Source organism: Podarcis liolepis (assembly GCF_965112155.1).
Source record: "Podarcis liolepis genome assembly, chromosome: 12".
Classification (NCBI taxonomy): Eukaryota; Metazoa; Chordata; class Lepidosauria; order Squamata; family Lacertidae; genus Podarcis; species Podarcis liolepis.
The window spans coordinates 56,262,248-56,838,963 of record NC_139563.1 but is presented as its reverse complement, the minus strand read 5'-3'; the positions used below and the strand labels follow the sequence as shown (position 1 = coordinate 56,838,963).

Genomic DNA, 576,716 nt, shown 5'->3' with positions numbered 1-576,716 from the left:
GAAACGTGATCCACTTGCACCTAAGTGGCGTGGACCTTACACCGTCTTGCTCTCTACTCCAACAGCGGTGAAGGTAGCTGAGGTGACCCCCTGGATTCATCACTCCCGTTTGAAGAAGTCCGAAGGCAGTTGGACGTGCAAAGGTGACCCCTCTAATCCTCTTAAACTGACTCTCTCCAAAAACCCCTGTATCTAGCCCTACCGGGAACGGGCTAGGTCACGGGCAACATTAGACGACCGGCCTGCTGCAGCCACAACCTGGAAGCTGGCTGACCTGCGCACGCCTGAAGCTTGAGGAGCATCTGAACCAGCGATTGTGAAAGGAAAGATTCTCTTATACAATTAATTGACTGCCCACCCCCTTGTGGAACAATTATCAGAGATATTACTCATTGGGGATCCTCGGAATATATGTTTTGGTCTTGGTGGTTCCCCATTTTTGTCACTGGGGGAATTATATTGGGACTAATATTTATTTGCTATCACTATAAGGTAATCTTTTGTGGAAGGAATGCATATGCTAGACATCAACATGATTCTATTATTAATCCTGATCCCTTGGGAAGGGGAAGGGTCCTTGAATCTGGCCAAATTGACTAAATATGGATTCCACCATGACCACAATATGTGGGTAGGTTTAGCTGAAATGGTAGCCAATGTTGCAAATAGGACCAATTGCCTTGTTTGCTCTCTCGGGCCAGATGATTCAGAGGGAGGTATGCCCTTATTACCGATACCATTAGATGCCATTGGTATGGTAAGCGAAATACCACACCAGACAGAAGTACAGAATTTTCCCGGATGGAACTCAACTAAACCATTACGAGTTATACCTGTACAAGGGGAATTCTGTGTACATAAATCATCAGATGCAGCTGATTCTACCATGATAGGCTCTTCTCATTGTCACTATACTTGGGATAATATTAAGAATACCTGGGCACACGATACTACCTATCGAACTCGGGATGCCTTGCCCTGTGCACCTCCTTTTATTCATGCATGGAAAGTGGTATGGAACATAACTGTGACAGAAAAAGGCAATCTAACATACTGCACTGTGAACTCTCTACCTCTTTTGCTATTTCGCCTTCTGTACTCCACGTACCAAAGACCTCAGACACGATGGTTGTGGTGGATATGTGGAGAATGGGCATACAAGAAACTCCCCTCCAAATGGAGTGGGACTTGTTTCCTGGGATGGGTATTACCACCAATGTGGATTATGCCCACTAATTTGCCCAAGCGAACACGAAGAAACGCTGATATTTCTCATATAGCAGGAGGAAGTACCCAAAGTTGGAGCGGTACTGATGATTGGCCACCAGAGCGCATTATAGCCTATTATGATCCTGCCTCCTGGAATCCTGGTGAGCTCATACAAGGGGCACGGGATCCTATTTATAATCTAAACAGAATAATTCGATTGCAAGCAGTAGTGGAACTTGTAACCAATGCAACGGCCCGGAGTTTGAGACTTATTGCACAACAATTGGATGAAAGTAGAGCCGCCATTTTGCAGCTGAAAATGGGAATGGATTATGTACTTGCCAAGCAGGGAGGCCTATGTGGAGTCTTGAACTTGACAGGGAATGCCTGTTGCTTTAACATTTCAGATAATGGTGAGGCAATCCGTGTGTTGGCCACAAAAATGGAGAATATAGCACATGTCCCAGTACAAACATGGGAAGGATGGGATATGGGATGGCTCACCAATTGGTTACCTAATGTCACAGGACTCAAAGGGATACTATTGTCTTGCTTGTTTTTCTTGACAGTAGTGGTAATGGTTTTATGTATGATGCCATGTATCATTTCATGTTTTAGAAGTACAATTAGCAAGATGGTTTCAAATGAAACTCTACCTCATATCATGGCCCTATACAGAGCTTTACCTCAGGAATATGATGAAGGTCAAGCTATCAAGGACACTTGGGACGAAGGTCCTTGAGCTTGAAAGGGGGGAATGAGGCATCAGGCATAAGCCTGCATTTTATTAATGTTTGATCAGGACTTGTATATTAAAGAGGGCTTAGATTTTCAAAAGTAGATTTTCAAAAGTATTCATGCCAGGCAAGAAGGCTAGCTGCTTAAGAAAACACTGGCACTGTTTTCCTAGACAAGGGGCCCCTTTTGATTGATAGCAGAAAGCAATTCTCAAAGTCGTAAAAGCTGAAATTACAGACTGAGTAATGACACTGACCCTACATGTTACAGAAGATAACAAAGGCAGAGATAAACATAATTAGGAATGGGCAAATAGTAAAATGATACCATGGGCCTCTCTTAAACCTTGAGCTGTATTTTCTAAGGCCAGAGGCAAATGGGAGAAAAAACATCTAGCTGACAGAGAAAGAGAGGCTTTTTGGGAAGTCTTTTTAAAGCATCTAGCTGGGAAGTCTTTTTAAAGCTGTTTCTTCCTTAAACAGATAATGGGAAAAGCAGCTTGCTGAAGGGGGGGGAGGCTTCTTCTGAAACTGTTTTAAACTGAGTCCTTTTCTTTCTTTCTCTCTCTACTTTAAAAAGGCCTTATTCCTTTTAAGAGGCTATCTGTGTTGTGTATTAAATATGTTGGCTTAAATGTAATTATGCAAAGGATTTAACAAATGCTAGAAGAGTTGTATTTATCCTGGAATTAAGTCAGCCACCAGTCCAGCCCCCTGCCAGACAAGAAGACGCCATCAAATGCTGTCCTGATATATTAGCTGTCAGACATTTGTTTAGAAACCTTCAAATGAAGGATATCTTTCAATGTTGATGTGAAACTCAAGATCCTTGACATATGTTTAAGATAAAAATTTAAGATTAACCATTTGTTTTAGAAGGCAATAGGGCAGGGAGGGCAAGAGGTGAGCTGGTAATTAAGATTCCTTGTTGAGACACATGTAAGATATATTACTACTTATTTGTCATTTATAGATGTAACAATATATAGCTGTTTGTCTTCCATATAAGGACAGAAGGATATGGGTGTATCTTTTTGTGATTGGTTCTAGCAATCAGCCAATAGGAAATCCAACTAGGCTGATTGGACAGAGGCAGCCACAGGAGGAGCAAAGGGGGCTGGATTAAGGGAATATAAGGGCTGGCCATAATGGCAGGGGCCAGGCCAGAGCTTGGTAACCATATACCACTGTGCCTCTCATTTATTTGTCTGACAAATAAATAATTATTTTAATTTCTCTATTGCTGCGTTGAATATTTCATTCCAGCTAAGCGTTAACCACAAGCAGGGTGCTACACTAGCACATTTGAGGCAAAGGCTTCTGAAGCATGAAAATGTCCTTCCTCCTCCCCGTTTTCACTATGCTCTTGGAACCATCTCTAATATTAGGGTGGAGCCTCCAAAATGGAATTTCTTCAGCAGTTTACTGAAAATGGAAACAATCCTTATGGATTTTCCCTAAGCCTCTTTTCCACATTACAATTGTGGGGTGGGTGAACCATGAGCATGTTTCACTTAATATGTCTTCCTGGATGTACTTGAACAGCATTTCAGCAGAGGTGTCTAAACTGGAGCAAGTTACATGCTAGTCTGTGCAAGACGGCTGGGTGCAAAATTGCTTGGGATTTTAGAGTGGATAAGTTATGGGGAAGGAGGAAGCCACTGCTTCCTTCTGAACTTCCCATTTCTTGAAGTCTAATTGTATATATTTGCAAATATATATTGACAGAACACTTTTCACCTTCTGAAAATATTCTCTCCTTAAAAGAAACCCAAAAAAACTCCTGAAATGATAAAGCTATCAGATCTATCGGCAAGGATTTTCTTTTTTTATATTTGAGTTATCAGAAAACTGAACTCTTGCTACCCCAGAAATTTAAACCTAGGGAGTTCAGTGTTCAGTGCATGACTACTCTGGGGGAACAAAGGATACCTTTCCAATTAAAGTTAATAGAGGGATAACTTCAGACATAGAAGGAGGGGGGGAAAGGCACTTATAAGTCATGGTGAGTTCAAAAGGAAAGAATTAAGCTAGACACACAAAGCATCATGGGAAGTGCTATTCAAGCAACCATGTCAAAAAGGCTGATTAAGAGCAGTTCCAAGTCTACCTGATCACCAGGGAGTCTCACTGATAAAATTATTTTCTTCTCTAGAGAGAATCTTCCTGAACTGAACAAATGTTTCACTTTTGAATAAGGATTCATAAAAAGGAAGTGGGGGTAGGAGAAGAAGAAGAAGAAGAAGAAAGGTCCATATTCACAGAAGGATCTGAAATTTTGTATTTTTTATCAAGCTTTTATCGACTTTCAAATTCTGAATGAAATTAAAGTCTGATGGCAGTTGACTGAGCTCAGGTCATTAGTTTTCATATTTCCAAAGACCTGCTTGCAGGTGCAAATTTTTGCAAGGTTTATGTTGCAGAAGTTCAAATCTTTAAAATCAAAGCCTTTGACTGGCAAAAACAGGCAGCCACAAACCTATTTTGCTCTGTATGCATCCATGAAGCACATGATGCAAAACACATCATGCTTCCTTGCCTTGGGCAGCAAAATATCTTGATCCAGCCCAGGCCTTTATAGAACATTGTTTGACAGAGTCCTGCAAGACCTGTGGCCATTCTGAAAGCCTTATAAAGACAGCTAAGCATCCTAGAGACAATATCATAATAAGAAAAGTGTTTCTTAGATACCAGACACCTTCCCGCTCACACAACACTTTGATCTCAGAACGCAAACTGGAGAATAAACAGTGCAAGCCCTCCTTCCGCACTAATGCTCAACAGAAGTTGATGAATGTCTGGAAAACCAGCATAATGGGCATGCCATTTTCATTTGTTAAAATTGTTTGACAAGGGCCTATTTTCGTTTTAAGAGGTTCCCTATTTTCTCCTTCAGAAAATATGAGCAACGGGAACTAGGCACTTCTTAACTCAGCTTCCAGACCAATCAAACTAGGGGGGGGGGGGAAATCTCCATCCTGTAATGTTCTCTGCTTTATATTTTTAAAGGACAAGTGTATAGACATTATAGGGCTGCTTTTGTGATTTTTGGCACCGTAGTCGTTTTCATTAAAAGCCTCAATTTCCATTTACCTTGCCAAAGAAAATCCTTTCTGGCATCAAGGTTATTATACAATACGTTGTATATTTTAGGGATTTAAGCATTGATATGGAAAACATAAGCACTATTCTAAAACTTTGGGGTCTATCTAGAGCAGAAATTGCCCTCGTTCTGAAATGTCTAGTTAAATGTTTCACAACAATGCTTCATTTGTAGTATTTTTTTTTAATGTTCCAATTTTGTTTGGAACACAGATACAAACTGAGGACCCATAGAAGATACTGGTTTTGATGTATTTCTGACCTGGGCTGGATCAAAGAAGTGTTTCATTTAAACGCGTTGTAAACTTTGTATGAGAAATCAGGTTGGCAAAATTGGAACTCCACAGCGCCATCTGGTGTGACAGTATTATAATGCATATACAACATATACTAAGCACTTTTTCTTTGCTAATGTAGCTGAGTCCCAGAAGGAAGCTTAGAACAGTATTCACACAACCAGATCCCCTCAGCAGTTCAGAGAGGCCCGGGCCACTTCCTGCTTTTGAGGTCCCTAGCTGTAATAAAGTAAAAATTGGTGATCTTAAAATTTGTGGTGGGTGGGTGTTCTCTGAGATGCACGAGTGAAGAGAAGACAGACACTAGATTTCTTCAGCATAATGTTAGATTTTTTATTTTGCAATCATAAGGTTGGTTTACTGTTTACTATATGCTGTTCCTATTCTGTGCTAGCTGCCTTACATGAAATCTCCACCTGCAGTCTCTCTCTGCCCTCCTACATAAACTGCCCAGAGGGTTTCCCCCCAGAACAAGCTTCTTGAAAAGGTATCACCACAGAGGGCTACAGAGATTCTAGCTGCCTGCTCTGCTTGGTCATAAATAACTCATCCACTTGAAACAGCAGACAGAGTGATGGATTTGCCCCAGAGAGACTAGGGTTCAAATGCTTAACTGAACATAAAGTTTGTTGGGTGGTCATTCTTGCTAAACTGAATCTGTTCTTTATGGTTGTAAGAATAAAATGGGGTAACCTGTGTATGCTAAGGAGGTGGTTGGCATCTGTTTGTCTTGAGAGTCAATGGAGTGGGCCTCTGGGGCTGAAATCAAACCACTGGAGAATTAGTGACGCGTGACGCCCCCAATGTTGGGTGCAACTTGGTGCCTCTGACAGCATGGGATACATTGGCTCTAAAGCAACTGGAGGGTTCCAGTCTCATATAACACTAGCATGTCTGAATCTAATTAGTGCCTGGGTTAAGGTGGCACGTCAGCTGCCTCTAGGTTGCCACTTCCCACATGGAGAGGAAATGGGTCCCCAAGCCTCTGTTGTCTCTCATCCTCCAGGTGGAATTTCAGTATGTGAGGAGCTGTGAGCATGGCTTTAGCTTGGTTTCAGACCAGAGTCTGAAAGTAGTGTTTTCCTTACCGATACTTTTACCATTTTGACTGCCTGTTCATCTTTTCTGACTACTGTATGGAAAAGCACATGAAGTGGACCTTTGAAGAGTTTTGTAAAATCATTTTATTTTACTTAACAAACATGTGGTCTATCTCTGTGCAAGGGAAATGGAAAAGCTTGGAAAGAGCTTTTAAAAGGGGGTGTTTTGAAACTCACTGGAAGGGCACATTTTAAAGGTTTTACAGCCTATCTTTCCATGCTTTGCTTTGCAGCATTTTTTAAGATGTTAAGTCTCCGCTGGGGTTTTCTCACCAAAGAGCGCTTGCCCCTAAACTTGTGTCTTGGCTTCCAGGATTCCAAGAGGAATTGCCCTGCTTCCAGTTAGCTTCCAAGCCTAGTTCAAGGTGCTCGTGTGACATGAAAAGTCCAATATAATGTCTAGTTAGTAGTTGGATTGCCTGCTCCCAATACACTAGCCCTATCTTTGAGATCAGCTGGATACACCTTCTTAACAGTGCAACATGTCTTGAAATGTCTTAAGCCTGGTGTGTGGTCTTGCAGCAATCGTTGCTGCTGATTAGAATTCGTAATGACAGTTGACTATTTTCACAGCCAACAGCTATAGGAATAGTGAGGGTGTGTTCTGCTCCATTATATGGCGGCCATATCTTAGACTTAACAATGAGATCTGTTCTCTCAAAGTGTCACAGTCAGCTTGAGCATAAAGCACAATGCCAGGAAAAGAGCAAGAGAAAATGAGCAAGGCACTCCAATAAAAGAAGCAGAAGAGGGAAGATTTGTTTCTTAAGAAATTCTTTTTTCTCCCTGTCTGCATTGTCATTGATTCTCTACCTGCTGTGTCTCTCTCTCTCACTTTCAATATGCTTTGCATCTTCTATCTTCTCTTTTGTTCACTCTGAAAGTTTTCTTCTTCAGGCAGGAGGAATGGACACTTTGCACTGGCCTGGATATCAAATACCTTGACACATTGTGAATAGCAAAGGAGACAGTTCAAATCTTTGTACAGGTTGCATCCCTTTCTCCTTCCCCATCCTTAAATCATTATTGGTGGTAGATATTGAGTCCTCTTTCCTCCACTCCTGTATTTTGTCATATGACAGACACGAAAACCAGAAAGCCATCGGAATCCTGTGGGTGAGAATTTTTTCACCCCATAGCATTAGAATTTTTAACCCAAACCCAAGAAATGTCCTGAAATTAAAAGCACCACTATTTTCTTTACTATACTATCAGATTTGTACTTGGAGAGATTCACCATTAAAGAAGTAGTATAGAAATTTAATATAGAAAATATCCCTGGTATCGTTTAGGGATGGAGAGTTCAGTCTATTTGCAGTCTGTGTCAGTTTCACAGGTGTCCATTCAATTTCACATATTTCTGGCTTAATTTGCAATTTTAAAACCCCCCTAAGTCTAAAATACTATTTGCAGAGGGTTGGACTAGATGATTCTCAGGGTCCCTCCCAGCTCTACAATTCTATGATTCTACATATTTTATCTCAATCCACACATTTCTAAATGTATTGCATCCTAACACATGTAATTTAAACACATTTGGGTCCCGTTTTTGTAATAATGCTATCTAACATTTACATAAAACTGTTGGGAGAGGTTGTCCGGGTTTTGGGGTTTGATGTCACCAGCATGCTGATGACACCCACCTTTATTTCTTCTTTCTACCTAAATCCAAGGAAGCTGTCTTGGGTCTGAACTGTTGCCTGTCATCTGTAATGGAGAGGATGAAGGCAAGGCTGCACCTGTGTGATCCACATCTTCAAACCAAGGGTTGCTGGCAGTAAAAACAAAAACCTAGTCAAGCTGCAAAGTAGGGTCTGCACATAATGCTAAGCTATGATTTCATAAGCCATAATTTAATAAACCATGGCTTTGTGTTACATGTGTTACGGCTAAAATCTGGGTGCAGGGCTACTCTGCCACCCAGCTCGTCGGACTAGGTCCGCGGGTCCATGCGGAAGAAAATGAGCTCAGCCGGACGCAGGAGCAAACTGCAGAAGATCCAAGTTTATTGCGCAACAGGTTCAAGGCGAGATTGAACAGCGAGAAAGGGGTGACATGAACTTTTGAAATTTCCCTCCATATCCCAGAATACAGTGCAAAATACATCCCAGTTACATCATGAATACATTAAGAGGTTGGGTTGCACAGATTAACATATGGAGGAGGGAGGGGGGAATATGCAAAGAGCTGGATGGAGGAGGGAGGGGGGAATATGCAGAGAGCTGGAGATATGCGCAGATAAGCACATCCTGAGAAGACAATGGTCCATGTTTGCATAGTCTGTCACCTGGCATCGCCCGGAGGAAGGGCTTGGCAGATGGAAATAAATGGATATATTGTAGCGAAGAAGAAGGTGAAGAAGACATGCCCCCCCCCCCTTCCGTATCACATGTGAACCAGGCCAAAGTATATTTAACTATGGAGGACTTCCGGGGTGGCGCCATCGGCAATGGCGGACTCCCTCTGAACCGGAGGGACCAGCTCCGCGTGAAACGGGTCTTTTCCGCTGCGGCGAAGCGGGGACCCTTTTAGAAATCACAGGTGGATGAAGCCTGTGACCGTGGGACTCGGTGGGCACCCTTAGCGCCCCCCCACCCGCAAAGGAACCCACTAACGGGCTCCGAAGCGAAGAGGGGGAAGTGGCGCGGTGCTGTGAGTCAACTGCTATTTTCGTGGAGCGAAGCCGCACAGCCGTTGCCGGAGAGCGCTGCCTTTTTCCTGGGACAATTTGGCATCTAAAATAATCACCCGTGAGTACTTAAACAGTGAACAATTGGACTTCAAATAAGAACTGGCGATTAGAAAGGAACTGGACTTAAAAATTTACCTTAATTTGGTACTGAAACGGGAAGGTCTAAACAGGAAGTCAGCCTTCCGTTTCCTTGTAGTCAGAAGAAAGCAAAGACAACGTAAACTAGAGCTTAGAAAATCACTTTCAAAGGATTGGTTTTCACCATTTAAAATCGTTGAACCCCCCTTCGGTAGCAGGAGAAGAAGGGGGATCTTTTTTGAACTGTTTAAACCTGCAGAAGTGAGTTTAAAGTAAAGTAACTTTCCACCGTCCTGATCCTGGAGCGGGGTATCAGAATTGACGTTTGAAGCTCATTGACCAGAGACAAATGTTTTTGACAGACAGTTAAAAGAAGAGTAACATTGTGATTCCACTGTTTCCTTTCGCATTTTAAAGGAACAAATATTGACAAAATATCTTTTTAAAAAAACTTTGTTGCTATTGTCTTTAAAAGAAAGAACAACCAGAAGTTTTCCCCCTAGAGGGGGACTGTGAAACTGTAACTAATTCTAGGGAGCTTGCAGCTGCCACAGATTACAACTGTGGGAAAGGACTTGTGACCTTGCAGGACAATGTTTTCAGAAGCACTGTTGGGTGCTTTCTGTAAAATAAATGCCCTATTGGATCAGTTAAGTCAGAAGACGGATTTGATGACTAATGCGGCCAGAACATTTGAACAGGTAGTGGGAAACTATATGGAACCCACCCAGGAACTTAAACAGGAGTGTGCCATGACAGAACAGTTGAGAGAAGAGGATGTTGCTGAATTTTGGGCGCCAGAAAGGGAGGAACTTTTGGCCCTGCAGGAAAATGAGCTTTTGGATTTGACAAATGATCTTGGAAAAAAACAGATTTGGAAAGATAAAGTTTGGATTGATTTGGAAATGGGGGGTTGGACTGACCCCCCTATGCAGGGATGCTTGGACTTTCCGAGTCTGGCAATGGGCCGTCAGATGTTTGGAGCTGTGGGGGCTCCCAATTTTGGAGGGAATTTGAAACATGTCTTAAAATACCACATGGAGTCTAGTCTGGACTATGGGAAAGGGGCTGATTTGTTGAAAAGGGTCAAAAACACTACCAAGCTGGAGTTCCCACGAGTGAAAGGAAAATATGAAGAAGAGCTGCGGAAGGGACATGGAAGAGACTTGAAGGCCTCGGATATAAGATCACCAGGTTAATGTGCCAGACTAATGGGATAAAAAGGACTGACAAACCCGGGACCAGGAGGAAGGGACGCTGGAAGAAGATTGGATTGGTCTTATTTCTTTTTTCTATTATTAGGAATGCTTTATAAAATTGATGAATGTTAGAAAAATGTTGAAATGAAATTACTTGGCTCTTGTAAAAATGTTTAAAGAATTAGGTAAAAAGGTAATGGTTATGAGAAGTTGATAAAAATAAGATTTAAGTCTTAAGTTTTAAGGTTTTTATAAGATAAGATGAAAATAGAGTAAGATAATGTAATGACAGAATACTATGAATTATGGAAAGGATTTGCTGTGACAACTATTAATCAAGATACAAGAAAAGGGAGGAGGAGGAGGTCATAGAAAGAAGGTAATGAAAGTGGAGAATTTGAAAATGGTGGTTTTATTTTTTATTTTTATTTTTCTGTTTTGTCTTTTTTCTTTGTAATTTTAAAAAAAATCTTTTTTCAATAAATATCATTTAAAAACAACAACACAAAGTATATTTAACTATGAATAGAGCTACACCATGAAGCCTGACTTTGTGACCGCAATCCAGAAAAAGTTTATTGTTTTTAAAGACAATTTAATAATAATAATCCAATTAATAATCAATTTAAAATAACAGAATTTAGGTTAGCTGTGGCTAAATTGTCCTATTGAAAACATTATGAGTTAAGCACATCTAACTTCCACTGGATTGGAGCCCATCATACCAAAAGCCTGTTTGGTTCCCTCTAGAGCAGAATTAGCAAGGCTATGGATGTTGCTGAAAATTGCTTCTGTTCCTCTTCTGGTGGTAGAAGCCTTACCATCAATAGAGGGACACCATAAAATACAGATCTATATAACTGATAACAGGATGCTCACATTCTTTTGACCATAAATCTTCTTTGGGATGCCAATCCTATACACACTTAGCGGGGCTAGGAGTAAGCTCTGTTGAACTCAACAGGACTTAATTCTGAATGGTCTGTATAGAACTGCCTTCTTAATGCACAAACTCCTCCATTTGAGAGCTAGTGTGGTATTGTGAATTGAAAGTATGACATCAACAAGGGAATTGGCTAGAAAGCTCACCAGCCTCACCTTCCTTATATGCTTGTTGTGAGGATAAAATAGGAAGTCCCCGGGTACAGTTTAGCATCTTCAGTTCTCTGGGCAGGGGAAAGGCAGCATACAATGAGGAAATCTATGTCAATAGGTATACCTCTGCCTTACACCTTGGCTCTGCAAACCATAAGGAGGCTAATTCAATTTTAAAACCAGACGCTATCTTTAGTTTAAAGCTGGCTGCATGAAAACCCCAGGGGCACTAATTAGCTATAATGGAAGTCACAACCCCTAAACAAATTTTGAGGATTTGACAGGGCACTTTTGTAGTCTAGTCGCATACATCATGCATTTAAGAGTCTGCTTTATTTCATTCCACTTTTAGACTAGTGTAAATTTATTGATTTCAGGGAAGTTATTCCCAATTTCCTTTAGTGTGTCTGAAAGATTGAGCAAGACACATATGGAGCCAGTTTCACAAGATTGCTTTGGTAACCAAGTCATTTTGGTCATAAACCTGACTAGGGACTGGCTAAATGGGCTTACTTGGTCTGTTTCTGGTTTGTTTCTGTAAGTCACCTAACATGTAGTGGCTGAAGCTGGATGCACTGATAATCAATCTCCACACAACGCAGAGAGCATATGGGCATGAAAAAGACCCGTAATGTTTTATTATCTGTGTTCTTTGGCCAAGGCTGGTCTTGGATCCCTCAAGGCAACTGTTGGCACATGGAAGGGACTTTCCATGATCAGCACTGCTCTGGCGCATATGCTGCTCCTGTTCAGAATCAGCAGGGAGCAACAGAAAGACATAGGGAAAGGTATGAGAGAGGCCAGGCCATGGACAGAGGCAGCAAAAAGCCCAGTGGGCTCAGCAGAAAAGAAGTAGAGGCATGGCTGCTTTCTCCCCGCTCTCAGTGAAGTGTGTGGCAGCACATAGGTTTTTGTTCTGCCTGATGCAGAAAATCCAAATGGTGGAGCCCATGAAAAATAATAAATGTAATACTAGATATTTGACAGGCTGCTACCCTTTTTAGTGGTATCACCTAAAATAAAATGTTGGGCCAGCTGTAAATTTGCCTGATGTCCCCCCCCCCCCCACTTTGGGGATATGCATTTCAATCAACACTTTCAATAAGGAACTTTTCTATTGATTTACAGTATTCAGTCATTCAGTACATTTGGCTAAACTCTCCACTTGGAAAAGCTCTGCCTGCTACTTTACAGACACCACTGTTTTGTTACCACTCTGTCGAAGAGGAAGCATTTCTGGGAATGACCGGTGATGGAGAGCCAATCAACCAGATAACTGGAGAATGGAATCGCTGGAAATATTTTATGAGGCAACATATAAAGGAGCTTTGGTTGCTCAAGAAGGGGGCACTCTAATAGGTTGTGGTGACTCAGTCAAGCAAGATAAAGTGAGAGCATACCCGCAGGGGCCCCCAGCCACCCCAGAGGCCACGTGCTCCCACTTTGCATGGGGGGAGTAGAAAGTGGTGTGACGAGTCTGTCATTCATTATTTTGATGCAGGGAGTACAAATCTCTGCATGAACTTGCTCAGCAAACAGTGTGTCTCTGGTCTAAAAGCTATGCATGAGAGACTTCTGACCTGTGGAGAAATTCTGCAGGGGTGCCTTCAGGTTTAAAAGATGCTTTACCCCATGTAGTTCCTCCTATGTGTTTCATGCTCTGTGGTGCTAGGAAATGCTGCGTAGGCATGCAAACATGTGAGCCAGTGCGCAGGGCAAGAATCTTTAAACCAGAAAGCCATGTGCCCATGTGCCCATGAGGATATGTGCTTTTCATGTATTCAGTTGGTTCTAAGTGTATGGAGTTTGGGATTCGTCATACTTATGCTCTTTGTGGGCCCTGGTTTTAGATGGATTGCAAATCATGCCAGGAGTTTAAAGACGAAGCAGAGCCAGAACTGTATGTTACTGCAGATGCATGACTGCTGCCAAAAATGGCAGCCTCATGTCTCATGGTTTCCTTTCCATGGAAGCATTTACTAATACAGAACATATGATGCATGCAGCACCATTGCACTGTGAACTTCCAAGTCTACTTCATTGGCTGCTGCTTGTATAGGAGGGGAAAGTTAAGAGTGTGATGCTGCTGCAACACCTGTTTTGAATTAACTAGACCACTGACAGGGAGGTGGTCATCTGCCTTTGTTCCAGTCACATCAGGTTTCTTCAGTTTATTTAATAGTAAATGTGCCTCCACTGGTTGTTATGCGAACCATGGGGTGGGGGGTGGGTTTTGGCCAGCAGTGATCTCCGTGAAAACTGTCCCTGCAGATGAGGTTATTTTCCCTATTATGAATTGCAGTGCTGGTGGAGGGCAAGGGGAGGTCACAGAGATTGTAGCTGAGGAAGGTTACCCCCCCCATGCAACTGTGGTCCCAGTAAAAATGGGCAGGGGAAATATTAATGTTTATTTTTTTAATTTTTAATTTAAAAATCCTGATGCAACTGGCAGTGGTACATTTAACACCATATGTAGTTAAGACTACAGTGTCATTATGGAAGATGACATTCCAGGTCATTTTATAGTTCCATTGTGTCTATCAAGAAATAATTGACATGTGCATATTTTTTCAAGAGTACAGAGCCAGAATAGATGTTTAATGAGGGACCTGATTACTCCATGGAGGCATGGACACATTGCAACTCCTGTAAGCAGCTGTTAAAGATGTAAAAGGAAGAATCTAGAGAATTCATATAAAGCTTAGAAGCCCACAGCTTCTAAATTGCCCGGAGGCACTTTCCCACGTAGCAAAGGATTGCCTGTGGCACCAGGCGTAACAGATGGAAATTTCCAACTTCAGTTAAGTCTTACTCTTTTTTTAAAAAAAGCAAGCCCCAAAATTGCAGCAAGAAGGGAGGACAACCATCTGTGACCTAGAGTGAAAGGGAGAAAGGGTCTTAGATCAGTTAGAGGGTTTGCTCACACATTGTGAGCCTGATAGCGATTATGAGGGCCAAGAGCTCCAGGGTCCTGCAAGAGGTTCACTAAACCTTTGCATGTTTACATACATGAGGCTCAAAGTAACTCAACAGGGTTTGTAATGCAAATGTAGAACCTCATGTGCATCAATAACTAGAGATGGCTGAGATTCTTCTAGCTTGTTTTGGACTGGGACCAGCAATCACAAGCAACAGTGGTGAACTAACTTTCTCCTTCTGTTTGTCCGTAAGTCCCCACATGAGAGTTTGAAATCTGTTGGGATTGACAGCCCTCCGCTCAGCCTGCAAACTGGGGGTGGCACCACAGCAGAGAGACAGAGTGTCCTCTCTCATCTTCTTTGTGGTTGCAGAGCAGGAGGGTAGTGGGATCAGTCATCTTCCATGTGACGTCTGTAGTATTTTGTAACTCCTCCAGTGACCTATCTTGGCATCTCCATCTGACCATGGCTGGAAGGGGGGCTGGAATCTCAGTGTCTCTAGCTTTATAGAGTAGTGCCGGAGATGATATAATTCTCAGTTCTGTGTGCCCCCCCCCCCGAAGTTAAGGATGTAGGGGGACGCTGGATTGTGATTTACAGTAATAGCAAATAAGAAGAAAACGGATCTTTAAATTATGAACACAGAAAACCCGTAGAAAACACAGATACACAAAATACCAATAAGTTGCATATCCTATCACAAATATTTACCTATACTGTACTTTCACAACATCCAAACTATATGTACGTCTCAAAACAAATTCTCATAAATACATTATAATTACATACAATTCACCTTATCATTTCTGCTATTTCTGGCAGGAAAATGAGGCTTTGTATGTATTAATAGGTAAATGGACCCCTGACCATTAGGTCCAGTCATGACCGACTCTGGGGCTGCGGCGCTCATCTCGCTTTACTGGCCAAGGGAACTGGCATACAGCTTCTGGGTCATGTGGCCAGCATGACTAAGCTGCTTCTGGCGAACCAGAGCAGCGCACGGAAGCACCGTTTACCTTCGTGCCAGAGCGGTACCTATTTATCTACTTGCACTTTGATGTGCTTTCGAACTGCTAGGTGGGCAGGAGCAGGGACAGAGCAACAGGAGCTCACCCCATCGCGGGGATTCGAACCGCCGACCTTCTGGTCAGCAAGCCCTAGGCATCATCACCCGCGTCTCTGTATGTATTAATACTCATGTTTAAAAGATAGCTCATATATGATTTTAATGGAGTCCACGATTTCTCAAATGTTTCAGTCCATTTCCTTCTATCTGTAATTTGCATATCTTCTGCTTATTTTGCCACCTTGACAAAAAGCCAAAATAATTCAAACCATTCAGGTGTATTCAGAAAGTTTCAACCAAAAATGTGGATTTAGTGAATTTATCCAATATTCCTATTCATTATACAGCAACTGTACAAGAAGACATGTTTTGTTACAGGGAAATCGCTTCCATGTAGAAAATTGGGTGGATGCCATCTGACATGGATGCTTTAGCTAGGATTCCTGCATTGAAAGGGGGTTGGTCTAGATGACCCTTGGGGTCCCTTCCGACTCTACAATTCTATGGTTCTTTGAACGTTGCATGTTAATAATGTGTCTGTTTCGCTGCATTTACACACAGCAGTGCCCCATAGCTGGATTTCCTAGCACCTATTGACCACTGCATGTGTGATTCATGTGTCCTTCATAAAAGTGACCCTTCAGCCATTACTTTTTATCTGCTTTCATCTGCTTTTATTCAATATAGACAAAATCTCCTCTGTATGCTAAAGGACACGCAGGACTCTTAATCAAATTGGCAACAAAAGCTGCACCATCTTGACATAGCTGTCACTACTACCTGCTTTTTATTAAGGGGTGGTAGGTTGCAAAATCCTGCGTTTTAAGAGCCGTTAAAAACTCAAATTCAGGAGTTCCTTTCTTCTCTTAGTTCTTTTTAGCAGCACTGAAGAAAACACGAACTTTCTCACCTTTTCATATTCTTGCCTTCCTTTCTGCCAAGTATTGTATTGCTTTTTTCACACAGAATTACCTTCTTTCCTTTAAATCTGAAGAGTTTGATTATAGCAGACCAATAAGGTTTCTAAGCCAATGAACCAGGGGGAGAGACCCGGCTGCCCTCAGCATTTCAGAAGTCTCGATTTCCACTATTCAAAATGACTTTCAACTTCTTTTCAAACTAAGTCTGTAAAAGTAAGCTTTAGAAATTCCTCTTCCCTGTAGCTCCTCTGCCAAGCCTTCTTTGAGTTGTCTATGTAGCTGTAGCTTTCCCCATCGCCAGCTAACCTTTAGCACAGTTGCATTTTAGTGTAAACTTTGTCATCTGTGAAACAGTGCGGCAATCCCTGATGCCATTGAGACATCAGTTTATGCAACTCCTGACATGATCCATACCTTGTATCCCCTAAACTTGCAATAGTTCTGGGCAGTGATTCACAAAGAGGATGTGCCTAGATAGCCATAGAAGTATGCAGCAGGAAAGTGACACAATTCCTTCCTTCCTTCCTTCCTTCCTTCCTTCCTTCCTTCCTTCCTTCCTTCCTTCCTTCTACCATAACTGCACCTGTTTCCCACAGCATTGGTATGTCTACTGAAGCACTGGCATGATTCAGTTAAATATCGGGAGACACATAATAATAATAATAATAATAATAATAATAATAATAATAATAATTCTTATTTATACCCCACCCTCCCCGGCCAGGGCCAGGGCACCTAACACAGAATATAAATTACAATAAAATGTAATAGAAAAAAGAAAAAAAACAGTTACAGTGGTACCTCGGGTTACATACGCTTCAGGTTAAATACGCTTCAGGTTACACACTCCGCTAACCCAGAAATAGTGCTTCAGGTTAAGCACTTTGCTTCAGGATAAGAACAGAAATCGGGCTCCGGCGGCGTGGCGGCAGCAGGAGGCCCCATTAGCTAAAGTGGTGCTTCAGGTTAAGAACAGTTTCAGGTTAAGAACGGACCTCCTGAATGAATTAAGTACGTAACCAGAGGTACCACTGTAATTAAAATACGGCTTAAAATACAGCTTAAAAGGCAGCCTCATTTTAGTAGTAGCCCATAAATCAAGGCCATAAAGCGAGGAAACATTAGATATTCACCCGAGCCAGCTATCCTTGCTGGTCCTACATGGGCCAGCAAAAAAGCCAAGGGAAAATTTATATCCCAAATCCCATATAAGGTTTCAGAGTGAGTCTAAGCTGAAAGCCAGGTGGAACAGCTCCCTCTTGCAGGCCCTGCGGAAAGATGTCAAATCCCGCAGGGCCCTGGTCTCTGGTGACAGAGCGGTCCACCAAGTCGGGGCCAGTGCTGAAAAGGCCCTGGCCCTGGTTGAGACCAATCTAACCTCCTTGAGGCTTGTGACCTCCAAAGTGCTGTTATTTATGGACCTTAAGGTCCTCCTCGGGGCATACCAGGAGAGGCGGTCCCGTAGGTACGGGGGTCCTAGGCTTCTCCCCACTAGTCCAAAGGAGGAAGAGGAAGATGGCCCCAAACAAACCATTGCTTTAGCCTTGGCAGAATTCCTTCCCCTGCCCAGCAGCATTTGGCTTCATGGAGCACAAGTTGTGCAGGTCTGAAATATGTCTCCGTAACCTTTACAGAAGACATTTACGGAAGTTGGCCAGATCCTGTATACACAGTCTGATTGGAGGGCGGAGGCCTAAGGCAGGCATTTGACTCCTCAGGCCACATTCTCATTCTGTGGTAACTGCGTATGCCAGCATTCTAAAACAGGCTTGTAAGCAGCCATTCATGCTTTCGTGGCAAGCCATTTAAGACCAGGAAGCGAATATTTTTGTAAATTAAATTAATGATTTCTCCTGCCCCCCCTTTCAGGTTAAGAATAAAGAGCAAAAATGACATGTGTAGCTAGACAGGTCAATAACAAGCAGCTAATTAGCTAAAAAGGTCTAATAATTTTTGTGGACTTACTTGCAAGGCTGTTTTAAACCGTAATTGATCCAAAATTAAGATCTCACTCTTGTCAAAATTTATCATTTTAAAAGCAATTATTCATATAAAAACAGCTGTTTTTCATAATCTGAAGGTTTACCTGAAATAATATTTCCAGCATGAGATTAGGTGTGTGGTTTCTCTGGAACTAACCCCTAGATCTCAAAAGATTAAAGTATGCAGGGCAGATTTGCTCCTTTAATGTTATTATTTTTACTTATTGCGCTCAGATTGCTTTCCTGGCACTTGATGTTCAGCAGCACCAGACTGAAGAGCCAGTGTGATTCAAGTCTTGGCACCAGCCCAGCATTCCAGTTTGTAAGCCATTCTTCAGCTGATTTTTTTCATCAATGGCTGCATTCATTCGTGGTGCCTGACTATAAAGGCCTGGGAGGCACAGGGGCAGGGAGGAGAAGAGGGAAGCTGCTTGTGAATCAAAGGTTTCTGAGGATGGAGTTCATTCAGAAATAAATCACATTTAGAAATACAAAATTAGCAGAAGGCTCTCAATTGTACAAAACGACATTTAAAAAATATTAATAATGTAGTGTAAGGAGATGATACAAATGGCTCAGTGCTCTGTTTCTGGTACAGTGGTACCTCGGTTTAAGAACAGCCCTGTTTAAGAACTATTCGGTTTACGAACTCTGCAAAACCGGAAGTAGTGTCCTGGTTTGCAAACTTTACCTCAGTCTAAGAACAGAAGCCGAACGGTGGAAGGGCACCAGCGGCGGGAGCCCTCCTTAGGGAAAGCGCACCTTGGTTTAAGAATGGTTTCGGTTTAAGAATGGACTCCCGGAACGGATTAAGTTCGTAAACCAAGGTACCACTGTACACTATAATTAACACATATGTATAACTTTGTAACTGAACATTTGAAAATAGGCAGCTGAATAAGTGAGATCTGTCCATTAAAAATCATTGTATCTGCTGATGCTAGATCATCAAGTTTTATTTAAGGTGTTTGATCTGTATTATGGCTCATTCATACATGCCATTCCCTCGCTGACACAAAACCCCACATATATTAAGTAAAGTCACCACCCGACCCCACCCCCACTCATCTGCCCTCCCCCTCCCCCTCTTTCCCCCTATTCTTCCTAATGTCTCAACAAATGAAACCGATTTGTAAAAAAAGAAAAGGGGAAAAAGTGTTACATGGAAAAAAAATACAAGAGAGACATTGCACATACCTTTGTAAATCAAGAAAATCTTTAATAAAAATACATTTTTAAAAATACATGCAATTCCCTATTTGATGACATGCCACTTCCATGTGGATCAACCCCTAAGTATTAACCAGAGTTTAGGTATTTTGTTTGAGGTGCTGGATCTCAAGAACTTTGTGAAAGGGCAGAATATTAGATCAATCATTCTCAAAAAATGCATCACACCCTTCTGTGGGGAAACGTACCAGCATCAGGGGATGAAAGAACTCCTGACTCTTTCTAAACACTCTTCAGAACACGTTTTTTGTTTAAGGTTAGATTGGATCAGCTAGTGAAGGGCTGACTGTTCTTTCCCAACATTGCAAAAAAGGTGACTGAGGGGTCATAATTCTGTAACGTGCACGGTTCTGAGCCACATCATAGTTTATTAATTGTACATAAGTATTGGAACCGAGGGGAAGAGGATTCAGAAGCAACTTCCTAGAGCCAGCTGATGGGATGAAGAAATCCTGCCCACAAGCATTTCCATCGCATGTTCCGTGATAGTGATAGCAAAGCCTCACAGTTAGTAGGCTGAATTTGAGGTCCATATCCTGGCTCCTGCTAACGCTCCCCCTTCCCCCCACAGCACCTCCTCTAAGTTTGGGGGGGTCAGGACGACCCCTAGAGTGGTGCACAGGAGGAGGAGAGGGGAGACTGTTCTGTCTGGAAAGCAGAAATGCTTGTGCAGACAGAATGATCAGAAGGTTGCGGCATTGACTTCCACCTGCTGAAATTAATGCTACTTTCACGTTTTCACTCAACATAGTATTTAAGAACCTGATTCAATTTTTGTTAGTTGCAGCCAGACTTGTGAGAATACAGCTGTGCAAGAGCAACTGAATTCTTTCCATAGATTTCTAGTACAGCCAACTCTGGGAAATTGCCACTGCAGCGCAGCTTATGCATCAAATCTTTGTCACCAAGGGGCAAGTCAAATAGGATGCCTGCTTTGCAGAAAGCAGTAGTATGTGCACTGGTTTCCAGTTAGATACCAGGCTAAATTCACCATGTTGGTATTGGTGTGAAATGTCTCATATATCTTGGGAACAGGTATTTCCAGCCCAATATGCAACCATTCAAGGAAATACGGTACTTGATGGTTCAAATGGCTGGGGAATTATCATGCGTTAATGATGCTTTATGATAGAATCACTGAATCACCAAATTGTAGAATTGAAAGGGACCACATGGGTCATCTAGTCCAACCTCCTGCAGAAGCCCCCCCCCTGCCCCCCAGCTGAGCCATGCAAAGAAGCCTCTAAGTCACTTGTGGAAGAGTGGCAGGGACATTGGGGCTCGCTGCAGTGTCCCGGCCTGCGATGTGCTGGGGTGAAAGCTGTGGCAGTCCCCCCCCCCCCGTGCCTCATGGGCTGGGGCCAATGTAGCTTGTTGTTTCAACATCATGGTGTATCACCAGATCACAATGTTTGGCTGGTGATATATCACGATGTTGAGAAGCCCGACATCACCCAGCCCTAATGTGCTAAGTTTCATTCATGCTAGTGGCTGTGGTGTGACACAAGGATAAACACAATTGGACAATGTCATTATTCCCCACCCCACCCTTTCTGCACATTCATGCTTCTGTTCCCCCATGATTCCCCTGTGAAAGCAGCGGGAAAGATATACTGCCTCCAATTTCATCACTTTGCTCCCACAATTTCTGGAACCAACTAACATGGAAATGAGAACTAAACATGCACTGTATTCAATTAGTTTTCTGGAAGTGCATTTTATGTCATGTGAAAAACTAAAATATAATGCCAAAATTAACAGCTAGGGAAATGTCAGGGGCATGGCATAAACTGCTGTGCAAATGCAACCTTAGTTCATCTGACATGCCATTGCCATTGTTGGGCCCCTTCTCTGGTCTGGAGTTTTCTTTGTTTATTGGCATTTCTGTGATAATTGTAAATGTATATTTACATGCATCTACAAACGTGCCTATCAGAGAGGTGTGCTGATCCACTCACCAAGAAGTAGCAACATAGGATTGCTGTAATGTAAGCTACAGTTGCATTAGAGCACATGGCAAAGGATGATATATTTGCCATATGTCTGCTCCGGTTCAGAAGCTCTTTAAACGTTTAAGTTTTGAATACTTGTGGTTGAAATTTATCTACTAAAGAGAACACCCTGTGCTAGCATTGGCTGCTATGACGTGTTTTGTCCCCCAGAGGGTGCCAACACCACAACATAAAGAAATGTTTGCCCAGCTGGCAAACTTGTTCTATCCTAAGTTTCCTGCCTTAACTTTTCACACTGAGGGAACCTAGACCTCTTTTGCTGTTACCCACTGGAGGGACTAGAAGGCCTTTCAGACGGGATGCCATCTGAAGAAGTCCCAGGATTAGGGACATTGAATGAGAGTGGAGAACAAGGCCATGAGCTAGAATCTTACGAAAGTGTGGATGAAAGCTTTCCAAGGGAGATAAATTTCAGGACAAAGTTAAATTGGACTCCAGGAAGCTAATTAGGGGGGCTAAGAGGCGGCAGTCTTTCCCCCACCCCTTTCTTGGCTATGTTTCAGAATACATGTGTTCCTCAGGTGCACACCTTTCTCTCGCAATGAGTTATTTTTAAAGAAACCACTGCAAAAGGTCTTCAAATGAGCTGTGGCATTGGCTTGTTTTGTACCTCAGTATTGAATGTGTGAATGAGTGGGCTCAGTGCCTTGTTGACTCTTTCTCTGGCTTTCCTCAAATCTCTACTAAACTCGCCGTGTCCTGCACTGTGCCGGCACGAGTTCCCACTCCGTTGCAAGTGATTTTGTTCTTACTTTACCATCTCCTGAGCAGCACATTTCTTCATTTCCTTATTTCCTTACTAGATTTCTGCCCTCACTTCTTATCGTAATGTCCCAGAGTGGGTTGTAACCATAAAACAGGCAATTATAAAGCAAATAACAACGATAGGGAAAGAACAGTGCAAAAAACAAAAACAAACATTTAAAAACAATTCCATATATAAAAACAGTTTAAAATAGTTCCAATACAGAAATACAGATTACACTGGGATAATGTTCAGCAAAGATTCTAAGCACTGCATATTAATTTCTTTAAACACTAAAGTCTTAGGTTGTGCGCACACACATGCACACACACACACACACACAAACACACACACACACACACACTTTGCATCTAGTGCGCTTCACCGGCTTGTTTGTGAAGCTGCATCACACGACATTAGCCACAATCTGTATCTATTGTTTCTTATGAAACCCTGAGTTTTGATGTGATTTCCCCTATTCCCGGCAAACCAGATTCCACCCAAACAGGGACTAAGAATGACCCAGCTGCATTTTAAGTCAGTAATGTGTACACAGCCTTATTAGCCACTTTTTAGCAAACCCAAATTGTGCACAGGCAAGCACTGTGTGTTTTTCATAGGCACTGTTAAGCTTGGCACTTTCTGAAACCGTGAACAAGGTGAGGCTGAGCAGGAAAAGCAGCAGCAGAGAATTGAAATGAGGTGTCTGTCGGTAAAGACAGATTGACTCATGTGCAGTCAGATTTAAAAGTGTGTGTGTGTGTGTGTGTGTGTGTGTGTGTGCGCGTGTGTGTGTGTTAAGAGCTGTGAAATATTTTTCCAAATAGTCATTGTTGGTTTAAGAGACATGGTAAAGGTTAGACTCTATTTTATTAAATACCATTCACTATTATTATTCCTAAGGTTTTCTAGATGCTGTACAAAAATTTAAAAAACAGCACATTTCTTGCTGAATCTGACAAATCATTCTCAAATGGGTGTGTATGTAGGGAATTTCCTGGCCCTAGATTATTGTTAGGGTGGTATGGCTTAGTGGTTAGTGCTAGACAAAACTAGCTCTGCTCTGCCAAGTACAAGTCATTATCTCTCAGCTTACCCTACCTCACATGTATATAAATATAAAATAGGGCAAACCAAACCTTGGAATATTTATTAATATTCTTTCCAAGAAACTCAGGGTGACAAACAGGATTTTCTTTCTCCTCATTTTGTCTTTACAACAACCCAGTGAGGTAGGTTAGTCTGAAAGAGACTGACTGGCCCAGGGTCCCCCTGTGAGCTTCCTGGCTGCAGACGGATTTGAACTCTGGCTTCACTAGTTGTTGGCTTCTGTCTGCTCCTCCAGGGATGGAGCCAAACTGCTGCGTTACCAGCGCCAAAGTGCCCTCCCCGGGGCGCATGCCTGGGCACTGTGTATGGAGGTCCTGGGCTCCCCAAATGACAAGACCCTCTCTCGGCCTCACTGATGTCGTCCAAAGGGAAGCAGGTCAATACGTTTGGCACCAGCTTGGCTGCAGAAGAAGAAGAAGAGCTTGGATTTGATATCCCGCTTTATCACTCCCCTTCAGGTGTCTCAAAGTAGCTAACAACCTCCTTTCCCTTCTTCCCCCACAACAAACACTTTGTGAGGTGAGTGGGGCTGAGAGACTTCAGAGAAGTGTGACTGGCCCAAGGTCACCCAGCAGCTGCATGTGGAGGAGCAGGGAATCGAACCCAGTTCACCAGATTACGAGTCCACTGCTCTTAACCACTACACCACACTGGCTGTTGCAAAGAGGCATGCAGCCGTTTTAGGGTCTCTGCTCCTACTCCCAGTCCAGTAATCTGACCACCGCCCCACACTAGCACCACACGCTGGGCTTGTCCACACCGGAATTTGCTGTGTGTTTGCATTCCCATTTAATTTGTATAGTTCACATGACATTATGCTTCAACAACACCAGCCTTGATTACTTTTCCCTGTAAATTTATCCGAAACAGGTATAACAGGTAAGTAAAGGGAAATTACATTACCTTTGACCAAGCTGTGTCTCAGACAAGTGCCCTTCTCCTTAATCACCTCATCTAGTGACACGAGGGCTGAGGAAACTAAGCTCCTGCCATAGGGAATTTTTAATTACATATGCTTCTTTATGCAGTTGTGGCATATGTTGTTGTTGTTAACTTTGCTGCCTGGGCCCTGACCACAATGAAGATTGATTGATTGATTGATTGATTGATTGATTGATTATGCTCCTACCATGATAAGCCAACTGCTTGCTATGGCATCCACTTTTTGCTTGTTTATTATTTTGCTTTGCATTATTGCTGTTGAGCATTGGCCAATAACTTCACTCCCTCTCAAAATGGGAAGACATGGATTCTAGGAGCAGATCGTTTACAACTCTGGCCTTCTTGGGTTCTGCAAGGGGAAAATAAAGTAGGGGGGGTTGTTGTGTGTTGCTTGTGGACAATCTCTCGGTGCATAACACAGCATCCTGTCTCCCTTTGTCCTGAAGAAGAGACAGACTGTTGAAGTTCTAAACAGTTTATTTGTTAATCTTTACTCTTACTTCTTGAATTTCAGTGCTTTGGAAATGTTAAGCAAGAACAAAAGCAATATAGGGGACACTTGTCATCCTCCGCCCCCATCTCCGTTATGGTTTATGGGGGTGAAGGTGGCAGGGGGGGGAGAAGAGCAAAGAAAAAGAGCAAATACGCATTAATCCCTTCCTGACAGCCCACGGTGTGTGCTACAAAACCTTTCTGTTACTGATAGGCTGCCTTGGCTTCCTCAAATGGACTGCTTTGATACATTGATTCTATTACGGCTTGGCTGGCAAAGAGAGTAGGCACATAAAGTATACAGATCCCAGAAGAGCCGATCTCCTGCTGCAGCAAGGCTGTCCTGGCCAGAAGACAGTGGTAGCAACCATATGCTAAATAAAAGCAGATACCAATCATAAACAATTATACACATGCTTTTTTATATTAAAAGATCCCCACAGGACATATTTATGTTGGCCTGCAGAAGTCACCTTGGCAGATGAATTATTCTGTTGGAGTAAGGGAGCTGGAAAAATGGACAGTTCTCTGTTTGATTTAACCTTGAGAAATTGAAATTTGCTGGGCTTGGGGGTGGAGAGAAAGGCATCTGGATTTCACACCTGGAAGACAACAGAGGTACCGCAAAGTGCGCTCTCTCTCTCTCTCTCTCTCTCTCTCTCTCTCTCTCTCTGTGTGTGTGTGTGTGTGTGAGTGTAGAGTCCATCTCCATAAGAAGGGGCCTGAAAACATCTAAGTAAAAGGCACACCAATGAAAATTACAGGCTCTGGCTGACCACTACCCAGTATATAAATCATGAGGCATTCTGTGACGATCAGATTTATGCAAACTCTCTTGCATTGGCTTCTTTGGGAGGTTTGTACAACCAAAGTGGAACAAGCCAGCTAAGAATTAAGTTTTCATATTCCAATTAGTAGAGCTGGTGGTATGAATATGTTACCAAGCATCCTCTTGATCTGATGATAACATTGGGGCTATATGCTCTACAGCTAACCAGAATTCCTTCCTGAGTTTTTTTTTGGGGGGGGCAGTATCCCTTATCCCTGAAGAAGGAGGAACAGGCGAGCAAGGCATCAGCTAGGAGGACCATGTAGAGGAGAACCACATTGCTAATACATACTACAACTCTAGTTGCGGACTTAATACGAAAAGTCCGCAACTAGAGTGCCTCTTCCACACATGTGTGCAGCGCAATCAAGTGCTTCTGCACATGCACGAACCTAGCAGATCACTTCTGCGCATGCATGCGTGGCATACCCGGAAGTAAACACGGGTTTGCCGCGTTTGTAAGCTGAAAGTCTGTAACAAGAGCGGAACACAACTAGAGGTACAGTGTTACCTCTGGTTACAAACTTAATTTGTTCTGGAGCTCTGTTCTTAAGCTGAAACTGTTCTTAACCTGAAGCACCACTTCAGCTAATGGGGCCTCCTGCTGCCACTGCACCGCTGCTGCACGATTTCTGTTCTCATCCTGAAGCAAAGTTCTTAACCTGAGGTAATATTTCTGGGTTAGCGGAGTCTGTAACCTGAAGCGTCTGTGACCTGAAGTGTATGTAACCTGAGGTACCACTGTATCTCCTCTTAGTCTCCTCTTTTCCAGGCTAAACATATCCAGATCCTTCAACCGTTCCTCATAAGGCTTGGTTTTCAGACCTTTGACCATCTTAGTTGCCCTCATCTGCATTCCAGCTTGTCAATATCCTTCCTAAATTGTGGCACCCAGAACTGGACACAGTATTCCAGGTGGGGTCTGACTAAGGCACAATAGAGCAGGACCATTACTTCCCTTGATCTGGACACTAAACTTCTATTGATGCAGCCAGAATAGCATTAGCTTTTTTTTGTGCTGCACCACACTGTTGACTCATGTTAAGCTTGTGGTCCACCAAAACCCTGAGGTCCTTTCCACATAGAATCACAGAATCATCAATATACAGTATATGCATGTGTGTGTGTGTGTGTGTGTGTGTTTATTGGCATTCATCTGTCTCAAGGTGTAGTACTGGCAAGCCAGGTGTCTCCCATCTTATATTTGTGTAGCTGGTTCTTTCTGCCTAAGTGCAGAACCTTATATATGTCCCTACTGATATTCATTGTGTTAGTTTGGGCCCAGTTCTCCAATCTGTTAAGCTCATTTTGAATTCTGATTCTGTTTTCTGTTGCATTAGCTACCCCTCTCAGTTTGGTGTCATCTGCAAATTTGATGAGCAACCCCTCATCCAAGTTATTTATAAAGATGTTTAACAACAACGGGCCCAGGACACAACTCTTCAGCAGCCCACGTGTCACGTTTCCAGGATGATGAGGAAAGATCATCCTCTTTGGGTTTGGTCAGACAACCAGCTATGAATCTGCCTTATCTAGCCCACATTTTGCAAGCTTTATAAATTCTGCTTTGGAGAGTATAGTCCATCCAGATGCTATATGCTGTCTTTTTGTTCAGTTGCTTGTAATATCTCAAACACACAATGCATACTGTGATATCATGCTGTGTCTCTCCTCCTCAGTGCCTCACGCCATTGGCTGGAGGGGGTGGGAAGATGACAGCTGGATGACATCAGGGCTTTTTATTAGGCCATGGTTTCTCAAATGACCTCACTAGGGCCTCTGATGCTGCTGTCAAGCCATTGCCTCTACCATCCAAATCAAAGGAGTATATTCACTTAATTGACTTGTATGTGACAGAAGAGAGGCTACAACTTAGCCCTAACTGCAGAATTGGCAGAAAATACATTTTCAGAACCCTATGCATTTGGCCAGTCCACCTGCAGCCACCATAAATGTCCTGCTGCTTTCACCTGTGACCATGGCTAACTACCAGTTTGAAAACCACAGTGCTAGGTTTTTGCAAAATGCTATCTCTCACCCCAATTCTGTGGTGGCGGCAGCAGACCGTGATAAATTCCATCACTCAGAAAAGGGGAAAGAGCTTTAGATTAACTTTGCACATGTTGTGCATCATTTCTGGAATTGTGGAACATGGCTATGAAAACGGCAGAATTAGTCATACAAGCTACATGGTGGCTTGTATGCATTTGGCACAAAAACTCGTATTTTAACCACATTAAATGCTTTGCAGGACAACCCCTCCTTAGAAAGAAGTCCTGTGGTGTTCAGTAGGACTTATTCCCAGGAAAGTGTGCATAGGAATGCAGCATTAAAAATGAAATAAAATACATGTTTGGGTCTAATAAGCTCAGGTATTTATAAATTGAAAGAAACACCTATGGTTATCTTCTCAGGTCCCTGATGATGGCACCCCTAATCTATGGCCCTAGGAAGACATTCTCAGCTGTAGCAGCACCTATCCTGTACTAACCAATCAAATTACCTCAGTCAAACTAAGTTATAGCCAATGAAATGAAAACCTAGACACAGAAAGCCAATAAAAACAAAACTCTTACCAATCAATGCTGTCATCTCCCAGATGTTTATTTTTCAGAGTGCAGAGGGTTGCCCCTCCTGTTGAGGCTATTACAAATTACCTCAGCTGCTGCCAACCTGTGGATTGACTGACAGCATGCATGAAAAATGCTGAACCCTTAGCAGCTTGGGTTACAATATACATGGGGAACCAGGAAATGTTTAAGCCAGCTAATTTTCTAGGCCCAGCTGAATGGATAGAAAATAATTCCTGTTGTTTCTATTACCTGAAAAAGTGCAAATTGTATTTATTCTAACTATTGATTTATTATTAATGTTCATTCGCAGTGTACAACGCCTCTTTTGGAGGTAACAACTGCTTTTTCAAAGAAATCCTGATTTGAGGAGGGGTTTTTTCCATAACAGACAAGAATGGAACATCTTTTTAATGTTCAACATGTATTTCTTCAGAACAAGTATTTGAATTAGTTATTTTATCTGTCCTCCAAACAGTTTGTCTGGTTGCTCAGTTTCCTCTGGTTTAAAAACAACAACCTGAGTGCTCCAATTTAAGAAAACAAATAAAAACCTTGCAAACGTTTAAATGGCATGATACATTTTGAACTTTTGTTTGAATAAATTGTCTGTTTTCACAGATGTTTGCATAAATAATATTTGGGGTGTCAGCTAATCAGATAATTAGTTGAAAGGGAGATGATTAAGCAACTAAAAGCTGTTTAATAAATTGCATGTTACCCAAACCACAATATATATGCCTTTTTTGAAGAAGGCAAAGAAATTTTAAGTCGAGGTCATTTTTAATCTAATCTTTTTATTTCCTATTATAGTAATGATTGACAGCAAGGCACCCTCAAAGGGACTCAGAGGGGTCCTGCCATGGTTGCATTTCATTCCACCCCTGGCTTTAGTTGAAGCAACTTCTGATTAAACCAATTAAGGCTTGCAGTCTTACTGACCATTTGGATGTTCACAATACTGAAAGAAAGGTATTATTCATAACCCACTCAAACCCCTGTTTTTAATTAAAAAAAATATGTTTGAAAAAATAAGGGCTTGCCATTTAGCACAACTGCTACTATTTTTTTTTTAGTAAAAACACACACAAACCTCACGAAAAACATTGATCATAGTGATGTTACAGCAGGGTCATAGGAACAGTGTTCAAAGTGGTCCCTAGCCACCTGTACTGTTAGCTCAACTTAACAGTGATCGGAACATATTTTTTACTTAGTGATATGTTGTTTAAGGGTCGAATTCCTTGGTTCCCAGGAGCAATGAAATCCATTACGTGCTACACAGCTACAAAGGGAACCTTTCCTCAGTGTGGAAAAGGAGAAGAAGATGTATGTGTATGGGGGAGGGGAGAAAGGAAGTTATGCATTTCAGCAATAAAACGAATTCCTGAAAGCATTTATTTTGAGGTAAAGGCCCATTGCTTTAAATGGTAACAATAGTTTAACATTTTTGTTCGTTATTATGAATTTGGATGGCGATCGCAGAGCACGTGCCAAATGAGAGTCTTTGAAGAACTATACATTTTTTCCTGTGTATATAACTACTATGGAAACAATTAAACTATCTTTAAAAATTATGTGTGGTGCAAAATATTCCTCAAAAACATGGCAGTTGATCTTAATATTGGTTTCAAAAATGCCATAGTACACCAGCCATATGCAAAGTAGGGGGATTTTACTATGCAACTCAGTTTTCAAATAAATTAAGTTAAGTCTCCAACCCTACACCCACGTACCTAAAAGTCTTACTTCTGAACACTCATATAAAGGATTATAATGTAAATTACTACAAAGGAGTGCCTTACATTCTCTCTGTTCTGAAGCCCATAATGCAATGGAACTGAAGACCCATAATATTAGCGCCATCACTTATCAGAATGAATTGTCTCTATGTAATACAATATGGTTAGGATTCTGTCTACTCAAAAGTAAGTCCTATTGAATTCTATGGGGCTTACTCCCAAGCAAGTGGGATTAGGAATTTTTAGCATCACAATTTTTGTCATCTCTCGGAACTTCCTAGGACATTAGCAGAGAGTTATGGACTCATTAGGACTGAACATTTTCCAAACTTTTGAATTGTGTGCTGTGTTGTACAATGATGCATCTTGTGTAAAAATACATTATGGTGAAAACTGTAATTAGCTGTAAACCCCACCCCTTCCGGATGCAAAAGAATAAATAAAAAAAGGATTTTGGTTGTGCTCAGACTTGCTTCCTCTCAGGCTCTACAATAAAAATGCTTGCAATAGAAATCAGATTGACTCCCCTCCCCTTCCCTTCCCACCTAACAGCTAATGGATTTTCTTTGCCATTAACAGTTGTTGCGTTTAACCAAGTTGTTACAGGAGACACCTGTGAAGGCAAGTCTGAGGGTTTCTAAGAAGCCAGGCAAATTGTGCTCTGTGAGATTACAATAACAATGCAGCAATCTGCGGCTTGCCCAGGGTCCAATTCCAGAGCTATGGGAAGCAACTCCAAAAAGCTCCCCACGTCTCTGAAGTGGCACCATGGGGACGCCAGGGAACTAGAATAGGCTGTGGCCGCTTTGGGCTACCAGGGAAACAAGCTGATGAAGACTTCGGAGGGGGTGGGGAGAGGCCCCAGCCGTCAAAGCTTTCCTAAGCGATGAGCCAAAGCTAGGCAATTGTCTCTTGTGGTAATTAGCTTAGATCAGAAGTGAATGCAAAGTTCTCTTCAGATTTCAGGGCTGCATTTGTCATACCTTTTGTGGCAAATTGAATTTAATCTGAAAGACAAGTTGACAATTTCAAATGTCCAATCAGGGTAGCAGAAAACAAACTGGTATGTGCTAAGATGTTTTGCATGTTTACTGAGGTGTAGCTACTGCTGCAGCTTAATCTTACGTTTTTGGGAAGTTCCAAAGTTCCGTAGGGTTTTCTCATTCCATAAGAAATATTTGTCACTTATGGCATAGCCTCTGATATAATTTATTATCTAAGAAACAATAGAAAGAAGCAGCAACATTTAGCAGTGATGGCCAAGAGATCCCGAGGCACTAAAATTCCTGTGTAGGATTATGATTATGGCTTCATTACCTGCCATTGTGCATTCCGTCAAAATCTCTTAACAAAAGTCATAATCAGCTACCTAGGATGTTATACCTTTTTCTTTCTGTTCTTCTGTTCCTAACTTCAATAAAAGCTGCCTCAGCCCAAGCATATCAAAAGGGCTGAGAGTCTTCTGTCCTTTCAGATCAAGGAACAGATTCAAATTCACTGCCTCGGGATATGTTGTCAAGCTAGTGTTCTTACCTTATTCCTATATTGCTGACTTTTCAGATTTCACAGGGATAGTGCTCTATAGGTTTTTTTTTTGCCTGTTAAAGCTCAGATTGCTAGCAGCAGGTGTCAGATCCTCTTCTGCAAATCTCTGCTTGCATTGTATGGATGATAACCCTTGGAAAGGCGAGAATTTAAAAAGAGTTTGTATCAGGCTTGCTTTTGAATGTTACATATTTCTCTATGCAACATTGTGAAAACTCTTATTTTCCTTTCTCTAAAACTCTGCTTCATGCTCTGGTTATCTCCAGCCTTGACCTATGCAACTTTCTCATCTCTGGACTTCCACTGCAGCCAAAAGACATGCCATATAATGTCACTCCTAAAACCCCACCATTGGCTCCCTATCCATTCCCATGGATCTGCAAAGTCTCCTGTCCTCAGCCACCTACAAGACTCTGTCTCCTCCTGCTTGGATTCATTCCTGGGGCATCTCTCGGGTCTCTTGCCTATTTTATTTGTCTAGAAATGTGTAATCTGATTTTTGACCCAGAGTTCTCAAAGTGATTTGCAAAAGACCTGAAACAATGCCACAATGACAAAACAAAAATAAGTGAGAACAAGCATCAATACAATTCCTCCTTCAGAACCCTCTTCCAAACCCATTGCTTTCACAAAGCCTTTGACTTAACCTCTCAGCTCTCATTCCCAACTGAAATGAAGTCTAAGGGCCAAAAGCCAAAGCAAAGCTATATTCACCTAAGAATGCATAATTGTATTCCCACAAAATCATCCTGATATTCTTGCACTCTCTACTTTCTTCTGTGCCCACCCCTCAAAAGTCTGCCTTGCCCCCCCTCCAGCCCTCCCTGGGAGCCTTTCCCAGACCATGACTTTGAGAACAGCAAAAGCAGCTGGGAAGAGAGAAGTCCAGGGGTATTTTGTTAAAATAATTTTATAAGTTGTGTGTCGTTGTTTCTCAATTTGATCGTTTTACATGGTTTTGTATGTTTTGTGGTATTTTATGCATTGCGATTTGCTGTTATTTTTATTGATTATAGATTAGTAATTCTTTATTGTAATGGATTACTGTAAACTGTTTAATTATTATTTGCTGATATTTAATTTTACTGTTTACTATTAGATTTCAATGGATTATTGAATATTGCTTTATTTGAAATAAGTTGTTTATATTAAAGTTATTGTGACTTTTTTATATTGGACCAAATTGTTGCATTTGACATTGCATTATATTTTTATATGTGTTGGAAGCCACCCAGAGTGGTCAGGGCAGCCCATACAGATGGATGGGATATGTATGTATGTATAAATTTTTAAAAAAATGTTTATTTGTTGTTGTTGTTGTGCATCTGAAGCCTTCATTATGTAACTCTTGCCTTGACAAAAAGGTAAAGGTAAAGGGACCCCTGACCATTAGGTCCAGTCGTGGCTGACTCTGGGGTTGCGGTGCTCATCTCGCTTTACTGGCCATTTACCTTCCTGCCAGAGCAGTACCTATTTATCTACTTGCACTTTGATGTGCTTTCGAACTGCTAGGTTGGCAGGAGCAGGGACCGAGCAACGGGAGCTTACTCTGTCGCGGGGATTTGAACCACTGACCTTCTGATCAGCAAGCCCTAGGCTCTGTGGTTTAACCCACAGCGCCATTCTAATTGCAATATATTTTGGTTGTCTTTATTATTGTGTTTTTAATTTGTTGTAACCGCACCCCCCCCCAATAAATAAATTAGTTAAAGAAATTTTCGTAGTGTGGGCTGATTTTATGGGATGACTTTCAGCTTTCTAGGCCTAAGGAGCTCTACAAAGTCTTTGTAGCTCTACAACCAGCTACATGTCCTGGCTCCTTTGTGTGTGGTGAGAGGTGGGGGCGATTGTGACTGGATGGGTGCAGGGTGTGGTGAATGATGGTGCCTGCTGTCTTGGAAATGCAAAACACACCCTGGACCCAGACATTTATGCAAACTACAGCTGGGTCACAGATACTCTGTTTTGCTTAAAATGGTGGGGGTTGTGTAGCTTCAGGCATTATTGAGGAAACTGATTATCTGCATTTTATGAATTCCAAATATTCTACGGGCCTCCCATTCCTTGACATGATATAACCACATGCTGTTGTGCTAAAGTTAGGTTGAAAAGGACACTGGAGATTTGGCAGGAGATTTCAGAATGTGAGTATTATTCATAAACCAAAACAAAAAAAGAGCTTTTTTTTGTCGCTCTTAATTTCTCCCTGGCTGGATGTAACTAAGCATTTGTTCATTCAGTGGCTTGAAGAGGAGATAGAAAGGGAACTTGTCTGAACAGCCCTGTGGTGCATAAAGATAAAAAGAATTGGAAAGGGGGATTAAAGAGGCACATCACAACATGGTGGAAAGCCAACTAAGAGCTTAAACAAGATACCACAGGAAATATGTGCAGCAGGAAATCCTAAGAAAACAGTTTATTTCAGTGCTTGGTGTCAGGCTTCAATGAAGGTAACAGTGGAAGGGGCACTAATAAGTTCCAGTACAATGAGACTGGGAGACTACTGAACTTGCTACTGCCTTGCTCCACAAGAAAGGGGGGAGGAGGAACCCTGATGATATGGAGAATGCACATAAAAGCAAAATGCTCTGCCAACGGAGGCACATACAAAATCACTTGATTTGTTGGATTTCAAAAGCTAAGGTAGATGGGGGGGGAGGGGGGAGGGGGGAGGCAGAGATATACGCAAGCAGTATATAATATGTCATGCCATTCGTATATTAACTGCTGTGTATATGCTAGCTAAGTTCCAGCTTTCCTCCTGAGATCACTAAAATATCTGGTAGACTTGACAAGAAATTTAAATAAATTCTTGGTCTGTGGGAATGCATGCAGCATATTCCTTTAACCATCTTCAAACAGTCTAAATTGGTAATGCTAAAAAGAGATTTTGTAGTGATCAGCTGAGGCACATTTACTATCGCAGAGGGATGGGACAGGCAGAAGGGCTTCCAATTGCCCCAGATGAGCTGTTCAGATCTGAAAGGGGGAGAGAGGTCCCTTTCATGTAAAATGTGGAGGGAGGAGCAGGGTCATGTACAATTGACCTCCAGGTGTTCATAATAAGGTCTGAAAATAGCACTGCACACAAAGCTTGCTGTACATGAGGAAGAGATTACCATCACATAGAGGCGGCAAACTGTACTTGTGGAGACTATTTTCAGATCTTAATTATGAGGTTGGGCATGCATGATCCCTCTGTCTGCCCCATTCCTCATGCATATCACATGTGCAACGGGCTCAAACTAGGATAGCCAGGATGGTGCCCTGGAGTTGTTGCTGGAGTTGAATTTCCAGTGCTGAACAACTGATCCATGCTGTCAGTGGGCCACACTTGCAAAGGGACAACCTGAAGCTCAGTTTAAGCCATAGCTGTCAACTGTCCCTTATTTGGCAGGAAACTCCCTTATCTCAGCGCCGTTTCCCACTGCTGTCCCTTACTGATGATGTCCCTTAAATTTCCCGGGTTTCAAAGGAAGCAGCTCCTCTCCCTCCCTCCCTGCCGGCCAGGGAGGAGGGAGGCTCCAACTGTGTTGCTTGGCTGCATTGCTCACCCAATAAGGAGTCTAAGAACGACTGGGGGGGTGGAGCTTGCATGCCTTGTGCCGATCAAATCGGCCGCGTTGTCTGGGGACTCGCCTTTGCTCAGCGCTTCCCAGAGGAGAGGTGACAGTGGTTTTCCTTGCTGCATCCCCTTTGCCGGGTTGCTGCGCCGTGGGAACCACAGCTTGAGGCTTTGTTTGGCTGCTGGCTGGGCTTTCTGCCTTTGGCTCAGATGGGCTCAGAAGTTGAACTTACCTGTGCTCGGAATCGGATGGATACATCATTGACGGCCCGCTCACCCTTGCCGGGGAAAAGGTCTGTCTGGAGCGGGGGCACATGGTGGGGGAAAAGGAAAGGAGCTGGTTGAGTACAATGGCGGGCGGTGATCTTGTGGAAACCCACTGTTTCTTCACGCTTACCTGAAAGCGAGGGAGCATCTCATGTAGCTATGACCTAAGGCACATTTTGATCATTCTTACCACTCTTGCTGTACTAATTATATTTTATTATTGAGGTAATAGTAACAGATTGAACAGGTCTCATGAAATGAACAGGCAGCAATATTATATGGGATTTCCACTAGTCGACATACAGAATGTTTTTAATATTGTCCTTAGCTCTCTTTCAGCATGAAATTATCCCAAAGTGGGTCAGTGTGGTGGAAGACTCCTTTTACATGCCAGGAAGCACCAGAGAGCAATTAAAGTGTTTTTTTTGGTGGAAAATCCAGCTCTTAACAGAACTTATGCATATATGTCAACAAAGCAAAGCCCTTTGGACACTGTCCAGAAAAATATTAGAAGAAGAAATGAGGAGAAACCATAGAAAATTCTCAGAACTATAGCAAAACAACACACATAATATCTCCAAAGAATTAAAAGACATGTATAAAATTGCATGATTGTTCTTGGAAAAGAGTTTTTTTTACTACATTTGGCATCTTATGGCTCAGTTCACACATTGAAAGGAAGTCTGTATCCAGCTGTTTGAAAGTCTGAGGGAGGGAGGAGGGCTCCTGTCCACCAGTTTCTAAAACAAGCTGGCTTACGGTTCCCTCAACCTGCACTTTTGAAAAGGTAAAAAAAGCCAGGAGAACAGCTTCTGCACACACCAGCCTTGATCTACTTAGCAAGAGCAGCTGGTTGCATAAAAAACATCAGGCACATTCCCTGTCTGCAGAAGAGGCTGTTTCTGAAGTAAGTTGGTACTTAGTGCTCCCTATTGCCGTTGTAGAGGAGGAGGGGAATATCTTGCTTTGGGGTAACAGCATGGCAGGGGTTTCCCTGCTCGTTTCTTCCCACATGGAGAGTGCAGGTGAAGAGGATGAGATATGAAACTCACTATTTCAAGTCCTACCAAAAGCATGCGAAAACAGGCATTGCAAGACATTTCCATTTTCTGTTTACTATAGAAACATGCAAGCCCATGAGATCAGAACCCGGAAATTTCTTAAACATGGCAATTCTAACAACCCAGGAAATGCCATTTTTAAAGTCATGCAGACCATTTAGAAACAAGGCAATACCTTTAGAATAGGTAACAACTAAAAGCTCCACCTTTTATCTTCTGCACTCATTAATCTTCTGTACTCATCTCCTTGTATAATTTCCCATCTCATTACAGTAAAAGTTCTTTGTTATGTTTCATTCATATATCTAGTAATAATTTATTTATTACTTGTACGTCCAAGGAGTTCAATGACATTGCAAGAGATCCCTCTTGGATCAGGTCAATGGCTCATCTAGTCCAGCCCTTGGTTTTTACAGTGGCGGACCAGATGCCCACAAGAAGAGCCTGAGGGCAACATTGCTCTCCCTACTTGTAATTTCCAGCAGTTGGTATTCAGAGGCCTACTTAGGGCTGCCATATCTCCAAAAGTGAAAATCTGGACAGAGTTGTTGAGGTTTTTTTTGGAGGGTGGGCCCTGACACCTTCCCAAAGCCTGCCTGATTTTGAGAAAACGGCGTAAGGGCTCTTGGCAGCCCTGGCACTGCTTTATCCTAAGCGAGACCTGCCTGGATCAGAACAAGGGAGTCTGGAAAGTGAGAAAGGAAGTGAATGCAAGAGGGAGCCCAGCAGAAGGAGAGAGAGGGAAAGGAAGGAAGAGGGTCAGACAGGAAGCAGGAGGCAAAGGACTGAAAAAGCCACCTACTTCTTCTGACAATGGAGGTAGAATATAGCCGTTGTTGGTAGTGGCCACTGGCGGCCTTATTGTCCATGAATTTCTCTAATCGTCTTTTAAAGCTATCCAACTTGGTGGCCATCTATACATCTTCGGGAGTGAATGTCTACGTTTAACTATGTGTTGTGTGTAGAAGAACTTCCTTTTGTCTGTCCTGAATCTCCCAACATTCAGCTCCAGGAAGAATTAAATGTCAGCTCACATTAAAAATGAGAATAATCCATTAATCCAAATGTAAAAATTTATATTAATAGACATAATCCTTATGTCCAAAAAGATAGCCAAGCAAGATTGACGATTGTTAGGTATATGTTCGAACGCAGAAAGGGCGATAAGCTATTCAGACCATTAATATCAGTCTCTATACAACCATCATGCCTCACATTATCCACCTGATCCATCTGTTAGTGTCCACATCATAAGAATGTAATCTAAAAGTGTGGGGACATCTGCAAATATCAATGATTTTTCCAAAACAATGCCAGCAACAAAGTGATTATGAGTGAATATGAGTTAATATACAGTGGTGCCTCAGGTTAAGTACTTAATTCGTTCTGAAGGTCTGTTCTTAACCTGAAACTGTTCTTAACCTGAAGCACCACTTTAGTTAATGGGGCCTCCAGCTGCTGCCGTGCCGCCGGAGCCCGATTTCTGTTCTCATCCTGAAGCAAAGCTCTTAACCCGAGGTATTATTTCTGGGTTAGCGGAGTCTGTAACCTGAAGTGTATGTAACCTGAAGCATAGGTAACCCAAGGTACCACTGTAATATGTTTAGGGTGAAGAAGACAGAGAGCAGATAAGATAGCCACTTTCAAATATTTCAAGGGCTGCTACATGGAGGATAGAGCAACTTTGCTTTCTCCTGCTCTGGTGGGCAGGACTCGAACCCCTGGTTACAAGAAAGGGGACTCTGACTAAGCATCAGAAAGACCTTTCTGAAAGTAAGAGCTGTTTGACAATGGAATGGTCTCCCTTTGGGGGGGGGGAGTTGTGGACTCTCCTTCATTGGAGGTTTTTAAGCAGAGGTTGGATGGCCGTCTGTAACGGATGCTTTAGTTGACATTCCTGCTTTGCAGGGGGCTGGACTAGATGACCCTTGTGGCTCCTCCAATACATTGGTACCTCACGTTAAGAACTTAAATCGTTTTGGAGGTCCGTTCTTAACCTGAAACTGTTCTTAACCCGAGGTACCACTTTAGCTAATGGGGCCTCCCGCTGCCACCACATGATTTCTGTTCTCTTCCTGAAGCAAAGTTCTTAACCTGAGGTACTATTTCTGAGTTAGCAGAGTCTGTAACCTGAAGCGTCTGTAACCCGAGGTACCACTGTACTACAATTCTATGAACAATTTCTGACCAAAAAGAAGACACCACAGGACAATGCCGCAAAGGCGTTAAATATCAACATTAAATTTCCAGCAAGTTTCTGAACAAGCTAATTCCTTCATATAAAGATGCTGTGGAGTCCACAGCAGTTGAATCAATAATGTTAAATCAACTTTCCATTTATTAGGCTGTATGTTGTAAACGACTTTGAGTTTTGCTGAAAAACAGGCAGTATATAAATAAATAAATCATGGTTCTTTGACTGTGTGTACATGGTTCTCTGCCCACCTCTGTGGAAGATTACTTCAAAAATATACAGATCATGAATGCTAAAAGAACAAGTTAAAATAATGTTACACACACACACACACACACACACACACACACACACACACGTGTTCAGAGCAAACAAGCACAAAATAACCCTTTCCTCGAGACTGTGTTGCCTTGGCATATGAAGCCACCCTGAATTTCCCCTTAGGTTAAAGAGGAACACAGTGGATAATAACCCGCAAAAGACCAAAATGAGGATGGATTCTCTGGTAGTCCTGGACCAGACTAATGACGACCATAGACCTATAAACCAAGCTTGTGCACTCTCACCGGGAGACGAGAGGGTGGAGCTGTTAACTCTGGAACAGTCAGACTCATTTTATGCCTTTGAAGGGGAAAGATGGAGTTGTGCTTTAAAAGGTCCCTTTGGAAAACATGTGCTGTAAAGCATGTATTCATATTTGGTCTGGAAGGATGGGCCTCTGTAGATGAACTTTAGAAAACGAGGCCTAATTCAGATCGATGCAATATCATCCTGGCTCCTTTTTTTTTCTTTCCCTTACACCTTTTATCCTTTGCTCCTTCAGATAGTTGGTAAAATTTACTTCCTGCCAGGCACCCGCCTCCTTCTGCGCTGTGTTTAGATGCCTGTGAAAAATATGCATCTTCATGCCAGCATTTTCAGACTGTTCTCCCCCTTCACCTTCCCCAGTGTGCACAGTACTCACAGCTTGGGAGTACAAGCAAGGGCAGCACAGTTCAGCCGGGGCCTCCCGCAATTCCTCTAAAGCGGGGGGGACGGGGGACGGGGCGGGGGACACTTTAACATGCAGCATAGGCAGAGGGGAGGGGAAACTTAACCCTACCCCAAAAGTGATTCCTCCCAGCCGTTTATCCTTCTGTGGAGTTTACTCCTGTTTAAGAAGTCTCACTGGGAGACAAACAGCTGAGGAAAAGCCATTGTGGTGTGAAAATGTGGGTGAAGGAAGGTTTCGCCTCACCTGGACACCTTCTTCTCATGCTGAAATTTAACTCCTCCCCCACTAGGGAGGAAAAGGGAGATTTGTGGATTCTGAAAATCTTTGTGAATTCTAACACAAGCTGATTGGACCCACATTTTCCTGACAAAAAGGCACATTGGGAGAAAGAGAAAATATCTTTAAATATGATTTTCTTTTATGTAGCAAAATTCACAGATTAATGCAGAAACAGATCAAGAAAGGCTTATAAGTGAACTCGTGCAAAAGTGACATGGGCCACTGCTAGAATGATTCATCAAACTTCATTCACTTCCAGATTTGTAAGGTTATGCAGCCGGTGACCAGGGGCTGAAGCACAAGACATCGGCCATCATACCTGGTTTAGCATTTTCTCCAAGGAGTTCAGTGCAGTGTTCTGGATGGTATCCACACCACACCCCGGCCCTTTTATCATCACACAAACCGCAGGAGAGAAGTCAAGTTGAGAGACAGCATCTGGCCCAAGGTCACCCCATGAGTTACTGAATGGCTGGGGATTTGAACCCAGGTCTCTGTTGATTTCCTTTTTAAAAATTCACTGTGCCTAGCTACTCATGGTGCTCCAGAAGTAACAACACTGTGAAGATAATTCTGAAGCGAGTGTTCCCTGTATAAGAGGACTTCTGCAAGGGCTTCTTTTCTCTGCAGTAACTTGGACACGTTTCAGAGGCCCAGCTCACAACGTTACGGCAGCATGGTTCTCATTGCCCTCATTAGGATTGTGTCAGTATTTCCATCATTAACCTTCCTTTTTAGAGGTTTATGTAACCAAACCATAAAAATTAGCTCCAAGGTCTTGTTGGCAGACACACTTAAGTCTGGGAGCAATATTTTGTTGTGGTGGTGGTTGGTAACTTCTATAATGGAAGCTTCTGCAGCCTGCCAGACTGTACATTTCCTATCTAAGCCTGTTTATTTCCCCTGGCGGTTTTGGTGAAGAGATGACTATGTGAGAGTGGGGAAAATGCATGTCTGGGTGTGCAGAGAAAGGACTTTGGCACTGGTCCAATCCTTGTTGAATGTGTCTTGATATTGAAGGTTTTTATGTGCCCTGAGCTAGGGAGAGGCACCTTTTAAGCACACCTCAGTAAATAAATGCCATGGATATATTTAGTAGGTGCCCCTAAACACATTCCAATTTTGTCTTCTCAGTTAGATGCTATCAGCACTTTTCTTTATTGTTTATGGAAAACAAGTAAGCAATTGGTGGATATTGGCATAGCTGACTTCCTGCAGATATCCAGGTGTGATCAGTAAAATTACTCATTCCCTAAAGGCTCCCCCAGAGGGGTATATTTTAGTTGCTCCTGTTTAGGGCTTACTGTAATACAGGCAAGGGTGATCAGTTTTTGTTTTTCGCAATGCAATGGTTTCTTGGTTGCACAAAATTTCCTCCCCTCAAGGAAGCTGACAGTGAACCACAATGCTTCTCAAAGCGCTCAGATTATTGCATGGAAATAGTATTTTCTATTTCCCCCCTCCCCCCCCTCCCAAACACACCTAAGCACTTCCATTGCCTTGGGCATGTTCCAGGTGCAGCTGACTAGGAGGAGCACTACGGATGAACATGCAAATTTCACCACCCTCTTCTCCACAAATGCACATGACTTTATGAGAGTTTTGCTCAATTTATTTATTTTTTAATTTGTAGATAGATGCCAAGTGTTCTCTTGCATTGATCATAAAATGCAAAACAGACCCCATAAGCCTAAAGTTCCAGCAGGCATTGTAAGGCACGGTTCGTTTTTATGATAAATTTGTATAGTTTTTATGATAAATTTGTATAGTTTTTATGATAAATTTGTATAGTTTTTATGATAAATTTGTATAGTTTTTATGATAAATTTGTATAGTTTGTACAACACGTAGAAATGTGAATAAATTTGTGAACTAAGTAAATAAAAATATATAATAAAGTCTGTGCAGCCGTGAGTAGACCTTGGCTGGATCAAAGAAGCGTTTCATTTTAAAGTGTTGTAAGTTTAAACAGGGAAAGCAGGTAGAGAAAAACGGGACTCCACATCGCCATCTGGCGGCACAATATTATATTGCGTATACAATGCATATAAAACACTTTTTCTTTACTTGTCTAGTAATGGATTCAGTGGCATGACCTGCTTTAGGATATTGAGCAGGGGTAAAACTGAATGCACCCAATGGCAGACCCTCCAAGTGTCCCTATTTTCCGGGGGCGTTCCTGATTTAGAGAAGCTGTCCCAGTTTCTGATTTGATCCTGGAATGTCCCACTTTTCCTTGTTGTTGTTGTTGTAGTTTAGTCGTTTAGTCGTGTCCGACTCTTTGTGACCCCCTGGACCAGAGCACGCCAGGCACTCCTGTCTTTCACTGCCTCCTGTAGTTTGGTCAAACTCATGCTGGTAGCTTCGAGAACACTGTCCCACCATCTTGTCCTCTGCCGTCCCCTTCTCCTTCTGCCCTCCATCTTTCCCAACACCAGGGTCTTTTCCAGGGAGTCTTCTCTTCTCATGAGGTGGCCAAAGTACTGGAGCCTCAGCTTCACAATCTGTCCTTCCAGTGAGCACTCAAGGCTGATTTCCTTCAGAATGGAGAGGTTTGATCTTCTTGCAGTCCATGGGACTCTCAAGAGTCTCCTCCAGCACCATAATTCAAAAGCATCAATTCTTCGGCGATCAGCCTTCTTTATGGTCCACTTTTCCTTAGGGTGCCCCTATTTTCACTGGAGGAATGTTGGAGGGTATGGAGTTATCTGACCCCCGAGCTGTCTGAACGCAATCTTGTATTGGGAAGGTTTTTAAAAAATGTGTAATGTTTTATTATTTTTTTATATACATATGTTGGAAGCTGCCCAGAGTGGCTGGGGCAACCCTGTAATATGCGGGGCATAAATAGAAAAATTATCATTATGGAATGGGACGTCCCTATTTCCATCGGATAAATGTTGGAGAGTTTGCAATGGTAGCAGCAAGCAATTTTGCTCCTGAATGTCTGATTCATCAGAAGATGTACTTTTGTACCCAAGGAAGGGGGATGGCCTTGGCGCCTGCCTGCAGCAAAGGCCAAAGATATGCCTATAGGTTTTGGGTACGTCTGCCTAAATATTATGAAGAGAGAGGGCATTTGGCAAGGGGCTGCAATTCATAATGGCTGGCTGCCAAGTACTGAGAGCCACACATAGCTTCACCCTGGACTAGAGATCAGGGCACTGGCGCAGCATTGCAGAAGGAGAAAGAAGAAAAGGAGGGGGGGGGTTGCTCAGATGACTGACATGTACTGGACAACAACAAAAGCAGAATCGTAAGCCTGACTATATGACATAACTGGGGCTGTGGTGGAGGACGAATCTGCCCCAGTTAAATCCCAACATTTCAGGAATGGGCTGTGGGCAGACACTCAGGGGCCACCCTAGGCTTTGATCACACAGAGCAGAGCATCAGTGGCGTAGCATGGGGGGTGCAGGGGGGGGGCCAGCCGCACCGGGTGCAACATCTGGGGGTTAGGGTTAGGGGGCGCAAATCCACGGGTTAGGGGGCGCAAATTACTTGCCTTGCCCCAGGTGCTGACAACCCATGCTACGCCACCGCAGAGCAGCACAACTTTCCATATCAAGTGTACTTGACATGGAGTACTCTGACATGGAAGCTGCAGGCCACGCGCTGCCTTGTTGTGCCAGGGGTGGGCCCTCCCAGTCACCTGATGCCCTCCCAGTCCTCGAGCTGCCTTCTCAAAACCAGCTAAGGGAGGCACTAGGTTTGGGAAGGAGGCACTCTTCTTTTTAATGGAGTTATTTCCATAAATCTGAATTTGGAAGCATTCCCTGTTTCCTTCAGGCCTTTAAATAGCAACGCTGGAAAGACAAAGAGCTATTAATGTGGGGTGGGGGTTGTTAATTGTAGTTCCTTGTTAAGAATGTCACAATCAGAAAAATAATTGGACAATAATCTGAAAATCAGCAAATCTCCCATTTAACTTTTAGGCAAACAGGATGACTTTCTCCCTCTAATAATTCTGTGAACGTGCCAGAACATCTTTGATGTTTAATACTTTGCAAATGTTCTTCAACAATATAGGCAGCTGACCTCTGTTGGGGTTCAAACCCAGACCTTTCAGGCTGAGGGGCACAAACATTTACCTCTCAGCTATCTAAAGAGGTGAAGGATGCTGCAGAGTTTGCCTGTGGAACTAGGAGAACCCCAGGACAAACAGAGATTGCTTGCTGCGACACCTCAACAGGAAATTCATATGCCAGTTTTGCTACCTGCCTGGGATTGCAGCAACAGGAGGGTGTCAGGCATCTGGCACACTGGCAGGTAACATTTGGCTCAGTGGCTGATGAGAGCTGGTGTAATGATCAGAGTGTTGGACAAGACCCCAAGAGACCAGGGTTCAAATCTCCATTCAGCCATGAAGATCACTGGGTGACCTTGGGTCAGTCACTGCCTCTCAGCTTAATTTAACTCACAGGGGGATTAAGTGAGGAGGGGGAGAACCATTTACAGCACTTTGCTTCATAGGAACATAAGAAAAGTCTGCTATTTGATCCCATGTGTTCTTTTGCCCTTCAGTTGTGATCCTGGTGGCAGTGAGCTCACCCCATGGGTGATCTGGCCAGACACTGACCTAGCCAGGTGTCTCTTCCAAAGGCAGCCTGTTTGTGGTCTCTGAGAAAAAGGGCAGAGTCCCAATTCTTCCAGCACTTACAGAGGAGCTCAGCTGTATATGCACTTTTGTACGCATTGCTAGACTGGAGAAGCACATTGCAAAATTTGGAAAAAGCCAAATTTTGAAGGACAGCTGTGTTTCGTATTACTGCATAGTGCTTGCAATGCATTTTGATTCAGAAAGTGTGAATTAGGTAGGTTCACCTTCAAATGTGATTTAAACACGAAGTTCTTCCACATCCCAAGCTGTGAGGCAATGGAGAGGAAAAGTGGGGAGGACAGGAGCTCAAAATGCTCCCATGAGGCCAGGCTGACATCCTCTCTGTAGCATAATCAATCCTGACTCTTTGGCGTTGTTGTTGCTGCAAGCTGACTCCTTGAAAAACTGCCGAGCTCTTCGGTTTTGCTCTTCAGAATATATGGTATGGGATTTCACAATTACAAGGCAGTCCAAGAGATGTTCTAGTGCTGGATGATATCAAAAGTGAATGAATATTTTACCATTCGTGTGCAGAAAGAAAATGGGGACTGCTCGCCTCTGGAACATGTGGTGGGCAGACACACCGGAATCCAGTTAATGCATCCCGGCCATTAGGTAGGACAAGGCGGGCTGCAGAAAGCTTTACAGTAGTGTTTCCTAGCTGTGAACTAAATGCAAAGCAGGAACAGACACCAGGGATCTTTCAGCAGATGTAATTTAAGGGGTTCGCTTTCAGAGTTTTTTGGGCAGCCTGACAAGCATTTAGTGAGCTTTGACCAGCTACTGAGTAGCAACAGGCAGCTGTCTCAGTGCAGCTTGACCAGGATGGAGGGGGTGGAAGGGAGAGGACTCTGGGAATTGGACGGGGCATTTTTTAGTCCAGCATGAAATTGGGTTTGGAGGGTGTATGACCGCCTATCATGACTTTCACTAGGCTGTGAGCTGACACCCTCCTCCATAAGGAGCTGGGTAGCAAAGCTGTCCTTTACGAAGTCAAACAGCTCATTGTTTCCAGAACTGGAGAGACCACTGGGAAGGACTACAGCTCCAGGAGGCTGAAAGAGAGAAGGGGCAAGTGGGGAGATTGGCAGAAAGAACGTCTTCTGTTGGGATTTCACAGAGCAGATCTAGAAAAGAAACTGTTGGATTACATTACAAAAACCAGGATCAGAGGTTTTCAGGTCTCAGAGAAGTCAAATAACCACACGACATTATCTTGAGACTGATTAATTTCCCTCCTTTCTCTCTGTAGAGAAAGCACCTGCGCAACGGAAACACTTAATGGGCATATGTTGCCTATTGGAAGTTTCACTAAAACCCAGTTCTTATTTTGACCCCCTCGAGAGATTTTTACTTTGATTGCTTTTTGTTTCACAATAGCTTTCATTCACTTCCTTGTTGCAACGTGAGGTGATGACATCATACTATTTAAACAAATTGGTAAGAATAAATAAAATTGCTTTCAGGTGGCAACAGGTGGTGACTTGGGGCAGAGTGTAGCGCTTGACTGCTGCGCTTGACTGCTGCCCGCGTGGCCCATGCTGTCTGCAGCTCGCTTGCGCAGTTCTGAGCCAGGGGCAACATCTTCCAAAGAATGTGATGTCCTGATGTTGCTCCACACCTGGCTCAGCATTCGGCCGCAAAAGAAATGGGTAAAATTAAGTTTCACCTCCTAAAACGACACGCCCTGCAGTGGCTCAGAGTGCTGGGTAATGGCATATTTCCCAGAAACCAGGGTTTAGGGTGCTTAGATCAAATCTTAAAGTGCTCCAGCTGGCAGAGTTGGAGCATAAGACTGCACTGTTACTTCCCCTGTTGCAATTTTCTTCCTGACAGCAAAAGTCAAAAGCCAAGCAAATGGTTCATGTTGGTTGTTCGCTAATTGCAGCTCCCCCTCATCTGCACTCCTCCTCCACCCTCTCCTTCATTCATTGATGGATTCCAGAAGATTTATAGCATACCTTTGCTTGGGGACTGAAGTTCAAATGACTAAGGAAATGCAAGTCTGCCAAGCAATGGAATCCGCAGCCTAACCCCAACAAAGCATTTTGTTTATAAATAGGAAGAGAATTTCCTAATAACCAGAGGCAGATGTGAAACATCTTGATTCACTTCAAATGCACTCTGTCTCACCCACAGAATGGGAAGTCCAGGAAAAGTGGACAAGAACAGCTTTCTTCCTATCCTTGAGGGTCACATTAACACACACACACACACACACAGAGTATGTGCATGTTTTTCCCCCTGCAGAGCTCATGAGCCGAGTGCAAAACAGTCTGGAGCAAACCTGAGAGAGTTAATGTTCCAAACTAGGGCAGTTATATATTGCATCATTTCCTGATTTGGGTAACGTTCTAACTTGTTTAATATTATAAAGAATTCAACATAATAAAGCCAAAGGAGAGCCTTGGGGGTTTGTAAGTACATTGATAATGTAACATTTCTTCCAAATTATCTTTTTCCCATTCAGTACAAAACCACAGCAAAATAAGTTGCTGGATACATTTTCAGGGATTCAGCCGGTCCATGGGCTGATCAGACTTAAATTCTTGCATTTGGGGTGTGTCTGTGTGTGTGCAATTTAGCACTGCAGGGTTGGCTTTGGGCATTTTTATAACCTGGGCAAAACATTAAAAATGCCCTCCCTCCCCTGGTGAGGCTTGCCTTATTGCAGGGTCTGGGTATTTCAGGGCTCCAGACAGAGCTTTCCAGTAGGGCTGAATTTAAATCTGGGGAACAACTGTGGATCCAGTTTCCATATTGTCGCATATACTTAGACAAAGTTACTAGATTCAGGTAGGTAGCTGTGTTGGTCTGACGCAGTCAAAATAATTTTTATTTTTTTTAAAAAATTTAAAAATTTAAAAATAGCCTAGTAGCACCTTAGAGATGAACTAAGTTTGTTCTAAGAACCAAGAACAAACTTAGTTGGTCTCTAAGCTGCTACTAGACTATTTTTTAATTTTTTAAAATTTATTAATTGTTTAGACAAAGTTACCACTTTGCAGTGAATTTTTTGGGGGAAAATTCTGAGTTTTCAATTTCAGGTAATGCATCTCACAAAAACCCAGTGTGAAAGGAAAAGTAAACAATCATTATATAACTAGCATCCCTAATAGGTGTTAACACCCCTGTTAGTTAATAGTTCTGAAAGGGTAATGAAAAAAGCCTACCGTTGTGATTAAAGATACTTAAAAACAAAAGACCTTTACATAGATAACGATTGAACCGAAACCACTGAGCAAATTTAGGCCATGTGCTGGGAGTGTGCCTTCCCTGTAGAAACTGTCCCAACATTCATAGGATGCTCTGCCAAAATGTTTGCCCATGCAGTGATTTAGAAACCTGATTGCATGGTTTGCAAAAGCACCTCCTTTCAAAGGCTGGGGGTAGGACGATCGCAGGATGTGCATGTGCAGAAATATCTTTTCCACCAGATTTGCCATGGTGGCGACACTGGAACACTTGATGAGCTCATGCCCCATAACAGCAAGATTGGGAACCCGTGTTCTGTGCTGAAGAGAAACAGCAAACCAAAACCTCCTCAGCATTAACATATGATGCAAAATAATTTTACACTGAAGAATAGCATCCAAAAGAGCTGATTTTCTATCTATATAAATTAAGAGAGATTTTTTTTAAAAAATGCTGCTTAATTCTATTGTGGTTTAATACTTCTCAACATCCTGCCCTTCAAAAATATATATAAATTTCAGGGCGTATTTGCAATCAATATTAAAGATATGAGAGATGAAACAGTATTAAAAACTAGCATAAATCCAATCTAATCAGGAACAGGCAGAGCACTCCTTTACTCTACGCATGCTGGGTGGAGGTTCCACCCTGGAAGGAGAGGGGGAATCACAGAAAATAAAAAAAATGGTATCATTTGAGTTATCATCTTCTCGTTGTGGGGTATCCTGTGGTGAGGTTCTGAGTTACACCACATCCTATCTTGTTGCAGCTGTAAATATGGGGCAGTTGCCATGGAGACAACTCTTTTTAAAATTTCTTTTTCTCCTGCCCAGTTGAAGTTGCCGTGGTTTGAAGGCGTATTGGCCACAGTGGGGACAGCCACATTCCCCCCTCCCCCAGAATGGTCCTGGAAATGATGCTACATTATGACATAAACAGCTCATATATAAACTATGTTGGAAAATTATTAAATTCCCACATCTCCAAGGATTAATAAAGCTTCAAGGGATGTTTTCCAAAGCCAATGAAATAGAACTGGGACCATGTTTCCAAATCAGTTTTGCACATGCAGAGAAATTAAGTATACACTAGGAATGTATTATTTACCTTGTTCAAATGTTTACAGCTAAGTAGTTTCTGTAAGAAACTATAGTGAAGTAGATTCCCGTTACAAGGATGCACTGGTTTTGCGACGCCTCTGGAGCAGCATCCTTCACCCTGTGCAGGTACAGAAGGGCTTTGCACAATGGTTGGGGATTCTGGCAAGGAAGGTGCACTGGCTGCCAGCACAGGTCCAGCTCCGTGCAGTGTGGTGCACAGTTGTTGAACAAGTCAATTGTTGGACTCCCAATTGCCAACTCCTTAGCTATAAGGGTGAAAAACCCTTTCAGCCTCCAGAATTGCCAGGCTGTTTCACAGTCTGCTAACAGTAGGTTTAGATATTGTGGAAAACATTGCTTATTGCATCCTACCTTTCCTCCAACAGTGAGCACATGAATATGCTTTAGCACAGCAATACTATAATGCAGGCCATGTTAAGAGAGCAACTTGCATACCCAGTGCCAACATCTCCCTAGGAACTTCACATGATAAATGCATGGCAGCAGACTTGTTGCTGTGGTCTTTCTGTTGCACACAAAGCCCTCCCCACCTGCAGGTTATATAAGAACTTGAATTATAAAATAATTTAAAATCTTTAAAATGGAGGGTTCAAAAGTTTTTTTAAATCAATTAACCTAGCAAATTTATTGCCTACCAGTAAGAGCACTGATTCATTAAATAAAACCTGACTGGTTTTCTATGCCATTTTGAGAAGAGTGCTGGAATCGAAGCCAAAGCATGAAGCCGTGCCACTCTAGTTCACTGTCTAGGGCAGCCTTCGCCAGCTTGGTGCCTCCAGGTGCTTTTGACGACAGCTCCCATCAAACTTCTGGAGGGCACCGGGGTGCTGAAGGCCACTCTTGTGTTTATACAATCTCTCCCTGCCTTGAAATGGTTTAGGCCTGACTGAGACTGATGAGGGAGGTTAGTCCAAGATATCTGGAGGGCAGCAGAGGCATTCCTGCCCCTGTCCAGGAGCACCACAAAGTCCTGTTCCCTCTGCCACGTATGGCACTGTCCTGCAAACTGACCTAAACAAAGCTAAAACGAATCCTCTGGCCCTTTCAAAATGACAAATTGAGTTCAATCGGCCCTTTCCTTTGAGATACCTATAAAATCTTAACTGAACAAAAAATTGAGAATTAGCCCTCTCTTTAGAAACTTTTATTTCATTTAATTTCCTTGGACAACTATATCTCAATCCAATACAAAACCTTTTTTTGACATTTTTTGGTGCTGTTCCAGCACATGTGATACAGTTAAGCCACCATGTCTTCTCACGAGCCAAAGAACGTTGCCTGTCAGTCGCAATAGAGAACTGGAAAGCGTGGCAGCGGAGGGACAGCGAACTCAATGCTCTGCTTAGAAGGAATGGCTGGCTGGAACCTTGAACAGAAGCACTCCTGTTAGAAGGTGATGGCACAGGTGGAATCCAGACACACATAAAAAACATTGTGAAGGAAGGTTGAAAAATATATTGAATTTGCCATAGCTCACCATCGCCACCCAGTGTCACATTTGTATAATGCGCTTTGCAACACACTTAAAACATTTTATTTGCAGCCATATAGCTGAGTCCACAGTGCAACTCTTCGGTGCAGGTCCCACTTGTAAATTTTGGACCTGAAGCACTTGCTACATATGCAGAACTTGCCTTCGCATTTCTGAATGGTTCGTCCCCTTGGTCTTCTGCGACTTCACAGTTTAGTAACTGTAATTTCTGAATGGACTATGAATTAAGAGGCACACACCTTTTAAAAAATGTTCAGGCCTCATTAGCTTTATTTTGTTTTAATTTCTGAAAGCCTCAGGAGTTTCCCTGAATACGCTGAAAGCTTCTTAGTGACCCTTCTTTTGACTCAGTTTCCGCCAGCACTCACCAACTGAGTTCACTGCTGGAGCTGAATGATGCAGTTTACTGAATTTTGCTGGGCCTATATGAATCTGGTGTAGTTTCAAATTACTGCATGGCCTTTGGAGTTAAACACCATCCATTTTATCTTAGAAAAATACTTGGCAGTCCTGCAAGTTTCCTGTCGCAATCCCAACTGGTAGGCCCGGACAAACAGCAGGCTGTGTGGAGGGAACTGTTTCCGATGCTATTCTGCCATAAAGGTAAGCTGCATGTGTGTAAATCCAACTGGTGCTTTAGCCATCTGATTGGGTACTAATATACCTTAGCAGCAGGCGTGAGATCTTCAGCCTCCATAGACTGTAAATGTATCACTTTTTTTCTTTTCCCCAGGCTACTGACAAGAGATTGTATAATTGCAGTAAGACTCAACAGGGCATGCCTTGTTGAACCATAATCACACTTCTCAGGTAACAAAATGCACTTGGCCTTGTGATCACTGTCTGATAATATACCTGAGGAGAACAATTATTATAACACAACAAGTACCCTGATGGGGCCTGATTGTTCACCAAAGTTAAGTGTTGTGTGTGTTCGCCTGCAGAGTCATGGAAATGCCACGCAGATAATTATCCGACCTCCCTTGTGTCTCTGAAGACAAATATTAATTCTCCAATTGCTGTTCTTTTTCATGCTTGCTGATAACTTTGGAGGGATTTATCTCCCCCTTCAGATTTGATTTGAGTTTAATAAACTCGGTATTGGCAGGTGGTGCCAACACTGGACATCTTAATAGTCTAATTATTTTCAAAACTGCTTCATTCTTGAGAGCAGATCAACTGGTAGAAGAAGAAAGGAATATTTTGCCCCTTCTCTCCTTTTTAACTTTCCGGACGGTGGCAACATGAGAGCCTTCTCTGAAGTGGCTCCCGTTTGTGGCTCCTGCTCTCCCTGGGGAAGTTCGCCTGGCGCCTTCATTGTACACCTTTAGGCGCCAGGCAAAAATGTTCCTTTTTAACCAGGCCTTTGGTTGACCTGATCAACATCCCATACCCTTTTAAAATGTGGCTCTTGGGGGGGCAGTATTATTGGGTTATGGCTTTTATTTTTATTTTATATACTGTGATCTTTTTACCCTATACGTCTGGGTATAGGGTGGTATATAAAATCAATCAATCAATCAATCAATCAATCAATAGCTGTGGCAGCTCCTACGTACTCCTACAGATAGTGGGGCAGTGAGCAGGACCTGGGGGGTCACAAGAGGCTGGGCGGGGTGGGGGGAGATTATAGGAAGCAATGGCAAATTGTAGTGTGTCCTCCCCCCATCCTTGCAAAGACACATTTCTCACTTACATATAATACATTACACCTAGTGAGAAGACAGATAAACGTAACCTTCTGCAACAGTTATTTTGTTTCTTTATTCCATAAAATTCATATACTGGTTGACTGGCTGACTGACAAAAAACAAACCCTCAAAGCAGTGCACAAATGACTAAAAGATTAAAATTATTAGTAAAAAAAAGTTAGAAACAACTATTTAAAACATTTTAAAAAGAATTGAAATCAACAATAAACTAAAAACAGATTAAAGCACATGTCAGCATTCCACATATCTGGGTAAAAGGTGTTGCGGCGCTCATCTCGCTTTACTGGCCGAGGGAGCCGGCGTCATGTGGCCTTCATGACTAAGCCGTTTCTGGTGAACCAGAGCAGCGCATGGAAATGCCGTTGACCTTCCCACTGGAGTGGTACCTATTTATCTACTTGCACTTTGACGTGCTTTCGAACTGCTAGGTTGGCAGGAGCTGGGACCAAGCAACAGGAGCTCACCCCATTGCGGGGATTTGAACCGCCGACCTTCTTAACCCAAGAGGCTCAGTGGTTTAGACCACAGCGCCACATGTCTAGGTAGGCCTGTCTAAACAAACATGTTTTAAGCAGACTCCAAAAATGGTACAGCAAAGGCACCTGCCTGATGTCAATAGCAAGGAGTTCTCAAGAGTGTGTGCTGCCACACTAAAAGATTGTTATTGTTCTTTTACAAATGCAGAACAAGTGTCATGTAGGACTGGCAACCGTGCCAGTTCCGCAGACGGAAGCCGTCAAATGGGTGTATGTGGGTCAAGGGGATCTCACAGTTGTTAAGGGCTTTTATATACTTATGTCCCACTGAAATCAATGAGACATGTTGGTCCTGCCTTAACTTCCTGTTAAGTCAACAAACCGTCTGGATCCAACGCAGTGCTCCTGGGAGCAGCAGGATGCTTGAGGCGCCTTCCTTAAGCAGGAGCGATTTATTTGCACTCCCAACCTCCCCCCACAGCATGAAAACTCCCTCCCGCCCTTGAGGTGTCTCAATGAAAGAGCTTTTTTTATTTGACAAAGTCCAGAATAATGGGGCGGGGGAGGCACTGCAAAGCCAGAAAGGATGCCCCTCTTTCCTCTCCCGTTCGCCAGCAACCCAGAAGATGAAAGAGGAGGAGGCAGCAGCAGTGACTTCTTGCAAGAGCTCAGCAGGAAGGGTGCAAATCTCTCTGCCTCCTGAAAAGGTCTCCCATGGATTTACTGGTGGTCAGTGGCGGCAGAGGCCGGTGTTGCTCCTGCACCATAATCTGCAGCCGGTCGTTGCAACCACTCACCATTTTAGCTACCCTTATCTTTGGACCTGGTTCTCATTCCTTTGACCATGAAATGGTGATGCAGGAATTGATTGCTGCCTGAAAAGAAAATGAGTATTTACAGAAACTGAAGTGCTGCAACACTGTAGTAAAATGCCTTGAACTCAGCTGCGCTAGAATGAGGCCGTCTGTTCATGGGCATTGGGAGGAATTTTTCCAGAAGCAGGCTGCGGGCAGAGTAAATACAGTAAGCAATGGAACAGGCTGGTCTCTCATAAAACAAATGAGGAGACTTGTCCCTGCACATTTTGTCTCACATCTCAGGTTCTACAAATGCTACAAACTTGCTATTTTTAAAAAGAAAAAAGAAAGCTAGGGGTTGTGATAATCTGGGGGTGGCAACTGCTCCCCCCCCCTCTGTGGATGCTCATGATTCTGCCATGAAGCATTATTCCCCAAAAATATACAGTGCCTCTGTCAAAGTGATTAACTATCTTCAATCCTGATCTGCTTGTATCTTTGTCCAAAGCTTTTGGAGGTGTTTTTTTTTTGCTAGCTATAGAGAGAGCATCCCACAATACTTTTGAGATCCCTAGGAGGATGGGTCTTTCTCAAGAAATCTTTTAAGATCAAATATCTACCCTACATATCAGCATCTTTTCCAAATCTGCATTTCCACTGCTCCGGCTTTGATGTTACAGTACTGTAGAATTTATAGGACATGGTATTTTTTTTTGCCAGGAAGAATGCATGAGCCAAACATCTACTATGATAATTACTGAAACTGATTTACATCTTGTGGAATGATTAAGTCATTCCTTCTTCCTTGGAAATGCCCTGCAATGATATCAAACTTTCAGCCTAAGGAGAAGAAGTTTAGAAAAGCTTTTATTATTAAAGAAATCAATCTGGATGGATATTGCCTGATAAGCTCCCTGGATTTTCTGATAAGGCTGACACTTGAAGGATTCTTGCTCCTGGTTCTGCAAAGGAAGTTTTGTCTCTTTTTCGACTAGCGCTTTACTTGTGTTTCTGAATCTTTGGCAAGTTTTAAATGGAAGAATAATGTTTTAAAAACAACAACTTAAGATTCATACATGAGCTAAAAAGTCAACCAGCTTACAGGAAATCACGCCAAACATCCTTTTCAGAAAAGATGGAGAAGAGACGGACATAATATTTGTGGTTTCCAGTATCTGCAAGGAGGACTGTAACATCACCACTTCGCATGCATGTACTTCCTTTGTTTTCCCAGTCAAGCCATTACATTGATTTCTTCCCCAACCAGAACTCCAAGATAATGTCAGCAAGCTTTGGTGGCAACTCTGGATATGTTCTTTTCAAGGAGATGCCACAACAGGATGACATTCCCCTGTAATTCTTCTATTCCATTAAATGTGCCCCACATTAGGTAAAATCAAGATACGACCACAGTCAATGCCGTGTTAGTTTGCAGTGGCAGACTTCCACACAGATGCCTGTCAACCTTCCATGTGGAGGTGTCTTTTTAATAAGAAAAGATTAACCATTGTTCTTCTTAGTGATATTTACCTGCACAAGTTGGTTACATGTACTCACCATTATAATGTCTTAATAGTCCTGGCAAGATGGTGTGCACACATTCAGAGACACACAAATGCTTTGGGTACCATCAGATCTGTCTATATTGCATAAATATTTGGGAAGAGTCCAACTAGTAAAGAGCTTCAGAAAATAAATGTCTTTGTAAAGATCAGCTAGGATTCAAACCAGAAATCTTCTGGTCTGCCTGGTGATGTTGCTGCATGTTGATGAACCACTACAGAAACAAGGGCAAATGGAGGACTATCCCCTACAGGTTACAGCATGGTATCACAGTGTCATTTCATGCTGTCATGCTTTGCTTTTGCTGTAGGACTTGCCTTTCCTTTGGTGGGTGTTTTCTGAAAGTTTGGAAAAAGGGTCAGATTGTTGTTTTCTAAGCACAAAGAAAAATCTGTTGACTCTTATACATTGTTTTGACTTTCCTTGAGCCCACTGTGATTTTTGCTAAGCACCTGAGGATAAAGTAACTGTCTGTCCCAGCTCCTGAGGATAAAGTCACATCTGTCCCAGATGTGAATGCTGGTCAGGTTCTGAATATCTTCAGAGATCAGTCTAGTTAATAATGTTACATTGGATTTTGGTTGCTGAAGCCTCAGGATGTGGATAAGGCGCTCCAAGAGGTTTGTCTTACCATTGGTTGCTTAACGCTTTCTTGTTGGGGATTAAATGGTTGGGAACAAGAGGTAATTAATATCTTTCTTTCTTTTTTTAAGGAAGTAGCCTTGGCCAGCTTGAAGGAGACAGAAACCAAGCCTTATGAAGAACAGTTGAAGGAGCTGAGTATGTTTCGTCTGGAAAAGAGAAGACTGAGAGGAGATATCATAGCCTTCATGGTAAAGGGTTGTAACATGGAAGAAGGAACAAGCTTGTTTTCTCCTGCTGTGGAGGGGCAGGACCTGTAACAATGACTTCAAGTTACAAGAAAGGAGATTCCAACCAAACATCAGGAAGAACGTTCGGACAGTAAGAGCTGTTTGACAAGTGGAATGGTCTCTCCTCCACTGGAAGTTTTAAAGGTTGGATGCTTTACTTAAGGTTGGATGCTTTACTTAAGGGGGTTGGACTAGATGACCCAGGGTACCTTCCAATTCTATGACTCCATGTGACCAATCCTTAAAAATGCTCTCCTTGGACACTGAGGGTTTTTATTTATTTATCTGTTTGCTTAGAAAGCTGTAAATAATCACAATACTAAGGTGTACATAATTTACTAACTTACACGTCTGAGTAGCTTGCTGAAATAAAATCTTCTTAGTAGTCATCTAATAGAATATGTTCTAACTTCTGACTAGACACAAACCTTTCCTTCCTATCAGAGCAACTCCCCTCCCCTCGTGCCAGGCTGGGGGGGGGGTCCGGGAATTTGGTGGACCTGTCCCTCTGCCTGGCTCTTCCCGCTAAGCCAACCTCCCGCTAGCCCCCATCAACAGAGTGGCGGTTGGCGTAACACTCCCCTCCATCCATCAGACATGCAGGAGGGTGGGAGTGCCGTTGGCAGGATAGTCCCCAGCAGCAGCAAGCAGAAGATCCTGAAGCTGGGTGTGGGCAGGCTTGAGCCAGGCTCGCTGCTGGTGCATCGGGCCCAGCCTAGGCCCAATTGCACTGGCTCACTTATCTTGCTGCCCCTCCCCCCACCTTCCACCCTGCTCACCATGGGCAGCACGGCTGTGGGGGTGAGGGTGGCCTCACCAGTGGGGGCAAAGAAGAGGTTTGGATTGTGACCTATGTTGTTCAAGTAGGTAGCAGCAATTCAACTCTGGACATTTTTGGATGACGTTGATTATCTAGAGCCATATCAATCTGTCTTGGTCACCCTGGCATCGTTTCTGCAAGGTGGTCAGGCCAGGGGATCCTGTTCATTAAGAAACCAGTAACTATCTGTCAGAAGTGGCGTCATTCAGAGCTTAGTACCTGGCCCCCTTTGTCTTTTTCATTTGATGGAAGTGGGGCTCGAGGAAATTATGAACAGCTGCTTAAGGTCAATATGAATGAGAACTACAAAAAAATTGTTCAATCCAGATAATCTGAAGGCACAGTTGGGGAGGGGTAGAGGTGGTTTTAGGGTGGCACAACTGGTGCAGCTTTACCTTATTTTACAGTTCTGGTCTGTGACCGGAAGCCATCTAGTACATTTTTTAAAAAAGAAAATTAAAATGTAAATGCCTTGTATAAATAATGTTTCACCACAGCAAAACATCAAAGTTCACTTTTGCTTTAGTTGAAATTTGGTGGGGATTTCACTGTAAGTGTGTGCTAAGTTAGCTTCGCTTAACATCGCTTGGAGCAGTGCCAGCCTGCATTGCTAAATGGAAAGCCGTTTCTTCTCTCCCAAAACATTCCTTGGCAAATTTTCCAGGTAGCCTGCAGGTCAGATTACTTGCACAACTTTCTCTTTAGCAGCCTTCGCGAGGTCTGCCGGCACAGCTCACAGGCAGAACTGGGTCCTGGGCATTTCTTATTTAGGATCTGGAATATAAAAATATTTGGGATATCAAAAGGGAAACTGCTTCAGAATCACCAACAAGACATGAAATTCTGTAGCCAAAGGCTGCTGCCCGATGCCTTTATTAAAGGTTGGTTTTACACTGACACACATCTGCTATATTCAGGAATTTGAAAAAGTGGAGAGGACTATACTGGCACAGTGCCAGAAATCACAATTAATGTACCATAATGGCCTTTTAAGGGGAAACCCTGTAGAACTGATTGAGATCACATAAAATATTATGCTAAGCCCCACAGTCAATGAGTGCTCTTCTGTCACTCCTGTTTTATTTCTATTTCCCTCCTGTATTTCATTCTAAACACTGTGTTTTGTCTCAAGCTTTTGCTAAAAGGCAGTAGATCAGAGATACTGCAGCAGCAGCAGCGGCCGGAGAATTCCATGCAACATGTAATCTGTCACATGACCTCGTCCACTGGCATGTTGTTCTGCACTGCTCTTAAGCTTTTAAGGAAAAGTGATCTAGTGAGAGAAGGGTGGGGAGCAGAGGGTGAGAGAGAGATGGTCTGACACATCTGGAAAGGCAGAGGTGCAAGAAATGGGCCAACCCACAAATTTGTTCAGTGTTTGGAGGTGCGGACTCAAAAGCTGTGCTGATTTATTATTGTGTATCTTTGTGTAGTCTTGGTTCAGTTTGACACTTTGGAGGAAATAGGTCTAGGATGCTGCCCTCAGCTGGGGGCGGGGCGGGGGGGGGAGAGAAGTATCTGTATTTTGAAAATAGTTTTGAACAATCCAGGAAGCAGGAGTACGGGAGAAGCACATCCTGGGATACACAAGTTTCTGTCCCAGTCCCTCCATGAAACATGTGAAACCATGGCTTACTGGCAAGAAACAAATGTTTGGGTTTCCAGAGTAAAAATTGGAAGCACTTCACTTCTCCTCTGCTCCTGCTGTGCTGTCAAAGACTAAGCCATTGCATTACATCTGAACCTACTATCTGAGTCCGGCTAAGTTGACTATCTCACTCAGAAAATGAAGAATTTGTAATAATCCTCCTGTTGTTCAGGATCTGTCCTCCCCAGGCCTGCCATTTTGTCCCAGAGCGAGGGGAAAGAAAGATTGGTGATGATCTACGTTATGCCTTTTAAAGTTTCTTCACATTTTTCTAGTTTCTGTATTACAAGAGATCATCCACCCAAAATATCAGGTGATTTAGCCCAAATGCAGCTTGATGGAGCTGACCTTTTCAGGAGCTAAAGGCATTGACTTCAGGTGGCAAGATTACGGGTTACTATTAGAGAGTGGCAGTGCCTTAATTTTATTTGTTTTTAATAAAACATCAAGGACCCCCTCTGGATTTCCCACCTCAAGATAACAATATTTGATTCCACTCAGGCAGGATTGAATTCATTTTAGCCAACTCATGCAGCCTAAAGTTGGCCCTGTGCGTGGCTGACTGCTCACTGAAGCCAGGGTCACTTTACCACAACAGCCACGTCAGAAATTACTACATTTTACATGACCCAAGTACTGAAAGCATCCGGAGGGAGAGTGAGGTGAGGGCGAAATAATGCTTTCTGTGCTGTGGTGTGAGATGGACGGAAACTTCTCTTGCATTTGAGCTCACCACAACAGTGGCAGCACATCAACACACGCCAAATACGCCGTACACTCCGTAGTCTGAGAGGTGATTTTGCGCACCCCCAGCGGGGGCTAATTTTGCTAACTCCTAGGTACGCCTTTGACTGTAGCTGGTTCTGCAAGAAAGCAGTTATCCATTTGTGCTGTTGCTCAGTAGATCAGTTTTTCAACATACCGTAAGACAAGGGATTATTCATATTTCCTTTGCTTGGCTGTGCTTTGCCTATAGTGGATCACGCTGCCTCACTGTGACCATCATATTGCCAGTGCTTTTTTTTCTGGGGCGACTCAGGGCTACGCACACCCCTAAAAATTTTGTGAATCTTTGTACTTTTGTCCATTTACTGTATTTATTTCCCCCGATTTGAACTATAAAATGGTGATTTTCTTGAGTCAAAATGAGAGTACCCCTAAACATTTTTTAAAGAAAAAAAGCACTGCATATTTCCATTGCAGGACCAGGACTTCTCTGGTTGATCCTGCTGGAGTTTTGAAGCTCAGAATGGCTTAATTCCCTAAAATGTGCTTACTGTTGGAAAGAGTAGAATACTATTTAACCTTAAAATTAGACCTTTCTCTCTCCCTCTCCATGTATGTGCAAGATGGGGGAGTACTTATTCAAAACCTTGTTTTCCATCACTAGTTAGGATATCACAGTTGAAATCGGACTCTCGCAGCAAACTCCCCGAAGACAGCAGCATAATAAAAAGGTCTTTAAGGTCTTTTCTGAATGGTGCAGAATGAATGCCCCCTCTCTTCCGGCTTTCTCCTCTTCCCAGTAAGAATTAGAAAACGATTCTCCCCGTACGGACATGTGATCCAAGCTAATGACAGCAAACGAGAATGCCAGCTGCCGTCCCGGTGTGGCTCTCGTCTCGTTCCTCTGCTCCTCAAGGTAACTTTGTGCTTCTTTGTTCCAGCCTTGCTTGTTGAAAAAAGATGCAAGAAGTCTGGAGGGGTTTAGGAAACACTTTGTGCTTTTTATAGCACTTCTCATTTAGATACTACAAAGCATTCTTTATATGTTTAGCTGTTATCACACACAGGGCAAAAGAAAATAATCTAAAACACTAGCCCTTTGGAAATAAAAATATCTTTAATTGATTAATACTTTTGGCAAGGGATTCTTAATATGGTGTGCATTGTCAAAGATACTTAATGTCATGCAGTTCAAAAAATGTGGAAGTGGATTTTTCTTTTTCTTTTCTTCTGACAAAATTAATTGTTTCATTGCAACTAGTTTTAGAAGAAGCATTCTTAATCTCTCTCACAGGATGGAATGCCTCTTCTAAAACACTAAAAATGTGTAAAATTTGTAAATTCAATAAATAAAATTTATTGTAAAACTACACACCAATGCCTTCTGGAACATGTACATGCCACAGTTCCAAACAAAGGCCTGGTTTGGATGTGCGCATCTTGGTGTAATAAATCAAGATACACATAAATCTTGTGTGCCTGTGCACAGTGGACTCTGTGCTTGCCATATTTGACCCAGGAAGTCTTAAATTACAGGCAACCATATTTCCTATGACTTCCAAACTGTGAAACTGTGGCACCAGGATAGGAGGAAGACAGACCCTTAGAAGCCAAGAAGTGAGGAAGGAGGGGGAGCTCAAAAGCGAAGCATGCAGATGCAAAGCTCAGGCATAAATCTAACCAAAGATAGATTTCCCCTCCCGTTTGAGACCTGTTTTATTAATATGCAGAATTAGGGTGCAATCCTACACATATGTGCAACAATTTCTGAATAAATATGCAAAGGATAACAGTTTTAATTACTGCTTATTGTGAAATAGTAATATAAATGGCCTATTCTTCTTTAAAATAAATCTGAGCAGTTTACAAACCAAAACAACATCACATTATGACAGTAAAAACACAGAACAGCATAAAGCAGGTAAGTAATCTTACCATCAAAATTGAGATAGCACCAGATCAAGAAAGGGGGAAACAACCCTAAAAGAGAATATGAAGCAACTAAAAGAGCCTTCAGTCCCTGTCAAAGGCTGCTCTGAAAAGCAAGATCTTAATTTGGCATCAAAATGGGTTCAGTGTTGGGGATTAGGCCTCCCTATGTTATTAATATAGTAATTAATCAGTTAAATTTAATGGGCTGCATTCCATGATAGTCATATTTGGTGCAGACCCACAGACATTAATGGACCTATTTAACAGGCCCATTAATTTAAAGGAGTCTACTTTGAGTAGAAAGGGATGCAGGTGGCGCTGTGGGTTAAACCACAGAGCCTAGGGCTTGCTGATCGGAAGGTCGGTGGTTTGAATCCCCGTGAAGGGGTGAGCTACCATTGTTCAGCCCCTGCTCCTGCCAACCTAGCAGTTCGAAAGCACGTCAAAGTGCAAGTAGATAAATAGGTACCACTCCAGTGGGAAGGTCAACGGCGTTTCCGTGCGCTGCTCTGGTTCGCCAGAAGCGGCTTAGTCATGTTGGCCACATGACCCGGAAGCTGTCTGCGGACAAACGCCGGCTCCCTCGGCCAATAAAGCGAGATGAGTGCTGCAACCCCAGAGTTGTCCGCGACTGGACCTAAAGGTCAGGGGTCCCTTTACCTTTACCTTTTACTTTGAGTAGAACTTAGTTTGCTGCAACTTAATATGATTAATCAACCAAAATTTCAATTCACAAAAAAACCATAAAATACAAGTCCTGTCCAACATCTAGCTGCTACATAACAGTTATATTTATTTGTTCTTTCAGGATTGCTATGCTCCAGGTTGTCTCTTTGGCCATATTACATAGGGTTGCCTCTTTTTCCAGGACACGTCCTCTTTTTTAAAAAATGAGAGTTGTGATAGCGATCTTTTTTGCTCTGCAAAATATGGCAACCCTAAACTGCTTGCCGAATTGCTTCAGTGAATCCTAAGCAGCATAAACACAGCAAATGCTATAATAATTAACAAAACCTAAAGTCGATGTCTGTGTGTGGAGAATAGTTTCAGTGAAAGGGAGCAGAAGTTGCTTCACTTTGCCCCTTCAGAACTGCCAGCCACAGTCTGCCAAGCAGACGCTTCTGGCAGCAGAATCTCAAGGGTGCCCCCCCATCTTTGCCACTTTGGGGGAGGGTAGCAGGGGGCAGACCTTCCTGTTTTCTCTCAGGGGAAATTGGGATGGGCTGCCCCTACTGTAGAGCATTTAAATGGATCTCACTTATTGGTGTTCTAACTCCTCAGTGCTTGCCAGTTGCAACCGAGTTTAATGCCTGGTTTCTGGCCCACCAGCTGGTGATTGTGCCACAGAGGCAGGTCTTGACATGGTTACCTTCTCCCTGCTAGTAAAGTGAACCCCCACATGTGGATGCAGTGGGTACCAAAAGAGGAAGGGACGGGGGCTCTTAAGGGGGTCTCCGCAGATTGGACAGACTTCCTGCCACAGGTTACGCATGGAAATCATTCTCCATGAAAACAGCCTGACCCTGCCAACCCTACTCAATGCGCGGCAGCCGTGAAAAGGGCAAATTCCATGCCAGCGTTCACAGCAAATGAAAGTAAAACGGCTGCTGTCATAATGCCGTTATACAAATCTATGGTGCGATCACATTTGGAGTATTGTGTACAGTTCTGGTTGCCTCACCTCAGAAAGGATACCATAGAGTTGGAAAAGGTTTAGGAAAGGGCCAACTCATTTGACACTTTTTCCAGGATGACAAGGAGCCATTAATGAGTCCTCTTTGGGTTCAGTCAGTCAACCAGCTACAAATCCACCTAACAGTTACCTCGTTCAACCCACATTTCACCATCTTCCTCGTGAGAATATTATGGGGGACTTCGTCAAAAGCCTTACTGAAATCAAGATACACTATGTCCACAGCATTTCCCTAATCCACCAAGTTTGTAATTCCATCAAAAAATGGAATCAGATTGGTCTGGCATGACTTATTTTTGAGAAACCCATGCTGGGTCTTAGTAAACACAACATCCTTTTCTAAATGCTCACAGATGGACTGTTGAATTATCTGTTCTAGGACCTTCCCTCATATCGATGTCAAGCTCACCGGTCGGTAGTTACCTTTCCCCCCTTTTTGAAGATGGGGACAACATTTGTCTACCTCCAGTGCGTAGGGAGTGGGAGGCAACAGAAAACAGTGCATCTACATTAATTATTTCTATATTGAATCAGAGTTTCTATGTTGAATCAGAGTGCTAGAAGCCATTTTCTTTTGTTGCAGGACCTGGTTATAGATTTTGTTTTGGAGAGTTCTACATTTCTGGAAAGAAGCCAGCCTTTGACTCAGCCCATTTAAACTGTTGTTAGCCCATCCAAAATGCAAATTTGTCTTGATTTGATACCTCAGTATGATTAAGCGTGCAGTTAGGATGACATATTGTTAACAACAAACATGTGATGGAAATGCAATGTCAACAGATTTCCCCCCTTTGCCCTGACGTTGGGTGGCTGTTCCTCAAGCTTATGCTGTAGCATATGTTAGCACAACTCTTGAATGAGCAAACCAGATATACTGTCTCAAACACCTTTCTTAGCCAAAAAGGCATCTCTTTAACCAGATGGCTTACCGTATGTAAGGGGCTAGTCATCAAGCCAGTAGCTAGCAGCCAATCTAAAATACAGCATAAACACATGATCCAACGCTTCCTGGATTGTACAATGCCAGACTGCATGTATTTGAATAAAGTATTTGAATACTCCCCCATCAGACAACAAATTTCTTGCACATAAACAACTAGCACATTAGGAAGAGGATTAGCACATAAGCCCTCTTCCTGACCTGGTAGTGTGGTTTGTTTTTTTTTTTGTATAGGCTTGTTTTGAGGATGGATAAGAATTTGAAGATGCAAGACACCCCCCCAACCCCCCCCAACAACTCTGCAATGGAAATGGTGCAGTCTATAGCTTGTGTGGCCTTCATTGGAGGGTGACTAGATTCTACCATCGTGGGGTTGGGGTTGGGGCGAGACTAAAGCCCTAGTGCCCTGCTTTCTATTGTCTATTTCTATTTCTGGTACAATCCCTGTAGTTTAAAGCAGTTTTAAAGTGAAGGCTTCCACTTCCTTTTTGAAAAGAACCATAGTGGGAAATATTTATTTCTCCTATACAAAAGGAAAGAAATGCATTAAATCTTTCTTCTCTTCTTTTCTGCAAACAGACCTTTGGTTTAAAATAAAATGCTTCTGTAGTAACAGTGTGAAAATTTGGAACAGTGTGACAATCCCAGGTAGTTGGTCCCCCCCCCTTTCTCTTTCATTTTTTTAGTCAGCTGCATCAATCAAGGAATGTTTTTGCCCTGATATTTTCTTGCTTGTGCCGCTATGCCAGCGTGTGACATGGCTGACAATAAAGGCAGCTTGTATTTGTTCCCCTTGCAGCTGAGGACAAAAGGGTCAGAGAAAGTGCTTTTCGTTCTTTCGCTTAGCCATTCTGTTTCGTTATGAGAGAGTTGCTTTAAGCCAGGCCTGCTCAGCCCAAAGCCCTGTTTAGACATAAGAGTCATATCTCACTGATCCAGCTACTCCCAGCTTGCATTAGGTTTGCCCTCCACTGGTGTCTTGAGGCTGGGAAATGAATCGCCGAGACTTATGCCTTTTTGACAGAGAGCTTAATGCAGCTCAGCGAACTGGAGTTGAGCTAAGTGTGCCACGGCAGCCTGGGTCTGATGTGTTTAAACTTTGGGCTGTGCAGCTCAGCATCTAATAGTGGGAGGTTCTCCTGCCAGCCCCCACCTTTGCCAGCCCATAGATGGCGAGAACAGATTGCTAATTTCCCCTGCTCCTGCCCCTCTTCATCTGCCTAAGAAGATTTTTCTAGGCTCAGAAGCAACAGCGGCTTTAGAAACGGAGCCTCCTCTTTGTTGCTTTAAACAAGGATGTGCTGGGCCTTTTTGCATTCCTTTGGGGTCACCACTTCTTTTTAACTTACGAGCCTGTGTTCAGACGCTGAACAAGGTCCTCCTAAAATATAGGAGAGGGATGCACTGTGATGAGAGTAGCATTTTTCATCCAAAAATGCTACAGTGCCAAGACAGGCATTGGCAGTAATACTAATTCTGCCTCTTTCCACTTCATCTCACTGGTTTCATATTGAAAGGTTATTCTGATATATCTCTTTTGCTTGTTTCCATTGTTTCAAACCCCACACAACTTTACAAACAAGTGACGTTTTGATGAGGGAATTGAATGACAGCCTGAAATTCGTCCTCATGTTTAGATGAAAAGTCTACTATATCCAAAATAATGTTCCCTGTGATCTTAAGGGTGACCTTTGACATGGCCTGCTTTAAAAAGTGGCTTCATAGGATGACTAACTCAAGAGTTAACAAGCCCAATTTATCCGGTCTTTTAACTGAAGATGTACCAGAGGACTTTGCCAGTGCCTGCATCTGATCCACATCTCTTGAATTTTCAGCCTAGTTCACATTCATCCTTCCTAGAGGGATCATGTTAAAGCCAGACTGCTGAGATTTCCCTTGCAAACTCTGTTTAAGAAGGAGATTCACACCCATGCTGAGGATGTTCACTTAAAGTTAACTCTAGTGGTCTGGAAAGCCAAGAAAAGCTAAGAAATTCAAGGCTAGAGCTAAACCTTTGCTCCACATTGTAGACGTGTGGCTGTTTTGGCTTATGCTTTATAGAAAGTGAGATTACAAACTGTTTGAATTGTCTTGATGTATTGCAGCTACAGGACTATAGGTTGTATTTCAGAGAAAACCATTCACTCGGCCACTGACATACACACCCGTGAATGTCGCTGAAAGGATTAAGTGGCAAAACATCTGGGCTGAAATATTTGAGCTGTTTACTCTGGAGTAATCTCAGTCTGACTTCTCTGAAATAAGTGGCTTGATCACTGAGACCAGGTGGAGCTATTTTTGCCTTTAGAATGGGAAGGAACGCCGGAGCAACAAGCTTGATCATCATTCTAGCATAGTCTTCTCCCCCCTTCCTGTTTTCTTTATCTTATGGCATAAAGAAAGAACAATGTGTGCCTTTTGTTCATATAATCTCAGCCACATTCATAATTTTATTTATGCAATTGTTGTTAATATTATATTTATTTTATTTTACTTTGCATTCTACTCTGATTTACTAGCACAAACCTGAAAACTGGGAGATGCAAATAGAGGCTTTCTGTGCCTACGAGTGACCTTCGCTTTGGCCTGGCTTGAGTGCCCACGTTCCATCACGATGTCCTCCTCCTTTGTTTGAGGCTATACATATGTATATAAATCTCCCAGCCAGAAAAACAGAAGTCTGCATAGTTATTCTTACATTTTGTTATAACTTTTGTTCTTCCATTTTAATCCTATGTTACTTCTGATTTCCTTAAATAAAATCACTTCTTTTTAAAAGTGCATCCTGTACCTTGTGGGTTCACACTTCATCCAGTCAGGCTGTGGTTAATGTTCCAGAAAACTCTGCTGCTTCGGACCTCTGGTGCGTTCTTTTGCCATCCAAAATAAACGTGAGGGGGCAACATGGGGGGGGGCAGCTTTTTAGGGGTAGCGCTCAGTTCACCTAGGGAGACCCTTTTGCTGCTCACCATTTGAGGTACAGGAGTTGCATATGCCCATAGCTGTCAACATTTCCCTTTTTTTAAAAGGGAAATTCCCTTATTCCGAATAGGATTCCTCGCAAGAAAAGCAAAAAGTTGACAGCTATGCATATGCCTGCTCCGTGCCTTATATTTCTCTGTACTATTTCTGTACCTGCCTGTACTATTTCTCTGTAGTGATGTATCTAACATTTCCCACTCCACAATATTGTTATTCAATAATCTGGGCCTTTCATGAGTCCTCTTATTTCCCCTCCTTCTCCAAATAACTTGCATCAGTTCCTTGCTGCCACTGTAAGCTGTTTGGGGCAGGAACCTGTCTAATTGCTTAAGCAACTATATAAAGTGCTAGGTACATTGATGATTGTATAAAAATAATAAGTAACCGTGAAGGGGTACATGTAATGGGAGTTCTAGTAGTAAACTGCAGGTGCAAAGGCCTGTCTTGAGACGCTGGATCCCCCCTCCTCTTTTTTCTTTTTTCAAAAAGGTGATTATTCTATATATACATCACCAGAGAAAATATAAAAACAGCTTGTTCGTGGTTGTCTATTTACAAATGGTTTCTGTCTTGATAGGCTGGTTTTTAAAAAGGTGCCAGCTGCATTCTTGGTTTTTTTTTAAGTGACAGCTGTCATAACCATTCCACTTCCTATTCATTTCCTTTCACAGTGACAGCATTCCAGATCCAGATGTGAGCTGCTGCTAAAATGGCAGCTGGGCTAGAGGGAGAACGAACGCTTTAAATAAATAAAGCCTCTCAGGTTTTCCGTTATAAATCCTGACACCGGGGTAGGCCTGCCAGTTTTTTTCTGGAGGCTGCCCAAGCCTGAGGCATGTGTGGAAAGTCCCATGTTGGTCCATCTTTAAAAGCTCAGTTGAATCTTGACCGCCTCTCTTGTCAGAATGATTCACACCCTCATTTATTCCAAGCCATGTCACTGGCATATGTTCTCTGTCCAAACAAACAAAAAAAAACTGCTCTTTGTCCCATGCCCTTAAGAATTATTGGCCACTGTATTCTTTGTTAGACTGACCCATACAGCCTCTGTATCTCTAAAGAGATGATTGATAGATACTACTTCCTAGTGCAAGTTTTAAACACCTGTTGGTGGGATCTCTGTAAAGTACAGTGGTACCTTGGTTCTCAAACTTAGTCCATTCCAAAACCAAAGCGCTCCAAAACCAAGGCACGCTTTCCCATAGAAAGTAATGCAAAACAGATTAATCCGTTCCAGACTTTTAAAAACAACCCCTAAAACAGCAATTTCACATGAATTTTACCATCTAATGAGACCATTGATCCATAAAATGAAAGCAATAATCAATGTACTGTACTATAAAATAAATAAGACAGTATTGTAGATGATTTTTTTAAAAAAAATTCTTACTTGCACTGATGATAGTCATCGTTTGGGTGGAGGGCTTTTATCCATTTCCACAGTCACACAATCAGTCAATCAGCAGCTGAACTGGGTTCCACACAGTCACAACAACAAATTAACTGAAAAAGCCTCAAAAACAAAAACGCAAAATAAATAGCAAAAACAAAAGCGTCAAACTTAATTTGTTCCGGAAGTCCATTTGACTTCTGAAATGTTCGAAAACCAAGGCGCAGCTTCTGATTGGTGCAGGCGCCTTGGAAACAATAGCTGACAGTCACATTGGATGTTTAGCTTCCAAAAAATGTTTGAAAACTGGAACACTTACTTCTGGGTTTTCAGCATTTGGGAACCAACGTTATTTGAGTACCAAGGTACCACTGTACAAACTGCCCAATCTCTGGGAAAGGGCTGGTGAAGACTTTGTAAACTGCTTCATTTATGCTTGCAAAATGCATAGGTGATTGTAATGCTAGCACCTGCGCAGCACTTGGGAAGATTCGAAGTGATTCAGATACACCTTCTGGTAGCAATCCTCACCAGCAACTCTGCAAGTTAGACCCGTCATTATTGCTTCTATACTGAATCTGAGAGAGCAGCTTGCTTGAGGCCAGCTCCTGAGCTCATGGCTGAGGTGAGCTTCAGATGAGCAACTTCTTGATTCAAGACTCGGGCCTGCCACCAGTTCCCACCCTCAAGCATAAAAATCTTGCAATCCTTACAATATGGGGGCAGCGGCCGGGGACCCATGGTTCACCCTTCCTGGCTTCCTGGCTTTTCTTTGTGATCTTCCCCAGATGTTAATTAAACCTAAGGCAACCTAAGGCCCATGGGCCAGACGCGGCCCAATTGCCTTCTCAATCCGGCCCACGGACAGTCCGGGAATCAGCATGTTTTTACATGAGTAGAATGTGTTCTTTCATTTAAAATGCATCTCTGGATTATCTGTGGGGCATAGGAATTTGATATTTTATTTTATTTTCCAAAATATAGTCTGGCCCACCACATGGTCTGAGAAATGGTGGACCGGCCCATGGCTGAAAAGGGTTGCTGACTCCTGATGTAAATGGTAGCATTATTAGAATAATAAAAAGTAAATGCATGTTGTGAAATAACAAGAGACTGCAATAAGTGATTTCATTCAAGCTGCCACAGAAACTGGGAGTAGCAGTCTCTTCTTGCCTCCTACCCAGTCTGGTGGCTGACAGAGCTTTCCCAGAGATCTCACGGTTCACGTTATGCCCATCTGTATCAGGGCAGTTCAACATGTGTCCCTCAGTGCCTTTATGGGTGGCCCCTAGCAACATTTGCCTCCCCCAGCCCTGGCACTGCCTTCCCAAAGCCAGTCATGAGGCGCTAGGCTTTGGGAACGAGGCATGAGAGCTCTGACAGGGTCCTGGAGACCTCCAGCCTCCTTTCCAAAGCCTAGTTAGCGCTTTTCCACCTTTGGGAAGGAGCTGGGAGGGCTGTAGGACCCTGACAGAGCCTTTTACCTCCTTCCCAAAATGCTGCGCCTCTCTTACCTGGCTTTGGAAAGGCAGCGTAAGGGCTGAGGTGTGTGTGTCAAATTTTGGCCTTGCCCCCCACCCGCCGCATGTGCAACGAGGCTGTGTACAGCCTGCGGGTTTTGTGTTGAAATATTCTTGCAGCCCACTAGGAATAAAAATTTGGATGCCCTGATGATCTGCATTTATCCTTAAATTGATTGGATTTCATGTCAAAGAATTCTTCTGCTGGTAACTACTGTCCAGGGCTTAGGTTAGGGCTGACATATGTCCAGAATTTACCACACATAACCAGGATGTGTCCGTTGAAAATGGCGTCTGGGCTGAATTTTTGGAAAGCGGCTAAAATGTCTATGAAAACCTGGGTGTTTGTCAGTCCACTTGAAACCTTCAAGTTTCTTGGAGATTTTGGAAAAAAAAATCTCAACAGCCTTGCCCAAATAAGCTCAACAACTGGATTTTCACTTTTTGAAATATGGCAACCCTAGCTTAGGTGGATTTTGACCTTCTGTGCCATTTTCAAGAAATATGGATCAAATTTAGGTTCCTGAGGTCTCTTGTCATTGCATTACCATAGTTTCAACAGTTACTTTGCATTTCTGGACAGGTGGGAGCATAGACTGCTAATGAAGTAAGGCAAATATCTACAGCAATAGGTTGAAATATCTCCTATTGAATTCCAGGTTTCCTTTGATTTATCAATGTCGCATTTCGCATTAAGGCACCCCACTGTCCGTTTCCTTCATTTCCTTTCTAATTATGACTCCTCCGCTTGGTAATTGGCTGTTACTCTTTCTTTTTTGAAATTCTTGTTTTTAGTTTATTCAGCAAAGAAGTAGAGTAAAGTAAAATGAAGTAATTATGGAAACAAAGGGCTAGGAAAGGCTCTTCTATCCCCCTGCCAAATTTCCAGTGGTAAGTGAGCAGAAGAAAGCAAACCTAAGTTGAAATGACTTGTCTTCATTAACACAGCGTTCGACCTTCCATGCAAGCCAGGCCTTCAGACCCTTCACATATTTTGGTGAAAGGCTACAAAGTGTAGCTTGCCTGCTTGGCTATTTCTTTATCCCACTTCTCGGACACAGTGTGCTCACACCAGTTGTGTGTGTGTGTGAGAGAGAGAGGGGGGGGGGAACTACCATCAGGTTTAGAAACTAAAAATGACAAGACACTGAAAATAAAGGGCAGAGAAGGGAGATCAGCCTTGCAGGTGCTGCTGAGCTATAAGTTGTTGGATCCATCTGTCTCAAGAGACAATGGAGTGTGCCTCCAGGGGTGAAGTCAATCCGCTGCATTAGCAGCAACTTGGGCAGTGGGTATGGAGGTCCTGGACTGCCCAGATGACAAGACTGGGCCTTGCTGATGTGGTCCAATGGAAAGCAAATATGTTTGATGCACCAGCTTGGTTGCCGGAGTTGCCGGAAGGAGGAGTACAAAACGCCATCCAACTGGCTCCACTCTGGATTTGTGTAGGTTTTATGCCTTAGCCTTTTCTTCTCCCAAAGATAACCCACAAGGCAGTGGAGGTTTAGGATCAGAGTTTTCCTTCTCCTAAACGGGCTAGGTTGATGAGCCACTTTTGCCCCTCACTTCCCCCTACGGCACATGCAGAAGCTGGCTTCTTGAGCACTGAACCCACTATTGGTTTGGTCTGCTCTGATATGCTGGGAGGGACCTTCCTAGGCCTGTCTCCAGGGAAGGGCCCTTGGGATGGGTTCCTGGTCCACTTCTGGCAGAGGAGCCTCTGGCTGAGTCAGAGATGGAGTTGAAGTCATCCCACAGCCCTTGAGAATGTCATCACCAGAAGGTCCAAGGCCAGGCAGCTAGTTGACAGTGAAACACACATCCAAGCATCCAGTGTCACCACACAAGGGTTCAAGAAATGGGCTGTTACAGCAGACTCAATTGCCTCCAGCTAATGCTGGGTGTGATATGGGAGGCTGCGCTATTCAGTCTTCAGTTACTGGAACAAGGTATATCCTTCATCTCCTTGTTCCTGAGCCCAAATCCTTTGCCTTGTCCTGTTTTCTAGTGGATCTCTTCAGTTGTTGACCCCTAGCTGGTTATCAGCACCGACCCTGGATTACATTTTCACTTCATTTTGATGTCTTGACCTTGGTTTGACCTCATTCTTGCTTTCTGGACTTTCTAGGAAACAATGCAATACCAGTAGGCTGCAGCAAGAGGTTTCCTATTAGGGGACCTTCCGCTGTCTAGCTCACAGATTAATACCTAACCTGGTTTGAGCAGGACACTGAGGTCTCCTTTCTGCCTTGCAGCCTTTGGTGTGAATGGTGCAGCAGGAGGGTTTTGGCAGTGCCAAGCATACTTCACTGAAGCCAAAAAGTTCAGTACCTTTATGAACTTACGATATAGACAGAGCATGATGACTCACTAGTCTTTGATGTTATTGGTCCTGGGCAGGAACTGGATGCCACTGGAGAAAAACAGGAGTCCTGCTTCTCCTGCTCTCTCCCACAGTAACATCTACTCCACAACTACTACAAAATGTGTGATGTGACATCACTGCACCGCAAATTTCCCCATCCCCAGTTGTATTTCACTGACTTTTTTTAGGAACAGGTGAGCTTGCACTGTGGGGATATCACATCAAATATTTTTGTATCTCAAGAGATTTCCAGAACAGGAGAGATTTCAGTGGCAGCCAGGCATCTCCAGTAACATCTAGTTCCAGCCTTATGTCTGGAGCTTAAAAAGCAAACCTTGGGTGGGACAGGGATATAGTGTGGGGGGTGGGGAGGCGGGAGCCCCAGGTGCACAATTTTTAGGGGGTGGGAGCCAGGCACCCCCATGCAGGGATTCCCATCCCACCCTGCTTGCCGCTGGGCGTTTCTGAGCCCCAGAGTCCAGCCTGGCCTCGCTGCTGCATTCCCAGCCCCCTCACTGAATGGCCACCTGACTAGCATTGGGGGAGGGATTTGCCCGCCAGCTGGGCTCCCCCCTGTCCAGGTGACCTTGGCTTTGGTGGCCAGGGTTGAGCTGGCGTGCAGGTTTTGTGAACCCTCTGTGCCTCGTGCGCATGTGCCCAGCAGTATTGGTGGCGAGGGCTGGCCTGGTGCGGTGGGTTCTGTTGGCCCTGCGCACCTTGGCAGGAGTGATATTTTTATTGTTGGCATCTGTCTGTCTCGAGAGAGAATGGAAGGGTAAAGTCAAGCCATTGGAGTTACAGCACCTGCTGTGGCTGTAGAGACCGATATGGGGGAGACATGCTTAGTTGCATCAGGGGCAGATGAAGGCGCCTGATTTAGCTTGTGCAGATGCACCATGGCGTGTCTTTTCTTTGTGTTCTTCCTAGCAGTCATCTCTCTTCTGGTTATTGCTGTGGATGCATGACCTGACTGTCTCCAGCCACTGCAGTTGTCTGTGGCCAAAACATGACAGGGTAATAGTTTTGAAAATTCTGAATCTACCTGCTCATTTTAACTTTAGCCCCTCCCACTATTACTGTTACTTTAACCCAGTTACACCAATTATGTCTATGGATGTGTTTCATAAAATGGAAAATCTTTAGCATGTTGATGAGATTGGAGAGTTGTCAGGCAAAAGTCTGCTTGCTCGATGAGTAATGTCAATTTGAGTGGAATTAGCAATGGCCAAACTAAGGAATCGTTCAGCCAGGAATGGCTACCATGTGCAGCATGAAAGATGGATAGTCTTATTTGTGGTATTTCTGCACACCTGCATTTTGTAGCATTGAAATTAATGAGCCTAAGTTAGTGACTAACTTCAATCCATTTATTTCATTGGGCCTAATCTGAATATAACTTAGTTAGATTCAACCCCACCTTTCCTAATTCTGAAGCAGAAGGTCATGAGAGCTAGTGTGGTGTAGGGGTTAGACTAGGACTTAGGGCACCATTCAGCCATGAAGCTCACTGGGTGACCTTGGAGTCAGTCACTGCCTCTCAGCCTCACCTACCTCACAGGGGTGTTGTGGGGATTAAATGAGGAGGGGAAGAATCATGTGCTCTACCTTGAGCTCCTTGGAGAAGAAGGTGGCCTGTGAAACAAACAAACAAACACACACACAGAAATAAATCTGGAACAGCAGGCATGTGCATGCCCCTCAACCACAGACACAATGACCATAGGCAGTATACTCCACACAAAGGCCTGGTTACCTACATAGATGCTTATGGTATCCCTCCTTCTTTTAGGAAATAAAACACACCAGTGGGACACAGTTTGGGTCAAGGGGAGGAGGCCATGTGACCTATTCCTCCAAAACAGAAAGAAGCTTGCTGGGCCAGATATGCATCTAGACTCACCTTGAGAGACGGGATGAAAAAGAAGGAAATGAATACATGAAATGAAGATTATATTCGAAATGTCAAAAATATGAAGGCAGGTGCCCAGATCAGAGTGATGGTGACCACTCTGAAAAGAGTTTTTAATATGTATGATTTTTTTCCTAGTATTTGCAGTATAGTTTCATATGTATCATAAAGGCATAATAATCCAGGAAAATGACCTTTTGCTCAGTTCCCCGAATAGCAAATCCACCAAAACTTTCCAGACTTGAAAACATAGAACACAGCCCTGTACACAGGGGTCAAGTATAGGCCAGACTAGAATTCATTCTGATAATAGTGCATATTTCCTCTTAAGCAGCCTCTTCCATAGGAAGTTCTTTTCCAAACTGGCCACCAGACAATTGTTCAATCATCTAGATGATGTGCTGGGGAAAGAAGAATGAAGATTTGAAGTCTGGGGAATGTGGGGAAGATGATGTTTGGTATTAATGTGAGTCATGAAGTCCAACTGCAAATTCCAACCAAGGAGTTACAGATTAGCTGCCCAGATGGCATCCTTGCACAAGGTTTCCACCACAGATAACCTCTAGTCATAAGTCTCATAGCCATAACAATCCAAAGTGGATGGCTTTATGGGAGACAGGAACTGGTCCTCTTGGCCAAATCTGGCCTCATGGGAGTTTACTATCTTCCTTTAGTCGCCTCACAGAATAAAAGTGTTTGTAGAGAGAGTGATAGCTGTGGCAATAGGAATTGCTGTTTTGGCTCCTTTGAGGTTGTCAGGCTGTCCTCTAGCAAAATTGGTTGCTAAACAAGGTGTCTATATTTGTAGCTTCAATTAATGCTACAAAAATATAATCATCACAGTTCCCTGTGTTGACACTATTCATCCATCTTAGCTCAGATTATGAAGATCACAGTGAGACACATTGGTCACTCCCTGAATAAACAGCTGAGAGGAGACAGGTTACCAACTGCAGGCAAAAGATGAATCAAAGTGTAGGGGATCCTGCCAGATCCATAGTTGAGTAAGCATCCCTGGGGACCACCAACCTCAACCTTGCCCCCTACTTTGCTGTGCCAGGAGAATAAAGGAGATGGAGGGGGCTTTTGAGGAGTGGCACCGAACAAGACAGGGTCCTTGGGAGTGCGTGAAAAAGCAAAAGTGTTGGACTAGATTACTCTTGGGATCCCTTCCAACTCTACAATTCTACAAAAAAAGGGGGGGGAGCAATTTTGGTCAGGAACTGAAAAAACATGTCAACAAGACCAGGCAAGGAAGACAAGGTAATCAGAAAGCACCAGTGAACTGGACCAGCAGCTAATGTCTTCATTATGCAGCAGCTCAGACACATGAGTGAAGGCCCCAACCAGATTCTCCTTTGTATGGTTGCATTTTGTAGGTGGCTGGGCCTTATAACTTAGACCAGGGGTAGGCAACCTAAGGCCCATGGACTGGATGCGGCCCAATCACCTTCTCAATCCAGCCCACGGACGGTCGGGAATCAGCGTGTTTTTACATGAGTAGAATGTGTCCTTTTATTTAAAATGCATCTCTGGGTTATTTGTGGGGCATAGGAATTCGTTCATTCCCCCCCCCCCCCCAAAAAAAATATATAGTCCGGCCCACCACATGGTCTGAAGGACGGTGGACCAGCCCATGGCTGGAAAAGGTTGTTGATCCCTGACTTAGACATACCCCACCATCTTTGAGTAGTTTCCCGTTGGCTCTTGTGATGCTGCTTAAACTAATTATTCTATACTGAAAACTACATAATTTAACACAATTTTAATATTATATTATCTTTGATCTGAAATATCAAAGATGTCAGTTTTGCACCCCTGTCCATGTTGTGCCCAAGGCAGGTTGCCCCTTATTGCCCTCTCCTAGTTAGACTATGGAATATTTTCAAGCGTTTTGTCATCGTCTCTTTGCCTTTCCATATGTGTTTGTTTTTATGCTATATGCTATATAAAAATAAATGAGTTTTTTTTCATTAATGACACTGAAAGGCAGATTAAAAATATATAATCTGTTCAACTTTCAGTCTTGTATTTTTGTGAATGAAGAGGTTGGAAGGAGATACAGAGGAAGGAGAGAGAGGTACATAAAATGAAATTAGATGAAAGGGTGGATTTCAATTTCATTAAGATACCTTGAAGATGAGCAATGTGAGTTGACAATTTCAAGAACATTTTGTGTTGTCAGAGTGCAGCTCGATAAACGCTTGCCAATGTCTGAATCTTTTCCTTCTCCATTGTCTAAAAGGTCTTGAATGTTTTTAATACTTTCTTCATTAATTTGAATAAACTGACAGAATCCACAAATCAAACTTTAACATTAGGCACAAAGTGTCCAGTTTGTTCTCTTACATTCATGTGAAAATGGTTTTACCTATTCATTTTAATTCTAGATAAGGATTTCATCCAACTTTCCTGGATTCAAACAGTTCTAGTTCAGTCTTATACAGTACATCACTGGCATTTAGCTACTGTTACTATGAAGGGTAATACAATCAGCATGCAGTACATGGTTGAAGGTCATGGGGTGTCTGAAATGGAATTTGGCAACCTAAATTCATCCCCTCTAAATGCAGGCATAGTGTCTTCTAAAAACAACAACCATAAGGCCACAAGAAAACTCATATAGAAGAGGAGAGTACTCACTCAGTGCTATGTGTGGTTTTATACAAAACACAAACAAATCACACTCTGATAGGCAAAAGAAGAGCACACTTGGAAATCCATAATTGGAGAGGTTCTAAGACTGGTTGAAATGATAATGTGGCCAACAAGATTCTAGGTCACCTTCAAAACTCATGAATGTATTCAAATAAAGGAATAAGACTTCCTGTAGGTAAAATGGGTGCAGTAAATACTAAATCCAGTTGATGTTTCAGTGGAGAAGGAGGGAAGGCAGCAGCAGAAGTATTATAGGGAAAAGATGACATGAAAAGTGACATACTCATTCCGTAGCTAAATATATGACACTATGTATACTTGGCCTACACAACCGAATGTTTTCTATAGCTTTTACTAGGCAATATTCTTGTCAGGGCCCCATCCTTTCAGCGAGTTCAGAAGAATCTAGATGCCATCAACCAGTGGCGTAGCGTGGGTTGTCAGCAAGTAATTTGTGCCCCCTAACCCCTAACCTGCCGCTGCTGCCAGCTTCTTCTTGCTGCTGCCTGGTCTGGTCTGGTGTGGTTCTCTCCCGCGCTCAGCGCTGCACTGGGTGACCGCTGCACTGTCCCTCCCCCAGATAGTCACTTGCTCTCTCTCTCCGCACAACACGCCTGGCACCCCCCTCCTCCACAGTGGGCAGTGACCCGGCGGCTCGGATCGGATTCGCACAGCCAGCACTGCAGTGAGAGAGAGTGAGTGAGCCAGGTAGGGGCAGAGAGCTGAGAGTGCGAGCGCGCCCCCCGATGTTGCGCCCGGTGCGGCTGGCCCCCCCTGCACCCCCACGCTACGCCACTGCCATCAACCGATGTCTACAATAGCATGGCTTTCTGATCAGGTTGCCGAAAAGCTCCCTTCATCCATCTCAGTCTCTGACTTGCAAGTGGAATTTAATACCACAGACTTCTGGAATATCTCTCTTTCCAGGTAGATATCCTATATGGGCAAAAGAAAATGGACATTCCACCCCAATACTCCCTGTTCCATCTGATTTGAGTTTAAATTAAAATTTCAGTGGCAGTACCATTTTTAAGATGCATTGCTCCCAGTTCTGTGTTTGTGAGTGTAGAACAGGGAGCCTGCTCTGGGCAGAAACAACTACTGGTTCTGGCACTGCACCTGGCAATGAGAAAAATATGTTGCCACTAAACATGAGGGTATAGTTTAGCAATAACCGACCTGCTCTCTATCAATTGGACTGCCTGGCTGTAAAAACCATTTATGATTTATGCTAGTGACCATCAGCACATTTGTGTGCCCAGGCATAGCCCCCCCCCCCAGGAGCTCATACCTCACAACCAGACAATGTATTAAAATTGGCCACAGCTTTATTAAAAATTTAAGATGTAGGAAACCTTGGCTCAGGCATTGGGCGTGTATCCCTCTCAGCCCCCGGCTGGGGGTCTGAGGCAAGACAGGGTCAGTCAGGAATATGGGGACACTGCAAAATGTGCGTTTACACAGCTGCCACCCCCCCATCCACGTTGGTGAGGGGAGTTCCATGACCCTATGCGCTTGTGGTCTGAGACTCAATAGCCCCTTTAATGGGACTCTGATATCGCTGCCACAGGAGGGGTGCATCACCACGCCACCCCTTCCTCACTTGATGTACTAAAGAATTCTGCCCAAGGCCTAAAACTGCCCCCCAAGACTGTGAAATCGAAATCTCACCGCCAATACTACCTATAGCTGAAACCACAAATCAGATGGCTACCAACCATTCCTCGAGGCCTTCTTTTACATCCCTCAACCAATGTTTATTCCCTAGAAGGGTAAGATGCCTGAAAATTTCCAGCTTTTTGGATTCAATATCTGGGTGTTTGATCACACAGCCACCAGGACACAGGGTAGTGTTGCGTATTGCCCTGTTGATTTTTATAACATCATAGTTGAGGCGTGAAGGGTTTGAGACATCCCTCAAATGCAGGTGCGGGAGGAGCTCCGATCCTAGGATGGTGGTATTAGGACACATTGCCTGAATACTTTCAAGGTCTGCGATTGCTGTCTTGATTAAGTTGATGCTCTTTTGGGTGAGCAGATCATGCCCAGGTGAAGCAGCAAGGCATCCGGGGGGCCGTAAGACGCGATGGCTCGGTGCAGCCTTGGCATGAGGGCATCCCAACGCATCCGTGTAGGCCCATCCAGTATAAGTGGACTTTTAGCACATTTGTTGAGTGGGCAATGAAAGTAAAATCTGGCTGCCCAATGTTACTCATTACTTGGATAACTATTTGATAATGGGCCCACCAGACTCTGATGCTTGCTCTCAGGACGAGCGGACCGGAGTGAAACCTGCGCCAGCATGGTCCGCTCCTCCTAGCTCCTCCCTCAGCCTGCCGCCGATTGGCCGATTCAAATGGGTGGTTTTTGGCAGGAACCCGAAGACCTCTGCGGTCACCCTGGGGGGTGGAGCAACAGCTACAGGAGATAGTGGCACCGCGCACCAGGCCACAAATGTCGCCCATGGTGAGCAGACATTACTGTCAACTAAATCAATGCATTAATTATATGTTGCATGAGAAAATGCTTTATTTGTTCACACTGAAGCTTCATTTTCATCTGATGACCCTATGTTCTGCTGCTGTTGATGGACAGACCATGATTTCTCTTTGTTTACTCTGCATACCCATAATTTTATAAATTGCCAAATGAGGTTACATAGCTTCCTTCCACCACAGCGAAATAAGCCCCAGGATTCAATCTAGTAGCTATTCTTTGCCCTTAAAACACAACTAAATATTTTAATACCTATTGGAGTACTGTAACAGCCTCTTCAAGTGCAGAGGTAGCACATACAATCGGGTGGAATTTCTCAAATAAATCCCAGTAAATTTTTGTTTTATTACATTTCAGAAAGGTTTCTTTTTAAATGCTTTGCATACCTGCCTAGAGCATTCTCAGTTAGCTGGCTGAATTTAGATAGAGAAACCCAAGACTGAACTAGATCTTGAAATCCACTGTTAGATTTGTCATTATGCCAAATACATTACAAAGGAAGGCTACAAAGCAATTTGGAAACTATGATGACCCTTTCATGATAAAGAACTTTTCTGAATTTCTGGGAACTCACAATATATAGCACTTCTCCACTGACCAGAAAAGAGGGGGAAACCACTTATTCCAAGCTGTAGAAAATGATGCAACATATTGGGAGCGTTGTCAGTGCAGTACTGCAAGGTGGAAGATTCTGTAAGACTGCGGCAAGAAAATGGAATAAGATGGAATAAGCCAGAGGTGATGGGTTGCGTATTTGGGGGTATAGGAGGAAATAGACTGGATTTATTGGGCAAATTGTGGTACTCATAATTTGATTCAGAAATTTGGGAGCATAACATGGAAAACTTGAAGATGAAAATCCAACTCTAGTGTGATAATTTTCCTCTCTTTGTCTTTAAGTTACAAACTGCTTTGCAAATGTTTAATAGAAAACATTAAAATTAGGCAAGGATATTCCTAAATCCCCTTCAGTTTGACCAAACTGCAGGAGACAGTGGAAGACAGGAGTGCCTGGCGTGCTCTGGTCCATGGGGTCACGAAGAGTCAGACACGACTAAACGACTAAACAACAACATTCCTAAGTAGGGGAGGAAGTAACACAAAAACTATCTCAGCAAATACTGGTCACTTTACACCATGGCTACAGTCAGGACCTGAATTCCAGAGGAAGATAAGCAGTACATTTTGTTTTCTGTGATTCATTACTTGCAGGAGAAACTTGTAGTGGAGGACAGGGTTTATGTACGGAATTTGTCCCCTTCAGATTCCTAAACGTAGTGTGAGAGTGGTACCGTTGCCTCATGGTGTATAGATTCATCCCAGTATTGCTTCTCATAAACAAAAGTCAAAAATCAGCAGAACCTCTTTCGGCAGAGATAAAGTGCTACAGAAATGTGTGTGTACACACAAAGGGCGGTGATGCTGCTGTTGTATTGTTTTCATCTCACTGCAAAATTACATTTGTTTGCAGTGTTTGTTAGGTTGCATTTGGACCATTACAGCACCACAAGTTACAGCTTCAGAATACCTGCCTACCCAAAGCAGTATGTACAAATGTATGCATATATTAACTTCCGAACTAACTGTATTCATCAGACAAAAAATAGCTGTGTCAAGGAAATATTAAAACAGATCACATAGCTGATCCTGCCATATCTCTATCGGCCCCACACCTGATATCACATATGTCATGGTCTGGGGGAAAGAGCCTCACAGGACAAATTTGCCCATGAGCTGATGGATCCCCACTCCTGGCCTAGAATGACTGTGTGAGCAGGAGGGTTCTGGGAAAGGAGATGTGGCCGCGACACGTCTCTCCCCCCCCCCCCCGGTCCTCTGCTGCTCCACTGTCCGGAGCTAAGCCATGGTTTGGCTTAGTGTTTCACCCAAACCTGGGCTCATGGCTTGTCTGCTTCAGACAAATCATGAGTTGTACATCCAAGAAAAAAGAAACTTGGTTGCAGCTCATAGTTTGTCTGGAGGAGATGGACCTTGAGTTCGGGCTTGGATGACACCCTAAGCCAAACTATGGCTTAGCTCATGGCAGCACAGGAGCAGCAGGAGAAAAGCAGACATAATCTCCTCTCTGGGAGTTTACACATTTGCACTGAACCAATTTTTAACTCTTTGAGTAAATAATTTAACCATGAGAGAGGGGGGGGGGAGAGTATACATGATGTAACATTTTCAGTCATTTATGTCCTCTTCAATTCATCAAGTTAGATACATGGCTGCTAATCAGACCAGTGCCCAATAGAAGCTTAGACTCCTACAAAATTTCAAAAACCTAATACTTCCAAATAACGTGAGTAAAGGTTTAACACCATATGATTTGTTTTTATGATTAGTAATTGTGCAGCTCCCTCATTTTGCACCTTGAGGGCTATAAAGTTAAATCAATATGGTAAATCACAATGTTAAGGACATTTCACTAAGCCAGAGATTTTCAACCTTTTTGAGTCTATGGCTCCCTTGACCAGCTACATTCTTTCTGCAGTACCTCTGTGGGACTCAGGAGCCCAGTTGGGTCATCCCTTGCCTGTAGACCTGGCAGCCTCTCACCCTTTTTCGAACCACCTCCTTTGTGGTATGTTCCCTCAGCCTCTTCTCCTCTCCCCTCTCCTTGGGAGTCCTCTGGGCAGCTGCTGCTGCTGCCCCTGGTCTCTGAGCTGCCCCACCCCCCGAGAAATGCCTTTCAGAGGCACCATTTGCCTGCGGAGCTTATAGCCAGGGCTGCTGCAATAACCACATGTGCAAGCCTTTGGGAGGCAGAGACGCGAGAGGGCATCACAGGAGGGAAGAGGGACAGAGGACAATGCTGCCCATGTTGCCCCTGACCATCATTCAAGGCACTCCAGGGTGCCACGGCACACTGGTTGAAAACCACTGCACTGAACATATGAGTGGCAAGTATCAGAAGTGTGTGCTGGAGAAGAAAGGGAAATCTTAAAAAATAAAAAGCAAATTTTCTCTGGATGAGTCGTTTTATGTGGCTGAGATCCAAAAAGCTTCTGCAATCCCAGTGTATTTTTCTTTTACTTTTTTTATTTCAACAGCTGATCTCCAGGCCACATTGCAGGCAGTTTCCAAAACTCCTCTTAGTCCCATACTTGGGCATATGAGAAGAAGGGCACTGCTGTTTAAAGAAAGAGGAAAGAAAGAGGAAAACCCCATGGACTCACAGGTACTGGGAACCTGGCCTCCATTTTTATGTGCACATTGAAGGTGTGCTAAAGGCAGGCCAGAAAATGCAAGCGCTTGCCATTCAGGAACACTCATTGGGGAGCCCCAATTAGCTGCCTGCAGTTCCTCATCAAGTGTGTGCTTGGTGGCACGCCTGGGCTTTCTGCTTTATAATGTGTGAAAGAGCCCTAAGCATTGAACTTCTTGGTTTATACCATGAAAGAAAGTTTGGAAAGTGAAGGGTGCAGAATTTACGACCCAAGAGGAGTGCAAGGTGCTGAGTGCCAGGAAGCATCAGTGTTGAAACAACTGTGTCAAAGTGAATGTAAAATAAAAGTGAACCAGTAAAATTAAAGTGGGTGGGAGGCAGTCGGGAAGGATGCTGAAGTCCAAGGACACAATGAAAGAATGTGCTGAACAAAAAATGAGAGGGAGGATGAGGCGCCAAAGAACCAGCCGTTGTGCAACAGATTTGAGGGAGCAGTAAACAGTGTACATCAAAGCTGTAGAAGATGGCGAAAAGTGTTGAGGGGAAATGGGGAAAGGAGTGTCTTTTGAGTTTTGAATATCTCACTGCAAATGTCAAAAATAAGGGAGAAAGGTTAGCTAGGAGGAAAAGTACTCCCCCCTCCCCAATAGTTACTTAGTTTTTTAAATTATATTTTATTTTTCAACACAAAAGCACAGAAAATCATCAGAGATGCTGTTACAATAATGTTAAGTACAATTCTACACATGCAAATTAAACTGACACATAATTTAGGAGAGGCATCTTTCTTTCTTAGGTAAGGAGGCATGCAAGACACGGTTTGAAACGTCAACTATAAAGTCTCAGCAGATTGCATAAAATTGTTCTACTAGTTCTATGCCTTTCATCACACTTACTTATTGGTAGTTTGAAGCTCAATATCACATTGCCTTGAAACTCCTGGAGAGATGCTTTGCATACAGGACAGTTTTAAAGGGTAATGGTAGTTGAGTAGTGTGTTTTTTTACACTGTTTGTTTGATCATTTGCTCAATGATCTGAGCAGTTCTGTCTCACAGTTCTGTCTTGCACTGTCATGTACTATTCTCATGTCTGAACTAAATGTTCCATTTTAGCAATCTACCCTCCAAAATTCATTCACATCTCTCCCCCTGTCCTTACATTCCATAAATTTGACACCTTGCACATTACACACTGAACATATACACTGACATTCAGAAACTCTCAGTACTGAATAGGATGTTCAGTGCATCCTCCCTTGTCTTCTCCAGCAGCAAAAACCTTAAAAGAGTTTCAGTGATTTAGTGTGGTGTGATGACCTTCCCTTTTGGAACCATGTTGGCTATTTTTGTTCAACCTCTGCTTTTCCTAATGTTTTCTCATTTGAGTCTCAAAATGATTTCAAAGGGGTTTATTCCCAACCCATGTTAGGCAGATCAGGATGGAGTTTCCCAGTATTCCTTAGACACTCTTTAACTCAGTGGCAGTATGTCTTAGCCATCCTTTTCTTTAGAGAATTCTCCTAATCTCAATGCATTTGTGAGAAGATGCACCAAATTCTCTTACATTTCCACTGCTGTCAAACTGCATTAGTCATTGCATGAGGATTTTTGTTTGTTTTACTAGAGTTGGTTTTCAATATGCAGTGCTTGCTAAGGTTTTGAGGCAGAACATTATACTTGACAGGAAGCCCTTGTTAGCAGTCCTTAAATGATCAGGATGGGACAGAACCGGACTAAAAATCTAACTATCACCTTTTATTTTATAGCATTAAGGAAGCTATATTTAGGATGATGTGTAGGATGACCAAGACAGCTTAAGCATTTCTATGAACAGTCATTTTTTATTTGTTGCAGTCATACTCTGGCAAATAACTTGCCACTCTATCCTGTCAGGGCACCAGCTCTACAGCACTTTGGTGGGAGAAGAACAAAGAAGCTCCAGGTGCAAGTAATTCCCTTCTTTTCATACTAGATCAGTCCTCCACCCAGGCAACAGTGACGTTTCTTTGCTCTCCTTTTACCCTGGGGGAATATGGTTTTTTTTGTTGTTATTTGTAATCCTACTGAGATTATTTTGGGAATGGTAGTTTAACTTCACAAAGCTACAGTTCCCAGTATCCTTAACAAACTATAGTTCTTTAGAGCTGGGTGCATGCAAGGTGTGTGTGTGTGTGCGCACCTTAAATGTACAATTGTACCTCGGGTTACAGACGCTTCAGGTTACAGACTCCACTAACCCAGAAATAGTACCTCGGGTTAAGAACTTTGCTTCAGGATGAGAACAGAAATTGCGTGGCAGCAGCAGGGGGCCCCATTAGCTAAAGTGGTGCTTCAGATTAAGAACAGTTTCAGGTTAAGAACAGACCTCCAAAACGATTTAAGTTCTTAACCCGAGGTACCACTGTACTTTAAATGCATTGTCTTCCTACCTGCAACTGCTTAATGTTCCCATTGATCGGCTAAGGATTAATCAAGTCTGGTTACCTGCTGCCATGCATTACTTGGTAGTTCAGTTCCTACATGGAATATCTAATCCTGTTTAAGCTTGTTTTTCTCCTCAGAAGAAGAAAATCCTCTTGCTAGCCTTCTTCTATGAGTTGCAACCTTGAGGGCCTGGCCTTTCACCCTATTCATACCATCTCTTTTCTTTCAGTCAGATTCAACCACCCATTAATCCTTCTACAGCTAGCTATTATATGCATTTAGTAAGTTGCTTGCTCTTCAGTTTGTGTTCAAGGTAATGCATGATTTACATCTAAGTGTGGCTTCGATGTGAGTTTAGTTGGCTGAGTAGATATGCAGCCTAACATGGATTGAAGCCAGAACATCAAATCTTTGAGAGCTGTTTGGCAGAAACAGCTTCTAGATGGGTGTCTGCCTGCACCATGGACTGTGGATCAGGTCCCTAACATTATTTCCAGTTCTTTTCTGGGTTCTCAGGACAAACTGAGCATAGTGCTCATCGTGCTTCTTCAGTTAGACTAGCAAAATATCTGTTCTAGTGATGGGTGAGGTAGATGGAGAGTGATGATCTGTATATTGCAAGGTCTCCTGTGCAGACAGAATGCATTTCTTGTGGGGTGATTAGGGAGGCAGGAGAGGACATATTATTTAATGATATATTTTCTAACTTGCGCTAGCAAGTTCCATATTCCAGCAGAGTTCCAAACATCCCCCTTTTTAAATTACGCAGCGATCAGCTTGTTGCTGACTCATCTGAGTCTTACTATTAAAGATTCCTTCCTGGTAAAATCTCTTCTAATCCCTCTTAAAAAGAATAAACAAAAGAATCTGATTAACGTAAATATAAAAGTAGTTCACTCACAGATTCATTCAGGTTCACAGACCTATCCCTGAAGGCAGGCTTAGGTTACATAACAACTAGAACTATTCCATAAAGAAGTCAGTCCCAAGTGACTGCGACTAAGCAGTCACTTCTCCAAACACACAGCAACATACACAATGGAGAAGACACACTGATCCGAACATGGAGGCCATGTGCTCCTCCATGCTAGTACAACAGACCACATCCTCTTCAAGTCTGTCCCAGCTCAGGAGGAAACAGGAAGTCTTCTCCTGAATGGGACAAAACATCCCCTAACATGTCCACTGTAGGAATGTTGTACTTCACAGCAGTTTTACATCCCACATTTCTTTGGGATGTTCACTTGCAGCATCCTAGTGCTACTGTGATGGCCTGGGAATCTGATTCAGAGGCTGAACTGGAGGAATCCCAGCCTGCACAGGAGTCCCCGCCTCCAGGGCTGGCTGAACTGGGGCAGGGCCTTGATTCTGAAGGGCCTGCACCTGTGCCGGATCCTCAGGAGCAGACACCAGCTGAATCCGCTCTGGCTCCGGAGGTGATTGAGGACCCATTGCCTGCAGGTGCTCCTCTCCCAGCCCTGTCAGGGGAAGGTGAAGCTGCTCCTGGGTCCAGTAACCCTCCAGCCTCTCCTGAGCTGCAGAGGCTCAGGGCAGAGAGGCGGAGGGAACTAAGTTCTCGCAGGAGGAGTGCTCGCCTTAAGGCCAGGAGAGGCGGCTCACCTGTGGGCCGGGACCGCCCCTGGCCTCAGAGGAGATAAAGGCCAGTCAGCCCAGTCCCAGGTTGCGGGAGCAATGACGTTGGAAACCTGTTTCTGCCAGCACCCAGACCTGTTTTTCCGGAGTTCCCGACCACGCCCGGCTTCTTGCTTTGAACCCCGCTTCCCCCTTGGTGGACAGTCTCCAGACCCTCAGCCCAGGACCGGACTTTGACCACTCCTCACGGTAACACTCCCCCCCCCGGGACCAGCACAGCTACATTCAGTGGCACATTCACAGTTAAACCCAAGCTATGGCTTACTGTAATATGCAAACCAAGCCATTGTTCCCAGGTGCAGTAGTTTATTCCCCCCCCCCCCACAGAAGTGGGTAGCAACTATTGATCTTTCCGAGGGAAATTAAAGAGCTGCGCTTGGGATCACCAAATAGTGGAGTCTAAACCCTCTCCCTGCCCCAATAACCCCAGCCATTGAGGGGAGAAATCTAGCCCTATAGTCCCATGCTAGGCACTGTCTCTCGCTTGTGCTCCAGGGGGACAGACCGCTGGGCATGCCTTCCAAATACCTAATGCCAGAGCAGCAAAGTGTTTCGTTCCATCTGGCGTTTGAGCTTCCAGCTCTCAATGTCAGAGGCTGCACGATCTTGGGATGGTCACATTTTACATAACTAACTGTTCCAACTTCGCCATCTGTCTTTTCTCAGATTTGGAGGGTAAAGATTACTGTTAGTGCTGATTTACTTTATTGTTGTTCTTTTAAACTAAACTAGAATATCAACCTGCCCCCCCCCTTTTCATGAAAATCCTGACATACACTTAACTTAATTCTTATCCTTCCCCAACATTTTGTTCAGGAGAAGGGCTGGAAGGGAACCAAGTACTTCAGTCTCAGAAGGTAAGTGAGTCTGATGCTTCCCAGAAGTTGGATGGGAGTCTGGGTGAAGCCCATAAAGATTTTTCTTCAAGAAAGGATGGACAAGGGGATTATAAAACAGAGAAGCATGTGCAGAAGAAATAACTTTCTCTTTCTCATAAAACATCTAATGTAATTGATTGGCAAGAGAATCATGTCAAACAAAATACTTTTCTCAATCAAGAAATGCATAGTGCACTTAAGGAACCCATTGCCACGAGGCAATTGAGTCATGAGGCTGCAACGGATTAGCACAGCCATCTCCAACCTTGAGCCTCCCCGGATGTCTTCAGCTGCAATTCCCACCTTCCACAGCCAGCACAGCAACGGCAAATGAATGTGAGAAATTAATGGAATACACTCTCTTGGATTAGACAAATGCATGGCAGGTACTCAATAGATGGCTGCTAGCCATGGTTGCTAAACTGGAACCTTCATTTTGAAAGGGAGTTTGCCTCTTATCACCGAATGCTCAGGCTTGGCCAGACAAATCCTAGAAGCACCTCAACAATGAGCAAACCTGTTTGACTAGAGGCAAATGTGGGGCAGCAAAAGTGAGTGTGTGCACCACAGGCAAATACACCTCTTCCTTGTACTGTCTTCCCTCTCTGCAAAAAGTTGCCCTCTCTCTCCAAACTTCAATCTCCACTCAAACTCCACCTGACAAACTATATCGTTTTCAGATCAGAGTGTCTAATTAGTAGCAGAGGATTCTAAAACATACACACAATAATAATAATCTAAGCGAAGGCTGCAATTGTGCCACAGGAACAGTTAAAGATCAGCCTACAAAACGTTTGAAAATTCTTGTCTCTGGGATTTCCACGGTGATACAATCTAATACATTTTGGAGAAGGGGGAACTGTGTTCTGTTTTGCTGAGATATCCACTTTATCTCCTGATTTTATAATATTCATGAATCTTAACCAGTTCCTCAAACAACCCTGAAAACCGAGTGTTCTTCACACTTTGCTCCTTTTCACGAAAGGGCTGAAGCTGCAGTCAGCGAGTGGCTCTGCCTGTTCCTAGGATTAAAACAGGGCTTGGCCCAGGTCAGAAAACATTCCCGCACATTGCCTTTTTCAAACAGAAGACTTTGTCTGCACTGCACATTTATATTGCTTTTCTTATCCATTTTCTGTCATGCTTCTTTCAGAGAATAGCAATCTGGTTACTGGTTAAAGACCCCTTGCTCCCCTCCTAATGCTGAAGATTGATGTTAGACCAATGTGAATCATTATTAGTGCACATTATTAAATATAGTATATTTATAAATAAAATGGAACTAGTAGAGTAGAGGTGCCTGAAGTGCCTCTTTTTGTGTGTGTCTCAGATGCACACATTTCAGGAAGCTGATGAATCAAGTAGTTTCACCAGTGTTCACCTCCCATGCAAGAAGCTGTGGTACCCTTCGCAAGTTATGAGGTACATTTCCTCCCTTTGACATGAGGATTAATCCACGTGTTAGGGGAGGAAAGGTTCACTTCTGTCTCTCTGTGCAAGCAAATAAATTTCTGCAAGCTGGACTAATGCTACAGTATCACAAAACCAGATGTTTCTCCAGACTCTCAGGCAAATATTCAAAACCAGAAAGCTGGTCCCATGGACTTCAATAGGCTGAAGATGGTTTACATTCAGATTAGCAGATTTGCATGGTTTGGGGATTACCCTACCTGTGCATCCTGCTCATGGCTGAACTAATTGTTTCTCTTCCTAACTTTTAAAAAGGATTTTCTGAATACCAGGTGCTGGGTATGTAACTATGGGGTGGGCGTTTTGTTCTTCACAGGCTGCTTTTGGGCTTCACGGAGGCATCTGAGGAGTGGCCACTAAGAGAAAGCGGATGATGGAGAAGACAAAACCTCAGTTTGATCCAGCAAGGCTGTTTTTGCATTCTTTTTTTCTCAGCATTGTGATTCAAAATGCTTAATAATCAAAGGACAATAATGCTGATACATATTTTTTTTGTCGATACAGAATATGCCCCACTATCGCCCAAGGTCTAAAACTGATCTTGCATTTCAGATTTTCATGTTTCTTTGCAATAACTGACACTCTTCTTTCTAACAGTATTCACATTCACTCCTATTATGAAATCAACTCTTAACTGCAGTCTCACTTTTATGACTTCATTTCATCTACACTGGATTAGTGTAATTTTGTCCCAACGGGATTGCTAGAATCTTCCATTACAGAGTTTCCAATTAGTGCAGAAAAAAGCTGCCAGACTTTGCGTCTTCACTCTATCCCTTGTGATAAAATAGGGAGACGGAAAGAGAGCAAAGCAGTATATTTAACGGCAACAGTCTAATCTGTCAACACAATCTCATTTTAGTAATATGGCTTTGAGTCATTAATTGCAGTGCTAAGGCAAAGTTACCCTTTTCCCTTTTTGTTTTAACAGGCCTCTGCTCCTGCTCTCTTCTTTTGCAGGAACCTACAGATCGCCACATTGTGATTCACATTTTTGAAATCTAGTGATTATATAATCCATTCAGTTGCTTAAAGGAATATGGGCTCTAGCATTCCGCACATGATTGATCTCAGATTGTCCTGATTGGCGAGAGGAAAGTGGGCAACGTGGCTGGAGATCAAGAGAAAGGGTGGAAATTGCTTGGGCTTTAATATATCACTCAATAAAGAGCCACCTTCTAGGGCAGGGGGTGCCAACCTTTATGGCCCCATGGGCACACCTGCAAACCAGAAAAACCTGTGTACACACTGCAGTCTATCCTACTGGCTACAATAAAAAGCTTCTTTCAAGCCTAATTTCTGTGGGGGAGGAGACCCTGGGAGCACCAGGGTCAGGGACTGGGAAGAGTGGAAATTGTGACTATTTACTGTCACAATTTACCTGGAAGCAGTTTACAAGTATCAATCAAAAACAGCAAGAATGCAAATAATAAAAGACAACTGAAACATCAACAATGAAACTGTTGTAATCAGCATCAGAATATCAAGGGAGACAAAGGGTGAGGAAAACAGCTTCAGAAAATACTGTCATATTTTTTTTGGGGGGAGAACCCCCTTAAACCCTAGAAATTAATAAATGGTAGGAGATTGCAGGCCAGTGGGAAAATGCAGGCAAGCTTCCTTCCAAGCCAGAGCCTCACCTGGGATCGAGGCCCATCTGAGAGGAATCTTGGGCCGGGCAGACAGAAGGTTGTTAGGGTAACTGGGCATGAATTGGTAGGAAAAGAGAGTCTTTAGCAAGGTGTGCTGGAAAGAAGAAGGGAGAGAGCAATGGGAGATCCATCTCTGCATTTAATCTGCGTGTGTTTTCAAACACAATAGCTGTGGTGGCAGGTCCAAGCATCAAGATTGAGGCAAGGCGGGAGAGTTGAATCTTTTTGCCTGCTGCGTCCCCAGCAAAAATTGCACACTCACTTCACTCCCAACAATGCCGTTTGCATTGGAAGGAAGGCTTTCAGTGGTGCCAATAGCAGGTAGCTAACACGGCCATTCACCCATTTTGTCTCTCTGTATCAGATCATAGAATCATAGAATCATAGAGTTGGAAGAGACCACAAGGGCCATCGAGTCCAACCCCCTGCCAAGCAGGAAACACCATCAGAGCACTCCTGACATATGGTTGTCAAGCCTCTGCTTAAAGACCTCCAAAGTAGGAGACTCCACCACACTCCTGGGCAGCAAATTCCACTGTCAAACAGCTCTTACTGTCAGGAAGTTCTTCCTAATGTTTAGGTGGAATCTTCTTTCTTGTAGTTTGGATCCACTGCTCCGTGTCCGCTTCTCTGGAGCAGCAGAAAACAACCTTTCTCCCTCCTCTATATGACATCCTTTTATATATTTGAACATGACTATCATATCACCCCTTAACCTCCTCTTCTCCAGGCTAAACATGCCCAGCTCCCTTAGCCGTTCCTCATAAGGCATCGTTTCCAGGCCTTTGATCATTTTGGTTGCCCTCCTCTGGACACGTTCCAGTTTGTCAGTGTCCTTCTTGAATTGTGGTGCCCAGAACTGGACACAGTACTCCAGGTGAGGTCTGACCAGAGCAGAATACAGTGGCACTATTACTTCCCTTGATCTAGATGCTATACTCCTATTGATGCAGCCCAGAATTGCATTGGCTTTTTTAGCTGCCGCATCACACTGTTGGCTCATGTCAAGTTTGTGGTCAACCAAGACTCCTAGATCCTTTTCACATGTACAGCATTCCTTTCTAGGTGTTCACAGACTGTTTGCTTAATGATCTGCTCCAGAATCTTCCCTGGTATTGATGTCAGACTGACTGGGCGGTAATTATTTGGGTCCTCTCTTTTCCCCTTTTTGAAAATAGGGACAACATTTGCCCTCCTCCAGTCTGCCGGGACTTCGCCTGTTCTCCATGAATTCTCAAAGATGACTGCCAGTGGTTCTGAGATCACATCTGCCAGTTCTTTTAATACTCTTGGATGCAGTTCATCTGGCCCTGGAGACTTGAATACATCTAAACTAGCCAAGTATTCTTGTACTATCTCCTTAGTTATTCTGGGCTGTGTTTCCTTTGCCGAATCATTTGCTCCAAATTCTTCAGGTCGGGCATTGTTTTCTTTATCGGAGAAGACTGAGGCAAAGAAGGAATTGAGGAGTTCAGCCCTTTCTGTGTCCCCTGTTTGCATTTCACCATCTTCTCCTCTGAGTGACCCCACTGTTTCTTTGTTCTTCCTTTTGCTACGAACATACCCATAAAAACCTTTTTTGTTGCTTTTAACCTCTCTAGCAAGCCTGAGTTCATTCTGTGCTTTAGCTTTTCTGACTTTGTGTCTACACGTGCTGGCTATTTGTTTGAATTCCTCTTTGGTGGTTTCCCCCCTTTTCCATTTTTTGTACACATCCTTTTTAAATCTTAACTCAGTTAATAGTTCTTTAGATAGCCACCCTGGCTTCTTTAGGCACCTTCCATGTTTCCGTCTCATTGGTATTGCCTGACGTTGTGCTTTTATACTATCTCCCTCTTAACAAACTCCCAGCCATCATGAACTCCCTTTCCTTTTAGTATTACTGTCCATGGGATCTCACCAGCGCTTCCCTAAGTTTTATGAAGTCGGCTTTCTTAAAGTCAAGAAATTGAGTCCTAGTATGCTTGGCTGCTCCTTTCCGCTGTATAGTAAACTTCAGAAGAGCATGATCACTCGCGCCTAATGATCCTTCCACTTCTACCCCACTAACCAGGTCATCAACATTGGTTAGGACCAGATCTAAAATGGCTGTTCCTCTTGTTGCTTCTCCCACTTTCTGGACAATGAAGTTGTCTGCAAGGCCAGTGAGGAATCTGTTTGGTCTTCAAACTTTCCTCATTCAGGAAACTTGTCCCATATTGAGTACAGTAGGGCAGGAGTGACTAACCCACAGTCCTCCAAATGCTGGACTTGGCCCAACCAGCATGGCGAATGGCAGGGGATGATGGGAGTTGAAGTCTAGCAATATCTGGAGGGCCACAGTTAGCTGCCCTGCTTCTAGGGCCAACACTCAGTTTGTGTGGAGTGTCAGCTCGGCCTCTTGAAAACGATTCTTATCCTGAATGAACAAAGAGTGCTTCTTAGAATGCCACCAACCTTCCCAGACTTCTCTTGCACATTCAAGGGTGTGACTGAAACAATCCTAAAAACAGAACAGAGTCCAATTCAATGGCCAAGACTTTTTATTGGATAAGGCTTCTGTTTTGCTTTTCCGAAGCAATTCTTTGCTGTTTTGTTCTCCTTTTGGTGAAGCTGCTTTGAGGAAAGACTTTTTTTAAAAAAAAAACATGCATGTTGCTTAAGCAGCAGGCATGAAACTACGAACACCTGGTGTATTTTTGCTGGTGTGATTTGCAGTGCACCTCCAAGGACTGTGCAAACATCTGAAATTCATTCTTGGGATCTCAAAAGCCCTTTCCATCACCGAGCAAATTTTTTTTGGGTTGAGATTCATGGTATAGCAGCTGTGATTTATATCGGTGATTGTACAATGGGGGCCATTCATGTTTTAAATGGTGATCTCCGTCATGTATGAAATTAAAGAATGAAGACAAATATAGCATGAATCCACACATCACACATTTCTTATAATGGACATTTCACAGGGATGAACTGTAACACAGCCATGTGTAGTGCTTGCATTCCCAGGTTTGATCCCTGGTGTGCTCCTATAGTAAGAAGCAGCTGTGGGAAAGGCCACAGCTAGCAAGGCGGGTAGCTGGCAAGACGGAGTGTCAGCTACTTAATCTAATGCAAAACAAAGCACCTTTGTAGTGAGGCCACTACACGCCCTTACTGTGAATATTAAGATGTTTCAAGGGGAGTTGGTTTAGGGCGGCACCACACCAGGACTTGGGGGGGGGGTGCACTCAGTGACAACTGATCACGCTCACCACTGTTGTGTTCAGGAGTAATCACCACAATAATCAGAGGTATTAATTGCCTCCATATTTCCAGCAGCATCAGGTAAGGAAATTAAAAGTTCATGACATTTAATGTGGAAGATGCTGCCATTATTGTTGTTGTTGTTGTTATTTTATTATTATACAACCCTTCATTTGAAGATCACTGTTTGTGCCTCTGCTACTACTACAAGTGGAAATCCATGCTTTCCTCCTGCTAGATTTAGATCTTCCAGATCTGTGGATACTCCAGTAAGGGAAGGAAATCCACTGTTAAATCCCATTACCCAAGTGTAGACATACTTTTTTTGTGTCTATCTATCACCACACTCCCTTCTTCCATTTTATTTACATCAGCCCAAAGGAAAGGATGGAACACGCTCTTTCCACTTCACATCCACTATATTTGTATGCCCCCCCCCCCGGAACTACTCTTGCCCAAAAGAGCTGTATTAAAAATTAAAATCGCCCTTGCAGGTACAGGAGGCAGGAAATTTTTTTGCCTGGCTTAGAGTGACACATATTTTTTTTTTACTGCTCTTTTACACAAATCTGGTATTGAAGAAAACTTATATTTCCCACATATTGTGTGAGTGTGTGCAGGTAAAAAAATAACTGCACGCATGCCTACAAAGTAACTCAGGCTTTCTGACCTGGAATGATACATGTTTTTAAAATGATAATAATAGCAACTACTGCTACTACTGTTGCTGCTGCTGCTAGTAGTATTAGTGGTGGTGGTGGTGGTGGTGGTGGTGGTGGTGGTGGTGTGCAAAACTAATAGAGCAGAAAACTTGTGTCTCAAAAATAGAAAGGTGTGCCCATACAGGTAAACTAATACCTATGGGTATTCCCATGATGGACCTCAACAAAAGGAATTTGCTGCCAAGGAGTGTGGTGGAGTCTCCTTCTTTGGAGGTCTTTAAGCAGAGGCTTGACAACCATATGTCAGGAGTGCTCTGATGGTGTTTCCTGCTTGGCAGGGGGTTGGACTCGATGGCCCTTGTGGTCTCTTCCAACTCCATGATTCTATGATTCTATGATTCTATGAAAAGCATCCACAACAGATGGCCACCCAACCTCTGCTTAAAGGAAGGAAAGAGAGGCTACCACCTTCTGAGGGATCCCATTGCACTGCCGGATGGTTCTTACCCTCAGAAAGTTGTTCCTGATGTTTAGTGAGAATCTCCTTTCTTGTAACTTGAATCCATTGCTTTTGGGTCCTACCCTCCAGAGCAGGAGAAAACAAGCCTGTTCCCTCTTCCATGTGGCAGCCCTTGAGATATTTGAAGATGGCTATCATATCTCCTCTCATATCCAGGCTAAACATACTCAGCTCCCTCATCCGTTCCTTTTAAGCTGTGGTTTTCAGGCCCTTGATCATCTTGGTTGCCCTTCTCTTCACACATTCCAGCTTGTCACTGCCCTTCTTAAATTGTGGCACCCAGAACTGGACACAGTATACAGAATAGAGTGGAACTATGACTTCCCTTGATCTGGACACTATAAATCTGTTAATGTAGCCTGGAATAGCATTAGCTTTTTTTGCTGCTGCATCACACTGTGGACTCATGTTAAGCTGTGGTCCACTAAGACCCCTCTTTCTTTTTCACATGTACTTCTGGCAAGCCTGGTGTCTCTCATCTTATATTTGTGCAGCTGGTTCTTCCTGCCTAAATGTGGAACCTAACATTTTGTTAGTTTGGCCCAGTTCTCCAAGCTGTTGAAGTAATAAAGGTAAAGGTAAAGGTACCCCTGCCCATACGGGCCAGTCGTGTCCGACTCTGGGGTTGCGCACCCATCTCACTTAAGAGGCCGGGGGCCAGCGCTGTCCGAAGACACTTCCGGGTCACGTGGCCAGCGTGACAAGCTGCATCTGGCGAGCCAGCGCAGCACACAGAATGCCGTTTACCTTCCCGCTGGTAAGCGGTCCCTATTTATCTACTTGCACCCGGGGGTGCATTCGAACTGCTAGGTTGGCAGGCGCTGGGACCGAGCAACGGGAGCGCACCCCGCCGCGGGGATTCGAACCGCCGACCTGACGATTGGCAAGTCCTAGGCGCTGAGGTTTTACCCACAGCATCACCCAATATTGAATGCCAATTCTGTCTTCTGTGACATTAGCTGCCCCTCCCAGTTTGGTGTCATCTATAACAGTAAAAAAAATTAAAAAATCAACAGTAGAAATGATTGTAAGCTCCATGTGCACAGCTAAGCAAACCTTAGCTTTCTGGGACTTATGATGGGTGAGGGAAGTACTAACTGAGAGGAGAGGACAACAGCACACAATGTGAATATATCACATCAAGCACCACCCACTAGTGTACGTGGGAAACACTGAGAGAACTTGCAGGTGCATTAAATCAAGGGTCCTCAAACTTTTTAAACAAGAGACCAGTTCACTGTCCCTCAGACACTGTTGGGGGCCGGACTATAGTTTGAAAAAAATATGGACGCGCATGCCCTCTTGCACTCCAGAGGCAGAAGCCGTTTTCTCACGAGTAGCCCTATTCAAAAGAGAAGGAGCAGCTCAAGAGGCTGGGGAATTGTGGATTGCAACTTGGACCTGTTTGTACTACTGCAGTTCCCTAACCAAGGAGCCGCCCTCCATTACTGGGGCCCTCTTGGGCTTGACTTGCGGCACCCTCCCAGGACCCCGTGGAAACCAATAGAGGCGTTTGCCACGACTTCAAGTGGGACACTTGCATCGTGTGGCATCTTTTGGCTTGCTCCACACCTTCCCTGCCCCTGCTGAGGCAGCGTGTGGCCAGAAGAGGCGACATGGGACAAGGGGGAGACAGAATGAGGGGGGTTGGGGAATGAGCTTGAGGCAGAGCCTGAGGCTGAGGTAAACCTGGCGCGGCGTTTCAGCCTCAGACTTGCATCTTTGCAAATAGGTCCACATAAGAAGGCAGATTTGTCCCACAGAGGTAGGTAGGTAATCTGAAAGATGAAAAATACCACCCTTCGAGATTACAATATTTAAGGAAAATTATATCTCAGTGACGTAGCGTGGGTTGTCAGCACCCGGGGCAAGGCAAGTAATTTGCGCCCCCTAACCCGTGGATTTGTGCCCCCTAACCCGTGGATTTGCGCCCCCTAACCCGTGGATTTGCGCCCCCTAACCCTAACCCCCAGACGTTGCGGCCAGTGTGGCTGGGCCCCCCCTGAACCCCCCACGCTACGCCACTGTTATATCTATCCCCTGAACACAACATGTGGGCAAGTAACAGCCCACGCAGGGACCCAACCTGCCCCGATTGCCAAAATTTTGTGTGACTGCAATAAGGAACATGAAGAGTCATTTCTGTGTGACATCTTCTCCATGTAAACTACCCTCAACCCAGCACATTTAACAGCTGCTGCTTCAGGAAGAGCCCTGCCTTCAAAGGGCACTTCTTTTCCTGATGGAGAGGGGATATGCCTGCTAGTCTCAACCCCAGCAAGGAAAAACCGTGTGTGTGTGTGTGTGTGTGTGTGTGCAATTGTGTACATGTCCAAGTCATGCTCATCATCACCTCAGGCCACACCCACTGGGCATGCAACCCTAGGCACCTGTCCCACAGCTCAAGGGCCAAATAAATGCCCACCAGCAGTCTGGTTTGCACACAAACACAAGGCTCTCTCGCCAACTTGCACAGAAGCAGCCACCAACAGAAGAGGGGAGATGAAGCCCCCAAACCCTTTCTAGTTGCAGCGCAGTGAGAACAGGGTGGTGGAGTCTGTATGTGTTGTGTTTGAACATAAAACAAAGAAATCATTAAAAGGATGGTGGACTAGCAGCAGGTTGCTCTTGCGCTCCTGATCCAGCAGGTTGTTCTTAGGCTCAGGGTGATTGGATTGCTGGCGAGTCAGGCCAGTTTCAAACCAGGGAAGGGTTACTGAGATGAATACCTCGGGCCAGTCCATTCCACACTTAGCCCACCACAATGGTGTGTTAAGTGCAGGAACATAAAAATGAGGTGGGGGGGTTGCAGAAGAACCATGTGTGCGCAGGGCAGGGGTTCTTGCTTCCTTTTGTTCTTGTTCTTATGCATTTAGTGTTTTTATATTGCATTGTTTTGCTGTGAACCGCCCTGAGGTTTGTGGATGAAGGGCTGCATACAAATTTAATAAATAAATAATAATAAGAATTCTTAGGAAGGAGAGTGGGAAGCGAATAAGAAAAAAACCAAGACATTATTAAGCCCCTCTTCTAGTTGGATTCCTGCTGCATGAATGGTGCTTGGGACAAGAGTGAGATGACTGTGATTGTAAAGAAGAAGAAGAAGAAGAAGAAGAAGAAGAAGAAGAAGAAGAAGAAGGCGACGACTGGCCCATGGCTAGTGATGGGGATGGGGGAGAGGGTTCGCAGAAGCAAGGCAGCCAGATCCTGGAGCGGCCTCTGCCAAAGTCCCCAACCTGTTCCGGTGCCTCACCTGCAGCTGCTGCCCCATGCAGGGGTTTCCGCATCTTCATCCTCCTGCTCCCCGGAGGTGAAGGCCGCCACCTGGGCCACTTCACCGTCAGCCTCATGGTCCTCCACCGTCACGTCAGTCTCCAATGGGAGTGCGGCGGTGGCAGCCCTGCTGAGCCCTAGCCCAGGACGGTTGTCCTCATCCAGGAACGCTGCTGCCGCCCCACTCACAGGGAAGCAGAGCAGCACCAACAACAGGAGCACCAGGGCAGCGGCGGCAGCGGGACGAAGAGGCCAAGTGGTGGCTGCTCTGTCAATCAAACTCCGCGCCTGGTTTTCCTCAGCGCAGCGTTTGACTGGCAGAGCTGCCACTGCTTGGCCTCTTCCTCCTATCGCCGTCGCTGGGCATCTTGGCTTCACAGTGGGTTCTTAAATGGCCGGGCAGGCTAGATTTATGACCCTGGCGGGCCAGATCCATCCCGTGGGCCATAGTTTGGGGACCTCTGCATTAAATTGAAAATACTAATGTGTACGTTAATGTGTACATGAATGCACTAGTGTGGACACAGCCTAAGACTTACCATATGGTGGGCTCAATTCACATAATAAATACTTCCGAGATTTGTGGCAGGTAGTGGTGTCCTTTTTCACAAGAATGCCATTTTGGTGGAATCAGCATAGCAAAAGTAAGTTGTCCCCTAGCTCCTTTCACAAGCAGTGAAAAGAACAAATAGCTCCACCCAAAGTTCTTGCAGACCTAATTCTATAACTACACTATAATGAGGAAGAGTCAGGTAACACAGAATGCTCACCTGAACCGTCTAAAAGCAAAATGTAGTTGATAATTTCTAGTTTGAAGATATATCATTATATTTCTGCTGCAATTCAGACAAAAAGCAGTACATAGTGAGCTAATTTCAACAAAGCAGCAATTTATAGTTCAAGGTACTGCAAATACATGTTATTCCTGGTCAAACTATCAAATGATATCATTTTGGGGGCTGTTTATTACCCTCAAATGGTTTTTTAAAATTATTATTATTTTATGTGAGCCATGAATAAGTGGTCTGCAAAGAATGGATATAAGCTTTGGGTTGTATATTTGTGAGGGTTCATTTCTGAGATGGAATTAAAATTGGCAGCTGTCTTTGAAATCCATGGACGCTGTTCGGTCTCCTCCCCCCCCCCCCATTCAAAAATTCCTTCCTCTTTGCTGCTAGGGAGCCCAGCAATGCTCACCCCTTTCCCCAGGCATCATTTATTACAAATTCAAGCCAGGCTTCCAATTCCTTCTGTTTTAATGTGTATGTTTTTCTTGCCTAATTACATTTCAGAAAGGATTTCTTAAACCACCTGAGATGAGGTCATATCCACAGCAAGATGAATTGGGGAAAGTTGCTTAAAAAAACACAAAGCTAACAGATGCTTGAAAAACATTCCCTTTCAGGCATTCTTTCAACAACCTTACATGATCTCATGGATCTCGTGTCCATTCCATTTAGCTGTGCAGCTTTAAAACTGTGTTTCCTTAGTGTCATATAGAGGAGGGAGAAAGGTTGTTTTCTGCTGCTCCAGAGAAGCGGACATGGAGCAATGGATCCAAACTACAAGAAAGAAGATTCCAGCTAAACATTAGGAAGAACTTCCTGACAGTAAGAGCTGTTCGACAGTGGAATTTGCTGCCAAGGAGTGTGTTGGAGTCTCCTTCTTTGGAGGTCTTTAAGCAGAGGCTTGACAACCATATGTCAGGAGTGCTCTGATGGTGTTTCCTGCTTGGCAGGGGGTTGGACTCGATGGCCCTTGTGGTCTCTTCCAACTCTGTGATTCTATGATCCCATGGCAGGGCAGAGTCTTAAACAAAGATGTGCTGCCCAAGGCCACATTCCCAGCATGTTTGTACTTCTGTCTCAGCATCGTCTACAAAATGGAAGATGGCAGGATCCCCAAGGATGTGCTTGACGGGGAGCTGGTTTGAGGCACTAGGGCTGTTGGCAGACCAACTCTGTGTTACAAAGATGACTGCATATGTGACATGAAGACTGGTAGCATCAACTCCATCATGTGGGAATCCCTTGCAAATGACTGCAGTGTGTGGAGAAACAGACAGTCAAGTCGTGCATCCATAGCAGTGAGCAGAGGAGGAACAGCCGCTGGGAGGAGTGCAGAGGGAAGAAACGCCCTGGTGCATCTGCAAGCAGCACAACCAGACGCCTTCATCTGCCCCGACTGCAACAAAACATATTTCTGCCGTAGTAACCTTCCAACCAGGGGCAAACAAAGGCGTTGTGACACCTGGGGCGGGGTGTCGCTACGTAGGGCGCATGTGGGGTGTCTCTACGTACGACGCATGCACCTTACGTAGCGACGCCGCACATGCACTGTACATAGCTGTAGCGGCGACAGAGGGATTCCACTGCTGTCCATACGGCGCTGGAGTGCCAGTGCCAGCAAATCGCTATGTACAGCACATGTGCGATGGCATTAACATGCAGCACATGCATGTAACGCCGCACATGCACTGTTTGCTGCCAATGCCGGGATCCCTTCTCGCGGCTACAGCCGCGAACGGGGGATCCTCCACATACGGCTGTGGCAGCGCGATGGCTGCTCGTGCCACCCAAGCCCCCGCGGGGTGCCTTCTTGTCACCCCCCCCCGACATGGTCCCAGGGCGCCCCCCCCGTTGCGACGCCACTGCTTCCAACAGTTTGACTTCTCCGCTAAGGTGCACTCTGCCATTGCCTTCCAAGACAGATGGATGGCAACAACAACTGTATCCTTAGATGAAGGGTAGTATATAAATTTAATTAAGGGACGCAGATGGCGCTGTGGGTAAAACCTCAGCGCCTAGGACTTGCCAATCGCACGGTTGGCGGTTCGAATCCCCGCGGCGGGGTGAGCTCCCGTCGTTTGGTCCCAGCGCCTGCCAACCTAGCAGTTCGAAAGCACCCCCATTTGCAAGTAGATAAATAGGGACCGCTTACCAGCGGGAAGGTAAACGGCGTTTCCGTGTGCTGCGCTGGCTCACCAGATGCAGCTTGTCACGCTGGCCACGTGACCCGGAAGTGTCTTTGGACAGCGCTGGCCCCCGGCCTCTTAAGCGAGATGGGCGCACAACCCTAGAGTCTGGCAAGACTGGCCCGCAGGGGCAGGGGTACCTTTACCTTTTTATAGCTATACCTTCACTACTCTTTGCTAGGCCATGATGTGTATATGTACATGAGTGACATACAACCATTACATGTGCACATAAACCTATCCATAAGAATAAAGGCAATCAGTATGCAGTCCTTAAACAAAGGATTTTATAAAGAGCTCAAAATAGTTTTCATGTGAACCAATTGCAGGCGTGTTATGAATTGGGGAACTGTCTGGATATATTTCAGTGACCTCAGTAGAGCAATATACTGGCTGTGTTTTTGTTTTCTGCATACAAAAGGAAGAGTTGTAGGAAGGGGAGTATATTCTCTTTGTTATGGAATTCCTTAGGAACAATGTTTGTGCTATGCTTTTCCCTTAATTGTAACCTAAACCACCATACATTCAATTAGTTTCTGCCTGGATTTGTTTTAGAACAAACAAGAACTTCAGCTTCAGTAATTGTCTGCAAAGGTTGTGCATACAATCAGGAGGAAACTCAGCTGGAGGTTATCTGATGACTCTGTTTCATGTATACTTTTCTGTCATTTTCTTTACATCTAGAAATCTAAGGACAGTGTGGAATGTTTCTTTCCTCCTATTTGCTCTTTAAAAACAGGCATAAAGAGCTTCTTAAAGAGCAGAATTGGTGGATTTCCCAGTTTAGGCCTGCAAGCTCTATGTCAGACTCATATCTAACCCTTCAGAAAGTACCAAAGATGTGAATGCCCTGTTTTCTGTGTTGTTTTTTTCCTCCTGAAAGAAAATGAAAAATAACATTTGGGCAGCTCTAAGGAGATATTACCTCCTTTCCAGCCTACACCCCAAAGTGTTAATTGGCTCTGCTCATCCTCCTTTCACTAGGCCACTCTAGTGTGTTATGTGAGTTCACAGGGTAAAGTGGGACTGCGAAAACACAGCTGCCTCTGTTTCACTGGCAGCATGGCTGAAGTTCTTTCCTTTAAGTGTCCTAATGCTGATTAGGCTAAACACAGACTGTCCCCATTGCATTGCGCTATTGACTTCGGAATACAAGAAGCGCTTTGAGTGTCAATAAAAACGGTATTTGGTTGGCAACTTAGATGCCCCCAGAAATGAAAAGGGTCTGCTTTGAGCACGAGAGATCCTTCTCTCTGCTAAACCAGGCCTCGCCTCTGAAGTGGGACGGCTTGGATAACATCCTCAGTGAATGAATGAATGACTGAATGAAAGTAAGAGGTTGTATTGTGAAATCTTGAAATCTTGCCCCAGCCACTCCTGCCCACTTTGCAAGTGTGTGAGTCACCCTTTGAAGTGCAGGTGGAAATGATGGGGCTGCCCAACCCAAAGACAACAGAGAAGGGTGAGCTAACGAGAAGGGATTTACCAGCAATTACCTCTGACCATGTCAGTCTCAGGGATACCTCCAGTCCTGTTATGCTCCACTTTTCTGTCTTCCCATACAGCCAATTCCCTATTAGCTTTCACCCCACCCCTTCATTAACTCTTCACCTCCCAGGAGGAAAACAAGCAATTCGCTCTTCAGTGGCCCTGAAAACATCCTTTTCTGTGCTTCCAGGCAGGCTCATTAGCATTGTGTGTACCGGACGTTAATTTGGCAGATAACGCAGAAGTCTTTCCATTTGGGCTGGGTCCATTGAGAAGCTGAGAACAAAGCTTTGCCTTCAGCGCTCTCATCATATTTCATTCAAACCTTTCAGCGATTGGCTACTTCCCCACTGGAAAAGAATCATGATTTGATTTAAAGCACACGGGGGCAGGGCGGGGGTGGGGGAGAAGCTAATCTAAAAGTGCCAAGAAGAAGGCTAAGTATATTCCTGTCATTTTGTAAAAAAAATAAAGCAAAATATCATGATGGTGAACTTTGAGTTGGATGTTGCTCCTTAGGAATGCTGTGGGCCAGCTCACACACTGATCTGGAGCAGAGAAGCTACAGTAGAAATCAAGGGTAGCCAGCACAGTACCCTTCAGATTTTTTGGATTCAATTTCCTTTCAGCCCCAGTAGCCATAGCCAAGGATAAAAGGATTTGCATACCCCTCAACTGTCCTGCTTTAAGCGGGATAACCTGGAATTACAGAATAATAATAATAATAATAATAATAATTTATTATTTATACCCCGCCCATCTGGCTGGGCCTCCCCAGCCACTCTGGGCGGCTTCCATAAAAACCAAAAATACAATAAAATATCACACGTTAAAAACTTCCCTGAACAGGGCTGCCTTAAGATGTCTCCTGAATGTCAGGTAGTTGTTTATCGCCTTGACATCTGCTGGAAGGGTGTTCCACAGGGCGGGCGCCACTACCGAGAAGGCCCTCTGCCTGGTTCCCTGTAGCCTTGCTTCTCGCAATGAGGGAACCGCCAGAAGGCCCTCGGCGCTGGACCTCAGCGTCCGGGCAGAATGATGGGGGTGGAGACGCTCCTTCAGGTATACTGGACCGAGGCCCTTTAGGGCTTTAAAGGTCAGCACCAACACTTTGAATTGTGCTCGGAAACGTACTGGGAGCCAATGCAGGTCTTTCAAGACCGGTGTTATATGGTCTCGGCGGCCGCTCCCAGTCACCAGTCTAGCTGCCGCATTCTGGATTAGTTGTAGTTTCCGAGTCACCTTCAAAGGTAGCCCCACGTAGAGTGCATTGCAGTAGTCCAAGCGGGAGATAACCAGAGCATGCACCACTCTGGCGAGACAGTCTGCAGGCAGATAGGGTCTCAGCCTACGTACCAGATGGAGCTGGTAAACAGCTGCCCTGGACACAGATTTGACCTGTGCCTCCATGGACAGCTGTGAGTCCAAAATGACTCCCAGGCTGCGCACCTGGTCCTTCAGGGGCACAGTTACCCCATTCAGGACCAGGGAATCCTCCACACCTGCCCGCCTTCTGTCCCCCAAGAACAGTACTTCTGTCTTGTCAGGATTCAACCTCAATCTGTTAGCCGCCATCCATCCTCCAGCCGCCTCCAGACACTCACACAGGACCTTCACCGCCTTCACTGGTTCTGATTTAAAAGAGAGGTAGAGCTGGGTATCATCCGCATACTGATGAACACCCAGCCCAAACCTCCTGATGATCTCTCCCAGCGGCCGCATGTAGATGTTGAAAAGCATGGGGGAGAGGACAGAACCCTGAGGCACCCCACAAGTGAGAGCCCAGGGGTCTGAACACTCATCCCCCCCCACCACTTTCTGAACACGGCCCAGGAGGAAGGAGCGGAACCACTGTATAGCAGTGCCCCCAGCTCCCAGCCCCTCAAGACGGTCCAGAAGGATGCTATGGTCGATGGTATCGAACGCCGCTGAGAGATCCAGCAGAACTAGGAAACAGCTCTCACCTTTGTCCCTAGCCCGCCGGAGATCATCAACCAGTGCGACCAAGGCAGTTTCAGTCCCATGATGAGGCCTGAATCCCGACTGGAAGGGATCCAAATGGTCCGCTTCTTCCAGGCGTGCCTGGAGTTGTTCGGCAACCGCTCGCTCAATCACCTTGTCCAGGAATGGAAGATTTGAGACTGGGCGATAGTTGGCCATCGTGGCCGCATCTAGAGATGGTTTTTTAAGAAGCGGTTTAATAACCGCCTCTTTCAGCGGGTCTGGGAAGGCCCCCTCACGGAGGGAAGCATTCACCACCCCATGAAGCCCATCGCCCAGCCCTTCCCGGCTTGCTTTTATTAGCCAGGATGGGCAAGGATCCAGGAGACAGGTGGTTGGTTTCACTCGTCCAAGCAGCCTGTCCACATCCTCGGAGGTAACAGATTGGAATTGATCCCACTCAACTTGACCAGACAGAACTCTTGCACTCTCCCGCCCCGGCCCTGCTCCCACGGTGGAGTCTACTTCTTCCCGAATCTGAGCGATTTTATCTGCAAAAAACTTTGCAAAATCATTGCAGGAGAACATGTGGCCCGTACTGGGCCCCGATGTTGCAGGTGGTTCCGCTAAATTGTGAACCACCTGAAAAAGTCTCCTGCTGCTGTTTTCTGCAGATGCAATAGAGGCGGTGAAGAAATTCTTCTTCGCCGTCGCTATCGCCACTTGGTAGGCTCGACGTTGAGCTCTAACCTGTGTCCGGTCAGATTCGGAATGAGTTCTCCGCCACCGGCGCTCTAGCCGTCTCAACGATTGTTTCATTGCCCTCAGATCCGTGGAAAACCACGGGGCTGTCCGGGCTCCATGCAATCGGAGAGGGCGCTTCGGAGCCAAACAGTCAATAGCCCTGGTTAACTCCACATTCCAGCGGGCCACCAGGGAAACAGCTGAAAGGCCATCAACATGGGATAAAGCATCCCCTACCACTCTCTGGAAACCATTTGGATCCATTAAGTGGCGGGGGCGGACCATCCGAATTGGTCCCACCTCCCTGCAGAGGGGATGGGTCGCAGAGAAGTCCAGTTGCACCAGGAAGTGATCTGACCATGGCACTTCTTTCGTTTCGCTTTTACTTAGTGTCAGATCACCAACATCCATAGAGGTAAACACCAGGTCCAAGGCATGTCCACGGCTATGGGTTGGGCCAGACTTATTCAGGGACAGCCCCATGGAGGCCATGCTTTCCACGAAGTCCCGAGCGGCCCCTTGTAAGGTCGTGTCGGCATGGATGTTAAAATCCCCTAGGACGACCAAGCTAGGTGTCTCCAGGAGAACATCCGCCACGACCTGAAGCAGCTCGGGCAGGGAATCCTTGGCGCAGCGGGGAGGTCGGTACACCAAAAGGAATCCTGTACTGCCCCTATTGCCCAACTTCCAGAACATGCACTCAGAAAACTGGGTCTTCCCAATAGGACGCCTGGTGCAAACTAATGACTTCCTAAAAATCACTGCAACCCCCCCTCCCCGCCCACATGACCTGGGTTGCTGTGCGTAAGAGAAACCTGGTGGACAAGCAGCGGCAAGAACAGGCCCATCTGCTTCATCCAACCAAGTCTCTGTTACACAAGCCAGGTCAAATCCTCCATCCATGATCAAGTCATGGATGGCAGTGGTCTTCTGAATCATTGACCTGGCATTGCACAGCAGCACCTTCAGGCTATGTGGGTATCCCTTGCTGATTCTAGTATCCGTCTGGTCAGGACCAGACCTGGAGGCAGGGACGACGACTAAACCTGCCTCCTCTGTAATGACATAGTCTGGTCTTAGCGTAACTCCTCCTCCTACCCGTGATCACTGAGATCGGTTGTCCCAGTGCATCCCCCCCTGTGGAACATGCCCCAGCCATTTTGTGGGCTGGGGCCCACTCCCCGGCAGCCCTGACCCCTCCCCCTAAAAACAAAATAACACCTTAAACAAACAAACAAAACCAATACAACAATACAAACAAAAAATATAAAAATTACAAAAACATCAAAATAAAAAAATAATTCCCCAAGCCCAACCAAACATCAATCCCACCCCCCACATACAAAAAATCCAGAAAAAAAAATTTAAAAAACATTTTAAAAACACTCTGTGCCTCTCCGGCAGTAACAACTGTCCTAGTGAGGCCTGTCAGGCCCTGCCCTGGGCCAGGTGGTAAGTGGCAGGGAGGAGCAGGGCCCTCAGGCACTCACTCAGGGAGTCTTCCTGGGCAGCCATCTTGGCTTCTGATTGTATCCTGGGATGTCCTATTCTAGCGCCCATGAGAGTGTGGCCCTAAAAGATACTTGTTTTGGGGGGCCACACTCTCCTGATCTTCCTCTGTGGCATGTTGGAGGGTATGGAGTTGCAGCCCAGCATCATTTAGAAGGCAGCACATTGACTACCCCTGCTATAAACTATACAGACCTCAGAGTACAATAAAAAATCTTCATGCCCTTCATATACAGAGGGTTGTGGGCATGAATCTCTGCTTCTGTTTGCCTTCTTCACATGGTCATTCTATTGCCTAAAAATAGAGCGGGCAGGCTATATGCATTTATAGATCTCACAGAACATTCTTAAATGTTGGTCCAGTGCTTCAAATCTGAGACTTCCCACAGTGAAGTGCGTGAGGCAGTGCATCACAATCCGGGCTTCACATCAATCTACTATTGTAAATCACTTGGCTTCATATGTGCAAGGCCAAGCAGAACATCTGAGATGCCAGCAAGTTCGTTTTTTGAATTTTTGTTCCATGTGCCATCCTCCAGCCTCATCTAAGAGGCAGCTTCCTTTGATTCTGAGTGCTATAATATATAACCAAAATGACTTTATTTATTTATTTATTTATTTATCTATCTATCTATCTATCTATCTATTTATTTATTGAATTTATATACCTCCCTACACCTGCAGGTCTCAGGGCGGTTTACAGGATGTATCCTAAAATGGAGAGCATCTTGTCTCTAAAAATGGAAATCCAGCGATGCAAATTCTACAGCCTTCACTGTTTCTAGTTAGCTATGTCAACCAATGCACACATTCAGGCTGTAATCCTGAACACACTTGTTAGGGAGGAAGTCCCACTGGATACAGCAGGACTTAAAGGTAAAGGTAAAGGGACCCTCTGACCATCAGGTCCAGTCGTGACCGACTCTGGGGTTGCGGCGCTCATCTTGCTTTATTGGCCGAGGGAGCCGGCGTACAGCTTCCGCTGGAGCGGTACCTATTTATCTGCTTGCACTTTGACGTGCTTTTGAACTACTAGGTAAGCAGGAGCAGGGACCGAGCAATGGGAGCTCACCCCATCACGGGGACTCAAACCACAGAACTGCTGATCAGCAAGTCCTAAGCTCTGTGGTTTAACCCACAGCCCCACCCGTGTCCCTCACAGCAGAACTTACTTCCAAGTGAATAAGCATAGGACTGCACTGTACCACATACTGTACATTTTTGGTCAAACCAGCAGGTTCATTCAGTTAAAATGATTGCCAATAGGTTCAAGGACAAATAAAAAGAAATGTTTACATGCAATTAATAATATACGTGCCCCAAGATTTGGTGATAGCTTTTGGGACAGATGATGGTGGTGGTGGTGATGACAGATTTGAAAAGTTAATGGAAGTGAGCCAGCCAGCTGATAACTCTGGTCCCAGTCTAGCTCCAGTCAAGGGCAAGGAATCACATGTAGTACCTGGACGATCATCCATCCAGTTCATTGAGCCTTGGAGCAGCACTATGAAGATGGGAAAGGCTGCAGAGCTCCAGTGCTGGATGGGAATACATCAATATTTAAAACAGAACCTCCAGGTTCAAAGACAGTGTAACCCTGATTATGAGATGTCGGGGACAAACAATATTGGTTTTGGGAGTGTCCTACTGTGAGGCTCCTGGGAGTCGGCTTGCCCCTTACTGGAACTGGAGTTCAGAGTTTGATAGGCCTTTCATCAGATTCAGCATGGTGGGTTGAATACTCTTAAACACATTTCAGAGATCCTATGCAGGGAAATAAGCACGGCTGGTTTCTAAATTAGAGCCTTGATTAGCTGCAAAAATAAATGGAGGATTAGATCATTTAATAACATTTATTTTAGTTCAAAGATCTCTGGACTGAATGGTAGTAAAAATAAACTGTGTGCGTGCGTGCACGTGGGCAATCTACATCTTTGATAAATTCCCTAGTCTCTAAGACTACATTCTCTTATAGTATGAACAGGCTACTAACTTTTACATGAATATTCTAATTCTTTTAACACAAAGCAGAAATATAATTAATATTGACAAATAAAAATACAGTAAGTTGTGTGTGTTTTTCCCTCCAAGAAATCTTAGAAAGAGTAGGAACAAAAGTTCTTTAAATATATTATCATTTTAAAACTCTGGAAGCCTTTGTTCTCATGAAAGAAAACTGCTGCTTCATTTCCCTGAAGCCATTGATAATATGATGCAAGAACATCAGAGACGATCTAATCCAAGATAGGTGCCATCCCCAAGGGAACTCGCTCTCCTTTGTTTTACATTTCCATTGGAAATCTGGGAGATTTTGCATGCAAACGTCTTATTTCATGGAACTGCTTCTCAAATTGAGAGATTCTATCTAGCAGCGCTGTGGAAAAGGCTTTTCAATGAAGTGGGTTGCACAGTCTTCTGTTTACAGAATATTGATGCATCATCTGATATGGCTGAAATTGCTAACTTCTGTTTCACTGAAGCTGAGGGGATTTCAACCAAGCCATTATCTAATCAAGGAAAAAAAAATATTCCTTTAGCTGCATCTTGTTTTTAACATACCTGCCTGACAAGCAGACTTTGGGCTGGTATACATCACTGTTCGTGGCAGCTTTTCATTAAGTTGAGAACTATTCATCATGGACAAAGGACTTGGAAAGATAGTAAAAGTTCTCAAGCAACTATTATCTTATTTTTCCTCTCAGCAATTAGATCCCTACATTAATTAGGGCACTGTTACCCAAATGGCTGAGGCATACTTTTTCTAAATTAAATTTGGAGGAACAAAGTTACACCCCCCCAAAAATATTTTTTTATTCAAGAGTTTATTTAACTATCTAAGAATAAGAATTAACTGCCTCCTCAGAGGAGTCCAATCCCTATGTTTTTGGCTGAATCACTGCTCCGGGCTGTCTCCTCTGAGGAAATATAATGCGACTGTGTCCATATCAAGAGTCACTGTATGATTCAATCTCAGGGTCAAATGAAACATTTTATTATTCATGTGGTTTGCCCTTGATGGCAAGATCTTGCTTTCACAAATTGCCAGTACCAGTCTGGAGAGCTGAAATAGGACCATGGCGCTGGGAAAGAGCTTTGCCCCACGTGGCAGACCAGACAAAGAAGGACTCCTCATGTCTGTGGGGCACAGCAGTTCCCATTCATTCATAGAGCTTGGCCCTCACCCGTTGCCAAGATAGGGCAGAAGAAAATATCCATTTCCACTAGAAGTTGATGGAAAGCTTTAAGCAGTGAATCATACAGAGATGCAGTGGAAGGACTCGTCTAGGGGTAGATACTCTGAACTACAATTCAGTAAATGTATTTCTTATTGTTCATTAGCATTTCTCTCCTGGTACGCTTGTGTGTCACAGCATACAGATTTGAGAATTACTGAAAGTAGCGTTAAAACAAAAACTAATTCAGCAGAGTCTTCCCAAAAACAGAGCAGCTCAGCTGTAGACTCCAGTCTTCCTTCCTTCCAAATAGGATCCCAATCCAATGTATTTGGAATGTGATCCTGACTATAAACATCCTTTTCAGCCTACACAGTACAAGCTGAGTTCCAGCAATTTGTTCCAAAATACAACCTTTCTTCATTTAAACAGTATTTCGCCTGCTAACCTGTTTTATGGAAATTTGCATATGTCGTTGCTCATACGCAGTTCCTTTAGCCATTTCTTTCATGACATATTCTGAGCCTTTCTTTCCTCTGTGTCAGCTCCAATTTATTTATGTTTTTTTTACTATCTGGTGGCCAAAGCCAAACTCCGGCTCCCATCCAGAGAACAATAAGAAACCCCGTAGAAGCCTGTGAGCTTGCATTCCTAAAGAATTATTGAAGCCAGAAAGCAGACCACTCTCACACTCAGTTGTCAGGAATGGGAGGAAGAGCAGGGACCTGGGCTCAGCTTGGTAGCAGAGACTGAGCACAAAGGGCATTTAGGCCAGGGAGGGAAAACTCTCCTAGCCCTGGAACGAGGGCTCTAAATGCAATGTGTGCATATCTTGTTATCAAAGTCACAGTGGTGGAAAGGAAGGGTTTAAACTTCCCTGTGTATTGCATTCGGTCCTGATAAAGTCTGATTTTAATAAAAACAACAACTATGTGATTGAAAGCCACACAGTTCATGTTACGTGTAGTTAGGCAGTCTTCCACAGCCCTGGTCTTCTCTTAAGAGCATCCACAAGGCATCACCAACACCTTTCACTAAGTTTGATGGGAACAAACAAATATTTTCTGTTAGTTGGTATGCTTGTTATAGCCTTGTACCTTAACCATAAATCACACTGTAACTTCTTGTCAAACAAAAAGGCAAGTGGGTCAAAAATCCCCACCAAATGTACAGGCATGTGCAAGACTCAGCAGCCTTTCATGTTGTACATTATCATTTCATTTCTGCATCTTTGGGTTTTGTGTTTTGTTCTAACAAGCAAAACAGAAGCACTCAAATGGACAATCAAAGTGGTCATAGTTATATTCATAGTTAGGCTTGGCAACACAAGCAATATCTGTAAATTTATGCTTTGGTTTCTTTTCTGTTCAAGTGCTGCTATCCTCAGATGTTCCCCTGGTCATGACCCCATTGGCAGCTTTTTTATTTGTTTCTTTTTAAATCAATTACTCTTTTAGAGTTTGTATTGTAAGGATTTTGGCTTATCCTTCAGATCAACTTCAAATCGTGCCAAGTCAGCATCCAGCTATCAAATGGAATGGCCTAGCATGGCCCGTTGTACTTCGTCATCGCTTGACTCTTTGCATTGGTCTCCTTTCTGTTGCAACGTAGTGGGGTACATAATGGATAGACAGAAATTGGTTGCTGAGTTGTATTTCACAAGGAAACATACTGAAGAGACAGAGCTGCCACTGCCCTGTAGTGCGAGCTCCCGTCTTTCAGCCCAACACTTGGTGCTAATATCTATGTAGCTATCTAATTTGTGTCCTATCCTTCTCTGACAAGCACAGGCTAGAAAGAATTAGCCATGGTCACCCACTAGGCTCATTGCTAAATAAGAATTCAAATTTAAATCTTACCTGTCCAAGTCTTGCACTCTAGCACACTAAACTGACTCTATCATAGATTTGATTTGTGTAACCATTTCTTTAAACTTTATACTCATAATAGCTTTTAAAAAATAAATTACTGCTTTGGCTTGAATATTTGGCTTGATACGAGAAGATTTTTTCTTGAGAGGTGATTGATGCTATATTAAAGAACTCTGTGAAAATGAAAACATTTGGCAACTTGATCCCTGAGTAGGCTTGATCTTGCAATATTTTTAAACAATATTACAGGTTGATGTTTTTCATTCATGCAGAATTTTAAAGAGAACACTTTGTGACCCTCTAAGTCTTTTCTGTCTCTCTCTCCCATGCCCCCCCCCCGGCTTCTGTGATGGACAAAAAACCCAGATGACTTCCCTCTGTATACCCAAAGAATGTATCCTGATATTCATTTGTGGAATTTGCACCACTCACTCCTGGCCTCATGCAACAAAGAGTGTAACTGTTGCTTTCATGCCAAAAAAGCCCTGCATGCATTGTTCGGCAACTTGCTGTTTGTCTCTGGTTCTTTGGCAGTCGTCAGACTATTGAGATGCAGTGCTGTACACTCAAAGCCAAAATAATGCTTTTCAAACATTTATCTATGTCTGTGCCAAGTTCAAAGAAAATGGAGCTAGATCACTACTGGATAGCTTGAATAACCTTTGTTTAAACATATGATCTTATTCTAAACTCCATTTCTCATTAGAGGAATACATGAAATCACAAACTGGGGAGGGCAATGTGAGGAGAAAGGGGCTAGTTTAAGGAACATGTAAGAAAACCACAGCATGGAGCTGTGCATGGCAGTAGTACACAATAGACAGGTAACTCTTTCCTCAGAGACTCACTCCAACCTGTATGCTCTTCTCTAAGCATTTCTAGTGTATGTGAATGTTAAATAGGCTCTACATAAAGGCAGCTGTTCACACAATCAAGGCCTTCATTTTATCAAGGCTAGGCTAGGTACCTGTCCTGATGTCCCCTCACCTGCTTAGATTCAATAGGGCACACCAGCTCTTTGAACCAGACCATAGTTGCTCCTTAAAGGCAGCCTAGTGCCCTCCAGATGTCTTAGGACTACAGCGTCCCCCCTCCCCAGCCAGCATGACTGATGGCCAGCGGTGATGGAAACTGTAGTCCAAAACATCTAGATTGCACCAGGTTGGGGAGCACAATCCCTTTCAGATCTCAGGTTCTCTTGGTGTTGAACTCTGGGGGCCACCAACTTCTGGTGTGGCACAAGCTGCCCCTGTGTTCAGGACTTGTGCCCTGAAGGGTCTGATTAAACATCTTTCCATCTCTGCAAACGAGACGTCTTCCTATGTATTACCGATGGTTCAGTCTTGGGGGGTGGGGGTGGGAATCTGATGCTGGAAAGGGTAAGCCAGCAGGAGGAGATGGTTTTTATTTCAGACATAAATTACATATGAAGCACGGCTGGAAGGAGTGATGGGTGTGGGAAACTGTAGCTTGGGGAGGACAAAAGGGAAAGATGATTTCAATTTGAAGTGTATTTTATTAAATAATTCAAAACAGGATTTGGGTGGGAATCTGCAGCTGGAAGCGATAGGGAGAAGATCGCTTTAAAAATTATTCTAAACATATGAATCAGAGAGAAGTCTCAGCAAGGCAAAGAGGAGGGAAGCTGCATTGTGAATATCAAGGAGAAAGGGGAAAAGGTTATTAACTTATATTTCAAGGAAGCATGTTTTATCAAGGACACATATTAGATTGATAGTTTGAGAAAGCAGATGTCAGGGAACTGCCATCAGTGCCATCAGTGCTGCCATCAGTGCTGGAGGGAGAGAGGGATTCCAGAGAGCGTCCAGGGATCAGGAGAAGCAGCCCATCTTCTGGGGAAGAGAATCTGCGTAGCACCAGTGGAGAAGGGGGGCAGATGGGGGAAGCGGCAAGGCGGTCCCATGACTCCTTGCCTGGGACCAGCGGGGAGAGTAGGGGTCCTCCGTTGCCCACGCCCTCTTTGCGCAGAAGGCTTTTGCGCAGAGAGAGTAGGAGACTAGGCGTCAAGGAGCTTCTTTGCTGGAAGAAGTTTAAGAAACGCTCACTCACGGATTCTGCTAGCGACTGAGTCAGCCATGGGTGAGTGGTGGTCCGGACAGATAAAGTTTACTTTGGCAGCCCAGCCAGGTGTTTGCACCCAGCCAGGGAGATAGTTGCCTGCTTGCGCATGAGCAACCCTTAGAAACCTTTACAGCAGAGTACCTGAATTTTCCTGGGGTAAAATTCCTTACGGTGACTGTTTTGCCCTATCCATATACCTATGCAACACAGCCTGTAATGAGTTTGTAGCTAGCCAATTAGTGTGAGATACTGATTATGATGATGATTGTATTAGTCAAAACTGCATTAAACAAAGGAAGAATCCCAAACCCTTCCCACTCAACCCTCCATTGAGGCCAATGCCTCAGGCATACTTTGCTCCATAGGATTCATTGGGGATCTGTGAGAAGCAAATCAGCCCCTATTTTTATAGTCCTGCTCTGATTCTGTTTCTAGTTTGTTTGTTTATTTATTCATCAGATTTGTATCCCACCCTTCCTCCCAGAGGAGCCCATGCTAGTAGCCAATGAAGAGGTGAACTTGTTTCTTACCTATGGCACTATAGACATGTAGTTGTGGTTGGGTGTGATGGGTTCCTCCATATAAAAACTTCTCAGGTTGATAATGTTCAAGATGATAATATGGGCCGCATGTTCCATATGTGATATTTATCCCCTCACTCATTGGTACCTGTCAGCAAGGTATTCTGGAGTTAAAATATCCAGCTCAAACGGAATAGATTTCCCTTTAGGCTCATAGACTCCTCGCATCTCATGAAAAAACAAGTCCTTTGCAGTCTAAAGGATAAGCCACAGCCATTCTACTGGGTAGCAGCTTCTGAAATCTTGCATCTCCTAAAAGTTTTAGACGTAGAAAAATAAAGAGCAACTGGTAAACCTTTGCTGCAAAATACACATTTGTGTGCCAATGGGCTTTTGGGAGGGGGAACACATGCAAAGTTTGCTCTGAAATAAAACATGCCTACTTTAATCTGTCAGTTTTCTGTTCTGCTGGCAGGAGAGGTACATGACATGGTATGAGGAATTGTTTGCACTGATGTTTTTACTAGTGAAGATTTAATGCAATCTTACCTGTGGTAGTATCAGCAGGGTGCTGTGCTGGAAATGGGTGCAGTGAACCCACCTCTCTCTCACGTATACTTTTTCTATCCCACTCGGCTTCCAATGAGTTCAGTGGAATTATCTCATGTTGCCCAATCATCCAAGACCCAGTGACCTTTATAACTGAGCATAGAGTTGAACCTAACTCCGATATTCTGCGGAATACAGCACAGAGATACCTGCTAGGAACTAGTCTGGCTTAAAGAGAAGTCTAGATATCATTGCTATGTTTTATGAAAAAACAAAATGAGCCTATTTAGAAAATGTCATCTTCTTCAAATGAAGCTTCCATCACAATCACAGTGCGTAGGTGGAGCTCATTGGGTCTCCTTTGGTTGGCTTCCAACAAAAGCAGTGCATGCCTCTGGTTCTAGCAGTTGCCCCCCACCAATGGCTTGCTTTTTGTTGAACTGCATGCACCTGCACATTGAGATTCATATTAGGGCTGTGCCTAATATGGGGAGTAAATGTCACTGGACACAGTGGGACTGCCTGACAAGTAAATATGCACAGGATCTGGAGTTCTTGGCTGCCCCGATGGCTTTGTTCTTGTACATTTTAAGACTTCAAGTGTGATGCTCTTTCCAGAGATTGAGTATTCAAAGAGGCTGATTGACAACAAGCTCTACCCACACATCCTGAGGGGCACCTCACTACACTCAACATGGCCTGGTTTCTATAGCACCATCAGCATACTAAGTAGCTTACAGAATTTCATAAAGGGGGGGGGGGAGGCAGGTCATTGCCCCAGTGAGTTTACAATCTAAATTTTACCTGGGGGAACAGCAAGAAAAAGAGTCACAAGGGGTGGATGTTGGCAACTGCAGTTACATGTTGTGTTGTGATGCAGCCAGGACCCATGTGTGATTCAACCAGGTGTGCACCTGACCTGAAAATACTTCAAGTGACCTAGTCAGGTAATCCATAGAAACATTTGGTTACTGGCCTCTGAGTGTGGTCAGGGAAAAGGTGATCTAAAAAGGAGAACCTTTTCCTGCTGTGAATTCTGCCTCATGACAGAGAGGAGTCCAAATCCTGGCTGATGGGCTTGTTGGACCAAGTTGGAGTGAAGTCCATTGCCAGGGTTGGAAGCTCTGTGGGTGGAGCCAAGTACAAAGAGTTAACAACTTGACAGCATCAGAAAGCAACCCAGGGCAAGGAAGCCAGCATGTTAATCATCATGGTCGAGATCTATTCTTCAAGGCTAATAGTTCAGAACCCCTTTGATGTATGGCTTGAATATATTAGAGCGACGCTATGCCTGGAGCACCTCCCCTCATGCCGATCTCTGCAGCCAGATTTAATTAGGAATCCGGCCGGAGAAAAAGAACAAATGACCCTGTATGATGCACATCAGTTTGTTCTTACCGAAGCCAATAATTTAAGTAGAATTTTAATCAGCTCCACGTAGTGGTTGGTTCTTAATATGCAGCAGCCTCGTGGAAGCTTTCATCCTTCATATAGCCTTTTAATTATTCATCTGTATGTACAACAAATTCAGAGATGCCTAAGGTACCCCACAAAATTATTGTGACCTGCTCAAGTAGGATATTTACTGTCTTCCATCTATTTCCATTCTAGATACCATTATGATGTTAAGCACAAGTTCTAAACCTTGCAAAAGATCTAGTCTTTTAAATAACCCTGCAGGAGTAGCTTGGGATCTAAGTATAGCCCTCTTAGGGTTCTTATACAAAGAATTGTTCTCTGTTTTAAGCTTGCTGCAAAACCACCCACAGTAAATTTGGTGTCTTGTTCTTTCTAGGTTTGCACTATCTAATGTTTGCACAAGTATCTCAGCTGAAACAGAAATTCATTGTGGAATAGATAAATGAAAATGAAAAACCTGGTGATGATTCACAATTTAGCCAATACTGCTGCAATAAAATGACACCCTTTTCTCAATATCTGGAGATTTGTAGAAATACAGTATTTATCCACTGTACTCTTTATTAGTTAATTGGTTTGTCTGGATACTTAGCTCTGTGATCTGATATTTTCTTCCTTTTTAATGAAAGACAACAGTGGTGATGGAGGTAGTAATAATAGGAATTATTAGTACTCACCTGCTCAGGCAAGAACTGCATAACTAGAGAGATAAGTTTGTTGTTTTCCATTTCTTACAATCACCTATATTCACAATTATTTTCCTTTGCATGCAGGAGGAAGCTATTTTAGAAGGCCAGTTCACACAACCATGTTTTCTTTTCTTTCTTAATCATGAAGTCACTGCTCTGCTGGCAATCTCTGTGGAAATCTCTGTTGGTGCTTGAAATACAAACATCTGCTCTACAAGGAAGTTAAATGTTAGGAAAGTCGGGACAGACAAAAGGAGGCACTGCACCACATAGAGAAATGTTAAACTGTGGAATTCACTGCCACATGATGTGGTAAAGCCCGCCAGTTCAAAAGGCTTTAAAAGAAGACTAGACAAATGCATGGAGGAAAAGGCTACCTGTGGCTACTTGCTCCAGCATCAGAGACAACATGATCTCTTGTGCGCATGTGCTGCTTGTGGGCTTCCCATGGACATCTGGTCCGCCACTTTGGAGAAGCAGGGTGCTGGACTAGGTGAGCCTTTGGTCTGATCCAGCGCAGGTTTTTTATGCTCTTAACTCCACTTGAAATTAAAGCTTGTGCACATGCATCGCTCAAGAGGGATATTTCTCGGCACCATGGGTACTTGTGAGTTCCCCTAGGTTCTTTCTCTTCTCACAAATCTGTGGAACCACAACCCCATCCATCCCCTAAGCACATGTGGCTGCATGCTAGACAAAAGAATTTGCTGAACGAAACCTTGTAATCTGAAATGAAATTGCCATCAACAACTCTGGAAAAAAAATTAAGCAAGAGCATCTGTTCTAAGTTCCAGATAAATGTGGTTGACATTCCCACAGCTCTTTGCAGTCTTCCAGTCAGGCAGTTCTGGACTGACTTTTGGCTGAAACAGGAGTTAATGTCATGCACAATAACCTGTACAGTTTACACAACAACAACACTGGGCGTGATTCAACCACTGTTGAGCACTTTTAAATTGCATGAAACTGCATTTGCTCACATTCTTTGCTCAAGCCCTTGAACTTCTCTCCTTCTGCTGTCTTCCTTCCACTATCAACATTTAAACTGAGAGCTTTTTAGGGCAGTGATTGAAATATGCTATTTTAGGAGATAGGGATGGATTCCAGAGTGCATTTTAGTCTATTCCAAAATGACTCAGAAGTGAATCCTGTATATCGTATTTCAATGTCTTCCTTCCATGAAGTATGTTTAGGATTCCAGCCTTAGACTTGTGTGTACAGAACTCTCACTAACAACTATTAATTATCATCATCATTTGTACATTCATAATCAGTGTATATGGCACTTTATGTAGTTCTGTGTGCACCCCCCCCCCATGGAAGAACCCCTCTTGTCCTCAAATGTTTTACAATTTAAAGTCAATATGGTATGAGAAACCAGAGAGAGGAGGAGAGGAGAAAAGGGCAGCAAAGGATGAATGTGAGAAAATGCAGTTACCTGTGCTTAGGCTTAGTTACAACTGGAGAAACTCTTGCCAAGCTTCTCTCCACTGAGACCTCTTGGAGCCCAACTGGATGTGATGGTGAGGGAGCCAGTGAATTTTGTTTATGTATCTGCGCTCTTCACATACAAAGTGTGTGTGCTTTATTTTACAGGGTTTGGGGAGTATGTGAGTAAGAAGAAGGAGAGCTCCTCTCCTGTATCACGTCCATGTCAGCTAAAAACAAACAAACAAACAAACCACTTTGCCATTCTAGAATGGTCATAATGAGGGAAGAAGCCTGATGACACCCCCCCCCCCTCATTTCACATCCAGGAAACTTCTGGCAGCTCGCTATTGCATAAATGCCCCTTTTTGGGTGCATGGGAAAGGAGTATTGATCAGGGTCAGGGAATTGGACTTTAAGAAAGTATACACCTGTGGACTTTTTTCACATCTTCCTCTGCTCATGGGTAGATGAGACCAGAAGCTTTCACACCTTTCCTTGTCTTTCTTTCCTGGGGAAATGGCAGGATATTGCATAAGTGACACAGGAAGCTGCCTTATACAGAGTCAGGCCAATGGTCTATCTTGCTCTGTATTGTCTATACCAGTCACAGGCAAACTCAGCCCTCCAGATGTTTTGAGACTACAACTCCCATCCCTAGCTAACAGGACCAGTGGTCAGGGATGATGGGAGTTGTAGTCCCAAAACATCTGGAGAGCCGAGTTTGCCTATGCCTGGTCTACACTGACTGGCAGTGGCTCTTCAGGGTTTCTAGTAAGAGTCCCTCCCATCCTGCCTGGAGCTGCTCCCTCTACCATTGAGTTATGGCCCTTCTCCTGTGGTACATTATCCTCATTCCCGTCTCACTTCAAGACAGGATCAAAAGTTACTGTGCAAAAAGAACACAGCTTGCCTCTCTCACTATACCAGTGAAAGAGACATTTGGGTGAATAAAGGCAATTGCTTTACCAAGCAGTAGCTTCTTGCAGCGTTTTGCATGCTACCATAATGGAAGCCCAGGTCGGTAGGAATTGTACTGCACAAGCACATCATGCAAACGTTAGGAGAAAGATCCTGGCAGTAGGATCTGTGCAGAAGTGGCACAGGCTGCCTTGGGAGGTGGGTAGGCTCTCCTGCACTTGTGGTCTTAAGGTGGAGACTGGAGGGTCATCCACTGGATGTGCTGCAGTTGCATCCTGCATTAAGCCCAGGGATGATCATCAAAGTCCTTTCCAACTCCCTTCCAACTCTCTGATTCTATATGGATTAGGAATCTAGGAAAGGAGGAGAACGAGAAAACATTACAACTCCTCTGTTTCCCCAAAGTTCTTATTGGGTGCAGATGTGTGGAAAAATAATCTTCACCACAAAGACTCCCTGTTGTATGTAATGCCCACTGCATTAAATTATGACTTGTTAATGATTTTAAACCTGTTCTTGTTTTCACATCCCTCCTTTGACATTCTCCTTTGGATACTCTTGCGTCTCTTTTATTAACATGCCCCTCTCTTTAATGTCTTTCTTGCTAAATGGGATGGCTAGATCAGTTTCCCCAGTTATTTTGGCCCTGCTGCATTTAATTAAATGTTTTTCACATGGCATCCTGCAGTGTCTGAAGGACATGGCGATGCAGTGAAGTGAAAGTGGTAATAAATATAGTTGTGGCGTTGCTGGTATCTAAGTTGTTGCTTTGTGCAGTGCACTCTGAGAGTGAAAGGCATTCTATAAAATCAAATTCTCTTCCTTTCTGTCCTTTCCTTTCATACAGTGGTATGGAACAAAGGAAAAGACTCAACTGGGGGCAGTGCAGTAGCGTCCATACTGATTCCAGATGTTCTTCAAAAAGGTGCTATTTATGAGAGGATGTTTATGGGAGGATATTATTGGGAACAGTACTAGCCTAACGCCTCAAGGATTACACAAGCTTTATGTGCTAGTGCCTGGATGTATAAGTGCTTTCTGTCTCTCTCTTTTCTGAACAGTATTTGTCAAAGGAGAAAAACTGAAGCTGCAATGCCTACGCTGTGCTAAATGCCATTTGCTGAGGGTTGATTTTCCAAAAAATTAACTAATTTGCCCCAATTCTGAAGTATTCAATCTCTTTAAGCAAGATTCTGTCTCCACTGTTGTGAGTGGGTCTGTTAAATTATGACCTAATTAGGAAATGTCAAAGCTAAACATTAATTTTTGGTATTAGCATGTGAGAAAGGGGAATTGCGTAAGATAGAGAATGGAAGCCAGTCAACCTTTGTTGAGTTAACAATACTTTCTAAGGGTAAACAGAATTGAGCAGAAATGGGAACAGGCAGAGAAACCCTGGACTTAAACTAATCATTAGGCAATGCATTGTGCAAATTCAGGACCAAAGATTTTTAGAGTGATCTTGGAAAGTTTAGACTTGTAAAATGGCATTTCCACAACAAAGGTGCAAATTTGAATTTTCAAAGATATTGTGTCTGATGCTTATGGGTTTAACACACTTTCATATGAGAGAAACAAGAAAATTATACCTATGATACTGTGTGTGTGTGTGTGTGTGTGTGTGTATCTTATTTGTATGTTTGTGTGCACGTATTGTATTGTCATTATGAGATCTATGCAAAAACTCTATAAAATGTTGAAAATAAAAAGTAGGGTTTATCTGTGGCTGAGGGGCAAATTGGCAAAGGCCACAATCCAGCATGAACAAGGTATGAAGTCATAATGAGCAATCCATGAACACAGTTCAGATCGTTACTTGAAAAAACCAAAAGTGGATATATTACACCTTCCCTAACCGTGTTCTTTGCCGTACATGAGTTACCATACTAACATAGTCCATTACTGAGACAGATTCTGTTTGCATCTGCTGTGTACTAATAGCTACTGTTATGTCGCCATTAGGTGAGGTTCTGTGAACTGGGGGTGTGGAGATGTCCCCATATTCAAAAAGGGGGGAAGAAGAAGGCTGTCTTGAACTAGCAGGACTTTGGGGAGGAGGAAGAGGATCCTGTTGAGGGTTGCAGCTGGGAGTGGGTCACATGGGAGCAAGCTGCGGATGGGGAAGGAGAGGTGGTTGTAGACAATACTCATGGGGTGACAGAGGATGATGAGGGGGCAGGGGCTAGTGCACAGCAAGCCAAGCAGTGGGACCCAGAGCCAGAGAGGCCCCCATCCCCACAAACACGGTGGGTCCTAAGACATAGGGAACAGTGGATGGGGCACTCCAGGAAGCAGGGGCAGGCCAGGGCCTGCAGCCTAGTTCACTAGCTGGCCAGGTGGGGAAGGAGGCCTGTGATTCCTCAGCTGGGGCAAGCGGAGAGCAGGTGAGGGTCACAGGCCTCATCAAGCCCAGATGCTGCAATCAGCAGACACAGGATCAGAGCTGAGGTGCTGTGTCTGCTCAACTGCCCACAGTGAGGGACCTTGTTTTGGATGCTCCTGGACCTCCATGGGTTTCTACTTCGAGATTGGCTCTGGACTGTATCCTGACTGCTGAACTCCTATCTTGGCTTACTTGGACTGATCCCGGAGTGCGTTTCCTGATCTTTGGACTTTGCTTGTGTGGATTGGCTTCTGGACTTGGAACTTCGCCTTGGCCCACTGTCTGTCTGCCAGGTAGGCCAGGGGAACGGGACAAAGACCCACGTAACTACTGACTAGTGAACTTAACATTGACCAGGAACAGATAGTCAAACAGTTGGTCTGTGAGCACCTAGAAAAAGATGTTATGATTACTAAGACCCAGCATGGGTTTCTCAAAGACAAGTCATGCCAGAGGAATCTCATTTTTATTATTATTAAAAGCTTGGTGGATCAGGAGAATGCTGCAGATATAGCATATTTTGGATTTCAGTACAGCTTTTTTGACAAAGTACCCCGTGATATTCTTGCAGGGAAGATGGTAAAACATGAACTGGATAGGGGAACTGTTTGGTGGATTTGTATCTGGTTGGTTGACTGACCAAACCCAAAGAGTGCTCATCATTCCTCATCATCGGGGGGGGGCGGGGGCGGAGTGACAAGTGGAGTTCATCAAGGTTCTGGCCTGGGCCTGTCGTTCAACATCTTTATTAGTGACTTGGATGAAGGTGTTGATGGGGTGCTTATCAAATTTGCAGATGACACCAAACTGGGAGGGGTAGCCAATGCTGCAGAAGACTGAATCGGGATTCAAAATGACCTTAGATTGGAGAACTGAGCCAAAGCAAAAAAAATGATTTTCAATAGGAATAAATGTCAGGTTCTGCACTTAGGCAGGAAGAATCAGCAGCACAAATGTAAGATGGTGGGCACTTGGCTTACTAGCAGGACATGTGAAAAGGATCTAAGAGTCTTGTAGACCACAAGCATAGCATGAGTGTGATGCAAAAAAGCTGTCCCACTCTATTCTGTCTTGGTCTGGCCAGTGGTGTAACTTGGCCCGCCAGCGCCCGGGGGTAGGCACACTCATGCCAGGGCACGTGCACTGTGCCATGAGGGCAGGTCATGTTGCCAGAGCACTGTGTCCTTCTCAGGTGCTTTCCAGCTGGAGGGCGGCTGAGGGGGATGCAGTGGGCATATACTGGCGCCGTGCTAGCCCCTGCGTCCCTCCCTGGCGACCTCCAGCTGGAAGGCAGCTAGGAGGGATGCAGTGGCTCAGGCACCCTGCGAGGCCAGTGTGAGACTGTTGTGTCCTTCTTGGCTGCCAGAGGGTGGCACGGAGGTGTGTGGATGCAGCATCTTAAGTGTGCTGCGAGCCCAGCCCTACACTGCTTTTGTAAACAGTGCACTGGGCTCTTGGGACACCTGGGCTTGCATGCCACCTTGGGCTCTGTGCCCGGTGTGCCACCCCCACACATAAATGCCGCCTGGATCAATCCACCCACCCCACACCCCCTAGCTACACTACTGGATCTGATTGCATGTAGAGTACCGTGTCCAATTCTGGGCACTAGGATTTAAGAAGGATCCTGAAAAAATGTGTGCAGAGGAGGGTGACCAAGATGATCAAGGGTCTAGAAAACTAGTCTTATGAGGAATGGTTGGGGGAATTGGGTATGTTTAGTCTGGGAAAGAGGAGACTGAGGATAGCCATCTTCAAATAGCTAAAGGAGCATCTCGTGGAGAATGGATCAAGCTCATTTTCTTCTGCTCTGGAGGGTAGGACCTGAACTAGCGGCTTCAAGTTACAAGAAAGGATTCTGACTAAGCATCAGAAAGAACTTTCTAACAGTAAGAGCTGCTCAACAGGGGAACAGGCTCCTACGATAGGTGGTAGACCCTTCTTCCTTGGAGTTTTTTAAGCAGAGGTTGGATGTGCATCTGTCATGTATGATCTAGTTGAGATTCCTGCATTGCAGGGGTTGGACTGGATGGCCCTTGGGGTACCTTCCAACTCTACAATTCTATGATTCTATGATTTGAGAAGAATATAATCATTTGTCACCAATAGCGGCTTCAAAAGCTGCAGTCCAAATTATACATTGCATTTGTTTCTTACTTAAAAGGAACTGTTGGAGACTCCAATTTTGCTTGAAACAAATGCTGTTGGGGAGGGGTGTTTAGCCATTCTCCCAATTTCTTTTTCCTAATCTGAAGCACCAGAAGCTTTTAGTACTTTATTTCCCCACCCCCCCCCACGCAAAAAAATGGGGCCAAAAGCTTTGGGAGACCATTTAGACTGGGAATATGATGCAGGAGGAAAGAAGCCAGTATTCCCCAACCACTTCCCAGGGCACTATTCTGATTAGATTCATAGCCCAACCTAGCTGTTTTTGAGTTTAAAAAGAGAGAGAGAACTTTGGGAAATTGAGTCACCAATTTTCAGTGTAATGTGTAGTTTGGCCCTTAACCATGCAAGTGAAATATAAAATCAAGGATTTGAACCCAATAAAAGCAGCAATGTTTTCACATATGTTACTTATTTTGGCAGTGATGGAGCATCATAACACCTTCCTTAATCGGGAACCAATTAAATATTCCATTGTGTCGATTAACTACTGAGTATGTTGATTTCCTGTTTGTTAGTGCACCACATAAATGTCAAAGGACACTGGGAAATTTCAAGGGCATTCTTGTCTGGATTTTTCACACATTGGGGTGATTTCGTGGAAATAGCCCAGGCAGGCACTTCTCAATTACTGATTATTAAATGTCATCTGAAAAAGCTATAGATTGAGGAGTGCAAGACTTCAAACCAGAAAGTGAATTGCTGCTTAATTATGATCTTAGAGTCAATAAAATCATCTGATGGCAGATTTAGAGGGACTCATTAGGAAATGGAATCTGGTTGTACATAACACAAGCCACTTTGGCTCTGGGTCCTGGTTGTTTCATTAAGGTCTTGAAATAGGATGCGGGGGAGGAGCATTGGCAGTTGACCGAGACCCTCCAGGGCAAGGCTATTTAAAGGCAAAATAGTTGGGGACTGAGGGTTGTATGTATACAACAATAGGCAAAAACTGTGGAATAGTGTATGAACTCTGAAAGGGCTAAAAGAATCCTTTCAGTGACTTTCAACAAGGCTCAAGTATTTCATTAGCTACATTACCAAATAAGGATGCAACATATCTCAACTGTCATATGTAATGTTATCGTAAACCCCCCCCCCCACACACAAACAGCGTTCCCAATTCTTCTTCAAAGTGTGCACACATGCACATTGACGATCTCATTTTATTATTGCATTACAATTTAATTAGCTAAACCAGCACTTCACAAATAGCAAAATGCTCACCTCTGCCTGTTTTGCCTCCAGTCTTGTTAAAGGTGGTCATATCTAAAATGTGTTGTTTTGCCAAGCTTTTCTTGATTTTTTGACCAGTTCTAATCTTGTAGAAAGGAGGGTTAGGGCAGAGTGTGGGGAAGCAGTCATAGGTACTAGAAAGACGCCTCTTTTTCTGAGCTGAGTATCATTCTGAAGGCTGATGTAACATGCATGTAATCACTCTATGACTCACTACAGAATGTATGAACTAGCTCTGTTGTGGGGGACACATCGCATATGAGAAATGTTCTGTCTGTGTTGTTTGGGCTGTAGTGGCTCTTTCACGTGTGCACATTGTCACTTGACATTGAAGTCAAGTGATGAACATGCGCATATGAAACTGCACTTAGTTCTACTTACGTTTAGGTGTGTTGCCCTTGTTTTCCCTGCCCCACATGGTATTGAGTGCCAGTACACCTTCTCTATAAAGAGTGGTGTGAAACACAGCTACACTCTCACCTCAACTCTCTTTGGTATATTCTTCTCCCTGTTGCTCTCCTGAGCCTCAGCTCCACTGAAGACGTTGTGTACATCCATTCAAGGAGCAATGGAGGCCTGCTCAACCTGGCATGTCTTCACACCAAGACAGAAGTGTGGTGGGTTCTTATCCATTAAATGTTGGTTGCAGATGAAGTAGCCTTGACGGCACATTCTGAGTAAGCCCTACAGAGACTCATCAACTGTTTTGCCCAAGCCTGCATTGAATTTGGTTTCACCATCAGCCTGATGAAGACCAACATCCTGGGTCAGGAAGTCGCCAGCACTCCACACATCAGCACTGGTGACACACACTTGAGGTAGTATACAATTTTGTCTACCTAGGCTCCACCATAACAACAACCATTCCATCAATGCTGAGCTAGACAAGCATATTGGCAAGGCAGTTATGGCAATAGCTTGCCTCTCCAACAGGGTGAGGGAAAATGTAATGCTAACATCCAATACCAAGATGAAGGTCTACCAGGCTTAAAGCACGCTGCTTTATGGAAGTGAGTCGTGGGCAACTAACACCCGCCAGGAGTGACACCTCAGTTCCTTCCATATGTGTCAAGAAGATTTTGGACATTGCATGGCAGGACAGAGCCTCAAACAAAGATGTGCCCTCCGAAGCCCACATTCCCAGCATGTTTGTACTTCTGTCTCAGTGACACCTACATTAGTGTGGTCATGTGCAAAAAGGAAGGTGGCAGGATCGCCAGGATGTGCTCTACGGGGAGCGGGCTTCAGGCATTAGGCCTGTTGACAGAGCAACTCCGCATTACAAAGATGTCTGCAAACATTAAATGAAGGCTGGCAACGTGAATCCCGCCGTGCAGAAATCCCTTGCAGATGACCACAGAGCCTGGAGACAGTCAGGTCATAATCAGTGACCAGAGAAGGAATGACCACTGGGAGGAGTATAGAGAGAAGAAACACCATGGTGTTCCTGTAGCAGCAAAACTGGACCCCTTCATCTGTGCCAGCTGCAATAAAGCATGTCTATCCTGTATTTGCTCTCTACAGCCACAGCAGGCGCTGTAACCCTCCAACAGTTTGACTTTACCCCCAAAGACATACTCTTCCATTGTCTCCCGAGACAGATGGGTGCCATCAAAGGGACTTAAAACAGCTCTCTGCTGTTTGACCCTATTCATGCTTCCTTTCCATAACCTCTATATGTGGGGTCAGGACTATAACTCAGGGCTCATCCAGACTTCTTGTCCTGCCATTTTCCCTTGAGCAAACCAGCTCTTTACCACTGAATTGGAGCAAAAGTCAGTCCATTTCCCACAGCTTTAGTGATAATGAGTGGGTTTTCCTGGGGAAAACAGTGGGGCAAACTGAAAAAAACACACCAGCCCTGTGCTTAGAAAGCACGGGACAAAACCACTCAGACCAGTGCTGTCTAGGCATGGGACAAGTGTGAATGAGCCCTTAGTGGTAAGGGCCAGTGGCGTAGCGTGGGGGGTGCAGGGGGGGCCAGCCGCACTGGGCGCAACATCTGGGGGGGGGCGCTCGCACTCGCAGCTCTCTGCCCCTACCTGGCGCACTCACTCTCTCTCACTGCAGTGCTGGCTGTGCGAATCCGATCCGAGCCGCTGGGTCGCTGCCCACTGTGGAGGGGAGGGTGCCAGGCGTGCGGTGCGGAGAGAGAGCGAGGGACTATCTGGGGGAGGGACAGTGCAGCGGCCGCCCAGCACAACGCTGAGCGCGGGAGAGAACCACACCAGACCAGACCAGGCAGCAGCAAGAAGAAGCTGGCAGCGGCGGCAGGTTAGGGGTTAGGGGGCACAAATTACTTGCCTTGCCCCGGGTTAGGGGGCGCAAATTACTTGCCTTGCCCCGGGTTAGGGGGCGCAAATTACTTGCCTTGCCCCAGGTGCTGACAACCCACGCTACGCCGCTGGTAAGAGCTGGTGTTGCATGCAAAAGGTTCCAGATTCAATCCCTGGGACATCCAGGTAGGAAAGACTCCTCTTTGAAACCTTGAAGAGATACTGCATAGACAATACTGAATGAGATGGACTTAGCATAAATGGTTTTCTATAGTCCTACTCCTGTTAGCTTTCTCTGTTGCTGTTCTGAGGATAGTGGCCTCAAACTCTATTGTTGCTTTGAATTAGGTGGCACCTCACTGCCCAAACTCTTTGTGTGGTTTACTGGTTCACTTTGGAGGTGGCCAACCTCTGGCCTAGAGTGGGGTAAATCCCCACCCATATGGCTGCAGCAGCAGCAAAGAGCCTACAGTATGTTTGACAACATCAGCAACAAATCAGCTATTCAGAGTTCATGGTCAAGTTGCTCTGTTTCCCATCCTCAACCTCCTCTCTTGGCAAGGACATAGTGTAACTTAAGCATAGTTTGCACCTAATCAAACTGGGGAAAACTTAGCTTGATTCTGAAGGTGACCTTGTTGTCACAATTGCGTCTCTGCTGTGGGGGAAATTGTGTGGCCTCCTCCATCTAATCGGTTTCTCTCGCTATGCTCCTCTTTTGTAAAGAAAAAAATATAAAAATCAGTGGATACTTACACACTGAGGTTTTATTAATACTTAGCACCTGTGTTTTATCTTGGTTTTAAAGGAGTCCCTGCTGTCACAATTTCTAGCATGGATTCATGTCACAATAATTTCTATATTTATTACATTTGTAACCAACCTTTTTCTCTAAGGAGCTCAAGGTGGCGTACAGGGATCCCTCCTCCTCATTTTATCCTCACAACAACCCTGGGAGCTTGAGCAGGATGAGGGTGAGTGACTGGCCCAAGATCACCCTGTGAGCTTCACAGCATAGTGGGGATTCGAACCCTGGTTTCCCAGGTCATAGACCAATGCTCTAACCCTTAAACCACAGTGGCTCTCTTTGTACATTAAAGTGTACATTACTCGGAGCCTCCAGAATTCCATGGGGATTTCTTCCTGATATGTACAGGATTGCAGCCTGAATTGTTTAGTCTTAAAGGTGCGATAAAGGACAGTTAAAAAGGCACCTAATACTAATTTTAATACCCCAAGCTGCTCAAACTAACAACCATGCCCTTTCCCTGCCTGCCTGCCTACAGAAAGTCTGCTTTGAAATGTTTGGAGGTGTGACCTTGAAGGAAACAGTTCTGAGCATGCTCCAAATAGCTCCTGTCTGGAGACAGGGGAGTGGTGCAGAGTGCTGACTGGCCAGAGAACAGGCAATTGATAGAAACACATGCAAGAGTGGCTTTAGGATTTTGAGGGGAGCCTTTAATAACAATTGCTGGGCATTTTACCTGGGAGAGTTGAGCCCTGGTTTTTCCACTGGACCAGCCTTCACTGGCTGGGATGAGTGGAGAGGTTTAAACCAGCAGCCTGATGGGGATGCGGCTTGTTCCTCCCTGTGCATCCTATTGATAATCTAATGAGTAGGGAAGGGACAAGAACCACTCCCATTTGAGCTGAACAGATCAGTGGTACAACTAAGCCTGGTCTTTAACCATTTTGTCAGCAGTTTAAGTATTTTCCAGCAGAAAACAGATAGTTTTAAGAGATGTAGGCCTCTCAATTATGCTTTTCTTTCCTGAAATGATAACATCCTGGTCTTTCTCTCCCACAAGCCATAAAGTTTTAAGCTGAACTGAACCAGTCTTACTGAGAGCAGGGTTTTCAAAGCTATGTTTCTGGAAAATACAATTGCTGTCTGACTTATACCTATGAATATGTAAAGCTCTTTGCTTATTTAGTATTTGTCTGCCATGTGTCTTTAGTTTACGACCCAAATTGGAACAGGCAGGCCAGTCTTTTCTGTAAAAGCAGCACAGAGGTTTCCACAAGTGTGTTTTAAAAATGTAAACATGTGATTGCTTCAGCTGTACATCCACCACTTTCTTGTGCTCCTTTTCTCCCTGTATTTCATCAGAGGGCTGGAGATAAAACAGCTGGCTTAAGTGGGGATTGTGAATTCTCTGTAGGGAAGCCCTTTCTTTGCAGGAATCTGCACTGGAGATCTAAATACTGCTTGGAGTTGGCCATCTTGAACATTGTGAACAAGTGGTCAGGGGCTTCAAGAAGAGAAGCTTAGTGGCATTTAAGGACTGGGGCATGTTTTTCCTGATGGTATGGAATCTATCCTTCAGAAGGCAAAAGCCCTCAGAGCAATGGTTGGAGAGAAGAGAAAACTCGGAACCAGATTTACACTTTGAAGGCTGAAGGAGACAACTGCAAGCTTGACTGATGTAAAGATAAAAGTACATTGGGAGGCAGGGATTCCAATGCAGGGCTAAGTGGCTTTGATGCCTGCTGCAGGAATCTAGATTTGATTCCAATAACCTATTTTATGTTTGTAAATAAAACAAACATGCCCTCTTACAGGAATCTCCCCCCCCCCCTCCGTTCCAGGTTGCTTTTCCAAATGACTCCTAAAACCTCCTAGGAAAAATAGGAAAAAACTTTTTCCTATTTGGGGCTGGTTTGGGGATGAGTCAAGGGAGGCCTGCTCTCTTTGATTCTGTGGGTGCATTAAGTTTCCCTTTTGTTTCTCAGTAGCCCCTGTTTGGCTCCTTTTCTGTCAGCACTCAGCACCTGAATTCACTACCAGAGGGTTGAAAATAAATTTTTTCTCTGCAGAATTTTATTGTCCAAATACCAATATTAAAAATTCTCTATATTTTTTTCTCTATATTCTCTATATTTTATAAATATTCTCTATATTTTTTTCTTAGGCTGCAATGCTTAGTCTAATAATAATAATAATGTATTTATACCCCGTCCATCTGGCTGGGTTTCCCCAGCCACTCTGGGTGGCTCCCAACAGAATATTAAACGGAATAAAACATCAAACATTAAAAACTTCCCTAAACAGGGCTGCCTTCAGATGTCTTCTAAAAGTCAGATAGTTGTTTATTTCCTTGACATCTGATGGAGGGCGTTCCACAGGGCGGACGCCACCACCGAGAAGGCCCTCTGTCTGGTTCCCTGTAACCTCACTTCTTGCAGTGAGGGAACTGCCAGAAGGCCCTCGGCGCTGGACCTCAGTGTCTGGGCAGAATGATGGGGGTGAAGATACTCCTTCAGGTATACTGTTTTGAATTGATTGAATATAACCTTTTGATCAATTATAAAGGCATCTCCAATTAATTGGTACCAGGGTTTCCCCTCCCACCCCAGTTTTAAATTATTCTTTGTACAGGGACTTACAAAAATGCTGGCAGATGGCACCATTTTAGAAGATGCACTCCCCTGGCTCTCACCTGGGGAATTAATGTCTCTTCTAATGTCTGCTGTTAACACGATGGCATTTTCTGAAAACTCATGCAGTTAATCAACTAAGTGTTCTTTAATTGGTGACACCCTAGTATTTTCACCAGCTTCCAAATCCCATTGTTGTCTTGTTTTGCAAACTCCTTCTTGGAAACAGCTATGTAAAAATGAATGTAAGTTGCATTGAATTACATGAAGATTACTTTCCCTATTACTGTCAGAAGGTAATCCATGTTATAAACCACAGGAGAAAATAAGTGCTGCTCTGTGGGCATCTGTAAGCCAAGCAGTGGTTTACAAACAGAGTCTTTAAGGAGTGCTCCAAATCTCCTGAATTTTGCATTGGAATCTATAAATGGGCTAAGTAATTGCCATGTAGCTATGCAATTCCCTAATGAGTGTGTATCTCATTACTCCAAGCTCACATGGCCTTCCACTGTATGTTAAAGGGGAAATGTACTCACTCTATTTTGCAAAAATAATTTGAGGAGGAGAACGTGTTGTGTGTACTTCTTTTAAAAATCTTTACAAATTAGTGTAACTAATGGCATTGTGTTGCTAGGAGGTTGTGGAAAATGTCTCTTGGAAAATCTTTCTGGAGATGAACCTGGATTAAGACATGAGGACAACAGTTTTTTACAGCACTGAATCTCTTACAGCAGTGTGCAACATAGATTGGCTATGCTATATGAAGCATACTGTGTTACATGTATTACATGTATTACATGTATTGATAGAATATCATACTTCCATAGGATCACGATGTCAGTTATCTTGGGCATGAACCATATAGGAGCACAATATCTACTCCTATGAACTAATGCAATGTGCTCTATGTGAGGCTGCCCTTGAAGATGGTCTGGAAGTTGCAATTGGTGTAAAATGTGGCTGAGTGATGGTTAAGCAAGGCAAGCTGGGATCATGTGTCACTGATCCTTAAAGCCAGCAGTTGTCAAAGGGTGTGAGAGAGAGGACAGCCTATGTGGCAGGAAGATTCAAGGACAGCCAAAGAAACATTTAAACATTGCAGTGTAGTATTGTATTGTACCTCTCCCCCCCCCTCTCTCTCTCTCTATATATATTTATACGCATTATTTTATACTTTTTGGATGTCACATGATCATATTATAAAGTAGCTGTGTTCTGTGTCAAGCACTGCTAGGAGTTGTTTCCTTTTGTTTTCCAATGTATCAATAAAAAATTTGGTGTGGCTTGAGAAAGTTTTTATTCTCAAAGTGTAGCTCAGATAAAAAAGTTTGAGAACGGCTGCTTAAAGGCTGCCATTGGCTGCTTGTGAGCTACTGGGCTCAAACCAAGGTGTTGGTACTGATGTTGTTTACTTGGATTTGCGAAAAGCTTTCATCCAAGTACCTCACCCAAGACTCCTGAATAAGCTGAGCAGTCATGCACTAAGAGGTGAGGTCACAAGCTCAACAATTGCAGGATGGAGCAAGCATCCACTCTCACCACATTGTTCACACAAACGGAGGCAAGTTTGGAGAGGGAAGCTTCCTCTGTGCATGTAAGCTGCCCCTTTGATGTAGAACCCTGATCGAACATGGATCTAATCGGGGGAATTGCCCTAGGCACATTCAGCTGCCCTCCTCCGCAAACATGCTTCAACATGTGGCAACATGTGGGGGCACAGCAGGTTTGTAAAGATGTCAGTAAAGCCAGCAGTCACAACATGGCTCCTCCATTTCACTCAGTCATTGTGTTGGGGGGTGGGATTCCTAAACAGGGTTTCCAAGTCCTTTACAAACACTCTTCTGTTTTAGGACAAACAGGATGTTGCTTGTTCTATTCTAACCATGCTTCTGAATGGTTCCAGCAAATCTGAATACCCCATATTGATAAAGGAAATTTAGCTTCATTTCCCCCTCATGGCTGAGTCTTAGTTCAGACTCTTAGGTCCCCTATTCCCAGGTAAAGTTCCCTCATGTTTGGGATGTGGAAACCACATTTCCCAGATGAAAAGGTACCCCAAATTTGTCTTCTTTCTCCTACCTTCCCTGCATTTGTTCCAAATAGCATAAGCTGTTCTGTTCCACCACCACAGTAACGCCCTTGGATAACTTAGATTGTGTTTGATACCTGGAAATGAGTCATTCTTTATAATCAGGATATATATTGTGCTGTGAGTTGGAAGATGTTTTCAATTTTTGGCTGACTGGAGCTCTCTCTATGAAGTTTAACAACCATGTCATATGTACATATAAATGTCTGTCCTACAAACTCTTAATTTAATGCATATTTTGGCATTTTGAAGCAATATCATTGTGAAAAGAAACATCTTTTTATCGAGTGCTCTCTTTTCAAAGCTCAAACTTCCTGTGATTTAGTTAAAATAAATGTTCTATTAATGCCTGGCTTCTTTATACAATATATTCAATATATTAGTATTTGGTTTTGTGGAAACTATTGATGGGACAAATCTCTGAGCAAATTCTCCTGCCAGACTTCCACCAGGTGTACTGGAACTACGTTTAATATCCTACAACTTGGAGATTGTAAAGTTTGTTGGTACTTAAACTACACCAGAACCATAACTTAAGACAGAGGGTGACTAATAATTGCATAGAAAATTAAATGTAATCTAATTTGAAAATGATGTTCTATTTATGGAAGATAACAAACTGTAGTTCATGTGAGTTACATTCATTTGTTTCATTTCTATTTCCCCTTTCCCCCAACCTGGAAAGGTAGAACTGTTTGTCATCGACTCAGATATTGCATCCCAACCCTCTTTCAATAGTTTCATGTAGATGTTTGATGGTGAAAAGTGTGGGAAGCAAGATTGATCCTTGTGGCACTCCACCAAACAATGGTAATGGACAGAAAGAACATCAGCGTCTCAAACTGACCCTCTAGGAATGTCTGAAACTATTGAAGAACAGTGCCTGCCATCCTGTGTTGAGAAGGCAAATGTCAATACTAGTCATAGACTGGCATTGTCCTATTCTAGTGCTGCTGGTCTCTTCTGACTGGCCACAAACCTAGCTTCCCTCCAACATCAGGTGTGGACGGGGCTTCTTAATAGTTCATCTGCACTTAAACAATAGACAGCACTCAGGGAAGTAATGGCAGCTCCCTGGTCATTTTGCTCTTCAGACAGCACTCAGGGAAGTAATGGAGCAATCTTCGCGGAGCTCTGGCCCAATGGTTGCCAGTGGCCTGAATTAATTAATTTTATAATGAATGATTTTAGAGTGTTGTTTATGCTATACTTTTATACTGTTTTTTTGTTGTTAGCCGCCCTGAGCCCGGCTTCGGCTGGGGAGGGCGGGATATAAATAAAATTTATTATTATTATTATTATTATTATTATTATTATTATTATTATTATGTGTGCTGCAAGGCCTATCTTGCACCCCATAAAGTAATCTGCTGCCCTCAGGTACAGAGGACAATGCTCTCTGATAACCAGAACTGAAGTAAGATTTAACAGCCAATCAGCCAGTTGCCTTGTGTACATTAAATTGGGGCTGGGAGGCTGGCTTGTCCTTTGCCTCAGGCAGCAAAATGTATTGGGCCACACTGCAGCAGAATTCTAGGGTTGGCTGCAATAAGAGAAGCAATGGGAAGGTGCGGAAGGAGCAGAGAGAAGTGTTGTGGGAGAAGAGACATGTGGGAAGGGAAAATCTACCCCCAAAGTCCGTTGGGAGAAAGGGAAAGGAAACTGTAATCAGTGGGAATGGCAGGATGAAAACCCAAGGGAAGAGAGGAAGAAGGGCTGTAAGAGACTCCTTTGAACAGGCCTGACCTCAGATGGGTCATATCTGCCAATAAAGTCTATTTGGTGTTGGTGGAGAGTGGACGAAGCTACACAGAAGCCTGTGCTGAAGAAGATCTCTTTAGCAACATGGGCTACCTCTTCCTTCAAGCTCAGCTCTCCAGTTCCTGGAGAAAGGGATGGCACTTACCTATGATGCCCTTTGATCCTGCCATGGTACTGGAAGTCCCAACTAGAACACAGCCGCCACAGAAATTACCCTTACTTTTACATAAGAAAGATGGACTGGGATATACTTTGTAACCCGGTGCAGTAATGTGGGGAGCAAATGAGTACTACCTGGAACAACGTAATGTGCCAGAGTGAAAACTCTTCACAGGAAGATCATTATGGGTACAGGAGGTTTTGATGTGCCGCTGGTGACTTCACAGCAATCCAGAAGGATACCACAGCCAATGGTGTCAAAAGCTGCTGAGAGGTTTCTGGGAATCCAAAGGGTTACATTCTGCACATCCATCTCCTGGCCCTTTGATGGGGTGGTTGACTAAAGAGCTGCAAGCAACAGGACTTTGCTCACAAGAAATCAAGTTCAGCAAAGAAGCACTTTGCCAGAGGAGTTGATTGCTGGTGCTGTGACTGCCAGAGCATCACAATTTTTACCTTTGTGGATCTAGGCTGACATGAGCTAATGCCACGGACATTAATATTATTATTTTTTCATGCTCTTATCAAGCAGCACAATACTGCTGGGCTTTCAGCCACACAGAGGGCCCTCTGAACGTTCATTGGAATTTAAAATCACAAAATGATAAAAGGAAACTGCTGTTACGTTCAAGATTTTTTCAAAACCTCTTTTTCTTTTTCTTTTTTACTAAGCCCAAATTTTGGATTGGCTGTAATTTAACACTGTCCTTTTGACATTCATGGGATTTACGGACATACAAGAAGGCAGACTACATCCTCCTGACGGATTTGAGCCTGAGAGATCCCAGAGGTATATATTGTACTTAGGAAATTTGCTTCTGCTTTTCACCACTAATTCTAGGGCCCTCATTGGCATACAAAATTGATTAATCTGTATTTCGAAAGGTTTAACACATTTCCTCTTTCCTAATCCAAAGGCACTTTCCCCCATTTTCATAGTAATTTCCAAAGTCTATGACTTGTGCTGTGTGTGTGTGTGTGTGTGTGTGTGTGTGTCTTTTTAAGTGTCTCTTAGGATCATCTATTGGGTTACATTACACACCGTGCCAGTTCTGAATCAAGGAAAAGAAGCACAGGGTAGGAACTGTTGTAAAAGGAAGGAGAAGAATGCATATGGAGCAGAACAGTGGAATCTGGTAAATGGGGTTTATATGGAACATAACAACTAAACACCCATAATTGTCGAAATCCAATGACCCTCTCATAGAAACATAAGAAAGGTTTGCTGGATCAGGCCAATGGCTCATCTAGTCCAACATCCTGTTCTCATGGTGGCCAAGTAAACGCCTGTGGAAAACCATCAAGCAGGACTGAGCATATGAGTTCTCTTCCCTCCTGTGGTATTCAGAAACATTACTGCGGAGGCAAAGCCAAGCCATCACGGCTAGTAGCCATGGACTTATTCTCCATGGATATGTCCAATCCTCTTTCAAAGCCCATCCACGCTGGCTTCTCCTGTGAATAGCACCCCAATCCACTGATTTCCACAACACTCACAGTCCCTGATCAGCAACTAAGGGGATCATAGAATCATAGAATTGGAAGAGACCACAAGGGCCATCGAGTCCAACCCCCTACCAAGCAGGAAACACCATCACCGTAAGAGTGGAAGAGTGGAGTGGCGGAGGGGCAATCCCCAGGCTCACATCCTCATTGTGGCCGGCTGGCAAGTTGTCTACATCCCTTGCTTGTCCGTAGTTGAGCAAATAGGGAACAGAAAGACAGAATCTTCTACAGTGCTGCATTGGACTTGGGGGTATCAATTGCTGGTCATGACTGTAGGGCCAATAATTCATAACAATTACCCCGAATTCATGGCGATGCTGCCAGTGGCGTAGCGTGGGTTGTCAGCACCCGGGGCAAGGCAAGTAATTTGCGCCCCCTAACCCGTGGATTTGCGTCCCCTAACCCGTGGATTTGCGCCCCCTAACCCTAACCCCCAGATGTTGCGCTCGGTGCGGCCGCCCCCCCCTGCACCCCCCACGCTACACCACTGGATGCTGCTACCTGCTACTCTGGACCCGTTTCAGCATAGTGGTTTTCTCCAAGAGCCCAGGCCAAATGTGTGGACACTTCACAGAGGCTTCCTTCCCCTTTCACTGTAACTATGGGCTGCTTTAAACATTGCAATGCTCACATGAGAACATTGCAATGTTCCCATGCACTGGAATGTGCCCTACAGCGTGCATAATGTTTGAAGATGCCCTTGTTACGTGTAGCCACACGAAGCTCCCCTGTTCCAGTACCACCTATCAGGAATGTGCAGTGCAGTGCAGTGCAGTGCAGTGCTGGGAAGCGGACTTAAAATAAAGGGTTTGCCCACAGTCCAGCTTGTCTCGCCACTTGCCCCTGCAGACACCTGCTCTTCACCACTGAATTAGAGCAAATGTCAGCCAGGCTTTCCGTGGATTGATGCTTGCTCTGATTCAGTGGTAAAGAGCATGTTTTCCTGGGGAAAGAGGCAGGGCAAATGGAAACCATTCAGAACTGTCTCTAGGAATCCCAGGACTAGCCAAAAAGTGCTCAGACCCATGCCTTCTAGGCATGAGACAAGAGAAGTGTGGACGAGCCCATAGATTGTTGTGTATGGACTACCAGGACACAAAACATGATTGCTGTAATGTTTAAATTAGCCATAAGCTACACAGCAGGTGCCTAGCAGTACTTTTTGAAAAAAGTAATATTTAGCATTATGTTACCCTTTGGAATGTTCAAAACCTGCTTCGCACACATTAGGTCAGCAATACTTACATTGCAACAACATGGTAAGGCAGGTCCATATTATAAACCCCATACTGCAAATCTGAGAGATTGTAGCTTGTCTCACGCCATTCGCTGACTTCATGGCTACAGTGGCTTTCGAACTGCCTCACAGTTTGCGCTCTTACCCACAGCAGTAAAAGCTATTAATTATTTTAGCAGAACTGAATAGCTACTACTGTATCTTTAAAATGCATTTTAATAACAAAAAGTATATAATTCCATTAAAAGCATTTATTTTTAGTTTTGTTTTTTGCTTTTTTGTTAACAGAACAACATTCTTTTTGAAGTGGGAAGAAGAAATCAATTATCCTGCATCTCAATACGACTGAAAAGAATATTATAGTAATTTCCTTTAGTTTGCTGAGAGAAAACAAAGACTAATTGTTTTTTGAAATGAAAATAAAAGTAGCATAGTTTACCAAGAGGGAGAACCACAGATTGGTTTTGATGTGTGTTGCTCAGCTGGAAGTAAAAAAACACACACACAACATAGAAGCTATTGAGCGATTAGCTCAGACTGTGGAGTAGCAGAAAAGTTAGTTTGTGTTATCTTTGTCCAATAAAGACTCTATTTGGGGATAAACACTTGCATTTAAATCAGGGTTGTTGTTTTTTTTTAAAAAGCATTAAGCAAAACTTAGCAGAGGGAAAAAGCATAGAGATCATTAAGAATGTGATTTCAAAGAAAATGTGATTAATTAGGGGCAACGCCCAACAGCAGGAATCCAAGAACGAGGCTGAAACAAGAAACAAATATATCATTGTTTAATTAATTTCTTTGGACAGCATCCAAAGATACAGGATGAAAATAAATAACAAACAAAGCGTTGCTAAGGGGGGGGGAGGGGATTGAAAAGTGTTTTTCCTCATTTAGAGTTTACAGAAGTGGGGTTAAAAACAATATGTTTTTTCCTGTCCTGAAAAGCTATAACTAGATCCCAGGAGGTTAGGCAAACAAACGCTGCATTCTTAAGTGTCCAAACAAGCCGCTTTGAAGCCTTCTTGGCATCTGGATGCCGCAACCTCCAGCTCTTTTCAAAGCTCCGTTGAAAGACAAATTGTGGTAGAGCACTCTGGTGTTAACCATTTTTTGTTGGTGGTCAGCTGACTGAAAGGTCTTTTACCTGTCTGCTCCAGACTTTGCAGGCACCCTGGGAATGAAGCTCATAGCAAAGCCACAAAAATGTTCGTGTAGAATGGGGAAATTTGCTGCCCTCCAGGACCTGAGAGCACCAAAGCAGAAGCATTAATCATCTTCTCCCAGGCCACGAGGGATGTCGTCTGACACAGGAGCACCAAGGCTGGCTCTCATCAGGTAGAAACTTTTCATCCTGACTGGAGATCACATTCTCCCAGAAAACCACAATATTACCAATTCAGAATGCAAATATTCTGGACGAAATATTAAAATTCTCTCCTTGCCAATGCAGATTTCTGGGCCCAAGTGATCCAGACTCACTAATCTGCAGGTTGTGTTGTGCTAATGACACTCTAGATCAGTTGGTCATGGAGCTACAGAGAGGAGGCAACTCTGGACTGAATCTGAAGTGATGCTGAGGAACTGGTGCAAGATGCAAGCACTGAACAGGTTGGAAATAGTGACCACAATGCTATCAGATTTTCTATATATGTAAATGGACAGCTGCAAAGAAAATCCAATAGTCACATTTGATTTCAAAAAAGGGAACTTCCCCAAAAGGAGGGGATTTGTAAAAAGGAAAGAGATTAGCAGGGAGTGGAGGGGTGGGAAGAAAGACCTAGAACTCAGAGGTGCACATCTCGTGGGAAACAGCATTTATTGCAATTTAGCAGTGGTTGCTAATCATTTGGGACAGTGGGCACAATTTGAATTTCAACTAAGTGTCATGCGCACCAGTCACAAAATGGCACCCATGGGGGCATGGCATAATGATTCAAAGTGTTGGTGCTGACCTTTAAAGCCCTAAACGGCCTCGGTCCAGTATACCTGAAGGAGCGTCTCCACCCCCATCATTCTGCCCGGACGCTGAGGTCCAGCGCCGAGGGCCTTCTGGCGGTTCCCTCATTGCGAGAAGCAAAGCTACAGGGAACCAGGCAGAGGGCCTTCTCGGTAGTGGCGCCCGCCCTGTGGAATGCCCTTCCAGCAGATGTCAAAGCGATAAACAACTACCTGACATTCAGAAGAAGTTTTTAATATGTGACATTTTAGTGTATTTTTCATCTTTGTTGGAAGCCGCCCAGAGTGGCTGGGGAAACCCAGCCAGATGGGCGGGGTACAAATAATAAATTATTATTATTATTATTATTATTATTATTATTATTATTATTATGCAAAACCACTGCCAAACCCAAAAGAGCAGAAAAAGAGACAGGACCACAAAATAGTACAAACATGCCTTCCTCCCACAATTTCAACAGCAAGCCGTAAAGCAGAAGCAGATACAGTGGTACCTCGGGTTACAGACGCTTCAGGTTACAGACTCCGCTAACCCAAAAATAATGCCTCAGGTTAAGAACTTTGCTTCAGGATGAGAACAGAAATCGCACAGCAGCGGCAGTAGGAGGCCCCATTAGCTAAAGTGGTACCTCAGGTTAAGAACACTTTCAGGTTAAGAACGGACCTCCAGAACGAATTAAGTTCTTAACCCGAGGTACCACTGTAAAAACAATAACAACCACAGTTTCCAAACACTTGATCATCTTGGTTGCTCTCTCTGTACACTTTCTAGCTTGTCAACATCCTTCTTAAATTGTGGGGCCCAGAATTGGACACATTATTCCAGGAGTGGTCTGACCAAGGCAGAATAGAGTGGGACTATTACTTCCCTTGATCTGGACACTATGCTTCTGTTGATGCAACCTAGAATAGCATTAGCTTTTTTTGCTGCTGCTGCTGCGTCGCACTGTTGAACTCGTGTTAAGGCTGTGGTCCACCAAGACCCCTAGGTCATTTTCACATGTACTACTAGTAAGTCAGGTGTCCCCCATCCTATATTTGTGCACCTGGTTCCTTCTGCCTAAGTGCAGAACTTGATATCTGTCTGGATTGAACTTCATTTTGCTAGTTTGAGTTCTCCAATCTGCTAAAGTAGTTTTGATCCATTAGCTACTCCTCCCAGATTGGTCTCACCTGCAAATTTGATGAGCATCCCCTCAATTTCTTCATCCAAGTCGTTTATGAAGACATTGAACAAAAATGGGTCCAGACCAGATCCCTGAGGCACCCCACTTGTCACTTTTTCCAAGATAATGAGGAACTAATTATGAGTCATACTTTTGGGATTGGGTCAGCAACTAGCTACAAATCCACCTGGCACTTATCTCATTCAACCCACATTTTACCAGCTTCCTCACAAGAATATCATGCTACAACAGTCTGCATGCTACAATGTAAAGGTAAAGGGAACCCTGACCATTAGGTCCAGTCGTGGCCGACTCTGGGGCTGAGGTCCTCATCTCGCTTTACTGGCCAAGGGAGTCGGCGTACAGCTTCCGGGTCATGTGGCCAGCATGACTAAGCCGCTTCTGGCGAACCAGAGCAGCGCACGGAAATGCTGTTTACCTTCCCGCCGGAGCAGTACCTATTTATCTACTTGCACTTTGACGTGCTTTCGAACTGCTAGGTTGGCAGGAGATGCTACAATGTAGCTGTGGCCAAAAGAAGAACCTATAAAGCAGTTAGCCAGATTAACAAACTTCACAAGCATTGTGGTGAAAGCCTCCAATTAGAGTTATGTCTCCTGGGATTAAATAATCCATGATGAAAGCAGTGGTGGAACGTTCCCCCGCTAGCACACGGGTCATGGGGGTTGGCCATGCCGCCGGAGCTAAGCGGGGCCCTGGCTGGCCGCACAGTGCCTGATGCAGCCCTCGCAGCCCTGCTTTGAGGGGCGCACTCACGGCACCCCGCGAGCCCAGTGCCACTTCGCGAGAGCCGCAAAAATGGTGCTGTGGTCACAGGATGCTGTGAGCTGTTGCGTCCTTCTCAAGGCACCCTCCTGCTGGAGGGCAGTGTGAGAAGGATGTGACAGCTCATGGCACAACAGGGCGTCATGAGGAATGCACCCCAAAAAACTGTCCCTGGGGTGATGCCCCCCGTGCTACACCACTGGATGAAAGCAGTGTTGCACTGGTATTTACCCCTGTGGAACTTGCTGGAATGAATGCTGATCTTTCTAATCTTTACTTTGGAGGGGTTTTCTGGAGACAGACACTTTTTGCTGCATGTGGTGGCCCAACAATACATTTCTTTTGGATACAGTTTTTTTCATGAAATTTCTTCAATTGTATGCCAGACTAGGAGTTGTGCCTCCACTCAGTGTGTTCACCACCACCCCGCCATTCTTCCCATGTTATTTCCATAAAGCTTCCCTTTCTCACTCCATGTAAACTACTAAATTCACTTTCAGCGTTTCTGAAACCACTTCTCTCCAGTTTGCATCCATTTGCTCCACTTTCCATGCCTCATCTTTCCCCTCTTTTTGTGCAATCCACTTTGCATGTAAACCAGCCCCATGGTAGCCCCCTGTGTCCTCCTCTCTCACATTTCAACTGTTAAGCATTCTTTTCACCTTCCACCCCGTTGTGAATCATAGAATCATAGAATCATAGAGCTGGAAGAGACCACAAGGGCCATCGAGTCCAACCCCCTGCCAAGCAGGAAACACCATCAGAGCACTCCTGACATATGGTTGTCAAGCCTCTGCTTAAAGACCTCCAAAGTAGGAGACGCCACCACACTCCTTGGCAGCAAATTCCACTCTCGAACAGCTCTTACTGTCAGGAAGTTCTTCCTAATGTTTAGGTGGAATCTTCTTTCTTGTAGTTTGGAGCCATTGCTCCGTGTCCGCTTCTCTGGAGCAGCAGAAAACAACCTTTCTCCCTCCTCTATGTGACATCCTTTTATATATTTGAACATGGCTATCATATCACCCCTTAACCTCCTCTTCTCCAGGCTAAACATGCCCAGCTCCCTTAGCCGTTCCTCATAAGGCATCGTTTCCAGGCCTTTGACCATTTTGGTTGCCCTCCTCTGGACACGTTCCAGTTTGTCAGTGTCCTTCTTGAATTGTGGTGCCCAGAACTGGACACAGTATTCCAGGTGAGGTCTGACCAGAGCAGAATACAGTGGCACTATTACTTCCCTTGATCTAGATGCTATACTCCTATTGATGCAGCCCAGAATTGCATTGGCTTTTTTAGCTGCCGCGTCACACTGTTGGCTCATGTCAAGTTTGTGGTCAACCAAGACTCCTAGATCCTTTTCACATGTACTGCTCTCAAGCCAGGTGTCACCCATCTTGTATTTGTGCCTCTCATTTTTTTTGCCCAAGAGCAATACTTTACATTTCTCCTTGTTAAAATTCATCTTGTTTGTTTTGGCCCAGTTCTCTAATCTGTCAAGGTCGTTTTGAAGTGTGATCCTGTCCTCTGGGGTGTTAGCCACCCCTCCCAGTTTGGTTTGCCCTGCAAATTTGATCAGGATGCCCATCATCCAAGTCGTTGATAAAGATGTTGTATAAGACCGGGCCCAAGACAGAACCCTGCGGCACCCCACTAGTCACTCTTCTCCAGGATGAAGGGGAACCATTGATGAGCACCCTTTGGGTTCGGTCAGTCAGCCAGTTACAAATCCACTGAGTGGTAGCATAGTCAAGACCGCATTTTACCAGCTTCTTTACAAGAATATCATGGGGCACCTTGTCGAATGCCCTGCTGAAATCAAGGTAGGCTACATCCACTGCGTTCCCTTCATCTACCAGGCTTGTAATTCTGTCAAAAAACGAGATCAGGTTAGTCTGACATGACTTATTTTTCAGAAATCCATGCTGACTATTGGTGATCACAGCATTCCTTTCTAGGTGTTCACAGACTGTTTGCTTACTGATCTGCTCCAGAATCTTCCCTGGTATTGATGTCAGACTGACTGGGCGATAATTATTTGGGTCCTCTCTTTTCCGCTTTTTGAAAATAGGGACAACATTTGCCCTCCTCCAGTCTGCCGGGACTTCGCCTGTTCTCCAGGAATTCTCAAAGATGACTGCCAGTGGTTCTGAGATCACATCTGCCAGTTCTTTTAATACTCTTGGATGCAGTTCATCTGGCCCTGGAGACTTGAATACATCTAAACAAGCCAAGTATTCTTGTACTATCTCCTTAGTTATTCTAGGCTGTGTTTCCTTTGCTGAATCATTTGCTCCAAGTTCTTCAGGTGGGGCATAGTTTTCTTTATCGGAGAAGACTGAGGCAAAGAAGGCATTGAGGAGTTCAGCCCTTTCTGTGTCCCCTGTTTGCATTTCACCATCTTCTCCTCTGAGTGACCCCACTGTTTCTTTGTTCTTCCTTTTGCTACGAACATACCCATAAAAGCCTTTTTTGTTGCTTTTAACCTCTCTAGCAAGCCTGAGTTCATTCTGTGCTTTAGCTTTTCTGACTTTGTGTCTACACGTGCTGGCTATTTGTTTGAATTCCTCTTTGGTGGTTTCCCCCCTTTTCCATTTTTTGTACACATCCTTTTTTAATCTTAACTCAGTTAAAAGTTCTTTAGATAGCCAACCTGGCTTCTTTAAGCACCTTCCATGTTTCCGTCTCATTGGTATTGCCTGACGTTGTGCTTTTACTATCTCCCTCTTAACAAACTCCCAGCCATCATGAACTCCCTTTCCTTTTAGTATTACTGTCCATGGAATCTCACCCAGCACTTACCTAAGTTTTATGAAGTCGGCTTTCTTAAAGTCAAGAAATTGAGTCCTAGTATGCTTGGCTGCTCCTTTCCGCTGTATAGTAAACTTCAGAAGAGCATGATCGCTCGCGCCTAATGATCCTTCCACTTCTACCCCACTAACCAGGTCATCAACATTGGTTAGGACCAGATCTAAAATGGCTGTTCCTCTTGTTGCTTCTCCCACTTTCTGGACAATGGAGTTGTCTGCAAGGCCAGTGAGGAATCTGTTTGACCTTATGCTCTTGGCTGAGTTTGACATCCAACAAATATCCAGGTAATTGAAGTCCCCCATTACTACTATCTCCCTTCCTTTTGCATGCTTGGCCATCTGTTCCAGGAAGGCATCATCTATGTCCTCCGTTTGGCTTGGGGATCTATAGTAAACTCCCACAATGAGGTCTCTGTTATTCTTCTCTCCCTTAATTTTGACCCAAATGCTCTCACTTTGGCTTTGAGGTTCTAAATCTTGGATCTCTTCACAGGTATACACATCCCTGACATATAACGCCACTCCTCCTCCTTTCTTGTCTGGTCTGTTTCTCTGAAATAGATTGTATCCCCCCATTATTACATTCCAATCGTGGGACTTATCCCACCAGGTTTCAGTGATGCCTATTATGTCATATTTAGTTTGCTGTACCAAGAGCTCAAGCTCATCTTGTTTATTTCCCATGCTTTGCGCATTAGTGTACAAACATTGAAGTCCATTAATCATTCCCCCGTGTCTCTTATTTAAGGATTTTTTCCTCCCACCACTAAGTCCGCGTGCTGTTTGCTCCATTTGGTCTATGACATTTGGATGATTATCTTCATCAATTGATAGACTCCTACCTTCAGGAGCACTGTCTCCCTCCCCCACATTAGTCAGTTTAAAGCCCTCCTGATGAGGTTTCTGAGATTTTTGGCAAAAACATTTCTCCCAACCGTTGTGAGGTGCAGCCCATCGCTTGCCAGAAGTCCATCTTCAAGAAACTGCAGTCCATGATCTAAGAATCCAAACCGTTCCTGTTTACACCATTTGCGAAGCCAGCTGTTCACTTCCACTATTTTCCCCTCTCTCCCTGGGCCACGTCGTTCAACTGGGAGGACAGATGAGATGACAATTTGTGCATTTAGTTGTTTCAATTTCCTGCCGAGAGCCTCGTAGTCTCTTTTGATCTTCTGGAGGCTATTGCTTGCAGTGTCATTGGTTCCCACATGAACCAAGAGGAAGGGGTATTTGTCAGTGGGTTTTATGATTCGTTGCAGTCGTTCAGTTACATCTTGGATCTTAGCCCCGGGGAGACAGCACACTTCCCGAGACATCTTGTCAGGCCCACAGATCACTGCTTCTGTTCCCCTCAGTAGGGAATCCCCTATCACAACTACACGCCTCCTCTTAGGTTTGGTCGGGGTTCTTCCGTGAGCTGTCCGTTCCAAGGTCGCCTGCACATTCCCTGAGGACTGACTTTGCTGCTCGTCTTCATATACCTGATCGACTGTAATGAGGGAGAGATCCTCAAATGGAGTCTGCTCTTCGTCTTCCATGCTAGGGGAGAGGACCTCAAAGCGATTGTGTATTTCTAAACAATCAGAATGAACCCTGGGCCTCCTACTTCTTTGAGTCACGTTTCTCCATATATCTGGCTCCTGTGTTGGTGAACTAGCCTCCTTCTCAGGGGAGTCCCCTGTCTCCTCCTTGGTGGAGACGGTGTGCTCTGTTGCTTCCAAGAAGAGCTCCAGCTCTCTAATTCTTTGGAGCGTAGCTACACGTTCCTCCAGTTGCTGGACTTTGTCTTTTAAGAGGGCAATCAACATGCAATTGCTGCAGGTAAAGCTGCCTGCAACCTTTGGCAAGATGGCAAACATTGCGCAGGAATCGCAGGCGACTGCAGCTGTTCCCTCCCCCTCCATCTTGAGAACGTGTCGTTGGGGGTGGCTATAGCGGTCCACCATCATAAAAAGCGTGAAGACAGGACAAATAACTCCCCCCACAAGAAAAAAAAAACCTAGGTCCCCCCAACAAACGTTTGAGACTAGCTCCCCTAAATCTAAAAGATGGATCAAACTGCACGCGCCACTAGGCGCGCGCCGCTGCCCTGCAAGCTCTGATAAGCTCCTCCCACAGCTAATCCCCTGCCTCAACAGAAACCCTGCCCCCTCTGACCTTTGCACACGGAAAACAGCTAATCAGCCACAAAGAAACACACACACACAAGAAAACCTTTTTAGCTCCTTCTTCAACTGCTGCCTGCTAGCTCTGATAATCTCCTCCCACAGCTAATCCTCTACCTCAACAGAAACCCTGCCCCTCTGACCTTTGCACAGGGAGAAGAGCTAATCGAAGCTCTTTGAAGCCCCCATTCTCTCCTATTCTGCAGACCCTTTCATGGCCCTGATTTCATCTTCACCCCCAATTCCTATGCATCCTACTCCCTACTTTTTGCAATCCCTTTCGCATTTTCACCTCCACTCCTTTTCCTTCTCCTTCCTCTTTGGACTCAGCTGCAAATAAAATGTTTTAAGTGTGTTTAAGTGCAATATACAATATGACACTAGGTGGCAATGGTGAGCCTTATGGAAAATTCGGTGTAATTTTTAAAAACGCTTTTTTTTTTTTAAACCAGGAAATAGAATGGAAAATTAAACAAATGAGACAAAAAACGTTTGAATCAGCTAACAAATGTGGGAAACTGCTGGCTTGGCAATTGAAGAACAGACAAAAATTAAACACTATTACAAACCTAGAAGTGGAAGGAAAGAGTATACACAACCCAACTGAGATTAGAGATTGTTTCCAGAGGTACTTCAAAAAATTATATACACAAGAACCACAGAAAGAGATGGATATAGACCAATTTTTGAAGATAAATGGACTAAAAAAAATCTCTCAAGAAAATAAGTTAATGTTGAACCATAAAATATCTGATCAGGAGGTAGAAGGTGCCATTCAAAATATGCAATTGGGCAAATCTCCAGGACCGGATGGGCTGACTTCTAGATATTATAGAACTCTGAAAGAGTGGTTATTGCAACCTTTGAAAGAAGTCTGCAATGAAATACTGGAAGGGAAAAGGGCACCAGAATCGTGGAAAGATGCGTATATTACACTTATACCGAAAACAGAGACTGAAAAGACTCAGCTCAAGAACTACCGCCCTATATCGTTACTTTATGTGGATTACAAAATTTTTGCTGACATTTTGGCCAAGAGATTGAAAAAAGTATTGATGGAAGAGATCCATAAAGACCAAGCGGGCTTTCTCCCAGGAAGACACCTGTCTGATAATGTGAGAAATATAATAGATATCTTGGAAAAATTAGAAGTGAATATAAACACTAAAGCAGTTTTGAGATTTGTGGATGCGGAGAAAGCTTTTGACAATATCTCTTGGAGGTTTATGAAGAAGAACCTACATGGGATGGGGTGGGCCAAGGTTTTGAAAATGGTATAGGTGCAATATACTCCGAACAAAAGGCTAAACTAATTGTAAACAATGTGGTTACGAAAGAATTTAGAATAGAAAAAGGGACACGACAGGGGTGCCCAATCTCCCCACTGCTTTTTATTTCGGTCCTGGAGGTATTGCTAAATATGATCAGAAGGGACCGGTTAGTTAAAGGTATACAGGTCGGAGCCAAACAATATAAATTGAGAGCATTTGCAGATGACTTAGTACTGACGTTACAGGAGCCAGAATCTAGTACGAAGAGGGTTTTAGAACTAATTCAGGAATTTGGTCAAGTGGCAGGCTTTAAACTAAACAAGTCAAAAACCAAGGTTTTAGAGAAAAGCTTAACACCGATTGAAAGAGATAGGTTTCAGAATGAGACAGGACTAACCGTTCTAAAGAAAGTGAAATATCTGGGAATTAATATGACAGCCAAAAATGGGAACTTGTTTAAAGATAACTATGAAAAATGTTGGACGGAAGTGAAAAAAGATTTAGAAATTTGGTCAAATTTGAAGCTTTCACTGCTGGGTCAAATTGCTGTGATAAAAATGAATGTATTGCCGAGAATGTTGTTTTTATTTCAGACATTACAAATTGTGGACAAGATGGACTGTTTCAAGAAGTGGCAGAAAGATATTTCTAGATTTGTCTGGCAGGGCAAGAAGCCCAGAATAAAATTTAAGATACTGACAGATGTAAAGGAAAGGGGTGGATATGCCCTGCCAGACTTTAAACTTTATTATGAATCAGCAGCTTTTTGCTGGTTGAAGGAATGGCTACTTCTTGAAAACACAGACATTTTGGATTTAGAAGGTTTTAACAATGTATTTGGATGGCATGCATACTTGTGGTATGATAAGATCAAAGCTCATAAAGCATTTAAAAATCATATCGTCAGGAAAGCTTTGTTTAATGTTTGGATAAGATACAAAGACTTGTTGGAAAATAAAACTCCAAGGTGGCTGTCACCAATGGAAGCAAAAGCCTTGAAAAGGCTCAACATGGAGGCCAAATGGCCAACATATTGTGAGATTTTGGAACAAGAGGGAGATAAATTGAAATTTTGCAAAAATTAAAGGATAAAGTGAGAGACTGGCTCCATTACTATCAGATAATGGAGGTATATAAATTGGACAAGAAAATTGGCTTCCAGGTGGAAAAGTCAAAATTAGAAACAGAACTGTTAGAACCCAAAACTAAGAATTTGTCAAGAATGTATAACTTGCTGTTCAAATGGAATACTCAGGATGAAACGGTGAAATCTGCTATGATTAAATGGGCACAAGATGTTGGACACAATATTATGTTTGCTGACTGGGAACAGTTATGGACTACAGGTATGAAGTTCACGGCATGCAATGCCTTAAAAGAGAATATTATGAAAATGATATACAGGTGGTACATGACCCCAGTCAAGCTTGCAAAAATCTATCATTTGCCCGATAATAAATGCTGGAAATGTAAAGAAACTGAAGGTACATTCTTTCACCTTTGGTGGACGTGCCCTAGGATTAAGGCTTTCTGGGAAATGATATATAATGAATTGAAAAAGGTATTTAAATATACCTTCTTGAAGAAACCAGAGGCCTTTCTCCTGGGCACTGTCGGCCAATTGGTGCAAAAGAAAGACAGAACTTTTTTATGTATGCTACAACAGCAGCAAGAATACTTATTGCAAAGTATTGGAAGACACAAGATCTACCCACTCTGGAAGAATGGCAGATGAAGGTGATTGACTACATGGAACTAGCTGAGATGACTGGCAGAATCCGAGACCAGGGAGAAGAGTCGGTGAAAGAAGACTGGAAGAAATGTAAAGACTATTTAAAGAAATATTGTAAAATTAATGAATGTTAGAAAGATGTTGGATAGAAATTAAGTGGTTTCCAGCTGTAATGCTTTAGGAGATATGAAAAAAGGATTATAAATGGGTAAAAGTTTTATGGTAAGGATTTGCTGAACCAACAATTCGAATTGGAATACAAAGAAGGGAAGTATGAGGAGGTCGGAGGAAATAAGGATATGGAAGTTATATTATTGAAAATTAATGTGTGTTTTTTTAATTGTTTATTATTTTGTATGTTTATTTTTTATTTTTTCTTATTTTCTGAAACTTTTCAATAAATATCTTTTAAAAAAATAAAAAATAAAAATGCTTTTTTAAAAAGCATTTTTTTAAAAAAAGCAGTTTTTATATGTGTGTAGATTCCACCTTTATTTTTCTTAACTCTCCCTTGCACCCATTTCAGTGCCTTGACCTTTCTCCTATTCTGCAGCCCCATCTGCATGCACACACTGTTAAAACCACTTCTGTTTCCTTTCAGCGTTCCTCCATCCCTGCTTTATTCAAACCTCCGTTGTTTAAAACAGCCACTTTCCCCCTCTCATTCTCATCCATCTTGCAATACAGAATGGAATGCATACCCACCCATAACAACCTTATGCTAGCTTTTTGCATCTAAATAAATATGGTCATGGCAATTGGCATGGAAGTCGCTGAAGAGACCAGAATGCCCCAACCAAAAAAAGGATCCCTCCTCTCACCGGTGTGCTCCATCTTCCCCTCTCTTTAATCTGGCTCTCGGAAAATCTCACTAGCTATAATTTTACAAAAAGAAAGAAAGAAAGAGCATCCCTGCTTGATGCACACTATTATTGCCAGAGTGAAGATAATGAGCTTCTGTTTTTTAAGTTCAAGCCCAAACCTGTTTATTTTACCAATACAGCCTTCTAAGAAAAGCAAACCAACGTTCTGGTTTAATATGTGTTGGCATGTATAAGGAACAGCCTTACAAGATCAGTGATTCCATTATAAATCAATACTGATGTAATTATGGGCAGGCAGAAAAATACTTCCGTGTTACCATCAAGACATGGTACAAGCAATTTACACACCCAAAAAGAAGAACTTGGCAAGTGGATGCCATCTATTAATCTGCTTATCTAAAATGTGGGTGTAATTTGCTGACTATGTATGCAGTGTTGACTTTAGATTAAAAGCAATTATTGCTTTTTAGCATGTTCTTTTCTACAGTATTCTTATCTTGTTTTTCTGAAGTTCTGCGGAATGCTTTGAGTGCCACTTTTGAGAATGATACCTATAAGTTAAAATCAAAAGATGAATATAGATGTCAGTAAAACAATGGGTTAATGAAAGACTCTGAGTTTGGAACTCATTCAGCAACTAACTAGGTACCAGTTCAGATGCTTGAAATTATTCCTCATGGAGGAAGTAATGTCTAAATTACTTGATGGATCCATGGCAATAGGCACTGCTTTCTGTTGAAAATTGGCAAGGATGTAACTGGTATGTACCCTGGCTGGGAAGAAGCACCTATACTGCATGGAGAGCCCACAAATGTTTCGGCTGGTTTGGGCATGGAAATTGCCTTGGTCACCCTGCAGGAGGGAAGGAGACAGTGCGAGTGTGCCTCTGTTCATTCTGCTTGTTTGCGATACTATTTGACCGCGGTATCTTTCTGGGATGGATGACCCACTTTGCAGTGCTTCTGCTCCTATTTGGATGGTTGTTTTCAGAGGCTGGTGTTTGGGAAATGTTGTTCAGCCCCATGGAGTCTTCATTGTGGCATTCCACTGGGTTCTGTTCAACATATACAGGTGAAACTCAGAAAATCAGAATATAATGGAAAAGTTCATTTATTTCAGTAATTCAACTTAAAAGATGAAACTAATATATGAGATAGACTCATGACATGCAAAGCGAGATATGTCAAGACTTTATTTGTTAGAATTGTGATATTATGGCGTACAGCTGATGAAAACCCCAAATTAACAATCTCAGAAAATTAGAATATTAAATGAAATCAGCAAAACAAGGATTGCAAATAGAGCAATATTGGACCTCTGAGAAGTAGAAGCATGCATATGTACTCAGTACTTGGTTTGGGCCCCTTTTGCATCAATTACTGCCTCAGTGCAGCATGGCATGAATGCTATCAGCCTGTGGGCTGCTGAAGTGTTATGGAAGACCAGGATGCTTCAATAGCAGCCTTCAGCTCTTCTGCATTGCTCTGTCTCATGTCTCTCATCTTTCTTTTGGCAATGCCCCATAGATTCTATATGGGGCTCAGGTCAGGCGAGTTTGCTGGCCAATCAAGCACAGTAATCCCTTGGGCATTGAACCAGATTTTGGTACTTTTGGCAGTGTGGGCAGGTGCCAAGTCCTGCTGGAAAATGAAGTCAGCATCCCCATAAAGCTCATCTGCAGAAGGAAGCATGAAGTGCTCCAAAATATCCTGGTAGACGGCTGTGTTGACCCTGGATTTAATGAAGCACAGTGGACCAACACCAGCTGATGGCATGGCTCCCCAAATCAACACTTCACTTATTCAGTGATGCCCAATTGCAGCTGTGGTTACTACCACCCCTTGGATTGTTCCAGCGCCCCCCCCTGGGGGGGGGCAGTATTGCCCACTTTGAGAAACACTGTATTAGTTTGACATCTCTTCGCATTAATTGTTGTTGTTGTTTAGTTGTTTAGTTGTGTCCGACTCTTCGTGACCCCATGGACCAGAGCACGCCAGGCACTCCTGTCTTCCACTGCCTCCCGCAGTTTGGTCAGACTCATGTTTGTAGCTTCGAGAACACCATCCAACCATCTCGTCCTCTGTCGTCCCCTTCTCCTTGCGCCCTCCATCTTTCCCAACATCAGGGTCATTTCAAGGGAGTCTTCTCTTCTCATGAGGTGGCCAAAGTATTGGAGCCTCAGCTTCACGATCTGTCCTTCCAGTGAGCACTCAGGGCTGATTTCCTTAAGAATTGATACGTTTGATCTTCTTGCAGTCCATGGGACTCTCAAGAGTCTCCTCCAGCACCATAATTCAAAAGCATCACATTAATAGACATCACATTACAGCGTCGCATTAATAGACTGGGTGAAAGCCAATAAACTGAAGAGAGAAGACTGGGGAAGAGACAACTGAAGAGAGAAGCCTAGAGAAGACTGGGGTATTGTTAGTGAATGGTTCTCTAAAATGGATAGATGAGGAGTCACCTGCTCTAGATGAGGTTACACTGCCTTTGAAGAAGTCGCTTGAAGTGCATGGAATAGCTTCCACTAGCTTTGATTGGTGGCTCAGCTGCGCCCCCTATCAGCACAGGGAGGCCATGCAAGGCCTGGCGGCTGCTGGAAACACCCACACCCAATAAAAAAACTAAAATAAAATAAAAAACCCCAAACCTGGACACTTCAGGTAAAATGCAAAAATCCTCCTGCACAGGCATGCTGGCCCCCCAAAAGAGGACATGTCCGGCAACCCTCATCCCTGACAACTCCAGTCACCATTGCCTTGTAGCACTGAGAAATCAGTTTCAGAAAACCAAGTTATTCTTTTATTTTTTTAAAGATATTTATTAAGGATTTTAAACATTAAGTTCACCAAAGACATATAAAACCATCACCCAAATACAACAAATAAAGAACAACAGAAAAAAGCAAAAAGAGTAACATATAATAGAAAACATACAACAAAATCAAATATCCAACAACCATATTTTCTTAACCTTTTGGACTTCCTCACATCTCCCATTCCTGCGTTCCCAATTGTAAAATTATAAATAGCAATTTATCACCTTGTTTCAACTCCTGTTTTGTGATTTTCAAATATTATGTCTCCGACTTTAAATATTTTTATCAAATACTTAAATACTTAATTTAGACATAATGTTATTCCAAAATTTATCTTTTTCTCAGATCTCACTTATTCTCATATTTCTTTCAACTAAATTGCCGGTTCCGTGTTGTTTTCAGTCCTGCATCCTTCTTAACACTCATACAATTTACAATGTTTTTGTAAATAGTCCTTAAACTTTTTCCAGTCCTCTTCCACTACCTCTTCTCCCAGGTCTCGGATTCTGCCAGTCATTTCTGCCAGTTCCATGTAGTCTATCAGTTGCGTCTGCCATTCTTCCACGGTGGGCAAATCTTGGGTCTTCCAATGTTTTGCAATAAGTATTCTTGCTGCTGTTGTTGCATACATAAAAAAAGTTCAATCCTTCTTTAACACCCTCTGACCAACAATACCCAGAAGGAAGGCCTCTGATTTCTTAGAGAAGGTATACTTAAATACCTTTTTCAATTCATTATATATCATTTCCCAGAAAGCCTTAACCCTAGGGCAAGTCCACCAGAGGTGAAAGAATGTTCCTTCAGTTTCCTTACATTTCCAACATTTGTTATCAGGCAGGTGATATATTTTTGCAAGCTTGACTGGGGTCATGTACCACCTATATATTATTTTCATAACATTTTCTTTCAAGGCATTACATGCCGTGAACTTCACACCGGTGGTCCACAACCTTTCCCAGTCAGCAAACATAATATTGTACCCAATGTCCTGTGCCCATTTTATCATAGCTGATTTAACCGTTTCATCTTGTGTATTCCATTTTAACAGCAAGTTGTACATTTTTGAAAGTACCTTAGTCTTAGGTTCTAACAGTTCTGTTTCTAGTTTCGATTTTTCCACCTGGAATCCTATCTTTTTATCCGAATTGAAAACCTCCTTAATCTGAGCATAGTGTAACCAATCTCGCACTTTATCCTTTAATTTCTCCAAACTCTGCAATCTCCAAGTATCTCCATCTTTTTCTAGTATTTCCCAATATTTCGGCCATTTGGCCTCCATATTGAGTCTTTCCCGGGCCTTAGCTTCCATTGGTGATAACCATCTTGGGGTCTTGTTTTCTAGTAAGTCTTTGTATTTTATCCAGACATTAAACACTGCTTTCCTGACAATATGGTTCTTAAAAGCCTTATGAATTTTAACCTTGTCATACCACAAATATGCATGCCATCCAAAAGCATTGTTAAATCCTTCCAAATCCAAAACATCAGTGTTCTCAAGAAGCAGCCAATCTTTCAACCAGCAGAAAGCTGCTGATTCATAATACAACCTTAAATCTGGCAGGGCAAACCCCCCTCTTTCCTTAGCATCAGTTAATATTTTAAACTTTATTCTGGGCTTTTTGCCCTGCCAGACAAATTTAGAGATATCTCTCTGCCACTTCCTGAAACACTCCACCTTATCCACAATCTGTAAGGTCTGAAACAAAAACAGCATTTTTGGCAATACATTCATCTTTATAGCAGCAATTCGGCCCAACAAGGAAAGTTTCAATCTTGACCAACTTTCTAGATCCTTTTTGATTTCTGACCAGCACTTTTCATAATTGTCCTTAAATAAATTCAGATTCTTGGCTGTCATGTTTACCGCTAGGTATCTCACCTTTTTAACCACATTTAAATCTGTCTCTTTCTGAAACCTTTCTGATTCTGAAGGTGTCAAATTTTTTCCCAATACCTTAGTTTTTTGCTTGTATAGTTTGAATCCCGCCACCCGACCAAACTCATGAATCAATTCTAGAACCCTTTTCGTACTAGATCCTGGCTCCTGTAGTGTCAAAACCAGGTCATCTGCAAAAGCTTTAAGTTTATACTGTTTAGCTCCGACCTGAATCCCTTCAACCAACCGGTCCCCTCTAATCATATTCAAGAGCACCTCCAGGACCGAGATAAATAACAAAGGGGAAATAGGGCAACCTTGTCGTGTTCCTTTTTCAATCTTAAACTCTTCTGTCACCACATTGTTAACTATCAATTTAGCTTTTTGTTCTGAATAAATTGCATCTATGCCATTTTCAAACCCCCGTCCCACTCCCATCCCTTCAAGGTTTTTCTTCATGAACTTCCATGAGATGTTGTCAAAGGCCTTCTCCGCATCTATAAAAATTAACACTGCTTTTGTATTAATGTTTGTTTGCAGAAGTTCCAAAATGTCAATAATATTCCTTGTGTTGGCAAACAAATGTCTGCCTGGGAGAAAACCTGCCTGATCCTTATGAATCACTTCATTTAAAACTTTTTAAAATCTATTTGCTAAAATGTCTGCAAAATTTTTGTAATCCACATTTAGAAGGGAGATGGGACGGTAGTTCTTAAGCTGTGTCTTTTCAGTTTCCAATTTAGGTATCAATGTGATGAAAGCTTCTTTCCACGATTCCGGTGCTTTCTTCCCCTCCATAATCTCATTGCAGACCTCCATTAATGGATGTATCAAGTAGTCTTTCAATGTCTTGTAATATTTGGAGGTAAGCCCATCTGGCCCTGGAGATTTGCCCAGTTGCATATTCTGAATGGCACCTTCAATCTCTTGTGTTATTTTATAATTCAGGATTGTCCTATTTTCTTGAGACAATTTTGGTAGTCCATTCCTTCTCAAAAATTGGTCTATCTCAGACACATCTTGCGGCCCTTGAGTATATAGTTGTTTGAAGTATCTCTGGAAACACTTTCTAATCTCCACAGGATTCTGGATGTTTCTTCCTTCAATCTCTAGGTTAGTAACCGTATTTAGTTTTTGTCTCTTTTTCAACTGCCATGCTAGCAGTTTTCCACATTTATTTGCCAATTCAAATGATCTTTGTTTCATTAACTTGATTTTCCACTCCACTTCCTGATTTATCAATTTGGAGTATTGTGCTTGATAGAGTTTAATTTCTCTCAGAATCTCCTGTGACTTCGGTTTCGATCTTAGCTTTTTCTCATATTCCTTAATTTTCTCCAAGATCTTGTCCTTTTTCTCATTCTGTGCTCTTTTCTTTATGTTCTGTTGTATCAGAAACCCCCTCATAACAGCTTTGCTTGCGTCTCAGATTACTCTTTTTTCCACTGTAGTGTTCAAGTTTATTTCAAAATAGTCACTCAAAGTTTTTTGGGCCTTTTTGATAATCTCCTGATCTCTAAACAGGTTGTCATTCATCTTCCATCTGAAGGAGCCGGTTGGAGTTAGTCTCATATCCATCTTTACTGCGTTATGGTCGGAGCAAGTCTTTGGGCAGATTTCCACTTTTCTAGTCTTAGGTGCCAGACCTCTAGTTATCCATATTTGGTCGATTCTTGTCCATGTCAGTTGGGCTTCAGAAAAGAATGTTCCTTCTCTTCCTAGGGGATTCTTTGTCCTCCAAATATCAATCAAGTCCATATTGTCAGTCAGTTCAAAAAAAGTTTTGGGTAGTCTGCCATCTTTTGTCACATTTTGGCTTTGTGACTTATCCATGTTTGTAGATACCACCCCATTCATATCCCCCATCATAATGATGTTGCTATAGTCCAGATAGTCCAGCACTGTCTCATGCAGCTTCTTGTAAAATTCCGATTTCCCCTCATTCGGTGCATAGATTCCTAATATCAAAAACTTTTCGCCTTGAGTTTGTATCTCAATTGCCAAAATTCTTCCTTGCTCATCTTTAAATAGGAATTTTGGTGATAGGCTCTCCTTTGCATATATCACCACTCCTCTTTTCTTAACTCGGTCCGATGAAATAAATTCTTGGCCTAGTCTCTTATTTATTAACACTTTTCTATGGAGCCTAGTCACGTGTGTTTCCTGCAAACAAATAATGTCCAATTGTTCTTTCTTCAATAAATGAAATATTATTTTCCTTTTTTCCGGGGAATTACAGCCGTTAATATTCCAGCTAAGGAGTTGCAGAGACATCCTGGACAAATCTGTTATTCCTTTGGTGGTGGCGTCTCTTTCTTCTGGTCTTCAGGTCCCAAAGGTATAGGTACAAGCAATGGCCCAGGCCCTGGGAATCCTTCAATCCCTTTCTGAAGGTCTTCTCCATAGTCACTCAGAAACTTTTCTTTGTCCTGGGCTGTTTTGATTTTCACCTTCTTCCCTCTAAATGTAAAAGATAGTCCTTGGGGAAATTCCCACCTGAAAACAATTGAGTTGCTCCTCAGCAGTCTTGCTAGCTCTGTAAAGGTGGATCTAAGGTCCAAGAGTTGTTTCGGGATATCTTTGTAGATTTCTGCTCTCCTACCCTGAATTTCAAGTGACTTTTCGTAGTGTAGACTCAGTATTTTATCTCTTTCCTCCTTAGATCTCAAAGTGATCAAACAGTCTCTGGGCCTGTCTTTCCTTGCTACTTTTCCAAGTCTAAAGGCAGTCACAATTTTAAAGTCCTTATCTTCTTCCAAAGGCCAAAACTTAGAGAATTCTTTTATCAGGTACTCAGTTAAGTCCCCTTGTTCAAGTTCTAAAATTGACCTCAGTCTCAAGTTGTTTTCCTGGCTACGTAGTTCTATCATAGACAGATAGGCCTGCTGTTCACCAATCTGCTTGTGCAATGGTTTTACCTCCTCCTTTAATGCTTCAGCTTTTTGGTTAGCTTCCACAGCCAATTTGCGATTTTCTGTGGTGACTTCAAATAGTTTCCCAATTGATTGTGCATTCAGAGCAACTTGTTCAGTTAATTTGTTAACACTGGCTGTATTTTGGTCAATCTTAGCCGATTGTTCATCCGCTTTTTTATCCAAACTTTCCAATTTTTCAAAGATTTTGTCTAATACCGAAGTGGATCCTCCTGCTGCCATACCTTCCAGCAAAGTTTGCTCGATTCCTTCTTCTTGTGCCCCCAAAATAGCAGGAACAGATGATCTGCGCGGCTGTGAAGTTAAAGTCAAGGTTGTTTGTTTAGCTTTTGCTTTAGCCGCTCTTGTTTTCCCAGTGCCACTAATTCCAGTTCTGTCTATGTGCCAAGGTCAAACTGTGTATAGTCCCATGGGAATCCACAAGCCCAGAGAGTAAACAACAAGATAGGAGGGAAGGAAAGAAAAAGCAAGTCCCAAACAGTTATAAATCCAAAGTCCTCTAGGGGGAGTTCAAATGTATCTTGAGGGAAGCAGCAAAATTGTTAAATAAATAATTTTTAACTCCAGTTAATTCCAAAGTTTCAGAACTTTTAAAACAATGTCCAAACAGCCACAAATTTCCAAAGAACCTTCAGCTCTCTTGTAGTTAGCAGAGTTGGTCTTTAAAGTAAAACAATGTCTCTGAAAAGTGCCAGAAACAGTATCCCAATGTAACAGTTCAAGTAGCACTCAAATGTAACAGTTCAAAATAACAAAGTGACAAAGTCCGCAGTCTGACAGTTCTATCAATCTGGCAGTCCGACTGCCTGGGTTTCTTAAAAAATTTGTAATTCCACAGGGAGAGGTAAAACACAGTCCAAAACCAAAAGGGTTAAATCATTAATCTCAATGAAAACAGCTCGGATAATGCATGGATTTATAACCTTTAATGCCTCTTCAAAGGCTCCAGACCCAACAAAGTCTTTTGCTTTAGATCTTTAAACAGAAACGGAAGACGGACTTCCTGGTTGCGTCTCCCACTTTGGCCGAATTTTAAATTTAATTTAGTCTCCAATTCCTTCAGTCCTTCTTACTCACGGGTTGTTGCTTTTCAAGTCGAATGTTCCCAGGAAAAAAGGTCAGCGCTCACCGACAGCAGCTATGTGGCTTCACTCCACAGAAAGAGCGATCGACTCACAGCACCGCGCCAGCCCTTCCACGTTCCGGAACCCCTTACGGGGTCCCTTCTTCGTTTCAGGGGGCGCTTCTGGTGCCCGCCGAGTCCCACAACCACAGGCTTTCGCTGCCTGTGGGTTTCCGACTTGGGTCTCCGCTTCGCCGTAGCGGACGACCCGTTTCTGCGGAGCTTCCCCTTCACAGCGCGAAGAGGACCGCCATTGCCGTTCGCGCCGCCTCCGGAAGTCCAGAAAACCAAGTTATTCAACCCGTTTTGTGTCCAGTCAGAAAATTAGGGACAATGCATAGTTTGTTTAGTTCCAGCACATGGGTGATACCGACCCAGCTTTATATCATACTGGATTAATCTGGTACTGTTTGGGTGCCTCTCCCAGATACAAAGTGAATATGAGTTAGCTTGAAGAGGCTCATGCACAATATAATACCAAGCTCATAGCAGAGAGGAGGAAATTGTATTTGAAAGATGTGGCAGAGGTTCTTCCTATCCCACTGCCTGGGCGTGTGGGCCTATTTGTAATATGCTGGGTGGCCAGTTTTCAAAGTTTGTTTGAAAGCAACTGTGCTTTTATGATGGGCCTAAGAATTGGCAACACTTGTGCTTAGATTGCCACAGTATTATTTTTTTATGGGCTATGTTTCATAAATATAGTTGGAAATTAAAGAAGCTACAGAATACCGCAAGTTACTTGTTAAAGAGGCAACTGCAATAAAAGAATGTGAGAGTCGCCATGTTCACTCAGACCAATAATTAACCTAACTCAGCATTATATATTCCTGTAGTGACCAGCAGAATAATATTTAATTATCATTATAAATGTCATTCATTAAATATGATCCAGACAGGATATTTAATATAACAACCTTCCACTTTTTAACAAATTAAAGTTAAATAAATGTGCACATGCAAACATAATATTAGCATATTATCAAATGGGAAATGCTTGGGAAATGCTGCGTTTTGATGCCTTTCCCCAGGATCCGCCTTAAAACACAAGCCGTGTGAATACAATCCATGCCCCCTCCCTGCCTGCTGGTTTGGACAGACAGTGATCTAATAGAAAACACATCCAGTTGTACTGATGCGCACAATGATGCGCAAATGTGAGTTGAAGGGGTGCTAAATTTATTTTGCTGGTTTGGGGATTTATTCATCCATTTTCCTTTGGACAAGTATTTGTAGTCAAAAGGTATAAGTAATGGTGGTTTCTTGGATTCACCTATCCTTGTAGATCACAGAGGTAGAAGGGCAGATTTTTGTATGCAGGCAGAACCCACTGAGCCACAAGTTATAGGTTAGGTTAGAAAAAGGAATAATAGGAATGTAAAAATAAGATTAAATTCAGCAGATATTATAGAGGGGCCAGATACAGTTTAGGAGAGGATATTAAAGGGCAAGTTGAATCTACTGTACTCACTTGATTTCTTTAATATGGTAGCAAGTACACAAAAACTCATTGTGAAGGAACAAGATTTATAATCTTGTCATCACCATTTCTCTTGTACAGATGGGTAAGAACCTCATTATTCCATGAAGCTTGCACCACCTCTGAGAAACCAAGTCATTTCCCTGGTATTCTATTTATTACATAAATAGAAACCCTATTTATGTAATTATATTTGCATTGTAGCTTGCTTACCTGCCTATTTGGCCATTGCAGCGCCAACCGTGCCCTTGGGGGGTATCGGGGTGTCCACCTCCTTGTCCAGTTTTGAAAAACCATTTGTACATGTTCCATCTGTTGTGTAATAACCCTCACTAATGTGCCATAGAGTTAAAGTTGTAGTGATTACTTTATTTTCCAAATAAAAGAAGATAGATTTCCAGGAGGGTGCTGAGTAATTTTTTTTCTGAAAAGGGGGCGGTAGGCCAAATAAGTTTTGAAACTTCTGCTTTAGAGAATAACATATGCAAAAATGACATGTCTATCCTGATGCATTTACAATATAAGGGAATAGTCCTAAATATTAGAAGTCAGCATAATTTATGCAGGTTTAAATCAAGCTCCCTTCTGAAGCAGGACCCCTGCCAGCTGAACCAGCCTAAACCTGGCAGAAGGAAAACAAGCCATTAAAACACCGTTTGATTTATACCACTCTTTATAAAGTTATGCTGGGTTGCCAGGTCCCATGTGCTGCCATTTACATGCACTTTTAATTCAATAATACTTTGGTCACTGCTCCCAGTTGGTTAAACAATCTTGCACCAGGTTCCATATGGTAGTCAGGTTTAAGTCCAGGGTTGCCACGAGCTGGTCAGTTGCATGACCAACTATTCTAGGGCACAGTCATTTAGGGTGTCTAGAAATTTTATTATTGGTATGAGCTTTCGTATGCATGCACACTTCTTCAGATACCAAAGTGTGCATGCACACGAAAGCTCATACCAATAACAAACTTAGTTGGTCTCTAAGGTGCTGCTGGAAGGGTTTTTTTTTAATTTTGTTTTGACTACGGCAGACCAACACGGCTACCTACCTGTAACTAGAAATTTTACTTCTTTGTCATGACTGGAACACATATGTAGCCAGTCTGAGTGTAGTTGAAGCGGCATATTATTACATTTCCTCTTTTGGATGCTTCCATGATTTCATTCTTCATCTCAAGGTCTCCAGGATCATTTTGACCAGGGGAAAGATAACATGTGCCCTGAACTAAATTACTCTTTGGGTCTGATATAAATACCCATAATGATTCTGTGGCAACATCTTACAGACACCCCTCCATTCACGTGGGGTTATGTTCCAAGGCACTTCGCACATTGGTGAAGTGGCAGTAATTGAAACCGATTGAAAAAACCTGCAAACACCCCATTCTTCCCTTTTAGTGACATTTCAGTGATCTCTTTATGACGTTTCCAAGTCTCTTCTGGGTTTGGCGTGATACGCGTATACATAGTTGTGCACATATCAAACGAGTGAAAACGGGGGGCTGCCTATATAGACCTGGGCTCTGCATCCACTTGGGGTGATTCTGAATGGGCCCTCCCCTGCAACCACCTGATTCCCACTTCAGCCATTATGGAACAGTGCACAGCCCCGGCCCCCTCAATTGTGGGGGCAAGGTGGCGTACTTGCCAGAGGTAAAAGTACCAGGTACCTGGAGTCTGGAAATACAACTGCCTGGGACCCTGGAGAGCCACTTGCAGGCAAAGCAGAGAATGCTTCCTAAGTGCTCTTATTTTGGCTGAAACAACCTGACTGTAGCTTATATCTTTGTTAACTGCTTTGAGGTTTTATTGCAATCAGGTGGTAAGTGAAGCTCGTGGAACAAATAATAAATATATGGATGTATAGTCGGCATCCGTCTGTCTTGAGAGTGCAGCTCTGGGCATGAAGTCAGACTGGGCTGCCCACACGTCTCAGGCTCAGTGATGTGGTCCAAAGGGAAGCAGAGCAGGACGTTTGGCACCGGCTTGGCTGCAGGAGTTGCCAGAAGGAGGCGTACGAGGCGCCATCCAACCCTCTTAGGGACTCCACTCTGGATTTATATAGTGTTTACTCCATGGGTAGGCAAACTAAGGCCTGGGGGCCGGATCCGGCCCAATCGCCTTTTCAATCCGGCCCACGGATGGTCTGGGAATCAGCGTGTTTTTACATGAGAAGAATGTGTCCTTTTATTTAAAATGCATCTCTGGGTTATTTGTGGGGCATAGGAATTCTTTATCCCCCCCAAAAAAAATAGTCCGGCCCCCCACAAGGTCTGAGGGACAGTGGACTGGTTCCCTGCTGAAAAAGTTTGCTGACCCCAGGTTTACTCCTTAGCCCTTTCTTCTTCCGAACCTCAAGGCAGTGGAGGTTTATGGTCAGACTTTTCTTTCTCTGAGATGGGCCCCCTTCTCAGGTTGATGAGCCCCACCTGCCTCTCACTTCCCTCTGCAGCATGTGCAGAAACCACCTTCTTGACTGTTGGGCCCACTATTGGGCTCGTCCACTCAGTCTGCTGGACACATGCAGGGGAAGGCCTTAACTCACCGAGGACTTGAGACCCATCGGCTACCCTCCCCTGGCTTAGCCGGCCATTTGGAGGCCTTCTCAAGGTGTAGCAGCTGCTGGAAGCTGAGTTTCTGGGTGAGAGCTGAATGCAGGGTGGGGAACACAGGTCAGCAAACTACCCCAGAGGAGCATGGCTGTTAGTACCCTCTGGTGGGGTAGTGCCCTTCCCCTAACACTCCATACACCCATGGATGTAGCACACATGGATTAATGCAGAGCCCATTGGGGTGCTTTTTAGATGTGTGTTGCCTAATCTGACCCCCCCCCTGCCCCCGGCTGCACTCTGCCTGCTTCTGTGCCTTGAATGCTCTTCTGCCCAGGCCCCCAAAGGGTGTGATGTAAAATCTCCCATGGAGAATAAAATGGTCCCCGAGTTAAATTCGGACTTCCCTTGGGTGCTAGCGCTGCCATTGTCACCTGAACTCCCCACCTCACTGCAGCATGTTGTGGTGAAGGGGTGAGAACCAGGCCAGCCGTGCCTTTAGAAAGCGGTGGGAGAAGCTGGCTCCCGAGAAGAGCGGGCGCGCCAAAGCCTGCACAGATTCAAGGGTCCAAAGAGAGAGAGGGTGGAATTTAATCCAGCTCCACATATTTGTACATAATGAGAAATGCCGGAAGATCAGCACAAAGGTAAAGCGGGGATGACGAGCCGTGCATTGCAGGTCCTTATCTATCTGGAGAATCCCCACGAACTTTTTGGCTCGCTGTGTTTTTTTAACACCTATGATGGACCTTCCTTTAACATAAACGTGGGAGCCTCCTAACGTTGAAGGTCTGGAGGGCTTGTCCGCCTCTGGGTTGGGAAAGGGAAGGCGGCACCCCACCGCCTGAGGGAGAAGGTCCTCCCCGAGGGCACCCCACTTCTCTGGCGCTTCCTCCCCGCCGGGGGAAAGGAAGGGGCGAGCGGGGGCCGCGTGCCGCAGCCTGCCGGCCCCCCGGCATCTCCTCTCCCGGGCGGGCAGCTCGCCTGGGGCCTAAGCGCCGCGCGCGCCTTTCGGGGTCCCGCCGCCCGTCCCTCGCGCCCCGCGGGTCTTGTTTAGGCTTCTGCATCCTCGGCCAGGCTGCTCCGCTCTGGCCGCCTGTAAGGCGGAGAGGCCCTCCCGTCTCCGAGGCTGGAGCGCCCCAGGATCCCCGGGGAAGGCAGCAGGGCGCCCCTTTCTGTGCCAGCCCCGCTCCACGTGGAGAGGCGCGCGCAAAGCGAGGAAAGTTGCGCGAGTGGCGCTCCAGCAGGATCGCTGGGGGTGTGCCTGTCTTTCTCCCGGCAGCTCGCCTCCCCCCAAGACCCAGAGGGGGAGGAGGAGGAGGAGAGAGGGGAGGAGAGGAGGGAGGCGGGCGAGCGGCGGAGGGCAGAGCCGGACAGCCCGGCAACATCTGCAAAACTTGGAGGAGAGGAGGGAGGAGGCAGAGGAAGCGGCAGACTCGGGGCAACTTTTCGGAGCACGTGAGTTAGGAGAGTTGCATGTTTCCCTTTCCCCTTCTTCTTCTTCTTCCCTGGACCGAGGGGCAGAGAAAGGAACGAAATCCGAGAAGGGGGAAAGAAAGAAGAGGAAAGCGCAGCCCCAGGGAAGGGGGGAGCAGGAGGAGGAGGAGGAAGGGGCAACGGCCCAAGCGCGCCTTTCCCTCCCTTTGCGTGCAAGTTGGTGATTTGCGCATTGGCGGCGGACTGTCCCCCTTTTTTCGGGGTTGTTTCGGTTGTTGTTGTCGAACCGGGAGCAATGTCACTCTGGGCTCCTCCGTGAGTCAGAAGGGATCGGATTACGGCGGGAGGGAGCGGGGGGGGGGCGAGGAACCGCTGGAAGGTCTCGGCGGAGAAGGAGAAAGAAGCGCGCGCGCGCCTGCAGGCAAAGCCCAACGGGGAGGGCGAGCGCCGGGCGCGTCAAGGAGAAGGCAGACCTCTCCCCAGAGCCCCGCGCCCCCCCGCTCCTCCCCCGCCCCAGCCCGCCCGCCCGCCCCTCCAAAACAGAAGCCCAGTGCCCTCATTCATCCTCGGGGAGCGGCGCTGCTAAGTTGGCCGCGGAGGAGCCGGCGAGGCCCCGATCTTCGCCCATGGGGAACTCGCGGGCTGCTCCCCACCCCGGCGGCAGGTAAGCCGTTCCCCCCGTGCTTTTCGGGCGGGTGCTTGGAGGTGCGCGCGCGCGCGTGTAGAAAGAGGGAGAGGAGGGGAAAGTTCTTTGTTTAACTTGCCGTGCGCCGGCCGCGCGGAAAAGAAAGTTGGAGTGGGGCGTCTTTCGCGAGGGAGGGAGGGAGAAGAGCGTCCCTTTTCTGCCCTCGATCCCTCCGAGTCCGGCGGGATGGAGAGTTCGGGGCTCTTGGGCAAGTGGAGCTGGCCAGGCTGGCCAGGCAGGGCGCTCTTGCAGGGGCTTGTCCCGGAGCAAGCCCGGCTCGGCTCGGGCTGGCGGAGGCGCCAGAAGCGCGCGGCGCGTGGGCCTCTCCGCGCCCCCTTCTCGCCCCCTTGACTCGGAGAGCATTGGGAGGCTTCACGTCCCGCAGCCCAGTTGCACTGCTGCCCATTTTGCAGGCTTCCAGCAGCTGCTTGGCCTCTTCCAAGGGGCGGGAGGGAAAGAGAGAGCGGGGTGGAAATAGCGTTGACTTTCTTGCCAGCAGTTTCTGTGGTGGCTGGAAGTTTGCCACATCTGGAAGGGTGGAAGCAAGTGATCGGATGTGGTACTGTACACAACCTTCTGCTGTTATTTGTAGTGTTAGGAAGGGTGCCTTTTTAATCTCTTCTCTCTCTCTTTTTTGGAGTGATTCATTTGCTTGGAAGGTCCTGGGAAAAAGGGAGGGAGTGTTGAAGGAAGATGGGAGCAAAGCTTCCAGTTTTAGAAAAAGCTGAGAGTTAAAAGCGAAACTTTCAGAGTTTACTGTTGCAGAATGAGAGAAGGGACCGTGGCAACTAGAAGGTTGGTTAGCTGGTTTTGGCACAGAGGCTTGAATTTCCATTGTTAGCTGACACTTTTGTAATAATCTGGCAAGGTGCAACCCAAATTCTCCCTGGATCTGAATATTTTTCTGTTGTGCAGACTTCTCCTTTCCTTACATTTTGGCTGCTTCTGCCAAACTTCATTCTCTGGATGGCGAGGACTTCTTGACCGGACAGCTATATGAATCACACCCAGCAGTTAACTTTCTCAGACTTGGGAAAGGGCTAGAGAGAGCTTGGAAAAAGAGGCAGAGTAAATAGTGGCAGGCAAAGCAATTTGGATTAGACTCTTGGGCAAGTAAGGACATCAAAGCGACCCTAAAAGGCTCCTGGAAAGTATCTGTATTGTTATGTCAGCGCAACCCTTCTTCTTTTGGGTTGTTCACAGTTGCAGCTTTTGTGATTGGGAGGGGGCTGCCACTTGGGGTTTGCGGCTGCAAGCACCATGTGGGGAAAAGGGTTTACAAAGCTAACCCCCTACCCCAAATTATTTCAATCCTCTGGCGTATCATGTTGATTCCATCCTTGGGGTCTGGTGTTTGTGGCCTTTTGCCAGTTTATATGTAGAGATATTTATGTAAAACATTTTCTTGCTGTTCTCTGCCAGCTGTATCACATTTTCCAGCTGCCAGTTCAGTTTGAAATGATGGGCCATTTCCATCCCAGCCTAGCAGAGCCTTTTTAAGGCCAAGTTATAGGTGGCAAGTTAGCATGCAGGGGGCCTAAGAGAAGTCAGCATTAGCTAGCTGGGCAGCAGACGTTGTTAACTTGCTTCTTTTTGGAAGGCGTTAAACTTTTTAAAAAAATAATAATCAGGCCTTTTCCATTTTGATGTTTGAACCTGCAATTTTGGTTTTATTTGTATGGGTCACAGAAAAAAACTCATCTGTTCCCAGCTCTTTTGAATTTGTGGTTCTTATAATTATATCAGGGCATTCTGTGCCTTTCTCTGTGTCCATATGATTCCAAAATGGCAACACAAATACTTGGGTGCAAATGAACACTGAGAAACCAAGCTTGTGTTTGAGAGGAGTAGATGAGGAAGGAAAGAAGGGGTTGTCTTCTCTGTCTAGATTATACCCTAAAATTACTCATAAGTAGCCTTTAACTGTTCAGTGCATTTGTGCAGTTGCACTCTCAATTTGGAATGGTGTGTTAGTGATCGATGCCTATAATTGTTTCCTTTAGGCTCTTTATTAAAAATTAATTGGGATCTGACAGTTTATTAATTGCATATCTCAAAGATTATTTTGAAAGAAGGATGCAGTGTTTAAAATGTAAAGAATTATGAAAATTTGAAATACTTCTGAGCACCTTATTGTAGCTGAGTTGAGGTTATCTGTTAAAAAACACCTAACCATGAATGACTTCAACAGTGTAAACTGTATAAAGTATTTCAAGAATTTATTTACGAGATATTGCTTGCAACTTACTGGTGGATGACTTGTAGATGGTTATTTTTCTGCCTTATTAAAACAAACATTAAATTACATCAAATTGGCTGTAAGAGGCAGTTGGTTAGCTTTTGCTAGAACAAAACAGCTCCAATTCTCTGCATGTTTGCTCAGAAGCAGGTCCTACTGAGATCAATGGGACTATAGATGAAGCAAGTCTGTGTAGAAGAATGCAGTTCACTTGATTTCTTACACTGTGTTTGTAAGACACCCTTACTAGGAAATAAATTCCAATGAAATCAGTTAGATAGAATATACTTTGAAGCAATTATGTTTAGGATCAGGGTTCTGGAAATCAGGAAAGATGGAACGATGATGTAATGTAATTCTTCAAAGGAAAAAATCAAAGCTAGAGAGTCAGTACAGTAGCTGTATTTCAAGGGTGTATGTGTGCATGTGTTCATAATTTTACGTCGCATCACTGCTCATGTTCGTCAGCGAAACTTTGTTTGCTAAAGCTTTTCTCTGCATAGGAAATACTGAACCAAAAAAGACATTGCATATAATGTCTTGACTAAAAATGCAAAACTTGTACCCGACACCAAACAGAAGTTTGTAGAAAAGGCAAAGTCTTTTGAAATATAAGTGGTTTGTAGTTACGTTCCAGGCATCTTGTATTATTTTCATATGGTATTTTTCATTTGGGTGAGATATATTTGGACAGAGACAACATTTTCTATATGCAGAATGTTGAACACTAGTTCTGCTGCAAACACAACAACCAGAACACTTGCATTTAAAGTTTAAAAGTTTAAAATTCATGTGGGGAGAGGTCCAGCTTTGTACTATAGAAGGCAGTAACTAGTTTTCATTGATTTCAATGGAGTAAGGGTGACTTTCTTTGCTGTAATTATTAATTACCTTTTATAGGACTTTTAAGAGTACTAAAGTTATCTCTTTCTTACTTGCAATCATTTGTAATTACCAGCATGCATCACTGTCCTGTTTTACGCTTTGCAAAGGTGTTTATTTGATGTTTAAAGGCATTTTAGAAAACTTTCCTACAATTTCCCTTCAGAGTAAAGCATCTGATGCTTATTAAAGTGGGAAGGGGGAGGCCAGAGAGTTATGAAAGGAAACGGTTTAATGGCCATTGTTGCCTGCACTCCAGCGTGAGGAGACAGTAATGTACTAAGAAGAAGCAGACTCGGAGCAAGAGTGAATCAATGAGTCATGAAATCCTCAGGAAGACCTTAGTAATGGAATGTTAATGCTTTTAGACTATAGCAGATTATCTCAAAAGTCAGAGTTTTCTACTATATATGCAATTGTGGTAAATCCCCTAAACTAAAGAAATACTTTGAAGAAGGCATTCCTAAGACTGGTCCTCATATTCTTCAGTTTATTTGATTTTATTCTTTTTAAGAAGTCAAGACATATTTCATTTGATCAGTTTGCAGTAAGGAAGTGAGATGCTAAATTCACTCAATAAACCTTTTGTTCTTGTTTTACAAAAGGCTCAGCTCTAATAATTATTTCAAAGAGCCTTTTAATCAGTATTTCCAAAACATACACCTTCAACCTTCCTTTGCTCTCCCTGTTCTGTCGCTTGTCTACATTGGAATTGATTTGTTCCAGCTTAAAAAAATAAAATAAAGGGAGATGGAATAAACAAAAAAATAAAAAATGGGGGCATGCTGTAAAACTTTTTTTCAAGTTTTCTCTGTGTATTTTCCCATCTTTACTTTTATTTGATAGGTCTGTGAAATAGAGCTGTAGACTGGCAAAGACTTTAAATGAAATTTCACACTTTGATGATTTTTTTTTTCAACTTTGATATATTGACAGCAAAAGGAGCTGCAAAGCTTTTATATAACTTGAGCAGTAACGCCAAGCAGCAGTCAAACGTCTCTCTGCATTTGTGTTTAACTGCAGAAGAAAAACATGTCCATGGGCAGTTGAGGTTCTTATCAACTCCCTAATCCCAGATCCCAGCAAACCTTGAGGGCATGCCTCAGATCTTGCTGAAATCATTGTAGACTCTCTCACAGTTTGCAGATTAAATATGCTATGTGTTCCTGGCTCCAACAACAGTTTTATGAGCTTACTAAGCTTCCTGTTTTAAGATCTCATTTTTCTGAAGTTTTTAGGAGCTGCTAAAGGCAATGCTGTCTGGGCTAAGTAAGTGGCTCTTGTTAATTTAGAGACACTTCAGATATTTTATTCTGTCTGTAAAAATAGCCCAAATTGTTATTTTTAAATTGGAAGGCTATTTACATTGAAGGAGCAGCAACAAAAAAGCATTCTTTCTAAAGGGAGATGCTGCTGTCCTCCGGCGTGTCGGGGGAGGGCACAACGTTGTAAAGTTTTACATGGAACTTGATTTATTTGTTAATGGTGATTGGTCTGTCGAAAAATTAGACTTCTGTTGGAATTTCAGCGGTTAGGCAAAATCTCAATATCTTTGTTCCTTACTGGTTGTTTGATGGGTCCTGATAAATTTGTACATCTTCTCCCCCTTGCCAAAAAGACTGCTCTACCATTGCAGGCAGTGCCCCCCCCCCAATTGTAATAATTCACATAGTTTGAAACCAAGGATATTTTTCCTATTCCTACATCGGGAACGATCAATTTTGTCTGTTCCTTTCATCCTAAATCTTTTGTTTCCCCATAGCTGATGAACAATTAACTCCCAAGTTTCATTCCCTGTTGTAATCATGTTTATGTATTTAGCGTAAGAGTGGCTTGTTAAAAGAAGGAAAATACCTATATCATTGTTCAACAACATGTGTCAAGTTATTCCCAAGGGAAGTTGAGCCAATTTTGTGCTTAAAGGTTATTCAGTGAATGAAATTGTGAAAGCCCATTTGTCAAGGTACTGCGTGGTTTCTCTTAGTTTTCAACCCCCAAATTCATTGTCTTCCTGGCCCAGTCATTAGTCATCAGTGTATTAGCAATGCCTTCAGGCAATGCTGCCCAGCAGTACTTCTTCACACTACTCTAGCTCTCAAAGTGCACTCTGCCGACTTGCAGAATTACTGCACTGATTTCCACTTGGCTAGGTTTTGAGGTAAGTCCCCTCCCTGCCTCCTCCCCGCTCTCTAAGCCCCTGCTTGCTTTCAGAGTCTCGCTTTCTGCAGAGACTTGGAGGTGTGTGTAGATCTGGGAAGGGTGAGGATTTTTCTTAAGGACGTCGTTGTTATGGTATGAACAATACGTAACCATTACACTATTTTCAGACTGCAAGTAGATTGCTAAACTGAGGGTTTCTGTGTTCTCTCAAGAGTTTCATAATTGCTCAATACTATATTCCATTGTGAGCATTGTTTTAAGAATTAGTCTCAGTATTAAAATACAGTAATTGTTTTTAGCCTACATGCTTACTCAAAAGTAAGTTGAGCTTGGTGCAGTAATAAGTCTTCTTAAGACCGCAGCCCTTCCATGCACTTGCTTGGAAGTACGTGCCATTTCTGTGATGTAAATCGCTTGGGTTTATTCTGCACTCCTAGGCACCCTTCCTAACTTAATCAGTAATTAACTTGGCCATGTAGGATGGTGTGGCTTGACCTTTTCAAATGTGTAAGGTTTTTCACAAATGTGCATTCTTGGAAGGCGAAGATGGAATTTTGTGATTCTTGGGGAGCGGATTCAAAAGTACCTTCTGTTGCAGCAAAACAGAGCTGCTTTCTAGTCCCTTCTCCCCTGGCATTGCAGGAAGAGGGGGGGAAAGCTAAAATGTTCAGATACCTGTTTTACAACAAGGCGCAAGTGCAAAGCCTGAAATGAAGTTTAAAAGTTGGAAGGAAGGGCTTTATAAAGTGTGCATATTTACAATTGGAGTTCTTCTTGGGGCATGAAGCTTGTCATTCCTTTTACTGGAAAGGTGAAACATCTGGCTTTGCTTAGAAGGTGAAAGACAGAATTCCTGGAGTTGAACCCCACGACTCTTAACAAGATCTTCCGAGAAGCCTTTGCTTAACATCTTGATTGGTAAAAGGTGGGGTGCTGGGGCCTGTTATTTAAATGACCCAAATTGAAACGATAAGTGCTCATGCATATAGTATTAAAATTGCCGCTGAATGCCAGAGACTACTTTTTGTGGCTATATTCTTCATTCAGCTCCATTGCACGACGCTGATAGATTTAAATTTCATTGCAATTGGGATTGATGCCATAAAACAATACATCATTGAGAATGGAAAACAAGCCACGATAAAGTCCTTGTGCCATTGGGATTCAGCAGTTGGCAGCATAGGAAAAGGGAGTATCTGTGCCAACCTACAGCTGTAGTGTTGTTGTTGTTGTTGTTGTTGTTTGAAAAGGTGAAAGCAAGACACAAAGCAAAAAAGGGAGAAAACCCCCCAACACTGCTGGTATTGTGTTTTATTTATTGTTGTGGGGCAGGGGAGAGCCCCAAAGGACCTCTATCACTGTCACCTCTTTCCACCAGAAAACCTCACCGCAAGCATTCCCATTGCTTATAACAATATCAGTTGAAGATGTCTTCAGACTTGCTATGATCACAGCAAGATATGCTGATTGTCCTCTTCTGGGGCATATTCTCATGCTTCTGAGTGACCAGTAGAATAAAAGGCATGCGTCTTCAAAGGGTTTCTGCATGTGCTTACCGGTATGTTACACAGGGGAATGTGAACGGTGACCTGGAATAAAAAATGTACTTCATCCACGCTTTTTCCTCCCGAAATATAGGGTGCATCTTTTCCTCCCTACATAAATGCTTATGGCAAATTCTCTCTCCTCTCCCCTTCCTCTCTCCTAATGGAATTCGTGAATATACCACAGTATAGCAAAACAGCAGAGCTTTGGACTAGTTTGTCTGGATTCTTCAGTAAACTTGCAATGATTTAGAAGGTGCAAAAACAGTTTTCTGTAGTTGTCAGGTACACTGTGCTATCAGTGCCAAATACAATTTACGAGATCAGACAGGTGTGTGTCTTCCCTCCCCACTCTGCCTTCTCCCCCCAACTTTGATTAGATACAAGATTTATGAATTTATGGGACAATTGGAAGAAGTAATTCAAAAGGAATCCAAAGGCTTCAAGAATTGTAGAGTTGGAAGGGCTTCCAGTGGTCCTACATAGTCCATCACAGTCTAGGGATCCCCATCCAACCTCTGCTTAAAAACCTCCAGTGAAGGAGAGTCCACTACCACTAGGCTGGTTTTGTTTTGCAGTTCTATGTAATTCTGTGAGATTCTCATTGCCTTCCCCTGTACTTGCAGAAGAATGCAGATCACACAACCTTACAAGCTTGCATTTTGCATGTTGGCAAGTTGCTAGTGATTTCAGTGGCATGTACACAATATATCAGGATGCTGAGTTCTTAAACAGTTGTTGAATTTCTACTTGCAGCAGGAATTGCGGAACTGAGTCTCAAATGAGAATCTGCAATAGAGTACTTTTTTATTTTAGTGCTGAGTTTCAGCTCTTGAAATAATAAATTAAAGTTCCTATTAAGTATTTGGCTCTGTCTCTTTTTATTCTGGTGCTGTGGAAGTAGAGTGCATGTGATCTATGAGCAAATGCAGAAGCACCGAGTAGACTATAAAACCAGATGAAGAGACTTTCCTAGAAGCAGATGCTGCTCTGAGCTAAGTTTCATCTGTTAGGAGCTACGCTAGGCTCATAAACAGCCTCTTGAAAACTTGCCTACGGTACTTTCTGCCACCAGACAACTAAGCAGGGAAGGTCACTCACTATCTTAAACTTACATAGCTATGTATGAGTAGGCAGGCTAGTAAAAAAATGTATGACAAACTTTTAGGGGCTTCTTTGCAAAACGGAATTGGAGCATTAGATCATTTTAATTTGTTTCCTGCTTGGCAGGGGGTTGGACTCGATGGCCCTTGTGGTCTCTTCCAACTCTAGGATTCTGTGATTCTGTGATTCTGTAATTTGGTCAGCTTGGCCAGTTTGTTTATTATTTATACAGTGGTGCCTCTGGTTACATACTTAATTCATTCCAGAGGTCCGTACTTAACCTGAAACTGTTCTTAACCTGAGGTACCACTTTAGCTAATGGGGCCTTGTGCTGTCACTGTGCCACCGGCGCATGGTTTATGTTCTCATCCTGAGGTAAAGTTCTTAACCTGAGGTACTACTCGTTAGCGGAGTTTGTAACCTGAGGTACCACTGTACTTTTATACTGGGGTGGTCAATCGTTTTGCGGCCTTTGGGCACATTTGCAAATGGGATAAGCTGTTGTGGACACCTCACACCCACCCACCCACACGCACTGCACCCAAGCCTCTGGAACTCGCTCCCCGGAGAAGCCAGACTGGCTCCCTCCTCCTTGTCTTTTCACGGAAGACGTTCTTGTTCCAACTGGCTTTGGCACCTGACTGCTTTTAATGAGAGAGCAGGTGCTGTGCTGTTTTACTGTGATTATCTGTATGCTTTTAATAGAGCTTTTATATTTATATACAGGCACCTCACTTATGTGAGGCTTATGTTCCTGGCCCTCGTGCATATAAGTGAAATCACGTAAACAGGGAGTGCCTTATAAGCACCTTTAAACATCCTCTCTACTGCCCTCTCTCCAGACCAAAAATACCTTATCCGAACATATCCATAACTAGAATTAAAACTCTGGGGTGTGTGTATGTCTCCTCGCAAGTCACAAGGACTTTCCAGCTCTTTATTTATTTCCTGGTGCCACACATATATGCAGATGTGTGCAAGTCAATCACACTTAAGTGTGTGTGTGTGTGTGTGTGTGCGGAGGGAAACACTTGTATAGCTTTAATTCTGTTAATGTTTAATTGTTTTTTATTGATTGTTTCCTCCCTCTGTGCTTTTAGCTGCTCCTATTTTACCTGTAAGCCACATTAAGTTAAGCTGCAATAGAAAGCTTTCCAGTCTGATTTCAGAGGGAGAGGGTGACGCTTTTGGCCCTGTATGGGGGGCGTAGGGTTCGCCCACAGGTGCCGCGTTGGCAACCTTTGTCTTACACTGCCTGTCCAGCTCTCTTCTCTAGGAGCCTCTGGCCCAGCGCTAGTCACAAATAGTTCCAGGTGTGCAGCAGGTGAAAACGTGGCTGCAAAGGACAAACCAGGAGCTGAAAGGCATTCCTGATTCTTCCCTGGCAAATGGGGATTGCTGACAGGGCCGATCAGCTGGTGGCACCATCTTTTTTGAAGTGGCCCTTTCAGCACCAATAAAAGTGTGAGGAGGAGGATGGTTTTTCCCAGCACCTGTTAAAAGTTACTCTGCCTCTGCATGTGGAAGTCCCTACTAATAGCCATTGGTAGGTCTATGTTAATGAATTTGGCCATCTCTGCATGTTGGTGTAGTGAAATCTAAGTTGTGTGAAGAACTATTGCATTCTTTATTGTCAGCTTTCATTGCATGCCTCCCCCCCCCCATGCTCTGGTATCATGAAAGATGGATAAAATGGTTGCTGTATTTATTTATTATTGCCATACCATTTGTAGTTTTATGAGCCTCTCATGTCTTCCCCATGGCTACCTTTTTATTTCCTTGTTAAATTCCCAAATGCTTCAGCTTTTGTAGCCTTTACCGCATCTTTTCCTGCTTTTTAAAAATCATTTATACCACTATTTTGATGTTTGTGGGATACTGTTTAATAAAAACTTGTGAGATGGCACAGGCTGGAATTTGGTCCATAGAAGTTTCCTGGAATCCAGACGTGATTCCATCTAATGAAGTCTTCTAAAACTTTTCTGTAATGACTAACTGAGGAATGTCTCACTTCTCCATCTTCTGAAGAGATGAATTATACTAAAAGAATTCCAGCAAATTATACCCAATTTTTAGAATGAACAATTAACAGCCAAGTTAAAATACTCTATTCCCCAAAAGAAATAGAATGAGAAGCACTGGGTATGTACTTTAAATCTAGATTATTAATATTGGGGCAATCCCATCTGTGGTAGTTCAGATTTATGGGATAGGATACAAATTAGGGAGAATTTCTGTGTGTTTGTGTGAATCTTCATCTGTTTGTTGTCTGGTTCAGAGAGATATACAGGACTCTAAAATACTTTCATCTAGCAATTAATTGCAGCTGGAAGGAGTAGCGCATAACACTCTGTAATCCTGATATCACTCCCAGTTACCCTGTGAGGTAAGTCATTGTTTTTCCCATAACACTGATAGAACCTGGAAGGTGATGATTTAACAGGGGTACCCAGTTAATTCATGTCTGAACAGGGATCTGAACCTTTTTTCTTTTCTTTTTTCTTTTTAAAAGGCTTTGAGGGCCACTTCACACATTACATGGAGATGAGGTCAGGTCAACAGGGACCTACAGCTTGTTGCAGCTGAGCACAGGGCCTTTGCATTTTCATGCCTTAAATCAACAGTGGGCCGTCTACCAGCTTGCACATCTAATTTGTTTTTTACGAGAATCTGAGCTCCACCAGTTAGAGCCTGGTGCAAAGGACTTACACATCAAAATAAGGAATTATGAGACCCAAATTTATTCTGAGTTGCAGAACTGAACAGAACTCACAATTTTTCCACTCATAAATCCATTCCTGGTTACCCTTCTCTTTCTTCATTTCAGCAGGAGGGGAGTTATTTTGTTGTTGCTATTGTTAAACAATTTGAAGTAAAAAAATACTTGCAAATCACCCAGAAATCTAGCAGTAGATACAGCTCTATCTTCTGCCTGCCTGTGCTTTAGAATACAATGTGTATTTAGAAGACAGCACTTAGCCCTGATTCTTTTGCGGGGAGTGCTTTGAGGTGCTTCCTATGCAGAAATGTATCTGAAGAATGCTGTATTGGAAATGGAAGTTTGTGGAAAATATTTCTTGTCTGAAGTCAAGAATAGAGTTGTTATTCTTGTGAGGAAAAATGCACTATCCCTAGTTTTCACTCAAAAAAATTGTTGTGCAGCAGAGTTGGGGTACCTGTATTCTGAAGGATGGGAGTTTTTAGCTGAAATGCAATGTTCCTCTTCAGTGTGCTTGGGGGGGGGGGGAGGACTTAAAGTTCAGTGGTAGAACATGCTCTAGTCATTCATTCACTGCATCTGCAGCCCTTTCTTACCCTGAGGAGCTCAGGGTGGCATATGCGGTTCCTTGCCCCCTTTTATCTTCACAAGAACTCATTCTAGTAGATTTGGCTGAGAAGTAGTGACTGGTCCAGGGTCACCCAATGAGAATAATTAGTGGGCTGTGATTTGAACCCTGGTCTCCTTGATCTTCCTGAAGCCTGGCTCTCTTTAGAAGCTTCTAGGTTCAATCCATAGCATTGCCAGTTAAAGGATCTCAGGCTGCAAGACTGGAATCTGCACGAAACCTTGGCGAGGCACTGCATATAGGACTAGGTGGAACACTAGCTTGGCTTGGCATACAGCAGCTTCACCTGCTGCTTTCTCCAGGGTAAGGAGCTGTTGATTGGTTTGGTTTGCACATCATGCTAATCCCAACAATGTCTTTGTGCAAATTTGTGAGCACATGGCTGTTTTGCTCCTTTCCGTTTGTTCCACTGCTGTGCTGAGCTAAGCCATAGTTTGGCTTGGCAAGTTGCCTGACCTTGGGCTCATGGTTTAGCTCTCCCAGAAAAACCATGAGCTGTAAACCTGAGGGCATACTTGGGTTGCAGCTCGTGGTTATTCTCGAGAGCGTTAAACCATGAGCTCAGGTTTGGAAGTCTTGCTAAGTCAAGCCGCAGCTTGGCTCAGCAGAATGACTGGGAGCAGCAAAGCAGCTGCAATCTCTCCTGAAGCACGCATCTTTGCGCCACAAGCCGTGCTTTGATGTAGCCTGTCATGCAGGCCAGGCCATTGTGCCAGTCACTTTTTCCTTTTCATATCCAGTTTAGCTTTCTCTTGGGAGAAACTAGACAATCTTCCATCTCTGTTCTCTTTGTGCCCTGTTTCCTTCTGTGCTTGATCTGCTTCTCCCTCCTCCATTCAGCACCCTACTTTTGTTGTATGCATTGCAGCACACACATACTGGCCTCATGGGGATAGTGCGACATTTTGAAAAAACCCAAATTGCTAAGGAAAGTTTCTCTCTCTAAGTGGAATGTATTTGTTGATAAAGCTTGCTGTTTTCACCTAATAAATGGAGTTAAAAATCTTTGTGGTGTCTGTGACACATTTTTATTTGCAGGCATGGGAAGCCTTGTCCTGGAGTGATAAGTTGTGACCAGCACATAGCAGAGTATTTTCAGTGTCTTTAAAATTGTGCCATAGTTTATGGACCATCCTCTGCTCAGAAAAAGTCACTGTGGATCTGCAGAAATTATTGTTAAATGTTTTTGAGGGCTTTGGGTTTTAAACATGCCCAGCGCAAGCTTGTATGAATCTAAATAAAATAGCACTTGTTTTAAATTGTCTTGTGTGCGTTCTGAATGGATCTGATAACGACGGAGCTTTCTTTATTCTTAAATATTCCCAAGGAATGGAGTAGCAAATTTTGATACAACTGATAAAGGCCGCTTTATGCTTGAAAGAAGCTGTAATTTTCTGATTGTTCTACATGCTACCCCTTGTGTCTTTTCACTTTTACATGGTTTTGCTCTGTTGAGACAGATCCCTGAAGATTGCCTCCACTAGCTTAGATCAAAGTGGTGCATATGAACACCCCAAATACCCAGAGTCATTTCTGAAAAAATTAAACATCCTGTCTTTGCTTGCACACTGATCAGGGCACTCTAGATGCTGATAGCAATCAGCATAAACTTTCCCTACTGCTGATGTAATGATGATGAATGCGGCAGCACTGTTGCTTCAGACAGCTCTTCGCAGTGGATGCAAACCACTTGTTAATGAATGAAATGCAATTCCAAAGGCATCAAATGGAAACGGAGATCGGAATTTGAAAGAAGGCGATCGGTTAAAAGGGCAAAGACAATAAACCAACAGATGCAGAAAAGTGTGCTTCAAAAGAATTTTTTAATGCCCTTCTTACTTTGGAAACCTTGTAGGGTCAGTGAAGATCAGTAAAGGGGATGGATTTCATCTAAGCTCAGAGGCTGGCCAGGTGGCTTGCATTTTTCTGCACTCCTGAAATTTGCCAACTTGTGAATGCTTCAGGCCAAGACCATTCTTACTGGTCCAAGCAGCTGATGGAGAATGTATGGTCCACATGGCTCATTTCTCACAAGAACTGCTGAGGTGTCATAAGAAAAAAGATACTTGCCCCCCTGTTTGTGCACCATAGCAGGTGCATTAGAATCCATGGAAGAGCCCTAGCTAGCCATTTGAACTTACATAACATGGAGTTTTCTCTCTCTTTTTGCCTGAAAATGACTCTGTACACAGTACTAAGAAGTTCTGAAAATGAAATCACATTTTGTGCTTCTGGGGTTGCATACAAAAGGAACGCTTGCACATATCCTCAATGGTAACAATCCCTCGTTCCTGGTGTGGTCACAGCATTTTGCCAAGACAGAAAGCCAAGACTTGTTTCTGAAAGTGCAAAAGGAGGAAGAGTAGGCATGGCTCCTTGGCAGCTTTCTTCTGCATTTCTGAACACACACAATTCATGCTTTAATTACCCACATGCATTGTTTTTTATTTAACAAAATTTATATATCACTTGCTAGCAGTAAAAGCTCTAAGCGGTTTACAAAAATATTAAAATTATAACTGAAAACAGATGGCAATTAAAAACATTCAGCATTCATTAAAATCAACAGTAACGAAGATTTTAATATATTAGCATCCATGTGTCTGGATAGGCTTGCCCTAAGCAGAAACCTTTTCAGTGGGTGCCAAAAAGAGCCGACAGACAGGGAGTTCCAATGTGTAGGGGCTGCCACACTAAGATCATTTTCTTACATCTGTGGCCTGAGTAGTATGTGGCACCTCAAACCGTGCCAGTTTTGCAGATTGAAGTGGTTGAGTGGGCACACATGGGGTAAAGTGATCCTGCAAGTAAACCCATCCCAAGCTATATACCAGTAGTCCCACCCCAGACATCCCATCTTCTCTTTCAAGGGAAGTGCAGTGCTGTCTAGAGCAGGCACTGGACCAGTTTAAAGGCCATGGGAACCACTGATCCACAGAGTCTCTGTCTTGACAGGATTCAAGCTCAGCTTATTTTCACTTATCTATCCCACCTCTTCATCCAGACACTGGTCCAGGCCCCACTTGGCCTTTCCCGGTTTAGATGTTATGGAGAAACAGAGTTAAGTGTCATCAGTGTACTGGTGGCACTTTGTCCCCAGACTCCTAGTGTCTGCTCCCCATGGCTTCAAATAGATGTTAAATAGCATTAGGGATATAACAGTGCTCCACAGCACTGCGTAGCCTAACTGCCAGGGGATTGAAAAGCACTCTCCCAATGTTACTTTCTGGACTCGGTCTCATAGGGAGGACCGGAACCACTGTAGCAGAGTGCCAATTCCCATTCTATTTGTCCTGGAGGATACTGTGGTCAGTGGTATTGAAAGGTGTAGAGAGAGCAAGAACGCACTGCCACAGTCCTTCTCGATGTAAAGAGCACCCATCTGGTCAACCAGGGGTGACTCAGTTCCATGGGCAGGACTGAACCCCAGTTGGAATGGATTTAAATAATCAGAGTCGTCTAAGAACGCTTGCAGCTGCCCCACCACATCTGGCTACCATATTCCCCCAAATTTGCAAGTGGTTAGTAGTTACTCCTGTCCCAGCAGTCCAGGACTGCTTTCTTTGGGAGTGATCTCACCACCTCCTCATGCAAGGAAGTCTTACACTTTCTCTGGGCCCAGTCACTCAACCCCCCCCCCGCCTAATGCAATAAGCCACACGGGACAGGGAGCAAGAGGGCATGTGGTCGGGTGTATAGGTCCCAGTAGCTTGCCACACCACCCCTTTCATGTAGCTTGGAGCTAGGGAGGAGGGCAGTAGCTTGCCCCATGGCTGCACTTGGAGAAGCGCTGAAGCTCAGGGATACCACGCACATTCTCCATAGGAGAGGGTCAGAGTCAACGATGGCCACCTTAAGCCAAAATTTGTGGATCCCTGAAAGTACAACTTATAGATGCATGCAGAATAATAATAATAATAATAATAATAATAATAATAATAATTTATTATTTGTACCCTGCCCATCTGGCTGGGTTTCCCTAGCCACTCTGGGCGGCTTCCATAGAAACCAAAAAACACTAAAATATCATACATTAAAAACTTCCCTGAACAGGGCTGCCTTAAGATGTCTTCTGAATGTCAGGTAGTTGTTTATCGCTTTGACATCTGCTGGAAGGGCGTTCCACAGGGCGGGCGCCACTACCGAGAAGGCCCTCTGCCTGGTTCCCTGTAGCTTTGCTTCTTGCAATGAGGGAACCGCCAGAAGGCCCTCGGCGCTGGACCTCAGCGGCCGGGCAGAACGATGGGGGTGGAGACGCTCCCTCAGAATGAAATGCCTTAGCTGTATAGTAATACACAGATGTAACAAGTAGTATTTTTTGCATTGTTTATTATTTTTGTATCCATTCAAATGAGTCACCCATTTTCCTTTTTTCAGAGATCGTGGTCTGACAACTTGCCTGTATCATCATTCCAGTAACCACAAAGTGGTGCAAGCTTGCATGTTGGCGCTTTGAGAAGCAGAGGTGCACCTGCAGGCAGGTTGCTGGCCTGAGAGGGATTAGCTTGAAAGTGGGGCTCAGATTAATTTGCTGAATGGGCTCAAGCCTGCGGGAAAATCGCAAAAGAATCAGGCATGGTTGAATGGGAAAAGACCATGACTGTTTGCTTTCACAGAGGAATGTTTATCCCTCTGTTTTACCTATGAAAGTTCAGGGTTGTGCGTTTTTCTCCTGGCTGCCATCATTCTCATGCATATGTAGGCAAGGGACAGTAACTTAAAACCCTAGCGCCCCAGTCTTTGAAATAACGGTTCAGATTCAGTTCTCAATAAACTCTCAACTTTTTCTTATCATATGCAACAATTGAATACAGAATTCCGCCCCAGCTGTTCTCTGTTTTTTCTTCCCCTCTGTATCTTCGTTTTATTTTTTTGCTTTTATTCTCATTTATTACACAAATCATTTTTATTGTATTTTATATGTGCTTGTGTTGATAATTTTGTTTAAAAATCTAAAAAAAATAATAAAAGCAAGGTTAACTCTGAAAGATGAACGTGTGGCATTGAAAGAAGGAAAGAAGTACCAGGGAGGTACTGATTCGAAATTTCAAATGTAAAGAGAAGCAATGTCATCTTCCTCCCCACCATCATTCTGCAAAATTTGATAGATTATGTGTTATGGGGGGGGGGGGTAATACCTTTGCTTTTGGTTCCTTAGTTGTTATGTAAATAATCGTTACTTCAGCAGCCTTGAAAAACAGATAGACTTACTGCTACTGTGATTTAAGAGGAGGATTGTTCAGATATCTATTATCCTGATACGTATGTGTTCCAATCATTCCTGCTTTTCTGGTATCATCATTGTCTCTGTTTTTACCCTATTTTGTCTTTTAGGAAGGCTTTTGGATGCCTTGTCATTTTTTGGTTAGTGTGAGTTGCTAAATATTTGCCATTCTTCACATTCTGCCCCTTGACTTGGGTCTCTGGAAGTGAACACTGAGCTTTGGGATAGTAGATGCTTCTTGTTGGTACTGCACTTGCATGCAAATACATGCAAATCAGCACTAAAACACCATGCATAGGAAAGTCTGCCATTTCACATGCTGGATTTGGAGAAGTTGGTCTTGACAACACAGCATTATAGAATAGTTGTCCAGTATGCCATTACTGAAAAGAATAGATTCCCTGTTTGCGTTTAAATTGGTGCAGGATGAGTTTCTGGACAATAATACAACAGGTTTTTCAGATCCTTCTAGCAATCTGGATCAGGGTTAGGGCATTGTTCATTGGTGTGAGAACTGAGATGCTGAAATATATTAAAGTGCCTCTCTTTTTAACGGTGGCTGTTTACTTGGGTTCAGGGTAAGAGTAGCTATGGATAAGGTAAGATCTATCGTGTTCCTTCATTGAGCAGTTTCTGACATTCTTGCTTTAGGATAAACATTTTTTACTTGCAGGGCAGGATACTTTATGAGTTGCTCCTTGGGTGTGTTCACACTCAGTTGTATCTGGGGAATGTCAAGAGTTTTCTGCAGCCTTTTTTTTTGTTTTTTGGGAGGGAGACGACAGCTTCCATGGCAGGTAATAATATCCTTTGAGAGCTCATCAAAGAGAGGACTTTGAACAGGTCTCCCAGTGACTGGAGGGTGTGTGTATTAAAGGGCTTTAACGAAACAAAACACCCCTACATTGCTCCCTATCCTGCTGCCCCATGGATCTTTTTTGCTCCTTTAAAATTTTGCATTCATTTAAACATTTTGAATTCTTTGAAATCTAGACGTGATGATCAGAATGTATTTAGCAAATCAAGTAGCTTCATCACACCTTTTCATAATGAAATTGAGCATGGAATTTGAAATTCTTTTTGGGAGTATGATTTGAGCACAAGGATCCCAAGCTGCTTCGCCGCCTCTCCCTCCACCCCCCATGGACCTCTGGAGTGGTCAGAGAACACCTCCCCGCCATTTACCTGGGTTAACAAGGCAGCACGGAAACTCTGGATGAAGGAGAGGGGCTTGGAGGAGGCATTGCCTGGGCTTGCCAGTTATTTTAAGGGGCTACAAAATATGCAGCAGGGCCAAGAAACCTGGTTAGAAACTGAGTGGTTCTATACAAATGCAAATAAAACAAAGCAAAAGGGGAGGATGACACTAAAGCATTGCTAAGGCAGTGGACAAAATGCTCTTATCCTTCGCCTATGTGTCTGCAGTGTGGTTCAAACCACAGCTATTCCTGTGAAGCTGAGGTGGGTCATGTAGGACCCTAGTAAGTAATATTGTGGTAGTGAAAACCAAGTATACTGCGTGAGATATTATAAACTGATGTTAAAATCTAAAACCTAGCTAAAAGTAGCCTTAATGTGTTTTAAAGTACTACCGGTGCAGCAACAAAACTGCTAGCACATTTGCAAAGCTAAGCAGGGTCTGGTATGGTTTCAAATTGGATGGGTGACGGCATCTTGAGATTCCCGCATTGGAGGGGGGTTGGACTAGATGAGCCTCAGGGTACCTTCCAAACTCTATGATCCTATGTTTTAACTACCCAAACAATTTTAATGGAACGAAAATTTAATACGTTTTAAATGAGCAAACTGTCCAAAAGTTCATTGATAATACCAATGCCTTTTTTTGCTCATTGGCAGAGATCCTGGATGCCTGAAATGGAGTTATTTTTGTTGAGTGGCTGAATAAACTCCAGTATACATAAATATCAAGACTAAAAATTCAGGGAAGCAGATTCGTGTATTTCAAGGCATTGTCATCTTATTTCATCCGTGAGAATATGTAACCTCTGAAATGGCAACTTAGTTAAAAGGTTGTTGCCTTAAAATTTAAGGTATATGTGGAACTGGGGAATTTTTTTGAAATTGACAAAATCTGGTGCCTTATGGAAAATTTTTCTTACTAAAATAAACGAGTGATTCATAGTTGGGAGATGTAGTGAGACCAGTCATGTGATTCATGTTTTGCAGGACTGTACAGTCTACGACTGTATGATTTATGATTACAAACACACAAATATAAAACCAACTGAATGGGAGACAAGCTTTGTATGTGCAGGCTTCTGTTCATATGGGTGGTTTTTCGAAATGTTCAAACTCTCACCTATATTCTGAAATGGTTATTGCCTAGCAAATGGAGCTGTAGCCCAAAGCCTCTGGTGAGCACCAGCCTGATGACGGCTACTCTCTTAGGCAAGTTGAAAGAACTCATAAAAGAAAGTGGGTGAGAGTTTCCAACGGTAGACTTCACACTGCTTAACAGCAGTGTACACAATTCATTCGAACTGTCTCATGCAATCAAACAGGTGACATTAGACTGGACAAACTTTGAAAATTGAAGTTTCCTTTTAAGGGGAAGTTAGGTGAGTTGTTTTATAAAGTAAACTTTTGGATTTCTTGATCCTCAAGCTACGTGCAGCTGAGCATTCCCCGTTAAAGAGCTGGGTGATTTGATGGCAAACTTTTGTCTATAACTGGCCATTGTCAGAAAATATGTGTTGTGAATGTGCTGCAGCATAGCTGTTGGTCGCATCTTTGAATGTGGAAATGGTGAGATAGGAATTAGAGGGTGTGCCTACATTTTGTGGCAGCGGTTTGTAGAGCAGTTCATTATCCCAGCCAAAGAAGCCTAGAAATTGTTCTATAAAATAAACAGAATTGTAAAACAAAAATAAAATAAATAAAGCCTCAAAATGCTGCTGTTTCCATAGTTCTTTGGAGAAAGGTGTGAAAGTTAAATCAGTTTTAGAGTGGTTTTTAACCACTGCGGATGCGTACAGTACAGTTGGTGTGATCCTGTGAACCCATTTGGCAAAGCTCGTGGTGCCACCTTTGTCTTTCAGGTGCCTCAGAGATAACCCTCAATATTCTCACATTATGTGGATGCTTTGTGTGTGCATGGAGAATTCGTTCTCCCTTTGCATTTCTTTTTATCTCATATAAAATAACAACATTTAAACTGTGTTTCTTTACTGTCATAGACAAGGATGGCGGGGGGGGGGGGAGAAAACGTGAATGGTTTTGGAGATCATCAGATCTCAGGCATTTCTCTACTTCGACTCACCAATAGCATTTTTCTTCTTTGAAGCCTGCCTTATTGTTCCAATATTTGACACTAAAGTCAAAGCCCTAATTTGCTTCTACGTATGACTGTTTCCCCAAGACCTAACTGCTTCAGCCCTCTGGACAGGCTGGGAGAAAGCTGGATTTAAGGTTTCACTCCCTCCCATAGTGAAAATTCCATGTTCTGGTCCAGTTTTAATTTGCATGGTAGATTCCTAATTTATTGTTAATAAATGTAAATTGCCTCAAGCACTGAACTAGCTAGATGAATGCAAAGCACTGCTTTTCTTAATAAAAAAGTTTGTGGTCCATGTGTCAATTATCAGACTAAGCAGAACTTGTAAGTACAATGGTTCTCAGTGTGCAGCTGGCCTCTCTAGAGAGATGCAAAATAAAGCCAAGGGAAGCATGCGTTTTCTCTGGCCCTCACGTGTGTGACTCGCAGGGTAGATTTGATTTAAATCATATCATATCGATTTAAATCACTAGTCAGTAAGACTTGATTTAAATCATATATTTTTTTAACAGAAAGACTCATTCTTGCTGGTGTAATCTTAATATTTACAATTGGGAAGAAGGGCTTGGAACCTGTGAACTCTTATTAGTTGACTGGCAAGCCCTTCAAGGTCTCGCCAAGGACTTACAGATCCCAGTTACTATTTCCTCCACCACCCCAGTGGATTTGCGTCTACATCCAGGTGCCTATTCTGTACAGTTAAGTGTGAGTGCAGTGGCTGGAACCCAGTGGGATTGGGAAGAGTTTGCCAGCCCTGAAGAGCCTTCAGCACTTGCCTCAAGTCTGAGTTGCACAGACATGCAACTGACTTGAACAATTATTACACAAAGATCCCAAGACTTTTGGAGTATTCTGCTCACAAGGTTGCACTTTCATTTTTACTGCTTCACACTTAGCTACTTGTGCAGATCTATTCCACTCCAAACCATCTATTCATTGAACCGCTTGGAACCTAGCATTTAAGAGGTAAGGGGGTTGATATAAATTTGCAAAGGCACAATGGGATTAAGGTTTTTCCTCAACTCTGTATGTTTATTTTGTAACATTTTTCCTGTGAAGAAAAGGCATGTTATCTTTGCAGACACAAATTCACACTTTGGAGAACTGCAAAAACAAGCATCTGTGATAATATCTTCTTCTTAGAAAAACTGCCCCAAATAATCTTACACAAACCTCTCGAAGAGCATGACATTGTGAATGGATTAATGGAATTCATTTACCAAAATTTTTAAACATTGCATATAAAGCCTCATTCTTCATAATTAAAAATAAATTCTTATTTCCTGATGAATAGCCTTTGGACTATAATGTAACATAAATAGAAAACTATCCTTAGAAAGATTTTTTTTCTCCAAAAGCATGTTATTTTAAAAAATCCAATTTAAATAAAAAAATCTGATTTAAATAAATAAAATGGATTTTTTAATTTTTTTTTTACAAAATCATTGATTTTTATCCACCCTGGTGTCCCGGTTGGCCGGGAGCTAGAGGTCAATGTAAGGCTTTGGAAAAGACTGATCTAAAACTTCTCTTCCAATTATGCTAGGGTGTTTTTGTTTTTAAACAAACTTGTGTGGAGTTTTGTCTGTGGAGGAGCATTCAGAAGTGGGGGGAAAAACTTGTGTTGATTAATTCTTGCATTAAATAGTTTGCATATTCTTCTTGCCCTTTCCAGCATGTATCTGTGCTGTAGCAGACAGAGATATCATCTAAGCTGATAACCAGGGAAGGGTCCCAGTGTAGCCACGCTTGCCTTATGTGGCAGAAGATGGGGTGACTTGCTTTCCTGACTAGTTTATTATGTTAATTGTTATAAACAGCACCAGCTGTTTATCCTGGCACTGTCCCTGGGGAATTACTGATTAGCCAAGGTTGCAGGTTCAATCCCTGTATGGCACAGCTGCAGATTTCTGCATTGCAGGAAGTTGGACTAGATGACCCTGAGGGTCCCTTCCAACTCTGCAATTCTGTGATTCTAAGTGTTTCACTTCCTGCGTGATGTACAATACCTGAGCAGACTTTAACCATTTCCTAGATGGAGTTGTGCTGCCAATGACAATTGCGTTGAGGTTGGAAAGTAAGTACTCCAGGCTGCTTTGTGGCTGCTTGGTGTGTGAACTCTTGAGTAGACCAGTTGGCAAGGAGATGCAGAAGGGCTCTAGCCGACTAGGATGTATTCCACTCTGCCACCGAGAGTTCATTTGCAAGGAGCTGAGGGCACAGATGAAGATATAATAATTAGAGACATCTGTATCCCTCAGAGTGAAAAGTGATGGAAACTAGTGCAAGTCCTAGATTGGGTAGGGAACTGGACTGGGGCAGTCTGCTGGATCTTTATCTCCCCCTCCCACCATGGGCCAATTTAGACAGGTGGATGGGGCCACCCATTTCTGCTTGTATAGTTCGAAATTGAACTGTGCAAGCAAAGTCAAAGCCTGCAAAGTGTCAACCGCCAGATGATTATTGGGTTTTGCGGAGAACTATGCAGCAGGCTTCTCAAGCCCCGGTGATCAGCTGGTAGTTGGAGCTTGAGAACCAGATGCACAGTGACTTGTGGGTGCTGCCAGTCAGCAGACTTCCTTTTAGCACTGCCACACCGTTATGGTCTGTATGAGGTCCGGTGGGCCTGGTTTGGTTGAAATAGCCTCGAGGGACAAATGGGGAGATCTGATGGGCCTATTTAGGTCCATGGGCTAGATGTTCCCCACCGTTGGCTTAGAAGGTCTGGTGGTATAACTTAAGCCTTCATCTTGTGTGTCTGAGTCTGTGTGTGAGTTAGACAGAGCTCGTAAAATGCAGCTAATTTTGTTGCTTGCTGTCGTGTTTTTTTAAAAGCAAGCAACATGTCATGGTGGCAGCGTGGAATGGTTAGGGTGTAATGTTCAGGATTTTCCTATATTGTAATGGTTCCAAGCCCATGATTATGTTCTGTAAAGCTTACTTGAACAGATTGCCGTGTGTTGCTTACCGAGAGGATGTGGTGGAGGGCAGGTTGGTGTGATGCAAACCCAGAAGCAGGAGTACATGAACCTCCCTTCCCCTCTTGGGAAGCCACAGTGACCCACCTGCCTGGTCCACGTATAGGTGGTAGTTTGCTGTTATTTCACAGCTGCACAGAGAATTCTCTGAATTTATAATGTGTGGATGCTGGGACTCCAGAAAGAAGGAGGAGCAGATTTAAAAAGGATGAATTGCAAGCAGCAACAAATGACCCCAAAACTAGATGGTGAGAGGGAGGAAAACATTATTTGTTACCTTTGGTGACTTTCATTTCAGGGTTGTTAAGAGAAAGAGATTTCATGGTTACTAGCAATCATGCTCCCCCACCCCCCTCTGGTTTTTCACAGGTGTGCTGCACTAATAACCCTTTTCCGAGTTACATTTCTAAAATAGACAAAACGAACTGTTTACATGATCAACCTTGAAGATATAATTCACTGCAGTTTCACTGGACTGATGTAAATGCTGAAGTTTAAATATTTGGATTTACAGTCACATGGATGATCAGTTCAGCTCCTGCTGTATAATTCCAGGCTAGGATGACATCGGTGGAAGGGAAGTGTTGGCTTTCTACCAGAAATCTCAGTGGGCACAATGTGTGTGTGTGTGTGTCTGTGTGTCTGTGAACATAACCAAGCTTCCTGTAAAATTTTGAGTTCCTTCCATGCTGCTTGGAAGTAAATTCTAATGGATATAAGTTACTTGTTTCTGTGTAGCACATTGAGGATGGCAGACTTAGAAAATGGAGTTAGTGTTGGATATGGCTTTCGGACACCTGAGTTTGAATCTCCACCCAGTCATCTTGTGTCTTCTTCTTGGCTACTGGTCTTCATCAGATGGGATGGGGCCTAATACTGTGTCACAACGGCAGCACTATCACTATTCAGATATATGGAAGAAATTTAAGAAGTTTGTCCCCAAGTGCAACCAAAAACTTGGTTGTGGGTCTGAATGGTGGGGAGTCTGTGATGGTGGAGAGATTCTGTGGCGGAGCAACTGCAAGATGGTAGGTGGGGTGTTCCTTGCTTTCCCCTTCTGTGACAATCCGTGAGAGGCAACAAACTGTTCCAGCTCCAGGGCTGGTGTAGTTTAGGACCTGTGGGGGCATGTTGGGGGAACGAGGGGACTTAGAATTCTGTGTCTTCTTGGCTGCCCCTGGAAGCCCCCTGAAGCCCCCTGTTTTGACTTCAGTGCCAGTAGGACACACTCTCTCTCTCTCTCTCTCCCCCCCCCCTCCCGAGCTTCTGGGAGCTTCTGGCCGTGCGAGTGCCGTTCTATCAGCAGACCTCTTTCCCCACCGTCAGAGTGGCACATGCGCAATATCCAATGGTCTTTCCACAGTTTTAGAATTGCAACTTAAGTGAAATAAATTAAGATAGCTTATTGATCTTGTGCTAGTTGTACGCTTTCACAACCCAACTACCTCCCAAGGTTGTTAGCTTCTTGGAGGAAGAATGAGGTACAAAAGTGATAAATTAAAGTTGATTTGTTGAGCTTTGTGATATGTTCTGTAGCTTACTAGTGTCGATACGCAGCATCCTCTGGGTGAGAAATGTGGCTGAGTTTCTGTTTGGGCTCTTCACCCCCTTCTGCTCCTGTTTTGAAGTTTTATGGTTTTATTGTTTTATTCAGGTATTAGTGTGGAGAGAGCTGAAGTAATGAGAAGTCATCATGGAAGCCCAGTCCCATAGCTCTACCACGGGTGAGAAGAAAAAAGTTGAGAATCCTATAGTGAAATGCTCCACTCGAACAGATGTCAGTGAGAAAGCCGTTGCCTCCAGCACAACATCCAATGGTGAGTAACAGCAGGGATTTACTAGCAGCCAAACCTGCAGTAATTTAATGTGTGCTGCATTCCTTGTGAATTGAGCTTTTGCACCTGGATTCAGCATTCATTCTGAGATAAGGCTAAAGCCAGCTAGCAGGCAGAGGAGATGGGAATGGGAACGTGCACGTGCGCATATATACACACACACATAGAGACAGAGAGACAGAAAGAGACCCCTTTTCTGGTACCAAACCTTGTATTTTTCTCCAAATTATCTAATTTGAACTGTAAATAGTGATGTTATTTATTATGGAAGTTCCTGTTGTGGCTTTTTGGAAAAGAATTGTGATTAGCTTGGAAAGTATGCAAATGCCTTGTGGTTTACGTTGGAAATTGTTTACCCTAATTAGATACAGTGGTACCTCAGGTTACATACGCTTCAGGTTAAATACGCTTCAGGTTACAGACTCTGCTAACCCAGAAATATTACCTCGAGTTAAGAATTTTGCTTCCGGATAAGAACAGAAATCGCGCTCCGGCGGCGCGGCAGCAGCAGGAGGCCCCATTAGCTAAAGTGGTGCTTCAGGTTAAGTACAGTTTCAGGTTAAGAGCGGACCTCCAGAACAAATTAAGCACTTAACCCGAGGTACCACTGTAATTGGTTAGTGCAAGAGAGACAAAAGTGACCTTGTCAAAAATTAACGTCTTTCTTTCTTTCTTTCTTTCTTTCTTTCTTTCTTTCTTTCTTTCTTTCTTTCTTCTCTTGTTGTAAACATCCTCTCTTCAAAATCTCATGGATTTCTTTAACCACTCACTGTGACACAGTTAACTTATAAAGAAAACATGCTCTTTTAAAGAAATGTAAATATATAGTTTGCAGAAATTTACTTGGTTCCCTCTAGAGTGCCTTTGCTCGTTTGGTAATTTGACATGCACATTGACGAAGCTTTCCCTTTCCCCCCACTTCCCGATTAAATTGAAAAGGACTAAGGTCATTGTTCAAAACCTCTGTTGTAGCGACTGAACCACCTTTGCTTCACAAAATAGTAAGAAGAAAGGAAGGAAAAAAGAATGACTTCTGTCGGAGGTGTAGTTTTAGAAGTAAACGTAGCAGCTCACTCTCTGATCTAGTGTCCTATGATTTTCTTGAGGGTTCCTATCAGATCTCTGAATATCATTTAAAACTATACAGGATAAGTTAGGTGCCTCCACTCACCTGTAATATGCCACAATAATATGTATTCTTCTTCTTACTTGCTGAATGGTGCAATATTGTAATGCTTACTTGAGACTGATAATGAACCAGTTTTTTGTTTTGTTTTGTACTATCCCTGTCTGTCTTTTATATTGTGTATCAACTGAATCAAATGTTTATGCAAATAATAAAACTTGTGGAAGATTTCTTGAAAAATATGTGGCTGATGCAATGGATAGGCAGTACTGCAGCTACACTGTGTGAAATTGGTAAGATGACACACAGCAGTGCTTCTCATCCTGGTGGTTAGATGTGTCTCCAGAAAAGTAAAGTGGACCTGAAACTCATACCCTTTGTATTGATCCTTGGCAGTCCTGTGGACCAGCAGTGATGATCACAGATCACAGAAACACCCCCTTGGTCAGGGTCATTTAGTCCAGCCCCTTCCAGTGCAGGAATCCTGCCGATAGTCATCCCTGGGTGGTCTTGAACCACCAACCTTCTGATTAACAGTCAGATGCACTGACCCATCGTGCCACATTGAAGCTCCATTCCTGTATATTGGAAGCTGTATGTTTTGAAGCCCTACAGATGTGCAGAACGTCATGTTGGTAGCACCAGTGGATGGTCGGGTGGCCCCTGTTCCTTTCATGGCATGTTCACAGAGCAGTGGAGCAAATGACAGTTATACCATGTGTGCTACTTACAACGTAAGTAACAGAAGTCCGGTGGCACTTTAGAGAACAATAGTTAGTGTGGCATACCTTTGTGGGCCTAGTTCAGTCTTCCTCAACCTCTGCCCTCCAGATGTTTTTGGCCCACAACTCCCATGATCCCTAGCCAGCAGGACCAGTTGTCAGGGATGATGGGAATTGTAGTCTCAAAATATTTGGAGGGCCGAGGTTGAGGAAGCCTGGCCTAGTTCATCATTTGCAACTACAGAATGAAAATATGCAAGCTCTCAAGAAACGTGTTCAGTGTTGTATTTTTCTTCTGCTAGAATCAAGTATGCTTGATTCAGTTTTATTTACATAAATCACATTCATGTTCTGGCCCTATGCATGCACCAAACAAGCAGAAGTGGCTCTAAATAAACTAAAGGGGGCTTTCTGCTTCCACAGTGACCTGTGTAGGAGCTCCAGTTGTACTCATATATCTTGAGTATGTTACTTCTAACCTTGGTGGTGTATCATGCATACATTCCTAATAATTCTTAGTATTTGCACGGAGTGTTCAAAGTGTTTATATACATTCTATCAGTAATCCTTACAATTCTTGTAAGATAAGCCAGTTAGATATTGCAGGTAGGAATGGCAGGGGGGGGTTTGGAACTGAGAGAGCGATGGTTTATTACCTGAGTCGCCAGTGGCTGGGATGCATTTTGAATTGGGGAGTCAAAGCCACTATTTATTTATTCAATAAAATTCATATACTGCTTGATAGTAAGAAACCTCAATGTGGTTTACAAAACGATAAAAAAAAAATTGGGGGGGAAACCCACAACCATACTTTAAAACTTTGCCAAATGCAAATGCAGTATGCTAACTGCAGGAAACAGTAGCCTGCAGCGTCAAGTTAATAAACAAGGATGGAGCACTTGTACAGAAAGAAATAAACAGATATGTCTGATAGGAACTTGAATGAGGGAAAGTTCACATGGTGCTTTTCGTTAAGGTAAAGTCACCACAGAATGATTTTACCTCATCCATTTCTTGTAATGAATATTTCTTAGGAATGCGCCCACATACAGAGACAGCTGGCGTTTATCATGTTGGAGATCCTGTTAGCTGTCAGACCTTTCTCCAGACCAGCCCTCCCAGATCCCAGCCATGTGGGCCCCATGTGTTTGCACAGAGGAATCCTTCTTTGGACGCAAGAGACAAGACATGGCAAATCTCGCACGGCCGGTCCTTTCTAAAACGTGTGAAAGAGCCCTTAGTAAAATGGGAAAGCTAGCTGCCAGAGTACAGAACAGAAGAATTGTTTCTGGACCGAGACCTTCAGCCGCACTAACAGAGAAATGCTAATTATGTCTACTCAGAAGTAAGCCTCAGGAATGTATGTGTAGGCTTGCAGCCTTAAAATATTACAGTGAGCCAAGCCATTTTGCGCGAGTTTAAGCAGGTCTTTGGATCTTGGCCAGTATAGTTATTTTGATTAACATGAACTAAGATTTAGGGCTGCTGGGTATGATTTTCCCTTAGGAATATAGTCTGGTACCTATTGGCCACAACAGCTACACAGCCGCATGCCTGAAGGCATAAGTAAAGGTCTTGGTGGGTGCGCTGTGCCATAGTTGTGTCGGACACCTGTGTAATCAGGAATGCGTTTAACAAGGATATTAATTACCTTTGGTGAGGTGTGAATTTGAATTTATTAATGCATATATAGTAGCCCTAGACTCTCAGAGGAAAAATGATTTATACAAGTAAAACATTATTAGTATAAAAGTGTTTGAGACATTTTTCCTGCAGCAATGCCAAATTGTGTGTTTAAGTTTTGGGACTCACCCCAATGTTAACCAAATGATGAAGTTATTCAGGTGATAGGACTTAAAGGAAGTACTTCTTTACACAGTGTTCAGTTAAACTATGGAATTAACGCAAACTATGGCAATAGTCTGTTCCTCTGTGCCTTTGTAAGTTGGTAGCTATCAGTGGCCTCTAGTTCTGATGTCTGTATCCTTCCTCCAGGCTTAGAGCCTCAGGATACCGGTTTCTGGGGAAGAGTATCAGGAAGAACTGTTTCCTTCATGTCCTCCTTCTAAGTGTCCCTGAGGTATCTGCTTGGCCACTGTGGGAAACAGGATGATGGCCTTGATCAGCGTTTGATCCAGCGATATTTGGCCTTATGTCCTTATCTTAGTATTTGTAAGCAATCCCCTCTCTCCTTTCACATAGCCTTCAGCTGCAAGCTTTTCTATATGTGGGAGAAATCCATACACACCGTCCTCAGCCTGGATGATCACACATCTGGGATTTTTCTAGCTTGTGGGGCAAAAATTAATGGAGTTGAGTTTAAATCATGCAATCCTGTTTGTTTGGATTTACTGTAATGGCTCTGCTTTAAGCTGAGACAAAATCTAACTCTCTTGCACCGAAATTCATGGGCTCTAAAAGTGTTTAAGATTTTGCTGGTGTGTGCCCACATTATCTTCCTCATAGCTAATAAGAAGGCTTTAGGCTGCAATCCTATGCACGCTTAGACTCAGTGGTCCTGATTCTGAGTAGATATGTATAGCAGGGGCAGGCAGACTTCAGGTTTATGAGATATACTTTATTTATTTATTGTTTTGCTGGAACACTGAGGACCACTAACAGAAGCCAACTGCAAAACAGTACCTGGGGATGGAGCCTAGTACAGAATGGTGACTTAGAGCGTAGCCTCACTTATCCCCCACGAGCCTGAATATAGAAATACAAATCTGCATCTGACTTGCTAATAACACAGAGCTATCCAGCAAAGCTGCACAAAGTTCTGGTGAAAGGCAATCAACAAATACTTTTTTTTACACTTGAGGAACAATTTGCCTGAGAGGTAAATTATTTGGCATGGCAGTTAATTCCCTCCCTTTCAATTTTCCTTCCTGTTGTTATGACTATTGGGAGTCAGAAAACTTTGTAGATCTACTACAAATCACCCTGGGATATACTGATAGCTCCTAATCTACCATCTGCCCATCTCTGATGTACAGCAGAAGATGGTTAATCATTTCAATCTGTGGATTAACCACCTAAAGCTTTATTAGGTTGACCACTAGGCACTAGTTTTTTTACTTGTTTTTCATGTAAGGTCACCATTTTATTACTTTTTGGTGCGTTACTATATTCCAAAGAGAGAAAATATTAAATACTATCTTTTCTTGCACCTTATTGGTACATATAATATTGGAAACGTCACCTTTATTGTGGCTTTGATTTAGGCAATTAAAAACGTGCTAAGTTTGGAAAGTCCTGATATCAAAATACTGTTGATCTCATGCCAGGGCGAATGAGTCTTAAGCATGTGCTCCAGGTGACTTCATACCATTTGCGGCACTCTGACATGGATTCATACCAGCATTAAAATGCCCATGAGGACAATGCTATGTTGCTGGTGAATCTGAGGGTCCACTATCTTTCCGTGCTGGATTCCTCTGCTTTCCTCATGGAATAGGATTGGTCCCATAGGGGATTGGGTCCTTGGGAGCCTGAGTAGGACAAAATGCGAACCCATGGGGATTTTGTGCATGGAACAACTGTTCCATAAACAGTGTCCCTCCCTAGCCTATTTGGGAGGGGCTCTGAATCATGATTCCCATCAAGCAAAACTATGCTGGGCTGAGGGGCAGGGGGAGAGAATGATACCAGTATTTTATGCATTTCCAAAGACTGAAAATTAATATTTCCTTTCATATTTTCACAGTTCTTTAATTACTGCAGCTAATGTTGGCAGACTAAGAGTGACTTATTTTACATAAATGAAATGTCTGTCTTGCAGTTTAATTTGAATTCCTCCTCTGCAGTATTGGTGTAGATCTATGCCAGCTGATAAAATATGCCCTGTGCAAACATATAGGGCTCTTTTTATTATTAAAACAAACAAATTGTAGCTATTTACTGGAAGGCCTGGTCACACAAAATGCTTCTGATTTCTCTTTTGATAGATTAAATAAAGCAAAGAAACAAGGCGAGGTTGTTCTGAATGACTACTGGCATGTTTGCCAAATAAGTCCCTGCATGCATCTTTCAGCAGAACCTGCATCACCTCATAAACCTGTCCAGATTTGAAAACAGTGTCTTTCTTTTTTAGGACAGCACACACATTTGCAGATTTTGCAGGGTAACATATTACTTGAGTGACAGATGTCAGTATACTGCCATTTTTTAGGTGCTCTGCCACTTACTAAGAGGCCTGTATGGTGAAACAAGCTGAAATATTCTTGGGGTTTATGCAGAACTTCTGATCATGCAGTAACCTTCCCTCTTTAAGTTTTCTAAAAAGAAGTTTAGAACTATTTGAAGGGATGCGATAGCTGCTAGCTGAGATGGTGCTAAAAAGATTTAAGCATGATTCAAGGGGGATACGTCTACCAATGGATGTTAGTCATTGGAGTTTAATAGAATCTTCATGTTCGGAGGCACTATATCTCTGATTACCAGGTGCTGAGGACAAGTGAGGGAAGGTAATCTTTATCCCATTCTTGTGGGCTTCCAGAGAGGTCTGGCTGTCCCTTGTTGGAGACGGAATGTGTACTGTATTAAGTGTATTGATCAACCCAGCAAGGCAATTTCTTTACTTTATTTCAATATTTGTATCGCCCCCCTCTCCACTCAGAAGTAAGTATGCAAGGCAGCTAATATAATGGATGAAAATCATAACAAAAAAGTTCATTATAACACTGTTAAGAAATGCAACAAAAAGGCGGCAGTAAATAATAAAAACAATCCCCAGTGAAAATCAAATAGCACAGAGGCTGGAGAATGAGCTTCTGTACCATTCTCTCAAAGCTCTTTAAAATCTCAGGAAGACAGTATTTGGGGATGCAGAAGGACAAAACTCTCCAAAACGTCTGAGAGCACATGCACACACACACACACCCCGGCCTGTATAAGTAGGGTTCAGGCACACAAGATTCTTCCAAGTAATTTGTATTATGAATATGTGGATTTCTCATACAGATAAACCCACCAATACCCTGGAGTTCGAGTTTCCTGAAAATCTAGGAATGTCAAATCTTATGCCCTTATTGGCATTGGGCTTGGCTAACCACAAGCTAAGCTCTTGAGTTAAAATAGCACTGTAAGTGTTCAAGAGCTGCCAGCATTTCCATTATAAAATCTTAATTTCAGTTACTTTGCCATTAAAATCTGCTGCAGGCTGAAACTTCCATAAAAGGGTGAATACTGGCCTTGGTTAGAAGTTTGAAAACAGGCATACACGAATTCGTTGTTCTTTTTGCAGAAAAAATAAAAGCATGCTTACAATATTTTTTTAATTGCCTCTATTGGGTAATGGCAAAGCATTAAAGCTGCATTTATATTGAAATCTGAATGAACTTTTTGTAGCTTGTTGCTCTTGCTATTATTCGCTTGGTTTTTTTGTTTTTGCTATTTTTAATTTGCACAATGATCAGATGAAAAGTTGCCCAAGAGCAGGGAGTGACCAAACCATGAAGTTGAGGGAGATTTCCATGGAATAAATTACAAGCAGAAGTCCTGTAGCTTTAGGTCAGAGGAAGCAGGTCACTTCTTTTGAGATTTAATAGCTTGAGATCTCAGACCTATTTGCATGCACAACAACCTACACTCCTTTTACCAAGGGGCGAAGGCAGCTGTACTCTACAGGTATATTGATGAGATGGGCTTGGATTTGATCTACATGTGAGTAAGGCTGACCAGATTAAGAGCAGCAGGTGCAGATAGAAGAAAGCAGCAAACAGGTGAGAGGTGGACGAGGGGCTGAGGAAAACGAAGGCAGGGCGTGGCCAGCTGGGAAGGAATGGCCGGGCAGCCACTCATCTGGGTGCAGCCTATCGTTATGGCCGCATTTTAATACACGTTGCTGTTTCATGTATGAGCATAACAATGTTGATTATATGACTATGTTACTGTTTCTGTATTAACTGGCCCAAAGTTTGGCCAAAGGTTCTTTTGACTGCTTCACGTGTTTATGAAATCGGCAGCATGCATGCCACAGGGCCTGAAGTGTGTAAGATGCAGAACAGGAAACGGAGCCAGTTACTGGGGTTTTCTTTCTTTTTTAAAAAATGTATTTTCTATTTAGTGGTGTAATTAATAAAAACATATTTAAAAATAAGTAAGATTAACTCCATTAAATAATTTTATGATCTGGACATAACAGATTACTTGTATTTGGGGTTTTGCCGGTCTCCATTGGCATTGTGATCCTCCTGTGTTAGTGGGGCTTCTGCTCTCTTTAAATCTCTTCTCTTACTTGAGATGGTGAGACAACGTAAATACATGGACTGGGTGGGGGGGGGGCATTTCACTCCACTCCACTGTCTTGCTGACAACCTCTGTATGCTTTTCATGCATTGTTTTGGTCCCAGAATTGCAGGCTTGGTTCTTTTAAAATAACAAATAAAAGCTTAATCAACAGAGTTGCACCCATATCGGTAGTTCTGATTGAGGACACGCCCCCCTCCCCCTTTAAACTGTTGGAAATTCTGCAAGTATTAGCAGAGAAGCTCTTCAGTTGTTTGATGGACAGATTCAGTTGGGTATGTTTTGTCTAGTTTTTGACCCAGGAACCTGTCTCTAGTGTAATCTGATATTCCTTATTAACCTATTATTCTGTCTTAAAGGAAGAAAAAAGACTAATTAAAAACATATGTAGGTTGTGGCCTTTGACTACCTTTATCAGAATCAGATAGTTATTGAGAACACACTTTAATGTGATAGAAAACAGAAATTGCTGTCTTTATGATGAAGTAACAGGAAACCAGGCAGAATAGATGAAAAGGGGCAAGAATATCAGTTGTCTATTTTAGTCTTTTTAGAAGAGGAGCCATTTTGAGGATTTTTAAAGAAAGACATATTGGGTGGAACTTTGCTTCATAGAAATAGTATTTTCTCTCTCTTTCTGTGTGTGGATGTGTGTGTGTGTGTGTGTGTGTGTGTGTGAGAGAGAGAGAGAGAGAGAGAGAGAGAGAGAGAGAATGAATGAATTCCTGCTGTCAAGAACACAAGAGGGAAGGTATTATCACATTGCTCCCTTTGTTTTTGGGTTGGACAACCTGACTCCTAGTTGAAGTAAAATATTTGATGTCCTGGTGAGAAGCTAGAGTTCAAAGGAGGTTGTTAGTTATCAGATATTTGCCTGTGATGTCAATGGGTCCAGCTACAGAACCCGGCAGTTCAGGATGGGCCAGTCCAGACATTCAGCTTTGTGGATGTTGTCAGTATGTACGCACAAGCAATTGGTTCTTTCTCTTTTGGAAAGGAGTGGCAATTAGGTGAAGTGGTTTGTGCGTTTTTCTAGTTATATGGCTACACCACACATTTATGTTCATTGTGTAGTGATAAGACATACGCAATCGCTTACCTCTTCACCAGCATTGCTACAGCATATTGAATTTCAAAAAGTGAGTTGCTTTACACCAGAACCAGATCTGCACAGGGCTGCTATTGAAAAAGGCAATGGCCTTTGATGGCATGTCAGCCGTGTCTGCTGCAGCCTAGCTTTGTCCCTGACATTGCAGAAAGGAGGCAGAAAGGACCCATAGAAGTTTCTGTAAGTTGTTGGTGCTGTGGCAGAGGAGACTATAGGTAGGGTTTGTTGTTCTGTGCAACTGTGTGCCCATTGTAGTTAATTGTTTGGGCCTTAGTGTACAGGTAAAAAAGGTAAAATAGGTATGTAATCTTGATTTAAATAAAATGATTCTGCATTATGCAAACCGTGTGTAGTATTTTGGCTTGACATTTAAAAGATAATGGCTCAATTTTGTGGAAACAGTTCATCCTTAGACTTCCCTGCTATGCAGCACTTGTTCAATTACAGCAACCCAATGCTGTCTGGTTTCTTTATTCTGCGAAATGCAAATGGTTTTGGAGGAAACCAAGTAGAGGTTTGGTGCTCTGCGCTTAAATCTAGTGTGAGCTATAAATGATAGATAGATAGATAGATAGATAGATAGATAGATAGATATGGATAGATAGCTGTGCAAAATTCAGACACTGTCCTTCAGTAAATAACATAAAGTAATATACACTTCCATGCACAGATACCATTGTGGTTGAAAGCCCCTTTTTACTTGTACCTGGAGCAAGGCATTTTCTGCTCCCTCTGCTTTTGTTGCCGTGCCATTCCCAAAGAGACACTGAATGACCACGGAAGCTCCAGCTCCTCATCTGCTTGGCAAGTTATTTCTGAATGACCACCTTCTTACTTGTTGGCCTGGAACAGCACATACTAACTAGCACCACTCTGGCATATGGGAATATTTCCAGGATACGAAATACCAATAGTTTAGCAGGTATTAAAAGAATCCATCCGGGCCATCATATGCTAGCAGTAGGGTTCCCTCAGTGACTCAGAGCAGACCACTTGGAGAGTGTTGCTGTGTAGACATTGAGGGGGGGGGATATTAGGGGTTCCTGGCAAACCTGTAGCTGTTCTTTACAGTTTTGTTCTTCATGACAACCATAACCCAAGTCTCAGAACTACAGGACTTTGAGCTCACGCTGTTCAAAGTGTACAATTTTTGGGATTTTCTGCTGCAAGGTCACTGTCACCAGCTGAAGTTTCAATGACTTAGTAATGCTGTGTCAAGGGGATTGGCTTCCATTTAACACCGATCCAGGTGAAGCCATCCCAGAAGTGAGACTTTCTTAATGATGTTTTAGCACTGCACCACCAAGATAGCAAAGCTTTACTTCAGTTTTGCTATAGGAAGCATTATGGCAATAATATATTTGTCAGTGGAGTGGGTTGTTGTTCTTGTAGCGTTAAGCATTCTTTCCTCTCAGAGATGGTTCGCAAGAATAAGCACTTTGAACCTTTTGTGGGCCTGTGTTATGATAGCATTTCACTCTGTAACTGTGTAGTCTTGTTCAACAACTTAATTGGTCAATACTTGTTAAAGTGTTTAATGGCAGTGTAATTGGCACACAACTTTTATTAGCTGCATTCTAGCAAAAGAAGTTTTCTATCTATTTTTGTTCAGGGTGCTTTGCAGAATTCTTCCTTCCCTTTGTATAATCCTGAAGGATATAAATCAAGCTCTGCAAACTATATTGCCCACAGCCCATTGAAATCCATTGGTTTCATTGTGCTGGAGTGCTCTTGTCTCTGTGCTGTATTTAGGACCATTGTGTTTTGATCTCTACAGCCCTGCAAATGTAATACCCCCACATTACAAATGAGAAATCAAGTCTGTTATTTGCTCAAAGCTACACACTGAATCTGGCAGAAATAGAATTTTAACCCAAGTCTTCCAGATCCAAGTCTGAGTCCCTTGTCTACACACTCATTGGTTCTGGGTGCATTCAGGATCTCTAGCTAGTGTGAACCATGTCTAGGTTTTAAGTAGCACAGTCTCAGAAAGTATTTTCTTCTTAATCAAGTACAGTGGTACCTCGGGTTACAGACACTTCAGGTTACAGACACTTCAGGTTACAGACTCTGCTAACCCAGAAATAGTACCTCGGGTTACGAACTTTGATTCAGGATGAGAACAGAAATCGTGTGGCGGCAGCAGGAGGCCCCATTAGCTGAAGTGGTGTTGCAGGTTAAGAACACTTTCAGGTTAAGAACAGACCTCCAGAACGAATTAAGTTATTAACCCGAGGTACCACTGTAACAACTTCTGTGTAATTCTCCGCAGCACTACTGTCCTCAAAGGGGTTGTGAAATTTGTGCACAGTAGATATGTGTGCGTGTCTTCAGAACAGAGGAGGCAGTAGGGGACTAGTTCAATTATTATGCTAGGCAGATTACATGAAGATTGCCCAAGCAAACATGGGAGCCCTTCCAGTTCATAGGACAGCAGAGTCAGTGGTCCTATTCTCTGTTGTCAGGAAATGTTAGGTGACTACTGGGTTACAGCGCATGAGGACCAGAATATCTGTGTGCTCAGGAAAGTTGGAAGAACAGATCACAGTTGTGGCACATGGCTGAGCAAGACAATTCACGGGGTTCTCGTTTATGTCTCTGTCTAAGGCCCTCATCCACTTTGAGGCAGCATTGCCAGTAGGTGCTGAGTGTGTACAAACATACATGCAAATTTGGATTTGTTGTGGCCTTTTCTTCCACAGCTTGAGCTTGGCTTACCCAAACTGTGTACTGGCTAGCACAAATGGAACATTGATTCACTAGATTGTCTTACCCTTCTTCCCAGGTGAGCTTTATGCATTTAAATTTTTTACAAAAAGAAAGATTTGATCACATGCTTAATAAATTGACAGGGACACGGCTGGCGCTGTGGTGTAAACCACTGAGCCTTGGGCTTGCCGATCGGAAGGTCGGCGGTTCAAATCCCCGTGACAGGGTGAGCTCCCATTTCTCAGTCCCAGCTCCTGCCAACCTAGCAGTTCAAAGGCACACCAAAAAAGTGCAAGTAGATAAATAGGTACCACTCTGGTGGGAAGGTAAATGGCGTTTCCGTGCGCTCTGGTTTGCCAGAAGCGGCTTGGTCACGCTGGCCACATGACCTGGAAGCTGTCTGTGGACAAACGCCAGCTCCCTCAGCCTATAGAATGAAATGAGTGCCGCAACCCCAGAGTTGATCGCGACTGGACAACTCTCAGGGGTCCTTTACCTTTAATAAATGGAGTATATTTTGTCACCTTTAAAAACAAAAGAGGATCTGTTTTTTGTTTTGTTTTTAACTTTTGCAAAACTGCTTCAAGGAGGGAGTTATGGTGGGAGGGAGATTTCCAGCCTATCAGGACTACTGCACGCAGCCAGCTTCTGTTGTAAGCACACCGTTTTCCCTGAGCCCAGCTGGAGAGAGAGAGAGCAGGCTGGACATACAGCACAGTGGTGAGTTCTGCTAAGAAGCAGGCCCACCGCTCAGGGGAGGGTCAGAGCTGTTGTCTGTGGTGGACGCTGTGTATACAGAAGATCCCCGGCTCAATCTCTGGCACTTTCAGAAGGTAATAAAGGTAATGGGAAAAGATTACTGCCTGATAGTCTGACCCGGTATGTTCCTGTGCCCAAATTATATAGGTCTGTAGGCACCCATATGTGGTGGAATAATACTTTCACCCAAATCCAAAAAAAGTTTACCCTGAAGGAAGTCGTTGTGCTGTTCTTAGTGGGACTTAAGTGTATAGTGATGTTTAAGATGTTTGCCAAAATGTGTTAGAGGAATAATGAGGCTTCTTTACTAATACACTTCTTTTTCGTGGGAGGAAAGCTTATTTATTTATTGTCTCGTTGCCAGTTCATTTGAAACTGTGCAGTTGTGCTCATCAGAGTTTTAATTCATATTTGTTAAGTTTTGGAAACCTTTCCTAATTTGCATAAGGATAACCTCAGTACACAATCTTGTGAAAGGATAAATGTCGGCCTGGACTTAAAATGTTTTAAAATGAGGTTGCTTTAAAAAATTGGGTGTGCCTTGTGAGGGGTTGTGTGAAGTGGGAAAGTTGTTGGAAATCTAATTGATCAAGACCAGCAATATTTGTATTTCAGAGTAACAGTGCAATTTTAAATCTGCAAAAGTGTTGTGGCTCTTCTAAGATTTCTCCCTTTGTTTTTTTTCTCCTTGCAGGAAATATTGCACAAAAGTTTGTCTCTCAGCCCACGTGAGCCCCCTGTCCCCCCCTTCCCTCTCCCTCTTTTCCTCTCATGCACATGCTTTCTCTCTTTAGTTGCAGAAAGTTGAGTTCCATCCCAATTATTAAATCTTTGGAGACCATTCCCACATGGTTCTGTAAATGGTAGCTTCATCCTGAGCTCTTTCATCTCTTTTCCTGCTCTCCTGGCTTGACAGTTGAAAAGGTCTGACTGCGCCACACAATGGTTTGATTGGTTTCTCTAGGGGAGGCTTTTCCCTGCCTCATCATTCGCCAGGCAGGTGGACCAGAAAGTCTCCTGATTCTTTTGTTGCCTCTCAGAGTCCGAGGTCTTTGACTGAATAAATCCTCCGTCATGGGATAATTTTCTAAAAGGAGACTGAAAGATGTGAGAGAAAAGCCTCGCTACTTGGGTGCTGAATTAATGAAATAACTGGGCCTTGGAGTTTGCAATTGAAAAATCACCAGGAATGCAATGGGTGGAGACAGACTTCAGAATGAAAGTCTGTTCCTCCCCCCTGCTGCCCCCTCCCTGAGGTAGGAGAGCTTTAAGTGCTCTTACTAAATATGTTGGCTTGTCCAGCATCCTTTGGGTTTATTTGCATTTGTCACCATGTTTGCATGGGAGACTAGGGTGGAATAAAAGTAGTTCTGGTGCAAAGCCTAGTTAGTCATTAGATTATAACAAGTGGATGGAAAAGGCTTCCATATGACAGAACTAGGGTTGAGTTAACACAGGGTGAAAAGTAATTTACAGATAGGCTGTCCTCAGCCATCTTTGTAGCCTCTGATAAGGTTTCATTTCAGAATGGATAGGCGACATTTCCACTTACGGACCCATTCTGCGGCACCTGTGATAACAGCTTTTGGATCCTAATTGAAATTGGTTTCAAAATGGATTTTCACTTTTCTCTGTCTGTGGAAAATATTGAATGGATTCAGAGCTGCCACAGAGAATCCCAGACCTTGGAAAATGGAGCAGGATGCCAGGATCATCTTTCATAACAGTGTCGATGATATGACAGTCTTGTTATCTGTCTTATTAATGAAATCATTGATCACCTGATGAGGGAGATAATAAACTGCAGTTTGCTGCCATTCAAGAAACTCAATTAGATTCATTAAAAACATTGGGGGTGGGGGTAGGGAGTGGAGTAAGCCGGAGGATAAACCTAAAACACCAAAGATGTGTTTACATTCCCCCCCCCCACCTGTGAGGGCAATTTTCAAATTTTGAGCCACAGATCGCAAAACAGAAAGACCTTCCTTGGAAGCTTTCAATACTACAGTATAATTATAAGCGTTAATATCTACCATTTGTAGGTGTATAATTATTGTTTGTGATTAATCTAAACTAATTAATACAATTTATTTGCAAGTATTACACTTAATTGGGCCTTATGTGACTGAATGCTTAACTATATAAGAAAAAAAAACATTGCACATATAAAGCTAGCATGCCGTATCCTGTTCCTAACATGCTTGTATTACCTGCACAGAGTTTTTATTGCCTCAACCTGCAGTCTGAAATGATACAGGCGAAACACAAATTTGTCTTCTCATTGAGAACAATATTTTTGGTGACCCAGATAACTCCTTTAGAGGCAACAGAGATGGGGATATGTGTAGCAGGCTTCCTTGCCTTGCCTTAGAAGCAGGGGTACTTAACCTGGGGCTCCAGAGGGTCTGTGAACAAGGTGCAAATTCCTACCACTCCTTCCATTTCCTTCCCACTACTTTGAAAATTGTCTTTTTGAAAACATTTTTTTTAATGTCAAATTTCTGGAGGCAGTGGTGTCCATAGCTTCCATCAGATTCTCAAAGGGGTCTGTGACCCAGAAAGGGTTAAGAAGCACTGTGTTAGAAGATACCCTTCAGAAGTGGTGGTGCTGTTGGAGGGCGGTGAGCCCCCAAAGACCCCCTGCATGCACTTGGTTTGGTACGCAGTCCTTTCAAATATATAATGCAGTACACATTTGTAATATACTTTGGCAATATACAGGGTTCAACTAGAGGGAGAAGAAAGGAATACAAAGTCACAGGAATAGCAGATCTCAATGAAAATCAAACCCATTTTATTCAGTCATTCATTCATTTATTTAAAAAAAATGGCTGCAAGGATTCTAGAGTATTTTGTTTTGCATGTAGATTGTTTTGGAAAAGGTCAGAATACCTTTAGAAAACATTTAAGATTATTTGGTGACCGGCTTGTATTTCACTATGAATAGAACCGTAGGAGGAGGAAAGCACCTCACAGCAAGCAGGGGTCAATTCATCCCCCCATTCTGAGTTTGAAAGAGGAGCTGTGATCAAAGGCTTTAATGATGTCACTGATCTTTGACTGACTGATTAGAAACAGAAGTTCTTGAGAATTTAGCAAGACTACCTTTTCCTTATCACTTCAAATCAGTTAGTGTTTACCATTCGGATTTGATTTCAACCATTGCTTAAAACTGAATTGATGGTTGGCCCGAGAGTGTTGTTGCTGTTTTTAAAAATTCCCATTGTAAATATCAATTAAAAATGTTAAAAGTGTAAAGCATAATTTTTTAGTTTTGTTGTTGCTGGAAGGTTGCATAGAATATTCAGTTGGAGCGCTTTCAGACTGCCTTACTGCTTTTGACTGTATTTCATGGTTTGCTTGTTTTGAGCTAAGAACATAAGAAGCCTGCAGGATCATGCTAGTGACTCACCTAGTCCAGGATTCTGCTCTCACCGTGGCCAACCAGATTCTTGTGGGAAGCCTGCAATCGGGACCTGAAGACAACAATAGGGCTACCCACCTGCCCATCACTGGATGTCATGATAATGTCGGGTGATTGGCAAGGGGTGCCAGAACTGACCCCATGGGGGTGGGTGGGTCTACTGATCAATAGGTATGTGTGGGTTTAGGAAAATGAGCCTTTTGTGGGCCAAGTTTGGTACATGAGTTGGAGGTTCTACATTCTGAATGAATGGTCTGACTCTGTTTAAGTAGCTTCCCTTGTTGTTGGAAGGTTGCATAGAATATTCAGTTTGAGTGCTTTCAACCCATTCTTCCCTTGTTTATAGTTTTATGTCCTAAAGACCTAAGGCAGCTTTCCTTAACATGCTGCTCTCCTTTTGTATTAGATCAACTCCCATCAGCCACAGCCGGCATGGCTGGGCCAGTTGGGACTGATGGGAGTTGTAGTCCAAAACATTTGGAGGGCCCTAGATTGAGAAAGGCTGATGGAGAACAACAGCAAGTTCTTAGCCTATTGCTGAATAATCAGGGGGGAGCTAGCTGGGAATCCCATGTTCCTTGGGAATGCCAGCCTCACTGGTATCCAGAATAGGCCTTTGAGGCAAAGCCATACCAGAAGAAGATCACAAAGCACAAAGACATTGGTAAGGTCAACCTGTTACCAACCATCCTAGGACTTTAAAGCTTGTAACCTACCTTGTGTTTGGCCGAAAAACAAATTGGCAACAAGCAGAATTCTTTCAATACAGGTAACTATAAACTTAAGTTGAATTGCTATAATATTATGCTAGGGTGATGTTTGGCCATACCTTTGTAGGAAGGAATGCTTTAATTCCAGATTACAAAGCTACATATAGTAAATAAAAGCATTGTGGTGCTTGGGTTATTAAACCTGAGGCTCCTTCAAAATAAACCATGCAGGCAGAGGCACAGCCGACAGTCTTGCAGAAATTTCTCTTGCTTTTCTCCTTTCCTTTCCTCCACAAGCTCTGGGCTTGGCCTTCTAGTATTCTCTCTCTCTCTACTTTGTCCCTGGGTAGCTGGTGGTTTTGCTTGGATGTATCCATGTTGCCTCAAACTCAATATATCTTATCTTTCCTTCTATGCATCTCCTCACACAGTCTTGTCATCCATTTGTTGACAGTGTTGCCACCCACCCTGTTTATCGGGCATAAAGCCTTGGTTTTCTCACTGATTCTTCTTTTTCCTTTGCCCCAACCAACTCAGTCAGTCATGTTGCTTTCCTCTTTATATCATTACAAATATTTGACCCATTCTCCCTGTCCCTCCAGAGAACTGTTGTTTCTTTCCATAACTTGACTACTACAATCTTCTGTCTGTTCTTCCATTGCCTAATCTTTGTCTGTTCACATACATCCAGCAGTGACATCTCTTTTTTACTCCCCTCCATAAATCCCATCCTGTCCATTCACAGATGCTGCACAAACATCTTGACCTTTTGGACCTTCAAGCCCCTCATTATTGCTCTGTGCTTATTTCCCAATAACAGGGAAGGGTCATAACTTGGTTAGCTAGCATGCGCTTTGTGTGCAGAAGGTTCCAGCTTTGATCCCTGGTATCTCCAGGTCAAGCTGGCAATGTCGCCAGTGGGGGAGCCACTGTCAGTGTGTGTAGACAAGACTTAGCTAGGTGGACCACTGGTCTGACACAGTATAAGACATGCTTCCTATGTCACTCATCCAGCTCTACCACCATCCAAAGGTTTCCTGCTCCCTGAAATGATTCTGCCCATTGTCGCTTCCTGCCTCTTATGGCAGAAACTGTTTCCGATAAGGCTTCTGTGCAGTCACCTTGCTTATTTCCTTTCAGTGTCTCCTCAAAACCGACCTTTTCTGGAAATCCTTGGGATTATTTGTACAATTCCCAAAGTCTGTATAATTAATTAATCCCATGTTCTTCCCTTCCTACTCATTCTTCCATCTTCCCCCTTGTCCTCTGTTGCTTCCCTGTGTCTGTTTTAGATTGCAAGTTTCTTGCATTGCAGAATTGTCATACCAGTTCTTTGTAAAGCACTATGTACAAAGATGGTAACAGAGCATTCCAATGATAGGCGAGGGCAGCATAGACTGTAATCTTCAACAGGCCAGGGCGGAAAATGGGTAGTGATGGTTCTCCCCCCACCCCCATTTGTACCATGCCAGGCAGGTCTAGCTAAGGGACTCAAGGGAAGGATCTGTGGAGCTTGGACCCAATGTCTCACCCCAAAATTCCTCATTTGGGGTCTTCTGGCTACTGGCAATAGTAGTGGGGTAGAATAAAATAACGCCAATATATTTCACATCTGGCAACCAATGTGCCACTTTGGTTTCAGATAGTACGTGGGTAGATGAGTCTCAAAAGTCTGGGACACAAATTTTCATGGCCCTCTAGCAGCTGAGGTGGTTCATTTACCAGAGGTCATGCAATGTCTTTACTAAGCCTTCATTTGGTCAGAATCAAATAAACACTTCCAGAGTTAATACTAAATCCATGACTTCTGTAAATGAGCCCCCTCAGCTGCTAGAGGGCTGTGGAAATATGTGCCCCAGGCTTTTTAGACTCGTCTGCCCATGTACTATCTGAAACCAGAGGGGCACATTGGTTGCCAGATGTGGTTTCCCCCCTATTTCTCCTACCCCACTACAAGAGGATCACAGACAAGAGCTTACCACCTGCACGGGCAAAGCTGGGGCCTCTATTTTGGGATTGTTTCCTGCCCCACCTGCTGCCCTCGTCCCCTCAAGTGGCCAGTGGAGAGATGCAACAACACACTAGAATCAAAACACTGACACTACTACAAGTACTTATCATTTATATAGAATATTTATTGTGCATTATCTCAGTAATCATACACACAGCATGAGTACTAGGGTAGCTTCTATTATGTTCCTGTGTTTGGGGGGCGGGTTGAGGTGAAAGTGATATTTGCTCACTGATTTTCTTTGCTTGCTGATTAGACTTGCCAGTGTTGGTGAAACATCCCAGCAATGTGTGTTCTGCAGTTCCAATTGATGTATAGCAGATCTTCTATTTGTTTATATTAAAATTGTCTAAACCACTTTTTCATTCTAAAGGACTCTCAAAGCGGCATACAAAAAAGCAATAAAAATATCCCAGCAAAACGGCTGACCAACCTCCTCTTTAATATTTCATTATTTTCTCTGATAAACTTCAGGATTTTTCAGTTTTAACATCCTATGCAGTTAAATGTGTTTGCTGAGACATAAACTCCTACTGAATGCACTAAAGTAATGTTAATATTACTTAGTCAGGCTTCCCAATATAATTGAGTATGTATTCTATAGACATTAGCTAGGGTAGTTCTCTCCTCTAACCTTCTGGCTGTGCTGTTCTCTCTCTCTCTCTCTCTCTCTCTCTCTCTCTCTCTCTCTGTCTCTCTCTCTCCCTCCCTCCCTCCCTCCCTCCCTTTTAGTGTTGTGCATTTCACACCAGGTGGTGACAAGTCTTGTGATTGCAGTAGAGTCCATTGAAAGTATATAGAGAGCTCCCCCCTTCCCTTTTAGTGCTGGCCCATGCACATACCATGACAATTGGATTAGATGCACCTAGAGTTGGGATTGATTGCATCTTGAATGGGAAATTAGAACATCTGAAAAATCCCTTTTTAGATGGAACAGAAGCACAAGAAGCAAAAGTTGGATGGAAACTGGAGAAGAACTGTAAACAGCGATTAAAGTTACTTCCTATGGTTTACCATTGGCCAGCAAAGAAAACTGCCTTGGGCTTGTTTATTTTTCATTCTCTCTATAGAAATACTTCCGTTTTTGGACTGGCCTCTGAATGGGATTGATAACTATGTTATAAGCAGGGTTAAGTATCTAAAGATAACTGATAATGCAAATGATCCCCTTTGATAAACCACCAATATGACTTGGCTGTGTTTGATTTCTGATTTCCTGCCTTTTCCTTACATGTTTGTAGCAGTAATTTAAAGAAGAGTGCTGTAACAGAAGAAAAGGAAAATACAGCACATGTAACTTACTTTGTTATTACTTGTAAACATTGTCCAGCTTTTGAAAGCAGAGTGCCGGTCTTTAAAATTATTCTGGAAGAAATGTTAAAAAGTAGTGAAATAATACAACATTACAGTAAGCCTGCAATTTACAAGGGGGTTATGTTCCAGGGATCATGCCTAAAGTCCTCATTGCAGCACCTTGGCAGTCATTGGCCAGTTCAATGAAACTGAAAGCAGGTTGACCTCTTACTGTCAGAACTGGATAGAATACCTCCTGCATATCCCCACCAATATCTCTGTTAAGTTAAAGGGCTAAAGGTTTGATTTTAAATACAGGAGGGGGATTTGAAATATTTCTGCAGGCCTGTTTCTTCATAGCTATGGCCTTGGACACAGGATTGTGAGTGTTGGATTACAGGTGTGGAAACTGGGGGGGGGGGACGGGACACCCCAGGTGCTTTTGTGCCCTGCTCACAGCATTTGGTTGACACAGTGTGCCTCTTATATTTATTATATTATATTTATTGTGGGTTTTTAAAATTCATTAACTATTAAATATTTCCAACACACCCTTTATCAGTTTATATGGGGCACATTTTGTAAAAACAGTAATTCAGCCATCTAAAGCCATAGTCAACCCGCAAGCCTAAGTAAGCAGCTGAAGGTTAACTTGGTGCCAAAGCAGAGTTAGGAAATGAAGTTAAATCTACTTCATGTAAAACATGGATCAATAAAAAAGCATCATCTTCTAGGTTCCCTCCTAGAAGTATCCTTGGAGGTTCGGGCTCTTTGAAGCATAATTTAATCCTGTTTCAGGAGGGATCATGGAACATCCGTGTATCAGGCAATGAATCCATAGAAGCAAATTCCTTCCATGTGACTGTGCTGAATCGTAGGAATCTAAGCATGACATTCTCAATAGATGGCATCTGAGCAGGAGAGATGTGGTCCTTTCCAACCTTCATTTGCCTTTTCATGGTCATCCATAGTTTTTCATTAACATAAAAGGGGAGGATATCAAAGCGACCAAATTAAAGTTCAAATATGAATATGCCCAAATGGTTTCATTTGTGGCAACTGTGTTTATAAATTACTCTTGCATCTTGGTTTATAAGTAGCATGTGTTCTCTACTGAAACAATATGTCTTGTGCTTTGCAATTTGTGTTCTCTTTTTGGAATGATAATAAAGTGGTTTTTTTTTAAGCTTCCCACTCCCCAGGGAGTAAGCAAGATTCCTGGTGAGTGTTGCCTTAAGAGCTGAAAAGCAGAAAGCAAGTTTACACCTTGATATTTAGATTTCCCAGCAAGTCTAATAAATAAAACTAGATACCACTTTAAACGTGTATGAAGAGTGAGTTGCTGATGAATATAAACCAGTGAGAACATGAGGTTAAAATGATAATGGCACTGCCAAGGCCTATGTAACATGAGATAGGAAAGGAAACCCAACCATTCCAGTGATCTAGGGAGACATAACAGCTGCAGAAGGGGAACAAAGAACCCATTCCTTCCGTTACATGGATTTATTGTGATTACCTGCAACTTTTAAATATGAAAGTGTAAAGCTGTTTTATTACTGATCCACACTAGGATCCAAGATAGGAATGAGGGCTGTGGACTTGGGTTGGCCCTGTTTAGAAAAAAATAGGTGCCCCACTTTCTGTCAGTGAGGGAATCCTGACATTGTGTCCTTCATGTGTGTTACTCCTGCAGAGAGATCTCTTGCTTAAAAGGTAGGAGCAGCACTACCTATTGTGTAGCCAAGCTTGGCCCCATCCCTGACATCGGTCTGTTGAGTAGGGTTCTCAGAAAGGGTGTCCAGGTACCATGATGGGGCACAACTAGCTAGGCTGTGCAATGCTGTATCATGTAAGGAGCCAGTAGCTTGACCTTCTAAGTTGAGTGCATGAATTGTCCAAATGTGTTCCAGTTCCTACTACTTGGAAAGCAGGAAGTGAGATCAGCATCTTGGAGGTGGAGGTTCTCATGAAGGAGCTGGGCCGAGAGCTCATCACAGGTGATGCCAGTCTCCCAGACTGATGGTTCATGGTCTCTGGACTGCATAGTATCAACTGACTCTGGGCAGGTCACTGTCTCTCAGCATAATCTACCTCACAGGGTTGTTGTGAGGGTAAAAAGGGAAGGGGAAGAGCCATGCACACCACCTGGAGCTCTTTGGAGAAAAGGTGGGATCAAAGTGAAGTAAAATCATAGCAGAAACCTCTATGAGCCAGATTTGACTGAATTGTGGAAGATGGCTACATAAGAATGGGTCATTTCTCTTCTGGTTCCCTGGAGGTGGAACGCTCTCACAAAGGAAACTCGCTCATTATCAGTTTTTAGGCTCTAGACTTAGATTTTTTAAATTACTCAGGCCTTTATTCAGTAAGTTGGCATCTGTGGTATGCTCACCTTTTACTGTGTTACTGGGTGATCGTTTTAGATAGTTATTATTATTATTGTACATTATTTGAAATTTTCTGGCTTATAATTGTCTTTGTATTTTATCTTGTTAAGTCACTTTGAGACTTGAAAAAATATAAAGCGACTAACAAACGTAATCATCATCATCATCATCATCATCATCCAGTGGTACGTCTGGTTACGAACTTAATTCGTTCTGGAGGTCTGTTCTTAACCTGAAACCGTTCTTAACCTGAGGTACCACGTTAGCTAATGGGGCCTCCTGCCGCCGCCATGCCACTGCTGCGCGTTTTCTTTTCTCATCCTGGGGCAAAGTTCTCAACCCGAGGTACTACTTCCGGGTTAGCAGAGTCTGTAACCCAAAGTGTTTGTAACCTGAGGTGTTTGTAACCTGAGGTCTTTGTAACCCGAGGTACCACTGTATAGTGAAATAGAGGCTGTTCACTGAATATCTGGAAACAGCACCTGCAGTGTAAATGAAACCCCATATTTACTGGAGATTATATGCTTATTAGAGTAGGATATTTTCTTTCTTCTGGCATATTTAGAGAAGAATAAAGTTGGTTGAGCGGCAGAAGGAAGGGGAGTGGAGTGGCAGCTGGGGATACACCCAGGCTTTCATTCAGTTTAGTGAAACAGTTACTTTGGACATTGTGAAAATTATAGCATTCTCCTTTGACAGAAGAGTTTCATAACCGCTTTCAAATGGCTATTAGATATGCATTTGGCTTAATACTTTACAAGTGGCAGATATTCTTCTCTCTCCATTAGTCCAAGAAGGCCACGTGTAAACTGGTATAAGTGAGTAGTGATAGCATTTTTCATTAATTTGAGTTGGGGGGGACACACACCTGGTTTTGGATTAGCTCCTCTTCAGTGATTTTTTTTATAAATTAATTTGACTTGTTCAGTGGAGAACTGCCATCTAAGCAGGAGGGGAAATCATATTGTAAATTCAATCAACATGCATAAGGGTCTTGTGTATTGTGGATATGAGTTAACTATTATTGTACATTGCAAAGCTTCCTGACTGGTTAAATATGTGGAGGCACCCACCCTGTGGAACACCCTCCCATCAGATAAATAACTACACAACTTTTTGAAGGCATCTGAATGCAGCCTTATATTGGGGAAAAATTGGTGTTTGACATTTTGCAGAGTTTTTGTTAGATGGGTGGGGTATAAATAATAATAATAATAATAATAATAATAATAATAATAATAATAATAATAATATAATATTATTTGTACCCCACCCGTCTGGCTGAGTTCCCCCAGCCATTCTGGGCGGCTTCCAACAAAGATTAAAAATACATTAAATGATGATGATGATGATGATGATGTTTTATAAATCCATTCATTGTCATTTACATTGCAATCATGTGCATGTCTGCTCAGAAGTTAGCCCCATTGTACTGCATACAGCTTCTTTGCTTAATATTTAGGGATAGTCCTACAGTGCTTATGAAATATTTATGTCTTCATGATGCAGACAGAGAGATTTCATATACTTTGTGTAAATAACTTGCTAAATCTAGCATCTTAGGATATTGGGAAAAGCTAGACTAGAACTCTTTACACAGCACACCAGTTGTGTAAAGCATGAGGGCTCCCCCCCCCCCATTTATTACATGAGAAATTATTCAATAAAGTAAATCTGAAATGGTACAGTTCCCAGGAAAGTTGTGCCATATACTTGTCCCCATGGCTGGCGACTTGGTTTTGAATGTATAATGGGCTTGGCTTTGCAGTATATCCTGCTTTACCTATCTCGCCCTGACCTAGCCACTGTGATCCACGCGACGGTCACCTCCAGACTGGATTATTGTAACTCGCCCTACGTGGGGCTGCCCTTGAGACTGACCCAGAAACTCCAGCGGGTGCAGAATGCTGCAGCGAGACTCCTTACGGGGTCTTCGCCGCGGGATCACATTCACCCGGTGCTATACCAGCTGCACTGGCTCCCGGTGGAGTACAGGATCAGGTTTAAGGTGCTGGTTTTAACCTTTAAAGCCCTACACGGCCTAGGACCCTCGTACCTACGGGACCGCCTCTCCTGGTATGCCCCACAGAGAAACCTACGGTCTTCAAATAAAAACATCTTGAAGGTCCCAGGCCACAGAGAAGTTAGGCTGGCCTCAACTACAGTGGTGCCCCGCAAGACGAATGCCTCGCAAGACGGAAAACCCGCTAGACGAAAGGGTTTTCTGTTTTTGAGCTGCTTCGCAAGACGATACTCCCTATGGGCTTGCTTTGCAAGACGAAAACGTCTTGCAAGTGTTCCGATTTCCCCCCCGCTTCCCCCCCTTTTACTAAGCCGCTAAGCCGCTAATAGCCTTTTAGCCGCTAATCCGCTAATCCTTTAATAGCCACTAAGCCTTTAATAGCCGCTAAGCCTTTAATAGCGCTAAGCCGCTAATAGGGTTGCTTCGCAAGACGAAAAAAACGCTAGACGAAGAGACTTGCGGAACGGATTATTTTCGTCTTGCGAGGCACCACTGTAGAGCCAGGGCTTTTTCGGCCGTGGCTCCGATCTGGACTCACAGGACTCTGTCACAAGAGACCAGGGCCCTGCGGGACTTGACATCTTTCCGCAGGGCCTGCAAGACAGAGCTGTTCCACCAGGCCTTTGGTCAGGGCGCAGCCTGACTCAGTGGCTTGAATTAATTAATTTTATAATGAATGATTTTAGAGTGTTGTTTGTGCTGTACTTTTGTACTGTTTTATTGTTGTTAGCTGCACTGACCCCGGCTTCAGCTGGGGAGGGCGGGATATAAATAAAATTTATTATTCTTATTCTTATTATAATTATTGGCGTCTTCCTGGTGGTTTCTGTACGGCCTTTTTCTCCTTTTTGTTTTTGCCTAAGAAACCTGTTAGTTCCAGTCTTGCAGGGATCCAGGAGAAAGCCAAATCTTAGTGAACATGGCCCACTTACATAATTTGGGAACTGAATCCAAAACATCTTAATAATTAATACCAAATTAATAGGTGTCATAGGAAAATTGCAAAGGTCTCAGTGAAAAGGGAGTGGACGGTGGCTCTAATTGCCTTGTAAGCTTTACGTTCCCAGTTCAGAATCGTGGGGTATACTTCCGTTTCTCAAACGTTTATGTTTTAGGATCTCCATTCATTGAGAATTTTAGTATACTAGGAGTATAGGTTCTTGTCCTGTTGTAAGAATTGGAAGATGTAAAACCAGATAAATTTCAATCCAAGCAGTTCTTTCTGTTGTGCGAGCAAGTTTACTCTCAGGTAGCTGTGCGTAGGATTGCAGCCTTGGTCACACTTCAAAGGTGGGAGAAGAACTTGCACATACTCAGATGCTGTGAGTCCTGGGTGCCAGAACATCTGTATTAAAAGGTGGCAAATGAATTTTTACTTGGCCTCATCAATTCTCGAGGCAGCTTGAAGACTAAACAGATTTGTTAAGGCATAAACTTCTTTTCTGCATCTAGGGAAGTAGGCCACAACCCATGGGTGCTTATTCTACCATAAATCTAAATAAAAAAAATCCTTCTAGTAGCACCTTAAAGACCAACTAAGTTAGTTCTTGGTATGAGCTTTCGTGTGCATGCACACTTCTTCAGATACACAGAAGTTGCCAGATCCTTCTATATAGTGAGAAGGTGGGGAGGGGTATTACTCAGAAGGGTGGTGGGAATGGGAGATTGGCAGATAGCTGAGATGAGCCTGTTGACTCTTAACGACTGCAATAGGTCTTACAGGAAAAGGCAAGGGGTGAGAAGCTACCATAAATCTGTTTGTTAAGGTGTTACCAGGCTCTCTGGCAGCATCCAGACACATTAAAGCACATTTCCTCCTTTAAAAAATCCTGGGAGCTGTAGTTTATTAAGAGATTGTACTTGTGAGGGGTAAATGAAAGTTTCCTGCATTCTTTCGGATGATGATGGCAGTGTGCTTGAAATGTACGGTGTTGTGTTTGTTGCAACAGATGAGCATGACTATCTCTCTGGAACTTGACCTGATGTTCCCTGTATATTCCACCATAGCCTAATCTCTTGGGTTCAGGAATTCAAAGACTGTTATTCATCATTCCTTAAATTAGAAGACTGCATAAAACAAAACAAAGACCTAATGGGAGGAAGGAATTACCAGATCCTTCATAGAGCCCTTTGCTCAAAATTATTACATTCCTGGAAGGAGGGGAGGGGAGGGGGGAGATAAGCCTCTCAGTGGCAGCTGTAAAACATAACATTTTATTTTAAGTACAACTGAGCATACCGACTGTCATTTCGGTGAGATTGGTTTTTTTTACAATGTTCATAATTTTTTAAAAAACATTTTGTACCCTTTCATTAATTCTTCCTGCAAATGCTTTGGAAAGAGGGAGGGTGGGGAGGAAGATGAGGCTTCGAGTTTCAATACTTTTGTAGCCCACATGTACTAAGTACCAGCTAAGATCCTTTTGTGCTTAGTGATTGGAAAGTGTTGATTGTTATCTCAAGGGCTTGCCTTTATCTCCCCCTGATTATGCATGGAGTGAGAATTAGTAGCCTCTGGTGATGCATAATGGAGTGATTAGATAATTCAAACAACATGGCTTATTCAAACACTTTATAAACATACAGAGAGGCCACTGATTTTTGTTCCCCCAGGCTGAGCTCCCCCCAACAGCCATTCTTCATCATTGTAATGGGACTTTAATTGTTGTATTTGCAGAACAATATTGGAGTACAGATTTTGACACCAGGTGGACTATGCACACTTAGACACAAACTATGAGGTGCAATTCTGGCATCATGTTCAACCATGTGCCAAATTCGACATGCTAAATGGGCAACTGGCTGCTGCCAGAAATAATGATTTGGATCCAGACCCCGATCACAGTGAGACCTAAGTGTGAAAACTGAGTCATGACTGCAGTTAAGACTACTGATTTCAGTGGAACAAACTCAGTCTAGATCCAATGTAAATCTTGAGTTACTTAGCTCTCCATTTCCTAGTAAGACTTATCTGAACATGTAGCACAAGCTTTCCTATTTTGTTATCTATCATCTACCTACCTACCTACCTACCTATCTATCTATCTAATCTAAAGTAATAATATACCTGGTGTATTAAATAATTTTCAGTAACAATCTTGTAATGCCTCTCAAAGCAGCAAAGTGAAAGAAATCAGTTTTTTTTTTCCAAGTTTGGCTCTACCCCCAGGTCGTAGCAATGTCACCACATGGAAGTCTGAATTTCTGTACCTTTTAGCAGTTGTGCAGAAGAGTAGAAGGTGTAGCTAATGGGGAGACAATACCTGACATTTCTGCTTTCTTTTTGGAAGTGTTAAAGATATAGGAGCTACTTTCTTCTGTGTACCTTGTCATCCTGGTCTTAAGAAGGTTTCCAACAAGAATTTCTTAAAGACAAAACTCAGTCCTCACTTTCTTCTTCAGTATGGTAAAACAGTGTACTGTTTGGGTGTGTTGAATTTTTTTAGCTTTCAAATTCCAAAAATGAGGGGTGCTAAAAAGGTGTAACATGGCTTGGGAATTCAAAATATATTTTGGTTCAATTTTTAACCTTTTGTATTGCTTGGTAAGTAAAACATACAGTGGTACCTCACAAGACGAATGCCTCGCAAGACAAAAAACTTGCTAGACGAAAGGGTTTTTTGTTTTTTGAGCTGCTTCGCAAGACGATTTTCCCTATGGGCTTGCTTCGCAAGACGGAAACGTCTTGCAAGTTTGTTTCCTTTTTCTTAACACCGTTAATACAGTTGCGACTTCGAGGAGCAACTCATAGAACGCTGTGTGGTAGCCTTTTTTGAGGTTTTTAAAGACTTTGGTGATTTTTGAAGCTTTTCCAAAACTTTCCCGACACCGTGCTTCGCAAGACGAAAAAAATAATTAAATAAAAATAATTAAAATGATTGCCAAGAAACAATTAAAAATTATTGCCAAGCATTACCTGACATTTTCCAAAGGTAAAATTAGAATTCTTTTATTTTCAGAAAGCAGTTATGTGCTTTTTCATCAAATGTAGACTTACCAACCTAAATGTTGTTCAGTCACAAAAAGTAATAGCAGATATGAATTCCTCATACCCAAAGCATATTTTTAAGACCCCCTCACTGAAGAATTTTTCACCCCCTAAAATGACATGCCGTAGCATATTGTGTCTTTACATTTTGACATGTAGAAGGCAAACTTCTTTGACATGTAAAAGGCAAACTAAGGTAGTTATTTCATATTGTATCCTTCCAAGGAGCCCAGAGCAATCTTCATGACTTCCTGTTGGAACAATCACAATTCCTTTGGGTACAATCACAATTCCTTCCTTCCTTCCTTCCTTCCTTCCTTCCTTCCTTCCTTCCTTCCTTCCGCTGTTTTCTCTGTATGTGTTCACAAGAATGAGTGTAAGAGAGAGATAGAAGTGAGGAAAATAGAAAAATAAGGTGAAGTGTGGCAAAGAGGGTAGAATATATTGCAAAAAACAAAAGGCCCCTGGGTGTTGCAGCTTGGGGTAAGTGTGAGTCCTGGGTGTGAAAAACAGGAGAATCCTTCCTAGGGAATGCTTTGTATTCTTTTGAAATACCTTGGGTATCTTTCTCAATGAAGTGTTAACAAGACTCTTGTATAGCATCCTGATTCCAAGATAAATTTTAACGCTTTTGTGTACTGAGATCCACACTTCAATCTCTTACTTTTACACTGGTGTGAGGATTAAAGTTTTCCTTTGGCTTGTCTGTCAAAGACTAATTGTATTTATTAGCACAGATAAACTCACTTCCTTAAGATTGTCTACATGGGGCTCACGGATGAATGCAGAATATCTAACACACATCATGTTTTCTTCATATGTAAAATAAAAGTATTTTTAGCAGCACTTAGCAGAAAACATTTTGTTCATGTTAATGTTGATCATTCTGGGTTACAGTGGGTTAAATTGCACTGGCTAGCAGTGGTTAAAATTCAAAATGAAATAGTTAGATAATTATCCAAACATTATAAAAATTAGCAGCAACCAGGGTGGATAAAAATCAATTTTTAAAATAAATAAATAAATAAATACATAAATTTTTAAAATTTAAATCAGATTTTTTAATCTAAATTGGATTTTTAAAATAAAATACTTTTGGAGGGAAAATCTTCCAAAGATAGTTTTCTATTTAAGTTAAATTATAGTCCAAAGGCTGTTCATTAGGAAATAAGGATTTGTTTAAAGTTTTTCATGTGTGCTAAAACTCAGTCTAAGTTTTTTTTTAATTGTTTAACCGCATCAGTTAACAAACATGGATACATATGCTATAATTTTATTGTTTTAGTTAAATAAATAGTTTAAATTGTTATTAAGGAAATGATTATTTTTCCTCTTCCAGTAAAGTACGGCAGAAAAGTTGTCCACATATAAACAGTTAACTTATTAAACCTCACAATAATTTCATAATTATCTGACTATGTATTTCTAATAGTATAACCAAATCAGTAATTTTTGACAGAATTGTAAAAACTACTCTGAAAATTTATTATTCCCAAAATGAAACTTTCATCTGGTTGTAAATATTATTATTTTATATTAACCAGCAAGAATGAGTCTTTTGGTAAAAAAATGATTTAAATCAAGGCTTACTGACTAGTGATTTAAATTGATTAGATTTAAATCAAATCCACCCTGGCAGCAACACTTTAAAACACCATAAATCTCAACAACAGTAGGAAATGCAGAACAAAACCAGATTAATCACAGAACCCGCAAGTTCTGATTTGGCCAACGGCCTGAATGATAGCAGGGAAGGAACCTGGTGTATATGTCTTAAGAAGCGAGTTCTGTAACTTTGGAACCACTGCTAAGAAAGTCCTGCCTTAAGTCGGATGAAGAGGGCAAATGGAGCAGAGCTGCCAAGAAAGATCTTAATGTGAATATAGGAGCATATATTCCTCCTAGCTGAGTACTCTCAACATTGACGGGCAATGAGGAGGCTATTTAGGGCTTTAATGGTCAACATCAGCCTTCTGGGTTGGGCCTGGGAGACAAATAGGAGCCACTGTAATTTGTGCAAAGTTAACATATGCAGTTAATAAATTGGTGACTGCTGTGTGTACTAACTGCACTTTTGGAGTGCATTTCAAAGGCAGCCCCATATAGAGCGCATTACAATAGTCCTGTGTGAGTATGACTAATGTGTGGATTGCAGGAACCAAGAACTTCTAAAATAGGTGTTCTGCAGCCACAGCTGCCACCTGGAGTATCAAGAAACTGCTCAGAATCCAAGAGCACACCTAAGCTGTGAGCCTAACTGCTAAGGGGGAATGTAACCCTTTCGAGTATTTATTTATTTGGGGGAAATATTATAACATGCTTAAACCCCCTAAATGATATAAATGAAACAAAATAAAATCATTATCAGTAATAATACATTAAAACTTTAAAAACCAGTATTTATCACTAAATTATATGTGGGTTGGCTTGCTGACAGGTGTCTAAAACATTATGGCTGAGATGTCTGCATAACTTTAATAGCCAGGAAGTTCCAAAGCACAGGAGCAGTGCAGAATGTGTCCCTTTTCCTGGGTCAGCCGACTTCTCAGTCAACAGAGCTAACACCTTTCTGGATTAAATTTCAGCTTCCGGTTCATGCACTGATTCAGAACTTCTGCTGTTGTAATGCTTGCTGGTTTTGCTGTTAGGGTGTGGGCAGCGTAGATGGAAATCACTCAGGAGTCAAAGGATGTAAAAAAATACTTCTTCATCTCATAAAATGAATGGATTACTTAATGCCATCAGTAAATGAACAATTATAACAATGGGCAGTTTAAACCCTTCACAACAACCCAACCCCAAACTACTGCCTAGTTGACAGCAGTCAATGCCTTAAACAGTTAACAGTTGCTGGTAGTTTCTGTCTTAGGTCTTTCAGTTGATAAGAGTTCACTTTCCCCCCTTTTCTCCCCAATCCTCCTTCCTTTCTTTCCCTTCTTCATCTGCTCTCTCTTTTCAGCTCCTTGCACCTCTGCTGCTCCCCCTTTTCTCTTCTTCTCATAGGTCTGTCGCCTCTTCTTGCAGTATTGCCAAAGCAAGAGTTCTTCTTTTATTGACTCTCATCTCATAGCTGCTGCCGCTTCCTGTTTGCACAGCTCCTGCTTTAAGATCTTTTGCAGCAGGAATTGCTCTGCCTTCACTTCACAGGATTTGATTAAAAGTTGGGGGAGAGAAATGGGTGTTAGCACCACACTCCATCCCAATAGCCAGATGACTTGCAGCAGCTTTATATAGAGAGAACCCTGCAGGAGCCTGCAAGCCAAAGCCCCCCAACAGCACCTTCTAAAATCTACCTGCTAAGAAAGACCAGAACACTTAACTGCAAAACCAGTGCACCACATTCCACCCCACCTTATTCTACTCTTAGCACAGTAATCCAGAAATATGGAAAGTGGCTACGAGATGAAGGGGAAGCAACAAGAATGTACTCCCCTTATCCACTTGCCAGCACAGATTGTCTGCTAGGGTGACTAAGGCAGTCTCCATCCCATAACCAGACCAGAAGCCAGATTGAAAAGGGTATGGAAAATCTGCCCTGTCCAGGAGCCCCCGAAGCTGTGAGGCTGCCACGTACTCTGGAATCGTATAATTCATGAAGAAGATCTTGAATTTCAGTCTTCGGAATCTGTTGGGCAGCAGTGCTCTGCTTGAGACTTTGGAGAGCCGCTGCTAGTCAAAATGGACAGTGCTGGGTCAAGGTGGGTTGAGGTTCTGACCCGTAAAAGGCAGCTTCTCAGCCTACAACCTTGTCCAAAAAGGTATGTGGCCAAGCCCCCAAGCTGTGGGCCCTCCTGGAGGACTTTTTGACTTATTCCATACTCCACTCCTCTCAAAACCACTTTCGCCTTTCTTTGTTTTCTTTACCAACATCTAGTCCCACACAATTTAGCATTTCATAGGCCATTTGTCCCCTTATGAATGCTTTTCATGATAGTGCCTGCCAAGGTTTTTTCTCTCCCTTGATATGGAATATTGCTCAGGGCGTTATAGGAAGTGTCTTCCTCCCTTGCTCTTTTTCTTTTTTCTTTTGGAGTGTGCGTGCCATGGGGTGGAAAGCCAGGGCTCTTTTCCAGTTTCCTCTGGTACTGCCACATATTTTTCCTGCTGGTGCTTAATAAGTTTGCGGTTAGCATACAAGGAAGTTTTGTTAAGACTGCCTCAATAATTCAACTTGCCTGACCTCAAAAGTGGTTGCCTGTGCAATCACAACCGTGCTTGTTAACAGAGAATCTTGCAGTTAAACATCAGAAACAAAACTCCAGTGTCTGTAGCTGAGTTCTTCTGCTGGGTGGAAGCAGGGAGCAGGTAGCTACTTTTTTGGGTTAAGGCATCCTGGCAGAGCAGATGTATCTATCTGCCTGTCTGTCTGTCTGTCTGTCTGTCTGTCTGTCTATCATCTATCTATCTATCTATCTGTCTATCTATCTATCTATCTATCTATCATCTATCATCATCTCCATTTTTTTAGGGGGGTATAAAAGCAGGGCCTCTTCCTTCTAGTTATCTTTCTTTTTACCTTGAACTGTCATGTGGCAGATTTTACCAGAATTCTGACTTGCCCTGTATTCTGTTTCTAATATTGGGCTGTCAAATGCATTTGGGAAGCTTATGCGCAAGGCAAAGTGGCCATCTTCTGCTTGCTGCAGCATTTCTGAATCTGCAAATCAGAATCACTCTGTTTCTCATAGAACAGCTGAAGGCTCACAGGGGAAGCCCAATGTTGTCCCGTCAAAAGGCTGATTCAGGAGTTCAAGGCACCCAGAGCACCTGCAGACCTTGGTGAACAAGCATCCATCCTCGTTGCCTGGACCTCTATGGAGGAGCAGCCTCCTCTTGCACTGCTTGGGAGTCACTAGAGAATTTGTCAGCTCCCTCTGTTCCATTTGTAGGTGCTGTGATCTCCTGCTGTTTCAGCATCTCTGAGCTGTAGAAATGGAGATTGTAGGTATACTAGGTGTCTTCTTCATAGAGGGCCTGTTTCATCATGGAATAGGGTGAACCAGAAGAAGTACAGACATGTGGGGAAACTATTAGGGTGGCTAGGCTCCTGTATCTTTCTTAGCTCTGCAGACCTTACATGACAAACTGCATCTGCCACAATTCCTCTGCAGAAGAAGCCACGGAAGGTAGGAAGCCTGGGGGTTTGCAGCAAAGACTTCTGTGAGTTTGATCAACTTCACACAGGCTGCAGTTCTTAAGTTTTCACCTCTTGTGTGTGTTTTCTTTCTGGTTGCCCTTGGAAAGAGGCTACCAGCATGTAAGTGGTCAGAGTTCGGCCATGTACAGAGGATAGTTTTGCACCACATTGCCATCAGTAGCTGAGAAGAACTGGATGACGAAACGGGGGAAGATTTCATTTTGGAACTTCTTCCCCTTAATTATTCAGTTTCCATAGTCCTTAATGACAGTAATCAGTATTGGTTGGAACAAGATAAGGTGATGAGTGGATGCCTCAGGCTCCTTAGTTGAAAATAAATAGTAGAATTATATATCTTCAGCTTAATGAACAACACACCTGTTGGCACAGATCATGCCAGCATTGTCAAGACACCACTCTAAATCTGTTAATCAGAAAGGAATCACTGCTTGCAGCAATAGACACTGCATGCCATAGCAGATAGAATATGGCAATGTTTATAAGCTACAGGCATTATTTCCGCAGCTAAAATTTGGTTGAAAAAACACCAGTCTTTTTTATTTAACCCCGTATCCCATATTTGTGTTTGCATGCTTTGTTGCTTTTAAAACATTGCCTAGCTTGCAGACAGAATATTAAGGTGTTTTCCATTTGTAGCAAACTTTTTTTTATATTAAAAAACAACAACCCTTGAAATATTTGCTAGGTGATAGCGGATTTCTGAAGAAAGTTATGATAAAGAAGCTAAGCAAAAGTTTTGAGGTTTAAATCTGATTATCAGTACAGATTCTGCCTAAGAAAAAGATGGGAAATGGAATGGTTTTTATTACACACTTAATTTGAAAGCACAAAATAAATGATGTTGAAAGCTTCCAAGTTACATGGTATTTTGCAGATTTGAGGTAGAAACATGCCACTAGGAAATATCGCTTCCCAATCCAAGGATTGTCAAAACACGAGAAATGGGAAGTCTCATTTTTCAGATCTACATTTGTGACTGCTACTTTAGACAAGAGGTGTGAATGCAGAACAGAACAGGCTTGTCTTGAGTGCTTTGGCTTGTAGTGTGTTGTGAAGAAAGCTTAACCTCAGTTTTGATCTTTTTGAAAAAAAAATAGTTTAGTTCCTTTCATATACAACTGTGCATAGATAAAGCGCACCCCGTCATTATAATTTATACTTTTTTGTTGATTGCTATACAGTATATTCTGAGGGACGCGGGTGGCGCTGTGGATAAAAGCCTCAGCGCCTAGGGTTTGCCGATCGAAAGGTCGGCAGTTTGAATCCCCGCGGCGGGGTGTGCTCCCGTTGCTCGGTCCCAGCGCCTGCCAACCTAGCATTTCGAAAGCACCCCCGGGTGCAAGTAGAAAAAAAGGGACCGCTTACTGGCAGGAAGGTAAACTGTGTTTCCGTGTGCGGCGCTGGCTCGCCAGATGCGGCTTTGTCACGCTGGCCACGTGACCCGGAAGTGTCTGCGGACAGCGCTGGCCCCCGGCCTCTTAAGTGAGATGGGTGCACAACTCTAGAGTCTGTCAAGACTGGCCCATACGGGCAGGGGTACCTTTACCTTTTATACAGCATATAGTCCCATGTTCAGACTTCCCTTGCAGTCAAGATGGCTGCAGCCCTCCTTAATTTTTAACTTGGCCGTGCAAGGAGGTGGGGGCATGCATGACATCTCTGCCCTAACATGCCTGGACACTGACTGGCCTGTGCCTCCACTCTTGTCCTTCACGCAAAGGTTCGAAGAGAGCTTCTGAGTGCATTTGGCCAAAGTCCACCTCAGACTTTCATGAAGAGGTTAGCAGTGGATGAGGCAGGGCTGGGGGGGCGCTTGTGAATGTTTCAGGTGGAGCTGCTGGCATGTGGAGCCCTGTCCCCTTCCCCACTTTTTGCCCTCCTGTGGTTAGGCTGAGCATCTTAAGAGAGCTTTTGACTATGTGTACCAAATTTCAGTTTTTCAGCTGGCCAGGTGTTTTGCGAATTTTAACACTCTTATGTGCAAATCAGTTGGTCCTACTATCATTATATAGTTTGCAGTATTCTACTATGTACACACACATATGCAGGGAATGCGCATGCTGGCATATCTGGTACAATGTACTTTGCTCATTATTACAGTTTACATCCCAACTTTCTTTAAAGTCTTGATGACACTTACCATCGCATAACTGGTTTCTTCGGAGAAATACTTGTACCAGCTTGATTTTCCTCTAACAAAATAATTTACAAAGTTTCTGAAGTTATGGAACACCAGCGCAGATGTTAAATATGAAGCAAAAAGCAAACCAATGAAGTTATGTTGGGTTATAGCATATATATTTCAAGCATTTTATGCAAACAGAGATTTTGCTGAGTGGTGCTGTCTTACCTTGCCGTATGTTAATAGCTACCATGAACCAACTTGTGTTTCCGCTGAAGTGCTGAGCAATCAACGCGCAGCAGATGCTTAACCGTCCAAACAAGTTGTTTCCAAAGATAATAAGTAAACATTTGAGTTGGGATAGAGTAACACCGTTAACAGCTATGGTAAGATGAGGAATAGTTGGCATACATAGTTGATTGTTTTGACATCCTATTCACCCACAGCACTAGATTCAGTGAAATTAAGGAATCAGGTGTGTTCTTGTCGTATGATCGCTGTTGTTAGCAAAGTGCATTATTTACATAGGGCCCAGTCTGGCCAATGGTTAGCATTGCTCGATTTGTGCCCCACTGGAATCAGGGGGACCTAAAAATGCTTACTCTTTGGCTTCTTCATGCCTAGCATTTATTGTAATACATTAAAACGATGTGAGGCCATTAACATGGTTTTATTTTTTGTGCCTAGAAAATAGATCTTAAAATTTCCGCTTGTTTGAGAACTGTTGGTCAAATTGAGGTGTAGTTTGCTAGGGAAATAAGTTTACATTGCACAAGTTTTGCTTGGCGTCTGTACAGCACTGATTTCTGATAGTTAAGGAGACAGAAGGCTATTTGCAGAGAAGATGGGAGGAAAAAAGCAAAAAAATGTAAATTAACTGTGTTCAATGAGCTGTTATGTGCAGGGTAGCTAAAAATGAATGATTAAAAAAAAATATTTAAATTTTAAATTGGATTTTTTTATTTAAATCAGATTTTTTAAATTTAAACTGGATTTTTAAAATGAAATGCTTTTGGAGGAAAAATATTTCTAAAGATTTTCTCTTTAAGTTACATTCTAGTCCAGGGGTTGGCAAAGATTTTGTGGCTTGGGCTGGTTCACAGTCCCGCTGACGCCTTGATGGGCCAGAGTGCGTGCACACACACGCATGCGCAGACGCTATTTCCGGCGCGGAGGAGGTGTGCGCAGCTTCCCATTGGCTGCAGAAGCTTCCTTCAGCCAATGGGAAGCCAGCCAGCACGGTTTAGCGCGTCCCCAAGCGGGCGGCGGGGATCCATGGGCCGGTTAAACGACCCCCATGGGCCGCTTGTGGCTCATGGGCTTAGGTTGCCGACCGCTGTTCTAGTCCAAAGGCCATTCATCAGGAAATAAGGATTTGTTTAAAGTTTTTCATGTGTGCCAAAGCTCAAGTCTTAAGGGTTTTTTTTAAAAAAAAAATGTTTAAGCACATCAGTTAACAAACATGGATGCATATGCTATAATGTTATTGTTTTAGTTAAATAAATTGTTTAAATTGCTGTGAAGGAAATGATTATTTTTCTCCTTTCAATAAAGTACAGCAGTAAAGTTGTCCAAATATACAGTGGTGCCCCGCAAGACGAATGCCTCGCAAGACAGAAAACTCGTTTTCCGTTTTCCGTTTTGGAGGTGCTTCGCAAAACAATTTTCCTATGGGCTTGCTTCGCAAGACGACAATGCCTTGCGAGTTCCTGCGGGTTTTTTTCTCCTCCCCCCTTTTCTAAGCCGCTAAGCCGCTTATCAGCTGATCCGATCAGCAGATAAGCCGCTAAAAGCTGCTAATAGCTAATCCGCTAATCCGTCAATGGGCTTGCTTCGCAAGACGAAAAAACCGCTAGACGAAGAGAATCACAGAACGGATTCTTTTCGTCTTGCGAGGCACCACTGTAAACAGTTAACTTATTAAACCTCACAATAATTTCATAATTATCTGTCTATGTATTTCTAATAGCATAACCTAATCAGTAATTTTTGATATAACTGTAAAGTTAATTATTCCAGAAATGAAACTTTCCTCTGGTTGTCAATATTAAGAGGATGCCAGCAAGGTTGAACCTTTCTGTAAAAAAGGATTTAAATCAAGTCTTACTGACGAGTGATTAAAATCGTGATTTAAATCGATTTGATTTAAATCAAATCCACCCTGGTTATGTGGATGGAATTTATGAGACCATACATTCTGTTGAAACATAAATGAAAAGAGGCTCAGTGAAATCTTATGCATGTGCCTTCAGAAGCAAGTTCTGTATTGTAGAAAATGTAACTTGAAAAAAGTTGCACATACTTTTGTAAATCAAGAAATCTTTAGTTAAAAATAAGTTTTAAAAAAAGAAGAAGCAAGTTCTCAGGTAAGTAGGAATAGGATTCCATCCTTTGACTTCATCCAAAGCGTGCTGGTTGTGCCCTAGGGCACTCCTGCGTGGAAACACCAGAAGCCTGCGCTCTTCTGGCTGCAGCTGATGTACCCAACAGCAGGGGGGCCAACTTGAATAAAATATTGGGGGGGGGGGCAGGTAAACTCTACTCCCCACAATCAATCACTTGACATGGCACTTGCCCATTAACTTTGGCCCCCTCAAATATTTCATTGGGGGGAGGAACGTCGGCCCCTAGGAGATGGCTTCTGTGTCCAGCAGTATCACTCCAGTTCACTGGAGGGCCAGCCTGGCCCAGGATGCAGCCATGTTTGCATCTCCCTCTGTGGGTACATTACCTCAGTGGTAATAATAATAATAAGAATAATTTTTTATTTATACCCTGCCCTCCCCAGCCAAGGCCGGGCTCAGGGCGGCTAACAAGCAATAATAAAAACAAGTTGAATGAATACAACTTAAAAACAAGATTAAAATACAACATTAAAATATTGAAATATTAAAATGAAGCCTCATCGCAGGAGGAGAAGGAAAAGAAAAAAGAAAGAGAGGAGGGAATCAAATTGGCTCCAAGCCAAAGGCCAGGCGGAACAACTCTGTCTTACAGGCCCTGCGGAAATAAATCCGATCCTGCAGGGCCCTGGTCTCATGAGGCAGAGAGTTCCACCAGCCCGGAGCCAGAGCTGAAAAGGCCCTGGCTCTGGTTGAAGCCAATCTAACTTCCTTAGGACCCGGGACCTCTAGGGTGTTGCTATATATGGACCTTAAGGTCCTCTGTGGGGCATACCGGGAGAGGCGGTCCCGTAGGTACGAGGGTCCTAGGCCGTGAAGGGCTTTAAAGGTCAAAAGCAGCAACTTAAATCTGACCCTGTACTCCACCGGGAGCCAGTGCGGCTGGAAAAGCACTGGGTGAATCTGCTCCCATGGCAGAGACCCCGTGAGGAGCCTCGCTGCAGCATTCTGCACCCGCTGGAGTTTCTGGGTCAGCTTCAAGGGCAGCCCAGTGTAGAGCGAATTACAGTAGTCAAGCCTGGAGGTGACCGTCGCATGGATCACTGGTACATGAAGGAGCCACACTGCTGGAGCTGTTCTCATCTCATGCAACTGAGGTACCATGAGAACAGTGGCGTAGCGGGGGTGCAGGGGGGGCCGGCCGCACCGGGCGCAACATCTGGGGGTTAGGGTTAGGGGGCGCAAATCCACGGGTTAGGGGGCGCAAATTACTTGCCTTGCCCGGGTGCTGACAACCCATGCTACGCCACTGCATGAAAATGAGCTCGGAGCTCATCTCAAAGCTACTCAAATTGCTGGCCATTACTATATCTTATGGTAGAAAGTTTCCATAGTTCTAAGTATGCACCGTACTTCATTTTTTCTGTCATGAATCTTCCAAAATTCGGCTTTGTTGAATCGCTATGGGTTCTAGTATTATGAGAGAGGGGCAGGAAAACAAATCTGTATCTACTTTCTCCAGATCATGCATAAATCACATACCTCCGTCATATTTTTCACCCCTGCCCTGCACCTCCTTTCACCCCCAAATTAAAAAGGGCAAAATATTATCACCTTGTAAAGGGCCCGCTGTAAAGGGCACCCTCGGCCTGAACAGTTCAACTCTCCACTTCCCACGAGTGTCGGGTCAGATTTCGTGTAGCTGGCTTGGATGCTTCCAGTAATCAAAGCAGATTTTTTTCTGGTGAGGGTGGGGTGCACTGAGGGCAAATTTAGAAATGACTGCATGTTTTAGTTGTGAGGGTTTTGTGAGTCTTTGTTTTGCCAAGACCTCAGCCTGAGGAGTCTCTGCCTGTGCAGTGAGAGATGGATAGTTCTTAAGAGTTTTCCTCAATGGCAGTCTTTGCATGTGCAAAGTACTGGGTGCAGCACAGAGTCCCCACGAGTCTCTCAGAGCCACAGGATCAGACCTATTTTTGCAAGTAAGCCCTGATAAAGAATTGGGCTATGATCACAATATATGTGTATGATCCCTCTTTGTAAATTCTCATTAATATTTGTGAGATTATATATATATATCAATCACACACACACACACCAAGATCAAATTATGAAATTGCATAGGAATTTGGAGAAAACACTATAGTGTGTGTTCTGTGCTTGATAGTACCCCTTTTGCCCCAATGTCATATATAAACAAACATACAAAAGTAAGCCCTGCCTAGGGGAAATAATAGATCAAGTATACCTTGTTCTATAGAGAGAGCATTTATAATCTTATTTAAGTAGTGACCTGCTCTGTGATTTCCCAGCAGAATTTTCTTAACTGTCCCCTCATCTTCTCAGCTTTGCCTCCCCCCAACCTCTAGCATCCTTACTTGACATGAGTTTTGAAATTCTCCCATCTTCACTTATCAGTCCATGGCAAATAGAGTCTTCACAGCATTTAAGATGGAGGCTTCTGATAACATAAATTTAAAAATACATATAGCATTCTTGAGCTACAAATACCAGAGGCTTTTCCTGAAACTGCCAGAATTGTTTGCTTCCCCATATATATATATATATATATATATATATATACCACAGTAGTACAGTTTCTCCACTATTTTCTTTTTATTTATTTTATTTCATATTTCTTACTGGATTATTATTTTAACTTTGTAATGTCTCGCGGGGTGGTGGTGTATACCATAGTTGCACCTTGCAATAATCGACTGTTAGAAATCTGAAATGAAATTGAGATGGTAATGTCTCCACCTAACCTTTTTTAAAAAAGAGAATCTAGAAACCAGACACAGGAAGTCAGATTGGCAAGAAATGCTGGAGATTTCATGGTGAAGCAACAGTCAAGAATCAAATCGAACCTTCTTTTGTTTTGAAAACTTGAGTTCTTTTCAGTTTTGGGGGCACATATTTAGATTCTCGATACAAATGCAATTACTGCTAATGAGCATAATGATGTGCAATCTAGACTTTAAAAAATATTGTTTTGGTGAAAATCAACTGCCATTGGACACCCCCCTCAAAAAAGGAGTATATGAATTATATAATTATGCAATGATAAATATTTTTTGCTTGCAACCATAGACTGGGGAACTGGGGAACACCATAATATGGCATGTTCCTTCCTTCCTTCCTTCCTTCCTTCCTTCCTTCCTTCCTTCCTTCCTTCCTTCTAGCATTTATATACCACTTAATCCCTATTACAGTGGTTCTCAAACTTTTTTCTCTGGGCCACACTTTCAGAATAAAAATCTGCTCACATCACTCCCAATTTTTTTATTGATAAGAAAACAAAGAAAGCAACTCTTAGCAGTGCTTGATTTATGACATAGAACACAACTACTTTATAATATGGTCATTGGGCACCCAGAAAGTATAAAACAAGGCAGCTACATAAGAACACAAATCCTTACCAAAACATGATATTGATGGTCCTTGAACCTTCCTGCCACACTTGCCATCCTCTCCTGCCACGCCAGGGTGGCGCACCACACCCTTTGAGAACCACGGCCCTAGCATTTTTAAGCAGCGCTGAAAAGGTTGATGGACACCCTGACAAGATAGGACAGCTGAATAGAAGGTGTTCCTGGTGGTAATCGCCCCTGTGAGCATGATCTGCTCCTGTAGGGCAGGGCAGTGTTTGTAAGTGGTGGGATCCCCATGGAGCTCAACACAGCCCCCTTTCTCTCATTTTATTTCCTACTTCCATCATCCTCCTGGTTGTGAATAGTCCCAAGCGTTCTGTTTTTAATATGGTGCATAGCTCTATTTTTGTACGCTCTTTCTGTTACATTCCAGTAAATCACAACTTTATTTGCATACAGAAGTGTTTCTCCTACTCCCCTCATTCAAAAAGCCACGTTACTGAAACATATGAGCCCTGAATCAAAATTCTGGCATGACGTCCTCACAGGAAATGCGTTCAGACTGAAAGTTAAAGCTATAATTCAACTTCTTCAAAAACTTTTTCCTAGGAGATTACATGCTTTATCCCTAATTACAAGCTCTGTGTGTCAGCCCATTCATCCCCAGATGTGCATTGCATATAATTTTTGTGACTCATAATAACCCTGAAAGATTGCTATAACAACCAAAATTACCTTTAATTAATAAAACATGAGTGTGATTAAAAATAAGGCTGGACACCCTTTATTATGTCATTGTTGTTTGAAAACCTTTGGGTTCTTTTTTACCCATATTGACCCTTTTATCCACATTTATGTTCCACAGCATAGTAAGGGTGGTGGGTGACTGTACTGCAGAAGTCCATAGCAACCCCCCCCATCTTTGCTATGGTGGACCAGGTTAGAGCTAAGTACCCTTTATTATTAAAATTAAAATTGGTTTGGCGTGGCATCCAAATTTTAAGACCACACCATATGCAGAAGCAATAAAAAGTTTGGGTTCACCTACTAGCTTCATTTCTGTAAGCTATTATTTTCCATACATGTTAAATGTCTTCCAGTTAGGACTGTATCCCGTAATTCTCTGGGCTTTGAGGATGATTTTTGAGTATGATCCTGTGGGGTGTCTGTGTGCTAAATCTTTGTCTGTACTAAGTGTTTTCACTATCAGTTTTCATGTCAGCATCTACCCCATTCCAGAACTGCTTTTCAAATTCTCCCTTGTTTAACCAGTTATAGATTTGGTAAGAGAGATGCTGAAAACTAAAATGATTAGAAAACCCACACACTCCATCTCTCCAGTGGTTTGTATCTGTCAAGAAACTCAGAATTTGACTGCGTTAAAAAAAACCAACACCAGTTCCACACACCCTTGACCTCTGTTGCATTTTAAGGACAATTATTGCCAAAAGGATGTAAAAATAGGTGGGATTGTGTTCACATCTGATACCTGCTCAAAAGGTGAGGATTGCACAGGGCTGAAAGGCTCGGTAGACGTGAATTCTGTATTGTTGCCAGGAATCTTACTAAGGTTTTATGACACCCCTTCTGTAATCTGCAGTTGTAACTATTTATGTGCAGGGATTATATATCCACATGAGTTGTCCATAAGCTTCTTTTTCGTGCCTGCTCAGATTGGATTTTGACTCCCTTTAAATGATATGCTAGTGGTGTCATGGACGACTTTTTCTACGGGTTAATCCCACAATGCTAGGGTAAATATTTAAAGGCCTGCAACCACATGGACATGTTAAATCCCTTGGGTGTTTCCCACTTGTGGGATGAACTCCTGTAAAAGTTTGTGTGGTAGAGCTAATGTGAGGTTTAATGGGCTCCTTTTGTTTCTCTGCAATTGGTGGAAAGGTGAAACATGGATCTTTCCCCTCAGCCGCTTCACCTGAAAATTGTTGTTTCCGCGCAAGGTAATGCATAAGTTACAGTAAATACCGAGGTTCCCACTGTGGTAAAAATGTGATTGGATAAGATTTTGCTTGGTAAGTCTACATTTGAAGAAGAAGCACATAAACTGCTTCCAGAAAACCAAAGAATGTTACCTTCTGAAAATGTCAAGTAATGCTAAATAACAAACAAATAATAAAAATAATACTAAAATATAATATAACTGCAAGTACTTGGCAAACATTTTTAATAGTTTCTATGCAATTTAACACACATTTCACTTACCAAGCAAAACTGAATTATACTAATTTAACAAAAATATATTTTGAATTCCCAAGACATGTTACAACTTAGCGCTCCTCATTTTTGGAATTTGAAAGATTCAGCATGCCTTAAGACTAGGAGATCCTCTTTGGTATCTTGAAAGCTTACATCAGTGCTGTATTTTGTGAATGTCTTGGCTCCATGGGACCACACCAGAGAAATCTGCCTTGCAAAGTGCGTCTGTTACCACAGATAGGAGTAAACAGTATTTAGATGGATGAGAAAGACTGTTTTTAACTTTCCTGGGAATTCATTGTAGCTCGTTTGATGTGACTTAATTAGCCCACTCAGAATAAGCAGTGACTAACAGTCTAACAACTGACTAATAGATGGAATCTCATAGCACATTTAGATTCTTAATCAGAATCGTAACTATTTTATTGTTTTTTAAAAAACCTTTTAAAATACAATTTTATTAAGACTTTTCATAATACATTACAATAACAAACAAACTAGACCAAAGAAGAGAGAGAGAAAAGTTTACAAAGTCTTCTTTCGCAAGAAGTATGCCCGCACACGAAAGCTTATACCCAGAACAAACTTAGTTGGTCTCTAAGGTGCTACTGGACAATTTTTTTATTTATTTCAACTGCGTCAGACCAACGTGGCTACCTACCTAAATCTTGTCCCACACCGAGAGAAGTGAACGCTCCCTGCTCCCACCTGAAAGCTTCCCTTTCTTCCCCCATCCTCCCTCCTTGAGAGATCTTCTCTACCCTACCCCTCATCACCATCTATATGTTAACGTCTCCTTAATCCTGAGTTAAGGAGTTAACGTGGGTGGCGCTGTTGTGTAAACCATTGAGCCTTGGGCTTGCCGATCAGAAGGTCGGCGGTTTGAATCCCCGCGATGGGGTGAGCTCCCATTGTTCGGTCCCAGCTCCTGCCAACCTAGCAGTTTGAAAGCACACCAAAAAAGTGCAAGTAGATCAATAGGTACCGCTCTGGCGGGAAGGTAAACGGCGTTTCCGTGCACTGCTCTGGTTCACCAGAAGCGGCTTAGTCATGGTGGCCACATAACCCGGAGTCTGTACGCTGGCTCCCTCGGCCAGTAAAGCAAGATGAGCGCCACAACCCCAGAATCGTTTGCGAATGGCCAGACCAGGGCAGGAACAGAAACGGAACAGAAAGAAAAACAACAGAAAGGAAAAGGAAAATGAAAGAAAATAAAGAGATAAGAATATTAAAGGAAATAATAAAGGGGTAAAAAGCAAAAGAAAGACAAAGAAAGGAAGAAAAAGAAATGAGTAAAAAGGACTTCCCACTATCTGTCTGTGAGTCCTTCAGCATAGTCAACTGTTCAATCCAGAGTAATATCCAGATGTTCCTGCATCTGTTAGGCAGTGTTCTCCCAGTTCATTCATTTTCTGTCAAGACAAGAAGTCCAAAAGAGTTTCTCCAATTCTTATTATAGATAAACGTCAACAATAGTCTTCCTCCAGTCCAACATCATAACTTTATTTCCAATATTAAGAAACATCTTGTTCTTTATTTACTCAAGAGTTTCTTTGCTGTGGTTATGTTTTAAGACAATAATCCATAATTCATTGATTGCATACACATCAATTCACATCCAAATCCATAACTTCCAATCCCATCTCCTGTTGGCCATGGTTTTTTGTCCTTATTATTTTAAAAATGTGGTTTCCATTCTTCTTCCAAAAGTATTGCAAGAGGCTTAGTAGTTTTTTTATTCTAAACTCAATCCAAATTGCATGCAGAATCCTTTCCTTCTCAACTCCATCTCTGCCAGCCCAGGACACTTCCCAGTCTCTCCTCTGATGTATCCCCCCCCCCCCAGCACCACGGCCCCAGCACCTAGCTGTTTCACACCTTCTGGCGCAGAGGTCCTCTCGACTTCACAACTACCAGACTTTCAGAAGACATCTGAAGGCAGCCCTGTTTAGGGAAGCTTTTAATGTTTAATAGACTATTGTATTTTAATATTTTGTTGGAAGCCGCCCAGAGTGGCTGGGGAAACCCAGCCAGATGGGCGGGGTATAAATAATAATAATAATAATAATAATAATAATAATAATAATAATAATAATAATATATTATTATTATTATTATTATTATTATTCACCTCCAACTGTAGCATTTCCCTCTGCTGGTCTGGCAAATCACCATTTGCATTCCTTCCCAAAAGCTATATATTTCCAGCCTCAGCCTCGTCCAAAGCACCTAAATTTAGTATTTTATGCATCTCCACTCTTAATTCCTTTCATTGTTCATCAAATAATCGCTGTTGAGAACATTTTGGATTTTTAATCCATCAGTGGTTACTTGTCACAATGTACAGTTTCCAGTATTTGAGGAATTCCACTTCTGAATACCAGCTGTTGGGAGCATGAGTGGGGAGAGTGGACTTGGGCTGGTGTCCTGCTGTGGGCTTGCCTTCGGCATCTGGTTGACCATTGTGTGAGCAGGATACTTGAATTGTTGGGTCTTTGGACTGATCCAGCAGAACTCACGTTGTTAACCCTTGATTACCCTTTTGACTATTGATTACCTTTTCCTCCCTCTGGTTCTATTTGAGACTAGACTACCAAAGATGGTTAATATGCCTCCTGCTCATTGGCTCTATGTTAAAGAAAGGCTGATGAATTCTGTGACTCATCCAGTGCCTACTGTGAAGTAACAAGACACAAACTCCAGGTGGATAACCTCAAGGTGTGAAAGGGGACGTGTTTTTCTATTCCACAGCTGTTCTGGACTTGATGAGTACAAGGTCCAGTCATCTCTCTTCCCGCCCACCCTTTTCAGCTTTCTGTGAGTGGTAAATAAGAAGAGATGGACAAAAAGGTGGATGAAGGCCCAGCCTTTATGCAGTTGAAGAAGGGTGGTGATTAGATCCTTACATTATTGAAAAAGATAAGAGTGTTTAGTGATTGCAACTTAAGGATATTTACTACTGCAACTAACTTTATTTCTCTCCACCTGCCCCCCATATCATGGAGGGGGGAAAATCTAGCTGAGATTTTTCATGGGATATGTCTTTAAGCCCCCACTGTTAGTTAGAAGCTCAATTGAATTGAAACTCAGTACACATCCTGGAATTATGCGTTTCTTCTGTCTTTCCTCTGAGCTATTAGCATGGTGCCATTGAAAATGAACCAGAGAATGCTACAGGGACGCCTTCTTAAAAGAAAATGGTTAGAATCAACAAGGTGTTGCTGTTCATTGCTGAACAGTTCTCCTAATTTATTGTCCCCTTGCATAGCAGTAAACGCTGTCTCCAGATTTTAGTCTCTTACTCTTTTCAACAGGGGCAGAGAACTAAATCTGGCTGATGGGCCAGATCCGTATCTCCCTTTGCCCTCTCCGGCCAACTTTGAGTGGTGGGCTGTCAGCTGCCTGACATCACAGTGAGCCCCGTGTGGTGCTGTGGAACACTACAGATTAGCAGGTCATTCACACTGAGCAGAACTCTTTGCAGTGATCAAGGGGCTTGTAGAGAGCCCTGCCCTGTTCTTTGCAAGCCCCTTTAAGGATTGGCTGGGTAGAGCAGCCAATCCCATGCAGGTTGAAATCAGCACCTATCAGCTGAGCAGCGGTGACTTCAAGCTCCAGTTGGCTTGCTGTCACTGGCAATCAGCCTCTCTTGCTGCTGCGCAGTTGGGAGCACATTGACAGCCACACCCCCACCTGCTACTTGCACATGACATCATTTGTGGGGCAGGTGGGTGTGGTTTGGAAAAAACAACCTTGCGGGCCAAACTGGGGCTTGTTCTGGGCCTAAGTAGACTCATAGACTACAGATTTCCCACCCCTCATTTACAGTTTTCACTCTAAATATCCCAAAAAATATCCCATGAGAACTGATTTTTGCTGTTATGGTGCTTTCTTGTCTTAGCCATTGTTAACTTAGTGGGGTTAAAAATACCCCGTGCAGTTTTTCAATCAAAGACCAATGAATGCAGGCAGATAATTGCCCCTCTTCTGACACGGTTTTCTAGACGATGGCTGAGTTAAGCCTCCTTGAAAGCAAAGTTGGTTTAAAACAGGTTCTATACTTTCTGAGATCCTTCTACAGAGCAGGTTTACTCTCCCCAACCATGTTTTCCTGCATTTGTTATTTAGAAGTTATTTAGAAGCCTCTCATACTGGAGATACAAGACAACCATCATGACTACTAGTCACTGATAACCTTATTCTGCCCTGAATTTGTCCATTGCCCTTTTACATCTATCTAAGCTGGTGACCATCCACTGTTCGAAATTTGCCAGGCGCATTTCGCATCTGGCTGTCGGCCACTTGCGACCAAGTGAAGATGCCCGGGATGGCGCCTGACGTCTCCACCATCTGGAGGTGCATGTCTGGGGATCATCGTGTCTGTTTTTGCACACAACATGTGGAATTCTATCCACTATATTTTATCTGTACAATCAGAATGAATTTCAGGAACCAAAAAGTCATCTGGCTCCAAAATGGCAACTGGGCCTTTCGTTTGGCGACTGTAACCCTGGTTTAAGGAGCCATTTGGTGCCTAGTTTATATATCTGAGCCTCGTAACACTGTGCCCATCACATTGTGGCAACAAATTCCATAGTTTCACTAGGCACCATGTGGATAAATACTTACTTTTGTCTGTCCTGAATCTTCCAATATTGAGCTACTTATTGGATGATTGGATTCTGGTATGAGAAGCACTTTTCTCTGTCCACTTTCTCAACATTAATGCATAATGTATATATCTCTGTCATGTTCTCCCCTCCCCAGTTCTTTCCTAAATTATAATACACCAAATATTGTAACCTTGTAAAGGGTCCACTATGTCATATATAAAATAACTTTTGTATAGGAATTATGGTCTCAAATCCAGAGTTGAGGTTTTAATTGAAGAGAGCCCAACCTTTCACCAGATTTTAGGAATTTGACCCTCCAGTTCCATTACAACACATAGAACTTGAGTTTCCTCTTCTCTGCACATGCATAGTTTTACATACTGCTATCACATCCAACAAGTTTTTCCTAAAGTGGAAATCCTTAAATGTTGTAACCTTTGCTCATGAGTGTTGGTCCATCCCATTGATCATTTTTGCAGCCTGTCTCTGAAACCTTTCCACCCTCACAATACCCCTTTTGAGGTATTGCCACCAGAACTGAACACAATATTCCAAGGGTGTTCACACCATCAATTTGTTTAACGGCTTTATAATATTGACAGTTTTATTTTCAATTGCTCCAGTGTACATAACTTTTCATTTGCATACATTGAAATGCATTTGCCATTTTAATGTCCTTATACTCACTCTGGATAGATCCTTTCAGAACTCTGTTCAAATCCCCTTTTGCTTTTTGCCATCCTGAACAATTTGATATCACCAGAAAACTTTGGCACTTCACTACTCTCTCTGCAGCTCAAATAATTTTGAAAACGTTAAAAGCTTCAGTCCTAATACAGCCCTTGGGGTACTCACTTGGCAAACAGTTTACTCCTAGTCTACACACCCTGTAGTGTGTAAGGCTTGTCCCCTTATCCCGTAGCTTCTAAGTTTACTCAAGAGCCTTTGCTGAGGGACCTTATCAAAAGCTTTTTGAAAGTATGCAACACATTCTGGATTATCCCTCTCCACATGCTTGTTGACACTTTCAAATAACTCTAAAAGGTTATTTTGAGAGGACTTGCCTTTCTTGAAGCCATGCTGGTTCTTCTTCAGCGTCTTATTATTGTGCAGGCTTGGTAATGCCTTTAATAAAGCTGTTTGGTTTTCCCAGAGTAGGCATTCAGCTTCCTGGCCTGTACTTTCCTAGATGCCCTTGGATCCCATTTTTAAAAATTGGTGTTACGTTGTCCATGTCCTGGTCTTCAGGTATGAAAACTGATCTTTGTGACATGTTACATGTTTTTCTTAGGAGATCAGCAATTTCACATTTGAATTCTTTAGCATCGCTGAGGTGGATACAAGGCCTAGAATATCATCTTTTGTCACCTTTGTTTGCCTCAGTTCCTCAGACTCTCTTCCTGTAATATTCATGCACAGGGATCTGCATTACATTCTTCTAAGTGAAGACAAATTCAAAGAATTCATCTTCTCTGCAATCTCAATTTTTCTTCCCTTATCACACCTTTGACTCCTTGTTGCCCAGAGGTCTGTCTCCATTGCTAGTTCCCTGCTTCTAATGTGTCCGAACACTATTTTGTTGGTATTAATGTTTTTCATGATACGTTGATCAATTCTTTTCCTCTCTTATTGTCTTTGCTTTGTTTTTGCCACTTTTGGGCCCACTTTTTTGTTTCATTTGGGCAAGACTTTCGTTTGCAGAAGGAACTCTTCCTGCTTCTAACTTCTTCCTTGACTCTTCTCATTAAGCATGTTGGTATCCTAGTGGCCTTTGTGGAAACTTTAAATGGTATACATTATTGCTGAGGTTCTACTGTTGTAGTTTTGAATAATCCCCAATCATCCTGGAGAGAGTTAATCCTCTGGACTTCCCTTTTCAACTTCTGTTTTATGCGTCCTCTCGTTTTTGTGATTTTTCTTCTTTCAAATCCAGTCCCCCCCCCCCTATGCTATTTTCACTAATACATGCATTTCTGTGTACACTTTCACCAGATATATTCATTTTGTACACATTATTTGATTGAAGAAGTGGACCACAAAATTCAGAGTAGTGTGAGTTGAAGGATAGCTGTATTTTGTGACTTGTGCATTGTTTTGGAATGTGCCACTTAGGTAGTTTTGTATTTAAAATGTGAAGCAAAGAGAATTCCTCTCCAACCCTACTCAGAAGTAGTGTCGCCATAGCCCTCAAATTAGCACTTTCCAAATACATGCATGTAAGATATGGGTTCATACAAGCAGATCTGGCACCTCTGTGGATAATATGGCTGGTGATCCATATTTGATGTCCTCCCATTTGAATTATTGTACTGCATTGTACACGAGGCTGCATTTGAAGATGGCCCAGAAACTTTAGCAGGTACAAAATACAGTAGTGTGGGCTACTGGAGTGTTAACAAAGCATTATGAATACATCATAATACATCATAACCCCCATGCTTGGCAGGGGGTTGGACTCGATGGCCCTTGTGGTCTCTTCCAACTCTATGATTCTATGATTTCTCACCTGCACTGGCTTTCAATTCATTTCCAGCACTGATTTTGATCTATAAAATCCTACCTGGTTTGGGATTTGCTACCTGGTGGAACATCTGCTCCCAGATGTACTTGCCCATAATTTAAAATCCCCTTCTGCAAATGCAAGAGAGGACCTTTTTGGGGGGTCTCCCCTCACACCCCAGGCTATGCAATGCATCTTAGCCTAACACCAGAAAGACTTCCCTATTCCCCCAGGCCTTTTGATACAGTTGGTGGTTTTAGTTCCTGCATTTTGATGGTTGCTTTTATTTCTTTTTAGGTCCTGTGATTTATATTGTATTATGCTTGTGGTTTTGTAATTGGGGTATTTATGCTTGATTGGATTTTTTTGTCTTATCGCAGATTTTTATTGTATTTTTGTGGCTTTAAATCCAATATGATGCCTGGAATATTTTTTAATACAACACCTAATAAGCATTAAATAAATATGTTAAGCTTTGCAGCTCTAGAAGATAATTGATTTAAAGTAAAGTTCTTCAGTCATCCAAACTTTGTCAAGTTTTGGTGCTATGGCGCAGGCAAGGATGGCTCTATGATCTTCAGATGAAGCAAGGTATACAGGTTTAATATAGAAATAAAACAACAAAACAACAAGCTAAGACCTTTTGGCACAAGAAGCCCATCTTCTTATGAATGGGCAAGGGGTATGCTCTCTTGTGGAGCTCCTGCTAGTTTCAGTGGGGCTTGAGCATTATATTGCATATTTACTTTGCTGCCTTTAATTCTACTCAAAATCTGTCTGAAGATTACTATGTCACCGTTCCTTGTAGTGAAGCTCTCTCAGGGCCCATAATTCTCAGAATATCCTTTAACAGTTGATCACTGAGTTCAGAAATTTTCAGCTTGATTATGCTGTGTATATTTGAACTGTAAAAAACAAACAAACCCAAACTTGAATAGCAGCAATAGTGTACACACTCATTGTGAGGCATATTCCATTTGACCTGTGCACTCCACGTGGGAGCAAATTTAGGGAACTGTGCACTGTGAGAAGGCATGCGTCCATCAAGCCCCGGAGAGGTGGTAGGAAACCCCAGGTCCATTTACACACAAGATAAACTGGGACACATCTAAAGGTAATAGGACTGCACTCTCTGCCCCTACCCATCCCCTCTACCTCTGTGAGCTCATAATAATGTTCGAATATTGTGCACATTGAGAAAATACCCATAGGTATGCCATTTAGACTAGTAGAGACTAGGAGTGGATGTGATCAGAAGTGTACTGCATGTTTGAACATGTATGAACACGAACCTTTTTCTGAATGTGGGGTGTTCCTCACAAGGGGGGATACCTGAGACCATGCCCACATACTCTCTCTCTCTGTGTCTGTCTCCCTCTCTCTCTCTCTCTGTTACACATCCACCCATCCACAAAACAATCACACATTCTCACAAATCTTTCCCTTGAGAATTATTCTGCTATGAAGTATTATGATTTATTTATTTTGAATGGCCTGGCGATGTGCCTAGTGTTGTACAAACAATACATCTTGAAAGGGTCTTGCCAGAAAGGGACTGACAATCTAGGTTTTAGTAGAGAGAGTATCACCGAATGAAAGAAACAGGTTACATTTATAATTGCAGTAAAGACTCCTAAAGGGCTGGATAATCTTGGGAGAAAAGGAGCTTATAGAAAAGCTACACGGAAAAAAGATAGGCTTTAAAAAAAGATTTGAAGATAGAAATTGAGGAGGCGTTGCAGATGTGATCTAGAAGGGAGTTCAATTGTAAGAGAGTATTTCAGCCTCTTTGTACACTTGTGAAATTAAAGAATGAGCACAACTGGAAATGCAATGTGTTCAGCACATGAGACTATTAAATTCAGGGGATACATTATCCAATAAAACGTTTCTAACTCAGTTTGGGGTCCTTTCCTCTGCATAATGTTAATTTGCACCCCGACACTGTGGCCATGTTCCTGCTCACTTATGAGAATTTATGATTATAAGCTAGTATACATGTAACTTGTTCCTTGAAATTCAGCAAGAATATCTATCATTCCCCGTTCTCATATAACAGTCAGTGTGAGGATCAGGTTCAGTACCTGAATGTCTCCCATTTGTTTCTTAGTCTACATTTCCCCCTATTTTTCTTTCATAGCCACAACTATTTAAAACTGTTCTGGGAAAGAAAAGCAAAATATAAGCTCCCCACCCCTAGAATTATCGAGGTGTGAAAATAAAAGATAGTGAGGGCATTGTGTATTTACAATCCACAGAGTGCCAAAAAAGTATTAGAAATTACTGATAAGTTGAAAATCCACTACAAAGAAGAATATGCGTCTATACATTCTAATATTGTTCGTTCAGATAGTATAGACTGGCTGTAAGGTGCAAAATGTTTGTACAATACTCAAGCACCTCATATAAATAAAGTTCAACATTTGCTATCTAACCCATAGTGATAATTTTGATTCATATGCTCATGATGGGCTGGGAATCTAGTTTGTGAATGCCTTCTTGTGTCTATATTCTGAAAGCGCTTGGTTTAAGAATATCTTCATAAAAGGTAAACATTCATAAGGCCAGAATGAAGAAGCCTTCCTAGAAACTTTGCTTCTTACAGTAAACCAAATTTTACAGCCAGATCATTTGCATGCTTGCTTGGAAAATAAGCCCCATTGATTTCAACAGATCTTATTTCCATGTATAAGATAGGGGGCACTAATCACTCTAGAGTTTGTTTATAAGGTCTACAGGTCCGTTTTGCTACCAGAAAGAAAAGTTACAGTCAGTTTCAGCAAACTCTTAGAAGGGACAAAAATGAGTCATCAGAGTACACGAGAAGCCAGACACACAGTCAATGGGTCTATGGCTCTATTACATAATTCAAAAGTGAAGTACCTGGTCTCCAAAATGTAGACCTCTTCTTACATGCAGGAAAATTATTCCCCATTAGTTGTATATTATTCTATTAAGCATTTTAGCACTGAAGTCTTTGGGGGTGGGGGAGGCAAGGATGAACATCGCTCATAAGTGCTACTTTGCTAGGAGAGACTGCTATTCTGCCTTCATTTGGATAATTTAATGATGGTGAGTTTCCTTAGTAAACTAAATTTAGAGAACTAGAATGCTTATCTTATATCCAGACCTTGAACATAAAAGGCATTTTATACCAGCAATTGTTCATTTAATGAGCAATTGCTGAGTGCAGGCCGGTTAAGGGATTGAGCTATATTCACCATTATTGCGAGAAGTATTCCGAAATACCAGAAATAGGACGTAAGCTCTGATCAGGGAGACTGTGAGCACAATTACCTTCTTTTCAAATCCTTCTGTGACACTGCGGGAGGAAAAAGGACTTTGAAACTTGAAAGGATAGAGCTTGCTTTCAACCTCAAAAGCTAGGAGGAAAGGGCTCTGAAATTTGCTCAGTATTCCCAATTCACCATTAGCCTGTTTCTTCCTTTAGCCTCAAGGCATTCTCCGCTTTTTGAAAAGATGTTAAGAAATTCAGTCACAATAGAGAGCCTAGTTTTGAACATGTTTCACTCGGTCCATTGAGGTCTGGTCTTCAGCCTTTGTGTGGGGTGAATTGAGCTGAGCAGCAAGCTGGATGGGGAGAGGTGAATGAGCAGTCTCTACGCAAGTCACCAATTCTGGCAAAAGAAAAGATTACCCTTTCCTTAAGAAGATGATGATGAAGAAGAAATTTACAATATGCATTCCTGTACAAGCCTGCCGGTGGCAATCTGCGGAGCAGAGCTCGCGCTTAAGTCAATACGGAGCACTTTGGTTTATAGCAACTCTTGTTAAGTTTGCCTTGTAATTGAAGATGCTGTTGACCTTGCTCGAAGACCGTTTGTAAAACCGTTTATTTAGCATAAACTGAAATAATAAACCCTCCTTCTCTTAGGGCTGATTGTGATAGGGTGACATTAGTTTGATTTAATGATTAGCCGCCTGACCCCTCAGCTTGAGAGAGCAGCTTGAATAGGGAGAGTTCACTACCAAGCACACAGGAAGAATACTAATGAGCTTGTTAAATTTAGCATGGCACCAACCAATTTTAATTCCTCTAATGGGAGAAGCGCTGCCTCTGAGAGAGAGGGTGGGAGACTGAGGGAGAGAAAGAGAAAGGGGGGAGAAGAAGAGGGAAAAAGTGAGGAGAGAGGAATGTCCACACACCAGTAGCTAGAGAATTTCAGTCAAGATGAGAGGTTCCAGAGAGCAAGCCAAGATCTTTTCGATTGAGTTGTAAGTACCTTGTCTGTTTCTGTTTTTTAAAATTGCAGGTAAAACAGCCTCCTTAAGTGCCTGCAATGATATAATGTGAATAAATATATTATCATGTACTCTAAGGCTTAGTAGATGGCTTGCTCATTTGACTTGAACTTTGGGGAATCCCCTCCCAGCCAAATAACTTGAGACACCTTCTTGAACTATTTTTTAATCTGTGTCTTGGGGAAATGAGGAAGTTTTCGTTGTTTGAAATTGGGTTTTCCATGATGTTTTAAAGAAGCAGAAAAGTTTATTGGAGAAACCGACTTTAGTGCATAAACGTGTCTCTGCTCCCCTTCTCTTGTAAGTGGGATAAGCAAAATTTAGAGTTTCAGGGGGTTGGGCAGGCATAGCTCTGGTGATGAATATCTCTGCTCCAATTCTTGGTCTGTCTGAACAGCTGTATATAATTTACACAAATGATACATTTAATATATTCCTTGAAAGAACAAACACTTCAAACTGCGAAGTTTCTAGCTCACTTGATATGTTAGCCTTGCCTCATGTTCAGGGGAGTTGATGTGGCAAAAACACTCTGCATGTGCTCTTCTCTTAATCCAGCCTGCAGGTACAGAAAAAAGTCCCTGTCAAATATATATGCTGTGGGACATCCCTGGTATTTGATTGATCCCTGGAAACAGAGGGGGGAGTACAAGTGGAATGATGGAAAGTGGTATAAAAGTGAAGTTATCGCTGTATTATTTCTCTTGTCCCAGCCTAGAATAAACATGAAGAAATATGTGAAATAATGCTGTGTTTACAAATACAAAAAAGCACCCTGCAACTTAAATGAATCTGGCCCTTTGACATTCTGGTGGTATTTGGCCTGTTGCAACTTCTCTTTTGGGGGGTGGGGAAGCAAAATAGACTTTTGTCTTTTGATGGCAGACTACACAACATCTTAAACACAGGAAAAAGCAAGCAGTAACAGTTTTGTGTTTTGGGCTTTAAGTCTCGACTGGCAGATGCTGCCGAAGAAGGGGCTTGTTTGCTTACATTTTTGGTATAGACCTCCACTTGTTGCCATGGTGGACTGTCTGTTTCTGTCAATAATCTGGCCTGGCGCAGCTTGTCTGCACTGACTCTTAAATTTTATTGAGCAATTCAGCTGAAATAGAACAAGATTAGACAGCTTTCACCTTTTGGCTTGCTGAAGTGGTTTTGCCGTGGTTATAAGAGCATGCAGAATTATTGCACGGAAAGTTTTTCCTTTCAGCGTATAGAGAGTGCAATTTCAAACCACTTGGCTATTTGTATTCTGGAGTGTGTGTACTGTCAAGTTTTTCATCTGCCCTCATTGAAAAGGAACTTTGCAGTGCAGGGCATGAAATAAACTCTTAACGAACGGTTTGTTCGTTGGAATTTCTCATTAATACAAAAATGTTGTGTTACACAAAAGGAGGGCAGGGGGAGTAGAGGTGGTTTGGGCTGGTAGCTGTCTGTGCATCACCAGTAAGTGGTGTTACTTTTGTGAAAGAAAAGTATTATTGACAGAATGTCATATATATATTTTTTAATCAAATATATTTTGCTCTTTTTTTTACCAACATAGTAAAGGCTTCAGGTTTCATCCATTAAGGGGGCTCATCTTTTTTAAAAAACCATTACAGTTAAGAAGTGACTTAACACCTGAATATATTGCGAGGGACAGAACAAAACAAGTTGAACTCCCTCACATATTGTATTTTGTGGTGGCATATTTAATGTACAGTGTAATTTCACTCCATCTGTAAGCAGATTAATTTGACAGTAAATCCACTGCTGGACTTTACTCCCAAGAAAGTGTTAGGATCACAGCCTTACAGGCAAGATGAAATCAGTGCCAAGTTATGACCCAATGTTTTACATTGTTAAGGAAACCGCACTGGACCTAATTACATCTAATATCTAAACATCCTAGTATTTCTCACACTTGTAAATTAAACACACAGATTGTTTATCTTGTGTTCCAGCCTAAATGTGTCTATATAAACTGGCTGGAAGCAAAACAATAAGGGGATATACTTTTAACAGATAGGGTTTGCACTGCACCTTCAAAAGATTGCAGTAGGCAGCAAGAGAAAATAATTATAAAAGGTTCTAACTGGAAGTAAAGTGTCCAGGGTTAGGGCTACCTGTTTCGTTTTCAAGTGTGTTTTGGGATATTTCAGTTCAATTGCACTGTTCACAACTAATTTAACTGTATAGTAGATTACAAAATGTCAATCAAGAATATGCAACAAATACCTGGGCCTAGTGAAGCAAAATAGCAGGGGAAACCATGGGATTTTGCTTTACTCTCCAGGGCTGGCTTTCCCCAAATGCTGTGAAATTCAGAGTTCCGTCTTCTTCAAAACTAGTGGAAATTAAAAGAAACTTGAATTTATATTGTAATATGAAGTTTGCAAGCATCTTAAGCTACATTGCAATACTTAATGGACTTGTCACAGATCCTTTCTGTTGCTACTCCAACGTGGAACAAATTTGAAATAAATTTTAAGAATTTTACATTATAATATTTAAAGTAATGCAGAATTAGCCTATATAAAAGTGACTTCCTGATTCATTTTGCAGCAGTGTATTTAGCATGATTGCGAGGTTGTTGTAAAAGTGTGCAATTGATACAAAACTACCCCATAGTTCTCCCCAACTTTTCTTTCTCTCCTTTTTCTTTCCCAAACACAAGATGCCTAAATGTTGTTAGGCATTTTGGTTTCCTCAATATGCCAGAAACATTATTTTTGCTTGTGTGCATACTTTAATCTTCCAATATGAGGACTTTATGTTTGGAAGTTTTGGCTATTACACATACTTTGAATTTATTTACAGGCCTCCTTTGATTGATTTTACCCATTCAGAACAAATAAATGGGAGTCGGGGCCATTTCATGCACGACAGAGAGTTAAACACAGCTTTTCCACAGGTTGTTCTCTCATTCAGAAGCTGCAGCTTATCACAGCTCCCTGAGTGTATCTGTATGGCAGCACATGCTTGCGAATGTATTTGTTGCGTTCACACTTTCCATTTTAGTTATGTGTCTAAAACATCTTAGGTGTATATCCAAAACTATTATTTGAACTCCGCTCCTTGGGGTTGATACAAAAAGCATTCAGAACCATCAGAAATACTTTAGAAGACAGCTTTTGCAGGTCAGGACAGTGTTTTACAGAAATGATGGCTGCCCACTTGCATTAATCCTATTTCCTTAAGCTTTGCTGTGCTGTGGGTGGTTGGAAAGCACTGTGAGAGGCAGGTTTCTTGTCACAGGTATGGAAGCAATTCTTGTTTTCATTTAAATGCATGCACATTTCATTTGTCCCATTTCCTAATTGGTCTTCATCTGAGAGAATCCTCTGTTGGCCCCCACCCCCATGTCAGCACAGAGCCTTTATGTTGTGAGTTTCATGGACTGGGCTGGTGGGATCTCTTGGGATGCTACAGGCACCTGGTTTTATCCCAGAGAACGCTCTTCGTATATGGAGTGGCTGGTTTTCCATAGACTGGCTCACGGGACACTTCAGGAACAGGTCAGGTGAGAGAGAGGCCATTGTGTATTAAAGGTGCATCCTGCCTGCTTATTCAGGTGAATGAGCTAAAACAGCTGCCTCAGCCGATTCCTTAGAGACATGGTTAAGAAGTCTGTGTTGTGCTCAGGAATTTCTGTTGTTGTACAAGTCAGCAGATAAATCTCTTCCCCTTCACATTTCTTTCTTTTCTCCCTCTTGAGTTTTGTAGTGTGGGTTTTTATGGCTAAGTGAACAATCATAATGCAATTCTTTCTGCTTCTTAACATTTTCTAAATTGGTAAATGTGTTGTACTGAAGAATAGCTCATGAATGTATTTTTAAGAGAAAGAAACAACTACACCTTGGACTGAGCCTTTTTTCAAGTACATAATCATTTTGACATTCTACTAATAATTGTATATTATAATATCCTAAACCACTCATAAGAATCAAAACAACCACTCAAATAGTTTTGTAGTTCCATTGAAATACATACACCTCTGAAAGTCTGGGCAATCACTTTTCCTTCCTTCTCCTCCTTATCATGATTCTGTCATTCCCTCAAGGGCTATTCTAGGGCATTTGGGGTGCAGTTATGAGAGCTAAAAGTTTAAAATGTCAAATAGATGTGTGCATTTGATGATTCAGATAGACTATGCTGTTCATGTTGTGTACACGCAACAGATCTATAGATAACATTTTAAACTTTTGGCTCACACTGTTGTACTTCTCTGCACCCAGGTATGCTCTGTGTAATTACCAGAGGCTCCAGGTTTTTTAGGGGCCCTTTGTGGCTTAATTTTAATAACTGAGATCTCCGTTTAATGGTGAGGAGCTTTTCTCTTATCAGCAGTTCCTCTGTGGAGGCATAAAGGAGCATGCTAGCCAATACAAAGCACCAGTGGGTGGCTAGACTTGATTTAGTTTCTGCTAGCAGAGTTCATCTTTTTGCGATTCGTGACAAATTGTTTTTTTCCTCCCGGTCAAGCAGCCAAAACTTCCAAGCCTTCTTGTCCCAGAGGAGAGAAAATAGCAAGCCAGTGTCCATTTCTGCACGATTAATGGCCCCTCTAGTAAATGCATCAGCGAATGGGGTGATGATGATCTACTGCACAACTGCCACTCGCACTGAGTGGCTTGCGCTCCCCTCTCCCTCCTCCTTCAACCTGCATCCAGGGACATCTTTCATAACCACACATGTGTCTCTGGTCCTCTGAACTTATATTGTGGCGCAGATCGTGCTTAGCGGAAGAGGAAACTTTAAAAACTTTGATCGCTTGCAGCAGCTGAGCTTAAAATTTCTCTTCCCCCTCCCAAACCTCTGTCTCTCTCTTTTTTCCCCTCCCTAGAGGATGAAAGTCCTGGGCAGACCTATCACAGAGAGAGAAGAAACGCAATCACAATGCAGCCACAGGGCGGGCAAGGCCTCAGCAAAATCAGCGAGGAGCCTTCGACATCCAGCGAGGAAAGGGCCTCATTAATCAAGAAGGAGATACATGGATCTATACCCCACCTTCCTGAACCATCCGTACCTTACCGCGGGACAGTCTTTGCCATGGACCCCAGGAACGGCTATATGGATCCTCCTTACCGTAAGTATTTAATTCAAGTTGATTTTTAGGAAGCAAAGTCAGAACGGTCACCTTCCATAGCATTCAACATGCTTTTGAGAAGGATTGCATTAATAAGACTTTTAAGAACGTTCTTCTGTTTATTGAGAAACTTGGCAGGAGCGGGGAGCTGGGAGTCAGAAAGAGAAGGAACTGTCCCCCTGCATGCTCTTAAAGTCAACAAAAAGCACAGCCCCCAGAAATCACATTGAAATTAATGGAGTTTTGATACCTCCTGCTGTTACAGCACTCGTTTCCCTGAGGCTCACACAGGAGCCTTTGCAAAGAAGAACAGCCCAACTGTTGCTGCTAGTTGCAGTTTGTTACAGATGAAGTAGAATTTGGGTGTGGTGATGGGTTGGGGAGGAAGAAATGTTAAGAGAAGGAGCAGGGTGATGAACTATTTTGCAAAATTAGAAAAGTATCCTTTGTGGTCTTATCTTTTATCAGCAGTATCACAAGCAGCTGAAATCAGGCTGCAGGCGTGATCATCTGCTTTGCTCCCAGATGCAATATATAGCTAGAGAGTGAGAGAACATGAATGAGTTTCAGCCTTGGAATTCCTCATCAGGCATTGATACTAAAAAGTAAAAAATCAAGTGACGCTTTGATGCAGATGTGCAAACAGATTTCTCCACAGGCAGAGTATGGGGGAGTTTCAAGCAAATTTTTCATCTGTTTCTAGTTTTTTAAAGAGGCGGGAGAAAATCACTTAGCTGTGTTTTAATGAAGCACATCTTGAGGTGTCGGTCTGTGCCTTTTGATTATAGATTTATCATCTAGTCAGGGTGTGTGCTTGCCATTTAACCTTTCAGTTTCTCATACCAGATGAGAGACTTAAGACCCCTTAAAAAAGGACCACTGAGGGTCTTGCCACACTCCTCCCCCCACACTCCTTCATTCAGAAATGTTAGTGTTTCGAGGCAAAAGGTCATTAGCCAGATGACTGATTAGTGAGGACAGCTGATTAGTGCATGAGTTTTTTTGTGGTAAAGAGAGTGCTGGGGAGAAAAGCTAATTTTATCCCTTCATTAGTTGGGTTAGCAGCAAAGGAGAATGTTCACTCATCAGGGTACAGATCAAAGTGTGTCTTACATACAAACGTTAAGTCTCACCAGGACAGCCTGTCTTTAAAACAGAGTCTGGCAATAAAAGATGGAAGTTGATAATATAGATGTAGGTTGGATAAGAAAAGGGACACTAGTTTTCTTTGGCATTCAAGGAAAAAGTTTAGATGCCACAGAGGTTTCCATATTATTTATCCTGGCTGTGCTCTTAGTGCAGAGTGGATTTGCGAACATGCCAGAGGTATGTTTTGTTTTTTGTTTTACTTTTCAGTTCTTCCACACCAAATCTTTTCAAATGTTTTTAAAGTTCCCCCTAGTTTGAAAAGTCTTTGAGAGGATTTACCATGAAAAACTTTGAAAGTCTAGAAAACCTGTGTGCTAGTATTAATACGTGATTTTAAATTTTTTCTTAGGTCGTTGTCACAATCTGCAATGCTAAATCTGGTTGTTCTCATTCAAGCAGCAATGATTTCATTGGAACATGCGTGTATATAACTAAGCATGATTAAAGACAAAGAGTTTTCACATGGTGATGTCAACATTCACCAAGTATGAGCTACAGTTCAGAAACAGGTGAATTTCTAGCCGCTAATATGTACAGTTCCTTCTATGCAGATCCTAGGTGACTAGCCAAAAATTACTTGTTTTAGTGTAGTTTTCTGTGAAAACATTAAATGGCTCAATTTAATCCAGAATTATTAAATGCCAGAATGTGACTACAAAACCTGGCAATGATTCTTTTGTAACAATGCAGTGATTGAATAAGTAGAAATGAAACATAAATACCGTAGACATGACAAATACCACTTTTGACCCATTGACATCTTACCATATCTTCTCACAAGTCTACAGTGCGTGTTACAGACCCCAGTCAGTACACAGTGTGTAATTCTTGGCAAGTTCACAAGTGGAGGCTAGGGGGCAATTTATGCAAGGCATTCAGTGCATGGAAATCACTTCTCAGTGCAGGGTTCCATGCGGCCTGGCATCTTGTTTAATGGGTTTTAAAAAGATGTGCTGGCCTGTTGTGTACATCGTTATTGTGCCAATGCAACTTGCTTCCGGCCACAGATCACTGCTGTGTGAACGCAGCAGCAAAAGGGCGGACGCGTAGGTTAAGAATGGCCTTCAAATGGCACCTGTGGCCGTGTAGAACCTTGTAGAAGAACTGGGTTTTCTGCATATCCCACATAGGTTTTGATCTTTACAAGTGATGGCCGCAGCCTCCACTGTTACTCGCAGCCTGGATATATGTAAAGTGGGGGTAGATAAGCTGTGCTGTTAATTTAATATATGTATTTCGCTTTTCCAACAAGAAATGTTGAGCTCAAAGTGGCTCACAATCACAAGAGCATTAAGAAACAACAAACATTGCAATTGCTTTAATATCAAATACATAGAATATCAAATACATACATATATGCATACATAGCAGAGAGAGAGAGAGAGAGAGAGAGAGAGAGAGAGAGAGAGAGAGAGATGTGCATATTAACATTCTTTCACATGAACCCTCAACTGCAGTGCAAAGCAATACAGTCTCAGGCACAGTTTTACTACCTCATCTGTAGATAAGTGAGATCTGCAGCAAAATGTTGCAGTGTAGTCCCACCCCCTTCCTGTTCAGCGTTTCAGGCAGCTTATAATGGGAGTCTTGTAATCCTGTTTAAGTTGACTTCAGCAGTGAGGAAGGGACCAAGGGCACCCCTTTCCCCTTCCGCCTTAGCCCCCCCCCCGAGGCCTTCCCTTGCTGCAGTGCATAGGGCTGCCAAACTTGGTGTTCTAGCTCTGTGTTGGTGAGGGAACAGTGATGGCGATGGAGGGACTCATTATGGTGCAAAGGAAGAGCTTTACAACTTTGCTGCCTGCACCTCTCCACCCCCCCCCCCCAGAGACCTACTATAAGCTGTTGGAGGCTTGAGCAGGCCAACTCTCTTTCTCACCATGTCCTCCATGTTTGCTTGTTTTGGCTGTGTGTTGTTTTCAAATGGCATCTGTGTCTCAATTGCTGTCAAATGTGGGCTTAATTAATAGACCTGCACAGTTCAGCTCTTCTCTCTCTCTCTCTCTCTCTCTCTCTCTCTCTCTCTCTCTCTCAGCATTCTTTGTAGGCTTACAGATTCTTGCTAGGTAGTTTATTCCCCCGGCTGTTACATTAATTGATAGGTCTATTAATTGACACACTTCTGTAGTTTTGCATACCTAGGGAATAGATGTAGCAACTTCTGCCTTTGGGTGGCCCTGTGCAGCTTCCTCAACTGTCCAGGTAGGCTGTTGGAGGGAATGGTAGAGGATTCTAGCCTTGCAGTCCTGCTATAGAGCAAATTTAGAAAGATGTGCAAAGAGAGGAATGAACAATTATTTCTGATATCATCTTTCTTATTTTAGGCTTCAGTTCTGGGCTTGTGTAATTCACATTGAAATACATGGCAACATAAAGAAACAGAGCAACAGTTGCTTCTGATTTTGTATTAGGCAAATATTTATTCCCCACTTTTTTATTCAAATAATAACAAAAGTAGCTTGCAATAGTAGTTATTTAAAGAGTAACAAACAGCGTTAGATAGGCTAGGCGCCAAATGGCTCCTTAAACTAAGGTTATAGTTGCCAAATCGGAATGTCTTGTTGCCATTTTGGTGCAAGTCTTATTTTTCAAATGATGGACTGACTGTGATTGATTATCAGTTAAACATTTGGCTAGTTCAGATGACAACCTTGAGCCAGGTTAAGAACTTTGAGGACTTAAAGAAGAGAAGTCACTTGATCCAGGGACAGGACACATATATATTGGCCTGTTCCCACCTCTTTTTCTTAACGGTGACACAGGCCATTCGTAACATAAGAGTATTCTTCACAACTGTGAGCAGGGCAGTGAGCTGGTGTAAGCATAGACAAGTTACAACAATAACTATAATATTGTTCACAGCTTCTTCTCAGGCTGGACAGAAAAAGCATTTTGGTCCCTGAAATTCATTCTGATTGTACAGATAAAATATGACTGATAGAATTCTACAAGGTGTGGCGTTAGTGTGTGAAAACAGTCCAGACCCAAGGATGCCCAGGCATGCACCTCTAAATGGTGGAGATATTAGGCCCAGGGCATCTTCACTTGGTCGCAAGTGGCCAATAGGTGTGTAATGTGCTTGGCGACTGGCTAATTTCAAACACTGGTAACAAGAAAGATGCAGTGTTATAAAAGTCATTGATTAGACTTGAATAAGAAAGCCCTCTTTACCATCCATCAAAAGATGGGAGGAGAGGCAGTCTGGTGAATTTCCAGGAGGAAGGGGCATGGAGGGGAAGAGAATTTGGCTGCTCCACTGAGTACCGTATTTTTCGCACCATAGGACGCACCGGACAATAGGACGCACTTTGTTTTAGAGGGGGTAGAACAAGAAAAAAAAACTCCCCCTCTCTGCCCAGCGCCCCTTCAGCGAAGCGGCAGGAGGCGCTGTGCAGAGAGGGGGAGAACTTTCCCCCTCTTGTTTTCCCGCTCTAAAACAAGGTGCCGTTTAAGGTGCGTTCAGGCGGCTACCTTGGAAGCCTGGAGAGCGAGAGGGGTCGGTGTGCACTGACCCCTCTCGCTCTCCAGGCTTCAGGTTCCTTTCGACCTGCTCTTTGGGCTGGTGGGGGGAAGCCCACCACCAGCCCCAAAGAGCAGGTCAGGGAGCAGCGGAAAGGCGCAGCTGAGAGGCTCCTGCCATAGCCGCACGTCACCTCTCCAGCCGGGAGAGGGTCGCGGGGCTATGGCGTCTTTGCTCCATAGGACGCACACACATTTCCCCTTCATTTTTGAAGGGGGAAAAGTGCGTCCTATAGAGCGAAAAATACGGTAATCCTCCTTTCCTGCTTGTCGCACCGGTTGTACCTTTCAGACCTTCCTTAAGGGAACCTCCACATAGCTTGTGTTAAAGCAATTCAGTCTAGAAGCTACTAGTTCATAGATCACAAGGACCAGGCTATCCCTGTCCAGGAGTTGGCACAATGCCAGATGAAGCTGAAAAAGGCTCTCCCAGCTGCTGTAGCCACTTGGGCTTCGAGTAATGAAGGTGAATGAAAAAGCTTTCCTAGACATATGGAGGGTGGTGGTGGGGTTTGCAGTGATTTTTAGGAAGTCATTAGCTTGCACCAGGCGTCCTGTTGGGAAGGTTTTATTTTGTTCTTAAGGGGAGGGGTCAGGGCTGCCAGGGAGTGGATCCCAGCCAACAAAATGGTTGGGGCATGTTCCACAGGGTGGGGGGGGGGATGCACTGGGACAACTGATCTCAGTGATCACGGGTAGGAGGAGGAGTTATGCTAAGACCAGACCATGTCATTACAGAGGAGGCAGGTTTAGTCGTTGTCCCTGCCTCCAGGTCTGGTCCTGACCAGATGGATACTAGAATCAGCAAGGGATACCCACATGACCTGAAGGTGCTGCTGTGCAATACCAGGTCAATTATTCATAAGACCACTGCCATCCATGACTTGATCATGGATGGAGGACTTGACCTGGCATGTGTAACAGAGACTTGGTTGGATGAAGCAGATGGGCCTATCCTTGCCGCTGCTTGTCCACCAGGTTTCTCTTATGCACAGCAACCCAGTCCTTGTGGGTGGGTGGGGGGGTTGCAGTGATTTTTAGGAAGTCATTAGTTTGCACCAGGCGTCCTATTGGGAAGACCCAGTTCTCTGAGTGCATGTTCTGGAAGTTGGGCAACAGGGGCAGTACAGGATTCCTTTTGGTGTACTAACCTCCCCGCTGCACCAAGGATTCCCTGTCTGAGCTGCTTCAGGTTGTGGTGGATGTTCTCCTGGAGACACCTAGTTTGGTTGTCCTAGGGGGTTTTAACATCCATGCCGACATGACCTTACAAGGGGCTGCTTGGGACTTCGTGGAAAGCATGGCCTCCATGGGGCTGTCCCTGAATAAGTCTGGCCCAACCCATAGCTGCGGACATGCCTTAGACCTGGTGTTTACATCTACGGATGTTGGTGATCTGACATTAACTAAAAGCGAAACAAAAGAAGTGCCATGGTCAGATCACTTCCTGGTGCAATTGGACTTCTCCGCGACCCTTCCCCTCTGCAGGGAGGTGGGACCGATTTGGATGGCCCGCCCCCGCCACTTAATGGATCCAAATGGTTTCCAGAGAGTGGTAGGGGATGCTTTATCCCATGTTGATGGCCTTTCAGCTAATTCCCTAGTGGCCCGCTGGAATGTGCAGTTAACCAGGGCTGTTGACTGTTTGGCTCTGAAGCGCCCTCTCCGATTGCATGCAGCCCGGACAGCCCCGTGGTTTTCCACGGATCTGAGGGCAATGAAACAATTGCTGAGACGGCTAGAGCGCCGGTGGCGGAAAACTCATTCTGAATCAGACCAGACACAGGTTAGAGCTCAATGTCGAGCCTACCAAGTGGCGATAGCGACAGCAAAGAGGACCTTCTTCCTTGCCTCTATTGCATCTGCAGAAAACAGCAGCAGGAGACTCTTTCAGGTGGTTCGTAATTTAACAGAACGACCTGTATCATTGGGGCCTGATAAGGCCCCCCAAGATCTCCTGCAATGATTTTGTAGTTTTTTTGCAGATAAAGTCGCTCAGATTCGGAAAGAGTGGAGCAGGGCCGGGGCAGGAGAGTGCTAGAGTCCTGTCTAGTCATGCGGATAGGCTGCTTGGACGAGTGAAACCAGCCACCTGACTCCTTGATCCTTGCCCATCCTGGCTCATAAAAGTGAGCCGGGAAGGGCTGGGTGATGGGCTCTGCAGAGTGGTAAATGCTTCTCTCTGTGAGGGAGCCTTCCCAGAGCCACTGAAAGAGGCAGTCAGTAAACCGCTTAAAGAAACATCTTTAGATCTGGCTAATATGGCCAACTATTGCCCAGTCTCAAATCTTCCATTCTTGGGCAAGGTGGATTAAGCACCCGTGGAACAACTCCAAGCACTCCTGGAAGATGCGGACCATTTGGATGCCTTCCAATCGGGATTCAGGCCTCATCATCGGAGTGAAACCGCCTTGGTCACACTGGTCGATAATCTCCGGCAGGCTAGGGACAAAGGTGAAAGCTGCTTCCTAGTTTCCTAGCTGTTTCTCAGCAGCCTTTGATACCATTGATCATGACATCTTTCTGGACCATTCAGAGGAGCTGGGAGCTGGGGGCACTGTTATACGGTGGTTCTGCTCCTTCCTCCTGGGCCGTGTCTGGAAAGTGGTGTTGGGGGATGAGTGTTCAGACCCCTGGGCTCTCACCTGTGGGGTGCCTCAGGGTTCCGTCCTCTCCCCCATGCTTTTTAATATCTATATGAAGCTGATCAACAGGGGATTTGGGCGATGATACCCAGCTCTACCTCTCCTTTAAATCAGAACCAGTGAAGGCGGTGAAGGTCCTGTGTGAGTGCCTGGAGGCGGTTGGAGGATGGATGGTGGCTAACAGATTGAGGTTGAATCCTGACAAGACAAAGTACTGTTTTGGGGGGTCAGGAGGCGGGCGGGTGTGGAGGACTCCCTGGTCCTGAATGGGGTAACTGTGCCCCTGAAGGACCAGGTGCGCAGCCTGGGAGTCATTTTGTACTCACAGCTGTTCATGGAGGCACAGGTCAATTTTGTGTCCAGGGCAGCTGTCTACCAGCTCCATCTGGTAGGCCAGCTGAGACCCTACCAACTCGCAGACTGTCTCACCAGAGTGATTCAGGCTCTAGTTATCTTCCGCTTTGACTACTCCAATGCACTCTACCTTTGAAGGTGCCCGGAAACTACAACTAATCCAGAATGCAGCAGCTAGACTGGTGACTGGGAGTGGCTGCCGAGACCATATAACACTGGTCTGGAAAGACCTACATTGGCTCCCAGTACATTTCCGAGCACAATTCAAAGTGTTGGTGCTGACCTTTAAAGCCCTAAACGGCCTTGGCCCAGTATACCTGAAGGAGCGTCTCCATCCCCATTGTTCATACTGAAGTCCAACACCAAGGGCCTTCTGGCGGTTCCCCCACTGCGAGAAGCCAAGTTACAGGGAACCAGGCAGAGGGCCTTCTCGGTAGTGGCACCCGCCCTGTGGAATGCCTTCCCATCAGATGTCAAGGGAATAAACAACTACAGTGGTACCTCGGGTTAAGATTCGTATCCAACTTTTAGAAGACATCTGAAGGCAGCCCTGTTTAGGAAAGTTTTTTAATGTTTGAAGGTCTTCTTCTTCTCATCATATGATGTGATGTTATCATGTGTATTTTCTTGCAAGTCACAGTCAGCAACTTGGCCCGAGGGTGTTAAATTTGTGGATATGTTCTGCCTGTTACAATTCAAGGAGAGAGGGGGGAAATTGGGGGCTTCCATTTTCTGCAGCCTTCCCACGTTTTCCATGATGCCTAACTTCAAGCTACTTTCTTTAATCATGTCAATCATCTATTTCTAGGAACAATGCCATACTCAAGTTTGAAGCCCAAATCTTAGCAAAAGTGTGCTTCAGTGCTAAGTTTGTCACGATTATGACCTGAGAGTTTCTGTAATATCACTCACACAAACAGACCATTTCCATTTGAATCTGTCCTGAACTTTTTCTGAAGATAATTTCTCATCAAAAGGTCCTTAACAACTTCAGCATCCAGAATGTCACAAACCACTCTGTCAAGCTGAGAAAAACAGATATTAGAAAGCAACTTGAGGCAGCTTTTCACTTTGCTGATTATGCATTAAACAGTAAATTATGGAAACAGTATTGGAAAAACACTGCAAAGCTGCTGTGCTGTGTGAGCTTGTGCCCAACAATCCCTAAGCAATCACCTTTTAGACTGTTATCCTTTGTGGATGAAACAATGGATTCCCCAGTCTGCCATTTGAAATAGTGGGGATCACGACAAGAATTAGTAGAGTCCCATGTGGCATGTGAATGTCAGATATGCTGATATCCAAAACACACTCCATCTGTGAGCATCCTTAGAAACTAAACAAGTAGGGACTTTTTGGTCCCATATTATATTTACATTTTCAAACATCTTAATTAATCTTCAGGCTTGTATTTGCTCCCAAGAGGCCGCCTCTATGTTGATTAGTGTGTTCCCATTTAACTTGATTTGTTTCCTTGCGAATGGGATGTGACATTGCATGACTGAGGCTCTTAAAGCAGCAACCAGTAAGAATGTTTTACTTCGGTATGTCTCACTGGGTTTGTTTGACCATTTTGTTTGACACGCACACACACACACACACACACACACACACACACATGGACTTCAGATTTCACATTTGACTTTTAAAAAGTGTATTGGAGCCCTTTAGAGTAGTTGAATTGGATGATCATTTTGACTGTTAAAGGTGTTTCTTCAAGGGAACAAATTTCAAAATTACTCATAATGAAAAATTGAAATCTTCTGGCTCTTCAATGTCTTTTTGTCTTCTTTATATGTTGACTACTAGCCAGCCATACTATCAGAATTTTAATGCTGCATTTAGCCTCATTCTTATGCACTGTTCCAATCTGTGCAATTACTTATGGTTTTCATTGTTCAAAGTCTTGAAAAAGTTGCAAGGATTCAAGCTTAAACTAATTTCTAATTCATTCTAATTAGTTTTCAACACCCTTTTTGGACACCAGAAAGTCTGGAGATACTAAATTTGTTGAGGTCCTACCAGAGAGTTAATAAACGGCAGCCTTTGGTTAAGTAATAACATTGCATTACTTTTCTTGCATTACATTCAAGGCTGATTTAAACAATATATTAATGTGCCTTAAAGTTATTTTTTGTCTTACAAGCATACATGTGCCAGCATGGTCTGTATTCTTTCTGCTGCTCTGTTTATAGCATCCTGCAGTGTGGATAATACAGGTTAATTAATTCAGGCATACGTTCTTATGAAGTATCTATAGGGCAGATGTTGGACTAGGTACCTTCTCTTCTTTTTTCTGGGTATGCTGAGCCAATTTGTGACTATTGTCTTTTCATCACTAATAGCTATCCCACCCCCAAAGTTATTTAATTAATATATTTTATTTATTGAATATAATTTAGCTACCGCAACTAAAATTAAATAACTGAATACATGGTCACCAGAAAATATTTTGTGATTTTGCATCTTTCTGCTCTTCTTGAAAATATGTCTGGGAATCAGGATACAAAAATGAAAATATGTTTGGCTAGTTCAGGACTCAATTCATTTATCAGTTGCAAACACTGACTCGACCACTTCAACTGATTTCTTCAGATGAAGAATTAGATCGTTAATGTGTCAAGCAAATACCATTGTGGTGTCAGGGTAGACTTTGGTAATATGGCACCCACCCTGAGCAAGGAGAAAATTTGGTGCCACCCCCCATAAATATTTCTTACTTTCGCAGTAATTCCTTTGGATGCAGTTGCTTTGTTATGGACCTTCTCAATAGGTTCACTGAAGCTTCACATTATTATTACTTTGAGTAGGTACTCATATAAACAAAGGTTTTATCGCCATCATTTTGCGTCCCCTTGGTTTGGCGCCCTGCGCAGAGGAACCGCCTGCGCCCCCCTAAGTCAGGCGTTGTCTCAGTGCTCAAGGGGGGATCCGTTCCACTATGCTGTAACTTCTCCTTCCTTAAAAAGAATTCTTTGGTGTTTAGATTTGAATACTAGAGTAATATTCTGAACATATGCACCAAATTTTATTCTACTGTCTCAATGTTCAATAGAGATTTTGTAATACAAAACAGTTTACAAGTAGACAGTGCCAAACTGTGGAGTTACTCCACAATGCCTTTGGCTCAACCAACCCATTGCTTACACAGAAACCAATGTTGTATAGTAAGAAGCATGAAGCGTGTGTAGATTTGTTATATATGACAATTTTGCACACACAGACTCTTTCGTTTGGCTTCAGTCTGCCATCACCTCCATACCATATGCCTATTCGGCATAATATAAATGTTTGTGATGGGGAAATCACCATGATTTTGATCCTCCCCCCTCCTTAATTCATGGGAAATTTTTACTGTGTAAAAAAACCATACCATTTGGATGAAACACTCTTTAGTTTATTTTCTTAATCCTTCAGACCACTTAGTCAATAAGTTAGGGTTTGTGGCTTGATGTGGCCATTTTGTTAAAGGTGAGCTTAAAAATATATCTTTACAGGTTTGAATTGAGATCTGGGGTAACAGTGGCTTACAGTGTGAACCAGGAACTTTGCTTTGAAATTCTCCTCAATTCCCCTGATGCTCACACAGCTTTCCTTGCACCTAATCCGACACATCAGAACTGCTGTGTTCTGTTTTTTTAACTCAGTATGCTGATTTTGAAACGACCAGTGCCAAATTGTTTCTTGTTAGTTTATTTTAAAGATTGCGCCTGGCAACTTCTGATCAAATAATCTCCAAGGTGGTTTACAGCGAATCAAAACAATACCAATACATAAAGCTACCCATAACTCATGTTCATTAAGCCAGTGACAAAGTTTTCTTCTGCAGTGGCGAAGTGGTTTTCTCTAGGACAGGTGGCAGCTGGAGCAAAGTCTTTCCGAGGCTGAGGGGTGGGGAAGGAGGTGCAGGTTTCCTGCAACTTTTCATAGCTGGAGCTAGGCTGGTCTTCACCTTGCCATGGTGTTGTTCCTGGGAGAGCAGGGATGCTGCAATCCAATGGCCCTAGGTGTGAATTCAGTAAAGAGGTGGGAGGAGGTTGTGCATGAGCTCACCTGCTATTACCATGGCCAATTTCTTACTATAATAATAATAATTTATTCTTTATACCTCGCCCATCTGGCTGGGTTTCCCCAGCCACTCTGGGCAGCTCCCAGCAGAATATGAAAAACACGATAAAGTATCAAACGTTAAAAACTTTCCTATACAGGACTGCCTTCAGATGTCTTTTATAAGTAAGATAGTTGTTCATTTCCTTGACATGTGATGGAAGAACGTTCCACAGGGCGGGCACCACTACCGTGAAGGCCCTCTTCCTGGTTCCCTGTAACCTCACTTCTTGCAGGGAGGGAACTGCCAGAAGACCCTTGGAGCTGGACCTCAGTGTCCAGGCTGAACGATGGGGGTGGAGACGCTCTTACTCAATAAATATGTCTGCTGAGGCCTTCAGGTTTCCAGTTGGGCCTTAGTGACGGCTTTGATTACTTGGATAGCACTGCTACATAGGCCAAGTCCACACAATGAAACCATGGCTTAATAAAACAGGGTGTGCATGAGTTTTCTCCTGGTTCGTTTCTCCTCCTGCATGAGTGTGGAATCCCGGAAGTTGCAAGGAACCATAGCTTCTTGTTGTGTGCAAGCTGGCAACTATGGTTAATGTTTTTCAGACAAGCTATGATTTGGAGACCTGCTCTGAAACAGAGATTTTATTGTGAGAATCGAGCCTTTGCCAAGGCAGCAGGTCCTAATCAGATACAGGTGAGTTAAGATTTGGAATTGGGAACAGAGGAGAGAATCTGATTAAACTGCCTAAAATGAGAAGAATGAAAAAAATGAATGGGGAACACATGTTTTACCTTTTCTCATCATTCAATGAAATCGACATATGCTATGTTTTTTAAAAAGACAATTTTTATGTAAGTTTCTTATGTAACTCTTTGTGACCAGAACTGGTGGTTGAGAAGATTTTTGAATTTAGAAATATCAGTAGCAATTAGCATCAATCCCAGGGCACCTTTGCTAATGCCTTGGGCTTCCTACCTAATTTTAACTTAAAATGAAATCCTTTCTCCTGTAAAATTTTAAATAATAGATAGGCACAAGCATTACGGATATTTGCATGTAGTGAAGGAAGGTTGTATACACTCCCTTTAATTATTTAATGATAGCCATGTGGCTTGCTACTTGGTTATTTTTCCTTTAATGTGATTCTTAATATATCTCTATAGCATGAATCCTTTTGTTTTTAAGTTATCTCTGACATGCAGCCTTCTCATCTTGGCGCCTAACAATACTGAACCCCCTATTTTCAAGTCGCCGTTGTGTAAAAGCCATCTAGTTAGAACTCTCAAAAATAAGAGGCTTGTCTCTGGAGGACAACTCCACATTGCAGATGGAGTATAATCCTGAACATTGTTCCCCGCTCCTCCTCCCTTCTGCTTTCAAATAGCTGGGGACAGTGAGTCAAGGACTGAGAACTCCCTTTGTTTCATGTAGTGTGCATTGCAGAGAAGGAATGTAACAGAGCAGAAAATGAAGAAAGACATAAAAGAATCTCAGCTCAAGGAGGTCAGATCCATCACAGACTTAGCGTTGCCTTCAAAGATGCCTGGGACAGGTGGCAGTTCAAGACAATCAGAGGAGAAGCATCCGCTAATGCTGAGATAAGGGATTCTCAGGGAATCCTGCTATCTGGTCCCTGTTTGCTTTGATGTAACTCTGCTAGAGAAGACTTCTGGGAGCAGGCTGCTCGGGATGGGCTGCTGGTCTTGAGCCTTTAAAGGTCTCATTACAGTGGTCCTTGAGGATTAATCGTCTCTCAGGTTCACACGGGAATGGATTGGTCCGAAGGACCAGTGCGGGGATCTTGGCACCACCTGCACAAAACATTATTATTGTCCATTCTTCTCTTCACCTCCTCCCTTTGTCTCCCCCATATTATTGGTATGTGATAGAAAGTTAAATCTCAATCATCTTGGCCTTTCTGCTCCCCTCTTTGGCTTTGACTGAGGTTTTTTGTTGTTGAGCACAGCTTGAATGGTCACCAAACCATTAGCAGTGAATTGGTGGCTTCCGGTAACTGGACTTACTTAGCCTGCTGCTTTTGGCAGGTTTTTTGTTTTCTTTCCACTTTCTGTCCTTCTATATCACGCCTGGGCAATTGAAGACCACAAAGCTATGATGCTATATGACTGCAGTATTAAATATGTTTTCTGACCGAGCATGTTCAGGACTGGATTTAATGTTAGAACAGTTTTTAAAGCACACAGTTGTCTCAGTCCCCATGTAGTTACACTCAACTGTTGTGTATAATTAGATGCCCAAGGCAGTGGATTGAAATGTGCACCCACATTGCTAACTATATCTCTGTCTACAACTTGCAGTTCACATGAGAGTTGTATTCAATGTTTTTCTTTCAATTGCACATCACTTTGCAAGTGTGCACCCGCATCCAAACTGCGAGTTTGATTTTTCTGTGCATCAAGGGAATCTGTGTGCCGAAACCGCCTTCTGTACATTTGGATCTCTTTTGCTGGATCTGACCAGTTACAAGTTATCTCCTTATTCATTGTGCATGTGTAAGAAAAAAAGAACACATGGAATATTCACATGGGGCTTGCTGACTTGGATGAAAATGCAGTGTTTGTTCAATGTTGCAAATAATTGAGTGTCTATTTAATTTGTTTGTTTGTTCTCCAGGTGTTCTGATGGAATTGCTTTTTACTAGGCAGTGACATTTAAAAATGAAACCAGGTGGAAGTTCTTTGTTATATTAGTTACCTACGACCTGCTCCTTTGGATTGCTACGCTAGAAAAGCTGTCAGGATGGACAGTGAGGACTGCTGCATCTGAGATCCACTAGGATCTACAGAGTTGTAAACTAACTGAATAGTGCTGCTGCTGCTGCTGAAATAGTGTTTTAGCAACTACAACACTGGTATACGTGCAAACTATTAGATGGAGCAGAAACCAGTGGTGATGGGGGGGGGGCAGGACTAAGGATGACTGTCCTACACATATTCCTAGAGTAATTTCAGCCACTCATAACCTGAGAGTCTTAAAGGGTTGGTTTCATGATGGGATAGAAATTTGATGCGTAATATGTAGAGAGAACTGGTAATAAAGCTAGTGTAATAGAATGGTTGCCCCCGTCTTTCCTTGCACAGAATGATGCTGTCTCTATTTGTGAAAGCCATTCCGTGCTTTAGGATTGGCTGTGAAGAGGTGAACATATTATCCTGCCTCATTAACAAGGCATAAAGGAATTCATACATCATCACTGTGCAGCAAATGTAATTTTAGCTCCAAACAAACACAACAACACTTAAAATATAAGAAGGCCAATGTGGTTTACAGTATGTACGGAAAGGATTTGTGGGCAGTACCCACCCTAAAAAAGTCATAACTTTTGCATATTTTAAATAATTCAAAGCATTCCTGTTACTGAGTAGAATAGTATTATTTTTGTGCATTTTTAGTCAGACTTAAAAATCATTTGAGTTAATCAATTTCTGCCACCAACTTGCACTAATTCATCATGAGTAGGATCAAAATAGGTGCTTGGGGTGCAAAAAGGAACTGGTATTAGTCCAGTGAATTTTATTCCCTTTCTTCTTTGATCCCCATGTACGTCACAAACTGCTTTTGAATTTTCCCTTAGTTACAATAGTAGGAATATTGTTAAAGAAAGAAAAGGAAGTCTGACGTCCTCTTGAGTTGTTTGGGTGCCAGATTACTATCACTTCATTTACTTGCCTTAAAACATTATATTGTTGAAAATGTGTCAGAAGACGTTTGCTCCTTATGGTTTAAGCAGGATTTCAGAAGCATTTGCTATAAAACATAGAGAACACATTGTAATGAATGTAGACAAAATTAGAAATCCACATTATATTTCTACTCTTCCTATCCTGGGCTTACAGAGTAAACATTTTTTTTTAGATAATCTGTTAATCATCTCCAACAGTTGTCTCTTGTTATCATTAATATGCATGCAACATATAAAATATTGTAGCAAATTTCAATAACTTTGGTGCTTCTACAGATTTTTGTTATGGAGAAGACTTGTCGATCAGACGGTCGGTGGTTCGAATCTCCACGATGGGATTGGCTCCCGTTGTTCGGTCCCTGCTCCTGCCAACCTAGCAGTTCGAAAGCAGGACAAAGTGCAAGTAGATAAATAGGTACCGCTCCGGCAGGAAGGTAAACGGCGTTTCCGTGCATTGCTCTGGTTCGCCAGAAGCGGCTTAGTCATGCTGGCCACATGAACCGGAAGCTGTACGCCGGCTCCGGCTCCCTCGGCCAATAAAGCGAGATGAGCGCCGCAAACCCAAGGGTCTGGACCTAATGGTCAGGGGTCCCTTTACCTTTACTAAGTAACTTACTAAATTCCCTTTCATCTTTCTTGATCTTCCACTTCTGTGTCTTCCACTGTGAAGAAATAAAGAATGGAGGCAAATGAGATTTTTTTTCTAATGACCTGTGTGAAGAACCTGGGAGATGGATAACAAAGGCAGCACCTTGCTGATGTGTTTTAATAAACATTAGTTTACAGTCTCTGACAACAGTGGGCAAATACACGCAATTACTTGGAAAATTTCTCCAGTGTTTGTATGTATATAAATCTCTCCCTAAATCTTCCCAGCTGGGAGTTAGGCTGGTCTTCTCTTGCAGTGGAATCCAGGCTTTGTTCTCATGTTCAGCTCAGCTCAGTCTGGAATAATTCAGAAACGTATTAGATTCCTACTCCCCAAAGGCCTAATGGAATAACCTTCACTCCTAGCCTTTGGGAAATAAGCTCAAAATCAGGCAGATTTCTTGATTAAAGAAAGAACTAACTGTGCACAAATTGCTGCATAACAATTTGTGAAGCATTTGTGTTAGAAATGTAGTGGAAACAGAAGACTGATACACATTTTTCTGCTATTCCCTAATCAGGATTTTAAAAAAATGTGTTTTTACATTCTTTTGGTAGCCATTGGTGGATGAGTCTTGCTGCTTATGAAAATCAATGAAATGTGATATGTAACCCATGGATTAAGCACACACAATTTAATATCCATTGTGTAGTGCTGGAACAGAGCAGTATAACTATGCTGTCAATTTTTATTTTGGTATTTTTTTGAATGTGTGCAACAAAGAAATGGAAGTGATTGCACGTAATGTAGTTGCGACTACAGGTGTTTTCTAGTCAAATTATTCAATAAATCAAAATCAGGCCTCTTGCTGTAGGTATTGTTTAGAATTGGATATTTAAAAGATTGCCAGTAGTTTTCCTTTGATTGAACAAGACACTCCCGTCAGGCAAAAAACATGTTGTATTTTGATGAATGGTTGCGTTAGGAGACCAAGTCTAGGGACATAGCAAATAGCAGTTCATATTGTACTTAACATCCATTTTGTAAAAAACTTGAAAGCTTATATGCATAAATGAAAGAAGTCTTAAATATCCTTTCAAGCTCTTAACTGCTTACCCGAAACTGTAGCTCTGTAACGGCATACAGTCTCCCCTCTGTAGTAAAGAATATATGCAACTTGTGTTTGTTGGCCTGGAACTGATTATCTCTTTAGTTAATTAGTTCCCAGCCCCAAAGTAGCCTAACCACACAGGACGTAGTTCTGTATAGTTTGTCCATAATGGCTGGGAATTTTAGGTTTCAGCATTCTTGGGAATAAAATGAAATTGCAGACCATGAGCAGCTCCTTCATGTCTACCAGAAAAACTCTCCAGTCCTAATACTTTTCTAAAACCAGAGGAATTACATGGGAACAAGAGATAAGAGGATTAGGCTTTCTAGATACCCAGCAACATGTACACAAATGCATCTCCAGGGCCTTTTTTTCATGTTTTCTTCTTGGGGCTTCTTGGCTAAGCGCATAAGAATGACAGGAACCTTTGGTGTCAGTGGGAACACATCTGAGCTAATCAAATATTCTACGCTTCTTCCCTCTTAAACGTGAAATAGAGACCCAGAACAAAATGTTGTGAGAGTTGCAAGGTTGATGCTGAAAATGGCAACCCCACTCTTCCCTCTCCTGCTGCTGTCTGGTAATACAAAATGTGAAGCATAATAATTCCTCTGAGTTTCCTTATCCTCTCTTCACCACTGGGGCAGGGAAACCCAAAGGTTCTTGAGACCATATTGTGTGTTTCGTATTGCCAGATATCTCCAGAGGACAAAGGAAGTAATACCGAGTCACACATTTCTCATGGGTAAGCTAAAAACATGGCAAAAAATCTAGATCGCAGATCTCATGAGGAAAGGAACTGAACATGTTTAATATGGACTTTAAAAAATCAAACGGCAGAGAACATTTGTTGACTTACTTTTATTAAGGATGCTGTGATTACTAAGACCCAGCAAGGTTTTTTCAAAAATAAGTAATAGTACCACTCTATTCTGCCTCGGTCAGACCACAGCTAGAATACCGTGAACAATTCTGGACACCACAGTTTAAGAATATTGACAAGCTGGTACATGTGCAGAGGGGGGAAATCAGGATGATAAAGGGTCAGGAAACCAAGCCTAATGAAGAACGGTTGAAGGAGCTGCGTATGTTCAGCCTGGAAAAGAGACTGAGAGGAAATATGATAGACATCTTCAAATATCTCAGGGGCTGACACAGGGAAGAGGGAACAAGCTTGTTTTCTCCTGCTCTGGCACCAATGGCTTCAAGTTACAAGAAATGAGATTTTGACTAAACATCAGGAAAAGCTTTCTGATAGTAAGAGTTTTTCGGCAGTGGAATGGTCTCCCTTGGAGGTTTTTAAGCAGAGGTTGGGCAGTCTTCTGTCATGGATGCTTTAGCTGAGATTCCTGCCTTGCAGAGGGTTGGACTGCTTGACCCTTGGGGCTCATTTCCAACTCTACAACTCTATGATTCTGTTATTATTATTGGAGTTGTTGTTCTCATCACCATCACCCTCATAATCAAAATAATGGAAGAAATAATAGTTCTCCTAAGCCATGGGTAGGCAAACTAAGGCCTGGGGGCTGGATCCGGCCCAATCGCCTTCTCAATCCAGCCCGCAGACGGTCCAGGAATCAGCATGTTTTTACATGAGTAGAATGTGCTCTTTTATTTAAAATGCATCTCTGGGTTATTTGTGGGGCACAGGAATTCGTTCATTTTTCTCTCTCCAAAATATAGTCGGCCCCCCACAATGTTTGAGGGATGGTGGAGCGGCCCCCTGCTGAAAACGTTTGCTGACCCCTGCTCTAAGCTGTTTCTGGGAAGTGCAGTTTCTTCTGACTCTTCCTTGCAGCCCCTGCAACATCTCCCGCCCCATTTCCAAAGTTTCCCTAAACCCCCCAGCAGATCTTGAGGATGGGGGGCATGGGGCAGTTGCAGAGGGAAGAGGGAGGGAGGGAATTCCTATTTCAGAAATAATGTGTTTTGTTCATGGAAGGGAAATTAGGATCCAAGCTGTGGCGATGCTGCCTCAAATTGCTAGACTTTAAAAGTAACACCGACCTTGTGCACAGTCTTGCATTATATGGATAAGAAATACATTAGGAGGAAAGGGAAAGAAAAGTAGAAATAGTTGTCTTTTTTAAAGTCAGCCAGGATAAAACAGATATTTTATAAGGAGATATTTTAATTTTTTAAAAAAACAACATGAAAAGAGTTTGATCCTGGGTAGAGGGGCTTTACAGTGATGGGAAATGGAAAAGGAATTTAGACAAGAAACAGAGAGGATAAACATGGCTGATCTAGAAGGCTTGTCTATACGGAGTGAAGGTCCAAGGAAGAACAGAGAGACTGAGAAGAAGAAAAGATAGATATAAAGGGGCAAGACCCTGGAGATATGGGAAAGTAAGTGCAAGAATCTTAAATTGGAGACCTAAAGTGAGAAGGAGCCATTGAAGAGAGCAGCACAAAGGAGTCATATGATTGGAATGACAAGTAGAAAATATCAAATAGTATGTATTCAAAAAACCCTTGGATAAGAGGAGATACAATTGCTTATCCTCAGGCATTAACTCACTAGGTGGTTCTCGTAGGCAAACCTTTGCTCCTTGACCCAGCAGCGCTTATTTAATGACCTGCTTTTAAAATGTGCATATTGCTTTTCAATAGACTTCAAAGTGGCTGCGCACAGTTTTTAAAACCAACAACTTCATATGAGAATAATAATATTGAACTGCTTTAAAGGCAGCTGTGTATGTGAAGCTCTCTGAACTCTCTAAAGACCGGTATCAGTTGTTGCCCCTAGCAGAATGCCTTCGTTGCGCGCCTGATGAGAACTTGCACGTGCCCTTATAGAGAAACATTGCCATAACTGTGGTTTAGCTGTCGTTGGGGACAGAATCTACCCAGTCTTGGGACTCAGCAATCAAAACACATCATTTCTAAGTCTCTGAAATCATTTATCCTTAGAAGCTTTTTCATTGCTGCTAATGTTTCTGAATGCTTGAAAATCTCTTGCAACTGCAGCCTGTTGCTGTACAAAGTTGCTTATCCAAGGAAAGCTCACGCAGTGTCAGATCCTGAGCTGTTTGTTGTTTATGGAGGTTTCAATTAGCATCTGAGTGATGTCACTGGCGAACCTTTCTTCTCCATGCAGTTAGCTGAGGTGCTTGATGCCAGCATGTAAAACTGCTTGTCGACTGAAAGGTTTTGTCACGCAGTTCTGTGTGTATCGTTTGGGTGCCTCTGTAAGGCTGACAGGAAAGCCCTTCAAATATGCAAGATTGTGTTCTGTGAAACCTTGGCACTTATTTGGTGCATAATTGGAAGTATTGAGTAGGACAGGTACGTTTCTGGTACGAGGTTTGTTTTAAACATCACGTGTAAGTTGTTTCTTTGTACTTCTCTAGTCTGAAGTTCACAGATAAAACTATATCAGTCCTTTCAGGGTTCCTATTTCTATATTTTTTTTAAAAAGACCAAATTTTATACATGCACACCATTCAAAATTGTTGGAATGTTGTATTTGAGTATATATAGCTGAGTACCAAAATTATTAGTAAGATCGAACAACTGTGAAGAAAGTGTCACTCTGTAAAATGTTTGGAGGATGGTCTTGCCCTGGTGCCTTTGCAGCCTCAAAAATAAATGTTCCAACCAGGTACTAGAGGTGGAGATCTGTGGGCAAGGTGACAGCTGCCAGTCCTTGGGCAGAATATGGCCTGTGGAAGGCAGGTTTTAGTGCCCTGCATAGCTCATTGCCTCACCCCATGGTTAGCCAAACCAGAATAAAATACGCAGAATAAGAATTATGATGTAAATTTGCATGATTTAGTCAGGGAGCAGAATCTAGTATCCAAAATTTTAACTTCAGGTGTAATTGCTGGTAGCTGCAGACACATCCCATGCTGTGTCCAGGTTAGTTGGAAGCACTGGGAATTAAACAGGGTGAGGGGAGAGACTTAGAAAATGCATTTTGAGTTGATTGAATTGAGAAATAAATACAGAAGAGAGCCCGCTTCCTTCTTGGACTAAGTATTATGATAAGTAGGTTATGAATGGAAAAGGATAAGTGTCCTGGCATTTCTGAATAAGTTGTTCACAGTTAACCTTCTTTATTGGAGAAAAGTAGGTTCATGAGCCTAGAGTTGGACATCAGTGAGAAAAAAGGGTTCAAAAATCTTGTTACTACTTTAGTGTGAAATCTCAGCCCTGTGCTGCTGTCAGTTGGAACTTTCTGATTAATTTTAACTTGATCAACATTTCACCCTTAAATAAATATCAAGGCTAAATTTCCCAGTAATTAGAAAATATTTGAAAGCAACTATTGATTTTTCTCTTTACTTCTCCTGCTGCTCTGAAATCAGTTGCCTTTTCTTTCTGATCAGAATCAGGCTGCTTCACAAAGAAGCTTTACAGACGTGCAAAAAACTGCAGAAAACAAATGTGTTTGAAAAAAGATTTATTTATTTAAATTGCTTGCTTATTTATTTATTTAGAATGTGTAAATTACAGCACGTCATGACCTCTTCTTGATTTGGCACCGGGTCCAAGCCCAGATCTGTTGTTGTGAAATATGTGGCATCATCCTAAAGTTACAATCCTATCTGTACCAACTTATCTGGGATTAAGTCCCACTAAACTCAAATGGACTTACTTTTGAAAAGACACCCATAAGAATGCACTGCATATTATAGGTTGGAGCTAGACTAAGGCGGCAGTCCTAGGCCGCCATTTAAATTCTGTGAATAAATTTAGGATAGTGCAGTAAACATGCTTATAGTAAACAAGTTTAGGATCATTCTGCAAGACCCTGAAGAGGTGGCTGTGTAGTAGGTATATCTTACTTTTTGCAATAGGGAAGAGAAGGCATTACTTTCTTAGCTCCCCCCACCCCATCCTAGTTACTAAGGGAGAAGAAAGTACTGTACTGATTATATATGGATAAGTCATTGGCTTTTAAAACGGATCCTCCTGTTTTTATTTGTTTTCCAGTACAACAGCTGATGCATGTAAGAAATGATGTAAACTGATTTCACTGGTGCAAAAGAGTGGCAGTTTAGGAAGCTGGTGTCCTGAAATAAATATCAGTTTTGCAGATGAAGCCAATAACTGACTGAATTAAATGCATTCAAAAATCACGATGCCTCTTTAATGAATTAGGTGCCAAAGTTTCTTTAAAAATAAAATTGTAATGTTCTCTGTGTTTTTCTCCCACAGATTCGGCCCCTGCTTTGAATTCTATAAAGTATTGTAAGTAAACTTTTTTTTGTACTTGATTTGTTATAGTGAACATTCATTTTCAATGATACTTTGTTATGTTTGTTAGAATGTCATCTGCCATAAAATATATTTGAAATAAAAATGTGCAAACACTCCAGGAAGTGCTCCAGTTTTAGCTAAACTGCTTCCCCCCCCCCCCCCCGTGCCTGAATTATTTTGTCTGAGGAGGAACTCCCCAAATTATTTTGAAATGAGCTTTAGCTGATATATCTTTGGCAGTTGTAAATTTGAAACAAATGCTAGTTGAGACATCTGATGCAGTGCCCTTTGAGGAGTGAGATGAAGGCTGTCCTGCCTGAACGGAGCATCAAAACAAAAGCCTTAAGTGAATATTTTACCTTTACTGTCTCTGCTTCTTCCCATCACAAATGCTCCTGGAGAGCTTCAGCTGATCAGAGTGAAAACAATACCAGGCTTGATGTTGGATTCCATATAAGGGGGCTTTGTAGTGCTTATGACTCATGGGCAACCTCTGGATTTATTCCTGACCCTATGAAGCTGCCTTGTATAAACATCCATCCAGACCAGGCATTGGCATAACCAGGCCCAGGGTTCTGATATGGCCCTCTAGCTTCTCTGTCTGGCCCTCAGGTCTCTGCTCAGGCCAAACCCTTCACTGTCCTTGCTCCACACTCTCCTCCAATGTTTTTGTCTCCTTCGCCAAACCTTAATTAGGCATTACAAATATAAAGGGTAAAGGGAGCCCTGACCATTAGGTCCAGTTGTGGCCGACTCTGGGGTTGCGGCGTTCATCTCACTTTATTCACTGAGGGAGCCGGCGTACAGCTTCCGGGTCATGTGGCCAGCATGACTAAGCCGCTTCTGGCGAAACCAGAGCAGCACACAGAAACACCGTTTACCTTCCCACCAGAGTGGTACCTATTTATCTACTTGTACTCTGACGTGCTTTTGAACTGCTAGGTGGGCAGGAGCAGGGACCGAGCAACAGGAGCTCACCCTGTCACGGGGATTCGAACCGCTGACCTTCTGATCGGCAAGTCCTAGGCTCTGTGGTTTAACCCACAGCGCCACTCGGGTCCCTATTGCAAATATAGGCCATCATAAACTATCCATATGTAAAATGGCAAAATATATACAAACAAACAGCCATGTAAAAAATGTAATAATGAGGATTTTCATTGGATTTTCTTCCAGCTAAATAGTGTCATTCACCACTCTTAAGAGATACAGTGGTACCTCGAGTTGCAAACACTTTAGTTTACAAACACTTCAGGTTACAAACTCCACTAACCTGGAAGAATTACCTCGGGTTGAGAACTTTGCCCCAGGATGAGAACAGAAATTGTGTGCCGGCGATGCAGCGGCAGCAAGAGGCCCCATGTTCATTGCCTTGAATGTGTCATTGAACTGAGACAAGGCCTCTTGCTTCCCTGGATAAAGGATGGAAATATCTGTGTAGGAATCTGTGGAAATGTCTGGCTTTTGTGTGACAACGTAGAGCAGGGGTCAGCAAACTTTTTCAGAAGGGGGCCGGTCCACTGTCCCTCAGACCTTGTGGGGGGCCGGACTATATTTTGGAAGGAAAAAAAAAAGAAAACGAATTTCTGCGCCCCACAAATAACCCAGAGATGCAAGTTAAATAAAAACACACATCCTACTCATGTAAAAACACCAGGAGGGCCCCACAAATAACCCAGAGATGCATTTTAAATAAAAGGACACATTCTACTCATTTAAAAACATGCTGATTTAGAAGGCGATTGGGCTGGATCCGGCCCCTGGGCCTTAGTTTGCCTATCCATGATGTAGAGTCATATCCATTGACCCACCCATGCTTGCCTCTTGTTCTGCCCCCTTTCGCCTCTGGCCTCATCCACTAGTGGCATGCGACATCTGAAATGTTGCCCACAAAGTCTCTTGGAGGAGACTGATTTTCTGGATCCATTTCAAGCAGGGTTTTGGCCTGGTTTTGGCAAAGAAACTGCCCTGGCCGCCTTATATGATGATGTCCGTCAATCCTTATATGATGATGTCTGTTAATCCTCCTTGACCTCTTGGCAGCTTTCAGTACCATTGAACCCTGTATCCTCATGGAGAGACTATCTGAGTTGTGGGTGGGTGGCACTGCTTTGCAGTGGCTCTGGTCCTACTAGGATGGTTGTCTTCAGCGGGTGATGCTTGGGGGCTATTTTTCAGAACCATAGAGGCTTCAATGTGGGGTCCCTTAGGGCTCAGTTCTATCCCCCATGTTGTTTAATATCTACATGAAGCTGCTGAGTGGAGTCATCCAGAGTTTTGAGTGTGTTGGTGACGCACAGCTCTACTTCTCTTTTACACCTGCGAGTAGGGCAGTGGATGTGCTCGGCCGTTATCTTGCCTTGGTAAAGGAATGGAGGGTCTTCTCCATGTCCTTCTTTCCCAAGAGGTTCGGAGGGTGGCAACACAAGAACACAGATTTGGGTGGGGGCTCCCCATCTGTGGAATGCTCTCCCCAAAGAGGCTCGCCTGGTAGCTTCACTGCATGCATTTAGGCACCAGGCAAAAACATTCTTCTTTACTTAGGCCTTTGGCCATTAAATAAACTATAGCCTTTTAAGAGTGGGGAGACTGTTATTATGGTTGTCTGATTATTATGCATTTTATTATGCTTTTATTATTGTGCTCCATATACAGTAATGTGATCTTAATGTTGTACACCGCCCTTGGATCTTTTGATACGGGACGGTATATAAATCGAATAAACAACCACATAATAAACCCTTGAGCTGTAAAATTTCCCCATCCCAATCTAGCCCGTGCTGCTTTCCAGGCTCTTAAGCACAGGTTTTTCTGAGATCTTCTGTCTGTGATTGTTTTCAACTGGTTATGACAGGGATTGACGCTTGCAATGAAATCTGCCTTCTGCCACAGAGCAGTGGCACCTCCTCATGGGTAAGATATGACTGATAATGAAGGCCAAATACAGGAGAGAAACTACCTATCTGATTTCTGGAACTGTTCAGGTTGTGCCCACGTCAGTCCGGACTGCATTACATCCAATTTATCCAGCATTTCCCAGTGAGGCGTGCGTGATTCCCGGACTTTTCCTGGGATGTCTAGATTTCTACACTTTTCTGTTCTTGATTCCCCTGTGTACATTATATATCCAGGCGGCTTCATGTTGCATAATTAGAGTAAAATGGAATCTGAACATGAAAGTGGAACTGAGGGGAGTTTTCTCAAGTGATATTAAGCACACTTTTCAATATGGAGTGTATCACTGGTGAAAGCTAAAGACAAATTAACAAATCTGAATGCACCTTTTGTCAGTTAACTTTTTCATTTGTTTATACATGTGGAAAATGGTGGAAAATGTCACATGTGAAAATTACTCAAGATAAGAGTTTCACTGAAAAGGACTTGCACTATTCTTTTAAATACATGAACATTTTGTGGCCCAAACCGAAATACTAGGCCTGCTAATACTTAGGCAACCAGCGCTTTAGGATAAAGGGTGCCAACAATGTACTCTCTCCCAAATCATGATGTTACCCTGTTTCACAATTACCGTATTCTAATATTGCAGAGAAAGATGCTGGTGCAAATTATTTATAACTGTGTATAAAGATGGAATGCCTTCAGGATATTATGGCTTTGTTCTCTCCCCCCACCCATTTCTAAAAGAACCTGTGGGAAATAAATAATAATTCTATGAATAGGAATAAAGAGTATGAAAAATGACCAAGTAATATATCTGTGAAGTCGCTTTCCTGATGTTCAAGTTGTGGCTTTCCTCCCTGGAAATCTAAGGAAGTGTCTATTTCATACCCTTCCATTCAGAAAAATGATCCTGGCAAGCAGCCAGCTTCCCTCATTCTCTTTATCTAGGATTCAAGTGCCACTTTCTTTTCTCTCTTTGCTACCCTTCCTCGGCGCCTCCCCCTGTGCATTCACTGCCTGGCAGGTCTGTAACCAGTCCAGCAACAAGCGGGGGTCATAAATGCTGATCATAAATGCTATCACTCCCCCCCCCTTGGCTTCAGTGCAGTTTGAGCATTCTTGTGGTATTTCACTTCTCCTTCTTCCTTTTCCCTTTTTACATTGGCCACTTGATATGGCATACTTTGTCAGGAGCATCCACATACAGAAATCATGGCTTTGCCCTTGTAATTAGGTACTACCAGTGACTGGGAAATGATTGAGGTCCCACTCATATGAGTTTTTATAGGAAATTCCACAGCTTTTACCTGATATCATACACCTGGGTTTCCTACTTTTGGATTTTTTTCTTTAGTGCAAATGTATCCCAGTTATTATGTGCATAGAAGTTGTTGTTGTTATTGTTGTTGTTGATGATGATGATGATGTTGTTGTTTTACCTGCCTTTCACCCTGAGGTCCCAGGATAGGGCACAGTGATTTAAAATATCATGAATGCATTTATCGGCACATTCCAGAACATGAACTATTTCATAGAATCATAGAATTGTAGAGCTGGAAGGGAATTTGAGGTTCATCTTGTAATAGATGGAAATATTGTAGCTCATTTTTTATTACTAATACAAAACCAAACTGTGGGGGAAATATTGAGGTTCAAGCCCCGTAACCCTGTGCTGCTTAGAACGGCCAATAGCATCCAGACTCCAATTGTCAGTCAAACAGGAAGTCTATTTAGGCCAGAGCTTTCCAAACTCTGTGTTGCGACACGTTAGTGTGTCGCCCGCAGTGTGCAGGTGTGTCGCATGAACGCTCCCACACTCTTATAAAGGGTTAGTTTAACCTCCGGTTTGCTAGAAAAACTGAATTGCTGTGTCACAAAATGATGCATGTCTAAAAAGTGTGTCACCAAAATGAAAAGTTTGGAAAGCTCTGGTTTAGGCATTGCAAGGCCTCAACCAGCCAGTAAGTTGCGGAGTGACACACCAAACATGGAAGCAGCGCAAGTTTTTTGGGTTGGTATTCAATGCCAGACCTACTCAGAAAACCCCCACTGAATTAATAAACATCACTAAGCTAGGTTCATTAATTTCAGTGGGTTTACTCTGAGTAGGATTTAGCTCGTCTTGTGAAGCTGGAGCAAGGCAAGGTGCAAAGATTGACCTTGCAGTGATGCTATGCTTCTAAGGTGCTTGGAGTACATTCAGAGCACTGAGCAACAGTGCTAGAAACTCAGATTTATAAGCCAGGCACCAAATGGATCCTTGCACCAGGGCTACAGTTACCAAAATGGAAGGCCAGTGATCCCAGGCATGCACCTCCAGATGCTGATGTCAGGCGCCATCCTGGCATTCGGGCATCTTCACTTGGTCACAAGTGGCCGACAGCCAGGTGGAAAATGTGCCTGGCACCGGGCAAATTCTGAACGCTGCTGTGCAATGTGGATCATTTCAGGCTCAGAAACAGGGCAAGGAATGATTCCTACAGTCATTGCTGCATTTTGTAGGCACTCCAAGCACCTCAGAAGTGCTGCACAACGGCTGAGATGATCTCTGGTTCCAGCTTCAAGGTTTGGAGGATGTCTGGGTTCATCATGCTCACCAGAGGAGGCTTGATACTCACCATGATGAACGTTTTGAGTATTCTTGTACGTAGGTCTCTTGACTCAAACTTAGAGCGACACAAAGGGGGAAGTTAAACGGGGAAGTAATGCACCCATTTGATTGTCAAACTCTGGAAATCTTTGATATCTACATATTCTAACAGTGTGAGACACTATTTATTGTTACATTTTTATTTTTGAATATTTTGCTGGTAGGCATGCACCTGCAAACTTGAACTCTCTCTAGCAGAACTGGAAGACTATCAAAGCTCATTTGTTGATGCTTTCGGACTGTATTCAAGTTTTTCTGTGTTTTAAGTTTTGGGCAACAACTCTCTTCAGATCAATAGACTTTGACACTATGAAAATGACCAGTTACGTCTACCAAAAAGTCTTACAGCTACAAGTACTGATATTTTGATCAAAACTTTTCTCCATCTCTGACAGAAAGCGGTAGAAGCAGCAGGGAGTGACAGCAAGTTCACTCTTTTTGAAATGCTGTGCTCTCTTAAGAGTGAATTCTCTTTTTGGTAGGCAACTGGAACTCCCCAAAGTGTCAGTAGGAGGCCTGCATGTCTGTTTAGGGTGCAAATAGACCTCCCTCCCCCCCCCACTTGTTTGGTTGTATTTTCTAACTGAAATATTGTCAGCTTAGGTTCCTTTCTCAGGTATTAATCCATTTTTATTTAACTGCAATTTTATCCCGATTGCCAATTTTCTGCTTTTTTCCTGGGAAAAATATTTTGCAAATTGTGAACTGTATTAATGATTTTGAAACAAACAAACAAAAAAGCAATGAATATGGTGCCTTTAAGGGCCCTGAAGAAGAGCAGGCTCTTGAATGACTGCAAGGAAGATGTTAGTTAGAGAACGGGTCAAACCAGCAGTGTATCTGCCACTCAAGGATAGCAGCCCAGTTTGGGGGGCGGCGGGGGTGGGGAGCAGCAAACTGTTCAGAGTTTTTTTGTGGGGGGGGGATTGCTTGTTTAATTGATTTTATGGATCCAATATTTTTTGTTAGTTTGCTTCTGTAAACTGAGATGGTAAACAACAGGTTTTCCCTGGAGGAAATAGTGGGGCCAGCAGAAGTGACCCTGAGCCCTAGAGTTGGAGACTTGAAAATACGTCATGGTCTGCTGGGCCATGGCTGATTTTCATTTTTAGATACATCTAGTTAATATCATTTGTATGCTGTTTTGCATTCATGTGGTGGGTGCAGAGCAGCAAGAAGCTGGACTTGTTGTGTTTGTTCTCTCTTTTTGTTTTGTTTTGCAGTTGTTTTAAAAAAGCCTTGAGTTTCTTAGTTTTAAAAAGCATGGAATTAGCCAAATTGTAAAATGGACTTGGAAGTCACAAGATTTGAAACTCTTAAGGCAATGTTACTTGGGGTTTGTAGGTTGTTGACCATGTAGGTAACATGCTTTGAAAGTTAGCATATGAGGACTTGCATAACTTGAGGCTTTTTAAGATTCTAGTTAGAGAATGGTTCAACCAGTCTATCCCAGTCGACCAGAAAAACTAGCTTTTGACCAAGTCCATAATATTTCCTAATTGAAGACCAGGAACTAATGTCCACACTAGTACTTTTCCTTTCTATAAGACCTGTGCAATTCTTTTGCAGATTAATCCATTCCATGTACTTGTAATGCCACTAATTTTATTGTTCTGCATCCAGCTAATATATGAGAGTGAACTGTCCCGATTTCCTTTCTTAGCTCACATGAAAGCACTGATAATCAGCAGAGGATTTCAGCCCCTGCAGATAATCTCTTCAGGGTTATCACTTACTTAACAAATGGATGTGTGAAGTATTTGTAAAAAGGCTTTTTGAAGTGAAGTTCCACATGGTTGCAGCTTAGAGCTGAAGACAAGGCAGTGTTTACACAGGGCAGAAGGTTTTGTCTGCCCAGTGTGGTTCTTCTCAAGTGCTGGTAGTCTAAGGCTAAACTGTTTGCCTTTCTAATGAAGTGAACTGTTTGTTTGAAATATATGGCAGAAGGTATTTAAATAGGCCCTAAAGTAAACCATAGCACTGTTCAAATATGCCCCCTGCATATCTGCTTGGGGAAGGGAAGGAAAACAATTTGGCCACAGCTTACCTCAGGGAAGAGCAGTTAAGGGAACTGTTTAAATAATAATAAACAGATAACTGCCACAGTTCCTTGCGAGCCGCCTTGTAAGAATGTATATATACTAGTAACTTTGCATTAATTTAACTGTTTTATATGTCACTGTGCATTCTTGTAATATTTTTGTTCAAGTTGTTTGTTGTTCCTTCAGTTTTCTGTACACCACTTAGATGTATTTGTAATATATTAAGTTGTGTAGAAATTAAATCACCATCATCAAATGTTCTTCATATTGGGAATTCTTCAGTGCTGTGCCCAGAACGGCAGGGCCACCACGAAAAACCTCCATCATTTCTATGGTTTAAAACAAGGATTTAAATGTCGGTTGTGGAAACACGAGTCCTACCAAAAACAGCCATTTCCCCCTCATATGTCCACAGAAGGGAAGATGGCAGGATATCCAAGGATGGGCTCTTTGGGGAGCTGGATTCAGTCACCAGGCTCCTCGGCAGACCAACTCTGTGTTACAAAGATCTCTGCAAACATGACGTGAAGGCTGGCAGCATTAACCCTGTCATGTGAGAATCCCTTGCAGGCGACCCCAGTGCCTGGAGACAGACAGACAGGCAATGGATTCATAGCAGCGACCAGAGGAGGAATGACCACTGGGAGGAGCGCAGAGAGAAGAAACGCCACGGGGCACCTGCAGCAGCACAACCGGACGCCTTCATCTGCCCCGACTGCAACAAGAGAGTTTGGAAGGTTACAGCGCCTTCTGTGGCTGTAGGGCATAGTTACCCTCACATTTCAACCCTCTCCATTAATAGCCTTAGACAGACTTTCCAGATGTTCCTGTAGAGATCGGGGAAAGGACCGTAAACAACAGATACTGGAATTTCCTGCGGCAATTATTACCAAGAGGGTTGCTGTTCAATTCTGTATTGACAAAGTGTGTGTGTGTGTGTGTGTGTGTGTGTGTGTATGTACTATATACTTGGGGCTGGGGAAAGTTTGGATAACTTAATAATAATTCTTTTCAAGTGCCGTTCAAATTAGGAAAAAAATTAGCATATACCCTTTTGTGTGATTTTGAGACCGGACGTTTACTATTAAGGCGGTTAATTTAAAATATGTTGCTAAATATATCATATGAAGAAAGAGTACCTAAACTGATGCAATAGACTTAACTGTAGATTTTCAGTAGGTTTTTAAAATAAGTCTTCATCTGTGCTTTGTATGCAGTTGTGAAACAAATGCAACAAGGGGTCCTTTAAAAAAATGTTTTTAGTGTGCAATAAACACACTAGAATTTCAGTGGGTTTTCAAAAAGCTACAATAGTGGCATTAAGAAAAGACATTCTCTTTGAAGTTGCTGACCAAAAAGGGAATGCTGTCATCTCTGTCATGAGCATTTAAACTTTTAACCTCCAACCTTTGTGTCAAAGCATTTTTCCATATGGATGTAAGCTTACCTCTCAAGCCCCCTCGCTGTCCCATTTCCTTCTTGACTCAGTGGGGAATGAAATACTGAAATGGTGGGGAAACCAGTTGCCTCCCATCCCCAAGATAAAAGGATCACAAGAAAGGCCTCTTCATCAGATCTGAGACATCCAGCATGCTGACACAGGGGGAGAGGTGCCCCTTTAGGTCCCAAGAATTAAGTCCCAAGTCCTATAGGGCCCTACAGGTCACCACTAGCACCTTGAGAACACCTCCTGGAAGCACATTGGCAAGCAGTGAAGTTCTTTGAAGATTGGTGTTACATGATGCCTGCTAGTTGCACCAGACAATATACATTCTTTACCAGTTTCAGTTTTCAGGTTGTTTTTAAAGGCAGCCTCACACATAGTACATTACAATAACCCAACCCCAAATTAGAGATTATTTTAGACCATTATCTTATGTTTGAAGATAGATGATATTTGTTTTGTGAATTACTTTGTGTTTATTTTTATCAACTGTGTGTGTGTGTGTGTGTGTGTGTTTGAATGTGTGTATAATGTATGTAAACCACCACCACCAACAACAACAACAACCACTGGAGATAGAGTATGGATCACTCTGGCCAGGTTATCTCTGGCCAGGAAAGGCTATAGCTGGTGCACCAGCAAGACACTCTGGAAAAAGACACTCTGAGCCACTGACATTACCTGTGTCTCTGCTTATAGTTCTACATCAAGAAGTATCCCCTAACTAGACACCTGCTATCTCCATCTAAAACAGGCTTCCCCCCTCCAATTCCACCATCTAGGAGCCACCTACCCTCATCCAGCACATCACAGCCTCCAAGCCCCTGCACTGCCTCATCTGACTCATAGGAGAAAGAGAAATAGACCTGGATGTCTTCAGCACACTGATGGAACTGCTCTCCAAATACCCTGATGACTTCACTCAGCGTCTTCATGTAGATGCTAAAGAATGTGGGCGACAAGATGGAACATTGTGGGACTCCAGAGCACAAATGCCATGGGGTTGAGCAAGAACTCCTCTACTGCGGCAACCGTCCCTGCAAGTTGATGTAAAGCACCTTATTGCTGTACCTCCAACTCTTACAAGAGAGCAGATTCTGCAAGATATTACGGGCAGTGGTATCAAAAGCCTCCAAGAGATGAATGAAAGTCAACAGAGATGCACTTGCCATTTGTGTCCCGGTAGAGGTCAACTTTCAGGGCAACCAAGGCTGCTTCAGGGGCAGAAACAGACATGAAAGCAAACAAAAATGGGTCTAGATAATCCACCTCCCAACATCTCTTGTGATAAACTACATATTCTGGTGGGGGAGTGGGGATTGGTCCACAAAGCAGTATGTCTTTGTGCTCTAAAGGAAGGCTGTGAAACACTCCAGATGCTAGTTTTGACCTATAAAGCCTTAAACAGCTCAGGACCGCAATACTGCAAGGACTGCCTCTCTCTGAAGCTAGGACCGGTGTTACTTTATAAGCCGGAATAGCAGAGGTGAAATCACTAGACCAAATCTTGTAGTGTACAAGTCAGTGATGAACCAATTTCACCTAACCTATGTCAGTTCCATAAGTTGGAAGTGTCTGCTGCAGATCTGTGTTATGGAGTCATGCATTCCATTACCACCAGGTAATTTATCTGACCTCATGAGGCCCCCTCATGAGAAGAGAAGACTCCCTGGAAAAGACCCTGATGTTGGGAAAGATGGAGGGCACAAGGAGAAGGGGACGACAGAGAATGAGATGGTTGGATGGTGTTCTTGAAGCTACCAGCATGAGTTTGACCAAACTGTGGGAGGCAGTGGAGGACAGAAGTGCCTGGCGTGCTCTGGTCCATGGCGTCACGAAGAGTCGGACATGACTAAACAACAACAACAATTTATCTGAATACCAGTTGCTGGGGAGCAACAGTGGGAGAAAGCTATTACCTTCTTGTCCTGCTTGTGTACTTTGTGAAGGCATCTGGTTGGCTATTGTGACGCTAGAGAGGCCTGCAGTCTCTCTGATCCAGGAAGGCTTTCCTTACATTTCTTAAGAAGATTCATGAATGATTCTTGCATCTATTATCCTACCATCTCATATTTTGGTATTACCATTTGCAGTTACAAAGCCGACTGTCATGGCATGCAAATCTAGATTAAAAAAATCATGAGGCATTAATGTATTTCCAAGGCACAATTAATTATTCTTTGAATTTGTAACTGTGAAAGGCTTACTATAAAGACAGGCTTACTAGGGACTGTGCCCTGCTAGCATTGCTCTCCAAACCCCACTGACTCCCCTTAGTGCTCATCAGTTTTACCTTAGACTAGGGTAGGGGAGCCTTGTTGGCTCCACAGCCCAGATCCTTATCTGGATTGGCCTCATGGGCCAAATTTGACAGATGAGTGGAGCTGCACACATGCCAATCGCATGATATTACAATGATGTAAGGTAATGATGTAAGAGGGACGTGGGTGGCGCTGTGGGTTAAACCACAGAGCCTAGGACTTGCCGATCGGAAGCTGGCAGTTCAAATCCCCATGACATGGTGAGCTCCCATTGCTTGGTCCCTGCTCCTGCCAACCTAGCAGTTCGAAAGCACATCAAAGTGCAAGTAGATAAATAGGTACCGCTCTGGCAGGAAGTTAAACGGCATTTCCGTGCGCTGCTCTGGTTTCGCCAGAAGCAGCTTAGTCATGCTGGCCACATGACCCAGAAAAACTGTCTGCAGACAAATGTCGGTTCCCTTGGCCAGTAAAGCGAGATGAGCACTGCAACCCCAGAGTCGTTCGTGACTGGACTTAGCTGTCAGGGGTCCTTTACCTTTAACTTGTTAAGGTGATGCTAAAATGCAAAGGTTTTTTTCTTCATTTTATTAGCGATTTCCATGGAATCCCATGCTAAAATGATGCAGCCCTTCCTCCCTTTTAACAAGATATTCTTATGTACACCCCTTTTCATTTAAGGAAGGGTGTGCATTAAATACCCCCTTAAAAGTTACCAACCCAGGCATTTTAGAAGGGGTTTCTATGAAGGTTTGCGTGGACTCTCCTGCTTGAACAGTGGTGGAAGAGTGACACTGCAGTTCGCAGTACCAACGCTGGCAGCAAAAGTACCGTATTTTTCGCTCTATAACACGCACCCGACCATAACACACACGTAGTTTTTAGAGGAGGAAAATCTGTAGGCATGCCACCCGTAGGCATTCCCTCCATAACACGCACAGACATTTCCCCTTACTTTTTAGGAGGAAAAAAGTGAGTGTTATGGTGCAAAAAATACGGTAAATGCAGTGTGATAGCAGCATTCGCTTCTTGTTATAAGTAAGGGAAAATTGGTGTGTGATAACTATTTCTGAAATGTGTGAACCTACTGGAGAGGTAAGAAAGGACTGGAAAAATGAACCCTCAAAGAAGGAAGAGAGATTCTGGCAAATATGGTTTGGTAGAACTCAGAATAGCCTGTAGTAATGTAACAAAGTTATTAGGGAACACTATATGTAAAAATATACTTGAAAGAGCAAGAGCAAGTCAGTATTAAATAACTAAATCACTCTTTGGAAAGATTTACAAAACTTTTGGGCAAAATGAATGATTTAGAAGGAGTAAAATATGTGGCATTGGTTCAGAACTTGGTATAGTACTAAAGGCATCTTATCTGGAAAGAAAGATCAGAATGATGGAAAGGGAAAATAGTCATAGGCTTATACTCAGAGGAATGTACACACATAGTAAAAGAATGAGATTTAGGTCTGGAAAAATGATCTGTGTTTGGATTTAATTTTCTTTAATGATTTGGCAGACAGAAAACTGCATATTGAAGGAGATGCCAGATTGGGAAGTTGTGGGTTTATGTCAGTAATGACCATTTAAATGGCAAAAATAGAACTGCAGGATGTGGCTGCAATCCTATCCTTATGCTCACTTATACCTGGGAGTAAATTCCATTTTACTGTATGGGACATACTTCTGAGTAGACGTGTGTAGGACTGCATTCTTGCATAATTCCAGGCACAAGCCTTTTAGCACTGTGGGAGGCAAACAAGAAAAGAGAGAGGTAAAAATTATGTTTTTACTAATGATTAATTACTTTATTGTATTTTTTTGCCTAACACAGGGCAATCCGTAGGTGGCATACAATCAAGTTTATAAACATACAGAATTGTTAAAAATATTAGAAAATAGATCAGAACATAAAACATGAGGTTCCAAAGTAGCTCACTACTTCAGAGTACAAATCTATCAGCAGCTGATGGGACTTATTGCAGGGGTGAGGGAACCTTTTTCAGCCCAAGGGTTGCATTTCCTCATGGGGAACCTTCCAGGGACCATGTGCATACGCCAACGTTTCACATTTCCTGACCAATGAGCTGATGAGCATTCCTGTGGCAACATTAGGTTAAAATGGAAATAGGGAATGGAAAATGGAAATAAGAGCAGGAACAAACCCCATGAGCTGGCTTGGGGGCTAGTGGAGAGGTCTTGTGATGGGGGCTAGTCTGCAAGGTGGGTTCACTGCACATGGGTGAGCTTGATATACAAATCAGCCACTTTAGACGCCTCTTGAAGTTACTTCTACTTCGCAGTTGTTGAGTGTGAGGCAGGCCGGCCACAAACGTATCTGCAACACTTGTATAATGTCCCACTAGTACCACTCTAAGAGTACATTTTGTGCTTTGGCAGCTATCTTGTTTTTGTATTCTGCAGATGGCAGTAAAAGCAGGATGTCCGTTGAGTCTCTGGTGGGCTATCGTACGTGGTTGGTGTGCTGCATTTGGTTTGGCGAGTTGCAAGTTGTGCTCTACGACCGCCATGTCGTAGGTGCTTAGGGCAGGTCTAGGAAATTAGCTTCAAGAGTTTTATTTAAATATAAAAGAGCCCTATTTGATCAAACCAAGAATTCCACCTAGTTCAGCATCCTGTTTGCAGTACTGGCCAAGCAGATGCCTCCAGGCAGAAGACAGCAACCTCTTCCATTGTTTATCCTCAGTTGCCTGATCCTCAGCAATTCTACCTATGAATCTCAGATTCCATTTAGCTATCGGCAGTGGACAGGCCTGTCCTCTATAAATTTGTATAATCCTTTGGAAACCAGTGCTTTAAAAGCCATCTGAACCAGTGCCCATCACCACTTCAATCTGAATTATATGATTTAATAATTCCAGAATGTTCTTAAATTTCAAAACTTTCCCAGAGTGTGCTAACATGTAGATTGGGACATGTCTGTTTTTAGATACATCTTCACCTGCATAGTCACAGTATTTGCAAAGGATGTGTTTATGCATAATGTCTATTAGTTTCTTTTGCCAACGTATACAGGTGAAATAGGGTATAGTAAATGTGCAGAATTTCCTTGCTACAGGGCTACAGGGGACTCATTAGCCCCAGTTGTGAAAGCAAAAATGCTTGAATTCTGTGTGACAGAATTTAGTTGAGGTCATGCTCTCTGATTTCAGTCTTAATAAATCATCCAAATCAGGAACTCTGGTTTTTAGAGAATTCCATTTTCTCATTATTCCGGAAAGCTATGAATGCGTTTTGGGAGCTGAAACTTTCTGTGCATTAGGGCTGATTTATATGCAGTAGCATAAACTTTCCTGGTGTTATGTATTTTATTGCTACCACCACAGAAGGAAAAAGATATGACTGTAGGAAGATCCCATCAACATGTATGCAGCCAGGCAGGAGTCCAGAGCAGCTGGATTAAAGCACAGCTGGAACCTAGAGATGGAACTGTTTTTGCCTCACTTTTCTTGAATTTGTTTGTTTGCTTGTTGGGTGTGAGCTTTATCCATGGTGTAAACACCAATGTGCAGGGAACTTAGAGGAGCAGAAAATGCAGCCCAGAATGTTTGGGCTGGGGAGAGAGATAAATTGCTTTTTCACTTGCGCATTTGAAGTAACAGAGGAAGGGGGTTCTTTTGTCAGTTTCTGGCAGAGTCCAATTTGTCATTTTCTTGCAGAGAGCACATTATTAAGTTTGTTAAAGAACACCACAACGACCCAGAAGTTATAAAAAAGGGCCCGTGGCAAAACAAGATCTCCACGCGTTCCAGGAAAAGACTCCAATTCCAAATAACATTGTGACAGGACCAGAGTGTGCCATTTGTTTCTAGTTTGTTTTCTTGAGTTTATACACATGTACTTGTGATGTAAGGTAAAGTAAAGGTAAAGATACCCCTGCCCGTACGCGCCAGTCTTGACAGACTCTAGGGTTGTGTGCCCATCTCACTTAAGAGGCCGGGGGCCAGGGCTGTCCGGAGACACTTCCGGGTCACGTGGCCAGCGTGACAAAGCTGCATCTGGCGAGCCAGTGCAGCACACAGAATGCTGTTTACCTTCCCGCTGGTAAGCGGTCCCTATTTATCTACTTGCACCCGGGGGTGCTTTCAAACTGCTAGGTTGGCAGGCACTGGGACTGAGCAACGGGAGCGCACCCCGCCGCGGGGATTCGAACCGCCGACCATGCGATTGGCAAGTCCTAGGCGCTGAGGTTTTACCCACAGCGCCACCCGCGTCCCTATACTTGTGATGTAGAACTGTAGATAATTTGAAAGGGGTGTTATACCAGTTGCCAAGAGCAGAGCTTAAGTGGAAACTGTACTCCATAGCTAGCAAAATTCTTTGGCCTCTCATATATTCACACACACACACGTATGAGAAAGAGAGAACGATATGTATTGTGTTGTGTATCCCTGCACTTTTGTTGTTGAAAATGCTTTCCCCCTCTTACTCAAGAAATACAGTTTTGTTTTGTTTTAAAAAAGCTTACTATGGATGCATTTTTATTAAAACACATTATTGACAAGAAGTAAATAGTTTCCTTTACCACCATCTTCTTGCGCATTTTCAATAGCCACTTGGGCCTGATGGTTATATGGAAAAACGAACCAGTGCTATCTAGTGTGTGGAGCCAGTTAAGGACATTCAGGGATCATAAGAGTCTGTTTGCATCTTTCCTATCACCTAACACTAGCAAAAGACTTGGATTCTCTTCTTGGCCATAGTTTGGTATCTGGCCATGCAGTTATCTTGCAAAGTAATCCTGGCGAGGCATCGCGGAGCATGTTTGGGAAGATGCCTGCCTCTTCATGGGGAAAGATGAAGGCTGAACTTCTTTGCTGGGGCGTGAAAACATTCTCCTCCCAATTTGGCTAGGCCTGTCCCCATGTGAGGTAACTTAACAGTAGAGAAAAGCTAGTCATGAAAATAGTGTTTTTTGGTGACATTTTAGTTGGTATAATAAAGGCATTGTTGCCCTAATATGGAATTCGGAAGTTTTCTTATTGGTCAACACAACTACCTTTTATATTAATAACCACACAATTCCATCCCTTCGGATTTTGAGCCGTAACACGGAATTATCCTGAAGTTCCAAGCCAGCCCAAGGCATTTAGTTGCCAAAAGCAGACAATCCGAGTGACACGCTCTGCTTGCCACTAAGGAACGTGGAGCACAGTCCATTGGCGTGAATGAAAACTGTGCGCTGCCATGCTCTTGCTCATTTCCTGTCCATTTCAATGGGGAAATGGCTCAGAACTGTCCAGTTTTCCACCCTTAGTGACACCTTTAGTCCTCCATCTGGGGCTGCAGCCTCTCCCTAAATTTGTTTTACAGCTCTTAGTAAATTCTAGGCGATCACTAAGTAAATAATATTAACTTCTGGGAGCCAATTGACATTGATAGGGGAATTTTAGCATGCTCGCTTATTAACAGGTAATAATAGGACTACTAAAATACTGGGTTTTTCTTTTTTTAAACATAGGTCTTTAAATCTGTACACAGTGGAGTTGCAATGACTGTGGAAAGCAATAAAGTGCTCTAGCTGAAAGCCAGCCAGCAGCTATTTAGCCAATACCTGCAGCAAATCTGGCCTGCTAAGGAGCTTTCAGGGGCTGCCAGTTGTTGAAAATGTTTCCAGCCTTTTTTCCTTCCAGCTCAGATAGCTACTTCTCCAAGCATTTGGCACCCAGATTGTTGGGGAACCACTGAAAACAAATAAAGTATGTTCCCACAAGGTGTTTTGGTTTACATAAACACAAAGGTGGCAAAACAGACACCAAGTGTGTGTAATACTTGGTCTCGCTGCTTTGCTTTGCCAAGGTGGGAATTCCAGCTGGAACAATGTATTGCTAGGAACGAGCGCTGGAAACTCGCAAAGGAGCCATGCACAGAAGTGTAATGAGTGAAACAAAATGAGAAGTAAGGGGACTCCGTCAAACACAGTGCAATCTTTTCTTTCTTTATTTTTGTTTTGAAAGGTTGCGCACCACTGGGGACATCTCCTCGAGGCCCCCACCAGGACCAGGCTAAGGCAGTTAGGAGTTGCACCCAAATCTAGACCTGGAGGGTCTCCAGCTCAGGTTCCAGGTGTGCTGTGGCTTCAGCCAGACTGTAGCCGTCAGAACCTACTAATTTTTGGAAATGTCAGGGACAGAAGACCAATGCAGACGTTTGTTTCTGCTTGCCAGGGCTTTTGTTTCATGGCCCTAGTCACTTTTGGCACCGTACATGGAGATCATAGTCAACTGTTTCTGTTGACTCTGTTGCTGAGTCTAAAGGAGAGGAGCAGAAATGCGTAGAACTAATTGGCTTCTGAGGTAGAAAGAGAAGGAAAGCACACCTCTCTGAGACAAAATGAAAATGAAGGGGAAACCTGCCTCAAACATTATAATAGCCACCTCCAACCTAGTATCCCCCAGATGCTTTGGACTACACTCCCACCAGCCCCAGCTTGCATGGCCAACCATCAGAGATAATGGAGGTTGTTGTCTCAAATGTCTGGAGGGTACCAAGTTGGGGAAAGCTGCACTTGAGTCATGAGTATTAATAGCAGGAACACATTTTTGCCCAACTGCTTCTACAGCCCAATGGATAGCTAGTGTGTTTTTTGCACATAAAGTCAAAATGGGCTGCAATCTGGCGTATAGAGGGGACAAACAATATTCCCTTGCCAAATACCATAGGTCCCCAATTACAGCCTGCAGTTGGGGGCACAGTTCAGACAATGGCAAAAGCTGTGCACACTGCCATCTTTACAGTCCTAGGTAAGGGGCATGTTTCCTCTGATGAGCCCTTCCCAGGGCACACCTCTTAATTTCTCACATATAGCTGAAAGGCTGCTTTCTACTCCATGAGGGAAAAGCAAAACTGCAATCATCATTCTTTGGCAAGATGCCCACAGCCAGCCCCCACTCCAGGCTGCCCATCCCACACTGACATGGACCTTCACCCTAACACTGGGCAGCCTGACTTTCACTGACAAATGTAGCCGTATGTATCCTCCCCATCACTCCCTGAAAAATACTTCATCATCAAGAGAAGAAACTGAATATTAATTGCCTTTCTCTTTATTTCCTTTTTGTTTGTTTTTCATGCTAGAATGAAAAATTAGATGTGACTGAAGTTAGTCAGCTGTTCCCTAGGACCATGCACATAGTTTATAAAGCACTATGTGAATTTACCAGACCAATTGAACAATAGACCAATAGAACAAAGCCTTTATGAGAACTGATATTCTAAGATCATGAAGCAGAATTGCTGAGTTATGCACTAATGGTACATCTTCAGTGTGTTCATATTCTGCATTTCTTATTTCAAAGGAGGGGAGTAATGCTCCAGGAATGGGTATAGCACTGACTTAGCAGAGACTTCACATTGATGCAAAATGTTGATTACACATATGCAGGTAGACAAGTGATAAATAAGAAAGATACTGGAAAACCTTTAATACCTGTCAGAGGACTCCTATTGGTCTGTATTAACCATGCTCTCAGTTCAGCAAGCCTCCCAAGAAGATTGCATTTGCTTTGATATTTTAATAGAAAATGTTATTATCATTAAAGTTTCACAGGAGATTCTGTTTTATTCATTATGAAGGCAGAATGAAAAGTTTTGCTTTCAAGCCCAAGGGGAATATCTTGTTTGAGGAAGGGAACAGATGCCTTTCACTTTAAGAAAGAAAAAAACCACAGAAAAAAACCTTCTCCCAAACCACTGCTCAACTGCCGGAGACAAAATCAAGACAGAAAGGAAAGGTGATAGCTGAAAGAAGAGGTCTGTCCTTGGGCTTTGGAGCCAAAGATTTTGAGGGCTGGATGGCAGCGTTAACTGTGGTTTCCTCACCTGGGGTAGTAATTGGGTTTGTTTCTTCTTGATTCAGCAGCTCCTGGAAGGTATGGCTAGTACTTTTCTCTGTGCTCGCAAATATCAGCATCCTTATCACTAATATACCTGTGTTTAAATTGTAGTACTACTGCAGGTGGAGGCTTACATGACTGAAGGTTCCCCATAGTTGGGGTGGGGAGGAATCCCTTCAGAGTAAAAGAAGAAGAAAAAGGTGTTCAGGAGAAACGCTTCCATGTCTGTCACAGTTCTCAGCAACCCCCTGGCCCTTGTGTATACTTTTGAAGTTGTGCTCCTGAAACACCCTGGAGAACTAGAGTCACTGACCTTGTAGAGAAATAGGAAAGGTCATAAAAGCCTCTCATTGCCAGTATTGCTCTGCATTGTCCGTAGCTTGGGAATAACGTAGTCCTTAATGTTGAAAAAAGAAACTGCTCAGAAACTGTTGATGGGTTCCAGCTCATGACCCATTAAAGAAAAACTTATATCCCACTGTTTGGATTAGTTAGTCCTGTATATTTCCAGTGTAGCCCTATACACTGACTTTCATTTAAAAGGACTCCACTTCCATAGGCGCTATTCATATATTTTCCTCCTCTGGCACTTTGGGGATCAGACAATCCTTAGTATATTTCTTCACTGGGGAAATATTGGTTAGAGTGAAGGTAGATAAGGCAGATGTCAATTTAAGGACTGATGCCCTTTCCTCTTCTGGTAAGACTATAGAATAAGAAAAATATTGTATTAGGAGGAGCGAGCCAACAGGAAACCAAGTTGGCAGCTATAAAAGCCATACGTAGATAAATCACCTACACACACCAGTTACAGGGCCCCCAGTCTGGTTCAAGTCAGGTTCTCTCTGTAGGGGCTCTTTCAAATAAGTATTTGAAGAAGATTTCTGTATGGATATTCAAAGTGTTTCTACCCCCCCCCCCTTGCACCCACAGGCATGTAGAATTTACTGCTTACCTGTGAGCTGTGTGGAGTTTCAATTCCCTTGGTGCAATTGATTTCAATGGTTGAGTACATTATCCCCCCTTTCTCCCATTTCACATGTTACTTTTTTGGCAGTAGAGTACACAGCACTTAGCAGCTGGTTTGTGAAACCATCAGTCAGGAAATTGTATGATAAATAGGGGGTAGCCAGTTTTAGTGGCACTTTATTCTGCTTCAGCAGTTTTAGCTTGACTTTGGAAAAATCACCATGTGGTATTTTGTCAAGGGTTGCAACAAGAGATGGCTAGAGTGCAGCAACTTAGCATACATCCTGCTTGAGCTATGATGTTCCACAGCTGTATTGCTCATGTGTAAGGAATAAACTCTGAGCTGGATAATTATGGTGAATGCCAGTTTTTCGGATTTCTCCTCATCATGCTGGTGGCTGTAGACAGCTCTGTTACAGTGATTGACTACTTTGTCTCTGCCCTCCCCACACAATGGAAACTGCGAACAAGGCGCAATTAAGAACCGATGAGGAGCTTAATGCAAGAGGCCTCACAAAAGGGTGCTCTTGAAATTCATGATCAAGTTTCTTGCGACATAATATTACAGTATTTAAATTGCATATAATACTATTGCATGCCCTTAGATGCTTAAGAGCACTTGCATTGATTCACAAACTGTGTTTTCTTGTATGAGTTAATGTGAAAACATAGGGGCTTTGCAGTTGTGTACAGAAAGCTAACTATCAGCAGGCGTGATCCTGAAAGTGCCTTCCATGTAGGAATTTAGTCATATGGTCCTCATTCATCTATACATGAAGAATATACATCAGGCTGCTAGGATTGATGCTTCTTTGTAAGTAAGGGTGATCTGAAAGTACCTGGGGGATTGTGCTCCAAGCCTTTTGGATTCAATGCCTGTGGTCCTACCGCTGAGTTATGGATGCTCCCTATTAGCTGGGCTTAAGTCAGGGGTCAGCAACCTTTTTCAGACTGTGTGGTGGGCCAGACTATATTTTGAAGAAAAAAATGAACAAATTCCTATGCCCCACAAATAACCCAGAGATGCATTTTAATTAAAAGGACACATTCTACTCATGTAAAAGCACGCTGATTCCTGGACTGTCCACGGGCCAGATTTAGGAGGTGATTGGACCTTAGGTTGCCTACCCCTGGCTTAAGTGGATGGATTCTTTAGTTGAGCTGGTATCGAATAGGAATTCTGCATCTGGAACAGGCTCAGGGTTTGTTGTGTTGAAGCTCTAGTCAATATAAACATTTTAGGATTTTGCCTTTGTACCACAGGCAGCTTTCACCTTCTATATGCTCCAACATGTCTCTTAACAAAGAAGATAAAATGTGGGTAGAATTGGTGGCATTATTTCAGGATAGATGCAAAGGAATTGGCCGCTTTTTAAGAATTTCCTCACTCCACAGAAACCCACACCGAAAGCTGTTTAATGTGCCTGTTTTAGAAATATGATCTTGGCAGCCTGGGTCTCAAGCAATGTGAAGGGATGTTTGTCTTGGAGGAGATGAATACAAACAATCTTTTATGAGGTATCACAGCATTTATGGTTAATGTTTTCTACTGGAGAATCCAAATGCAAGTTCTTAAGTAAGACTCGCTGTTTGTCACGGAGGTTGCTCCACATGAACTGAAATGTGTGTCAGCTCCGTGCCTCTGTGAGTCCCTATAATTCACGCTAAGCCTTGTGGAAGTTGGTGGGGGTTGCAGAGAACTTCCCCATACGAATCAAGGCCTATATGTTTGTGTTTAAGAGGGAGGACAGAAGTAGAGGCGCTAGAAATTATTGTTTTAAGTGGTACTTTGTCGTTTACATTAGCAATCCATTGCAGTTCCCCAAGGTTCAGGATCAATTCGGACTTGCTGGTAAGAAAGTGATTTAAGAGTCAGAATCTAAAGTCTTTTTATGGCAACTGTGATCTGAATATGATCTGAAATGTGTGAAGATGTGAACTTAAATGAGGTCTCTGTTCATGTGGACGGTGTCTGAGAAGCTTACTCATTAGATTTCCAAATATTGGGAACCGCCCTGAGAACTTTTGATGAAGGGCAGTATAGTAGTAGTAGTAGTGGTGGTGGTAGTAGTAGTAGTAGTAGTAGTAGTAATAATAATAATAATAATAATAATAAAAAAAAAAAAACACTTCCATCCATTAGGAATAAATTATTATCTGTTTTGCTTACTATAAACAGCTGTCTTTTGTCAGGCTGCATGTTTCAAATAGTGTACTGACACCAGGGATTTTTCAGCCTTTTTGTATTGTGACCCAAGTTCTGGTTTGCATGTTCTTTGTGGGTTCTTTGCTTCTTACCGCTTCATATGGGAGGCTGGTGGAAGAGCTTCCAAGTGAAACCTCAGTTTCTTCTGCATCCCACTAATGCTGTTGTGAACATGTGAGGGAGAATGGAAAGAGGAGGAGATGTTCCTGGATTTGTATAGGGTCTGTCATTTCACCCAAGACACTACAACAAATTGTGGCCAACGAGACATTATGAGAGATGATGTGGCTGCAGCTTCTCCATATTTCACCACACTAATATGTGGTGGAATAAACACAGGACGCAGTGAAGTAAACATTTTCTCCCCCCCCCTCCAGTTAATTGTCTGCTCTTTGCAGGGGGTGGATAAACACTAATCCTGATGATGTTCCATCATGCACTTCATTTATGAAACATTACTAGGGAGGTATGGGGGGGGCCAGCTCCAGTAGTACTTTGCAGTGGACTTTGCTACACTATATTTTCACAAGTACTTTAAAAAAAAGAAAGAAACACATGCTAATAATAATAAATATTGGGGTGTGCTTATGAAAGGCTAGCTGATCTCTTTGATCTGACACTTCACATATGCGCACTGCAATTATTTATTAAAGACTTCTTTATGTAATTTTCCATTAAAGTGATGAAAAGAGAATATTAAAATTAAGACATGAATATTCATGTGTGCCAAGCAAATTGGATGAGCCAAACTCTGTATCTTACACATTTGGCTTGAGTTCATGTAAATGCAAAGGTATATTCAGCGCTGTGCAATATTATTGTTGCTGTGTGCCTCTTCATGCTTCTTGGCAGGTTGGTGTCTTCAGGGGTGCGGGAAATTTCAAAATGTGGTGTGATTCTCTGAGAATCTCTGTATTCTTTCTTTTCTTTTTTTAAGCCTTATGGCTGCTTGTGACAGGCCGTAGCTCAGTGCTCATGCTTTGCATAGCCGAAGGTCTCTGGTTCAGGACCTCTAGCCAGACAGAAATACGTAGCAAGTGATATGAAAGAGCCACTTCTTGCACTGCCAGCCAATGTGGAATAAATTGGGCTAGATGGACAAATAGTCTGGCTAGCTGCAAGGCCTCTTGCTGTGTTCCTGAGCCATGCGTGGCAGTGTATGGGCAGTGCACTTCGAAACCAGAAAAGTCAACAGCATTGCTCAGTGAGGTTTTTGGTGGCCAGAGGTTTGACCCCCAAAGGCTCAGTCATCCATTGCCTCCCGAGACAGACGGGTGCCAACCAAAGGCCAGAGGGTAGAGCTTCCATGCCATGCAGAGATCCTTATCCTTCCCCACGAATAGCAGAATTAGGCAAAATAGTTTAACAGTGCAAAGTAAGAGAAAATATGCAAATGTTCATAATTCGTATTATCCGTGTAGATACAACTCATATTTTCTTTTCACAGCGTTTGGGGCTGCCTGGGTGCAGGTTTCTTACATATTTCTTTGGGGTTTTTTGACAGTGTGTACACACAGACTTGTTTACTGGATCTTTTAAATATTATATACTGCTAAGGGACAATAACAATGAGATTTGGAAACCCATGTTTCTTTTTTCAGATCCGCCTCACCTTTTCCCAGCATTCCACCCTCCTGTTCCAATTGACGCAAGACACCATGAAGGGCGTTATCATTACGAACCATCTCCCATTCCTCCGCTACATGTGTAAGTATGAACTCTTGCAGCACCTTGGCTTACTAAAGAACAGCTGAAGAAAAACACCATAGGTCACTGCATCTTTTGTGCTGCTTGAGCAACCTATAGCAGCGGGAGACCAACTTCCCTTAGCAGACCCCTTTAAGAGGTTTCCCCATAGTTTAAAAGCAATGCCCTCTTTCTCTAAACGTGGATGGGTTGACTGCAGTGAGGACACACTGTGCATGTTTAGAGGTGCTCTTATGCTACCACCTTCTATGTGTAATGGAAATTGGCTCCAGATGATGTGATAACTTTGTGGTGTTGGTTCAGTGCCTTTCACATGACTGGAAGAATCCACACGAAAGCCAAACAATTTTTCTTATGACATGCCTTTTTTGACTCTGGTTCCTATCTGTATTTCATTTCTACTTTGTTTTGCAAAGTATCCGAGAAATTGGGATTGATAGGAGCAGGGTAGCCAAATTAGTGTCAGACTTGGCTGGACTGAAGCGTGATTACACACACACACACACACACACACACACACACAGACACACACACACACACACACACACACGTGTATAATTCCCCGCAATGGACTCAAGAGATCATGCCACCAGGAGGTTTTGGAGTGTCATGGCTTTCCTATCTGTGCTACCAGAAAAACACAGGGAAAGCTGCATGTGTTTTACAGGAGCTGCCTGTCTGATGGGGTGGAGCCAAGGTGGCAGTGAGGTCAAGGTTATATGGACTCACTCATGGAAATGTTGAGTTGGCTCCATCAGTGCATCAGCACCAGGGGTGGCTGTCCTGTTTTGCCACCTGAGACACCCTGTGCCCATCCCCACCAAAACTTTATTTACTGGGGTTGCAATGCAACCGCTTCTGGGTTCCAGCAAGAGAGCCCCACAAGATTTCACAGGAACCCATAAGCTATTTATTCTCACTTCTGCAGCAGTGTCCCTTGGATTCCACTGTCCAAGGCAACTGCCTCAGTCTGTTTCATGGACGGTCCAGCCCTGATCATCACAGCCCTTCCTGATAAACAGCCACAATGCTGCTTCTGGAAGGCTGTTGCTGTGGCTTTGCCTCACTGGGTAAACAGCTCCTGAGTTTTTGAGTTGTGCAGATACAATGCTGGGTCCAATTTTGGCATCATGTTTCCCCTTTCTCATTCCCATGGATTTACCTTAGCATGGCTTCTGCACTGATGCTAAATACGACTAATGCTAAATAGGTTCCCTTTTAAACTGGGTTTGCAAATCTATTGGAGCCCCTGGTTAAGAGAGGCCAACCTGATTAACAGAACCCATCGTCTGCGGTGTTGCATGTTGCAAGAAATACATTATGGTTAAGGCAGACAAAGAAAAGCTAGAGAGGGAATGAGAGAGAAAGTGTGGCATCCCTGAAGGTGCTGGCTGATTTGCAAACTGAGGTGCTTAAATGTTCTATTGTACCTTTGGAAAGGTTTTGTGGTGCAGCAAAAGGGCAAGATTTACTCTTGGAATGCCTGGGGTTTATCTGTCTGTGGGTTCACTGAAGCAAAACAATCCTACTGCCTTAGCAGTGAAACTTATAATAGGTAGCTACCAACTATTACCTATATATTTTGTTGACATTTATTCTATGAGTTGTCATTCTATAAATACTAAATTAAAAAGTACCAAACACTGTAAAATATCACTATAGAAACTGGGACTGGCGTGTCCCCCTCCTGGAATATTTTTTCACCCCTTTTCAGTTTTTGGATTAGGTTGGAATTCTTTCTTGCTAAAAATATCCCATGGTGTCAAAAGCTTTTTACAAGTGACTGCTATGAAAGGGGGTGAATTTGGGGGGGGGGGTAGATTGTCATAGTCTACAGTTGTTGCATGCATGTACACCCAGTCATTTGATTGATGGATTTGTAATCCAAACAAAATTGGAAGTATGACAGTTTACACTAAATTAACAAAAAAATACTAGTGAAAGCATGTATTAGGCGCGGGGGGGGGGGAGCCTCTATTCAAAATCAAACACTGCTTTATTATGGATGGGAAAGGTATGTCAACATAGAAGGGAAGGGCGGGGGGGGGGGGTTCCAGTGTCTTCTTTTCAACTATAAAATCCAGAAGAACTACTATAATCCATAAAAACCCAAATCCACAAAGCAGTTTCAGTCCTTTGCTAAAAGGCTTGATATATACATTTAATCATCTCTAATAATCTCTCTCACAGTGTGGAAATAAAGGAAGAAAAGCACAAGTAATACTTTGAAGAATAATGCTAGTTGTTTAGATGGCAGATTGCTTCTCCATGGCTATTAGTTACAGCTGTGTAATTACATATATACTGCAGGGAAAAAATGAATTTGTTTTAAAACAAGTCGTCTTCTGTGAGCAGAATTAATTGATATTAACAATCCTAACTATATGCCCAAGAACATACACAATATTTTACCAGCAGTTATTTTGGATCAGTCTCTTATTAGCCAAATTGTAATTTCAGAAGAAATTGGCCTGAAGGCTAGCAATAAATCTGTGTTGCATTCTTCCTTGGGCTTGAAAAGCAGGGGACCCTGTATTTACAGTTGGAGTAGTGGGAGGGGAGAGAAGACTTCCAGGAACTGTGATTTATTTTTCCATTGAGGTTATTTGCATCTGTTATTATTTGGATTGTACTCGGTTGCGCAGTAAAATGCATTTGAATGGTCTGAATTAAACTGGCTCAAAGGCTTTTCCTTTTCCTTTTTGAGGACACCCCCGTGCACTCATTGCTGAAAATTCAACACTCCATGAGAATAATAGCATGCAGAACTGCCTTGGAAAGAAGGCCTATGAATTGCTGTGCCTTTTCTTAACCTTACAACACGAGCCTAACTAATCATGTTTACTTCAGAAATAAGTCCTGTTGAGTTCAGTGGGACTTAATCCCTAGTTGAGGGTTGCAGACTCTTCTTAGGTCTGCAGACCAAAGCGAATGTGTAATGTGGCTTTCATGTTACGTTTAGCATTGTCCTCAAGCTTGGGTGTGACTTGTTAGGTTCTATTCATCTCTGAGACATTCAGACATTCAATCTAACAGTAAAGCTTTTGTTGGGATGTACCCTTTCAGAGTGAAGGTGGGAGATAACATTTTTTAATATTTCCCCATTGAAAAAACCCCTTTCTAGAAAGCAAATTAGCATCTCAAGGAGAAGTGTTCAGCCTTTTATCTCACATTCTGTTCTTCTATGTGCAGAGAAGTTTTATTTGGAACAGAGGATGTTCAGATTGCTTTTCCTTACAGTGGTGCATTCCAGGAAAAGCCTTAACATTTTATTCTGCTGAATGTATGCATTGGCCTAAAAGATCTTCTATCTTTGTTTGAAAGTTAATTATTTTCCCTCGTAACAATCACAATAAACACACATCAGAAGTAAAAGGGAAAGGAGGGTTGTACCCAATTCTCGTTCTACTCAGGGCAGACCAGTTGGAGTTAATGGGCCTGGCTAACTTAAGAATCAGTAATTTCAGTGGTCTTCTCTGAGTAAGGGTAAAGGTAAAGGACCCCTGGACAGTTAAGTCCAGTCAAAGGCGACTATGGGGTGTGGCGCTCATCTCGCTTCAGGCCGAGGGAGCCGGTGTTTGTCCACAGCTTTCCGGGTCATGTGGCCGGCATGACTAAACTGCTTCTGGCGCAACGGAACACTGTGACAGAAGCCATATTACACGGAAACGCAATTTACCTTCCTGCTGCGGTGGTACCTTTTTATCTACTTACACTGGCATGCTTTAGAACTGCTAGATTGGCAGGAGTTGGGACAGAGCAAAGGGAACACACACCGTCGCGGGGATTCCAACAGCCAGCCTTCTGATCAGCAAGCCCAAGAGGCTCAGTGGTTTTAGACCACAGCACCATCCACATCCCGCTTCTCTGAGCATTGGATATAACCCCAGCAAGACTTTTTGCATCTTCTGTCAAGGTCAAAATACCATTTTCTGTCTACTTACTACTACTTCTGCAGCAAGTAGACAGCCTCTGATTCTGAACTGCCCTCTGTCACAGCCTCTTCCTGCTCACTAAACCCTGTCGTCTCTTCTGCTTCCAACACCTCCTCCTCCCAGTCTGCTCTCTTCAGCCTCTGACCACTCGTTGTCATTCCACCCCCCCATTCCCTGGCTCTGAGTCTTCTTCCCTTGGGGGTTCCCTAGCTGGTGCCTCTCCCCATTCCTTGAAATCCAGCCAGTCCATGACATCAAACCACTCCTGGTTAGCATTGGAAACCCTTCTCTGATTCTTGTGCTGAGAAAGGGGAAAGAAAAGTGGCAGGTGGGAGAAATTCTATGTAGAGAATGGAGCCGGAGTTTTTTGGAGGGAGGACTTTGCATTTTGTCTTGTGTTCAGTGATAGAGCAGGAGGTTAGGCAAACAAGGCTTGATTGGTAGTTGTGCTACGAAATTCTTTGTGTCGGCTACGTACCATTTTTTGGTCATTCTCCCCAGTTAATTGTTACTTAGCCAGCTTCTTTCTCTCTTTCTTCTTTGAATGGATAGTAAGCATTATTGTCAGTGAAACCGGGTGAAGAAATAAATAAAGCCTTAGCATTTCTGGGGATTCAGAAGAGGACAAGGGTAAAAGACAAGAAAAATGGAACAAGGGGTTTTCTTAATAGATGTTCCCATTGAGAAAGATAAATGGTATCTTAGCAAGTTACTTTAATTACTTGAGGACAGAAATTATTTATCCCATTTAACTCTGGAGCAAAATTACATACACAAGAGAGTCAAGAAGCCCTTCAGAATAAAGGTTTAGCTTGGCAATGGAATTGCTGTCAGATGCTGTAGTGTACTTTAGGACAAGCAGCCACTGCTATAATTATGCTATCATATCCTATCATTAAAGATTCCGTTGAAAAAAGGTTTATAAATTACTCCTCTTTCAGATAAACCACCCCATATTAAGGCATCAACGATATGGTGCAGAATTAAATTAGAATCTCATAAAATGAAATATGTTCCGTATTAGCTGTTTGACACTTAATTTGCCTCCAAATGAGTAGAGGAAATCACAAATTAACCTGCCTTTGTTTTTCCAACCATAGCTTATTAGGTGTTAGAACAACTGCAATTACAGCCAGATAATAACCCCCTCCCCAACCTTATGAATATGTACTGAAATGTGTCACTTTGAGTTAATGAAACCTGTTTGTTAGGACTTGTTTAGATTTCTTAGTATTCCTATTGTACATCTTCAATTTACAGCTTAGCATGAATAAACGTAAAACTTAAACTGTTTTTCAGTAGCAGCATTTAAAGAGCATTAGAATTTGTGCGTGTCTTGCCTTCTAAAAACAAGACACATTTCTGTTTTGGGATGAGTACTATTAAAACAGCTTGTTTTATTTAAAACATTTATATCCTGCCTTCTTGTGGCCTCATGGCAATCTGCAATAAGAAATAATTTCACAACATCTGTATTAGCTCTAAAAACAACAGCTATAAAACAAAATAAATTTAAAGCACAATTATATTAGTAGCACAAATAAACTAACTTACTCTACATCAGTAATAATCGCCAGCTGAATATTTGCAGCCCCAACAGCCTGCAAAAGAAGTAAGTTTGGAACGATCCAGTTCTACCATGGGTGCAATGCCAATGTATAGAAGTTTCTTACAGGACTCAACAGAGAATTGTTAACCACTTCCTTCTGTGCAATGCAGTTCTGTGTTTGCAAACATGCAGAAGTCCCACTATGCTTATTGGAGCTTACTCTCAAGTAAGTGAGTGCAGAATTGCAACTTTTGTATGTGTGCAGTACTGCACATGCAGGCAGCAAACAGATTGTTTTCTTAGTTATAGTTATGTTTTAATATTTATTTTATTAAATTTATATTTCACATTTCTTTGATCATGGAAGAAATAATGCAGAAACTATGGGTTAGATTTAATTAGATTAAATGTAACGGGGTGGAAGAAAGCAAAAAGAAGAAAGTGTATTTTTCAATTCTAATTTCATTGGCCTTAACAGTTAACTCCTTCAGCTATTTTATTTCCCAGTTTAGCCCTGTGTAAATTACAGTCTTCTTCTGTTGTTATAAATAACAGCTACTTACCACTGGCTGATTGAATGTACATAAAATATTTGAATGCCTTAAATACAAGTAATGCTCAGAGCTTAATATTTAAAATAGTTTTACAGTGGTGCCCCGCAAGACGAAATTAATTCGTTCCGCAAGTTTTGTCGTCTAGCGAATTTTTCGTCTTGCGAATCACGAAATCCCATAGGAATGCATTGAAAATCAATTAATGCGTTCCTATGGTCAAAAAAAGTCCAAACAAAGCCAAATTCGGTACAACAACAGTTTATTAACTGCTCTTTAAAGTCACACATACTGTAAAGAGCTGTTCAAAAATTGAAGGGAAAATAAATTAACTTTATAAACAAAACATGTCTTTGTTTTTAGACAAAGGAAACAAAGTCGCGAGACGTTTTCGTCTTGCGAAACAAGCCCATAGGGAAATTCGTCTTGCGAGGCAAATCGAAAACGGAAAAACCTTTCATCTAGCAAGTTTTTTGTCTTGCGAGGCATTCGTCTTGCGAGGTACCACTGTAGTTGCTTAGAAGTAAATCGTGTCCATGTTACAGTTTGCATTTGGCATTAGACAATTTTGATAAAATAGCTTTCAATAAAATGAATACATTTAAAACAAAACACCTGTAGCATCTCCAGGGAATACATGGCTACCTGTGAGCAGCAGGATTGAATATTGGGTTTGCAATGAATATGTAGACATTCCACGCAGAGGTGTGTAACCATGACAGTCATAAGCCAGCCATGTGATTCGCACTACCTTGATCATATAATGCATCTTTAGAACGAACACTGTATTGAGCAGAACATAGAACAATGGGACATGGAGCACAATGTTAGCAAGCAGTGAATTGGGACTGCTATCCCATCTGTCTAATAAACAAACCCTATTTGTGGGCTGCTTTCAGTTTGTTATTTATCAATATTTGTAATTCCACCATGATTGCCTATTATATACATTTTTGTTTCTTTGGCAAAAGAAATTGGGGCTGTATAATAGGATTCATAGTACACGCAGGTCCTGCTACCCAAATGCTCGTTTATAAAAATTCACTTATCCAAATACAAGGAATTGGTGCCTAAACCTTGCTTATATGCATCACAGATTCAGATATTCAAACAGCCAGCACTGTGTGTAGTACAGAAAACATGGTGGGAGGGAAGAGGGGAAGATCCGGCAAATAAAAGAGCATTTTTCCTTCCTTGTTTTTGTGCTCGCTCTGGCAGTCCATATACTAAAATTGGAATGATACAGAGAAGATTAGCATGGCCCCTGCTTCTTTTGCAGGGTTTTGAAGGATTTCCATCACTTGGGGTGTCAACATTCTGTGCTTGGAAAAACATTAAAACTTTACCCATAGGAATTGGTGGAAATTGTTGACTCATTAGGCAAATGCTTGTCTAACAAACGATTTCCTGAGAACGCCTTGTGTTCGGATAGCGAGACCCGCATGTACAGAAAAGGTCTTCCACAGTTAAATTCCAGAGGTCTAGGATAGGATCTATGTGCCCTTGGTATACTTTATTAGCATACAGCACAACACACTGTTAAACTATATCCATTACAAGATGTATTTCTACGTACTTAAAATAACGATCACTTTTATTTTGTATAACATTTGCTTCACAGGGCTCTCAGTGCAGTTGTGCTGTTCTGCATTGTCCATGCAGGGATTAACTTAGAAAGTGCGGTATCAAAAAGTGAATGCCTGTGATGGAAAGGCGTCTGCCGGCAGAATGGTGTAAGAGGAAATTCTCAGCAAAGCCCCTCCCCGCAGAGTCCTGCTGTTCCTCCAGAGGGAGCAGATAGTTCACAGGGTCTAAGTGGACTGTAGATTTTGTTTCTAAGATATATTGAGTCAGATTCCGACTAAACATCAGGAAGAACTTTCTGACAGTAAGAGCTGTTAGGCAGTGGAGTAGACTGCCTTGGGAAGGGATGGATTCTCCTTCCTTGGAGGTTTCTAAGCAGAGATTGGATGGCCATCTGTTAGGGATGCTTTCGTTGTGAATCCTCCATTGCAGGGGGTTGGACTAGATGACCCTGGGGGTCCCTCCCAACTCTACAACTCTATGATTCTGTGAAGGCAAAAGAGGCAAACAGGCCATTCTTACCTGGGACATTCCATAGCTACATGGGGCCATTGGTGTGATACATGGAATGAAATCCTGTTTCTGATACTGATGCCTCCAGAAGAAGTACAGTAGTACTAAACAGAGAAAAGACTAGCATGGAACCCTCGGCAAGAGAAAGAAAATGGTTCTTAGAAAGTGCTAGGCATTATGTGTTGAGTGTAGCTTAGAAGATGTTTTTCCTGGATCAGATGTACATCACTATGCATCTTACTCTAGGACTGGAAAGTCAGCTGGAAAGTTTTCCCCCAGTAACTGGCCTCTTACAAGCCAGGAAAGAGGAAGCCTGGAGTCTAGACCAGAGCTGTGGTCTCCTGCTTTAGGTATGGAGTGATATTGCATCATTTATAAAACTCAATGGGAGTTTTGTATAGATTTAGTGACCTTTTTGGCACTGTATGTGGCTCCTTCTATCTGGAATTCATCAATCTTCATTTGGAAATATATCTGCAAAACTGGTCCAAAATTAGTTTGTGCTCCTGAGACTCAATGAGGGGGTCTGTGAAAAACTTGCAAGTAACCCAGTATAGCATGGTGCGTGCTTCCCCTTAAGGTGGGATTTCAGCTTCCCTGGATAGAGCAAATAGGGGCAGCCTGATACGAAAGGACCCATGTAAGGCAAGGGATATCCTTGAGGGCAGAATATGTTGGACCTGAGGCCAGTATTTGCATGGCTACTTACAAATCAGCCTTCCTTCAAGCTGGTCAGGCCAGCAGGTACAAGACTGTTTCATTTTGTAGAGAAGGCAGTGACTTGCCTGAGGCCACCCTGTGAGTTCCATGCCTTAGTGGGGCTTTCAAGACAGCACTTCCCACCGCAGGTCCTCCGCTGTTTGCCTGCCCAAGTTGTCTGCATCAACTCTCTGAGATACATCTGACTTCAGCTGCACAGCATCCAGGCACAGGCTTAGAGAAAAAAAGGTCTGTGTGGATGGAGCGTTAGACCCCTTTTAGAATTTGAAATTTGCAGCTGAACCACTTCTTCATTCCCCCCCCCCCCGAAATTTAGCTTGATTTTTATAGAGCGCTTAATTTGGAAAAGCCCAGAGCAGTTCACAAATCAAAATGTCAAAGATGTAACAAATCAAAATAAAGCCATAAAATCCTCTTCAACCTTAAATAGCCCATTGACTTTCACAGTTACACAAAAAATCCTAAATATAATATAATAGGCAGCTATTAATACCCCTCCCCAAAAATGAAATACTGAAGTATTTTATTTAAAATATTTCTTAACCGCCCTTCTTCAAAAGATTTGAGGGCCATGTAGAAAGTACTGAAGAATGTATATCAAATTGTTCTCAGAGCAGAGAACAATACCACCAATAAAACAGAGCAGATAAAGCAATGAGTACCATAATCTTAAAAAACAAAATGGTGGACTACGCTGATAAACTACAAAAATAACAATTCTTAAATCCCCGAGAAATTACCAGGTCTTAAACTTAAACTGGCACTAAAGAGAAACCACCGTTGGCGCCAGGCAGACATCAAAGGGAGTTAAACCATTGGTGCTACCACAGAGATGACCCCCATAATGTATAGCTCCCATAGGTGGGGTGTGGAGCATAATTGCCCTTTCAGTGTAGTCCTCGTGATTATATAAAGTTTGAAATGTAGAGGGATGATTAAAACACTTGTTGGATAAAATACCGTAATGTTGAACTGAGTGTGCTTCAATATTTATGTTGTGTATAAAATTCAGGACATCCTTGACCTATCTGTTGCAAAGAATGAACAAGTGGGATCTTTTTTGCTTCTGGAGTTTCTTGAACAAAGTTCCTGTGCTTTTCTTTGTGCTGCAGTCAGCATTATTAGGCGGTGAGCAGATATTGACTGAGTATTCAAATTCAGTGAACTGGAAGGAAGGCAGCTCTATAGAGGCTTCTGTCAAACCTGTTGCACTGGCCTGTGAGGCAGTGGAAGTGTGACAGACTTTTTTTAAAAAAGTGTAATACTGTACTTCCATTCTTGTTAAGTCTTGCTTCAAAGTTGACTAAAATTTACAGTCTTGGCTTTTATTGTCTTTAAAGAGAACTAAAATTTACAAACTTAAGGTGGTTGTTGTTTCTTTTTAATTGTTCAAGACTAATATCAAAATGTCCATGTTGCACAGCAATGGTCTGTGTGAGGATAAAGATAAATCATACCTTTGTGAAAGTGACACTAATGTACATATATTGTCTGTGAAACGAAAGTAATGTCTTCCTCAACCATCCTTCAGCACAATGCTCATCCATTTTGATTAGTGCACATCACCCTCTCACTAAGAAAAGGCCAAACTCTCCTAAATTCAAACTAGAGGCGCCAGGAAACTTCACTGGATTCAGGCACGGAATTGAGCGTCAGGAACTTGGTAATGCTCACTTCAGAGGAGAGGCCAGCATTGAAAATCCACGAATTCTTCCCCCACTAGATTAATTGGAGCTGGAGAAGACCTCCCTGCTGGGAAAACTGGAGCTGGAGGCCAAACCCCACCTTCCTAGCAGGGTCACTTAGCCCAGTGGCATGGTCTCTCCCCACCACTGCCTGAGCTTTGGTAGGGGTCTCTCTTCATATCAGCCCTCCGGCAAACCATGGCTCTGGGGGAACTGGGAGGAGAGGCAAACCTTGCTTCTCATGGGGCTCCCTGTGTGCCATTGGCCTTGGCTTTCTCCCCAATTGTTTCAGGGGCAGCTCCTCACAGGCGCCTCCTAGCCAAGCTGGTGATGCGTTGAAGCTGCTCCTTACTGGTCACCCTCTTGCCTTAGAGCTGGATTTTAGCCCCCACACCCATTTTTCTAGAGTCAGTTGGCCTTAGCACAGGGGGATCAAATGAGGAGGCTCCTGACACTAACGTGGACTGACGGTATGATGCATAGCAGGGCATCCTAATCCGGGCTGGATTTCGATGAAGAGCGGCCCCAGACTGCTCCACTTGCGAGGCCCCTCCCAACCCCCCACCCTCACGACTAGAAGAAAATGGAAGAGTGTTATAAACAAAACTGAGTGAAGCCAAGGATGGTGACGGGTATTAAAAATTTTTGCAATTCACTATTTTCTCCTCTAAAGGACATAAGATGTTATTGTTAAATACCATGGTGATTTTAAAAAATGCATGAATGTTAAAATTAACACTGATTTTTTTTATTTTTTTTTTGCAATAACTGAACTTTGTAAACCTTTTGTGGAATAAGCATTACTTTTTAGGAAAATGAAATCGTAATGTACTTTTTAAAAAACCTTGAGTTTACAAATTATATTGCCTGGGAGGTGTAAACAATATGATCATGATTAGTGACAGTGTGGCACTTTTAGAATCTACTTTATGTTCTCATTAAACAGTCAGATTTAAAATACATATTAAGAAGTAAACTACAACCATCAAATAAAGCAAGACCACAATTTTTTTTTTCTAGCCTTCCTCATAGCAAAAATCATCCAAAACTTCGTCAAAATTTGTTTGTCTACGTTTGTCACTTTCAGAAGGAGCAATTGGGCCAAATTGGACCCTGTGGGCCGCTCCTAAGGGGCCCCCACACCAAGGCAATCTAGATGGGTTTTATTTATAGCTCTTAAGATTTTGCAGAATTTGGCTGTGAACTAGGGCCCCACAAAAAAAATTCAAGTTGGGCCCCAGAGTTTCAAATTGGGCCCCACTGGCTGGCCCCGAGTCTCATAGTTGCTGGGCCAGAGTTGCCCTGCCCTCGCATGGTCCTGGGTTTGCAATTTGGGGAGAGGGGAGACTGCCCGCTGGGGGTGGGCGGGCTGGGGAGGCCCCCTAGATTTAGAGGACCTAGGCTGCAGCCTACTTAGCCTATGCATAAGCTCGGCCCTGAAACTAATGCTTAAACAGAAAGGTGGTGGGTGGAGTCACCAGTGACCTTAAAACACATTTTACATACATTTTGTGTCTGCATAACAACGTTTAATAGGGATACTGCTGATAATCAACACAGTTGCTAATCTGTAGCATGGTATAGTGCATGTTAGTTTTGAATTTCCAGGGCAGAAATGAAAAGCATGGAGGATAATTAACATTACCAGCCATTATTAAGGACAATTACGAACCTGTAAATGATATTTTTAAACCACAGCATTATTCACACTTTCAGAATCTTAGCAGCAAACATACGGTCAGTGATACATTTACTGTTTTGAGAAGTGAATTTGCCTTAAAAATTTACAGTCACCCTCTCTCATTTATTTTCCTTTAATTCACAAGCTCACGTTACAGCATGTAAAATCGTAATTAAAACAGAAGTCCCAGAGGGTTGTTGCTTAATATTGCGAACATGACTTATTTTAGGTGTTTGAAATGGAATGGATTTTTTCCCCCTTTTAATGATTGAAAATATGTTAGAATCACAAAGCAGACATTGAGAACATGGAGGGTAATCTGAGAGCCTTTGTAGGCAGCTAGCCAGGAGAAAGAAGTCCTTCATAGCTGCCAAGAGTACATAGGGCAAGGCAGAGAGGTTGAAACCTGTTGAAATAATAACCACTCTGGCATTTTCAAAGGATAGCTACTGCTGCTTCTTAATTATCAATGATACAGAGGGAGGAGAGGATTTAGTAGTGCACTTAAGGGGGCAATGCAGTGGAGATAATATCCAAATCTTTTAAAGAAACACAAAATACAAATGGATCAAAGCAGATCTACTTGTTGGGGAGCTGATATACCGCTGTTTGTGGGCTGACGCCAAAATTCTTTGCTTTGACAATTGTTGGTTAACATTTCCTGCCAGTCAAAAGTATCACCTGAGGAACTGTTATTAAGCTGGCTTCAGTGTTTTATTATTTTCTTATAGCTCAATCTGTCCATACCGTCTTATGTAAACAACACCAATAGGGGCAAAATCTGAAATTAAGTGTCATCAGAATTTTGCCTGAGAGAATTAGGATTGAGTCTAAAGTTTGTATAGCACATGTATGCATACACTTTTTTGCCTTTGTGATACGTGGTCAGGACCAGCTAGATCCTTCACTCGTCTGCTGGTGTCATTTTTACATGATTTATGAAGGACAGAAAAAAGAAAAACCATAAGTAATTATCAAGACTTGACTTCAGCTTGCTTATAGTATAACAATGGCTCACTGTTGGGTTATCTGTGCTCCATCTGGCTCTTGTGCACCCAAACACACACACACACACACACACACACGCTTTAAACAAAAATACCCTGAGGAATTTTTGTGGCTCTTTTTTGACCTAGGACATCATTTTGCTGGTGTCTTTGCTCACAGAGAGGTTTGCGTTTGATGGGGGTTTTGTCATAGGCACCCTCTGAAGTTTCAGTGTACTCAAGCACTGGGAAAGCCCTTATTGCAGAGGCTTTGTTTTCTTTGTTGGACTGTTTATTTTGTTTTCTTCCCACGCGGTTCCCTAGCCTCACTCTGGCAACTGCTTTTCCGCATGAATTGCATTCCTCGGGGGCCGCAAGTCTCCTAATTCTTCCAGTCGATTTGGTTGCTGCCTGCATGATTATGCCTCAACTCCAACTCTCTATTGGTCTGTGCCAAGGAAGCAAACGGCTTGTTAAGCGTCTTACACATGAAGACCTAAGTACATTTTTAAACCTCATTAGTTCACAGGGCTCTGCTTTGCTCCATTTTAATAGCATGTGAATTTCTTGAACCACCATTTGCTTTAGGAATGGGTTGTAGACTGATTTTACTTATTTCCCTCCAACCTAGAGAGACTTTAGATCAGTTAACTTAAGACAGGGTCTCTGCAAACCCATGATTGTGAAAGGATTCACCGGGCTAGTAGCTCCACCATCTCTTACGCTCCCCCCCCCCCGCCCAGCCCCTTGAAGGCAGCAGTTACAGGGGAAGGCTACTCCATATTTCTGCCTCCTCCAGGAGCAAAGTGCCACGATGCCGTTCATCAGCAAGAATGTGTTCTGCATAGATGTGGATTGAGATAAATTAATGTTAGGAAGAATTGCAATGATACATTGAGAAAGTTCATTGAAGTTAAAGAAAAGGGAGTGAATAGCAACTTCACCCACTTACATGGTGCATTTAAGGACACGACTGAAATGGATGTTAAATTTGCTTTCTGAAACAGTGACCTTTATCTGAGGATCACAGAGCAGTTTAGTCCCACCCTTTCAGAACTCCATCATTGACTTCATTTTTTGGACGTTCTAGAATGAGAAATCTTGTGTATTGGCTTTTATACTTCTAGAAGATTCACAACATCATAATTAAACAGGTTTGAATTTCTGGGTCACCTGGGCAATTAGGTGTGAGGGTGCATGGACACAGTGAAGCAAAGTTGACATAATGTGAATATTGTTGTAAATATATTTTAGACATGGAGATAAATAGATGAAAAAGGCTTCTGTAGCAGTTCATTTAAACTGAAGTCCCCTGATTGTTGATTCCTAGAATAAAGTAATTGAGAGGACTGTGCTTTGCATCTTAACATTCTGATATAATGTCATGGGTACATTTGTTCGTTTTTTGGGGGGGAGTTAGGAGCACCAAACATGGTGGAAGTGAAACCTGATGACAACTCACATATAAGGTCATAGACAATTTAAATGGAGAAAATTGGGGGAAATTGGAAAGCTTTGAATAACTCTTGTTCAGCCTTGGATATAAACTGCTTAGAAGCCACCTTGGCATTAAGCGATATAGAATAGAAGAGAATAGAAGCAAATAGATTTGCAAACTGATGCGCCATTTTGCCAGTTAGAATGAAAAATTTGCATTTGGGATGCTACAGTTATTCAGGTCTCTGTCATACTTCTTAGAAAGAGGTGTTTTCTTTTGATCATGAGCATGAAGCACAATTAAGTCAGCTGCAGATAACAATAACACACACACGATGCTTAGATGAGCCCATTGAAAAAAGAAAAAAATTGTATGCCTGCAGATTAGTACCCCAGACACCGGCAGGTGGGGAAGCGGGATCTATACACCAGAAAGAACAAGCGTGCAGATTCCCTAAGCAAACAAGGGGGAGACGAGGAAGTAGTTTCATGCCACTTGCAAGGGTGTATTTGTGCAGAAGCAGAGCACAGCCACTCTTGAGGGTGAGACTTTATGATTAATGGTGTTTATTCTTGACAGAAGCCTCCTTTATTTATCTCCAATACAGTTTAGTGATTTTATCAGTCACCTGAATGAAAAATATTCAGTCATACCAATATTGCAGTGTAAATTGAGTAGAGTCACTTTTTATTATATCTTTCAGCCTTATCATCTGCACAGTAATTTTCTAGCAAGGGGTTTTGATATAGAAAGGCAGGATTTAGCTGTAGTTGACAGAAAGCCTCTTCAATTTCCCCTAAAAGTTCAGGCTGCTCTTAGAAATGTATGTATTAAAAAAAAAAGCCTCAACTCTTATCCAAGCAATTTCAGGATTTGAAAGAATAAAGAAGATAAAATGCAGAGACCTGGATATGAGAAATGCTGTTAATTTGGAAGCTTCTAATGGTTGTGAAGTCAACGGTGAAAGGTTCTTTAGCATTTAAATATGTGGCTGTGTGTGTGTGTGTGTGTGTGTTTGCATGGCTACATAGTTCTGCTTTCTTCTAATCAATCAGCATCCAGGCAGACCCTATCGTTTATCCAGGGTGTGATTTCAGAGCAGAGGACTCTAATGACCACATGCAGCTCATCAGTTGCTCAGATAGCGGCCAGGGCGTCTTCCAAAACTGGTTGGGGTGGATTTTTTTTCTTTCTCTCAGTGCATCAATGAAACAGGAGGGCATCTTAAACAAATGCCTATTACGTTAGCTTAGTTAGGAGCATTAAGTGAGAGAAGGTTAGAGACATTTCTTTGACCCTCCCTTTTTGGGGGTGGTGGGGTGGTGTTATATGGATATCTGCACACTAATGTCGTCTTGACAGGCTGCTTAAATCCAGCAAGAGGTGTCAGCAGGAGAAAACAACAAACACACATATTTCAGAAAAACGCATCGCACATATGCTCTAATTTCAACATATATTCTGTCATATAAGGTGCCGTTCTTGAGCTGGTTAACAAAGAAGCTTTTCAACCCTGATATTGTTGTGATTGAGTCATGGTGAATTGGATAAATAATGTAAAGTTTAGCCCACTGGAGGGGGCAAGTGTGAATTATGTCAGTTCTTTTGAGCTCACTGCAGAAGACATTTGAGCCTTTGACACCATATAATTTGCAGCTGAGTGATTGGAAAGAATTAATAGATATGAATTACTCAGAATCATTTACATATGTGTGCATTTACATATATCATCTCCTATCCAGACATCATATAGCGTTAGGCCTATTAAGTTTCAGTATCAGTAATGTGTCCTATGCCTTCACATCGTAGGTTGGAAATCAAAAGAGGTATAAAGTGTGAGAGTAATTGGGGGGGGGGTTCAAAACGAGATTTGATCATTCATATAAAGACTTTTATCTTGAACTGATTCGCCAAAAATTCAGTATTTTCAAGTCACACTGATTTTATTACAAGAGTTGAGTCAGGGCAATTCATATGTTTGTGTTTTGGTTGGATGATGCCCCTCTCACAGTTGCTGCTTATGCTGCCTTACAGTTTGGCTTCTTTAACCCTTTTGCCAGGACATCATAAATCACATCTGCTTCACACATACCTCTTCCGGTGTGATTGGCATGTTTCAGTGGCTGCTCCTATGCAAATCTATCCAAAGAGTTTTTCGGTATAATTCTTCCTAGTTGCTGTTTACATAATGCTCAAGTGACAGCTGGCCCCTTAAGAAGTTCTTGCATGTTGCATAGACCAGTGTTTCCCAACCTTTTTTGGGCAAAGGCACACTTGTTTGATGAAAAAAATCTCGCGGCACACCACCATTACAGCCCCGTGACGTCAGCGCGCAGCGTCACGCCGGGAGGGACGCACGAAAGTGAAAGTTTTCAATTTTTTCCCCTCCCCCTTGCCGGGGAACCTCCAAGCTTTGGGGGTGGGGGGGGAGGAGGCAGCAAAGCGAGGGACTGAGGGACCCTAACCCTAACCCTAACCCTCACCGATCACCCGGGAAAGCATGCGAACGAGGAGCCCCCGTGTCCTGCTCCCGGCAGCGGACGGCACAAAGCGAGGAGGCCTGGACAAGGCAGCACGCTCCCCGCTCTCGCTGCATCGGGGCTTTTCTCCTCCAGGCCGCTTTCGAAGTCCCCTTCTCCGCTCCCAAGAGCCGGAGCCGCTGCTTCCAGGCCCTGTCCGAGCCCCGACTTGTGGCCTCACTTCGAGGAGTGCCTGTTGCTGGGGACGGGGCTGCATCCCCCTCAGCCGCCGCCTCGCTTCCTTCCAGGAGACCCGACGGCTCCCCCTCTCCCGCTCGCCCTCCTGCGCCCGCAGCAGACCGAGACCTCCCCGCCCCCGTCCGGCTCGGCCCTACCTGGGCACCTCCAAGCCCGGCCGGCTCCGCGTCGCGCTCCACGCCGGGCAGCTGCAGCGGGGGCGCGCGGCGGCCCGGCTGAGCGCACCCCGGAGCCGCCGCGCCGTCGCTCGCGAGTCCCTCCGAGAGCCCTCGGGACTGACTCCGGAGTCGCGAGGCGGCGCGTCGCCCAGGGAAGGGGCGGCTTCCCACAAGTCCTCCGGGAAGCAAACGCCCTCGCCCGCCTCCCTCCAGGCAACATCTCGCGGCACACCAGGCAACATCTCACGGCACACTTGTGTGCCGCGGAACACCGGTTGGGAAACACTGGCATAGACACAATGTCAGGATAAATCTCATGTGTGGAAGTCTTCACAAGTAAGTGGCTTGATAGGGCAGCATCCAGCGATACAGGGAGAGGTATATGGGAATAGGTTTCTTTCTTTCTTTCTTTCTTTTTAAATAAATTTTTATTAATTTTCCAAACACATAATAAAAACAAACTATAGATAAGACAATAACATTCAGACAAATAAACACGTATAATTTCTTAGTCTTATTTTCATACACCTTACTTCCCGGACTTCCCCATACCTTCCCTTTTCTGCATCCTTATTTCACATTTCTTCAGCAACTTCTTAAATCTAATTTATACCAATCACTTTCATTAGATTCTTTTTTCTTTAACTTATTGGTTTCAGCTGCAATTCTCTATTTCTTAGTTCCTTAACATCTTAACACTCCTCAATTTTACAACAGTTTTTAAGATATATTTTAAATTTCTTCCAGTCCTCTTCCACTGTCTCTTTCCCCTGGTCACGGATTCTGCCGGTCATCTCTGCCAAACCCATGTAGTCGATCACCTTCGTCTGCCATTCTTCCAGAGTGGGTATGGGAATAGGTTTCTGACACAAAAGTTTGTATTAAATTTATATACTGCCCATCTTCCAAGGATCACAGGGCAGTTTACTGTATAAAAACAGGAAAAAGACATAGCACAATAACAAACATAACAATAATCACCACCCTGCACCAGTTCTAAAGGCCATATATTGTTTAATTAGCCAAAGGTCTGGGAGAAGAGGAATGTTTTCGCTTTGCACCTAAAGAGACGGAATGAAGGTGCCAGGCAAGCCTCCTTGGGGAGATCATTCCCTCACAGAATAGGCCTATCCTCCCGACCTCTCGTGGAGGGGACACACAAAGAAGAGCCTCAAATGGAGAGTGCAGGGTCCAGGTCGGCTCATATGAAAGAGGCAGTCCTTGAGGTATTGCAGTCCTGAACCATTTAAGGCTTTATAGGTCAAAACCAGTACTTTGAATTGGGCCCAGAAACTAATTAGCAGCCAGGCCAGGATCGGCGTTATCTGCTCAAACCTTCTTGCCCCAGTGAAGCAATCTGGCCGCTGAATTCTGCACTGTCTTCAGAAGCAGCCCCATGCATAAAGTGTTGCAGTAACCTACAGTTTTAGTTAGTGCTTGTATCTTGGTTCACTTCCTGTCTTGACTTGGCTCAATTATTAGAATTATTTCTTCAGCAAAATCATTTCAATGATGCATCTTTATTTACAAATGGTGGTCCCCAATTGCCTAGACTGATCTGCAGGGTGGGTTGAGGCTGCCAGAGAGCTAGGGTGTTAAAATAGATTCTTTTCCTCTGCATAGCCTTACTCTGTTGAAAGGAGTTTTTGATAGGAAATTACAGAGCTTTGCTTCCCATTAAGAGGAAGAGTTAGCTTTTAACCACAGAGGGGGACAGCAGGACCTGAGCCCCATGTTTCATCAAGGGAGGAAAGAATTCATATCTTCTCTAGTTTGGCTTCAATGATGGTATGGTAAATATTCTCCTGCTAAGTTGTTGACTAAGAGACTTGGGCATTATTGGTCTTCACTCCCATATGTGACGTAATGGAGCGTAGCTGAGGTTAATGGACTGAGAATATTGGATGAGGATCATAGAGCACGTCTTATTCAGGCTTTTGCCTGGGAATGCATGGAAGGAGATGCAAGACTCTTCTTCTTACCATCCTCTTGGCTGCAGTCTCACATCTTTGTATGCTAATCTGAAGGCCTGGAAAGGGATTCTTTGTGTTTTCTGCTGAATGCACTTAGAATCCTCCCTGTGGTTGGGAGACACAGTTGCACAGGATTCCTGATAGTGGGGCAGATTCAGCAGAACTCTCAAAGAAGCCCCCTCAGACTTTCCTGCTCAACACTTAAAGGTTGGATCTGGAACTAGCAGGGATGGAGATGTTGGGTGCGGGTTTTGGGTTGCCCTGCTCCAATTCCTTAATATGTGTGGTGATAACACTTGAGTAGGGTTGAGGATCAGAATGACCAGAACAGAGGGTAATGCTAGGGAAGGCAGGAGGTTTGAGAAGGGATAATTTTGCATGTTAGTTGGAGTAGCTAAAGGGTGGGGGGATTACACATACCTTATAATGTCTTGATATACCATTATGCATTTGTGGGAGCTGATACATTGACTACAACTGAACCAAGTGCTTCCCCAGACCCAAAAACGTGAGTCACTATTTAGAAACACACAGCACTTTATCATGTCCCTAGAGACTCTTGATAAAATCATGCATATTTCAGCTTTCCTTTAAAAACATTTTGCTCACCTTCGTGTTTGCAGAAAATACCTTGTAAACATGGCATCAGCATATTGCAATAGAAAACCCCAAATGAAAAATTAGGAGAAAAATAAAATGAATTCCTACTTTAATTATTTATAAAAATAAGGATTTTGGGAGTCATTCTCATTATTTTCACGAGCCCGACATAAATCTCTCAACACAGCAGTTGCAGGAGTCATGGTTAACTTGTCTGAGAGGTAATGGGTACCAGCCTCAACAGAGAACAACTCCTGTGGTTTAGCTGTATATGATCCCTGCAGATCTTTGTTTAGTTAGAAATTGGAAGGTTTTTGTTTTTGTTTGTTATTATGTTATGTATTGTTGTGTCTTTATATTGTAAATTGCCCTGTGATCCTCAGATGAAGGGCGGTATAGAAATCTATCTATCTATCTATCTATCTATCTATCTATCTATCTATCTATCTATCATCTATCTATCTATCTTATCTATCTATCTATCTATCTATCTATCTATCTATCTATCTATCTATCTTATCTATCTATCTATCTATCTATCTATCTATCATCTATCTATCTATCTATCTATCATCTATCTATCTATCTATCTATCTTATCTATCTATCTATCTATCTATCTATCTATCTATCTATCTATCTATCTATCCATCTATCTATCTATCTATCATCTATCTATCATCTGTCTATCTATTTAATGAACAAATTCAAGATGCAGGTTATAATTGCCATTATCGTATTTACCTGAGCCTAATGCGCCATCGAATATAATGCACACCTACATTTTCAGAACCCTGAAACCAAAAAAAGTATTTGCTGGCGAATGTAAATGTGCCATCAAATCTAATGCACACTTTAATTTTTGCAACGTAATTTGGCCAAAAAAGTTGCGCATTAGATTCAAGTAAAATACGGTAATTTTTCTTAACCTTTTTGTTTCAACCTTTTAGTTTATAACCTTTACATTTCACAAACATAACGTTGAGTCTGGTGCTTTCTGCTCTAAAGAAAGAAAGACCATATGTCAATGGGTCATACAAATTTCCTGTCTGATCATTTTAGCAAGTTTACAAAAGCTGCTCTGTCCAGCTGCCTGGAGGAAAGTCTAACTCACTATAGATGACCAGGTGAATGACTCTACCAGGTTGGGTTATGAACTAATGGATTTTATTTTTGCCTCGTCTAGCTACTATACCTTCAGATAGAACTCGTTGTTTTTTTTACTTTGGTACAAACCTACTTTTGTGGAAGCTGTAAAAATGAATATAATGCTTTTTTCCGAACGGGATTTGAAGAAAACTCATCCTTAATGCAGTCAGTTTGCTTGTTGAGTGGTGAGAAACCCACTTTGGGACTCTTCAGTTTCTTTTCAAACTTGTACTTATTTTCTTTTCCTTAGAAATAATACTTAAAGTCAGCCACATCAAAAGAACTTGCTGCCCTTGGTGGTTCTCTTGGCTGCTGCCTGTGACTCTACTGTGTCTGTCCTAAATTAATTGGGGGAAACTGGGCCAAAAACCGTTTCGCTGAGGTCAGCCAGTTGGGGTGCTGCACATTCGTGACAAGCTTAATGACAAGCCTTTGCCAAAGAGCAGGCAAGTTGGCTGAGACAGGCAGCCTAACAAAATGGCTTCTCCGTACAGCTTTCCATTTGCTGGCATCCCAGAGTATCCCATCACTGAAGCATCATGTCAAGGGCTATTGCCAGGCAGGTGGTTTCCTTCTCGAAATCTTCCTCATTAAGTTTGGGTAGCACCTGGGTTTAGGGCTTCTTTCTTGCTTTCTCACAGTTCCATGTTTGCTGTTAAAAATGTCCCATTCCACCTGGCAATCATTGTGTGGTTAATTAAATTACTGGATTGTCAGTCTGGCTCCACAATGGTTTGCTTTGCCCTGTTGAAGGAAAACAAACATATGGCGCATCTTTGATCTATTGTCAGCTGGTTGGGAAATTGCCCAATCAAAAAAGCATCCTCAAAAGCTGTCTTGTAATAGTTAGCAAACTCAGGATCAGCTGGATATAATTTGTTCCTAATTGAAGTGGGACAGTTGCAATAAGGATGGGCTAGCAAGCCAAGGAAAGAGGTAATAATTGTATTACTGTCATAATAATTTAAACAGTTTTTGCTCTGCCCTTCGACGGAAAAGCGGATTATATTCCATCAATAAAAACAAAATGTTCCAATCAACATTTAAAATATTCAGTTATTTTAAGTTATTTTATGCAACACAAAGGAAAAAAGAATTAGAAGGGGGGGGGGGAGCAGTTTTGGCCGCCATTTCTTAAAGTTCTTAAAGTATTTCTTCTAATGACCAGCTGGAGTGAATTCAGTTCTGAGAGAGGAGATGCCAAATGGAGCCGATCTCTCCACTGATCTGATTGAATTATTGTGCTCCCCTTCTCTCCCTCTGCTGCATCCTGATGGAATGCCTCCTCTTAGGTGGCATTTGATGGAATGGAGATGGCTGCCATCTTTTCCCTTGCAATACAGTCCTGTTCCATTACTGCCCTGATGAGCAAGTGCTATGTAGCTGCCCAGTGCACATATCTGCCAGGGACTTCAGGGCTCAGACCAGGAAGCTAAAGGTTGGCACCTAGCCTAGTGAGCACCTAACCCACAGACTGCGTGCCTCAGAGTCCTTTTGAGGCACAAAAAGAAAAGGAGTTGTGCAACACTGCTATGATTGGTATGGGCTTCTTGGAGTAAGGCTGAGAAACTTGCCCACTCCCCCTGCTGAAGAAGGCACCCGCCACCAGCATGAGCAGCAGAAACCCGAGTGTGCAAGGATAACTCTACCACTCCTTCCTTCCCTCCCCAGCTTTTTTATTTTTATTTTAAGTAAGCCCTGACATGGGGTAAAGGAGGCACCTCCTCTGGCTAGCAGGCAGCGGTGGCAGCCTGAGCAGAGGTGAATGGTACTCCATTCCGGAATGTTCCACTAGAAAAGAAGCACAGGGTGGGGTGGGGGAGAGACTCCACCCAGAGGCTCTACATCAGGCACCCCCATACTCGGCCCTCCAGCTGTTTTGGGACTACAACTCCCATCATCCCTAGCCAACAGGACCAGTGGTCAGGGATGATGGGAATTGTAGTCCCCAAACAGCTGGAGGGCTGAGTTTGGGGATACCTGCTCTACATGTTGGGACTGGTAGCTCAGAAGGATCAAGGTAAAGCCAGCTCTGCTCCCTCAGGATGGCATTTCTCTTCTACAGGCTACTGGGGCTCCTCTCACACTTCTATCGAATACTTTAGTTTTGTTTTTCTCTATGAGTTAAACATATGTAAACTGCATTAATATGCAGAATAATCAAATCTGTGATCTGTAATTACTGAGGTGATCCTGCCCTGACCGCAACAGCCACCATTAATGTTGCTGTCTCTAATACGCTGGTAGAGCGTATGGGTTGCATGCAAAAGGGTGGCGGTTCAGTCCTCAGCGCCTCCTGGTAGAACTGGAAGGGACTTTTGTTTGAAACCCAGAGAGCTGCTGTCAGTCAGTGTATACAGTGCTGAGCTAGATGGATCAATGATCTGTTTCCGTACCAGCTAGCTTCTTATGTTCCTGTTGGATGCGACTGGGCATAAGTGTTGGTGTACAGTGGTACCTCAGTTTACGAACTTAAATCCGTTCTGGAAGTCCGTTCTTAAACCAAAGCTGTTCTTAAACGGAGGCACGCTTTCCCTAATGTGGCCTCCCACCGCTGGTGCCCTTCCACCGTTCAGCTTCCATTTGTAGACTGAGGTAAAGTTCGCTAACTGGAACACTACTGGAATTCGTATACCGAATAGTTCGTAAACAGGGCTGTTCTTAAACCAAGGTACCTCTGTATTTGTAACAGTCATTAATCATACAGACTACATAATATACTTGTCATATTCCTTGCAGGATGCATGATATTTGAGGTTGTAGGGTGCAGGGTGACAAACAGCTTTTTCATTTAAAAGTGTTGGTGACACACTTGCTAGCACTTTCAAAGGAGAAGGAAAAACATGTTTCCTACAGCTTTTCTATCTGTGCAATGGGAAATATGCCTTGAGTCAACCAGTTGAACTTGGGTCCCATAGACAATCTTTGGGACAAATTAGTCACAACCCAACTCAGGTCCCATTGATTTCAACCAGCTTAGTCTGGATTCAACATGGTGTGTGTTGATATTCGTTGTGGATAACAGTTAACTTTAAGTGAGGGTATGCTATATTTAAAAAAAAATAATCACACCAAACATACTGTATATTTTGTTCTCTTTCTGTTCTAGGCCTTCTGCTCTATCCGGTAGCCCAACATATTCAGAATTGCCGTTCATCCGAATATCCCCCCACAGGAACCCTGCTTCAGCATCAGAATCTCCCTTTAGCCCCCCTCATCCCTACATTAACCCTTACATGGACTATATCCGATCACTGCACAGCAGCCCTTCTCTGTCTATGATCTCAGCGGCTCGGGGCCTCAGCCCCACAGATGGTGAGTTTCAGACTGGCTTCCTGTTTGCTCTCATTTTGGCAGCAGCAGTTACATTAATCTTGTCAAAGGATCTCTTCAGCTCCTTCCAATCAGCTGCAGCAGGTTTGTCAAACATTTATTATGTCATAAATGTTTCAATACTTCCATCAGCCTATAGCTGGTCATTTGTACATTTCATTGAAACATCAACTAAAGGTACCATCTTGTTTGAAATTTTAAATATGGAAATATATTTATTGCTTCTAACTCCTGCCGCCATGGACTGCCTTTCTTCTTGCTTACACCAGTGTAAAATAGGCAAGATAGGAATACAATGTGTTGGAATCAGTTCGTGGCATTTAGCCATAGTCTCTTCCCAGAACTTTTTAAAAGGAGACAAACGTTATGTCTTCATTCCATGGGACTGTGATTGTTTGTATTAAATTTAATTTGGAAAAAAATGTAATTCTTGCCAAATTTTTGGTAGGCAAAACATTATGAAGACAGATCCCCTTGAATTCAGAGTTATAAACCAAGAGTTTCTTTATGTTTAAAAGCATAAATTATCTTAATCCATCTAAAGTTAGTCATTGCTAGTTTCCATTGAAACCAGTGGAACCAGTTAGTTGTAACTAGTTTTCCCCATTGCTTTTAGTTGAACCATCTTAAAATTAAGCCAGCTTTAAACTAGAGAGGGGCCATGTTATCAGCATCGTTTTATTTATCGGAATCAATTAGCCTTGCTTTCAAGGTTTGGATTTTATAATTATGAGTTGTATTTTCGCCCAACCCATGCTTAGATAAGAATACAGAAATCCATCCTTGAGAATGGTTTCACATCTATGCAGATTGATGGGGAAAGCAACACAAGTGAATGCAAGAAAGATTTTTTTGCAAACCTGTTTTGCAAATTTCACATGTTCTAAAATATGTGTTCTGCATCAGGGGCAGCTACGAAAATTACACAAATGTAACAAAACTCCAGAAACATTTAATAATTTCATATAAAAAGTATATGCATCTGCTGCTCCCCAGCTGGTTTTCCCTTTTTGTCTCCTGCTGTGTGGTGCAACCCTCCTTCCAGTTGCAGGTCCATATATATTGTCATGGACTGGTTAGACACAAGGAATGGTGGGAGGAACCAGCTGGGGAATCGCCAAGCGAAGAAGGCTCAAAGCCTGGGCAATAGTGGTGGGACAACGATGAGTGGTCAGAGGGAGAAGACAGGGAAGTGGAGTTGAAGGGCTAACAGGGCTCAGTGAGTTGGGAGAGTCTGTGGCAGAGAGAAGTTTGGAATCAGAGGCAGAAGCTGAAGCAGACAAATAGGAGGGGGGAGGTCAAGCGGCAGATATGAGTCAGGCTAGCGAAGAGTCATGGGTGACCCCCCACCACTGCTACGGCAAGCTCCTCTCCCTGCCCTGACTTCCAGAAGAGGTATGAAACAGGAGGAGCAAAGACAGTCTGCATGCAGGCAGCATCTCCAATTGCTTGCAAGAAGTCCTGAAGAGGAGGAGACCTAGACTGCTTTTAGTCACAGCAACGGATTTCATAGTGTAGGACCTACAGGGCATGAGCAACTGTGCTCATTAGGCCCAAAACTCAGCCAAGGCTGTAAAGATGGTGTTTCACTAATAAAAAGTTAACTCCAACTTTCAACTGGGGGATTTACAGACCAGCTTGCTCTGTGACATATATGCAGGCTGTGTGCTAGCATGTTCAGAAAGGGCCACCTTGGATAGTTCATGATTTGGCCACATCCTGAGCCATTCACAAGACCAAGAAATCTAGAATAAACATTCTTGACTGACTGAAAAAGTTTACTCATGAGGAAAATGGAAAATTCATGATTGTCTGAACCTACCCAAAGTTAATATTATAAAATAATGCTAACGTAGGAACATCTAAAATTCCTATGGAGAAAAAAGAAAACCAAGGTAGGTATTTCATCTGAGTAATGGGGGGGGGGGAGATATGTATGCTGGGCTCTGTTAACTGTACAGTAATAATACTGTAATTTGAGTATTTAAAATGGTAATTGCTGCTAAATTGAGCTATAATGGGTCAAATTAGCTAGCTAGTGTGTATGGAAGACAATTAGAATACTATTTTAATTAAGGGAAAAGTGCTTCCCACCACACATGAAAATGGCAGATTTACAAAACCGACAGTCTGCCTTTAGCTGAATTTGAAAAATGAGCTGTTCTCGCTGCCCAAATGGATAATACCGTAACTAATTAATCCTCACATATAAGAACATATACCTTTACAGATAATCCATTACTTATGGGTGCTTGTTCTTATGAGAATAAATTTTAATGACCTGTTGTCAATCAGAATTTTTATTACATATGCAGGGCATTTGTAATAGTGAAAAAGAAAGTTTAGCTTTTCGTCTAAAACATTTAGTTAATTCCTCAAAACTTATAGGGCATGTGTGTATGTCAATACCTTGGTATTTGTTGAAAAATCCTATTTGGATATCGGTTATATATTGTTGGTCTCTAGATCTCCCTTGATCTACAGCTTCATATTTATATAGCAAGTATGTAATTTCTAATAATTTTTGTAAGAATTGCCATTAGGAACATAGCTCAGTTTGTCTCCACCAGGTGTGGGGAACCTTTGAGACTCCAGGTGTTGTTAGTTTACAATTCCCATCCTCTCTGGCCATTGGCCGTACTTGCTCGGCTGATGGGAGTTGCAGTTCAGCAACACCTGCAGGGCCAAAAGTTCCCCACACTTTGTGTACATTGATTGGCAGCTGCTCTCCAGAGCTTCCCAAAGGTCCTTCACTGTCCTGGTTGGAGATGATGGGGATCAAATGCATAAATGTGTACATGCTGGGAAACCATATTAAAAAAGACCTTTTCTATGTCCCAGGTGAGAATGAAGAGAAATAACTCCAGTACTTCAAAACTTAACTTTCCAAATAACGAAGTTTAGCAAGTTGCATGCTGGTTTCCTTTTTCACCATCTCCTGATCATTTCCTTTAGGGCAATCAGTTTAGGTTTCCCCTATGATCAGAAGTTGCCCCTTCCCTGAGGCTATGGATTGGTAGTCACGAGCAAGCTGTCTTTTCAAGAGGGCTTCTCTGAGCTGCTTGCTGTGGAACTCTGGGAAGCATTATTTGAAAAGCACCTTGCTGCAGAATTCAGCTAGCTCTTACTACAGTAATTCTGTAAATCACCCTGCTCAGTAAAGCTAACTTCTTACCCATGTGCTCCTGTTTGGCTCTGTTCTTTGAGCAAGAAAGGAAAGTGAAGGCGTTTCTTCATTTCAGAAGTAAAGCATCTTTCAGGGAAAAGAATGCCAGTAGTGTAATTTATCTTTATGTGCTCATTTCATGCCCTTGCAGGTTCGCCAGACTTGCCTTTTAAAGTTTTCAGCTAATGTTATTGTTAGTTAACCCAGACACTTATGTCAGAAAGCTCAGGAAGTATTTTAAGTGTGTCTGGAAAGATACTGCTGTTGTCTAATACTATAAAACTTTAAAATCAATGATTTCCTGGAAGGATTTTTGCCCCACTGTTTTTCTCCAACATTTTATGGATGGTGAAGTGGTATAAGAAGGGTTTTATGCTGAAAATCCAACTAGTAATTCAAAAATACATTAAACATTCTTAGTTTGCTTTTCATTCCCAAGCAGTATAAAGTTCTGAAAACTGGATTTTGAATAGATTTACTTTCATAATGTTAAGGCATAATCTCACAATGACATACGCTGGGGTCCAAAGAAGGGCTGTGTATGAGGAAGAACTGTGCACACACTCGGAACGTCGCTTGCTCTTTTTGTTGAACCAGTTCTGATTCCTAAAGAGACAAGCCACATTTAAAATTGCCCTGAGGTTTGCCTCTTTAGCCTCCTCCTCAGAAACTCCTTTTCGCTCAGCTCCATTCTTTACAGACACCTTCTTTCTTGTAAGTGGCATCCTTTTTGACATCCTTAGTAGGCCACCTTAGTTTGTGCCTAAGGCAGGAAGCTGAAACCCCGATTCATTGTGCATGTGGCACTTGAGGTTTCAACAGCTCCAGCATTCTCTGCCTCCCGATTGGTGCCAGCACCACTCCTCCAGCACCAAAGGTACGGGTGTGTGGAAGTGTCTGCTAGTGGGACTCCCACCAATAGTGGCCTATGGGAAGTCTCCAAATGGAGCAGGAGAGGGAGGGACTGAGCCAGCCTGGGTTTCACTGGATCCCAAGTTGGCCCTTGAGTCGTCAGGTGAGGACATTGGGCATGATCACCACACCAGATCCAGGCTAGTATTGAGTCTGTTTGGGATTTGTCTGACCTTCTGACCTAGCTTGGGTGAGCAGCAAGGTCATAGATGCCAGTGGTACCTCCTGCTGCTGCCCAGCCAGGGTGAAACTTGCTATTCCAACTTTTCAGTAACAAGCTGAAGGACATTCGTTCCCACTTCTGCTATTCACTCCATTGAAATTCATTTTACAAATGCATATAGCAATAAAATTACTGTGTTTGATCCAGAGCAAGATCCACTTACCGTATTTTTCGTCCCATAGGACGCTCCGTCCCATAGGACGCACCTAGTTTTTTTGGGGGGAAATAAAGGAAAAAAATTTTCCCTTTATTTCCCCCCCAAAAGCAGGTCGGGGAAACCGAACCAGGTCGAGGAACAGCGGGATGGCGGCACTGCGCCTCCCTGCTGTCCCCCGAGCTTGTGGGGCTGGCCAATGTCTGCCTGGCGCGAGGGGCGCTCTGCATCAGGGTGCCTTGCCCGCCGGGCAGCAGGCTGCTATCCGCAGTGTGGGGAGCCCTGCGGGGAACTCCTGCAAGGCTCCCCACGCTGCGGATGTCTGCCGGGCGCGGGGGGCGCTCTGCTTCAGGGTGCCCCTCGCGCTGGGCGGCAGGCTGCTATCCGCAGCCTAGACATCCCTGCGGGACCTCCCGCAGGGCTGCCTAGGCTGCGGATGTGTTCCCGAAGCGCCGGGCACTCTGCTTTCAGGGCGCCCGACGCTCCGGGAAGCAGGCTGCTATCCGCAGCCTAGACAGCCCTGCGGGACCTCCCACAGGGCTGCCTAGGCTGCGGATGTCTTCCTGAAGCCTGGAGAGCGAGAGGGGTCGGTGCGCAAAAGCCTTCAGCAAAAGCCTGCATTCGCCCCATAGGACGCACCCAGATTTCCCCTTCATTTTTGGAGGAGAAAAAGTGCGTCCTATAGGGCGAAAAATACAGTAGGTCCTTCTGAAATCAGTGGGAAACGAATTAGACACAGCTAACTTTTCAAATAGATTTCAAAAGGACCTAAATGCCAAAAGGACCTGGAACTCTCTCCTACCCTAGGAAGGCTAGACTGGCTCCCTCCTTGTTGTCCTTCTGCCAACGGGCTTTTGGGAACTGACTGCTTTTAATGAGGGGGCTGGTGCCATGCTGTTTTTGTTGTGAGTGTATGCTTTTTGTAAGTTTTAATTCTTTTAATGTTTAATTGCTTTTTAATGATTTTTCAATGTTTTTAGCTATTCTTATTTTATCACTAAGCCACTTTGAGTCCCTGCCAGGAAAAAAGGGTGGGAGAAATATAAATATATACAGCCACTAACCTGCTTTGGATCCCAACCTGACTGTGTGCCAGCAAACATATTGGTGAATTCTTCACATTACCACTTTGCAGGGTGTTTTGAAAACAAATACCTTATCACAGCTTGCATGATATTAAAAGGGGGGGAAAACCACACAAATTGCTATCATTATAGGCAAGAGAAAGAAGAAAATGAAACTCTGCATCCTGTTTGCCACATGTCATTTAATGAAGCTTTTTATGTCCTGTTTTTAGCTCCGCATGCTGGAGTTAGTCCCGCTGAATATTACCATCAGATGGCTCTCCTGGCAGGGCAGCGCAGCCCATATGCCGACATCCTCCCATCAGCTGCCACGGCAGGAGCCAGCGCTCTTCATATGGAATATCTCCATGCTATGGATAGTAAGTGATGTTGCTACCAAAGAGGTGAATTGAAAATTATGAACTCGGTGAAAACGCCAGATCGGCAAATAATTTGAACGGTGGGATGGAGCTGTTGTCAGTGTACATTGTCTCAGAGTACGGGCCTTCAACTGGTGGTTTGAGACCATGGGAGCTCTTCTGCCATGCAAAATACATGGTAAAAGGTTAAGAAATGAGCCCCCAAAGGCCCTTGGGGGCTCTGGGTCTGAAAAGGCTGAAAATTCTTGGTCTGGAGGTTTAAACAGAAAGCAATTTTGGGGTGACTTCACTAATTTCATTTGTAGTGGCAGCATATTAGTCTGTGATCCAAAATAACCAGTGAGAGACCTATCATCACATGCCTGCTCTGATTCTTCCCACTTTTTTTTCTCTTGGCCCCTGAATCTGTGACACTGACAATACTATTACAGGAATGTAAATGGCACTCTACAAGGTTTCATGAACGGTGAGCCCCTGCCCCAGGAAAAAAGGGGGGAAGTCTGTCTCAGAAGAACTTACATTTTGAATTTTTGCAGAGGAGAAGTCCCAACAGTGGCCTGTGTGTTAGGACAGAGCCTTCCTCCTGACATTGGCTTTGCTGCTGCTTCCTTAGACGTGGCTGGGGTGTGGCAGGGCAGTGACCAGCGTGGGGCTGTGTGGGTGAACTGGTGGCCACAGTGGTGCACCCACATGACCCCAACCTTGCAACTGCCCTGTTGCTACCACCTCCAGATAAGCAACATCTACACCAATGTCGGGAGGGTGGTTCTGTGGCTCCACCCCACCGCAGGCATTGCTGCTGAAGAAGACAACAGAGGGTGGGGAGCTTTTACAGACAGAAACACCCAGACGTGAATTATCTACATGGAGGTGTTTGTCTGCAACAGCTACTGCTGGCCCAAGACATTTTGCTGCCTGAAGCAGAGCACAAGATGACAGCTCTCCCATTCCATGTACAGGACTGGCAGCGGAATCTTACTTCAGCACTGGTGAGGGAACTGCATCCTTCACCACACCTGAGGGCCCCAGGTTATCAGACGGGGTGCTGGGAAGGCCATATCACACACAAAGATCTGTTCTTCAACAGCTCAGTGCAGCCCTATACCTCCCAGCACCTGCTACCGTAGGTGGGTAGAGCCATTCCTGGAATCATAAAAGAGCTCCAAAACATTCTTGATCTTACTCTCATGTGAAAACGTTTGCTGTATGTAGAATTGTGACCCTTCAGAAGTAAAGAGATAGATTTGGCAAAGTCTTGAAAAGGGAAATCTACAAGAAGCCATTTTTATCTGTGGCTCGATTTGGAAAATACAAAACGTTCTTCAGCTTGCTGTTTGCCAAATTCATTTTTACTGACTTAAAGTGAATTTTCCCCAAAGGCAATTTTGTAGCATTTAAATGGTTGTTATTTGTGCCTTTATTCATTTTCCTTGTAAACATTATTTTTAAAGTTGCATAGAAGCTAGCACAGATGGGCCAGTGGACTTGCTATTGAGTTTGTACAGAGAGTTACAGCCATTTCTGCTCTCTGAAAGGTCCACGTCACTGTCACACATTTTTACATGTATACTTACGACATCTTAGGCATATCCTTGCAATGTAATTGCTCTCAACTCCTGGAGTTGGAAAGGGTTGAGAAACAACATGGGCATTCTGCTGCCATAAGAGCTGGCTCATCTTTAGAGTTGCCGCTGAAGACTGACCCAGGTATCACCAAAACCGTTATGGAGCTAAAAGAAGACACACGTGAATGAGATATGGTTTTGGAACAGAAAGTAACACTGTTTCATTCAGTCCATGGAGAAGATCCAAGTATAATTTGGGCTGTTTATATTTAGTTCTAATTGCTTTGCTGCTAATGGCTGATGATGAATATGATACTTAAATCTTATTTTGAAGGAAGTGGTACTAGACAAGTTCATACAAAGATAAACCAACTATAATATATGGGTATTGCTGAGATTCACAGAAAACCACTTTGTAGGATTTGGGAGATGGTAGGGGAGTCTGCGTTGCTACTATCGGTCTGCATTGCAGATGGTTTTGTTATATATATGTCAGTATAACGAGAGTTTCCAGCCCCTCCCACACCTTTCAAAGGGCTACTTGAAGGCATGTGTGCTCCAAAGGGAAGGCAAAAGAGGAGATACACAAGCCAGGAGCTCATCTGTGCCTAATAACAATAAGTTCTTGTGTATTACGCATTTTATATTGCTTGAAAATACTGTTTCAGTTCTGAGAAAACTGCTTTGAGCTTCAGAAGAACGGCATACAAATGCCATGAGTGAGGGAGGGAGGGAGGAAGGAAGGACTGGGATTACACCCAGATTCAATACAATTCATGTTAATGGCTTCTGGGTAGCTAGTTTGCTTTGTTTGCTATGTTTCATTGGGCACGTGTCAGTGACAGCTGGGGTGGCACTTACCAATGCAACTGTTGCGTGCACTGAATAGACCTAGCCCTTGGTGCCTTCTAAGTGAATCCTCAGGGCCAGCCAAAAGCTTGCTGCTTCCCACAGGGATCTGGTTGGCCACAGTGAGAACAAGATGCTGGACTGGATGGGCCATTGGCCTGATCCAGCAGGTTTTTCTGGCATTCTCAGGTTTATGAGTTGGAGGTATAACTTCTAAAGCAGGGACCCTGGTCTACCTGTGCGGCTTCCCAGTGTGTTAGAACCCTGGAGCATCTTAATTGCGCAGGGGAGCTACTTGAGTAGGAAAGGTTCCTTGCTGCTGAACTGATCCCTCTAGCTCATGGAAGGGACAGGGAGGAAGCAGAGCTAGCCTGCGCATCCTTGCTCTCCTTCACTGCATGAGGGATTTGGAATGCCTGAATATGGTTTTGGTCTCTTGTGCTTATCAAGCTCATCATACAAAGCTGACATTAGGAATTGAATCCACGCATGTTAGGGAGTCTAATTTGAAGACCCATGCATATTGCCCAATCCCTCTCCGCGGCAATAAAGGGGCGTCTCTGAATGTGTGCATTTCAAAGAGGCTAATGTGCCATCCTCCTATCCGTTACAGCAGGACAAATATCTTAATTCCCATGCTGCACCCAGGGCAGGGGACATGTTCAAAAGGTCTGTGTGTGAGGGAGGGCAGTCTTATGTACAGGAACTCTGCGTAAAGGGGGTGTCCAGGCCCCGTAGCTTCTCTCTTTCAAGCATCTGTACATGTACAAGTTGCAGCTCCTGAAGACATCATTTGAAATATCATGTTAAGGAGCACTTTTTATAACTGGATGGACTTCGCTATACACCTGTGTGCCTGTACGTGTGTATGACTCAAGACCATTTCTTTTCCCCCTCCTGCAGCAGAGTGATTGGTGACTGCTGTCAGAGAGCCTAGTGGTAGGAACTGGGCCAGGCAGTGCTTTGCTCCTTCTCCCTCTCCTTTCGCTGAGTGTAGACTTTAGTTTGGGATGCTTCCTAAGGCGATACCATTTACTTGAGCTTCATTACAGCATCCACTCTTTACATTGTTATTAACGACTGTTTCCTGCATTAAAAACGTACACAAATGCACAGCAGCATTATGCAAATTGCTTGTTTTTAAACTGTAAATATTGAATTAAATTAAGAGTGAATCGTGGGAAGGTCATATAGCCTCACCTTCCCTATTTGATGAGAATTTGTTTAGTCAGGCAATAGGTTCTTTTATCTAAACAGAGGATGAAGCTAGCCTTTTACTTTGTAAAAACTAATTAAAACTATCTTAACTTGCATGGGTGTACAGTAAATTAATTGTCATTAAATAGGAATCTGAATGTCCTACCATTCATCATGCCAAAGAAACTCCTTTCTTCCTTGTCAGAATTTTAGATGAGAAAAGGAAAAACAAAACAATTAGCAAGAAGCCAAGATTAAGATGCTAAAAACAGCAACGAGAATACCCATGTTTGCATTTCATAGCTAAGTTCTACAATCAGTGCTGTGCAGTGCTGTCTTACAAGTCAGATGCATTCTGCTTCATTTTGTCAAGAAAAATTGCATTTGGTAGTTTTCCTAATTATATGTTTTCAGATTACTGTGAGGCAGCCTCTTGGATACTCCCTGCTGATCTTGGATAACCCCTGTTGAACACCAAAATTAGGATTGTGAGTGCCTCGTGGCAGAGACTGGTCTCTTTTTGATGCTCCAGATATGTAAATTAGTATTAGTAATCTTCTTTAAGAATGTTCCAGGTGCCCATACATAAATCTGTCTGTCCTGAGCTGCTTCATCATTGTGGACAGGAAAGATAACCGGAAGAAATCTGAGAGGGGCCAGACGCACAGTCCTCTTGGAACATCATTAAGGGACAACACCACAGTGAACAAGAAGTTTATTTTGCAACACCATCAGCCAGGACACTGTCATCAGCTACCCACTGCCGCCTTAACTCTTTGCATGCTGAAAATTTGAGCTCTAGCTGCCAGGAAAAAGTTTCCTTTTCTACTACAGTGGTACCTCGGGTTAAGTACTTAATTCGTTCTGGAGGTCCATTCTTAACCTGAAACTGTTCTTAACCTGAAGCACCACTTTAGCTAATGGGGCCTCCTGCTGCCGCCGCGCCGCCGGAGCGCAATTTCTGTTCTTATCCTGAAGCAAAGTTCTTAACCCGAGTTACTATTTCTGGGTCTGTAACCTGAAGCGTATGTAACCCGAGGTACCACTGTATAGCAGGAAAAGTGTGTAAAGATAAAGAAAGGTGAAGCAAAGGCAGATAATGACAAAGACAGAAATTTTGGCTGGCATTAACCCAGCCAACCATCAACTTACCCTTCTTAATAGCCTCTGATTAAGAAGAGGAGGAGGAGGCAAAGGTCTGAGGTCGGGGTCTGAAGCAACAGCAAAGATGGATGCTGAGGCCAAGGGAAGGGAAGGTAGAGGGAAAATCAGTTGGCAATGGAAGACAGTTGGTGTAGTGCCTGGTACTTGTTACCAGTAATAGTAACAAGTGGTACCTGCAACAAAACGTTGCAGTGTTATTTCTGGCACTTCAACCCGGAACCTCAGCATTTTATATCACTATAGTAAGGTGTGTAAGGGTGTGTGTTGCTTTAAGGGTGTGTGTTGCTATATAGTGCTAGGGGTGGGTGAGTTTTTTTAACCTTGTGACACACTTCCACCAAACATTTAAGTTCAGCATACTTTCGTATAATCAATTCCAATATAATCATCTTATGGTCCACCAACCATGAACACATAGTATAATCTGTTAGGAGCTTGAGCAGGCCCATTTCCATTCTTCCTGCCCCCCCCCCAATTTTCCATTCTGCTCCCCAAACTAATCCCGTATCATTCTGTATCTTAGCTGTTCTCAGTTGTATAGTTAAAACTTACCTGGTTTATGATTCCTTTAGAACCTCTCTGTCTTTCTCGGTTCAACAGCCGCCACCATTCCTTAAGTCCTTGGACCTCAATGTTGCTTCTTCGGCTAGGTGTGTTTTTTAAATAAAAAACCCCCAAATCTTTAAATTTATATAGTCTTGCATGCTTCTGCATGTGTAGTGTTCCCGCTGAGCATGCTAGGACCACTGATGAATTTTTGGTTGGCCCCAGTTCATTTCCAGGCTTATAATCCATGCTGTAGGGAAGAATAATGCCAGCAGCCTTCATGCCTAGGATGGGACAGATCAATCTCTCCAACTTTTTATCAAGAAAATTGTTATTTTGTGAGAGGTTTACCCCAGATGCTTGGTGCAACTCCTAGCCCAGAAGTCAAAGGTCCCTTACAAATGCTTCCTAGTTCACATGGAACTCATCTAGTTATATTTACAATAGGAAGCATTTATTTTAGGGTTAAGGTCAATATGCTTAAATGAACTATGCATTTTAAACACATACACCCTCCCGATTTCTGTATTAATACCATTCCAAAATAATACATACCTGATTGAAACAAAATGTAGCATCACCCCTAAGAATGCTCAGAGCCCTGAACGTCTGGTGTTCAGTGAAGTAGGAAGCCAGTGTGGTCTAGTGGTTAGAGAGTGTCAGACTATGACCTGGGAGAGCAGGGTTCGAATCCCCACTCTGCCATGAAGCTCACTGGGCAGTCACTCACTCTCAGCCTAACCTACCTCTCAGGGTTATTGTGAGGATAAAAGGGGGGGGAACTGTGTGCCCCCCTTGGGTCCCTTGAAGGAAGGGTGGGATGTAAATGCATTAAATAAATTGGCATCAGACATGATCACCCTGCTGCCACTGGAGACTGTTGCTCTCGCTGGCACTGCATGGCGGTGTTGGCGGTGTTGGTCTTCCTCGTTTGTTGACTAATTAAAAAGAAACTATATAAATGTCACTTTTGCACTTCTTTGTGTCCTCAATTAGATGGCCTTTAGTTGTAAGCTTTAATAAGTTTTTAAATCCAAGGCAAATAAAAAGCACCGCCATTCTCAAGTATCAAAGCGCTGTATTGAATTGAAGTAGCAGGCAGGCACACAGTAACCGCCAGGCCTGTAAAACAGAGATGAAAAAGGTTAAATTATAAGGAGCCTGAGGAATAAAAAAATCTTTACATTCACTTTTAAATGCTGACTCGTCAACGCGGTATCCGGAGCAAGATTGGAACAACATGGAGGCCTGCTGGTTATACAGATGTAGAAGAAGCAAGACGAGAACCACAGTCCAGATGGCAGATAACTGACACTCTTGTTGGCAGTCTTATCTGTGGGGTTACGGCCAAAGAGAGTCCCAAAATGAAGCGCAGATGGGAACGTAACTAGAGATCAGATCATGTAGTGATAGAAGCAATAAAGCAAGCATTCAAATACCAAGTTTAAGACTTTGAACAAATGCACAGCAGGGGGAGATGAGGAGACTCAGCACTTTGTTGGTGCCCTGTCATGTTTATGCAATCGCCGCCCCACAGTCTTCTTGGTCCAGACATCATTGGAGGCAGCATACTGGGCTGGGGGGGGGGCGTTATGTGTTCCAACCAATAGGACTAGTCTTCTTTTCTTGAGGATAGGAAAAGAGTAGTATTAGTAGAAATACTAGTGAAGAGTGGAAAAAGTAGAACATTAAAGTGGGGACTTTGAATCCCTTGAATGAAAAGGATTACCAAGGTGGTTGGTAGAATAGATATGCCACATTGGGCGTGTCAGCCAAATGTAAATGCAGACCCTCAAGGGTTAACCGCATCCTTTAATCTTCCCCACCGAACTGAACATAAAATCCCTTGGCTGGATCATAACCTGCATTTATTAGTGGAAAGGGAATTCCACTGTAGTTGCTCTGAGAACTTCCAAGCTTTAATTTTAAAAACCTGCAAAATACTTTCATATCCACTTTTCAAGTGGTGGATAATAAAATACCAGAGGTATTGTACAAATTGTGTAATGAAGCCTTACAGCTGATAAGCCCAGTCACGTGAATAAATAGTGAAAGAGCTGTTCACAATCAATGAAAGAGCTGGTGTAAAAATAGTGTTTAAAGCAGGGCTAAAAAATGCCAGATCTGGGGCAGTGAATGTGCCCCTCCAGGAGACTCTGTTAGACTCCCAGGACTCGCCATAGGTCATGCCTTGTCACCAGCCCTACTCTGCTCCCTCTCTGAGTGATTCTGCCTGACTGGAATGTGTCACTGGACTGAGATAATGCAGATGGGGATGAGGGGGGAGCCGGGCAAGGAATGGTCTCAAGAAGCAGCCAATCTTTCAACCAACAGAATGCTGCTGATTCATAGTAAAGTTTGAAGGAATGGTCAGAGCCAGTGTGGTGTAGTGGTTAAGAGCGATAGTCACGTAATCTGGGAAACCGGGTTCGTGTCTCCACTCCTCCACATGCAGCTGCTGGGTGACCTTGGGCCAGTCACACTTCTGTGAAGTCTCTCAGCCCCACTCACCTCACAGAGTGTTTGTTGTGGGGGAGGAAGGGAAAGGAGAATGTTAGCCACTTTGAGACTCCTGAAGGGGAGTGAAAGGCGGGATATCAAATCCAAACTCCTCCTCCTCCTCCTCCTCCTCCTCTTCTTCTTCTTCTTCTTCTTCTTCTTCTTCTTCTTCTTCTTCTGGCTTTTGTGTGGCTGGAATGAAGCAAACACACCCATTGCTTTGCTTGCTGTGACTGTTTCCATCCCTGCTATGTTGGGCCTGGAAAACTGCCCATGCCCTTGGGCTGAAAAAGGTCCCCAGTCCATTTGGACTTGGCCATGGCTTTGGGAAAATCACTGTCCCAGCGTGTTGCTGGGCAACTTTAAAACCACTGTGAGCTCCTGGGAGCAAAGGTGAGACAGATATGTCCTAAATGCTTTCAAAACGATATTATTTTATTCACGCTTATCTTGAATTCAGCATTGTTCAAACAGAAATTATGAACCAACTGAAAACAGAATCTTGATCTCCATTTGTGTTTTAGAAGTCCTTGTTGGCTTTTTTCATTAATGTGGTAGGGCTTTGGGTTCGCCGGTAGCTCAGATTTGAACCACTCCGTCTCCTTGCTTCTAGTGAATTAATGATGTGAATGTCTAAGCAGCCATCAGATTCATAAATCACCAGAAATGAGAAGGATAACACATAAAAGTCTTTTCCTTTTGTTTAGCAATTTATCATTTTGCTTGCACATTAATAAACAGAGCTCCCCTGAGGTAAGCAATGGAAAGATAAATTTTTCTTCCTAATTTTCTTAAATCGTAGCCAGTAGATCATAAGTGGAAAGAGTGGGCTTGTCAAAAGCACGTCGTACTGCTGTGGCGACTCTTTACATCCATAGCCAGTAGTAATAAATAAAGAGGCTCAGGTACTTGGGTAGATAATTGTTTTTGTTTACATAACAGGCGCCAGGTTTCCAAGTCCCAGGCTGCCATCTAGACCAAGCCGAAAGCGAACACTGTCCCTATCACCTCTGTCTGATCATAGCTTTGACCTTCAGACCATGATCCGGACATCTCCAAACTCCTTGGTCACAATTCTCAACAATTCCCGTAGCAGTTCTTCAGCAAGTGGTTCCTACGGCCATTTATCTGCAAGTGCAATAAGGTAAGGGCTGACAACATACAGGGATGATTGATGTATATAAATCGTGCAAGAGTGAAACGCCTTATTTGGTGTTTTAGATACTTTTATTAACTACTGTTTATCGTGTCCCATCAAAAGGAAATTAAATTAAAATTTCTAAATGAAGTTGCAGTTTTGAAAAGCTGATTTCTGAGGTGCATTTAGTATAGCACAGCTTTCCAGAAAAACAAAAGACCCACAGCAAGCAAATGTGTTTGGATAAAATGCTTTGGGTACAACTTTTGAAGAGCATTCTAGTTGTGCAACACATTTCTGGTTATGTTTGCATGGATGCATGTGGCCCTCGGTTGAACAGCGTGTACCACTTACTAACTGCTTTGGAGGTCGTAGTTTTGGTGAAACATAAGGATGTTGGGAGGCTGCTGGATTTGAAAGGTTAGACTTGATCTGCAAAACCCACTAAAATCACCTGTTGCAATGGCCTGGTTATCACATAGAGCTAAACCGTGTGTGTGTGTGTGTGTGTGTGTGTGTGTGTGTGTGTGTGTGTGTAATGTATCCCTCTTGTTTTAAATTGTTCTATTGCACAATTTCATAACAAATTTTAAAAATGGGGTGGAAGAAATAAACTGCTCTTTCCAATTCTTTTGCTCTTTAGTTTCCTTGGAGGAAATTCCAAAAGGGCTGTTCTGAAATTCAGCCCCAAAATTATTTCAGTTTGGAATCTTTGCTGGAAATATGGTACAGCATAATATGTTGTAGAATCTGGTTAGGATAGATTCAATAACCATCTGTAAATAACCATCCATAGATTATGGTTAATCTAAATATGTCCTGTACTTGACCATATGCTCATTTAATATTGTTAAGCTACAACCTTTATGCATGATCCTCATGTTTTGATTCAGGTAGGTAGCCTTGTTGGTCTGACGCAGTTGAAATAAAAAAATATTAAAAATTGTCCAGTGGCACCTTAGAGACCAACTAAGTTTGTTCTAGGTATAAGCTTTTGTGTGCATGCAGACATCTTTTGATACTCTGAAACAGAAGTCACCAGACTCTTATATATAGTGGGAGGGAGAGTGGGGTTTTTCTCAGAAGGATAGTAGGAGATGGGTGATTGACTCAATGGGTATGGTAAACCTGTTGACGACTGCAATTAGTCCTACAGAAAAAAGCAAGGGATAGTATGCAGATGACCAAAAATAGCTTTAGCATATGTAATGAGACAAGAATCCAATATCTCTGTTCAGGCCAGGTCTCTCCATAGTTTTCAGTTTAGTAATAAGTTGTAATTCAGCAACTTCTCTTTCAAGTCTATTTCTGAAATTGTTTTGTAATAAGACAGCTGCTTTGAGATCCTGTATTGAATGTCCTGGGATATTGAAGTGTTCTCCTACTGGCTTCTCTGTCTTGTGATTCCTGATGTCAGATTTATTGATTTGTTGGATGTGTGGATGATTTGTGTGTCTTCATTCTTTCTATCTGAAAAGTGAAGGATTTCCACATGCTTATGTCATGTGTGTCAGTCCAGGTGAAATTTACACACATCCCCTTTGCATATTGCACAGGCAGTGTGAGCTAAGATTTTGCATGAGTCAACACATGTTCTGTTGACTTTTTTGGGGTAGACCTAAAACCATTCTCAAGGTAAAGATACACACGACACATGGAACCAACCTCACTGTGTTTAATTCCAATGTACTTTTCCTCTCTAGGATCAAGCTCTGAAAATAACCATCACTTTTTTCTTATATCTTGACCCATTTTGGGCTACCTGAGCAGAAATGTGACATTAATAAGGTTTTGTTAATTGCAGGCTGATTTTTGCAAGATCTAGTTTCTTTCACTTTGCTTCTTGGCTCAGATTAAGCTAAACAAAGTTGGGAAGAGATTAAGCAGTTGGGGGCCAAGAGGTTGAGGCAAGTTTAAACAGCAGGAGGAAGGACTAGAACACTCACTCCTGAAGGGCTTGGATTCAGGGAAAGAAAAACCAACTTGGTCTGCTTTGCTTTCCTAATCTGCTGTTTATAAGAGGGGCATTGCTACAATTGACTTGTGATATTGACTGACTCGATTTACATGAAGAAATTAGTTTACCTTTCTTGGATATTTTTATTCTAGAAAACCATGAAGCTGAGGGGCAGCTTCCTATTGCAAGAGCATAGGCCCAAGTCCTTTGCTATGTTTCTCAGGCTTATGCCCTTCACTGGAATCCCAGTGAAACCAATGGGACTTACTCTCAAGTAAATGGGTTTAGCACACAAGGTGTTGCTCATGGATAACTGAGTTGTTCCTAAATGTGAAAAACTACAAAAATAAAATAAAATAAAATGATGAATTACCAGATGAATTCTTTCAGTAACTGTGGTTTTTTTAAATGTCATTTGATCTATATGCACTTAATGTGTAGCAATGCATAGTTGGAATAAGATTCAAAAATGATACCAAAAAATCAAATTGTCGCAACTATAAAAAGGACTGTGGGAGTTGGACACACACACAGAGAGAGACCCTATCATGTGTTAGTATACTGTGCATGTATAGGAAAGCTGATAGGAAATTGGGCCACTTTTAATGAATTGCACCAATTTCTAACTTCTTGAGGTGTGGATGGCACAAGGACTTCTGTAACTATAAATGTTGCATTAAAAATATCAGATAATAATAAACCTTTCTGCATCCCATTGCTACAGTGATGCAGTAAGCCATACTGGCAAAATTCTCTTCTGTGCAATCCTTAAAAGTACGTCAGCCCTCTGAATCTGATTTGGCAACCATACCAAAGGGTGCAGATCCACACTTAACTGGGCAATGTAGTGGCTTAATAAAATGTCAGTTTCATTTCCCAGAAGATGGAAAAAGCAACAAGGGAACCGTCTATCTAGGAGCTAAAGGACTGTCACATGGAAGATGGAACGAGCTTATTTTTCCTGCTCCGGAGGGTAGGCCCAAACATTGGCTTTAAGTTACAAGAAAGGAGATTCTGGCTAAACATCAGGAAGGACAGTGGAATGGACTTCCTTGGAAGGTGGTGGACTCTCCTTCACTGAAGGTTTTTAAGCAGATGTTGGATGACTATCTGTCATGGGTGCTTTAGTTGAGATTCCTGCATTGCAAGGCGTTGGACTAGAGGACCTTTGGGGTCCCTTCCAACTCTACAGTTCCATGGAAATCTTGTGGGGAATATTGAACAGCAACAAACCAATTTCATCTTTTCATTCCTATTCTGATAACGGAAGCTCAGATTTGCCATGTTAGGTTTGAGTGGGAAAGGGTGGGTCACACGTTAGAGAAGGGTGGCTCATCACAGTATTACAGTAGGATGGGCACATACATTTCTTAATTTATGCCTTTAATGAGTTATTTATAATCCTGAACAATATTTATATGCCATAGAGCTCCAAGTAATGGGCTTTCCCCTAATTATTCCTATCCCCCAGTGGCGTAGCGTGGGGGGTGCAGGGGGGGCCGGCCGCACCGGGCGCAACATCTGGGGGTTAGGGTTAGGGGGCGCAAATCCACGGGTTAGGGGGCGCAAATCCACAGGTTAGGGGGCGCAAATTACTTGCCTTGCCCCGGGTGCTGACAACCCACGCTACGCCACTGCTATCCCCCCCCCCCATTTTGGGTTGAAATGTTGCTGAGCCCAAAAGTATTTGGTTGCACTTGTACTAACATTGAAAACAGTAGTTTTCCATGGGCTCTTTGAATTCTCCTTGTACATTTTCTTTCAAATCTTCCATACCAGATGGAGCTATGCAAAAAAGGCCCGCCCCCCGACTTTTAAGGCTTTAGAAAGTCTTGCATTCCCTCAGCTACCCAAGAAGCAACAGGTCAGCAAAACTTCTGAGACATGGGGGGCAAGAGACTGTGAAAGTCATTGCTGTGTGATTTGTATTGCTTTTCAGCAAAGGTTTCCACTCATTGAATATGCAAAATTTTACACAAGCTCTATATATTTAGTAATACTTTGCCCTAGAAATAAGGAATGCAAAATATATAAACAGACAGAAGGGCTGGATTAAGTTATTGTAGCCATTTAAAAATACAAAGAGCATAAAAAAGAACCAGATGTCTCTCAGCATCAGATCCCCCCATAAGCCTTAAATAATGCCATATCAACCCATTGTTTTTGTTCATTTGAAGATTTGAGATTTCATAGATGCTCCAAACCAAGCTTCATGAGATGAATTCTGTGTATAGGTTGACCTGTGCATTGCACTTCGCACGTGTGAATGCTCTCCTGGTTATTCAAATGGAGGATCATTCAAAGTGTCATCCCCTGTCCGAGTGTGACAGATCTCAAAAGAGCTGTGATATGTGAACCTTCTGACTGTGTGTCTCAACTGCAGGTGGCCAGTGATGATCACCAGCAGTGATGTTTGCTCAGCCTAATACAATATGATGCTATGTCTGCCTGGTGGATAAGGCACCCAGAAAGAGCATGCGATGTCCCCCACCAGAGATACTGACCCTCCCCTAACACCCCAACAAAATTCCATTAGAGCATTACAAATTTTGAAAACACTCTTTGTATAAGAGCATACCAATATACAAATAAATAAAAAGCAGCAATTAAATATATCAGCATGCAATAAACCATATTTGCAGATCAGACCAAGTGAGCAGTACAGTCGTACCTTGGAAGTCAAACGGAATCCGTTCCAGAGGTCCGTTCAACTTCCAAAACATTCGGAAACCAAAGTGCAGCTTCTGAAGCCAATTGGATGTTGTTGAATGTTCAGCTTCCACAAATAGTTTGCAAACTGGAACAGTCACTTCCAGGTTTGTGGTGTTTGGGAGCCAAAACATTTGAGAACTAAGCTGTTCAAAAACCAAGGTATGACTGTATTGTTAAGCCAAGCCAAATCCTACAATAAATTAAATTTAACCACCAAAACTTAATTATAAAAAGCCCAAGTTAACAGGGCATGCTTTACCTGTCTCCCAGTGAAAGTTGTCAGCTAGAACAACCAAAGTGGCTTCTGTTCTAAAACTAGTCTGAAAGTCAGATTAGAATACCGTAGGTCTAAATACTCAATGTTATCTAGCAACTTGCTGAGTAAGGAAAGAAAATCAACAGAGAAAACTGGCATGGCGTCACCACCAACTCCTTCAGGGAGGCAGGGAAAACTAATAAAAGTGCTTCTGTCATTTCAAAATTATAATCTCTAAAAACCTCTGCTTTAAGGAGATTCTAGTGGTTATAATTTGGAAATGGCGAAAGTTCATCCGTCTTCAATACTGCACCAACAACCTGTGTTAACAATGGTTTATGTATAGCAATGCTCTTTTTCAGGAAGAGAAATACAGTTTGTTATAAAAGATAAAATAAAACAGATAATGGGTAAGCACTGGTGGAAATTGTAAAGAAACCATTATTGCCTCTTATTCAGTAAGAAAACTAAAACTACAATGGAAGTGCAATGAAAGGCAAATTTAAATAAAGTAGAAAACATCAACTTCATCCAATGGAAGTTAGCTAAAGAACACTTAAGACTTCAGGAGTAAAAATATTCTGAGTGTTAAACACAGTGCAAACATGATGAGTCAAGAGTACACAATTTTGGTTAATAGTTCAGTAGGAGACTGCCAGCATAAATATTGCATATATAATAGAACAAAGCACATTTCAGAGCTATATATTAAATATATCAATGCTCTGCAGAATGCCCCTAAATAAATTTGTTGAAATGAAACAAATGTTACAAACTGGTAGGCATTTGTCAAATGAAGCAGCTGAATAAAACAAGGCATGTATCTAAAAACACAAAGAAATAACATTTATCCAACTAGAACCTCTGCTTGGCTGATGCTGCCGTGGCATTTGGAAAACTATTAGACCAGAATTCAGCAGGATGGGCAGATGAAACAAAACATTATGATGCTGATCCCGGTTTAACGTTTTGCTGCATGTAAGCATCTAAGCTTTTGAGGAATGAAATTTTGTGCACAGTTATGTACCCACTGGCATTGGTTCAAAAACCTGCACAAATACTGTCATGTGTCCTTGGGCCCCTTGGAGTTGGGTTTCTCAGACAACACACCCCCCCCCAACAAAAACCCATGCTATGTGGGATCTTCTTTTGCAACTAAGAGAGCAGAGAGGAAGTCAGAAGTAAGACAACTAAGCTCTCAGATACATGTTATAGAGTTCTCGTGTACAACTGAAATTCAAAAGACTTCAAACTATATGGTGGTGGTTTGCCACCTAAATTTAAAAATAAATGTTAATTTAAATAAATTGCAACTTATCAAGGAGAATTTGGTGAGGGAAACCTGAACAATTTATCAAAGGATATAAAAATGCCATGGCAGTTTGCATCCAAGAAAACTTTCTACCCAACCTTACTATGCTGTAGAAATTGGAGTGAATGACTGAGACATGAAAATCAGAGAGAGGTTCTTCATTTCCAACAGCCATATCTTATGGATCTTTTTTGACTCTCTCACAGTTTTCTTAAAACCGGAGCTTGTATATCTGTTATGGACTGTTTTGACAAATGTGCACGAAAGAGAATACTGTATATCTTAACAATTAACGACAGCTGTTTTGAGGTAAATTCCACAACTGTGACCAGCAACAATGTGACCTACTTAGGAGGACAGCCACAAAATAGCCACAATGTTTGGTTTTGATTATAAGGTCTGCTTTTCTTCTTCTTGAAGTCAGTTCCATAAAATATGATGCCCTCATGTAATCGAAATGTAATTTGCTGACCTGTTTTACCTCCAGTTTTAAAATTTTAGAGAATGGGGATTAGAGGCAAAGAAGGTTGCAGCCGTAGGAGCAGAGAGTTCACGGGAAATGAAAAAAGGAATAAAATATAAAGCCAGTCCACGCTGGCACATTCCTTCTGAAATCTGTTATAATATTGGAAATGGAATAAAAAACTGAGTTGTTGTTTTTCGTTAAAGCCTTCTAATCCTTGAACACAAACACATTAATGGTGTTCTCCCTTAGCTTTTTAAACCCCTGGTCTATTCCTCTTCTTGCAGAGTTTTAGAAACACACTGTAAAATGTGAAACAAACATAACAACAGATTAATAAGGGTGTGTGTGTGTTTGCCTTCCTGGTTTTGCCGTACATAGAACTCCTCGGCAATCCAACAGAATTAGGCCCATAGAGAACAATAGGCACCTAACTCTTCTCTAGCGCATATTACCTGGAGTGTTCATGTTGTGAAAGAGCAGCATAAATTATGAGACAGAGCCTCCATGAAAATCCCCAGTTCTGTGGAGCCCCGTTCTTGCATTTTGGGGGGGTCTGTTTCCACCCCCTCCCCCAACCCCCCCCCCTTTTTAGGGAGAAAAAAACTTGAGTGAAGAAGTTCTCTGGTCAATGGGGCATTTGGTCTATTGTAGCAGACCACCCTGGGGCACAAGCGTCTGTAGGCACTTCATTCCAAAAGAAAGAAGAGAGAAAACACAAATTTGCATATACTCAGCCATTGAATTTTTTTTCTTATTCGAAACCCCCTCAATATGGTACATGAGGTGAGCCTGGCATTTCAAATCCATTTGTGTTATAAGCATAAACGGCTCTAATTCTCAGGTTTTCCACAAGAAACTCTGGGAATTGAAATGGGCTGTGTGTGAAATACACTTTTTGCTAGCTAGTCAAGACTGGACAGGTTTATTTACTATCACCTTCTCTTGCTATACAGATGTGAGTGGTCTTTACAGCTGGGCCAATGCTGTATGGGTACTGGCCATAGAAATCACTGTATCTGGACTAGCCCTATGGATAATGGCTTTGCAGTTCAGTTCTGCATTGCTGACCTGCAGGCCCTCTTTGCTCCTTAGCATCAAGTTCAAGTTTTCAAGTTTTATTGCGGCCAAAGCCAGTGACACTAAACACCACAAGATCAAACAACAAGAAATCAACAACAACCTCAGAAAAGAAAAAAGGTTACACAAGGGAACTTCGCAGTGTGCTATTCAACAGAAGAGATTTATGCTTCCTAATTACTAAAGTGCAAAATTTAGCCACCTCATATGATACTGAGCTTGAGGAATCTTCCAGGAGAAATTTTCGAAGAATTTCGGGGGAGGATCCCAAATAATATTGAAGGGGTATAAATTTTGATAGAAGCAGTAAAATAAGTTGAACTCGTTCTTCACTATAAAATTCGCAAAATAGAAGAATGTGTGTGACAGATTCTACCTTATTAGACATACAAGAGCAGAGACGCGCATGCATTGGAACCCGCGTGAATTTGCCGTACAGCACTGCTGAGGGCATTGTCTCAAAGCGGGCTCTAGAGAAAGCCCATCTATAGGCTTCGTTAGTGATGTTAGTTAAGGGGCAGCTGCAAAATTAGGCCAAGCTTTTAAACATCTATACGTCTCCGGGAGTAGGGTGCCTTCTTGTTGTAATTCGATATCATAAAGTCTCTGAGTGATAATTGCTTTTGCCTTGTTCAGAGTTCCAATAAAAAGATTTTAAGGGTTTAAACCCTTAGCATCAGACAACAGCACCCTACAGAAACATGCTCTTACGCGCATGAGTGTAGCCAGTGGAATGCCTTCAGAGGTTACGTGTGCCCAACTCTCATCAGCCCATCCAGCATGGCCAGCAGTCAGGGATGGTGGGAGTTGTACTCCAAAAACATGGGCTGCCTGGTCTATGTAGATATATTGTTTTTGTTGTTATTTTATTAAATTTATTACCTTCCCTTCACCAGCGGGTCCCAGGGCGAGTTACAACAATTTAAAATTCAGTATTAAATACCAATTGGGGTTTAAACACAGAGGTTTGCAGCCATAAGGCTGCAGTGTTAGCTTGCTTAAGGAATAAGTCACATTGATCTTGGTGGGATTTATTTCTGAGTGAGCAAGTTCGGGATCCCACTGCATATTGTTGCATTCCATTTTACACCTGAGAAAAACTATGCCTGCCTCCCGTTATGACTTGTAGGAATATTGCAAGTTAGTCATTTCTGCAAAAGCAAAGAGAAAGTACAATAACAAAAATGGTTTGCTCAGTATTTTTTAAGAGTAGATTGAAACCTGCCTGTACTAAAATTTGGAAAAGCTGTAGGAAAAGGCAAACTGTTCAATAACAGCTATTTATTGCAATAACAAACTTTAGATAAAGAAAAAGAATGGATGACATGGTGTTTTACAGTAGTTTTATTGATAATCTTGCAGTGTTATGTTCCTCTGTGTGAAGCAATTTCTTTAATCTTGGCTCATGGTCCACTCTTTCATATGTCTCTAGATCTTATTACAAGGGGGAGAGAAAATCAATTGGTTAAATGTGTTTTGAACACCATGCTTGTCATATCACTCATTTGTTTGCAAAGATGGAAAGCTCAGACCATCCAGAATGTCACCTAAAGAATTTCTATCAGTGCCGTTTGGTTGCAGAAACTGATGGATTAACCTCTTTCCCCTCTGAAATTAGTGATCAATGAGCCTCAATGTAGAAATATTCCGGTGGGAAAGCCCTGCTCCCCCTCCCAGTTAAGCAACAATAAATGTCTATTAAAGCCCATTATGCATGCTAATACCTGTCATCACTTCATTACTCTACTGTATTTCCCAGAGTATGCTCTAGCCTAAACAGCCATGCTCTGGCAAAATGGTGCTGGGAAACCGCTCTCTAGGTCTTGTGATGTAGAAATGAATAGATTGGATCAAAGTCTCTGAAGAATATAATGGAGCATTGCAAGTTTTGCCAGTGGCTTACCATCAAAATTAAGATCCAATGGTCTTTTTTTAATTTAATAAATTACTCTAATTTATTTAATTACCTACAAAAATGTGCACACGTATCATATTTTCAGGAATCAAAGTGCATTGTAGTGTCAGTGGTGGGTTTAATGCAAATTTAGAGTCTGCCATCATAATTATTGCTATGATTAAGCACATTAGCTGAAAGCATTATTCTGAAATAGGTGAAAGAATTTGAATTCCTTCTAAAGAACAATTCTCACTCCTGACTATGCACTTTTGTACAATTGACTACAGCTCATAAAGAGGTGGCGAGAGGAGGTTCGATGCGAATAAGTTACTGTTATTGCTGTGAAGATCTCCCAGTTGTAATAGTTTGCCAATTTAAAAATACCAGGGAAATTTTTAGAAGCCTTTGAGGAACTTCCTTTTCATTCCACATTGTATCCTTTTAATAAAAGGAGGCAGAAATGTCCCCCAAACAGTAATTGTTCACTGTAAGAGTCAGGGGGAAATTGGTAATAATATTCAGTTATTGCAGCCCCTTAGTCCTTGCCTATGTTCCCTGTAAGCAACCATGAATGATTACAGCACGACTTAGCTAAGGTAGCCTCTATGGGTGATTGATAGGACATTAATCAAAAGATGCATATCAGCTTCAGAATTTGTTCACAAGCTTTCTTCTAATAGCTGATTTCATGTTCACTGAGCTCTATGCCAGTTTGTTCAATTTATTCTTCAGTGTACAAGCCATTCATCACGGAACACAATGATTTCTCTCTCTCTCTCACACACACACACACACACACACACTCCCTTTCAGAAACCTGAGATTGGAGTGGTACAACTACTCTCTTTGGTTCATTAATATACTATACAAACTCATGCATGCCTATGTTCTATCCTTTTAACCCTCTTGTACTTGTAAAAAAAACACCACTAATATGATTTTAGGGACAAATAGATCCAAATTAAGTCATTTAAAAAACAAAGAAATACATACATTACATTTTTTAAAAAAATAATTCCCCCAAGGAGGTCAGGGGGCATGCACACCCACCCACACGTAGTCTACCCACCCACAACAAGACGGTAGAGAGGATCAAATGCAACTGTTGAAAAAGCAAGGAGTAAAATAATACAGTTGCACAGACAGAGTTGGTTCCCAGCATGTTTTTAGGGAAATCGGATGTTTCCTACTGAAATTGTTTGGGACTCCTTTTCTGCTTGTTTCTATCCTGTCAGATGGGTCAGGCAGTGGGAAATGGTGACTTTTGCAAAATTATCCAATGAGCCCCATGACTAAGCGGGGATTTGAACCCGGTTATTCTCCATGCTAGTCACTGCAACACACAGTCTCTCAAGGAGATGTATTTTGCAGTGATTCCAGTTTAATATGAAAATAGGAAACTTGACCGTTGCTTTCTATAATACAGCAGCACAGCTACATACAGATGGTATCGGAAGTCTGTCATCACTTGCAGTCTTAAATGCTGCGGAACAGGAATGGGGAATCTGTGGCCCTCCAAATATTGTTGGATTCCAGCTATCATCCCCCATCAGCATGGCCAGTGGCCCTGAATGCGGGAGTTGTAACCTGAAAGGCTACAGGTTCTCCATCCCTGCTACCCTCCTTTGTAGGAGAATACACACTGTATGAAGTAAACCAGGTTATTCTGCATATTTTTCATACTCCAGACATTTGGGCAAGATGGCACCGAGGTAGGATGTGCTTATCAGATGACATTGTTGGGGGAAGAAAGGAGGTCATGCACACAAATGTAAGATTTTAATTTCCCCTCAGAGAGGAAAGTCTTTTTTATTTAGGGAATATTAATTTGGTCTGGAATAACAGAGTGCCCATAGCAGAAAGTGTTCAGGCTTTATTCTAGTTGAGGAAATCATGCATGTCCAGTATATGGAGGGACCATTATTGTATATTGGATGTTTGAATAAATGAAATCATAACCTTGCCTCAAACCATGGACATGAATCCAGAGATAGAGGCCTATTTCTTTTGGCTTAATAGAATCAAAAATTCGGTAGAGAAGCAGCAGGTAATCTAGCACTCCTTGTATGACCCACCTTCTCCTAAATTCTGCTGCAGGAATAAGATCCCTTTATTGGTATTTAAGTCCCTTTAATTCTAGTAAGACTCTGAGCTCCGCATGCAGCTGTTGTGGTGGTGAACTGACCTTCTGCCTTGCTCAGGTCCTTCTTCTGTCTCCCAACCCCAAATGCGTAGCAGCCCATCAAGGCTGAGAGGAGTAGAACTTGCTTGGCTGACTGCATCCTCAGCCAAACACGCTGCACTGAAATCCTACAAACGTTCACTGGAACTTGTCCCACTGCATTTAATGAGGCTGACATGGTGAAAATTGTGTTTAGGACTGTGACCTTAGTAGAAGAGGGAGAAATGTAACTGTATTCAGTTATCATAGCGGTCATTGTGGAGAGAGGAGAGAGAGGGATGGCGTGAATGGAGGGAGGTGAAGGAGCATCAGAGCAATTGGCAGTTGTCCCGTCAATAATTAGTTGCCAAAAATCAGTATTATCCATCAGGATCAAAGCTACATTGTTCTTGATATTGAATAACTTATTTGTGCTTAATACTTGACATATATAGTGTTTTTGTATATATGTTTGCATCTACCAAAAGAGTGTCATTCAGCAGCCAAACTATATTTCGTCATGAAACTAGGTAAACAAATGTCATATTTCAGTTAAAACATCATGATATGCATGAGCCTCTTTCTTGGTGCACTGCAGTTAAACCCAGGGAGTTTTTAATTAACTACATTTTTCCTGTTTCGTCCAAACTGGGAAGCTGTGGTTTCATGGGTGGAATCTATACACACATATAAAATAGTGTTCTGAAAATGCTTTTTAAAAAAGCATCTTTAAAAATACATTGAATTTTCCATAAGACTCACCGCCGCCATCTAGTGTCACATTGTATAATGCACTTAAAGCAGACTTGAAATGTTTTATTTGCAGCTGTATAGCTGAGTCCATGGTTTGGAACTAATGATCCTCAACCATGTTTTGAAGTTGCCAAAATGTCACGTGTCTTTGCTTGATTCTGTGGCTAATTTTACTTACTCCCCTTTCCCTCCCTCGCAATGCAGCCCTGCTCTGAGTTTCGCATACCCTCCCACCCCAGTATCCCTTCAACAGATGCATCAGCAAATCCTCAGTCGTCAGCAGAGCCTGGGCTCAGCCTTCGGACACAGCCCCCCACTTATCCATCCTGCGCCAACCTTTCCTACGCAGAGGCCTATTCCTGGCATTCCTAGCGTCTTGAATCCTGTCCAGATCAGTTCAGGTCCATCGGAATCCACACAGGTAAGGGAATATAGAAGAGAAGGTTTGGCACACTGCTAATTTGTTTGGGTCTTTTTTGTAAGCCAACCACATTGTCATGTTAGCGATTAATCACCACAGCCACTGAGCAGATTGGCTAACAAGTACCTTGGGGCAGCAGTATATGCAATCTTTTATTATAAATTACCCAGAGTGTATCATGGTTTCAGATTGATAGAGTGCTTTCCATCCCTTATAAATATTTCAGTTTCTGTGTTTTGGATCTGACAGTTTTAGAATGTTCAAGCAAAGGGTGCAGGAAGCGGTAATAAGCTAAAGTAAAATGAGTACAATTCATATCCCACAGAAGTTAGTGGCAAAACTCCCCCTGCTGATCCTGGTTTGTAAGCAAAGCGGCCACGTACAAGACGCCTGGCTAACAGGGCAATTTAACTTGTGTATATGAAAACCTCACCTATGGGCCTTGCGGTTTGGGAAATACACAAAACTAATGCACACCTCTAAGACACACACATGCCCACACCTGTATGTCTATATACCTGTGTGTGTGTATACACATACCCCCCCAAGACATGTTATCATCTGATTAAATCATCTGTAGTTTATAAAATTTATGCTATAATAAATTTGTTGGTCTTTAAGGTGCTATGAGACTTGGTTGTTTTTGCTAAAGAGGCAAATATTCTGGAAATTGTCCAAATAAAGCTGCTCAGAAAGGTCTGCTTGTATCTGTTTGAAATCATGTATTTGTATCTTTTGGGACGTAAATCTGTACAGCAGAGCAAACCCACGAGCGAGTCTGCAGTGAGCAGCACAGGTGACCCGATGCATAACAAGCGTTCAAAGATAAAACCAGATGACGACCTCCCCAGCCCAGGTGCAGGAAGCATGCAGGTAAATCAACGAGGGTCCACAAATGCCCTTTTTCTCTTAGCTATTCATCATCCACAAATTATTGGCACATTTTGGCTCTGAGGCTATGGCCTCAATGTACATACCGTGTACCTGTCCCTAATCCTGGGGTGTTAGGGGAGGAGTAGTATGGGGGGGGGCGAAAATCATGCTTCTTCTGGTGTAGCTTGTCCACCGTTGGTCCCCACCCTGCACTCATCTTTCACCTGTGACTCCTAGAAGCTGTCAGAATGCAACAGCGACCACACCCCGGGAACAGCTAAACCTAGTGAGGGTCATCAATGGGTCTCAAACCTTGGTGAGTTAGGGACTTCCCCTGCATGCAAAAACAAGCTCTGGCAGATTGAGCAGATGAGACCAATAGTGGGTTCAGTGGTCAAGAAGGTGATTTCTGCACATGCTGTAGATGGAAGTGAGGGTCAGATGGGGCTCGTCAACCTGGGAAGGTAGCCCAGCTAGGAAAACTCTGATCCTAAACCTCCACTGCCTTGTGGGATATCTTTGGGAGAAGAAAAGGCTGAAGAGTAAACGCAAACCTGGAGTGGAGTCCCTAAGGCAGTTGGATGGTGCCTTGTGCACCTCCTTCTGGCAACTCCTGCAGCCAAGCTGCTGTCAAATGTATTTTCCTTTCCCTCCTGCTTTTCTTTTGGACCACATCAACAAGGTCGGGGGAGGGGGTCTTGTCGCCTGGGCAGCCCAGCACCTCTAAACACGCTGCCCAGGCTTTGTAATCACAATATCCATACATACATCAATAAACTCAAACCCCGCTCTTACCAGAGCATTGACCTCCTCCCACCCCTCTTCCTGACTTCCATATATATTTACTTTAATCTTAGTATTTCTATAACCACTTTTTTACCTTCTCTCTTATTTTTATATTTCCCCTTGTTAAATGTAAATCAGTTCCTTATAATGTCATTACAAAACATTTCAACTCAAAGCTACAAACGTTTTCAGATGTTTACAATACTCTTTCATATATAATATAAATTTGCTCCAGTCCTTTTGAAACAGTTCATCATGCCGATTCCGGATCTTCCCCGTCAGCTTTGCTAACTCAATGTATTTCTCTGTCTAAGAAGAGTTGAATGCTGAAGTTTTACACCCTGGTGCATAACAGTCCATAATACTAGAATGATATAAAATGACTGCTGTACTTTTGTGTGGCTGCATATATGTGTGCAATCATGAATCACTACAATAAGTCTTCTTGTTTTCATTGTTAGAAAGGAAGGACCAAAAAAATGTATAGGTAAGGAAACTCCAAAGTTGCTCAGTCATGGTAAAATGAACATCTGCTGTGGAAAGGTTGCAGTTTCCAGGTAGTTCAGAGGCCATGACTCAGAGGATGTCATCCATTTTTGACCAGCCACCTGAACACCATACTGCCTGGCCAACACCTGCATTTTGCTGATGATTGTTGACCACCGTTCTTATGGCACCTGTGCCTGAGAGGACTGCTCTGTTTAAAATTGTGGCTTGATTTATAGTTCTCCCAGTCAATCAGGCTTAGACTGGTTAACAGCATCTCCATATTCCACTGGTTTCCCAAACAATTCTGTCTTTTGCCATCCTCATTTCACAAGTTGAGAACTTAGGCTTTGCACCTATGGCAGACAGGACCTTAGCCAAAAGTCTTAGAAGCAAATGGAAAGTCCATAGGACACAGCAGAGCCATATATCTTCGGGTTTTCTCAAAATAGTTAGGGAGCACATGACACAGCTTTGCAGAAATTGTCCATTTCTCATTCTTTGCTTTACAAGATTAACTCTGGGCTTTGGGGTTTTGCTGAAAGGCAGTGAATGAGGTTTCCTTCCCACACCCTTCTGGTACTTTTGAAGCTAGGGGATTCTGCCCCTCTTTCTTACACCCTTTCCCTCTTCTCCTCATCCCCACTCCCCCAGGAGCCACCTGAAGGCATGACGCTAGTTAAAGAAGAAGGGGACAAAGATGAAAGCAAGCAGGAGCCTGAAGTGGTCTACGAGACAAACTGCCACTGGGAAGGCTGTTCGCGAGAGTTTGACACGCAGGAGCAGCTAGTGCATGTAAGTTAATGGCATTCAGGAGCTGGTTTTGAAAAGTATGTGACCTTTTCTGCAGGGGCAGGTTCTGTGACCCTTTGCTGAGTCAAGTTTCTTTGCAAACAGCATTGCGGGCTGGAGAGGAGTTTGAGTTTCTGCGAATAAAGCAAAACTCTGAGCTATAGCGTTTGACCTGTTCAGTCAGCTAAAGCTTAGTGTAAAATTCAATAAAGTCTTCAATAGAGAGTGTAATGGCTCTGATCCTGTAAGCCACAAAATACTATTTTGAATCAGAGGCTTTGATAGTTATTGAGTAATAGTAAGCTGGACATGAGTTATTATTAACCTCTTGCCAAGTTTGATTCCCCTCCCTTTCAAATGGGACTGTAACAATAGAAAGGGGAGACTGAGAAACGCCCCCCCCCCAACCCTAAAGGATTTGTGGTGCATTTTATGTATCAATTTTCTGTTGTGTGTGTAAGCTGAAGTGGATTACTTGGTAGAATAAGAGTACATTGTGTTATTGTAGTTCCCTTGGATGAAGGCAAAACCCTATAGCATTAGTGGCAGGAGAGTTAATACTAGCTACTTAAAAGTAAATATGTATTAATGCAGTGTTTCCCAACCTTTTTTGGGCAAAGGCACACTTGTTTGATGAAAAAAATCTCGAGGCACACCACCATTACAGCCCCGTGACGTCAGCGCGCAGCGTCACGCCGGGAGGGACGCACGAAAGTGAAAGTTTCAATTTTTTCCCCTCCCCCTTGCCGGGGAACCTCCAAGCTTTGGGGGTGGGGGGGGAGGAGGCAGCAAAGCGAGGGACTGAGGGACGGCGGCAGCTGAGGCGGCGGCGGCTGTTGTGGTGGTGGCGGCGATAGCGGGTGGAGGAGGGGGCGGCGGCGGGGCCGAGGTGGCCGGCGGCGGCGGGGGAGGCGGCGGCGGGTGGAGCAGGAGGGCGGCCGAGGCCGGTGAGGGAGTAGGGTTGCTTGAGGAGCCGTCGCCGGGAGTTGCTGCTGCTGTTGTTGCTGCTGCTGCCCGGACATGCCGGCCTCCTCCTCGTCCGCTGTCTCGCGCTCCTCCCTTTTGCGCGCGCTGCCCCGCCGCCGCCCCATTGGCCGGGTCCTGTCAGCTGATCCTGTGTTATTTCCTGTGTGTGTGTGTGAGGGGAGAATGGTGAGAGAAACCTCGGCACCACCACCGCGGAGCCGCCCCCAGCTCGACGCGGATCCTCGCCGCCGCCGCCCCGCCTCTCGCCGCCCGACTCGCCCGCCTCCCTCCCACGGCACACCAGCCAACGTCTCGCGGCACACTAGTGTGCAGCGGAACACCGGTTGGGAAACACTGTATTAATGAATCTTATTGTTTCTGCTTTCTTAACATACCTCCTATGATATCTACAATACAAGTGACATCCAAAAGTATGTAAAAGATGAAATTCACACTTGAAAGTTGACAACCCAGGTGTTTCTTTAAAAAAATGTTCAAACACAATTTCCCCACTTTAGCCAACTGTCACTGTTCACTACTGTGTCTCTGGGTTTTTGAACGCTCAGCAAGCAAGCCATGGAGTATAGGTGATTTCATAGGCATGTCAACATTTTACCAAAAGTCACTGTGACATGCAGTATATAATCTGAGTTTCCAGGTGAGAGTTACATAAGAACTAAATAAGTGATATTTATCTGGCCTCAGGTGTTATTCACTCATTCGTCGAAAGCATTAGGTGAATTTTATACAACATAGAAGCCAAGTAATATAATACTTTTTATCTCAAAAAATGACATTTGTTTACCTGGCTTGCTGGAATGTGTCAGTTTGTTCTGTTTGCATCCTGTACTTTCTTCCAAAGAACTGAAAGCAGCACCTTAGATTCATAGAGATTTATAGACAAGTAAGTGTTTTTTTACAGAGATCTATTTTATTCCATTTGTAACTTTCTTTTCCAAGCTACAAGAGCTCAGTGTGTGGCCAGAGTTGCTCCCATTTTATCCTCCTTGCAGCCCTGTTAGTCTATGAAGGGCAAAGTGCACAACCCTTTCCCTGCCTGCTGCTTCTCTGCTCCAGATTCCTCTTCCAAGTATCTTCCTTTCTTCTACAAATCAGAGAGGCAAGTCCTACATGAGTGTGAGCCTATTAAAGTCAATGCTATTACATCATGTTTTGTTCACTATAACACAGGTATCTTCAACATTTTCAAACACAGGATCCACTTTTAACTCAAACATGCATTCAGAGACCTACTTCTTAATGTTCTACTATATATTTGCATGGTGGTTGTGACCCACCTTGGATCAGGCCATGACCCACAAGTCACAGACCAGCATTGTAGCATATCACATTTATTTATCTGACTGCTGCACTGCCCTTCCATACAGGAGCCCAGGGTAGGGAGGTATCATACCATTAGAACACCATTGCAAAATGTTCCACAAGAACAGTAAATAGCTAAGCACACAAGCATTAAAATGATTACAATTTGGCACCTGGGACACCTAAAGCCCCAAGTAAATAAATAGGTTTTTAGCTGGCTCTGAAAGACCATCAATGACCAATGGAAACGTATTTCCCCAAGAAGGGAGTGTCAAAGTCTCCTAGAGCAGTCAAACTCACTAGAGCAGTTGTTTTCAAACTGTGTTCCATGGAAGCTCGTAAGGCTTTCTTTGATATAAAGCATGATAATAGACCAACTTCTACTCTTCTAGGACGTTCTTTCCGTGGGCCTAATCAGTGCACTCTACAAATTTAGTGGGTGCTTATGGGCGCTTCCCTGGTTTCCCCAATCTACAGGTGTTCTGCAGCAGGTGACCAAATATATGAAGGTTTCTGCAAGGACAAAAGTTTTGAAAATCACAGCTTTAGAGTTTGCTGCACCAGCAAATAAGTGGGATGTGCCAACTGCCATCTCAATGCTGAATACCATGCCAATAGCATATGCTGTGATTTTGTCGTTTTTTTCCTGCTGTTACCGGAATCTTTCAGTAGCATTTCAGGTAATGCCATAGCTTAGATGTTAAAGGTCACATAGCTGGCAGTGGTCATCCTAGGCGGAAGGAAATGATACTTTTATTCATTGCTGTCTCAAGATTCTTAAACAGCATTTAAAAATGCAGTGTGGAGCCACCAGTTTCCAGTTCATATCCAGACTGTCCCATCCTGTGAGTGGATGAACAAAATAAATATACAGATCAATACAATAATGATCAAACCACTTAGGTAGTTTTTGACGCTGTAGCAATTTTCATTAGTTGGAGCGATTTTCAAGTTCCATGTGCTGTTTAGAACTGAAATTTCTTAAAATGTTTGTGATGCATGCTCTAACAGGCAGTGTGTTAAACTATTCAGAGGGTCTGCCTTATTTATAGCACCTATCCATCCTTTCCCTCTACCACCACCCCCGCCCCTGCCACCAGCCTCCCTCTCCTTTACAGTTAATAGAAAGATTCATGATTCTTCATGGTTGTCTATCTAGTGTCTGACAGCACTGACTCCCCTTGCTAAAGCAACTCACTATCTATAATTGATATCCTTCTAAGGAATGGGGTGCTGACTGCAATTGAAGGGCTTTGCTGAAAGCTCTTAAATCCTGACAAGTTCTGCCCTTGTTCTGGTTCAGTCACTGAGCTACACTCTTGGAATTCCAGGGTTATTTGAACTTTGTGCAAAAGGGATGCATGTGTTTCACATTAGCAAATCACAAAGTTGGAGAGCAGAACTATGACCTGGACTGCTGGGTTTCCTGCCAGTCTCATTTACAATGCACGGAACCCCTAAAATGATTACCTACTTATATTACCAGTTGAATTTCTTTCTTTCTTTCTTTCTTTCTTTCTTTCTTTCTTTCTTTCTTTCTTTCTTTCCTTTTGAGAAAACCGTAACAAAAAGACCTTATTTATTTTTCAAACTTGGTTTGCTGCTGGGCCCTTAATCATTCTACTCTTTAATTAATTTCTTTGCCCACAAGATATTATAATTGGGCTGAGCACGTTAGTTTTAAGTGTGTGATAAATTCACTTCTGCGCCCAGAAGCTAATAAGATGCTGTATATTCCACCCCTTCCCTTAGTCTGCTTTTCGTTGAACCTCAGTTTTGTTTTTTTAATGCAGCTATCTGTTAGATTATACAAATTACTAGAGATTGGTTAAGTTAGGCATCAAGATAAGTGTTTGTTTAGGAAAATTGCCCCCAGAAGGAAAAAGACTGAAGTTACTGTTATGTATGAATACAATGGCAGTCAGAAATTTGAAACAGTGCTGTATTTCTTTGCTGTTCCTATGAAGGCTTAGTGATAACTGTTCTTTATTTAAAATGCACTTGAAGATACATAATTCAAAGAAATTAGATTTATTTTTCTTGATGCTTTCCGATTGATTTTGTAGCAGAAAATTCCTTTCTTTGATGAAAGTTTGCATAGTAGCAAAGACCAGAAGAGCAATAATTATACATCCAAACTCACAGATTTTAAGGCTTTAATTTTCCAACTTGCCTTCATCAGAGAGACAGCGTGGCCCCAACCCAGCTCTGATTGTCGTTTGTTGCATGAAGCTAGTGATTTGGAATGATGAGACACCTTTCTGTCCACATCAGACACATCCATGAAGTTCAATGGGAAGTGCATAAAGATTTTCATATGCACCCATATCAACTGTTGGTGTTAATGTGTGTTCACATATACGCACGTAAATTCTAAAGTTTGTCACCAGGTTTCCAGCTTAGGACTGTTATTCCAATTAAATAAACCTTAGCTAATCAGTCATGAGCTTTAATGAGTTACTTGGTTAATCAATTGATTTAAATTTGAATTTGGGTAAGTGCAATAGTGCTGAAATGAGACATACTTCCTTGTTTTTTAGATGGTGTCCTGTAACAGACATAAGTTTGTAGACAACACTGCTGTTGTGCAAGTAGAACAGATTTTTGCTCAGACAGTGGGACATCTCCTCCCTCCTGCAGCCTTCCGTGCGCCCCCAGAAGCTGCTCCAGGCCAGAGAGCCACCCAACCAGGGGCAGATTTTTTTAGGGCGCATGCTTAGTGGTTTCTAGCGGGGAGAAAAGGAAGAGAAAGTCCTGTTGTGTGAGCAGACATTTGTTCAACTAATGCGACAGCAGCATTGGATACAACCCAACATCTTAGAAGCAGCATTGACTCCTATGTGAGGAAACGTGAGAGCGCTTTAATATGGTGCAGGGTTTTTTATGAGAGTGCTTTAAGATGGTGCAGGTGTTAATACAATATATTTATTGTCAAAAGTTTGCTGCCTGATTAGCTGAGAGCAGGTTTATGCCCCAATTTACCATACTTTTCTGTGTATAAGACTATGTTTTTTTACTCTAAAATAATGTTCAAAATTTGAGCTCGTCTTATACACAGATAGTGCAGAGCAGGGAGTCCCCAAATCGGAGTCCCCCAAAATAGGGGGCGTCTTATACATGGGGGAGGAAAAATATGGTATATCTTTATGTTAAGTGAGTAACTGCTTAAAGGGGCAACACCCTGCCTAATCATAGAATCATAGAGTTGGAAGAGACCACAAGGGCCATCGAGTCCAACCCCCTGCCAAGCAGGAAACACCATCAGAGCACTCCTGACATATGGTTGTCAAGCCTCTGCTTAAAGACCTCCAAAGAAGGAGACTCCACCACACTCCATGGCAGCAAATTCCACTGTCGAACAGCTCTTACTGTCAGCTCTTACTGCAAGTGTTTCTCCTTGATGCAGGTTTCACCTGCTGTGCTCCCTGGACCATTTGCTGGGCATTGTGGAATAGGTGGTGCTTAGTGTCTTCGGTGCATTGGGGTCAAGCAATGGTGTCTGTGAAGGTCAGGGTCTGTGGATTCATGACCAAAAAGCTCAGCTTTATTGTGAGGAAACTTTTACCAACAGGGCAACATCAACCAACAATACAACAGTGGTGTACTCATTGAATCTTAAGAGTTGGAAGATTCTATGATTCTATGTGGACACCTTGAATTGGGCCCGGAAATGCAGTGGCAACCAAGGTGTCTGTTTTAAAACAATGGGTACATGAGATCTAAATGGACCCCCGGCAGTAATCGGGCTGCTACATTTTGGACCAACTGAAGGTTCTGTGTCACCTTCAAGGGCAGCCCCACAAAGAGCATGTTGCAGTAGTCTGATCTGGAGGTTACCAGAGCATAGACTACATTGGCCAAATCATCTCTGTCTGAAAGGAGTCATAGCTGGTGAACCAGCTGGAGCTGGAAAAGGCACCATTCTCTATCTGAGCCTCTAGTGACAGTTGTTTAGTTTCAGCCTCAGAATCCTGATTTTGTTGTGCTGGCAGGCTGAAAGACACCACTGAGTCCTCTGCGTGCATTAGAGTTCAACAGGGAGGAGCTAAAAACAAATAGCCCATAAACAAAGGATCTCAACCAATGTTGAATGCAATACAGTGGTATCTCGGGTTAAGAACCTAATTTGTTCTGGAGGTCTGTTCTTAACCTGAAACTGTTCTTAACCTGTGGTACCACTTTAGCTAATGGGGCCTCCTGCGCTGCTGCCGCCACACGATTTCTATTCTCATCCTGAAGTAAAGTTCTTAACCGGAGGTACTATATCTGGGTTAGCGGAGTCTGTAACCTGAAGCGTCTGTAACCCAAGGTACCACTGTAATGGAAAGTGCAAAGCTATCCATATTGTACTAGCAGGCTTTCCACCTTCTAACCCCATCAAGACTCATAGAAAATAACAGTTGGAAGTGGTCACGAAAGACTCTTACAGTTCTTGTTTCATTAAGATCGGAAGTGAGGCACCTCACAATTGAGAACCAAAAATGAACCTAAAAAATTACATTGGATGTACATAAATATTGTGTGCATGCAACTTGTTTATTCAACACTCACTGTATTGTGAATCGTAGTTATCTGGTTACAGTGACAGCTCTTTGTGGCATTTGAGGGGCCTTGTGCTAAGCCAGTACTTTTCCATCTCTCCCCCCCCCCCACTCTGGCTCACAATCTGAAACCCTCAAATGTCTGCTGGGAAATGAACTTGAGATTTTTAAAACTGGAAGTGCGCTCTGGGACACTGCTAGTGCCCCCCCCCACCAGCTGCTGCATGTTACACAGGAAGGTGGTGATGGTGAGGAACTGTCTTTTCAGAGAAGTGGGTTTGGGGTTGCTGATCTTCTCAGTGAGGAACCTCTGATAAAACACAATGCAAAATGAGTGCATTTGTATCTGTAACCATCAGTTTCTCTTCAATTAATTTACCCCCATTCATCAATCACCACATAATTCCTTCCTCATAAATTAAATTAAATTGAGGTTGCAATCCTTCTCTTCCCTCAGCATTAACAAACAGAGGAAGTGCTTAATTTCTTTGAAATCAATCTACACATCATTTAAAGAGGGGGGGGGGGAGGCAGAATTTTAAGGAACACATAGGAAGAAAAATCTTTCCCACAATTCACTCACACATTCCAACTTTTTACAAAACAACTCATTAAAGAGTAGGGGAGTAAAGACGTAGGACTGGAAGTGGACTGGACTAAACATCCCAGGCCCTCATTTTTATTCTTCATTTCTCATGCTAGATCACTTTGAAAGCACGCCAGTTGTTCTTAGTGAGAAGCTGTCCGCTCCACATCTTACTCCTGAACTCCCGTCACAGATGTCTGAAAACTTCAGTGCTTTTCGAGTGAAATACTAATTAATTTAATTCTGGGTAATGAATCCACACTTGAATAGGTTCTGGAATGGTTTGTAGTGCAAGCAGATTTTTGTTACCTCAGCTTTTTGTTACTTATGGGTAAGCCTCACTGAATTCAAAGGGCCTTGCTCCTCCTCAGACATTCTGGTCCCCACTGAAAGTATAACTAGGGGGTATGATTCCCTTCAGAGGGTGGGGGTCTTATTGAGGTCATTCTTTCCTCCATTTTCCTCTTCCTCCTCTGAGCAGCCAGAGCTAGTGCCATTTATTTTCATAAGCCACTTTGTGGGGGTCCCCCCCCAATCCAGTGGTGTACAAATTTTATGAAAGGGGACACAAATGTTGTTTCTGTCCCTCCTCCTTGCCAGCCCTGCCAGCCCCAATAGCAGTGATTCATTGTTGGCTGCTGCTCGAAGCACCTTGAAGGTCACAGGGGATGTTGCAGATGGCAGCCTCGTGCCCACACAGCTCTCAAGATGTTCACAGCCAGTGGGGCCCGCCAGACTGCAGTGGATGCCCTTGGCCACCTTGTTAAGTACTGCCGGGGGGGGGGGGAGAGCTTCTTCCAGGTGGGGCCCACCAGTTAAGTGTGGGGCCTGGAACAGTGATCCTGATTCACATCCTCCCTGTTATCACTAGTTTCATAAACTAGAAACAGGAGGCTGCTTCAATGATTATTCTGTTCATTCACTCTAGGGGATTACATGGTGTTAACTGACCATCTTCTGTGCATAACAGACACAGAGGATGAGCATGTGAGCATGCATGTGCTTTTTCTGCATTCGTTGTATTCTGTGAAATTGAAATGTGCTGATGGTAATACCAACCAAATAGGATCTGCTGCTGGAGAATCCTTTTAGGGATAGTAGAATGACTAGTTTGCATGCCTTTGCTGGTGACTCCCAGCATGATGCATTCCCACCCACCATACAACTTCTATTAAATTGCTACCAGACCACCGGCAATGCCCCTTCCAGGATGCTCAGTAGCTTGGTTTACCAGGATGGAGCACTCAGTCTACTATAACTATATGGATTATTTTCAGAGGCCTGCACATTTAACAAATTTGGGATATATAGGAGAAATAAACATTACAGAAAGTAGCAACGGGGAATTGCCTTCTCAAGATTTTGAAGTATGTGCAGGTCCCACTCTCTGAACTCTCATTATGTGAAAATTCACTTATCTGAACATGGGGAATTTGTACCCAGTCCTCATTACACAAATGGCTGACTCGGATATCCGAGCAGCCAGACCTGCGAGAACAGCTTTCCTTAATGCTGCATTTTATTTTGAAAGAAAGGCCAACGTTTTCCTACTATATACCTACATTGGCATGACCCAGTTGCCCTCCCTCAGACCTTCTTCCACTTCTGACCTGCGAGGTCCAAAATGGCAGCACCACCAGCTGTTCCTTCTCCAGCCACTGCTGCCATGACAAGACCTGCTGACTCTGCCCTGGAAGCAGCGAGGGCGATGCCAAGGAGGAAGCCCAGGCCCCCCTTGTCCTCTTCTTCATCCACACCACCCCAGTTGCCAGCCAGGCTTGGCTCCAATGTACTTTCCATTGCTTTTCCACTCTGGAGCAGCAGCGGCTCGGCGTCCATCTTGACAACCAGGAGGCAGCTTCACAGGGCCTGGGGAGGAGGAGGAAGAAGTGGAGGAGCAGCCCTTGCAGGCTCACACAGCAGCACCACTGACTCACTGGCCAGCTCTTGGGGGGGGGGGAATGGTCCAAAAACTGGCATCAAAGGGACAGGCCCACTGCCAGGAAGAGGGAGTAGCTTAGGTCAGAGGTGGAAGATCTGGGGAGGGTGACTGGTACAAGTTCAACACAATGGTCCTTCTGTCCCCTTGTTTTATCAGGCTGTCAGGAATTTATTGGGATTTCTCCCATAGAAAACAATAGAAATTGTTGGCTCGTTATGCAAATGCTTGCCTAATGAACCTTTTCTCAATAATGTGTTATGTTCAGAAAGCGGGGCCAGCGTGTTTACGTTAGTGTGTCTGCTGGCGTTGGCATTTCCACTTCCTATTCTGGATTTTGCAGTCATCCATGTAGTCCCAGACAACAGCAGTAATGAATGAGGCACCGATCCTTTCATCAGCTCCAAGAAGAAGGCAAAGTGTCTTGGATTTTAAATTTGCCAAGATTGGTTCCCAAAATCACCCTATATGGATTAGTAAAAAAAACCCAAACCCCAACCATACGTGCTTCAGTGTTTCAGCCATAACTTGAAGGCAAATCTTTGCGCCCCCCCCTTTGTGTGAGTCTCCCTCTCTGTCTTCCCTTCCACACACTGAACTATAATGTGGAATGTTTCTGTTAAAATATATACAAGAAAATTGCATCGCAGACCTCTAACCCTCATCAAAAGTAACTGCGTAAGTGTTCTTGGTCTCAAGGGTAAGTAATTCCAGACGCGCCTCCTGGTTGCTCTGCAGCTGTTTTGCATGTGCAGCCCATGACGACGCCAGCAACTCCTGGCGCTTTCCCTGTCCCCTTTCAGGATGCATCTTTCTCATCAAGGCAAGCCCAGAATGTGCTTGTAAAGGGAATGTGCCTTTCGGGGTCTTGAGAGACAGCTAGCACAACCACTGCCGGGTTCTGCCGCTCACTGGGGGAACGATATAAAAAGATCAGTTAAGTCAGTGGAAATGCTCCCATTGGTATTGAATAAAAACCCCGCCCTGCAAGCTTCCTCCCATTGAGGTTTTGCATCTTTCTCCTAAGCGTGACTCTGGTGGGCTTTGTTCCATTTTGGTGCTCCTCTGCTGGTGCAATTCCACATAGTTACTGGTGTCTCTTCTGTGTATAGTGAGATTTGAGATGAATTTACAAGTTAAACCCCCCCCCCCATTTGTGGGTGTATGAAGAAGCTTGTTGTTCTTATCAGTTGCTTCAGTAGTGGATTATTATTTTTAAGGAGAGACCTCTGCAGCTGGTTTTGCTCTGGGTGTTTCCAGGTGTCTGCTCAAAAATTGGCTGCACAGGTCAAAACGGACTGGGTGTTTCCTTCCAAATTCAGCATCTTCCAGTTGTATTGCTGCTTCTCAGTGCATATAAAATAAACCTCCCTGTGCAGGGGGACATGTTCTTACGTATGCAGTGTGAGATGGTCATGAATTCATGGTCTGTGTGCCTGCCATGCTGATAGGCAAATGCTGTACATGCAGCCACTAAGAATCCAGTTTAAATGTAATGTGGTCAAATAGAACCCCACACATGTAAATTTATTTTACACACCTGGCATCACTTAGGAGTTGAACCTTATTCTGAACACTCCTGTGTAAAACATGACTAATGGAAGAGAAGGTGAGAGGGAAAACTGTGAATCAGATAGGACATTCTCAACTTGAGTGTGGCACTGGGTAAAACTCTTTTCCCCCTCATAAGTAGAAAATTGCAAATCTTCTAACTATGCATTTGCAATTTTCTCTTGCGATAGCTTTAGTTTTGTTATCAAAATTTGTACCTCGCCAACAGGAAAACTGAACTATTGTAATTAAATGCTATAAAACAATATATAGCTAGTTCAGCATTCTTTATCATCTACTCTTTTGACTCCATCTTTCCTATAATGATTTTTAAAAGGAGCCATATAATTCCAAAAATAGTGAAGAAAAGTCTGTTTCATTAGGTAGCACTGAATCCATCAGAAAACTGCATTGAATTTTCATTGGGTAATAGTGAGACTTTCTCTGTCACATGCAGATATAGTATTAGTATCCCCTTTGGAAGTATTGCCTGCAGAGGAGTTTTTCAACTGAACCAAGATTCCAAATGATACCTGAACATCGCTTATTACAGTGAAGCACCCACCTTTGTATGGACAAGTGTGCCCTCAGAAGTGGTTTAAAACAAGGGCAGACGAGTCTGTCTGTTTCTAGTCTCTTGTCACTTCCATATGTGTTCCTTCCTAAGCTTTTTCCATTCTGTTTCCATACAGGGTTTTTGGTGGTTTATAAAATCCATCCCAAACAACCATAAATTTGTACTTAGTATTATGACATCCTAGGGCTGCCATTAAAAAAACCCAGTCTTGTTTTACCTGTAATAACACTTAAAGCAGCTAAAAATCCTAAGCTAAACGCCACAACCATTGTGTGCACATTTAAAATGGGAACACAACATCCTTAGGAGCCAACAGGATGTGAAACATGCTGCAGATGTTCTTTTAATATCTTGTTTTATATATTTGTTGTAACCCACCCTGGAATTTTGTGATGGGGGAATGTAGTTTTTTTAAACAATAAATAAATTCCTCCCGGAAATACTGCACAGAATATGGTTGTTGCCACTTGGCTGTTGTGTCAGTCATCTTTTCCTCAGATGGAAGACAGCATTCTGTCGGGTCTCTTCGTTTCTGAGGGCGTTTGCAGACCCACCTTACTTGTGCACACAGCGGTCACAACCTTAGACAGGCCTTCGAGCTGCTTTGGACTAGGTATTATCTGTAAAACAAGACTGGGATTTTTTTAATGCAGCCCTCAGACCATCTCTGAAAAATTCAGAGAAGTGTGATATTCCAACTTACATATGGGTAAGTTTGCTTTTTTGGAATACGTATGCATCACATTCCTTGAACATCACTAGTTTAAGATGACACCTGACCTAACCAAGAGCATATTTCATCCAGACCTATGCTGCTCCTATGTTCTTTTAATCGTGATATTTATCGTTCAGCCAAATTTCTTTTCCGTGCAGTTCAGTTGACAGGGTGTGGTAACAAAACTTCTCCCACATGCTTCATCTTGAAAAGAACAATTACTGTTTGTCCTCTAGTTGGTTTTAGCTAAAAGTATCATTACTGAGGCTGAGATCGCAGGATGGAGTAAGCAAAATGTCTGGATAAGTATATAAGTGCTCCTTTTTGTTATGAAGGGCTGGTCTTCTTCATATACTAATGTTAACTCCCATGCCTTTGAATGGGCAAAGAGCCCTAAGAATGTTCTGCTCTGAAGGGCCAAGTTGCAGTCATCACTGCTAAAAAGTTGGTACACAAAGTTGCAAGTTCAGTATTTTGTACACATAGGTACTTGGTTGCCTCATACCTCGTGGATGTGTTAGTTCTGCTTGGGTAAATAATTGTTTAGGGCACAATCTTCTGGCAAAGTCTGCACAAGCCCCATTAAAATGTAGAGGGAGGAGTGCAATAAGTTCCAGTCATTTCAGTCCAATTGTCCAGGACTTGCCTATAATACATGCTTCCTATATTTCACGGTGTACGGCTGATACACAGAATCCTATTTTTTAAAATGGCACTATGCCTGATTCGAGTTTATAAAATTACGAAGGGTACGAAGAACAGGAAGTAAAAAATCATTGTTATACTGGATCTCATAGAGTTGCCCAGTGGAAACAACAACAACAAACAACAAAAGGTTCAGAACAGGCAAATAATGTATTGCTTCATACAGTGTATAACTAACTTAGAAAATTCAGTTCCACAGGGCACAAGGATGGCCATAAACGTAGATTGCTTTAAAAATTCATGAATTCACAGATGATATGAATGTAACTATAACTCAGTGTAATCTTCAGATCAGAATCAGTATCCCTCTGAATACCAGTTAAGGGAATTAGGCAGTTTGAGATGATAGTTGCCTTCTTGCCTTCTGCTGGCCATGGTTAGAAACAGAACGCTTGGTTAAATGGACTTTGGTCCGATCCAACAGGATTTTTTTAAAGTTATTAATATAGTACACTGACCCTATATGTGTATTTATTTCAAATTGCTTAGGCATCTTGTATAGCACGTTTGACCCTGAAGTTCACATTGTACTTTTGGCAGGGGTGTGTGTGTGGAAATTTGTTTTCTTTAGCTTCCTTGTGCCCTTTGTTTGTACAGCCTTTTAATAGAAGGATGCATCTGATCTTTTTATCACGGTGTAATAAATCCAGCATTTTTCCTTTTTTGGAAACTTGCGGGCTGCTGTGACTTTTCTTCAAGGTGTCGGGTGTCTAATCTTGAAAATGAATGGGTGGTGTCTTTGTCAGGAGTGGGGAGCCGCGCGCGGTGGCTTGTAGTGTAGGTATGAGGTCTGCGTATCCCATTCTTGTGGTATCACCAGGGCCAAGATGCTGCAGTTCTTAGAGTGAGATAAAGTAGTCAGGCTGAAAATGAAACAAAGCTTTAACTGTATTCCTCCTTGTGTTTAGCAGAGATAAACTTCAGTGGAGTCTCAGTGCTGCCCCATTTGGCTTCTGGCAGCAGCTTTAATTGGTAAAATGCAGATTTTTTTTTTGATCAAGAGAGGATTATTCTTGTTATCAGTCTAGAGCATCTTATTTCAAGATGAAAAGGCTTTGCTGAATTACAGATGCCAACATTTTTACAAAGGGCTTTGGCGATTGACATCTCAAAGAGAAAGTATGATTTATTAGCCTATAATGGTACTGAGCATTGGGCTAGTTCCCACTGATTTGTGAAATTGCCTAATATGAATTGCCTTTCTATGTAATTCAAGCCTCAGGTTCCTCAAAATATATTTTGTGTATAAAGTATGAAACATTAGGTACCTGAAAAACAGCAGAGGATGAAGTAGAGGCGAGGTGGGGGGAATCTTGTTTCTAAATCCATCTTGGTTGTGGTTTTTACAGTAGTTTGGCTGATAAGCTGGCAGGGTAAAGATTAATAACGAGCCGTGTTGTTATCAGTACCTGCTTGTCGATCCTCTGTAACAGGCCTGTCTGTTCAGCATGGAAATTATTGATTAAATAAAAATTGCTATTAGATTGTGATGTGATCCATAATCGCAAACAATGGCGGACGTTCCACTTTCAGATCCTGAGCCATGCATCAAGTTTCCCCTTCGTAGTAATTTATATTGTGCTGACACCCACACTCATTAGCTTTTACCCTTTCCTACATGTGTCAAGAAAGCACTAAAAGACAGAACAGTAGTAGGAAATGAAGTGGCAGGTAAGAAAACGCTAAATTTTCAGATGGAAGAAGATTAAGCAGCTGAGCTATGTCCATCCATTCATTAGTTCCCCCGCCTTGCATTTTTCAGTGCCCATGAGACTCCACACTTTCCCTTCTCTTCTTGAATTCCATCTACATTCGTAGATGTATATACATACAATTGCCTAAGTGCTGCTTTCACTGTTGCTCTCTTTCAGTTTGGATTGGCTACCTCATTCCAGGTCAGTATAAATCTTCAAATACTGAAGCATTAAGAATTCCAGGAGCAGATTTTAAACCAGACCACATGCTATAGCAGAGCTTTCCAAACTGTGTCACAACATGTTAGTGTGTTGGCTGCAGTGTGTTGGTGTGTCACGCGAATGCTCCCCATGCTCCTCCCAGAGCTGGAAAGAGGTTCGTTTAACCTCCAGTTTGCTAGTAAAACTGAATTACTGTGTTGCGAAATGATGCATGTCTAAAATGTGTGTCACTGACATGAATAGTTTGGAAAGCTCTGTCCTATATTGTTGGGGCCTTCAATTACATAGGGCTGATCTACAGATGCAGTTGAACTTTGAGCTATGCCATTTCAGACTATGATGATGGTGATGATCCAATTTGTTTAGGGTTCCCATTTGTTTTTAAGAAGAAAAATTAATTAATTAAAAAAATGCAAACCAGAAAGAAATCAGGATCTAACACAGCCACACTCTATGCTTTGCTTTTTAATGCAAAGGAGCATTCAAGAATTTGAAACCCCCCCTGAAGTCTGAAGTCATATCGTTTATTCTGCTCTGAACTCTAGTGGTACTTAGCTGCATGTGTAATATCAGCATCATGTACTTCTGTTCAACGGAGCTTCTGATTTTTGCTCTGCATCATTGGAATTGTTCTGTGACATCCTATAGGGTTCCATCTTTCGCCCCATCCTATTTAACGCCAATTTGAAGCCACTGGGAGCTCATCATCAGGAGATTTAGAGGGAGGTGTCATCCATAAGCCAGTGATGCTCAGCTCTATCTCTCCATTCGATCTGAATCCAGAAAGGCATTTTAGGTGCTAGACTGGTGCATGGAAGCAGTGATGGCCTGCAAATGGGTCAGTAAATCTCCTCTGAATCCTGGTAAGACAAAGAGGTGTTAGATGTTCCAAGTTCTTGGGCCTGAGTGGTAGAGAGATTGCCTTCCCTGGAAAGAACAGGGCCTTAACTTGGGTATACTCCTGGATCCAGTATTGTCAGTGAAGTGTATTGTCAGGAGGCAAACTAGTCAGCTATGACTAGTTTGCCAGCTAACTTAGCATTTGTAACACTAATATGAGTGCCAACATAGGCGTTTTAGAACAGGGGTTATGTGAGTTCTAAAGGCAACTCCAGCCAGAAATCTGGTCATTGCATTTTGAACCAGATGACGTTTCTGAGTCACATTCAGTGGTAGCCCCATGTAGAGTGCGTTGCAATAATGCAATCTGGAAGTTACCAGAGCATGGAATGCAGTGGCCAAGTCATCTCTGTCCAGAAGGGGCCATAGCTGGCAAACCAACAGTAGCTTGAAATAGGCCCTCCTAGCCACTGAGGCCACCTTGGCCTCAAGGGACAATGTTGGATCCAGGAGTACCTCCAAGCTACGGACATTCTCCTTGCTGCCCTGTCTGGAACAGGCAGTTCCCCCACCTCCTGAACTTGGAACACATAACACCTCTGTCTTTTCAGGGTTCACTTTCAGTTTCTTGGTCGGCATCCAATCTTTCACTGCCTACAAACACCTGTGTGTCACCTCCTTGCAGAAGATACACCTCTCTACCCCAGCTTTTTAACACTTGGTGTGTGTGTGTGTGTGTGTGTGTCCCCGTCCACCCTATTCTTCCAGCTGCAATTGTTTAAACTGATTTCATATTGTATATTTTCATTGTTGCAACCCTCCTTAGGACCTTACGACAAAGAGCAGACCGTAGTAGGAGTAGTAATGATAGTTTTGGTTGTTACTCATTATTTTAAGTGCAGTCCTTTACCTGTGTACAGTCTGGGATATGACTCTTCAATTTGGGCGTAGACACATTGGAGTTTACATGCTTAAGTTCTATTCCAACTTGACAAATGGCAAGCCTAGACAATCATAAAGTTGGAAGGTCACCTGGTGCCTCAAAGATCACCTGGTCCAACACCTTGCTAGTGCAGGAAACTGCTGATGAGCACTGCACTTATCCCCCATCGCAGACTCTTAACCTCAGCCAGACAATTGCCACTCCTTATCCTGGCAGAGTAGTAAGCATGGACAGAGGAGGACAGATCCTCACTCCAAATGAACAGATACATGAATGCTGCATTCGAGATGTCTGGCCAGTGTTCCATCTTGATCAGTATTGTCTATCTGGAGTGGCAGGAAGAAGCCTCCACCAGGCCTCTTTTCTAACAGGTCTGAACCTGCAAGTTGCGTGTGAATCCAAATGCTCTCCTGATCATGAGGCTTCATTCATGGTCCCACAGAACATGGCATCCTGCACAGTTCAGTATCTGGTTGGTCTTCTTGCTTGTTATTTTGTGCTGTGAAGAACTTTCCGCTAAGCCATGTGGATGTTGATTTGGATAAATGTGGGAGTTTGGAAAGTTTCACATTCTTATTTAGAAACAGAATTTGCTCAGTTTCCCTGCTTTGTTCCATCAAACCACGTTATATGTTGGCTCATGAGATTAAGTAGTTTGTCTCTTCTAATATAAAATGATATAAAGCAGTTGGAATATAGAGTTACATTTTAACTCAAAGAGCCTGCTGGTAGAAACCTTACTTCTGTGCTGTTTCCAAAACTCAGTGTTGTACTGCAGAGCAAATTCTTTAAAAGTATTGTATATTTACAGTAAAAAGTTCCGTAGTTTAGGCAGTATGTTACGATTTTTGTGTATTCATTTCCATGGCACCCCCACCCACCCCCACCTTCAACTTTTTGGCTGCAATTTATTCCTAGGGTACATTACCACATACCAAAGAAATTGAATTTATATTGTGAAACTGGAGCAGCAGAAAATCTGTTTTATTTTTAGTCAACACGCTGTAGCTATTCAAAGATGTATGTTAATACTAATTTGACCAATAGAGAAGAAATCTCATATCTGACGATGCTCTGATTGCAGTGATCAGCATGTTTGCGGCAGCATTCATTAGTTTGGCAAGTGTGGCAGAATTGTTTGGCTTAGTTCCCTATTAATGCTATTCCTATTCAGTGGAGTTGCTAACACAATACGTGAAAGGTATTGCACTGACACAACCTTCCCCATCAAGCTGAAAAGGCCTTTGAGAAATTCAAAAGCAGTCAGATGGTGAAGGGCCCTGCTCCCATTTATTCCTCTCTGCCCCAGGTTTGTCTTGTTCATTATGGTGCTACATAACTGCTCTCAAAATGGGTATTGGGAACTAACAACTGGTTCATATTCACATGGTCCATCACTTGGGGACTGCACCACAAAAGCCAGAATTCACACACACACACACACACTCTTATTGGACGCAGAAGTCCATATTGATTAATATCACCTACAACACAGTGTTTTTCACTGAAGTCATTTCATATGTTCCTCTTCCAGTCATCGAATATAGAAAAATCAAATGGCATACATGAACTAGTCCTTAGTATTACCAGTGGATGATGGAAGGAGCTATTCATTTAATGGGACGTGGGCTACAGAATCACGTGGTATGACACTGCAGCAAAGGTTATCATTAGCACTTGGGTACCACTTTGAAGAGGAAGACACACGGGGAAATATTTTTATTTATTTTTTACAATTAATTATATTTTGTCTGTGTGATAAAATCCAAGTTCTGACTCAGAAATGAAACCCCTGTTTTCCTCTTGTGTTTTCTGGTAAACCTGTGTTCACAGGCAGATAGGCCTCCGCTAGAGTATCAAGTCTTTTTCCTCACCGCAAGTTTAACAAAGGAGCCGGCAAACTATCACAGATTTCTAAAGTTGAACAGAGAAGATGATTAAGAGGCTTGGCATGCAAAGTTAGGTTCCAGTGAGCAAGGACAGAGAAGCACAAAGAAATCCAGGCTGCTGGGGGTGGGAGAGCTGGAATGAGGGGGAGAATTAGTGAATGAGTTAACTGTGATTCCAGTCCCAACTCCATAACTCCTGATGTCCAGGCTCCCTTCCACCCATCAGCATCCACCCCCCCGACTGCCCACCCACTTAACTTACAGCTGTTAACTTACCTCTGGTGGTGAGTGGGAGGTTTCTGTCCCTGAAGTGATACTACAGCCATGAGGGGGGACAGGGGGGCCGTGATGAGGTGAGGATTACAAGTGACTGAGGTTATATTCAAGCCAAGGAATTACAAAGTTTGGAAACCACTCAAGGCTAGGTGTACTTTGCTCTCTGAACTGCACCCCTTGAGCCTCCTTGTTGTGTGGAAACTCTGACTTAGTACTTTGGCCCACCGCTGAAAACTTGAAATTCAGGACGATTTCCGCAGAAGTCATTAAAATGTCAGCTTCCTCTGTTAGCCCTTGAGCTAATAACAAAGCAGCATAACATCCTGCTCTCAGAGGGTTGGGCTGGGGTGTCTTTAGTTTCAGATTGTGCAGAGGGGATTGGGGAAGAGCAAAAGCAACAAGCCAGTTCAAGCATCCGTGCCATTATGATGGATATGACTGGTTGGGTGGCCAGACCAGTAGCCAGACCTGGAATGTTTATTCTCTAACCCAGGTTCCACAAAGTCAGGTATTGGAACATGGGGTTTGGGATTTCTATACTATTGACTCGCCAAGGGTAGCAAAGCCACATTTTTAGTATTTATGCATGCCCTGGCCAATCCAGGTACCTCACGCTGCCTGCTGGACGCAAGTGCCAGTCTTGCAGAACCACCTCTCTTCTTGCCTGAAGAGTTCTCTGGGGCCTGAGCACATGGAGTCGTCCTAAGTAGCTTACTTGGCCAGGTCCTGGCCATAGACCATGAGGACTTTTAGTTCAGGCCCCATTTCCTGTGGCAATTGCTGCCTTTCTGGCCTACTGCTTTGCTCTTAGCAGACTTTCAGTACTTTTCCATGTAGACGTGTATCTCAAGTGAAGCAACGTGATCTTACTGGAATGAAAACCTTCCAGTCTTTCAATACTCTACTAGCAACCTCTCAAAGCCTGCGCAAACACCCAGAGACTTAAAATCTAGTTATAGGAATCCCTTTCAGGCTCAGCCAGAAAAATGCATTTATTTTGCATGTATAAATACTGTATATAATTTATCAGAGATTAAAAGGAACGACTGTCTTTATTTTTAAGATTAGATGACTTCCTCTCTGCAGCTCCCCAGTGGATTGAGCGTATGCCCTAAGCGTAGGTCCTTTCTCGTGGGTCAGGAATGTAATAAGGCAGGTTTTCCTCTCCAGGATATTGCGTCTGCCTCACTGTGTTTAAATTGCTACAGAAAGAGCTTCGGCAGAGAATACAGTGTTTTCTTTGTACAGTGGCCAACAATTGATGCATCCTTGGGGACTTTCCTGTCTTTAGCATTAAAATGTCTATGGTAGACATGGTTAACCTATTGATGGGTGATGAAAACACCAATAGGATTGATTAATAGGCCATCCCTTTGAGACAGTAATGGTAGCAGTGGATTAAGTAAGGGTATTTTAAACATGGTGAGGTGAAGAACAATAATCTGCGCTCTGTGGGAGCATTGGAGCCAAAGGAAGACCAATCACTGCTGATGTGTACATTAGCATGTTTTCATTTTATGATGAGATGTGCAGACAGAGATAAAGGCCTTCAGCTGTACCATATAAGAAAGCATCCAACTATTGATGGCTGAAACAGTTACAGGTAGGTAGCTGTGTTGGTCTGCTGGAGTCGAAACAAAACAAAACAAAACAAATAAATAATTAAATAAATAAAAATTCCTTCCAGTAGCACCTTAGAGACCAACTAAGTTAGTTATTGGTATGAGCTTTCGTGTGTATGGACACTTATTCAGATACACTGAAACAGTTTGTTTATTTTTTATTTAGCTACCTCCCGTGCCCTTAATCTATAGAAAATTATTCTATATTTAATATGTGTCTATTGAGCATATTAAAGTTAAGGATTCAATACGCTACATTTTAAAAAAATATAAGGCCAATATGTTGAATTCTATGGAAGATTTATGCATGGAGTAATTTTAGGGGCCTATTCAAAGCACATCTGGTAGTAGCCTTCCCTTCTTCCCACCATAGACACAGCTGCCATCAAAATTCAAAGCTGCTTTAGCAATTCCTGCAAGGGGAAACATCTCAGCATTTTTTTGGGCGGGGGGAAGCCCAAAAGAAACGCCCAAGAAATTTCAAAGGAAGCCAAAAGAGTAGCAAAATTTTATCAAGAGAATTTTGGACTTCAGATTCCTCAAAAAGGAGTCATGCAAGCTGCTCATCTGCTTTTCTTATTTACTTCACTTTACTAAAATGTTAGCTGGCATCATATGGCCCAAATTAATGCTAACTTCAGCAAACTGAAGGGGCTCCCGTTAGAAAAATACCACACTCGGAATAATCCTTTTACTCCAGTGCGAAGGTCTATGCATCACAGCAAAAAATGCTCATGACCCACAGGCCAGTTTTACTGCTCAGGTTGCCTACTTGGGGGGGGGGGGAGTTTATCTGGGGCCAGTGTTTTGGAAGCGGCTTCTTGACTGCTGTTTTGCTCCATCCTTCACTGCAAGGATGGGGAATGTGTGGCTCTTGTCCTCCAGACGTTGTAGGATTACAATTCCCATCGTGACCAGGGGCAGGGGATCATGGGAGTTGTAGTCCGACAGCATCTGGAGGACCACATGTTCCCCATCCCTGCCCTGCTGAGTCATCTAAGTGGCCTGACCTTCAAAGATTCATGGGTTGGGGAATGAAGATGGAGGAGGCTAGACAGCAAGGAAGGACTGAATAAGGTGAGACAGGACTGCTGGTAGAGAAAGAGGGGCTTCAAGCAAGAGGTCTTTGTGCAGTGTTCTACCCTTTGCAGAAGAACTCATTATTCATGACATTAACATTTCCAAAATATCATAATTTGCTGATAGCTTCCATCAGTGTAAGTCTAAGTACCAAACGCAGAAATACCATGTTGTCTCTCTCTTTGGGGGCTGTACTGTTTTAGGATATAAGTGGATTATTTCATATTTGATTTTTTTCTCTAAGTCAAAAAGTTTCTGCACATAGAAGACACACGTGTCAGGGGAAATAGTGGTCAGAACCCTTTTCATGGAAAAGGAACCTCCTGCAGTCAGGAATATTTTGACATTGGGCGGTGCTGGGATATTCAGACATGCAATTGAAGTACAGGTGACTCTCAATTTATGCTGGGGTTACATTTTGGAGTTAGCACATAAATTCAAAATTGCATATAGTGAAAACACATGGCAGGCGGGATTCCCAAAATCTCCCCCCACCAGACACCCTCCCCCATTTCAACCATCTCTTTAAAAATTAGACATTTTTTTTGCCAGGTGAATGCACACAAGTTAAACTTGCAGAAGTTTCAGAAGTTGAGAGTTACCTGTACTGTACATACTGAAGTGTAACATTCCGAGGAAGTTCTTATTACCCAATTTATTTGATCATTTAGATCAGCCATCTGTGGTTATCCAAAGGTTTATCAACTACTTACCAGCTTCTGGGATGAATAATATTGTTTTTGTATCTCATACTGTGAAATCAACTGCCCAGTCTGTTTATGGAAGTACTGTAGTTAAAATTAATACACAGAAAATGAGGAAGAGAGACAGACCAAGCATGCATAAGCATGGATATGCCGTAGTGCTTTCTTTTCACGATGTGCTAATAAATAGGCCCTGCTTATCCCTGAGTATTTGAAGGAGCTTAAGATATTATGGCACCTTATGGATTTGTGAAGACTGATGCCTCCTAACAACCCGAGAATGGCTTAAATCCTTATGTCATTGTTTCAGCCACACACAACTCCATGTTTATGCTGTGTGGATGTTGTAGTAATAGATTATTACTGGATGGGCACACAGGGATTTGCCTGCTTCTGAGTTAGGGGAGTTGTAGAGCCTTTGGCTCCAGCCAGCGTTCCCAGTGGTCATGGATGATGAGAGGTGTAATGCAGCAACTTCTGGAGGGCCATAGGTTCTCCACCCTGAAATTAGTCTGTTGAATACCCCCTTCATGCGAAGATCACAGGGTGGTTCACAACATAAAAATACAAATTGAAAGCACAAAATGCAAATAAAACAAAAGCAAACGAAGCCAATAGCCCCCTCCCCTCCACACATTTAAAAGGCCATAGAATGTTTTATCTGCCCAATGCCTGGTTGAAGAGAAACGTTTCCTCCTGGCGCCGGAAGATATGTAATGAGGGTGCGAAGCGAGCCTCCTTGGGGAGGGCGTTCCACAAACAGGGAGCCACCAGTTTTCAGTATTGTAAGTTGAGTTTGTGTTCTGAATGTATGCTTGTGTGAGGGCATTACCATAGAATTGTAGAGTTGAAAGGGACCCTGAGGATCATTCCGTCCAACCCTATGCGTTGCAGGAATCTCAACTAAAACATCCATGACAGATGGCTATCCAACTTCTGCTTAAAAATCTCCAAGGAAGGAGAGCCCACAAGGGAGTCCATTCCACAGCTCTTAGCATCAGAATCCCCCCCTTCCCCCCGTATGTTTAGTTGGAATCTCCTTTCTTGTAGCCTCTTGTAGCCAAGACATTGGTTCTTGTGAAAATGAACTAGAAATTGTTCAAAGTTCCATTCCCAAATGAAAGTTCACCTTCCGCTTATAAGGCAGTTGTGGGAACTGCTTTCAGGTGCAGTTCAGAGATTTTTGAACTGGTTCAAACTAGTTTGTTCCCAGCACTGGTTTTGCTTAACAGGCTAGAATTTCCTTATTAGACCAGTCCAAAGCTTCATCTAGCCCAGTGCTGCTTCCAGAAATGACAGGTTAGGGGAAGTCTCCTGCATCTTGTATTTGGAGCTATGCACCCTTCATGGGTCTGACAAATGTCAAATAGCATATTCTCTGTGAATTTGTTGAATCCTCTTTAAAATGACTTTTAAAAAGTGGCTGCAAATTCCATAAGCTTGACGTTGTGTTGAGAAGTACTTCCTTTAGACTTTCTTGAACCTATTGTCAGTCAGCTTCATTAGGGTATTTTTGCCCCAAAGAGGCAACAAACATGATGAGTTGTGTAGTACATACAGAAGAATCCACCCCCCCCCCATTAATAACCATAAGACACAAAATTAAATTTTGTTAGGAGGGGGGAAATCCTCATCTAGTCCCTGGAATGTGACATTTCATGGGTATAATAAGGTTAAAAACATTATAAATTGAAACTCTCTAAATCCTTATTATGCTCTGTAGTAAAGCTTCTGTTTTACATAATACTCTTATTTCAGAAGGCTCTTTGTTTTTGCAGACTAAAATCTAGCCATTCTCTCCCATAGCGGAGACCAAGGGAGTCAAAAACACCATGAAAAATCCAAAGGTAATTATCGGAATAAAAGAACCTGGAAGTAGATCACAGACTTTGGAACGTTTTCAAGGGAATTCTGCTGCAAGTTTTATGTTGTTTGAAATATTGCATGTTATTTGTGGCAACTTCATTCTTTTATACATGCTCTTTCCAGAAAGGTAGCTCTCAAATTGTAGAAAGGGAAACAGAAAGGGAACCAGACTGCATGAGGAGCCTCACAACAAAATGCTGTCTGCTTGCGTGTCTGAAGGTCCAACCACCACCACCACCAAGTTCTCCATTCCCAAGCAGGAGGTTGCACAGAGTGATTGAACAGATGAGAGCTGGCTGCCAATGGAGCAAGAGACAGGACTGGCTGGCTGGCTGGAGAGCAAGTGAATGGGCAGTCCTTTTCATTCCCCCTGCCATCCAGTTTCCAGTTGTTCTCTCAACAGTCAGCCAGAATTCTGTGGGTTTTGAGCATGTGCCCTCCTCATTGTTGCCCCTTAGTGATTTCCTTTTTAAGATTCTTTTGATACTTCTGAAAACCTCATGGTTACCCTGAGTCTATTGATACCTCCCTCTTATGCTTAGCTGTTGCCATTTTGGTTGCATAAGCAACAGCACAAGGAGAATAGAATCAGAATATAGGATAACACATTGCAGGTTGTTGCAGAACAAAATGTCAGCTGTAAATGCATCTAGGATCTCTTTAGGTCCATGCATATAGGTAATGGCTGTCCAAATGGAAGTATAGGTGGTTGTTGGGGAAAATGTTCCTAGATGCTGCTTGCTGGTTTTTGTTCAGCAAAATGATTATAGTAGACCTTGGCCCAGTTTAGACACCTGGGCCTTCAGTAATGTGTTCTGTATGGTGGGGACTGGGACCAGGCATCAGGAGTTTATATGCTTGGGACAGTGTTGCATACAAATGCCCAATATGTACAAATCTACCCAAAGGGTTGGAAAGGTCACAGGCATCTAGTGTACTGCGCATATGTTTGTATTCATGATCACTCACCTATAGGCCTGAAAGCATGATGAGCGCCGCAACCCCATAGTCGCCTTTGACTGGACCTAACCGTCCTTTACCTTTACCTTACCTTTATTTGTGCTAGGGATTGAGCTGGAGCCAGAGGAGTCATAGGCTGTTTCCTTATACCAGGTTAGCCTATTTCTCCATCTCACCCAGTATTGTCTACTGGGTCCCATCTCCTGATGCTTTTAACCACAGATGCCAGGAAGTGAATCTGGGAACTTCTGCATGAACAAAGCATGTTCCTGTTTAGCCCCTGCTAAAGGAAGAGAAGGGAGGATGGCTGGAGAATGTAGACAGTGATCCTGTTACCTCTCACATGGCTGATACAACACTCTGCCATTTGAGCTAACTCACCCCTGTACCAAGACAGAAAAAGAGCTTAATCTAGAGGCAGGTGTGTGGCAGGAAGAAAGTACTGCTGGGCAAAGATCATGGTACGTACTGATACAGGCCTGGCCAATGCAAAGGCTTTCTGCTACCTGATAATCTTCTGTTTGGTTCTGTGTTTGGTTTCTGATGCCAGAGAACTTAACATTCTAGTATTCACTAGACCACATTGCATCTTCTGGCCCCTGGAGAGGAGCTCTTTTTATTGCTGCACTATGCTGAGGTAAGCTAAGGTTTGGCTTAGCAAGTTGTCCAAATGAGGACTCAAGGTTAAGCTCAGCTCAGTAACCACAGGCTGTAACCAAGAGTTGTTCTCAGTTACAACACACGGACAGTGAGGAGAGAGCTTGACCATGAGATCTGGTTGGGATAACACTCTGAGTCAAACCTTGGAGGAATTCAATCCTGTGGAGCTTAGTCTCAGAGCTGTCAACGTTTCCCTTTTTTTAAGGGAAATTCCTTTATTCTGAATAGGATTCCTCGCAAGAAAAGGGAAAGGTTGGCAGCTATCCTTAGTCTATGGCTAATGTGGTGAATCGGTAATAGTGCTTGTGATGTCAAAGTTGAAAAGATTCTCAGCTTCAGTTGTCAAGGCTTTGGTTGCGTATATGAGAGTGTTCATGTAATATGTGTGCTTAATACTTGAAGCTCCCTTTAGACTGCCAGCACAGTTTAGCCAGTTAGCTCATCCCTTTTTTGGCATTTGTTCAAATCACAATCCCATAAATGGGATTTAAATGAAGCGTTGTATACTATTTGTGACAACTCTGTGTAACTTCTTTCATCGCTTTGAAAAAACTGCAGTAGATCTTACTGCAGACATCAGAATACTGACCCTATGGTGTGTTTTTTTAAACTGAAGATTCAGCAAGTGGTTTTAATTAAAGAGAAGGGATAGCCAAGCAGGATCTGGTAAGAGCAACGCAAAATGCAAAAGGAAAAAACAAAAACTGAAGCTAAGATTGTGAGGTGTAAATAGTCCCACTCTTCTTCCAGCACAGCGACACCTGTAGCATTGTATGTTGTATCTTGGATTTTAATTGTGTTGAAATTGTGCAGCCAATCTTGGCTAAAAAGCGTATGCATGGTACGCATAATAAAATAGATAAACAGCTTCATTCTTACTAACACAATTGCTTTTCTATGTGAGTGCTGTGCACTCATACGTATTTGCTTTTTAAAAGAACAAGGGCAGATATCAGGGAGGAAAAGAAGAGATCTAAACTTAGGAGAAAGCTGGTGTCAGCCTTGCAGAAATAGAAGATGTGAAAGGAAGTACAGTGGTGCCCCGCAAGACGAATGCCTCGCAAGACGGAAAACCCGCTAGACGAAAGGGTTTTCCGTTTTTGAGCTGCTTCGCAAGATGATTTTCCCTATGGGCTTGCTTCGTAAGACGAAAACGTCTTGCGAGTGTTCCGGTTTTTCCCCGCTCCCCCCCTTTTTCTAAGCCGCTAAGCCGCTAATAGCCTTTTAGCCGCTAATCCGCTAAGCCTTTAATAGCTGCTAAGCCTTTAATAGCCGCTAATCTGCTAAGACGCTAATAGGGTTGCTTCGCAAGACGAAAAAAACGCTAGACAAAGAGACTCGCGGAATGGATTAATTTCGTCTTGCGAGGCACCACTGTAAGATTAAGTTAATTCATGATGAGCACCGAGGACTCGTTTTGTGGGTGCTGGGAAAATGAATGAGGTGGGAACAAGGCCTATGAGATTGCCGTACCCCGCAAGTGCCCACGTGGACTGCTTCGATCAACAGAACTGGCACTTCCACAGATGCCATGGAATGCCCGTTCCACATCGTGAGAACTTGGATTGCTTAGTGTGGTAGCGCCTTCACTTTGGAACTCCCTGCATTTTGAGATCAAACAGGTGCTTCGCTGCACTCTTATAGTGCCTGCTAAAAACTTATCTATTTAGGCAAGCCCACCTAGATGCTTTAGAAAGGTGAAGTGAATTTTAATTAGTATTGTAACTTTATTATGTTTTAAAGTCTGGTTTCTCAGTTTTATTGTTTTATCTTTCTGTAAACCACTTTAAGGTGTTTTACAATCAAGCAGTGTATAAAATTTCATGAAATTAATTAATTAATTAAACAAGTTACATTTTCCTACTCCCAGAAAGGGCAGGTTTTGCAGTGAAAACAGAAGCCTGTGAACATTTTGGCTTTCCTCTAGAGGATATGGTTCTCAAGCTAGTTTTGAGAAAGGCAGCTTTAGGATGAATATTGATCATTTCATGAAGACTGTTTTATTTACTTCCCTTCCATGAAACATCCCAAAACTATTTAACAATAAGCATCTAAACAATTAAACATACACACTCCCTCCCAGAATGCTAGTTTTGGGGGGACTTTAACATCCGCACTGAGGCAACTGGCTCCGGGGTGGCTCAGGACTTCATGACTGCCATGAGGTTTGTCCCAAGATGTCACCGGTCCAGCTGTGCCAGGGAGGTGATTAATACATCGTTTCGAGAAGGGGTGTTGGCTGCTGGCATGAAGGAGGTAGTGGTAAAATCATTCCTCAAGAAACCCTCCCTGGATTTGGAGGATCTAAGTTATTACGGGCCGATTACCAATCTCTCCTTCTTGGGCAAAGTTCTTGAGCAGGTGGTCACAGAAAAGAACCAGCCTCTCTGGGAGGAAACTAGATTTTCCAGATCCATTTTCGTCAGGGCTTAGGCTTGGTTTTGGCACAAAACTGCTTTGGTCGCCCTGTAGGATGACTTCTGTTGTGGACTCTCCTTCCTTGGAGGTTTTTAAGCAGAGGTTGGATGGCCATCTGCAAGGGATGCTTTAGCTGAGATTCCAGCATTGCGAGGGGTTGGACTAGATGACCCTCAGGGTCCCTTCCAACTCTACAATGCTAACTTGACATGAGCCAACAGTGTGACGCGGCAGCTAAAAAAGCCAATGCAATTCTGGGCTGCATCAATAGGAGTATAGCATCTAGATGAAGGGAAGTAATAGTGCCACTGTATTCTGCTCTGGTCAGACCTCACCTGGAGTACTGTGTCCAGTTCTGGGCACCACAGTTCAAGAAGGACACTGACAAACTGGGACGTGTCCAGAGGAGGGCAACCAAAATGGTCAAAGGCCTGGAAACGATGCCTTATGAGGAACGGCTAAGGGAGCTGGGCATGTTTAGCCTGGAGAAGAGGAGGTTAAGGGGTGACATGATAGCCATGTTCAAATATATAAAAGGATGTCACATAGAGGAGGGAGAAAGGTTGTTTTCTGCTGCTCCAGAGAAGCGGACACGGAGCAATGGATCCAAACTACAAGAAAGAAGATTCCACCTAAACATTAGGAAGAACTTCCTGACAGTAAGAGCTGTTGGACAGTGGAATTTGCTGCCAAGGAGTGTGGTGGAGTCTCCTACTTTGGAGGTCTTTAAGCAGAGGCTTGACAACCATATGTCAGGAGTGCTCTGATGGTGTTTCCTGCTTGGCAGGGGGTTGGACTCGATGGCCCTTGTGGTCTCTTCCAACTCTATGATTCTATGATTCTATTATCTTATTTTGTTCCTGTATTCTGATGACAGGGCTGTTCTTTCTTTTTCGTAATTTACACACACACACAAATCAGGTGTGCTGAGCTGTTCGTTTAATAAATTGAGTTTTTTTGGGGTCACTTCTTTTTCTTTCAGGAAATGGGAAAGCACATAAACCTCTCCATACTGCCCTGATTCACTTTCAAAATATTGCCATCTGTACACTCTCAGTGCAGGCCCATGTAATATAAATGGACTACAGAGATATGCACTTGAAGTAGAAACTCTTAAAGATTACATGCTGTACTCAGTCCAGCACATCTGTTCAGTTCATATGCCGTGTGTGCCATTGTAACTTAAAACACACACACACACACACACACACACACACACACAGAACAAATGGTAATAAAAAAGTTGTCTCTTATAAGGAGCTTACATCTGTTTGCCACAGGGATGCCATATGATTGTGAAGATCAGCAAGCCTGTTTGGTTGGCTATATTTCTGTGGCCAAATATGAACCACTGACTTTCCATGAGCTACTTAGGGAGAAGGTATTAAGTGAACTAACTGTTCCTTCCCAACTTTTTGGGTCTGATATCAAACCTGAACTAGGCCGCCACCTAGTGGCCAAGTGGTGATTGTGTTCTTGTTTGTTTATGTGAATGTTTATTTATGTCAATATTTATGCCACATTCTCTGCCGTTCATACAACACCCACAGCAGTTTATGAAACAAAAGAAAACAACTCCGTACTCCTAACTCCAAATAATCTATAAAGCACACATCACAGTGTGGTTTTTAAAATCCATGCAGTTAGGAAGCCATGCAACCATTTAAATCAGCACAGATCTGCCCAGTGGAAAAGCTTTTAGGGGGGAGTGGAGGCAATTAAAAAATAATGACCTGGGACCTGACCCACTCCATTTAGGGAGGGCCTTCCATAATGATTCCGCCAGAGAGAAGCTGCAGCCCTGCTCCCTCTCAGGGTGTTTTTGCCAATATCTAAAGAGCCATGGGAGCTGTACAGAAGTAGGTGCTCCCTGATTTATGCTGGCCCTAGGCTGTTTAGAACATACTGAGGTTGCCATTTTGGCCACCTTGAGAAGAAAAAACAATGAACTGTTGAGTTTTAAAGACAGACCAAGAGACCATCAGGTACCAGGAGGTCTCCAACTTTTACACCAAGCCTTACAAGATTGTTGTAAGAATTGCAATATAATATATGTAAACAGCTTTGGACTATTGCTATGATTTTTGTTACTGCACTCTCATATTGTTTTCCTTTTGAATGTTTGATCTTCATATATATATATATATATATATGGGCAATTTAAGCACATGTTCTACCCAGTTTCTCCATTGTTGTTTTCCAAATGCAGCATTCACATGATACGAAGACTATTGATGATAGTGGTTTGTTTTCACACAGTCAGGCTATTGTGTAATCGTTGCAATCATTTCATGGGAAATGTAGCAGTATGAATGTCAGCTTTATTTAAAATACAGTGGGTTGATAAATTCATTTTTTTTATCTGGAACCCTTTGAAACATATCAGTTACTTCAAAAACAATATGGATCTGATCTGGCCAGTCAGCTCATGTTGAATGCAATTTATTCAGGTTACATTTTATGTGAATTACTTAATTGGAATAGAGGACTTATGCCATAGCAGGTGATGTGGTATAAAGTACATCAGCAGCTAGCAGGAAAAATAAATTAAATTAGGTTAGAACATTAAATAATAGCCAGATAGCTGCTACATATGGCAGTTCCCAACGTTGTGTCACTTTCACACACTTAACTCTGATCAACTTAGAATATTCAGAAGAAGCAAGAGGCAGCTGTCAGAGAAACTTTGTGGGGGGAAAAGACATTCACTTAGAAATTATCCAATTTCCTGGTACTCTTCTGCATACTCAAAACCAGTTGGCTTTCCTCGAGACTGATGGGCTTACAGAAGTAGGTGTAACTTATTTGTTAATATGAAGGCCATTCTGTACACAAAAATATCATTGTGTTGTTCTGCCTCCAGGTCAGTTAGACTTACTTGACCTGATGTTTCTAAGCATATATATGAAGAACTGACAGAAAGTGACGTTAATGTTCTTTGTATCCATACAGCATATCAACAACGATCACATCCATGGGGAGAAGAAGGAGTTTGTGTGTCGATGGCTGGATTGTTCTCGAGAGCAGAAGCCATTCAAGGCTCAGTACATGCTGGTGGTACACATGAGGAGGCACACGGGAGAAAAGCCACACAAATGCACTGTGAGTCAACAGCCCCAAATCAAATCAGTGGCCCCATGAACTTGTTTCCATTTCCCTTTCGCGCAAACGTGATTTTGGCAGGTTTTGCTGCCTCATGAAACACTACTGCCTAGAATGTGGCACTATGCACAGCAGCGAAATCAGTGCTGGAACCAGTGATATTTAACTTAATCTTATGTGATCTCAAAGTGGAGTGGCTAATCAGTTGTCGCTGGACTACAGCTTTCACCATCCCTGATTATTAGGCATCATCCTGACAAGTTGCCCATCCCTGTGCCAGAAAGGTGGGCAGTGGCATAGCCAGATGTTCAATGACATTGCATTATTCAGCATGGCTGAGCAGGCTGCAAAGGAAGTTCAGAAGATCTCTCTGAACTTGTGTGCAACAAAATGGCATTTGAGATTTAAGTTGAAAGGGAATATTGTAAATGACTTTTTAAAATCCACGTGCCACCTATATTTAAAATGCACTCTGCAGTACTGGTTGGTGGAGAAATACAGCATCTTCTCTATTAAAGACTGTCAGAATTCTGTCCTTTTGATTACATTTCATAAAACCAGCTGAAGACATGGTGTGTCAACTGGTGTCCAGAGGCTTTAGATATAGAACCAGCTATTGCAACTGATAGCCTTAGTAAAGGGTTTCTTTTAGATGAGATTTTTTTAAGAACAGTTCTATCTGTCTTTACATTTTAGTTTTTACATTTAGTTTTTATTGTGGTGTATATTTTTATGGTTTTATTGGGATATTTAGCAGATTATAAATATTTCTGATAAATAAATGGACCTGTCTTCCATGGATTAATCCACATACTTCAGCAAAGCCAGTTTAGCTTTACCATCACCAAGCCTTGTGACAGTGAATTACGTAAGAATTCACTGCCTAGGAAACTTGCTTTTTGGTTGTTCAGACTCTTCTGATCACTTTTTCCATTTAGATATTGAGTGCTGAACTATAACCAAACAAGCAAAAAACGAAAATTAAGGACTTTCAGCCTGATTCAGTTCATGTTAGGCAGAAGTAAGTCTCACTTTATTAAATGGGGCTTACTCCCAGGTAAGCATGCAAAGGAAGGCAGACAGAATTGCATTACATTGTCTAAACAACCCTTCCCTTTATATTGATGCAAGCTAGGCTTTTATCTTACATACTTTTAACCAGGGATTATGATGGGCTCAACAAAACAAAAGAGAGAAATCTTGAACACATTGCTATTATGGCTGGATCTTGGAAAGCTGCTCTCCCTTTGATGTGGTGTTATTTCATTGGCTTATCCTCCACCCTCGCAGTCTCCACTTTCTGTAACACCAAGTGCTCAGAATAATCCATATTTGCATGTCGTCTGCAGTTTGAAGGTTGTACAAAGGCCTACTCCAGGCTAGAAAACTTGAAAACTCACTTGAGATCTCACACTGGAGAGAAACCATATGTCTGTGAGCATGAGGGCTGCAACAAAGCATTCTCAAATGCGTCTGATCGTGCCAAGCACCAGAACAGAACTCATTCCAATGAGGTAAGGAAGCACATGGGCTGTAAAATCCCCCAACCCCGCACAGACATAATCCTGTCAAAAGAATTTATTGTAGAATATATACCAAGAAGAAACACCCCACAACTTTGAAGATGCAAAACTAGTACATTGCATACATTTTGAAGGTCATAAATCATTTTAACAGTATGTTTTTAAAAGGCATATTTAAAAAGCAAAGGTTGCTTGAAAGAATGTTCCTTGATTTCTATTCAGCTTATTTCAAGTACTTGTTATTAAGATCACCACTATGTCTAATGGCTACGCTTCAGCTGATGTGCCACAAAAAATGGCCTGTGTTCTGCCATACCCAGAGAAACATCCTGTGCAACACAGCCGACCCAGGCAACCTCTTATTCCATAAGAAAAGTTGTGTGGAGGGTGGCACAAACTTCCTCTGTGCCATGGCTTGCTTGCCCTCTTGTCTACACCTTTGTCACTTCAAAACTGATGCCAAAAACACATAAAGCAAAGCCTCATAACAGACAAAAAGCACGGCTTACTTCGAAGGCCAGCCCTTGCTTCTTCGTATTGTTGTACTACCCTGATGAGGCTTCATGACAGGAGCTGGATGGGAGCAGTAAACATGAAAGAAACTGGTGGAAAATTGGGTGTCCTGACTTGCAAATCCACCATTGGATACAACCCTCTGTTTATAAATCTTATAATATTTCTGTAGTGCATTTGGCCAGTACAATAGAACAAAGCACTGGGTCATATGAGCAATCCTAAGTAAATAAACAAATTGAAATATGGACGGGGACCAACCTAAGGACTTGCTGTAGTCCACAGGCAGCCCGTCCCATTTTGTGGCCTGAGGATTGATTATGTGGCTGCAGCGTCCAGCAAAGTTTTGCAAGAGGTCCACGAGATCTCATCGGAAGCTGCTGCCACTTCTCTAGGGGTGGGGGGTGGGGGGTGCCCACACTTCAGATTTGGCCACTTGAGATTTGCTACCTCAGTCGGCCTCATGGGCAGGCAGGCCCTGCTCCAGTCCAACAGAAAAGTTTACTTTTTATCTTCCCAAAGCTGATCCCATGCCACATCACAAAGCTGCTTTTGAAACTGCTGCTGGGGGGCTGTTCCTCTAAAGTTCCCCTTAGGCTCACAGAACTACTTTCATATTTCTTTTGAACTTAGTTGAGGTGTGCAATGTTTTCTCGACTGATGCTCATTTGATGCTCATTATGTAATTATTCAAGGTTAGAGGTATTTAATTCCCCATAGGAAAATAAACATGGGCCCACGTCACATGATATACATGTTATTTTCCTCTGCCTGTATCATAAGATATATTGAATTAACGAAGGAAAAATGTCATACAAGAAGAATCCCAGAGACTTGCAGCGCTGTTTACTAGTGACACCTGCTGGTTAGTCACTGACAGTGTTAAGTGAGATTGGAATCCCTTTGGCGTTCAGTATTCTCCTAAGAGTCTAGTGAATATCAAGATAAAGAAATCAGAGTAGAGAATGAGAACTGTGCAGAAGTGATTCAAGGATTTATGTTGTTTTCCCCAAAGCCCTTCCACATATTCAAAGCATGTACATTGTACTTTGAAAGGAGCTCAGCGTCATACACAGCAGGCACATATTGCTTTGGTACTCTCCAGCCAAAAGAGCTACAGAATTGGCAGTCTCCCAGATGAATTTCCATACAAGTGACCCATCAGGAACTGATTTCATAGGAAAGCACACTGAGTCACCATAGTACCAAGATTAGAGAGCTTGGATTTAACCTCTGTTAATTCTGCTTCACTCTTATGAGTCTAAACTTGCAGACCTGTCCACAAGTACAAGGCACTTCAAAACCCATCAGCCATTGGCTGAAAGATAACATCCACGGTCTGTGGCATCTGAATGTAGCAGTAGTATACTGCATAGCATTGTTAAATGCTCCACGGAAGAACTCATAACCAATACTGGCATTTCTTTCCACTTGCAGAAACCCTATGTCTGCAAGATACCAGGGTGCACAAAGCGCTACACAGACCCCAGTTCTCTCCGGAAGCATGTGAAAACGGTGCATGGTCCTGAGGCGCATGTCACCAAGAAGCAGCGTGGAGACCTCCACCCAAGGCACCCACCCCCGAGAGACCAAGGCAGCCATTCTCAGACGAGATCCCCAGGCCACCAGACTCAGGGCGCGATTGGTGAGCAAAAAGACCTCAGCAACACTACCTCAAAGCGTGAAGAATGCCTCCAAGTGAAAGCGGTCAAGTCCGAGAAGCCCATGGTATGCAACGTCTTGTGCTTTCTCCCATCACCCTTTCCCTTTCAGGTTGCGGGGGGTTCATTCATTATGAAATACTGCAACTCTTAAGCCTTTGGTTGCTTTTCTTTACAATAACCTGTTACGAATAGAAATAAATTATATCTGGCAGCTCTAATATAATGTAACGTTTGCAAATCAAACAGTGTGAAGCTATTTGTAGATTAGATAGGCTGAATACTTACATGCTTTGCATCTTGACTCAAAATGCCATTTAACCACCACAAAAAACAGGAAATTTAAAATGCATTCACACTTAAGTTGGCATAACAGAACTCACATGCGTTACTCTATTGATATTAAAAATGACTTGTGGTCAAGATTGACCAGATGTATATCATGATATTCAGTGCCATTATAACCCTGAATAAATTGCACCTCTGTTGTCTGAAGTTTGGATGATCCAGTTCTTCGCACGGTGCCATTCTGATAAATGAGGCTTTATTTAGGGCGCAATCCTGCAGGAAGCTCTCCTGTGCAAGTTCCATTGAAGGGAACATTATCACCATTCATTTTGATGGTAATTGCACAGGAGAACTTCCCCCACATTCATGTATTTTGTGGTAATCTGGTTTAAATTTAGTTCTTTCAAATTCATAAATGTGTGGAGAACGGGCTAATCACCAAATAAATGTTGCAACAATGTTTATTAATGTTTAAGTAGAATGAATTGTGAAGAATTCTGATTTCAAATTCTTAAATATCAAGTCAAAACACTGAGTTCGTGGGTCAAAATGAAAATAATCTGCACAACCTAGTTCTCACTGTGTTGGTAAACCTTTACCTGGGTGTAGCACTTCAGTTTGTAGGTGTGGTGGGCTTTCATAACTGAATGCACTTCCACAAAAAAATTCCTGCACACAGAAAGTTTGTATGAAAGAAACCTTCTCCTTGACATCTCATTTTCTCTGTGGAGACAATTTTTGGGATGGAGGAGTGTTCAATCATGATTTTTTCTATGTGGAGTTATAGGTTTACCAATTCAGTGTTAGTAGATCATTACTTCAAATTTGAGATTCCCAAATTGGAAAATATATCTAATATGACTTTTTATAAAATGTGCCTTGTTGATTTGCTCAGTCTAGAAATCTGTTGAGCATCAGATACACACACTGATATCCTACATGCAAGAATCCCCCATATTTTTCAAGGGGAGAGTAGACCTGGCTGTGCAAAGGTATCAACACCTTGCCGGGGGGGGGGGGGGATGGAAAGTCTGTATTGGGGAGCTCCATGTTTGTATTTAAAATCCTGGACCCAGGTCAGAAATTGGACTCAAGTGACTAAATTTTAAGTTTCTTCTGTGTTTCAGGTGTGTCAGAAGTATTTCCTAGCCTAGTTAATATTTCAGCAATGTGGTTGAATTGAGTGGCTTTGGGGGGAAAGGGAGAGCAAAGATGATAAGAACCATGCAGAAAATAAAATTTACATATAACATTGAACTTAATCAATGTTAATCAAAATTAGGTGCTAAAATGGTTGAATAAATTATGACTTGACCATGTTGTATGACTTTTGTAATTGTACTAATCTGGTATTTCTTCTATCTAATGCTCTTAAATGACTTGTTCTAACTTCCTAAGGACAGTGGGTAATAAGGTGAGGGGATTTTAACTTCTTCTCAGTTCCTTCAATGCTACTTTTGAAAACCATTTGCTTGCTGCCCAGGAACATTCCATCCAACGCATCCATGGCATTTCATAACAAATGGCATGTAGTACAACTGGAATTATGGCAATTTTAAATAGACGTGTACGTGTTCACATACACATCCGTGACCACTCTCTGTTTTGTGAATGAACGTGTCTGCTGTGAGCAATTAGTCAGCTACAAGAACAGGCTTCTGACGCTCAAATGTCTTTGTTCAGCTAGCATGAAACAGTAACTGCCCCAGTGATGCTTCCCTGGTGAATTAATTAATTTAAACATTGCTACTGGGGTTTTCAGCTGAATGTCCACAGTACATTACTAATAATGTCACAAAAACTAGATAATTTTGTGTTGCCGGTGATCCTGAAAACACTTGCGTGCTCATTGCTCACTTAATGGGAGGTCTTTTTGTTAAAATTGTTGAGATTTTTTCCCATGGAGATCAAAAGCAGATATAGGAGGCTGTTCTTGAGAGCAAAATGATTTTGCATGCCTTAATCAGGGTTCTGTGTACACTGCAACTCTGCTGGAGCACAGAAATTGTGTCCAATGTGGCACAAAATTCACCTTTCATTAAAATAATAACAGCAGTTAGCCTCGCGGCTACAAAGATAGACTTGCAAGTATATGGGCCAGTGATGTGGATTTCCCAGAAAATTTAAAATCACACTGTTTTCTGGGAAGTTTTCCAGTGCCCAAAGTCTATTGGAATCTGACTTCCATGCGATACTATAATGTCCTAGAAGTCCTACTGAGTTCAGTAGAGTTTACTCCCAGGTAAGTATGTATCACAGCCTCACCATGATTATTTGACTTGCATAACAAGCAAAACTTTTAAGGCATGATGTATTAATTTTACATACTATATACATTTTTAAAAGAATTTCAGAGTAGCCTAAAAATAAAAATATAAACACATTTCCCCAACAGCCATAGTTACTATTTGCATTGAAATATTTGATTAGGAAAACAAAACGATAAACCAGTAACACAAATTTTGTGTGGCTTAAACGATACAATCAAACTAAATCACAGCTTAGATTGGAATTTATTTTTTGACTATTTGTAAATATTTTAAGGCAGAGCTTTCCAAACTGTGTGCTGAAACGCGTTAGTGTGTTGTTTGCAGGTGTGTTGCGCAATGCGTGTCCATATCTCTTATAAGGCGTTAGTTTAACCTCCATTTTTCTAGTAAAACAGAATTACTGTGTCGCGAAATGATGCATGTTTAAAAAGTGTGTCACCAACGTGAAAGTTTGGGAAGCTCTGTTTTAAGATATGGCGATTCAGTAGCATCCACCCCACCCCCTGACAGTTAGCAAACTCAACACAGCCAGAGGTCTGTTTATTTCACATGTAGATATTTCCTAGGTATGAATCCTGTTTTTACTTTGCTTTGCCTTGTTATGGAAATTTATTTATTTATTTGCAGGGGTTTTGACTAGATGACCCTCAAGATTTCTTCTAGCTCTGTAGTTCTATGATTGTATGATTTTTTATTATTACCATTATCATTATTATTATTTCAGGTTAAATTACAGTAGTGATTTTAATGAAGTTATTTTGGTAATATCCGCTTTGATACGCATCCATCTTATTAACATCTAGAAACATTTAGAAACATCCTCTAAAAAGAAACATCCTCTAAAAGCACTGCTCTGCTTCGCTCTCTAAGATCCCTTTTAGGTGAGGTTGTTGAATACATGGGAAACACTGCAGTGTTTTTCTTATGCAGTCTGAATATCGCTGCAGTAAAATAAACCTTATGAAGCATATCTATGAGCTTCTCCAGGGCAGCGGATAAGTTTAACTGTGACAGGTCAACATGGCAGTAGAAAAACTATCATGGTAGAAAACCATAATTCTCATCAGAATTTACAGGAAAAGTAAATTCTGCTTTGAGGCACAGTGGAAGGGAAGTTTCAGGGAAATGGTTGCAGTGAGTAATACTTTAGCAGCAAGCTGGTATTGATCCAGTGATGGTCATCGCTGCTCTCTGGGATATTTCCGATGGCATGATGAAGGCTTTTAGTGTACAAATCCATGTTTTGACAGCAGCTTTGTTTTATTCACTGTACAGTGGTACCTCTGGTTATGTATCCGGAGGTCCGTTCTTAACCTGAAGCACCACTTTAGCTAATGGGGCCTCCCGCTGCTGCTGCGCCACCGGTGCACGATTTCTGTTCTCACCCTGAAGCAAAGTTCTTAACCCGAGGTAATATTTCTGGGTCAGTGGAGTCTGTAACCTGAAGCGTATGTAACCCGAGGTACCACTGTATTGGCCCGTGCGCAGTACTAAGGCTGCTGCTCTGCTGTGAGAACCAGACCCTTCTGAATATTAACTTTATAGCACTAGCAACTGGCTCACTCCCTGGAGATGGGGCCATACATATATTGGTGCCATTCAGCTGCAGATGATCATATTGGCCAGGAATTAAAGAGCTACTTCCAGCATCTCCACTGTATTGAACTCACAAAGGGAATGTTTTCCATCTGTGCCAGGAGACCCCTCTCATTTTCAGTAGCTTTTTAAAAAAAGCATTTTGTCTGATGTGGGAGAAGGCTGTTACTCCAGACGCACAAGTCCAACATCAGAAGAATACACACACTCTTTTGAAGAGCATGCCCTAACCTTAGATTTCAGAAGCTTAAAGTGGTTTGGTAAGAAGAGAGTCCTTGGTAGCATCCTCTCCTTGCCTCATCATGACTCTGACCTAGTAAGGCATCTCTTAATAATGAAATTGTGTTTATTTCTCACCCATCTTGCAAGGTACCTCATTTAAATAAATAATTGAGGTACCTTGCAAGATGGCTGAGAAATAAACACAGTTCCGAGTTCCGTCTTGCCTTTCTCTAAGCATGGTGGATCTTAGGTGCATTCTGTTTCTAACTGGATTTCCTCTCCTCCCCCCCCCCCCCATATCTTTTCTCCTCCAAACAGACATCTCAGCCAAGCCCTGGTGGTCAGTCTACATGCAGCAGCGAGCAGTCCCCCATCAGCACCTATTCCAACAATGGGACCGAGCTTAATCTGACCAGTCGAGGTAGTGTAGGAGACCTCAGTGTCATAGATGAAACCCCTATCATGGACTCTACCATTTCCACAGCAACCACAGCACTTGGCTTGCAGACCAGGAGGAATATGTCAGAGACCAAATGGATGGAGCAAGTTAAGCTGGAAAGGTTGAAACAAATCAGTGGAGTGCTTCCAAGACTGAACCCCATTCCACATTCCAAAGCCCCAACTTTGCCGCCTCTCATAGGAAATGGTAAGATATGCTCATTTAATATAATCTGCAGCTAGACCATTGATGGGGACAGACTGTTGCCAGCACTGACTGCCCACACATTACTGGGTTCAGGGTACCTCAAAGACCGCCTGATCCCTGCCTAGTTACTGAGATGTTTGGTGGAGTCACTGACCGTGTTCCCCATGGCATGGATTCATGGCTCCAGCACACCATGTGTGTTCAGTATTGTGACCCAAATTTTATGGTACATCCTTTCTGTTGAGGTCACAGAGCCCCCCCCCCCATCCCTGTTGAACTTCTGGTCTGCCTACAAAATGCTTGTTGTTGTTGTCCCAGCAGACATTTTAACTGGATTCTGATTTTATAGTTTTAACTGAATTTTATTTTCATTGTCTTATATTCCATGTACACCACTTAAAGAAGATTGGAATTAAGTGGTATATAAGTTCTCTAAATAATAAGATAAAATAATGAATGAATGAATCCCCTTTAGAATCCATTGACACTTTATCCCTCCCCCCCCCCCCAGAAAACCCCCCCAACCCTGCACAGGGTTTCTTTAGTGCTTTTGCCATTATAATGCAACTAAATAAAGTGCATGCTCATTCTAATTTGAGAGTACGAAATCATGGAGTGTTAGTAGGCCCGTCCCTGACTAAAATTATCACGTAAGAAGAGTTTGGATTTGAAGAGTTTGGATTTGATATCCCACTTTATCACTCCCTTTAAGGAGTCTCAAAGCGGCTAACATTCTCCTTTCCCTTCCTCCCCACAACAAACACTCTGTGAGGTGAGTGGGGCTGAGAGACTTCAGAGAAGTGTGAGTGGCCCAAGGTCACCCAGCAGCTGCATATGGAGGAGCAGAGATGCGAACCCGGTTCACCAGATTACGAGTCCACCACTCTTAACCACTACACCACACAGGGTCAAAGCTGATCACCACGTAATTATGCCATGTAACTTTAGTTGGGATACAGCATTTCAAACCACAAGTGGAGATCACTTTTTTTGAATGCTCTTCTATGCAAAACAGTTTTTGCTCAGAATGCAACCAGTTTAGAGCATTAATTGATTCTACTAAAAGGTGCTGCACTAAGTCAGTGATTAAGAAAAGATTACTGTTGTTATAAATAAAACCTGCAAAAAAAAAAAACAACTCCTAAAAGAGATAGTTCCTCCTTTTCTTTCTCACGGGTGGACTGTTTTAAGATGATGTGGGTACAGCACAGTTATCCAGTTTCTGAAAGCAAAGTATGCTTCTTGCTTCAGAACTATTGTTCTACTCAAATGCAAATTTTAAATAAGTATATTATTTAAAGTAGGTAGAGCAGTTGATCAATTGAATAAGATTTGTTTAATCATGTTAGACCCTTATACTCTAAGCCAGTGGTTTTCAACCAGGGTGCTGTGGCATCCTGGGTATCTTGAATGATAGTCAGGGGTTCCACAGGGCTACTCTGGCCTCTGATGCCCTCTCAGGTCTCTGCCTCCCAAAGCTGTTTGTTGCAGCAGCCCAGGCAAATGGCGCCTCTGGGGCTGGGCAGGGGTGTTTCCCAGGCCCCCGTGGGGCAGCTCAGAGAGCCGAGGTGGCAGTTGCAGTTGCCCAAAGGACTCCCAGAGAGAGGGGAGAAGAGAGGAGGTTGAGGGAGCACTCCCAAGGAAGGGTGTTCAAAAAGGGGTGAGGGGCTGCCGGCTCTGCAGGCAAGGGGTAACATAACTGGGCTCCTGAGCCCCACAGGGTGCCACAGAAATAATGTAGTTGGTCAAGGGAGCCGTGGACTCAGAAAGGTTGAAAACCTCTGCTCTAAGCCTATGCATGTCTACTCAGACCTTATGAGTTCAGTGGTGCTTACTCACAGGTCAGCATGTATAGGATTGCAACCTAATTTCCTGCTCATATCAAAGTATTATCCCAGGGAGAAGGGTACACTAGGGAAGGTGGCAAGATTCTTATTATTAATATTTTTTTGAAAGTGGTATAGTAGAATTCTTGTGTTTTTAGTCCAAAGTACTGGAGCACACCCAGAGTCCATCGCAGGACGCGTCACCATTTTTGCCCAAAGATTTTTCCCTTCTACAGTGGTGCCCCGCAAGACGAATGCCTTGCAAGACGGAAAACTCGCTAGACGAAAGAGTTTTCCGTTTTGGAGGTGCTTCGCAAAACGAATTTCCTATGGGCTTGCTTCGCAAGACGACAATGTCTTGCGAGTTCCTGCTGGTTTTTTCCCTTCCCCCCTTTTTCTAAGCCGCTAAGCCGCTTATCAGCTGATCCGATCAGCAGATAAGCCGCTAAAAGCCGCTAATAGTGCTAATCCGCTAATCCGTCAATGGGCTTGCTTCGCAAGACGAAAAAACCGCTAGACGAAGAGAATCACAGAACGGATTCTTTTCGTCTTGCGAGGCACCACTGTACTTCGTTGCAAAACTCCTTCAACTGCAGCCACCCATGCAAAATATCTGTGGTATTTCTTGTTTCTGGTTTAAGTTCATTCCAATAAAGGGAACTACAGAAAAGAAAAGAAATTATTATAATTGCTTATTTTATAATGTTGCTTGGAATGTCATGCAAAAGATATTGAAGAATGACTTTCAAATTATCCCAAATAATTTATGGAATTGTGTATTTTGCAATTTTGGCTTTCAGTATGGTTCGATTAAGACTGTAATCTACATTTTAAAAAAAGACTGCATATTTTCACAGATCCAGTCAGTGGAGTCCTACTAGAGACAAGAGAGACAAGCCAACATAGACCCAGTTCTTACCTAGTTCTAGGGTTGTAGTTGTGCTACATGCTTTTTTCTCTTTGAAGGTATTTTAATTTTTGTATAGAACAGTATTGTGGACCTCAGTTGTGTGAGCTACTTAACTGAAGCAGCACTGCCCAACCTCAGTGGGAGCTTGTCCACAGCACCAGGGGGCATCGTTCCTTCTGTGTTGCGTTGCGGCCAGTGTCTGGGCAATGCCTTCAGCTTTCTTTCATCTTGCAACATTATTCTTTGTGTGCCTGAATCCAAAAGTCTTGTTGGCCCCATCATCAACATTTTGGAAATATAATGGCATTTTCTTGAAAACGCCTGCAGCACATTTCGTACCATTTCTTTATTTCCCCTGATCAACCTGGAGTCTTTTCTTCTTTCTTTATCCCCCTCCCCAGGTACTTATTCAAGCAGCAGCTGCAGCATTGGAGGAAACATGACTATTCTAGCCAATAAAAATGAACTCACAAACATGGACATTACTGTGCTCAACATGCTGAACAGAAGGGACAGCAACACCAGCACCATCAGCTCAGCCTACATGAGCAGCCGCAGATCCTCTGGGATTTCACCTTGCTTCTCTAGTCGGAGGTCCAGTGATGCTTCCCAAGGCGAGGGGAGGCTCCAGAACATCAGTGTTACTGATTCCTACGACCCCATTTCAACGGATGCCTCTCGGCGATCCAGTGAAGCCAGCCAGTGTGATGGCTTGCCAGGTCTTCTCAGCCTGACCCCTGCCCAGCAATACCGGCTGAAAGCAAAATATGCAGCAGCTACTGGTGGACCCCCACCCACCCCACTCCCTAATATGGAGAGGATGAGCTTGAAAACAAAAATGGCACTATTGGGTGACTGTAGGGAGTCTGGAATGTCACCACTGCCCCCAATGAATTCTCCCCGAAGATGTAGTGATGGTGGGACAAACAATTACAACAGGCGACACATACTGCCCCATGATGTGTTGGGGAACAGCACAAGGAGAGCCAGTGACCCTGTGAGACCAGTTTCCGATAACCTTTCCTTTCCCAGAGTCCAGCGTTTCAACAGTCTCAATAGCTTTAACCCTCCTGTTTTGCCTCCATCTATGGAAAGGCGTAACTTCATCCTTCAGAACTACACCCGTTCTGATGGTGGCTTGTTCCGCAACTGTTCCCCTTGTCCTCCTAGTATCTCTGAGAATGTGGCCATGGAAGCTGCTACAATGGAAGCAGATGGCAGCCTGAATGATGAGGATCTCCTACCTGACGACGTGGTCCAATATTTGAATTCTCAGAATCAGGGTGCATACAACCACCTGCCGAATGGTGGACTAGATCACAACAAAGTGCATCACAATTCAGCATTGGGGTACGGCAACAACTTTGACCAGTCTCCTCCACCAAACAACTCTGAGGCCAGTAAAAACGACCTGCCAATTCAGTGGAATGAAGTAAGCTCAGGAAGTTCTGACTTGTCTCCGTCAAAATTAAAATGTGGGCAACGGTCCCTGATCCAGCACACTCAAACCTTAGGCCTCTATAACAACATGGTTGTCCAACAGCAGCACCATGGGCTGGAGAGAAATGCTGTGTCCCAGCAAAATGGCTATCAGCATCTTCTAGACAACAACGGCTCCTGCAGTTTACAGCAGAATATGGTCATGAACAACAGTGACACCAGTCATTCTTACCACCTTCAGTCAAATAAGGCACAGCTGTATGGTGAAAGTATTGGCAGACAACCAGTGGGCAATACCTATGACATTGTGATTCAAGGGCAAAAGCTGGGAAATAATTTCATGCCAAATAATGGAAACCAGCAGAATTTTGGCTGCACTGCAGTATCAGAGGAGCAGTCTCCCAATGTAATTAGCAGGATGCAGGGCAGAAATGTGGTTGCCCAGGAGTACCTTCATAATCAGCCAACTGATGATATCTACTGCCAAGAAGTCAATCATTCCCATAAAATGATGACAGAGCACGTTGCAGCTCCCTCACAGCCCACCCTTTATCAAGGGCCACAAAGTTGTCCACTGTCTCACAATGCTGGGATCCAGCCATCAGGTTTGGTGATGGCGAAAGGGTACCAGCCCTGTGCCAACTACTGGGGTGGCAGGCGACAAAACACGTCAAGGAATAACTTGGTGCAGCCGCAAGGACACATAAGGGATGCCAACCAGCCACACAGGGTCAATGGCATCAAAGTAGAATCCCAAGGTCAGTCGCAGCAGTTCTGCTCTATTATGCAGAATTACTCTGGTCAGTTGTATGACCAAACCACAGGGTTTAGCCAGCAAGCTCTGAAAACAGGTGCTTTCCCCCTTTCAGAAGCTAACTGCCTGCTTCAGGGGGCGAGTGATGCTACTTCGTCAGAGCTTCTCTCCCCAGGAGCCAACCAGGTAACAAGCACCGTTGACAGCATTGACACCAGCAGCCTCGAAAGCGTGCAGATTGATTTTGATGCTATCATAGATGATGGTGACCATGCCAGCTTAATTTCAGGAGCCCTGAGTCCCAGCATCATTCAGAACCTCTCCCGCAACTCCTCCCGCCTCACCACTCCCCGAGCGTCTCTTACATTCCCAGCCATGCCCATAAGCACAAACAACATGGCCATTGGGGACATGAATTCTTTGTTGACCTCACTTGCAGAAGAAAGCAAGTTTCTTGCTGTTATGCAATAGACATACACAACTTAGGAGATGAAAGATTTTTTTAAAAAGTAATTCATTTTTTTTAGTTGCTTTAAGTACTTTAGCAGTCTCATCTCACCTAAATGGGATGTGTTTCAAGTATATTCCTTTTATGGAATAAGGACTCTGAAAAACCCTAAAGTGTTCTAGGGAGAAACTGTCTTCCGTTTCAGTTCTGAATCAGTATTGTTACACCCACAGTCCCCCCTTTTTCCAATGTTTATATGCTTCTTTTTTATTTTATTGTTTGTTTATATATTTTTTGTAATTGTAAGCCAATGTAAATGTGTGATGTGCATGCTGGTTTATCTTTGAGGAAGGTCTGATAAAATGGCATTGCCTCTTCCTGTAACTCAAAAGGAAATACACTCCTATATGGTTGTTGCTGGAGTTCTTATACAGCCAGGTTCTAACGTGTAGACACAACATTACCAGGAGCACATATATATATTGAAGTTTGGGGTTCCATCCTCTTAGCACTGATCACGCAAACCCTGTCAAGAGGAATGGGTGAATGGTTTAAAGCAACTAATTTATTCAAAAAAACCCACGTCTAGTGGTTTGAGTTGTCATTTCTATTGCTCTACACCAGTGGTTTTCAAGTTTTCTGTATTCAAGGACCTCTGCACATAATGCTTTGCCTGAGGCAAATCTTCTCAGTCATGTTCTAGACTGCAGAGTGCTGCCTTGGCCTGCTGGGTCTCATCCTGGCCCTACTTGAGCTGAGGAACCACCCAAGACCACATTGGCTATATACTGCGCGGGGGGGGGGGGGTGTCAGTGATAATGAACAAGTCTGTCATTACTGATGTTTTCACTTAAGAACGTGTAGAAGTGCATCTAACAAAATGTAGGGTTCTCCAGAATGCAGCTTGAAAACCACTGCTTTGGACTGAGGAGAGACAAAATACCATATAAATAAATAACTCTGAAGCATATTCCAATAAAAATAAGTTGGTTACAAAAGAAAATAATGACAAAATGACTGCCCATTTTTATGTCAAAAATTGGCTTCAGTTTCCAAAACCTCCATTGCATAATGAGTAAGCCTCACATTTTTTGTTACAAAATGGGGAGTAACTTGAACATGTGCGTGTATGAAAATAAATCCATATCTATGCGAGTGCTATTATAAGTCTGCTTGTCTGAGACATAAATGTAAACACAAGTTGCACTTTTAAGCAAGGTTTAGTTCAGATTGTTGGCATTCACTTCAGTGCAATACGCATAGATCTAAGTGGTTTAAAAGCTCAAGGTATAATATTCAAAATGTTTAGTTCTTGTTTACTATAATTCCATTTAACAATAACTGCCTTCCAGTGGTGCTGTAAATGTCCTCTATCATTGGCTTGGCGATCCGGCCAAAGCTTCATTCATAGAAAGGGGCAAGAATGCCACCAATTCCAACTACATATCCCAAGCAAGAGCCGCCCCCTATCAGCCTTCCACTGCCTCACCAGCCTAAGCCATGGGGCCGGAAACTTCAAGCACAAATGAGCCATACCAGTAGGTAGGTGTGATACAGAGGAAGGCAAGAACAAAGCAAAACAACAGAACAAAAGGAGAGGCACTAGTCCTTGATAAGAAGGTTCAATCCACAGACAGAACATACAGAACATCTCATCATTTTGTGCATAATGTGCATAATTCCCCCCCCCCCCGGAAAAATAAGGATTCCCTTTGGGATAGGGACTCTGTCAATAAGTTCAGTACAAGAACATTTCACTCAGTAACAGCTATTCTGAAAGCTCTCCCACCAATATCCATCAGTGGTGGTCTATCCCAAATGTAGAAGTTGCCATTCACACACACTACATTATTTTTTAAATAATGTTTATAAAATCTTCATATCGTTCTTATGCTGTTTGTGGAGATTGAGTTGGCCTACCATCTTAGAGTTCAATTTACATATCCCTGACCTGTTCATTTTTCACTGCCATCTTTGGTTACTTTTCTAGTCTTGTTGCACAATGCAACACAACAGCAAGCACAATTGCATCCATACTTTTAAATGAGCTCAAGTTAGCTCTGTTGGATTGTGGCTCTTATGTTTGTATTCTGTGTAGTAGCCCACTCTGTTTCTTAATGGTCCATTGTATGAGTGAAGAATTGGTTTGTGAAAAGCAGAAGTTACTCTAGAGATTTCTTTGCACCTCTCAGTTTTATCAGGACTTTATTTTTCCTGTTGCTCCAACTCTAGGCTGGTGGAGTTCCAAAAGGCACATTTTCCTGGAACTAAACAGCTGCACTACTTCTTCAACCCTTAATCATGTCAAAATTACAATGTGCTGTTATTACTGTACCAGATTTCTTATGTTTTGGGCTCGGGCAATATTATAGTACCATGATTTGAACCCACCTGGTTGTTTCTTTACCAACAGAGCCTGAACCACTGTGTTTTTAATTAAACCAGGCCAATTGTATACACACTGAGGCCACCAACCAACACTGGTACATGATGACACTCCACATGTTGACTGTAACATTGCAAAACAACTTAACATTGTGTGGAGAATCTCATCTTCAGTATCACACATTCCTGAAAGTTGCTGATGTAGAGGTTCTCCATAGAATTGGGAGTACTGAAGTTAATTTGCCATCTATTCATTATCATGTTTCTGAGCTTGGAAGAACAATCAACACAAACATCCTATAAAACAATTGAAACCAAAATTATTGTAATGTTTTTGACCATTGAAGTCCTGTTTGGAGGAATGTTTCCTTATAGAATGTACTTGTGTGTGAAGTTAAGTTCTAGCAGTGGATCACTTGGAGAGGCTAATCTTTTCTACTCTTCCAAGGTTGCCTTCAGGGTAACCAAGGCTACTGCAATGTGTGTCCCTCCTGAACCACTATGGTAATAGTGGAACATTTAGGACTAGTGCAAGGAGACTGCAACCCAGCCCTCTCATTACCAGCATTGCCCATGTATTTTCCAAATTTACTGGTGCAGTGTCAAAGGAGCACATACCTTACATCAAGTCATACTATTCCTCTGTCTGGCCCACTATGATCTAAGCACTCCAGGGTAAGGCTGGGGGGAGGGGTATGGTTCTGTTTTTGTTTACAGGAAAACTTAGCCTTACTTGCACTTTCCAAAACAAGTCAAAGCCATCCTTCAAAATTCACACTTCTCAAAATGTTCATGTGCAGTTCTCCAGCCAAATAATGTATACAAAAACTGCATTTACTTGGATAAAGAGTGCATAGAAATGCACATATTAGTGCAAATAAGACCCCAAAGTGTTTGTAAAAGTGTCTACATTAGGCAAAACTGTGTGGGAAATGTGCATATCAGCAGACTCCCATACTAAAAATGCTGGTGAATATTCATGAGGAATGTAAATCACAACTAACATGGAAATGTAGAGAACTGAACTTAAAATTGGAGAAAGTGGGAGAAACCAAAATGGACAGATCTTCCCACTGCCATGTCTAGAGTCTCAGCAGGGACCTTTTATCAGGAGATGCATGGATTGAGCCTAGAAATCTCCGCATGCAAACATGCTCCTGTAACTAAGCAGTGTAGCCTTTCCTGCTCACAGTAGCAGTTCCCACCCTGGAAGTATTGTCAGATAGAGACCCAAGCTGGAGTTTAGATGTTCATACTCTTTTCTTATGCTGGGTCTGACTGCAATAACATCATTCCTAAGTAGTTTGTAAGATGGACTGGAGTAAGCAGCAGCCTAAGGCTTTAGGCGTGAAGATAGGTGCCCATTCCATCAGCAGAGCCTTCTGAAAGTCCGTAATAATTATGACCCTTATCATTACTGCCACCTCCCCTCAAAAAATACTACAGGACTTAGAAAGCAAAAGCTGACAGGGTGAATTTCTGGATCATTGTCTGCCCCAACCGTATCTTACACAACCCATCACCAAGTCACAAAATGGCCCCTGTGCACAAAGACTGGAAGCAAGAGATAAAAAGATATGCTGCTTGGCTCATGTTGGATTGTTTGGTTTTTAACTGCAATTTCTTGCACTCCTGTCAAAGGCCACTTCCTAAATTTAGCTTCGGCTATATTGTGGGGAGGGACACTTCAAAACTGTGTATATGGGGATTTTTGAAACTCCCCTCTTTATCCCAGTCAAAGTCAAGACAATTAAGTCATCTCAACAGTCCCAGAGTTATGGGAACGTCCTCCTTGTTATGCATTAAATTTGAGAATCTTTCAGAAGCACAGTAAGAGGCTTCTCGCGTGCCAGTTATCCTACTTAATAATGTAAATGCCACACTTTATATTTGTTCTAGAGGCTATTCTACCTGCCACAGTCCTTCAGGATCACTTCGGCCACAGTTCATAGGGAAAAATCATTTTTCAGACTTCATCCCCAAATAATTCAGACTTGCGCTGAATTTAGCATGTCTAAATGGTGACCGGCATATGTCTTCTGTAACTTCAGACAGAGCTTGGTGCCCCTGAGATGAAGTGGGAACCCCACTTGCCTGAATTCACTCCTAAGTTCTGAACAGCAGCAACCTTAACTAGGGAAGGTAAGCACTGCTAAAAATCCTTGCTTTCTACCACAGAAGCCTAATCTATTTCAACGCAAAGAACAGTAACGACCAGAGTTTATTCTTAAAGGCATTCTGTTGACCGTAACAAGAAACATACATATACCCATCAGTTTAACTTTTCTTCCATGGACCTTTCTCTCCCCATCTGTGTTATCCTTTTGTATTGTCAATTACAAGCAGGTACAAATGAACAAACAAAGGAACTTTACTTCTGAGTAAATACGGCTAGGATTGTGCTGTAAGGAACATTATAGAATGGGTTGGAACCCAACTCTATGGACTTCTACATCAGAGCTGCAGTTTAGATTTCTGTCTCTGCTGAAGAAAGGTCTTGATATGGTACTATGTAATAAAGGTTAGTTTCTGAGCTTTTGTTATTTCTGTCTTAAATGTGATTTCCTTTTCCAGTAATTCTAAGATGATGTTGGATAAGTCATGGGTTAGGCCTCCTTCAATCGATACACTTTGACCTTTTCCATGAAAAAACTGTGTTTCTATTCCTGCAATGGATGTGCCTTATTTTGAGTTGTTTTGGTTAAAAGCAGCGGGGGGAATAGTGCCAAATTTAGCTGTAAGGCTGCTCTTACAATAACAGCACATACCACTGTTGATAAAACTGCCTGAACATTGTCTTGTGAATCTTAGGCATTCATGTGTTAGTGTCCAATAGGAATCGAATGCCGTCTTTGAGAAAGTTCGCTTTTGTCAGCCTGCATATTTGTAAGATTTTTTAAAAAAACCTCATGTTCATTTTTTCACCTCAACTTTTTTTTTTACTTTTATAAAAAGTGTAATCTCTTTTTTTAAAGAAAAATGTGTAAATACATTTACATACAATAGGAATAGTGTTCAGATGTAACAGATCTTAGTGGTCTTCATTTGATAAATCTTCATTTATGATCTGATATTCTCCAAGCCTTAGATCAGCTTGAAGGGACTTAGCACTGTGTACATATCAACTGTACTTAGGCTTTCAGAACCACTTAGCCCTTTTGTACTGAGGAATAAAATGTTTCTTACAATGTCAATAAAAACTTCATTTGTATTTAAGTTCTCAGCTTCCATCTTTATTTTTTTAATGGTAATATTGAAAGCTGTAAATTTCATTATAAATAATCATTGTCAAGTTCTGAGCCTCAACGACTGTGAAATTGTGGGTTGCAGAGGGTAACCCCAGCCCAGAGCCCCATGCAACTCCTGATGCGCACAGAGAGCTCATGAGCGTGCCAACTGTCCCTAAACGCTATGAGAGAGAACAGTGCCATATAAGTACATGGCAGTGTCCCCACACACAACCATACAAATGAAAGCAAATTATAATGGGCTGCCATTTGCAGAAAGGGGAGTTCTGTTAGTACATGAAAGCTGGACTGAGAGCCAGAGATAACTGGGTTGGATCAGCTGAGAAAAGTGCTTGGATGCAGAGTGCCCATGGGACCCCTAACTGACCAGTAGGCATGGCTTCTGACAACAGGGCAAATTGGACGGTGGGTCCATCAAAAGCTTCCAGGTCAAGCTTTGATCAGTGGTTTGAACAACACGGGGCTCTGTTGCTGTATTCCCACAAATAGAATAACGCAGCTTCACCCTTCACAAGACTGATAAGTATTCGTTTTACTGAACTAATGGACTGTCCTCTGGGCTGCTCCCAATGTTAACTTCATTCTCAGAAATACACTTAAGAAAAAGGTTCTGAGGATACTTAATCCTGCTTCCTCCTAGGATTTAAAATTGGAATGTGGGCACTAATGCTAAGGGACACACAGTTTCCAAAGCAAAATACAGCAAAGATACAGGGAAAGCTGCTAGGCAGTTACAGTGTTTTATCCAGAGCATGTTGATTTCAAATTATTACTACTTCGGAGAGGAATTTTGCCACTGCCAAGGTTATATCATTTATCTTGTCTTCAAAAAGTACCCTTAAAAAAAACTTAAAGCTCATCAGAAGCAAAGAGTTGCATGGGAGGGGGAAGATTTTCAGGAGGAATGTGGCAAAGGGGGTCTGCCTGCTCCATACTGTGGTTGTAATCCAGACAGGGCCGCAACTGCTGATTTTTCTGAAGGAGAGGATAACTGCAATGCATTGTAGGTAGACCTGCCTTTGAAGGCTATTTGGAAAATACAGTTTAATCATACCCTCCAACATTTATCTGATGGAAATAGGGATGTCCTATTCTCTCATTCATATATATATAGAGAGAGAGAGAGAGAATTTTTAAGACTCACTTTTTCCCTCCTAAAAAGTAAGGGGAAATGTGTGTGCGTCTTATGGAGCGAATGCAGGCTGCGCAGCTATCCCAGAAGCCAGAACAGCAAGAGGGATTGCTGCTTTCACTGTGCAGCGATCCCTCTTGCTGTTCTGGCTTCTGAGATTCAGAATAATTTTTTTCTTGTTTTCCTCCTCCAAAAACTAGGTGTGTCTTGTGGTCTGGTGCGTCTTATAGAGCGAAAAATATTGTATATATCTTATACCCTGCCCATCTGACTCGAAAGCCCCGGTCACTCTGGGAAGCTTCTAACATATATAAAAATATAATTAAACATTAAAAGTGTCCCTATACAGGGCTGCCTTCAGGTGTCTTCCAAAGGTTGTACAGCTACTTTTCTCCTTGGCTTGGAGGGGGGGGGGTCACATACCATACCCTCCAGCATTTCTCTGGTGAAAATAGGGACATCCTAAGGAAAAGTGGAACATTCCAGGGTCAAATCACAAACTGGGACGGCTTCTGTAAATCAGAGATTGTCCCTGGAAAATAGGGACAATTGGAGGGTCTTTTTAATGAAAAATGCAGTGACTAGGAGGTTCGCTGGGACCAAATGTGCAGCGTGCATCTCACTAGTTTTGAAACGGTTGCATTGATTGTTTCCAAATGCAATTCACAGAGCTGATTTTAACATTCAGATACTTCATAGCTTCATACCTAGGTACTTGCAGGGCCGTCTCTTGCTATATGCACCCTCCCTATGTGGTGCCCTCTGCTTTCTTTTTGGTGCCAGGAGAAAATCTTTTGGGACAGGCCTTTTAGATTAGTTTTAATTAAATTCTTACACAGGAAATGTTACCTGCTTTTTGTTTTTCTTCATTTACTGTATTTTACTGTGGGGTATTTATATGATTTCTTTAAATATTCTTTTATATAAAGCAGCCCAGGAGCTCGAGGATTGATTAACAATCTAAGAAGACCGATCCCTGCCTGATGGGGCAGCTCCAGCTAAATGCTTCTCCCAGCCTCACACATCCTCCACAGCACCTAGTGAACCATGATAAGATCATTATCCTTAAATTGTGGTGCCCAGAACTGGACCCAGTATTCCAGGTGTGGTCTGACCAAGGCAGAATAGAGTGGGACTATTACTTCCCATTATCAGGACACTAGACTTCTGCTGATGCAGCCTAGAAGAACATTTGCTTTTCTTGCTGCTGCATCACACTGTTGACTTGTGTTAAGCTTGTGGTCCACCAAGACCCCGAGACCCATTTCACATGTGCTCCTGGCAAACCAGTTGTCCCCCATCTTATATTGTCCATCAGGTTCCTCCTGCCTAAGTGCAAAACCTGACATTTGTCCCTATTGAAATTCGTTTTGTTAGCTTTGGCCCAGGTTTCCACTCTGTTAAGGTCATATTTGAGGGAACCCTTTGGCTGTCAAGCATCAATGTGAGCAGCAGAACTGCAGGAGGGGGGAGATTCTGTGACAGGAGCCCCTGTTGCTGTAGGGGAAGGGGGCTATAGCAGACCCCACCACTAACCACCAATTAATATGGAGTGGACTCACCCCACTAACGGCCCCCAATTAAATATAGCAGACCCACCACATGGTACGCCAACTACACAAATTTATACAATTTACCACAGGCTATCTTATGGAGGTCTTGTGTGAGGGAAAACTTTGTGATTTGGAGTTTCAGACAGAAGCTGAACAAACAATAAAAGTAATATTTACAAAAAAAGTTGGAGGAAAGTGTGAGTGGCACTTTTCGCCAGTAACCCAACCTCTTAGCAATGCCACTCCTGAGGTATTCCAACTAGTAGAATAGACCCAGGGTTTGTTACTGGCTTAGGAGTCTTTTCCCCCTGGAAGAACTCTCCCCTCCTGGCTAGAATGAGATTCAGGGAGTCTGTATTCCCACAGCTCCTCCCTCTCGGTGCTCAGACTCAGGTCTCTGGTTCACTCCTGGCGGAAACTCTCCCAAGACACTCAACACGGTCTTCCTATCAAAGCTACGAGGCTCCTTCCTCTAGCAATAGACACTCTCCTCAGAGCGGATGTTAAACTCAAATTTGAAGACTCCCTCAAGAGGCAGAGGCATCTCCTCTTCATTGGAGGGTTTTAAGCAGAGGTTGGAGGACCACCTGTCTTGGATGCCCTAGTTGAGATCTCTGCATTGCCGGGGGTGAGACTAGATGGCCCTTGGAGCCCCTTCCAATTCCACAATTCTTATACTGTGACTTTTGTTGCTGTTGTGCTATGTAGCTTATTTTTGCTGTTATTATTTTTGTTAATAGTGTTTTATAGAAGGAGGTAATTTTACTGATTTGTTAGCTATTATATGCGATTTATATAGTAATTGTGATGTTATGTTATGCCATTGTTATTTATTGTTTATAAGCCGCTTTGCAACTCACGCGAGTGTAAAGGGGCATAGAAATGTAACAAAGGAAATGAAGGAAATGAAACAGTTCCTTGAAATGAAATGGAAGTGGGAGGCTGAGATTCAGGAGCAAAATGTAGGCCAAAGGTTCTGTTGTTCACATTGGCTCTTTAGTTAAAACTATGACCCTTCTGGAAAATGAGATGCCAGTCAGGTTCGCTGCTTTCCTGGACACGGAATGTGTCCTTGGATGTGTCTACTGGGGGGGGGGGACTTAGTGGCTCTCAGCCTTCGTCTGCTACCACCTTCTCTTAAACTTCAGCTTTCAAGATTCCTCTTCTAGCATATGTTTCTCACTGCGAAATGAAACATGGGTTAGGAGTGCCATCTAACGGCCGTAGAAGAACATGACATGGTGGTGACTGACCATGAATGAGACCTTGCGTTCACAGTGGAGATCTCAATGAAGATGCCACCCCCCTGTGTAGCTGCTGTGAAAAAAGGCAAATTCCGTGCTGGGCATCATTAGGAAGGGAACGAAAAATAAAACTGCCAGTCTCATAAGGCCACTATACAATTCTTTGGCGAGACCACATTTGGTATACTGTGTAAAGTTCTGGTTGCTTCACTTCAGAAAAGGATATTGCAGAGTTAGAAAAAGAAAGGGAAAGAAAAAGGATTGAAACAATGAGGGACGTTTAGAACATTTGGGGTCTTTTAGTTTAGAGAAAAAGCAAGTAAGAGATGGCATGACAGAGGTGCATAAAAGGTTTTCTCTTTCATAATATAAGAACTTGTGGAAATCCAATGAAGCCGACTGTTAAGAGGAATCCTCAGGACAGACAACGGGAAGGGCTTCTTCACACAGAGCAGGGAATTAGCTCCCCCAAGAGCCAGTGACGGCCATCAGCATGGATGGCTTTGAAACAGGATGGGACAAAACCATAGAGGATAAGTCTATAAGCCATGATGGCTACACTTCTGATGGCGCATGGCAGGGTGAGAACCACACCATTGACCATGGGCAAATCTACCACTCCCAGAGCTGCTCATCATCAGCACATTGATAGTATGGAAGAAAATCATGATGGATTACTACTACCACTACTACTACTGTTAAATTTCTATACCACTCTTCATCCAAGCATCACAGGGCGGTTTACAATATAGCATAGGCCAAAGGCAGACTTTTGGGGGGTGGTAGTATGGGTTACTTATTGAACACTCACTGGACACTCCCAGAAATTATGGCTGACAGACTATATAGCTAGTCTAAACTAGAAGTCCACTGAGAGAAGACAGCTTCCTTCCTACCATGAAACCTAAAGTATTTATAAACATTTGGGGGTGGGGTGGGAGAGAGGGATACGCCATTTGTTTATTTTCCGCAAATGCTCCCTGTTCTTACTCATGCTTTGTGAACCAGAGTGCGTATGAAGTTCTCTTGAGTGGCCTTTGTGATAATCTCTGGCACAGGATTTCTCTTTTTGCACGAATGCTGCGTTTCTGCTTCATGCAATCTCTCTCTTTCTCACCGGATAACTAACTGCTTCAGTGTCCTTGATGACTCTGCCAAACTATTCAGCTCCCCCTTTTTCGGAATCAGAGAGGGACGCTGCTTTCTTTCAGCCTATCTCGGTATGCAGAGTCATGCGGCTGAGGAGGGAAGGATCTCAGCAAGCATTAAATATGCTTCTGACTCTGGGATGTGCTGGTGTGCGCGCCTTGTAGTCCTTATATTGCTGCCCCAATAGTTTGCCAGATCTAACTGGGGAGGTTTGGGGAGCATCTGGAATGAAGTCTGTGTGTGGTGGTTTGGCAGTTGTCTTGACTTTAAATCAAAAACATCCTTCTAAGCAGTACAGATAATTGTGGATGCCTCCTAGTCAGACACTCTTATGGGGCTGTTGAAACCATTGTGAAACCAACATGAGATCCACATGAGAGGGCATCCATTCCCCCTGTGGCATTCCACTCCGTGCTTCACCTTTGCTCAAACAGAGATAGTGGTGCACATACGTGCAGAATTTCATGACGGGAGCCGTCACATGGTCTGCTGGGAGTCGATGTCTCTGTTCAATAACCAGATTCCTAGTCTGAGAATTGGAGAATTTGACTTTCCTGGGTGGGTTTGCTTTTCTGGAGGATGCTTTTGGATCCTTCATGTCACTGGAGGCTCAAGTAGCCACAATATTTTTACTGGGCAGGGATAACTTGGCCACTTTTATTTGTGCATTAGTTATCTCATGACTGGATCACTGCACCGTTATCTGTTTGGGGCTGCCCTTGAGCTGATGCAGAATGTGGCAGCCAGGGTGCTCAGTGGCAAACCTGGCCATGCACGTATTACATCTGTGCTGAAAGAAACCCAGCCATGTACAAGGTCTTAACATATAATACCCTGAGCAACTCAGAACCAGTGCATTTGAAGGACTAGACTGCCTTGTGGAGGCCTGCGAGCTCCTTGAGATCTTTGGGGGAGGCTTATTAGCTCTGTGGCAACCTGAAGATAGTAATCTGGTGGCAACATGCTAGCATATTTACCAGTGGCTGCAGTGCCTCAGGTGTGGAGCTTTCTTTTTCAGAGCTCTAGGATGGGCAGTTAGAGGGTGGACCTGGGTGACTTCATTGCATTAGTTAGGAATTAGGCTGGGAGAAAGGCACCTGTGAATTCAGCAGGTCTCACATAGAGAGCCAGCGTGGTGTAGTGGTTAAGAACGGTGGACTCATAATCTTTGAAGTCTCTTAGCCCCACTCACCTCACAGAGTGTTTGTTGTGGGGGAGGAAGGGGAAGGAGAATGTTAGCCGCTTTGAGACTCCTTCGGGCGGTGATAAAGCGGGATATCAAATCCAAACTCCTCCTCCTCCTCTTCTTCTTCTTCACGTCTCTTTGAAAAATGAACAAGAGTCACTTCTATTGCAGACACTACAGCAACCCAGTTCCAATTTCCTAAACACTAGCCTAGTTCATATTATTAGACAAAATTGAGATTTCTACAATTAGGCATACTTAATGGTGTGGCAAGCCTGAGCTCTTAGGAAACAGGTGTGTGTGAAGGGGAAGACAACAGTTGGAGGGGAGAAATGAAGGCTGAGAGAGTGAGAGCATCTCACTTTTTCAGTCATACCTTGCCTCTTATCACTCAGCTGTGCTCGGGTTAAATGCCCAGGTTTTGTTTTTTGTTTTGGTGGGGGGAACATTTGCAGGGGAGAATCTGCAGGTAGGACAGGTGCCCACTCTTTTCAGCTCTCTTGCTTATACGCCTCCTGAACATTTTTCCTCAACCAGATTCCAAGATTAGAAATAACTACTTCTGAGGAAGGATTAAGAAAATGCCCCCGTCCCTACATTACCTCAGTAAACCTGAGTTTTGTAGCATGTGGGTGTTTTAAATGTGCTGAGATAATGTATAATTCCATGCCCAAACTTTAATTTCCATACATGGCTCCTGTTGCTGCTTCATTTTACCCCCGCTCCAATCCTTTCCATTAAATCACTGTGAATGTGGAACTAGAAAGTAAAACTTCCTAAGAAATACAGTGGGCTTGAGTGCTTATTTCACAATAAATTGGTTAGTCTTTAAGATGCCATAGGACTCTAAGAAAGACCCACACACATATGCTGCCCCCACTCCCACCACAAATCTTAGCAGTGTTTGGGGCAAATCAGCTACCTCACTTAGGCAATACTGGCAGTGCTCACACTCTATACTAAATCAGACATGACTGGGTTAACCTTAGACACATAAGGCATTGTTGGATGTTAATTGAGCTCAATAGGGCTTGAGCCACTGCCTGCTTAGAGTTGGCCCCTTCAAATCAAGAAACCAGTAGTATTTTTCTAGAAAAGGAGGTGCTGGAACTCACCATGAACACCTCCCTTGTTCTCTTATAATGGCAATGGCACCCACCTGCGAGGTGATGGAACTCAGTTCTGGTGAGTTCTGGCTGGGAAAAAAGCCCCGAGAAAGACAAACGGTTAAAAGAGAATCTAGCATGTCCTTGTAGGCACATTTCAAGATCCTACTGGAGGCAAGGTCTACCAGAGGTCCAGAAACCTCTACAGGGAACAGGAGGAACAGCCCAAGGGTGAGAGGCTGTATCCAAGAAACCTCCAAAAGCAAGCAGAACAATTTGCAATATTAAGCAAGCCCTAAAGTCTAACAATGCCCATTTGTACTCCAAAGTAGAAATGAATTCATTGTGTTGTGAAAACTTTGGTCAGCTTGGCATTGCAGTAGGACAAACCAAGCAACTATGCTGTTAAATGATTAACAGACTGCTTGGAAACAAATTTTAGGCTCACCATGTCAAACATATGGTATCTTTCTTGGGGGCCATAGAACTCTAAGGGTGGCTAGTTAGTTGGCCACATCCCAGAACAAAGAAACACATCCTCCCTGTCTCCCCACCTTACCCTTTCCTTCCTTTCCCCCTGCTCTGCTTCCTGCTCAGCCCTCAGATCCTCACTCTCTGGAGTATATACTTTTAGGAGAAATTTCCTTGCACCTGCTTAAGACGTGATGTAACTGTAGTAATAATTCACCCAAGGCAAATATTGGCTGAAAATTTACTGTTCTTTCCTCGCTTCTATTTAACATTTAGAAGCTGTACTTTGGGGCCTGATCCAGAACTCCACACAGTACCTTAGCTTTAAAACCGCAAAATAGTTGCTAATATACCTGGACATTCACTTTCTTCTCTTTTGCACATAACTGACTGAGGGAAGGGGGTGATAACCAGATCACATACAAAAGGAACTAGAAGGTGAGTCAGGTTGATTATGATGGAGGGAGAGTCGGCCTTGGATTGTGGAGCCCTGGTCTCTCAAGCCCCTCCCCTTTTCTAGGCTCCCACAGTAACTTAGATCTGAGAATGACCCAGGAAAAATCAAAACACATTTGGTACACTGATTTCAAAGTACACAACTAGAGAAGGAAAAGCAGAACTTGAGCACAAGAACACCAGTCACTGCCATTCAGATACTCCACCAGGGCTCTTTCCAATTTGCTCTTTCCAATCAGGGTGGCTAATTTTCAGTCAGGACGCTGCTCATTTGGAGGATCCCCCACAACCGAAATAGCTTTGTCAACCCCGCCGCCAGCTACAAGTCACCATAGGTGCAGACGGTATTGGATCAAGCAGCCGCTATACCATTATAAAATGCACATGCAGAAAGGCTCATTGTCTTGCATATTTTAGGGGATAAAAAAACACTTTTCAATGCAAAGTTTCCTAGTAATTTGTAGTTCTTGGTAGACTGCACTAGAATGAGGATTTGCTTTTAGCGCTCATTCACTCAATGGTTAAGTTCTTGTATAATTTTCAGTCTTTCTTGAAACACTTTTTTTCTCAAGACATGTTGCTTTTTCACAAGTTTTGAGGAACCCCAAACAGTAGCCGAGGTTATTTGAGATGCTATGTTTAATTGAAGGGAAAAGGAAGAAAATACTGTGACTCCTCAGCCGTTTTTCCACTTTGTTTGGCCTGTAACAAGATATGACTGAAGCTCCAAGTGTTCGCTTGACTGTCTACTTTACAGATGCTTCAAATAATCACCAGCTCTTTTTTAAAAACCAAAACCACTGCCCAGTTTATGCGAAAATGTTCAGCAGTATTGAGGTGGGGGAAATCCATCTCTTTACTGCTTGCCAAGCATTAAGCTGCCCCCACTTGTTTCTTAGCCATCACGTGGCCAAATTTGACACCATCCTTGCCTGAAAGGGAGTGCCCATGTGACTAATTTAGTAAGAAGAAGAATTAATAAGCAGCCAGGAGGGGAAAAGGATGAGCATGTGCTTTTTCAGAAGAAATTTGCACTCCATCCAAATCTCTATCTCCAACATAAAAATCAAAACTGGCAGATATTCAGCAGAACCTACATAAATATAGACAACACTCATCACTTTATGTAATGGATTCTGCTGGGAAAGGATCCTGTGAGCTCTAATGCTCTCTCTGTGTGTGTGTGCAATCTTCTTCCTAGCCTCATCTTTCAGTTTATTGGATAAAGATCTGTCTGAGCAAATGTTTTCAAGGCCATTGGGCCACATGCATACCTTTCCAATGCACGTTGCCTCCGGCTCGCTGATCAATGACTTCCTGCATGGATCCTGGAATGCTGTGGGAAGCGGCATATACAATTCCCTGCACTCATTTAGCTGCTGTTCTGTCAAAAGATAAAGATGTCCTGGCCTGGATTCAGCTTAGAAGGCATATGAAGTATATCAGCAGAGGCTGGATGGAGCAGAATAAACTGATGGCCAGTCCGGATATTGCTTCTATTTCTGGGACGTGGTTGCTTTCAAAGCCAATGCACACTGATTTATCTAAAAGCCCAGGTGCATAGGAATACAATATGCATTATCGCTGTGAAAAAGCAAAAACAAAAAGCCTCCCCTCATTTTTGAAACCAACCGGTGCAATAAAGATAAAATGATAGTTGCCTCTCTCCAGTTTTAGGGAGTGATTGTGCAAGGAGTCCCCTGTAGCAGTCCTGGATGGAGAGTAGAGAGCAGGGCTTGTAAAAGGGAACATGCCAGGGTCCTTAATGTCTTGATCCAGCTCTGCACAGTTTTGGCCCTGTCAGAAGCAGCAAGCTCTTGCCTCTGGTGTAGGTGGAATGAAGCTGAACTAAGCCTAGGGCTGAGAGTCCTTGTTGCAGAAATGAAGACACTTTCACTGGCTCCCTAAACTGGGCTGGGCCTCACCATTCACTAGATGTGGCCACGATTACAATTGGAATTCCAGCAAAGTGTTGCTTCCCTGCCCTCCTGGGAAGTTGTCAGCCAGTCATTCTGACTCTAGGCAGTGTCTCATATTAGTCCTACTCATGTAGTCATGGAAGTGGTTGTGGTTGCATAACTTTGTAGTGCGGGAATAGTTAGGCATTAGATTAAAGGCAGAATTGGACATTCATTGGTTTTATATGAGTACTGCATGATTTTGTGCCCTGTAATAGTTCTCCTTGCAGGACTGGTAATGTGTGAGCATTTTTAATATTTAATGCTGTATTGTTTTTAACATTTGATTGGGAGCCACCCACAGTGGCTGGGGAAAACTCAGCCAGATGGGGGGTATAAATAAATTATTATTATTATTATTATTATTATTATTATTATTATTATTATTATTATTAAGCACTCCAATGTGAGGAAGTCCACAGCAGGGGTTGCTTGTGTGGGACTTGTGTGTGTGGGGGGGTGTCTTTCAGTGGTCCCCACAAAGCCTCTGAGCACCTCATTTCCTGCTCCCTTGGTCGCGAGGTGGTGTGCATGGAATGAGTGGCACTTATTCCAATTTCTACTGGATAAAACATTTATCCAGATCCTTTTGGAACATTAGGTGGTGTGCGCTGTCTTTCTTCTTGAGGGGGGGGGACACAAGACCAGCGATAAGAAGGGGTGGTACCCATGGGAAACCCCCTCAAAACTCCAAATTTACCCACAGGCTTAAGTGCACTGCTGGCTCCTGGAGTTGCAGTCCACTAGCTATGTGGGGAAGTCCCTCTTGATGAGAAATGGCCACACACCTTCCACTGAAATGCCCTAGGTGCTTCCCAGGTGCCGACTCCTCCAGAGTGCTGTGGTTCAGCACCACTGTGCTCTTTCCAGAAGAGAGCCTGGAGGCCCCAGAGAGGAATAGGCTGGTGGATCGCATGATGTGAGAGCGGCAGGAGATTTCATGGCATTGGGAGTCGTTGGGCACATTGCAGCACAATTGATGCAGAAGCAATGCACCTCGCTGGGGGCATGAAGGGGGGTGGGGGTGGAGTGGAGTGGGGAGAAAGCAGGGACACATGGGGTCCCCTTCATAGCCACAGAACCATGAGCAGGAACAGGATAAAATAGGTATAAAATTTTTGTTCCTTTCATATTTAAATGAGAAATACATTATTCTGTGGGAGAGATATCCCAGATATGTAGATGTCCCTTTCCTCCATCCTTCAAACATATATTCACACATTCTTTTCTTTATGTTATTCCGTTATCTGGGAGAGGCAACATACTATCAGGCTCAATTAGCAGTTGCCAATTTGTCAGCCCAAGATTAATTGTATTGCTCCTGTTGCTTCCTAAAATACAGGCCTGGAATGGGAAAAATGCTGAGCTGAATGAAGCCGTAGCTGTGAGAATGGCGCCTTCCTGATTAAACAATGGGGAAATGTCCCCATCAGAGATGCATCACAGAATGGGAGAAAATGAGAACATGTGAGTTCCCGTCAGCTGTCAAAGATCCCGCTTAGAAAACAACCGGTATATTTATGCTTGGGAACCACACATCCATTTAACTCTTTATTAAGTACTCAGCTTAAAATGCCCTGTATTATCTTGAACACACTCTAGAAATTTGGCAGGGTTACCCATCAATATTATTGGAGCCTCTTTGGTTACAGTACTTCAAAAATAAAGCAGCCTGACTTGCTCTGATAGGCAGAAATTGGGGCAACACAACTGCACTATTAAAGGCCCCTCATTAGCCTCTGGCTGACCTTGACAATTTTGTGTCTCTCCAAGTCTTCCACCAATTGCCTTCATGGGGAGCTTCTTCATTCTCCCAAGACACAAGGGTGGACTGTGCGGCTCACTCCTTTTTCACCCCTCCTTTCATAGGCACATGCCACTCTTGTGTGCAGAGTCATACACCCAGTGAGAGGAGATCCATTGAAAAATACACACATTAACAATAATTACTTTTCATTTGCTTTGCTTTCCCTGCTTTTAAGGCCACCAGTTTTATAATTGGCTGGTTGCTTTCGGAAAAAAAGAGAATCTGAGTGTGTCAAAACTGCTGTTGTTTTATTTGCAAGAGGCTCAGTAATACAATGCTGAGGGACAATATGCCTCTTGCAAATAAAACAACAGCCTTTTCTCACTTCCATATGCACAGGGAGGACTTCTGCATTTGCCTTGCAGGTACGTAGCACAGTTGCCTCAGATGATGTGGGAAAAGAGGAGGCCAGCAGGTAAAGGTAAGATGCATAATTGCAGAGAGTGGGCGAACTGCCGAGTGAATGTGGAAAACATTTCCCCTTGCCTGGACCAAAAAGGTAGCAGGACAAATGCTGTGCGGATTTCCTTTTTCCTTGCTGCCTCAGATGATAGCCAGCTACAGCCACGTGTCACCTAAATGTGCTGCAGGCTTGTATTCCTATATGAGGACATGGCTGCCGGTGGCTTGGGAGCTGCACACAGAAAGAACAAATTTCTGGTTGTAGGCTTGTAGCCACCACAGTGCGGGCACCAGCACTTCACTCGCAATTATCATGGCTTGAACCCTAAAGGGATCGCTACTAACTTGTATAAAAGATTGTGAGTCTCTTTGAAAGTGTGCTACTTGATTTAGAAGGTAAACAGCGAACATATGAACAGTTCTGTTTCAACCCATCAGAGGGCAAAAGTGCAAATGGGCACCCAGTGGTAACATCTGATTCTATAACTGTATTTTCTAAGCATAACATTTAAGAGACCCCATTAATAGAATCCTATGTAATTTTATTTTATTTAATATATATGGGGGGGTTAAATAAAACCTCCCATATCCAATCAACCAAATGAAAACTATTGGAAATAATAAAACCCCAGCAATTCTTTTTTAGCCTTTCATTAGTATTAATAATTTCAAAATAATCTTAGGCTTTGATCCTATCATACTGCTAATTGCAGCCCAGCTGTCTAGGAATTGTGGTTTGCTTTTCAGCACACGGATCTCTGTTCCAATCAAAGTAGACCTTTGTTCCAATCTCTGTTTCAGATGGATGAGAGACAGGGGTTGTGTGCACATTGTAACTTGAAAGCACATTTGGAGCACATTCTTTCCCTCAAAGAATTCTGGGCCCTGTAGTTCGTTATGGGTTGCTTGGAACTGAAACTCTGTGAGAGGTAAACTACAGTGACCAGAATTATCCAAGTGCTTTGAATGTGCTTTAAAGGAATAGAGTGCACACAACCTGCATATGCATAATGCTCAGCCCAGTCCAGAAGCCACGGCCTCCCGGGTCAGGAAAGCCGTCACTTCCCAGGAGGAAGTGAAGATCTAGATTTGGCCCTGGCCTCTATACCAATGAACAGCTGGTCACTGCTCTCCTTGACTATCTGAACATGCAATTGTAATTAAATTAAAGGCACTAAATAAATGTTTTGCTAATTCCAAATGGATATATTTCACTGGGAGGCATTCTGAAGCCTGGCTCTAAGGAAAAACTCTTATTTCCAACTTCAGATAACCTCATTTGGACCAGGACCTTGGTAGGGGGGGCAGGGAGGGGGAATTAACCCTGATGAAATTGCTCCATGAAGTTATGTGCCCTTCAAAGAAAAACTTACTGCTACCACTGCTGCTATCCTCCCCTTCCAAGAAAATAGCAGCTTGAGATGTGCTTTTCATCAGGAGACTGGCATGGGAGAATGGCATGTTTGGCCCCCTGTCTCCCTTATTTCAGCCCTGATCCTGTGTTTTATATTGTAAACCACCCTGTGTTCTTTGGATGAAGGGTGGTATAGAAATTTAATAAGTAGCAGCAGCAACAGCAATATGCCTGCATTTCAGTAATTCAGATATGAGGCATGATTTACCCTGCTAGCCTATCTCTGGTTTCCATAAGGTCTAAACAACACTCCGAGAGAAGGAAATGCCCAACTGTTAAGTCAGCAAACAGATGAATGCAGTCCTCACCAGCACTGACACAGACCAAAGGAAAAGTTGCTTTTGTAAGCCACCTGGTATCAAAGAGTATCAGCCTGAACAATTTATCACCTCTAGTAAGTACAGTACCGGTCACTTTAGAATTAAAGCAAATGTACCTTTGGCAGAGAATTTCTTCAAAAACAATTGTTCTGCAATGGCATCAGAGCATGCGAACTGAGCACATTCTGTGATGGACTTACATAGGTTGCTCACTAAGCAAAGTTATACATTTTTAAGACATGTATCAGAACCTGTAGGACTTAACTAGCAAATGTAAAGACCCCCCTAGCTGTAATTAATGTAATCTAACAAGACTCTGGGATTAGCAGGTGGATAAAATCTCTTTAGAAATTGTGCCTCTACAGAAAAATGTGCATTCAGATATCCAAGACAACATAGCACTTGGCATCAGCACTGGAATTCCACCATCTGTATTCTGCAATGCGTATGTCATCACAAGCCCCAAACTTTAAAGGGTCCCCCCCCCGCTCTTCAACATTTGGTACCCAGATTGTGCATATTCCCCTGATTAAATTATTGCCTTACACCCCAACCACTTTAATAGTTTAACCTAATATGACATCCTTTGTGCTGAAGGGCTCAATTTCCTGTAGTGCAGTTGCACTAAGCCACATCATATTAATTATCTCCCATGTTGATCTATTCACTTTCCACCACATGCTGGGGTTTGGCCTCCTACTCATACCAATTTTACAGTCCTGTCAACACTACAGACTTCACTTGAGTGTCTCCCGATTTACAACTAGTGGGAGAGAAGAATCAACACCATAATAGCTTGGACTACTGATACCTCTTCTAGTGGTAATAATAATTCTTGGGGTTGAGTCTGCTCATTTCACCTCCTCCAGCCAGACCTCTAGGGGAAAGAGCATTCCCTTGAACTCATCCATTGTTGCTCCACCACAAACACAAATTTACACCTGGTTTTGGGAGAAGCAGCAGCTGAACAGAAACCACAAATAAGCCAAGCATAGAGATCTGATCCACCATAAAAAGGTGACTGGTGAGGTCTAGAGCAGTCCCTTTTTCAGTGGACATGCAACTCTGTTGGGTCAAGGGAAATTTCAGACACTTGCAAATGAATTTATTGACTTCCTGGTTGGGTGTGGCAAGAGAAAGTGAACTAGCTCAGCTCCCAGTAGCCAACCTTTTCTGGCCAAGTCTCATTATGTCATGTTAGTTTAACATGTGCAGGGAGATTTTGTTGTGTGGAGGGGCGCCAGGGTAAACTACTTTTGAATCAGGTAGGATTGGCCTGACAGCAGTACAGTTGAAAAGGATCTAGGACTCTTAACAGATCACAAGCTTAATGTCCTGGCCTACCTGGCAGATAGACAGCATGCCAAGATCAAGTCCAGAATCCAAGGGTCAATCAGCATCCACAAAGTCCGCAGTCTGAGATCCAAAGTCGAAAGCCGAAGGTCAGGAAATGAGGTCCAGGGTGGATCAACATCTGCAAAGTCCACAGTTCAAAATCTAAATTTGAAGGCTGAAAGTCAGGAAACAAGGTGCAGGGTCAATCCAAGTCTGGATGCAGTCCAGCATCATGCCTGAAGTAGAAACCCATGGAGGTCCAGGAGCATCCAAAACAAGGTCCCTCACTGTGGGCAGTTGAGCAGATACAGCACCTCAGCTCTGCTGCCTTCTGATCCTGTGTCTGCTGATTGCAGCATCTGGGCTTGATGAGGCCTGTGACCCTCACCTGCTCTCCGCTTGCCCCAGCTGAGGAATCACAGGCCTCCTTCCCCACCTGGCCAGCTAGTGAACTAGGCTGCAGGCCCTGGCCTGCCTCTGCTTCCTGGAGTGCCCCACCCACTGTTCCCTACATCTCAGGATACGGCGTGATTGTGGGGACGGTGGTTTCTCGGGGATGGGGGCCTCTCTGGGTCCCGCTGCTTGGCTTCCTGTGCACTGGCCCAGCTGCACCCCTCACTGGGATCCTCTTCTTCCAGCTCATGACACTTAACATGAACCACTATTGTGATGCTGCATGGAGGTGGGAAAGTCAATGCAATTCTAGGTTACATCAAGTATAGTGTTTAGATCAAGAGAAGTAATAGTACCACTCTATTCTGCCTTGGCCAGACCCCATCTGAAGTACTGTGTCCAGTTCTGGGCACCACAGTCTGAGAAGAATATTGACCGAGATGACAGTCTGAAAACCAAGCCTTATGAGGAACAGTTGGGGGAATTGGAAGACAGGAGTGCCTGGGGTACTCTGGTCCATGGGGTCACGAAGAGTTGGACACGACTAAACGACTAAACAACAAAGCCTGAAGAAGATGAGACTGAGTGAAGATATGATAGGTATCTTCGAATATCTCAAAGGCTGTCACATGGAGGATGCAGCAAGCGTGTCTTCTGCTTCTTCTGCTCCACAGGGTAGGGCCTGAACCAATGGATTCAAATGACAAGAAATGAGATTCTGACTAAACATTACAGCACTGGAGCAGACTCCCTCGGAAGGTGGTGGACTCTTCTTCGTTGGAGGTTTTCAAACAGAGGTTGGATGGCCACCATCTGTCAGGGATTCTTTAGCTGTGTTTCCTGCATTGCAGGGGGCTGGACTAGGTGGCCCTGGGTGTCCCTTTTACAATCCTATGATTCTATGAAGAGTTCTAGGAACAGTTTGTGAAATGGCCTGGAAATCTACTGTTCAAAGCTAAAAAGTGTGTGGGGGGGGGCTACCACTGGGCGCTCTTAAGTGCTCAGATTTGCCTAAAGAATTCCTTTGGATCCCAATCAATATATTTAAACAAATAACTGAACAGAAAATGTGGCTTCTAAGAAGATTATACAAGGATCACTTGCACATTAACATCTAACTGACTTCAATGGAACTATGCAAGTGCACCACAGAGCTATAGATCAAAAGAGATTGCACTAATATACTTCGTGCAAAACCCCTTTTCTCATAGGAGGAGACATGAAGGACAATGGGCAGATGGAACTGATTATGAGTAAATAAATCATTCATTATGAATCCAAATGATATTAAAACCAATAGGATAATCTCCATCTGACTAGCAAGCCGAGCACACATATACACACTAGGGAATTATTTCTTAAGTTCCTTGTGGAAACAACAATGAATTGATTTCTTCAGGCAAGTGTGATGCTTGCAGTAATTAGATGGGTGGGGGACATTAAGAGATGTGGCCGGTTGAAAGACCATGGGGAGCGCCAGGAATTTTTATTTGAACATTAATGCTAGGAAATAGAAAAGCAGGCCGAGGCTGGTCTTTTGACCTCCAGCTGGGGGAAAAATCATTTACTTTTTCCAAGTTAAGCCCCTTGACTTGATCAGCAGAGTGTATTTTGAACTTTGGGAATTCCTCAGTAAAGTGAGAGGGAAAATTGGCCTAAAATGTTTGTCAGCTTAAAATCATCTAGAACTAGTTTGTAGGAACAAGTTATTTTGTAGACAGCACATGTGTAAGCAGAAGTAGAGAAGTATGAGTTCCAGGGAGCATATTGCAATTAGTTGCCAGAACTGCTTTATATTCCAATCCTCTTATTAGTTTTCATCCAAGTGAAACACCCAGCATTGGAGACTTTTGAACCAGATGTGGCTTTGTCTGTACACCAAACGAACTGAACGCAAATGGATCTTTTAGGAAAGCATTGAATAATTGTGTCATTTCTGTTAGCCAGCACTAAGACACAACTTGGAATACGGGATTATTTCAGGAGCTGATGACTGCAAATATCTTTTTTTGCTCCCTGAGCTCATAGGTTCCAATCACTTTTTATATCTCCATGCCGGTTGAGCCCACACAGAAGAGTGCTTTACTAAAGATCTATACCTGAGGTATGGCAGAATCCTCCCTGCCATGTGACAGTTTGTTAGTGGATGGCCAAACTATCACAGCGCAAGAGACCTCAAACGGAGATAGTCTGGTCATCTACGTATATGGCATGACCATGTTTGCTCAGACACATGTGTCTCTGACACAGATCTGAAACAGATTATTGTGTCCTAAGAGTTCTTAGGAGCATTGAAGGCTTGGGGAATCAGTCTGGTACCAGAGGAACTATTTTGCCCCAGGCCCAGACCTCATCAGGCATCAAAGTCTCTCCTCTCTCCAGCCCCTCTCTTCCAACTGGAGGACTGACCTGGCTCAGAAACTAGGACCTTAGCCAAACAAACAGGAGTGTAATTTAGGACTATGGCTCTAGATAGTAGAGGATCCCTATAAAGTCTCTGTGAGGCAAAGACAGACATTGTGACTTAACCCAGAAAAGAGATTTTTAAAAGAGAAAAGCTGAAGAAATATCAACTTGTACACACACACTTCGTTACAAGAAGAAAGTTGGAAGGCTAACTCAGAAAGAGAGGGGGCTGACTGAGAATGAGAGAAAGAACAAGAATAAGGGAGGAAGAAAGCTTTCTTTTAAAAATATCCTTAAATAATCTGCTGAGATGACTAAAAACAGGGGAATCCTTGGCAGTAAATAAAATCCAGGAAAAGGAGAGAAGGATTAATGTTGGGTTCATTTAAGGCTCATTTTTGCAACTTTTATAGGTAGACAATAGAACAAAAGCAAAATTACAGTGTAATTCTAAGCATATTTCTTTCCTTGGCAGTCAAGCCCACCAAATCCCAAGTACTCTACAGTAAGTGTATTTTGCTTTTAGACTTAAGCAATGAAAGCAGTGCTTAATTTGTCTGAACTGTGCTGTCTGATAGTTTTGCAGCTCTATTTAAACATCTGTCTATATCCTGACTATCATGCCAGGATATAGATAGATGTTGTAAAAGATTTCTAAACCGATGCCTAGATCTCCCCTTGCCATTGGTTTTTGAGTAGCAAAAAGTATGCATATCAGATAAAAAGTGCATGTTTCTTTGATAAATACAAGACCTGGAGACCACCCTCTGTTTTAAAGCAAAATTGGTTTATCTTGCCTTTGAGAAGTTATTAAATATTACCCATATTGTGTGTGTGGCCTGAATTAGATGTGCAGTCATTTTGTTAAGAGTTGTCCTTTGAGGAGCTTTACAAGGAAATACATTGTTCTAAATTATTCTTTATCTCAACAGCTGCATAATGCTTACTCTTGATTCCCCCTCTCCCCCGAAAAACCTGCCTTAAGAAGGAGGAAGTTAATGACGGATCAAAGTTAATGATGGATCCAGACCAAATTACAGAGGTCAGCAGCCTCCAAGTCTGAACTTTGCAAATATTCAGATTTGGATCCAAACATGAGACTTGCTTCAATTGAAAATTGCAGCTCGTTTTAAAAAAATATGGCATTTAGTTCATTTGGATTTTTCATATTTTATCCACCCATTCTGGGAAATGGGCTACACCATTCTTTTGCATCTGAACCTAGAAATCGAATGAGATTGGAGCTAGAAATTAATAGAAAAGCAACACAGTTTAAAATTTATGTGAAAAGATCTCTGCTTTTAAAGCTCAGTACAATAAATTCAGTCCCACTGAAAAGGCTTAGCACATATTTAACTCTCCTACTGAAATCAGTGGGCCTTGGATGGATTGTGGGGGGAAATAGTGCATTTCTGTAATTCTTTATAATTGTAACAAGCTAAGATTACAGCTAAGGCAAGTGTACAGCTACCAAGAGCCCCTTCTATGTAAATCTAAAGTCAGTTTGGGAGAATAGGACAAATAAAGGGAAGAAGGTTTACTTGCTATCTGCAACTCTGGTGTTCCATCCCAACTCAAAATCTGCATCAAAAAAGACTGTTTTGCATGGACTGTTGTTAGCACCCCCTAATTCCCTCTCTTCTGACAGAAGCCCCACATAGCTCTTCATCAGAAATTTCCCTGGCCTGGTTTTCATCCTCCCTTGGTGAAACCCACCATATATTGGGAGCTGGTGTGCAAGGCTGAGCCAAGTCTTCCCTAAACGACCACATGAAGTGGTGGAAAACAGTTTACAAAAAGTGAAACAAAGCAGTGTTTTAGGGCTTAACTGAGGAACATTGTGTTATTTTTTTTATTTACCAAGGTCAGTAAAATGTTCCTAATGTGCTTGTATAAAACAAGGACCTCATGCAATGAGCAATGAAATGAGTTATTTCTTCAGCAGTTGCAAACAGTACAGTTTGCTGTATGTGGTGCTCCCATGAAAAGCAAGGCAATTATCACCCCTCAATCTTGACAAGTTTGATTATCTCACCAGCTTGGTCTCTTAAAAAACTGTGATGTAATTTAGCATTTGGGAAGGTGAGGAATTTCAGGGTAATGCCATTATTTCCATGTTTCGCCACCAATATGTCTCAACCATGGCCTGTAGTAACTCAGCTGTTTCTGGTGCTGAGGACCATTTTCTCATCACATCATCAATATTTTTTTAAATTTGTAAAAACAGGCTTTTATTTGCCCCCTGCCATTTTCAGCATCATCATAGATTACGTGGGCACATGAAAAACATAAAGTAGTTTATGCATGCTATAATCTACAGATGGAATCGGAAAATGTTACGCGTTGTGAGTGTTGGGGAAATAAAGTAACTAGGCCAATATGAGTTTGCAGTGGGATACTATGGATGTATTTGATTCATTTTACAAATGCCCTTGTGAAATCCATATAGGAGCATATGGGGATGGTGCAGGATCATGTCCCAACCAGCACTGCATGTAAGTGCCAACTGTATAGACCAGACTCTTCACTTGGGATGGTGTCCTTTTTTATGTGTTTAAAGGATTTCTATCCCACCTTTCCAAACAAACGTTCAAGGTGGCTAAAATAAAGGTAAAGGTAAAGGTACCCCTGCCCGTAGGGGCCAGTCTTGCCAGACTCTAGGGTTGTGCGCTCATCTCACTCTATAGGCCGGGAGCCAGCGCTGTCCGCAGACACTTCCAGGTCACGTGGTGGAGTCTCCTTCTTTGGAGGTCTTTAAGCAGAGGCTTGACAACCATATGTCAGGAGTGCTCTGATGGTGTTTCCTGCTTGGCAGGGGGTTGGACTTGATGGCCCTTGTGGTCTCTTCCAACTCTATGATTCTATGATTCTATGATTCTACGTGGCCAGCATGACAAGCTGCATCTGGCGAGCCAGCGCAGCACACGGAACACCGTTTACCTTCCCGCTGGTAAGCGGTCCCTATTTATCTACTTGCACCCGGGGGTGCTTTTGAACTGCTAGGTTGGCAGGCGCTGGGACCGAACAACGGGAGCACACCCCGCCGCGGGTTTAAAGGATTTCTATCCCACCTTTCCAAACAAATGTTCAAGGTGGCTAAAATAATCTACAATTAAAACTCTCAATATAATAAAATCAACCAATTAAAACAATACATTATAAATTATAAAAAGAGTCAGTGGCAGTAGATAAAAATTGTAAAAGCTAACATGGCTGTGACATAAAATGAGCCTGCCGTACCAAAGGCCTGAAAGGAAGGGAAGGTCTTCTTGTAATGACAGAAGGTCAAGAGAGGGCGGAAGACAGGCCTCCCCAGTAGAGGAGAGCTCCAGAGCCTTGGCCCTACAGCCAACATAAGGCAGCATCACACACCTACAAAGGTCTGTGCCAAGCCATGGTGATCCCTGCCCTGCCATTTGCCCTTTTTGAGTTTGCTGCCTACTCACTTGTCCTCTCTGACTAAGTAGAGAGAGAGAAATAATAATCTACTGACACCTAGCCCTCTCTTTCTGGGCAGCTCTGGGCATTTGGGCCAAAGGAAGCAAGCAAATGGAAAGTGGTGACAGCAGCAAGGAGGAGTTGGAGCGATGCACCCCCAGCCCAACGCAACTCAGGTGTTGATGGGGTACCTAAAAGGGCCTCTGCTGAAGATCTTAGTGAGCGGGCAGACTCAAGCAGGAGAAGACAATCCTTTAGGTATCCTGTCCCAGACCATGCAGGGCTTTGAAAGTCATAACCAATTTGGATTGGCACTGGAAATAGATCAGATGTCAATGCAGTTATTGCAATCAAGATGTCACATGCTTCCAACAATCCACTCAGGTCAGCAGGCTATCTGCTGCATTCTGGATGGGCTGAGGTTTATGGGCACTTTTCAAATGCAGTGTTGCATAGAGTGCATTACAGCTGCTCAGATGCAAGGCTGGATGGGTGCAGCTGATACACCAGTCTAATAACACTCATGGCTGCAGCAGTCATCTGAGCATCCAGGTTTAGATCCAAGAACTGAAGCACACCCACTATAAAGGTGGGTTTTCAAGGGAAGTACTATCCCCTGCAACACAGGTCGATTCATTTCCCCATCTAGTAATTCTCCAGACAAGCAGCACTTCTAAGCGAATGCTGAGTCTGTGGTGGCTTGGAAAAGCCCTGAAAACTGTAGTGCATGCTGGTCATGGTGGGGGGAGATATCAGTGAATGTGCAACCCAAAGCTGAAGACAAAGGCTGTACAAATGGTGTACAAAGACTGCAACGAGAAGAAGTGAAACTGGCAACCTTTTCCTCACTTCACAGTAAGTTTGAAGTCTTTTCATTGTAGATGTTAAACTTGCAAACTTTCCTTTTAAGATTGAAATCTAAAGTGAATGGGCTCCTCTCTGTTCAATGTTGTCTTTTTTCCTGTGCTGCTCTTGGTAGCTTTTGACTAAACATCTTACTTCACTTAGGGAATTGTATGTAAAGCCTGAAAAGGGCAGTGCTGAAACAGGCAAGCTTTCCTCCTACCTCTGCTGCAAATCCAGAAAAGCCTCTTTATCCTATAAATTGATGAACACATTATCAGCTTCACCTTTACTATATTACACAATGAAATCTCCAGGACTGGTGGCTGAGTGGCTAGCTGTTGCATGAACAGAAGAGGAGAAACCCCACATGGGTTGAAGGAGAAGCACATCCATAAAATATGTGATTTCAGTGAAAATCCAACATCCTATGGTAGAACAGCAGAAAATGCAAGCAAACAACAAACATAAGTCAATCTAGAAGAATGGAAAGAGGAGCAATAAGGACAAATGTAAAGACAAATGTAAGGACAAATGACTACTAATCCTGATGGATATGTTAAGGTTGCCATATTTCAAAAAGTAAAAACCAGGACACCCCGAAAGTTGTTGAGCGATTTTTTGATTGACTTGCCTAAGATCCAGGACAAAGTGCCACATTTTGGAAATTCAATTCAATTTACCAACTCAGAAGTATCAGTACAATAAAGGCTCAGCTGGTCTCTATTGGGTCCCAAGCTTGCTGTTTGTTCCAGTTCAGCTTTAAAGAGCAGATTTCGACAGGGAAAACCTGCTATGGTTGTCCATTGCAAACATGTTGTGTGGATAAGTCCTCCATTGCAAGCATTCTTACGAAGAGTCAGTCCCAGTGAACACAGTGCCGCTGCTGCCAGGAGGATGCCACTGCCGCGTCATGTGCCACTGCTGCTGGGCTCCTCAAAATGGGTATGATATCTGAGGAAGAGCTATAATATTCCAGGGAAGCATAGGGATCTTATTGCAGGAAATAAGACTCCATTTGCAGCAAACTGAATGGGTTTGAACAGCTCTTATTAGAGAACCAACATTATAGTTAACGTTGGGTTAGTGAAGCTTAAGTGCATCAATCACCGCGACTGGATTTGGAGAGAGGGAATCAGAGGAAGAACTGCTTTTTTGTTCTACACTAGTAGAGGTATGGAGTTATTCTGTTCTGTTCCTCTTCTAATTTCAGTTTTCCATTAGTCCCCAAACTCACAAATCCTAGGGTGCACTTGTACACAACAACTTCCATATTTTCACCCATGCCATAAGCTATTGGGGCTGGGCTTGGGAGTTTCATAAGGTAAACAAGTTTAGAAGAGGGGGAAGTTCACAATTTTTGAGTGTAGTTGAAGCTGTGATCCTGCCAAATTACGTACACCCCCCCCAACCTCTAACATCACAATCATGCAAATACATAAGTAATGGGTCAGAGAACTGCAGTTCAACTGAAGAAGCAACAAATTTTGAACTAGCTGTGCAACAGTGGTAGCATCAGCCATACCTAGGGGCAACAAAGCTTGAGAAGGCAAATGTAGCAATTCATCCCTGCCTCAACAGCCAGCACTGAACTTTTTTTCAGTTTCTGATCTTAATTTGTGTTCATTAGGCACACCGCAAAATTTGCTGTAATTGCCAGGTTACCAATCCCTTTGAATTAGTTCAGTTTGAAAACACGAATGCATCATCCACAAGCATTCAGAAGAAAGCTAAAAATAAACAAAACAAGTCTCAGAGTGAGTGCCTCTAAAAAACCAAGACTCCAACCCTGATCTAAACCAGACTTCCCCCTCCCCTCTCTTTCTTTCTCTTGCCCTTGCACTTATTTTAAGAGAATTGGAAAGGAAAAGGCTTTCATCAGACTGAAACACTGCAATCCTCCCACCCTAATCTCCTGTAGAAGACTTAAAGAGGAACCCGTCTGGAATAAAACATGGAGGGTGGGGGAGTTCTGAAAAATGACTAGCGGCTTAATGCTGTCACTGTCCCATGTTTATTTTTCTTGCTTTGATGTCTGATGTCAAAGAGAAAATAATGTCATCTGCTGGAAACTCAAGCATGTTTGCATTTTGAGGTAATTAGAATTAATGTTGGAGGGCAAAACTAACACCAAGCAATTCCAGTCGTTCCCATGTGAGGAAAACATTCGGTAATGACTTACACTTAATCTAGGACTTGGCAGCTAGTCAGGAGAAACACAGATCCGTGCGACAGAGTAATATTTCAGAAATATATTTTTAATTATTTGCAGGTTTTAAAATGATGGCAAGTGTCCTTGCTGCATCCTCATACCTTGTTCGGTGCCACTTTCCTGAAATCAACAGAGTTGCACTGCTACAGCCCTTCAATAGGTTCGAAGCCATATTTTCCTGAACCTGGATACCACAAATGTGGCTACGTTTTCAAGAGAAAGTTCCTGCTGTGTGATCCTCGTGGGCAGTTTTTCAGAAACCAACATGCTGAACTCTTCAAACCCTGGCTGCTAATTCTGAGGTCTACGTAGGAGACAAGGCTGTTTCAAAGATCTAACCCACAAATATTTATTGTTGTGCATATTTGCCTGTCTTTTGCTAAGCACTGTTGTTGTCAACAGCTTCTTGATGGGTCTGAAGTGGCAAACCTAGCTGCATTGTTCGCACAGAAGCTTTACCTCCACTATAAATAAATGCACCTCCTTCTTCTGCTTTTCATTTGGCTGTATGAATGCATCCTACTAAAATCCGAAACCTCCATCTCCATCATTCACAAAAGCTGCATCCAATGAAATGCACTATGCACCTTTCCACACTTTCTCATGCTTAGTTCCTAATTTCAGAAAGTGATTTTTCATTGACATCAACAAGGGCAATGCAGCTGTGCATTAAATATTGGGGGAAATCTTGTTGTTTTAACTTTATATGTTGTAGAAACTAGTAAAGTGACTAACTTGTTAATAAACCAGTATGTCAACTTTAAAAAACAATATATCAACATTATAACTGTATTGTACATTCCAGTATCTAACATATTAGACAATTTCCCTACAATTTTATTGTCCATTTGTTTTCCTTCCCTAGTCTTATGCAAATAGTGAGTTTTATCACTACAGTTTCCCAAACGCTGAGACATCTATGAATCGTATCTGTCAGGAATATTCAGTCTCTTTCCAGTTGAAACTTTTAGCAAGAGTCACTAAACGCAAAATCAATTCATTTTCTACAGTTTCAACAACTGTTGTAAAATAATTCAGAAATGTGTACAAAGGGCTATGTGGCAAAGAACAGAAATATATTTCTTGAATTTCCTCAGTATTTTCCTCCAGTGTTTATGATAGGAACTGTCCCTTAAGTATTGAGAGAATCTTGTCATTATGTACACATTTGGGCAGCAGAACAAGATGTCTAAGGAGGTTCCTGGATTTCGGTTCACTGAGTTTATTCAAAGACAAAGACATCTGTCACTTATGTTGTGGATGAGTGCATTTTACCATAATCCAGGGGCTCAGCTTTGATGATTCTGGGAGTCCCTTTCAGCTTTATTATGCTTGCTTTGTGTTTCCTGTTCTGGAAACAGTTGTTAAATGAACGGATCCATTTTAGTATTTTTGGTAGCTTTGGCTGCACAGTTCAATGTATCACCATTCAGATGACCCACAAGATGTCCAAATGAAACTCTGAGTTTCAGTTCCTCACATCCGCAAAGTGTTTTGAAGCGGGAAAGACAGTGTACACACACTTTCCTGAGCACTCTTCTTGGTTCCAACAGTTCTCTCATTGGCTTTTTCTATCACTGAAGCTTTTTATGGAAGGGGAATATAACCACATTGTCCTTGGCAATGGAATGCTTGGCTGGCTCCCTCCAAATTTGCCTATGATTGTATTTGGGTTAAATTGTCCTATTTGTATAAAATGTCCATTAGGGATTTGTTGGCATAATAAGAACCTGCACCTAAAGGCACCATTTAGGGAAGGAAAACAATCACCCACTCCCTTCTCTGCATTTCACAGGTGTATTTCAGATCAGAAGTAATTATTCTGCAGGGAGACCTAAGTTTCTGGTTCTTGAGAGGTATAAAAGGTAATCACAAGAATGCCTCTTAATCTTGAATGTATCCAAGTATGGCCCTTTGCTGAGAAACTTGCACTGCGCCACCAAAAGCTCTTTTCCCTTCCCCAAATCTGAAATGATGCCTTTGCTTGCTCCCTTGTTATATAGGTTTTATACAGTGTTGACATATTTGGGCAAGCACTACCTTGCAAATGTTGCTACATGTTGATAGATGATAGGAGTTTCGGAATCCATAAACTCATGTACCTTGACAAATGGCTGCATTTAGTATTATCTGTAATTGTGTGTTTTCAAGGGAAGCTTTTGTAAAAGGAGATAAAATGATGGTTCCCTTCTAGAAGGGTCGCAAGTAGGATACCCTATTAAATGGTGCTGGGGACTAAGAGAAATTTCCTCAGATCTCTAACTTAATTTGGGGCAGATGCCTTGACTGTTGCTGAACAGAGGACTGTTTTCCCGACACGCCCTTTCCCATAGCTACTACAAATCATAACAGCCCTGCCCAAATCCCGAGGGCTTTTCATGCTCACCATTAGGGAATTGTGCAAAATGTGATCAAAGCCCATTTAGACACTTCTTTGCTTAAATAACCATAACAGAATAAACCACATGTTTCGGGATAGTCCCAAAAGCTAGTTTTTTAGTGGATGAAATTCTCTTCCATTTCTCTCTTATAAACACAAAAGAAACAGATGGGTATCTGCTTCCAGTATGCTCACTCTATCACCTTCTTGCCTTCAGGGTGATGTATGTTCTGCTTTCCTTATCAGAATACGCTCCCTTCCAATTTCTTGGTTTGTGGGAAGTGATGTCTGTGGCAATCGGCTAATGGCCACAAAATTCTGTTTTTCCACACTGCAAAAAGGCAGGGTGACCACTACCATCAGACAGAGTGAGGCAGCTACCTCCAATGGCTGGAGGATTGAACTCTCTGTGTGTGCCATGCAGCCTGCTCTACACTCCCCAAGCTGCTCTGCTCTCCTTAGCTGCAGCGGACAAGATTGTCCCCATTACCAGCCTTGAAGAACAATTTGATGCCAGTTTGCCTTCAGGCAGCTTTGAATGGGCGGAGGCACCGCGTCCTTTTGCTTCAGACAGCAGAATGTCTTGGACCAGCTCTGTGCAAAAGCAACATTCCCCTGCTTTCTCTTATCTAGTACTTTTCTCTGAACTGAATGCAGAAACAAAGGACAGTCATTTCCTTCAGACAGCCCTCAGGCTTGTTGTTTGCAAAGTTGAAATTATTACAGGCTGACATTCAAAAACTTTCCTCTGTAACCAGGCCTTTGGCCTTTAACCATTTGTGGCCAAATAGAAGTGTGTGGGATATTTTTACCTTTCATCTTTTAGCTCAAAACCGCCCTCCCCAAACTCCCTTTTCATGCATAGGCAGAAAGTTATGGAAAGGCCCACCTGCTTCAGGTTTAAAACGAACAAACAAAAAACACCAAGTGCGGTGTAATGCTCATTTAAACCTACCAAGCTCTTTCTTACTGTAAGCAGGTTTTCAACACCACTTCACGTTAGAGCTCCCCCCCCCTCCTGGGGCTGGGGCTGCCACAGAAAGAAGGCCAGCTGAGCCATGGTGCGCATGGAGTAATTGCACAGGGCATCCCAGTTTTTTAAAGGTAAGCCTCTAGCTCTTCTGGAAGGCGAGTTATGAATCAAAATGGGCAAGACACCAACCTGAGGGAAGATACTGGTATGTGGAACAGTTCCAGAAATTTGAAGGTACTTCCACTTCCACTATGACTGGCTGCAAAGTCACCCTCTTCTCTTCCAACGGGAGGGAACTTTGAGAGTTTGTGTGGAAGATGGTTGCTGCCACAGTAGCCCTGCTACCCTTTGTGGGTTTTTGGAGGGTGTTTGGGAACAACGAATGGCAACGCAGTGGTGGTGGTGGGGTTGGGTGGGTGAAGGGACCTTGCCCTTAGGAGTTGGCCACGTCCTATAGCCATAGAGCTTTTGCTTCAGTCCACAGAGAGATCAAGTCTCTCTGCATCTCCTTACAGCTCTCTGCATCAGCCAAAAATTCACACACAAAACAGCTCCCCCTCAGCCTATTGTTCCCCTTCCTAGGATGATGTGGCATCCCAGTTGGTGAGGCGGGAAAAGCCCCTCATCCTCTTGGAAGCATATCCGGCCAGCAATATGCCAACCTAGCCCACTCCTTAAGATGCTAATGAGGGTAACAAACTGGTTTGGCCAGTTTAGCAGTTTTTCTACTAGATTCTAAACCTCACAGATTTATTCTGATCATGCGGAATAAAAAGCCAAGTGATTGCACTGAAGCAGCACTTCCGTCTACCATAGCAATTCTTCTGAAATATTTTTAACAAGACATAAAAGTATGTTTTTTCCATACAGAGTCATGTGTGGGTTTGGCCCTTATAGTTATACATTCTGCAAATGTAGTAGTAGTTTAGCATTAACTTGATTCATGGTAACTTTTTTCACTACTGAAAGGAGGTTTCCTGGTTTGAAGTAAGGGCTGCCAAGATGTTCCTTGGATTCTTTATTTAAAAATAAGTACTTGGTGGGCAGACTTGCAAATCTCCAGGAATAACAGCTATATTTGAGGACATCTAATACATTATTATTATTTTTCAATCCCTCATCTGCTTCACACTTAATTTCTCTCACAACCCTTCAGTGAAGGCTCTCTGGCCCTGATGATTTACTGGATGTGAATTTCTCATGTTGCTCTTTAACTTCCTCTTTAAAAAGGCTGTTCTCTTAATTTACTTTTAAAATGGCCTTTAAAATAGGTTAGCAGGAATTTTTCAACTTAACAAAGATTGAAAAAGTCATTCAATGTTGTTACTTATTTTGGCATCACTTATTAATTTCTTTGTAAAATGTATAGATCATGTAAATATACATTTTTAAAAGTAGATCATTTTTTAAATACATAGAAACTAATGGAGCAGGAAAGGATCAAACAGCAATTCAGGGAACCCAGTTTTAAGACTCTTGTCAATAACTTGCTAGAAAAAGCTTAGAAGAATAGGAAGATCTTAAAAAAAACCCTCTAAACCTCATTGGACATGTCGCCTGATATGCCTCTATAGCACATAACTGTGGTGCCATAGCAAAGAAGGCCCTGTTTTGGGAAGACAGAGATTGGATCTCATGTAAGCGTGGACTCCTCTGGAAGACCTCTTGGGCAGATCTTCTTGTCAGGTGGGCAAGATAGTTATTTTGCTGCTCTCCACAGGATATCTGTAGATACATTTCTATAAAGTGAAACATCTTTTTCCCCCTACCCCCCTCTTTGCATGTGACAGAGGTTAGAAAGAACCCAATGTTTTTAAATAGTAAAATACTGTTATAATATATTTTAAAATTAAGATTGCAGTCCTGTAACAACTTCCTCAGTAAGCATTTGTAAGTAAGCATGCATATGATTCTGCTAACACTGGACTGAAAGCACCCCCTGAACAACTACTACTATTAAATGATTGTAAAAATTGGAAACACTTTCACTAGTATTGGCAGATATTCACACTCAAAAGCTTTGGAACTCAGGAGGAAAGTGAGTTTTCTGTTTTTTCTTATAGCAAACATATTTTAAAAAGTTTCTTAAGCTTTAACACCCATATTTCCCAAGCTGAGTCCATGACATGGCCAAGGATTTGCCAACCTTTTATAGATAAAGGGCTCCATTTACCAAGAAGTTCTCTTGACAAGACCTGCTTAGATGAAAAGGTGTGTTTCTGTGCTCTTGTACAACTCGCATTTATTCAGTGGGGCTTGCACAGGTCAACTTGGTGGGCTGTACCTTCCCCATCTGTTTAAGAACATGTCACCTCTTCCTTGCCAAGCGAAGCTCCCAGCTTCACACATTATATATTAGATCCTGCCCTTTTACAGAAGTCTGAGTCTTCACTATAAAATCCTAAAATAAGTTGCCTTTAAAAAGCAATTTTTCATGGTAGTCAGCAGCTGCTTCCCAAAATCATCCCAGATGTGCTATTTGACCAGTTAATGTTGGTTTCATTACAATCACCCACTGTTATTATTGTACCAACAGACGTTGCAGCTTCCTTGATTTATTTCAATGCCTCTTGAGCCAAGAACTTGCATACTGCTCAGGACTGTGTTAGTTCTACCGTGGCCAATATGCCATATGTAGAGATCAGCTTGTTTTGGTGAAAGAGGTGACTAGGAACAATGGCAACTAACAAGCATTGTTCCAGCTATTAAGCATGAAGCTCCTCTTATTGAGCTCTTCTGCCCAGGGAAGTCCTGAGTAGAGCAACTCCAACCATTTTCTTTACTATGTGTGGAACAGCTGGGATTAGTTTAGTACTAAGCACTATGGTGCCAGAGAAGAGATGGACTGAGTTGCTATATCTTTTGAGAAAATAGGTCACAGTGATTTTCCGTTTCTTCCCATTCAATAGGCAGAGTTGTCACTGTGCTCAATAAAGCTCTTTTCCTTAGAGCAGAGAGCTCTTTTGTAGAAGCGCTGTCCATTCATTCTCTATCCAGGTGTTCCAAATGAATGGAAACACTTTCCTCTTTCAGATCACTAGCCAGTTTTCAAGTTGTCACAAGTGAAAAACTCAAGTTGCAGCCAACTCACTGTGTAATCTTTACAGTGGTATTTCGGAAGTAGAAGCTTTGACTGTATTCACCCCTTCCTTGTTGTTACCATAAAATCACTGCAAGTGTCTTGTACCAGTCAGTTTCATGTGGTCTATGAACCACTACATGGTGAGATTTTGGAAAACCATAAACATCTGTGTGATGGTCTCGGTACTACATTCTAGATCTTCATCCCTGAAAGAGAATGATGCCACCAAGATCTAATCAAAAGAGTCTCTAATGTGCACTGAAAATGGCAAATCTTACCACAACTGGACACACTGAAAAGAAAGAAAAGTAAGTATTGTAGGAAATGTGGGCATAATAAGTGTATATGTTAGTTTATTTACTTTCAGTGGAGCTAACAGAATGTTCTGGCTCTGGCTCTAGTACAAGTTACATGCATTTGTGTCCCACCCAGCTCCCTAATATTCCTAAGAGAGTCCCTTCTCCAGTCTTCAGAAAGGAGCTGGAAATGGGGAGGCAGAAAAAGGTCCTCTTTTCCTTCCACTCAGCAGTTTTAATCTGAAATCTTAGGTACAATACTGTGCCCAGAACTCAGAAACTACTCGAGCTCATGAAATTCCCTGTCACAAAATGCGCCTAGAACAGTGGGAGTTTCGAAAACTGCAGCAGATTGCAGTGGGTGGCTCTTAGGAACTATGTTATGATTATACCATTATATGCAGATTATACCGTTATGATTATACCGTTATATGCTGATTTTAAAACCTTGTTTCGGTTGTCAATTAATTAACAGCTTTTAGATTGTATGCCCTTCAGGGTAGATGCTATGATTTTAATTATGTACAGAGCCATGTACACAGATGATGCTATATATGTTAATAATGATTGGTTCTACCATGCATTAAGTGATGCCTACCCATTTTCGTAAAGGCTGGGTTGTCCCAAAACGCTCCCCAGCACCTAACAAATTCAAACCCCTCCTCCTAGCGCCACCATCTTATCCACAAGTCAATATTCCCTTTGCAATGGAAGCATTTCTGTAATGATTTACGGTTAAAATGGGAACTGGCAATCTATTACGACCAGCGACCCAAATCCAAGCCATAGGGTAATAGTTGAAATGATTAAAATGACACAAATAATCACAGTGAGTTGCATTATTCGGCAAACTATGCAATCCTGTGGTTTTGATTTTCAGCGCTAAAGTCATGCTGGAGCCTTTAATCATGCTAATTACACAGAGCCCTGGCAGGTCACAAAAGGGTCAGGGTTGGCAGTTTGGGGAAGGAAGAGGACTCTCCACACAAACGGCACTTTCCCAACTGGAACTAGAAACAGGCAGCCTTGCACTAGACGCTGTAGAGTCCCCCCCCTCTTTCATTTTTTATCCTCACGGCAATGCATGGGCTTTTATTACCCATCCCAGTCATCAAGGTGTATATTAATGTCAGACGATCAGAACGCAAGTATGAACTGTCAAGGAAGACTTTGTCAGTAGTTTGTGTGGACAAATATGCCGCACAGCGTGTGGTCTCGGTAGATGAAACTGAGATTCAGACTCCTGCTGTGTGCAAATGCTCTCTGACCTGTGAGTAAGCCACTGCCTCTCAACTAAGGAACATCCCTGGGCTGTTTTGAAGATGAACAAGGTCACTTGTTGAAACATTTCTTATACCGAAATATATCGCATAAATGATTAGGAAGAATGAATGTTTACATGCAACACACTTTTGAGTATTCAGGCAGCTTCAAAAACGTCCCAGTAATCCTTACAACAATCCTGTAAGGTGGATATTAGAATTATTATTGATTCCCATTACTGCAGATGGTGGAGAGGCTGAGAGATGGTGGCTCCTTGCAAAGACTTCATTTATATTGGCGGCTTCCATGTCCATCGCTCTTGTGTTTAATATATATACTTTCCTCCTGAAAAATATGGTTTTGACTCTCCCAGCTTCAAGCCTCTTGATAAGACTACTTCAAAAGTTAAGCACTGCAATCCAGGCTGCTTTGCTCACCAGTCAAAAACTCAAGTTCATTTTTTTTATCCTTCGTACGCTGATATGGAAAGAGGCCTTCTCCTTCCATCACCATCTCTTCTAAAAACATTACATTATTCTTACAACATTTATTTATTTTTGGCTGCAAGTCAGAAAAAAGTGTCCCCTTTTAAAAAAAGAAATTACCCCTCCCTGGGGACTGGATTATGCTGTAATCTTTTTTGGCTTCACCTCAAGCCTGTGTGCCTTTCTGAGGTGAAATGACAACCTTCTGGAAGGTCCAGGAGCTCTGCTTGTAGGGCAATCACCAGGAGACTATGATACAGCACAGGTTTTACAGTCATTAGGAAAAAAACTGTACACAGAGCTGGCTTTATACAGCTGCAAAACACATGGTGGTCCATGTTCCCTCCTCCCCTCCTCCTCTCATGAAGTAATGCTAGGCCATTGTGCAGGATACAGCGACACTTTCAAGCACACAGAGTCGGCATAGAAGTACCAGCCCCATTTGGGTAGCTAAAAAGCAACACATCCATTATGAATAAGAAGACGCACTGGAGTTCCACGAAGGGCAAGTCTTCTGTGGAATAAGCAGGGCAATCAAATGTTGAGGCACTTTTGTGAGACACTTTCTTTGCTGGGTTAGAGAAACAAGAAGAGATCTCACAACGGGTGTTTTCTCATAAGCATAAGTAAGAGCTCTGGATACTTTAAGCAATTTTTTTCAGCAGGGGGCAGGTCCACTGTCCTGCGGACCTTGTGGGGGGCCAGACTAGATGGGGGGGGGATGAACGAATTCCTATGCCCCACAAATAACCCAGAGATGCATTTTAAATAAAAGGACACATTCTACTCATGTAAAAACACGCTGATTCCTGGACCGTCCGCGGACTGGATTTAGAAGGCGATTGGGCCGAATCCGGCCCCCGGGCCTTAGTTTGCCTACCCATGCTTTAAGATAAGGGGTCCTTAACACAGTGTTATGTAGGAACCATCATACTGCCAGTGAGCTACAGAGCTCTGGCTTGCCAAAGATAAAATGGACTTCTCTTGGCAGCCTGGTTCAATGTTGCGCACTGACTGCAGCGCCAAACGTGAGGGGGGAATTGCTTGGCTATGCATGCAGAGTCAAACACCTACTAGTAGTATTTTTTTTTTTAAAAAAAACATTTTTATTGAATTTTCACAAATTTTTAAAACAGACACAAAAACATAGACATACATAACACAACAAACACAAATAACAAGTATAATTTCAAATCCTTATTTTGTTAACATCTTTCACTGACTTCCCCACACCTCCCCTTCTTGTATCCCAATTCCCATGATTAGCTCAGCAAGTTCTTATTTAATTCATCTTAAATGACCAATTTTAACTTATGGATCTCAATTTAAACCCCAATACTCATCATTTACACCCTTTTCTAAGGTCGACCCAGATTCTCTTTCACAAATTTCCCAGTTTTTATAATAATTACAAAACAAAATACCAAAAAGAAAACATATAGTTATACTCCCTTTGGATTCCAAAACTCTCACCCCACCCCCCTTTCCCGGTTTCGATCCCAAAAATATCTCTCAGTTATCAGCTATCAGCCTGGAGACCTCACGTCCGAGGCCCTCAAATCTCTCTCAGTCCCTCTCTGCCGGTTTTGTTGGTAGTCCTTTATATTAGCCATCGGGTTTCGGAGAGGCTCTGTCTCAAAAATATCTATGTTTCTTCCAACCAGACCTCCATATTCAAAAGTGGAGCCCAAATCTTGTTTCTTATTGCTTTTGAGTCCAAATGTCCCAAATGTCGCAAAAGCTCCAACTTTCACCTTGGTCAAATTTGTAATCCATAGGTCTTCACATCTCCCCATAGGGAGATCCCTCCAATCTTCCTTCTCTAATTCAAACCAAATTCTCATCATCCAGGTCTTGTTTTCCTTAAAGTCCATCTTTGCAGGCCTCTGGCTCTCCTTTTTCCTCTGCAGCATTTCAGCTCCTCCTTCCCCCTCCTCTAAAACAGCACATATCTCTTCTTTTTCAGCTGCATAGGTTTCTTGCGTCAAGTCCTTGACACAATCAGCAAGTTTGTTTACTTTAAAATTCAAAGTTGTAGCATTTGTAGCCAAAGCTTCACTCTGACCTTGTAATTTTCCTAAGAGAAAAAACATTCTATCCAGCTCAGCCTGTATTTTTCCACCTGCAGCCATTGTAATGTCTCAGGACTCCCTCTAGAGGGATTCTAGTTACTTAGTATTCCTTCCAACTTTAACCCAACAGTCAAGTTAATTTGTTTCTGTTTCTCCTTTATTTTCAACAGTTTAAAATCCAAATGTATCAAAAATAACCAGCAGAAATCACAGAAACCAAATTTTCCAAACTTTGACAGCTCGTTTGACAGCTGTCAAACTCTTTGTATCTCCTCAACAGGCTTTCTCGCGGATCGCTCCCGAATCCCAGGGGGTTGCACTTCAGCACTTAACATCAACTCTTATCCTCCAGCACAGATACTTATAATGCCAAGTCGTGAAATTAATAACTTTTATCCCATGGAAAAGTAAAGTCTCTCGACCTTAGTTATCCGGTTCTTGCTTTAATTTGTCTACATGAAGGGGAGACGGACTTCCTTTTAGCGTCTCCCCCGATCGTGCCAAATTCAAAAGGAAAATTTTTTTAATTCCAATTTCCGTATTACTCACGGGATGTTGCTTTTAGAGTCCAAATAATCAAAGGAAGAAGTCAGCGCTCTCCGGCCATGGCTTGCGGCTTCACTCCGTGGAAGTAGCGGTCTATTCTCAGCACCACGCCACTCCCCGTCCCCCGCTCCGCAGCCTTTAAAAAGGCTCCTTCACGGGTCGGGGGGGCGCAAATGGTGCCCGCCGAGTCACCAAGTCCACAGGCTTCAGCGCCTGTGGTTTCTGAGGGTCCCCGCGTCGTCGCCGCGGCAAGACCCGTCCTCCACGGAGCCGATTCCCTCCGGAGCTCGGAGGGAATCCGCCATTAGTTGATGGCGCTTGACCCGGAAGTCTCAGTATTTTTATATGCTCAGAAATGCTGAGAAAACAAGCATATAAATGTCTTCTGATCATAGCTTTTCCCTCTACCACCTTCCTAGTCAAGATGCATAGTCGCCTCTCTTCACCTCCAGACAAGTTATTTTGAAATCCCATAAATGCATCTCCTTGGCAACAAAACTAAAATAATAATAATAAATTAACAATTTGCTGTTGTTTCCTAACACTCAAAGTCAGCTGCCTGAGGAAACCACCTTGCTCTGCTTCATGGTGGGGCTAACCCTCAGGGGAGGAGACTTTGTCAGTAGTTTGGCCCTAGGACCATGCTCATATTGTGATTTCTGCAATCTGTGACATCCATAGCTTCTACGGCAGTTGACAAAAATGATATTCTGAGACAAAAGAAAGAAAATCGACTTGGGTAGTATGGTAGGCCTATGTATGTAGATTTTCCCAAAGCAGAAGTACATGACTGAACAGAAAGCCTATAAAAGCAGATCTCTGAAATAATCTGAAACTTCTTCTGCAGCAGTCAGCTTTTCATTTTAGCTTACTGAAAAGTGCTTTGAGGGACAGCTTTTCCTGTGCCAAGATTAGGTGGTGGCTGACTTCACTGCTCTTGTTGAATGGTCCTAGACTCATATAATCATAGAATAGTAGTTGGAAGGGATCCCAAGGGTAATCTAGTCCAACCCCCACAATGCAGGAATCTCAACCAAGGCACCCATGACTGAAGGCCATCCAACCTCTACTTAAAAACCTTCAGTGAAGGAAAGTCTACCACCTCTGAGAGTCCAAGCAGCTCTTACTGTCCTGTAGTATGCTTGCCTGTAGGTCTAACAAGCACAACCCATGCTATTGCTAGATGTGAAGACCTTGGGTCTTCTAAGTTCTTTCAGTGCAGCATGCTCTATACAACTTTATAACCATGTGTGGTCCCTGACATGTTGATACAGATGGAATATTACGAGCGGAACAATTGCAGAGAAATTGGTCAGGTAGATGCCCTGAAGAAAGCTCTCTATCTCAACAATTTATTATATGGGATATTTCTGCACTGTTCCTCACTCACACTGTTAGGGTGTGTCTCAGTGGCTCCTTTGATCCTATGTAATGGGTTTTCTTGTCCAGTTCTCATGGCTTCATATTGTCTTTTTAAAAAACTTCTAGGCTACTTAGCTCTCTACTTCTCTGACCAGTCTCTATTTTTGTCCGGTGATACGATAGGTTGAGGCATAACAGCGGTGAGGATTGATGAGGTTCTGGAATCCTAAATGTGAAGCTATTGCTGTGATACTTACCATCACATTGTACGTGGTTTGAACTGACAGCAAGTTGGAGGGACTTCAGACAGCAGAAATGATTAAAGGACTGGTGAGGGGATGAAGAAAAATGGAGAGAATAGATTACATATTGCTTGGCTGGGAAAGCAAAAAGTAGGATATAGCAAATTCCACTGTGCATTAGATAGAAACCAACACCTAAGAGCAAAAGGAATAGTTTAAGGTGATCCCAGGGAAGAGAAACAGGGCGAAGGTATGATCAGAGGGAAGAAATCACAAAAAGAAATATGTGGGCATTTAGGAAACATTTTCTCAGTCTGACGACCTATTACGATGGAATTGAATTTCAGTGGTTTGATGGAAGATGCACCAGTCCATTAAAGCAGCATAAAAGTACTGTAGGGAACTATATTTACAGGAGGTGCAAAAGATGTCCAAAGGCAACTCTGGCCAATAATAAAAGAGGAAATTCTTATGGTCTCTTAGGTATAATGTAAGACCTTCGCTCTCTCAAATTTTCTACAGATCTGTCTATCCATCCATCCATCTATCCACTCATACAGAATAGGTATCTGTGATATAAACTTGCACACAGTGCACCTTTTCTTTTACACTGGGAAAATAATTTGTAATAGCTATGAAACTCACAGCTATTACATTATGGCCCTGAATCATCCCATGCAGCCCTCTGACCAAAATCTGACTTCATTTATTGGTTTATGAATTGGGAGTGGCTAGTTTTTAGCAGGATTTGAGCACCAACTCAAACCTTAATGGCTTTGATCCACACATCTCAAATCCCCGCCCTCCATTTTCACTTATCCCTTAACATTTGCAAGATGCCCTACAAGATAGGGACAAACGTATCAGTCTTTCCAGAATATTACTGCAGCATGGGTATAGGAAACCTGATCCAAAATGGGGATCACTATCTTGAAGAAATAAGAAAGATTTATTTTACAGAACGAAGTTGATAAAACAAAGGATGTGTCAGGAAATAATGTAATCATTACATCAGTGTGGTGTAGTGGTTAAGAGCGGTAGTCTCGTAATCTGGGGAACCAGGTTCGTGTCTCCGCTCCTCCACATGCAGCTGCTGGGTGACCTTGGGCCAGTCACACTTCTTTGAAGTCTCTCAGCCCCACTCACCTCACAGAGTGTTTGTTGTGGGGGAGGAAGGGAAAGGAGAATGTGAGCCGCTTTGAGACTCCTTAAAGGGAGTGAAAGGCGGGATATCAAATCCAAACTCTTCTTCTTCTTCTTCTAAATCCAGCAGTAAAGCAGACCCAGGGGATCAGCCCACCCCTCGCAAATTGATTGGGATTCTTTTCTTTCTGGAAGATCACTCCCCTTCTGAATGAAATGAGACCCAAGTAGACTGAGGGTTGCTACCTTTGCTCTCGTAAAGTACAGGGCAGGGTGGCGGAGGGAGAGGTGGGATGGGGGTGGATTTCCCCCTCACACACCTGGTGCTGAAATTATTTCAAAGCAATCCATGAAGTCTATTGCAGCCTAACCGGATGGCCCCTCTGGAATTTGTGGCACCCACACATGAATTTGTGAATTTGTCTGTGCTTTGCTACCCAGAGCTTAAATGCATGACTTTTCACATACCCTTGCACACATGCGCAGTACTGTACAGTGATACATGCAGGCCAGGGCACAAAATAAATAGGGGGACGTATTCTGATGTGGGGATGAACTATGTCCCACATATTAAATTTATGAAGGAGAGAGAATAATATTAGGGGGCAGTGGGGAGGGCAAGCCTTGCGGGGAGATACTTCTCCCCCAACCTCCTCGCTCAAATATTATGCAGATAACTGTGTTCAGAACTGGGGCTTCTGAGCTACACTGACACAAAACCGCTTGTTTCTTGTGCTTCAGAACCTGCCACTCTCTGAGAGACGGGGCCCGGTGCTCCCAGAATGCAGTTCTGTGGATGACAATCGTAACCTGCACTAAAGCTGCAGGGAAGCGGAAGTGAGAACATAGAAGCCTTGCCCTGATTTGCTCCTCCTTGGGGGCTGGATGTGGAGAGGGAATCAGGAGAAAGGAAAGGAAAGGAAAGGAGCAAAAGGAGGTTTCTCCAGCCAAGCCAGCAATGCCTTTCCTATAGGAGCAGAGGCAAACGTTTGGAGAGGATCCTTATCTTGGCAGAGAAGAAGCAAGAGGACAAAAGCAGAACAGAAACAGGGGAGATACAGGACAAACTGTGAAATACAGCACAGTTTAAAAATTCATAGCTTTTAAATGTCACGAGATTCTTCTAGTCTGCAACTCTGAAATAACTTGCATGCTGCCAAGGATTCCTTGCAAGACCCTCGGGGGGGGGGGCTGTGCTGCTCACTTGACCTCTGCCCAGCTGAGTCACTGCAGCGTACCAGGAGGGGCTTGGTGGCAGTGAGGTTGTTGTTGTTTAGTCATTTAGTCGTGTCTGGCTCTTCGTGACCCCATGGGCCAGAACATGCCAGGCACTCCTGTCTTCCACTGCCTCCCGCAGTTTGGTCAGACTCATGTTTGTAGCTTCGAGAACACTGTCCAACCATCTCGTCCTCTGTCGTCCCCTTCTCCTTGTGCCCTCCATCTTTCCCAACATCAGGGTCTTTCCCAGGGAGTCTTCTCTTCTCATGAGATGGCCAAAGTATTGGCGCCTCAGTTTCAGGATCTGTTCCTTCAGAATGGATAGGTTTGATCTTCTTGCCATCCATGAGACTCTCAAGAGTTTCCTCCAGCACTATGGCCTTCTTTATGGTCCAGCTCTCACTTCCGTACATCACTACTGGGAAAGCCATAGCTTTAACTATATAGACCTTTGTTGGCAAGGTGATGCCTCTGCTTTTTAAGATGCTGTCTAGGTTTGTCATTGCTTTTCTCCCAAGAAGCAGGCGTCTTTTAATTTCGTGACTGCTGTCACCATCTGCAGTGATCATGGAGCCCAAGAAAGTAAAATCTCTCACTGCCTCCATTTCTTCCCCTTCTATTTGCCCGGAGGTGATGGGCCCAGTGGCCATGATCTTCGTTTTTTTGATGTTGAGCTTCAGACCATATTTTGCACTCTCCTCTTTCACTCTCATTAAGAGGTTCTTTAATTCCTCCTCACTTTCTGCCATCAAAGTTGTGTCATCTGAGGTTGTTGATATTTCTTCCGGTAATCTTAATTCCAGTCTGGGATTCATCCAGTCCAGCATTTCGCATGATGAATTCTGCATATAAATGCAAATGCGCCAGCGAAGCCAATCTTGTGCTGCTTCTGGAGCGTTTGCACAGGGCCAGCCTTGCACCCCTCCCCGTCTCCACCCTGGCATGATGAAGCAACTCAGATTGATGGAGGTCATATGAGCTCTACAGCCCCAGCACACCATCTGCTGATGCTTTTCTACTCAGCAAGTATCCTTTGCACCAAGAATATGAGACTGACCAACAACAACACCGTCCAAAACCAATTTCTACTATCTTTTCTATTAGAGTTGCTTGTCCTAAGTTGGATTTTGCAAGCATATTATATATTACTTCTGATCCATTCCTAACCCCTTTCCCACTCGTCTCCAGTCACTAATGAATTACCATATGCAAAAGAATAAAGACTAGGGTTTCACCCTTTTCTTTCGATACTGGCAGCTTCCCTAGACTAAATTAATTCCTGCTGTAGCTCCTGTGATTTCAGCAGATTCAAACCAGGCTTCCAATTTCTTCCAACACTTCTCCAGAGCTGCCTGATCACCAACAAAAGCAATTATCTAGTGGTCAAATGAGCAGATCAGAAAGAATGTGTTATAATGTAAGACGAGTGCTGACTCAAGGCTCTATTATCTGAGTATAGGCTTTTGGGGGCACAAGGCGTTGGGCATTTTCTTTTGTGCAAGCTCCATGGAAATGAATGGGAGTTGTGCAAGAGAATGAATCTGATTTCATCAAGGCTCTTCATTTCAACAAGGCTTCATTTCAAATGAAGTACATTCTTCCTTGTTGCACCGGATGAATTAAAGCCTATTTATCTCAACGAGGCTTGTGCCTCTGACCTCACTGTATTGCTCTGGGTTTTAAAATACTCTCTCCTTTTAATAGTTATTTAAACTTAATGGGAAAAGATACGCAAATCTGAGCTGTTACTCTGGGTAAGAAAAGAAGTAGAACTGGAAGAAGAGTTGAGATATGAATCTCTATAGCCTCTTCCAATGGCGGTCTTCTTCTTCTTCTTCTTCTTTTGCTTAGATTACAGTATTTTAAGAAAAGCCCTGTTTACGAACAATTCAATATAAGAACTCCGCAAAACCGGAAGTACTGTTAGCGAACCTTACCTTGTTCTACGAACAGAAGCTGAACAGTGGAAGGGCACTGGCAGCAGGAGGCCTCATTAGGGAAAGCACCTCAGCACCTTTGGTTTAAGAACGGACTTCTGGAACAGATTAAGTTTGTAAACCAAAGTACCTCTGTACTCTGTAAAGCAGCACATGCATCGATATATTAGCACTGTAAAGAGAATAACAACATTTTCAGCAAGCCAGTAGAAATAATGTGGACCATTCTGCCCATTTCAAAAAGAAGTTTTCTCAAAGTATACTGAAGTTTATCTATAGAGGTTTACATTACTTTGAATTTCTCTCTGTTGCTCAAATTTAAAGCATATAAATAACCAGAGTGCAAATTGGAACTGAGAAGGATTTATATTACCAATATTTTAGTTTTATATTTTCTGATGGGAAAATGGGGAGAAAGGAAAAAGGCTTAATATAGAACTCCCCCCATATGTTATGTTTTCTGTCAAATCCTATACCATAGAGACCAAAGGAGCTTTGTTTGGCCACACACCAAACCAAATACAACTCGGTGTAAGTTCCCAATAATGGAAAGAAAGTAGTGGTGGGAAAGTGTCTTGAGTTGGTTTTCTAAACAGAAGGCCCCCAAACTGGCTACAAAAACAATGTGGTTTTCAGAATGTCTTCTAGGGGCTGCTTTGCAGGTTCGCAGAAGGGGTGCCTGCTTCCAGGACTGCAGCAAGAGACTGCTGATTGCCGGGTGATGACTCCAGCTGGGCACCGGTTGAAACTGGTGCATGGCAGATCTAGCAAGAAGATGGTTTGGAAGCATGCATAGTCTGAATTGAGGGACATGGTCCGGGCAGAATGCGAAGGAATGGATGGCCTCATGGGATGGAGTCAGACTGTGGGCCAGAGTGTCCCCACTTCAGAGCTTGGATCTTCTAGGTCTAAACCTAACACTCTATTTGCTGCACCTCATGAACCCCTAATCTATAAAAGAAAACTGTTATGATGGGTCAGACATTGGTTTACAACCTTAGTAGAACTAGACCGCAGTTAAATCCATTTCTCTGATTTGTTGTGTCGATAACATGAAGCTATATAAGGCAACTGCAGATGCACAGAAGTCCTCTGAGAAATTTCCCTGGTCATATCAAAATCTTTTAAAAGCATGTTCTTGAATGTTCTGCTGTTCAGAAACTTCCAAATTCACCTTAGAATTTTCTTGTAGACAAAATTCAGTAGAAACATAGGGATCTGTGAATCCCCAAATTGTAGAAATGCCACTAGTCTAATCAGTGCTTTTTTCTGGGGGGGATTCAGGGGGTATGCATACCCCTAAATATCTTGTGAATCTTTTTACTTTTGTCCATTTACTGTATTTATTTTTCGCAATTTGAACTATAAAATGGTGATTTTCTTGGGTCAAAATGGGAGTACCCCTAAACATTTTAAAGAAAAAAAGCGCTGAATCTAATTAAAATGCTTATTGTTTCTCTCAAAGATCTTCAGATGATTTGCTCAAGTCAGAATTGCCAGTTCTACTTGTAGTGAAAATTGGTTGATACGTCTAGTTGTAGCCTGCCTAAGTCCTTTGCATAAAGAGAGAAAATAGATGTTTAGAAAGACACTGACAGAGTTATGTGTTGGATGGAGTACACAGTGAGTAATCAGAATTTAGTAGGAAAGCAGTTTTGTATGCTTTCCTCATAGGAATACAAGATCTATCCCAAATTCATGCCAATGAAAACATTATAACACACCATCATATATTCCTTGTTTACAGTAGAGTCTGTCCTTTCCAGTCAGGCCATGCAAACTGAAGTCAACATCCTATCCTATAAATTAACTTCTGTAAAACATTTCTATTCTATCCAGTGGCGTTTAATTCTCATATTCCTGTCACTACACACGTCTTCCGCTTCTGCAGACAGTTCATTGTTTACATGACAAATGTTTTCTCCATGTTCTTCTTCCCGATTTGGATTGCACAAGCCCAATGGCTGCAGCCGACTCCACTTCCTTCTCAGCCGCTGGAAACCTCAGTGACGACAGCACTTGGCCACCACAAAGGGCATATTGCAGTGCAGAAGATTTCCCCCCTTGTCAGTGAAGCATGATGCTCGTATTTCTCCATCTGTGCTTCTCATTCCTCAAATAAATGCTGGAATAGGGTACTTATTGTGGAAGCAGAAAATAAAGAAATGGAGTCAATCTGCAACATGTCCGTGAAATGCTTTGGCTTTCCTGTCTAGGGCAGAATAGCCTTGCTCAGTACTCACAGTCTTCCCCTTTAACAAGGGCAACAGCAACAAAAAGGCTTGATGAAATATGTTAAAATATGGTGAACAAGCACTTAGTCTCCAAAGCATTAAAAATATGATAAACCGTTAAATTACAAAATGGTAGAAGAACCAGAAAAGGCCTCTCTAATTTTCATTCACATGATGGCAATTACGTATATATGCCTATAACACTCATGAAACGACAGAAATAATTGCAACAGGGTGCGCCATCTAAGGAAATTGTTTCCAAAGTACAAAATACTGCGGTTTGGATGCTCAAAAAAGAATATTGAGCCATAGCTCTTTCCACAACTCTTTTTCCACAGCCAGTTTCTACCATGGCCATGGAGAAGAGCTTGTTGGTATGGCAGAGCTAAAGATAAAAACTTCAAGGCTGGAACTTAGGAACATGGAATCATAGAACTGTAGAGCTGGAAGAGACCTTGAGGGTTCTCTCGTCCAACTCCATGCAATGCAGGAATCTCAACGAGGGCATCCATGACGGATGCCTCTAATTTATCAGACCACCAGTCCTCTAGAAAAAGATGCCAGGGCTCCAAACAGAGGCTCCCACATCAGGTCTAGTTTGACCCTAAGGAGGCCAATGGTTCAGGGGCAACATGACCAGTGCCAAACCAGGGCTGGATCTACACTCATCTTTTGAAGATCATGACAGGAAGAGTCCCATTTGGTTTTGGTTTTGCTGTCTTCCCACAAGGTCTACCTGGATTCCAGTAGCTGGTTGCTCTGCAGTGCCCTCTGGTGTCACATTTTAATAAAACATTTCTAACATTAATAAAGAGCATCATCCGGCTATATGGTTATCAGAATCATTCCTTAACTTTTTTTAGTGTTAAAAACCATGAGTGTAGATCTGCCCTAGATATATCAAAGTATGTAAGGCGATGAATTTTGTTAGGAGTTTCCATCCTAGTGGCCATAAAGTAACAAAACATGGTCGTTTGCAAATAAGCAACAGACCAGAATCGTGGGCCGTGATATGAGAAAGTTAAAGAATTGCTGGTCTATATAGTATCACTTGATGATTTGCAGCTGAATGTGTGGCACTTATAGTATACAATGCTAAGTAAGATGCAGTGAAAACTGCCCAGGGTGTTTATTCTGAGATGGCTCTTTCACAGCACTTGACCCTGAAGCCATGAAATGTGGCACACATACATGTGCAATTACTGTATTGTTTAAAAGGCTATTTCATCTTAGATATTGCAATAGGTCATGGGGGAGGAGGCTGTCTCTTCTATATTAACCCAAACATGGTGCTGTACTGTAGACTGCTGTGTTTGTTCAATTTATTTTATTTTATTTGAAATTTTTGGAGCTTTCATTTAGTAACATAGCATTTTGGCACCTGACTTGGAAAATATAGATTTGCTTTAGAAAGAAAATGCTGATTGGTTTATTATTACACTTTGGTACCAGACCCTTTGACTCCTCCCTAGTCTGCTTCCCCCTCCCTTTTCTTCAAAGTGTAAGAAGTTTTAAAGAGGTGGTTGGAGGAGTCTGTGTTATGAAACACTAGCAAGAGAACAACACTGGAAGTGTTACAATATGTTTCCTTTTGGTTTTCATACAAATAAATCAGCCCAGGGATCACAAGACACAAACCTGCAATAACCATCACCAATATTTAATAAATTTCGGCCGGGCTCAGACCTGCTCAAACACTTGGTACCACCCACAAAAACATTTGTAATAAATGGTGATGTAATAAAAATCACATAGCACCTAATTATTGGCATTATAGTTAGTATTTCTCGGCTTTCCTTTCCTTTTTTGGGGAAGGACAATGTAACTGGTTTGAAAGAAGGAAACCTTTTAGTGTCATTTCCTAAACTAATTTGTTAGAACGCCTTTTTAAAGCAATAATTTTGCAGAAACGTAATGGGCTAATGAACAATGAGCTACAAGTCTGCATCAGTCACTACGGATCAGTGTGGCATTTCTTTCCAACGGGATCAAATGATGCTCCATCTATAGTGGGTGTGCTTGGATTTGACTTTATTTCAGAATGGGAGACAACGATGGAAAAAATTACAGAGGTGCTGGGTTTGGAAGGGAACTATAAGGTCCCAACAGATTCCAAATTTCATAACAGAAGCAGAGTTTCAGTTTGTTTGATACTTATATAGCTAGAAGGTGCAAATTTGTAGACCACTGCAATGTTCCAGGTTTGTAATTGGGCCATCATAAATTTCTCTTTTCATGAACAATGGTTCATGGTGGCCTTTTCCTGTGAGCTCAGATGGGTTTGAATGATGCAGAAATTGGCCTATTTTGTGGCTTTCTCATTGTGGATTTGGAGGAGGAATGAGAAAGAAGAAAATGAATATTTGCGGCAGAAGGGAACAGAACATTTTCAGATGACAGCAATCATAATTCCAGAGTGGATCACACATGAGGGGTGGAGAAGGCCACCCAGTCTCCCAGACTCATTGAAGCATATAATTGTGTACTGGCAAAGACCACCATCAACTATCTTAGCTTCTGCGCAAATGGATTTCCCATTACTATTGCCCTAGCAGACTTGGGAGCATCACCTAGATTAGATTGGGATTGGAACACGCCGACCATTTGCCATTTATCTGTGATCTACTAACTGAAAAATACTAACCTCAAATATAGACACAGACAGAAAAGTATGTAGAAATGAACACCACATTTAAGTTAGTTAATAGCCATGATGTAACACTAGTGGAAATGATCTAGTTTAGATCTGACTGAAGCTGCAACATAAAAGCTTCTGACAAATTAATTCTATAATTTGGTTCCACCAAAGACTGTCAGGATTTCAAGGAATTATGGTTGAGTCTGGAAGCAAAAAACCCAAGTGTAAATCATTTCTCACCTTTAGAAGGGAAGCTCTCCTAGGAGTAATTTGAAAGTGATTGAAGTTAAAGTATTTTTTCTGAGTCAGGTGCATAGGGGCAGCTTTAATGATGTTATTGTTGCAACTATTCATTTTAGGCTTCATAATTGTTCTTGCATTGATACCGTACATTTAATTATGTTTTATTGTATTATATATAATGTAAATTGCTTTTATTGTATGCCTAATACATGAAATCAAAACACTCCACAATGAAATTCTGGTGATTTTTTGAAAAAGCATTAAATGTTTTAGTATTGCTAGATCAATCAGCCAGTTTCTTCACTTGGTTTTGTGTCTGTCCCCCCCCCCCCCCGGCAATAGAGATAACATCACAACACGATTGTAGCTTGTTCAGAGCTACTGGAACTGCACAAGAGAGAAATTTGTACCATGACACATTAAGGGGAGCTCCATGCTATTTCATGGAGCCACAGAGATTGTAAGATTTTAATTTGGTGCCCAAAATCATCTTGAGATCAACAGTACAAATTGCTGAGCAGCTGCCATCAGATCCATTGGCTGCCTAGAAGACAGAAACTAAAGTTCTGTTTTTAGTCCCTGGTTTTGCTGTGAAAACATGCCCAGGATTATGGGTTAGGGCTAGTGCTGTGGCAAACTCCCAGTCAGGCATGGAAAACTGACCTAGTTTTTTTTTTATTTTCTTTCTAAGTCCCATTCCAAACAAAGTTAGCCTTGGCTGTGCACTCCATTGATACTGTCAGGCATTGCTTCTTGGCCTGAGGCTATGGCCAAGCCAGGCACTGGGAGGATTGGGAAACGTAGTTTCCCCAGCACTACTGACGGATGACATTTTTCAATGGTGCAGGGAAACTTACATTTCCCAGTGCTCTGTGTGGCTTGAAACTATAGCAGTGTACTGAACATCAGAGAGGGGAGAAAAATGCCTCTTTTCTTTGCTCTACCCTATAAAGAACACAAGAAGAGTCCTGCTGAATCAGACCAAAAGCCCATTGAGATCAGCATCCCATTTCCCACAGTTACCTGCCAGGTGCTTCTGAAATCCCACAAGCAGAAAGCTAAGTGGGTGGCTGGATGGGAAGGAGTGAGTGGGTTTGGAGGTCTGGGGGCAAGCAACTGCTAATGATGCCTGGATTGTATCTCCAGCTTGGCTTTAAAATCTGAGCTAAAGAAGAATTTTGAGGTCTCTAATGCTTGCCTTTCATTTGAGGTGAGTATCAGGAACTACTGAGATTCTTTTTTTCTGAGTTGGGAAATACAGGTTTTGGTGGCATTACTGGTTAGGGTGCAATACTCTGGGAAACTTGCCCTCAAGTCCGAGTCTTTTTTGAGTGTGTATGCATATCATATGGCCTAGGCTGTCTCTTCCCCAAACTATATATCTATGAAAAGTGCAAAATAACCACTGGAATGCAAACTGGGAAATAGGAGAAGCAATTTTTACTTAATGGAGACTTCAGATATGATTCATAAAGCAGGGCTGGCCCTACCATTAAGCAAAGGGAGGTGATCACCTTAGACAGTAGATGCCAAGCTGTTCCTCCCAGCTAGTCCTCTCTGTTGGAGGACAGATCTGTGCCTGCTACATGGCCTGTGCTGACCAAAACTAGTCTGCTGCCCAGTTCAGGGCACCAACCTATCACCAGCATTGAAGTAAGATCCAAGTACCAGTCCATTTGGCCATTGTGCATAGAATGGGAATGGAAAGCACCACTTTGTCCTTCACCTTCAGGCAGCAAAATGTCTTGGGCGGGCCCTGTCTGTAAGAAGTGGAACTGATGAGTGACTTTCTATAGCATGGGAGAAGAAGATTGATCAGTGTCTCCTGGGTGATCTCTGAGAGAGTAAAGATTTCGGAATCCTGATGGTTTAACAATAGGAGCAACAAAAGGATGTATTTGCACCCAAAGTAGGGTGCTAAATGAGGAAAGGTAACCTCTAGTTTAGATTACTGCAGCTTGTTATCCATAGGGCTGCCTCTTAAGACAGTTCAGAAATGGCAGCTAGTGCAGAATTCAGTGGCCAGGTTGTTCGCTGGGGCAAGACGCTTTGAGCATATTACACTGATCCTGGCCTCATTACACTGGCTGCCTATTAGTTTCCTGGTCCAATTCAAAGTGCTGCTTTTGACCTATAAAGCCTTAAATGGCTCAGGGCCCCTATACCCCAAGGACTACTTCTCTCCATAAGAACCTACCTGGAGTCTGAGATCATCCTCTGAAGCTCTTCTTTGTGTGCCTCCTCCACAAGAGGTCCAGAGGGCAGCAACATGAAAACGGGCCTTTTCTGCTCCCAGCTTGTGAAATGCTAGGAGGCTCACCTGCCACTTTTGCTCCATCTCTTTAGGCACCAGGCCAAAGCATTCTTATTCTCCCAGGCCTTTGGCTAAGTACGGTCGGGTGTTTGTTTGTTACTATGGTATGTGTTTTTGTGTTTTTATATTGTAAACTGCCCTGCGATCGTCAGAGGAAGGGTGGTACAGAAATTTAATAAATAATAATAATAATAGCCAGGGGTAGGTTTTTGTGTGTGAAAGGACTGCGATCTCTGTTCTGCATAAGGTTTTCCTGTGCCAGCCTGACTGAAGAAGATAACAGAAGGTGTTTCTGAACAGCCCTGGTGCCCTTCAGTGGGGCATGCACAGGGGAACCCACTAGCCCTGGCCCTGAAGCACAACCAGCCAGCAATGTAATAAGAAATATTCGCATTTGTTAATAGCTTATCTCCGTACATCTTCACTGTCTCTCATCTCCCTTTCTCCCTGACTCTGCATTTTGCTAGACAGCTCAGTTGACTTGAAAGCTCACATACTATTTTAACCACAGAAGTAAGATTATGAAAATATTCCCCTCACTTATCTCTTAGTTCATCCTTTAAATTCCTTGAAGACGGGAATTTTTTTAAAAATGTTTATTTTTCTGTCCTTTGAACAGTTGGACAGAGTAAATGAATCAGTCTTTCCAGTAGCATCAGCAGCTGCACTAAAAAGTCTTGAGTTCAACAAAAATATTCATCCATGGAGAGATTTTCCTGTTGCTAATATGTGTACTAATGTAATTGTGAATCATATCCGCACACAGTCACCACATTAAACAAGCAATTGACTCTTACAGTCTGGGTTACCCAGCTCTTCCAATAATTTACTCAACCTAAGATCTCTTCTGTAACATTACAAGGAAATGCTGAGCAAAAAATAAATAAATGAGCAACTGATAACTAGCAATAACACCAAAGACTTTCACTTCAGATAGGGACATTTAAGCACAGATGTATAGAGTCTTGCCCCATCATAAAATCAGAGAGAAGTTTCTCACTGTAGAATCAGGTCAATCTCTTTAATATCTGTCTTACCATGAAAACTCCAGAAACTCACAAGACACATTCTCAGGAAAGATAACTTTTAGTCATCTTTAAACTAAGTGTCAATCACACTTTTGTTTAAACAACTAGGCTGACCAAAGAGGATTTAAACGCTATTGAATTAATAATGTTTATGGGTGTATGCCAGTAGCGGATGGCAAGGTGGGGTACGGCTGCTCTCTGGACCTCCTTTCTGCTGCTTGCTGGGCCATAGAAGACAAGGGGCAAGCCGTGGAAAGACCGGCTGCAAATGCATTGGCAGAGAAACATGGCACTCCTGCTAGTGTGTTTGCTTTACATCAATCTCCTCACACCTCACCCCCTAATAATAATAATATTGGGAAATACAGGTTTTGGTGGCATTACTGGTTAGGGCACAATACCCTGGGAAACTTGCCCTCAAGTCCGAGTCTTTTTTGAATGTGTATGCATACCATATGGCCTAGGCTGTCTCTTCCCCAAACTATATATCTATGAAAAGTGCAAAATAACCACTAGAATGCAAACTGGGAAATAGGAGCAGCAATTTTTACTTAATGGAGACTTCAGATATGATTCATAAAGCAGGGCTGGCCCTACCATTAAGCAAAGGGAGGTGATCACCTTAGACAGTAGATGCCAAGCTGTTCCTCCCAGCTAGTCCTCTCTGTTGGAGGAACAGATCTGTGCCTGCTACATGGCCTGTGCTGACCTAAACTAGTCTGCTGCCCAGTTCAGGGCACCAACCTATCACCAGCATTGAAGTAAGATCCAAGTACCAGTCCATTTGGCCATTGTGCAAAGAATGGGAATGGAAAGCACCACTTTGTCCTTCACCTTCAGGCAGCAAAATGTCTTGGGCGGGCCCTGTCTGTAAGAAGTGGAACTGATGAGTGACTTTCTATAGCATGGGAGAAGAAGATTGATCAGTGTCTCCTGGGTGATCTCTGAGAGAGTAAAGATTTCGGAATCCTGATGGTTTAACAATAGGAGCAACAAAAGGATGTATTTGCACCCAAAGTAGGGTGCTAAATGAGGAAAGGTAACCTCTAGTTTAGATTACTGCAACTTGTTATCCATAGGGCTGCCTCTTAAGACAGAGATTTTCCTGTTGCTAATATGTGTACTAATGTAATTGTGAATCATATCCGCACACAGTCACCACATTAAACAAACAATTGACTCTTACAGTCTGGGTTACCCAGCTCTTCCAATAATTTACTCAACCTAAGATCTCTTCTGTAACATTACAAGGAAATGCTGAGCAAAAAATAAATAAATGAGCAACTGATAACTAGCAATAACACCAAAGACTTTCACTTCAGATAGGGACATTTAAGCTGCTTGCTGGGCCATAGAAGACAAGGGGCAAGCCGTGGAAAGACCGGCTGCAAATGCATTGGCAGAGAAACATGGCACTCCTGCTAGTGTGTTTGCTTTACATCAATCTCCTCACACTTCACCCCCTAATAATAATAATATTATTTATACCCCACCTTTCTCCCTGATAAAAATAAGAACCGCTAAAATATAGAAAAAACAATATTTTAAAGCAATTGAACATTGATATGAGTTTAAAACTACATACATACATGCAATTTATTAAAATCATACCAAGCATTACAATAAAAACAGCATGGCTCCCACCCCATCATTAAAAGCAGTCAGTTCCCCAAAGCCTGTTGGAAGAAGAAAGTCTCCACCCACCCAGTGAGAAATGCAAGGGACAGATAAATGAGTTTTCTTTATATGGGATAAAACTAGAGGAGCAAAGAAAATCCCCAAGCCTTTTCCCCCTTTCAAAATCTCTTGACTGCCATGGACTTTTCCCTTTTGTCCAGCAAGGCAAGGAAAGCTTTTTGTGTCCATGGATCCTAAGGTGAGCCAAGACGTAGGCACTGGGCTGTGTGCGTGCGTACGTGTGCCTAACAGGAAGCATCTAGCAAGAAGGGAGAGAAACGTCTCAAGTTTAAACCTTTTCCAAATATTTGCTTAGGCTAGTCATGTGCTAAGTATTGCTTTCTCCTGGCATGATGCACTTGAGACAAACCTCCAAGACCTTTTCTAATGGAAGGCTGAGCTTATTTCGCCCATCCCCTCTCCCTCCTAAAACTCAACTTTTAAACAAAGAGTTTGATGTGTCCTTTTAATCTCCATCCTCATTTGCTTTCATCTGAAGCTTGTATCAGGAACAGGACTTCAGCCACTTCTTTGTCAACAAAGGTTGTAAGTTTATTGGCCTAAGTTAGGATCTATATCAAGTAAGGATTAGTTGGGATGATATTCTTTCATTTTTAATGCAACCTACCATCTCTTTCTTTTGAATCAAGCTTAACAAATAACTGTTGTCCTTCCCTCACTCCTCTACTGTATTTGTGAACGACTGGATAGAGAAGGAGGCAGGAAGCAGGTAGAAAGAGATGCAGGCAAAATAAAAAGGCTGCAATGGGTCTGTAATCAAACATGTAAAGTTGAATTCGCGTAAGTAAAAAGAACACATGATGTGACCCTACTGTAATGCATGCAAACTGCTGCCCCCAAAGGTAGCAGCATGTTTACAGCATGTTAGGGGTCACATGCTGTAACTTACTCTCCAAGAGGGTCTGGTGAGAGCCATGCGGACTGAAGCGGAGGAACCAGCTCAAACTTCCTAACACGCTGAAGTTCACAGGTAGACTGAGGTGTGTGTAAACAATAGGCTTGATTGCATGTTTCCTCCCAAGGTGGGGGGAAGTGAACTAGACTAAGCCTATTCTATGGTATTAAGCCCTTCAAGCATTAATTACACTTGTTACTTATACTGCAGGTGGAGGACTGAGGTAAAGAGAGATTGGCTCGTCTAAAGCCACATTGTGAGTTCATAACCATGGTAACATTTCAAGCTGGGACACCCTGGCTCCCAGCTCACCCTTAGCTGTTACTGGGTTGTTTTTGTTTTGATTATGTATTTTGTGATTTTATCCTGTGTACCACCCTGAGATTTGTGAGTACAAGGTGCTATACAAATTTAATAATAATAAATAGCACAATTCCCTCCAGCATGGTCTCTTTCAGCAGTGGAAGCAGAGGAGGCTCTGTCCCAAACAATGGCATCCCAGTTCAGTCCCCTTATTTAACACTCTTTAATATTCTTTCTCCCTCCAAAAGCACTTCACCAGCAGAAGTCTTCCCTTTTCCACAGTAGCCCAGACAGATGTTCCAGAGACGAAAGCAATTTTCCAGTGTATTGTGTGTCTAATACACATACCATGGTAGCGATAGGAAACAATATGGAAAAATTGGGTCACTCCCAAGCACTCTTTTGAAGATGGCTTTTCCATGTAAGCGAGCAGCTGAATGCAACTGTTGTTCTGCTAAAATGAAAACAACATAATATGTGCGAGTGAGAGAATCCTGGTATGTTAATTGGCACTGTAGCCGGTGAATGTCCTGTCTGCCGGGTATCCCTTCTATCACTCTGGTTCCTCTCTGGACAATGCAATTCAAAAGCAGATCTGTAACTCAGACTGGCTTCAGAAATAATCTTGCAGAGCAGGAAAAGGACGCGCAAGTTCTTCACCTACTGCACCAAAATCCAGCCTATGCACCACCTCACAAATGAGATGTGTCAGCTCCAGGTGCGGGGAGATGTGAAGGGTACATTTCAGCTGTAATGTTATTTACAGTGGAAACAAGATCTTTCCAGCTGCCTCATGCAGCGCAGTAACATCCAAAGGTGCTCCCAGAGCAATGGCAAAGCTCACTGACCGGCTCTTATGGAAAATGCAGGCAACATACATTGCTGCTCAATGTCTTTTCTAATTATCTTTGTTATTAGCTTGCTTCGCCTTAAGCAACCCAGCTTCTGCAAGTCAGTTGTTTCTGTGACTGGTCCAGGCTGACTGTGGACACTTTCACGTAGGAGGCTTATATTGCCTCTCACCCTATTTATGCTAATGTCTGGTCCCTAATAATGTTTAAGAGAAAGGCAAAGGAGAGCTTTTCACTGCAAATGAGGACTCAGGCAACAATTATCTTGATATCACATTAGAAACCTGATAGAAGCAAAGCTGTTTTAAGCCTAATCTGTGAAAACATTCTTAATCGCACATATTACTACACCTCTAGCAATACTGCTGCATTTCAAAACCACAAAATAAGAGGGCTCTCAACTTGGATTTTCATTTCCCAAAGGCACTGTTGCAGCAGAGTGCATGGAGGAATATAGCCATGGCATACTGATCTTACACCAATGGATTTTGTTATTATCATTACTATCAATACTGTAGAAAGTTTGAAAAGGCTTACAAAACCCCACAATGCCATCCATAATGTGGTATTTTACGAAGGAAGAACATCATTATCCCTGTACTTCTGGCTGTACGGCTGGCTGCATTCTGACTAACACTGCCAAACTCTGGCACACACGTTTCATCAGTGTTGGCTGGACCATTAGGGCACGTGGGGCACTGTGCCCCCACCCCAGGCTGCCCTCACCCAGCCCCCACCTGCCTGTCTTCTTTCTTGCAACCAGTTCAGGGGGTGATGGCACTACCTGGCAGCTTCTTCTCCCTTAGTCCCAGTGTTGCCTTTCCTCAGCAGGGAGAAAGATGGGGACAAAAGTAGAATTAGTTGGCTCTGCCCATCACTGGCTCTGGCTCCCCCTACTGTTTGGGCTCCCTGCCTTCCACCTGGCCAGTCTTGATGGGCACCAGCCACCACCGCTCACTGTCATGTTGGGTATCTTCCTGTTTCTAAATGGTTTCTCGGGAGAGTGAACGCATGGAGCTATTTTACACCACATTGGACTACTGGTCTATCTGGCTTAGGGTTTGTCTACTCTGAAAGGCAACAAGATTTGAAATTCTCAGGCAAAGTATGTGCTCTTCCCAATAACCCTAAAGCTCCGGAAGCCTGGAGAGAGTTGAGTGAGATTGTGAAGGTAGGCATGTTGTACGCTGAAAGAAAACTATATGAAAATGATGTACCAGTGGTATTTAACTCCTAGTAAATTAGCAAAAATGTATAAAACAAGTACAAATACCTGCTGGAAATGTAAAGAAAAATAAAGTACCTTCAAAAGGTAACTTTTGTAAACAACAACAACAATAACCTGAAGCTTTTTAATTATGAATTGTAGGTACTTCCGGGGTCCCTTTAACTTTACCTTTAGGTTCTGACATCCCAAAGGAGCAGAAAAGACTTTTTATGTATGCGACAACAGCGGACTACGCTGAAATGGCAAAACTGACTGGAAAGCTCGGAAACCAAGAAGGCAAAATCTTTAAGAAAGAATGGGGAAAATTTTAAATTTATTTAGGAGACCATTGTAAGCAGATGAAAACATTAGCAGGATTTTAACCTCACTTGTAATGTAACAAATACCATGGACAATATAGACTATGAAATAACATGCAGCTGAAAATGTTGAGAATAGGACCCATGGATGGGATGAGGGGAAGTCATGAGATTTGGAGAAATCTCATCTCATGGGTATGCATTTGGCATTGTAACTAATTTGCATTTGTAAAATCAAATAAAAATGATTAAAAAAAAATAAAAAATAAACCTACACTTAATCTGAAGAAAGAAGAAAAAAGACTAAGTTACGCACTGGAAGCATGGAGAGAGGTGGGTGAGATTGTGAAGGTGGGCCCTGGCCTAGCCTGGCCTCTGTGTGCTCAGTCTCCCTTGCTTTTTGTGGGGTTCCTCATCATACAAAAACCTGTGTGTATTAACAAGTTCTGTGTCAGCAGGCACTGCTTCAAAGATCACCTGAAAGCATGGCGCTCAGAGCCTGCTGCTGTAACACAGCCGTAATTGTACCTGTCTCTGATTTTGTCACTATGAAAAGCTTAATATCCAGGATAAAATTCCATCTTATGGCTCCACTTAGATCAGTTTCCCTTATATTATGATGAATGTGCAATTATGGACCACGGATATGAAATGGAGATGGAAATTTAGGAGACAGTATAAGAAACCCAAGGGACTACATCGGACTCCGTCCAGACATAATACACCTCAGGTGTCACACAGAAAGCTCAAGGCAAGTTATTAAGTCAGTAAAAATGTGATAATTTGCCTTCCTGGAGAGTTTTAGGAACTGAAGAAACGCTTTTCCAAGGCACTGTAACATAATGGTGTTTGCAATTAACATCTAAGCGGCAACCACTTAATAATAAAGAGGTCATAAACATTTTGGTGTCCCTGGGCATATTTAGAAATTTGAGAAAGTGCCAATGACACCAGGCATAATATGGCTGCTGCAAAAGGTCAGCCAATTCCAAAAGGGCAGAAAAAGAAAAGAGAGGAACATTAAATTGTTCAAATATGGAAACACCCATTCAGGTTATTCTGGGCGGTAAAAAACATTTGAAAAACTTCCTTTCTGGACATTTTTAAGTCTTGCTTGTTGTCTGCTGCTGGTATGCTGGTGTGGAGTAGGTAGACAGCAAAAGAGAGCTGAATCCAGAAATAATTCTGTCAGTCACTCACATGCATAGGCACAAATAAAAAGACAAACTTAATTCTGTCTGGCTAGTATTTTGTTACTATCTTTACGGAATAGAAAATAAAATAGAAATACAAGGGAAACACACAGAAAATACATAAAAGACAACTCACCAAAGTAGTGGTTGAACATTGCTGACCCAAACTAGTGAGGCTGAATGGCATCTACCAGCTTCTCAAAATTAGGAGGCTATGAGGAGATGATGATGATGATAATAATAATAATAATAATAATAATAATAATAATAATAATGTTGTTGTTTATGACTTGAATGGTGCTCTCCCTTCTCTAAACAACTTGGAATCAATCCCTGTTGTAGGGCCTGCAGCAAAGCAAGAATAGATTTCTATATCCTCCCCACCGCTGCCATAGTCAACAGAACCCCCTCTCAATGTGCCAGCAGGCAGCAAAACAACCACAGCAGCAACAGGAAGATGCATCCCTGCTTGGTAGATTTAGAACATCGATGGAGCACAGGATTCCAGGTATTTAAAAGGCACCCTTGCAATACTGAAGTCACCCCGCCTGTTCTGCAAGGACACAGCAATACTGTTGCTTTAGGTGGGAGATGAGCAGCCAAACCTAACAAATGCAAATTCTTGCTAGGTAGCACGAGAAGAGGCCAAGTCCATAGCTGTATTGCTGATAGGCAGCTGTATTGCTGATAGGCAGACCATAGAAATACAATTGGTAGAGAGGGCTCTGTGTGAGGTCACTTCCCCTCCTCCTCTGGAGAGGAAGGAGCAGACAGGACTTCCTGACCCTCTCTCTCTTGCTCTGACTAGCATTGGACCTGCCTGTGCTTCCTCCAGCTTTAAGCACATGCCTGAAGCTGGTTTTAGAAGTATTTTGCCTACATAGTTTTTACTGCTGCCAATGCTGTGAACCAATGAAAGAGCATGTTAAAGTTTTAAACTTAATTCCCAAGTTGTTGCCTGATTCTTTGCAGGGGCGGAGCAAGGTGAGTGTGGACCAGACTGGGTGTCATCACCGAGGGGGGTGACATTCTGCGCGTCACACGCCCACAAATCCCGCCTACTGTGAACCGCCGGGGGAAGGGGGGGAGCTGCGCCGCTTTGCCGTTTTTACAGCTCCGCGCTCCTTGGCTGCTGGAGGAGGCAGGCAGGCAGGGAGAGGACAGGAAGGAGGCAGGCGAGCAAACAAGCAGAGGGTGGAGGGAAGGATGGAAGCAGGAGCTCCCTAAACTCAGGACCCAAACCCTGTAAGCCCCCCAAAAGCTCAAAAACGTTGGCTAATCCTCCCCTAAGAAAAGCTCAATGGTCAATCCTTCCCTTAAAAAAGCTGAACAACTCCTGGCAATGACAACGGGTGGATCACAGCCTCTTGGGAGTCCAACTAGATTTCAATGCAGGGGGTGACAAGAAATTTTCTGCACCGGGTACCACCTGACCTTGCTACACCACTGATTCTTTGTTAAGTGGGATTAGAAAGGGAAGCCAGCTTACTTCATGGCTGGACTCATTCAAAACAAGCTTAATTCCTATGCTTTTAATTTTGCTGCCAAGGATGGGATTTTGAAACTCTGTTCAGCTCACACACATGGGCACCTGGAGGGATAATTGCAATTAAGATATCCTCTCCTACCCATAAAACCCATCCCACACTCAGTGGCGTAGCGTGGGTTGTCAGCACCCGGGGCAAGGCAAGTAATTTGCACCCCCTAACCCGTGGATTTGCGCCCCCTAACCCGTGGATTTGCGCCCCCTAACCCTAACCCCTAGATGTTGCGCCCGGTGCGGCCGGCCCCCCTGCACCCCCACGCTACGCCACTGCCCACACTTCAGTCATCTACTGCGGGGCGGCCCCTGGTTTCACTGGTCTGCAGTCGAGTCCTCTGAGGCTGCAGATGGCAGGGCCGCGTCCTCAGGCCAGAGGGTCCCGGACCCCACAGGCCTCATCTGGTGGAAGCACTACTACGTCTGGCTCTGCTAGTCCTTCCCCTTCTGGTTCTGAGTTCTTGACCCCATCCCCTGAAAAAGGGGGGAATCTTAAATATGCTTTAATGCTTAAATATAAATATTTCAACTAAAGATGGGACCAAATCACAGCGGGGTGCAATGTTCACAAACTGATGCCAACTACAATTCAACTTTACGCTGAGCCAGAAGCCTCCTTAAAACTGATAACCATTTTGTGAACAAGCTAGGTTCTCAAGACTACTTTCCCTAAGAATGCCAGAAAATAGAAAAGTAAATAAAAAAAAGCAACTTTGCTGTATTCCAGCTCCTCTGAAATCAGTAAGAATCTCATCTATTCATTCTAACGGAGCCATGACGTCGTCCCTTATCCACACTGTCTAGCCATGACTATCCTTTAAGAGGTAAATTCATTCTTCTCCTATCTCTTTTGAAGCTGAAGGACCACAACTTTGGGCAGAATATTTGATAATAACAACACTGAACCATTTCTCATTTGGCTTCAGGAATCCCATGAGTGGGGTGTTGTGTGGAGCTATCAGCAAAAACATACCATATGTCTTAAACATTTCCCTAGTCTTAAACAGATACATTGATGGCTTTCTTGTGCCACAAGAGCCATAAGTGAAATAAACCAATGTATCTATATAAGACTGGGAGAGTGTAGAGCCAAACCACATATTAAGTGATAATTATTACGGATAAGCAAACATTGTGGCTGTTTGAGGTTTCGCAGGCAGCTCAAGCATCTTAAGGGCTTTTAAAAGCTTCACAGTGTGAAAGATTCTATTTAGAAAAATACATTAGAGAGATTTGAAAAACTTATTACTTCAGCTTTCCTTCCACCCTACTGTTTTTGTCGAAGTTGGGTTGCTAATGGTAACCACAATTCTTGAGGGAGAAATATGCAAGTAATATATCCATCGCAGAGTGCAAGACCAATACATAACTTTTTGAAACGGGGAAGGAGTACTGAGTTGGCACTGAAAGCCACCTAAGGTTTGAGTTTTGTTTTTGCCATCTCATATTCAGATTTATCATTTCAATGAAGGCCTGAAATTAGAGGCAAGCATCAGAATTGGAAGAATCCTCAAAAATCCTGAGGTGAAGTGGGTATGCATGAGGTAGCACGCATTGAAGCAGGAACACTTAAAGCACTTTGTGGCACCTCAGCTATCCAGACATATAAAAAAATAAAGACAAGTGTCTGCTGAAAGTGAAAGTAACATCTCTAAGTTTATCATAATGTTATAATACCAGAGTGGGGAAAGGGTGGAGGAAAAGCTTTGTTGTGACAAGTCAAGCTGGTAATCAGATATAATTATTTTAATTAGAAATCAAATTCCTTTTCGTTCTTCCAAAAAGAGCTACCTAGGGGAGGAAACCCTGGGTTTTTTGGGGGAAATTTGGTTGGTTTCTTACCAATGCGCTTCTCTAATGTCTACAATTTTAAAGCCAATTGCCCACAGAACACATGGTGAGATTAAGTGATTCTTGGCTTACCCACCCAAAAACTGTCTGCCCCTGTGGAAAAATCTCAGCCATCCTTATGAAATTTGACAGGATTCATGCCCTCAGAATACATTACATGGCCTGCAAATTTCATCCAATTCTACATTAAAATAGTAGAAAAAAGTTGTCCTTTAAAAATATAACTTTAAAGGTGTTGAGCACAAATGCGCCTAAATTAGTTTGCCTGCAAAATTAACCTACTTCTGCCAAAAGGAAAAAAGGTTAGTCATTTTTTAACTTCCAAGGAGTGAACTGGGGGCGCGGAGCTTAATTGGTACTTCAAACTGAGGAGGGCTGTTTTCCAAAGCACTAAACTGAATCCTATAATCAATAACACCCCTTCTAGAAATTATTAATATTTGGTCCTGATTCATCATTAATGTCACAGACTTTCCCGGACATAGGCTTAACCAGCTCAATCATATGCATGTTTATTCAGAACTGTCTCGCTGAGCGCAATAGGAGTCTATTCCACACAACTTAATATCCAGAACTTAATATCCAGAAAAATGGGATCAGATTAACAAGATTGAGGAAGACTTCTTTCTGGAGACCCTTGGAAACCATTGTCGGTCAGAGTGTGACCTCAATGGCATCTTCAAATCCCTTGGCTTTCACTGACGACACTCAGCCCTACTGTTCTATCCCATAACTTCCTGCCTTCCTCCCAGTGACTGCTCATCCCTCACATCCCTTGTAAAGTATTGCATGCATTAATGGTGCTATATAAAGCAACAACAACAACAACAATTCATCTTATTCTTTCAAACACTGCAGCACCAGCCATCTATTTGGGATGTTGATCTGGCAATGCTCACTGTGTCTTGAGTTCCAATCCTATGCCCGCTGACCAAGGAGTAAATCACCTTGAACTCAGTGTAGCTTAGCTTTGCAAAGGCAGTTATATAGGGCTGCCCTGGCCCAGTGTCCCAGAAAGCACACTGATTCTCTAACATGCTTGAAATGTTATGGTGCCCTATTAATTCACAATCCGAAAGAATATAATTTGCCTCGCCAGCTGGCTGCACATTTCCAAAAGAATGTCTTAGAACTGGAAACTTTCTGTTTATCCTTGATCAAGCAATAGCAGAGCTGTAGAAACATTATTCTGGTAAAAGCAGAAATAATTTAGACAGCAGTCAGTTCTCGCTTCCTCTTCGCTAGTGTCATGAGAGTTTATATGTTCGCTGCTTTGGGGGAGGGTGGGAAGATATGCCTAGCGCTGAAAGGAATACAAGTAGCCCAGTATTTCCTAAGGAGAAGCAGCAACTTCCCTTTCAGTCCTGAAATTCTTCTGTGAAATTACCAAATTACAATGTTTTAGATAGTTGCCTTATAGGAAAATTGCTACTCAATCAGCATCAGGAAGGCTGACAGAAAATCAATATTCTTCTTATTCTTTTTCTTCTTCTTCATTTATTTATTTATTTCATAAAATGTATGCGCTACAGTGGTACCTCGGGTTACAGGCGCTTCAGGTTACAGACTCCGCTAACCCAGAAATAGTGCTTCAGGTTAAGAACTTTGCTTCAGGATGAGAACAGAAATTGTGCTCCGGCGGCATGGCAGCAGCAGGAGGCCCCATTAGCTAAAGTGGTGCTTCAGGTTAAGAACAGTTTCAGGTTAAGAACGGACCTCCAGAACAAATTAAGTACTTAATCAGAGGTACCACTGTACTTGGTTGAAGAAAAAATAAACCCTCAAAGCAGTCTACTAAAGGATAAAAAAAAGATCAAGAAAAATCCACAACCCCAAAAGTTAAAATACTAAAACAGATTTAAATACTTCCTACTTTCTAAGCTGCTGGGTAGACTTGCCTAAACAAGAATTTCTTTAGCAGCAACAGAAAAGAATACAGTGAAGACGCCCGCTTGATCTCAAGAGGCAGGGAGTTCCAAAGGGCAGGCTCTGTCACGCTGAACGACCGTCCTCACACCTGCAGAACGAGTATTAGGCGGCACCCGCAGTAGTGCCAATTCTGCCAAGCAGAGCAGTCGAGGGGGCACATGTGGAGTAAGGCAATCCCGGCCCCAAGTTGCGAAGGGTTTTAGGCTACTAGAACCACCTTGAACTTGGCAAATGGGCCACCAGGGCAGATCTCTGAGCACAGGAGTTCTATGCTGACAAGGCCTCGCTCCTGTCAGCAATCTTCTGGATCAAGTGGATCATGCAGATGATATATGTATCCCTATATCCTTTTATGCAGAAAATTTAAATAGTGCAAAGCTTCCGAAGTTAGCATTAATCATTCAACACAGCCTTGTCAAGTACAGACAGCTATAGAGGTTTGGATAATGTTTTCTGATAATGCGATAAAGTCACTTAGCAATGGTAAAGAAAGTTGGCAATAGCAGTGACCTGCCTAAAATATGCATATTATATCAATGCATATTTGAAAATCCAGGGCTTCAGGCAAGAAGGGTGGGTGAGAGATGCTGGCTTTGAGGGATATGCAGAAGTTGTAACTGCTATGTCAGAGAAACTGTCGGAGATGACTTCTGCTACGTTGGATTCACCATGGGAGCCCAGTCCTGAAGGTCAAGAAACAAACAAAGCACGCCTCTCTGGAATGTGCGGGGAGAAAGCTTTGATTTGTTTTTCATTTAAAAGGCCAACAAAGCTTTCAGCCTCTCACTGCAGGATTTCCTACCAAAACGCTCACCGAGTAAAAAGTGATGAAAATAAAGAAATGAGGTCTGAGGTCCTAAAAGTATTTCATTCGTGCAGGTCTCACTGAATTGTCCTTCTAAAACAAATGGTTTCAGAACCTCAAGCTTAATGGAAAATGTATTTATTTGTACCTTTTGTTGGAAGTCCTGAAAACTGAACCTACTTCTTGCTATGAGAAAGATCCCTGGGGTATATAGCAACGTCTACCTGGTAGCTTTCAATTTCTCCAGGCACAAAATATGGTGCTATTACCACATTATAAAGCAAAACAACCATGGGAATAGGCTGGTTGTGCTATCTGCACTGCAAGAGATTTTGAATGTAATATGAACACCCAAGAAACTTTTCTTTTGTGTGTCTTGACGAGAGCTTCAGACACATACCCTCTCAAAAATTAGAATTGCGATGGCCCTGGATACTTGTAAAGCCCCTATTCTTTGATGGAAGGCTTATTGCCTGAGTGGTTTTCCCAGGTTACATGGGAATCATTTACTCTCATCCTGTCAAGCAGGGAAGCAGGGTGTGTTGCAAAACAGGGACAGGAATTCATCAGGATCGGGGCCAGAGAACAGAGGTAAACAGAAATAATTTGAATTTAAAGGGGATGGCTCACCACAGAATTAAACCTTCTGTCGAATTTGATTGAAAACCGAAACTTGTACATTTCTCATGTACCCTAATTTTCGGACATATTTCAGGCAGAAAGCTTGAAAAAGAAACTCATTTAATGATTTCTGTTATGTACTGAGTTGAATAGGATCCAAAATGCAGCAGTCTGATTGGTCCTAGAACAATGCAGCAGTATGATTGGTCCGCAGGAGCCACCCAACCCAGCTCCAGGTGGAAGTGAATCCACAACCTGATTGGCCTACAGGAGAATCCCGGAATTAGCTAATCACGTGCAGCCCATTGTGTAAATAATGTATATAAAGCAGATATTTGGGGGGAACTTCCATTCCTCCTCACCACTATGAGCTGAATAAAGAGCATGAAATCCACTCTCGACTCCGAGCATATTTCAATTTCACTTTATACTTGATCCTATCCCAAGCAACCAGGAAGAGCTACAGGATATTCATAGGTTCTTCTCCCTCCCACTATTTATTATTCACTAAAAAAAACCCCAGTGAGATAGGATGATGATGATGATGATGTTTACAGAGGTAATAGTATACAAAGGGTCAAATTTGAAGGGGCATTAATTGAGAATTGCATGTTTTCAATTAATGGGCCTAGGTTTTCCTTTTTAAATAACAGCCCGGGTGGTGGGACAAGGACTGAGACCATGATGCGCAGACAGTGGGGGGGGGGGATATTCAACTATGTTTTACGCAGAGTAGACCCATTGAAATTAATGAACATGACTAAGTGAGGTCCATTGTTTTCAACTGGTCTACTCTGAGCAAAAAATAGTTGAATACTACCCAGTAAGCCAATGGGAGTTTCCCTAGAAATTAAGCATTTAATTGCAAGTATGCAACTAATTATGCAATTAATCATACAATTAATGCCACATTTAATCTGGGGAATAGGGATGGGGTATAATTTGCATAAATGTTGCAGTTCATTTTTGGGTATGCTTAAAATCAATTAAATTGAAAAAACAAACAAGCAAGCAAACAAACCACAGTTTATTTTATTATGAATATTTGTGGTTACTTTTACTCCCGCATTATAAATAGGATCACATTATCCCATCTCCAGCAGTCACCACTTTTTGAAGCAATGGGATTTGTGCCTTTGCCCCCTACACCAAGTGCATAGGCCAGGGCGGGGGAACCTGTAACCATCTGTGTCTGGTTGGACTACAACTCATGTTGGCTGGGGCTGATGGGAGTTGTAGTCCATTAATACCTAGACGAGCATAGCTTTCTCAACAATGCCATGGGCCCATTTAATTATTTCTAAGAATAGGAACTTTAACTATAGCAAAAGTGTGCTGGCTATATGTGGTCAGAAACTGGAAACATCCTGCATAAATGATGCTGCTGTGGATTTTGTGTTCTGGAATTGCAGCTGAATGTGCGAATCATTTGGAAAAAAACACTGTGATATGAAAATGATTATTTCAAACATGCTGGTCAACAACTGAAGGTTCAGCCATCAAGTGATGAACATGAGTGGATGAAACACCCCTCACTAGAAACAAACTAAAGGCCAATAACACCTTGACCACAATATGCAAGGTGAAGGTTTGCAGGGTTTGAATAATTATAGGTTCCAATTCTATGCAAGCCACCTAATAAATTCCTGAAACAGCAACAACAATTTTATTATTTATATCATGTCCATCTAGCTGGGTTTGCCCAGCCACTCTAGGTGGCTTACAGCACATAAAAAATTGTAAAACATTAGACATAAAAAACTTCCCGATACAGAGCTTCCTTCAGATGTCTTCTAAAAGTCAGACGGTTGTTTATTTCCTTGACATCTGAAGGGACATCAACTATTTTTCAATCATGTGTTAAAAGAAAATGATTTGTAACCTCTATCAAATCCATACTGGCTTGCAGAGACTTGAATGCCCAATTGCCTTAATACATGCTGCATACTATAACTGTAATATGAAAACAATCAGACTCCCTAACAAACAGAAATATTTCTAGACTTACGTTTGCATGGCTTTCTCTGGAACATTCTTAGTCTTGATACTAAGGAAAGAAAGAAAAACACATTTTTAGCCTACATTTTAGCTTAAAGAGATAGTTTAAAATGTACTCCCAGGGCTGTCCCATAAATCATGTAATTAATGGAGTGCCAACATTCCAGTCAAATGTTGCCACATACTATTGTAAAGAGATTACCAGTATCTTTTTAAAATGTGCAGTTCTGCCAGACAACTTCAAAGGGATGCTGAGTGGGTAAATATATATTATTTTGGAGTGAGACCCTGCTCTTCTTGATCTAAGCCACATGGTAATATTGTGCTGCCAAATTTCTATAGCTCAGAAATATACCACCCAGAGTTTCAAAAAGGTACATGTCCTCCATCTTAGAAGATTGTTAAAATTATCCTGGACGACTTTTGTATGATAAAAGTATAGATGCTATCAGAAGCCTCTTACCATTATTACTGGCTGTTTCTGTACGATCAGAGCGTAGAAGTTACATTTTCATCAGACCACTAGTCTGGGCTTCTCCAAGTGCCAAAACATAGGGCAGCCACTTACGCATGCCCCGGGAAGAGGAAATGAATCACCCTGAAAAAGGGCACGAATTTGCAGAAAATTGTTATATGCTGATATATGGGTACAGATTTAGAAACAATTGCTATAATTTAAATAGATAATAATAATAATAATAATAATAATAATAATAATAATAATAATAATTTGTTATTTATACCCTGCCCATCTGGCTGGGTTTCCCCAGCCACTCTAGGAGGCTTCCAACAAAATATTAAAATACAGTAGTCCATCAAACATTAAAAGCTTCCCTAAACAGGGCTGCCTTCAGATGTCTTCTAAAAGTCTGGTAGTTGTTCTTCTCTTTGACATCTGGTGGGAGGGCGTTCCACAGGGCGGGTGCCACTACCGAGAAGGCCCTCTGCCTGGTTCCCTGTAACTTGGCTTCTCGCAGTGAGGGAACCACCAGAAGGCCCTCAGAGCTGGACCTCAGTGTCTGGGCTGAACATTGGGGGTGGAGATGCTCCTTCAGGTATACTGGGCTGAAGCCATTTAGGGCTTTACAGCTCAGCAGCAACACTTTGAATTGTGCTCGGAAATGAAATGCATAACATCACACCAAAGTGGGAAATAGTGAGTGACTTAGTTGCTAACTCAGTCTGCTCCACGGTGGTGTTGACAGGCAACTTCAAGGCTCCTGATCTCCCTTCTTACGGCTGCTTACATTTAAAAAGATATTGGGCAGGACATCCCTCCAAAGGGAGGACACCTTGAAATACGGGCCTGTCTTCTGACGGCCCTTCCACACATGCCCAGCCTAGACACGGCAATATGGGCACCTGCCTTGATTTCAGCTTGGGAAAGGGCGCAAGACAAGCATCACAGACCACCAGAGGCTTTGTGAGGTCAGCATAAGAGTGGCACTACTGGCATGCCGACACCTTAACACATTCACTGAATAGTGCTGATGAAGGAGGGGAAAACTGCATCACTGGACAGCAACAGCTAGGAGGGATACCTTTTTGGCAAGAGCTTTTGATCAGCAGTAGTCTACTGGAGCAATGAAGCCCTGGAATTTTAGCACCAGTGCCTGTAAAAGTTTATAGTAATTCTCAGTGCAGTTCTAATGTGGGGAAGGTGGATAGATATAAAATTGGGAGCCTACTCTCAGGGCAGAAAGGAATGTGATTAGTTAGGGAGCCGTTTTGTATCTCTATCTTGCTGTGATTAACAGGTAACTTCAAATAGGTAAGGGTGAATTTTGCACGTGCCTGTCAACCTCTGCACAGTGTGTGTCCATTGGACACCTGGAGACTGGAGAAATCCACAGACTTCTGTGCAGCCTTTTCCTCTAATAGAAAATAATATGCATATGAAGAGGTGCAGAAGCAGAGCTGAAGGCATACAAAAACAAAGACTATAGGTGTGTTGGTTTGTCGGTTTTTTTTGAAGAGAGATCCTGGGGCTCAAATGTGCCAGGAATACCTGATTCCTAATTTCAGTTGTGCAAGCAGGGACATTGCTAGTGTGATGTCCTGGGACTCTGGCTTGGACTCAGAGATAGAGGAGTCTCAGTCTGCGCTGGATCCTTTGCCTCAGGCGGCATCTGAACCTAGTCTGGGGCCTGATTCTGAAGAGCCCCAGTCTGCACAGGTTCCCCTGCAACAAGCACCAGCTGGGCCGAGTCAGGGGCCTGAGCCTGCCCTGGCTCCAGATGCAGTGATTACCTTGTTGCCTTCAGCTGGGCCATCACTTACAGCTGCTCCACTACCGGTTGGGTCAGGGGAGGCTGAGGTGGCCTCTGGGTCTACTAACTAACCAACGTCTCCCGAGCTGCAGAGACTGAGGTCTGAGAGAAGGAGAGACCTGAGTACTCGCAGGAGGAGTGCTCGCCTTTGGGCGAGACAGGGAGGTGAGTCACCGAGGGATCAAGACCGGCCGCTACCCCGACAGAGATAAAAGGCTGTTGGACCCCGCCCCAGGTTGTGGGAGCAACATTGCTGTTTGCTAGAACCTGCCTGAGACCCTGTGCCTGCCCTTGCCTGGTATCCTACCTTGGCCCTGTTGGACTGACTCCTCATGGAACCCTTGGATTCGGGACCAGACCTGGACCGCGTTGCTCGGGTTAACCCCCGGGTCCAGCACAGCTAGGCACTTAGAAGACTCAGGGAACAGATTCATGACACAAAAGTGGTTGGCATCCATCTGCCTCAAGAGAGGTGCATTAGCAGCACTGAAGTGACCTCCCCAGGGTACAAGCCTAAGCAATGTGTATGGAGATCCTGGGCTGCCCAGACAAAACCCTCTCTTGGCCTCACCAGTGTGGTCCAAAGGAAAGCAGATCAAGGCGTTTGCCACCAGCTTGGCTGCAGGAGTTGCCAGAAGGAGGCGTACAAGGCGCCATCCAGTCAACTTAGGGAATCAACTCCGGATTTGTCTAGGGTTTACTCCTTAGCCTTTTCTTCCCCTGAATAATAATAATAATAATAATTTTATTACGGCCGTAGGCCCATACAGATAAAAACAAGACATAAATAACAGCTTCCCCTGAATATATTCTGTAAGGCAGCAGAGGGCAAGGGTCAGAGTTTTCCTTCTCCTAGATGGACTACTTTCCCACCTGCCCCTCACTTCCCTCTACAGCATGTGCAGAAACCACCCTCTTGATCATTGGATCCACTATTAGTCTCATCCACTCAATCCACTGAAACCTCTCTTCACATGCAGGGGAAATCTCCAACCCACTGAGTGTTTGAGACCCATTGACTACCCTCACCTGGTTTAGCCAGCCAGTTGAAGCTTTTTCCCCAGGAGTGGCCACTGTTGCATGCTGACAGCTTCTAGGAGCCACAGGAGAGCACTGAGTGGACAACTACCCCAGAAAGGGCATGTTCCCCCACCAGAGGTACTACCCGTCCCCTAACCTCCCATACACATGCTAATTTATAGATGTCTCTGGGCAAATTAAGATAGTTAGTGGCTGGGTTTAACCATCCATAGTTTTGACCTATAAAGCCTCATTTGTCTCAGGACCCCCGGTCCTCAAGGACTGTCTCTCTCCGCATGAATGGGCTTTTCAGGGGTGGTTTTGCATCTGTGGAATGCTCTCCCCAGGGAAACACACAGTCTTCACCAGCTTCTAAGTGGCATGTTAAGACCACATTCTCTCAATTCCAGTTGTCACCAACCAAAACAGTTCTGAAAATATGGTATAAATACCATCAAAAATTGGTCCTAAACATGTCTCCTTTTATCTCTGTTGGCAAATGCATCCACAGGAAGATCGGTACACAACACCATAAATTTCCTAACTTGGCCTCAGAAAAAGAAACCACAAAGGAAAAAATGGTTTAGTAATGGTCAGCTAATATCTTATGAACAAGTAGTGTCGAAACTAGACTAAATGTGGTCTCTGCTTTTCTAGTACTTCCAATTAAGACATATTGTTGAGCAATTAAGAATGAAATATGGACTTCCACATGCATATATTCCTTTTGGGAATCTTTTGATTAACACAAACTTAAAAAAGGATTATCAGCAAAATCTACTTAACACTATCAGATATTAAAATAAGCCAATTATATCCAACTTTCAAAAGAAAATGGGGGGGGGGAAGACTTGGCAAGCTACAGTCTTTAGCCCTGCATGGAACAGGATGAATGGCCCTGGCTGTTTAAAACAATACTAACTGCTGATAAGTGTTAATCTTAAAGAAAAGAAAAAGTCAAATATGCATACCAAAAGTATCTTACTCCTTATAAAGTAAGGAAAATCTATAAACTCAGTTTGAACTGTTGGAAATGCAAGAAAATCAAAGCAGATTTTGTACATATATTCAGATCATGTGCTAAAGTCAAACTTTTTTGGAATACTGTGCCGGGCACTGACCAGGAATTTCCAGAATATGGTGTAACAAGAAATCCCACAACTTCTCTCATTTGCATAGCATGAATGGAAGTAAGAAAAGTAGACACTCAGCTGGGTGCAAAGCTTATGACTGGCACACGACTGTGCTAGTCTGTGCATTGGCCAATGTTGGAAATGTTGGAAAAATAATAAACTTCTTCCTATAACTGAGCAGCTGAATTTTTGGGGGGAAATTGCACTGCTGACCGAACTGACCTATCAAAAAAAAAAAAAAAAGAGGTATATGTAATCCTTTGTAGAGAGATGGGCCTTGTTCATAAATTTCTGGAAAAGAGAAATGGATGACAACATTCCTCCTTGAAACTAAGGGTTTCGGGGAGAAATGTTGCCATCCATTTCCCTTTCTATACTATATAAGTTCAGTTGCATTTCTTTTTATTTGTAATAGGAAGAAAGAAAGAAAGAAATGTTGAGTTTGGACCATACCTTGGTATGATTTTGGCCATTACTGTGGTGCTCTTCTTTCTGCTTGGAGGAGTGGGGTAAGATTTATCCTTTTTAGCAATGCCCCTGCCTGCAAGGATGGGCTGTGGCAAAAGAAGCGTCAACCTCAAAGGCATCCTCTTCACTTATTTCTTTCTTGCATTTCTAGCCCACCTTTCCTCCAGAGGCAGCTCTCCTTCTCCTCTCCTTTCATCCTCACAACAGGCCTGTCAGGTAGGTTAGGTTGAGAATGAATAGCTGGCCCAGGGTCACCTAGAGAGCTTTGGGGCCGAGTGAGGATTTGGTCTCCCAGGTCATAGTCCAGCACTGTGATTGCTATGCCACACACACTTCTTCCCCTTCCTTAATATATATAGCTGTGAGGAATGTCTGAACTGATCTTCCAGGATGAAGGAAGGAAGGATTTGGGCCCAACACATTCCCCCCCCCTCTGTCTCTCCTGAACCCATTCACAATGCAACCAATCAGAGAAAGTAAATAAGTGCAACTCTTGTTGCGCTTCTCTCATTGCACAAGCCTGAAAAAAGTCCTCAGAAGAAAACCTGCCCACTGGCCTGTTCTCCATTGGTTCTGCTTGGACCTTGCTCCTCTCAACTATTTATTTATTTGTTGAATTTATACCCTGTCCTTCCACCGAAAGAAGCCCAGGACTGCAAACACACCCCAGTTTTTTAAAAGCATTCTAAAACACTTAAAACGTTCTAAAAACAGCAAGACTTAAACATGTCAAAAACAGTTTCAGCTAAAAAATATTCTAAAATCAGTTGCAATTAAAAACTTTTTATGCAGTAGTCTCAGGGTTGTCAGAAACAGTATTGTTTGGCCATCAAATGCCTGAGTAAAGAGGAAAGTTTTCAAATTCCTCCTGAAAGTAAATGATGATGGAATCATATGCTCCTCACCAGGAAGAGCATTCCACAAATGGGCAGCCACCACTGAAAATACTCTATCAAAGAAGCAGCCTTTGGTGGTGGCCTAAACAACAGGGCCTAAGATCATAGATCTTGCGGGAGGTGCTCTTTTAGGTACTTGGGTCCAAGCCATTCAGGGTTTTATATGACAGAAGTAACACATTGAATTGGGCCCAGTAGCTCACTGGCAACCCATGCAATTCTTTTAGGAGCAATGATACGTGGTCCCATTGGGCTGCCCCACTTAGTAACCATGTTTTGAACTGGCTGCAAACTCTGGGCTGTCTTCAAGGGCAGCCCCACATAGGGCATATTGCAGTAGAGCATAGACAACTGAGACCAGGTGATCCTGATCAGGAATAGCTGTAGGTGGCAAACCAGCATCAGGTGGGCATCAGCCACAGAAGTTGCTGGAGACACCAGTGATGACTTGCCTGTAAAATACAGGAAGAGTGTTTCTAAACATGCATCCTTGTGAAAGGAAACACATACATCTCTAACCTTGCATTCTTTGAAATTCATAAAGAATTCTGAATGCGGAGTGAGTTCACCAGAAGCGGGAATGATCTCTTTCTTGCTCACCGTAACTGGCTAACCTTAGCTGCTCAGAGTAACCTTAGCTGTGGGTCTGGAGGGCTTCACTGAAGAAGCCTGATGCTCAACCTCTCCTATGATCTCTGCCTCCTCTGAAGGGTCCTTTAAACGTCAACTAGGCCTGATACCCGCCCTTAAGATTACAATTCACCTCTGGCTCAGGGAGAGGGGGAGGAGTTGTGCCTTCTTCCTCCTGGTGCTGACCTGATCCTTTCCCTTTCTGGCTGCCTTTTGTGCTTTCCCTTCCAGTTCCCCAGTGAAGCAGGTAAGAGCAAGGTTCTCAAACAGCAAAACTCAGATTTTTCTCCCTTGCTATCACCCCCACACCCTACCGGGGTGTATAGTCATAAAAGCATCTGTTTGGGCCCTGCGTCCTGAGCTGTGCTTTAGGTTAACCGCTCTTTACTAATGAATCTAGTAACTAGGCAGAGTTTGGTGGTAGAGTTCTCTGGGGTGGGAGTCAGGTCTGGGATGGAGCCCAGCAGTTGCGGATGGGTCCAGGGGTGCAGAATTTAACTAAATAAGCAAAAAACCTAAGTAGCCCATTTTTTACTTAATTGCTTGGGAATTCTAAACGTGCCAGGGGGCTTTGCAGCTGAGCAGAGGGAGTCTGGAAGGAATGGCTCATTTATCTCCATTTAGTTTTACTTTGCTACAGCCCCCTTCCTTTTTCTCTTTAGGAATGACTGAGCATTACTCCCTCTCAGAGAAGCCAAAAGTACACAAATTAGCTCTTTCCTGCAAATCTCCCCTCTGTCCTCGTGACTCCCACAACCAAACACAGACTTATTTTCTATGTTACACACATGCTGCTCTCTTCACGGCCATCACAGATATTTTCTCCTGCTCTTTCCGGAAGCATCACTTCAGATTTCAGTGGCTGGAAGGAAGATTCATAGTAAGGCTGAATATCTTTAAGAATAATTTGCAGAAGCAAATTACTTTCCCCTGTGGTGTAAAAGCAAATATAATTAAAATGAACATCCTTCCTAGGTTGATATATGTTCCTTGGGGCCTTTCCCCCAACACAAATAGACCATCTATTCGGGAAATCCATATGAGAATTCCTTAGCAGACCCTGCATGGCGCAGACCTGGCTGCAAATCCAAAAGTCCCAAGGAAGCTTCAGTCTCCCTAGACTACAAACGTTTGCCTGACTCCACCAGTTAGATACTGGCAGAAAGAGGCAGAATATGGTCGTGGTCAGTTTGTTTATATGTAATATGTTTATTTTGCATATGTAAGCATATGTGTTGGATTTTTTTTAGAAGGAGAACCTGCCTGAAAAGAGTTGCAAAAAGAAAATACCCCCTTTAAAAACAGTTGCAAAACTCATTGTAACAAGTCAAGCCATTTTCTGAAAAATAAGACTAGCTTTCTCCAGTACTTTTTGGTTATTGTCCTCATGGATTGGTGCAGCTTTCTTTTAGTTTCTAAGTAAAATGGTCACTATTGTCAAAAAAGAAGATTTGCATTGATAAAGAAAGGGAAACAAAAAGAGAAAACCGATTTGCTAAATGGATGTACAGTACACATGCTATTGGGGAAGATACCACATGACTGCTAACTGTTGAGTCTGGTCTGAAATGTGGCAAGCAGGGCGTGGGGATGTTGGAGCTGCTTCCTTGATGGAAGTACTAGGCCTCCTCTCAGAGGTTTGCAGACTAGCTTGGAAGAGCTGGGAAGGCACTTGCTAACATGCTACTGAAAATCATAAGGTGGACACGACTTCAATAGTCCACTCAGCTTGTTGTGATGTGCAATTAACATGAAAACCAAACCAGACTCCAGTGGTTTGGGACTTCACTGAAAATATTTCACACAACACTTAGGAAGGAGTCTTGAAATTGTTAATTTCAAAGCTGCAACTATAAGAGAATGAATGAAACCACTGACAAGTTTCAGTAGAGGAACACCCTTAAGTCCCCGTCTTCAGACCACACTGAATCCATAATAGCTTAAATGTGAAAGATGTTTTTTATAAACTGTTCACGCCTGTCATTACGTTGGATGGTGTGCATGTGTGGAATAAGAGCTTGTATAAGGCAAGGACGCCTGAAACGTGTCTCTTGCCATTCTGTGTACAGGGGCAAATTGCACCCCACTTCTTGTGGAATCCTTCCTAATGAGGACCAGTGTGGAGGAGAGGCTTTGTTTTCTTTGAATTTACACCCTCCTTTTAAAAATTAAAAGATGCCGAAGTTTTGCTCTCATCTCAGGGAAGTGCTGTGCTTCATTTTCCCACTGGAGTGAAGGGCAGGCCCTGAGGGGTGTTCTCACTTGAGACCACATTGTGTCACCATGTAGTGAGGTTTGTCATGTGAGCAGCCCAAGACCTCCATACACACTGCTGCGCCTTGTGCCCCAGGCAGGTCACTTCGGTGCTGCTGATGCAGCAGTTTCACTTCATCTCCAGAGGCACACTCTACTGTCTCTTGAGACAAATGGATGCCAACAATGTTTCCCTGTCCTCCAGGAGTCTGCTTATCTGTTTCCCACCTTGGGAGGCTTTTTGGCCTCCTGGTGCCATGTCAGTTTCGCTCTCCTGATCTCTTGATCTGACACTTAGGAGGAACTAGGGCTGATTGTGCTGCAAGTGCATTTTTTTGGGGGGGGGGAATTACTGGCAGTTTTCTGTTTGCTCGCTGCACCTCTTCTTGCATATATCACTAGTAGATCAGTAGCTCAAAAGCAACATGATAGCCCAGTTGTATTAAGTGACTTGGCACTGGGTCCCTGGCAAACTAGCTCAACACTAATATCTGACATTACTCTGTACTGTCTGTGACAGAAGCTAATAAAACACCTTGAGAGCTATGCAAAACAGGCCTCTCCGGCTTCTGACAACCAAAATGAATGCATTCTACTAGCCATGAATGGTAACAAAGGCTCAATAAACCCCTGTAACAGCCACCAACCTGGGAACTGAAAACACAGAAAATGGCTTCTAAAGCAACTTCCGAGTTACAAGACATGGCTGTTTGCATGTATTCAGCATGGTGGCTCTCAAGTTGTGCAAAGCACTCATTAATTGGACATCACAGCAATGTGCATAAGGGAAACAGTAATTTAAAAGCAAAATATCTCTTCCTCCCAGACGATAAGTTTAATATGAACTACTGTTACATGCATATTACCGTATTTCACCGCATAATGGTTGCATTTCTTGTGTCGATTTTTCCTTTCCAAACAGGGGGGGGGGTGCAACCATTATGCGGTGAATTACAGGCTGGAGGCAGAGGAAGGGGTCACAGACAGGTGATGGAGGTGGTCGCTCGCCCACTGCTTCCCCTTCTTGGCTGGAGTGTCCCTAAGGGAGCCTGAGGTGAGTGGCAGCGTTGGCAATGGCAGCAGCACCAGCAGAAGCCTGGGTCTGGCTTTGCCTTGCCTTGAGCATGTGGCAAGAGCCAATGGTGCCACCTGCCTCTTTCCCTTTGGTGCCAAGCTGCCTCTTTCCCTTTGACTCTGCACAACTGCAACTGCAACAGCAGTGGCAGACCAGGCCTGGTTTCACCTCACCTCTCCAGCTACCTCTGCTTGGGCCTAAGCCAACAGGAGCCCAGACTCTGGCCCTCGCTGCCTCAGGAGGCCCCCGTGCCAACCCACAGCTCATCTCAGAATTACCCCTGCAACTATTATTCAGGGAATGCTCTGGGACCAATTTCAGGGTCCATAAAGGGGGGTTGCACTATTACACGGTGGCAACCAGTATGCAGTGAAATACACTACTTACCTTCTTTGCAGATTGGGTTGTACCTAAGAAGACAGGCAGGATGGGAGTTGGCCGATGGCCAACTGAAGTGGGTGGACCAGCCTCCACTGCACAGGGGCCACTGCTGACAGGAATAATTCCATTGTTTTATTTTGTTACTCAATGTCGTATCACTTGAGTTTGAGGGACAGTAACTATTACCAGCTGATTGTCTATAATCCCATCTTGCTGTTTGTAGGCAGACTTAGACATTTAACACTCCCAGGCATTCATGAGAGTTGCGAGCATAAATCTTCATGTCCTGCAATGAAATATACGCCTCAAAAAATGTAACTTCTATTTTTATGCATGTGTGTCATAAAACATGAAAGAAGTGCAAATTTTAGCCAGGAGGGAACTTTTATGGCCAAGTTATAAATCTCTGCAAAAAGCAGTTTGCACTTTAAACTGTGACAGCCCTTAAAGTAGAGTGAGTGGGCAGGCCAGGAGCAAATTCACCCCCACCAGGCTGGCCAAAGGCAATGCCAGTATACTCAGGATCCCAATGAAACCACTGCTGGGAATGGAGAGTGGTCATTTTGGAGTCACTGTCCCCTTCAGAAGCCTGAGCCACAACACAGGTTTTGCTGCTAGAACATTGTAGTTTGCATGTGAAGATACTGCCAAAGAGAAAACGGCATGTTTAGTTCGATCCTCAGCACACAGTGTCCTGGCATGAGGACCACTGAAAAACAAAGGTTGTGGAGTGGTTTGAGGATTTTAGTTGCTCTCACATGTGCAAGCCAGAGTTCCCACCTCCTTCCACAGAGATGAAATCTCTCCAAAACCAAGCTACTACTCCGTTGCTCTGAGTCTTTTCAGTTGTGAAATTTCCCATTTCTTACCATTTAAGCTGTGTGGCAAAATCCCACAGTCTGTCTGGTTTAATAGTTTTCAGATGGAAACCCTGAATGCCAAATGGATTAGGTACATGGACAGCTGGATGTTGACATAGTAATCTGAATATGGAAAACCATAGATGCTTTTTGGGAAGAAATTGGGTAAAATGGCTGGAACAATTTCTATATGCAGCTATGGCTCATCAGACATATTTATCACATTTATTTCACCCTCAAATCCCAAAACTGCATGTTTTCCTTTCTAAATGTTGCTCAGATTGGATTGGTTTACTCTTTCCATAGTAGCTGCAAAGTGAGCTGATATGTTATCACACCAGGTTGTTCTGTTTAATCAACAGCTACTCCTATTTTAATAACTCTTCCTCTTCTTATTCTCTACCCCTCTGGTGTCAATCTACTTAGAAGACAGAACAGTGTTCCTTTGCCTTCAGTTTTCCTGGTGGAATTAATGTTGGTACTTAGCAATTATTGCCGTTAACCTGTATATGAATTTTTCTTCTTTAGATTGAATAGTAGCACTTTGGCTCATCTGCTTGCCAATCATAATTACAACTACTGACTGTATCACATTTTGCTTTTTTAAAGTGAAATAAAATGTTTGCCTTGGGACCTTGCCAAGAATGGGGTCATTCCCAAACTTGTAATAACATATCTTCCGCTGATGTTTCTTAGTAACATGTGTAAATAGGAAAAAACAGTTGCACTGCCGTGGTTTGCTCTGGCCATATGTGATTTCAGTACAAGAACATGGGAAGAAAATCAGTGGTCCTTCTATACCCAGAGTTCAGCTTTGCTAGCAAGTGTCTTACACTGACAGACCTGGAGACAGCCAGAAAAGTCCTGGAGACAGCCACTTTCCCTGCATGATGTCAAACAAGTCATTAAAAAGACCCAAAAAACCAAAGGGACTTGTAACGTTTACTACTAAAAACTTCATAAAATGGTATGTACAGATATACTGAAGGATGGAAAAGGGAAAATCAATTTTTTACACCTTACATGGAAAGGGCTGCTTCTCTGGACTCCCGCCCCCTCTTACTAAGTGTGCCCCAATATTGCTTCCCCCCTCTGCAACAATTCAGTGAAACCTTGATACTGCTACCTCTGCAAAGCTTGTGCTGTATACCTCAAAAAAAGAAATATATGTGTCTGGGGGGAACCATCTACTGACCCCTTGACCCCAAGGCACCGGAATGGGCAGTCAACTTTACAGTAGCCTCATGATTAGTGTTTTCACCTTTCTTCAACACGCCCTGCTAAAAACTGCTAGTTCCATTATTCCACACACACAGCCCAGTTTCAAATTGTATCATTTAAATCATGCAAAATCTGTTTCCAATATGATGGATGATTCACCTGGCAAGTTTCCCAAGTCCATGCGTGTTCTTAGCTGGAGCTTAGCAATGAATTTATGTATATGCATCCATGGTTTTCCAAAGGAGATGTATCAATTTCTTTAAACTTTAGGAAAATTAAGGATTTGTATAAGTCTTTCTTTGAATTGGAGTGTTTGTGGAAGATTGTGTTATCTGAATGCTTCTTTTTGACTCAATGGCATTTGCATCTGTTTATACAAGTTTGAAAACCCTCCATCTTTCCCTAAAGTGTCCAGGTGTTATTTGCTTAGCACTGTTCCGTGAGATTTAATAGGGGTCTTAACTATTTTTACATTATTACTAGGCTTACTAGATGACCTTTGTCCACTGGAATATTTCTTGTGTATTCCCTCATGCAATGATGTTTAATAAAGCCCAGTCATTACGCCACATATCAAGATGTTCATTTCATTATGTTGTTTGGTGACTACAGCAGAGTGTTGGGTGTCAGGATACCTGGGAGCTGGTGATTCTCTTAAGTATATAGTGTGATGGAGAGCAGATGTGGCCATTTCAAGCCCAATCAGGTACGCAGAAAAAGAAGAAAAGGGGAAATGGAAGACAATGATGGCGATAATGATGAAATGGGACTAAAAGAACAGGGTTAGATTAATACCTCCCTCCCTCAGCTCCTTTTGCTAAATAGCACTAATCATTGCATTGCACTGATGAAGCTTTAAAACATGAGCAAAAAAGAGAGAGCAAAATCTGTTCAGAGGCTTATTATCTATCTGCATTGGTATTGGTATTTTCCCAGGCTTGCTTGTAGGAATACAGTGAGAAGTAGGGTGAATGTCAGCGGGGGACCTTGGTAATATGACGCCCTGAGCGAGGACGAGATTTGGTGCCCATTCCCCAACTTTGAGTAGGTGTACCCATATAAATATATGTTTGTTGCTGTTGTTTGTTGTTGTTGTTACTTGTGCGGAGGAACTGCCTGCATGGCCCAAAACTTGGCACTGTGGGTATGACATGGCCAGCACTATGTGTTTCCCAGTTTGATTTGGGTGTTCTGCATCTTTGATGCACAGAGAAAGGGCCAGTTCACATATATCTCTGTGCAGTGGCATTCAAAAGGGCATTGGCCATGGTGCGATTGAGAATGTGTCAATCTCTGTTGCATTAGGTGGGATATTCCTTTGCCACCCTGAAGGCTCCTTCTGTCATTCCAGTTCCACTTTCTGGTGGACTCCTCTTCTCAGATGCTGGTCTGCAGCCGGCTTTGTGTCTGGATTAAATCTCTTGTGGAACTGCTCTAGGGATCCATTCTCCTTTTCCACTTGTACTGGGACTTGTTCTTCTGCTCCCTGCATGCTTGGCTGTGTGTTGTTCAGCTCCGACCTTCCCCCAGCCTCCGCCAACAACTTGAGCGCTCTAGACCCAAGAGTGCCACAAGCTACAAACAGATTTATTTCTGTATCGTTTCTGCACAAGATTTATGCCTTCTCTTTTGATTCTTCCATTCTGAACACACCATGGAAGGCAGCGCACAGTATAACAAAAGGAATGCCCCCCCCCCCGCAAAAAAAATGTGATTAAAACTAAATCACGTCATAGTAAGAACAATTCACCTGAGGAACTAAAATTCTAGCACATGGGTCACCAATGCAGAGACCTATCCTGGCCCCCATGGGCTCACATCTCTCTGCCTTTTCCCAGGTCAGGTAGCCTGATCAGGAAGGATGATTTCAAACCCAATTGTTAGTGAGGGGAGAATGAGTCTGTGTGGCTGCAGTGACTGTATGGTGCCCAGAACATTTTTTTCCTGGCTTGCCAATGTGCTCACAGCCCTAAGGAACTTGGAGACCCTGGATATTAACAGAAAGCTGGCGAAATGCTTGTGAAAAGCGTCTTAACATAGCAGCAATAAATCACAGGAGATGAGGCAAGATGAATCTCATGTTTCAGAGAGTTCCTCTGGATTGCTGGATTGCTTCCTCTGGATTGCAGAGAAGGCACTTTCTTTTGTTCTACAGGTGCAGTGTAGAAGATATCCAGGTGACTAATGCAGGAAAATAAACTCCAGAGGAAATTGGGGGGGGATCCACATAGTCAAATCAGATATGGTGATTTAGTTCTCATGTTAGTCCCATGCAAGGTATCTGCTAAATGCTTGGAGGGCTAAAAGAATTAGCTCCAAAAATAAAGAGTATGCTAAATAAATGCTGAGCTTATTTTTGGTAGAAGCAGTACTTGGACTGGGTCACAATCTCGCTCTCCCAGATGCTGTCGGGGAATCTTGAATATGCTAAGAAGCTTCCATTACTCTCAGACACCTCTAGCCTTGGCCATAAGTGTGTTTTCTTTGAGACAGGATTTTATATTTGGCATATGTAGATCTCAGAAACTCCTTTTTATAGCTCGCCCTGCCTGGGACTCAGCATAATTTCCCCAATCTTTCTCACAGTCAAAAGCCTAATTTATACTATCAGTTTCAGCTGTAGTCTGTAGCCTGCCCAGATCCTGCTAACCTCCCTAATGGGGCTGTAGCATTTCAGGCCACGTGGAGGGGGGTTGCTTATCTGAATGCTCTCCTATGTTTATAACACCTCCCTGCTCTAAGTCTGGGAGAAGGCGGCTTCAGAGCTGGCCTTAGTGGTCATGATCCAGATGACCACTTGGGGTGCTGGTCGTACTGGTCTGTCATGGGCTATCCACGTTAACAGCAGAAACAAATTTAACATACAGTTCAACTTCACTTGTAAAGCTGGCAACAGGGCTGTGTTGGGCCAGCGTGTTACTTTGTGTTCATGTTCATTCAACAAATGCCATGTTTAAGGTATTGTGGTACTAAATGATAAGATAAACTATGCATGTAAATTGTAAAACAGGTTAGAAATGCAATAAAAAGTATGCAAAACCAGAACAAGTGGTTCAGTACTTCTGACACTTCTTACCTGGCCTAGGCTAGGATTCATTTCTCAAGCAAGTGCTAATTTTCTGTCTGTAGGGAATATTTTTTTTAATATGGAGCATCTTGAAAAATGTGAAGAGGTTTAATAACTCAGCTCTGAGATAACATATACATTTATTAGCTAGTATAGCTACTCTTAAATATTATGAAACAACTTTTTCATTTGAAAATCCATTAGGAAATAGACAAATGTAAAAAAACCTAGTAAATAAATACTGTGTTAAGGAAATTTTAAAAAGCTGAAAGGTCAGATTAAAAATACAATACAATAGGCACACGGTTAGAAGACTCCTGAGCTGCAGCTTTCTTTCTGAGTAGCTTATGTGAAAAGGCTATTTAGTTGTCACCATTAACCCACAGAACAGGTTTGTAATTATAAACATGCATAAATGACCACTCTGCAGTCCTGCACATCTGCAAGAAAGGGTTGTTTTGCTGCATTCCCAGATAGCCAGAATGTTAAAGGGCCCTTGTGTATTGTTGCATGTCACTCCAGTCTCCAAGCATCACATGATCCCAGAGGATACCCAGGGTTTGGTTTCTCTGGAATGAGCTGCAGCAGAGACTCAGACCCTCCAGTTATCATTATGGAAATACAATTTCATCATTCACTACATTTCTATTATTGTACTGTTCTAACGCCATTAAAGCAACTGTAACAGAGGCAAGTCAGTGATGTGCAGTGTTATGTGACACATATTTACTAAGAACTTGGTTTCGCTGTGCTCACTGGGACTTATTCAGTAGGACTGTAGCCCCCAAGACCAGCTGAAACACCAAATCCTGGACAAGACTCCAGAGGCTCCTCATGGCCCAGTGATGGCTGCTCTGAACGTGGAAGATTTTAGACACCTGCCTGAAGGCTGCCCAAGGCCTGACCTGCTCTACCTGTCCGATAAGGGAGTTTTGGTGGGTAGGAGAGAGGGTACACATTGCCTGGAAAAGAGGAGACTGGTAACCATCTTCAGGTATCTCAAGGGCTGTCACATGGAAGAGGGAACAAGCTTGTTTTCTCCTGCACTGGAGGGTAGGACGCGAACCAATGCCTTCAAGTTACAAGAAAGGAGATTCTGACTAAATATATGGAAAAAACTTTCTGATGCTAAGAGCTGTTTGCCAGTGGAACGGTCTCCCTCGGGCTCTCCTTCCTTGGAGGTTTTTAAGCAGAGGTTGGATGGCCATCAGTCTTGGATGCTGTAGCTAAGATCCCTGCATTGCAGGGGGTTGGACTAGATGACCCCTGGGTCCCTTCCAACTCTACAATTCTATGATTCCATGATTGCAAGAGCCTTCCTCGGTCATTGGGTTTCAGACTGCAGGCTCATACAAAGTTGGGCCTCCTCAGCTGATCTTACTGGCTTGGTGAAGTCTCGTGAGACTTGCAAGAGCTTAGTGAGACTTGCAGTGGGGTCTCTGCAGTGTCCCAGTGGGCAGCAAGGTGAGAGTAGTGGAGAGGAGACGTTGGCGATACTGTCCTGTCCCAGGCAGCAAAATGACTTATTCTAAGCCACCTATAAGTGGTTATTAGATTAGAGCAGTGTTTTTCAACCTTTTTTGGGCAAAGGCACACTTGTTTCATGAAAAAAATCACGAGGCACACCACCATTAGAAAATGTTAAAAAAATTAACTCTGTGTCTATATTGACTATATATAAAGTCATTCTCTTGAATAGGAATCAAATAAACACAAAGAAAGTATTTTATAATTACTTTATTATGAAATAGTAAGTAAACAGAAATATGAAAAATTATAAAATACTTTATTCAGTGCGCAACCTGGGCCTGTTTGGCTGAACACAAAGCTGATATTCTGGCTGGAATCGAACGTTGCGGACCGTTCTCTGCTCAGTGGGGATCGATTCGCTGATCCCCGCTGAGCCGGCGGATGACAGCTCTGTCTCCGCACTGTGTGCGGAGAGGGAGATGTCAGAGCCCCGCTGCTCTCTATGGGGAATCGGATGAGAGCGGACCGCCTGTCCGCTCTCATCCGATCCCATCCAATCTGACCCTCACCCAGGACGGATGGAAAATAGGGTGGACACAGTCCGGCGCCCGCCTAGTGGGCGAAAATTTGACTTTTTAATTTTTTAAAAATCTTTCAAATTTTTCAATTTTTCCCACGGCACACCAGGCAACATCTCGCGGCACACTAGTGTGCCACGGAACAGTGGTTGAAAAACACTGGATTAGAGTGTGTTGATTGTAAATGTATGATCACCTATTCTTCAACTCAGGATTCCCAAAACAGTTCAGAACATGAGTTTTTAAAAACCACAAAATAAAATCAAGAAGCAAAATCAATATCTAACTGTAAGTGGCCTTGGATACGGCAGAGAGTGAACCAGCCTATGTGATATGTGCGGCTAATTTTCTAGGCTTTCAAAACCACCCAGTTCTTCCAACTTCAACCCTACACTTCTAATAGGCCCACGCTCCATTTAAAACTCCTATAAAAGAGTAGTATAATAAAACAGAACATTTGGTCTCTATGCTTGGCTGAGGAGCCAGTGGGGCAAAGCTACCATCTGTGGGATGCTGACTCCAAATCTTCAAAGGATTCCTGTCACAACTTATCTCACAACAGCCTTGCCCGTTTGTTGCAGTCAGAAATTTTGTGTGTTCCTCTTGCCATAAACCTGCTTGGTTTGCTTTTTCCTTCTTTTAAATGAAGCAGATGTCTGAGCTTCCATAAAACACACCGCCAATATTCTGACATTGCAGTGGGAAAACAGGTTTTCCAAATATTGCAGAATCTGGTGCTGCCCATGGCTGGAAAAGATGGGGCTCTGGGGAAGAAGACTATTGGTCCACTGCTCTCACCCCAGGCCCATACCCCTTGGCTCCGGGTGGCTGCTAATGGAGGCTTTACCCAGTGATAAAACACTTTTACTAAGCAGGGTGCTTTATAATGTTTACGTTGTTTGTCACTTATGTTGTTGTTGTTTAGTCATTTAGTTGTCTCCAACTCTTTGTGACCCCATGGACCAGAGCACGCCAGGCACTCCTGTCTTCCACTGCCTCCCGCAGTTTGGTCAAACTCATGCTGGTAGCTTCGAGAACACCATCCAACCATCTCGTCCTCTGTCGTCCCCTTCTCCTGGTGCCCTCCATCTTTCCCAACATCAGGGTCTTTTCCAGGGAGTCTTCTCTTCTCATGAGGTGGCCAAAGTATTGGAGCATCAGCTTCAGGATCTGTCCTTCCAGTGAGCACTCAGGGCTGATTTCCTTCAGAATGGAAGTCCATGGGACTCTCAAGAGTCTCCTCCAGCACCATATTTCAAAAGCATCAATTATTCTGCGATCAGCCTTCTTTATGGTCCAGCTCTCACTTCCATACATCACTGCTGGGAAAACCATCGCTTTAACTATACAGACCTTTGTTGGCAAGGTGATGTCTCTGCTTTTTAAGATGCTGTGTAGGTTTGTCATTGCTCTTCTCCCAATAAGCAGGCGTCTTTTAATTTCGTGGCTGCTGTCACCATTTACAGTGATCATGGAACCCAAGAAAGTAAAATCTCTCACTGCCTCCATTTCTTCACTTTCTATTTGCCAGGAGGTGATGGGACCAGTGGCCATGATCTTCGTTTTTTTGATGGTTGAGCTTCAGACCATATTTTGCGATCTCCTCTTCCACCCTCATTAAAAGGTTCTTTAATTCCTCCTCACTTTCTGCCATCAAGGTTGTGTCATCTGCATATCTGAGGTTGTTGATATTTCTTCTGGCAATCTTAATTCCGACTTGGGATTCCTCCAGCCTAGTCTTTCGCATGATGAAATCTGCATATAAGTTAAATAAGCAGGGAGACAATATACAGCCTTGTCGTACTCCTTTCCCAATTTTGAACCAACCAGTTGTTCCATATCCAGTTCTAACTGTAGCTTCTTGTCCCACGTACAGATTTCTCAGGAGACAGATGAGGTGATCAGGCACTCCCATTTCTTTAAGAAGTTGCCATAGTTTGCTGCGGTCGACACAGTCAAAGGCTTTTGCATAGTCAATGAAGCAGAAGTAGATGTCTTTCTGGAACTCTCTAGCTTTCTCCATAATCCAGCGCATGTTTGCAATTTGGTCTCTGGTTCCTCTGCCCCTTCGAAATCCAGCTTGCACTTCTGGGAGTTCTTGGTCCACATACTGCTTATGAATTGTCACTTATGAATCACTGCTATTCCCATCCTATACATGGTGAGCAAAGGCTTTGTAGACTCTGTGCCTTTAAAGCACATTCGAAGCACACCATATCCCTCAAAGAATTCTGGGCACTGTAGTTTGTTAAGGGTCTCTGGGAATATTAGCTCTGTGAGAGCCCAGAATTCTTTGAGGGATATGATGTGCTTCGAATGTGCTCTAAAGGAAGGTGCATAGCCTTTGAAGGAGTGAATTTCCTAAACCAAGCCAACAAATATTGGGCAAAGGAACCTTATCTCTGCTGCTCATTTAAATACAGTGGTACCTCGGGTTAAGTACTTAATTTGTTCCGGAGGTCCGTTCTTAACCTGAAACTGTTCTTAACCTGAAGCACCACTTTAGCTAATGGGGCCTCCCACTGCCACCACGCCACCAGAGCACGATTTCTGTTCTCATCCTGAAGCAAAGTTCTTAACCCGAGGTACTATTTCTGGGTTAGCAGAGTCTGTAACCTGAAGCGTATGTAACCTGAAGCATATGTAACCCGAGGTACCACTGTATGCTGATTCGTAGAATCGGAGAGTTGAAGGGAAACTTGTAAGCCATCTAGTCAGGGCTGGCCGACCCATGAGGCAGACTGAGGAGCCCCACCAACCCCTGCCGCCACTGGAAAAGTGAGGAGACGCAGAAGTGGCTTCCAGTGAGATCTTGCCTGAGGCCGCAACAACTTCCATGTGCTAAAAATGAAATGAAGGGAGAAAATGGGCTTACGTGCAGGTAGCCTATGCCACGTTTTGCTGTAGTGGGCTGCAGGACAAAGGTTAGGCTGCAGGCCTGAGTCTCTTCCAATTCCTGGATCCAGCAAGAGTTGAAATCCAAGGGAGGATGCAACTGTTGAAGTGTTACCCTAACGGCCCTCTAAGTATGGGTCATTAGGGTAACAAAGGAAGTGGCTCTGTCAAATGGGTGGGGACCCCTCTCTCAGCTGGCTGTTGGTTAGAAAAACAAATGCCTCTGTGTGTGTGCCAGAGAGAGAGAGCTAGAAGCAAGAAGCTGACAGACAAAGCCATTCCTGATTTCTGCTGGGATCCAAGGCTGTGGCCATCTGTGGTGTTAATGCTGTGAGTCCCTCCATCATAAATTCAGGTTGTATATATGTGTAAATAAACCGTATATCCTAAAGGCACCACAGTCGCCATACCCTCCAACATTTCTCCGACGAAAATAGGGATGTCCCATTCCCTAATGATAATTTTACTATTTATACCCCACACATCTTACTGGTTTGCTCCAGCCACTCTGAGTGGCTTCCAACATATATGAAAACATAATAAAAAATTTAAAAAATTTAAAATCCCTATACAGCATTGCCCTTCTGTATAGGAAGGTCAGATAACTCCATACCCTCCAACATTTCTGCAATGAAAATAGGGACATCCTAAGGAAAAGTGGGACATTCTGAAATCAAATCAGAAACCAGGACAGCTTCTCTAAATTAGGGGTGTCTCTAGAAAATATAGACACTTTTTGTGGGGGTTTTGAGGGTTGTTGTTTTTTTGGAGGGTTTGAATTAATATAGAGAAATCCAACATTATCCAATTCACTCCAAACTGATGGCAAAGTTTTGTTGGGTTTTGTAGTGTGAACCTCACATTTTGTAGCACCCCCCACCCAAACTAAGTAACTGATCCTCAAACCAAGGGTCATAGATATCACCCAGGAATCCAACATAGTCTGATTCACTACAAAACCCCTACACAACGGCTACAAAACTGGTTTGGAAGGGAGCCAAAATGTTGGGGTTTGCAGTTAATGAAGCAACTCCCCCTTGTTATGGTGATCTATAAACTCCTGCTGAATCCTGAGCTTTTCTGTGCCTCCTTTAGCTCTGGATGACCCCATGCCATGTGCTTCAATACCAAAGAGAGGATGGTTGGGTGGTCAGGATGAGGCTAGTCAAGGCCTCATCTCATGCAAAATTAGTTCGTCCAACTACAAACCTTAATGTTAAAGCAGTTCAGCACCTGCCCTGTGTAGCAGACCTAAGTTAGGCTGGCATCCACATTCTACACATTTTTAAGCTTTATTTTGCAAACGTTCACAGAAGGATGAGTTGACTTGCAGACAGTATCTGATTCTTTTTTGAGAGCTGCTTTATCATTTCTTTTTATTTTTGCATAGTGCTGTTCTATATTTTTAAATGTTCAGTGGTTTATAAATATTCTGAATAAATAAAAGAAACAAATGTTTAAGGCTGCAGTTGCACAGGAGTAAGCCCTATTGAACACAGTGAGATTTACTTCCAAGTAGACTTTTGATAAGACTGAGCCACTCTATTCCTAAGCACACCTACTAAGTAGTAAATCCTATTCAGCTTAGTAGAATTTAATTTTGAGTAAACATATGTAGTCTGTGAGAGGCCCATTTTAAAAATGGCCTTAAAATAAATGAGTTTTGTATTGTGAGAAGTCAAACTGCAAATGTTTTGCTATGAAGCAGCATTTATTTTTTTACAACAACTTGTAAAACTTAAAAAGACATATCCCAGATTGCCACAACACCTAAAGAGCACAACTGACTACTCCATTTTACACACTGGGTTTAGACAATGTCCACCCATCCTGTGATGACTTAAAGTTTTGCTCTAGTGCAGTGGTTCTCAAACTTTTTTCTCTGTGCCACAAAAAATAAAATAAAAAAATTGTTCACACCTGACCGAATTTTTAATTGATAAGAAATACACTGGAAAACACAACTAGGAATGTCCTCAGTATCATTTGATGCTCTTGCTCTCATTTTGAAAAGATACCTATCCATATTCTGAAAAGAAAAGACCCCCCCATTTTAAAATTGATACTATACTACACTGAAATGTTTAAATGTTTCTTTGCTTGTCCTTGAATCTTCCTGCCATGCTTCCCATCCTCTCCTGCCGCACCAGAGTGGCTTGCCTTTGAGAACCACTGCTCTCGTGCCACATCCATGTGGCTGGCCCTGGGTTCACAGAAGGGGACCATCGGGGGGGGGGGGCAATCAGTCTCACAGCGACGAGGGCAGGCTCATGTGAATGTGCCATTTGTGGGAACCAGAATTGCCATGCGACTTGTTCACATGTAAGCACTCTAAATTCTATGCTGGTAGACACATCCCGTATCAGTGTGGTTCAAGGAGTGGCTGCAGGAATGTCAGGAACAGTCCAAAGAGCGCTGCCATTTATCTGAACTAGCCTTATGATGTCATTTCAATCCTCAAGGGAGCAACTAAAATATTGCCTGTTTCTATCATGAAGGACTTAGTCACACTTTCTTACATTTGCAGCAAAAGATATACTTGTGCTGAACTTCACAAATGACAGAGTATTTATTTCCCCCTAAATAGCAATAACGTCTAGCCCAAATGGCCATTGCCTTAATCTTGAATGTTATTTTACCAATTCACTTTGAAATCACAACAGAACAAAAGTCACACAGGGTAGGAGGTGAACTTCAAGACAGCCAAGGTCTTTCTGTCTCATCCAGTAGAGGGAGCTCAAACATCAAGTTAAATAAGCTGTTTTATTAATCAGCATTTCCTTTTAATTAAAGTTGTGTGTGTGTGTGTGTGTGTGTGTGTGTAACCTCATCATTTTGTTGAGACTACCTTTTACCCAACATGAAAAGTAAAAAATGAAGCATAGATTTCAGGAATTATTAAATTTAAAATTCCTTCCCACCCCCACAAATACATTCACTGCACTTCAGATAACACTCCATTTCTCAAGAAACGTTTTTAGAGTGCAATTAAGAGATCAGAAATGATTATTCAGAGCTGTGCCTAGTCCCCAAATAAAGATGCCAGGATAAGCAAGGACCCTGACCTTGAAGTCTGTGCTGTTGTTTTAAAGGAGCATAAACTAAGGGGTGTAAGCCAGCCAAAGCTGAATACTTTTGCAGTAAAATCCTATGCATGTCTACTCAGAAGTAATGCTCATTGATTTCAATGGGATATACTACCAGGTAAGTTTGTACAGGATTGCAGACACATTTATTTATTTATTTATTTATTTAAAATATTCTGTGCTTCACCAAATTAAAAGATAACAGAATGAAAAATGTAATAAACTGCATGCTAAAAATAATTGGTAGATAAAAACAGAAATAGTGAGCAAAATGTCTGAAATATTTGTGCACTGCAATCCTATGCATGTCCACTCAGAAGCAGGCCCCACCTAAGTCCCATTGGACTTGCTACCAGATAAGTGAATATAGAATTGCATTCTAAAATTCTGGGAGAATAGAAAAGATTTTGCCATGGTTTCAATGGGACAGTTGAATGCACTGTGAAATTCTCCCCATTAAACCCAGTGGGATGTAGGCTGCAAACATATCCTATACCTATTTACCTAAGAGTAAGTCCCACTAAACTCAGTGAGGCTGGGTTCTGAATAGATAGGATTGCACAGTTAAAGATGCTTCACATTGGACGGATTGGGCCCTAGACAGATTTCTTAGATACATTGTAAGAAAGAAAGGAAATATTTGTGTGCATTCCATGGCATATGGCATTATATTATTTATTTTATACAAGGGCATATCAAGGCTTAAACTGGCCACACCAGTGCTAAAAAAAAGAAGAAGAAGGTTATGGATCTTCTACTTATATGAACATGAAGCTTCTTTTTAAACTTTTGAAATCTTATGGCACAAAGAGCATGTGGTATTTTCATCCTCCTGAACTCTGGCATGGTGTATTAAGGACACATTTTGGTCAAAACAGATGTGCAGCTTTTGCAATGATGTGCTTTTTACAATTTCCAGAATTTTGGCACGTGGCATGCAAAATTGATTAAACTGCATATCATTCCCCATTAAAAGCCACAGTCTTCCTGAGAAATCATCTTGTGCGCATTGCGGCACATAATATGTGCCACCGACTGAACATGCACTGGCCATCCAAACTAACAACCATCGTCTTGGTGTTGTGACATCTTGCACATGTGGTCATGCATTCCACTTTAAACAGATGTGAGTTTTCGATCTACAAGATAAGCGATGCTTTTCAAATGCTGTGGTAACAAGAAAATCCATGAAAATACAAACATGTCACCACCCGCACCCTCAAATAATTAAGAGTATGCTCACATTCAGAATAAGCCAAGTGCAGCAGTGTGGAGGCCACACATTTGCCAAGGTCACTTTAGTCACCTAACTGTTTGAGGGCAGGAAGCTATGCCAAGGGAACTGGGATAAAAATATGTGAAACAGTGTACAAAAGAAAGCTGCAAGGTGCCAATTTCCCAGAGCTACCTTTCAGTGAAATCATACCTTGATTCATCTGTAATAAAAAAACTCTGACAGAGGAAGTAAAACATGGATTCTAAATTGCTGAAGTAAATTCACTCCATTTTGAACTTGAGAGATGAGTCAGGATCTGGTATGTTAATTATTCAAGTCATATTTGTCTCAGTAAGTGCAGTTGCTTCTTGTACTGATGAAGTGTTAGAGGAAAATGTCCTCCCTGTTTATCTCCTGCCTCCCTTTAGCTTCCAGACCTTGGCCTGATTTGTAGCTACACCTGATAGGGTCATTTTTGCTAGAAATTTGTCTTCATTGAAGCATAGCAAGCAGAAATTTGTGTTTCTGAATGCCATCCTAACAGCAACTCTTCACACTGAAAGGGAACCTGTACCTAGCAAGACCTGTATCCCTGCTCCTTCAGACATCCCTTTAGTTCATGATGATTTGTGCTCATCAGATTGCCACAAGTGGCCCCAATTTCAACACCGTTTGTGCCTGCAAAAGTGTTGGGGTGGTCACACTGTTTCATTCCCATTCAGCGCACATCCCACAACATCCTGCGGAAAGGCCCCTCCAAATTGGTGTTTTATTGTGGATGTATTCTGCAACCTTTTCGTGACATACCATTAACAGTGGATTTACATATTCTGCTTTAGTTTGTTCTGTGATGCTTCCACAAATGCTATCACATTATTGCTCTCTGGAGGGGCTATGGGGGGAGGATTGTGTGTGTGTGTGTGTGTGCGTGCGTGTGCGCGCGCATTGTTGTTTAGCCGTGTCTGACTCTTCGTGACCCCCTGGACCAGAGCATGCCAGGCACTTCTGTCTTCCGCTGCCTCGGGCAGTTTGGTCAAACTCATGCTGGTAGCTTCAAGAACACCGCCCAACCATCTCATCCTCTGTCGTCCCCTTCTCCCCCTGATCTTTCCCAGCATCAGGGTCTTTTCCAGGGAGTCTTCTCTTCTCATGAGGTGGCCAAAGTATTGGAGCTTTCAGCTTCATGATCTGTCCTTCCAGTGAGCACTCAGGGCTGATTTCCTTCAGAATGGATAGGTTTGTGTGTGCATACCCTCCAACATTTCTCCGATGAAAATAGAGACATCCCATTCCATAATGATAATTTTACTATTTATACCCACACATCTTACTGGGTTGCCCAGCTACTCTGGTTGGCTTCCAACACACATAAAAACATAAGAAACATTAAAAAACCCCTTCCCAATCTTCCCAATCACGGATTTATTGGAACTCGAGGGTGCAGATAACAGGTTTGGTTGGCATGCCTACCTTTGGTTAAGTAAAGGAAGAGGACATAAGGGCTTTTCGAATCACATTATTAGAGGTCCGCTATATGAAGTCTGGGAAAGAAACAAAAAACTGTTAGAACCAAAAACACCCTGGTGGTTGTCCCCAACAGATATCCTATCATTTAAAAAAACAAATTTGGAAGAGCAAAGTTTGACATATGAAGATTTGCTGACAAGCTCCCATGAAAGCTGGAAACTAAGACCGTATGAGGAGTTGAAAGAAAAGCTGAAGGGTTGGCTACAGTATCATCAGATCAATGCAAGGTGGACGGAAGACAAGAAAGCAGGAATGAGTGAAAAAAAATCAAAATTCCAAATTGAAATAATTGAAAGTAAATCTAAATTATTATCCAAAATGTATAATATCTTATTAGAAGAGGATACAAAAGATGTAGAAATTAAAGAAGTTATGGTAAAGTGGGCAAGAGATTTGGGACACAATATAGAATACGAGAAATGGTCGAAATTATGGAATGAGGGAATAAAATTCACAGCAAGTGCTGCAATTAGAGAAAACTTAGAAAAGATGATATACAGATGGTATTTAACTCCAGAAAAATTAAATAGGATGTATAAGACTGGTAACAAGGCCTGCTGGAGATGTAAAACAAATGAAGGGAATTTCATACATATGTGGTGGACATGCGAGGGAATAAAAAAATTTGGAATCAGATATATGATGAACTAAAAAAAATATTTAGATACACATTTCCCAAAAAACCAGAGGCCTTTTTACTAGGGATGGTTGGAAAAGAAATACCGCCAGAGGCCTTTTTACTAGGGATGGTTGGAAAAGAAATACCGGAAAAAGATAAAACCCTGTTCCAATACACAACAGCTGCGGCTAGAATGTTAATTGCCCAAAATTGGAAAAACCCAACTTTACCAACGGTGAAAGATTGGCAACTGAAACTATATGATTTTATAGAATTGGCAAGAATGACGCAAAGAATTAGAAATAAAAAAAATACAAAGTTAAAAGAGGATTGGAACAAATTTATGGCATATATCGAAGGCAATTTCTGTAACTTACCAACTACAGTAGGTTTGATTTAAATCTTCCGATGTTATAAACCTAAAACCAACACCAGCTGTAAGATGAAACTATTAAAAGTAGAAACCTGAAATCAGGAGGGAAGGAAGTCGATGTTAGAGTGTGATATGTGTTTTTTCTTTTCTTTTCTCTTTATTTTGCTTTTTTCTATTTAATGTCTTTTTAATGTTTAATGTTTAATGTCTAATGTTTAATGTTTTTCTTTGGCTGTGTTTCTTTGGATGTGCATGATGAAGAAAACACAATAAAAAGCATTTTGTAAAAAAAAAAAACACAAAAAAAAACCCCTTCCCTATACAGGATTGCCTTTAGATTGCTTGAGAGTCGGATAACTCCATACCCTCCAACATTTCTCCAATGAAAATAGGGACATCCTAAGGAAAAGTGGGATGGCTTCTGTAAATCTGGGATGTCTCTGAAAAGCAGGGGCACTTGGAGGGCCTGGTGTGTGCCTTCAGATTGTACAGACCATCAGATTGTGGGACATCAGGAGGGCCAAAGGCTTCGTAGCTCTGCTGTTAGGTAGTCTGAGGATACAATCCTATGCAATCCAGCAGTGGGTTATATTATTCCCTCAGCTTTTATTATTAAGATACCATTTGTTTCACTAGTCTTTCTTTAAATTAAACTATATTTGTTTAATTATCTATTCCTTTAAAATATGTTCATTATCATTGCTGAAGTCCATTTTCTTTCTTTTCCTTTGGTTTTGTTTGTTTGTTGACCACAGCAGCACTAATTTGGGCAGCCACCATTAGGTTAATAGCTCAGTTGGTAGAGCATGAGACACTTAATTCCAGGGTCTTGGGTGCGAGCGGCACATTGGGCAGAGGATTCCTGCATTGCAGGGGTTTGGACTAGATCACTTTTTGTGGTCCCTTCCAACTCTATGATTAATTTCAATTTCATTTTATTTTCCCAGAATGCCCAGGACATTGCAAATAGCTTACCCATACCTTCAGGCCATTAACAACCAAAAGTTATCCAATACAGATGGGATGGACAGTGATCGGTTTACTTCCTTTAGACTTGCTCTAACTGTAACCTTCAGTTACAGTTGGTTTCCTTTCTTCTGAACCCAGCCATTCAGTCAGATACTTGGAACAGAGACTAAGAGCAGAAGACACTTTGTTGATGGAAAATTTATGCAGTGTCTCAATAATGTATTTCTTCAGGGCCTGTGCCATAATGCACTTCTACCAGTCTTAACTTCAGCAGACACCAAATAAGAAGCCAAAACAACGAGATGCGAGTGGAAGGGAGAAAGGAATCTGCCGCCAATAGTCCGTTTCCCTGTGATCTTAATGTGTTAGTTAAAAGACCAAAACAGAGTAAAACAAAAGCAGCCATTGCAAATGGAAGGTCTTCCATAAATATCCAGCATCTCGAGGGAGCCATTTATCAAACCTGACAGGGATATACACATGAAGGCTTTTACTGATTATTTTTTCAAGACAATCCACTTATCTAAGAATTCCGATTTCAGCAAGTGTTCAGGGGAAGGTTAAGTCATCAGTTTATATTCTTTACAGTATGAACTTCTTTTTAAAAAGAGAGAGTGAGTGAGAGTAAATCAATATCAGGGCAACTCTATGAAGGTACGTTGACAGAAAACATGTTCTTCTGATCTGCTGTTATTTTTCTCATTGAAAATCAGGAAAGGTTTTCTCCCTTCCCTTTATCTTGGGTTTTTGCACTTTGAGAGTGGAACAATTAAATAAAATATGTCAGATGGAGTTGAGCCACAATAACATTTCCCTGTGGGTAGATGACTTTGGTAGATGACAGCTGAAAGTAAATGTTCCTTTCATGAGTTATGACAAAGAGTCATCAGATATTCTCTGAGTGTTCAAATATTTGGTGAACATTCAGATAGCAGTTGTTTGGTCGTGGCACTCAAAGTATGGCACTCCTTGCCCTAGGAAGCTACTCCTGCTGCCGACTTAACAGTATTTGCCAAATGCCAAGGTGGCAGCTTATTTCACAATGCCTATGAGACTGAGAGACTCCGCCAATGAGTTAATTTTGCAGATGCTGTAGTATTATTATTATTATTATTTCCAAGGAGCCATAATGGACTTGTTCTGTGTGTGGACCTGTTCTGTGTGTGAAATGGCCTTTGGGTATTACCACCGCTGTGTGCGATGCCATCACTGGGAAGAGCTATTTAGTGTATGGAGGTGGCAGGGACGCAGGTGGCGCTGTGGGTAAAACCTCAGTGCCTAGGACTTGCTGGTTGTAAGGTCGGCGGTTCGAATCCCCGCAGCAGGGTGAGCTCCCGCCGTTCGGTCCCAGCTCCTGCCTACCTAGCAGTTCAAAAGCACCCCCAAGTGCAAGTAGATAAATAGGGACCACTTTATAGCGGGAAGGTAAACGGCGTTTCCGTGTGCTGCGCTGGTGCCGGTTTGCCGGAGCAGCTTCGTCACGCTGGCCATGTGACCCAGAAGTGTCTGCGGACAGCGCTGGCTCCCGGCTCTTGAGCAGATGAGCGCGCAACCCTAGAGTCGGTCACGACTGGCCTGTACGGGCAGGGGTACCTTTACCTTTACCTATATGGAGGTGGCAATGTATGAACCAATCTGCTTAACCTGAAATCTTTGCACTGTCCTCTTCCTAACACAAAAGAGTCTCTGACTTGAAGGGTTACAAGTTGAGCTCCCTTGGTCCTTCCAGATCAGAGACCATTGTGCACTAAGGTGGCATTTTGTTCATTTTCAAAGTCCTGGTTAGTATTTGAATAGAGGCAAAGGTGTTATTTAACCGAGAAGCAGCAGCTAGTGCAGGAGAGGCTAGCTCATTAGGTGTGAAACACAAACGATGAGCATTTCTTCTGAGGATCGTGGTGCAGGAGATGTATTTTCCACAAGGTCTGGGGGGATGCTTTGATTTACTGCCCTGTGTAAACAATATACAATTAGTGACTTTAAGTACACCAAACACTTAGCACAGCTGAGCTTCTGTACAATGTCATATGGGTAGTTATGGTACCTGCAATAAAACAAGAACATTTTAAATGTCAATCTGAGCTTCACATAAGCAAGCCTTGCCTCTTTAGCACATGAGGAGAAATGAAACAGATTAGTGCTGCTACAACACGAGGGAAGAAACTAAACAGACAAGTGCTTCAAATGTGGGTATCCAGATGGGGAAAAAAGGACTCAGGCTAATTCACAGTAGAATGGCAAGAAATCTTGTCTTGTGATTTTGGTTCCTATTAAGTTGTACAGGACTGATGCTCAGGCTTCACTTGCAAGGATGGAGTGAAGGATGAGGATTCCTTATGGTAGAATCGCAAACATTGTAAGTGTAAAGCTAAAATCATACTAGCATTAAATAAGCCATCAGGTGAAATTCCTCTATGTGTGCTCCTGTTTTGCTGTGAAAATCATCATATTAGATGGCCATTTTAGTTTTTTTTATTTAGTTCTTGCAGTGATGCCATCAACATGCTGGCATTTTAGTGTTAATTAAACTGTGAAAAAATATACGGCTAGTTCATCTTGGTGGATGAAAGAAGCGACTGGCCAAGAAGGACTAAGTGCCAAGCTTCAACAGCATTAAAATATATTGAGTTGGAACCACAGTTATACCTGAAATTCTTCACTCTAATCACCGTGCAATTTCTTGGGAGGACATAGTTCACCCCTGCAAATTGTGCAAATACCTCCCACTGCACTAAACAGTGAGTTAGACAGAAGTCACATAAACTATTAGCTGAATTGGGTGCAGGGTCAATATTTAATAGAACTAAGCTGAAAGAACCTTTTAGGTGTTATTTTTCTTGCTTTCATTATTTCATTTTGGAGGGAGTAGGGCTAGGCAAGATGCCTCACTCCCATTTGGGGGAGCATTTCAAAGTACCGTATTTTTTGCTCTATAAGACTCACTTTTTCCCTCCTAAAAAGTAAGGGGAAATGTGTGGGTGTCTTATGGAGCGAATGCAGGCTGCACAGCTATCCCAGGAGCCAAAACAGCAAGAGGGATCGCTGCTTTCCCTCTTGCTGTTCTGGCTTCTGGGATTCAGAATAATTTTTTTCTTGTTTTCCTCCTCCAAAAACTAGGTGCGTCTTTTGGTCTGGTGCTTCTTATAGAGCGAAAAATACGGTACATTTGAAACTAAACAAGGTTCCTTTGAGGTCTACCTGAATGGTGGCTGGTATTTTTGGATCCCTCTACATTTTCCTTCAGATGAGGCATTCTGTGAAATCTAAAATGCTGGCTGCCAACTTCATGCCCCAATCCCCAAGGAGGGTGGAGTTCACACTCTCTTTTGTTGCCGACTGCCCCCAAATTTGGGTCAGACTTTCAGCCCTTTGAACGATTAGCCCAGGCCTAGCTTCTGGTTTGCATTCAAAACACAATCTGTTTTTCTCCAGGCCAATGAGCCTGCTAGCAGCTCCAGCCTGACTCCACCTCCAGTCTGACATTTGACATTTTAGAGACATATCACAATATTTTAAATTATTCCAAGTAACTTATAAGTTAAATGTTATACTGGATGAAAACACTGATTTTCAGAGTCAGCTGATTTTCAGATTCAGCATGGTAAAAAAAGAAAGTGGGTTCCCCCAAATTAATAAAAAGTATCTCTTGCATTCCATTTTTGGGAAACTAGCATAGACTGCACCTGACTTGTGTGCTGTGGGATAATTCAGGGTCTCAGCAGTTCCTTGGAGCCTTAATAACCAATGTTGGGGAGTATTTCCACTGTTTATTTCCCCCCGAGCTGTGATTAATATCTAGGACTTAGACAAAAGCAAGGAATCACTTTCAACTGTTTGATTTAAGATTATCCCTTAGTGATCATGCTAATTTTAATACGTAACTTGGAACTCACAAAAGTTCAACTCTGCTCTAGTATTGAATCACTTTATCAAAGGACTGGAAATTATGCAACATAATTGCCCAGAATATTTTTGGTTTATGAGCAGAGATTTCTAGATGATGCAGCAGTAAATAATGAAGCCATTAAAAAGAAAGATGGGGACAGCTTGATAACCTTTGAGCAGAAAGCTGCAATACAGCATGTATTTAGGCTAAAGTGATGGGACAAGATCGGTATTGTGGCGTGGAGGGCATTTGACTTAGTGTTTCCTTCCTTAACTATGGTTTGTTTAACCAGTCTGCTGCAAATGCTCACAAAATTGAGGCATGAAATAAGAACAGCTGGAAAACAAATTAAACTCTGGAGAAGCAAGCCATGGTTTGTTTGATCATCTGTGGGAATCTTGTGCATAAATTGTGGTTTGCTTAGTGTTATGTGTGAACCAGGCCACTGAGTTAATGTATGATAATAGTTCTTATCTCTATTTGGACAGCTCTGAAATGCTGCTGATTTAAGTGAGGCATCAGAATAAAATCCCTCTTACATATGTTGAAAACGTAGTTCTGATCATTAATCTCATTTATCTGAATTTATGAATGCACTTGGATCTGTACATTCTTCTTCCCATGTTCTCTGTACTGAAATTTAAGCCTGATCGTGATTCCTTTGATATATTTTCAGGGTTAGCCCAAATGGGCCCAGTCAGCTCTTTTAAGCTCATAAGATTGGTTCTAAAGTCCTTTGATCACTCTGGGAAATCTTGTTCATATGGCGTACCATTGATATGAATTCATAGCTTGGACAAAATCAGATAAACAGTTCCAAACTCCCTTATTCTCCTTTGGAAAATCTCACCCATTTAATATTATAATGACAATGAAGCATATCAAGAAATAAATCAGAAAAAAAGAACAGAGAGACCCAAGCTTCTGGACGGATTAAACAAAGGACGAAGTACTAGACAGCAAAACACGCACAAAGAGAGGGAGAGAGGGAGACAGCACAATTCTAGTGCAACCCTCTTCATGTCTACTCAGAAGTAATTTTCAGCAGAGCTTACTCCCAAGAAAATGTGTCTAGGGTTGAGCAAAATCAGATATACAACTCCAGCCTTCCCTATTCTTTCTGGGATAAGGAAATACAACCTGCCCAATAGTCTAAAACTGAATTTTATTCCTTCATGGCTATTGAGTGATTCCTCTGCCTTTTGATCTTTTAATATGCTTAGGTTTCTGTTCTCTTTTATTCAGTCTCAGGAATAGTTAAATACTTCTTAGCAATCCCTGGATGCATGCCCTTTAATTTAGAAGTTACGTTCTGCTTGCATACTAGTTTATCTGAGTAAGATTTAGAAGTTTATTTTCTCATGAAATAGACTCAGAATTATATGCCCCTGAACTAGTGTGCATGGCAGAACAGCTAGAACTCAGGCATTGAGCTCAATAATCTATGCCCAAAAATATTTCAGATATTTATTAAAATGGGATTGCAAGCACAGACCCTTTACTAAGCCTGAAGTCCAGTGGTTGACTGGGGTATATGCAGAGAGGTTGTTCACAGGGAAATGTGCCTGCCCCTAAGCTGGGTCTTAAATAGCATTGTAGAGGACCGAAAAGTGGTGTTGGATGATGACCAGTGAAAGCAGGTAAAGCAAGGGAATGACAGGCGATTGATGAGTAAAATGAAGCATTGAAAGGGGCTACAGTGAAATTGAGGAAAATTCTAACAAGTGGTAGTAGAATGGGCAGGTAGTCAATCAAGAATGACCCATCTGGAAGGTCAACCTGGAAGAATGGTCATTCTGAATGGATTTGCATTTTGAGAACAATGACTTTAGTTTGATATAGAGTGGCTGAGTGGGGTACAAATAAATAGTTGTTGTTGTTGTTGTTGTTGTTGTTGTTGTTGTTGTCATCTGCTTCATCATGGAAGTGTCATTGTCGTATCCAGTTTTGCAATTCATGTCTTCTAGACATCTAGGACACTTTTCTTATACTTCTTATTAAAACAAGTTTATCAGCCACTGCCGAGCACTGACTAGTGTTGGGTTTCAGTGTGGGGAACTTGAGCATATTGTTGGTGTTAGACAAGCCATTATCTGTCAGCTCAGCCTACTTCACAGGGTCACTGGAAGGGCAAAACACTGCTCTGAGTTCCTTGGAAGGATTTTATTTACATTTCTAAGAAGAGTGGAATTCAGGTTCAATTAATTCAAAGAAGAATTATTAATTCAGCTTCAAACCAAAGGCTTTTCTGAATTGCCTGTTTCAGTGGATTCACCCACACCATTCCACTCAACCATTCATGGCCTCCTGTTCCTCCTTTCCTGTGTTTCCGTGTGCTGATTGCTAGACCATTTGTGACATCCTGTCTACCTGTAAGCCTCTCCACCGCTCTTCTTCTCTCACTGCTGATGAATCACTTCCTTCACATCTCATGTTCTTCACCCTTTTGTCCGAAACAGTTTATCTTCATCTCCTGCCCACTAAGGGTACTGCAGGCTATGGCTTGGCTGCATAGTTTGCCCATGTTTTCTGTTTACACATCACAAACACATTCAAACACAATATCAAATAAAATCTAAAAACACTGGAGCGTTGCTGAAAAATTAGACTGATTATTTTTCTGTACTGTTGCCATATTCTTCCCCAAGGGAAGAGGAAAGGGATATCAGAGAAGCTTAAAAGACCTTGAGCCTTAATAACTTGGTCCAAATAATAAATTTTGCTAACAGTATAACACACAGCTAGGTGGCTAAAATTCTATTGAAAGCAAGGAGCCAAACTGCAATGGTTTAGTTCGGTTGGCTACAAGTTATCAAGTCCTCAGCTTCAAAAGGATAGTTATTTCATAAATCATTTTGGAACTGCAACCCCATATTTCATGTAATTAAGAGATACGTAGTACAAAAATGCAAAAATGGGAGCCAAAGTGGGAAGGAGGGAGGAAAAACTCAGTTAAAATAACTTTAGAGATGTCACAAGAAGCTGAATAGGAGTGGGCACCCTTATTCAATTACTCATGAGTAGGTGGGTGTTGATCAGGGATCTGCTTCTATCCTGGCATAAGCAGGGCCTGAACAAGTCATACCTTAAGTGACCACTACTGTTTTTGCTGCCACTTCCATTTCCCTTTGCCCTTCAAATATCCAATGAAATTATGTTGGCAGAGATCCTTTCCCACTTGGACTGGGGCTGCAAGTGTCCCTGGCAGAAATGTAATACTATTTATATAAATTTCTACTGAGGAAGGCAGCCATTTTGTGTGTGAGAGAGTGTTCTGTGTGTCCTCCCTTCAACTGCGTACAAGGGACCAAACGCCTTCATGACAAGCTCAGAGATGCAGTGGGGTACCTCAGGTTAAGAACTTAATTTGTTCCGGAGGTCCGTTCTTAACCTGAAACTGTTCTTAACCTGAAGTACCACTTTAGCTAATGGGGCCTCCCGCTGCCATCACATGATTTCTGTTCTCATCCTGAAGCAAGGTTCTTAACCTGAGGTACTATTTCTGGGTTAGCGGAGTCTGTAACCTGAAGCGTCTGTAACCCGAGGTACCACTGTACTCAAAACACTTCCGGTTAGCTCAAATGCTTGAATTTGATTGTCTTGTGTACAGTCTGAATCTCCACAGGTTGCCTGGAAATAAATGCTTCTCCATAAGCAGACCATGTCCTTGCTCCAGTTAAAGGGCCTCTGTCTTGAGCAGAAGAGCCCTCCAGGGTGAACTTGACCCCAGGGGCAACTGGAAGGTCTGTGCATGGTCAGGCAGTTCAAGTGAGAAGTAGTAATCACTTTCACGTGGCATATGAGAAATGTTTTCAGAAAGCTGACTAAAGCCAAAATTAGCCAATCCTCTTCAATAATGATGTCAGCCATTTCCGCTCCCTTCAAATGATTATTAATAAAGTAGGGGATTATTGCAGGAATTTACCCTTCATGGGCAAGAGTGTCGTCAACAGCAGCTGAGCAAACTGGCTGAGTAGCGTTGCATATAAGTTTGTGTGATTCCTTCCCCACCACCCCCACCCCCTTGATCGATGACTAACAAGACACTAAGGGCATTTGATGAAACAAAGGGCTCTTGGAAATGGGGAGGCTTTTTATTATTATTTTGAAGGTTTTTTCCCTAAGTTTTTACAGTCAAATGGTGTTTTGGTTGCCCCCAAGATGCTCCTGGTTCCCCCTCCCCTCTGCCATTCATTAAAAATACAGCTCAAAAATTATCCTGAATCATCTTCTGACTGATCATGGGGCTTTCCTCTTAATCCCTTCTCATTTGCTTATGTTTTCCCCCTCTCTCTCTCCATTACTAATTCCCGCTTGTCTTTACTAGAGGAACTGAATGTATCTTTGGAGCGTGGATTACGTATTATAACAACGCTTTTAAAAAGTGTGTATGTGGGGGAAGCTCGACACAAGAGTGCAGAATGACTCCAAGCTAATCGCCAGAAGAATGCTGGTTTTAATTACATTTTATCCCCCCCCCACCCCCCAAACTGATAGCGCCTTATAGAAATCCTGCCTGCTATTTAACCTTTGCAAACTTGACCTCCCAAAAATGAGAGTTGGCCACCTGGAAATATTTACCAATTGAACTAAAATGCACTTATGGAAGCTCTGCCAACGCGAATTGGATTTTTTGCCCTGCTGAGAAACAGGACTTCCATTGTAGCCTTGAACTTAACCGTGAGGTGTCTGACAGGTCTTTGGACTCGTGCTATCAGGCTCAGGCAGCAGCTACAGTGATAAAGAAAAGACACCCAGAGGCTGCCTCCAACTGCAAACTTCTCCTCGCTTCCATCTTGCTGTGAGGCGGTCAATTAGGCATAATTCTTCCAGGCAGTTGTGAGAATGCGACAGTGTATTAGGAAGTGGTTCCCAAGCCAAGCACAATTTTACAGGAATTTCTCGTCAGTAGCATGAGCAACCAAATAAGGCGCTTGCATGCTGAACCCTCAACGTACTGAGAGCTTAAATAAATGCAGCATACCTCAGTTAAAACTGGGACATAGTGTACAGGTCCCAGCACCAAAACGAGAGTTGCCCCAACCACTGGAAACTCTGACAGGAGTAGGTAGCCAACAATAATGACCAATCACATTTGTTTGGTTTAATGCATTTGTATAACATACTTTACAGATTGATCAATAAGGTTTGGAAAAGCTACTGCCATGGGCTTCTTGATGCTGGCCGGCCCTCGGGAATGTCATGTTAGCTCTAGGGGGCCACTGACTGCTATAGGTTTTATTTCTACCCATCTCCTCTCCAGTGTCCCGGGATTATTGGAGGTTTTGGTAAATGAACGTTAGTCTAAAAGCATGCAAGTAGCTACATTTATTTGAGAAGTGTCAGCAATGTGCTTTCTCTTTTTTAATCCCTCATGCCTGTTTTAAGTAACTATATATGCACTAGTTGCTAATTGAATGACACAAATCTGCACAAAGAGTCAGCTTTGACTTGTATTTATCTGGCAAAACTACACATCAGTACAATTAGGCATTTGAGTTGACGGTGGGGCATTGAGTGGGCACCATTTTCTTTGGAAAAACACACCAAGGAATAAAACAAAAGAGCTCAAGAAGAACACGGTGGGTAAAATGCCTGCCTCAAGTTCAAAAAAATCTATTGATTTCCCTCCAATAGCCATGCCTCCTGTCACCAGTACAAAGGCAATAAAAAGTCAGAGCAAATTTTTGTCTGTCCACTGATGTTAATGGTGACCTGACTGCAGTATTAATTCTGTACTGGTAAGGCTGCATGATACATATCCCCCCACCCACTAATGGAATATTATTTGAGCCTTGCATCTGACTGAAACAGACACTCATCCCATCCCATAATTCCATTTCTGATTCAAGTCTTAATGCGCTCTCACAAATGTGGCTAAAATGGCAGCATCCCTGAACAAGAGAACAGTATCAGCAGACTCAAGGTAACCATGAAGTTGGTAGGGGTACAAAATCTTTAGGGAAAAATGTGAAAGGAGAAATCCAGAAATAGTTTAATCAAAACACAATGGCCATGAAATTCTGAGTTTTATGTTGGAGGGCAGGGAGGGGAGTAGCTGCAAAATGATGCCAGAGAATGAGACATACAGATGTTAAAAGAGTTCAGCGAACCATCTAATTGTCTGGAGAGGTCCATTTTCTGGTTCACACTGAGAAGCCATTTTAAAATGTCCCCAGGGATGGAAGTGATTGCTACCCACAGAAGTCAATGGAAAAGTACATTATTTTAATGTAGCTGAGAGTGGGCACCACACCCACACCCTCAAAAAACTCAAATGGGAAGGAAACTCCTCAGTCAACTGTTGTATCATGCTGAGTGGTAATGGAGAGAAAGAGAGTAAAAAAGGAAATTGGGGTGGTGTGTGTGTGTGTGTGTGTGTGTGTGTGTGTGTGTGTGTAATTGAGCAGAAAAGAGGTGTTCCACACTGTAACCTTTTGTTGCAAGACTCCATATAATTTTACTTAACCTTTCTTCATTTTCAAAATATACATTATATCCTGCTGCTCTGCTCCCTAGTGGGCTCTCTGGGCAACTGAAGATAAAAACCCCCTAATGGAAACAAGGCTAAACAAATAAATGTGCACACAAAAAGGGGTAAAAGGAAGCAGCAAAAGTGACAGGCAGCTTTAAAACAAACAAATCAAGGAAAACACCTTTCAAAAAACCATGACAGAACACATCTGGCAAAGCATCTTCCACATCAAACTCCACTGAGTGGGCATCCCTATGGAATGAGCCCTGAAACTCTGTCTGTTTGCCAACCCAACTTCACTCAGACATTCATCTGACGACAAAAGCACACTGGACAACAGGAAAGGCAGTCTTTAAAGCAAGGTTCCTGCACCTGATAGCTGCCAGGTACATTGGACTAGGACACCCTTCAGAACCGGCTTGCATGTCCAATGGTCAGGGGTGGTGGGAATAGATGGGAATTGTAGTTCAAAACACCCAGAAAGCACCAGGTCAGAGAGGCCTTCTTTACACCTATCCTGTAAGGTAGGCCAGAATTGTGCCATCCATTTTGCAAAATTTGGGTATGGGGGAGAGTTAGTGGTATTTTGTATGACCATCTTGTGCATTGATGGCTGAGGAGAGAGAACTGAACTTGGAGCCCTTCCTGCTTTTTTCCTTGAGCTCCAGCTGCTACCCTGAACACTGGACTATAAGGCCCCCTCTTCACAGAAGAGAACCACTACGCTCTCTCGTGTATCCAGAAGTCGGAAACTGCCCTGAAGGATGAACCACTTTCCCAATGCTATGAGAAAACAGTCTCAAATACAAGGGAGAAAATGTTTTCTTAACTTTTCATCATAACCAGAGCTTAATGTGCAGTTTTATTCTTTTTCTCTTTTTTAAAAAGAAACCTTAATGGTTGAGGAAATGTTTCCATTTGTCTGTGATCAAAGCTAACCAATAATAATAACAATATTAATACTCAGTACTTAACAAAGCTCTTTAATCTTCAAAGCATTAACCAAGAGTGACTGGCTGGCTGAGAAGATTAGTAATGAGGTACTGTGCTATGAACCTTTGCCACATCTAGATCAGCAGTTCAAATCCAACTAGGGTCAAGAGTGACTAAAATGATGCATCCATGAGAATTTATTAGTGGCCGTTTTGCGAACTGAGTCACTGTTCGGCTAGCACTGAGCAGGTATCCAAAGCATGAACCCATAATTGGCAGTTCCGTTGGTTGTCTCAGAAAAATGAATCAGTGGAGTGTGAGAAAAGGTTAACCTCTTCATTACACAAAAAAATGGGGAAAGGCAGCTAATCTGATGTCCATTTAACTTTGACTTATTTGTGGATTGGTGGGTAACATTCGTACTCAAAATGATTGACTTTGTCACCATCCATTCATGGGATATTCTGATAAGATTGCGGCGGGGGGGGGGGGGAAGCCCCAAGCAAAATTAATCCAGGAAAATCTGCTCTGTGAAGAACCTCTGAACACAGCTTTGTTGATTTTATTCCATGCAAGAGATACTTGTAGTTCCTCGATTCTTGGTCACTGTCCCTGCATGGGCAGTTTCAAAGGAGCAATTAAAAGATAATATGTGTAGGGACACACTGATGAGCCCTGTTTGCACACAAAAACTTTATTCTAAGCTACCTTATATCACCCCTCTTAGCAGGCCACCATAGGAGTCATCATGAGGGCATGACACCAATAAGCAGACAATGAATAAAGAATAGCTGTTTGTTGTTGATTGCAAATGCTCATTTGGAAATAACTAACTAAATGTTTAAAGTGCAAATAGGTCTGCCTGTTCCAAAGCTGTGCCCTGGTGCCAAAGGTCTGTGGTATTCACTTCCAACAACCTCGCAGGTTTTAGATCAGGTTCTTCACCTAGAGCATGGTAGCATTTTCACCAGCAGCGATAAGCCGGAGTGAAATGACACCCACAATATACAGAGTTCCTTCAGAAAATCACAGCAGAAATGGACACAAGCCAAATCCCATAGCCAAACACCTTTGGACTTTGGGAAAGTTCATATGTAGATCTGGATATGAACTTTGCAGCTGTCCCCTATATCTGTAATGGGCAGTGCAGAACACCTGGGTCGAAACATTCCTGAACTCTACAGGAATTTGGTTCCACATTCAGATCTGCAGCTCACAAGTCCTCTCTCGTTCCTGTTAATGAGGCTGCAGGGACACACAGCAGAGAAATACATTTTAACTAACATTTTCAGATCCTTTCCTCTCTCCTAGAAATCCTCTTAGCATTCCTTGCTTCGCTAAGCAAATTCCGTTGTGTGCATTCAGTGATATTGGCCTGTTTGGGTCAAAATGAGAATTCCAGGGCCAGTTGCTAATCCAGTATTCTGCAAATCTACTGACTTCGATGAAGCTGCCCTGTGGTCCACCCTCTTGAAGTGGTGATTGGAAACTGTAACAGTTAAATGGTTTCTATTTTACTTCTGGTAATGATTTTTTTAGTTTGGTGGTATGTGTAATATTTTTTTAAAATCTAGAATTAATTCCTGCTTGTGGAATTAATGCATCAAGTCCTTTCCAGATGCTCTTATCATTTGCCTCAGGCCAGCCCTGGCATGGGAAGAGTTTAGAGTCTTTGAACATGGAGGATGTCCTGATTTTAATTGACCTAGGAAGTTATCACAGAACTTGATAATCCCTCTGAGAAAGACCCGTTGCTCATCATTTGGGAGGATGGCTCAAGTTTAGGTGGTGGCTAGCTTCCGTTTTCGTTGAGGACATTTGTTCATCACATGCTCCCTGATGTTTCTCCAAAGGGCTAAGAACATTTTACGGTTTCATATTATTCCCAAAAAAACCTACTTTGCCAGGCTAATTAGGTTTGGGGTCTTGATGAGGTTGTCAGCTTTTCGTCTGGCATCTCTTAACAGCTGTATTTAAAATTCAGCAGCAGAAAGATGCAAAAGGCTTTGTCTTCTGATGTTTAATCTCTCATGAAAGAGTCAGCCACACAGGGAGCGGAGTGATGCTGAGACAGACCACTAGCTCATCTAGCTCAGGATTGTTGACACTGACTGTGAGAAGCTCTCCAGAGTTTTAGGGAGGAGTCTTTCCTTCTTCTAGCAGGAGATGCCAGAGATTGAACCGCAGACCTTTTGCATTCAAAGCACATGCTCTCCCCACTGAGCTATGGCTACTGCCTCTGCCCCTCCAATCCTGGCCATTTGAGTCCCTTTCCTTCATTATATTGCACGTAGGCCCACTACAATTTCAGATGTGAATTTGCAAATTTATCAGGTCAGTGGGCAGCGCTTTCAGATTTCTTTTCGAATGTCCAGCCTCGATATTAGGTACTGTAAACTGTGACAAGAACTGGAAATGCAACATTTGTTTTTGAGTTGGCCTGAAAACAAGCGGCAGTTTAATGTCAGAGATTTTACTTTGGGAAGAAACGTGAACTTTTGCCTCGTATAAATTGCAGAATAGGCTGGTCCACTAAGGTGATTGTGGAAGAAAGGTTATTGGGATGCTCTCTCCAGGGAGCCTCACCTGGTGCCTTTACTACATCTCTTTAGGCACCAGGCAAAAACATTTCTCTTCTCCCAGGCCTAATTAGCCAATCTATGGCCTTTTAGACTGTGGGTGAGGTGTTCTTGTTTTGTTTGTTATTATGTTATAGATTTTGGGTTTTTATACTGTAAAGTGCCCTGGGATTCTTGGGTAAAAGGTGATATCTAAATTTAATAAATAAATGAACTGCCTTACCAACTACAGTCTGCTCTCACTTGCTTTGCCTTCTTGTTTACAACTAGTCCAGAGGGTGGCAGTGCTTGTCTGCTTCCTTCTCTTCAGTCTCAGTTGCGTTCTTGCAGAAGCCAGCAGGAAGAAGATGGGGGCAAATATATAGTTGGCTGTCTGGCTTTGGCTGTGGCTCCACCTACAGCTGCTTCCCACCCTACCAGTCCCAATGGACACCAGCCATTGCTAACAAATTGAAATCCACCTGAGTTCTCAGCTGGAGGGGGGAGCAAGTAAAGACTGCAAAAAAAAAAAATTCATTATACGTGTAGGTCTTGCAATCTGTCTACTTGCTATGTGAAAATTCACTTATTTGCATGTAAAGAATTATGCACTATAAACACCAGATTCCAAACATCGGGAGTTTTGCCCACTTCCTTGCTTCCATACTTGTTCCTGCTTTGATGGTCAGTGGCAGCCATTTTGGGGCAGAAACCACGCAGGGATGGAGAAAGGCAGGCAAGCAAGAGAAATCAGTTGAATCAGAGAGCAGGGGGGGATTGGACAAATCTCTCTTTTGCTGTTTGGCTGCAGCCATGTCAGGAAGAAACCATTGAAAAAAGGGGGAAGAAAAATTGGTTAAATCGCAGATTAGAAATATTTCCATAGGGAATAACGAAAACTGTGGAACCAGCTAATGAATGATTTCCACAGAACGCATTGTGTTCAGTAAGCAGGACCTGTGTGTGTAAGCAGGACCTCTCCCCCCCACCTGGAATATCCTCATTAGTATTGATAATTCATACAGCACCATCAATGTACATCGTACTTTATAAAGTACTTGGGAAGTGTGTGCTGTTTTCACGTAAGAGCATGCTCATTTCATGAAGGGCTCCAGACTTGCATACAGAAGACCGTTTGTGTGGATTTTCTCCCTTGATGATGAAGTGAAGAGCAAGCTGGCAGCTGAGAAGCCCCAGTATTTGCCCCAGAGCACCTACACTCCCTCACCAATATCTGGCGACCAGGGCAAATGTTATAAAGGACTTTAATTCTGGGAGGGGGTTAATGATTCAAGTGCAAATCCAGAGAGAAGCATCTATCTGGGCCAATCAAGAACACATTGTCTTGAAAGGCAGGATAGAAATCTATTAAGACTTCAACCCTATGGCAGTGAAACACAAAGAAGTCCCATTAGACACAGAGTGGCTTACTTCTGAGTAAACCTGCATTAAAGCGTGCTGCTAATAAACACATGCAAATAGCAATCTTAAAGCAGGGGTTCCCAACATGGTGCTCTCCAGATGTTGGTGGACAACAACAACTGTCATCGCTGGCCTTTGACTGCATTAGCTGGGCTGATTGGCATGGGAGTCCAATGACAAAAGGAGGGCACTGTGTCTGTTACCTGCAGGGCCCATGAGGTGAGGCGAGGCAGGTGCCTCGGGTGACAGATCCAGCCACCTCCACAGCTGCCTGCTCCATGCACCTTTTGCTGCTTCCTCCTCCTCCTCCTCCTGCATGACCACCTCCTCTGTATCTACCAGCGGCAAGCAGGCATGGAGGAGGATGCAGGGTGTGTATGTGTGTGTGTATTTATGTTTTAAAGCAGAAACCTAACTGTACAGATGAAAGCTAAAAGGACTTTTCAATTGCTCATAATACACTTTCCTCTCAAGTTGAAACTATCATGAACTGTAGGATGACCGTCTCCCAGGAAGTAAGCAAATTTCACTGATTCAATGTGACCATTAGTCATGGTCTCTGGCATTTTTGAAACAAATGTTAATTTGATCATTTTCTATTCTCTGGTGGGTTTTTGAGGGGAAAGAACAGGCAGAGTACTGTGATTTGCTTTCCTTTTATAGGAATAAGACAGTTGATGTGAACACCTTAAGTTCTTTGCATTCAGCCCATGATTCATATACAACTCCATCAGCTTTATGAACTAAAAAATATAAAATAAAGAAATCCCTTTGTAAATAACAACATTTGTTTACAGAAAATAAAGATGGAGGTTATCATTATTTATATAGTAACAGAAGGAAAAACATAAGCCCACGCTTCAAGGAACTTGTATTCTAAATTGTGGTCCATTCAGTTCCTTTTGTTGTAAGAAGTTAAATATGAAGAACAGTGGCATATAAATGTTGCTAAATAAATTAAATAATGTGCTATGAGTAAATGGATAGCGAACTTGGTTTCTAGGTTTCGGGTCCATGAACCAAAAGGAGCATTTAGGAAATCTACTTTTTACCCCCCAACCCCTGAAATGAGGTCTTATCCCCAGATGAACTTTTTATTTTATTTTTTGCTAACTATGGCTGAGGGGGGGGGGAGGTCATTGGAAGTCACCATGTAAGCAGCACACTTGCCACAGGATCGGAAAGACAAGCTCTAATTGGTCAATTTACATAAAAGTGAAAACACAGAACTTCTGACATTAAGTTCCTGGCTCAACTTTTTCGCAGCAATTACAGTCATAAAATAAGGTACAATGGTGCAACATTCCAGCTGATTCGCACCGTGAGTCCTGCCAATGTATTTTCTAGTGACCGCTCTTCAAAGCAGAAACAGAGAGAGAGAGACGAGGCACACACACACACACACACACGCATCGGCCCTTGTCCCTTTTGATTGAGGGCTCCCAAACCCAGCCAATCATGAGACCCCTTGCTGAGTGATTAGTGCAGCGGGCAATGGATCACTTTGCTGTTGACACGAAGGGCTAAGCAGACTTTTCCAGAAAGGGAGGCCATTTGCCGCCCTGGGCTTTTGGGGGAGAAACGGAGCAATAGAAATTCCAGAATAAATGCATTTGTTTTCATTTCTAGTAAAGAATGGAGATGTGCTGGGTGGGTGTGGGTGTCCCATTGAGATACATGGTTGTTTGGGGGGTGTGTGTGTGTGTGTGTGTGTGTGTGTGTGTGTGTGTGTGTGTCAGTGCTTAGACAATGGTGTTTTGATTGAAAATCTCTTAAATGAGCAGCAATCCCCTGGATTCCCAGTCTGCCAAGCCAATATCCATCATCGATCAGGCGAAGGAGCAACCACCTTTTCTGTTGGGAAGAAGTAAAAATTGGCAGCTGTTAGCCTTGCTTGGCAGAGATTGATGGCAGCTGGAGTAGAAGCGTTCTTGTTTAAATGGGTCCTTCCGGTTCCCTGCCACCAGGTGCTGCTGTAGGTACAGGAGAAGAAGACAATAAGATCCATGAGGGAAAGATGATGAGGGAATGAGGGGGGTGGAGTGGGGAGCAGAGATGTGAACGTGGAAAAAAAATAGTAGTCATCAGGTTTAGCACTCATTAGGCATTTGGAAAACCTGCATTCCTGCTCCCCGAGGGAATAAAAAGCACACTCTGAAATAAGTAGCAATCCTCTTTCCTATTTACTTCCCTCTATATCTGGTCCTTGAGATTGCCTTGCAAACACTGATAAGGCTTACAGTATTGAAAGCTGCCACAAGGCCAGCTGGCCTCGTCCGCTGGTACAAGGCCTATGCCAGACCTTGCTATCCAGACATCAGGAGCAAGGGCACAACACGAATGATCAGGGCCTTCTCAACAATGACACCTTGATGCTGACAACCCTCTCAGGTGCCAGCGGCACCAACGTCTATGAAGGTGTGATGACCCCAGGTAAAGATGAGGCTGCCCACCCAAGCTTTTGAGTAAAGTGATGCCTCCTGTGTGGCTGATGCGGTTGGTATTTTTGTCTGTTTTTACATTAAGTTATACTTAATATACTTGCTATAGCTCGCCATATCATCTGCCAGCAACAGCATGCTTGCATAGCAAATTGCTCTAGATCAGTGTTTCCCAACCAGGGTCATGAGCTGAAAATTGGTTGTCATAGGTTTATAAGTAAACCCCAAATAATTATTTCTTTTAATCCTTAACTGGTATCACAGCTTTTTGTCTTACTGGCATATTATAATGCTTGTTAGGAGAACCCAGAATTCCTTGGGGAGAGGAATTGGTAAACCCCTTTGGGAATGGTAGCTCTGTGAGGGGAATTGGGTCCTCTTAATAACTCTCAGCTCCCTTAACCAACTACACACTTGTTTTGAGTTTAATTTTTTACAGCTTATGAAGCAGTAACCTGCAAGTAGATGGTTTGTTTTCTTACATTCCCACAAGCAAAACTGTGAATAACTTTGTAAGTACTATAAATATGAAATGATTATGTTTCCAAATAAGCCTTCAGTTTATTGAAAACCTATGGGGGCTGCACAATGAAAAGATCACCAAGAACAGACAAGCTTCCTAGACACAGCCTTGCCTGTCACAACTGGTCTTCCTGTGAGCAGCACAGGCATGGGGGTATATTAGGTGTGCTTTAGGACACCATTGGGAACCCTGCAGAGGAGGAGTATTTTATGCACAGTCATACCTCATGTTACGTTTGCTTCATGATGTGTTTTTTCAGGTTGCATCTGTGGCGACCCGGAGGTACCGGAAAGGATTACTTCCGGGTTTCGCTGCTCACACATGCGCAGAAGCGCTAAATCATGCTTTGCGCATGTGCACAAGTGCCAAATTGCGCCGCGCACCTGCACAGATATAGCGCTTCAGGTTGCGGGCTTTTCATGTTGTGAACGGGCCTCTAGAACGGATCCCATTCGCAGCCAGAGGTACCACTGTAATAAAAATATGCTGGTTTTTCACCCAAGGAATAATAATAATAATTTTACTAAGGTAAAAGGTAAAGGAACCCTGGACAGTTAAGTCCAGTCAAAGGTGACTCCGGGGTTGTGGCGCTCATCTCGCTTTCAGACCGAGGCAGCCATCGTTTGTCCACAGACAGCTTTCTGGGTCATGTGGCCAGCATGACTAAACCACTTCTGATGCAACAGGACACCGTGAAGGAACCAGAGTGCACAGAAACATCGTTTACCTTCCCACCTCAGTGGTACCTATTTATCTACTTGCACTGGCATGCTTTCGAACTGCTAGGTTGGCAGGAGCTAGGACAGAGCAACGGGAGCTCACACTGTTGCGGGGATTCGAACCGCCAACCTTCTGATCAGCAAGCCCAAGAGGCTCAGTGGTTTAGACCACAGCGCCACCCGCGTACCCCACCCATCTGGCTGGGTTTCCCCACCCACTCTGGGCGGCTCCCAACAGAACACTAAAAACAGAATAAAACATCAAATATTAAAAGCTTCCCTAAACAGGGCTCCCTTCAGATGTCTTCTGAAAGTCAGATAGTTGTTTATTTCCTTGACATCTGATTTTGTCTCTTGCTCTGCCCATCCCTGACTCTGGACTCTGCCCTCCCGCATTATGCTGATTACTCACGAGGGAATGTGGCCTCTAACCAGATGTGATGCACGTTGTTTCACTGCCTGAAGCAAAATGGGAATGTGCTGTGCTACCATCACCTTCCTTATCTGGGTTGTGTGGCAGCACCTGCAAAGCAGTGGTGGGTTACAATGAGATATTGTGAGATCTCACTTAAATCTCATGAGATCTCATGTGCTCCAGGCGGGAGTGTTTGCAGAGGTGCTGCCTCTTGGGATTTTGCCACCCAAGGTGTGAGTCCTACATTAAGGTTACCAGATTTTTTTCAATGAATCTGGGGACACTTTTCAACTTCCTACTAAATAGATGGATTTTGTCAGGGAACTGATTTGTAAATCCGGGGACTGTCCCCAGGAAATGGGGATGTCTGGTAACCTTATCCTACGTGGCCTTTGTGCTTCCCCAAATCCACTGCAACACAGGAGTTCTGTGGTAGACATGCAGTCATTCCTCTGAAGACAAGTGGGTGTGGAAAGACTCTCTGAAGCAGAAACATCTGTAAACCGGGTATCTGGGAAGCACAACTTCAAAACCTGTATCCGTTCCCAAAAGAAAAAGAAAACTGCAATGGAATAGCTCTTTTTTTCTATTTAGAGGTTAAAAATTTGTTTCAACAGTGAGCTCTCATATGTGAAGGGACCATTGTCTTCTTCAGTCCTCTTCAAGTGAAAATGTGAGAACCTCACTTTTAAATTATCGTTTTGCAAAGAATCCTCTGAATCTTACTAAAAGATCTTAAATTTTCCCATATAAACCATGTGGGTTTCTGAGACGCTTGTTATATGCATGTTAAAACTTGAAAACAAGCTATCTGGTCATATGTTTCCCATTAACCCCCAAATTTTGCTCATTATACCAAAATTGCCATGTGAACATGTCTCATGATTCATCTCCGCCTTCACTCACCACTACCATGTTCTTCTTCAGAAAGCAGACGATGATACTTTAAAGCATTCCTTAGCATTAATCCAATATGATGATTTTTCATATTCTTTCAATTTGTTCCTGAGGGGAGGGAAAAAATCCCATTCCCACATTAAACCCACTAGAAGACTGGTGAGCTACAATGAGATAAGGATAAAAGGATGGGAACCATATTTTTTCCCTTGCCCCCTTGAAGTCAATGGGCAAATTGCAAATGAAAATGGATGGCAGAGTTTGGCCCTTTGTCAAAAGTATATGCTGAGGCATATCTCATCCCCATTCAAATCAAATATAAATTTACACCCACACTCACACCACCTCTCCCATTGCTTTAGGTGGTATACAAAAGAAAAGAACAAACCAACACTGGAAACAAAACAAAAAATCCTTAAAAATAACTCAGAAACAACAGACAATAAAACTCTTGACTTGGGCTGCATTCAAGTATCCACTTTTTTGAGACTAGGACTTGCTACTTCAAATCCATCCCTTTTTAGAAGTATGCAGTTTCAATGATTATTTAACAGCTTTTTGAAACATTGGTACTGCGAGCATAATCTGACAATGGGTGCAAAACACCAAGTTGTTCTTCTTCATAGGCACCATTCTTCTTGGCACTTCCATTTTCTTTCTCTCTTTAGGCTAGCAGGGGGTGGTGGTAGCTCACAAGAGCCTCTGCCCCAACAGTGAATCATCCTGAACAGAATGAATAATTTTTCCTGACTTTTCCTAATTTCACATTTTCCAGACAGAACCACCAGATACATTTTACTTGTAGGTTATTGCGCAAAATTCTTCCTGAATCATTTTGGTGACTGGTTTGATGCTACTACCAAATAAAGTCAGATCAAAAGGAGATATGAATTGACAGAGAGCTGGATTGTGTTTTTTTTAAAAAACTGTATTAAATAGGAATCTGGAAAGACATACACACACATTCTATCTCTTCATATATGTACCAAGTAAATGTGTCCAGGATTTCAGCCTTAGAGGAATATACCTTTGCTTTGTGTCATACTAGGAGAAAAGGACTTTCCATGAGATCATTGTCAAAAGTTATGCCTCACACAGGAAAAAACCACTCATATGTTGCTGTAATAAGGGAATAACCAATCCAGAGCAATGCTCCACCCCACAGTATTGACTGGTGTGAATGTGTAAATGCACACAGGGGAAGTACAGTATAAAGCTTTGTGGCCTGAATTCCAGTGGAAGAACTTGAAGTCTGCTTAAACTTCCATGAGAAAGATCTGTGAGGAAATTTAGACTCGGAAAGGTAAAGTCTAAATGTTCTCTCTTTTGCAACTTTATACATTTTCTTTGGACATTTCATATACAGTATGACTTTATATTTAAAGTTGTGCGAAGTATTCTACTTTAAAATGCAAGCATTTGTTAAGATTTTGTTGGGTGAATTGTGTAAATAATATTTGCTATATGTATAAAAATGGCACGAGCTCCCACACTTCCTGTTAACAGCATAGACATGCACACCTGTATATAAAATATTTGTTCAACCTTTTAACTACAAATGTTACTTCAGTCTCCGTTGAAAGACACTCAAACATTTAGTCTTATGTTGGGCTCAGTTTTGACATATATATGAATTAAAACTAATTAGGACTATTAGACGTTCATTGATGGTACAGCTTGTGCAGCTTGCATTTCAAATGTATTTCCTTAAGATGAAATGCAGCTATGGTTTCTAAAGCAAATGCAGCATATTAAGCACAGCAGAAGCAAAACTCAGGAGCATCAAAACTTTTTGGGTGTTGAGGGGGTCTAAGCAGGATATGCAAAGGAACATCCTTTGCTTTCATTCACTGCTAGAAAGCATCCATATTTCAAAAAGCAAAAGGAAACAAATGGATAGTATGGAACGTTTGCAAAACCTATCCGGCTTATTCAAATTATTTCCATACTGTACAGGGGAAAAATATATTTTGCTCCGATTTCTTCACCAACTCCTCTAGCTGAAACAGGCATGAATAGCTTATCCTAGTGTATTGTAATTACCCTCCTTCCAATAAACTGAGATGCTTAGGTATCATATAAGAAACTCTAAAGTGTTGGGGTAGAACAATGTGGTTTATGGCTGAATGAACTTAAAACTCACATTAAGATAGCACATATTGAATGGAAGAAAAACAACTTGGAGGCCCTAAATCCAGTTTCTTATTTGAGCAAAGCGTGACGACGATTTTGGAATACCAGACAAGAGTATCACCCTCTTTAAATAAACACAGCAAAAGAAATTAATGGTAGTCCGTTTTCTTTAGGGGGGTATAACAATTTTCTTTTAAAAAAACACAAGCCACAGACTTGCAGTGAATGCTACTGCAAAATGCACCTTCCACTAAATCAAGAGCCTTTCAGAAGGCTGAGGTTTGGGACCTTACTAACCTTTTATTCATCTTTTACTGAGTCAAAATTCTCTGCAGCAATAATCATGGATTAGCCTCAGGTTGCTACAACTGAAAAGGGACTTTCAGGTTTGGCAGTAGTGCATAGATTTGGCAGGGCTGTCTAATTCACAATGTATTCACTGGCGACCTTTGCAAAAAACTGTGACACAGAACTCGAGAGCAGAACACAAATAGGTTCTGCTTGGGCCTCTCAGTGCCTCTCTGTTTTCAGCAGCTTGGAAATACAGAGCATATTATAAGGACCCAAACAAAAGTTTTGTTTTGCCCTCTTCAGATTCCTTGCCAGTGTTGATAATTCAACAGCATCTAAAAAGGTCTGGACAAGCGGGTTCTGTTATCTGCTCCATTCAGAATACAGTAAGATCTTTCCTCTAACGTTCTCCTGCTGCTCAGGTCACAAATTCCCTAGCACTTCCTTGGAATCTTGTTCTGGCAGAGTCCATAACTCACCGGAAGGCGTTTTAAAGGTCTCTGCCTTCACCTTTTCCTTCCATTCTCACCCTGTTCTGTTAACCTGAGGTACTTTGAAGAAGATGAGAACAGAAAGAAAAGCAAAATATGTCGAGGCTGCAAGGAAAGGAGAGGAAGGGAAAGCACAGGACAAATGTGAGACAAGAAAAAGAAAAGAGATTGAAAAGCAGAGGTGGGTCAGGCAGAAAACACATATAAGGGAGAGGTGTGTGTGCCAGAGTGCAGTGAGCATAAGGAAGGCAGCCTGTCAGAATATGTGCTGATCCTCCCCCTTCCTAATCATAGCTTTTACTCACAGACAAAACTCCCTCCCTCTCTCATTCACTCACTCACTTTAGGCCAATCCGTCCTCCTCTCTCTCTCCCTCTCTCTTTCTCATTCTCTCTCTCTCTTTTCTGAGTGTTTCTCTCTCCCACTCTGAGACAGAGTCAGAACTCCTCTCACTGACAGTCACAAACATCTATAGCACTTACTGAATTCAGAGAGGGAACCTGCAAACAAAACTTCACAGAAAACTTTTTGTTCTTGTTCCAGAGAATTTGCTGAAGAGGAAGAAAGGAAGAAGAAGAAGAAGAAGGAAGGGAGGGGGACAGACACAAGCAAACTGTGTGTGAAGTGGTGGGGGGAGAAGAAAAGCAGTGCCTTTTAAAAAGGAATCACAACAACTTTTGCTGCCAGGATGCCTTTGTTTCAGAAGAGAGGATTTTTGTTGGTGCTTTGCTGGATTACAGTGAGGAGTTCCCCGACCCCAGGATCTGAGGGGCACAGTTCAGTCACCGATTGTCCATCATGTGCCCTTGCCACGCTCTCAAAGGATGTGCCCAGCTCTCAGCCTGAGATGGTGGAAGCAGTGAAGAAGCACATTCTGAACATGTTGCATTTGAGGGACAGACCCAACATCACTCAGTCGGTGCCCAAGGCTGCACTTTTTAACGCCATCAAGAAACTCCATGTGGGGAAAGTGAGAGAGGATGGCTTTGTGGAAATAGAGGATGACATTGGAAGAAAAACAGAAATGAATGAACTTGTGGAGCAAACTTCAGAGATCATAACGTTTGCAGAATCAGGTGGGTGCTGTGGCAGGGGGTGGGAACTCAACTTGAATAGGTCTCAGTCAGAATTGCAATTAACTTCGCTTTTCTTTGCAACAGTAATACTCTTTGTGAGGTTACAGGTTGAGAGAAGGGAGAGAGTGAAAGCATGAAGGGATTTGGGTCTCTAGAATTTAGCCTTGGTTTCAGATGCGTTGATTACACTTATGAAATGCAGCCAGCCAGCGAGGAGGGAACTATATACCAGTCCTAGGCTGAAATTTTGAGTAAGTGGGTTTGTCTCCCTGGTACATTTGTGAAAAGAACAGATAAACAGTAGACTATTGAGGGTGATGATTGAAAATGAAAAACAGAGACAGGAACAGACAAATAGGGCAGGCACTGTGAAATACTCTGGGCAAAGGAAGACAGCTAAAATCAGTTTTCAAACCCACTCACTGTAAAACCTGTGAATTTGAGAATATGTATGTTTAATGGTACTCAATCAACAGCAAATATTCAGGGCAGCAACAGTGTTAACAGCTACTGTCAGAAAACCTCAGTAGTAACTGGGACAAATAGTTGTGGATGAACCCAATTGTAAAGCTGACATTTGCACCCTGGGGGAAAGGGTAGGGGAGGAAATATGGTATTTCTGAGAGCTCCTTTCCAAAGAATGCAACATTGATAAGGTGCATTTTTAAAAGAAAAGGCATTGTCATATCGACTCTCCGATCATACCTATGACAGGGTACATAGAGAATTACTTACTTCACCATTAAACAGTAAGCGTATGCATGTGACTGATGCTTTCTATAGGTGTATTATGCTAAATGTTAACCCTGGTGCTTAACATGTATGTGTGTGTGTGCATATTCAGATTTACCTGTCTATGCCAATAGTTATTTAATCCACATAGGTTTAAAACGGCTACTGAAAACTTTCCAGAAATTAATTGTGTTGCCTAGTTAAAGCATTTTCCCCCTGTTGCCAAGACAGCTTGCAAGGAATGTCATTGTTTTGCTTGGTACAGCATATGGTAGGCAAAGTATGCACAGGCACACTGAGCATTTTTGTTTAAAAGTTTGCTGCAGCAATATAAACAATTAAGACAACTCTCAGAGTTTCCAGTCCTGAAAACCTGTTGACTCAGATGTTCTGTTTGCATAAAAAGACATGCAGAGAATCATGCGTGGTTTTAAGAGCAGATATTCCTGCTGCTAGCTGCATGAGTTCCAACTCTACAAGAAGCCCTGGTGGTTGGTGTCCTTGTAAATCTTATCATACCAGTTGTTTGTCTGGTAGGGGAATAATGATGATGATGATGATGATGATGATGAAAAGCACACTCTCCTTTTCAAAAGATGAGTAGAATGTCTCAGTGCCTGTGATCATGTGGAGGTACTCAATGAAGGAGTGAACATTCAGAAGCAAAGAAATTGCTAGCCCATCTGATGGACAGATTTTGCATCCAGTTTACCGCAGCACCAGGCTGAGGGGAAAGACACATGGAAGGAGCTGTGGTTTTGAGGCACTGTGTGAGTTCCAGTAGTTTGCACTGTATCTGCTTAAACCAGGCTCCAAAGGCAAGAGTGAGACGCTTTAACAGCGACACCCACTCCAATTGGCTTACAGAGTCACATGATTAATATTAGCTGTGCCATTGCCCAGAAAGTGTCCAATAGTCCAGCTACTCATTTCCCCCCCCCATCTGCAAGCTACCAAACAGTCAAACTACTCCAGCTTGTATTTTGAGGAAGCATTGGTATTGGCAACTACCTTAATTTCACACTCTTCTTGCTGCCAGTAGAGCACGCCAGGGGTCAGTATATTTTGGGCATTTCTGCCCCATTTATATATCTTCTCCAGCCCCCCGGAAGCATTTTTCTGTGTATGTTAAATTATATTTTTCCTTCTCATCTCATTCTCCCTGCCAATTTCTTTGAAACACTGAGATATTAATGCTAAGGGAGATGTTGTGGGACTTGCTGGGAAAAAGAATTTTACATAAAACCTAGACTACTATTCAGTGATTCAGTCATACAGTGGCTCATGTGGGCTTAAGCCAGTGTCTCGAGGTCATGGTTGCTGGTTGCATATTATTCCATAACTAGGTCAACTATTCAGTCTTTTTCTCAGCCACTATCCACAATTCTTATATTTCTTACAAGTATTAACCTTCTCAAATGCTTTCCCTTCCTGAGCGTGGGTGTCCAATACTAAAAGAGTGCTGGTGTCTTCTGATCACTCCTGTGGAAGTGACAGGAAAATCTAGCTGTCCGCCTAATGTCAAGGAAGAGGTCTGCAAGGGCAGGGATCTGTTGGGGATCATGAGTGGTCAAAACCAAATCTGTGGTGTGTTCCAACTGTGTTTGAGTTGAATGGTATACTGTGGGAAATATTATTCCTCAGTAGCATTTTACTCGTGTCGCGGTTCCTCAAGCAACCACTGTCTGAAAGGGAGGCAGTAGAGAATCAATGGAAGTGAATGGTAACATGTTCTAAAGTTTTGTCAACCGATGAAAATAGAAGTAGTCTAAAGTGCTCCCATCACTCCCAGGAAGTAGGCAGCAGTTGCACTACTGATGTTAGAAGAATAATTTCATCTTTTATATTTAGGTATCTTCCAAGATGCCATATACAAATCTGACAAATGACAGGCACATGTGTACAGCTTTCAATTTGCCCCTTTGGACTAGCACAGATTAAACAGGAGAACGTTCTAGATTAGAAGATGCGGGGAACACGAGGGCCAAAGGTGAATATACTGACTCCGTCCCAAAACACAGGGGTTGTCTGCTCCAGGTGATCAAGAAAATTGTGCCACTCACATTCCAGGCCTTTGTGGAAATGAATGCCTTCAAATGTGGACAAGACTTTTCCCTGTGCCAGGGAAAATGGGTTCTAGTGAGATATTCAAGTTATAATGTTTATAATAACACAGTTAACAAAAAAGAGTTGAATTTTTAAAATAAATTTTCATTAGTAAGGCAAAAAAAACATTTCTGCATCAGTTATGCAGTAAGTTAACTATGGTAAATCAGAGGTATAACTTTGGCATTTTGGGGAAAATAATAAATACTATTTGCTGAAAATAATCAATAATGGTTTGTTGATACAGCAGCCAATTATAAATTAATTTTGTTGGCCCCTGTTTAGCCAATGTTAGCAGTCCAGTCACCACCTACATTTGCCAGTGGGGTTGCTCGGAGTAGGCGACATTGACATTCCAGTGACTGTGATCAGTGGTTAGACAAGAATTAATAGAAATTGTGATCCAGGCTTTTATCAGTTATAGCCTGAAGCTGAGCAGGGTTTCTCAGAAATAAGTTCCATTCATTTTAGTAGTACCTGAAACCCAGTAAAAATAAACAGGACTGCAGTCTGTGTTACATATCTTTTTAAAGATTTGATAGCAAAAGGGGGGGAGTAGATACATCTTTTAAATGAATTAAATGAAAAGTACTGGAAGTGGGAGAAAGAGAATAGTTAATTTAAGTCTTTAGAACGAAGGTTTCATTCATTTTTAAAATGATCTGTTTTTCTGGGGGTTCAATTTTTTAAAATTCCGAATAGAAAATCAAATAGCCACTAGAGGGCATACTCCAAAGGCTTTTCCCCATCAACTTCATGCTACCTATAAATTTCTTTTACCCAATTGGCTCTGCAACATAAAGGCTCTGGTGCTTCTCTGTAGCTCATCTGACAATCTTATTTCCTGCACAAAGCATAAAAAGCACCAGAATAGTGAACTTCAGGGAGAATGTGATATAATGAAACCGAGCAAAGAGAAAGAGAGAGAAGATAAAGTTGATAGGCCCAGAGACTAAAATAGAAGATATTTATTAAGGTGACAGTAGTGTGTTTTTGACAAGACACTGAGAAATCTATTTATGATTTATAGGCTGGGCTGGCTGGTTGCTGTTGTTGTCATTATTACGTTTCTAAAATGGTCCTCCTTTGCTTTACAACCTGGAATCTTTTGAACACCAAATTTATTTTCTTTTGCTGCAAGGAATAAATCCACTTCCAGTGAATCTGCTTGAAAGAAATTTAATTGGCACCCAGTTGTGAATCTACCTAATTGAAATATAATTGGAAACAAGTTGTTTCCCCTTTGAAACTTTTTAAATCTGAGAGAGATAGGAAATACATTGGTGAATGGGGCCGTGGGAGGGTAGCATGCAAGTATGAAGTTCCCCTAGGAGGAATGTGCCAGGGCATGCCCTCGAGAGCCTATGTGCATGTCTCTGAGTCCACATAGATGGGAGCATGTCATTGCAGGGATACATAGGAAATGGTGGGTGCTTGGAATGGCTTGAAAAGGCCAAGAGCATTTTTTTCCCTTCTGGGGGGGGGAGGCATTTAGGAGTTTTGCCTCACTCTTGACATCTACTTCAATGCCTGCATATAGACTGGGGAGGTGTTTCCCTCTAGTGAACTTGGCAGCTCCAAAACAAAGACTATGTTTTTGTTTTTAAAACCAGGTGATCCCTTCAACCATCCGCCATGCCTAGCATGGCGTACTCAGTTCATCTAAACTGTTTGCTTATGACAGGGCAATTGTGATCCTGACTAGAGGTCAAGGTCATTCTTCTGTGTCCTGTTGCCCTCTCCCACAATCCTCAGTTGGCTTCTCCGAAGGCAGAACAAACACCTGAGCTGCAGGAAGTAGCGATAAAACCAGTACTGCTGCTATTGCTGCCACCCTCCACACAGTCTTTCTCCTATGCTTCTAAGTGTCTGAGGCTTAGCCCCAGAGTCACACGACCTTCCTTGTTGCATTCCAGATTTGGATGTGCTAGGATGTTAACTTCAGGGGTCTACTGCTGCTTCTTGGGCCCTGCTGCTTTCTTCAACTTCCAGATCTTGAGAAAGCCCCAGCACATTAAGAAGGGAAATTTCACTGTGGGTAATCACCACCCCGTGATATTGCTTTGATGCTATAATGCATGTGTGTCAAGGGTGAGGCGGCAGCAGCAGCCACTGAAGGAAAATGGGTAGACAAAGGCAGCATGAGAGACTGGGAAACAGACAGAGGTATGGCAGGGACTAGCAGACCACCTTTGAGAAGAAATAGGGCTCCAAATAAATGCATTAGCATACGCACGATTGGGTGTGTGACTGTGGCTTAAGGCTCACACATCTTCTATCTATCTGTGCAACAATGTTAAACCAGCCTCTGTGTGAAGTTGGCACGCGCACACACAAGTTTGTAAATGTTTTTATTCTGGATGTGTGTCCACACATTCAAAGCAGAGATGGGTGGTGCTGAAGCAATGGAGATCTGTATTGACTAATATGGGGGCAATTCCAACCCGTTTAAAAGCCATTTCAACTCTTTTTATTCACTACAGTGAGTTCACGATAGTCTTGCAATAAGGCCGCCGTTACTGAAACCTCAGTTGCCATGGTGGTGGCAGAGAACCAATGGGGGCAAGGCAGCGGGTGGAGGCCAAACCTGGAGCCCAGCGTTGCGCGTGTGCCGCTGGGCGCTCACAGTCTGGGACCAGTGGAACCTTGCTTCCAAGTGAACATGCAGAGAGCTGTGCTGTTAGTCTCATTAACTTCAGTGGGTTGGAACTAGAGATTTGTTGAGTGGAGCTTTGCCAGTGGACAGTTGAAGGACCCCCGTCCAGGAAAAGTATGGAAGGTGGGTGAAGGAAGGAGAAAATTGACAAAAATCCCTCCCCTTCTGCTTCCACGAGTGAGAGCCTTCATTGACTCACTAGTCTGCCTGCAAATGAAAATAATGCTTTCATTCGCAGAAGGACTGCTCTAGATCCCAGACAGACAGACAGACTTAAATAAGAGGAACTTTTTTAGATTGGGCCCCAAAACCATCTCTGGTAGTGATGGAAGTGTCATGTGAATCTCTTGTGTAAGCAGCGTAAAAGGTCACAGCCGACAGCTTTTGTTGCTGCTGCTGTGATGTAATTATGTGGCATGCCCATTCCACTTCCCTGCTGCAGTCTCCTGTCTCCTGTAAAATGAACCACAACCAAGACTTAAGCATTTGCCTTTCTTTTGCAAGATAAAAGAAGGAATGGGAACAATATTTAGGTAGCTTGTCTGGAATGATGAGAGAACTCTTAGGCGCTTCAGGATAGGACAAGATGGGGAGAATGGGCAGCGAGAGGAGTTTTGTTATGCAGCTGCTTTCTGAAGACAGAATTTATGCTTAATGAGAAACTGCGAAAAGCACAAACTATGTTTCAGTCCTAGATTTAAGTTCTTTAACGATGGCTCTGCTCTTCCTTCCAAATACAGTGGTACCTCGGGTTAAGTACTTAATTCGTTCCAGAGGCCCGATCTTAACCTGAAACTGTTCTTAACATGAGGTACCACTTTAGCTAATGGGGCCTCCTGCTGCTGCTGCACGATTTCTGTTCTCATCCTGAAGCAAAGTTCTTAACCCAAGGTACTATTTCTGGGTTAGCGGAGTCTGTAACCTGAAGCGTATGTAACCCGAGGTACCACTGTATACTTATCTCCTTGGCTCTGGGGGTCACATAACTCCATACTTTCCAGCATTTCTCTAGCGAAAACAGGGACGTCTTAAGACATTCTGGGATCAAATAAGAAATTGGGATGGCTTCTGTCAATCTGGGACCATCGCTGGAAAATAGGGGCACTTGGAGGGTCTGCAAGAGCACTTTCTCCCCTGAGATTCCTAGAAACTGCTGTTCAGAAGCATTATGCCTCTTGTAAAGCAAAGTTCTTAACCCGAGGTTCTATTTCTGGGTTAGCAGAGTCTGTAACCTGAAGCGTATGTAACCTGAAGCGTCTGTAACCCGAGGTACCATTGTATCAGCTCCTGGAACCCCAACAAAGGGGAGAGGTGGTCATGTGTTCATGTTGTGCTCCCTGCTTTGCCACAGGCATCTGGTCGGCCTCTGTGGGAACAGGATGTGGACTAGATGGGGCCTTGGCCTGATCCAGGTGCCTCTTCTTAGGTTTACTTTGCCACTGTGCTTTTAGCTTCCCTGTTGGCGAGCTGCTGCTTAATATTTTAAGCAGTTTTAGGGCAGAGGATGTTTAAATGTTGGTAGAATCATTCAAGTTTTTGGGTGTATAATAACTCCTATAACCCCGTACAAGAAATTATGCATATTAACTAACTGGTCATACCTAGAAGTTGTTTGAGTCTACCATACGTGCCTTTACATCATGCATCTTCAGAATCATGCATGCTAATGGAGTTTAGCTCCCAGGAATATGAGATAAGTCAAATGTCTGTGTAAGATCAGAAATGTTCATGTCACACCAAACACTAGCCTATTTGCATTATCAAGCAGCATGTGGCATGGAAACCGAGTGTGCATAGTGGGTTTCCAATGTTATTTTTTTCTTTGTCAAACTCTAGCATGATTAGGAATGCCACTCAGAGTGGGATCTTGTAGATGGAGAATGGGACCTGCCTATCAGTCGCTCCCATTGAATCCGATGGGATCCATGGGTTGCGGTTTACAACAGTGTTGGGAAAGTGAAAATCTATTCCCTAATAAAATCAGAGTCATCCAAGGCAGGAGGAAGGTTTACTTATGGTTTACTTATGAGAAGTGGGCAACTGTCCATTTGAGTTTCTTGCAGCTTCTCATTTTTCCACTCTTATGTTCAGTTTGCTCCATTTTCACATCAATCTGACATTATATTATAGTATATTATGTTATAATATTATTTTCACAAAAATATCATTATGTTAGTGCATATGTCTGCAAATATATACATTTTATATTCATTTTTTGCTAATATACACATTAATGCAAGCAATTTCCCCCACTATACTGTAATTGTGTTTGCATTTTCACTAATATAAGCATTTTTATCCAGGCTCTCCTCTAATAAATGCTTTTTTTGTAAACATTTTTGGTTGGAGAAGTGTGAATTTGGTTTGCTTTGGTTTGCTTATTGTCCTGGGAAGTGTGTATTAGGTAAAGTCATATTAAAATGCAATCCACACAGAATTCATCCACCTTCCCTAATAATAATAATAATAATAATAATAATAATAATAATAATAATAATAATAATAATAATAATAATATGATACGCTGCCCATCTGGCTGGGTTGCCCCAGCCACTCTGGGTGGCTTCCAGCACACAGTGATCATGAGGAATTGGACATACATTGTGACTAAGCTACCATTTAGCCCTATGAGAAAGAAGATTAAGGGCTGAACTTGGGGACAACATCACCATTGTAAGAATAAACTTGCCCTCTGGCGTGTGGCTGTGTGGCACTGACAGTCCTTGCAAAGAATCTGCAACAAATGTTTAGTTAATGGTACAGATAACATGCTGCATTCAGAATGGGCCATTCCTGGCCAAGCGTTTTGAACTAGCCATTTCTCAACAGCTCCTGTTCTAGTATAAGAAACTATATTATAAATCACACACATTTCATTGTCACCTGCGGAATGAGATAAGGAGCGAAGAGGAGGGTGCCTTTGAATGCATTTGCACTATTTACGTAGTGCATGTGTGTGTATTTATTAACCAGTCAGTCTGATGTTTAATGTTTGCCACTATTGTCCATTACGATACAACTAAGAAAAGCAAACCAAGATAATCCAATAATAGATTAAAGCAAAAAAAGATTTCAGAAACAAATATAGATAGTTCAAGTGTGGGGAACCTTTGGCCCTCCAGATGTTGCTGAACTAAAACTTACATCGTCCTAACGATGGGCCATGCTTGCTGGGCCTTGTGGGAGCTGCAGTTAAGACACATCTGGCAGGCCAAAGGTTCCCCACAAAGATAGAAAACGCCTGCAAACACAGCCCAAAAGCAAGCTACTGTAAAACCAACAGCTTACCTCATTTTTTGGGGGGGGGGGTATTTGCTTACAGTGCAAAATAGAACAACTTAAATCAGACGTGAATAATTACAAAATTTAAGTAGCAAGGCGTTTTTACACTGAATAGTTTTTCCATTTGCAAATTTAAGAAACATACATAAAAGGGTAAACTCTACCATCAGAGTAGAAAACAGAATTACATCTATTTGGAAAAAAGACTGTTATAATTTAAACCCTTGAACTGTTTTTAAGTGTATTAGATGCTGTTTTGTTGCCTTATAATTTCCATCCTCATTTTTCTAAACAACTGAGACCAAACTGAGAAGGTAAATTCATACTTCTACATTTAAGTGGCTGAGATAAGTCACTAGGAGATATGGGTCGCATTGTCATTAATATGCACATAAAAAAACAGGTCTGTCATTTGTTTCCTCCGGCAAACGGCCTTCCCAGGCAGGCAGTGGAAATCCTGGACAGGTGTCTGGGAGCTGGAGCAGTTTTGGGATGGATGGATGCAGCTGAATAAGCTTAAACTGAATCCTGATAAGATGGAGGTGCTGCAAATTAGGAAGCCATCTGATGGGGCTGGAAATACATTGCCAACTGTGGGTTGGATTGCATTCCTCCAGTAAAGACCAAGTTTGTAGTCTGCTGGATCTGATACTAATGGGGAATTGCAGGTGGAGCTGATGCCAAGGAAAGTTTTATACCACCTAAACCTAGAATAGAACCTGTGACCTTGTGTCAGTCAAACCTAGTTGTGGTTACCCATGGACTAGTTACTCCCAAACTTGACTACTCTGCATGGGATTGACTTTGAAGATGGTTTGGAAACCTCAGTTGGTGCAAAATGAAGCTGCATGAATGAGGGCCAGGAATTCCAAGCACATGATACCAGTTTGCACCAGTTGCTCTGGTTACTAGTGTATTTCTGAGCTTAAGTCTAGGTGCTTGTGTAAACTTGGAAAGCCTAAATGGTTTGTAGCTGGCTTATCTCAAGGGCCATCTTCCTGTTTGTTTTTTAAGATTAACTACCGAGACCCTCCTCAAGTGCCCACAAGTTTGGTTTATGAGGTTGATGCACACAATGGATAGGGTGGGGTGGGGAGTGGCCCCATGGCTGTGGAACTCCCATCCTATGAAACTATGAGTGCAGGCCTTCAGAAGTGCCTTGAAGACTCATTTGTTTCAATGTTTTTAAGCCATTGATTTGGTACTTGTGATTCTAGATTCTATCTTGTTCTTTTTACCACCCAACTGCATATCTGTTGGATTTATTTCAGAGGTGTATGGGAGGGGCGGGCGGGGAGGAGACCAGGCTATAAAAACTATAAATAAATTATGAATGGCAATAATATTTTCTACTAGCGTCAGGGGTTGTAGGGAATTTTGTGTGCAGTGATCTGATTCATACAAAATATAATGTGTGGGACACACATTACAGCATGATGACATTTGTGGCTTGGGCTGTATCTGATCCTTTGGACTACAGACAGTTGGGGAAATGGCAAGGTCTTAATCATGCTCTCTGCCCCAAGCAAACTGACCAACATATTAGCTTGCCCACTGGTCCATTAGAAAGCCTACTACTAAACATTTATATATTGCTTTTGTTGACTTGGCTGTAGCTTTCGAGTCAGTTGACAAAACTGGTTTTGGCATAAATTAGTCAATACTAATATTGTCAAGAGTGCTTTATGCTTGCCCCAAGAAGTCCATAATAACATGCCTTCCAGAATAAGAGTGGGGATTTCCAGTTCTCTGGGTGTCACAGTTGCAATTAACTGAAGGTTGAAACAATGGTGTCCTCTAGCTCCATTGCTCTTGAATCTTTATCTTAGTACTGCACTTGTGAGATTACCAAACAGCTAAAGAAATGCATATGATATATGATTGTCACACCCATAAATAAATTTGTGAAGCAAAGATTCACGAGTGGAACTGTGCATGTAAACTGATAAATATATAGTTAAATGTGATGATCCTATTGTTTTAGCTGAACATGAAAATTCCTGTGCATTCAGCTGTGCACTTCTTACCTGAAAGCACTCTTAGAATGCTGGTCACTTCGTGACTTAGGTACTAGATGTGCACAAAAATCCGCCTACATATTTAAGGATTTCCTTGGCCTAGGCCAAGATCTGCATGACATCAATCTATGACCCAGAAGGAAGGGTGAAATACAATATTGTACATGTAAGGGCTTGCAAATGATGGCTAGGTGCTTTTCCCAAGCTCAGTGTCTTGTCTTACTGGCCCCCTATATATATATATCCAATGCCAATGACAGCAAAGGGGGGGGGAGCAGAAAAATCAAACCTACTGTTTTAGCTTAGGCAATGTTAGAGCATCACAGTGTCATTTGAATTTCAGAACAGAAATTATTCTGTCATTGCTAATTAGTTTCCCCCATCTCTGTATCTTTCCCATTGTAGGTCCTGCCAAGAAAATGCTGCACTTTGAAATTTCCAAGGAAGGCAGCGAGCTATCAGTAGTGGCTCAAGCTGATGTGTGGCTGTTTCTCAAAGTCTCTAAAGCGAATAGAAGCAGGACAAAAGTGACCATCCGCCTATATCAGCAGCAGAGACTGCTGCTAAAACGCAACTCCCAAGGGGTGGACGAGGATGGAGGTTTGAAAGGAGAAAAAGGTGAAATCCTCATCTCTGAAAAAGCAGTGGACACTCGCAAAAGTACCTGGCACATTTTCCCAGTCTCCAGCAGCGTCCAGCACCTCCTGGATCAAGGAAAGAATTCCCTGGATGTGCGGATCGCTTGTGATCAGTGCCAAGAAACTGGAGCCAGCCTGGTGCTGTTGGGAAAGAGGAAAAAAAAGGAAGAAGATGTAGAAGGGAGGGAAGGTAGTGAAAGCACGGGAGAAGAGGAGAAGGAACAATCACACAGGCCTTTCCTGATGATGCTTGCCAGACATTCAGAGGATCGCCAGCACAGACGGCGGAGGCGGGGTCTTGAGTGCGATGGCAAAGTCAACATCTGCTGCAAGAAGCACTTCTTTGTTAGCTTCAAAGACATTGGCTGGAATGACTGGATCATCGCCCCACCAGGCTACCACGCCAACTACTGTGAAGGAGACTGCCCCAGTCATATTGCAGGAACATCTGGTTCAACGCTCTCTTTCCACTCCACTGTTATCAACCACTACCGCATGAGAGGCCACAGTCCTTTCTCCAACCTCAAGTCCTGTTGTGTACCCACCAAGTTGCGGCCCATGTCTATGCTCTACTATGATGATGGGCAGAATATAATAAAAAAGGACATCCAGAACATGATTGTGGAAGAGTGTGGGTGTTCATAGGTGTGTGTGCGCAAGTGGCACACCCATGCTCACATATATGTTTGGGACTGCCTTTCTACCAATTTGAAGAAGACCATTAAAAAATACAACGTACGAGGGAAGACCAAGTGGGTCTAGCCTTTCCAAACAAAACAGTCACATTTCTAAAACAGAAGCATTCAGTGTTCAAAAAACAACAAGAGAGACAGACAAAGGAAAGAAGAATGGCGTTGTTCTCCAGGGCTTGGATGAGGAACATTCAAATGGTGCGGGCAAGGGCATTTCCTATCTTATATGCTCCATATTTTATTACGTAGTATTTTCACACTTTATCAACAACAAGGGGAGGTATGTTTCCCTTCCCTATATTACCTATGCATTCAAGCCCTGACAGCAGCCCGCCTAAAAAACGCAGCAATTTGGATGCTAAGTCCAAAATGGTATTAAAATGCCCAGAAAAGCCATGTGTATGAACACTACATTCACTGGCACTTTTTGCTCCCATCCGTTTACCAAGGACGCAGTGAGTGTGCGTGTGTGTGTGTGCGTGTGTGTGTGCAGGTTTCTTCTGGCATATGCATGCACAGAGCACACTTGTGTATATATTTTGGTAAAAGGGGACAATAATGCGCAGGTGTACTCACCTTTATCTTCTGCACTATTTTTGCAAAAAAAAGTTTAAAAAAATTATAAAGAAAGAAAGAAAGAAAATACAAAGTTACATTTCGTAAAGGTGCTTATGACATTAGAACTATGCAACCAAGTTGGTTTGAAACTGTTTACCTGAGAGAGAGAGAGAGAAAGAAAGAAAGAAAGAAATACCCAGACTTTAAAAAAAATGGAAGTAACATGTTTAATATTTTTTTTCTTCAATGAGAGATACTTGAAAGGAACATGTTTGTCCAGCTACTGGAGCCAAACATTTCTATATTTTGTAAAAAAGAGAAAAAAAGAGGTTTTGTTTTTTTTAAAAAAATTGTTTACTATTTGCACTACAAACAATGTTCAACCTGTCTAATCCTTATTTAACAAGTAATTTTGGGGTGGGGTGGGTGGTGGGGTGGGAATGTGGTTAGGGGTGGAAAGGGAGTCAAGAGCTGCACTTATTGTGAGCTATACAAGAACTGCTACAGCACACAAAATAGTTATTTTTATTATAATTATTATTATTTTATACCTTTAAGAGAATAGATGTGTACACCAAAGACATTTATGTGAGCCTCTAAGCAGCCTGTTCTTAGCTAGTGTCATTCATAGGTTAGGATCTGGCTTCAAGGGTCGTCAGCAAGGCTGGTTGCATTTGGAAGGGTGTAGATGGTTTCTGGGTGAGCCTGTTCCGTGCCCTGAACACAAACCTGAAGGCTAGATTTGGCTGTGCTATTCAAGCACCCCTAAACTATCAAGGGTGCTTTGAATCCATGTTCTATTTCAGGCCCAACAATAGCTCAGTTGTGAATCCTTCGTATGTACAGCAGCTGTACACTGTTGGAAAACAACTTCCTGTAAGGGTGAATCTATATTTGTATATGTATGTATATATACAGTTTAAGCACTTCAGGCTACACTTTTAATGTTCTTAAAAACAATGAATGTTTGTGTGCCAAGCACAGTATATTAAATGTCTTTTTCCCAGTGGAGGAAACTTATTTAAAACCACACTACTCCATATGAAAGGAATATGATCTCAGTATAAACATAGAAAGGTCTAATTTGGATCCACCTTTGCACCTTTCTCCCGCCCTTATCACTGCTGTATCTAGTAGCTCTTGGATAACTTCCCAACATATGCACATTATACCTAAAGGGAGCTGAATAGAGACTGTGCACGACGACTGTGGACTGGGCACATTCATGTGAGGGTGTGAAGAATGCGCACAAACTGATAGCATGAACTGGAAATTTTGCACATTGTCTGATCAGCATGCTTTGTTTTCAAGAGATGGGTGTGCACAAAGAGACAAAGTTAATTGGGTAATGTGCACATTGTCCTATCAATGGATACGTTCTCCACTTGGAAACAGTGAACAGGCAGTGTACAAGATTTATATAAATGGTGGCTGTGAATATTAACTGGGCAATATGCAAAATGTGTCTGTTCAACACACATTTTCCAAAATCCGTTGTTGATTGCGCAGATTGACTGGGCAATGTGTGAAATCTCCATGTTTTCAATGTGTGCATATTCTTCATGGCTTCTGATAAATGTTGAATAATCACTAGTGTATGTATGTAGTGTATGCATATGCACCAATCCACTCATACTAGCCCCAGCATATGACTTTTTAAAATGGTCACATTTAAAAGAATTCTTAAAGCAAAAGCCTTGGTCAGTGCTGAATGTGTCTGAGGAGACATTGTGGAATCTCTAACATGGTGATATCAAGGGCACAACTCAAATTGACTTCAGTGGTAGTTAAATTTTTACTCTAAGGGCCAAAGGCCACAAAGCTTTTCTTTCACAAGCAACACTGCAAGTAAAACCTCATTGCTTTGAAATAATTATGTGCCGGCAAATTTGGCTTCTGCAGGTAAAGCTTTGCCACTGCTGTCCGCCACACTTTCAGTTTTTGTTGAGATGAGCTTAAGGAGCCGTTAGGCTAGCAAAGCGCTATAATGTTTCTCCTACTTCTGGCACTAGTCAAATTAATTAATTTTCTAGCACAGTTAGGCCCTGTCTATACTGATAAGGGTGGCATGTTAGCACCTTGAGGGCAAGAAAAGCAGGACAATAAAGCAGCCGTAGTCCCACCCCCTCCCTACCCTTTTTGTCAGCCAAAACTCGAGCTACCATGATCCAAAGAAGGCAGCGTGTGAGCCTTTTTCTGCGCATGAATTGACAGTGGGGGTGGGAGAAAGAGTGGGCTGGAATGCTGCATTCTGCATGTGGCAATCACAGGTAGTGCTCATTTCCTAAGATGCAATAGACACCAGCACTCATCGCCTGTTAGACAGTGAGGAAGAGAGGGTGAGAAATGATACACATTTTGACCCTCATAGAACTAGTAAGGAACCTGTATTTCCATCATGGAGAGCGAGGAAGGGATACAGCAGCAAGTGTGCAGCTTTAAGAAGCATTTGAGGTTCCTTCATACAGGGTCATAATGTGGCATGTTCATGGGTGCATGCAAGCACGTTTGTGTGCTTGCATGTATCAAATGAGATGCAAAATAAAGGGAAAAAAGAAAAAGAAAGTTTTCCGTTGTCCAGTAAATATCAAAGCACTTGCTTATAGTTATGTAAGTCTAATTTATTCCACAATATTTAGCCTTCATAGTTCAGCTAGCGGGTTGCACAATTATGTAGGTTTTTAAAAAATAAACAAATTAAAAGCATTTTCTTTCCCCTTTTCAAAATTTGCAAAGAAGAATTAGAATTTTAATCTAATTAGACTACATAAAAATGTATTCCATAAAATAAAAAGGCTTTACAATTTACATTATTCACAGAATGTTTTTTTAAAAGAAATAATTAAGTAGATAAAAAAGTATTAATGGGGAATGTTCACAAAGAGTGCTCTGAAATTTAAGAAGTGCTTCCTCTTGAATGTTGCTGTGAGAGTATTTACTAATTATTTTGGAAGGCAAAGGAAGATTGAAAATGAGGTGACTGAGCTGATATAAATGTAAATCAAATTGGGAACCTTCTATTGTCTTCCCTAGATTTGTATTTGGCATTTTAGTTGTATGTGTATTATCCAAGGTTGCCAGAAATTAAAGCCCCCGAGTAAAGTTGAATAGCTACAAGATTTTCACTGAAGGGTAAATTCCATCAGATATTTTCCTCTTCAAGCAGACGCATTTGGTGGAATTTTTCCTTCAGCAAAGCTCAACACATAGATAAGTCCTCTTAGGGACTAACTGCATTGTCCTTAGCATTTCCCTTTATTTACTCATGTGAGCAGCTCCAAGGATATGACTAACAGTACATAGCGACTCAAAAATAAGTGCCTGGCTGCAGGATTGCATCTTTAAAATACAGTTTTGTGGGTTCTCACATCAGGGAGATCTGGAATGCGAAGTAGCCCAGGTCAGAGGGAAAGTACAGCTTGCAATAGCTAGTGTTCAGATCCCTCCCTAGCTTGTCACGGGCAAATACTAACCTACCTCACAACATCCGTGTGGGGTTAAGGCTGCAATCCTATGCATACTTACATGGGAGTAAATCCCACTGAATTCAATGGGGCATATTTCTGATTAGACATGTATGCGATTGCGCTGCAAATGAAATAAGACATACCCATGGTTGTTACAGAAGTAATTACCAATAACATCCATAAAACCACACCTAGTACTAACAGGCCACACCTTTCCTAGTTAATCCCATGTTTCTCACTGTCTCATTGTCATGGACAACAGCATTGACAATTTCATGCTAGCAAAAACCGTATTTATGTTAATTTTGTTTAAAAGGTATTTGGGAAAAATCCAATTCCACTCCAACTGAATGCATCCATCCATCCATCTCCCATAGATATTATTAGCTGGCTTTGGAAACCAGAGATACATGTCTCTATGCTCTTCAGTCTAATTTATTTATGCATGATTGTTAATGGATGGAGGAAAATAAAAGTTTAGATGTGGTGGATGGTTTTATGGTAAGCATATTGAAAAGAGTGGGAGGTATATAAATTAACAAGCGACTGTTTCTCATCCCTTTCCAGTAGCATTCATACATATGCACACCCCGTTTCCAAATTTTGAGGGCTTTCTCTCTCCTTCATTTGCTACAGTCAGTCATAGGCTTTTGATTTTTAGTTATTCAAAGCAGAGGGAGGTGAAAAAGTACAAGGATAAAGAAAATATGAAATTGGTACATTAATCAAGAGTGACTGTAGTTCCAGTACAACAACAACAAAAAGAAGATACTTTGTTTTAATTAAATTGGTATGTCTTCAGAGTTTTAAATTGCTACCACATTTGACATGTTCTTAAAGGCCAAACGGCCTTGGCAACAATAGCATTTTTTAGGTAGCAATAAGACAAAGTTTGAAGGGTTTTGGTTTTTTTAGAATAAAAAAAGTAATGCATTTGTTTGCTATCCATTGTTAGCCTTGCTTAAGTTTTCTGCAGGTCATTATAAATACCACGTCCCCAACTGTTGAGAAAATATGAATATGATATAATAACACTTCTTAAGAACTTGATAGCGTGAGAAGTGTGTCAGTTGCCTTTGGATTAGGAAGAAAGAATGCGTTCGTTTGTAAGAATTACAAAGGCTTGGTGTCGAATCTTCTAAAGCAGCCTTCTCTAACCTAGTACCTCCCAGATGTTTTAAACTACAGCTCCTTTGTGGACATTCCCCTCTCCCTTTCAGTTTTTGGAGCAAACACCCTGGTTAGTTATAGTAGCAAAATGGGACGGACAAACTGTAGGGTGCTCCTGAACTCTAAACCATGGTTTAGAGATTAGGTAGCATCACACCTAGGCCAAGTTGAAAGGGAGCCAAGTCCAAACCTTGCAGATGCCCAGAAAAAAATGTCTATGGGTGGTTCAGTCCTAAACCTTTCCAAATGAAAGGATTCCTAGCTCTTGATTTCAGTAGGAATGGTCCTATAGCATTCTCTCATTACAGCATTGAAACACAGTATTAATTGTATTGAGACGCAAATGCTAACTAAATTTCCCTCACTGGATTATTACAAACATGTAATTTCAAAACTAACAGGAGATTGTTGCTGGTGATACTTGCCAAATCTTTGTACAAAATGAACATTTTATCAGTGAGGGAGAGCTACCTCCCTTCTCTCCATTAGCCATAACTTAATTTTGACCCTTGTCTCACTCAAGTCAGCTTAACAGAGTTACGTTTTACAGCAAGTCTATCACCTAGATCACAAGCCAGATTCTGATACCTTCACTTATACTGAATATTTGCAGCCTACAAATTGCCAATCTCTTTAATGCGCTATCAGTATGAGAGGGGGAAGGCCAGAAGCCCTTGTCAACATCATATTTCCTTAAGCAGAAGCAATCTACATTTCTACCATATCTCATTATTTATTTTTTTGATTCAGTGGGGTTTTTTTTGTTTATTTGCAACAATTTAGTTTTGTATTTAAACTCTTTGAAGGCGAAACTTTGATGATAAAGATATATATGTTGTGTGCGCATGTGCATAAATATACACACAGGTGTACATTTGCCCTGATCCATCGAAAGCTATCTGTGTGAGAGAACGGGTTTCTCTTGCGGAGGTTTCCCCTCTCAATCTATACCTGCATGTGCTGTAGAGAATGGCAGCAGCCATGCCCAGCCCAGATCTCTCAGTCAGTGTATACAGGCTGAGTCAAACTACTGCCTTTCTCTTCCCCTCCCGTAAACAGGTGATCGCGTGATTCGTGGCAAAGGGGAACCCTCACAACTAACAGGAGGCGTGGAGCCAAATAAGCAGTTCTGCACACGGGGACCTCTGAATCGAGGAAATTATTATATTGGGCTATGCCTGTGTGTATATACAGAGAAGCACATGCACACATCATTCAAGATATATATATCATTCCACGATATATATATATTGAAAACCAAGATGTTATTACATTTTGTTGGGGATTTAAAAAAATGTTTTGTTGCTGTTATTATTGGGTTACATTCCCCCGCCCCGGCATACTACATGCAGTGCTTTAACCAATGTCCATTTGGCTAATGTAATTAAAGTTGTTAATTTATATGAGTACATTTCAACTATGTCATTGTTTTCTTAATATTTATTGTGTAGAAGGACTGGTAATTTTTTTATTATTTACAGTATGTTTTAAGAAGTAACAGTTTGATATGTTCTCCTTCTTGTTTGTGTTAGAAGTTATTTATTTTCATAGCATTCCGTCTGATATTTTATACCTGGAAGGCATGCAATCTATACTTTGTACAGTTAGCAAGACATTTTCATCAACTCCCAGTAGTTTCTTAAATAAATAAAAGACATGTTTGGAAAAAGAGGTTTTTTAAACTTTATTTATTTTTAGTTTTTTGTATTGGTTTGGCAGGAGTAACTCCATGCACGTATTGTCAGACCGATAAAGTCATGTTATATTGTATGAGAAAAAAGACCAAATTTCTATCTGGTTCAAAATAGCTGTCCTTCCAAGCAAAGCTACACCAGAGATGGGTTTTCTCCATGATAATACATTTTGCATTTTGAGTAAATTTGATGTGTTCAATATGTTTGGACCAGCAAAGATTGAACTTTGTTCTTGTTCTTTTCATTTTTTAAAAAAAACATTGCTCTTTCCTAAGCAACAACATCAAAAACCCACAAGTGGATTTAATAAAGGGAGTTCCACCTAGCATTGTGTAATGGTCCCTTCATGTATATCTCTGCCACAGAGACTGGGGAGAGTATGAACTAGGACATCTAAGAAACGGATCAGAACATGAGCCTTCTCCTTTACAATTATCCACCAACCCATAAGTACATTTGGGCAGGATTCACACAGCCATCCCTGCCCCACACCTCATTGCATGCTTATTGGTTGGTTGGTTTTCTGTTCAATCCTAAGGACCCATTACACATTTACATTGTGTATGAATAATAAGTACCGGTATGTAAACATGCTGTTTTTAGTTTTGCTAAGCTCTTGTCCAAACCAGCCATGGATATTTAATCTTATTTTGACACTAGCAATAGAATAGCGTCTTCCTGAGGTCAGAAGGCTGGCCGGTGGCACAAAGCGCAGGCTGCCCGCCCAGCAGTTAGCTGCCACTTTCTACAATCCCAGCAGCTGTTGCCTGAGGCAGCCACCACACTCTGCCTAATGCTGCAGCCAACCTAAGGGTTGGCGAAACAAAGGCCCAGTGGGGGCAAAGGCGCTGGGGTGGGGGCACAAAGACAACCCCAGACTGCTCCAACTGAGGAAAGAGAGTTAGTTGTGTGGTGCAAGAGGCACAAGAGGCAGATTGCTTGGATGGCAATCACCTCAGAAGAAATTAAGATTGGGGGGTGGGGGTGGGGGGGATGGGATGGGATGGCTGGTGCCACTGTTGCTGCCTTCTTCACACCCCTACAGGCAGGGACTTTTCCCAGATTCTCTATGTATTCATGGCCCTCCAAGGCCCCACCCCGGGGGACCCAACTAGGCCCTCCCTGCCTCTCTCCCTCCCTGCTTACCACTCCCATGAGGGACTTGCTTGGCTGGTGGCTACTGTGGCAAAGTGATGGGGGGGCATGGATACAAGGGCAGATGGGACGCCAGGTCTGCCTTTGGGTATGCCCTGGTGCTGGACGTAGACCTGGGGTGTCCATTCAGCTTCCTTTGTTGCTTCCTAGAAAATTACAGAGGTGTAAGTGTTAGACATCCATCATTCTTATTAAAAAAGAAAGAAGAGGGGAAAGTCTAATGCTCAAAATATTTGTTTAACTCCTTTGCACAATGCAGATATTGTAACTAGATTAAGCCTTGGCTGCTTAAGGAGAAGAAAACAATAGTTGGGTGACAAGAGAAGGGCTACAGAGGGGTAATAACAATTTAGAATGAATAATAATAATTTATTATTTATTATTTATACCCCACCACTCTGGATGGCCCCCAATCGAACATTAAAAACACAATACAGTATATCACATATTCCTCCCACCCAGCAATATAGGGTAGTCTTAACTATTATAAAGAAATGCAGAGTAAGAGAACACAGTGTTTAAATTTAGATCCACTAAGAATTCCCATCACAGCCTTCTCAAGAACAGTTTAAAATAAAACAAGATTCCAGAGTTCTTAAAGGAAACAAATACTGAAAAAATGAAGTATTTTTAATGCCAATTAATATTACAATGTTTCTAGAAAGAAATGGAAGACCATTGATTGTTTGATGATAAGAACATCTGTTCATTATTAGAATGTAGCCCAATCTCTATTGCCATTCTGCCTCTTCCTGAAGAGACTATTAGTCTCGATTAATTGATGTTAAAATGTAGCCTGAAGTTAGTCATACAAATCCTTAAGCTCCTGAGAGTGTGTCCCAGGGGTTACAGGATATATCTAATCTCCTCCAATACCAGGGAAGACAGGGCTCTGAAATTAAGAGTCCTGATGTTGTGTCCTCTCTCCTTGCCGCTATGGAAACATCTAATGACTTCGCCCAACTGCAAAGAACTCCAATGCTGGTAGGGCTACAGGGCTGATCTAAAACTATTCAAAATAAAAAAAATCCTTCCAGTAGCACCTTAAAGACCAACTAAGTTAGTTCTTGGTATGAGCTTTCGTGTGCATGCACACTTCTTCAGATACAGATGCATGCACACGAAAGCTCATACCAAGAACTAGCTTAGTTGGTCTTTAAGGTGCTACTGGAAGGAATTTTTTTATTTTGACTATGGCAGACCAACACGGCTACCTATCTGTAACTAAAACTATTCAATTCGCCTCCCATGGTTCACAAATAGGAAATAGCCTGTTAAAAAGGGGGGGGGCATTAGAAGAATGAAGTCCTGCAAGAGCACTCCGCTGAACTCACTCCTATCCCAGCGCAAGAGCAGGAGGGCTTTGGCTGGGCAGCTAAACTGCCCTCTCCCAACAGCCGTAGCATTTTATACAGGGAAGGCTTGCCCTCTAGGGATACTGGGGCACAGTTCTTCCAAGGAGAATGTCAAGCAATTAAAAATATAAACCCCACCAAATCTCAAAGCCACTCACTCTACCCTGCCCTCCCCCATGTTTTATACCTCTATTTGAACTCAGAGAAGCACTGCAGCATGTCTGTCAATCTACTGCTCATGTCTCTGCAGCACTCAGCCAAAAGCAGAGCTACGGCAAACAGTTGCCTCCCATGTGTCTCAAAGCAGAAAAAGTATGTGCTTGTTCAGACTGCCTGAAATTCAGCCTTATGTGGAAGGTTTCAGTTCCATCTCTTGCTATTTGGATTAACCAACAGCCACAGTATAAGCCTAGTTGGGCTGCCTGAAGAGTGGTCTGGAGATGCTCAGAAATGTTCCCTAAGGCCATGCCCACACTCCAGAGCACATTCTTTGCAGCTAGTCAGGTGAAGGGTGTGGTTGCTAGTTTAACAAGCTTGCCTTTTGTTTCATTTATATTTGTTAAACACAGCAGTGGCGGAGAGATAGTGTGATTATCTTTCTATACTATCTATTTTTTGCTTAATCATTTGCAGTTATTTTTGTGAATGGGGAGGATTGGGAGAAGACATGGTGCTTGGCTTCTATGTGTGTTGAAACTTTCACCACATATTGGAAAGATGGGTTTCTCTCACAGAACTGTAATCTCCAGAGTGGTTCAACAATCAACCCCTCCTTGCAGGGAACTCTAGAAATTGTTTTGCTCTGTGGAAAATAGGGCTCTCCAAACAACCCTACACACACACACACACACACACACACACACACACAAACAACCCCCCCAAAAAACCCCACGTCCCAGGATTCTTTGGGGAAAGGTGTTCAAGTTGGTATGATACTGCTTTAAATGTACAATGCAGATTGGGGCCTCAATTTCAACTTTGATTCAGTACTAAAAGAAAACTCCTCACATGTTGATATTATACCAAGGACACTGAGCCATCTAGTAGGCAAAAGTAGAGTTTGAATTTTCATCTCTGACTTCAGTGCAACGCAAGTAAGAAAGAGAGAATATTCAGAGATTGCATCATTTTTACAGCAAATGCAGACAGAGTTTGAAAAGCCATCTGAACAGGATCTAAATGAGTGTCCATTAAATGGATGGTCAAGAAAGAACACTCTGTCAACATGAGATAGTGAAAGGGTCAACTAATTTTCTCTTTCTAGACTAACCTTGGCAATAACATAATAGACTTTATTTTGCTTTTGAGTAAAGATAAAAGGAGAACTGCTAAATGGAAAACTGACCACAGCTCTTCCCAACCCCAGGACTGTCTTCCATTTTGCATGGTATTTTTGGTTTATGAAACTTGGAGCATCCTAAAAAGTATGTAGATTTGGGGACACACAGCTGTCTGCTTTGATCTGTACATGGTCCATGGCCATTCAAAACACAGAGAAAGGAAGAAAGGAGAGAGAGAGAGAGAGAGAGAGAGAGAGAGAGAGAGAGAGAGAGAGAGAGAAAGAAAGAAAGAAAGAAAGAAAGAAAGAAAGAAAGAAATAAAGAAAGAAAGAAAGAAAGAAAGATGTTTCCTGCTTCATCTGCAGGAAGAAACATAAATACCCAAGCACAGTTCTGGCCATTCTTTCTTCCCTTTCTTCTTCCTCTCTGGTGACTGCATTGTGTAGAAAATGGAGGACCAGAATACATTTGTCTTTGCATTTGCAGTGCACACTTTAAAAAAAGTAGCAGCTGCTGTGTGTGGAAAGGGTGCTGGTAATAACTGAGACTGCAGCAGTCAAAGAGGGACGTTTAAACATACCTCCTCTGCTATGGCCCTGATAAAGATTCTTTCTCTGAAGCTGTCATTTGCATGGTGAGGAGTTCTCAGTACAAATAGCAACTGCAGAATGTGAATTCATAAAGCCCATCCTAGCAGAGAAAATATGCCCCTTCTCTACCTGCTGCAATCCTGATGCTTATCAGACCCCACAGCAGCCACTATTTGCTTTTTAAAAGAATGCATGTTAAATGCAAAGGCTCATTTACTATCAAATCTACTTGGAGCTTTAGGTTGTAACATCTTGTCTTCTTGCTTTATGTTACTTTGTAAAATGCCATGTACATTGATGGCATAATTAACTATTGCTATGCTAATCTTCGATCCCCGCGGCGGGGTGAGCTCCCGTCGTTCGGTCCCAGCTCCTGCCCACCTAGCAGTTCGAAAGCACTCTTAAGTACCGGTTTATAGCGGGAAGGTAAACGGCGTTTCCATGTGCTGCGCTGGTGCTGGCTCGCCAGCTGCAGCTTCATCACGCTAGCCACGTGGCCCGGAAGTGTCTTCAGATGGCGCCGGCTCACGGCCTCTAGAGCAAGATGAGCACGCAACCCTAGAGTCGGACACGACTGACCCGTACGGGAAGGGGTACCTTTACCTTTATGCTAATCTTATTCTGAATTTAATTCTGTTTCTCCAGTCCCTAGATTAGTGGGGTATTTTTGAATAAGGCAGCTAATCAGTCAATAAGCCAGTCAATCATATAAACAAAACAAACAAAAATGAAACAACAGTACTTGTCCTGTAAATTATTTCTTTATTTCAAAAAAAGTATAAACCACTTGATTGTAAAAAAAGATAAAACAATAAAATTGAGAAAAATTCACAACCATCCTTTAAAACATACAAAAGTTAACAAATTAAAATTACATTGAAACAATACCTGTTTCAAACCAGAACTGACATTTGGAAGATTGCATAAATTATAGGAAAAGTTTATTTTTATAGCTTTCTTATATATCTAGCTGGGGATGGAGGAGAAATATAAGCAAACTAACCTAATTTGTACTTTCTGAAAAAATTCACAGACCAAAACACATCTATCCTTCACTATTCACTTTTCTCTGAATTTTGCAGTTCTCTAGCCAAAGGATAGGTTCAATAAAAGCATGAAAAAGTTTAAAAGTTTAAAGCATGCATAAATATGCATATATAGTGAAAATAATATACAAAATGCATTATATTTTGGGAAATGGCTTTGCAAAAATGTTGCTATTAGGCAAAATTACATACAAAAATGTGCATTGCAGGAGAAACTACAGTACTGATGAATTTCCATGAGGACTTTTTAAAAATGCAAACAGATGTGGAAATGTGTAGAACTGAATTTAATACTGGAAAAATGAGCAGCTGAGATAAACAGAAATGAAGAAATTTGGCCCTCCCTATATTCTGCCCTCGCAGTGCAATGTGCACAGTGAGAGATTAAATGGTGCTCTGTCTGGTTTCAAAGGGTTTCCCACCATCCACCATGCCAGCCACCAGGAAGTGATATGAACATTCCTCAGGAAGCAGGGATACTTTTGTGCAGACAGAGGACACACAGTTGTGTCTAGATTTCTGTGACATCATAAGAACCCAGTGGATAATTTGGGAAGGCATGTGATCTAGAAGGTAATAACCAGCCCGTGTCACCTCAGGCTTTGACTCATTCCCAGTTCTTCTAACCGCCCCCACCGGCCAATTTTTTGGTGGTTATATAATTGAGACATATCTCATGATTACTGTAATTGCTCCAAAAAGTCACCCATCCACACCACGCTGGAACGGTGAAGATTGAAAACAGGATACGGACATTCAATGCTCTGTGAAAGTCGAAAAACCGAACTGGATAATCCTAGTAGTCTTTTGTAGTCTTGGCACCCACAAATCTCTGTTATTAAAACAGTATTACTGCTAAGGAAGCAAAATAAGACGGCGTTAGAGGAGGTGAGAAATGCAAGCTGCTCCTGCCTCAGTTCCCAGAGCCTATTAGCTTTAAAGTATTTGCTGGAAATCATGAAGACTGTGTGGTGTTTCTACCCATCAGCATCTCCTCTCCGTTGGGTTTTTGGCAGCACAACTAACATTTTGTTTTAATTCAACTCCAAAACATGTTCAGGTTTAAAAGTTCCCTGGAATAATAAAAGTCGCACCGGACTTTGCTGGGCATGATCTCGCTAAAGTGAAGCCCTTGTGCCCAAGTTCAGTGGGAAAGCTTTTCATGACATGCGTTGCTTCACACCACACCTACCACATGGCGATGTCCGTATTTCACTAGTTTGAAAGCATCTTGTTCTAACCAAGCAGCAGTGGGAAATATTGATTTAAAGCTTTTAAGATACTCATGGATATATATATATTCTAGAGCCAGTTTTCATTTAGAAGGGCAGAGCTCTTGATGTTAGTCATCTCACCTCATTCCAGCACCAATTAGGCACACTAGGGAAGAACAGCGATTTTTTTTTGGGTACCTGTTCAGTGGAAAGAATGTCATGCATTCAAACTCTGCCTTTTGCAAAGCCACCTGACTCTGTGTATGTTGACAGATGCTGAACGGATTCCCAGAACTAATCTAACATGAAACTACTAAGATACTTTTGTCCAAATGAACATTTTACAACCTGCAATTGTTACAAGATGTACGGACAGCCATTTGCTTAGCTATCTTAACAAAAACGTTTATTCCAAATCGTAGGCCCACAGCAGGCATTCAATATTTGTGTTAGCTTAGCAAGCAAAGTGTGTGTGTGTGTGTGTGTGTGTGTGTGTGTGTGTGTGTGTGAGAGAGAGAGAGAGAGAGAGAGAGAGAGAGAGAGAACATGTTATCTCTGTTCCCTTGTCAGTGTTTTGATCCCCCTTCATGAGGGTGACTTGTCTAAAGCAGAGAGCCACCTGTACTCAGGGAGGCCCCCTATACATTGCAGAACCCTGTTTTTCCAGAGCTTTAAAACATGTGGGGAGTGTCTATGAGTCTATGTGACTCCTTGCTTCAGAAGATTGCCCACTAATGCATTTGGATTTTATTGAAACAAAAGGAAAAAAAGGTAACATGGCAGGGAGGGGGTGGAATTTGTATGCTTTCCCCCTGAGCCTGAGGGAGGCTATATTTATTTTATTTAGTTAGCTTTACATTTATATCCCACCTTTTGTCCAATGAGCTCAAGGCAGGCATACATGGTTCTCATCCTCACAACAACCTTGTGAGGGAGGTTCATGGCTGAGTGGGAACTGAACTTGGGTCACCCAGGTCTTAGCCCAACCCCCTAATTACTGCACAAGCATTTACTTTACAGAAGATAGCCATATACCTATAAATACAAGATGTTAGGGAGAAACAGGAAAACGCCATCTTCATGTGCAGTTTGTCAGTTTTCTGAGTCACCCAGCTGCACTGGAGTGACCTTTCTCTGATCCAGCAGCAGTTGTGCTCTTAAAGTTCCAAGCTGAATATATTTCTGTCATATCTTATTAGATTTTTAAATAAATAAAAAAGCCATTTTCTTCTTCCTGTGGTTCTCCAAAAGCCTGAATCAAAGTATATTATGGAGATTATGTCAGGCCTTCTTATTTGGACAAGCATTTCGGCAATGGTGGTTTAGCACTGTACTTTAGTATTTGGATTTTATTAAGTTGTTGTCTACCCTGGATTTCTCTGTTACGACTGAAAACCCCTCTCTAATCTGAGCATTGTTAAAGAATGGGGAGGGAATTGCTTGAGCGTGGCGTGTTCCATTTTCAGACTTCCATTCTTCGCTGCCTCTGCAAATGCCCATGCCCCCCCCCCCCGGCTGCTTACTATTCCCACAGCCCCAATATCCTATCCCATAACTTCCTCTGTGCATGAGCGTTAGAAGGAAACAAATTAAAAATTGGATTTTGCTTCAAACACCAGCTTTCTATGCATTGTGGGAGCAAGTGAATGAGGCCCAGGCATCCTGATTTATATTTACTTCCACGACACACACAAAGTGTCAAGGGTTTGTCCTCTGTTTGTCATCACTCAAACCATGGGAAGCAATTCAGGCATTCTGGTGTCTACAAGAAGCAATGACAAAAGCTTGGGGTCAACAAAATGAAAAACTGGGTCCTCAGCAGGTAATTTGTTTTCTTTCCAGATTACACAGTGTTGCTGTTCTGTTCCCTGCTACAATCCAATAGCACCTTTCATTGTTTTCTGCCCAGTACTGTAGTTGCATCTGCAGAGAATTTGATGTGGTGGATGTTTGCCGTCAAGCCACAAGGAGACTTTAATTTGCTGCTTCTGTCATTTCAGCATCAGCAGCTGTGGCACTGAGTCTATTTTGAATGCCCGCAACTATCACCACCAATTACTTGTGTGATTAGATCAGCCTTAGAGTAGATACCCTGGGAGTACTTCACTGTCAGTTGAAATGTTTCACAGATTCCTGAATTTCATGAATACTTGCTTGCTAGCCCCTTCAATCCCACCTTCTTAATTGTAGTAGCTCTGAACCAGTAGACATATATCATTTTCTACAGATGCTGTACCTTTTCCACCCCCAGAAGCTGTCGTAGTGCATTAGGCAATATCCCACACTACGGAAAGGAAAGGGAGAGCTTGGGTGTGACAAACCTCCTCAAACAGATTTATTATGTTGCTTGGCCGATGGGCCAATTCATCTTTCAACACAGGGTGTACAAAATGTCCTGCTAACCCAAACGAACAGCTCTTGAGCAAAATGTGAAGAAAGTAGTCATAATATACACACCAGGAAACTCTGATGTTGTATATTCAGCTGGGCTAACCTGCTTTCTTAGAAGCAGGGCATTGTTAAGAGTCCACCTTTAGAAAAACAGCATGTAACAGTGGGGGGGACGGACACGTCAACAAAACTATCCGATGTTTCAAAACATGGAATCAGGATCTACCACTTTTGAGCTCTAAAACATTGTGGCCCTGCCAATGTTTTGGACCACACCTCCTATCATCCCTGGCAATTGAGTATGCTCAAGTTGGAGTCCAACAGCATCTGATATCATGGACACATGATATCATGGATGCTGAGGAGTGGTGGAAGGCACCAGTTGGGGAACCCTCAAAAGAAAAAGGCTCAGAACCAGGGGATTGGTGGTGGGACGACAATGAAAAGAGGGAGCAGACTGGGGTATTGACTTCCGGTTCCGGACGCGAGCAGTGAGGAAGCACAGAAAGCCAGCTCTTGGCTTTTTGGGCGCTGTGAGATTGTGGGGAAAGACGCAAGGGCGCAGCGTACCCCGAAACCTCAGGGGGGGAACCCTTGGGGGAGAGGCCACCTGCAGCGTGGACGCGGTCGACCTACCCCTCTGGGAAAAGAGAACAGAGAGGAACGAGAGAACGGCGACCGCTAGCGCAAACTGGGAAGTGCCGCCTCACAGCGAAACGCCCAGAGCTTCAGCTGCAAACAGCGTCGGAGCTCCTCAAGATAAGAACGGGGTCTCCAGCATGGGAAATTTTCTTTTTTGAAGTGCTTATTATACAAGCGCGCAGTTGGCGTGAAGCTAGGAGACGCCCAGGTTTTTCTTTGTTCGTTTATTTATGGGATTTTCCTCGGCAGCGGAGAGAAGATGGCGCAGAAGGGGAGCCGCAGGAGCGAGGAGGTTAGTGAATAGTCTGACTGAATGAGCAAGAGCCGAGTTGATAGTGAATTTGGACTGAATTGTTTTTTAATGATTTCAAGGACTAAATTGTATTAAACAATATAACGCCAATTCCGGGGGCAGACAGTGACGGACGCTTTTTCAAGCTCTCCGGTGAGGTCTCGTCTCGACTACGACGACCCCCCCAATATCATCTACGCTCCTCAAGGATATTTATTCAAGGATAGACTGGTGAGGACACGCCAAGGGAGGTGCGGTAGGGGTCTGACTCTCGGTTTGCAGCCTGAGATACGTTAAAGACGCCCAAAGCTGTGACGGTAACAACAGGCCAGGTCGCTGTTGCAAACAGCCGGCTATTGGTGGCGGAAGTCGGACGCTGAGTAATCAACGGTACAGAAGTTTCCCTCTACTTGTTTATTTGTTTGTTTGTTTTTTCATGACTGTGCCTGACTTGTGTGGGGCTGAAGAGGAGGGCATGAAACTCTGAGTGGGAGCCTAGACTGCAACCGGGGGATATCATTGGGATTGCAACCACTTGGTGAGAGGAGACCAAAGTGCGTAAAGTGCTTAAAGTGTTCAAAGTGTCTGAAGTTCCTGAAGTGCTGGAAGTGCCGGAAGTGTTAGAAGTGTTGGAAGCTCCTGAAGTTCCTGAAGTACCGGGAGTGAATTAATCAGGACTAAAATTGACTGTATAGGAAAAGAAGCTGTGTAGGACGACCACGTCTCCAATTAGACTCTGATAGACTTTTATAGACTCTCCACCCCTCTCCCACCTTCCATTCCCCCCCTTCCATTCCCCCCCCTTCCCTTCACTCTTCTTCGGAGTGCTGGATGCTGGACGTGACGCAGGTGAAACTAGGCAAAAAGACCCGAGGGGAGGACTGAGAGGAGTAGAAGGGGAAAACAAATTAAAGCCAGAGGTGGACTAATCGATGTTTCTGGAACAAGAATTCCCCCCAGGGCCTTTAAAGGGTATATAGAGGGTTTGTCGGTTCTCCCGGGGTATACACGTATTCTGTATGGACATTGGATGGGGCAAGATCAGTCATAATATTTACCACCCCAGCAGGCGCTCTCTGAGGGGAAAGGAGGGAAAGGTCAGGATTATAGGACTATAGGACAAAAAAGGATTATAGGAAAGAACTAACGGTGAATAAAGGGAGTGCGTCACAAATAATGATGGGGAAGGAAGGGAGGGACGCAAAGAAAGTCGGTGGGACCCCGGGGGAGAGAAAGACATCACGCCAAGAGGAGATCAAAGATTTAGATAGCTTATGGATCAAAATAAAGGAAGAATTTAAACAAAACGAAACATATATAGAAAATAAGCTAGGGGATATGCAAGAACTGATTGACAAAAAAATAGAAGAGGCAGTAGGAGAGCTCTCATCAAAAATCCAAGACCTGTCAGTAAAATCTAAGATAATTGAGGAGTCTAATAAGAAATTACAGAAAGAAATGAGGGAACAGAAAAAAGAAACAGGGAGGATGAGGGAAGAGTTGGGGGAGTTAAATAAAGCACAGGACAGGATTTGGGACAATCTTGCTATGGCGGACATGCGTCAAAAGCAGCTCCACTTAAAATTTAGAGGTGTGGCAGAAGAAAGAAATGAAGATGTCAGGAAGAAAATGATTAAGGAGCTATCTAAATGGTTGGGCCTGGAAGAAGAAGAGATAGCACTAACAATAGATAACGTATTTAGAATGTCTAGACCACAACATTTAAAACCTAATAAATTTTTGGGAGACTGTCTGGTGATATTTAACTCCTTAGAAATGAGAAATCTAATTCTAAGGACGAGCTATCGTAATAAACTCAGAATTGAAGGTAGGCCCATCATTATCTACAAAGAAATCCCAATTAGACTATTACGAAAAAGAGAGGGCTATAGACAAGTGGTCGCGGCTTTAAGGAGGAATGGAATACAATTTAGGTGGGAGTTCCCCGAGGGGATCACCTTCTTCTACAAAGACAAGAAATTTAAACTGACGGACATACAGGAAACAGAGAAGTTCCTGAGAAGATATGAAAGAGAGCTGGGAAGGACAGAGTATAGACTGCGAGATAGGGAAGAAACGAAGGGGAACGGTCGGGAGAAGGAAGAGGAGGGGGAGGAGAGCGCGAAAGACCAAGGAGAGAGGGGGTCAATCTCAGGAGATGAAGAGGAGGAAGCCGCAGTGGGAGAAGGGGCGGCTGAGGAGGAGGGGCTCTCAGGAAACAAAGGCGCTAGATTCTAATTAGAGTTTTGACCTGAGATAGAGTAGTCGGAGAACTAAGATAACACTGGACACTTTAAAATTTTTATCGTGGAACGTGAATGGGTTGAATGAGAAAATTAAAAGAAATAAAATTCAAAAAGCTTTGAGAAATAAGAAATATGACGTAATCTGTGTTCAGGAAACTCATATTGCAAAGAGGCATAGACATATTTTGGTGAACAAAAAGTTGGGAGTAGAATTTGTAAATTCGGATGTAAACAAAAAAAGAGGAGTGGTAATATACGCCAAAGAAAGGTGGGAACCAATACAAATTTGTAAAGATGAGGAAGGGAGAATATTAGGTATTCAATTAAATTTTCGAGGGGAAAGAATCAATGTAGTGTCGGTATATGCACCGAACTCAAATAGAGCAGAGTTCTTTGAAAAACTTGAAAGTTTGCTGCTGGAATTGGATCCTTATAAGTTAATTCTATTGGGAGATTGGAACGGGGTACCAACACCAAGCATGGACAGAAGTGAGAACCAGAGGAACGTAAACAGGGGGAAGCTCCCCAACGCTTTCAATGAGTTAGTGGAAAATTTAGATCTAATTGATATCTGGAGGCACCGAAATCCCACCACTAAACAGTTCACTCACTATTCAGAGCCCCACAAAAGTTGGGGCAGGATCGATCAGATATGGGTGACTAGGGCGATGGTATGGAGAGTTAAGAGATGTGAGATACTACCCAGGACCCTGTCAGATCACTGCCCTTTGGTCTTGGAAATTAAAAACGAATTGAAAGGGCAACCCAGGTGGAGGATGAATGAATATCTATTTGAGAATGAGGAAGTACTAGATATGGCCAAAAAAACTCTGAGAGAGTACCTGGCGATAAATCTGAGTAGAGATACCCCAATAGAGTTGGTATGGGATGCCGGTAAGGCAGTCCTAAGGGGCTTTTTGATACAGCAAAATAGTTATAGAAAGAAGTTAAGGGAGAAAAAGAAGGACAATATTTTGACCCAATTAAAAGATTGTGAAAGGAAACTGGCCTTAAATCCAACAGATGAAACGATCAGCCAAGCGGTGAAGGTGTTGCAGTCCCAATACTCAGCTATTCTGAACCAGGAGATAGAACAAAAAATCAAATTTACAAGACAGAAATATTTCGAGTCGGCTAATAAAATGGGGAAGCTGCTTGCATGGCAGCTCAGGAAAAGAAAGAAACAAAATACGATTAATAAACTTATTGTAGATGAGAGGGTGATAGAAGACCCGAGTGAAATTGAACGCAGATTTGTTGCTTTTTTTGAAAAGTTGTATGAAAAAGGAGAAGAGAGTAGTGTAGAAGTAAAAAACTACCTGGATCAAGAAGAAAGAAAATTTTTTACAGAAGAGGACTGTATACAACTAAACAAAGCGGTATCTGTAAAGGAGGTCAGGGATGCTATTAATAAGATGAAGAACGGGAAGTCCCCAGGTCCGGACGGCCTGCCAGCAAAATATTACAAGAAATTGGTAGATCTGTTAGCGCCGGTATTAACAGAGGTAATAAATAATACTCTCCAAGAGGGGAGGATTCCTAGCTCCTGGAAGGAGGCGTACATTACGCTGATTCCCAAGACAGAAAACGAAAAGACAGATTTAAAAAATTATAGGCCAATTTCACTTTTAAATTGTGATTATAAGGTTTTCGCTGACATCATGGCAAGTAGACTCAAGAATCTACTAAACAGATATATACACAGAGATCAAGTGGGATTTCTCCCAGGGAGGCAATTGAGGGACAATGTCCGGCACGTACTAGATATAATGGAGTTCCTGGAGGCAAGACCAGATGTACCAGCGGCCCTTATCTTCATTGACGCAGAAAAAGCCTTCGATCGCGTCTCCTGGGAATTTCTGTTGCAAAATATGGATAAGGTGGGAATAGGGGGCCCCTACTTGAAGGCCATTAGGGCGATCTATACAGAACAGCAGGCTAGGCTGATTATTAACAACAACCTGACTAAATATTTTCCAATAATGAAAGGGACAAGGCAGGGTTGCCCTCTGTCACCTTTACTGTTTATTTTGGTGTTAGAAACAGCCGCGAACAAAATAAGAGCGACCCCGAATATTAGGGGATTAAAAATTGGAGAGAAAGAATACAAACTAAAGGCCTACGCTGATGACCTGGTCCTTTTCTTAGAGAACCCAATTGAAAGTCTTAGTAGAGCGGTAGAACTCTTGGAAGAGTTCGGCAAATTATCCGGATTCAAGTTAAATAGGGGGAAAACCAAAATATTAATAAAGAACTTAACAGCACAGGAGAGATCACAGTTGGAACAACAGGTGGACATTAAAGTAGTAAATAAAGTGAAATATTTGGGAATCTGGTTATCCCCAAAGAATATTAACTTAGTAGAAGATAATTATAATAAACTATGGAAAGAAATGAAGAAAGACATGGACACCTGGCGTAGATTGAATCTATCCTGGACGGGGAGGATGGCATCGATTAAGATGTGTATTCTCCCGAGGCTGTTATTTCTGTTCCAGAACTTACCAGTCATAAAAGGTACCGCCTGCTTTAAAAACTGGCAAAGGACCTTGACCAAATATATTTGGCAGGAGAAAAAACCTAGGGTGAAACTTAAATATTTGATGGATTCTAGGGAAAGAGGGGGCTTTGGTGTACCAAATTTAAGGCTCTATTACGAGGCGGCATGTTTACTTTGGATTAAAGAATGGGTCACACTGAAAGATACTGATTTACTAGACCTAGAAGGATTTGATTTAAGATTTGGGTGGCATGCCTACCTCTGGCAGGAGAAAGATAAAATTCATAGAGGTTTTTATAACCATTCAGTTAGAGGGCCACTTTTAGAAGTTTGGAATAGGAAGAAAAGCGTGATAGAACAAAGTATCCCTTGGTGGCTCTCACCCGTGGACATCATCAAAATAAAGAAAGTAAACATGACAGGTAGAAGGTGGACGTATGAAGATCTCCTAATTAAATCAGAAGAAGGGTGGAAATTAAGACAGCAGGATGAATTAAAAGAGAAAATCAAGGACTGGTTTCATTTACACCAAATTAACGCACTATGGAGGGAACATAAGAGAATAGGCATGGGAGAAAATAAATCTAGATTCCAAGTAGAGATTATTGAGAGTAACAATAAATTATTATCTAAAATGTATAGGCAACTGCTGGAAAATGAAAATAAGGAAGTGCTGATCAAAGAGGTAATGACTAAATGGAATAAAGACCTTGGATATGAGCTAGGTTATGACAAATGGCAAACTTTGTGGAAGAATGGCATGAGATTTACGGCATGTGCTGATTTAAGGGAGAATTTATACAAGATGATGTACCGTTGGTACCTGACCCCGGCCAGATTAGGGAGAATGTATAGAACAGCAGATAATACTTGTTGGAGGTGCAAAGATAAGGTGGGGACCTTTATTCATATTTGGTGGACCTGCGGGGAAGTGAAAGGTTTCTGGGGACAAATTTACGAGGAGTTAAAGAAAATTTTGAAGTATAATTTCCCCAAGAACCCCGAAGCTTTCCTCTTAGGGATGATTGGGGAGGAAATAAAAAAATCAGATCAGACCTTCTTTCAGTATGCTACTACTGCTGCAAGGATTTTAATAGCAAAGAAATGGAAATCCCCCGAAATACCAACAATGAGAGAGTGGCGGGTGAAATTGTATCAATATGTGGAATTGGCGAAACTTACACAATATATTAGGCGGGACAACCCCAAAAAGACAGAGGATTGGTCCAAATTTTTAAGTTACCTTGAGATTAATTTAGGAATTAATAATTTAACAGTAGATGATGTTTAACTCCTACGACGTGGAAAGATGAATGAAAATAACTGCAGATGATATATGTAGAATAATTAATCCAAAGCTGAGGTTATTGGAAGTCAAATGTGTGTAAGGGTGTGATTGGTTTTCTTTTTTCTTTCTTCTTTGTTCGTTTTTTTTCTTTTTCAGGTGTATATGTCTGCTTTTATGTATGTGTAATTTTATGTGCTTGTAATAAAGTTTAAAAAATTAAAAAAAAAAAAAAAGAAAAGAGGGAGCAGACTGGGGGGCGGAGGAGGTGTCAGAAACAGAAGAGGTAACAGGGTTTGGTGAGCAGGAACAGGCTGTGGAAGAGAGCAGTTCAGAAGCAGAGGCAGAAGCAGAGGCTGGAGAGGAAGGCCAAGAGGCAGAGTTGAGGCAGGCTGCTGAAGAAGCCAGGGAGTCTCTTCCTCCTGCTGTGACCAGCTTTTTCCTCCCTCCCTGGTCTCCTAGAACACAGAGAGAAATGAAAAGAGCTGAGCAGAGATTGGTTGTACGCAGACATAATTTGCAACAGCTTGGGAAAGACCCTGGAGAGGAGGGGCCTTAGAGAGTGGTGGGAAGGTAGGGACAACTGCCTCATTGGAAGAAGGCCTACTGGGAAGAATTGCTGGAATCACTAGGCCTGTGCTGTTTTGGTTTCTTTGAAGAAAGAGCTGACTTCACTGACACCATGTTGTTATTGTTGACCTATGCCTGACACGTCTTGCTCCTTGAGCCTTAAGAAGTGCCTCACCACTCTCCTTAGCAGCCACCGCACTGTTCAGTTTTCCTCACTATTGTGCTGTATTAATCCATGCTAATTTCCTCCACTTGCTTTAATCCTCAGTCACCTTGGTGAGTTAGAATCCAGCCATAAAGACGTACTGAAAAAGGGAGGCATTGCCCATTCTCATCCCCCCCCCCCCAATCCTGGCTGTGAGTATAAAAGGAAAATTAAAATGTGTTAACAGAAGAACAATAACATTTTCATTCACTTTACACAGATTAAAGGGAAAGAATGGATGAATAAAGTTTTATTGTTTAGGATGTCAAACCATAACAAACAAACATAATGCAAGAATGAATAAACAATGCAAGTTAAAAAGAGCTAAAAATGCCGCACAGAGAAGGCTATAATTGAGGATGTGTGGAATGTGTCCCTTTATATCCATGGCATTTTCTATCATTCACTGCCGTGTTGGATATCTATGGGAACTCTGTGAGTACCTTGGACATTCAAAGTGTTTCTGATCAGCTTTTACCCATGCATGTTCCCCCCGCCTCTCACACAAATAAGATCTCCTCCCACCTCAACTGCCTTGCTTGTGCAGCGTTGTGACTTCCAGCCACCAATCCAGGGAAGTCCAGCGCTGTGTGTAGATGAAGGCTGCAAAGAGGGAGGAGCGAAGCTGACAAGCTCTCCTGGGAGGGTTTACCTCCGTGGTGAAGGGGCTGTTCTCGTTTGCTGCATCAAACTTGTCAGTTTCATGACCTTCCCCTCTGCAAGTTGCTGTGTGTTCAACACATCTATTCACCATGCCCCAAGCAACATGACCTGAGGTTTGCACATGACCTGAGGTTTGTCCAGTCACAAATCACACCCAGAAATTAAATTGAATAGAATTAGACATAAGGGGACTGTGGAACGCCCTTCTGTTTCAGTGGAACTACACACTAGAAATTGAATTTTACAATTCTGGTATATAAGTTGAAGCAGCAACAACGGCGATCATGGTTAAGAAATCCTCTAGACTGTGTAAATACCGCAATCCTGCAAATGATAAAAACTGTCTCTATCAGTAAATTGATTCCCCCCCCCCCGACATTCAGAATAAGTGATCCTATAGCATAAGTCTGTGGCATTAGGTCACACTCGGGGAGCCCATTCTTGCTCCCAACCAGTTGCCTCAGGGCCTAAATAGGTTAGGCAGGAAGTTGATTCATAATGACTCCTACTCACTTGCAAGCCTGTTGTGCATTGAAAACAAATACAAAAAAACCACCAACCACTTTCCTCCAATCCTGTGTTTCTTTTTACCACAAGTACCCTAGACAGACTCATGCTTCCAGTCCTGCTCTTGATCTGATTTCTAATTTGTGAGTCCTACTGCTGAAATAATCGTTTGCTGTCTCTCTGGTACGGATCCTGTTTGGTTTATGATTATGGTTGAAATCTGACCCTGATCAGCTTTCCGTGCGTGAAGTGGGCCCAAGCTTCTGGAACTCCTTTCCATCTGAGATTAGACAGGCCGCCTCCTTGCTAAACCTCAGGACCATGATGAAGACTTTCTTGTTCCAGCAGGCATTTTAAGGCAGTGTTCCGTGTTAGGATGGTTTTTCGTTTTCTGTGCATTGTTTTTCATGTACATTGCAGAGAAGTGTGAATAAATAAGGGGCATATAAATATTTATACAAAATATATAGAGGAAGTGCTCTGTCCATAGTTGCAAGCCCATGTAGGTATGAGACAAACTAGATAAAACACTGGAGATGTTTGTTAAAATTATGCACCATCTCTTTAAATTAGTTTGGCATAGTGTTACAGCCAACGCTCAAGTTCATGGTTTGCCCCACTCCAACCAAATCACAAGTTGTAACCAAGGTTGGTTGGAGGCTCACGTTTGGTACATGAGTAATGCTCATGGTTGGTTTGGGGAGAGAGAAACCACATCCTCGAGTTCTGACGTAATGCTATTAGACCGGCCACTCAGGGTTGGTAAAAGGTAAAAGCTCAAGGTTGATGGCATACTAAGTTTATAGTGTATAAAACAAACATGTTGCAAGAATGCAATCAAGAGGAAGGCTATACTAGTCTATATTATATCTACTCAATAGCACCCTAAATTAAATAAATTGTCGTTTCAATATAAGCCTTTTTAAAAAGGGGGCTTTAAAGCATATTTTCAGATATTTATAGGAAGACTAGTATTGCAATCCTAGCTAAGGATGGTGTAGGAAGAACAGGTGTACAGTTAGACAGTAAACTGACAATCTAATTTTTTAATTGGAAAAGCACATTGCTGGTTCCACTGGGTGACTGGCTGCCAGAAAAGCATTTAATAATACCTTCAACTCCCTCAGCCTTCATTACTATGACTGTACAGTAGTACATCGAGTTAAGAATTTAATTCATTCTAGAGGTCTGTTCTTAACCTGGAACTTTAGCTAATGAGGCCTCCTGCTGCCACCGCTGCACAATATCTGTTCTCACCCTGAAGCAAAGTTCTTAACCCAAGGTACTATTTCTGGGTTAGCGGAGTCTGTAACCTGAAGCATCTGTAACCTGAGGTACCACTGTATAGGATTGTGGCCTCAAGGTTTTGTGTTATCACACAAAATATAAGATGGCAGATGGAAGAATATAAGAATACATAGTCCACCCCCTGGACACTCACAAAAAGGATATGACTTCAGGGATGCTCACATGACCCTCCTAATGTGTTCAGTGAATTTCTAGGGGGGTGGGGATATAGCTAGCCACCTCCATCCTGACACCCAGTGGCGTAGCGTGGGTTCTCAGCACCCGGGGCAAGGCAAGTAATTTGCGCCCCCTAACCCGTGGATTTTAGCACTTGAGTCTCTTCCGCGCCCCCCCCAGATGTTGCGCCAGGTGCAGCAGGCCCCCCTGCACCCCCCACGCTACGCCACTGCTCCCACCACAAGTCTTCAGGACAGCCATCCGAAGGCTGGCGCGGGGAGAAGATCTCTCCGCCCCACCGCCAGGCTTCGGAGCAGCCTTCCGAAGGCTGGTGCGGGGAGAAGGTCTCTCCGCCCCACCGCCAGGCTTCGGAGCATCCTTCCAAAGGCTGGCGCGGGGAGAAGGTCTCTCCGCCCCACCACCAGGCTTCAGAGCAGCCTTCCGAAGCCTGGCGGTGGGACGGAGAGCCCTCCTCCCGCCGCCAGCCTTCGGAGCAGCCTTCCGAAGCCTGGCGGTGGGAGGAGGTCTCTCCGCCCCACCGCCAGGCTTCGGAGCAGCCTTCCGAAGGCTGGCGCGGGGAGAAGGTCTCTCCGCCCCACCGCCAGGCTTCGGAGCATCCTTCCGAAGGCTGGCGCGGGGAGAAGGTCTCTCCGCCCCACTGCCAGGCTTCGGAGCAGCCTTCCGAAGGCTGGCGCGGGGAGAAGGTCTCTCCGCCCCACCGCCAGGCTTCGGAGCAGCCTTCCGAAGGCTGGCGGCGGGAGGAGGTCTCTCCGCCCCACCGCCAGCCTTCGGAGGAGGTCCGAGGACAGTGGGGTTCCTGCTTCCTCGAGGAGGGCCGGCCAAACGCGCCCCCCAAATGTTGCGCCCGGTGCGGCCGGCACCCCTGGCACCCCCCACGCTACGCCACTGCTGACACCAAAAGATTTGAAATGGTCAGAACAGCTCTTTTGTGTTGAAACGTAAGATGTTGCAGTGTATTGCACAAATCCTGCATAAAATGGAGGAAAGGAGAGGGTAACTTTAAAATGTGCCCCCCCCCAAGTGATCTTGCCACTTGGTTACATGACTCTATTAAAACATCTTTTCTGAGGTACTTAAATGCAGCAAGACAAAGGTATTCTCTAAGCACATGCATTTCTCTGGCAGGCAACAATTTATATGCTAACATCTTGTATAAATCCCTTGAGGCCAGCCTTGGCTCATACTCGTAATTTCTCCACTTATTTCATACAGGGAACTGCCCCATTAGTACTTAAGATTTTCACTCAAATAAACTTCACTATCACAGTACTTGTCAGGAGATATTTGTTTCTCCGAGGCCAGTTATTGTGTAGTTTAGAATATGGACTAATTTCCTCCGTCCTGATCTCTGATCTGGTTCCAAGAAACTAGAGCAGCTACATGCCAACCTCTCCAGACAATGCAGTGTCTCCAGGCTCTCAATGAGATCTGACTTCATTTCAGCTTGATTTAAATCTTTCCCTCCAACTTCAGGGTCAGCGCACCTGTCAGACCTATTTGGACAAACATAGACCCAAATTCTTCTTGAAGCAAACCTGGACAGACTTGTGGTCTTCCATCCTGGGAGGTAATTAAAAAGGTAGGTGCTTAGGTAATTGCAGGTCCTTTCAACTTTAGTATGAATGGATGGTTTTCAAATAAACTTTAATATGATGGCTGCATCTAGGAGAGTTGGTCAATGTACACAGCAGGTCTTTCCTGTTTTTAACGGTCAGCAGCAGAAGCCTCGTGGATGTGAAGGGCTTAAACCAGCGCAACTTGAGACCCATCAAGCTGAAAATGTCCTATAACTGTGTATTGGGGCCTGCCAGAAATTTGTGTTTCAAGCAATCTGCAAAAACGGGTTCATTGGACACATTTGCCTTGCGGGATCAGCCCGTTCCTTAGCCCTTCCCTGGAGCTTCGAGTCTACGGTCTATATAATGGAGACCTTATCATCTCTATGCTAAACACATTAGCCACATTGGTTCCCACATTGTGCTGATGAGATCAGAGCTATCAATGAAGAAATTTGCTCCTGGTCAGGCAATTTGAAATTGGATGTGGGAACAAAGAGAGATGTCTAGGTACATCTACACCAGGGGTTCCCAAACTGGTGATCCGTGACCTTTCTTCAGGCAGTGCAGGATGGGGGCACAAGCTCACAGCTGCAGGGGGGCACTGGTCAAAGAGCAGGGCACTGGTCAACAGACCTCACCACCTCCCTCCCTGCTCCACACTATCCTAGTAAGTGGCAGGCATTCTTCTGCCAGGAAGCTCCTCCTGGATACAATCTAACAAGTTCCTTTCATGCTGAGTTACACATTTCACTCCCAACTTCTCCATTCTCACCAGTGGCAATGCGTCCTTGGCCAGCGCCTGGGCAGGAAAAGGGGTGGGGTGTGGAGGGTGAACAAAACCCGCCGTGGCAGCCCAGCCAATGACGCTGGGTGGGCATGGGGCACAGAGGTTCATGGGGCTGTGCTGCCTGTTCAGTGATGGCAAGGTCAGGCCAGGCTCTGGGGCCCAGAGACCCCCTGCAGCAGGCAGAGCAGGACGGGGGTCCCTGTGTGGGGGTGACTGCTTTGCGTCCCGTCAAAATCATGTGCCCGGGGTTTTGGCTCCTCTGGCACTCCCCACGCTATGCCCAATTCTCACAGCACTCCTTTGACACCTGACAGTATCAAGTTACACTCATTGGGGGAACTCCCTCTGTGCCTTATTTTACAGACATACAAACCTAATTTTATTTGTATGCCGTTTTCCCATGGATAAACTGGATAGTGGTTGCCTAGAAATACCTGGCCAGATTTTTTTTTGTTTGTCCTTCTGCATGAAAGCTTTGCAATAAGCCCATCTGTTTATGTGACCTAAGCCTCACTTTCTCAGTTATTTATTTCAGTTATTTATTTTCCTAAAATGAACATCAAAAAAGTTTTATTATGGGCTCTCACAATCATTCATTCAAATATACACACCACATTTTTTTCAGCATTAACTGGGAAACAAAACAAAAAAGAGCCCACACTGTTTTGAGCACAAGACCATTCATTTTGTCCCCAGAGAAGCACACACATTCATTAGAGAAGGCCTCCAGCTTCTTTCTAGTGAGCTATGAAAAGAGGGAGGGGAAGAGGGTTGTCCCTTTAGACACCACCAGCCTTAGGCCACCCTGTGTTAAACGGTTGCTCCCATACAGTCCATGGCTAATTGCAGAACTGAGTTTCTTCATGGATATATTTTCAATCCATTTCTGCTTTGTACTCAGCTTGCCAATTTGTTTGGATGGTGATGTGGCTGGTGCACCCCTCTCTACCTCAGCCCTCAAAATAATGCTTGAGCTATTCACATGAGGAGAGGACACAATTAGCATTATTGCTTCCTTTAATTTGGAGAGGAAGAACCTTGTGAATTTCAGAAGTAGGGGCTTCCAGGAGGAAGGTCTGCACAACATTTAACTTAAAAGTACAGGCAACTCCCAATTTATACGCGGGTTATGTTCCAAGGCACTGCTCATTTAAGTGAAATCACATATATTTGAAACACCACTGAAAAGCCTGCAAACATCCCATTCTGCCCCCGCCCTGCCCCGCTCTACCCGTTTTTGCGATATTTTTGTGTCACTTCTGAGTTTGGTGCAATGTGCGCATGCACAGTTGCACACATATCAGCCACGCCTAAAACAGCTGCTGCCTGTATATGGTGGGAGGGCCCTGATCCATGCAAAGGGTCCAGCCAGGTCCAACCTGAGCTTGAACTGGGACCATGTCATTATGATCCTGGGTTAGTTGATAAAATGGAATTGGAAACTGACTGTCAAAAGATGGAATCTGAGTATTTCTATTTTAAGTTGCTATATTTTTAGAATTTATTTTAAGGTTGTGTTTTTGTAATGCTTTATGCTGTCTTTATCATGATTTTGCAATCGGCCTTGAAGGCATGTATAGAAGGCAGAGGAAGGAAGGCAGGAAGGAAGGAAGGCAGGAAGGAAGGAAGGCAGGAAGGCAGGTAGTAAGCAGGTACCGTATTTTCCGCCCCATAGGACGCACTTTTTCCCCTCCAAAAATGAAGGGGAAATGTGTGTGCGTCCTATGGGGCGAATGCAGGCTTTCGCTGAAGCCTGGAGAGCGAGAGGCATCGGTGCGCACCGACCCCTCTCGCTCTCCAGGCTTCAGGAAGCTATCCGCAAGCCTTGCAAGCCCGGTGGGAGTTCCCGCGGGCTCACAAGGCTTGCGGGCAGCAGCCTGCATCCCCCGCGAGTGTCCGCAAGCCTTGCGCGCCCGGCAGGAGGTACCGCCGGGTGCGCGAGGCTTGGGGCGGCAGCCTGTCGCCCGAAGCATGGGGAGCCCTCCAGAGGGTGCCCCGTGCTTCGGGCAGGTGAGCGCAAGGCTTGGGGCGGCAGCCAGGGCGGAGAGGGGGAAAATAATTTTTTTTATTCATTTCCCCCCCAAAAAACGAGGTGCGTCCTATGGGCCGGTGCGCCCTATAGGACGGAAAATATGGTAATTAGTTGATTAATTATTATTTCCCATGCAGGAACATGACAGGAAGTATAGCCTTAAAAAAACCCTCACCATCTTTTTATTTTTCTTTTATTGAAAGGTACACATTTGCTGAAATGCCTCTATGTTATTTAGGCTACTATTAAGCAGATGGCCCAATCACAGCGATTACGGAGTGTTCTGGTTCTGGTCACTCACCAATGCAAACATCTGTTTCCCCCTATATGCACTTTGCACGCAAACCATGACTTAACCTTATTGAGGGGAAGTGGATGGACTGTGTGGTTGGCAATATGAGTCATGATATAAGCATTTCCTGACTTTTGAACATTTTCAGTTTTGAGGCCTAATTAATATTTTGTGTATACCACACCCCTGAGTTTAAATGGGCAACAGGAGTTGGTACACACAACCGTTCACAGCTTCCACCTCTCTAACAGAGTCATCCAGGGCAATAGAGAGGACATTTAATAGTTGTGTGGAAGAACACATTTTTTCAGATGCAGCCTACGATGACAATAGTAGATTTCTGGTTTGTGTCATTTTCACATGTGTGAACCATAAATTCATTCCGTTCTAATTTGCATTGTTTAAAAATCTGCATCAAAACGTCCTCTTAACTGTGTTAAAAGAAGTGTTGAGAAGTACTAAAGCACACAAAATACCTACGTTCCAATTCACACATAAGTCTGAGTGATGCAAATCAGACCAGTCCATATCAGGATTTGCAGATACTGAAATTCTCAAGCATAGCTCTGCCACAGTGCGTCAGGAGGAAGAAAACCTGTACCGTCTGGAATATCCTTATCTGTCAGAACAAGGATAAGGGAACTTGTGGCCCTCCAAAGTTTGTGGAACTCCAGCTCACATCCACCCTGACCAATGGTCTGAAGTTGAAGTCCAGCAACATGTGGAACATCTTGGTTTCCCAATCCCTATTTCAGACTGCAGAGGGATTGGCCTAACTAACTACAATGTTTGGCAGGAGTTTAACCTTCAGACACAATGAGCAAGTATTGGCTGTCACAATATGGCCTGGTTGGGGGCATCAGCCTCTTTAGTGACCTCTGCACTAAACACATCTGCAGGGATGATCTGGGTCAATTTCACTTCCATGCTGATAGAGCTTGACTTACCCATATTTAACCAGCAACCACGGGGCAGAGCATGCATTTAACCCAAGTCTCCCTGACCAAGGCTTTTCCACGCAAGCAAATGAGATTCTACTAAATAGGAAGTGTTTCATTTCTCTTCTTGTATTGGGATAGGGGCTATCCATGCTGTATTAGTTAGTCTAGTTCAGTCTTTTCCCTTCTTTTTGCTATTGCACTGTTCTTTCAATTTTCCACCATCCCCCCCCTTTAACATGGAATTCCATGTTGAAATAAAGTTGCAAATGCAGTCAACAAAACGGATCGCCACAAGAAGATCACTAGTTAAGAGAAGCACATTGATGCAGCCATACCGATCTTGTGCTGTTGTGTTTCCTGCAGTAAAAAAGCATAAAGTGTGGGCCAACATCCATCCCAAAATGTATGGTGATCTTATGCCAAGCACAAATGGTTTCCTCAGTGTCTGTCCCAGGCTGGCTGGTGTTAAAGGCTGGTGTTGCCACAATGATTGCCCTTCCAGTTTGAAGTGGCCACAAGTGGCAAGCGTTCTCATAAATTAGTGCACTCACAGTTCCACTGACGGTCTATAAAAACCCAACCTTAAACAATTGCTATTGGGCGACTTGAAGAAAGAAGGGACATCATGAGTTTGGTACCATAGCAGAACTTGAAGCCATGGTGGATGCAGACTATGAAATCAAAAGTTGTTTCTGGTCTGCTTCTGTGGCAAATCAGGTTTCTAGATACAGTGGTACCTCGGGTTACAGACGTTTCAGGTTACATACGTTTCAGGTTACAGACTCCACTAACCCAGAAATATTACCTCGGGTTAAGAACTTTGCTTCAGGATGAGAACAGAAATCGTGTGGCGGCAGCAGCAGGAGGCCCCATTAGCTAAAATGGTACCTCAGGTTTAGAACAGTTTCAGGTTAAGAACGGACCTCCAGAATGAATTAAGTTCTTAACCTGAGATACCACTGTATTGGAAGCAGAAATCTTATGCACACCCCCCCCAATCCATGTTAATGTAGGATATATGCAACACTCCTGCAAGGGGTTATTCTTTCCCGCTTCAGGCTGCTATAGGCAAGACAGTGAATTTGGGATGTTAAAGCAGTTGCCCCTCTCATCCACCAGATAACCCTAGTCTTATTTTCCATTTTTACTACTAGGTTTAAATGGATGCACTGAGAGTCTGTTGATGAAAGACAGATTGCCTGATGTAAAAATGTTGTGGAACAAGAGCATATCTGATGTTCAGGGCTGCAGCACTTGACTGTGAGGTCAAAGAAGGTTTGGCTTTGCCCATGCTCTTGTGGAAAATGAAAGGATGCAAGATCTCCTCAGAGAGTCTCAGCCTCCACCTTGCCTCACATCCGCTTCAAGATGTTTTTAGAGAGAACATTTCTTCCCTGCACCTGCTTCCGCCCTTCCCCCCATGCTCCTCAGGCACGGACATGGACATGGCCTGGTGCTTGTTTATAATCTCCTCTGGCTGTTGAACGTCTGCTGGACTGGAGTCCAGTTCCTAAAGGCAGCTGTCATAGTTCAGAGCTGGGAGTGGTGCAGCTACTGTCATCTATGAGGTCTCAACTCAAAAATGGATTTTGGCAACTCCCAAAGGGATGTGCTCCTAGTCGTAGCTAAGCTAATGCCATAAATGTGAACCCTGCTTTTTTATGAGTCTATGGTGCTGAATAAAACTGGAGTGCCGTTTGGGAATTTTGCTTTTTTGTAATATGGGCAAAGGGGGCCTTACAGACGAGGCCTTACATTCCAAGTTCCTAGCAACATCCTGATTGATTGCAGTTTGTTAGGAACCTGGAGAAGCCTGGAAGGATTCAGGTGGTTGCAAGGAGGACTCGGGCTTTAAGTAACAAATACTCAGATGAGCTCAAGCATTCTGGGTTTTCTTGTGCTTAATATGTTGCATTGCTATGTCAATATGTAATGGTCACAGATGGCAATATTAGTCATGAAAGAACAAAGAAGGCAAGTCCATAGCCAAATTAAGAGGGGAATAGAGGGGAATGAACTTGCGCAGAAGGCAGGATTTACTTCTAAAGCTGCTTAAACACCACTGAACACCTTTACAAGATCCACATGTTGGTAAAAGCAGCTTTTGAAGACTGTAAATCTTTTAAGCTGGCTGACATCCATCGGCAAAAGTTGAAGCAAGAACTCCAGTGAAAAAAATGCTCAGAAGTGAATGGGATGATCTTAATTTAGCAATGGGCACTCGTCCCACAAATTCTCATGCAAAGCAGCCGTGGCTTCCCCTCTTTTATTAATTAACTGTGCAACCATTTCCAGCAGGAGGATTAAGAATGTTTATATCTATCTTTACATCATTTCACTGGCCACATTAACCACTTCTGCACGTGTTGGTTGCTCTTTCAGCACAAGAAGCTCAGGAAGGGGCAATTAGGTTCATAAGGGAGGAACTTAATTGAGGAATTAAGTACTGAAACCTCTTGACAAATACCATTTGCTAAGAATTGCAGCAACAACCACCACCACCACCAGTCCTCAAGCCTGATGCAATGGCCCAGATCTAAAGCCCACTGTGATTATAGTGTTCCCTCCCTGTTCTGAAAAGCTCCTATGTCATATTTTTTTAATAACAAACAAACAAACCCTACTTTTGGAACTCCTTTCCATTTTAAAATTTATTTCCCATACAACTGTTGTTTGTGAAGCACAGCTTCAAAGTTCTGGACTTGTATGGTTCTTTGGACCCTGCCAGATGTACTCTCTCCAAACTAATCTAAAACAGTAACTACCATAGGTCATTTTGATTTATTTCAATCAGAACTATAGTCTGAAAAACAAACTTGACACCCTGTGAAGCATAAAAATGAAAGGGTAAAGTGAGAGTTAAGGGAAGTCATCTTCAGGGAAATCTTTTGTATATATGTTGCCTTCCTGGTGTGTTCAAGACATTGATGAGGTGATACCCTCCTATGTACAGAGATGCTCAAGTGAAATAAGGAATCCCAGTTCATACTCCAATAGGATTTACGTCAAACATTCATATCAGTTGATCAGTTCTCACTCAGGAGGAAAAATAGTTGAGAGCAGGTCAAGTATAAGTTGGTATAATGGCATGCGTGTAAGCAATGGACATTTTTTATGATATGTAGCATGTAAAAGATAATGTTTGGTTGGACTGTGAAAGATGAATGAGCCTCTGCATAAGATGAAGGAAAATACTCCCGGCTGGGCAAAGCCATTAATAACTGAACTATGAATTCTTCCAAGAAATTTAGTGTCACAAGGCTTTCCTCATACCTTCCTATAAGGAAAGATTGCAACATTTGGGACTTTATAGTGTTGAAAAAAGGCAAGTCAGGGGTGACATGATAGCGATATCTAAAATTCTATATGGTGTGCAGAAAGAGACTAAAGATATTTTTTATTCTCTCTTACATTATTAGTAAGGGATGCGGGTGGCGCTGTGGGTTAAACCACAGAGCCTAGGACTTGCTGATCAGAAGGTCGGCGGTTCGAATCCCCACGACAAGGTGAGCTCCCGTTGCTTGGTCCCTGCTCCTGCCCACCTAGCAGTTCAAAAGCACGTCAAAGTGCAAGCAGATAAATAGGTACCACTCTGGTGGGAAGGTAAACGGTATTTCCATGCGCTGCTCTGGTTCGCCAGAAGAGGCTTAGTCATGCTGGCTACATGACCCGGAAGCTGTACGCCGGCTCCCTCGGCCAATAAAGAGAGATGAGCGCTGCAACCCCAGAGTCGGCCATGACTGAACCTAATGGTCAGGGGTCCCTTTACCTTTACATTATTAGTACCCAGGGTCATCCTGTGCAACTGAATGTGGGAAGATTTGGGGTAGACCAAAGGAAGCATTTCTTCACATAGTTAAACTATGAAATTCATTATTGCAAGATGAGGTGATAGCTACCACCCTGAATGACTTTAAAAGGAGTTTAGAACAATTCTTTGAGGATAAGGCTACCCCGGCCATTAGCCATGGAAGCTCTGTCTGCATTTGGAATGCCAGTTGCACAAGTGGGGAAATGCAGTTGCATTGAGCTCCTGCCTGTGGGCTTCTCCTCAGTGTCTGGTTGATGGCTGCGAGAACAGTGAACTGGACTAGATGGGTATTGGGTCTTCTTAGGTTCTTAGTTCTCGCAAGCAGCAAAAATCTGTGTCTTGGCTGCAGCACTTCACTTTGAGATGGAGGTTCACAGGATCAAATGCTCCTTGGTTAAAATAACAATCCATAACTGAAACACAGACATGTCAGGGAGTATGCTAGCTTACAACCCTAATAATGTGACCCTCTATCAGGCCTAACACATTTTGCTGCCTGGTGTTAACAAGGAACAGCATCGCCTCCCCTGGCTAGACCCAAGGTTGACCCAATTATATTGCAGGACGTCTTTGGGAGAAGAAAAGGCTAAGGAGTAAACCCCACCCAAATCCGGAGTGGAGTTCCTAAGATGGTTGGACGGCGTCTTGGACGCCTCCTTCCGGCAACTCCTGCAGCCAAGCTGGTGCCAAATGTGTTTCTCTGCTTTCCTTTGGAGCACATCAGCGAGACCGAGAGGGGAGTCTTGTCATCTGCCCATGCTTGTGCCCCAGCGTGGCGGGTGGTGGTATCTCACTTCAGCGCTGCTAATGGAACAGAAGCAATGTGAGTGGCAGCAAGCACTGTGATTCTCCAGCAGTTTGACTTCACCCCTGGAGGTGCAGTGCATTGGCTGAAGATATTTCTGCTTGTGAGTGGAGGACCCGGAACCTGCATAGGGGTAAATAAGACACAAGGACACATGTATATTAGGTTAATGGGCTAAAGAAGGCCACAACTTTATTGGTTACAGCATGCGAGTGGTATTGGCTTAGGCATTGGATCAAACAACCTCTATATGACCCCACCCCGCGTAGCGGGGGGCATTTCTGCTGACGCGGGAACGGCTCCCACTCACAACACCTCCCCTCTGGGAGGAGGAGGGGCTTTATAGAAGAAATTGTTTTCTGTGGACCATATACTTACGTGAAAGCTGCAAGTTTCCCCAAGCTCTTCCAGTTCATTTTATCACTCCAAGTGAGAAATTGACTCTGTATGCAGTGTCCCCAAAGGGAAATTACTGGCCGAGTAAGTTCCATTGTGTGTATGGATTTCAGAATTTCCATCTACTTTGGGCATATATGTAGGGGCCCCTAAAAAAATCTTATTTTACAAAACAAGTTTTATCGGTGCCACTACTCAGGAGGCCTGACTTTAATTTATAAAATGGTACATTTATTCTATGATGATTAATGGGTGGGAGTTACCAGCAAAAAGCCTCATTCACCCAACAGATGTCATAAGAGCTTTAGAACATACGAAGAGTCGATGACATGAAAGGATTCTGTGAATATGAAATCTGGAGTGAGGATGCTTTCTCTCCCTGCCCCCACCCAAGCTCTGGAAACTTTAGCAGTGTTTGGCAGCTGTTTGCTTTACAAAGATAACCAGAAACAGTAAGAGGATTATCAGGCTGCTCTGGCGGACTCTTGGCATTTTGGAGAGTCAGAAGCATTGATCCAAAGACAATTTGGCTAGCAAACCCAGATGCCCATCCCTTTGCGTGGAGGAGAGGCTGCTGAGTGAACACGCACCTGGAAATGGATATTGGGAACAGCATCCAAGACTGGTGGCAGCATTTTTTAAACAAACAAACACGACAGCATTGCAACTATAACAATATATAGTAAGTGGAGAATATTAAAAATGTAAGTAAATCCTGAAATGTTGCTTAAAATATACCAAGTATGTTAGGAGGGTTTGTTACACAATAATTGATACCTGTGCAAAATGTGATGCGAGTCACTCAATGTTATTGCTCCTTCAACCCACTTTTCTGGTTTTCTCCCCCAAGAGTCAGCCAGCACGGGAACTAGCCATGGAACTAGCTCCATCTGCATGGTTCTAGATGTTCCTTCTTTAGATTTCCCCCTATTTTTATACTATCTTTATGGGGTTTCTTGAGCTTGCTGGAGCCTTGCTGGGTGCTGCCATGTCGGCAAGATATGGAATGGTACTCACAGCCTGAACCTCAAAAATGGAGTGAATAACTGCAGTTGATCATGAGGACAGAAGCCAACTTGCCGGTTGCCCTGGGCAGAATATGTTGTACCTTTTTATGTGGGTAACAATTTTCCAGTGCACTTGGATAGCTTTGAACTCTGAACTTAACGGTCTTATGCCCATCCATCTTTTTTTGATGGCAGTGTGCATTACTTCACTTATTTTAAAATGTGGTCATCCATCACTGCTACAGCTGCAGAATCCTACTTGTTCTGCAGTCCTGGACCTCTGTCCCAGAGTCCTACGCTGAGAGCACCACTATTTCTAGAAGGGAAGAAATGGCAAAACTTGGGGCCCTCAAGAAAGCACTGGACCCTGATTCCTTTCTTTGTCAGCCAGAATGGCCAACATAGATGAATGATGTGAGTTGGGTGTCCAACAACGTCCCCAATCCCCAATCCCTGCCTTAGAACAATCTTGTGGGGTTGATTAGGCTGAGATATAAGTCCCCTTCATGCATTATCCTCCATGTCATCATCTTCATGTGGGGGGAGAATGGGGGCACATCTGCTCCTGCCCCTGCCACTGCATTCCCATTGGTCCTGCTCCCCCACTGGCCATGGTTTGGCAGAGCACGTATATAGACATGCATAGTCTCCTTCTGTGGCACGGAGCCCTAATCGCACAGGATTCCACCTCACAGAGGGAACCTACATGCATAGCTCAGACTTTCCCAACAGATGCACTCCACATAGATGGTGAGGTTGGAGCCAATGGGGACATCAAGGGTGGGCCCAGGAGATGTGGCCCCATCCTCCCACTCCACACAATTAGGGTTGTGTAGAGCGTGGAGCAGCTATAGTGAATTGCCCATCCAGTGATAGGCAAGTAAGGATTCAGGCTTAGCTCATCCAAATACAGCTCTCTACTAACTACCCCATATCAAAATGTAAGAGGTATTTTCTTCCTTTCTTCCCCTCTTTGCACATGTTTTGTTTTGCTATGATTAATCAGGAAAGTCATACATCAAGAGTGCTTGCGAAATAAATCAAACAAGACTGCAAACATTGCCTTATTCAATTATTGTCATGGCTGCAATGTCACCACTGATGAGGAGAGTGTGTTTGTTTGTTTATTTGTTTATTTGTTTGTTTGTTTGTTTGTAAGTCTTACCTGTGTGGATTTTCTCTGTCTTTAAATCTGTATGTGCTAATCTTACAAAGCAGGTTTTTTATTGGTCAAGTGTGTTATTGCCACAGAACAAATTTAGATTGAACCATCCACATGGGATTTCACTTTGATCATGGACAGACTGAAGACTAACCCCAGTACTTTCTGCAAGTGTGGAGTACAATGTGAAATACTACTAGAACTTCAGATCAGGGGAATGATTGTTTAAACAGGTGTGGTGTCAAGAGCAGGTGAAATACCAGTGCTGTTGGGGCCGCTCATATTTCATCAGGGGGAGATTTTCACAATACTGGTGCCCCAGTGAAAAAGGCCACCTCCATGTTACTACAAGCTGATACTTATCAGATATGCTTTTAACCTTCTTCACAATTTAGGCTGCAACCTTCTCAGGATGCCTTTCCTACAGTACTTTCTAAAGTTTTCAGCACAGTAACAGTGCCAAATAAATAAATATTATCGTATATCCGTCGTGCAAATGGAGATCAGGCTACGCTGCATGTCAAGGAACCCCTGTGGCCATTCATCAATCATTGCCATGTCTGTCTTGACACTCCATTGCCTCAATAAAATCAGTGAGTTGGACAGAACCAGGCCAAAGGCACAGACAGGAAATGTTTCCATCTCATGAGCTAATAACTCATTTTAGATCAGTGGCAAACCATGAAAAACCTTCCACTATCATCGAACACGTGTGCTCCCACAACAGTATACTCTAAAACTATCCCTGGGAAATTTTCTTTGAGGCCACAATATGATACTAAAATGTATACTAATAGGTATCCACAAGTCTGGTTAATTTCACGGAAATGAACTGGTAGAATTACAACATGCTGACAGGACTCATCAGGAGAATTTATTTCTGTGCTTTTCGGGCCCATGACCTGTGAATGGGAAAATATTTGCTTATGTCTTCTGTTTAAGCTCTAAATTAAAGTGACATCTTTTAATAAAAATGCCATATTTACATAATAAGAAATATATGGGTTTTAAGCAAAGCATGATTATCAGCAAAGCCACAATATGTATATTCAATAAGCTTTTGTATTATACTGCATGGTTCTTTACCCTGCCCCCATCCCGCTTCTTCTGTCAGATAATGTAAATTGTTCTAAGCAGTGACAATTACTGTAGTGGATTCTTTATTGAATTTTCAGGGCAGAACTAAATGTTGTCTTCCAGCAAATGTAGCAAGAGGTAGATGGTAACTTTTGTAAAATGAAAACTGATTTGGGGAGAGGGATTTTAAGCAAAATATTGGTGGGGGAAGAGGGTGAAATTCTGTTAGAATTCCTTCAATACAGTGGACCCTCGGGTTATGTGCTGTCCTCCTTGCAAACGCTTCAGGTAATGAGCTCCACTAACTTGGAAGTAGATGCTCCTGGCAGCAAACTTTGCCCCGGGACGCGAGCGGAAGTCGTGTGGTGGCGCAGCAGCAGCAGGAGGCCCCATTGGCGAAAGCGTGCCTCAGGTTATGAATTCTTTCGGGTTAAGAATGGACCTCCGGAATGAATTAAGTTCATAACTGGAGGTACCACTGTAAACTGCACATTCCTCTCTCTTTGCAGGCTTCCAGATATCTTGGCCCCCACAAATAGACATTTGGAACATAGAGGGGGAAGAAAAGCAGTGGGCAGGTGTTAGAGTTGTTCAGCGGAATCCCAGATCTGGACTTGTGTTAAAATAAATGAACATTCCACACCAAGAATGACTTTCAAAGAGTTACTGCAGAACAGTCTTAAAACTAGTTACATGTAAATGTTACTAAGAAACAAAATGCAAAATAACACATTGCATTCAAGTATCAGGCAATGCGGTCAAGTCCTTCTCTTTCTGGTGCCAAAGAGGGACACCATTATGCTGGAAGCTCCTTCTCCCAACACGTGAGCTGGCAATCTCTCTGCTGGCTTCCCACAACACAGAGATGCTGAGCTTCTCCTGTTTCAATTGCCTGCTGATGAGGGACTTACCTGTAGCCTAAACTTTCAAATAGGAAATTACCCCACGTTTCTGATGCTTTTGCCAAAGTGAATCCTCTCTGCTTAATGTAAACGTCTATGCTTTGCAAATGCAAAAAAATGTTCAGAGGTTTTAAATTCAGTGCATGCAGAACATTAGGTTTTGTGCACGTTAAACGTTTAACAGCAGGGAGAGGTTTAAGCAGTCTTGCCCCACCCGGCTGTTTCTCCAGTTTGAACTCTGTGAAGTTATCTAGCAGCCTTTGTTGGTTCAGGACGCAGGAGCCAATATCGGTCTTGTTTGGTTGTAAGTCGCTTCAGGTTGCCTTAGGCAAGATAAAGTGACAAATTTAATAAATAATAATAATTGTGGGGTCCCTGCTTTGAACCCACTGGGACCTGGCAGACAGCGCCAGGTGGAGGGAAGGAATTACCTTTACCCAGCAGCTATGCATTATGGCCTGATATCTCTGAAACAGAAACATATCTAAAAAAGACAATATCCAGACCACCCAGTGTAACAGATAATATGAACTACACATCCGTTACATCACCAGCCGGTCATCTTAAAAGGCCCTGAGGCTATATTTCTTTCTATCTGTCTATACACAAAAATGTACAGGCCATTGAATGGGCAACAAGTTATTATGGATTTTTAAACCCTTGGGTGTTATTCAGATCCATTGCACCCAACAGGATTTGGCCAGTGGTGTGGAACAGGAATTGCACCTTTTAATAATACTTTATTTTGAATTACTTTGCTCTGTGCCTTAGTTTCAAGAGAATATTTACTCTCACCCAGAATCTGAAGTGGGGTTTTTTGTGGGGTTTTTTTTTCTTTTTGGAGGAATGCACCGAGGACTTCTAAATGAATCATCAGAGAGACTATTTTTAAAAGTGCAACAACAGGTATTACAACCATCCTACTGGAACTAAAAATATTCCTTATTAAATGCAGCTTCTTCCTTCTACTTTTCCTTTTTGTTACACTTGGTGTCACATCTATATAATACCAATTAAGGATGACTCAGAGAAAAAAGGATTAAAAATATTGCTATGAAAGCTGCATTGTGTGTGGGACGGGGGAGGGAAATACCAGCTACCTTGCACTTTCAAAAGGTATTTAGGCAACAATATTGATTCATGGGTTGTTCATCAGGCGATGATGATGTGCTGGAATCAGTAGGGCTATTGACAGTGCAGTTCCACATATGTCTACTCAGAAGTAAGTCCCGTCAAATCCAATAGGGCTTGCTCCCAGGTAAATGGATGGAAGAATGCAGCCTTAATGTAGATTTTAGTAAAAAGCTTATCATGGCTGTAATCCAACAGCTAAGGGGGTGGCTCAGAAAAAGATAAGAGAGTGACAGGAAAAAAGAATGGAAGAAAAAAGGGGAACCCCAGTCACCTTTTGACTCTGGGCCCTGAGGAACTTTTCCCAAATGTCCCTTCCTAATGTGACACTAATGTCTCAACAAATGAAACTGATCTGTAGAAAATGTAACTTGAAGAAAGAGAGATGGCACATACTTTTGTAAACCAAGAAATCTTGAATAAAAATACATATATATATTTAAAAAAAGAAAAATATATATTTCCCACCGCTGCAATACAGTTAACTGGAAATAAACCATGTTGAACTCAGGAAGACTTACTTCTGAGCAGAGATGCACAGGATTGCACTGCTAATTTTTCATTTTAATGTTCAAATGGCGCACTGGGAAATCAGTGCAGCTGGGTGGGTGGACAAGGGTAGAAGAGGCTCCCCGGCTGCTCTTACAGTTCCTTTTTAATACACTAAGAAGGTAATACAAATGACTTGTCCACACTGGAGCAAAAAGTAGACCCCCTTCACTGTGCTGTCCCAAACCTTTAGGAGTATTTTGATCCCTGGAAAGTCTGAAGTAGCCAGGATTGAGATTCAAAGCAGGAAAGGTCTGGGATAACACTGGAATGGGGAGAACATCCTATGGAGTTCTCTGCATCAACAGCTGGCGTAATCTGGTGTGGACAAGCCCAAACACCATAAGATAAGGGGCATTTATTGGACTGTAATGTACTCTTGCTGCGTTTATGGGGAATTTGCTGCTCTGTGGATTTCTCGTTATTCCTTATACTCTGTTTTTAGTCTGCCTTTGTTGTTTTATCCCCTGGGCAGTTTTTATTATTATTATTCTGGTGATTTTGATAATCTTTTTAAAATTTTTATACAATATCTTGCCTTAATTCAAACTCGTGTGAGACTGCAAAGTGGGATAACAAGACTTTCAATATACGTTCAAGTAACAAACATTGCTGGGAGGGGGGCACTGATTATTTGTTTATTTTATATTTTATATTTATTGCATATCTATCCCACCCTTAATCCCAGGGAGCCCAGGAGCTTAAGGATTTCACTCAAAGGGAACCAAGTTGCAGGTGTTGGGGGAGGGAAAGTGATTCTTTATTGTTTTCTGCCAGGTGTTCATCTCTCTGCTCCAAATGTGATTATCCCAAACCTTCCATTCCGCAGTGTGGGGGAGGGGGGACCCTTTTCCTTTGATGCAATGTTGGCAATGAAGTACACTTTATTCATCATCACTGCCACATGGCAGGCATGAGAATGTGTTCTCACCCATGTTTGGTCAAGTTCAAATTGGGGTATCTGGAAGCAGAGCAGTACATTTTTGCAACATGATTATGGCACAAAACGAAGCCATGGAAAAACCAGGGGTGAGTTATACAACCTCAGGAGTCTCAATGAGGACAGCAGTGTTCAATATAAAAGGCAAGAACTTTGCTTATATGACGTGTATGCTGCATTTAACAGCCACACCCAACATTTATACTCCCATCATTTGCATACATATAATGTTATACCATCTCCACATACATTCACATTCACCACTCGTATCTTTCATTCCCACAAGCCACTCACACACCTTATTCAAACACTTCCCTGCATTTCTTCCTATCAATAGCTCATTGCACTTCTCTCCCTAGGCTCCTTTCCCAGACAGTTTAAACTTGTAGTAATTAGAATGTTCAAGACCTTCTGTGACATCAAAGCACTTCAGCCAATGAATGTCAGGTGGTGGTGGGTCATTGCTATGCCCTGTGGATCTAGCAGCTCAGCCCAGGTGAGCTCAGAGATTGAAGCAGGGCCACGTGCCACTCTTGCACAGACACACGCTGGTGGAGACACATAGAGGGACAAATTGAGGGACACAGCACCTCTTCACCTGTTCCATGTGGGAGGAGCTTTATCACTCCTTCTCCACTCACCAAATGATCAATCTGATGAACAGGGAGTACGCTGGACATCTCCCAACACAGCTTTATTTGTGTTATTTTATTTTGCCAGTCCTGATGCAACTGGTGGGCAGGGGTTAGAAATATTTGCTTGGAGGAGGCTGATGAGACCC

General features: G+C 42.7%; 2 protein-coding genes and 4 long non-coding RNA genes across 11 annotated transcripts; 3 read left to right on the top strand and 3 right to left on the bottom strand.

Annotated features, from left to right (window-relative positions):
• The first annotated feature begins 59,638 nt into the window (after positions 1–59,638).
• On the top strand, positions 59,639–63,684 carry LOC310689173. The gene is made up of 2 exons (XR_014517379.1): positions 59,639–59,909; positions 63,202–63,684. It is a non-coding gene; the product is annotated as an uncharacterized lncRNA (long non-coding RNA).
• On the bottom strand, positions 59,713–62,455 carry LOC310689172. The gene is made up of 3 exons (XR_014517378.1): positions 62,295–62,455; positions 60,929–60,973; positions 59,713–59,935 (listed from the first exon to the last, which is right to left on the bottom strand). It is a non-coding gene; the product is annotated as an uncharacterized lncRNA (long non-coding RNA).
• Positions 63,685–163,903: 100,219 nt separating the features above from the next.
• Positions 163,904–402,314, top strand: GLI3 (GLI family zinc finger 3). 6 transcript variants are annotated; one of them, XM_083468761.1, is made up of 16 exons: positions 163,904–164,251; positions 189,343–189,505; positions 249,453–249,695; positions 271,989–272,021; positions 295,955–296,060; positions 320,408–320,613; positions 326,384–326,530; positions 335,293–335,494; positions 348,284–348,500; positions 349,260–349,373; positions 351,300–351,440; positions 382,467–382,616; positions 383,966–384,130; positions 386,090–386,380; positions 391,008–391,335; positions 394,473–402,314. In XM_083468761.1, the coding sequence occupies exons 2-16, from the start codon at positions 189,382–189,384 to the stop codon at positions 396,734–396,736; spliced, it is 4,731 nt and encodes a 1,576-aa protein (XP_083324887.1). In that variant the 5' UTR covers positions 163,904–164,251; positions 189,343–189,381; the 3' UTR covers positions 396,737–402,314. The 6 variants fall into 6 exon arrangements, with proteins under 6 accessions (XP_083324887.1, XP_083324884.1, XP_083324885.1 ...); XM_083468758.1 differs by having other exon boundaries at positions 163,996–164,251; positions 349,257–349,373; XM_083468759.1 differs by lacking the exon at positions 163,904–164,251 and adding an exon at positions 164,584–164,894 and having other exon boundaries at positions 349,257–349,373.
• On the bottom strand, positions 317,295–320,655 carry LOC310690217. The gene is made up of 2 exons (XR_014517990.1): positions 320,535–320,655; positions 317,295–318,042 (listed from the first exon to the last, which is right to left on the bottom strand). It is a non-coding gene; the product is annotated as an uncharacterized lncRNA (long non-coding RNA).
• A 56,916-nt stretch (positions 402,315–459,230) lies between the features above and the next one.
• LOC310690359 lies at positions 459,231–468,443 on the bottom strand. The gene is made up of 3 exons (XR_014518054.1): positions 468,302–468,443; positions 467,849–467,887; positions 459,231–459,306 (listed from the first exon to the last, which is right to left on the bottom strand). It is a non-coding gene; the product is annotated as an uncharacterized lncRNA (long non-coding RNA).
• A 50,816-nt stretch (positions 468,444–519,259) lies between these two features.
• INHBA (inhibin subunit beta A) lies at positions 519,260–532,960 on the top strand. Its single transcript, XM_083468845.1, has 2 exons — positions 519,260–520,105; positions 531,305–532,960. Exons 1-2 carry the CDS (start codon positions 519,718–519,720, stop codon positions 532,180–532,182), a joined length of 1,266 nt encoding a protein of 421 aa, XP_083324971.1. The 5' UTR covers positions 519,260–519,717; the 3' UTR covers positions 532,183–532,960.
• The last annotated feature ends 43,756 nt before the right edge of the window (positions 532,961–576,716 follow it).

Coding starts and splice junctions, on each gene's coding strand:
- INHBA (XM_083468845.1), top strand. CDS start 519,718: ATGCCTTTGTTTCAGAAGAGAGGATTTTTGTTGGTGCTTTGCTGGATT. Junction 520,106..531,304: donor CATAACGTTTGCAGAATCAG/GTGGGTGCTGTG, acceptor TTCCCATTGTAG/GTCCTGCCAAGAAAATGCTG.
- GLI3 (XM_083468758.1), top strand. CDS start 189,382: ATGGAAGCCCAGTCCCATAGCTCTACCACGGGTGAGAAGAAAAAAGTT. Junction 296,061..320,407: donor CCCATTCCTCCGCTACATGT/GTAAGTATGAAC, acceptor TTTCTGTTCTAG/GCCTTCTGCTCTATCCGGTA. Junction 320,614..326,383: donor GGGCCTCAGCCCCACAGATG/GTGAGTTTCAGA, acceptor TCCTGTTTTTAG/CTCCGCATGCTGGAGTTAGT.